Source organism: Amblyraja radiata, chromosome 7 (assembly GCF_010909765.2).
Source record: "Amblyraja radiata isolate CabotCenter1 chromosome 7, sAmbRad1.1.pri, whole genome shotgun sequence".
Lineage (NCBI taxonomy): Eukaryota > Metazoa > Chordata > Chondrichthyes > Rajiformes > Rajidae > Amblyraja > Amblyraja radiata.
Genome location: NC_045962.1, coordinates 33,879,650 through 34,456,365, shown reverse-complemented (window position 1 = coordinate 34,456,365; position 576,716 = coordinate 33,879,650). Strand labels below are relative to the sequence as shown.

General features: G+C 41.7%; 7 protein-coding genes and 1 long non-coding RNA gene across 36 annotated transcripts in view; 5 read left to right on the top strand and 3 right to left on the bottom strand.

The window, feature by feature from the left end:
• Positions 1-47,837, top strand: part of ly75 (lymphocyte antigen 75) — a 128,752-nt gene extending 80,915 nt beyond the window's left edge. Inside the window, exons 18-35 of one of the 2 annotated variants that reach the window (XM_033024132.1) lie at positions 860-1,035; positions 2,413-2,477; positions 7,321-7,415; positions 9,916-10,073; positions 10,732-10,837; positions 17,563-17,720; positions 21,238-21,361; positions 22,311-22,537; positions 26,941-27,109; positions 28,490-28,657; positions 28,989-29,105; positions 29,906-30,103; positions 30,472-30,695; positions 31,981-32,155; positions 36,828-36,992; positions 41,783-41,905; positions 44,533-44,706; positions 45,452-47,837. In XM_033024132.1, the coding sequence (XP_032880023.1) occupies positions 860-1,035; positions 2,413-2,477; positions 7,321-7,415; positions 9,916-10,073; positions 10,732-10,837; positions 17,563-17,720; positions 21,238-21,361; positions 22,311-22,537; positions 26,941-27,109; positions 28,490-28,657; positions 28,989-29,105; positions 29,906-30,103; positions 30,472-30,695; positions 31,981-32,155; positions 36,828-36,992; positions 41,783-41,905; positions 44,533-44,706; positions 45,452-45,657 (2,828 nt within the window). In that variant the 3' untranslated portion in view covers positions 45,658-47,837. The remainder of the gene's footprint in view (positions 1-859; positions 1,036-2,412; positions 2,478-7,320; positions 7,416-9,915; positions 10,074-10,731; positions 10,838-17,562; positions 17,721-21,237; positions 21,362-22,310; positions 22,538-26,940; positions 27,110-28,489; positions 28,658-28,988; positions 29,106-29,905; positions 30,104-30,471; positions 30,696-31,980; positions 32,156-36,827; positions 36,993-41,782; positions 41,906-44,532; positions 44,707-45,451) is intronic. The other variant, XM_033024133.1, reaches the window with a different exon arrangement.
• An 8,324-nt stretch (positions 47,838-56,161) lies between these two features.
• On the top strand, positions 56,162-76,365 carry cd302 (CD302 molecule). Of its 2 annotated transcripts, XM_033024131.1 has the most exons (7): positions 56,162-56,349; positions 60,393-60,500; positions 61,439-61,526; positions 62,126-62,151; positions 63,811-63,990; positions 71,199-71,231; positions 75,779-76,365. In XM_033024131.1, the coding sequence occupies exons 1-7, from the start codon at positions 56,265-56,267 to the stop codon at positions 75,976-75,978; spliced, it is 720 nt and encodes a 239-aa protein (XP_032880022.1). In that variant the 5' UTR covers positions 56,162-56,264; the 3' UTR covers positions 75,979-76,365. The 2 variants fall into 2 exon arrangements, with proteins under 2 accessions (XP_032880022.1, XP_032880021.1); XM_033024130.1 differs by lacking the exon at positions 62,126-62,151 and having other exon boundaries at positions 61,439-61,552.
• A 3,886-nt stretch (positions 76,366-80,251) lies between these two features.
• Positions 80,252-122,098, top strand: marchf7 (membrane associated ring-CH-type finger 7). 3 transcript variants are annotated; one of them, XM_033024127.1, is made up of 10 exons: positions 80,252-80,269; positions 80,438-80,516; positions 90,081-90,234; positions 95,755-95,899; positions 96,370-96,489; positions 98,305-99,454; positions 112,219-112,391; positions 113,832-113,935; positions 115,087-115,197; positions 121,356-122,098. In XM_033024127.1, exons 3-10 carry the CDS (start codon positions 90,082-90,084, stop codon positions 121,506-121,508), a joined length of 2,109 nt encoding a protein of 702 aa, XP_032880018.1. In that variant the 5' UTR covers positions 80,252-80,269; positions 80,438-80,516; position 90,081; the 3' UTR covers positions 121,509-122,098. The 3 variants fall into 3 exon arrangements, with proteins under 3 accessions (XP_032880018.1, XP_032880020.1, XP_032880019.1); XM_033024129.1 differs by lacking the exon at positions 80,252-80,269 and adding an exon at positions 115,703-115,751 and having other exon boundaries at positions 80,332-80,516; XM_033024128.1 differs by lacking the exons at positions 80,252-80,269; positions 80,438-80,516 and adding an exon at positions 87,470-87,512.
• A 32,593-nt stretch (positions 122,099-154,691) lies between these two features.
• On the top strand, positions 154,692-388,022 carry baz2b (bromodomain adjacent to zinc finger domain 2B). Of its 13 annotated transcripts, none has more exons than XM_033024114.1 (39): positions 154,695-154,983; positions 194,581-194,696; positions 245,931-246,144; positions 269,085-269,228; positions 278,130-278,318; positions 285,489-285,656; positions 289,251-289,435; positions 290,036-290,281; positions 293,403-293,795; positions 296,923-297,604; positions 301,181-301,450; positions 303,699-303,759; positions 310,667-310,775; positions 311,226-311,327; positions 316,898-317,108; positions 317,189-317,281; positions 317,387-317,448; positions 320,811-320,876; positions 329,000-329,065; positions 329,466-329,510; positions 329,744-329,770; positions 331,585-331,650; positions 337,307-337,447; positions 339,757-340,011; positions 341,355-341,569; positions 341,656-341,730; positions 342,975-343,218; positions 344,721-344,783; positions 346,457-346,601; positions 351,198-351,874; positions 367,871-368,132; positions 371,496-371,651; positions 371,838-372,001; positions 374,679-374,986; positions 375,373-375,508; positions 381,332-381,478; positions 382,828-383,099; positions 386,309-386,452; positions 386,553-388,022. In XM_033024114.1, exons 4-39 carry the CDS (start codon positions 269,087-269,089, stop codon positions 386,704-386,706), a joined length of 6,741 nt encoding a protein of 2,246 aa, XP_032880005.1. In that variant the 5' UTR covers positions 154,695-154,983; positions 194,581-194,696; positions 245,931-246,144; positions 269,085-269,086; the 3' UTR covers positions 386,707-388,022. The 13 variants fall into 13 exon arrangements, 12 of the variants coding, with proteins under 12 accessions (XP_032880005.1, XP_032880013.1, XP_032880003.1 ...); XM_033024122.1 differs by having other exon boundaries at positions 245,931-246,198; positions 374,679-374,881; XM_033024112.1 differs by having other exon boundaries at positions 245,931-246,198.
• A 4,342-nt stretch (positions 388,023-392,364) lies between these two features.
• On the top strand, positions 392,365-436,080 carry wdsub1 (WD repeat, sterile alpha motif and U-box domain containing 1). 2 transcript variants are annotated; one of them, XM_033024110.1, is made up of 11 exons: positions 392,365-392,463; positions 403,446-403,888; positions 424,880-425,067; positions 426,973-427,053; positions 430,403-430,496; positions 432,159-432,192; positions 432,625-432,665; positions 433,318-433,421; positions 433,650-433,829; positions 434,399-434,539; positions 435,222-436,080. In XM_033024110.1, the coding sequence occupies exons 2-11, from the start codon at positions 403,491-403,493 to the stop codon at positions 435,398-435,400; spliced, it is 1,440 nt and encodes a 479-aa protein (XP_032880001.1). In that variant the 5' UTR covers positions 392,365-392,463; positions 403,446-403,490; the 3' UTR covers positions 435,401-436,080. The 2 variants fall into 2 exon arrangements, with proteins under 2 accessions (XP_032880001.1, XP_032880002.1); XM_033024111.1 differs by lacking the exon at positions 392,365-392,463 and adding an exon at positions 399,367-399,670.
• Positions 436,081-437,961: 1,881 nt separating this feature from the next.
• Positions 437,962-545,598, bottom strand: tanc1 (tetratricopeptide repeat, ankyrin repeat and coiled-coil containing 1). Of its 9 annotated transcripts, none has more exons than XM_033024106.1 (27): positions 545,123-545,259; positions 523,820-523,905; positions 517,417-517,500; positions 515,240-515,401; positions 507,359-507,472; positions 505,325-505,455; positions 503,295-503,466; positions 501,054-501,314; positions 500,454-500,576; positions 497,942-498,223; positions 495,349-495,500; positions 489,371-489,602; positions 488,518-488,684; positions 478,863-479,470; positions 477,901-478,009; positions 476,266-476,388; positions 466,808-467,044; positions 464,326-464,511; positions 463,447-463,525; positions 462,136-462,269; positions 456,195-456,318; positions 455,944-456,119; positions 455,088-455,220; positions 449,387-449,478; positions 446,062-446,208; positions 440,497-440,597; positions 437,962-440,276 (listed from the first exon to the last, which is right to left on the bottom strand). In XM_033024106.1, the coding sequence occupies exons 2-27, from the start codon at positions 523,878-523,880 to the stop codon at positions 438,881-438,883; spliced, it is 5,586 nt and encodes a 1,861-aa protein (XP_032879997.1). In that variant the 5' UTR covers positions 523,881-523,905; positions 545,123-545,259; the 3' UTR covers positions 437,962-438,880. The 9 variants fall into 9 exon arrangements, with proteins under 9 accessions (XP_032879997.1, XP_032879998.1, XP_032879993.1 ...); XM_033024107.1 differs by lacking the exon at positions 545,123-545,259 and adding an exon at positions 544,766-544,938; XM_033024102.1 differs by lacking the exon at positions 523,820-523,905 and having other exon boundaries at positions 505,325-505,458; positions 545,123-545,592.
• A 3,024-nt stretch (positions 545,599-548,622) lies between these two features.
• On the bottom strand, positions 548,623-568,623 carry dapl1 (death associated protein like 1). 4 transcript variants are annotated; one of them, XM_033024096.1, is made up of 5 exons: positions 568,354-568,623; positions 568,051-568,175; positions 556,008-556,080; positions 550,157-550,208; positions 548,623-549,053 (listed from the first exon to the last, which is right to left on the bottom strand). In XM_033024096.1, exons 2-5 carry the CDS (start codon positions 568,052-568,054, stop codon positions 548,943-548,945), a joined length of 240 nt encoding a protein of 79 aa, XP_032879987.1. In that variant the 5' UTR covers positions 568,055-568,175; positions 568,354-568,623; the 3' UTR covers positions 548,623-548,942. The 4 variants fall into 4 exon arrangements, with proteins under 4 accessions (XP_032879987.1, XP_032879988.1, XP_032879990.1 ...); XM_033024097.1 differs by having other exon boundaries at positions 556,008-556,077; positions 568,354-568,618; XM_033024099.1 differs by lacking the exon at positions 568,051-568,175 and having other exon boundaries at positions 568,354-568,620.
• On the bottom strand, positions 560,369-561,333 carry LOC116975255. The gene is made up of 2 exons (XR_004412577.1): positions 560,631-561,333; positions 560,369-560,525 (listed from the first exon to the last, which is right to left on the bottom strand). It is a non-coding gene; the product is annotated as an uncharacterized LOC116975255 (long non-coding RNA).
• Positions 568,624-576,716: the final 8,093 nt, after the last annotated feature.

Here is a 576,716-nt window from a genome sequence, read left to right as displayed (position 1 = left end):
TCCATTTTCCTCCACAGACTTTAGAGCTACAGGGTGAATACAGGCCTTTCAGCCAACCAAGTCTGTGCCAACCAGCAATCACCTTGTAGACTAATACTATCCTACATACTCAGGACAATTTACAATTCTGCCAAAGCCAATTAACCTGCAAATCTGTATGTCTTTGGGATGTGGGAGGAAACCGGAGCACCCGGAGAAAATCCACATGTCATAGGAAACTCTGTACAGACAGCGTCCATAGTCAGGATCGAACCTGGATCTCTGGTATTCTTAGGCAGCAGCTCTACAGCTACACCACTGTGCCACCTACGGATGCTGCTTGACCCATTGAGTAGTTCTAGCAGATTGGTGGAAACCCACTATTGTGCAAATATTTGGAACGGTGTCCAAAAGAGGGAAATAAAGGACACGTCTGATATTCATAACATTGACTGTGCTTGTTGTTCATATTTTGCTCTTTGACAACTGCCCATTGCACATCTGTTTGACCTGCCCACCCAGGAGTCTTGACTGAATCTGGTTGATTTCCCCCTCAGCAGATGATGCACAGATTTATGGGTGGGTTGTAAGTTGGACTTCAACAGTGCTTGGGCAAATGGTAAGTGGACATCATTGCCACAGGATGCCAAAAAGAAATGTACAAATATTTTCCAGCATTTACACGGACTGTTTAAAATACCACGTTCCACAACCGCCACCTCCTCGACATTGGAATGTAGTGACTAATGCAAAACCAAAATACCGCAGATACTGAAATAAAGTAAAAGGGTGTCATTTCTTTTTTCTTTGCGGGGTAAACTCACATTGAGGTTTTCATTTGTCTAATTGCTTCACCATTTTCCTGTTTGCATTTGTTCAGATGGGGAGAGTATTCATGGGCCCACAGTTGTTATTGATGGGAATGAGTATTGGTTTGTGAACAATACTATGCTAACCTACCAAGAAGCTGATCTATATTGCACAAGAAATGAGAGCAAATTGGCTTCCATAACATCCAGACCTGCAATAAAAATGATTAAAACTCATCTACAAAAGGTAGGTTGTGTGTCCATAATTTTTGTCATTTTGCAAAATTGATAACTTTTGGCTTTGAGTATGTGATCTTGTGCTATGAAGCATAACCAAAGCGATGTAATATAGGCTATTATTGTCATGTCTCCAATCAAATCAGATAATACTGTAAATACAATCAAGCCAAAATCAAGTACAATGAAATGTGCCACAAACGTGAACTACACTTTTAATTTCAGCTAAGTGAGGTGAAGCTTACTCTCTTTGGAGAAATCTAAGAATGCCTCATCTCCGGCTGGGCTACCTAAACATGTACTTAATAGAAAAACTATCTCCACTTTGGGGTTCTTAACCAAGAATTTGACTTTTATTCCAAAGGTTAGATCATACAGGAGAACAGTTTTTCATCGCCACCGCTAGGCATTGCAGAATGCTTTGTAATCCTGCATACATAAACTTCCAAATTTTAATAACATTTATTATAAAATATTCACCCATTTTATACCCAAAGGTCTCAAGATGTGCAACTTCAAGGATGTCAGATTTTTCAAATATCCATTGCAACTTTATCCTAGCTTGCTGCCACCATTCTCTGGAATCCAAATTTACGTGAATTGAAAGTTACCACACGGAAGCTGATCGATTGGCTCGATACAGACACGCTTTACCAATGACTTAACGCTGCTAAACAAGCCTTTCTAAATCTTCAGGTGGATGAAATTCAGATACATCAAATCAATGAGTCCAAAAAGGACTCTGTTCCCTTGATCTTGTGACAACTCGAGAGCATAATGAGCCCAGTGATCAGCTTCTGTGTGGTAACTTTCAATTCACATAAATTGGGATTCTTCCTCCCCCACCCACCAGCCCAAGTTCAAATGCTACTTTACACCAGACAACTCTTGATGTAATTACAAGGAACTGCAGAGGCTGGTTTACCAAAGAAAGATACAGTGCTGGATTAACTCAGCAGATCAGGCAACATCTCTAGAGAACATGGATAGGTGACGTTTTGGGCCGGGACCTTTCTAATGAATCAAACTCCTGATGTAAAGTAGCTTTTGATCTTGGGAGGGCGGGGGGGGGGGGGGGGAGGAGAGGAGAGGAGAGGGGAGAGAGAACGAGGAAATGCATAACTCACCTCCCTTAAGGCTGAGAAAATCGCTAATGGTTAATGTTTACGTCTGGATTGGGCAGGGATTACCACGTTATATTGATTAGCGTGGAATAATAAAAATGCTGGACCAAGTTATGGAAAAGGACGTATTCCAATAACCAAGTCGAAGGGCAACCACATGAAATAGGAAGGAGCTTTTAAATAGACGAGTTGAGAAAGAATTGTGAAAAAAGTGCCCAGCATGAAATTGCATTAAATAATTTTTTTTTCCTCATTTCCCGCAGCACTTTGCTATGTTGCCAAAGTGGTGGGTAAAGATGATCGATTATAATGTAATGAACAGTCGTTTGTAAGTATACATTATTACCATAATATTACCTCCATTATTCCTTCCATTTATTGTAAGAATTGTTTTCCAAACGTGGTGATATCAGTCCATCATATCTCAGATTAGATTAGATTAGACTTTATTAATCCCCTTATTCAGGGGAAATTCAGATGTCCTTGCAGCACACTAATAAAAATACAACATAGCATTCAAGAAGTTCAACACCAAAACACAAAAACATCCCCCCACAGTGGTTCCCACTGTGGGGGAAGGCACAAAGTCCAGTCCCCATCCTCTTGTCCACCCAGAGTCGGGCCTATTGAGGCCTCCACAGTCGCCGCCACGGTGCCCGATGTTCTCGCCGGGTGATGACGCTCCGGCGTCGGGAGAACCCCCAGCGGCTTGGGGTGCCAGGAACGGCCGCCTTCCCACCGGAGACCGCGGCTTCCAAGCCAACAGACCGCGCCGGACGGAGCTCCACACACTGGCGTTCTCGGTGAGAGATCCCAGGCTCCGGGATGTAAAGTTCAGCGCCGCAGCTGGCCGCTCCACAGAACCGCGGCTCCACAATGTTCTTATTGGCGGTCCCAGCATACTGGAGTTCCAGCGCGGCGACCCAGGAAAGGCATCGCCCGCTCCGCAACAGCGCTCCAGCGCTGCGCCGCCGCCAAAGCCGAGGTTCTGGCCAGGTCTCCTCAGGGAAACGTCGCTCCAGGACCCGCTGGTAGGCCGCGAGGACAGGTCGAAGGCTCTGCTCGGAGGAAGGCAGCCCCTCCGACCAGGTAGGGACTTGAAAAGCAGTTTCCCCCTTCCCCCCCCACCACCCCCCACACATAAAAAGATTAGACCCCCTGACTACACGCTTTGACATACTAAAAATAATTAAAAAGAAGTGAAGAAAAACGGACAGCTGCAGGACAGGCAGCCGTTCAGGACGAGATGTTATGGAGCTGTCCCATTCATGGGCTTATTTTAAAATGTTTGACATTTTCTCCAACTTTTTTCTTCATCGTAAGTATTCAATTTATCTGCAATATAAATTTTATTTGTTTCATATTACTTTGTAATGGAAAAGTTGATAGTTTCAACTTGGAAACCCATTATTTATTATGCTACAAAATAAAAATCGAGAAGGCTCGTAATATTCAGAAAGTCAAGCAGTATCTGTTAAGAGAAACATTTAATGGCAATGAGAAGTCATTAACTCAAAATAGTTAAATCTGTTTCTCTATCTCTGCACACTAACGACCTGACCTAATGAAGATCATTTGTTCAGTTGTCTTTGTAACTTCTTCATTTCCCCTGTTCTGAACCATCTTACACTTGTCTTCAGACTGAAGAAAGGTCTCGACCCGAAACGTCACCCATTCCTTCTCTCCAGAGATGCTGCCTGTCCCGCTGAGTTACTCCAGCATTTTGTGATCTACCTTCGATTTAAACCAGCATCTGCTGTTCTTTCTTACACATTACACTTGCCTCCTTTATGTTCACTACACTGACAAGATCTCCATGTGCTGCTTTGACCTTGTTCCCTTAAAACTACTGACCTTCACAGTACCTGACATTTTGAATGGTTCCTTCATCACAGACGCTACCCTATTCCCATCCAAAATACGATAGTTGCAGTGTTCCTCTAAGCACTTTCTTATGTTGCCACAGTGGTGGGGAAACAGAATTATTATAATGTAATGCACAGTCATTTGTAAGTATACAAGATATACAAAACTGTGGCTAAAGATTGTTTCCTTTCAATCTGTCATTTTATCTTTAACCTATCCATGAAACCTTTTGAACTTTTGTCATCGATGACAAGATTGGAACTGACTCCCTGACAATTCCCCAATTGAATTTATTGGTCGATGTGACCTGCAACCTCCTACCACCTCCCACGCATATGTTGAAAACCTTCCTCGACTATGAAGAAAACCGGCTTCAACTAGACCTGCGACAAAAAAATTATCGATTTTTAAAACGGCAACCTATTTTTAGTCGATGCCGTTTTTAAACATGATGGAAAAAATAGCAGCAACCTAGATGAAGCCTCGACCAGGTGGAAACCACTTTCGACCATTAGGGAGAGTGACCAAAACTCCGGTGACCCCATGGAAACCATGGGTGGTGGGCAAGGTCACCAGAGGTTGATGTTTAGGTCTCGTAAGTGGGACAGGGGCTTTACTGCTCTCCCATATCCTCCTTTAATAATAATAATAATAATATATTTTATTGTGATTGCACGTCAGTACAACGAGATTTAGTATGCAGCTTCCAACCGATGTAAAAGAAAAGTAAAATAAATAAATAAGCTGTGTGACGTGACCATCCGAGGGAGACAGTCCAGGGGGGGTGGGGGGCACTCAGCAGGGCCGGTTCAGAGCCGCTATAGCTCTGGGAATAAAGCTGTTTCTGAGTCTGGAGGTTTGGGCGTAGAAGGCCTTGTAACGTCTGCCGGAGGGAAGTAGTTCAAACAGTCCGTTACAGGGGTGTGATGAGTCTTTATGGATGCTGACGGCCTTCCTGAGGCACCGTGTGTGGTAGATGCCCTCCAAGGCTGGTAGCTGTGTCCCAATGATCCTCTGCGCTCTGTGGACGACGCGCTGAAGAGCTCTCCTCTCCGCCTCCGTGCAGCTGAGATACCACACAGAGATGCCATACGTTAATATGCTCTCTGTGGTGCAGCGGTAGAACGTTGTCAGCAGCTGTTGGGGCAGACCAGTCTTTTTTAATGTCCTCAGGAAGAACAGTCGTTGCTGTGCCTTCTTGACCAGCTCAGCGGTGTTGGTGGACCATGTGAGGTCCTCTGAAATGTGAGTGCCCAGAAACTTAAAGCTGGACACTCTCTCCACAATTTCCCCGTAAATGGAGATTGGGGCATATTCTCCATTATGGGACCTCCTGAAGTCAATAATCAGCTCCTTGGTTTTGGAGGTGTTTAGTGACAAGTTGTTACGTGCGCACCAGTCCGCCAGGTTCTGCACCTCCGCTCTGTATTTTGTTTCATCACCGTTGGTGATCAGCCCAATCACTGTTGTGTCATCTGCAAACTTCACGATGGTGTTGGTGTCGAATGCAGGAACACAGTCGTGAGTGAAGAGGGAGTAGGGCATGGGGATTAGTACACAGCCCTGTGGTGTGCCAGTGCTCAGGGTGATAGTGGAGGACGGGTGCGGGCCCAGTCTCACTGCCTGCGGTCGCTCCGTCAGAAAATTCAGGATCCAATCGCATATCGGCAAGCTGAGGCCTAGCTGATGGAATTTGGTGGTGAGCTTGGTGGGGATGACCGTATTGAATGCAGAGCTATAGTCAACGAAGAGCATCCTCACGTACGTGCCCTGTCTGTCCAGGTGAGTCAGGACAGTGTGAAGAGCCAGAGAGATGGCATCCTCTGTTGATCTATTTGCCCTGTATGCAAATTGATGAGAGTCCAGTGAGGCAGGGATGCTGGATTTGATGTGGGAGAGGACCAGCCTTTCGAAGCACTTCATTGGGTTTGGAGTTAGGGCAACCGGGCGGTAGTCGTTCAGGTTGGTGACTTTAGACTTTTTCGGCACCGGCACTATGGTGGCTGTTTTCAGGCAATTGGGGACCGTTGCCAGAGATAGAGACAGATTGAAGATTCTCGTGAATACCTCCGCCAGCTGTACAGCACAGTCCTTTAGTACCCTTCCCTGGACTCCATCCGGGCCAGCAGCCTTGCGTGGATTGATCCTACGCAGAGCGCACTTTACCTCCTGAGTGCTCAGTGTTAAGGCCTGTCCCTCCGCCATGGCCGGGGTTATTCCACTCCTGGTGGTGTTGCCATTTTCGAAGTGGGCAAAGAAGGTGTTTAGTTCGTTGGCCAGTGTGATATCACCGTGGGGGCAGGCGGGGCTGCTCTTGTAGTCAGTGATGTCCCTGACACCCTGCCACATGCTTCAGGCGTCCGCGGTATTGAAGTGGTCTTCCACCCTTTGCATGTGGATGTCTTTGGCCTTTTTTATGCCTTTGTTCAGGTTCGACCTGGCCGCACTGTAGGCAGAAGTGTCCCTGGATTTAAAGGCATTGTTGCGTTCCCTTAGCAGATCCTGAACCTCCTTGTTCATCCAGGGTTTCCGGTTTGGGAACATCTTTATTTGCTTGTCCACTGTGACAGTCTCCACACAGCAGTTGATGTAGGAGAGCACAGTGGATGTGTACTCCTCCAAGTCTACCTCTGTACCACTGGTTGCCTGTTGTGCAAACAGGTCCCAGTCGGTACGATCAAAGCAGTCCTGGAGTTGTAGGGTGGCGTCCTCGTGCCATATTTTGACCGTCCTTATTGCAGGTTTGGTCTTGCGGATGAGGGGTTTGTATGCAGGCAGTAGAAACAGTGAGAGGTGATCGGATTGTCCCAGGGATGGGCAGAGGAGAGCTCTGTAAGCGTCCTTGATGTTGGTGTACACTTTATCCAGCGTGTTTGAGCCCCTGGTAGGGCACTGCACATGCTGGTGGAATTTGCGTAGTGCAGCTCGTAGGTCGACCTGATTAAAGTCCCCTGCAACAATGAAGGCACCGTCGGGGTGAGCATCCTGCTGCTTACTGATGGCCGAGTGCAGCTGTGCTAGCATTAGGTTAGCATTAGCCTGTGGTGGGATGTATATGGCCATGATGATAACCACAGTAAACTCCTTATTTGTTTGCTTCTTCGAATATCTCCCTTGGATTATCTGGCCAATTTTCCCATTTTGTGACTGAAGCACTTCTGTGCAATTTTGTATTTAAAAAAATATATGCCATTATTTTCAACCTTGGAGGAAAGGGGGGAATATTTTAACCAGAAACCGACTTCTATTTAATAAAACAATTATATAATGTACTGTGACATCTTCATATTTTCTTCCTTTTTTAGTTTGAGTCCATATGACATTTACCACCGATTTATATCCTTCCACAACCAGTACAGGGATTGTTGGTTTATAACCCCATATTATGCGAGGTGGAGAGGTAAGCAATTTATTTGTTTATCTTTATTATGTATTCAAGTTTCTGGTTCATTTTTTCAATTATATGAAATTTATGTAACATATTTTAGCAATTGTACTGCTTTAAGTATAATTGATTATTTTTCTCAAGTAGTTAGATCTCCTGTTTTACCGATGCTGTTGTTTTTCCTGAAGACTATTATTTTTGAGTCACCTTTAATAACCATAGAACATACAACAGCACAGCCCTTCAGCCCACAATGTCTGTGCTGAACATGTACAGTTAAACTAATTTCCCCTGCCTGCTCGTGATTCACTTCCATCCATTTACTACATATTGATGCAGCTATCTAAATCCTCTTTAATACCTCTTTTGTATCTGTCCCCACCAGCACCACTCACTGTGTTTATTTATTTTTTAACAAGTTTAACTGCACATCTCCTTTCAAATGTTGTCCCTCTCGCCTCAACAAAGCACTCTAACCTTTGATATTTCCACCGTGGAGAAAAAGATTCTAACTGGCTACCCCATCCATGCCTCTCACAATTTTATAAACTTCTATCGGGTCTCCCCTCTGCCTTCGATGCTTCAGAGAAAACAATCCATGTTTGTTCAACCTCTCCTTTATAGCTATACCTTCTAACCTGTGCATGATGTTATTGATGTTTAGGTCGATAGAATGATCAACCAAATGTGTGTGTGCTGTTTAACCCCATTCCACTATAACCTCTATTCCTAACCTCCATTTATCAAGCCAAATCTATCCAAATTTTTTCTCATAACATGAATTTCCTTTTATGTGTTTGTGCATTTTGTGTGCTTTTGCAGTCCCTGCAAAAATCCTTCTTTCCTCTTGCCCTTCTTGTTACAAATTGCAAAATTATGTAGCATACATGGGACAGAAACCGATCATTTGGCCCAACAAGTCCACTATGTTTATGCTCTGGTTTTATCTCCTCAAAATCTATTCGCATAACATAGGAAACGAGAGAGTCGAGTGTTTTAATTCTCATATGTACCATCAACGGAACAATGAGATTCTTACTGCAGCAGCATAACAGGCCTTAAAATGTAGTACACACAGATAAAATATAATAAACAAAACTTCAATCAATTAATAACCACAGTACTAGTGCAGAAAACCCCCCAATAAATCTGTAGTGTAACCAAAGAACGAACATGGAAGTTAATAGTTGAGGTTAGTGTTGTGTATATTCAGGAGCCTGATGGCTGTTGGGAATAAACTATTCTTAGAACCTGATGGTCATGGTTTTCAGGCCCCTATACTTTCTTCCCGATGGCAGGGTATGAGAGGGTAGCCAGGGTGTTGTCAGTCTTTGATATTGGCTGCCTTTTTGAGGCAGTGCCTCTTGCAGATCCCTTGTGATTGACCACGTAATGTTCACCACTCTCTGTAATCTCCTTTGTTCCTGGAGGTTCGGGCTGCTGAACAATGCCACGAGTCAATATGCTCTACTGTACACCTGTCAAAGATCGAGAGAGTATTTGGCAACATACTGAATCTCCTCAAACCTCTAAGGAGGTAAATGGGCTTACTTTATGTTTGCATCAATGTGCTGGGCCCAAGACGGGTCTTGGGAGATATGCACAGTATTCCATCCTCCCTCTAGATTACAGCAAACTACCCAGTACTTGCTTTAACCACTCCCTGTGGTGGGGACCTCCAGATGCGTTCATTGTGTAGGTTGACTTCCTCTGAATTCCCTAATGGATGCCTCCTCCTTTACTCTCTTTGAGAGTTTGCCCACACAAATTCCTATAGCATTCTCAACTCTAGATTTTCCTGACCACAAATAACTGAAGATCTAGGCCTTCCGTCAGTTTCTCGTCATTCTTCAAAGGGCCCAACTAAGCACATCCCAGGCTCTTATTTTGGCATTAAAACATTGTTGTGGGTCTTGCACATGTGATGCTAGGTGAATGGACACTACATTTGGTGGGAGATAGGTGAGAGAAAGCTTGCAGGAAATTGTAGGATTTGCTGAGCAACAGTGCCCAAAGGAGGAACATTCTTGTTGCAAAGGGGTCACCATTGGGCCAAGAACCAGGTGTCACATGCAGGAGGTAGGAGAGAGGTTTTATAGGCATGCGTACATTCTCTAAATGCCCGCACAACCCAGGGAACCCCATATGTGAGGGACAAGTTCTCCTGCACTACCTCTAAACTCATCTGGTGGTCCCGACATGGCATCCTTTACAGCACAGTGACCAAACGTAGACCAGGCGACTATTTTGCAAACTCCTGCGCTCAGTCCACCAAGACCTTCTGGACCTGCCTTTGATGAATTTTGCATGTTCCATGATGTTGTTTGTGGTGGGAGGAAGAGGGTTTACACCAGTAAAAGAGTGATGGGGAGAAGAAGACAAAGTCAGATTTATTTCCCGAGGGAAATGTCTAAGATTGCTCTACTCAAGATTAACCTGATTTTCAAAAGCATAGCACCATTTTAGTTTTAGGATTGTGCGAACAACTTCTAATGCTTTGTCTTTAACATTCCAGTCTTTCCCCCCACAGAATATCATGAACAAATAGACTGCTTCAGGCGCCTTCCATTTATTTGTCAAAAGCTCAATATATCGTCACTGGAGCCATGGTCTCCTGAAACTGGTGATAAGGGCAGTCCATGTACAGGTGATTGGATCCCCTTCGGCGATAATGTAAGTCGAGGCTTTCTTATAAGTGTCAAACTATATATGTATTTATAATTGAGAGGTATAGATATGGTGGACAGTTGGAACTATTTCCCCAGGATGGAAAAATTAAATGCTAGAGGCCATAGCTTTAAAATGAAGGGCAGTGTAAAGGAGACGTGCGGGGCAATTTTTTTTTTTTTTACGCTGAGGTTTGTTCGTCGTCTTGTTGAGTCCACACACAAGATTAGAATTTGTTCAGCCAGGGCTAAACACACTTCTCAGCATCTGCATACAATGGTGTCTGCCTTGCGCTTCTTGTGTGTGTGTGGTGGTGGTGGAAAGATTGGTGGAAACAGGGCTGCGACGTGAATGCTCTTTCCTTCCTAACTGAGGTTTGTGAATCCCAGGAACACGCTGCCAGGGTTGGTGGTTGAGGCAGATACGATTATGACTTTTGAGGCTTTTGGATAGTTATATGGATATGCAGCGTATGGAAGGATTATGGATTATGCGCCTGTCCCTATGCGCAGGTAGCTAAGAGATGGCCTTAGCATCATGTTTGGCACAGACATTGTGGGCCAGACGACTTGTTTTTTGTGCTGTACTGTAATACAAGGATAATGTAGGATTCTATGCAAGTAACAAAATTATATTGATATGATTTTTAACTTATTTGATCCAGTGCTACAACTTTATAATGCCACAACGTCTTTCATGGGAACATGGACAACGTGTCTGTCAGAGCCTTGGGGGTAACTTGCCAACTATAGCCAATTCCGTCGAACAAGGTATGTTATGAGTTGAATACTAATGAGAAATGTATCTCTAAGCTAAACTATGGGAGCAATCAATCAGGAAAAACTGTGCACAGCGCGAGGCACCCAGCAGCAGTCCAGCAGCCAGAGGGACAGTGTAGGAGAACGGTGAGGAGACAGTCAGGATGTAGAATGAAACTAATTCTTCATCGATAGTACAATAAAAGAACAAACAAATTTACTGTGCCCTCCATAATGTTGCGGACAAAGACCCGTCGTTTATTTATTTGCCTCTGTTATCCACAATTTGAGATTTGTAATAGAAAAAATCACATGTGGTTAAAGTGCACATAGTCAGATTTTAATAAAGGACATGTTTACACATTTTGGTTTCACCATGTAGAAATTACGGCAGTATTTATACATAGTCCCCCCCCATTCCAGGGCACTATAATGTTCGGGACATAGCAATATCATGTAAAAGAAAGTCGGCATGTTTAGTATATTGTTACATATCCTTCACATGCAATGACTGCTTGAAGTCTGCAATTCATGGACATCACCAGTTGCTGAGTGTCTTCCCTGGTGATGTTCTGCCAGGCCTGTATTACACCATCTTTAGCTTATGCTTGTTTTGGGGGCTAGTCCCCTTCCGTTTTCTCTTCAGCATATAAAAGGCATGCTCAATTGGGTTCAGATCGGGTGATTGACTTGACCACTCAAGAATTGACCATTTGTTAGCTTTGAAAAACTCCTTTGTTGCTTTAGCAGTATGTTTGGGATCATTGTCTTGCTGTAGAATGAACCGCCGGCCAATGAGTGTTGAGGCATTTGTTTGAATTTGACCAGATAGGATGTGTCTATACACTTACGAATTCATTGTGCTACTACCATCAGCAGTTGTATCATCAATGACGATAAGTGAGCCAGTACCTTCAGCAGCCATACATGCCCAAGCCATAACACCCCCACCACCGTGTTTCACAGATGAGGTGATATGCTTTGGATCTTGGGCAGTTCCTTCTCTCCTCCATACTTTGCTCTTGCCATCACTCTGATATAAGTTCATCTTCGTCTCATCTGTCCACAAGACCTTTTTGCCAGAACTGTGGTTGCCCTTTTAAATACTTTTTGGCAAACTGTAACCTGGCCATCCTACTTTTGCAGCTAACCAGTGGTTTGCATCTTGCAGCCTCTGTATTTCTGTTCATGAAGTCTTCTGCAGACAGTGGTCATTGACAAATCCACACCTGAATCCTGAAGAGTGTTTCTGATCTGTCGGACGGGTGTTTAGGGATTTTTCTTTATGACAGAGAGAATTCTTCTGTCATCAGCTGTGGAGGTCTTCCTTGGCCTGCCAGTCCCTTTGCGATTAGTAAGCTCACCGGTGCTCTCTTTCTTCTTAATGATGTTCCAAACAGTTGATTTTGGTAAGCCTAATGGGCCTGTCCCACTTAGGCAATTTTTTAGCAAATTGCAGGTGGTCGCCGGGAGTAGTCTCCTCAGTTGCGCAAAAAGTCGTAGCGTCTTTCTGGTCACCGCTAAATTTTCAACATGTTGAAAAATTTTTGCCGACAGTGGGTTTGACGCCAATGAGCGTAGCTTGACTTCTCCTGACGTAGGTGCTGTCGTAAGTTGTCGCCAGGATGCCGTAGGTTATCACAGTTTTTTCGGTGACCTGCTACGACAATGACAGTTGCCTAAAAATTTGCCAAGTGGGCCAGGCCCATGAGGTTTGGCTGATGTCTCTAACAGTTTTATTCTTGTTTCTCAGTCTCATTATGGTTTATTTGACTTTCATTGCAACAACTTTGGTCCTCCTGTTGATAAACAAAAATAAAAATTTCCAAAGGTGATGGAAAGACTGGAGGAAAGACTAGTTGCTGAGAGTTCTCTTATACCTGCATTAAGGAGGCAAATAAACACACCTGAGCAATTACGAACACCTGTGAAGCCATGTGTCCCAAACATTATGGTGCCCTGAAATGGGGGGACTATGTATAAACACAGCTGTAATTTCTACATAGTGAAACCAAAATGTATAAAAATGGCCTTTATTAAAATCTGACAATGTGTACTTTAACCACATGTGATTTGTTTCTATTACAAATCTCAAATTGTGGAGTACAGAGGCAAATGAGGGCACTGTATGTAAAGAAAGGAATTGCAGGTGCTGACATCAAAAATAAAACGCAAAGTCCTGGAATAATTCAGCGGGTCAGACAGCATCTCTGAAGAACATGGAGAGGTGACATTTTGGGTTTAAAGTGTAGACCTTGTGGAAGAGAAAAGAAGAAAGCAGCTGTCGGCAGTAGAAACAAATACCTCAGCATGCACTGACCGCTTGGGAAGCTTATAACCCACAGTATGAACATTGAATCCTCCAATGTAAAGTAGTACTCCCCTTACCCCCGCTCTTGTTACTTTGCCTCCAACACCCATTTCTTCCACTATCACCACCAGTCACCCTGCTTCATTCCTCTCCGTCATACACTCATCTCCCATTCTCGAGTCCCTCATTTCCCTCTCATCCTCCCCCTTGCCCCTTCCACCTATATCCTTCCCTCTGGCTTCACATTTCACTCCCCTTCCCTTCTGTCCTTCTGTCCTTTGTTACTTACTCCATCCATCTGCCAATCAATTCCTCCCTGCCTTTGTCCTGCCCACACCTCTTTACCAGCTTTCTACCCCCTTTCTACATTTGGTCTGAAGAAGTGTCCCTACACAAAACATTCCCTTTAGCTCCACAGATGCTGCCTGACTTTCTGAGTTCCTCCAACACTTTGTTTTTCTTGAAACACTCTGCTGCTTATGATTGTCCTACAAAGAAGCTTTGGTTGAAGTGAAATTGAAAATGTTCTTTTGCACATTGTTGGGTTTTTAATTTATTGACTTTATAATGTTTGTTTATTATATTATCTATTGAGTACTGTGTTTGCAAACCCGTTGTGCTGCTGCAAGTAAGAATGTAATTCTTTTGTTTTGGTATATAAGACAATAAAACTCTTGACACTCTCTTGACTCTTGAACCATGTAGTTGTTTGGGAGATGAAGATTAAAACGAGCATGGGTTATCAGTGCTTCCGAGAAACTGCCGTGCAAGGCACAGTTCATTTCAATTGAGAAATCAAATTTTAAAAACAACTTTTTGTACTGAAGTGGTAGAGATGGCTGAAATATCAATCTGGGCCAGCAGGGAGCATTCGTGTCATGTGTCTCCAATACATGGTTCAGTGGTAGACACAAGGAACTGCAAATGCTGGTTTATACCAAAGAGCGACACAAAGTGCAGGAGTAACTCAGCGGAGGTTTCAAAGGTCTTTTATTGTCACGTGTACCAAATAAGGTACAGTGATATTCGTATTACCATACAGCCATACTAAAAATAAAGCAACAAGGCACAACCACATAAAAGTCAACATAAACATCCACCACAGGGGATTCCACATTCCTCACTGTGATGGAAGGCAATAAAGTCAAATCTTCTTCCCTCATTTTTCTCCCCAAGTGGGGGCAGTTGAACCATCCGCAGTCGGGGCGGTCGAAGCTCCTGCGGCTTGGAGTTCTAAGCAGGTCTCTAAGCAGAGACCGTGAGCTCCACGATGTTAAAGTCCGCAGGCTCCCACGGTTGGAGCTCCCGAAGTCGGTCTCCAGCAAAGGCCGCCAACTCCACGGTTAGGCCGCAGTGCGGACGGAGATACGATACGGAAAAAAATCGCATCTCCGTCGAGGTAAGAAATTTAAAAAAAAGTTTCCCTGACCCACCACCCCCCACATAACACAAGCTGAGAGAACACTAAAAACATACATTTAACACATACTAAAGAAACAACAGAGAAGGAAGGGACAGACAGACTGTTAGCGAGGTAGCCATTGCTGGCGCCTCCCGGTGGTGATCAAGCAGCATTTCTGGAGAAAAAGGATGGGTGACGTTTTGAGTCGGGATCCTTCTTCAGACTGAAAGTAGGGAGTGTGGGGGAGGGGGAGAGCTGAAGGAGAGAAAAGCAATGGTACTTTATTGTCACCCAAGTACCCAAGTAAAGTGAAATTCTTTACATACAGTTCAGTGACATTCCTACCATATGTTGGGCACAATTATATTAAGCAGAAGAGCATAAGGCAGCAGACCCCACTGAGTTAGTACACAAGAGTCACCACGTTTCAGATACCATGTCGAAACTTATAACTTTTCAGTTTTGAGTTATAAAAATGTATCTCCAAATTTTATGAGCTGTTAGTTGGTGATCTCAAAGTATAGGCTGGCTGCCAAATTCCACGCAAGTCACAATTGCCTTAAAACCAACCCAGATGGAAAATACACCATGTTATTGACTATGAGAGTTGAAGTGGGAAGACGAGTGTGAAATAATACTGTTTGCCACATGCGGTGCTTTTTGTGTGACAGTACTCACACGCACCTCATCTAAAAAGTTTAAAAAGAGTTAAACTTATTTTAGAATTTTTGCGATAACAAAAAGATCACTAAAGTTTTTAATATTTTATTAAATGAATTAGGCAGTCAGATCCTTAAATTAAATATGCTGGCTGTTGGTGATCTCAAAGTTTAGCCTGGCTGCCAAATGCCAGGCATGTCCTGACAATTGCCTCAAAACCAACCCTATGGAAAATACGTCATGTTATTGACTTTGAGAGTTGAATTAGGCAAAAGACTTTGTGAGGAACAACAGATCACTGCTGTGTGCCAGAACACTGGGCAGCATTCCCAAACTTTGAAATAGAACAATATCATGGTTGTATATCAATATCACAGGGACACCGCTTTCAGGTCAGGCGATGCTCGAGCCTACAGTTCAGCCAGGGCTAACCTGAAGAGGGGCATCAAGAAGGCCAAGCACTGCCATAAGCTCAGGATTGAGGAGCACTTCAACAACAACTCCGACCCCCGACGCATGTGGCAAGGCATCCAGGCCATCACGGACTACAGACCCTCCAACACCACCCCCACATCCAGCGACGCCTCCTTCCTTGAGGAGCTTAATCACTTCTATGGCCGCTTCGACAGGGACAATCTAGAGACAGCCATCAAGGCTGTGCTACCTGCCGATCACCAACCCCTCACTACTCACCCCCTACGACGTATACGTGGCACTGAGTAGGACTAATGCACGTAAAGCTGCTGGCCCTGACGGCAATCCCCGGGCGCGTGCTCAGGGCCTGTGCTGCGCAGCTGACAGACGTCTGGACTGACATCTTCAACCTGTCACTTGCCCAAGCAGTTGTCCCCACGTGCCTTAAAACCACCTCCATCGTGCCAGTGCCAAAACACTCCACTGCGGCAAGCCTCAACGACTTCCGCCCAGTTGCACTTACCCCCATCATCACCAAGTGCTTCGAGAGGCTGGTCCTGGCACACCTCAAAAGCTGCCTACCCCCCACACTGGATCCCTATCAGTTTGCCTACCGCAAGAACAGGAGTACGGAGGATGCCATCTCAACGGCACTTCACTCCGCCCTCTCCCACCTCGACAACAAAGACACTTGCGTAAGAATGCTGTTCATCGATTACAGCTCAGCATTCAACACCATTATACCATCAAAACTGATCACCAAACTCGGTAACCTGGGCATCGACCCCTCCCTCTGCAACTGGATACTGGACTTTCTAACCAACAGACCCCAGTCTGTTAGGTTAGACAAGCACACCTCTTCAACCCTCACCCTGAACACCGGCGTTCCACAGGGCTGTGTGCTGAGCCCCCTCCTCTACTCCCTCTTCACCTATGACTGCACACCTGTACATGGTACTAACACCATAATCAAGTATGCAGATGATACAACGGTGATTGGCCTCATCAGCAACAACGATGAGTCGGCCTACAGGGAGGAGGCCCAGCACTTAGCAGCATGGTGCGCTGACAACAACCTGGCCCTTAACTCCAAGAAGACCAAGGAGCTCATTGTAGACTTCAGGAAGTCCAGGGGCGGCACGCACACCCCCATCCACATTAACGGGACGGAGGTGGAACGTGTTTTTAGCTTTAGGTTCCTGGGAGTCAACATCTCCGATGACCTCTCTTGGACCCACAATACCTCAACTCTGATCAAGAAGGCTCACCAGCGTCTCTTCTTCCTGAGGAGACTGAAGAAGGTACATCTGTCTCCTCAGATCCTGGTGAACTTCTACCGCTGCACCATCGAGAGCATCCTTACCAACTGCATCACAGTATGGTATGGCAACTGCTCTGTCTCCGACCGGAAGGCATTGCAGAGGGTGGTGAAAATTACCCAACGCATCACCGGTTCCTCGCTCCCCTCCATTGAGTCTGTCCAAAGCAAGCGTTGTCTGCGGAGGGCGCTCAGCATCGCCAAGGACTGCTCTCACCCCAACCATGGACTGTTTACCATCCGGGAGGCGCTACAGGTCTCTCCGTTGCCGAACCAGCAGGTCCAGGAACAGCTTCTTCCCGGCGGCTGTCACTCTACTCAACAACGTACCTCGGTGACTGCCAATCACCCCCCCCCCCGGACACTTATTATTATTTATTCAAATCATTTGCTATGTCGCTCTTCCAGGGAGATGCTAAATGCATTTCGTTGTCTCTGTATTGTACACTGACAAAGACAATTAAAATTGAATCTGAATCTGAATCTGATATCTGCCATAGCCAGTAAGGGATGATATCTGTTCTGGCATCTTTATACCTAGAAAAAGAAAGCACTGATTGCACACATTACAATTGTTTTTGTTTTATTGACTGAAGCTGATCTCAAATCTGTTTGCATCTTTCGATTAACAGATTTTATTGTATCTCATTTACCGTCACTGCCACGACGCTTGTGGCTTGGTATGCAGCCTTCAAGTGGAATTGGAAACAACGTTTGGGTGACAGGAAGACCTGTTGATTACTACAATTGGCTCTCATCATTTAGAGTTGAGATGGAGCTAGATTTAGATGTAAGTAAAATGCTTTGTAAATTTTGCAGCGTTTAAAATGGTCCCAAGAGGTTTCTTTTAGCGATTAGCATGGAAACGTGCCCTTCGGCCCACCGAGTCCACACCAACCATCAATCACCCATTCACACTAGTTCTATGTTATCCCACTTTCTCATCCCCTCCCGACACATGACTGGCATTTTACAGAGAGCCAATTACCCAATAGACCCGCATATCTTTGTAATGAGCACTAGGGGAAACCCACCGTGCTGCCGTGTGCCAGTTTACTGCCTGGATTAAAGGGCATTAGCTACAGTGCCCTCCATAATGTTTGGGACAAAGACCCGTCGTTTATTTATTTGCCTCCACGATTTGGGATTTGTAATAGAAAAAAATCACATGTGGTTAAAGTGCATATTTTTAGATATTTACAATTTAGAGATTATGTAAAATTACATACGCAAGATTATAGATTTAGGGGCCCAGAAATCCTTGATGAATGTCTGAATTAACATCCCAATACAAATAAATTAATATCTTATATTTATAATACCCTTTCAGATACTGACATTCCGTCATCAGAGTCATATAGACGAGCATGGGAGGATGAATTGGCTCAACCCATAATGAAAGACACATGGGATGAAAGTTTACAACATATATATCACTGCTCGTTAAACACTAGACATTCCTTAATACAGTTTAAAATATTACATGGATTACACTATTCGAAGACAAAATTAAATAGGACCTTCCCAAGTACTTCCCCTCTCTGTGATAAATGTCAATTTCAAGAAGCCAATTTCACTTATACTTTTGTAACTTGCATAAAAATGCAAAACATTTTGGCGGACATTTTTTAAATTATCTCTAAAGTTATCGATAATCAACTGGACCCAGATCCAAAATTAATAATATTAGGATTATCAGAACATACCACAAACCTTACAATAAGCCAGAGACACTTTCTTGAGTACAGTTTAATAACTGCAAAAAAATTAATACTTAAATTTTGGGGAAAAATTAAAATGTGGATTACGGAAATGACCGAGACCTTGCATTTGGAAAAAATAAGATTTGTATTAATTGACAAACCAGAATTATTTTCTAAAATATAGTCTCCGTTTATTGATTTTTTTTTAAAGTAAACTGGTTTAACACAAAATCAAAGTCACAACTTGAGTTTAGGGTTGGATGAACAACTACTCAACATCTCCCGGATCTATCTCCACAATCTTTATATTTGTAATCTTCTTTCCTTTTTTTTTCCTTCTATCTCCTTTCTATTAGTTTATAGTCTCTTTTAATTCTTTCTTTCTTTATTTGTTTTCTTTTATTTTTAAACTTAAAAAATTGAAGCTATGTAAGAACTCTGTAACCAGTTTGTCGTTTATTATCATTGGTACATATGCTTTTAATTTAAAAAAATGTTTTAAAAGAAAACAAAAGTGCACATTGTCAGATTTTATTAAAGGCCATTTTTATACATTTTGGTTTCACCATGTAGAAATTACAGCAATGTTTGTACATAGTCCCCCCATTTCAGGGCACCATAATGTTTGGGACACATGGCTTCACAGGTGTTTGTAATTGCTCCGGTGTGTTTAAATGGCCCCTTAATGCAGGTACAAGAAAGCTCCCAGTACATAATCTTTCCTCCAGCCTTTCCATCACCTTTGGAAGCCTTTATTGCTGTTTATCAACATGAGGACCAAAGCTGTGCCAATGAAAGTCAAAGAAGCCATTATGAGACTGAGAAACAAGAATAAAACTGTTGAGACATCAGCTAGACCTCAGGCTTACCAAAATCAACTGTTTGGAACATCATTAAGAAGAAATGAGCACTGGTGAGCTTACTAATCGCAAAGGGACTGGCAGGCCAAGGACGACCTCCACAGCTGATGACAGAATAATTCTCTGTATAATAAAGGAAAATCCCCAAACACCTGTCCGACAGATCAGAAACACTCTTCAGGAGTCAGGTGTTGATTTGTCAATGACCACTGTCTGCAGAAGACTTCATGAACAGAAATACAGAGGATACACTGCAAGATGCAAACCACTGGTTAGCTTCAAAAATAGGATAGCCACGCTACAGTTTGCCAAGAAGTACTTAAAAGAGCAACCACAGTTCGGGAAAAAGCTCTTTTGGAAAGATGAGATGAAGATTAACATATCAGAGTGATGGCAAGAACAAAGTATGGAGGAGAGAAGGAACGGCCCAAGATCCAAAGCATACCACCTCATCAGTGAAACACGGTGGTGGGGGTGTTATGGCCTGGGCATGTATGGCTGCTGAAGGTACTGGCTCACTTATCTTCATTGATGATACAGCTGCTAATGGTAGTAGCACAATGTATTCTGAAGTGTATAGATACATCCTATCTGCTCAGGTTCAAACAAATGTCTCAAAACTCATTGGCTAGCAGTTCATTCGACAGCAAGACAATGATCCCAAACATACTGTTAAAGCAACAAAGGAGTTTTTCAAAGCTAAAAAATGTTCAATTCTTGAGTGGCCGTCAATCACCTGATCTGAACCCAATTGAGCATGCCTTTTATATGCTGAAGAGAAAACTGAAGGGGACTAGCCCCCAAAACTAGCATAAACTAAAGATGGCTGCAATACAGGCCTGGCAGAGCATCACAAGAGATGACACCCAGCAACTGGTGATGCCCATGAATCGCAGATTTCAAGCAGTCATTGCATGCAAAGGATATGCAACAAATTACTAAACATGACTACTTTCATTTACATGACATTGCTGTGTCCCAAACATTATGGTGCCCTGAAATGGGGGGACTATGTATAAATACTGCTGCAATTTCTACATGGTGAAACCAAAATGTATAAAAATGGCCTTTATTCAAATCTGACTGTGCACTTTCACCACGTGATTTTTTTCTATTACAAAATCTCAAATTGTGGAGTACAGGGGCAAATAAATAAATGATGGGTCTTTGTCCCAAACATTATGGAGGGCACTGTATAAAGAGAGGTCAAACAAACTTGGATTCTATCCTCTGGAGTTCTTTAGTTCTTTACATGACTTCCAATGAACCTCCACAATATAATCCCGTTCTTTAACATGAATCTATGAAGAGGAAAGTCAGATAAATATTTCAGATTTCAGAGTAAAACCTTTCATCTTTTACTCTTTCAGTTTTCTAGCATTTTAAATTAATGTTCTCTTTCTGGTAAAGTTGGTGCAAAACTAGTTTAAGAAATACGGGGAAACAAGAACTGCAGGTGCTGGCTTACAAAAAAAAAGACGTAAAGTGCTGGAGAGTAACTCAATGGGTCAGGCAACATCTGTGAAGAACACGAATAGGCGACAATTCCGGACAATACCCTGTGCATCCAAAACGTGACTTAGCCATTTTCTCCAGTGATGCAGCCTGACCCGCTGCTCCAGCACTTCACGACTTTTTTTAAAAACTGTCTCAAAGGGATGAATTAATGTTCAACAGAAGATGAGAAACTGCAACTTTGTAATTCAGAAAAATTCTACTGCTTTATTGTGAATTTTGTTTTCAGCTCTTTAATATAGAAAAACGCTGTGCTCTGCTGCTCAATGAGGCTAACAGTTCATACATTGGAAAATGGGATTTTGTAGTGTGTGAGGATCAGCAATTCACTGCTGTATGCCAAAAACGTCAAGGTATATACCTTTTATTTCTTACAGTTCCCACCGATCGTAAACACACATTGAACCTGTATTTCAACAACATGCTTTTTAACTTGACTTTGCACTCTACTTCAAACTTTAGAGATACAAGGTGGAAATAGGCCCTTCGGCCCACTGAGTCTATGCCGACCAATGATCACCCCATACACTAACACTATCCTACACAGTGGAGACAATTTACAGAAGCCAATTAACCTATAAACCCGCACGTCATTCAAATGTGGGAGGAAACCGGAGCACCCGGAGAAAACCCATGCGGTCACAGGGCCAACGTACAAACTCCGTACTGACAGCACCCGTAGTCACGACGGTCCCAGCTCTCTGGCGCTGCAAGGCAGCAGTTCTACCGCTGCGCTCCTGTGCCACCATCTTGGGTGCGAGTGGGATAATGTCGTTTGGGAGAATTAAGCTAATTAATTCTTAAGTTACTGTACTGTTCAATTCACCTCTACTCCATCGTGGACTTTGGACTTTGTCTATGGAATTGGTGCACTACAACGCACTACTTGAATTTAGCTAGAATGTATTTTGATGTGTGATATTATCTGTGTTTAGATAGAATGCAAAACAAAGCTTTTCACTGTACCTCGGTACACGTGCCAATAACAAACATGAACCTACACTTTTCTATGTTCTATGTAAAATTGGGTAACATCCACACAGGAGCTTAAAACATTACTTATCACTTGTGAGCTGTCACTGGTAATTTCTTTGCTACAGACGGCTGTCAATGGATATTTTTAAGGCGGAGATTGACAGATTTGTGATTAGTAAAGATGTCGGGTTTGGGAAGAAGGCAGTAGAATGGGGTTGAGAGGAAAAGATAGATCAGCCATGATTAAATGATGGAGTAGACTTGATGGGCCGAATGGCCTCATTCTGCTCCTATAACTGATGAACTTCTCATGTTTTCTTTTGGAAGGTTCTGTCAATCGGACAACATCTCAACATTTAAATGACACCTTGAATTATCTGAACCATACTTACATAATAATCAACAAGAACCTAACTTGGGAGGAATCCCTCACAGAATGTCAAAAGAATGGTTACAAATTGGTCAGCATCACTGAACCCTACCATCAAGCCTTCCTCACAGTTACTGTCAGCTTGCTTGGACATAGAGTGTGGATCGGACTCTACAGCCAAGATGTAAGTTCCTACCAAGTCATTTTCCAATTATATTTTTATCCAATGGGAAAACGAACATAGGTTTCGAGAAGCCGTTTAATACTTTAGCACAATTTTTTCTAATGCTCAGTTTCATCGAAGAAGGTAAGTAAACTCATTTCGAAATGGAAATGTTTATTTCTTTGGTAATATTCACAGATGTTGTAAATCACTATTAAAATGACAAAAGGTCTAGAAAGGGAACATGTTTTCCAAACATGAGAATATGGTCATCCATCTTGGGTTCCTCCATTTAGGTGTTTTAACCTTTGATTGTTTGCTGCATATCTATCTTTCTGAAAACTGATAGGCCCGACATAATAGGGGCAGAAAACGATCTTAGAAAACGATCAGAAAACGAAAATATTATTTACATAATAGGGGCAGAAAACTGATAGGCCCAACATGAAACACTAAGGGGCAGAAAACGCTGGTGGGTGTTGTGTACAGGCCACCTAACAGTAGTAGTGAAGTTGGAGATGGTATCAAACAGGAAATTAGAAATGCGTGCGACAAAGGCAAAACCGTTATAATGGGTGACTTCAATCTACATATAGATTGGGTGAATCAAATTGGCAGGGGTGCTGAGGAAGAGGATTTTTTGGAATGTATGCGGGATAGTTATCTAAATCAACATGTAGAGGAACCAACGAGAGAGCAGGCTATTTTAGACTGGGTATTGAGTAATGAGGAAGGGTTAGTTAGCAGTCTTGTTGTACGTGCCCCCTTGGGCAAGAGTGACCATAATATGGTTGAGTTCTTCATTAGGATGGAGAGTGACATTGTTAATTCAGAAACAATGGTTCTGAACTTAAAGAAAGGTAACTTTGAGGGTATGAGACGTGAATTGGCCAAGATTGACTGGCAATTCATTCTAAAAGGGTTGACGGTGGATATGCAATGGAAGACATTTAAAGACTGCATGGATGAACTACAAAAATTGTTCATCCCAGTTTGGCAAAAGAATAAATCAGGGAAGGTAGTGCATCCGTGGATAACAAGGGAAATCAGGGATAGTATCAAAGCGAAGGATGATGCGTACAAATTAGCCAGAAAAAGTAGCATACCGGAGGACTGGGAGAAATTCAGAGACCAGCAGAGGAGGACAAAGGGCTTAATTAGGAAAGGAAAAATAGATTATGAAAGAAAACTGGCAGGGAACATAAAAACTGACTGCAAAAGTTTTTATAGATATGTGAAAAGAAAGAGATTAGTTAAAACAAATGTAGGTCCCTTGCAGTCAGAAACAGGTGAGTTGATCATGGGGAACAAGGATATGGCAGACCAATTGAATAACTACTTTGGTTCCATCTTCACTAAGGAAGACATAAATAATCTGTCGGAAATAGCAGGGGACCGCGGGTCAAAGGAGTTGGAGGAATTGAGTGAAATCCAGGTTAGCCGGGAAGTGGTGTTGGGTAAATTAAATGGATTAAAGGCCGATAAATCCCCAGGGCCAGATAGGCTGCATCCCAGAGTACTTAAGGAAGTAGCTCCAGAAATAGTGGATGCATTAGTAATAATCTTTCAAAACTCTTTAGATTCTGGAGTAGTTCCTGAGGATTGGCGGGTAGCAAACGTAACCCCACTTTTTAAGAAGGGAGGGAGAGAGAAAACGGGGAATTACAGACCAGTTAGTCTAACATCGGTAGTGGGGAAACTGCTAGAGTCAGTTATTAAAGATGGGATAGCAGCACATTTGGAAAGTGGTGAAATCATTGGACAAAGTCAGCATGGATTTACAAAAGGTAAATCATGTCTGACGAATCTTATAGAATTTTTCGAGGATGTAACTAGTAGCGTGGATAGGGGAGAACCAGTGGATGTGGTGTATCTGGACTTCCAGAAGGCTTTCGACAAGGTCCCACATAAGAGATTAGTTTACAAACTTAAAGCACACGGCATTGGGGGTTCAGTATTGATGTGGATAGAGAACTGGCTGGCAAACAGGAAGCAAAGAGTAGGAGTAAACGGGTCCTTTTCACAATGGCAGGCAGTGACTAGTGGGGTACCGCAAGGCTCAGTGCTGGGACCCCAGCTATTTACAATATATATTAATGATCTGGATGAGGGAATTGAAGGCAATATCTCCAAGTTTGCGGATGACACTAAGCTGGGGGGCAGTGTTAGCTGTGAGGAGGATGCTAGGAGACTGCAAGGTGACTTGGATAGGCTGGGTGAGTGGGCAAATGTTTGGCAGATGCAGTATAATGTGGATAAATGTGAGGTTATCCATTTTGGTGGCAAAAACAGGAAAGCAGACTATTATCTAAATGGTGGCCGAATAGGAAAAGGGGAGATGCAGCGAGACCTGGGTGTCATGGTACACCAGTCATTGAAAGTGGGCATGCAGGCGCAGCAGGCAGTGAAGAAAGCGAATGGTATGTTAGCTTTCATAGCAAAAGGATTTGAGTATAGGAGCAGGGAGGTTCTACTGCAGTTGTACAGGGTCTTGGTGAGACCACACCTGGAGTATTGCGTACAGTTTTGGTCTCCAAATCTGAGGAAGGACATTATTGCCATAGAGGGAGTGCAGAGAAGGTTCACCAGACTGATTCCTGGGATGTCAGGACTGTCTTATGAAGAAAGACTGGATAGACTTGGTTTATAATCTCTAGAATTTAGGAGATTGAGAGGGGATCTTATAGAAACTTACAAAATTCTTAAGGGGTTGGACAGGCTAGATGCAGGAAGATTGCTCCCGATGTTGGGGAAGTCCAGGACAAGGGGTCACAGCTTAAGGATAAGGGGGAAATCCTTTAAAACCGAGATGAGAAGAACTTTTTTCACACAGAGAGTGGTGAATCTCTGGAACTCCCTGCCACAGAGGGTAGTCGAGGCCAGTTCATTGGCTATATTTAAGAGGGAGTTAGATGTGGCCCTTGTGGCTAAGGGGATCAGAGGGTATGGAGAGAAGGCAGGTACGGGATACTGAGTTGGATGATCAGCCATGATCATATTGAATGGCGGTGCAGGCTCGAAGGGCCGAATGGCCTACTCCTGCACCTAATTTCTATGTTTCTATAAGGAAGATTATAATCCTTTCAAAATGCCCGTCCTTATGAAGCACATTACCGCTTTACAGTTCAGTACAATAATAGCTGTTAGGATGCTTTACGATATCTCCTTGGCTCATATAGGCTGTACACAGGATGACTACTTGGCAGATTTCTTGGAAAGTTTGTAACAAGGCAGAAACTCTGGTGAATCCTCATGAATTTCATGACACAGCCAGAAATCACCATCAGAAGCACACTGTTTGGAACCATAAATCCAATGTTCACTTTCCCAACTCTCATCCTATTGACTACAGAAACCCCAATGAAGCCCATGGGGTACTGTTTGTGTTTAATTCACTCTCTGATAGTTAGGGAACCCTCGTGTCGAGAGTCTGAGGAAATGGGATGACGTAGGACTGGGTGAATGGGTGATCAGTCGGCATGGTCTTGATGGGCTGAAGGGCCTGTTTACATGTTTGTAAAATGAGTTTGTCAAAATGTCCAAATATTTGATATTTGCCTTTCATTTAGCACCAAGATTTATCCGAGATCTTTTTTTATTTTGCAACTTTGCTGTCGGATGTTATAGAAAACATAGAAAACATAGAAAAAAGGTGCAGGAGTAGGCCATTCGGCCCTTCGAGCCTGCACCGCCATTCAATATGATCATGGCTGATCATCCAACTCAGTATCCTGTACCTGCTTTCTCTTCATACCCCCTGATCCCTTTAGCCACAAGGGCCACATCTAACTCCCTCTTAAATATACAATACAATACCTTTTATTTGTCATTTGAACCTCACATGAGGTTCAAATGAAATTTGGTTTCTGCAGCCATACAAAAAAAGAACCAAGACACACACCAACACAATTCAATTCACATAAACATCCATCACAGTGAGTCCTCCTCACTGTGATGGAAGGCAAAACTTAAACATATCTCTCCCCTGCACTCCCCTCTCCCCCCCATGTCAGAGTCAAAGACAGAGTCAAAGCCCCCGGCGGGTGATGTTAAATGTCCCGCAGCCATTAAAGCCACGCCGGATGATGCAAGGCCACGCACCAGGTCTTGGTGTTGGAGCCCCAGCGGGCTCTTGGTGTTGGAGCCCCGGCGGGCGCTCACAAAGTCCCGCGGCCTCAACTACCTTCTGTGGCCGAGAATTCCAGAGATTCACCACTCATGGCCACATGTTCTTATATTACAGCAGTGGTCATACTTGCATCCAATTATTTGTTTGCATTTCTGGAATTGATGAAAACTCTGATTAAATGTGAATTCTATGCCGTGCGCTTTCTGTTGCTGCGGATGTAATTCGGTGAAACTGAGAATGTGCTTTGCTTATGTCAAATAACGTAAAATGTGGTGTGTTTTGGTTTCGATATCAGGATGGATTATACTTCCGCTGGTCTGATGGAAGGCATACAACATACAGCCATTGGAGCATGGATGACTCGGCCCCTACTGATAATTGTGTGTACATGGATGTGGATGGGTATTGGAAAACATTGGGCTGTGATTCAGTTTTGCCAGGTGCCCTTTGTCATGTTCAACAAAGTAAGTATCCCAACTGACTGCAAAAAGCATAGCAAGCATTTTCAGTGGGTATGGATGCCAATTTTTTGGGTCGGTTAGAAATTCAATATCTTGGGTATAGCACTATTCAGTGAATACCAACCAAGTTGTAATTGTCCCTAGTGCGTAGGGAGTGGATGAGAAAGAGAGATAACCTAGAACAAGTGTGAACAGGTGATCGATGGTCGGCATGGCCTCGGTGGGCCGAAGGGTCTGTTTCCAGGGATGATCCAGCGTCATCCAATGTTGCTGAGTTACTGCAACACTGTGTCTAGCCTGTTTCAATACTGTATTTCTAAACAAAACTAACAGTCTTAATATTTCTGATATTTGCCCCTCAACCAGCAACAGGATTTATCTCAACATTTGTCTCTTTTGCAAACTTGCTACTAGATATTCCCATGTTGCACCAATGACCACACTTTACAAATACTTAAGAGGAAAGTATTTTGACCTGCCTTGAGGACATGCAGCTCACTTGACACATTATTTCTTGGGGCTATCTCTCAGCAGCGGCCAAAGTAATAGGCCTTGAGCATCAATCAGGAAATGACCAAATATAGCCAGATGTGAACAAAAGTAACTAATTAAAATGCTTTAGGAAGGAAATGTGCAACGTGTGCAAATATTCTGAACCAGAGGATTAAAATATTGGAGAAATGAACAACTGCAGATGCTGGCTTATAGCAAAGATAGACACTGTGCTGGAGTAACTCGGCGGGTCAGGCAGGATCTCTGGAGAAAAAGGATAGGTGACATTTCGGGTCAAAACCCTTCACCCATCCTTTTTCTCCAGAGATGCTGCCTGATAGCTCTGGAACAGCTTCATTCCCAGATAGCTATAGCGGCTCTGAACCGGCCCTGCTGAGTGCCCCCCACCCCCCATGGACTGTCTCCCTCGGATGGTCACGTCGCACAGACACATCTGCACTTTAGTCTGTTTGAACTGTTTTACTGTTGTAATGTTATTTTTACAAACCATGCTTCTCGGGGTATCTAAATCTAAATTTTATTAGTTATTTAAGTATGACATCGGATGGAAGCTGCAAACCCAAATCTCGTTGCACTTATGTGCAATGACAATAAAATATATAATTATATTATTATTGATCTGCTGAGTTTCTCCAGCACTTTGTGTCTATCTTTGATTATAATAGTGTGATATGACAAGAGGCTGGTGATGGTGAAGGCCCAGCCACAGTGAGATCTGTTCGGACAAAGGTTTCAAAATCCTTCTTTAGAATTGGAGTATTGTTAATGGGATATCTTGTGTTAATTATATATCTTGTCCCTGCTTTCATAATCTGCCAATTATAAAACTAGTTCTTTGCATGTTTTAAAATACACATTTCAACATGACAGAAAAACAAGAACCAGAAGTGATCGATGTTGAAACTGTGAGATGTCCCCATAAGATTCAAGGAGCATTATGGATACCATTCAGAAATAATTGCTACACCTTTCTGACTCATCCTGAAAAGCCAAGTTTTTTTCAGGAGAGCTCTTTCCACGCCATGTGCAAGAATTTGGGTAAGAACTTTTCTGCAGAAAATCCTGTCAGAGATGACCACATCTATATGTTTGAGGAGATCTGGTGTGGTTTTAGAGGATGTGCTAAATTCTATTCATTCATTATTTGCATAGTTGCCTGGATATTTATTTTTTAACTAGTTATTTATTTAACCTGTACTTACCGTTTAAAAAAACCAAAAAAAAAAAACCTTTAACTTATCTAGATTATTTGATAGATCAGCCATGATTGAATGTCAGTAGACTTGATGGGCCGAATGGTTCCTAGAACAAATTTTTTGAAAGCAATTCAATCAGATAAAGTATAACTTTCATAATCTTTATCTGACAGATCCACACTCCAAGACGTTGACTATTAGGAGTGAAAAAGAAAATAACTTTATCATTGAACAACTTAATATTCAAAATTACCTCTACAAGTGGGTGTGGCTTAATGTTGTATATAATGGTAAGTAAAGTAAAATGTCTTTCTACTGTTACGTGGTCAAAATTTGTTTCTTACTGTTTTGTTTGGCTACAGATATTGTGTTCTTCCAGTCATCTTATTTACACAGCTTATGTGTTTCAACATATAATGAGGCAAATTTTAATAGTTTACTTCAATACATTCGCCAGCATTGCACTACAAGGCTGGAAACTATTCTGCACTTTATCAACCCCTTTGATCTACTTGTCTACTCTTTGGACGAGCAGTGGCTGGCTCGGTGGCCTCCCCCTGTAGGCTGCAGTCTACCGCGTTTTGTGTTCAGCATGGGGGATGAGCACAGGCAGATGATCTGCAGTCAACTGCTAAGTGACAGATTAATTCAAATTCAGCATATAAGTGTTGAAAGAAAGAATTTCTCCATCAAAATAAAATAGAGATTTTCTTTTCCTGAAAACCTTACAAAGCTTCTGATCATTTGGATTAATGAAACAGGCCAGGCAACATCTTTAAAAGACAAGGATAGGCGACATTTTGGATTGAGACCTTTCTTCCCAACATAAAAAACTACGTATCCATGTCCTCAGAGATGCTGCCTGACCTGCTGAGTTACTCCAGCACTTTGTGCCTTTTGGTAAACCCGCATCTGCAGTTCCTTGTGTCTTCCAGATAAGTAGATTTTTTTTCATACTGAATTAAAATACAAATGTTTTTTAAATGTCGAGTCTTCTATTATTATTATTATTATTATTATTATTATTATTATTATTATTATTATTATTATAATTGTGGATCCATGTTAACTAAGTTTCGTTTGGTTTTAGGAAAAAACATGATGTGGTACGACGGTTCTTATGTGCATTTTTCAAAATGGCGCTCTGAAAGACCAAACGTTCTCAACACGCATCAAAGCTTCCTTGCAGCCGTCCTTGATATGGATGGGTTTTGGTACCTGGCTACCCATCCGTTCCGCCAGACAAAGTTGATACTTCAAAGTGTCTTTGTTTGTAAAATTGAAAATGGTAAGTTTGTCACAGGGGCAGAATTAGACCTTTCGGCCCATCGAATGCCATTCAATCATGGCTAATCTATCTTTTCCCCTCATCCCTCTCAAGGTGGTTAGACCACCAACCTCTGGCAATTAAACAGCATTTAGAATCCTTTCTTGAATCTGAATGTTCAGTGACCTTAGTGTGAATATTCTGATGTAATTTTATTGTTTAAAAAGAGCTGGGAAAAAAACTATTTATTGTTTGCACATGCTATATGTTCATTGTGCAAGTTGTTTTAGTCTACTCATTTGAAATTGATTCAATTGAATGCTTAAATAACATATTGAAATTATAATTGAATAATATAAAGATTTTAATTTGGCATTTTTTTTCTTAAGACTCTGATCCAAGTAACTTTGAACCGCTTCCTGAAAAAGTGCAGTATGGAAACTACACTTACATGTTACTTCGGAAGAAGATCAATTGGTACGATGCAATGCAGCAATGCAAGAAGTCCCAACATCAACTCGTCAGTGTATATGACGAATCTCAGCATGTGTTCCTGAAAAGCTTGGTGAAGTCGGATGGTTTTCCTCTCTGGATTGGCTTATTCAGCCAAGATGTAAGTTTTCTAAAAAGGCACATTGCACATTGTGACCTGATCTGTAATACCCTAATACAGTAAACCCTAGCAATTACAGACCTCTGTATAATCGATTCTGGTTATAGCGGACCGAGGCTCCTGTTGCACCCCCACCATCCCACCCTGCCAACCACCTTTTTACTCTGCTACCCTCTGGGAGGCGATTCAGGTCTCTGCAGACTAAAAAATAGTTTCTACCCAGTGAACACTGGGAAGCAACTTCGAGGAATACCGCTAAATTCTTTTAAACTCTTTTAAAAATGTATTTATTATTTTACAATTAACTGTACATATGTGTATTGGTTGTCGTGTTGTATTTCTTTTAACGGAGGAGAAGCAAATGGAATTTTGTTGCTCAGTTTTGTGCAATGACAATAAACATAGTCAATCAATCAAGATCATAAGGGGAATAGATAGGGTAGATGTACACCCAGAGTAGGGGAATCAAGAACCAGGGGACATAGGTTTAAGGTGAGAGGGGAAATTTTTAATAGTAACCTGAGGGGCAACATTCTCCCTGTGACCACGTGGGTTTTCACCGGCTGTTCCGGTTTCCTCCCAAAGATGTACAGGTTTGTAGGTTAATTGGCTTCTGTAAATCACCCCTAATGTTTAGGATAGAATTAATGGGTAATCATTGGTCAGCATGAACTCGGTGGGCCGAAGTACCTGTTTCCACGTCATATGACTAAACTATAAGATATCTCAGAGTCAAGATCTATCTCTCTGAACAAATTCTGTGTTCTGTGTGCAGACAATTCTGACAGGATTAAAACAAAAGAAAGGCACTTCCTTATTAAATCGGAGGCAGCCTGCAGTTTAAAGTGTGAACAGCAGTGATTTAAAAAACTGAAGAAATCTAAATACAAATTTGACAACTCCTCAATATCTGCGTAAAAGATTTGAAAAGAAATTTAAAAAAAATTAATTTGTGTTTTTTGTATTTAGACTGTTGTAATGTAATCTGTTAGATCTGTATGAGAATTTATTTTTCACTGAAAAGCAGAAAGACTATTTCGAGTTGGTACAGTGGCACTTAAGTCAGTCTCGTTACATTAACAGTAATTTCCGTACAGTAAAATTCCAGGGAAAACAAATGAATTGCTAATCTTTGTCTTGTGGTAATGATTGATGGGAGAAATTAATGTGTTCCAATATTGAAGATGTGGCCTCTGTTTAATGCCACAGCTGAAAGTGCACTCTTATTAATAATTAGCTTGTTGCAATTATGCCTTTAATGGTAATTTTCATTTTCTTGCACCAGGGAGGATCAACATTTGAATGGTCAGATGGAAGCAATTCGGATTACAGACCTTGGGAGTATTCCCATCTTAATTCAAAGGGCAATTGTGTATACATGGACACGAAAGGCTTCTGGAACCGCACTAGTTGTAGCACCATGGGTGATGGAGCTATATGTTATGTTTCACAGAATGAAGGTGTGAATAATATGCTCTTTTCCATGGTTTTAAATGTGCAAACAAACTGAATTCTTGGGCGGGGAAAGTATAAGCGAGTTCGGTATTCCGACTGCGCATGCCCAGGTCATAGGTCACTAGCTATATAATAGTCTCGGCAACGGTGGTGCTGCATTGTGTGCAAGTTTGCACACTGGGGTCGGTCGGGCCCGGCTCTCCGTCGCTGCGGGTGCTCTTGAGTTGCTGCTGGGCCATCCCCTGCCCGGTGTCCCGTCCCTGTGGACCGGAGGTGTCCGTGGAGGCCCTGGGCTGGCGGGGCGGCCCCGTACTTGCACCCGCTGTCTCCAGCTTGGCTCTGCCTGTCCTGCCGGGTTGGCCGGCAGCGCTCCACCTCCACCCCCCTCCCCTCAGTCCGACACCGAGATCCTGCTGAAGATGGGCAGCCGCCGGCCCTGCTCGAAGACTGGCAACTCGGAGCCGCTGCTGCTGGAGTGGTTATGGTCGGAGAGAGAGTCTGCGGACGGGCTCCTGCCGGCCATGAGCAGGCCGAGCGCCCGCTGGTGCTGTTGGTGATGGTGGTGCTGGCGGCAGCAGCAACCTCCTCCCCCTCCCTTGCCCAGCCCCAAGCCCAGAGTCTGGGCCAGCTCCAACTCCAGGTCAGGGCTGAAGGCCGCCCGCAGCGCGGCCCAGTCTAGGGCCAGAGGAGGCGGAATTAGGCTGGCCTGTGGCGCAGGCGAGGCTGGGGCCCTCGTTCCTCGGGGTTGTGGATGAAGTGGTAGCGGGTACCGTAGGGGCATTAGCCTGTGGTGTGGAAGGTGCGACACGGCTCCATCTTGTACTTGGGGTGACGGCTGAGGGAGCGCAGCTCGGCCAGGCCGTGGGCGAACTGGCACTTGTCGCCGTAGCGGCCCATTGGGGAGCGGATTCCTCTAGAGTTGGAGCGGGGTTGGCCTGGAGTTGGCGCTGGCTGTGGGTCTGTGGGTTCTCCGTGCTGGCAGTGGGCCTGTGACAGGTGTCCCATTGGTCTGGATATCTCCGCCCGCCCCCGGGGCGGGGATATGGGACACTCGAGTGGGGGGGGAGAACCGGGAACGGTCCAGTGGTGGTTCGGCAGCACTTGCGGTGCTGGGGAGGCGTTTCGATCCGGTCCAGGGTCCGGTCCACTGAGAGCCGGTCCAGTCTCCTTCCCCACCTTTCTCCCCCCCCCCCCTCCCCCGGTCTACCACTGAAAAAAGATAAAAAATCAGACCCAAACTATACTCACTGAATCTACACCGCTTTGTTCGAATTTTATTTATAGCATTTGACCTTTGACAAATCCCATGATTCCTTGCATTTTTTGGAATACCGAACTAGCTTATCATCATCTCACTCTATTTTAAGTATGAACTAAAGCATTGTCTGTATAATTTATTATCGTCTACCCTACACCCAACAATGAACCATTGTGGTTTCCACCTTTCCTTCATCATCATTGATTTTACGCATATCTTTCATTCATTTATTCTATGTACCTTCTATATCTCTAATTTCCTTTCCCCCTGAATCTGCCTGAAGAAGGCTCTCGACCTGAAACGTCATCTATTCCTTTTCTTCAGAGATGCTGCCTGACCCGCTGAGTTACTCCAGATTTTAATCCATTTTCAATGTAAACCAGCATCTGCAGTTCCTTCCTACACATTGTTTCTAGGATACAATTGTCAAAATCGGAGCCAAAGTTCGATATTTCTTTCAGACTTCTCAAGACTGCTGGAAATACTGAGTGATTAAATGCTGCTGAATTTCTAATTTGCCCAAATTATTGGAAATTGTTCACATATTGAAATAGTTGTACCTTCACCGGAACGAGTGTCAATTGCAAGGTATATCTGATTGATATGGTCATTCCGTCACTCGTACCCTGACTGCACAACACAATGAAGACGCAAAATGCTGGAGTAAGTCTGCGGGTCAGGCAGCATCTCTGGAGAACCTGGCTGGTGACGTTTTGGATCGGGGCCCCTGCCAGAGAGAATCTGACCCGAAACATCAACTATCTATGTTCTCCAGGGTTGCTGCCTGACCCGCTGAGTCACCCCAGCACTTTGTCTTTCCTTGGTAAACCAGAATCTGCAGATCCTTATTTCTGCACAACACAGTAACCTGATTCTCTCTTCTCATCTTTCCTGCCAATGAGAAGTGCAAAAGCTTAAAACCATGTAGCACCCGACTAAGGAGCAGCTTCTGACCCGTTGTTATCAGATTACTGAATGGTCCTTCCATAAACCAGGGTGCAGTCCCGATCTTCTATTCTATCTCATTGAAGACTTTAGATTTTTGAGGCATATTCGTTCAAAAGCTTCATTTAAAAAAAAGAAAAAAATGATCACTACAAAACCTCCACCAAGTATTTTTCTTGAAAATGCTGCTTGTTTATAAAGCAACATCAACGTATTCATTGTCAATTGGAAACTTGAAACACTCTAATTTACTAATCGCAGAAAAATTGTTATTATCGTCATGTATTGAAATACAGTGAAAAAAACTTGTTTGCGGGCTACCCAAACAAGTTGTACTGTACATGAGGACGACCAAGCCAGACACTGGCACAACAGGTAGTGTGAAGAGACAAATACAAGAGTGCAGAATATTGCGTTACAGCCTTGCAGTATTTTATTTACTTTAGACTTTAGAAATACAGCGTGGAAACCGGCCATTCGGCCCACCAAATTGGCACCAACCAGTAGTTCCCATACACAAGCTCTATCCTAAACACTAGGGACAATTTACAAGTTTAGCAAAGCTAATTAACCTACAAACCTATACGCCTTTGGAGTGGGAGGAAACTGGAGCACCAGAGTAAAACCCACGAGGTCAAGTCAAGTTTATTTGTCACATACACATACGAGATGTGCAGTGAAATGAAAGTGGCAATGCTCGCGGACTTTTGTGCAAAACAACCAAACAACCAAACAAACTATAAACACAATCATAACACACATATTCTTTTTCATAATAAATAATGGAAGGAAAAACATTCAGTAGTGTTAGTCCCTGGTGAGAAAGGCGTTTACAGTCCGAATGGCCTCTGGGAAGAAACTCCTTCTCAACCTCTCCTTCTCAACGTTCTCACCGCATGGCAACGGAGGCGTTTGCCTGACCGTAGCAGCTGGAACAGTCCGTTGCAGGGGTGGAAGGGGTCTCTCATGATATTGTTGGCTCTGGAGTTTCACCTCCTGATGTATAGTTCCTGCAGGGGGGTGAGTGAAGTTCCCTTAGTGCGTTCGGCCGACCGCACTACTCTCTGCAGAGCCTTCTTGTCCTTGGCAGAGCAATTCCCAAACCAGATGCTAATGTTCCCGGACAAGATGCTTTCCACCGCCGCTGCGTAGAAGCACTGGAGGATCCTCGGAGACACTCTGAATTTCCTCAATTGCCTGAGGTGGTAAAGGCGCTGCCTTGCCTTACTCACGAGTGCTGAGGCGTGTGATGCCCATGTCATATCCCCGGAGATGTGGACTCCCAGATATTTAAAACAGTTCACCCTATCCACAGGATCCCCATTTATCCTCAATGGAGTGTACGTCCTCGGATGATGTGCCCTCCTAAAGTCCATGATCAGCTCCTTCGTTTTTTTGATGTTCAAGAGGAGGCTGTTATCCTGGCACCAGAGTGCTAGATCAGCCACCTCCTCCCGGTAGGCCTTCTCGTCGTTGTCTGAGATCAGGCCCACCACCACAGTGTCATCAGCAAACTTAATTATTGAGTTGGAGCTGAACCTAGCCACACAGTCATGTGTGTACAGGGAGTACAACAGGGGGCTGAGGACGCAACCCTGGGGCGATCCTGTGCTCAGGGTAAGGGACTTCGATGTATTTCCTCCCATCTTGACTACCTGGGGCCTGGCGGTGAGAAAGTCCAGGCACACAGGAAGGTGTTGAGCCCCAATTCCATTAGCTTCCCGGCCAGTCTGGTGGGGATTATCGTGTTGGAGGCTGAACTGTAGTCTATGAACAGCATCCTCACGTAGCCCCCCTCCTGGCTGTCCAGATGGGAGAGAGCGGTGTGCAAGACCTGGGAGACCGCATCGTCCGTGGATCTGTTCGGACGGTATGCGAACTGCAACGGGTCCATGTTCCGAGGGAGGAAGGCGCAGATGTGTTTCTTCACCAGCCTCTCAAAGCATTTCATGACTACCGAGGTAAGGGCCACCGGACGGTAGTCATTCAGACAGGCTGGGGAGGCATTTTTTGGTACCGGTACAATGATGGGTTTTTTGAAGCCGGCAGGGACCACGGACTTGTGTCTAAAGTCTAAAGTCACAGGGAGAACGTACATACTCTTTTCAGACAGCACCCATAGGCGGGATCGAACCCAGGTCTCGCGATGCAAGGCAACTCTACCACTGTGCCGCCCAATTATTCTGCCATGATTTTCCTTTCCTCTTTCACTCTTAGAAGTTCTGTGTCACTGAAAAGATCAAGGGAAATATATTTGCAAGATGTATCCAAATGGAGCGTTAAAGCTGCGCACTGCTGCCAAGCCACTTACAAATGCATGATACAAGGAAAATCTTTATAGGCTATGCTTAATATGTTAATCTAACTCAATACCAAAGTACAGTTAGAACTTGATTTATTCTAATCTACATTTAAATACCTTTTAAGGGACAGCTGATATGTATCCTTTAAAACTTGAAAATATCCTTTTGCAGAAAAATCTTCAACACAGCCAGAAAAAACCTCAATGTTCTGTCCTCAGAAAAATGGAAAATCACCGTGGATCAGATTCAAAGACAACTGCTATGCATTCGACATGGGTATATACAACTGGTCTGTATATACCATGGAAGAAACCAAATCAATTTGCCAGCATCTAGGTATGTTCCACTTTCATCTTTGATACAGGTAAAATAATACCTGGTGGTTCTGCAGTTATATTGGGTTACTCCTGTTTTCAAAAATAGTTTGTGCTTGATCTTGATTGTAATTATTGTTTGTGGAATCTTTCTCTTGCATGATATTATTGTTGGACCTAAGTAATCCTCTCGATAAAATCTTTAACCAGCAGGTTTATGGCATTAAATATGGTGTATCTTATCTGAATTTGTAACTCTACTGCATTTACATGTTGTTTCTCTGTTCTCTACCTGAGATAAATCTATTTTGAATTGGAAGATATAGCTTGGAAACTCTCTTTGGCCCACTGAGTCCACGCTGACCGTTGATTACTGAAGAATCAACTATTGTCTCCCTTCATAAGCTTAGATCTGTTTCAATAAAACGAGTGCACTTCAAATTCAGCAGATTGGTGGGTTATTTCATGTGGAGAGATTAAGGATGCTGGATTTATATTCTCGCGTTTATAAGAGTTTAATTTATAGATACAGCATGGAAACAGGCCCTTCAGCCCACTGAGTCCACATCATGCACCGGTTCACACTCGTTCTATGTCAGCCCACTTTCTCTTTAACTTCCAACACTAGGGACAATTTACAGAGGGCCAATTAACCTACAAACCTGCACGTCCTTAGGATGTGGGAAGAAACCAGAACACCCGGAGGAAACCCAAGCAGTCACAGAGAGAACGTGCGAACTCCACACGCAGACAGCACCTGAGGTCAGGATCGAACCTGGATCTCTGACACTTTGAGGCAGCAGCCCTACCCGCCGCACTACCCTAATTTTCAACGCTTTTGATCTTCAAAGTTCAGTTTGACCCAGTGGCCACAGCATTTGAAGGCAGAGCAAACTTTACCAAAATTCTTGCCGATTTCACTCCAGAATCTTCTATCTCCTGTTTTAAATTGATGTATCGTGATTCTTGGTACCTTGTCAGAGCACATTAATTTGCCTTGTCCAACTATTTAATATTTGAAACATTTTGAACACCTTTATCAGTCTTTTTTTGTAAGAATAAGTATACATGCAACATATCTCTTGAATTTCAGCCTTTCCCACCTTGGTGATGGTCCAGTGATTTTTGTATTACAAATCTTATGAGACCAATTTTTTTTTAATGCATTAACATTTCCAGTTTATTGTTTAGATTGAATTTTTACAAGGCTCTGTACAATTGAAAATGTTCATTGTTAATGTTAAATAACGTGCACAGCAGTATGGAAATGTCTATGCTAGAATCAGAGCGCCTGGAGAAAGCCTGAGTGGTCACAGGGAGAATGTGCAAACTCCACTCAGACAGCACCTGTGGTCGGGATTGAACCCGGGTCTCTGGTGCATGGGGCAGCAGGTCAACCAGCTGTGCCACTGTGCTGCCCTTAAGAATAAGAGGTACTCCTCGAAAGGAGGATAGTAAAAGCTTCTTTAGGTATGTGAAGAGGAAAAAATTAGTTAAGACCAAATTTGGAACCTTGAAGACTGAAAAAGGTGAATTTATTATGGGGAACAAGGAAATGGCAGACGTTGAACAGGTACTTTGGATCTGTCTTCATTCAGGAAGACCAACAATCTCCCAGATGTACTAGTGGCCAGAGGATCTAGGGTGACTGAGGAACTGAAGGAAATCCACATTAGGGAGGAAATGGTGTTGGGTAGACGGATGGGACTGAAGACTGATAAATCCCCAGGGCCTGATGGTCTGCATCCCAGGGTACTTAAGGAAGTGGCTCTAGAAATCGTGGACGCATTGGTGATCATTTTCCAATGTTCCATAGATTCAGGATCAGTTCCTGTGGATTGCTAATCTTATCCCACTGTTTAAGAAAGGCAGGAGAGAGAAAACAGGGAATAATAGACCAGTTAGCCTGACATCGGTGTTGGGGAAGATGCTAGAGTCAATTATAAAAGATGAAATAGCGGCACATTTGGATAGCACTAGCAGTTGTTTAGATAGCAGTTGTTTGGATAGCAGTAGCAGGATCGTTCCGAGTCAGCATGGATTTACGAAGGGGAAATCATGTTTGACTAATCTTCTGGAATTCTTTAAGGATGTAACTTGGAAAATGGACACGGGAGAGCCAGTGGATGTAGTGTACCTGGACTTTCAGTAAGCATTTGATAAGGTCCCACATAGGAGATTAGTGGGCAAAATTAGGGCACATGGTATTGGGGGTAGAGTGCTGACATGGATAGAAAATTGGTTGGCAGACAAGGAAACAAAGAGTAGAGATTAACGGGTCCCTTTCAGAATGGCAGGCAGTGACTAGTGGGGTACCGCAAGGCTCGGTGCTGGAACCACAGTTTTTACAATATACATTAATGATTTAGATGAAGGGATTAAAAGTAACATTAGCAAATTTGTAGATGACACGAAGCTGGGTGGCAGGGTGAACTGTGAGGAGGATCCTATGAGGATGCAGGGTGACTTGGACAGGTTGGGTGAGTGGCCAGATGCATGGCAGATGCAGTTTAATGAGGATAAATGTGAGGTTATCCACTTTGGTGGCAAAAACAGGAAGCCAGATTATTATCTGAATGGTGTCAAATTGGGAAAAGGGGAAGTACAGTGAGATCTGGGGGGTCCTTGTTCATCAGTCACTGAGAGTAAGCATAATGACCTACTGCTCACCGTTGACTCCGGCAACTGTGCAACCCTGCTCCTTCCTGACCTCAGCGCAGCATTTGACACTGTCGACCACACCATCCTAATTGACCGTCTCCGGTACGGGGTTGGTATTGATGGCACTGCCCTGAGCTGGTTCATCTCTTACCTCAAAGGTAAGAGTTTCTCGACTAACATAGGCAACTCTTTCTTCTCCCCACCTAATCTCTGCTGTGGGGTTCCACAAGGTTCCATCCTTGGCCCCATTCTCTTCTCCCTGTATATGCTCCCCTTAGGCCAAGTCATTGAAAGGCACGACATTTCCTCATGACGGGCACCCGAGAAAGGGACCACATCACCCCGATCCTGGCCTCTCTCCACTGGCTCCCTGTGCGGTTCTGTATACATTTCAAGACCCTCCTCTATGTCTACAATGCCCTCAATGGGCTTGCCCCCATCTACATTAAAAATCTTCTCACCCACCACTCCACCTCCAGGTCCCTCAGATCGGCCGACTTGGGGCTGCTGAATATCCCGTGGTCTAGGCATAAGCTTAGGGGCGACCGCGCCTTTGCGGTAGCAGCTCCCAGACTGTGGAACAGCATCCCCTTCCCATCAGAACTGCCCCCTCCATCGACTCCTTTGTCAAGACTAAAATCTTATCTATACTCCCAAGCCTTTCCTGACGTCCACTGAGCGAGGGCTATATGTATATAGTTTGTTTGTTTATACTATTCTTATAACAAATGTAAAGCACCTTGGCCAACGAGTTGTTTTTTTTAAATGTGCTATATAAATAAATGTGACTTGAATTGACTAAGCATGCAGGTACAGCAGGCAGTGAAGAAAGCTAATGGCATGTTGGCCTTCATAACAAGAGGAGTTGAGTATAGGAGCAAAGAGGTTCTTCTGCAGTTGTACAGGGCCCTAGTGAGACCACACCTGGAGTATTGTGTGCAGTTTTGGTCTCCAAATTTAGGGAAGGACATTCTTGCTATTGAGGGAGTGCAGTGTTAATTCCCGGGATGGCGGGACTGTCATATGTTGATAGAATGGAGCGGCTGGGCTTGTCTACTCTGGAATTTAGAAGGATGAGAGGATATCTTATTGAAATATATAAGATTATTAAGGGTTTGGACACACTAGAGGCAGGAAACGCGTTCCCAATGTTGGTAGAATCCAGAACCAAGGTCCACAGTTTAAGAATAAGGCGTAAGCCATTTAGAACAGAGATGAGGAAAAACTTTTTCACACAAGAGTTGTGAATCTGTGGAATTCTCTGCCTCTGAAGGCAGTGGAGACCAATTCTCTGGAGGCTTTCAAGAGAGAGAGATAGAGCTCTTAAAGATAGCGGAGTCAAGGGATATGGGGAGAAGGCAGGAACAGGTTACTGATTGTGGATGATCAGCCATGATCACAGTGAATGATGCTGGCTCGAAGGGCTGAATGGCCTACACCTGCTCCTATTGTCTATTGAAACACCCAATGTTGACACTGGGCTTGACGGAGTAGATGTGTCTGTGATATTTCACTGGGCTGGAGTGTCTGGAACCAGGGATTGTGTTCTCAAAATAAATGATTGGCCACACAGGATAGAGGTGAAAAGAATCATCAGTCAGAAAGTAGTGAATCTTTATCTCAAAAGCGCCACGCAGGCTGGTAGCTCCATGTTCATAGTGGAGATATTTTGATTGTTGGATATCGAAGGATAGGGGATTCTCACGGGAAAGCCAGCATCGTCAGAGACCCTCGCCACCCTGGCCACGCTCTCATTTCACTCTTGCCATGTGGAGGAAGGTATAGGAGTCTTAAAAACGGCAACATTCAGGTTCAGGAGCAGCTTCTCCCCGACACCCATCAGGCTATTATACGCTACAACCTCCAAATAGGCCCCAAACTATATAGTGAGAACTTTTTTTGTTGTTTGTTATGTTTACAGAGTACTACATTTACATGTCTATTTTGCTGCTGCAAATAAGAATTTTATTATTCCGTTTCGGGACATTTAACAAAGAGCACTCTTGACCATTGACTCTGTCTTGAGATAAGAGATTGAATCTAATTGAACAGCAGATTGAACCAAGGTTTGAATGACCTATTCCTTCTATTTTTTTTTTAATGTTACTGTGCGTTGTTAGTAACAAAATACAAAATTTTGTTTAAATCTAGATTCCTCGGCTACAATTTTGAGCATAAAAGATAGCGAAGAAAATGACTTTGTAACCAGGCAGATAAAAATGGACCAGGGAATTACTGGAGAGATCTGGCTGGGAATTCGTCAGAATATTAAAGGTAAGCAAAGATTTCTGAAATTAAAGGAATCGTGCTACACGATGAACCCTGCAAGTAATATATAGATAAAGATTATTTTTAAATATAATTCTGTTTCCGTAGAGTAGATATGAGAAACTGCAGATGCTGGTTTACAAAAAAAGGTCAAAGTGCAGGAATAACTCGGCGGGTCACATAGCATCTCTGGAGTACATGGGTCGGGATCTTTCTTCAGACACGACTAGAAATGAAACGCACATATCTATTTCCCCCAAAGATGCTGCCTGACCTACTAACTTACTCCAGCACTTTGTCCTTTTGTGTATTAACCAGCACCTGCAGTTCTTTGTTTCTACATGGTATCCGAGCCTGGGTCTTGGAGTAAAGATCTCGAATCACAATCTTTAAATTTGCAGCGTGTTATCAGCTGAGTAATCCTGACAGACACAAAATGCTAGAGTAATTCAGCAGGACAAGCAGCATCCTTGGAGAGAAGGAATGAGTGACGTTGCAGGTCGACACCCTTCCTCAGTGATTCTGACACTTGAGTAAGACAATGAAAGAACAAAATAAACATTGCTTTCACAATAAATAATGACAGTCCTGGAGTAACTCAGCAGGTCAGGCAGCATCTCTGGAGAACACAGATAGGTAATGTTTTTGGGCTGAACCCATCAGAATGATTGGGGTGGGGGAGGGGGAGAGGGTGGGGGAGAAAGTTGGAAGAGAGATGAGGAAAGAACAAAGCTCGGAAAGAATTATTGGTCTGAATAAAAGTCCTAACTCAAAATGTCACCTCTCCATGTTCTCCAGACATGCTGCCTGACCCGCTGAGGTACTCCGGCACTTTGTCTTATATTGTAAAGCAGCATTTGCAGTTCCTTGTATTGTTTTCACAGTCTGTACAGACATTCCAGTAGGTGCCAGCAAATAGCCGGCACTAAGAGAAAATACACTATTTCCTTACTCTTCAGAGCACAAAAGTTCTAAAACCAATTGGTGAACACAAGCTGCTGTCATATATTATGCTGAATAGAGGCATGCGGCATGCAACCTGAAACCTATATTGAAGACAGCTGAACAATTTTTCACTTCAAAAAAGTTTATTTTATTTCATTTGTGGGTGGCACAGTGGCATAGTGGTAGAGTTGCTGCCTTACTGCACCAGAGACCAGGGTTCGATCCTGACCTAGGGTGCTGTCAGTACGGAGTTTATACGTTCTCCCCATGATCTTGTGTGTTTTCTGTGGGTGCTCCAGTTTCCTACCACATTCCAAAGATGTGCAGGTTTGTAACTTAGTGTGCAGGGGATTGTTGGTCGGCGTGGACTCAGTGGGCCGAAGGGCCTGTTTTTACACTGCAATCCCTAAAGTACATTAAAATTGCCCATCAAGATGCTTGCCAGTGAGTGCCATATTGAAGATGTTTATGATACGTTATTTTTCCACGTGGTTTCATGTGACAGTCTCCATTGTTGTTTCACTTTATCTATATTTCATAGGAAATAAAACTGGGAAGGGCAGTTCTGTTTGGATTATAGACTTTAGAGATACAGTGCGGAAGAGGGCCCTTGGACCCAGCGATCACCCCGTACACTAGCACTATCCTACACACTAGGGCTAATTTACAATTCTACCGAAGCCAATTAAGCTACAAACTCGACATCTTTGGAGCGTGGAAGGAAACTGGAGCACCCAGAGAAAACCCATGCAGTCACAGGGAAAACGTGCAAACTCCATGCAGACAGCGCCTGTAGTCAGGATTGAACCCGGTCTCTGGTGCTGTAAGGCTGCAACTATACCGCTGTGCAACCCCAACTTCTGTTGTGGACTTTAAGGGGAGTTAGTGAATATATGACAGAACAATTTGCAAGGCAGCAGAGAAAGAGCTAGTGGCTGGAACTAACGAAAATGCTGAAGAACTTGCATGAATATGAAGGGCCAAATGGTTCACTTCTGTGCTGAACCGTTCTGTGATTCTATGAAGCTCTCAATAGATTTTCTCTTCGGTTCTTATGCCCATAAATGAAGGAGGCGGCAGGGAATGGGAGATACGGCCTGGCCAATATGGGTATTGAATTCTCCACCATCTAAATGATCTACGAGGTGGTGCTCCCCCAAAAATCAGCGAATATCAACAAAGACCCTCCCCACCCTGGCCAAGGCCCTCGCCTCGATACTCTCCATATAGTGACCTCCACTTCAAGAAGAATGTCTTATCAGCAACCATGAAGCTGGGAGATTTAGATGGATCAAATGTCGGCAAATGGGACTCTTAGATGGGGCATCTTAGTCAGCATGGACAATTTGAAGGGCCATTTCTGTGCTGTTTGACTCCATCAGGCTCTTGAACCGCACAACATTAACCACAACCCTAAATTAGCAACAATGGCCTACTATGGACTTTGTTTTTAGTTGCAGCACGTTATTGGTTTTGCACTATTATGGGCTAGTTAACTAATATTACTGATAATTAATTTATTATATTACTAATGTAGGGGGAGGGGGAGAATCACTGAGAATCACTGTCTTTTTTGTAAACCAGCGTCTGCAATTCCTTGTTTCTTCAATCAGTAATAGTCTCATAACCGGGGAAACTGATATGGATCAATTACAGTAATGTCTAATTAACTTTGTGCTTCCATGCAGATAAATCCTTACGGTGGCTGGATGGTTCAATCATTTCTTACGCCAACTGGATGAATACAAATCTCTCAAATTCAACTCAAGGGACGTGTGCTGTTATATCATCAAGAAACGGGTTGTGGATTCTAACTAACTGTTCGCAGAGGCATAGCAGACTCGTGTGTAAAGCTCCAATACGTAAGTTTATGATGTGATTCTCCAACTTTTTTTTAAACATCTTTGCCTGATGCGTTAAACTGAATCATGGTGACCATGAACTTCAGTGGTTGCCAAGAGAGACTGATGGGAAAGTATATACGCGTATACAGCATGGTGCGATATTGGTGGAAAATACCAGTTGACGATTGACCCAACTTACTTGTGATTTGATTATCATAGTTTGTGGACTTAGATTGGACGAACATTTAATTTGTATGCTGAAAATTTAGATTCGCAATATAGCAAAGATGTGCACAAATCCTTTTTTCTTGAGAAAGACACAATGCTGGAGTCACCCAGCGGGTCAGGAAACATCTCTGGAGAACATGGATAAGTGACGTTTCTGGCCAGGACTCTTCTCCAGAGATGCTGCCCGACCTGAGTTTATTCCACTTTTGCATTCACTCCCTATGTACTTGAGATAATTTACAGAGGGCCAATTCACCAACAAACCCGCACACACGTCTTTGGGATGTAGGAGGGAGCTGGGGGAAACCCATGCAGTCACAGGGAGGACGTGCAAACTCCACACAGGCAGGTCTGGCGCTGTAAGGCAGCAGCTCCACTAGTTGTGCCACTGTGCATAAATTATTCGATTATGGAATTCATACCATTTTGGTCAGAATTGTACTTGTAAAATTGTTAATGCTCATTGTTCATTAATGTTTGTTTAACTTTTTAATGTGGCATTTTATTAACATTTTTATATTGTGTTGCCTTGCAGAATCCAACCACAGAGTTGCAGCGTTGGTGATAACAGTGATTTTTATCCTGGTACTAATCTGCGGGATTGTGTGGTTTTTATATAAGAAGAATAAATGGCGATGGGCTAATCCTTTTGGGACTGTACACTATGAACGTAGTTACAATAATCCCTCCGACACTGACAGTACAGTTATGATAACAGAACTTAAAGAATTCCACGATTGAAATCTCTTGCGGTTGTGTTATCAGACTATTGAGAAATTTCAAAATATGGGCCAGATCTTGATGCCTTGCATCCCATCCCCTCCCCCCACCTGCTCTAACACCCATGCTAAACTGGTTTAATTGCAGAGGGGTGTTGTAATGGGATGAAGCAGCCTGGATTCCAGCCATGCGGCAGCTTCTCTAGTGACTGAAGAAAGCCTTTCTTTAAAACACCCCTTTCACCCTCTAACAGCTGGTCGAAGCCCCACCCCTAGCTTTGTCAGCGGCAGAAATCGTGTCATTCAAAAAAGTTTATCTTTTGACTATCTCAAAGATCCAGAAACACTTAGACTATTAAAATGAAGTAAAAGGCCACAGTGCTGTGGTAACTCAGCAGGCCAGCCTCATCTCTGGCGAACATGGATAGGTGACGTTTCAGGTCGAGACCCTCTTCTGATTAGCCTCAAGAAGGGTCCCGACACGATACGTCACCTATCCATGTATTCCAGGGATGCTGCCTGGCCTGCTGAGTTACTCCAGCACTTTGTGCCCTTTTGTGTAGACCAGCATCTGCAGTTCCATGTTTCTAAACTGAAATAACCCATTTAATTTGACTAATAACAATAATTGAATTTATTGAAAATAAACTTAACTATAAATACTTGTGTAATTAAACAACATTAAATTGAAGAAAAATGATTTGAAAGAAAGCTTGCTTCCGAATCCAAATCTCCATAATCCCCGTTGAAATCCGATTCTGCGGCAGGTCTAACCAGGCTAAGGATCTGTTGGGGAAAGTTTGATGGAGCTTATCAGATTTGCGATTGAAAACCATGAAAATAACCCTGAAGTTGATACAGTTTCCACGCTGCATGTTCCGTTCAAAATTGCCACAAAATCTGCCCCATTGACGTTGTCCTTTGTTGTTGATTGCTGAATAATCTTGCTGATGTGTAAATATTTCCTGATTTGCACTACTTATATTTTCTGACACATGCTGCTACGCGTTACTACTGTAGTAGGTTGCAGAAATTGTGTTCTGTTAAGTATTTGCTTTGAAAAGTTATTTTTATACTGTATTATGTAAACATTCCAGTGTTTCACAGAATCATAATATATGCAGATGCAGAACGGAATTCCAAAAAAAACTGGTGTAATTTTTTTTGCCAATCTTGTGTTACAATGTAATGCAGTTGCTTTTATAGCTGGTGCTTATCGATATCTTTGTACATTTCTTTAAGCCATTAATAATGAGAAATTTAACGTGTTTTTTTTAAAAGTGTTAAGTCCGTAACACAGTTCTGGGTTTTAGATAATGTGCATAAAATGGGGAAAGTTGCTTTTGTCAAAGAAATCATCCTAATTCCTTTGTCAGTGCCTTGTGATATTCTCCTCTAAGCTAAGCCTCAAATTGAGGTTTGGTGCCGTGAAATAATCATCTATTCCAAATAATAATAGATTAATAGACCATTATAATGCTCACATTATATTCTGATTTTCTTTTCAAGGGTATCTGGGTTTATTACTATAAAATACTCCTTTTCAAATAGTATATACAATAAAGAAATTACTGTTTACAATGAGGCCACTTGTTCTGATTTGGAAAATTGCAGTCTTTAAACTATATGGATGTTCTAAGCATCGTTTTTGAGGTTCTGCTATGCTATTTATGCATATTTATGGAGCTGCAACTATTAAAAACTTAGGCGTAGAGAATAATTACTGTAATTATTTTTAATTGGGGGATTTGACAGCAGCAGCTATAATTGAAGAACATTGGTCTACCTACAATTATACTACTGTCAATTTAGTGAATGCCATAATGCTGGGATTTTTTTGAATAAGTGTATATTTACAAAGTCTAACGACCAAAAATTCAGAGCTTTACTTGGCCATATGTGAATAACATGAACTTGAATTTGTTTTAAATTGTGGCAAAAAAATTCTATAATTGTTCTGTGGAAATTAAACTTATAACACAGTATTTGTATGGGCATATTAATATTACTTTGAAATTTCATGTATTTTTGTAATAAAATTAATTTTGTTGCAAAAGCTCAAATTCTCAACTGCAATATATACAGGATTTCCAAGAGTGAGAGAAATGTTTGATTCACTTCACCTGTTCATTCATCTTCCACAAATTAAAGTGTAAATTGATTTTAAAAATATTAAAGTATTATCTCATGTGTAAAACAAAATGGAGTCTGCTTTTTAAATTGAATTATGATGGTTTTGTGCAATTAATTCTACAAATTCTGTACATATATTTGTATCCTTTCATAGCTATGCAGTTATTTTTCCAGTTTGCACTTTTGCATACCGCTGACATTGAGAACCTCCTGATAAAAGGGTCAGAATCTTTTCCCAGGTGGAACTGGCAACACCAGAGGGCATAACTTTAACATGAGAGGGGCAAAGTTTAAAGGAGATTTCCAGAGCAGATGTTTCATTACAGAGAGGGGTGAGTGCCTGAAACATGCTGCCAGGGGTGGTGGTGGAGGTGGATACGATAATGACTTTTAGGAAGCTTTTGTACAGACAAATGGATATGGAGGGATATGGATCATGTGCAGGCAGAAGAGATTAGTTTATCTTTGTATCAGGTTTGGCACAGACCTTGTGGGCTGAAGGGCCTGTCCCTGTACTATGCTATGTGAAACAATCCCCTTGGGATATTTGAGAGAGATCCAGTTTGACATTATATGGCCTATTCCCAATCAGATGTTGGTTCCTGATTCCAGGATGGACTTCATGTTGTATATTTTGTTGTGGTTCAGTCTACTTCCTATCCAGGCGGTGGTCCAGAAAGATGTGTGCTATGGAGTTGATTTACTCTGTTTCTACTTTAAGATCTTGGCTTTCAGTTCAGCTTGGAATGAAAGCCTCTGCTCTCTGGGTAAGTCTCTTGTGCAATATAATTTGGGGGAACAAAAGAAGTACATTTGATGGACTCGGGAACAGCTATTCCCCTCTGTTAGCATATTTCGGAACGGTTTCTCTGATAACTGAGAAATTTATGGTGGAAGTGAGGGTGAAGAGAGATTTAAAAGAGACCTCGCGGGCAACCTTTTCACTCATAAGGTAGTCCGTATCTGGAACGAGCTGCCAGAGGAAGCTATAGAGGCAGATACAATTATTACTTTTTTTTAAAGGCATTTGGACATATATGGATAGGAAAGATTTAGAGGCCCATGGGTCAAACACAGGAAATGGTATGTCCATTATGCCAACGGCCAGCATGGACAAGGTGGGCTGAAGAGCCTGCCTCCATGGTGTACAGCTCTTTGACTAATTGTTGGGGTTCGTGACTCGGTGGGAAAGTAAGTTTTGTAAAAAGTAGTTTGTAAAACATGATTGTTCTCCAAAGCAGACATTTTTTTTGTCAAAATATTGCTTATCCAATGGATTTCTTTGGCAATTGATTTGATTTTTGATTTTACCAGAAGCTGTGAAATAAACTGGACAGTAAACAAATCAACATGGGTGAAATCATTATGTCAATGCAGTTTCTCATGTGTTCCCACTGCTATGATTTGTTTTAAACAAATGACACAAAGTTGGGTGGCAGTGTGAACTGAGGAGAATGCAGGGTGACTTGGACAGCTGGGTGAGTGGGCAGATGCATGGCAGATGACGTTTAATCAGAATCAGAATCACACTTTATTTTCCAAGTATGTTTTGCAACATATGAGGAATTTCATTGGCCAGGTCAGTCATACAATTAAAAGTAATAGATCACTTCAAAAACACATTTTAACATGAACATCCACCACAGTGACTCCTACACATTCCTCACTGTGATGGAAGGCGAAATATAGTTCAAGTCCTTCCCCTTAGTTCTTCCTCGGTCATGGGCCTCGAGCCCCCGTTGACGGGATGATCTAACTCCCTCCGCGTCGAGGCGATCTGCTCCCGCATCGAGGGGGGGGGGGATGTCAGCTCCCCCGCGCTGGACGATCGAACCTCAGCTCCGATGTTAAGCCCGTGCCCCACAATAGGGCTCAAAGTCGGTCCGAGGAGGCCTCCAGCTCCATCGATGGTAGGCCGCAGAGCCCAGAGAATGTGATCCGAAAAATAATCACATCTCCGGGAAGGTAAGCACCTGAAAAAAAGTTTCCCCCGATCCCCTCCCCCCTCCAAAACAAACCGAAGAACATTAGAATAAAACTTTTAACAAACTAAAAAATAACAAAAGAGTGAAAAGACGAACAGACTGCCGGCAGGGCTGCCATCTCCCTGGCACCCCTGGTGGTCATATATGTGAGGTTATCCACTTTGGTAGCAAAAACAGGAAGGAAGATTATTGTCTAAATGGTGTCAAGTTGGGGAAAAGGGGAAGTGCAACTTGATCTGGCGGTCCTTGTTCATCAGTCAATGAAAGTAAGCATGCAGGTACAGCAGGCAGCAAAGAAAGCTAATGGCATGTTGGCCTTCATAACAAGGAGTTGAGTATAGGAGCAAAGAGGTCCTTCTGCAGTTGTACAGGGCCCTAGTGAGACCACACCTGGAGTATTGTGTGCAGTTTTGGTCCCCTAATTTGAGGAGGGACATTCTTGCTATTGAGGGAGTGCAGCGTAGGTTTACAAGGTTAATTGCCAGGATGGCGGGACTGTCATATGCTGAGAGAATGGAGCGGCTGGGCTTGTATACTCTGGAGTTTAGAAGGATGAGAGAGGATCTTATTGAAGCATATAAGATTATTAAGGGTTTGGACACGCTAGAGGCAGGAAACATGTTCCCGATGTTGGGGGAGTCCAGAACTAGGGGCCACAGTTTAAGAATAAGGGGTAAGCCATTTAGAACGGAGATGAGGAAACACTTTTTCACACAGTTGTGAGGGCGGTGGAGGCCAGTTCTCTGGATACTTTCAATTGAGAGGTAAATAGGGCCCTTAAAGATAGCAGAGTCAGGGGATATGGGGAGAAGGCAGGAACGGGGTACTGATTGGGGATGATCAGCCATGATCACATTGAATGGCGGTGCTGGCTCAAAGGGCCGAATGGCCTACTCCTGCACCTATTGTCTATAAACACAATGCTGGAGCAACTCTGCAGGAATTAATGGATGGGTGACATTTCAGGTAGGTATAATCTTGCAGCAAGCTTTAGATGTGGACACAAGGAACTGCAGACGCTGGTTAACCAAAAAAGACACAAATGCTGGAGTAACTCAGCAGGTCAGGCAGCATTTTTGGAGAATATGGATCAGTGACATTTTGGATCGGGACCCTTCTTCGGACTTTGAAACATTACCTATCTTCAAATGACTTATTAATGATCACATTGTCACAGGACCAGCATTTAGCTTCAACCAGAATTTGTCCATCTTGTGTCAGCTCATGTTTGCCTACAGCATAATATTAGGTGTAGGCTGGATACGTTTTTTTGAAGTCTTGAGAAGGGCCAAAAATGTCACAGATCCATGTTCTCCAGAGATGCTGCCTGATCTGCTGAGATACTCCAGCACTTTGTCTTTTTGTGTAAACCAGCATCTGCAGTTCCTTGTTTCTACACGTATGTGCAAAACCATTCAGTTTCAATATGATAAAGATATATCACATCAGGTGTGAAAGGGTAGTGTCTGATTCACCTGTTCCCCATTGCACGCCTTGGACTTTGTGTGTGAAACTTATGTGCTACAATGCTGGGAACTATATTTTACACGCTATATCTTCCCCCTTTGCTCCTGTTGTACCTGAGTTTGACTTGATTGTGTTTCTGTTTTCTGACCTGATTGGATAGTATGCAAAACAAAGCTGTTTGCTGTATCTTTGTACATGTGACAATAATAAACTTAAATGAAATGCAGACAATAATGCCATATTCATTATTTTGATCCACTCAGACAAAAATTACTGTTTGCAATTGTAGTTGTTTTAAAGGGATCTGCTGGGTTAGAGAGGCTAGCATGCAAAGTCTGTATCATAGTAGAGAACACCTTGGGTCTGGTGCAGAGTAGATATTGTGGGGCGAGGTGAGGGTTTTAAATCACTTGACTGTGTACTGTCCCTTTAATGCTCCATTGCCCGATACCATTTACTTTATACATCTCTAAGTTTTATCAGAAGAGTATGCGGTAGAGTGATGCAGCAGTAGAGGTGCTGCCTTACAGCGCCAGAGACCCGGATTGGTTCCTGACTATGGGTGCTGTCTGTATGGAGTTTGTACATTCTCCTTGTGACCACGTGGGTTTTCTCCGGGTGATCCGGTTTTCTCCCACATTCCTAAGAGGTGTGGATTTGCAGGTTAATTGGCTTCTGTAAATTGTATCCAGACTGTAGGAAAGAACTTGTTTACGGGGTGATTGTTGGCATGGACTCTGAGCCGAAGTAGTTGTTTCCATGCTGTATCTGTAAACTCTAAACTGTAAAGTAATCGAGTAAAGCTGAAGACTAAAGAAAACAAAAGGCTAAGCTTCTGGAAATTAAACTTGCTCTTCAAGTCTATACAAGAACAGAGAGCTGCAAGTGTGTTATATTAATAAATTACCTACACTCTAATACTGCACTACTGATCTTATCAGGTGTTTGTGACAGTATCTAACATTTCAATAACTATAGCTTGTTTAATTTTAACCAGTTACTCCATTGGAAATTGAGTTTTGAATAGTTTCTCAAAATAAAACAAATGGGAGATGGTATTAATAATATTGAATATAAAATGACAATTATATAAATGATGCCCAAGGTTATTTATTAAACTGGAAAAGCACTGCTCACCCTGAAGGCACATGGCAATTATTTTCATGACACCTCATTAAAGCTTTTAAGTGAAATAAACGGCTGTAACTCGTGCTAATTTCCCCAGACTCTTCTAGCACACATCCTGGCAGACAGTCACACAACATCATTGCAGATGCCCAGAAGCAAGCAATCTGGTGAACAATCAGGTGTTTCTCTGTGAACAAGAAAAGTTTTCCTTGAAATAGCTAAAAAGTAAAATAGAAGTGTACTAAATGTTTAAAGATATACAGTGGAACTGAGCCCTTTGGCCCACCGAGTCCACTCCGACCATTGATCATTGCAGATGCCCAGAAGCAAGCCACCTGTCACCAATTCATCTGGTGAACGATCAGGTGTTTCTCTGTGAACAAGAAAAGTTTTCCACACTAGTTCTCTGTCCTCCCACTTTCTCATCCACATCTAACAGGATGTGGGAGGATACCGGAGCAACTGGAGGAAACCCACAAGGTCACGGAGAACGTGCAAACTCCGTACAAATAGCACCCGAGATCACGATCGAACCTGGGCTGGCCCTGTGAGGCGACACCTCTACCACTGTGACACACATTTATCGTTATTGCACAGAAACTACAGCTTCCAGATGTGAAAGAATTATTTCTGAAATCTTTTATAGGGCTACCACTGATTTTCTGTTACGCTGGGTTCCAGAGCCTTTCTGGGATTATCTGCCTTGCTGAGCCAATTCCGCTCCGATATTTCAAGTGTACTTTCATAACTTTGTCTGGGTTAAAGGAGGTGCCGGACTACCAGTTGCTGAAAAATCAGTGGTGGATTTGTACTTGTTTCCTCCACACTATATGACCGCTTCAAAGATAACATGACTGTCTGAATTTGTATTCTGTCCTTCAGTCATTTAAACATAATTCTTCTCCAGGACATTCTTTACAGCTGGCATTGTCCTATGACCTGCTTCACCTCTCCATCTTGTGTAAGTCTAGGGTTAGAAACGTCACCTATCCATGTTCTCCAGAGATGTTGCCTGATGTTACCAAAAACAGAACAATGAAAAACAACAATGTAACAGGCCTGAAAGCACAGTCAATCATAGATAACAAAATATTTTTATAAATCTCAATAAATTAAAGACTCCAATAATTTTTCAAAAAGCATGAGTCCTTAGTGCAACTGGGACAGTTCATAATCTACTGTAGTTATTGTCAGTAGTAATAATACACTTTATTATCATTGAAAATACATACAACAAAATTTCAGGCGCACTGCCGGAGCGGAGCTCCAACGTATCAGATAAATAATAACGACAACGGAAACAACAAAAACGGCAAGAAAAACGTCACGTCAATATATCACAGTATAGTCTTGTGGCCGTACAAAATATTGGCTATGGGGGCTGTGTGTTCAGTTCAGAGTGGTAATGGCCTTGGGGTAGAAACTGTTTGTTAATCTTGTGGTGTGTGATTTGATGAACCTGTAACGCTTTCCTGAGGGCAGAAGGGCAAACAAGTGGTGTGCGGGATGAGATGAGTCCTTTAGTATGCGTGATGCCTTCCGCAGGCAACGAGAGCTATAGAGCTCTTCCAGGGCAGTAGATCTTCTAGGCTGTAGTGATGACTCACTGCCGAGCCTTCTTGTCAGCCGCAGAACTGTTGCCATACCACACCAGGAAGCCATGTGTCTCTCTATGGAACAATCGTAGAATGACACTTGCAGCTGTTGTGGCAAGTTGACTTTCCCGAGTGATCTTAGGAAGTAAAGTCGTTGTTATGCCTTATTTACCAGGGAGTGCATGTCAGTTGACCACCTGAGATCTGCTGAGATGTGGGTGCCCAGGAACCTGAAACTGGAGATTCTGTCCACTCTTTCTCCGTTTATGTGCAGTGGGGGATGGTCACCCTGCTTCTTCCTGAAGTCAATGATGAGCTCTTTTGTTTTCTTGGTATTGAGTGCTAAGTTGTTTTCTGAGCACCAGCCTATTAACCTCTGTACCTCCTCCCTGTAAGCTGACTCATCGCCCTCAGTGATCAGCCCTGCCACTGTTGTGTCGTCTGCAAATTTAATGATGGTGTTCGTGCTGTGGGTCAGTAGTTCCCACAGCACGAGTGTTCAAGAGCCTGATGGTTATTGGGATGAAGCTATTCTAGAAACCTGTTGATTCGAGAATTGTTTTTATTACAGATTTCCAGAATCTCAGTCATAGAGCGATACAGTGTAGAAACAGGCCCTTCGGCTCATCTTGCCCACATCGGCTAACATGTCCCAGCTACACAGTTCCATCTACCTGCGCTTGGTCCATATCCCTCCAAACCTGTCCTAACAATGTACCTGTCTAACTATTTCTTAAATGATGGGATAGTCCCAGCCTCAACTACTTCCACTGGCAGCTTGTTCCATACACCCAACACCCTTTGTGTGAAAAAATGACCCCTCGGATTCCTATTAAATCTTTTCCCCTTCACCTTGAACCTATGTCGTCTGGTCCTCGATTCTCCTACTCTGGGCATCTACCTGACCTATTCCTCTCATGATTTTGTACACCTCTATAAGATCACCCCTCATCATCCTGCGCTCCATGATATAGAGACCCAGCCTACTCAACCTCTCCCTATAGTTCACACCCTCTAGTCCTGGCAACATCCTCGTAAATCTTTTCTGAACCATTTCAAGCTTGACAATATCCTATAACATGGTGTCCAGCTTTGTGTCATCTGCAAATTTGCTAATGTTACGTAATCCCTTCATCTACATTAATGTATATTGTAAATAGCAGCAGTCCCAGCACCGAGCCTTGCGGTACCCCACTAGTCACTGCCTGCCATTCGTTAATGCCTACTCTTTGTTTCCTGTCTGCCAACCAATTTTCTATCCATGTCAGCACTCTACCCCATTATCATGTGCCCAAATTTTGCCCACTAATCTCCTATGTGGGACCTTATCAAATGCTTTCTGAAAGTCCAGGTACACTACATCCACTGGCTCCCCCTTGTCCATTTTCCTAGTTACATCCTCAAAAAATTCCAGAAGATTAGTCAAGCATGATTTCCCATTCTTAAACCCATGCTGATTCGGACCGATCCTGCTACTGCTATCCAAATGTGCCGCTATTTCATCTTTTATGATTGACTCCAGCATCTTCCCCACCGCCGATATCCGGCTAACTGGTCTATAATTCCCTGTTTTCGCTCTCCCGTCTTTCTTAAAAAGTGGGATAACATTAGCTACCCTCCAATCCACAGGAACTGATCCTGAATCTATAGAATATTGGATAATGATCACCAGTGCCTCCACGATTTCTAGAGCCACTTCCTTAAATACCCTGGGATGCAGACCACCAGGCCCTGGAGATTTATCAGCCTTCAGTCCCATCCGTCTACCCAACACCGTTTCCTGCCTAATGTGGATTTCCTTCAGTTCCTTCGTCACCCCAGATCCTCTGGCCACTAGTACCATCATATACTTAATCGAACTGTTTTAGTTGAAATAGATGTAATGCAAAATCTGCAAACACTAAACGTTCATTGTCAAACAAAATCCATTTTACATTATAGGTATATTTATGACTGAGAAGTTCGTTGCCTGCGTTGAACCTAACTCCCTTCTAACGCTTGCGAAATGATCTGGCAATCTTCCAAGCACATCAGTCAGGGACAAATCAAACTGTCCGCAGATTTTTTTTTAACGGGAGCTATTTCTATTTTTCAATTAAACAAAAGTATCTGTTTAAATTATGTCTGTGCTCTATTTAATTATTTCGCAATGGGGAAAAACCAGGCTGCGTTTTTTTTCCCGTGCAGATGCGTTTTGCAAAATATTACACAGCAACGCAAACATGACGCATCTGGAGTTCAAATGTTCACGAGGTTGGTAATGGTTTCGTGGAGCAGCTTTGTGATCTTGTGAGTCATTTGGGGAGATTGAGGATTGGACTATGGATTGTAAAACACTGCGGATTTTCACCGCCGTCTCTCTGAATGCATTCTGCCTCTTTACCTCGGCTACCTCAGATATACCGGGTAAAAAAAAGTTCTGCACTTTTATATGCATTTATTTTTCCGTCGGTGTTTTTGTTATTTATTCCTAACGTAAAACAAAGCCTTCGAGCCTCTGCAGAGCTCTCAAATACGTTGCAGAAACCGGTCGTGGGCTGCGAGGGGTAATTGCTCCCGCACCGCCCGGCAATCGACAGCAGAGATTGCGAGGCAGGGATTTGTGTTTTTCAATTAACGTCACGGTTAACATTACATTTACAATAGCAAACATTATATTTTGCAGAGCAGAAGGTTGCAGCCTTCAAATGTCGCCCTCTAACGGGGGGAATTAGAACAGAAAGTTCTGCCAGGAACAAGTCAGGCATCATCTGTGGAGAGAGAGAGACGTCTTCCAGAGAGAGAGTCTGAAGAAGGGTTTCGGCCCGAAACGTTACCTATCTCCTTCGCTCCATAGATGCTGCTGCACCCGCTGAGTTTCTCCAGCATTTTTGTGTACCTCCGAGAGACAGACAAAGGTGTGTTTCAATGCCAGACAGTTATACACCTGGTAGAGCCACCGTCACAGTACCAGAGACCGATGTTTTCGTTTTAGAGATACAGTGCAGAAAGAAGCGCCGACTCGCAATTTCTCCCAACACTAGCAACAGATCAGATAACACTATTCATAAATACATGGTCAATCACAAGTACAATAGATAGGGTCAAAGGGGAAGGTACAGAGTGCAGAATATAGTTCTGATCATTGTAGCACAGCAGTTCCATAGACAAAGTCCAATGTCAGCAATGGGGTAGAGGTGAATCGGATAGTAACCTAGTTTATGGAGGGACATTTCAGAAGTTTGACAAGCTGTTCCTTAATCTGGTGGTGCGTGCTTTCAAGCTTCTGTATCTTCTGCCCGTCAGGAGCGGGGAGAAGAATGAACGACTGGGGTGGGACAAATCTTTGATTATGTTGAAAATAGACACAAAATGCTGGAGTAACTCAGCAGGATCTCAAGCAGCATCTCTGGAGAGAAGGAATAGGTGACGTTTCGGGTCGAGACCCTTCCTCAGACTCTTAGATTATATTATTTGCTTTTCTGAGGCAGCGTGACGTGTAGATGGAGTTTATGGTGGGAGTCTGGTCTGTGTGACTGGTCTGATCGTGACACTAGAATTTTGACAAGGCCAATGTGTATGTGAGCAGATTTCCTTATTCAAATAAACTTGTTGTATTACGTAAGCCTGTCATTCCACCTTTGCCCTCTGTGAGATATCACAGTCACTTTCCTTTAGGCTCTGGACTGTGATGGCAGAAGGAATCTCATATGCATGAAATGTACAATATATTACTGCTTTGGTGAGTGAGGCATTTTTGCTTCCAAAAAATGGTTCCACCAAGCATTTAGTGCAGTTAACTGACATTGAATTTTTACCCTGACACAAGAAACTGCAGATGCTGGAATCTTGAGCAAAAAGGGTCTCGAGAAAGGACCCCAGCCTGAAACATTGTCTGTCCATTGGATGCTGGTCAGGACCTGCTGAGTTACAACCAGCACTTTGGTTTGTTTTTTACCTTGACACCTTTGACCAGTGATCTTCAGATGGGAGTTGGACATTGAAACTACAGGATTGAGAAGCAGAGTGGCGCAGAGGGAGAGTTGCCACCTCACAGCGCCAGAGACCCGGGTTCGATCCTGACCATGGATGCTGTCTGTATGGAGTTTGTATATTCTTAATGTGACCGTGTGGGTTTTCCCTGGGTGCAACGTTTTCCTCCCACACTCCACAGACATACAGGTTTTTAGGTTAATTGGCATTGGTTAAAAATTGCAAAGATGTTCCCTAGTGTGTAGGATAGTGCTGGTATACGTGTGATTGTTGGTTGGTGCATATTCATTGGATCAAAGGGGCCTATTTCCACGCTGCATCTCTAATGTTTAATAGTCTAAAGATTCTAGGTATATGGGAACCATGTGATCCTAAGTAATTGAAGTTGTGAAGTGAGAAGTCCCATTACTGAAACTATAGTAAATTACTGTAGGCATCTTTTTGATGCTTTATACTGCAGTCAAAGATGGAGGGAATGAATGTTGAGGATGGGTAGATAGATCAGCAGATAATTTTTTTTTTTCTGGATGCCACGAGTCAAGAGTGTTTAACTTTCCAATGTCGTCGTCGTGGCTGTCCCTCGAGGTCGAGGATGATGATCTATGTTCTGTTGTTTTTATGGACTCTCAGGTGGCTTATGAGTCCAATCCTGGCTTTGAAAGTTCCTCGACATTCAGGACTGGTAGTTCCAGATGGCAGATCGAGCTTTGGTTGTTGCTGCCTCTCTTTCCGTTTTCTTCTCTTTTCTTCTAATTCTGTGCATCTCCTGGCTTCGAAGGTCGCTGTCCCTTCTTGGATGATGGTTCGCCAGAGTTTCCTGTCCCTGGCATTGGTTTCCCAATTATCGATTTCACATTTCATCATGCTGGCTTTTAAGACATCTATGAATCTCTTCTTTTGTCCGCCTCTTTTCCATTTGCCTTCTTTAAGCTGGGAGTAGAAGGTTTGCTTTGGTAGACACTCGTCTTCCACCCGATATGTATTGACAAAGAAACAATGAAATTCTTACTTGCAGCAGTTTTGCAGGCCAATTAATGCAATAACACATAACTAAATATATAACCAACGTCCTTATTACAACCAATGACACTGTCCATAGAAGATCACAATTAGATTGGATTTTTTTAACAATCTGGTAGTTACATGATAACCATTAATGATATGGCTTGGTAATTCAAAAATCTTATTTAATTAACTAAATTACATTTTCCAGCCACCGTGGTGGGACTTGAATAAATGTTCTGTATTCTAAGCTCAATAACAACCACATTCCTGCCTTATGCCCAATAAGGAATTTGAAATTATGAACTAGTTTTATTGAGATTTATTGAGAATCCTAAAGGTTTTTAAATCTTCTTGAAGAGGAGATTTAATTAGTTTAGTATCAAGATACAGCATGGAAACAGGTCCTTTAGCCCACCAGGTCCGCGCTGACCAATGATCACCCGTACATTAGCTCTATCCTACACACTAGGGGCTACATACAGAAGCCGATTAACCTACAAACCTGCAAGTCTTTGGAATGAGGGAGGAAGCCGGAGCACCTGGAGAAAACTCCTTACAGACAGCACCCATAGTCAGGATTGAACCCGGGTCTCTGGCTCTGTAAGGCAGCGACTCTGCCGCAATAATGCTGTGGAAAATGGTTCCCGCAGAATGACTTGACATTCACTTGAAGCCTGGGTAGGTGAAAAAGAGCAGAGTATTGAATGGGTTAGGATTCTCTCAGCAATGTCCCAGTTTTCACCTGTTTAGGTGCACGGCTTTTTTGCTGTAAATAGTTGTACAACTACTATCTATATTTCTACTCTGCCATTCAGAAAACTGGGACATTCACTGACTGAACCAACCTTATTTTGTGCATCTAATAGACAGTTTGTTGATAAATGGTAGAGCTGCCTTCCCATTTCTGTTACATATGTTTGGAATGTAGTTACTGAACACAGGTAGACACAGTGGAAGAGCCGCTGTCTCACAGCATCAGAGACCCAGGAGCTGTTTGTGTGGCGTTTGCACGTTCTCCCTGTAACCAAGTGCTCCGGTTTCCTCCCACATCCCAAAGATGTGTGGGTTTTGTGGGTTGATTCGCCCTCTGTAAATTGCCCCTAGTGTGTAGGGATTGGATGAGACAGTGAGATAACATAGAACTAGTGTGAACAGGCGATCGATGATCGACGTTGGCCAAGGGGCCTGTTTCCATGCTGTATCTTTCAATCAATTCAATTCATCAATCAGTTCAAACTATGTGTGATTTCATCATTGTCTCCCTACTTCACCTCTGATGTGCATGTGGGCGGAGTGTACAGAAGGATATGAGTGTGTCATACAATCATAAGACATTTATGAACCCTGACGTTTAAAGAACTAACTTATTGAATATAGTGAGTTATCTGTAACTTTAACTGTGAGAAGTTTAATGTTGGAAATCTCGGACTATGAAAGCTAGTCATTCCATATCTTTCTGTTCTTCTCTAAAGGTTGTGATGTCACTTGGACTCCATTTGAAAACAAATGGTACACTTTTATTCCAACTCTTGGAAAAGGCTACACCATGGAAACAGCACAAGAAGCTTGCAAAGATATTGGTAACCTTTTTCAAATATTATTAGTTCAATGAACATACAAAATACTATAATTCAGGCAACGCACTTCAGATCTGGTTACCATTTGCACACAATAGCTTGTATTTTCTTATGCATTTAAGAGAACAACACCATAAGTGATTTAATAGTAGACGAAGGATCCTGACCCGAAACACCACTTGTCGTGAGTTACATGAGCAGAATTGGGCCAATTGGCCCATCAAATCTACTCTGCTGCATGTCCCGCTGAATTATTTGCTGCTTTTCTGAGGCAATGTGGTATAGATCTCTCTTAATAGGATGATCTCTCTTAACAGGATAAACCCCTTGTCTCAGGAATTTAGTGAGCATTTGTCACATTGTCTCTATCATAGATATCTGCAACTTACAGTGGAAATCGGGCAAAATCTTTCCATGAAAAGTCACACCAGACTCTTGTATAATTTCCGTCGGACATCTTTGATTTTATTTCAAGAAGATTTGAGAGAAGAAGAGTAATGTACCATTTACCTTCCTAATTCCTGTTGTACCGGCACGTGTACAAAGACATGGAGGTTGCTATGGACATTAACATATTATAATCTCTCACTCTTTCATAAAAGTCTGCCATTTTAAAAGTGGATGAGCTCATATTTTTCCAAATTATATTCCATCTGCCATGCTCCTGCCCATTCATTTTGATCTGAAGTGATCCTGAAGGTATGGAAAATGACAAATCAATACTTTAATCATACTTAACCTTCTACTTTTGACAGGCAATTTAATACAAGTACGCATTAAGTGAGAAAAGTTCCCTGATTTAAGGAATGGAGTTAACCCGCATATTAAGCCCAGTTTCAGAGCAAACATGTGTAGGCTTTGTTTTGAAGTAATTGATTCCAACTTTAATTGTCATTTATTTTATTTTCATTTCTGATAAATGACATCTATTTATGTTCCAGGTGCCAATGTTGTCAGTATACTTAGTGAAAAGGAAAATCAATTCATTGCTGATCAATTGAAAAAGAGTGTGCAGTCTGACAGTATTTGGTTGGGCATGATTTTCGATACAGATAGTAAGTATCAATTGATTTGTTACAATAGGTTCCAAAAAAATGTATACATTTGTATTTTGTAAAGATTTTGTTTTGCCTGGTAAATGTCTTGATAATGAATTACTGAGTAATAAGGCATACTAGATTATATCTCAAAATAGGTTATTCCTGAGTGTTTTTATATTTCATAGATTTATTGTCATACAGGGAGCAGACAATCATAGAGCTGTACGGCATGGAAGCAGGCCTTTCGGCCCACCTTGTCCGTGCCGACCACGTTGGCATACTGGGCTAGTCCCATTTGCCTGCAATTGGTCCACAGCCTTCTCAACTCTTCCTATAAATATATCTGTCCAATTGTCTTTTAAGTCATAATTGTATCCATGTATCAACCTACAGCTTCTTCTGGCAGTTCATTTCAGATACGGACTACCCTCTGAGTGGAAATGTTGTCCCTGAGGTCCACTTAAATCTCTCACCTTGAGCCTATGCCTTCCACTTTTAAAATCCTCCACCCTAGTAAAAAGATTGAAACTGTTCACTTCATTTCATTGCTGATCAATTGAAAAAGAGTGTGCAGTCTGACAGTATTTGGTTGGGCATGATTTTCGATACAGATAGTAAGTATCAATTGATTTGTTACAATAGGTTCCAAAAAAATGTATACATTTGTATTTTGTAAAGATTTTGTTTTGCCCGGTAAATGTCTTGATAATGAATTACTGAATAATAAGGCATACTAGATTATATCTCAATGCCCCTCATGATCTTGTACACATGTCAAAGTAGCTACATGCATGTTTTACCTATTTCTCCCTCCCCTGTGAACTTGCTAAGCCAAGTCGAGGTGTAGTTAACAGTCTACCACACCCACTGTGTGTCTCAGGCCATGTCATTGAGGGGCAGAAGGGGGTTTTATGGCCCTTTGTGTCCTTTTTCCCCATTCAAATCATAGTCATACAGCATGAAAACAGGCCCTTCAACCCAACTTGTCCATGCCGACCAACATGCCCCATCTACACGAGTCCCACTTGCCTGTGTTTGGCCCATATCCCTCTAAACCTATCCTATCCACGTACCTGTCTCAATGTTTTGTACCCGCCTCAACTACCTCCTGTGCAGCAGTGATTTCTGCTGTTCCTAAAATATTTGATATCTGGAGTGCCCACATTAGTCACCTTAAGCCACATTACCAGACTCCTAAAGCAGACTTTCTATTCTCAGCTCTATCATGGGAGGAGAATAACAGGTTGTGAATAAATGCAACATTTTGACTGACTCCAGGAAATGTGGTAAAGGAGCATTCAGGTTGGTCCTGAGATTCATATTGAGTACACAGAAACAAATGGGCGGCGCAGTAGCACAACGATAAAGTTGCTGCCTTATCGCACCGGACATCCGGGTTCAATCCTGACTATGGGTGCTGTCTGTACAGAGTTTGTACGTTCTTCCTGTGACCACGTAGGTTTTCTCCGGATGCTCCAGTTTCCTCCCACACTCCAAAGATGTAGAGGTTTGTAGGTTAATTGGCTTCAGTAAAAGTTGGAAATTGTCCCTAGTGTAGGATACTGCTCGTATACAGTGCGATCACTGGTTAGTGTGGACTACTCAATGGGCCGAAGGGACGGTTGGTGTGCTGTATCTCTAAAGTCTAAAGCACTGCAAAATGGTGGATGGACACAACTTCTAAAATAACCCTTCCACCATGATAGACATCTCCTCTATCTCCCAAGAGTGTGTGGTTCCTCATCAACCGCATCAGAACCCATACAAATGGAGTGGAAGTAAGTCATCTGTGATTCTGAAGGTCCTCTTCAGTAGAGTAGTCGTTAATCCAACACTGACCAATTATTAGATCCAGCTGTGAACAATAAATTAGACTCTTAACCCCTAAATCTCAAGATGATATAAGGAGATTACTTGACAATTCATTGATGGGTTTCCATGGATACAAAATTGACAAAAATAGGAAGTACTTGATTGGTGTAAAGCCCTCAATGTCATAATGGGTGTTATGTAAATTCAATTATTTTTCTCTTTGTTCTTTACCAAATTCACTTCCTCCATTTCCATCTCACCCCTTCCTCTGTCCTCCTCATTATACTGCTTGATACTGAAGTTGTGCACATCCCCATCTTGGATAGTTTGGAGAGATTGTTGGATTCAGCTCCTGATAAGAAGAGCATGTAATGAAACGACAAGAATATTTGTCCAGACAAATTGTCTCTAATGAATTAATACCTGCCGTGCATCATAAACTGACTTTCATCTTTATTCAGGAAATATCTTTATTTGGCTGGATCAATCGGAGGTAAATTACTCCAATTGGAAACCTGGCAAGTCCTTGGGAACATTGAATGTTGACATATGTGCTGTCATGGACACAAAGTCAGGCCAGTGGAGGACTGTTAATTGTGACGATGACTTTGGAAGATCAGTCATGTGTAAAACAACAACTTGTAAGTAAGATTCAAACTTTTTTTGCATTGTACCATATTTCCTATCATCGCATTGATTATGGAATATGATGCATTATATTTGCTCTTCAACAGTCAAGTGTGTTTAATTGTCATATGCACCAAAATGGAACAATGAAATTCTTGCTTGCATCAGCATAACAGGTCTGTAAATACAGTAGTCAATAGGTAATGTAATTAAAAACAAACAAAAAAAATGTACGATTAATAAAAAAAATACTGTAATATTAGTGCAAAAACAAAGCTAAAGCCCAAAGTCTTTGGTGCAACCAAGAGTTTGTCGTTTGAAGTTTAGTTTGTGTTTGTGTTTCTCATGTTCAATAGCCTGATGATTGTTGGAAAGAAGTTGTTCCTGAACCTGGAGGTCACGGTTCTCAGGCTCTTGTACCTTCTTCCTGATGGCAGGAGTAAAATGAGTGTGGCCAGGGTGGTGTGAGTCCCTGATGACGCTGGCTGCCTTTTTGAGGCAGCGCCTCTTATAAATTCCTTTGATGCTGGGGAGGTCAGTACACGTGATGGACTGGGCAATGTCCACCATTTTTCATAATGTCCTTTGTTCCTGGGCAGTTGAGTTGCTGAACTAAGCCATGATGCAACCAGTTATGCTGTCTACCTTACACCTGTAGAAGTTCAAGAAAGTATTTGTCGATATACCAAAGCTCCTCAATATTCTAAGGAAATAGAGGCATTGATAACCTTTCATTGTTGGGTGAAATATTGCTCATTTCTGCTCCACTGAATATTACATTCTTGTCTTTGCACTGTTACCAGTTTGTTACTGATGCTGGGATCTTGAGCAAAACACAAAGTGCTTGAGGAATTCGGTGAGTCAGGCAGCATCTGTAGAGGAATGGACAGACAATGTTTCGGATCATGACCCTTCTTCAGAGTCTGAAAAAGGGTCCTGACCTGAATAAGAGGTACAGTATACTTCATCCAGACAAACAAAGGTCATATATATTGGCTACTTTCAATGTATTGTTTGTTTTTAAAGTTGTTTCCATTTGACATTTTTACATTTTTCTACTTCATGTGAAACTTTTAACATAAATAATAATGAAGTGGAAAATTGAATGACTTGGTATTTCCCTTTTTTTATGGGAAATTGGCCAGTTTTAACAAGGTTCCCATAAAACAGATTGAAATTAATGTGTTCATCTTTTTTTTCTTTTTCTCTCTCTCTCTCTCTCTCTCTCTCTCTCTCTCTCTCTCTCTGTATGTCTGTCTGTCTCTCTCTCTCTCTGTCTCTCTCTCTCTCTCTCTCTCTCTCTCATTTTAGAGAAACTTTCTTCATTTGTAATCAGTAATAAATGTCCAACAAGAAATGTTAATGCCACTTTTAAATCCTTGTTTCCCCTTGCACATTGATTTTATGGGGGGTTTTCTCCCAAACAAAATCCACGATTGGTGAGAAACAGCAGTTTTCTTAAGGATCAATGGTACAAAAAAAAGATCAAACTTCATATCAACCCGGAATCAGCTAATTCAACAAAAGATTGAACATTTAAGCTATCACAGCAAGAATATTAGGGCAGCACAGTGGCACAACTGGTGGAGCCCCTGCCTCACAATGCCAGGGATTCAGGTTTAATCCTGATCTCGGGGCGGTTTGTATGGTTTAGGAAACTTCCATTTAGATGGAAGACTTGCACAAGTAACTTTGTTATTAGAAACCCATGGTATCTGGTAGCAAAGTTTCTTATTCCAATCTTTCATTTGAATGACCATTTCCCAAACCAAGAGAACTCAGTGAATGCCTCAACTTTAAGTTTTCAATGTTTTCTTGTCCTTCCTTTAAATGGAAATATGTAGGGTTCGACAAAGCTTTCAATATCTTGTGTGAGATGTTCTCAAGAATTATTTTAAAGAGTTCAAAAATGAGAATAGAGTAATTAACATGTTGAAAATGTTCACATGATCAGCAAGAACAAGCATTGATTTCTAGAGTAGATCCTGTATGATGTTAGGAATTGGTCATCAGTCCCCTGTGTCATTCTGACTGATATTTTATCTCTGTCACTTTCCTAATTCCATATCTTTTGATTTCACAAACCTCAAAAATCACTTTTGAATACACTCAGTGAATGAGCCTCCACAACGGTCTCAATATAGAGTTCCAAACAATTCGCATCTTTCACGATTTCCTCTCATCTCTCCTGAAAGGCCAAATTATTTTTTGTGACCGTGATCCCTAGTTTTAGACACTTCAGCAGGGTTTCATCAATCCTGTATCAACAGTCAGGCCCTGTAAGGATTTTGTGCTTCAATAGGATTGCTTCTTGTTCTTCTAACCTCCAGAGTCTTGCTCCAGTCTATTTAATCACTCCTCCATATGAGAGCTTATCTTTCCTGTCCCCTCAGCCCCTTGTGCTTAATCCCATGGATCTATCTGGTGAATCTTTGTTGCATTAATTCTATTTCAAGTTTCTATCCTTTAGGTTGCGAGACAAGATCTATATACAATTTTCCAAGTTTCTATATAAATCTCAATGAGATGCCTTTGCTCTTGTACTGACATTTTTTGGCACCAAATATCAACATACCCGCAACTTATCATCTTAATTGCTTGCCATTCCAGCACATTAACATTCAGTGATTTCTGTTCAGGGACACTAACATCTTTCAATCTTTTACTGTTTGAAAAATGATCTGCTTTTATCCACCGGTGGCGGAATTCCAATTTTTACACATTATTTTTCATTTACCGTGTAGGAACTATTCTCTGTCCCCCAGAAGACTATTTTGGAAGCTCCTCGCAAATATGACTGCCTACAGCTTTGTATATTCAGCAAACCTGGATATATTACACTTGAGGCCCCTCATCCAGATGATTGATAGAGATCGTGAACAGCTGAGGCCCAAGCACGAGTCCCTGATGAATGAGATTGAATTTTTTTGAAGAGATAAACAAAAAAGTAAATAGGCATGTTCCAGAATTATAAAGAAAGCATTTGATAAAATGCTTACAACTCAACGATATGAACGTTGGATGCTCCAACTTCGAGTAATACCACCACCCCCCCATACCCCGCTTTTTTCCCCATGTCTCCCATCCCTACCCCCCTCTACTCCCATTTCTCCCACCATCTCGCATAGAAACATAGAAAATAGATGCAGTAGTAGGCCATTCGGCCCTTCGAGCCAGCACTGCCATTCAATATGATCATGGCTGATCATCCAAAATCAGTATCATGTTCCTGCTTTTTCCCCATATCCCTTGATTCCGTTAGCCCTAAGAGCTAAATCAAACTCTCTCTTGAAAACATCCAGTGAATTGGCCTCCATTGCCTTCTGTGGCAGAGAATTCCACAGATTCACAACTCTCTGGGTGAAAACGATTTTCCTCGTCTCAGTCCTAAATGGCCTACCCCTTATTCTTAAACTGTGACCTCTGGTTCTGGACTCCCCCAACATGAGGAACATTTTTCCTGCATCTAACCTGTCCAATCCCGTAAGAATTTTATATGTTTCTATAAGATTCCCCTCTCATCCTTCTAAATTCCAGTGAATACAAGCCCAGACGCTCCATTCTTTCATCATATGACAGTCCCGCCATCCCAGGAATTAACCTCGTGAACCTACGCTGCACTCCCTCAAGAGCAAGAATGTCCTTCCTCAAATTAGCAGACCAAAACTGCACACAATACTCCAGGTGTGGTCTCACTAGGGCCCTGTACAACTGCAGAAGGACCTCTTTGCTCCTATATGCAACTCCTCTTGTTACGAAGGCCAACATGCCATTAGCTTTCTTCACTGCCTGTTGTACCTGCATGCTTACTTTCAGTGACTGATGTACTAGGCCACCCAGGTCTCGTTGTACTTCCCCTTATCGTAACCTGACCTCATTCAGATAATAATCTGCCTTCCCATTCTTGCCACCAAAGTGGATAACCTCACATTTATCCACATTATACTGTATCTGCCATGCATCTGCCCACTCACCCAACCTACTCAAGTCACCCTGCAGCCTCATAGCATCCTCCTCGCAGCTCACACTGCCACCCAGCTTTGTGTTATCCGAAAACTTGGAGATGTTACATTTAATTCCCTTGTCTAAATCGTTAATATATTGTAAATAACTGGGGTCCCAGCACTGAGCCTTTGCAGCACCCCACTAGTCACTGCCTGCCATTCTGAAAAGGACTCTTTGCTTCCTGTCTGCCAACCAGTTCTCTATCCATGTCAAAACCACCCTTTCACCCAGTTACCCTATACCTTTTCCTCCTTCATACACTCATCTCCCATTTAGTTTTATCTCTCCTCTTTCTCCTCTCCCCTGTCCTCTTTCACCCACAACCCTCCCTCCCGTTTACATCTCACTCACCCTCTCCTCTTTAGGCACCGTTTTGTCACCTTTTCACATCTAGTCATTGTCACTAAAGGCCCTGTCCCACTTACGTGTCCTTGGCATGCAAATTACGCGACCTCGCCATCGTGTTGAGGTGCACAGGCATTGTGTGGCCGGTCCCACTGAGAAGCGCGGAGGGGTATGGAGTTGTGCACTGTATCGCTCGGCGCTCCGAAATTTTGTAGCGAACGAAATCTTTGCGCGCCACCGGCCTGCCGCGTAACTGACGGCCAAAGTGGGTCAGGCCCAAGACCCTGGCGCGACGCAACGTCTCACCTTCAACAGCAGCAGAAGCAGGCAAACGATCGTCGAACTCAGCCTGGGGCTCACGGCTGTTGTAGATCCGGTTCGCCCCCACTTCTACTCCCAGAGCGGCGGCAAGAAAATTGAAGATAGACACAAAAAGCTGGAGTAACTCAGTGGGACTGGCAACATCTCTGGAGAGAAGGAATGGATGACGTTTCGGGTCAAGACCCGAAACATCACCAATTCCTTCTCTCCAGAGATGCTGCCGGTCCCGCTGAGTTACTACAGCTTTTTGTGTCCATCTTCAAATGACGTCACGCGCTCCTGACGAGGTCGCGTAATTAGCATGCCAAGGACATGTAAGTGGGACAGGGGCTTTACTCCAACATCTGCCAATCAACCCCCCCCTGATTGTATCCACCTATCACTTGCCGGGCTTTGTCTCACCCCCACCTCTCTTTAACAGCTCTCCCCCCACTCCATTGTCTGAAGAAGGGTCCTGACCCGAAACTTCATCTGTTCACTCCCTCCTGACCCCCTGAGTTCCTCCAGCACTTTGTATTTTGCTCAAGATTCCAGAATCTGCAGTTTCTTGTATCTTGCTTTGGTATAATGCTTTTGGTTAAAACTCATGGAATTGAAGGCAAGTTATTAACTCGGTGTGGAATGACAAAAGACAATAGGAATAAAAACACTCTTCAAATATATGTACTTGATTATAACCATTCACAATATTTATAAAATAATTAAATGGACTATAAAGCCTTTTTTTATAAGCTGGCCAATATCACAAAATAAACAAGGTAGAAAAAGGCATTTAAATACAAGGAGATCAGAATAGAATAAATATACAAGAGAAAACCCAGGCAACCCCAGGCTTAGATGGGACCATGATCAAGTTGGGCCAAAGGCCCTGATTCCTTGCTGTATGATGCTAAGATTCTAAATAGTTTTCAGTATACAATAGCTATTTCTAAATGGTGAAAAGTTGGAAACAGTTGAAGTCAAACAGATATTGGTATTAATATATCGTTGTGAACAACTGTAAAAAGAAATTAAAAGGGCTGATGCCACATTGGCCTTTGTATGTACACAGTGGGTAGGTGTTTCGCTACTGCTACCCAAATCCTGCTTCCACCACAGTAACCTGTGCACTGTGAGCCACCTAACCCGAGGAAGAATTTGCAAACCGGAAGGAGTGTATCATTGATGTGCCAGAATGAAATCTGGATTCCAAGGAATGAATAATCATGGACAAGTCACACCCTGGTCACTATCTCTTCTCCCCTTCTCATCGGGAAAAAGGTACAGAAGTGTGAAAATGCACAACTCCAGATTCAGGGACAGTTTCTTCGCAGCTGTTATCAGGCAACTGAACCATCCTACCAACAATAGAGAGAAGTCCTGAACTAATATCTACCTGATTGGAGACCCTTGGACTATCTTTGATTGAACTTTACTGGCTTTATGTTGCACTAAACGTTATTCACGTTATTCCCTTTATAATGTATCTGTACAATGTGGATGGCTCAATTATAGTCATGTATTGTCTTTCCGCTGCTTGGTTAGCATGCAACAAAAGCTTTTCACTGTACCTCGGTACACGTGTCAATAAACTAAACTCAAACTCGAATAATGCAAACTTGTGCATTAAGTTTTTTACAGATGCAGCATGGAAACAGGCCCTTCGACCCACCGACTCCATGCTGACCATCGATCACCCGTTTACACCCGTTTAGTTCTATGTTATCCCGGTTTTTCATCCACTTCCTGTACACTTGGGGCAATATACAGCTATAAATCTACACGCCTGTGAGGTGTGGGAGGAAACTGGAGCATCCAGAGGTAACTCATGCTATCACAGGAAGAACGTGCAAACTCCACACAGACAGTAGATGAGGTCAGGATCAAACCCTGGTCACTGGTGCTGCAGCAGTTCCATCAGCTGTACCACTCTGCCGCCCTAAGTGAATCAAATCAAAAATAAGGTGCAAATCATGAACAATGATTTCTGTTCCTTCAACCATCTTGTATGTCTTTTGTGGATATTTAAAAGTCAAAGTTTTCTCCTGAAAAAAGTTACACATTCCATTGTTGAATTAAATGATTTATTTTCGTTGATCTGGGAATTTAAGAATGCTGATAAAAGAAGAAAGGATATATTTATATCATAATATTTGGGTGGCACAGCGGCAGAGTTGCTGCTTTACAGCTCCAAAGACCTGGGTTTGATTTTGATTACGGGTGCTGTCTGTACTGAGTTTATACGTTCTCCCTGTGACCACGTGGGTTTTCTCCGGGTGTTCCGGTTTCCTCCCACACTCCAAAGATGTACAGGTTTGTACTGTAAATTGCCCCTGGTGTGTAGGTAAATGCTAGTGTACGGGATGATCACTGGTCAGTGTGGACTCAGTGGGCTTAAGAGCTTTGGTCAAAAGCTTTAAATGATCATCGATGTACTTTGGTCTGCACTACTAATCATAATGTGTTAACAAGCTACCATTCCCTTGTTCACCTTGTAGTGTAAAATGTATTATCTATGTTGCATTCTATATATAATACTAGATGTAAACACAACTTTTCTTTTCTTTTCTAGTAGCTGTACCTGATGGAGAAAAATGTGCATGGCGTAAGTACATATCCTAACAACTTTAAATCTTTTCAAATCGGAAAATGCTTACTTTACATTATGCTTCGAAAGCAAAGTGTTTATTTTTTATCTATTAATATTAAAATACTGGCAATATACTGGAACAACAAGGCCCAGTTTAAAGCGGGCACGTTGGCGACAAATAAATGTTTGTATAGCTCAATGAAATGTACAAATATTCCGGAAGTTTTGACCACCAATGGAAGCAGTGAAATTATTCTTTAAGTACAAGAAATTAAAAATGAAGATAACAAATGTAATAAAAAAGAACTGCAGATACCAAATAAAGACACAAAATAGTGGAGTAACCCAGCGGGTCCGGCAGCATCTTTGGAGAAAACAGATAGATGATGTTTTGGGTCGGGACCCTTCGTGAGGTGTCTTTTTACAATACTGCACACAAAAATGTGGCAAAGGTGGTCAAATTTCAAATTCCTTCAAAAAAGTTGACAAGCACTTTATTGGGTTCATGACTAACATAGTATCAACAAAAAATATAAGAAAAGATAGCATATTGATGGCAAGTTTCCGAAAATGGCATCAGAATACACAAATACATTTCATGTAACGGTTGTCGCGTGGTGTCCACCAGTGACCTGGTCGGCACAGTAAGTGCACGTATTTCTTATTCCTTTCTATGTTTATGAATACCACATGGAATAATGAAATTGCAAACACCGTTTCCACTTCATTCACCTGATCATGTAGTAGAATACAGCATCCATCTGAGTGGACACCGCAACGCGCGTTACACACCATACACACAAACGTACGTTGCGGTGGACACTAAAAGCTGTGGTGTCCCAGAAAATGAACATTACATTATTGGCGAAAACCAAACATTTTCACCAATGTGATCTAAACGGTACATTACCTTATGGATTTGAGCTATATCGATGGCCGATGATTCGTCAGAACGTTTGATTTGAGCTGATTTTTTAGTAAGTAAAATGTCTCCGTAACGGTTGTTGTGGAGCTTCCCGAAGTTGACACTAAGGAATGAAGTTAGCGACTTGGTCCGTACGAAAGGTAAACAAGAGACAGTGTGTTGCCAAATTGAAGATTCAAGTCAAGTCAAGTCACATTTATTTATATAGCACATTTAAAAAACAACTCTCATTGGCCAAAGTGTTATAAGAATAGTATAAACAAACAAACTACATACATATATACATATAGCCCTCGCTCAGTGGACGTCAGGAAAGGCTTGGGAGTATAGATACGTTTTTAGTCTTGACTTAAAGGAGTCGATGGAGGGGGCAGTTCTGATGGGAAGATTGGCTCAGTTTCTTAGTTTTGATGACCAATTTATGTCCAACATTTTTTATTAATTCATTTAAAAAAGTCGGAAAATATATCGTAATCGGTCATTGAGTTTTTGACACCACAATGTTGTTGATATATTAAATGTGAAAATAAGAAAAAATAATTAACTCGCCTAAAAATCGCTACTACCAAGGTTACCTCGTTGAGTTTGTGAAAAGCATTAGAGGTTTGGCGCCTCCATAGTTTAACTTACGGACGTACCGACCCCGATAACGATCGTTGTGACAATGGACACCAAGCACAACGACCGTTACGGAATCTTTACTGTACTGTATTATCTGTATGTTACTGTATTTTTCTCCTAGTATTGATAAGATATTTCCTTAGATCATTATCAAAATGTATATGTATGAGGGGCCATATGAAGTTAATTTATGAATTAAATATTCATGAGTAAATGTGGAGAATTTTTATGTCACATTTTTGGTGTCCAAAATGGTGGTAAAATTGTCTGTCATGAAAAAAGTTTTTGACTTTTGGTCTTGAAGTTATCTAATTTATTTATAAGGTTTCACATGATGGGTAGATTTATAAGGTTTCACATGATGTGTAGATATTTGTTAGGAACAGTGTACTGGTGTAAAAAACTGAATAGTAAACATTTTCCTCAAAATCTCTCCAGTATTGTAAAAAGACACTGGGGCAAATAAATAGTGAATTCTAATATATAAATAAAATATAAATAATACATTCTGATAAATGTCCAGTTCACCTATGAGATTCTTGGCAATTGCACGATTGGTTGAAAGTGAAATGGTTAATTTACCATATTAATCAGTCTCTGTCAATTATTGTGCAACAAAACGCATCTTTGCATGCAATCCCAGCAAATGAGATCTCAAGGAAACATTGCACAGAAATTGGATCTCATCTTCTCCCTGCATTAACCATATGATTGTTTCTAGTATTTGTGCTCACAGTGATCTCATATTTAAAAAAATGCTGAATGTGGGCAAATGTCCATTAAAAGTTTCATGATTGCATTCCACATTCAGAAATTGTGGTTGTAAGTGGAACCTGTATGATTCCCATCAGGAGTTGTATAAAGAACTCACAGCTGCTGTATAATTGCCACTCGTGAAAAGAGCACTGGCACCTGAAGATGCCTCCCTGTGGCAGCCACTGTACAACTGCACAGAAAGGCTGCCTGTGACAGTAGAAGGTGATCTTCTGTTTAGATCAAAAGACATAGGAGCAAATTAGGTCATTCAACTCATTGAGACTGCTCCTCCATTCGATCACAGCTGATTTATTTTTCCCTCTCAACCCCATTCTCCTCTCTTCTCCCTGTAACATTTGACACCCTTACTAATCAAGAACCCATCAATCTCAGCTTTAAAAATACCCATTGATATGGCCTGCACAGCCGTCTGTGGTAATGAATTTCACAGATTCACCACCCTATGGCTAAAGAAATTCCTCCTCGGCTCCATTCTATAAGTACATCCTTTTATTCTGAGGACGTGCCCTCTAGTCCTAGACTTTTCCGCTACTGGAAACATCCACTCCACGACCACTCGATTTTGGCCTGAGTTTGTCTGAGTATCTTCCCATGCAATGGTCTGGCCCCATTGAATGTCCTTGTCACAATTGGCACTGCAAGGTGCAGTGAGATCACAGGGTCAGGGATTACTGCATGCAGTTTAGAATTAATATGCGTATAGAGACTGCAAACAGTGAAAGAAACACTGCTGAATCATTTTCCATTGAAATCTGAGCCTGACAGATGTTGTGTGCAAGACATTGATGTCATAGTGCAGGCCTATTAATTACTGATTCATTTTCGCCCCTTGTGCAATGTTCTCCCAGATTATCAGCGAGTGACGAGCAAAAGGTTTCACAATGTCCTAAAAACTCCACTTTCAGCCAGTACTACATAAACAGAGTCAGTAAACTTACGCAACTGCTCAAATGTGATCAGGCCAATGGGCACTATTTCACACAGAATTAATCATTAATGATAAAACTGCTTTTATGCACATTTTGATCACAAAGCAAAACTAATGGGTTCAATTTTTTCGACTTTTATTTAAACAAAGTCTCTCAAAAATGTGTATCATCGGTTGGCCATCTTATCAGTGTCCTGTGAGCTTTTTGTTCACTAAAATACTAGTCTACACTCCTCGTAAGTTATATGTAACAAGAAAGGTATAAGACAAGACCAAAACATGTATTTAAAGAAGTTAAGATTCTCTCAGAACAAGTTACAACCTGCTAAAGTGAAATTCCATAGCTTCTGCGTTTCCTTAGCGGGTCCTTAATTCCAGTGTCTAAGAGTTTAGACTTTAGATATACAGCGTAGAAACCGGCTCTTCAGCCCACGGAGTCCACGCTGACCAGCAATCATCCTGGACACTCGTACTATCCTACACACTAGGGACAATTTACAATTTTACCGAAGCCAATTAACCAACAAACTTGACCGTTTCCAGCTTTCTTCTGTACCCCCCTCCCCCCTCTGAAATCAGTCTGAAGAAGGGTCTCTGCCCAAAATATCATCCATCCATGTTTTCCAGAGATGCTGCACCTCCTGAATTACTCCACCATGTTGTGTCCTTAGTCATAATAATGAATTAACTTCTCAGTATTTCTGCCCCTGATTAAAACCAGGCATGTACAGCAAGACCATGTCATATCAGTCTGGAGAATGTATCAGCAGTTAATATGAAGAGCACTTCATTGGTTTACTTCTAAGATTTATCCTTTTCAGAACATGGTTGCTTACACATTGCAAAGGCTGTCCTTTTTCTTAAAGCAGCATATCCATGTAATCTTAAACAATGCATGACTTTTCATTACTTCAGATGACATGTAGAAATAGAAACCTCAGTAGACAAATTCACTTCTTGGCTGTATGATATTCTGAGAATTTCACTGCTAAGGTAACCCATCTCCTTTTAAGTGTGTTTGTCCAATATTCCTTAATTACCTTTTCCTTAGCAATGACCTGTTAACAATAACACAATCTTTCATCAGAAAGACCATAATAATTGAATGTTTGAGAAGGAACTGCAGATCTGCTGGAAAATCGAAGGTAGACAAAAATGCTGGAAAAACTCAGCGGATGAGGCAGCATCTATGGAGCGGAAATAGGCAACGTTTCGGGCTGAGACCCTTCTTCAGAATTGAAGATTAATAATTGATTGCTTTATTTTAGACAAGATCTCTGTAATATACATCACTTTCTTTCTTTCTTGCAGGTAGCAAAAATTTCTTGCCAACAATATTAGTTGTCACATTTTCTGTGATTTTGGTGATAATTTCAATGGTTTCGTGGTATGCATATAAAAGAAAATATCTCACTGCAAATGGATTTAGTTCTATCCAGAACAACACAGCAGATCAAGTTACGGATAACAGTGCATTGGTAGAAAATGAAGAAAGGGAATATGAAGCGTAGCCTATTAATCAGACAGGATATTAAATAAAAGTGTATACATAATGAAACAGAGCCATGTCGCCAGTGGTTAATAGCTGGAATAATTTTTTATATGTTAAAACGTTTTACATATTCAACCTATTTTACGAAAACATACCAAAAGTTAGCTTTTAAAACTGGCAAAAAGACTTGTTTCAAAAATTAGTTAAGCGATTGTATTATCTACGTAGCTCAGCAAGATCTTTCATTTTGTCTTGCATATTTATGGAAAGTATTAAGAACAAAAACAGGTGTGATTCATTATGGATATTTGCTGTGTATAAGATTCTGCTATTTAAGTTTAGTCATTTCAATGAATTTTTATTTTTTACCCATTTTGACCACTGATTAAAATTATTGTTATAAACATTGCAGTGTTTTATGTTTAATACTATAAATATATTATAAAGATATTGGGCCTATCACTTTATTCACTGAAGTTTCTCAGAGGAGGACATTTACAGTTTAATCTGGGCTATGTGTGACTCTAAATTCATAGCAATGGTGTTGACTTCTTATAGTAACAAAGAACTGCAAATGATGGTTAATACACAAAAAGACACAAAGTGCTGGAATAACTCAGCAGGTCAGGCAGCATCTCTAATTCAATGATACATTTATTGTCACATGTACCTAGGTATAGTGAAATGCTTTGTTTTGCATATAGCATGGTAAAATCGTGTTGCAGATCTCACCTCGGTAGGACACAAGTGTCACCACGTTTTGGCGCAGACAAAATTACAACATTCCGAACATTCCTCTCTACTGCCTGCCTCTGCACATGCCAGTAACCTCCCGTCGGGTTCCCCTTCATTCTCGGCTCCCCTCCTTGCTCTCCAATGGCCCTCCTCGCTCTCTGAACGCCCTCTGACGGTCCCCACGCTCACCGACAACCTTCCTCACTCTCCGACGGCCCACTCTCCAACTACCTTCCTCGCTCTTCAGCCCTCCTCGCTCTCAGCGGTTGCTCGCGGGTCTCGCGGCGCGGGTCCCGTCTACCTCCATGGTGGGTAAGCTGGCCTACTAGAGGGCTTGGTCCCACGTGCCGGGAACACTCCCGACCGCAGTGCTCACCGGGAACAAGGGTAGGTGATGTTTCAGGTCGAGACCTTTCTTTAGACTGCTTGACCTGCTGAGTTACTCCAGCACTTTGTGTTCTTCTGCGGTTGCCTTCTTAATTGCTCCCTAAGCCATTCAATTGCATCAAAATCATCGTTAAAATCATATGGCGTCAACTGAGTCACAAAATCCAGACATTAGAGAATTACTTGATCTTGCAAAGTCCTTCACATAATCATCTGGAATCTTGTATATAGAAACATAGAAAATAGGTGCAGGAGTAGGCCATTCGGCCCTTCGAGCCTGCACCGCCATTCAATATATTCATGGCTGATCATCCAACTCAGTATCCTGTACCTGCCTTCTCTCCATACCCCCTGATCCCTTTAGCCACAAGGGCCACATCTAACTCCCTCTTAAATATAGCCAATGAACTGGCCTCAACTACCTTCTGTGGCAGAGAATTCCAGAGATTCACCACTCTCTGTGTGAACAATGTTTTCCTCATCTCGGTCCTAAAAGATTTCCCCCTTATCCTTAAACTGTGACCCCCTGTGACCCCTATAAACTGTCCATCAGACTTGTCGAGCAATGGTCTTAGTTTCAGAATTGTGCTTTGCAGATAATGTACCAGGTTCCTATTCCAGGTCCATTCCAGGTTCAATCTCACGGGCAGAAGAGACTCATCAGATGTGAAAAACTCTAGGAATACTCAACGTTGACTTAAGATTGCATAAACATCATGATATCATGGTAAACGTGGGCAAGAGATTGCCAGCTTTTGATTACCACTTACTATTGGTAATATTAAACAACATTTAGAAGAAGCACAATAATGAGGGTCCCAGCATGTACTCTGGGAAGTGTTCAGCACTGATAAAAACCTGGTGCCAACACCACTGACTACACTGTCTGATGTAGATAGCTGTCAGATTGGACTGTAGAACATGGTGAATAAACCAACATGAGGGATGAACCTCCTTGATTCCATCTTTGCCAACTCAACTGAATTACTGTATATGGATCATGAGGTCATTAGAAAGCAATCTTACAGATAGAAATCAAATCAAATACTTATTCAATTTTGGTAAACCTCCTAACTTTATATACATGTCTGATGAAAGTAGGAGATATTTGATAATAATGTAATTGAAAGTCAAAAGGGATGGTGTTAGACTTGTTGAACATGGACTTTCCCAATGTTACTTACCACTAAGGACATAAAGTGCTGGAGTAACTCAGCAAGCAAGTCAGGCAACATCTCTGAAGAACATGGGTAGTTGACATTTCAGGTCAAGACCCCACCTCAGTCACCTTTCCATGTTCCCCAGAGCTGCCTGACCCTCTGAGTTACTCCAGTACTTTGTGTCCTTTTATGTATTAACCAGCATCTGCAGTTCCTTATTTCTATTTACGTCCACTTAGCTTGACAGATATAAGTTTATGAAGAGGCTAAGCAAATGCCATTAGCAAAAAGCATGCAGAATAGAAAGAGATGTTCTGACGAGACACTGAAAACACCAAATGCATTTCTCAATAGGTTTAGGTTTATTATTGCCGCAAATACCGAGATACAGTGAATGCTGTCTAATCAGATCAGATAATACTATACATAAATGCAATCGTGTCAAACTCGAAGTACCACAGGTAGAGCAAAGGGGAAAATATAATTAGAACATTTAGAAAATGGTATTAGATTTACAGGTGGAAAATAAATTTAAAGGAGTAAAGTGATATTAATGGATGATGGTAGATCCTTCTCTGGAAATGGCTCAAAAATCACCATGGTCCAATGCAATTCTCTTGCTGATTAAAAAGAAAAATTGCTGTTTCCATGCTGTATAACGCTAGGACTATGACTTAAGACTGGATATGGGGTTACTGCATGAAAGTGGCATTAAGATAAAAGACCAGTCTTGATTTTATTGAATAGAAGATCAGACACAATTAGTTGTTTCCCACTTCTATTAATTTTCTTTAATAAACGTGGCACCCCTTTTAGAGTTCTGCTCACTATTATTCTGAAATCCCTATACAAGAACTTAAAAGAGCACAATGCTCATATTTCACTTTGAAATTACATCCAAGCTAAGATCGTTTGTGATTTAACCACAAACTGATTTAACAGGTCAGGCAGCACCTCTGGAGGGAATGGAAAGGCAATGTTTCTGGTCAGGACCCTTTTTCAGACTGGAAAAACTGTATAGCCAACCAACTATCCTTTCGAACTGTGGATCTTGTGGCAGTGTGACAGGAAATTATCTGGTTGGGTTATCAATTCTTATAGATCCCAGATCCAATCTTAAATTATTTTTAGCTTTTATAATAATGATGCTGCATAATAATTAGCAAAATAGAGAAAATAGGTTTAAGGTGAGAAGAAAGAGATTTCATAACAACCCGAAGGGCAACATTTTCACACAGGTTGGTGGGTATATGGAACGAGCTTCCAGAGGGGATAGTTTGGGCAGGTACTATAACAATATTTAAAATACATTTGGGGAAGCTAATGGATAGGAAAGAAGGATATGGGCCAAATACGGGCAAATGGGGCTTGTTTAGATGGGCATCTTTTGTCGGCATGGATGAGTTAAGCCAAAAGGGCCTGTTTAACTGCTGTATGACTGACATCCTCCATTGGTTTATCAGTTTGTGTAGGAAGGAACTGCGGATGCTGTTTATACCGAAGATAGAAACAAAGTGCTGCAGTAACTCAAGCAGCCATCTGGGAAAAATATGAGTGGCATTCGGGTCCGAACCCTTCAGACTCATCAGTTTTATCTCCTAAATCCTTATAGAGTTATACAGAACAGAAACAGGCCCTTTGGCCCAACTTGCCCATGCAGCCCAAGATGCCCCATCTACACTAGTCCCACCTGCCCGAGTTTGACCCATATCCCTCTTAACCTTTCCTATGTACCTGTCCTTGCAATGTTGTTCTCTTAAAAGAGCAATAAAATGCAAATTATTGTAACATCTGAAATTACTATGACTGCCTTGTGCCTGACATTTTGTGTTTGTCAACCATAAGAGAGCTGATACTCACTGACTAGCTTAGATGGGGCATCTTTTTCAGCATGGACTAGTTGGGCCGAAGGACGTGTTTAACTCTGAGCCCGACACTGTGACCACAATGACAGTGAGTAAATGGGCATTGGGAGCTCCGTTCTATGATCATTGATTGGAAGCCAGCGAGCTCGCCTCTCGCCTCCCCCCGTCCCCGTCCGCATTAACAGGCGCCCGCGTCGCTCGGCAACACAGCGACCCCGTGACCTCAGAAAGGCTGTCGCCGGAAGTGAGGCGGGGCGGGGCTTTCCCCTCCCGCCTGGGCCCAGCCAGCTGCCGCCATGATGGGGGCGGTGTGATGGTGCGCCTCGCCTTACGCCGACCGACTGGTTGTCTGAGCCCATCTGACGGCGGGTCCGACTTCTCTTCCGTCTCCTGCTTCGCCCTTCACGAAGGTTTGTGGTGCAGTTTTAATAACGACGTTTGTTTCGGAAAGGTCGCGCCCACAGTGTTTTGGAAAGCTTGGGCCCTGGACCAAGCTGGGAGGTGGCTGAGGTGTTGCTGCGTTTTTTAGGTCGAGGTACTAACTAGTAGGCAACATATCTGCTCATCTGTTCTGAAAAACGCACTTCCATGTGTCTGTTTACATTTATATATTTACTATGAACCGCAAAATGTCCATTTTGCACAATCAAATTAATTCGTAGTCGCGGTGGAGGCCAAGTCATAGAAACATAGAAAATAGGTGAAGGAGGCCATTTGGCCCTTCGAGCCTGCACCGCCATTCATGGTTGATCATCCACAATCAGCAACCCGTGCCTGACTTCTCCCCATATCCCTTGATTCCTCTAGCCCCTCGAGCTCTATCTAACTCGCTGGGTATTTTTAAAATGGAGGTGGATAAAGCGTCAAAGGTTCTCCTGCCGGGAGAAGGCAGGAGACTGAGGCTGAGAGGGAAAAATAGAGCAGCCATGATATAATGGCGGAACAGACTCGATGGGCCGAACGTCCTAATTCTGCCTGTCCTGTAGTCTTACAGTTTGGAAACAAGCCCTTCGGCCCAACCTGTCCATGCTGACTAAGATGTTCCATCTCAGCTAGTTCCATTTGGCCCATATCCTGCTATCCTTTCCTATCCATGTATCTGTCCAAATGTCTTTTAAATTCTTGATATAACAGTCTGCATGCGTAATTAAATATATTTTAATCGCCTCTTAAATCACTTCTAGTTTTGGTGCTATCTATAATTAGAGAAAGGCCTTCAAGTAGATTGCTCTATTGTCAGTGATACAGTGTGGAAACAGGCCCTTCGGACCAACTTGCCCACACCAGCCAACATGTCCCAGCTACACTAGTCCCTCCTGCTTGCGCATGGTCCTTATCCCTCCAAACTTGTCCTATCCATGTACCAGTCTAACTGTTTCTTAAACGTTGGGATCCATCCTCAACTACCTCCTTTGGCAGCTTGTTCCATACACCCACCGCAGTTTGTGTGAAAAAGTTACCCCTCCCATTAAATCTTTTCCCCTTCATCTTGAAACTATGTCCTCTGGTCCTCGATTCTGCAACTCTGGGCAAGAGATTCTGTGCATCTACCCGATCTATTCCTCTCATGATTTTATACACCTCTATAAGATCACCCCTCATCCTCCTGTGCTTCAAGTACTCAACCTCTCCCTATAGCTGAGACCCTCTGGTCCTGGAAACATCCTCGTAAATAATTTGTGAATCCTTTCAAGCTTGGCAATATCTTTCCTATAACATGGTGCCCAGAACTGAACACAATACTCTAAATGCGGTCTCACCAACGTCTTAACATGACCTACCAACTTCTATACACAATACTCTGACCTGTCCTATCCATGTACGTCCTAACTGTGTCTTAAATGTTGGGTTAGTCCCTGCCTCAACTACCTCCTCCGGTAGCTTGTTCCATACACCCACCACCCTTTGTATGAAAACATTACCCCTCAGATCCTATTCAATCTTTAATCTTCAGAAGCATTTTCTTTTTGCATGTAAAAACCCACTTCAGAACCATGGCAGGGCTCGAAATTAGGGGTTGCCCGGTTGCCAATGGCAACCCACAGACCCGTGGGGCAACCTAAAAGCCATGCCATTTTACCCGGCTTGGCAAGCACCCGGGACACCGCTTGTTTAATTCTGAGCGGGCCCCCTCACCATCTTTCTCTCTCTCTCTCTCTCTCTCTGTCACTCTCCGCCCGCCACCCGCTATCCGTGTCCATGTCTCGAGTACCTGCCCGCTGTCCGTGTCTCGAGTCTCCGCCCGCTCCTCGCTGGCGGCACGGCCGGCTGCCTTACACATGCGCACAACCACGGCCAGCACCAAAGATCCTATAGCGAAGATCTTTGGCCAGCATATCATCGGCCGTGGTTGTGCGCATGTGCCGCCCTGCACATGCGCACTGCCACTGCAACTGGTTGGCGTCGGCCACTTTCTCCCTCCCTTTGCATGGTGGGAGATCTGGCTGCCATTGCTGTCCACTCGCCGCGACCACTGAAAACCAACGCAGACTTACTTGCTGGAGCTGGAGTAACTCCCTCGAGTTGCTGCTTGGTTTCCTGATCCGTCAAAAATATTCGAAATGGAATTTAAACACCACCACCAAACTCTGAAAAATAACAGCCTATTGCATTTTATCTGTTTATTTATTGTGTATATATATATATACACAGTGAACTTTTATCTCCTGTTCTGTATTATGTTTACATATTCTGTTGTGCTGCAGCAAGCAAGAATTTCATTGTCCTATCTGGGACACATGACAATAAAACTCTTGACTTGGACTTAAACAAAAAAGGGTTCTTGCGGGAGAAAAAAAGAGCTACCTTAAATTTAATTGCTTCTGGTTGGGTACCTATAGTAGGGTGAAGGCTATTCCATGCTTTAATTGTGCGGCAGAACTCCATGGAGCAGCTAGCATCTCTGGATAGAAGAAATTGGGTGACGTTTTGGGTAGAGACCCTTCTTTAAATTTCCACTGGTTTTAGTGTTTTAGTTTAATTTAAAGATACAGCGTGGAAACAGGCCCTTCGGCCCACCGAGTCCACGCCGATCACCCGCACACTAGTTCTATCCCACATATTTGCGACGCAAGTCAAGATTGTTTTATTCTCTCATGTCCCAATGAAATCCTTGCAGCAGCACAACAGAATATGTAAACATAGTACTCTGTGAACAATGTTATCAACGAGAAAACTAAACAGTGTATATTTATATATGAATATATAACTATACACACACACACACAATTTTCCTCCTTGGATTAATAAAGTTCTATCGTATAGTATCGTGTGTGTAGGAAAGAACTGCAGATGCTGGTTTAAACTGAAGATAGACACAAAAAGCTGTAGTAACTCAACAGGTCAGACAGAATCTCTGGACTAAAGGAAAATATTACGTTTTGGGTTGGGTCTGAAAAAGGTTCCTGCACACCTTTCGAATGTGGAAGGAAATAAGAGCACCTGGAGAAAACCCATGCGATCAAAGGGAAAAGGAGCAAACTCTATACAGACAGTACCCATATTCAGGATCAATTCCGGGTCTCTGGCATTTTTAGGCAGCAACTTTATGGCCAATGTACTGCCCCATAGTCTTGAACTGAATTAAAACCTACAGTAGCTGTAAAGGGCTGTACTATAGCATCACTTCGAGATTTAAGACTGAAAATGGATAGTTTCTTTTTTTTAGTAACCAAAGTTATCAACGTATAATTTTTTGTGTGTTGGAAAATAAAATATAGTGGCACAGCTGGTGGACTTGCTGCCTCACACGCTAGGGATGTGTGTGCGACCCTGTCCTCGGGCACTGTCTGTTGAATTTGCACATTCTCCCTGCAAGCATGTAGGTTTCCTCCCACATCCCAAAGATGCATTGGCTTTGAAGGTTAACTTGTCTCTGTAAAATTGCCCCTAATGTGTAGGGAGTGGGTGAGGAAAGTGGGATAACAGAACTTGTGTGAATGGGGAGACAAAAATGCTGGAGAAACTCAGCGGGCAAGGCATCATCTATGGAGCGAAGGAAATAGGCGACGTTTTGGGTCGAGACCCTTCTTCAAACTGATGTGAGGGTGCAGGGGGTGGGAAGAAGAAAGGAAGAGGCGGAGACAGTGGGCTGAGGGAGAGCTGGGAAGCGGAGGAGAAAGCAGGGACTACCTGAAATTGGAGGTCAATTTTCATACCGCTGGGGTGTAAACTGCCCAAGCAAAATATGAGGTGCTGCTCCTCCAATTTACGGTGGGCCTCACTCTGGCCATGGAGGAAGCCCAGGACAGAAAAGTCTGATTCGGAATGGGAGGGGGAGTTGAAGTGCTGAGCCACCGGGTGATCAGGTTGGTTATTGTTAACCGAGCGGAGGTATTGGGCAAAGCGATCGCCAAGCCTATGCTTGGTCTCACCGATATAGAGCAGCTGACATCTAGAGCAGCGGATGCAATAGATGAGGTTGGAGGAGGTGCACGTGAACCTCTGCCGCACCTGGAAAGACGGCTTGTGTCCTTGAATGGAGTCGAGGGGGGTGGTAAAGCAACAAGTGTAGCATTTCCTGCGGTTGCAAGGGAAAGTGCCAGGAGAGGGTGTGGTTTGGGTGGGAAGGGACGAAATGACCAGGGAGTTATGGAAGGAGCGATCTCTGCGGAAAGCCGACGGGAGGAGATGGGAAGATGTGGCCAGTGGTGGGATCCCGTTGGTAGACACAGCTCAAGAAAATCAGCGGGTGAGGCAGCATCTTTGGAGCGAATGAATAGGCGACGTTTCGGGTCGAGGCCCTTCTTCAGACTGATGTCGGAGGTGGGGGTCGGGAAAAAGAAAGGAAGAGGCAGAGACAGTAAACTACCCAAGCAAAATATGAGGTGCTGTTCCTCCAATTTGTGGTGGGCCTCACTCTGGCCATGGAGAAGGCCCAGGACAGAAAGGTCGGATTCGGAATGGGAGGAGGAGTTGAAGTGTTGAACCACCGGGAGATCAGGTTGGTTATTGCGAACTGAGTGTAGGTGTTGTGCAAAGCGATTGCCAAACCTGCACTTGTTCTCACTGAGGTTGATCATACGCTGTACAATCCAACCAGAATTTTGTTTGGAAGTGGAAAGAAATAATAGAAATTGCATTCTTTGCAATGTGTAAAAGGAGATGAGATACTGTATTGTAATTTTGCTGCATGTCATTGTGGTATATATCATGTCTTGATGTTTAGTTTGTGACTTTATTTGAAGCAGAAATAATATGTGAATGCTTCATTGACCATAATTCTGACTGGTAACTACGCACTTCGTCCGAGCACATTATCGTACGCCGTCTTAAATGACCACCTAAACTCATTTGGCAACCTAAAAAGCTGCCTAGGTTGCCCGGCTGGCAACAGGAGAAAAAAGTTAAGCGAGAGCCCTGCATGGGCGATTTAAAAATTTTACAGCCAGATTTATCACTTCTGAAACTTTTTAGATACCAAAGGAATCAAGAAAAAACACAAATAATGCCTTACTGTTGATGAAATGTAGTGAGCAAACGCAATAATTCCCAATATTATCAATCTCGATATCTGCATGGCCAATGTTCGTCAAGCACTTTAGCTGTTGTTGTCCCTTCAGCTCTCGCTTCTCTCTACCATCATTTCTCTTCACTTTTGCAATTCTGAAGTAGGATAAATGACTCCCACGCTTACCCCAATTTCCACAATTATTTACATTGCAAAAAATGACCTTTTCAGCAGTTTTTAATGGGTAAGAAAGTATGCGTTTCGTGTATTAACAGTATATTCCGGAAGCTGCCATGTCCTCCACATGGATTGAGCTGCTCCGTGCGTCACACCCTTTGTGCACCTTACGTGCAACCCCCCTATACTCAATACTATGACTGATGAAGGCCAATGTGCCAAAATACATTTTGAACATCTTATCTACCTGTGACTCCATCTTCAATGAACTCCACCTGCACTCCTAGATCCTGCAACTGCACTTCTGCTTAAATATATTTGGCATCTTTTAAACTGGTAAGAAACTCCTAACGGCATTTCATGTAAGGCATTGTAGTCTAGATATTGCTTTTACAAAGCTTTAATAGAACAGTACAGCACAGGAAAGGGTGGTTCAACCCAGTATGCCTGTGCCAAATATATGCCAAGACTGACCCTTATCAGCCTGCACATGATCCATATCTCTCCATTCCCTGCATGCCCATGTGCCTACCCTATTTATTCTTAAAATTATTATTTAATTCCTTGCACTTATCCGGAGTTCTTGTATTGGTTTTAAATGCAAACAAGAATGTAGGTGCTGAAAGTTAAAAAATAAAGCCACAACAGTTAGGAAATAATCAGTAGTATAAGTACCATGGAGAAAGAGAACGTTAGAACCGCGGAGTCTTGTAGCATGAAAATGTCCCTTTTGACCCAATGAGTCCACAATAACCATCTAGTCCCCATCTTGCACTCATGTCCTTTTGTCTTCCTACATTTTACTCAACTTCTCTCCCACAAAGTAAGTGAAAATCATTCACTGTAAACTACTTTTTTCCCCATGCTAACCAAGCGGTAATTGAGAGTGACCAACTACTCTACCAACCTGTATGTCATTGGGATGTAGGGGCAAACTAACATCTTACTGAAACCCAAGCGCATTTTGCATGCAGCTGCTACAATTTTGGTTTCCTGTTCCTCAGACTAAATCGACTGCAACACATCGACCACATGACATGATTTGTACTGACCTCGCCTCTGACACGTCGATTGATATCTTAAAGTCATAGAGTCATACAGCATGGAAACAGGCCCTATGGCCTAACTTGCCCATGCCGACAAAGATGCCTCATCTCCACTAGTCCCATCTGCCTGCGCATGATTCGTATTCCTCTAAACGTTTCCTGTACCTGTCCAAATGTCTTTTAAATGGTGTTACAGTACCTGCTTCAACTACCTCCTCTGGCAGCTTATTCCATACACCCACCAACCTGTGTGTGAAAAAGTTGCCTCTCATGTTCCTATTAGATCTTTTCCCTCTCACCTTAAACCTATGTACCCTGATCCTTGGTCCGATTACTCTGGGTAAAAAAACTCTGTTGGTGCTAGTAGTTTTGTTTTTACTTTAACTGTTCAATTATAGACACAAAATGCTCGAGCAGCATCTGCCTGATCCGCGGAGTTACCCCAGCATTTTTAAAAGTGTTTTTTTAGCTTAGAGATACAGCATGGAAACAGGCCCTTTCGGCCCACCGGGTCCGCGCCGACCTGCGATCCCCGCACATTAACACTATCCTATACCAACTATAGACCATTTTTACGTTTACCAAGCCAATTAACCTACATACCTGTATGTAGTGTGGGTGGAAATCGAAGATCTCGGAGAAAACCCATGCAGGTCATGGGGAGAATGTACAAACCCCGTACAGACAGCACCCGTAGTCTGGATCGAACCTGGGTCTCTGGCGCTGCATTCGCTGTAAGGCAGCAAATCACCAGCATCTGCAGGTCCTTTTCATTACATTTTAACTGTTCACGTTGCCTAGTAGTAGCAATGTTACAAAATTTTGAGATTTAAAAAATCAAGTCTGTAATTTATCCCATCAGATAAAGCATAAAAAGAAGTTTAATTTGACTAATTCACTTTCATATCTCATGTATTTAAAAAGTTATGGCCATTTTCATACTCGGAAATTAGCATCTTGTTCCCTATTGATTTTCTATGGACGTAACAAAAAAGCTGTGATCGTGGACAGTCAAAAGCCCATAACTTTCTTAAAAATTAAGAGAACTGAATGAAATTTTCAGTTATCATAGATTGAAGCATTCTGAAACAAATATAAAATAATCTTACTTGGATGACCTGAAATTAAAGCATATAATTAGTTAGTTACCCAAGTGTAGCTAATTTCAAACTTCAATTACTAGATCTAAACATCTATCCATTTCTTAATAAATGATTAACATTTTTAAATAGCCTAAGTGTGCAAATAATATTCATAAATAATTCACAATAAAACATGATTTTTAAATCTCATTTACATTAATTTATAGGCCAAATGGAAGGAATTTAGTGTTCAATTGCTGTAAATTAAAGTCCATTTTAAATCAGCTTTCTAGTGGGATCCTGTGGAACGCGCTGGTTTAGAACGTTCACATTGCGGTAGATTTGTGCCCTCAAATGCCCAGAAAAATACTGCGGGATATAATGGGGCCAAAATGAGCTACTCGCAATATTAAACTTTGTATAAAGGGATCTTAAGAAGCCCTTTTTAATGTAAAAATAAGCTACATACCTTCTGTGGTTTGCTCTATGAGACCCTGACGGCTGTCGGTGGTCGCAGGTTTAGAGATTGATTTTTAAACTACTATAACTATTATCCAAGGCCTTTAAAACTAATAATAGCTTTTGCGACGGGGTCTTCCAGCGATTTTTCGTTAATAATTAACAAGGCTGAACATCTTCGATTTGAACAGCCTAGAGAAAATCGCGTTTTAAACCCGCCCCCCTCTAAACGGCGCCAAAATCGCGCACACCCGCAGCGACAGATTTTCAGCGACGCTTCAGGTAGGCTTTGCAACATACCTACTAGTAGTTGTAGTCTAAATGTATCATCTACTATTGTATTCTATCATTAGCGCTATCAATCAATCAAAATTTAACCTCTGATTTTCTTCTCATTTACCTTGCCCTGCATAAGCTTCTGGAAACTAAACCAACTGAAATGTTAAATTTGACTTTGATACCACATTCTACCTCATGTATTTTCTTTTTTTTCTGGCTTTGCCTCAGAATTCAAGCATTTGTAATATTTAGCTTTCTGTCCTGCTGTGAGGTATTTTGCCTCTTGAGCCGCTCTAAATTCATAAGTTATAGGAGCAGAATTAGGCCATTAGGCCAAATCTACTCCGCCATTCATTCATGGCTTGTCTATCTTTTCCTTTCAAACCCATTCGCCTGCCTTCTCCCCATAATGCTTGCTAATCACAAATCTGTCAATCTCAGCCTTAAAAGTAAATGTCAACACTTTTGTGGGTGGGTGATGCTGTTAAAAGTTGTGAATTTTTTAAACTAAAGTTTGAATTCTAATTCTGGTGATGGGTGGAAGGAAGGGAGAGAAGCATATCGTGTTTCTTAATTTTTATACTTTGTCCTGAGCTCATGGGGAAGTTAATCTTAATTAGAAAGGTTAAGTGTGGTCTTGTACTGTCATTGTGCTACACACAGTGACTCATTTATGTCTGAAGTACTTGTCTAAAGTACCAGTCATGCTGTCCAAAATGTCAGAAGCAGTGAAATTACTAGTTGGGATCTAATAAAATAACTAGAAAATGTTATTATTATGGTACCGTATTGAGCATGTTTACTGTTTTCTGTTTGGGAATTTATTTGGGTAAAATGCAGGTTATTTACCTAAAGATTTGTTGTGCTCTCAACCTTTTCAAAATAATCCACAATCCATGTGTACAGAAAGTGCCTCAAATCTTCTGTTCCCGGCACAGAGGATATGAGATAGCCTGGAGATTTAAATAGCACAGCAGTAGAGTTGCTGCCCTACAACCCGAGAGACCCGAGTTTGATCCTTACTATGTGTGCTGTTTGTACGGAGTTTGTACGATCTCCCTGTGACCATGTGGGTTTCCACTGGGTGTTCCGATTTCCTTCCACATTCCAAAGAAGTGCAGATTAATGGCTTCTGTAAAGTGGGGGGGGGGGGGGGGGAGGAAGGCTTAAACAAATCTGAGTGTTTCTGAAGATGATATCACAGTTTCAATTGTGAAGAGCTTGATCAACTATGGCTTGGATCAGATGGCTTTCTAATGGTAAACCAAGCCGGCTTTTGTTAGCTCACCAGGCAACAAGATCTGGGCCGATTTAGAACGATGAAACATCAATGTTAGATGTAAGCTTTGTTAAACAACACCTTTTTAACCAACACTGTAATTGGAAATAATTGTGGTTATTCAGTAATCTTAATATCTAAAGAGTTAAAATGCACAGGTCTGATTCATTGTCAAAAGTAAAAACACTTTGTCATGTTTTAAGGATGGATCCCAAGCCTACAAGAAGAGTATCTGAAGTGCATAATGCTTCATCAACATCTGCATCAGGAGCAAAAATGTTATATGAGGGTAGATCAAATGTCTTGGATGACTTCTATGCAACAAAAGAAAATGAAAAGCATGAAGCTGAATTTCAGGTGACGCCATTTTTCATCTCTTTTTGTTTTCTGCAGCTGTGAGTTAAATAGCTACATTAATGCTTTTTAATAAATAATGCCCAAGTCACTGAACAGAAAATGGAGGGAATAAAAGAACACAGTGCTGGAGTAGCTCAGCGGGTCAGGCAGCCTCTCTGTATAACATGGATAGGTGACATTTTGACTCAAGACCCTTTGTTCATTGTCAGTGTTCGTCTAGTGTGGTTGAAGGATGGTGTCGTAGTAGTAGGGATTTGTGTTTTTTTGGGGTGGGGAGGGGGAGGGGGGGGGGGGGGAAGGAAAGCCATGATTGCATGATGTGAATTAATGGGAGAAGACAAGATTGCTTGAAAAGAGCACTTTGCTGAAATCTAGTCTGGTGGTAAATTGGACAAGTCTTTTGGTTGCGGACAAAAAAACAGATTTGAAAATGTCCTAGTGTTTCATATGATGCACGCTTAACAAATAACTAAAGTATGGCCAGTTATTGTTAAAGGTGTTGTTTGTGGTTTGGTCATTAGAAATATTAATGCCATTACTCTCAAATGTGTCTCGTTGGTTTCAATTTCCAAAAGACAGTAATGCTAAATCAGACCATGTAAGTGAATTATGCAGCAGTAGCTATTTGCAGTGGATTACAACACGAGTTTTGTTGAACAAGCCTGAGTCCATCCCAGCTGCCTGAGATAGTATAGCAATTTGTGTCTTTGATAACAAATTAAGACTCGAACGTGTTGATGTGGGACCTATGTTACAGGCTAGATTTGATCCCGTATTCAGCCTTGAATTGCTCCTGGTATATCTTTCCATCTCCATTTTTAAAGTGTTGGTTTGCTTATGTTGAACAGTTGGTTCAATGTTTCTTCACAATAGATTTGCAAGTTTAAAGTTGACATTAGATAGACACAAAAAGCTGGAGTAACTCAGTGGGACAGGCAGCATGTCTGAGGAGAAGGAATGGGTGACGTTTCGGGTTGAGACCCTTCTTCAGACATTGTTGACATTGTTTCCTTTGAACAAACTAGCTAAATGTTATCCTTAATAGATAACGCTTCTATCTTTCAAGGTCCGAGAGTAATTACTGTGTCGACTTTGGGTATATTGGGTAGAGCTGGCAGTTTTTGTTGTTGTTTTTTTTTAAATATTTTATTAGAAGCAATTGTACAAGGAGAAAGTAATTGACATAACAATTATACAATCTTCGTACAGCTTCAATGTTAACATTTTATAAACTAATAACTAAATCGGAAAAAAGAAAAAAGGAAAGAAGGGAAAGGAAGAAGAAAGGTAAAAGAAAAGAAAGAATTTCGATAAAGATACGAAAGAGAAAAAAGAAAAACCCCTGAACTAACGAAGAAATGAAAAAAGCGGAGATATATCCCACTACCCTTCCCTACGTCCGCTCACCTGACCCTAATGTCGGTTTTGAATTTGTGTTCAACCATTATGTTGTTGAAGAAATTCCATGAAAGGAGACCATATTTTGGAAAATTGATCTGGTTTGTCAGACAAACCAAGCCTTATTTTTTCTAAATGTAGTGTCTCGGTCATTTCAGTCCACATCTTCACTGTGGGAACTGTTATCTTTTTCCAGAATTTAAGTTTAAGTTTTTTTTCGCAGTTATTAAACCATAGTCAAGGAAGCGTCTTTGGAATATCGTTAACTTAGGGCAGCCCTCTGACATTCCTAATATTATTAATTTTGAATCTGACTCCAATTGAATTTTGAGTGTTTTAGAAATGATATTGAATATTCCCGTCCAGAAGTTTTGTATTTTTATACAGGATACAAAAGAATGGGTTAGGGTGGCTTCTTGGAAGTGACATTTATCACAGAGAGGAGAGACAGTTGGGAAGATCTTGTTCAATTTAGTCTTTGAGTAGTATAACCTATGCAATACTTTGAATTGTATCAGGCAATGCCTGGCATTTAAAGAACAGTAATGTATGTATAGTAGGCTTTCCTCCCATATATCTTTCGAAATGGGTAAACCCAGCTCATCCTCCCATGCTCGCCTATAAATCTCAGAAGGTGGGGTGTCAATATTTAGAAGAGTGTTATAAATGTAAGATATCAACTTACTTGTATCGGCATGTCTATTCAAACAATCGTCTAATATATCTGGACCCATAAGAGGACAGTCTTGTGTATATGTTTTCACATAATCTCGGATTTGAAGGTATCTAAAAAAACTGTTGGCATTCAAGTGATATTTCTCCTGTAGTTCTTGAAAAGAAGAGAGAGATCCCTTCTTATAGAGGTCTCCCACAGTATTGATTCCCATGTTCTTCCATTGAACAAACACCATATCTAAAGTAGACGGTTTAAACGAGGGATTATTTGCAATAGGAAGAAGGAGACCAGGCAGTTTTAAAGGTTTTTTTTCACATGACATTAATATTTTTTAAAGAAAAAGGAAACTGGCCATTAATTTAAAGTATTAGACGTGCCCGCATTCTGCAGCTATAGTCTCGAGCAATATAAATGTAGTTGAATTTGCTTGTGATAGAGGCATCAGATGGCAGGACAAATCTGCTGAGTATCTTGAGCTGGATCTCATTTCATAGGAACTGTTAATCTTTGTTTCACAAGAATAAGTCTAACCTGAGAGCATGTGCTGTCAAATGCAGATGTTCTGGACGTATATATGGAACACAGAGTCTGGCGACGGATTTGAACTGTCATTGATTTTAGCAAGTTGTAGAGCTGCAGACTAGAAAGTAAAGGAAAGCTTGTTTTTCTTGTTCTTTTTTTAGCTTTTTTAAATCTTCAATTCTATTCAATATTAATTTCTAGCTATTTTTATGTCTCAAGGTTAGATATTTACAAAAAAAAAGATACACCTATTTGGCCAAACATAGGTAATAATAATAATAATAAATTTTATTTATGGGCGCCTTTCAAGAGTCTCAAGGACACCTTACAAAAATTTAGCAGTTAGAGGAAAAACATGTAAGGGGAATGAAAATAAATAGTAGAGACATGACTAGTACACAAATTAAAGACAGAATTCAATTCAAAACACAATATGAGGCAATTCATGCACAGATGAAAAGGGAGGGGGACGTGGGGCTAAGGATAGGCAGAGGTGAAGAGATGGGTCTTGAGGCGGGACTGGAAGATGGTGAGGGACACAGAATTGTGGATCAGTTGGGGGAGGGAGTTCCAGAGCCTGGGAGCTGCCCTGGAGAAGGCTCTGTCCCCAAAACTGCGGAGGTTGGACTTGTGGATGGAGAGGAGACCGGCTGATGTGGATCTGAGGAACCGTGAGGGTTGGTAGGGGGAGAGGAGGTCAGTGAGATATGGGGGGACCAGATGGTGGAGGGCTTTGTAGGTGAGGATCAGGATTTTGTAAGTGATCCGGTGGGAGATGGGAAGCCAGTGAAGTTGTTTGAGGACTGGAGTGATGTGATGCCAGGATTTGGTGTGGGTGATGAGTCGGGCGGCTGCGTTCAGGACCAGCTGGAGTCAGTTGATGTAGGTGGAGCTGATGCCAAGGAGAAGTGAGTTGCAATAGTCCAGTCGGGAGGAGATGAAGGCATGGATGAGTCTTTCAGCAGCGGGAGGTGCGAGAGAGGGTCTGAGTTTGGCGATGTTGCGGAGATGAAAGAAGGAGGTTTTAATGACATGGCGGATGTGAGGCTCAAGGGAGAGGGTGGAATCAAAGATCACGCCAAGGTTGCGGGCCTGGGGAGACAGTGGTGCCGTCGATGGTGAGAGTGGGGTTATTGATTTTGCTGAGTGTGGATTTGGAGCCTATGAGGAGGAATTCTGTCTTATCGCTGTTGAGTTTGAGGAAGTTATGTTGCATCCAGGTTTTTATGGATGACAAACAGGAGTTGATATGGGAGAGGGGGGGGGGGGGGGGGATTTGGTGCCGAGGTAGATCTGGGTGTCATTGGCGTAACAGTCGAAGTCCAGGTTGAAGTGGCGGAGTATCTGACCAAGGGGGAGGATGTAGATGATGAAGAGGAGGGGGCCGAGTACGGAGCCTTGGGGAACGCCTTGAGTGACTGTGGCTGTAGCAGAGGTGTGGTTATGGAGAGAGATGAAGTCGGATCTGTTGGAAAGGTAGGAACGGAGCCAGTTGAGTGCAGAACCTTCAATGCCGAGGTCTTTGAGTCTGGTGAGCAGGATGTTATGGTTCACTGTATCGAAGGCTGCGCTCAGGTCGAGGAGGATGAGGATGTTGAGGGAACCAGTGTCAGCAGAGGTGAGGGGGTCGTTGACTTTGAGGAGAGCAGTTTCTGTGCTATGGAGGGGGCGAAAGCCAGATTGGAGGGGTTCAAGTAGGTTATACGCAAGGAGGTGGGAATGAAGTTGTGACGCAACGATACGCTCCAGGGTTTTTGAAAGAAAGGGGAGGTTTGATATTGGGCGGTAGTTAATGAGAGAGGAGGGATCAAGACCAGGTTTCTTCAGGTAGGTGGAACTAGTGTAGATGGGGACATCTTTTTCGGCATGCTGCATGACTCTATGAAGGCTGGAGTAACTCAGTGGGTTAAGTAGTATCTCAAGGATATGAATAACATTTTGGGTCAGGCCCCTTCAGAGTCATGGTATTGGGTGGAAAAAGCTGGAAGAGGTGGGGGCAGGACAAAGCATATAATCCTCCAACACTTTTGCCACCTCCAACGGGATCCCACTACTGGCCACATCTTCCCATCTCCACCCCTTTCTGCTTTCCGCAAAGACTGTTCACTCCGAACTACCCGGTCAACTTGTCCCTTCCCACCCAAACCACCCCCTCTCCAGGTACTTTCCGCTGCAACCGCAGGAGATGCAACACCTGTCCCGTTACCTCCCCCCTCAACTCTATCCAAGGTCCCTGACAGTCTTTTCAGATGAGGCAGAGGTTCACTTGCACCTCCTCCAACCTCATCTACTGTATCCGCTGTTCTAGGTGTCAACTTCTGTACATCGGCGAGACCGAGTGCAGACCCTGGGCAAATTGGAGGAACTGCGCCTCATATTTTATTTGGGTCGCTTACACCGCAGCGGTATGAACATTGACTTCTCTAACTGCAAATAGCCCTTGCTTTCTCTCTCTCTCCATCCCCTCCCTCTTCCCAATATTCCTACCAGTTTTACTGTCTCCGACTACATTCTATCTCTGTCCCACCCACTCCCCTGACATCAGTCTGAAGAATGGTCTCGACCCGAAATGTCACCCATTCCTTCTCTCCAGAGATGCTGCTTGTCCTGCTGAGTTACTCTAGCGCTTTGGATCTACCTGGGGGCAGGACAAAGCCAGGCGAATGATAGGTGGATAAAATGAGGGTGGGCTTGACTGGTAGATAAAGGGCAGAGGTGATAAGGCCTAATAAAGAAAAACTAGTTACATCTTCAACTGTCTAACATTTTATGAGCAGTGTTGGTTTCCAAAATTGTTCACTTTTTATACTCGGCTGATTGCATAGGTATAGGAATAATGTTTAATATTCATTGACTTGTTTCTTTTAGCGTATACAGTTTTCAATATCTGAAATTTGTTATTTATATTATGTTCACCTTTGCAGCCTACTTTATATAGTGAACCAGATACACCTCCCGGGACACCTTCTGGATTTTTAACTCCGCCTGTGAACAGTGATTCTAAGAGGCCTAAACTTGTATCAACATGCTCATCCAGCAATAATACCAATTGCTTCAGCAATTGTTCAGGTATTTTCATCAAACTTGCATGCACACGAACTTGCATCGATTTTTAGTCTATAGTTTGTGTAAAGCATTGAACTGCCTCAGGGGCAATCTCCTTGTGGAGAGTACACCCCTCCCCTTTTGTTCTTTTTCTTGTGGTAATGCAAGGGATCCATTGCCAGAGGACTAGTTGTCTATTTGGTGGGCTGCCTGTGGTGCCAAGGTTTCTAACGGGGTTAGGCAATGGACTGGATCATGCACCCATCTGGCTTTCTGCCATTAAATTACTGTGGGGGAAATCAGCTGTATGTTTTATGCTGTAGAGTACTGTTTGGTATTTAAAACAGCGATTTTCAATTTGGGTAGTATATATATCCAGGTGAATATTGTACTGTTTACATATCATAACATTGGTTTGTTGTGCTTTTGAATTTTAGTTCATGCCTGGTAAAGTTCAATTATCACAAGATTCAAACCAGATAATTCCTTCCCAGATTCGATTTGGGCGAGTCGGTTCCCAAGATCACCAGTACCATTCAGTTCAACATCAAGAACTGAAGCTCCCCTCTGCAAAGAAAACGAGATGGAAAGAACAGAATCCAGTCAAAGAGAAGGTGATAGTTATAATTACCACTGTGTGTTCTTGATGTTATTCTCTTATTGAAAATAGAGCATGGCTAATATGGAACAAAATGCATGTTTGGATAAAACATTTACTGGAATAGCTATTCATGTAATGCAAAATTTAAATAATTGCTGAATGTTTTAAGTGCTCTTTCTCATTGTTTATAGTCCATAACCTTATGCAGTCATCATTTATGTAAACATGGAATAATACAGCAGAGGAAAGGGCCCTTTGGCCCACAATGTTTGTGTTGCCCATGATGCCTAGCTGATCTGATCTCATTCGCCTGCATATCCCTCTATTCCCTGCATTTTCATGTGCCTATCCACAAACCACTTAAACGCCACTATTGTAACTCTCCAGTGTTGATGCAATCCAGGCTCCCAACACTCGGTTAAAAAAAAAAACTTGCTCGCCTATTACCATTAAAATTTCCCCCTCTCTCCTTTTAGCTATGCCTTCTAGCATTGGATATTTCCACCAATGGAAAAAGGTTCTGACTGCACCCTATCCATGCTTCTCATAAATGTATATACTTCTATCAAGTCTCCCCTCAACCTCTGACCTTCCAGACAACAATCCCAGTCTATTCAGCCTCTCCCTGTAGCTGAACCTTTAATCCAGACAGCATTCTAGTAAACCACATCTGCACCATCTCCAAAGCTTTCATGTCTTTCCTGTAATGGAGCAACCAGACTGCACGCAATATTCCAAATGCAGCCAAACCAGTCTTAGAGCTCATCATGACTTCATGACACGTACTCAAAGCCCCCTAGCGATGAAGCAAACCAAATGCCTTCATTACCACCTCATCTACTCATGTTGCCACCTTTAGAAGCTTTGAACTTGGAATCCAAGATCCCTCTGCACATCAATGTTGTTCAGGATCTTGCCAAGGGCTGATTTTTGATTTTATCAAAATGCTGCTGATATATATTAGTTACTTGAGGTGTAACTTTAAAAACATTTTGAATTGGAATTTGAATTTGTTATATTTTGCATATTTCTGAACAATTTGTGTGGAACATGTTTATTTACATAACGCTTGTAACTTGATGGCACACTTGTCCTGATTAGAAAAGTGCTGACATTTGAAAGATAAATATGCATGCAAATTGTCTGTCGGTTTCGAATTAATATTTCCATGTGGATTCTTATGTGTGTTTGTAATGGGCTCGACTACATCCACACTTACTTGCAGTCTTTGGCACAGCTGTGGCCAAACCAAGTTTTGATGCATCCGACAGGATGCTCACTATGATGAGAGATGTTGGAGAAAGGCCACACTTCCTTAGTTTTCGGACTGGGGCATGTCTACCATTTGGTTTCCAAGCAATAACCAACTCCTGTGTCTAGCTGACATTGAGGGAGAGATTGTGTAGGAAGGAACGGCAGATGCTGGTTTAAACCAAAGATAGACACAAAAAGCTGGAATAATTCATCGGGACACGCATCATCTCTGGAGAGAAGGAATGGGTGACGTTTCATGTTGAGGTCCTTCTTCAGAGAGAGGTTGTTGTTTGACACCATGTTGCTAATCGCTCTATCTCGTAATAGTTCAAGATTCAGCCCATTACAGTGGTGTAATCTGCAAACTTATAGATGTAGAATTTAGTTGTACAGACTCAAGTATAGGGAGTAGAGTACGGGGCTAAGAGCGCATCTTTGTTGTAAGTTACGCGTTGGGTTAAGAACTAAATGGACATTGGTTTCGTTCTGGTAACTCCATATCTGGTGCAAAGATGTTCTGAATATTTAAACGCATTTCAAAGATTTTCATTTTCAGTTATTGTTAACATTGCAGGTTTTGGAAGAGTTTTATCGTCACACGCACAAGGTGCAAGACCAAGGGAGACATTGTTTGGATCTTTAAGACGTACCACAACCAACTTAAGCAGAGCACTTTCCTCCGCTTCTCCAGACAATCCCTCTACGTTCTCCAGAGACTCCAGAAATTCTTCCCGATCTTTTGAGAGCAGCAGTTCTTCATCAGCTGTTGGAGTGATACAAAGGAGTGCAGAGGGTGGTTTCCTGCGAAGAGCTAGCACTTCAGAATCTGAAAGGAGAAATGCGTCTCTTTTGCAGACAAGGCCATTGGATGACTTGGCATCAGAATCGCCCAGTAGTCGGTGTAGACCGAGACAGCTCCTGTCACGCCTGGCATCAAGCATGTCTTCGACTTTCTCTAGCAACCGAATTTCTAATCGGGGCTATTCAAGTACAAGGCCTTTTGAAAGAGCGCATTCCTTGCAGCAAGCTGATAACGCATCATTTAGGGAAAGACCTGAACATGTGGCACAGGCTGATGCTAATGGCAGAGCAGTTGCTAACTTTTCTCCTAATCAATCCCCAGAATCTTCTCGGGGATTCGGATTTTTGAGGTGGAGAAGAACGGGGTCGCCAGCTGTTCTACAATCTCCGAACTTGATTGTTGGAGCAGAAAATTCGAGTACAAGGCCAAATGAATCTGAAAATAGAATGACTGCCTCTTGGTTTTCTTCACTGCAGAGTCGCTGTACCCCTCTCTCCAGAAGAGAAGGCAGAGATGAAACTGCTAATGGTATCATTAGTGAAGCCAGGGAACATCAGTCACCAATCCTCCAAAGGGCAGTTGGAACACTTCAAAACTCAAGCAGACAACAATCGGAGCGTGTTCATGGCGCTACAGCACCACCTACCAATGCTTTGCCTTCTACGGTTTCAGGCAGATCTTCAGCCCGCAACACGACACCAGAGACCCTGCCAACAAGAAGTACCTCAGAATTTAGAGAAGTTTTTTCTAATTCATTCATTCGCCTTTCTGTGCCTTGTGGCCCAGAACATGATTACTCCGAAGATGTACTGATAGCAGTAGACTTTGTAAATCCTACCAGAAGTCCTACTGAACAAGAGAAACAGAAAACTGCAAGTGCATCTTCAAAGGATCCGGAAAAGCTGAGAAAAATACAAGAAAGGTATATTTTTGTGCATTTGATTTAAACTGTTTCATCAACATTCATTGTTAATCTACTCTGCACTGTTGAATGGCTTTCAGGTAGAGAATTGTAATTAATTTCAGTGGAGATTATCGTCCGTTTGAGGTAGTTTTTATGTGGTTTGAAAGTAGTATCAGTCATTGGATAGCAGGTGTAGTCTGAATTGATGGGAGGAATGAGGGACCTTTAGAAGATGAAGGTTTAAAAAAAACCTGCAGGTGCCAGAAATCTGAAATATAAACAGCCAATGATGGTGGTGCTACCAAAGCTTGGGTCAACCCCAACACCTGTGGCAAGAGGAACGGTTAATGTTTCATGTCCAGGAGCCTTTGCTTAAGCTATGAAGAGCCTGAGACCTGAAATGTCACCTATTGCTCTTTCACAGATTATGACTGCCCTGAATATTTCTAGCAATTGCTGTTTGTTGGTCATAAAGGTTGCGTAACACAAAAACTGGCCCTTTGGCACATTTGAGTCAATGCTGACCATGCACTCATGTGCTCAAGATTCATTTTATTCTCCCCACATTGCCTTTTCAACTACTTTCGTCCTCAGCAGGATTTTGCCTACATGGGGCAATTTTCACTAGCCTATTAACCCACTAACTCCCTGTTTGGTATGTAGAAAGAAAGTGATGCACCTGGAAAATTTCATGCAGTCGCAGTGAGAATATGTGAATGCTACACAGACACGGGAGGTCAGGATTTAGTTGCTGGAGTTGTACAGCAATGGCTCGATCACCTGGTGGAAACCATCCATTTGGGGATTAAATTCATGCATAATAAGATGATTTTTTTGTCTGCATATCTGTAATATGAAAGTTGTTGCAATAATCCAAAGGTTCTGGTAACTTTCCCCCTTTTTTGCGACGAAGATGTGAGGCAGTAACCATCAGAAATACATGACCCAACTTTCAGTTTATGGTCTGAGATCAAATTATAGTTCAGATGATTGTGTTTGGATTAAATATTTAACTTTATCCAAGATGGCGCCTACCTGCGGCGACATTTTGCCAGCAGCACCACAGAATTTCATCAAATATAATATTTCCCAGCTCACCTGCATAAAAGAAACTGCAGAAAGCAGCAATGTAAGTGACAAGCTGCTAATGTATTTAAAAGCATTAGCGCAACTGCGATCTCCCAGAGGTGCCGACTGTATGGGAAATCTCGATCGAAAGGGAATCCTCGACCTCGTGGAAGCTCGCAGGGACATTAAGTACTTTACCTGTAAATACCGGGGAATCCTCCATGGAGCTCGGAAATGTGGCCCTCCGGCAGGATCTCCCGGCAGCAACGGAGCTGGATGTGCCGACTGCAAGGGAATTCCGGATTGCAGGGGAATCCCTGACCTCGCGGAGGCCCGCAGGTACAGTAAGTACTGTACCTGTAAACACCGGGGAGGCCTCCATGGAGTCCTGAAACGTGGCCGACGGGCAGGATTGCAAGTAAGACTGAAGCGCAGGGGACTACGACCCCCTCTCCCTACCATCCTACTAGCCAATGCACAATCTTTGGAAATTAAAGTGGAGGACTTAAGGTCAAGGCTGCTTTACCGAAGGGAGGTGAGGGAATGCTCTGTGTTCTGTTTCACAGAGACATGGCTCACCCCCAGACTCGGCTGTCCAGCCTGAATGTTTCTCCATCCATCATATGGACCGCACAAAGGCATCTGGGAAAAGGAGAGGCGGGGGTGTCTGCCTCATGGTCAACTCTTCGTGGTGCTCAGATATGGCAGTTTTGTCTAACTCCTGCTCCCCGCAGGAGTTCTCAAAACCTGTGCAGACCAACTAGCGGTGAAGTGCCGCCCCTTCTACCTCCCGAGGGAATTCTCCTCCATCATCCTGACCGCGGTCTACATCCCACCCCAGGCAGATTTCTGTCTAGCATTGGAGGAGCTGCATGCCATGGTCAATAAGCATCAGACAGCTTAACCCGAGGCATTCAAGAAAGCCAGCCTGAAAAAATCATTAGCAAACTACCACCAACATGTCGCCTGCAGCACCAGAGGATCAAACACCCTTGACCACTACTATTCGACCATTAAGGATGCCTATCGCTCTATTCCTCGCCCTCAGTTCAGGAAATCCGACCATTCAGCGGTGCTGCTTCTTCCAGCATACAGGCAACAACTGAAGAACGCACCCCCAGAAGTGAGGACTGCACAGAGCTGGTCTGGGGAGGCAGAGGAACAACTACAGGTCTGCTTGGAGTCAGTAGATTGGGCAATGTTTAAGGACTCGGCAACGGACCTGAATGAATACGCCACAGTCGGCAGACTTCATAAGCAGGTACACAAAATTGCTGGAGGAACTCAGCGGGTGCAGCAGCATCTATGGAGCGAAGGAAATAGGCGACGTTTCGGGCCGAAACCCTTCTTCATAAGCAAATGTGTGGAGGACTGCGTTCCTACAAAAACCTTCCGAGTGTTTCCTAACCAGAAGCCTTGGATGAACCAGGAGATCCGTATTCTTCTGAAGACCAGATCCCGGGCATTCAGGTCTGGTGACGCAGAGATCTATAAGAAGTCCAGATATGACCTTGACAAGGCCATCAAAAAGGCCAAACGGGACTTTCGCTCAAAGCTGGAGGATGGGGCGGATGTTCGGCAACTGACGTCAGAAGCTCCTTCGGGGGGGGGGGGGGTGAACCCTCGGAAAGCACCTGGACCTGATGGTATACCTGTCGAGTTCACAAAACCTGTGCAGACCAACTGGCCAGGGTTTTTACGGACATTTTCAACCACTCACTGCTGAGGTCTGAAGTTCCCACATGCTTTAAGAGGCCATCAATAATACCGGTGCCCAAGTAGAGTAAGGTGATGTGCCTCAATGACTATCGACCAATGGCACTAACATCCATGGTGATGAAGTGCTTTGAGAGGTTGGTTATGGGGCATATCAACTCCTACCTCAATAAGAACCCCGACCCACTACAGTTCGCCTACCGTCACAACAGGTCCACGGAGGATGCAATCTCACTAGCTCTCCACTCTGCACTGGACCACTTGGACAATAAAAACATTTACGTCAGGCTGTTGTTTATAAGCTACAGCTCGCCGTTCAATACCATCATCCCCTCCAAACGTTACGAAGCTCACGGAACTGGGTCTCTGTGCATCCCCCTGCAATTAGATCCTCGACTTCTCATCCACAGACCACAGTCTGTTCGAATTGGCAGAAACACTTCATCCTCAGCAATAATCAGTACGGGAGCACCTCAAGGCTGCGTGCTCAGCCCCCTGCTCTACTCTATACTCATGACTGTACAGCTGGACATAGTGTGAACTCCATTTTCAAGTTTGCAGACGACACCACCGTCGTGGGACGAATTACAGATGGTGATGAGTCGGAGTATAGAAGTGAGACCGACCAACTGGTGCCAGAACAACAACCTGGCTCTCAATATCAGCAAAACCAAAGAACTGATTGTGGACTTTGGAAGAGGAAGGTTGAGGACCCACAATCCTGTTTACATGGTGGAGAGAGTCAAAAACTTCAAATTCCTGGGCGTGCATATTTCCGATGATCTTTCCTGGACCCAGCACACTGATGCAATTATAAAGAAAGCACATCAGCACCTCTGCTTCCTGAGAAGGTTACGGAGATTCGGTATGTCAAAGAAGATTCTCTTGAACTTCTACAGGTGCACAGTAGAGAGCATATTGACTGGTTGCATTGTGGCCTGATTCGGCAACTTGAATGTCCAGGAGCGGAAAAGACTGCAAAAAGTTGTGAACACTGCCCAGTCCATCACCGGCTCTGACCTCCCCACCATCGAAGGGATTTATCAGAGTTGCTGCCTCAAAATGCAGCTAACATCATCAGAGACCCACGCCATCCTGGCCACACACTCATCTCACCACTGTCATCGGGAAGAAGATACAGGAGCCTGAAAACTGTAGCGTCCAGGAACAGCTTCTTCCCTACAACATAGTTTTTTGGTTATTTTGCTGTTGATGGACCTTAACCAAAAGGCAGCACATCGGCGTAGTTGGTAGAGCAGGTTTAGCACCATATAGCGCCAAGAGACCCGGGTTTCATGTTGACCTTGAGTGCTGTCTACAGTGCCCTCCATAATGTTTGGGACAAAGACCCATCATTTATTTATTTGCCTCTGTACTCCACAATTTGAGAATTATAATAGAAAAAAATCACATGTGGGTTAAAGTGCACATAGTCAGATTTTAATAAAGGCCATTTTTATACATTTCGGTTTCACCATGTAGAAATTACAGCAGTGTTTATACATAGTCCCCCCCCCATTTCAGGGCACCATAATGTTTGGGACACAGCAAAGTCATGTAAATGAAAGTAGTCATGTTTGGTAATTTGTTGCATATCCTTTGCATGCAATGACTGCTTGAAATCTGCGATTCATGGACATCACCAGTTGCTAGGTGTCTATTCTGGTGATGCTCTGCCATATTACAGCCATCTTTAGCTTATGCTTGTTTTGGGGGCTAGTTTTCAGTTTTCTCTTCAGCATTTAAAAGGCATGCTCAATTGGGTTCAGATCAGGTGATTGTCTTGGCAACTCAAGAATTGATATTTTTTTAGCTTTGAAAAACTCCTTTATTGCTTTGTTTGGGATCATTGTCTTGCTGTCGAATGAACCGCCGGCCAATGAGTTTTGAGGCATTTGTTTGAACTTGAGCAGAAAGGATGTGTCTATACACTTCAGAATTCATTATGCTACTACAGGTGCACAACCTTTTATCCGAAGATCCAAATAACGAAAACCTCCGAATAGCGGCCATTTTTTCGGTCCTTGAAGAAAGGTCCTTGAAAACGTTCACCGAGGGCGGCCCGCAGAGGTGACAGCGGAACCTCCGGTCGGTCCTCGAAGAAAGGGGAACTAAATCCCCATTCATAAAAGAGAAGGTGAGGGTATATTGCGCGGGAAGGTTAATAATTGACAATATGCTGCTACCTGCCCGCTGAGTTAAAAAGTTCCCACGGTAGACTCACGATACACCACCAGAAGCCGTTCCCCGAGCTGCGCCCCCTCATCGGGACACCGACCCCCAGGCCCACTGCAAGCACTGTGTATCGTGAGTCTTGCGTGGGAACTTTTTAACTCAGCGGGCAGGCAGCAGCATATTGTCAATTATTAACCTTCCCGCGCAATATACCCTCACCTTCTCTTTTATGAATGGGGATTTAGTTCCCTTTTCTTCGAAGACCGACCGGAGGTTCCGCTGTCACCTCTGCGGGCCGCCCTCGGTGAACGTTTTCAAGCGCAAGCACGGAGATCCCAGAGACCCACAGCCAACAGCAGCCCAGCCCAGCCCCGCTCCAACTACAGAGGAAAACTACAAACTGGCCGGAGACGTCAGGACCACCAGAAGCCGTACCCCGAGCTGCGCCCCCTCATCGGGACACCGACCCCCAGGCCCACTGCAAGCACGGAGATCCCAGAGACCCACAGCCAACAGCAGCCCAGCCCCGTTCCAACCAAAGATCTTTGGTTCCAACTACAGAGGAACCTGGGTTGCGGATGACGGGGCGCAGCTCGGGGCGTCGTAGGGGCCCATCGGGGAGCGGGTTGCTGTTGGTCCTGACGTCTCCGGCCACCTGCCATCCTCCGGGAACTGTACCGCCCTTGCAGGAGAGTGGGGTTGTTTGCAGTTGCAGAGGGAGGGGGCAAGGGCAGTACAGTTTCCAGTCTCAGCTCCAGTCCAGGGGGGTGGCCGGAGACGTCAGGACCAACGGGACACCGACCCCCAGGCCCACTGCAAGCACGGAGATCCCAGAGACCCACAGCCAGCAGCAACTCCAGCCCAGCCCCGCTCCAACTCCAGAGGAACACGTAGGGGAAGAAGCTGATGGTGTGTAAGGTACGTCTTGTTCTTGGGGTGGCGGATGAGGGGGCGCAGCTCGGGCTGTGGGCAAAATGCCACTTGTCGCCGTAGCGGCCCATCGGGGAGCGGATTCCTCTGGAGTTGGAGGGGGAGGGGGGTATTGTGCTGTTTGATCGCCCCCTGCTATCCCAGGGACAGGGAGACACAGCGGCGTTTTAGACTGGTGGGCAATCACTTCCAAAGTTCTGCCCACACAGTCAGTACACCTCTCCTACACTGCATTTCATACAAACATTTATTCTGCAAGAAAAAACTACATTGAAGACACAAACTCGCGACCGAGCAACTGCCAGGATCGAGGCGCAAACTCGCGACCTAGCTCGGGCATTCAAGAATCCCCGAGCTAGGCCGCCTAAGGGCATGTAGCCCCGCTAGGGTGACATGAGTGCGAGAGGTGATTCAATGCTGCGGGCACATTTACAAATTCAGGAATTCATTCAACACACTGCATTTCATACAGACATTTATTCTGCAAGAAAAAACGACATTGAAGACTCAAACTCGCGACCGAGTAACTGCCGGGATCAAGGCGCAAACTCGCGACCTTGCGGATATGAGCCGAGCACTCTACCACTGAGTCAGCCATTAAAATCTACGCTAAAAAAATTCCATTCCGAAGACCGACAAATTCTGAATTACGAAAAGTGTCTGGTCCCAAGGCTTTCGGATAAAAGGTTGTGCACCTGTACCATCAGCAGTTGTATCATCAATGAAGATAAGTGAGCCAGTACCTTCAGCATCCTTACACGCCCAGGCCGTAATACCCCTACCACCGTGTTTCACAGATGAGGTGGTATGCTTTGGATCTTGGGCAGTTCCTTCTCTCCTCCATACTTTGTTCTTGCCATCACTCTGATATAAGTTAATCTCCGTCTCATCTGTCCACAAGACTTTTTTCCAGAGCTGTGGTTGCTCTTTTAACTACTTCTTGGCAAACTGTAACCTGGCCATCCTATTTTTGTGGCTAACCAGTGGTTTGCATCTTGCAGTGTAGCCTCCGCATTTCTGTTCATGAAGTCTTCTACGGACAGTGGTCATTGACAAATCCACACCTGACTCCTGAAAAGTGTTTCTGATCTGTTGGACAGGTGTTTGGGGATTATTTTTTATTATAGAGAGAATTCTTCTGTCATCAGCTGTGGGTGTCTTCCTTGGCCTGCCAGTCCCTTTGCGATTAGTAAGCTCACCAGTGCTCTCTTTCTTCTTAATGATGTTCCAAACAGTTGATTTTGGTAAGCCTAAAGTTTGGCTGATGTCTCTAACATTTTTATTCTTGTTTCTCAGTCTCATAATGGCTTCTTTGCCTTTCATTGGCACAACTTTGGTCCTCATGTTGATAAACAGCAATTAAAAGTTTCCAAAGGTGATGGAAAGTCTGGAGGAAAGACTAAAGAACTGCAGATGTAGAAACAGAACTGCAGATGCTAGTTTACAAAAAAATCCAGCTGGAGTAATTCAGCGGGTCAGACAGCATCTGTGGCGAACATAGATAGGTGACGTTTTGAGTCAGGACCTTCAGATTGATCCAGGTGAATCATCTTGCTTTCACTCCATTCCCAGTCTTTTGTATTTTCGACTAACTGCCCAGGTAGATATTCTGTTGCTCAAATCTAAATCTCCTTTGCAGTAACACCCAGACTACTAACATGTTTCGTACTTTAAGAATGCCTTTATGTTTTACAGCTTAACAGAATATTCAGAGAGTGTGGTGGATAATTTCACTGGAGAAGAAATGTATTGTAGGGACCGACCACAGTCAATGTTGCTTTAGATGCTCAGCTAGGGGACGTTTCCGTTCATTACAACACTGACTGAAAGAACCAGCAAGTTCAAAAACTCAATGTTTAAGAATGTTTAAGAAAGGAACTGCAGATGCTGGGAAAATCGAAGGTAGACAAAATTGCTGGAGAAACTCAGCGAGTGAGGCAGCATTTATGGAGCGAAGGAATAGGTGACGTTTCGGGTCGAGACCCTTCTTCAGACTGATGTGGTGGTGGGGGGGGGGGGGAGAAGAAAGGAAGAGGCGGAGACAGTGGGCTGTGGGAGAGCGGGGGAGGGGAAGGACGGAGAAAGCAAGCACTATCTGAAATTGGAGAAGTCAATGTTCATACCGCTGGAGTATGAACCACCAAGGTAGACAAAGTTTCTCCAGCAATTTTGTCTACCTTCAAAAACTCAATAGTGGGTGAGGGAAGTGAGAAGAGTTTGTGAAACATCCTGTCTTGTTTGGTCCTGGGACTTCAAGAGGTCCCACTCAGGACTTTAAAAGAAAATGCAAGTGTCACAGAAGGCAATGACGAATAGTTCAGCCTTCTCAAATTATTTTCACTTTAGTCAGAATTACTTGATATGCTATCTAATTTGTAGCACCAGTTGAACCAGTGAAACACCTTTCACTGCAGCTGGGGACTTCTGTGATTGATGCCACCGACACAGTTTGATAAATACATGTCCAAAAATGTAATAGTGTATAAAATTTTACATTTTATACATTTAGTTTTACATGTGGAAACAGAGCCTTTGGCCCACCGAGTCCGCTCCGACCTTCGATCACCTGTACAGTTCTATCCTATGCCATAGGGACAATTTACAGAAGCCAATTAACCTACAAACCTACATGTCTTTGCAATGTGGGAGGAAACCTGAGCACCCGGAGAAAACCCAGACTGGAGAACGTACAAACTCTGTACAGACATCACGCATAGTCAGGATCGAACCTGGGTCTATGGCGCTGTAAGGCTACCTCTGCACCATTGCGCCGCCCTCATTTTTATCATTTTTATGACCTGTTATTTTATGGTTATCTTGTCTGTACTCCAGTATTACGTGGACAGAGGAATATTGTGTGAATTGGGAAAGAGCAGAGTGGAAATTTGTATCTGATATTTGATTGAATATGTGCATTTTTACAATACTGGCACACAACAATGTGACAAAGGGGGTCAAATTTCAAATTCCTTCATAAAAGTTGACAAGCGCTTTATAGGGTTCATGACTAACATAGTATCAACAAAAAATATAAGAAAAGATAACATATTGATGGCAAGTTCCGAAAATGACATCAGAATACACAAATACATTTTGCCTAACGGTTGGTACAGTATGTGCACGTATTTGTTATTCCTTTCTATGTTTATGAATACCACATCTATATCTCTGACTTTAAAACCCTCATCTTCTATGTGTGAGTGTGTGAGTATACGTGTGTCTTTATATTTTCGCCAAAACGCTTTGCAGTAACGATAATTTTTTAACATTCTGACTCACATTTTTCTCCTCAGCAGTGATCAGCTTCACTTCAGATTTGATGCTATATTTCATGACATTGGTGATTAATGTTTTAAAAAAAGACAAAACTGCCTTTTAAGCTTCGACTGATGACATCACAATGAGGTGGGCGGCCACGTTGGCACGGGTCGGCGCCCGTTTCAAACACAGAATATTCCATGAGCTTCAAGTAACGCCAGGGGGAGGGCCGCATTTAAATTAGCATTCTGCCTTTTCTGACCCGGGCTTCCACCAGCGACGCCCTGGCTTGGTGTTTTAGGCGGCCATGAAGGAGTTATCAAGACTGCGCCAGTGAAGAAGACATCGAGACCGCAACGGTGAGGCCTTGCGACGATGTGGCTGCGGTGGCAGTGAGGCATCGCGACGGTGGGGCCTCGCGGCAGTGGTGGGGTCCGGGCCTGCCAGTTGGCCCGGCGGGAGTTGAGCTGGGGTTGCCGCTTCTTCTCCGTGCTAGCTGTGGGCCTGGGGCCTCTGGACACCAGCTCAAAAAAGCAGCTAATCCTATCTGGGATATATGACAATAAAACACTCTTGACCCCCGCCCCACCTTGGCACCCAGCTCCCTGCCCCCTCCCAGTGTGGGGATGATTGATTGCCTCCATACTAGACCCAGTTGGTCTAGTAGTTATTAAAAGTCTCATCTTGTATGTATGTATGTGTGTGCGTGTATGCCAAGTCACACTGAAGTCCCACAGCCCGCCGCCTCTCTCGGGTCCACGCCCGCCCGCGGCCTCGCTCGGGTACTCGGGTCCACGCACGCCTGTGGCCTCATTCGAGTCCACGCCTGCCCGCGGCCTCGCTCGGGTCCACGCCTGCCCGCGGCCTCGCTCGGGTCCATGCCTGCCCGCGGTCTCGCTCGGGTCCACGCCTGCCCGCGGCCTCGCTCGGGTCCACGCCGGCCCGCGACCTCGCTCGGGTCCACGCCCGCCCTGCCCTTGCTCGGGTCCACGCCTGCCCACCCACTCGATCGGGTCCACACCCGTTCGCAACCTCGTTCAGGTCCACGCTCGCCCGCACTCCCTTCCACAGCGCCGTGCTCCCTCCTCACCGTCCCTCCCTCCCACAGCGCGGTGCTCCCTCCTCACCGTCCCTCCCTCTCACAGCACCATGCTCCCTCCTCACCACCCCTCCCTCCCTCCCCCCCACACACTTCCCATCGCGGACCAAATATGATTTGAAAGTAATACGGCCAACTCTCAACACTGATAAAGGAATTCAATCCCACTTACAGACCAGCTTCTAACGTTATTCAAGGTCATTCTCCAACTTCACATTCCTGACAGCTCAGAAACCTTAGAGTCCATAGAAACCATAGAAATGAACATAGTTCTGAAATTTGTTCTCAGCAAGAGAAGGACCAAAATTGCAAAGCCATAAAGTTATCCCTTCCACCCCCCCACCCACACGCGTTGAGTGAGCAGACCCAACAGGTCTGCACTTGTTCTAGTGGAACAATAAAATTGCAAATGCCGTTTCCACTCGATTCACCTGATCATGTAATAGAATATTGCATCCATCTGAGTGGACACCGCAACGTGCATTACACGATCATACACACAAACTTATGTTGTGGTGGACCAGCAAAGGTTTGGTGTCCCAGAAAACGAATGTTGCATTATTAGAGAAAGCCAAATTATATCCATAGATAGAAAAAACAGTACATTACCTTAAGGATTTGAGCTATATCGATGGCCGATGTGATTCGTGGGAAGGTTTGATTTGGGATGATTTTTTAAATAAGTTAAATGTCTCTGTAACGGTCGTTGTGGAGCTTTCGGAAGTTGACACAAGATTCAGATTCAGTTTCAACTTTATTGTAATTGTGCAGTGTACAGTACAGAGACAACGAAATGCAGTTAGCATCTCCCTAGAAGAGTGACATAAATATGAGCAATAAATTTACATGCAAACAGTCATAGTACTTTTTCCTGGTGGGAGGAGTGTCCGAGGGGGGGGGTGATTGGTAATCACCGAGGTACAGTGTTGAGTAGTGTAACAGCCACAGGGAAGAAGCTGTTCCTGGACCTGCTGGTCCGGCAACGGAGAGACCTGTAGCGCCTCCCGGATAGTAGGAGGGTAAACAGTCTGTGGTTGGGGTTAGAGCGGTCCTTGGCGATGCTGAGCACCCTTCGCAGACAACGCTTGCTTTGGACAGACTCAATGGAGGGGAGTGAGGAACCGGTGATGCGTTGGGCAATTTTCACCACCCTCTGAAGTGCTTTCTGGTCGGAGACGGAGCAGTTGCCATACCATACTGTGATACAGTTGGTAAGGATGCTCTCGATGGTGCAGCGGTAGAAGTTCACCAGAATCTGAGGAGACAGATGGACCTTCTTTAGTCTCCTCAGGAAGAAGAGACGCTGGTGAGCCTTGACCAGAGTTGAGGTATTGTGGGTCCAAGAGAGGTCATCGGAGATGTTGACTCCCAGGAACCTGAAGCTGGAAACACATTCCACCTCCGTCCCGTTAATGTGGATGGGGGTGTGCGTGCCGCCCCTAGACTTCCTGAAGTCTACAATGAGCTCCATGGTCTTCTTGGAGTTAAGGGCCAGGTTGTTGTCAGCACACCATGCTGCTAGGGACAAAAGAATCAAGTTAGCGACTTGGTCCGTACGAAAGATAAACAAGAGACCGTGCGTTGCCAAATTGAAGATTGGCTCAGTTTCTTAGTTTTGATGACCAATTTAAGCCCCAAAATGTTTTTTACTGACTTTAAAAAGTCAGAAAATATATCATAATCGGTCGTTGCGTTTTTGATTCCACGATGTTTTAAATATATTAAATGTGAATATAAGAGAAATAATTAACTCACCCAAAAATCACTACTACCATAGGATACATCGTTGGGGTTTGTGAAAAGCAGTAGAGGTTTGGAGCCTCCGTGGTTTAACTTACGGAGGTAGTGACCCCGATAACGGTCATTGTGACAATGGAAACCAAGCACAACGACCGTTACGGGATCTTTCCTGTACTGTACTATCTCTATGTTACTTTATTTGTCTCCTGGTATTGATGAAAATATTTCCCTAGATCAGTGGTTCCCAACCTTTTTTTAGCTCACGGCCCCATTGGGCTCTTTAATTTTTCTGTGGCCCCCCCCCTGACATTATTAGCAGAAAAAAGGTGGCCCCTTTCATTGAACCCCTAAATCCCCAAATTTTTCTGCGGCCCCCCCTGAGATTTGCCATGGCCCCAGGTTCTGAATCACTGCCCTAGATCATTGTCAAAACGTATATGTATGAGGGGCCATATGAAGTTTATTTATGAATTAAATATTCATGAGTAAATGTGGCAGAGTTTTTATGTCACATTTTTGATGTCCAAAATGGTGGTAAAATGATGAAAATTTGTCTGTTTTGAAAAAAGTTTTTGACTTTCGATCTTGAAGTTATCTAATTTGTATCTGTTATTTGTAAGGTTTCCACATGATCGGTAGATTTTTGTTAAGAACAGTGTACTGGTGAAAAAACCTGAATATTAATCTCGTTCCTCAAAATCTCCAGTATTGTAAAAATACAATTATACTGTTTGCTGAAGCTCGTCTTTTATTATGGATATAAAATAGGATGAAATTTAAGGTGTCTTCTTTTTAGTTTACTTTTAGAAGATTCTGATGACGAAGGAGATGATATTTGTCGGATTTGCCAAATAGGAGTTGGATATACCACAACAAATCCTTTAATCAAACCATGCAATTGCACTGGCAGCTTGCAGTACGTCCATCAGGAATGCATCAAAAAATGGTTGCAATCCAAAATAAATTCAGGTAATGTGGGTATCTTAAGTGTTTATGATAGCTTAAAGGATGTTTGCTTTTACTTTTGCTTGTTGCATTGAGTGGGTCGCTGCTTGAGTTGTGTTCATTACTAATTTGGACTGATTTCAATGTGTTACTGACCTGTGGATTTCTTTGTTCTAAAACTTTGATTTTGTTCCATTAACACGAGATTTCAGAATCCTAAATACCAAGCGGTTGTGCCATCTCAGGTTTAATATCATTTAAATACATATTTTTTAAATTTTACTATTGTACAAGTTCTCAATCTTTCAAAGATTAGCTGGAAATTATACCTCCTCCCTCGGAATCGAAAACAAAATCTTAAAAAGGGAAGAAGCTGTTCTTGAACCTGGAGGTTACAATTCTCTGGCAGGGCGGCATAGTGCTGCAGTGGTAGAGTTGCTGCCTCACAACGCCAGAGACCCAGGTTCGATCTCAGGTGATGTCTGTACAGAGTTTGTACTTTCTCCCTGTGACTGTGTGGGTTTTCCCCAGGTGCTCAGTTTCCCCCCCCCCCCACACTCCAAAGATGTATAGGTTTGTAGGTTAATTTGCTTCGTGAAAAATGGTAAATTGTCCCCTGTAAATTGTGTGTAGGACAGCACTAGTGCATGGGGTAATCACTGGTCATTACGGAGTTGGTGTGCTGAAGTGCTTATTTCCTCGCTGTCTGTCTAAAGTCCTGTACTATCTTCCCGATGGCAGCAGTGAGATGAGAACATGGCCAGAGTGGTGTGGGACCCATGGCCAGGGTGTTGTGGGTCCTTGATATTAGTGGCCGTCTTGAAGCAGTGTTTCCTATAGATTCATTTCAGTGGTGAGTAGATCATTACCCATAATGGACAGGGCAATTTCTACAATTCTCTGTAACCTTCTTTGTTCCTGGGTGTCCAATTTACCAACCCAGGGCATGATGCAACCAGTCAGTATGCTCTCTACCATGCACCTGTAGACGTCCAGTGGAGAAGTTGGTGACATGCCGAATCTGAAAGCTCTGAGGCAGTAGAGAGGTTGGTGGGCTTTTTTTTAAATGTCCTGGGCATGGTACATTGGAATTGTGGTTGACACTGAGGAGCTTGACACTGAACCACCACCATCATGATGAAGACAGGTGCACAGTTTCTTGGCTTTCCCTTTCCTACACGACCTGATCTGCTCCATAAGGAAGGTTCCCGACCCAAAACGCTGTTTTTCCATATCCCTCCACAGATGCTGGCTGATCTGTTGAGTTTCTTCATCAGTCTTGTTTTGCTCAAGATTCCAGCATGTCAAAGTCAAATTTATTTTGTCTCGTCTCCACTGTAAACTTAACTACTAAGCACCAATTGTCCGCACATCTCGTTTAAAAAGAAAAGTTTGACAAATGAATTGGAAAGATGTGAGGTAATCAAACACACTAATGGATATTCACTACTGAATTTAATGCAGGTGCTGATTTGACTGCTGTCATCACTTGTGAATTGTGCAAGGAAAAGTTACAGCTGGACTTGGAAGATTTTGATATCCATGAATTGTATAGAACGCATGAACAGGTGTGTGAGCTTGTTTCTCACTTCTACAATATTGTGCAAATATTACACTGCCTGAGGCATTAAATTGTTTAATTTTTTCAATGAAACCATGAGACTGGCTGTTGCACTTTTTTCACTAGGGGTTTTTAAACAAATGTTTAAAACACTTTTATAAGGGTTTCTGTTGTCAAGCAATTGGGGGAACCAAATGTGTTTGTCCTGCACAAAGCTCTATTACAGTGTGTTCTGTGTTCATGTGTAGGAAGGAACTGCAGGTGCTAATTTATACCAAAGATAGATACAAAATGCTGGAGTAACTCAGCGGGTCAGGCAGCATCTCTGGAGAAAAGGAACATCTATTCCTTTTCTCCAAAGATGCTGCCTGACCCGCTGAGTTACTCCAGCATTTTGTGTCTGCTGTTTTCATCTTGGACTTTGGATAATTATTCAGTTATATTATATTTGACCAAACATTTACATTAGAAAATGGGATGCTAAGCCGAACGGTGCTGGAGGAATCCAGTGGGTCAGGCAGCATCTGTGAAGAGAATGTAGAAGCAGTGATTCGGGTCAACTGATCAGTCTGAAGAAGGATCCCTTCCTAAACGATGTCTGCCATTTCCCTCCACGACTACACAGTGGCTAGAATTGCTGCCTTACAGAGCCAGAGACCCGGTTTGATCCCGAATACGGGTACCGACTATGGATTTGCACAGTTCTCCCTGTGATCGTGTGGGTTGTCTCGGGGCTCTCCAGTTTCCTCCCACACTCCAAAGATGTACAGGGTTATAGGTTAATTGGCTTTGGTTAAAAATTGTCAAAGGTCCCTAGTCTTAGTGTTCGTGTAACAAAGTGATCGCTGGTTGGTGTGGACTCAGTGTGCCAAAGGGCCTGCTTCTATGCTGTACCTCTAAAGTAAAATAAAGTAAATACTATACTATAACGGCCACTATAACAACATTTAAAGGACATTTGGGCAGGTACATGGATAGGAAAGGTTCAGAGGGATATGGACCAAATGCAGGCAGGTAGGACTAGTGTAGATGGGGCATCTTGGTTAGATGGGCAAGTTGGACTGAAAGGTCTGTTACTATGCTCTATGATTCCAAGACTTTGCTGCAAACTCAAGTTTTAATGACTATTTGCTTTCATTAAAAAAAAAACTATTTTAGGCACAGCACGACATCAGTTCTGGTCTTTACCTTGTTCTTTTACTTCATCTCTGCGAGCAGAGGTTTTCCGACTTAATGGGTGATACAAGTGAGACAAGATCCCGACTTCGGGTAAGCATGAGCAATGGCTGATTATCAACATATCTGAATGAAGCAGCAATGCATTTGTTTTTAAACTTGGTGTTAAGCTTGCCACATCATGCATGTAAACAATGTTGCTATTATTTTGCAATTAGACGTGTAATCAGGGAATTTCAGCGTATTCTCATCGTGGATCACTAAACCTGCATAACCATCTGGAATGCTGAGAGAGCAACCAGCCTTTTTATAGAGGGGTTCATAAATGTGTTTATTTGACAGCTTTGTTGTACAACAATTACATTTTCATTACTGTGCAATTAATTGCACTAGTTCAAAGACTGAAGTAAAACAGTTACTGCATGGGATAACCAGCCCTTATTTGGTGTATGCTTGTTGAACTTTTTAATTAGGCACAGCAGAACAGTCGAAGATTACCTACCAACTGGATTGTATTGTGCTTTGGAATTTTCCCTCCATTGGTATGTAGGGGAAACATTGGTTTGTGGTTTTGACATTGTCCACTTTTTACTTTCAGTTCATCCACTTGGCAAGAACTCTTCAACAGCACATACAAGATCTTGAAAGTAGGTTTCTCGGATACCAATAAGGGCCCTAACTTGGCCTATCCAGTGCTTTTTGTTGCCCTTTATTAGAGTGTACTCTGATAATTATGAGCTATTAAAACTTCACGTTGGAATTCAAAACAAATTTCAGACTAAATGCTTGTAAACACATCTTAGATGAAGAGCATCTGTTCAACTGAACACATAACAGAGCTACATCTGATAGCATTTTAAGCTTGTTCTGTGCCAAAAAAATAATTCTTCATAAACTGTTCATTAAATCTCCCATCTTTTTGATGGTTCCCTGTATACTGAATGCGCTATTGAATGTCACTTTCAAAAGAACACGTTACAATATTACCAGAGACCACAGAAACACCGTCACATTATCATGTGATATTGCAGGGTACCAGAACCTCCGGTGTTGTTTAAGTTGGTTGTGCCTCAAGAATAGTTTTAACACGAGCAGTAAGGATGTAGTTTATGAAAGTTACTAAGTGTCATTCACATCTTTCCCATTCCCATCTATCGTACTTGACTTTGAACTAATTATATCCTAAATCCATTTTGTTTCTTCAACCATTTTTAATTCCAATATATTCTTCAGCTATTTAAAGCATCAAGATATCACTTGGTAACTAATGTCCACTAGCACCATCCCCATTTTCTTCCCCCACATTAAAAGATTATCAGTGCCACGCCGCACAGTGCATCATTTTTCACATCTTGTGCATAATTTATTTGCACCAGCCTCTCTCACCCTGTTTTAATGATGCCTTTAGTGGCTGCAACTTCAGGCTCCATACTCACTGCTCTTAAAATCAACTAGTGGACATTAGTTACCAAGTAATATCTTGATGCTTATCCAACCATCTGCTCATCAACCCTCCCTCCCCCTTATCTATATCCACCTATCACTTCTGTCCCATCTGTCTTCATTTGGCCCATATCCTCCAAAACAGGACCTGTTACCACGCCGTTTGACTCTGTGACTATAATAATAGATTGAACATGCTGCATTTTGTGTTTTTCTTCTCTTCCGTGTGATCCGTCTGGACTCACACCCATTTCTCCACTTCCCTCGCTCTTTTCACCTATATTCCTTCCTCCAGTTTCACAATTTGCACCACTTCTATCCTTATTTCATACTTTTTGTCTTTTTATCTCTGGTCTTTATTTAGTTTAATTTCGATATATAATGCAGAAATGGGTCCTCACTGAGTCCGTACCGACCAGCGATCACCGCGCATTAATGCTATCCTACACACACTCACTCGGGACAATTTATATTTATACCAATCCAATCTAACCTGAAGATTATCAGTGCCACACCACACATTGCATGATCTTTCACATCTTCTGCATCATATATTTGCACCAGCCTCTCATCCTTTTAAATATGCCTTTAGTGGCTGCAACTTCATGCTCCATATTCATTGTTCTTAAAATCAACTAGTGGACTATTAGTTACCAAGTAATATCTTGATGCTTATCCAACCATCTGCCCATCAACCCTCCCTCCCCCTTATCTATATCCACCTATCACTTCTGTCCCATCTGTCTTCATTTGGTCCATATCCTCCAAAACCTTTCCTATTCATGTACCTGTCCAAATATCTTTTAAACGTTGTGGTAGTTCTGCCTCGAAGACCTCCTTTGGCTGCTCATCCATATGCCACCCCCCCCCCCCCCCCCCCTTTGTGTAAAAAAAAAAAAGTTGCCCCATATGTTCTTTTTAAAACTTCACCCACCACATCCCTCACAACCTATATCCTCTGGTTCTTGATTCTCCAACTCTGGGTAAAAGACTGCATTTGTCCTATCTATTCCTCTAAGGAATAAAGTTCTAGCCTGCTCAACCTCCCCCTGTAGCTCGAGTCCTGGCACAAAAACATTGATAAGCCATGATTAAATGACCAAGTAGACTCGATGAGTCGAATGGCGTAATTCTGCTCCTATGACTTACGAACTTATGAATCTTATTTTCTCCCAGCTATAAAATCCAAATGTGGATCATTCTTGGAAGTGTATGCTTTCTGTGAATAATGTAGGCCAGTAAGTTGTTTAATTGATTCTAATAGGGATATTTACTGGTAAGTTAGATGTGATAGCAAACCAGATAAATGTTGTCCATTGCAACATGCCTGAAAGCCAGAAGTGGAAAAAGCAATGGATATTGTATGCATAATGACTAAGGAATTGTGAAACTGGGGGAGATGTGACTAATTTCAAACTACCTTCAGTGTTGAAGTTGTGTCATAGGGATGTTAATATATAATTGTGTACAATTATGGCAAATGATAAACCTGGTAACTATTTGCAAGCTTCTCAAAACAGTAAAAGGATTGTATATAGAAAAATGGTGTTTACAGGAGCAGGTGTATGGAGTTTCGAATCAAGATGTATTAAGTAACCTTTTTTGGGTGTTATTTAAAATTACAGTGCAATTGTATCATGTCATTTTGATATGGAACCATTGTTAGTTCCTACAAATTAGATATTCTGATATGAAGAGATGAGGATATTCAGCTTACTGGCTTCTAAAGATCAGTTTAACATTGCAAAGTCAAGAGCAGAATGTGAGATGAATACTTCATCCTACCAAAGAGATGCATCGTCAAGTTAAAGCTGAACTTTATTTGCCTCACCTATATTGTTTTCACCATACAAAAAAAAATCATCCACTTTGATGCAATTTTCAAACAGAATTGTCATAGCAAGGGTCTTTTTACATGCTCATTTTTTTGGGTAGCTTTTTATTTTGAAACCATTACTTGCACTACAACAGCAAGCTCAAATTCCAACACAAGAATTGGTATTATGATAATCCAGTTGAGAGAGAGAGAGAGGAAAGGGTTACTTTGAAACCTGGTGTTTTTTTATTGTTGCCGTGTTTTCCTGAGTTACCACCTAACTCATTGGAGACCCTTGGACTATCTTTAATCGGACTTTACTAGACTTTATCTTGCGTTAAATGTTATTCCTTTTATCCTGTATCTACACTGTGGATGGCTTGAGTGTAATCATGTGTAGTCTTTCCGCTGTCTGGATAGCACGCAACAAAAAGCTTTTTACTGTACCTCGGTAAACATGACAAACTAAACTAAACTGCATGTCCATGTGCCTGTCTATAAGCCTCTTCAATGCCACCATTGTGTAATACCTGTTCAATACCTGTTTCTATTTCCCCACATCACATGTTATTTCTTCAAAGTACTCCAATGATTTATTTTTCGCAAACCAATTTTGACTTTACCTAGATTACCTCAAATTTTCCTATAACAATTTTAACTGGGCTATGGATTTTTAACAGTACTCTCGGGGCTAAATCTGGGCCAGCCAGGGACTGATGGCCATTGCTGATCAAAGACTAGGAGTCAGCATTACCTGGATCGCAGGTGTTGGAAGTAAATATGGTGGCCTGCTCACAGAGGGGTAAAAGAAACAGTATAATTTAAGTAACTGGGAACAGAGACCAGGAAATGCATGTATTTGTATCTTTTTCAAAACGATAGGAAATGTTGTTAAGCCTTCAAAACCCATGATTTAGTTTAGTTTATTGTCACATATACTGAGGTACAGTGACAAACCTTTTTGTTGCGGACATCCAGTCAGTGGAAAGACAATACATGATTGCAATCAAGTTGTCCATAGTGGTACAGAGTGAAAGGAATAACATTTATTACCAGATAAAGTCCAGTTAGTAAGATAGTCTGATGGTCTTCAATGAGGCAGATGGTAGCTCACTGCCGCTCTCTTGTTGGTGGAAAAATGATTCAGTCGCCTGATAATAGCTGGGAAGAAACTGTCCCTGAATCGGGAGGCATGTGTTTCACACCTGTACCTTTTGCCTGATGGAAGAGGGGAGAAGAGGGAGTGATAGTCATCCTTGATTATGCTGGTGGCCTTAAGGCAGCGTGAAGTATATATGGAGTCACTGGAAGAGAAGTTAGTTTGTGTAATGGCCTGGGCTACGTCCACAACTCTGCAATTTCTCGCGGTCTTGGAAGGAGCTGTTCCAAAACCATGCTGCGATGCATCCCAATAAATTGCTTTCTATGGCGTATCTGGACCATTCTTTGGAAAGTGAACCAAAATGTCACACACGTGACCAGATGTCATCACATAAACATTAAACATTTCTTGTAAGAGATTAATCTTATTCATTATTATTTTCCTACTTACAGAACTATAACGCATATAAAGATATGAACATTCTAGCTTTTTTTAATTCACAGCGTTTGTAAAATAAAACTAATGAGTTATGAAAAAATGCTTCCGTGTGACGTCACACACAAGACCAGTCATATTTAACCTCTGACCCTAAACGAACATTGTCAGTGCAACATTAAAATTTCATTTGATAAACTTTGAAAAAAATATGAATCATATATACAGTACAAAGCAATAGACCTGTAATGCTTTCAGAATTACAAGAGATGTATTCCACAATTGTTCATATTTTTGGTCACATGCGTGACTAAGAATGGGCCATCTGTAGTTGAGATCCTTAAGAAATAGTTTTTTCTTTGTTTGAATATCATTCCCAGTTAACGGCAACTTATTTCATAATGGTGATGAAGCTTTTGAGGGATGGAGATTTCCAAGATTGCAAGTAATTAAAGGAGGTGGCACAGTGACGTAAGGGGGGTGGCCAGCGGTAGAGTTGCTGCCTCAGCGCCAGAGACCAGTGTTCAACCCTGACCCAGGGTGTTGCCTGGGTGGAATTTGCTCTTCTCCCTGTTACTGCGTTTGTTTCCTCCGGGTGTTCCGGTTTCCTCCCACATCCCAACGATGTCTGGTTTGTCGGTTAATTGGCCTCTAAAATTGCTCCAAGTGTGTAGAGAGTGGATGTGAAAGTGGGATGACACAGAATTAGTGTGAATGGCTGATTGATGGTCAGCGTGGACTAGATGGGCTGAACAGCCTGTTTCCTCACTGTATCTAAGAAGCACAAAATGCTGGAGTAATTCAGCGGGACAGGCAGCATCTCTGGAGAGAAGGAATGGGTGACGTTTCAAAAGAAGGATCTCGACCCGAAACTTCGCCCATTCCTTCTCTCCAGAGATGCTGCCTGTCCCGCTGGGTTACTCCAGCATTTTGTGTCTGTCTTCGGTTTCAACCAGCATCTGCAGCTCCTTCCTCACTGTATCTTTTCAATCAAATCAATCAGTTGCACGATAAATCTAAGATTATTCTTGGAGCAGAAAGTTGAAAGATTTTTTATTCACAATGCATGCTTTGAGAGGAAATTAACAAAAGCTGTTTCCAGTGGCTGACTGGTCAGAAACCAAATTTGAGATAATTGGCATAATATACTGCTTCAAACCATGGGTAGAATTTGTTTTAATAATGTAAGAATTTCAGGACCAACTTTGTCGAAGTCCATGGTAAGTTTCAAGTACGTTTAACTCATTGGCTAATCTTTGATGCTATATAAAATAGTTGTGTATTTGATCTTATTTCATAGGTCCAGGTAGCATCCTCAAAATTTCTCAATTTTCCAAACAATAAATTCCCTATTAACAGTTTAAGATGGCCACTGAAATATACTTTAAGTTCACGAGAAATTGTTTCTGCATTTGTCTGTCTACCTAAATTAACCAAAATTCATTTATTCCACAGCTACGGATGACGATTCTGAAGATGAACAAGATAGATTTGAAAATGCAACACCAAGAGGTTCTACTTGACTTGTGTGATGGGCTTTCCCAGTGCAAGTCTTTATATAAAGGCAAAGCATTATATTCACTTTTCACTTTTGCTAGAAGTTGCTAATGTCCCATGAAATAGATGCTGAAAATTTGGGTGAAGTTTTTCAATTTTGTGACTACACTAGAGATGAAAAGCTTTACAATTTGAGTGTTTCAAGTAAAGCTTTTTTATTTGTAGTAATTATGAATGAAAGAGAAAAAGTCAATGTAATTCTGTCACTGTCCAGGAGTTAATGTGGGCAGCTGACATTGTGCTCAACTGCCTTCTTTTCGCTAATTAAAATTTTTAACTTCAAATATCAAGCTTCGAATTGGAAATGCAAAAGCCACCAGTTGGAAAATGTTGGAAATGTCTACATTCAAAGGCAATTTGCTGCAAGTTTGGATGAATACTTGGCAGAAAACTATCTGATTATTTTAAAGTGCAGCATTATCCTACTTAAGGTGACTATATGTTGGAACTATGTATTTGGTAATGATTAATCAAATAAAGTGTACTACTTGAGAGAAGGCAAAACTGTCTTCTAGCAAATCATAGATGGAAACTTTTCTTAATTGCAGTGTTTTCATAAAATTAAAGTACTACACTGAATTAAGCTTTATAACTGTTTGAATAAATGTGAAATATTAAACTTTGAGGCTTCTCTAACGGTTTTCCAGTTTTGGAATCTCATTTACACCATCTCCATAACATGGAGGCAAGCATTCTATACAGGTTTTGACTCCAAAGAATTGCTGACTACCTGAATAGTGGATTTGAGATACAGAGTTAGCCATGACAATGGGAAATCAGGTTTCGGATAGAATTAAAATAGACTTAAAATCACAACGATCATTATGATTGAACGTGATTGCAGGTTCCATCTGTGTTATGGCCAGTGCATTATGAAAATTCTCAATTCATTATCCAGAATTGAGATGGGGTATAAAATGTGTGCTCGCCATCTTGTGGGTGGGATAGGGGTATAAACACTTCATACTCTCGTTTCTTGACATGTGTTCAGACGAGGCAGCTTTGTGTTGCAGAAAATCACAACACAGCCTGTTTTCTAGGAATACACACCCCCTCCTGAATAATGTAGGGGATGCCCATATAGTTTACTGTTGATTATATCTGAAACCAGTTTCTTCAATCTAAAACAAAACAAACTAATGTCTGAGACCTTTGGAAATCTATTGATGATATCTACCAAGTAATAATGCATATTTATACAAATTTTCTGATCTGTCGGACAGGTGTTTGGGGGTAAATACAACATTTCCATTTACGCTACAAACACACCACCAGAAAATGTCCTGCCATGGCTATCAAGAGAAATACAGTGCCCTCCATAATGTTTGGGACAAAGACCCTATTATTTATTTGCCTCTGTACTCCACAATTTGAGATTTGTAATAGAAAACATCACATGTGGTTAAAGTGCACATTGTCAGATTTTATTAAAGGGTACTTTTATACATTTTGGTTTCACCATGTAGAAATGACAGCTGTGTTTATACATTGTTCTCATTATTAAATGGAAGAAATTTGGAACCACCAGGACACTTCATATAACTGGCCGCCCGACCAAACTGAGCAATCGGGGGAGAACGGCTTTGGTCAGGGAGGTGACCAAAAATCCGATGGTCACTCTGACAGAGCTTCAGAGTTCCTCTGTGGAGATAGGAGAACCTTCCAGAAGGAGAACTATATCTGCAACACTCCACCAATCAGGCCTTTATGGTAGAGTGGTCAGACGGAAGCCACTCCCCAGTAAAAGGCACATGACAACCCGCTTGGAGTTTACCAAAAGACATGAGAAACAAGATTCTCTGGTATGATGAAATCAAGTTTGAACTCTTTGGCCTGAATCCCAAGTGTCACGTCTGTAGGAAACCAGGCACCACCCATCACCTAGCCAATACCATACCTACGGTGAAGCATGGTGGTGGCAACATCATGCTGTGGCGATGTTTTTCAGCGGCAGGAACTGGGAGACTCGTCAGGATCGAGGGAAAGATGAACGGAGCAAAGTACCGAGGGATCCTTGCTCCAGAGCGTTCTGGACCTCAGACTGGGGCAGAGGTTCACTATCCAACAGGACAACAACCATAAGCACACAGCCACGACAATGCAGGAGTGGCTTCGTGACAAGTCTGTGAATGTCCTTGAGTGGCCCAGCCAGAGCCCGGATTTGAACCCGATCGAACATCTCTGAAGGGACCTGAAAATAGCTGTGCATTTAGCTGTGAAAATAGCTCCCCATCCAACCTGACAGAGCTTGAGAGGATCTGCAGAGAAGAATGGGAGAAATTACCCAAATACAGGTGTGCCAAGCCTGTAGCGTCATACCCAAGAAGACTTGAGGCTGTAATCGCTGCCAGAGGTGCCTCAACAAAGTACTGAGTAAAGGGGCTGAATACTTATGTAAATGTGATATTTCAGTTATTTCTTTTTAATTACTTTACAAAAATTTCGTAACACCTGTTTTCGCTTTTTTGTTCTGGAGTATTGTGTGCAGATTGATGATTTAAAAAAAAATAATTTCATCCATTTTAAGATAAGGCTGTAATGTAACAAAATGTGGAAAAAGTGAAGGGGCCTGAATACTTTCTGAATGCACTGTATATCAGAGTGATGGCAAGAGCAAAGTATGGAGGAGAGAAGGACCTACTAAAGATCCAAAGCATACCACCACATCTGTGAAACACGGTGATAGGGGTGTTATGGACTCGGCATGTATGGCTGCTGAAGGTACTGGCTCACTTATCTTCATTGATGATACAACTGATGGTAGTAGCATTATGAATTCTGAAGTGTGTAGACACATCCTATCTGCTCAAGTTCAAACAAATGCCTCAAAACTCATTGGCTGGCGGTTCATTCTACAGCAAAACAATGATCCCAAACATACTGCTTAAGCATCAAAGGTGTTTTTCAAAGCTAAAAAATTGTAATTTCTTGAGTGGCCAAGTCAATCACCCGATCTGAACCCAATTGAGCATGCTTTTTATATGCTGAAGAGAAAACTGAAGGGGACTAGCCCCCCAAAACAAGCATAAACTAAAGATGGCTACAATACAGGCCTGGCAGAGCATCACCAGAGAAGGCACCCAGCAACTGGTGATGTCCATGAATCGCAGCGGATATTAGCCATCCCTCAAATTCACAGGCAGTCCAGATCTTCCTTAAATGAATCCACTGCATTACCTTACCAACTGAAAATTGAAACTATTCAATCATTCTGCAATGTTAATTACTAATTCTAGTAGCTGCTTGTCAATTAAGCTGATCTATAATCCGTTTTCCCCCGTCATTTTTCAGTAGTGAAGTTACATTTAATTTTGCTCTAAAGGGATGGTTTTCAAAATACAAGCCTTGCAGTTGTCTAGATGGAGCAACATAGCTGGTAGAGCTGTTGCCTCAGCACCAGAGATTCGGGTTTGATCCTGATCTCTGGCGTTGTCTGGGTGGAGTTTGCACGTTCTCCCTGTAATAATGTGGGTTTCCTCCGGGTGCACCGGCTTTCTCCCGCATCCAAAAACGTGCAAGTTTGTTGGTTAATCGGCCTCTCTAAATTGCCCCTAATGTGTATGGAGTGCATGAAAAAGTAGGATAACAAAGAGCTTGTGTGAACGGGTGATCGATGATCAGCGTGGACTCGGTGGGCCGAAGAGCTTGTTTCCATGCTGTATCTCTCAACATAACCTAAAGGGGCTGTCCCACTTGGGCGACCTAATCCGCGAGTTCTGGCGAGTTTGTCCTCGACTCATACTCGCAGCATGGTCGGCACAAGGTCCTAGAAGGTCTTTGTAACTCTCCTTCATGCTCAAGAGTAGTCCCCGTGTACTCGAGGCCTCAGCTACGTCGCGGCGTATTTTTCAACATGTTGAAAAATGCCTGTGAGTAAAAAAAGGTCGCCATGGAAAAAATCGATACTTTTTTTACTCGTAGGTTTAGTCGTAGTAGGTCGGCATGTTAGTCGTAGGTAATCGAGGGTAATCGTAGGTAGTCGAAGATAGTCATAGATAGTCTTCTTCATAGTCGAAGGGAGGTCGTCTACATAGTCGAAGGAGGTTTTCAACATGGCATTTTTTCAAACGCTCCTAAACTCTTCTAAACTCGCCAATTAGGTCGCCCAAGTGGGACAGCCCCTTAAGTGTAATAACATCTTGTGTTATTGGAACGGAATTCATGTTTCTGAGCTGTCTCTCAGTAGTTCACTACTGCCTTTACTATGCTATTTTGTATTTTATTTTATTTTTGTGCTTAATTGTGCTCTCTTTAAATCACCTATCACTAATCGGGGTAGAGAAGTTTCCACGAGACAGTGTAAGTCAATCTCCCGTCAGGCAGAAGATATGAAAGCTTGAAAGTAATTATCACCATATTCTTCTCCACTGTTACCTGGAGTGGACCTCTCATATTCTAAAGATAAATTCTCAATCTTCCAGTCTATCTTGTTGCGGCCAATGCACTTTTATTATGTGCATTTTCGCTGCAGCTGTAACACTATATTCCCCACGTTTATTTTCTCTTTTGCTTTACCTGATATACTCGTGTATGGTATGTTTTGCACAGATAGCGTGCAAAACACTGTATCTTGGTACAATGGGTTTGATAAGACCATATGCAAAGGAATTCTGATTGTAAATCTTTAGTTTCAAGATTAAAAGATGGCCAGTGAGGAACACATTCCATACTGTAATCCATTCACGGGAATGATTGCTAAACTATAAGATGATGGATAATGCTCAAAGTTATTTTTTACACTTGAGGAATACTGATTTCAAGCATAACTAGGTCAGGTACCGAGTAAAACAGCCTCAACGATGACTGAGCAATGTGTCTTAGCTCATTTCCATGAAGACTCTGTGAGATTTTTTAATTAGCACCATTTTATACAGTGAGCCTTCACCTGTTATTAATTGTGCTGAGATTGTCAACATCTTTTCATGTTTCATATTTTATAATGAGCCAATGCAAGAGACTTCAAACGTATTAAATGGGATTGCATTTCAATGCACATCCCAAGATTTCAAATAAAAGTATGTCACCTAAACATCAAAAGGTTTAAATATCTAATTACTATTTAAGGCTTTCCGAAAACATATTGAAATGATAAATCTGACCTTGGAATAAATATTTCAAAAAGAGATTTTATAGATTAGCTATAAAATTATTGAGTTATAGCAAATTGGGGTTTAGCTATAACGAGAGATTGGAAAAACTTGGAATGTTTTCTTTGGTGCATTGGAGGTTGAGGGGGGATCTGATGGAAGTATTTAAAATTGTGAGAGGCATAGATAGGATAGACAGTCAGAACCTTTTCCCTCGGGTGGAAATGTCAATGACTAGAGAGCATAGCTTTAAGGTGAAGGGGGCAAAGTTTAAAGAGGTTCTGCGGAGCAAGTTTATTATACAGCATGGTGGGTGTCTTGAGCACACTGCCGGGGTAGTGGTGGAAACATATATGATAGTGACTTTTAGATAGGCACATGGATATGCAAGGAATGAGGGGATATGGATCACTTGCAGTCAGAGGAGATTAGTTCAGCTTGACATCATGTTTAGCACAGACATATTTCCAATACTGTACTTATCTATGTTCGAGAGGAAAGGAAACTCATAATCAAAAGGATTCATTCAGCAAACATGGCTAATGGAACTCAGGGTACATTTGTTCATAATCTATAAGACATTGGAAATAACATATGTCCCTGTTTCTCTTTGTAAAATCTTGTCAATTTTCTTTGTGTTATCATTTTCCATTACAGATTCTTTGTTTTTCTCCACATCTTGCCTTCGACGTGGACAATATGGTACATCGGAATGCGAACACCAACAACTGCAGGCTGTACTCAGGCTAAGGTTTGTCCTTAATGGATCCCTTCCCATCATCTCCTCAATAGATTTTTCCTCCCATTATCCCTGAATTCAATTGCAGAATCTACATCTCCACTTAATTTTATCCTATTAATGTCTCAGTTTAGTTTAGACATACAATATGGAAATAGGCCCTTCGGCCCACACTGACCATCCATCACCCGCTCAGTCTAGTTCTATGTTATCCCACTTTCTCATTTACTCCCTACGCACAAGGAACAATTCGCAGAGGCCAATTAACCTGCACACCCATGCATCTTTGGAATGTGCAAGGAAATTAGAGCACCAGGAGGAAACCCAAGCAGTCACAGGGAGAACGTGCAAACTCCACCTGGACTGCACCCGAGGTCAGGACCAAACCCTGGTCTGTGGTGCTTAGAGGCAGCAGCGCTGAATCTCATTATTTTTACCTTGAAATACTCGCATTCACCTCAGCCTTTAGTCCTGTTCGTATAACTTTCCATTGTCATGAGAACCCATTTGTATTCCATTTGTGACTATGAATTTAACGCCTGATGGTTATATAATTTTACCATCCCACAGATCATGTCTGACCTGATGACCCGCATTTTGGAATTTGTAAAGCAGCAACTCTACCACTCTGCCACTGTGCCTTCCTACTGTGAGCCACACTGTTTCTATGTGGGATACGTGGAAAGTTGTGTTCTGGACCTACTTCTGTCTCCGTCTTCACTTATAGACAATAGGTGCAGGAGTAGGCCATTCGGCCCTTTGAGCCAGCACTGCCATTCACTGTGATCATGGCTGATCATCCAAACTCAGTACCTCGTTCCTGCCTTTTTCCCATCCGCTGACTCCGCTATCTTTAAGAGCTCTATCCAACTCTCTTGAAAGCATACAGAGAATTGGCCTCCACTGTCTTCTGAGGCAGAGAATTCCACAGATTCACAACCCTCTGTGTGAAAAAGTTTTCCCTCATCTCTGTTCTAAATGGCATACCCCTTATTCTTAAACTGTAGCCTCTGGTTCTGGACTCCCCCAACATCGGGAACATGTTTCCTGAGTTTAGCGTGTCCAAACATTTAATAATCTTATATGTATCCATAAGATAGCCTCTCATCCTAAATTGCAGAGTATACAAGCCCAGCCGCTCCATTCTATCAACATATGACAGTCCCGCCATCCCGGGAATTAACCTCGTGAACCTACGCTGCACTCCCTCAATAGCAAGAATGTCCTTCCTCATATTTGGAGACCAAAACTGCACACAATGCTCCAGGTGTGGTCTCACTAGGGTCTGTACAACTGCAGAAGGGCCCCTTTGCTCCTATACTCAACTCCTCTTGTTATCAAGGCCAACTTTCTTCACTACCTGCTGTACCTGCATGCCTACTTTCAGTGACTGATGAGTAAAGACCCCCAGATTGTGTTGTACTTCCACTTTTCCCGATTTGACACCATTCAGATAAAAATCTGCCTTCCTGTTTTTGCCACAAAAGTGAATAACCTCACATTTATCCACATTAAACTGCATCTGCCATGCATCTGCCCACTTACCCAACCTGTCCAAGTCACCCTGCATCCTCATTGTATCCTCCTGCAGTTCACACTGCCACCCAGCTTTGTGTCATCTGCAAATTTGCTAATGTTACTTTTAATCCCATCATCTAAATCATTAATGTATATTGTAAATAGCTGCGGTCCCAGCACCGAGCCTTGCTGTACCCCACTAGTCGCTGCCTGCCGTTAATCCCTACTCTTTGTTTCCTGTCTGCCAACCAATTTTCTATCCATGTCAATATCCTACCCCCAATATGATGTGCTCTAATTTTGCCCACTAATCTCCCATGTGGGACCTTATCAAATGCTTTCTGAAAGTCCAGGTACACTACATCCACTGGTTCCCCCTTGTCCATTTTCCTAGTTACATCCTCAAAATATTCCAGAAGATTAGTCAAACATGGTTTCCCCTTCGTAAATCCATGCTGATTCAGACCGATCCTGTTACTGCTATCCAAATGTGCCGCCATTTCATATTTTATAATTGACTCCGGCATCTTCCCCTCCACCCACGTCAGGTTAACTGGTCTATAATTCCCTGCTTTCTCTCTCCCGCCTTCCTTAAAAAGTGGGATAACATTAGCTACCCTCCAATCCACAGGAATTGATCCTGAATCTATAGAACATTGGAAAATGATCACCAATGCGTCCAGGATTTCTAGAGTCACTTCCTTAAGTACCCTGGGATGCAAACCATCAGGCCCTGGGAGTTTATCAGCCTTCAGTCCCCCCAACACCATTTCCTGTCTAATGTGAATTTCCTTCAGTTCCTCCATCACCCTAGATCCTCTGGCCACTAGTACATAAGGGAGATTGTTTGTGTCTTCCTTAGTGAAGACGGATCCAAAGTACCTGTTCAACTCGTCTGCCATTTCCTTGTTCCCCATAATAAATTCACCTGTTTCAGTCTTCAAGGGTCCAACTTTGGTCTTAACTAATGTTTTCCTCTTTACTTACCTAAAGAAGCTTTTACTATCCTCCTTTATATTATTGGCTAGCTTACCTTCGTACCTCATCTTTTCTCCCTGTATTGCCTTATTAGTTATCTTCTGTTGCTCTTTAAAAGTTCCCAGATCCTCTGGCTTCCCGCTCATCTTTGCTATGTTATACTTCTCTTTTATTTTTATACCGTCCCTGACTTCCCTTGTCAGCCACGGTCGCCTCTTACTCCCCTTGGAATCTTTCTACCTCTTTGGAATGAACTGATCCTGCACCTTCTGTATTATTCCCAGAAATACCTGCCATTGGTGTTCCACTGTCATCCCTGCTAGGGTATCTTTCCAGTCAACTTTGGACAGCTCCTCCCTCATGGCTCCTTCTGGGATAATAATCCATAGTCCCCTTTGTTCAACTGTAATACTGATGCTTCCGATTTTCCCATCTCCCTCTTAAATTGTAGATTAAAATTTATCCTCGAGTTCCCTTATCAAATCCGATTCATTACATAACACTAAATCCAGATTTGCCTTCTCCCTGGTAGGCTCCAGTACAAGCTGCTCTGAGAATCCATCACGGAGGTACTCCACAAACTCCCTTTCTTGGGGTCCAGTATCAACCTGATTTTTCCAGTCTACCTGCATGTTGAAATCTCCCATAACCAACCGTAGCATTACCTTTACGACATGCCAATTTTAACTCTTGATTCAACTTGCACCCAATATCCAGACTACTGTTTGGGTGCCTACAGATAACTCCCGTTAGGGTCCTTTTATGGGGTGGAAGATTGCAACCTTCACGTGTTTCGACTAAAGCAATCAACCTGGCGTGCACAATCAAATAAGATCAAATAGATCAAGTTGTCCTACAACTTTAGGCTGTGCACGCCATACGCAAGAAGAAGAAGAAGGGTCTTTTTACCCTTACAATTCCTCAGTTCTATCCATACTGACTCCAAATCTTTTGATTCTATGTCACTCCTCGCAAGGGACTGAATTTCATTCCTCACCAACAGAGCTACCCCACCCCCTCTGCCACCTGTCTGTCTTTTTAATAGGATGTATACCCTTGGATATTCAGTTCCCAGCCCTGGTCCTCTTGCCATGTCTCTGTACTTCTTTCCTGATATGTTGTACACACTTTTTCCCCAAACCCAGAATTGGAAATATTTTATCACCCCACCCTTCAGCTTCACATACTCCAACACTTCTACATGTACAACCTACCGTCCCGTCTGTGGTGAAGATATTAACTTCCTTTTCAGTGCTTCTGGTGGCTTTATTTTCTTCATTCTGTTAACTATTCCATTTCTGCTCTCGCCATTTCCTTCCTTTGCAGAACCCCTTGTCCTCAACCTACACCTGACTAGTCTCCCCCATCAGACCACTTTATGGCAACGTGCATGATACGGTTGCTACAAAAAACTGCTCCCCTTACAACAGTCTTCTTCTGTCGTACGTCTTTTAGATCTGCAGCTACGTTGAGGCGAGCCAGGCCAACGTGTCACCGTCCAGGTCAATCAGACCTTGTACAACAATCTGAGGGGACTTTGCCCCTTTTAATTTATTGCTGCAAATTGTGGGCATATGTTTCTCTCATCTACAAATAATAATTTGTAAAAAAAAGGTCACAAAGTGCTGGAGTGACGCAACGGGTCATGTAGCATCTCTGGAGATCATGGATAGGAAATGTTTACTCCAGCACTTTGTATCTATTTTTTGTAAACAAGCATCTGCAATTCCTTGTGTCGAATAATCGTTTGGACTTGGCCTTTTAAAATTCCAATTCACCAAAGAAATTGACTGATGCTTGTTTTCATTTAAAGAAAGATACTAAATGAATCCAAGGATATGTGAATTGCATGGAAAATGTATTTGAGATAGGACGTCAATGTCGGAAGATTGTATGACTTGGTTCTTTTTGTTTTGCAATGATTTTATTGTGAATTCTTTTTGCCGCCCAGTTAATAGATCATCTGAAGTTTACAGTCGTCAAGTCAACTTACATAATAGGTTTATAATCAGAACATTTTCTGCTGAGTAAAAGTCAAGGAGAAAGAAATTCCAACAGTACTGTTCACCATTGCTATAGGAAGGATGTCAATAGGCTGGAAAGAGTGCAGAGAAGATTTACGAGGATGACGCCAGGACTCAAAATCCTAAGCTACAACATAGAAACATAGAAAATAGGTGCAGGAGTAGGCCATTCGGCCCTTCGAGCCTGCACCGCCATTCAATATGATCATGGCTGATCATCCAACTCAGTATCCCGCACCTGCCTTCTCTCCATACCCCCTGATCCCTTTAACCACAAGGGCCACATCTAACTCCCTCTTAAATATAGCCAATGAACTGGCCTCAACTACCTTCTGTGGCAGAGAGTTCCAGAGATTCACCACTCTGTGTGAAAAATGTTTTTCTCATCTCGGTCCGAAAGGATTTCCCCTTTATCCTTAAGCTGTGACCCCTTGTCCTGGACTTCCCCAACATCAGGAACAATCTTCCTGCATCTAGCCTGTCCAACCCCTTAAAAATGTTGTAAGTTTATAGGGAGAGGTTGGGCAGGCTAGGACTTCTAGGATCTTATAGAGGTGTATAAAATCATGAGGGTAATAGATAGAGTGAATGTATAGAGTTGTTTTAACCAAGGGTAGGAGAATCAAGGTTTAAGGACATAGGTTTAAGGTGAAAGGGACATGTTTGCTCAACTGCAGACCACAAAGTGCTGGAGGAACTCATCAGCCCAAGCAGCATCTGCGAGGGAACATACAGACGATGTTAAGGAAAGGGTTCCGGCCCAAAAAGTAATCTGTCCACTTCCCTCCACGGGAGTTCCTCCAACACCTTGTGTTTTACTCAAGGTTCTAGCACTCTAGTTTCTTGTGTCTATATTTGTGTTCAGAAGATTTGCGACACATTGGATCCATCTGATCCGGTGGGCTTTGATCTACCAGTGGAAGATGACACCTGGGGACTTGGTCCAAGAAAGAACAATGGCAAGCTATGTAGGAAGAAACTGCAGATACTGGTTTATACCAAAGATAGACACAAAATGCAGGAGGGACTCAGTGGGTCAGACAGCAACTCTGGGGAAAAGGAGTAGGTGATGTTTGAGGTCGGAAATAGACACAAAATGCTGGAGTAACTCAGAGTGGGTAAGGCAAGAAGGGTTGCGACCTGAAATGTCACCTATTCCTTCTCCAGAAATGCTGCCTGACCCACTGAGTTACTCCAGCATTTTATGTCTATTTAATGGCAAGCAATGGTTGGGCAGCATTGTAATTCACAGCAGTGTTGCTTGCTCAGCAACTTTATCATATTGCTGATTTAAAGTAGACTGAAAGGGAGAATAAAATCAAATAAATTTGATTCACCGTTCAATACTCACTCTAAGAATTCCTTGTGATTTTTTTCCCCATAGGTTGCTCAGAGCTGAGTCCACAAGATTATGTTTTTAAATTCCTATGGATTCTCGGAGAAATGAGGATTGACAACTAAATCGTATTACATATTATGTTTCATCATTCAAGTTGAAATACTTACAGTTTGTAGTCTACAAGATACTGTTGACACATTTAATGAATTTCACTGAACTGGATGCCCCATATAAGATTTAATAGAAATTTGGAAAAAGTACCTATGTAAACATATGGTGTCTAATTTTAACTCTGATCAGAGGTGGCACTAAATGTTTTTTTTATATCCTAGTCACACCCAGCTAAAGCTGCAGAGATACACATAAGTGTCAAACAAGTGGACTTATTTAATACAACATTAAAGTATTACATAATATGTATTACTAGTTTTGATAGAGGGCTGAGCCAAAATGGATTTATGAGAGAAAAATAGTTTGACTAATCCAGTGGGGTTATTTAAGGCTGTGACTAGTACAATAGATAAGGAGGAACCAGTGGATAACATAGAAACATAAAAAATAGGTGCAGGAGTAGGCCATTCGGCCCTTCGAGCCTGCACCACCATTCAATATGATCATGGCTGATCATCCAACTCAGTATCCTGTACCTGCCTTCTCTCCACACCCCCTGATCCCTTTAACCACAAGGGCCACATCTAACTCCTTCTTAAATATAGCCAATGAACTGGCCTCAACTACCTTCTGTGGCAGAGAGTTCCAGAGATAAGTTGCATTAGACTTTAATAAGATCCTACACAGATGATTGATCGCCAAGTTTGGAACACGTAGAATTGGGGATTACATATTAACGTGGATTGAAAACGGGTTATCAAATTGAAAGCAAAGGGTGGGGATAAACAGTTGTTTCTCAGGTTGGCTGGCTATGGCAAATGGGGTAATCTAAGAGTTAGTGCTTGTGCCCAGACGTTTAACTCTCCATGTCAATGATTTAGCTAAGGGAAGCAAATTCAGATTGTGAAGTTTGCTGAGGATACTCGACCAGGACAGGATGTGGGATAAAAATGCGTTGCCTGCTATATAACGCAGACAACACTGTAATTACATGTGTTCCGCAGCCCGAGTGGGGAGGGGAGGAGACTCAGGCACCTGGCATAATTCCAGGAGCCTGACTCTGGTTAACCCTTTCAGTGAACAGCTCACTATTAACAAAGCTAAAACCAATTATAAATAGTTAATAGATAAAGAGTGAGGAATATATGTAATTGAATATATGATTAGATTTGATAAGTCGGAATGAAACATATATATATACTGCAACTGGGTGAAATAGAACTGATTTGGAAATGGTACCGACCCCCTAGGTTTAGGGTAATAAAGGCAGCGGGGCTAACCTCATAATATCTACGCCGGAAGCTGTATCGATGTCGAATCCCACAGACGAGTGGGACACGCACTACGGTGTCGAAAACTCAGACACTGTAAAATTACTTGATCTATTTTTTTTTTTTATCACAATAGGTCACATCTATGTGGTTTTTTTTCAAGGACAATCGCAGAGGGGAACTACCAAAGAAGTCTATAATATAAGCGCCCCCCAAATAACCAGAGTCCTGAGGTATGGATGCACCGCAATAAATAAGGTCATTAAAATTGGTAAAAATGCATGACGACAATCAAAAGAAAATGGGAGGAATCACACTATGTAGTTGGAATATAAGGGGTATTAATGAACCTATTAAAAGGGGCAAGATACTAGCTCAGTTGAAATCATACAACACGGACATTTCGTTTCTACAAGAAACGCATCTTAAACATCAAGATCAGACGAGACTGAGGGCGAACTGGATAGGCCAAACATTTCACTCTTCATTCACTTCCAAATCTAGAGGTACTGCAATCATTATTCGTAAAGAAATTCAATTTAAATCAAAGAATATTATATCAGATAAGGAAGGGAGATACCTTATAGTATCAGGAGAGATCAATACTACGCCAATTACGTTGGTAAACATATATGCGCCCAATTTTGATAACCCTCAATTTTTCAACAAAATTCTGAATATAATTGCAGAATTTAATTATCAAAATGTTATAATTGGAGGAGACTTTAACTGTGTTTTAGACCTTTATCTAGATAAATCGATGCAAAAACAAAAAGGTAATATGAAATCTAAAACCAGTGAACTCTTACATACATATATGAAAAACACAAATATAGCAGACGTTTGGAGGATTGCAAACCCGACGGGAAGGGATTATTCGTTTTATTCAACGGTACACAAAACATACTCACGTATAGACTATTTCCTAGTGGATACAAAATTAATTCCGCATACTATGAACCCTAAATACCACATTAATGCGATCTCAGACCACTCTCCGTTAACTTTTGTTTTAAAATTAAAAGGAATGTCTATGAATAAATCGTTCTGGAGGTTTAACTCGCAAATTTTAAAAGACCCACAAGGGAGTATATATCTAAAAAAACAGATGGACCTATTTTTTGAGATAAATGATACACCAGATATATCCCCCACGCTATTATGGGAATCCTTCAAAGCATTTATTAGAGGAGTCATTATTTCATTTCAAGCTTTTCAAAATAAAAAGAATAAGAATGAACAAAGACATTTAGAAGAACAAATAAAACAATTAGATACAGATAATGCTAAAGATCCAACTATGGATAAACATAATAAAATTCTACTATTGAAATTCAAGCTAAATAAATTATTGTCAGAGAAAGTTATAAGACTATTTCAAATTACAAAACAAGAACACTTCGAATTCGGGGACAAACCCCACAAACTTCTAGCACGCCAATTGAAAAAACGGGAAAAAGAGAATGCAATACTAAAGATTAAATCAGATAGAGGGGAATTATTAACACTACCCAAGGATATCAATAAAAGATTTGCTCAATTTTACCAGAATCTATACACATCTAAAACGTCAATAGACAATAATAAAGTTTCAGAATTTCTGGAAAATTGTAACCTCCCACAATTAGAATTGAGGGAACAAGAGGAACTGGGAGCACAAATTACTTCCAGGAGATAGAAGACACAATAAACACACTAAAGAACGGAAAAACACCAGGACCAGACGGATTCAGTAATGAATTTTATAAAGCCTTTTACGACATAGTTACCCCACGATTACAGAAAATGTATGCATATGCTTTAAAGAGCAAAGCTTACCTGAAACATTAGCAGAATCAACGATCACATTAATACTTAAAAAATATAAAAATTTAGAAGAACCAGGATCATATAGAGCTATTGCTTTGTTAAAAACGGATCAAAAAATAATAGCGAAAACACTAGCCAGAAGACTAAGCAGGTATGTTAGTAGACTAATAAATGAGGATCAAACAGGATTTATACCTAAGAGACACTCATTCAATAATTTGAGACACTTGCTTAACATAATGCACTCACATAAATCTCATGACCAAGAGTTATCTATCATCTCACTGGACGCAGAAAAAGCGTTTGATCAAGTAGATTGGGATTATATGATTAAAGTATTGCAAAAATTCCAATTGGGAGAGAACTTCATCGCATGGATAAAACTATTATATAACAAACCTACGGCTAGAATACTAACTAATAATATACTATCCTTGAAATTTGAACTATCAAGGGGCAATAGACAAGGATGTTCACTATCACCGCTGTTATTTGCTCTGGTAATTGAACCCCTTGCTGAAAAAATAAGAACACACCCGGATATTTATGGTTATAATATAAAATATTCAAATAACAAAATATCCTTATACGCCGATGATGTACTATTGTACATCACAAAACCACAAATTAGTATACCAAACATATTAAATTTAATTGAGGACTTTGGATCCTTCTCAGGATATAGAATAAATTGGAACAAAAGTGAAATTATGTCGATAAAACCAAAAGATTCCCCTTTAAAATAGCCATTGAAAACCCACAGTCATGGGAAAAATGTATAAACTTCGTACAGACAGCACCCATAGTCAGGATTGAACCGGGGTCTCTAGCACTATAAGGCAGCAGCTCTACCGCTGTGCCACCATGCCGCCTTGTAAGGAACATAGGAAGGCTAGCTCTAGAGATGTTCAAATCATGTCATGATGGGATGCATCCTTGGTTAGCGAGGGAAGGTGGAAATCGGAGACATTGGCCATAACATTCATACATCTATTGCTGTGAGGGTTGTCCCCAAGGTTTGGAGAATTGCAAATGTTTCATCCTTGTTCAAAAAAGAGTAGGTATAATTCAGCAACAACAGGCTAATCAGTTTAGCTGCATGATTTAGGTTTAGGTTTATTGTCACATGTATCAAGGTACAGTGAAAAGCATGCAATCCAATCAGATCAGATAATACTATATATAAATATGATTAAATCAAACTCAAGCACAATAGATAGTGCAATGGGGAAGATACAGAATGCAGAATATAGTTTTCAGCTTTGTAGCGCATCGGTTCCAGACAATGTCCAATGTCCGCACTGGGATAGAGGTGAATCGGACAGTATCCGAGCTTGTGGAAAGACCCTTCAGAAACCTAAGGGAAGAAGCTGTTCCTGAGTCTGGTGGTGCGCACATTCATGCCTTTATGTCTTTTGCCAGACAGGAGCGGGGAATAGAAGGAATGACCGGGGTAAGACAAGTCTTTGATTATGTTGGCTGATTTTCTGAGGCAGCATGAAGTGTAGATGAATTCAATGGTGGGGAGTCTGGTCTGTGTGATGGACTGGGCTATATCTACAACTCTGCAATGTAGAAATAATACAATAATCAAATACAAAACTAACAGCCACTCAAATGTTTATATTGATAAAGAAAGCCAATATACGTTAGTTAAAGCCAATTTATGTTTACCTAACGAGCTTTATTGAACAGGTATAGAGATGGTTGATGAGGGATGTTTTGTTGAACAGGCTTACAAACTTTTAGAATGTATTTGATAAAGTGCTGCTCAGTAGATTTCTCATCAAGATTTATGCACGCTGAATAAAAGATTTATGTTGTGGGAGAATCATTTGCAAATTGGTTGTGTGGCAGGAAATAGAATAGTAGTGAGCAGTTGATTTTCGGATTGTTGTCAGATGTACTGTGGAATTTCTCAGCATTGGTAGCAAGGAGAAGGAATGACCAGGGTGACATATGTCATACTGCACGGAAACAGATCCCTCGGCCCAACTCATCCATGCCAACCAAGATGTAATCACAAGGAACTGCAGATGCTGGTTTATACCAAAGAAAGATAAAATGCTGGAGTAACTCAGCAGTCAGGCAGAATCTCTGGAGAACAGGGATAGGTGACGTTTCGGGTCAGGATCTTTCTTCGGACTGGGCCATTTTATGGACGTGTACATATGCATGTAGGTGTCTGTGAGAGTGTTTGCTCTCTCTGCTTATCTCAAGACTAACAAACAACACTTTGAGGTGATATAGAAAATATATAAACTTCAGCCTACAATCACAGGATTACGTATCTCAAACCCACATTTATATGTAGTGCCATTTACCTGCATTTGGCCCATATCCCTCTAAACCTATCTTATCCATGTACCTGTCTAAATTTTTAGGAATAGGAATATTTTATTGTCACATGTGACAAGGCACAGTGAGATTCTTTGCTTGCAGACGCAATGCATACAAATTGCAGCCACCTACGGTGCTGATTCTTAAACATAGTGATAGAACCTGTCTCAACTACTTCCTCCGGCAGCTCGTTCCATGAGCAAATTGATGGTATGTGATACTTGAGAACCTTAGACTTTAAAGATACACTCTATTGACAACAATGTTCATAGTTTTGCTGATGATTGAATGTAGAATAATGTGCCAGTCAATGTCCAGATTCGATCTGTCTGGCTCTCTTTTATGTCGTGGGATAGATGTTAATGCTGTGACCATATAGAAAGAGCTTGGTCGATACTTGGCAAAATCTGGAGCACAAATTTTCACTACAATTAACCTATGAATGCTGTGATGTTTAGATCTGTTATCATAGTTGTTTAATTTTGTCTGGTTTAGAGTTGGTCATCTTTAGCTTAGAGATGGAGATAGGTCCTTCACCCCAACGTGTCCACGCGACCATCGATCACCCATTCACACTTATTCTATGTAATCCCACTTTCTCATCCACTCCCTACACACTAGGGGCAATTTACAGAGGACAATTCCCTCCAAACCTGCACGTCTTTAGGATGTGGGAGGAAACCGGCGCAACCGGAGAAAACTCACACGATCACAGAGAGAATGTGCAAACTCCACGCAGACAGCACCCGAGGTCAGGATTGAACATGGGGTTTCTGGCACTGTGAGCCAGCAGCTCTACCAACTGTGCCACTGTGTATCCCATGCATTCAAGAATCTTTTCATGTGGAGTAAATTGAATTTGTTGAACACCATCCGCTGTGATGAGAAACGAAAGGCTGCCATAACTGAGTTAAACAGTTTGAGATTTCCTTATTGTTTACACTAGCTCTACTTCCCTTGTTATCTCCAACAAACACTAAGTAGCTAAAATTCTGCTTTTGCTCCTTGCCAATTCTATCTGTGCTTTAGTGAGGGGAATGTCTTCAATCATTTGCAAAGGTGGTTCTTCGCATCTGACGAAGTGTTACTGGCAATGGACTACATATGTTGTCAAGTCTGGTCTCTGCCAAACCAGTGCATCTATCTGTAACAAACTCAAGTGAAACAGAGACAGACACAAGAAACTGCAGATGCTGGAATCTTGAGCAAAAAAACAAAGCGCTGGACAAACTCTGTGGGTCAGGCCGCATTTGTGGAGGGACCGGCGATGTTTATAATCACAACCCTTCTGACTGATTGGAGTAGGGGAAGGGGTAATAAAATATAAAAGGGCAGAAACTACTCCCAAGTCAAATAAAAGAAAAACAAAGTGCTGGAGTAACATTAGTGGGTTAGGCAACATTTCTGGAGAACATGGATAGGTGATGTGGGTCAGGACCCGTCTTCAGACTGATTATGGGGGGTGGGGGAAGAAAGTTGGAAGAGAGGAAGGCAGGCAGGTAATAGGCGAAATATACTAAAAAGGAACTGCAAATGCTGGTTGATACCAACGATAGACACAAAAAGCTGGAGTAACTCAGCGGGTCAGGCAGAATCTCTGGAGAAAATGGATAGAAAAGTTTTGGGTTGCGATGTTTCTTCATAGCTGGCAGGTAATAGGTAGATACAGGCGATGGAGGATTTTGGTGGGCACATGGTGGACAAAGACCAGAGGTGAAAATACAGAAGGTGTGAGAACACAGGACTGATGAGTTGTGAATTGATGGCGCACGGAGAGGGAGGGGAAAGAAGGGAAAGGGAGATGCATTTTTGTGTCTTTTTATTAGCCAGCATCTGCAGTTCCTTGTTTCTTCCAAGGCAAGCACAGGTCCACCACTGATTTTCTGGTCTGGCACCTCCTCTAATCTGGGCAAAATTACGAGAGATCACCTGAAATCCTTCCCCCCCCCACCGAAGTCCTCCAACAACGTGGCACCTAGGCCAAGCAAGGTGGCTGATCCCAGCCTCATCGGGACTTCCGTAGCCGATTGACGGGTTGAATTTTCCCCTTGTGGCCGAGTCTCTAGAGCCGGCGAATCCGTTACCAAAGCCGACCTCCGGGGCCGACTGCAGGCCAGTATCTCGGCCCCTTGGTGGCCTTGGCGGACTGTTCCGGTACCGTTGGACACATCTTAGAGGCCATGACCTTTGTTGGTCTGGCAAAACGTATAATTTAGAAATGCTCTGGAACCAAGGGTGCGGGAAAATCGGTGGTGGACCTGTACCTGGTTTGTCCTCAAGCCCAATTTCTGCTCTTGCAGATTGAAGTGCGTTGAAGGTAGGAAATTGGTAACAACTTATATAACTAGTTTACAATGTCAATGGCCAGCCATAAAACGAACAAAATTAAAACAGAGACCTGTGAGTCACTTCTTATTATGCAGGGTTAAGAAATCACATGGTCAATAGTTCTGGGTAAGTTAGAATCTTCTGAATATCCTGGATCTATTCAGGATCGTTTATTTTTTTAATAGAATTGTAACCTTTACATTATGCTTTAATCAGCAATAAAGAGACAATATAAAGAATGGGAGCTGATCTAAATGAAACTTACAAAAGGCTTTAAGTGAAGGAGTAAATAAAAATATGTTATGATCAACTACTAAATGATAGCATGGGTTTCTGTCTAAATTACATTTCTTCATAACTTAAAATTGCACAAAAATTCAAATATTTTTCTCCAAAAACTCGTACAAACATAAGAATTAAGAGTAGGTGGACCTTCAAGCCTGCCCTGCTAATTATTCAGATTGTGGCTGATCTAATTCAGTCCCATTTTCTTGTAATATTCCCAGACCCCTCAATTATATATTGAGATATCTAATGATCTCTGTTTTAAATTAACAAAATGAACGTGTCCATAGCCCCATGAAAGGATAATTCCAAAGATTCACGATCATCTGAGTTAAGGGATTTCTCGTCTTAGTCCTAAATGGTTTAGCCTATATTCTGAGGCTGTGACTCCGGGTTCTAGGCTCCTTAGTGAGGGAATAAAACTTGTCTGCATTTATCTGGCTGAGCCTTTTGTTTCAATTATTCTATTTGTTTTCCATTGTTGTTATATCACCATCGTAGGGATCTATAGGAGGTGCTACCTCAAAAAGCCAGCCAACATCATCAAAGACCCACACTACCCTGGCCACACTCTTATTTCCACTACTACCACTAGGGAGGTCTGAAAACCATGATTACCAGGTTCATGCACAGCTTCTCCCCAACAACCATCAAGAACAGGAAGACTGCACTAAACTAAGCACAGCATCTATGAACTTCTGTGGACTGTCTTTGGTTGCACTACCGACTTTGGTTTTTGCACTCTTGTGGCTACCTAGTATTATGGTTATGACTTTATTATATTTTAACAAGTATATTTTATCTGTGTGTATTGCATTTACGTGCCTGTAAATCTGTTGTAAGTGAAAGTTTAGTAGAAGAAACAAAGAACTGTAGATGCTGATTTACCAAGGACACAAAGTGCTGGAGTAACAGCGAAACGGCAGCATCCCTGGAGAACATGGATAGGTGACGTTTTGGGTTGGCACTCTTCTTCAGACTTTTAGTTATAAAGTAAGAGTTTAATTGTTCCATTGTCATTACACATGGCAATGAAACTGTCTTGACTCTTGATATATTTTCTTTACAGTTCTTCCTCCATTTCCTTTCTGCAGGTTTGTGGTACACCCCCAATGTGACCAATCCCTTTCTACCCTTTAAGTCAATTTTTACAGAATGTTTCATCTTTTTTAATTATATCCTTCTATGGTTTCTGATGAACAGTCACCCGGTGTTTTTTTTCCCCTTTCATATCATGTAGAAATACTTTATTGCCAATATTTAGTTGTCAATCTGTCTGCTACTATATTTCTGATATCTCATTGCATCTAATACTTTATTTAAAATACATTCTACTTCCCCCAATTCTCTGTATATTGCTGCATTGACACATTTATGTTTTTATTTTTATGATTCCTGATTTTTAATAAAGCTGATAGTGAATGACTTTGTACAGCTATTTCTGTTTCTTAAGCATTTATACGTCCACATTTTTGTACTTTGTTGTCCTTTTTACTGAGGTTTAGATTACTAATATATCCATAGCAACCCTTACCATCCCCCTCCCCAACTGCTGTCCATTGTTAAAGTCATTTCAATAGTTCCATTTATTCATTACAATACGAATTTTGTCTAAAGAAATTAAGATACTGAACCAGGAAACATAACAGCGTATGCAACAAATAGATATCATTAGCAAAATAAGAAAAGAACGAGTCTGATTGTTGAACATTCACTGAACATGCGGACGCAACTTGAAGCAATTATTAATGAAGGTGTAAACAAAAACAGATAATGCTGGAGGTACTTAGCAGGTCTGCAGCATCTGTGGAAAGAAAGGTAGTGTTAACATTTTAGGTCGATGAACTCATCTGAATGGGAAAAGTGCTAAAACAAATGTTTTAAAGTGTGCCAAGTTGAAATAAATAGCTAAGTCAATACAACATATAAAAATGCAGAATAATTTTAGACACATTGTCATCAAAACAATATTGAAGATCATTTGAAGAACATTTAAGTGAGGATTATTTAAGATATGCTCTTAAATCTGAAGAATCAAACGACTTGGAAAAATAGATGAGAGCAAAGCATATAGTAATGTACAAATATGAAGATATGACGCAAAAAGCTGGAGTAGCTCAGCGGGACAGGCAGCATCTTTGGAGATAAGTAATGGGTGATGTTTCGGGTCGAGACCCACCTTCAGACTATGAAGATATGAGGTTGGATAATCTAAATAGACTTTAGAGATACAGCGTGGAAACAGGCCCTTCAGCACACCAGTTCCGCAGTGACCAATGATCCCCGTACACTAGCACTATCCCACACACTAAGGACATTTTACTGAAGCCAATCAACCTACAAACCTGCATGTCTTTGGAATGTGGAGGAAACTGGATCACCAGGAGAAAACCCATGTGGTCACATGGAGAACGTGCAAACTCCGTACAGTCAGCACCCATAGTGTGGATCGAACCCGGGTTTCTGGCACTGTAAGGCAGCAATTTGACCGATGCGCCACTATGCTGCCCCAATTCTGAAGCAGAATTTGCCAAGCATTGGATTGTTCACCCACTAATAGGGAACATGAAGATAGACACAAAAAGCTGGAGTAACTCAGCGGGACAGGCAGCATCTCTTGAGAGAAGGAATGGGTGATGTTTCAGGTCGAGACCCTTCTTCAGACTGGTTAGGAAAACGAGAGGTATAGAGGGTGATGTGGAGAAATAAAGAACAATGAATGAAAGATATGCAAAAAAGTAACGATGATTACATGAGGGTTTAGACCGTTGTGAGACAGGTCAGTTTTTCCCTACTGAAATAGAAGCAGGTCATATTATTCACACTGACACTAGAACTACAAATGTAGATATAATAAAGATTCTGTCGAAATGTAAAATTTGTGTTAATTATAACATTTAATTTTGTAAATAAATACATTTAGTTTGAGGATTACATTTACAGTAATGGTAATGGTGCAATCCTGCTCCATTGTACTGCTGGTGCATGAATACACTGCGCGCAGGGTGAAAGACTTGCCAGTCAATGGATCAAATTTGTGTTTGCTTTAAGTTTAGTAATGGTGATGCATTGAAGGCTCGGGCCTCTTGCCATGTCATGCTGTAGTCTTAGTTTCAAATTAAATTAGAAAAGATATTTACTTATCTGAAAATACTGTAGTGTTATGTATTTTGTGTGGGACTTTAAAAAATTGAACTGTACAAGTACATGCAAACTGGACATGGCTGTAAAACTAACTGGACTGACCTTTACTTTAAACACACAGCATGGAAACAGTCCCTTTGGCCCATTGAGTCAACGCTGACCATCGATCACCCATTCATACTAGTTCTATGTTATCCCACTTTCTCGGGCAATTTTACAACTAACCTATATTCTCACATGCCTTTGGGATGTGGGAGGAAACTGGAACACCCGGAGAAAAGCTATGTGGTCACAGGGAGAACGTGCTTACTCCACACAGACAGGATTGAACCTGGGTCTCTGGCAGTGTGAGGCAGACCTTTCTGGTGCTTTTATTTCTTTGGGGGAAAAAAATATCACTTTTAGGTTGAATGTTTATGATTTGGTTCCAATGTTGTTCTATGACTTCACTTTCTTAAAACTTTGCCTTTTTCTCTTCCTGATTTTTTTCTGAACATATAATGATAAAAGCATGCTGGAATATAGTTGTACAGCCGGAAGGCATCAGCATCTAAGCCACGTATAAAGTTTGCTTGTAACTGTTAATGGGATGTTATATCATGGATAATTAATCCTCTTGTAGAGGCACCAAACGTCGTGAATAAACGGTTCCTTTATTCAAGCATTATAGGTTAGATATACATGCGCGTTTAGTCCTCTAACACAAAAGTCATTATTGCTGCTGCGAGGCTGTTGCCTCATGGGCTTGAGCTGGGCTCTTGCTGAGGTGGCAGGACACTCACGCGAAGAAAGAAGAAGAGGAAGAGAGAGGGAAGGTTGACCCGGGGTTCGTTATATATACTAGGACACACCCCTATACCTCGTGACAACTCCTCCCCGCCATTACCCAGTCACGTGGCCCTACCCCCAATTGCCGAGGGTTCGCATAGCAAGTGGCCTAACCACCGGGTGCCGCCACACTGTGCTCATAAAATATCCACTTTGGGTTCTAAAAAGGGTTCCCTGGTTGATTATGCTGCTCTATTGTGTGAGCCTAAATTACATTCCTTCTAGCCTCATTTTGTTTTGATTTGTATTTATAGTCATATAGCATGGAAACAGCCCCTTGGGCCCAACTTGCTCATGCTGGCCAAGTTGCCCCATCTACGTTAGTTCCACTGCCCACATTTGGCCCATATCCTTCTAAACCTTTCCTCTCCATGTACCAATCCAAATCTTTTTAAAATGTTGTTATCGTACCTGCCTCAACTACCCCCTCTGGCAGCTTGTTACATATACCCACCAATCTCTGTGTAAAAAAGTTGCCCCTCGGGATCCTATTAAATCTTTCCCTTCACACCTTAAACTTATGTCTTCTGTTTCTTGATTCCCCTACTCTGGGTTAAGGACTATGTGCATCTACCCTATCTCTTCCCCACATGCCTGCCGAACCACTCCCTACAGCATTTCTATAATTATATCCACATATCACTAATAACTAGTAAGGGTGGCACAGAGGCGCAGCTGGTAGAGCTGCTGGCTCACAGCACCAGAGACTCAGGTTCGATTCTGGCCTTAGGTGCTGTCTGTGTGTAGTTTCCATAGTCACTCTGTGACTGCGTGGGTTTCTTGCAGGTCATCTGGTTTCTTCCCACATCCCGAAGATATGCAGGTATGTAGGATAATTGGCCCTCTGTAAATTGCCGCTACTGTTTAGGAAGTGGATGAAAGTGGGATAATATAGAACATGGGTGATCGATAGTTGGCTCAGACTCAGTGGACCGAAGGGCCTATTTCCATGCTGTATCTCTAAACTAAACCAAATGGATTGGAGATCTCATTCTAGAATAAAACAAAAATGATTTATTGTTACGTATCACATTTTCTTATACAGGTGCACAACCTTTTATCCAAAATTCCAAATAACGAAAAGCTCCGAATAGCGGACATTTTTTCTGTCCTTGAAGAAAGGTCTTTGAAGACGTTCACCGAGGGCGGCCCGCAGAGGTGACAGCGGAACCTCCGGTCGGTCCTCGAAGAAAGGGGAACTAAATCCCCATTCATAAAAGAAGTGAGGGTATATTGCGCGGGAGGGTTAATAATTGACAATCTGCTGCTGCCTGCCCGCTGAGTTAAAAAATTCCCACGGTAGACTCACGATACACAGTGTATCGTGAGTCTTGCGTGGGAACTTTTTAACTCAGCGGGCAGGCAGCAGCAGATTGTCGCTCCCTTCAGTTTCACCCCACCTACACCCCTCTGCTTCCCGGCCATGTGTGTGACCCCTTCCCTCCCCTCTCCAGCTCCCCGCCCATTGCACCGGCGCGGGGGCTTTGCACTGTCTTCACGTCGGCGATGCCAGCAGGTCAGTGCCAGTCACCGGAGACATCAGGACAAACGGGACACTGACCCCCAGGCCCACTGCAAGCACGGAGATCCCAGAGACCCACAGCCAGCAGCAGCCCAGCCCCGTTCCAACTCCAGAGGAACACGCTCCCCGTAGGGACAGAAGCTGATGGTGTGCAAGGTACGTCTTGTTCTTGGGGTTGCGGATGAGGGGGCGCAGCTCGGGCTGTGATGTCTGTGGCCACCCCCCTGTACAGGAGCTGAGACTACACTGTACCGCCCTTGCAGGTGAGCAGGAGAGTGGGGTTGTTTGCAGTTGCAGAGGGAGGGGGCAAGGGCGGTACAGTTCCCAGTCTCAGCTCCTGTCCAGGGGGGTGGCCGGAGACGTCAGGACCAACGGGACACCGACTGCAAGCACGGAGATCCCAGAGACTCACAGCCAGCAGCAACTCTAGCCCAGCCCCGTTCCAACTCCAGAGGAACCCGGGTTGCGGATGAGGGGGCGCAGCTCGGGCTGTGGGCGAACTGCCACTTGTCGCTGTAGCGGCCCATCGGGGAGCGGGTTCCTGTTGATCCTGACGTCTCCGGCCACCCCCCTGGACAGGAGCTGAGACTGGGAACTGTACCACCCTTGCCCCCTCCCTCTGCAACTGCAAACAACCCCACTCTCCTGCTCACTTGCAAGGGCGGTACAGTGTAGTCTCAGCTCCTGTGCAGGGGGGTGGCCGGAGACGTCAGGACCACCAGAAGCCGCTCCCCGATGGGCCGCTACGGCGACAAGTGGCAGTTCGCCCACAGCCCGTGCTGCGCCCCCTCATCGGGACACCGACCCCCAGGCCCACTGCAAGCACGGAGATCCCAGATCAGCAACTCCAGCCCAGCCCCGCTCCAACTCCAGAGGAACACGCTCCCCGTAGGGGCAGAAGCTGATGGTGTGCAAGGTACGTCTTGTTCTTGGGGTGGCGCAGTTCGGGCTGTGGGCGAACTGCCACTTGTCGCCATAGCGGCCCATCGGGGAGCGGATTCCTCTGGAGTTGGAGGGGGAGGGAGGTATTGTGCTGTTTGATCGCCCCCTGCTATCCCAGGGACAGGGAGACACAGCGGCTTTTGAGAATGGTGGGCAATCACTTCCAAAGTTCTGCCCACACAGTCAGTACACCTCTCCTACACTTGTCTCCCGCACTAAGATCATCTCGCAGAGAATGATCCCAGCCTAACCCTCCCTATTCTCTCCTATTCTGCAAGAAAAAACTACATTGAAGACTCAAACTCGCGATCGAGTAACTGCCGGGATCGAGGCGCAAACTCGAGACCTTGCGGATATGAGCCGAGCACTCTACCACTGAGCCAGCCGTTAAAATCTACGCAAAAATCTTCCATTCCGAAAGCCGAAAAATTCCGAATTACGAAAAGTGTCTGGTCCCAAGGTTTTCGGATAAAAGGTTGTGCACCTGTAGTAATTTGTAAACTATAATACAACCAATAGAACTAAGTATTTATTTTGGCTAAATTATACCACATATAATCTAATATTCTTTACCTTTGTGAAAACTTGTGAAGAATAATAAAGGAGTTATAATTTGATTTGGGAAAGACAAGAGTGGTACACAAATTAACGTTTATTTGAAGCATATGATAAAGTTGGTTGGTTTTGTAAGGTATCAAAATATACTACATGCCATAATTATAATATATCACAGTTCTAGTTGATCTGGCTGTTATTTTTGATTTTGTAGTGATGTAGGAACTTTCAGTGATGAAGGAACTTTGGATATTACAGCAGTGCTTTGGCAGGATAGCTTAGAGGGCTCGTCTAGGGAGGCTATTTGGGTGGAACTGAGAAATGGGAAAGGTGTAACAACACTTATAGGGTTGTATTATAGACCGACTAATGGGGAGCGAGAATTGGAAGAGCAAATATGTAAGGAGATCGCAGATATTAGTAGTAAGCACAAGGTAGTGATTGTGGGAGATTTCAATTTTCCACACATAGACTGGGAAACACATTCTGTAAAAGGGCTGGATGGTTTGGAGTTTGTAAAATGTGTGCAGGATAGTTTTTTGCAGCAATACATAGAGGTACCTACTAGAGAAGGGGCAGTGCTGGACCTCCTGTTAGGAAATGAAACAGGTCAGTTGACGGAGGTATGTGTTGGGGAGCACTTCGGGTCCAGTGATCACAATATCATTAGTTTCAATATAATTATGGAGAAGGTCAGAACTGGACCAAGGGTTGAGATTTTTGATTGTAGAAAGGCTAACTTTGAGGAGATGCGAAAGGATTTAAAAGGAGTGAACTGGGACATTTTATTTCATGGGAAGAATGTAGTAGAGAAATGGAGGACATTTAAAGGTGACATTTTAAGAGTACAGAATCTTTATGTCCCTGTTTGGTTGAAAGGAAAGAGTAATAATTGGAAAGAGCCATGGTTTTCAAGGGAAATTGGACACGGTTCGGAAAAAGAGAGAGATCTACAATAATTATAGGCAGCATGGAGTAAATGAGGTGCTTGAGGAGTATAAAGAATGTAAAAAGAATCTTATGAAAGAAATTAGAAAAGCTAAAAGAAGATATGAGGTTGCTTTAGCAAGTAAGGTGAAAGTAAATCCAAAGGGTTTCTACAGCTATATTAATAGCAAAAGGATAACGAGGGATAAAATTGGTCCATTAGAGAATCAGAGTGGGCAGCTATCTGCAGAGCCAAAAGAGATGTGGGGAGATATTGAACAATTTCTTTTCTTCGGTATTCACCAAGGAGAAGGATATTGAATTATGTGAGGTAAGGGAAACAAGAAGGATAGCTATGGAAACTATGAGGATCAAAGAAGAGGAAGTACTGACACTTTTGAAAAATATAAAAGTGGATAAATCTCCAGGTCCTGACAGGATATTCCCTAGGACATTGAGGGAAGTTAGTGTAGAAATAGCAGGGGCTATGGCAGAAATATTTCAAATGTCATTAGAAATGGGAATGGTGCTGGAGGATTGGCGTACTGCGCATGTTGTTCCATTGTTTAAAAAGGGTTCTAAGAGTAAACCTAGCAATTATAGACCTGTTAGTTTGACGTCAGTGGTGGGCAAATTAATGAAAAGGATACTTAGAGATAATATATATAATCATCTGGATAAACAGGGTCTGATTGGGAACAGTCAACATGGATTTGTGCCTGGAAGGTCATGTTTGACTAATCTTCTTGAATTTTTTGAAGAGGTTGCTAGGGAAATTGATGAGGGTAAAGCGATGGATGTTGTCTCTATGGACTTCAGTAAGGCCTTTGACAAGGTTCCACATGGAAGGTTGGTTAAGAAGGTTCAATTGTTGGGTATTAATAGTGTTGCCTCAGTGCAGAGGGAGAAGAGGAGGGAAGAGACTGCAGCCCTAAGACTTTTGCCTCCATCACAGTGAGGAGGTGCTAGGTGGACTCGCTGTGGTGGATGTTAATATGTGTTTATTGCTGTTTTTTATTGTATTGTATGTATGACTGCAGGCACGAAATTTCGTTCAGACTTCGGTCTGAATGACAATAAAGGAAACCCTGTAACCCTGTTAATAACTGTTTGTCAGGTTGGAGGCCAGTGACTAGTGGGGTGCCTCAGGGATCTGTGTTGGGTCCACTGTTGTTTGTCATATACATCAACGATCTGGATGATGGTGTAGTAAATTGAATTAGTAAGTATGCAGATGATACTAAGATAGGTGGTGTTGTGGAAAATGAAGTAGATTTTCAAAGTCTACAGAGAGATTTAGGCCATTTGGAAGAGTGGGCTGAAAGATGGCAGATGGAGTTTAATGCTGATAAGTGTGAGGTGCTACATCTTGGCAGGACAAATCAAAATAGGACGTACATGGTAAATGGCAGCGAATTGAGGAATGCAGTTGAACAGAGGGATCTAGGAATAACTGTGCATAGTGGTGAAGGTGGAATCTCATATAGATAGGATGATAAAGAAAGCTTTTGGTGTGCTGGCCTTTATAAATCAGAGCATTGAGTATAGAAGTTTGGATGTAATGTTAAAATTGTACAAGGCATTGGTGAGGCCAATTCTGGAATACGGTGTACAATTCTGGTTGCCAAATTATAGGAAAGATGTCAACAAAATAGCGAGAGTACAGAGGAGATTTACTAGAATGTTGCCTGGGTTTCAGCACCTAAGTTACAGAGAAAGGTTGAACAAGATAGGTCTTTATTCTTTGGAGCGCAGAAGGTTAAGGGGGGACTTGATAGAGGTCTTTAAAATTATGAGAGGGATAGACAGAGTTGACGTGGATAAGCTTTTTCCATTGAGAGTAGGGAAGATTCAAACAAGAGGACATGATTTGAGAATTAAGGGACAAAAGTTTAGGGGCAACATGAGGGGGAACTTCTTTACTCAGAGAGTGGTAGCTGTGTGGAATGAGCTTCCAGTGGAAGTGGTGAAGGCAGGTTTGTTTTTATCATTTAAAAATAAATTGGATAGGTATATGGACAGGAAAGGAATGGAGGGTTATGGTCTGAGTGCAGGTAGGTGAGAGTAAGTGTTCGGCATGGATTAGAAGGGCCGAGATGGCCTGTTTCCGTGCTGTAATTGTTATATGGTTATAAGTATAAGTCGTACAGTCTTGGATTCTTTTCCCTGGAACATCAGAGGTTTCGTGGAGAACTGATAGAAATATGTAAAATTATAAGCGGCATGAATAGAGTAGGCAGTCAGAACCTTTTTCCCAGGATGGAAATATCAAATACTTGAGGGCATACTTTTAAAATGAGAGGGGCATAGCTTAAAGGAGATGTACCTGGCAAGTTTTTTTGACAGAGAATGGTGAGTGCCTGGAATGCGCTGCCAGGGATGGTGGTGGAGGCAGATGTGATAGTAGGATTTAAGAGGCTTTTAAATATGCAGGGAATGGAGGGAAATGGATCATGTGCTGGCAGGTTTGTCTTGGCATTATGTTTGGTACAGACATTGTGGGACACGTCTACAATAAAAGCATAATTTATTGTAGTATCTAATTAACAAACATTTATAAACTTACATTTTCTGAAAAAAACTGAATAGAAATGCTATGTTGACTATCTTGTTTTCAGATGAGCTGTGTGGGAGTAATGCACTTCTTGTGATAATACTTTGTCCAAAGTTGCTATTGTAACACAAAAAATAACATAAGAATTCAAAAGAACCCTGATTTAATGTTAAAATCCATTTAGAGTTAGTTTTATTATTTGCTGCTTCTTTTTTATACATCTACACTAGTCCCACCAGCCAAACGCGGGGCAGGTGGGACTAGTGTAGATGGGGCATCGTGGCCAGCATTGGCAAGTTGGGCCGAAGGGCCTGTTTCCATGCTGCGTGACTATATGAAAATAATTTGCAAGCAGAAGTCAGAAACGTCAAAATAAACACCAACGTCTTGTTACAAAAATATTTCACTTAATGTAAATGAAAGTTGTAAATAGAAATCAGTAATCCAATAAAGAAGTCAAAAACATTTAGTAAGCCTGGGTTTTCAGAAGTATTCCATCTTTCTGATGGCAATGAAGACAATTTGCATTCCCTTCAAGTTAAATGTTTTGTTTTCTAGTTTTGATAAAATTACTGCCCGTTATACCGAAGAGATCAAATTTGTATTCCCGGAATGTAACATTGAAAAATCAATAAGGGCAAGCAGAACGCAGCTGCCTCTGCAGATCCTTTGGTCAGTTCTGACCAAAATAATTAATACCGAATATCCAATTGAACACCGTTTATTTTAACAGAACAATCCGTTCTTCCTGCATTAAAAAAAAATTATCAGCCCATGTAACCTCAACATAAATGCAAGGATTTCCACCCAAGATGTTTTCTTCTAAAAAATTTGAATACTTATATTGTACATCTTTCCCCGTGTGTGCGTGCAATGGATTCCAATCATTGTACTTGCACTTATGTTACAAATGACCGCGGTAAAGCTGAGCTGACATTGCATCGCCTGCAACAACAAAAAAACAGAGGACGAGAAGCTTTTATAATGAATTACAGGAGCCATGCAGCTCTCACGTGGTCAATGATGTAGTAAATTTAAAAAATGCTCAGAAGAAAAAAGTATATTTAAAAAAGAAAAAATCTTGTAGTTGATTGAGTTAAATAACAAGGACTTTGATCTGTTGGTTTCTCTGCTGCACAATGTAGTGAATTAAAAATCCTTGAGGAAAAAAAGACATTAAAAAAAAATCTTGCAGTTGATTGTGTGAAATGAAAAGGAGAAACCCAATCTGCTGATTTGTCTGCTCCATAATGTAGTAAATTAAAAAAATCCTTAAGAAAAAATATATTAAAAAATATTGATTGAGGTTTCTGAGCTACTGATTTCTCTGCTCCACAATGTAGTGAATAAAATCATGAGCGGAAAAAAGGTATATTCAAAAAAAGAAATCATGCAGTTGATTGAGTGAAATAACGAGGACTGGTGTGCTGATTTTTCCTGCTCTAATGTAGTAAATAACAATTCCTTAGGAAAAAATTGAATGTGGATTGAAATAAAAATGTCTATGATGTGCTGATTACCATGCTCCACATAGTAAATTAAAAAATCCTCAGAGAAAAAAAATATTTAAAAAAATCTTGCAGTTGATTGAGTAAAATAAAAAGATTAATCCAATCTGCTGATTAGTCTGTTCCACAATGTAGTAACTACAAAAATCCTTAATAGGAAAAAAACATCCTTTTAAGAATGTTGATTGAGTGAAATAAAGCAGATATAAAATTTGCTGATTTTCCTGCTCCACCGTGCAGTAAATAAAATATCCTGAGGAAAGAAAAAGTATATTTTAAAAATATGAAATCCTGCAGTTGATTGAGTGAAATAAAGAGGGACTCAGATCTGCTAATTACTCTGCTCCACACTAGTAAATTAAAAAATCTCTAAATGAAATCTTGCAGGTGATTGAGTGATATAACAGGGAGAACTCCAACCTGCTGATTTCTTTGCTCCACGCTAGTAAATAAAATATCCTAAGGAAGAAAATAAGTATATTTAAAAAAGAAATGCTACAGTTGAGTGAAATAAAGAGGAGTCAGATCTGTTGATTTATCTGTTCCACGATGTAATAAATAAAAAAACCTACGGAGGAAAACAAAAGTATATATTTATAAATTCTTCCAGTTGATTGAGTGAAATAACGAGGACATTGATCTGTTGATTACTCCTGGCTGTAGTAAATAAAAAATCCTGAGGAAAAACAATGTATATTTAAAGAAGAAATGTTTGCAGTTGATTGAGTGAAATAACGAGGACTGATCTGTTGATTTCTCTGCTCCACTTTGTAGTAACTAAAAAAACCCTAAACAACTCCTGTTATTTGGGCACTATTAAAACAACTCAAACCTTCTGATTTCTCCGCTCCACAATGTGGTAAATAAAAAGTACTGAGGAAAAAGAAAGTATATTTAGAGCAGAAATGCTGCAGTTGTTTGAGTGATATAAGAAGGGGAACTCCAATCTGCTGCCTACTCTGCTCCACAATGACGTAAATAACAAATCCTAAGGAGGAAAAAGAAAGTATGTTTAAAGCAGAAATGGTGCCGTTGATTGAGTGAAATAAAGTCCGGTCTGCTGATTTCTCCTTCACAATAAAGTAAAGAACAAATAAAGAGGAACAAGAAAGTATTTTTAAGAAGAAATTGTGCAGTTGTTTTAGTGAAATAAAGGTCAAGATCTGCTGATTGCCCTGTTCCACAATAGTAAATAACAAATCCTAAGGAGTAAAAAGAAAGTGTATTTAAAGAAGAAATGGTGCGGTTGTTTGGGTGAAATAGTAGAGTCAGATCTGCTGTTTTCTCTGCTCCACGCTGTAGTGAATAACAAATCGCGAGGAGGAGAAGTAAAGTATGTTTGGAGGAGGAGGAATGGTGCAGTTGTGGAGTGGGGAGGACTGGGAGCTGCTTTCATTGAGCAAGCAGAGTGCTTGTGGTGGCAGCAAGTTTCATTGTTTGAGCCGCGCCTGACGTCAGCCCCGGGTGAACCACATGCACTGGAGCTGAAAAACTCTCCGTGTCCTCGCAGCTCCGCCGAATTAACCCAACCCCCCTCCCCCCCCCCCTTCAAATCTTTTATTTTCTCCTCCCGCCTCAATTACACACAAAAAAAAAGTTTGGAAAGGGGAAAACCAGGAAGGTTCAGAGCAAATAACCGCACCGTCTTGTGTTATCTTTAAAACTCTCTCTCTCGACGTATCCGGAAGGGAAGTCGATGACATTTGCGGGGCTGTAGGTGAGTTGGGTTTTCCTTTTTTTTTCTCCCCGCTCTCCTATTTTCGGAGGTAAAGATGAAAATATACAGGGGCAGCAAGAGTGGCAGAGAAGATGGGGCGAGGTGTTGGTGTGAGGGGAGATTTGGGGGCGGCCGAGGCTCGGGGTTGCTCGGTAACGCTCTCCACTTTGTGTCTCCAACCGTCTCTGTCTCCTGTCGCTTTAATTAATCCTTTTGTAACTGCGGAGGAAAACACTTTTCCCCTTTCCAGTACCTCAGAATTGTTCACAAATCCGTGAAATTGTCGAATGGCACCGGATTTGTGTTCCTCGACTCCGTGTTTGGGGGTTTTTCTCATTACATTTCTGAAGGGTTATCGTCCGATTTATTTCCCTCTTCCTCCTCTCTCTCTCGTGTAGTTTGTATTTAAAAAACCGTGAGGGAAACAAACGGACGCGAGCTGGGTCGAGGCCGGCGGGGCCTGTTCTCCGCTGCCGGGGCCTGGGCAGGAGGCAGCGGGCGGCTGAGGCCGCAGGCAAGGGGTGGGCAGAGGGGCTGGAGGGTAGGGGGTGGGCAGAGGGGCAGGTAGGAGGGAGTGGGCAGAGGCTGGGGGTGGGTAAAGGGGGGGCAGAGAGGCTGGGAGCAGGGAAGGGGTGGGCAGAGAGGGAATATTGCAGGAGCGGGGCAGAGAGGATGGGTGACAGGAGGGGGTGGTGGACAGGAGGGAAACAAGAGGCGGGTGGGCAGTAGCTGGAGGGCCGGGTGGGCAGAGTGGATGGAGGAGAGGCAGTGGGGGGGGGGGGGGGGGGGGGGGGGGGGGGAAGTGGATGAAGGGTGAGCAGGAGGGGGTGGATAAAGGGGAACTAGATGCGGGAGGGCAGAGTGCCCGGAGGGGGCCAGAGAACAGGCAACAAGTGGCTGGGGAGTGGGCAGGACGGGGTGGGGTGGGAAAATATGCCAAGAGGATGGGCAAAGAGGGCAGGAGGGGGAGTGTGCCGGGGAGAGGGGGATGTGCCAGGGAGAGGGGAGGGGGTGGGGGGGGGGGAGTGGGAAGAGGCTGGGCTGGGAGTGGGAAAAGGTGCAATTGAGTGAACAGGTGGGCAAGGGGGAGTACCTGGAAGGTTGTGGGGCAGGCAGGAGGAATGACTTGAAGGCAGAGGCCTCTGGGCGGGCAAGGGGAGTGGACAAGAAGTGGGGTACAAAATGGGGCACCCTCTCTCATCCTCCAATCTTATTCCCTCACACCACAACCTCACATCCTCCCTCACTCACACCCTCATTAATTCACATGCTCTCCCACTCCCTGGCACACTACCCCTACCACTGGCGCGCAACCCCAGCCCAGCCTCTTCCCACTCCCCCCTCTCTCTGGCACATCCCTCCCCCCCCCCACCCCGGCACACTCCCACACGTCTCCCCAGCATGCTTCTCCCGCCCCCTCTCCCTGGCATGCTCCTCTCGCCCTGGCACTCCCCCTTCTGTCGCCCTGGCACACTCCCCCCCTCTTCCCTGTTGTGCGCTACACATCTCCCTTCCACACACACCTCCCTCTGCCCCATCCTGGCATGCTCTCCCTCGCTTTCGCTTTTTCAGTCCGACATGACCTCTCCCTCGCCCACTACCTTCCTCCCTCGCCATCGCCCTTGCTCGATATCTTACGCACGACATCACCCCCTATGCCCAATAACCCCCCCGGCACACACCCCCTCACCCAGGCTCTCTTGATTTCACCTTCCCTTGCCCAATTCCCCCCTCTAGCCCCACCACTCATCCGTCCCCTTCCATCTCTCTCACCTCCATCTCCCTCTCCCTCCCCCTCTCCTCCATCTCCCTCCCCTCTCCTCCATCTCCCTCCCCCTTTCCACCCCTCCCCCCCCCTCCTCCACCCCTCCCCCCTCTCCTCCATCCCTCCCCCCTCCCCTCCATCTCCCTCTCCTCCATCTCCCTCTCCTCCATCTCCCTCCCCTCCATCTCCCTCCCCTCCATCTCCCTCCCCCTCTCCATCTCCCTCCCACTCTCCTCCATCTCCCTTCCCTCCATCCCCCTCTCCTCCATCACTCTTCCACTCTCCTCCATCTCCCTCCCCTCCATCTCCCTCCTCCATCTCCCTCTCCTCCATCTCCCTCATCTCCCCTCCCCCTCTCTTCCATCTCCCCTCCCCCTCTCCTCCATCTCCCCATCCCCTCTCCTCCATCTCCCCCCCTCTACTCCACCCCCCCTCTCCTCCATCTCCCCCCCTCTCCCCCTCCCCTCTCCTCCATCTCCCCATCCCCTCTCCTCCATCTCCCCCCCTCTCCCCACCCCCCCCCCTCTCCTCCATCTCCCCCCCCTCTCCCCCCCCCCCCCCCCCTCTCCTCCATCTCACCCCCCCCCCTCTCCTCCATCTCCCTCCCGCCCCTCTCTCTCTCTCTCCCCCTTCCCCCGCCCCCTAATTAATCTTCTCCCTTCCTCCTCACTCTCCCCTCCACCCACACTCCCTGTCGTTGACAGTCCGGAGGCCGGGCCTCGCCTCGGCGTCACCCATCACAGCTGCGTCTCATCCTCGGCCATGCTAAACACCACCACCACCATTCATTCAGATCAATTAAAGGATAACTCTCTTTTTTCTGTTATTATTATTAAAAGAGACCCGCTGGCTGGTCTTCCCCCCCCCGCCCCTCCCCAAGGTTACGTGTCCATGCCTCTCCCTCCGCCGCTCCATCTTCTCCCCTCCCTCTCGCTTTGTACCTTCGCCGCCGTCGCCGCTTTATTCAGGCGAGTTGTTGAAATTTATCCCTTTGTGTATATTACAATATCCTCCATTTTTCTTCTCTTCAAAACAACAACCCTTCGCCATCTTGGGTAATGTGTTTTTTTTTAAAGCCTTTTGTCTGGAGGAAGGTTTTTTTTTAAACAACATACGGACTCCCCAAAGTTAGGAATCCTTGCGGGGTCAGTGACGTCATATAAAGTTTGAGTGTAATCCCCCCCGTCTTGTGTTTCTGGCTGTTTGTTTCTTATCCTGTTCATCAATAGGATTTTATTTCTTCCAACTTCCGAGCTGCTTTTTAAAATGAAACTGCACAGAAACTTTAGATAAGGTGTATAAGGCCTGGACTTGTCCGATATTAAACCCAGGGCAAAAGTGGACAGTTTCTGGAGCAAGAATAATGTTGCTGCTTTGTTGACAGGATTTTGTTGTTGTTGAGAAGGAAAACAATATCAGTGGTGGTACGGTATAAATATATGAATATGGTTGTAAAATGAACATTGGAGCGTTAGCTCTTCCCACTAAACGTGGTGCAGACAGTTTTAGAAGTGTAAATCTTTTAAGTAGAAGTACAAGCTGGTATTGTATTTTGATTAGTTTATTTGTTCGATTATTAAAAGCATGGGAAACATTTTTACAAACTACCCACTGAACCTCAAATAAAATGAAAATGAATAATAGAACTGTAAACATTTCTATAAATACAGCATGGTTTGTAATTCCCACATTTCCTAGCATTATATTGATTCTCACAAGCTATCAACATTTCCTCAGAGGGAGGTCTTTTTGGAAATTTATGTTCATGTATAACATTTCATATAACAATAATTAGTACCACCCATAGATGAAGAAAACACCAATGGTGCCTTTCAGACATGTCTTCATATCTATCTTTTTATTTGTATCAATTTTGAAAGATTAATACATGTAACTTATTACAGTGTGTGTAAGTGAGAACAGCATATGCTGATTTAAACCGAGGACGGACACAAAAAACTGGAGTAACTCAGCGGGTCAGGCAGTGCAGCGACTGAAGAAGGGTCAGGACCCAGAACGTCAACTATTCCTTTTCCAGAGATGTTGCCTGGCCCACTGAGTTACTCCAGCTTTTTGTGGCTGTTTTTACTTATTACAGTACTTATTTTAACACAAGTGGCGGTGAAGGCTGTGTTTCTAAGATTTAAATTTGTTTAAAATTATACTCTCAGCACAGGCTATAAAATACTCTGGTGTTATATTCGAGCAAGTTTAAAATAAGTTGTATTTCTCTCTCTATAAACGATGGATTGCAGATTATTGTTGTGCAAAGTTTCGTGGATAAGTTGACAGAAAATAGAAAAAAATAAAGTTGGACTGCTAGCTAGAATTTTCAGTGTTCTAACTCGAAAATGCTGTCAGAGCTTTTAAGTGGTTTTGTGGTTTATGATCTACCATTTTTAAAATTGTTTGTAGTGGGCAAATTTAAAGACGGAGAAAAATCTTTTATTGTGATTATATGTAATTACTAATCTGAGAGGGCAATGCACTGCAACCAAATACTTTGAATATTGGTAACAAACCCACTCCAATCTTGGGGTTAATTTTTTTTTGAAATGCAAAAGCCCAAACAGCAGATGGCTTTAAATTATACATGCAACAAAAGCCTGCAAGATTTGGCAGATTAAGCAGGGGAGATAAGCTGATCAAAGAAAAACAAAATATTGCTTGCATGATTATTGCATTTCTTCTGCAAAGTTGCTTGAAATGCTGCATTTTGTATTTGATATTTTTCCTCCTTTTAACTCTGGGTGATACTAATTTATATGTGTCATTTAGGATAGTTGAGCAGGCTTCCGTGTTGTTGATTGGAATACTACTAATGTGATATAACATCTTTGGTGTTCAAAAGTAGTAAATAAAATAATCAAATTCATGGGATGAGTTTATTGAAGCAGAAAGCACCCCGAGAGAGGGAGAAATGTGGACATTCTTTTCCTAATATTATTAAATAATAATGTGAACTTTCCAGCTTGTGTCAAATGGGTTTTATTCCGATAAGGTTCCACACCTCTGCTCAACACAAAAATATCAAAACGCATTGTCCTTTTCTACTGGTAACACCAGTTGTCATCAATTATCAGTTTGACACAAGGGCAAAAATGGATTCTGGAGTAATATTGCATGTTAAATCAAATAAGCAAAATGCATCCGCAGGGCTTTAAAGCATTTATTATTTATCATTTAAAAAACTAAAAAATCAACATTTTTAGTTCACATTATGCTTGATTACTGATCATATGTTGTACAATAATGTAGCAGTAATATGCATTAAGGTCTTTCTATAATTGGTTTTGCATCACCTATCAGAAATATTTGAGTGAATATTGCATGCAGTGTTAATGATATTTGAGGTAAACACTTTTTTGTTGCTAAAAATGTTAATGTGTTTAAAAACAAGAAAAAAATACAAGGCTATGCTTGTATTTCTTTGTTTAGCTGTTTTTGTTGTGTCAGATGAAATATGAAGGAGCAGATGTTTTGCCAAACATCCTGATGTGCTCATTTCCTTATGGGAGTGTATGACTTTTTCTTCTGATGCATTGAGTTGACAGCTGCTTGATTTCATGGAGCTGCTAAGAACCCATTAGTGGTGTCATTGAATTGAAACAGAACAGTCACTCCCAGCTTGAATTGTAATTCCAAATGTCTTCAATTGTTGTATATCTGCAACACAAGAGATTTTAATACCACAATTTGATTAGGTTTGTTCCCGACATGGTTGTTTTACATTATAGATATAAGAATAAGCATGAGCTTGCGATGTAAAATTATATTTTGTTTTATGGAAATTTTTACAGAGCACGTGTCATTGCTATAAGTCTATAAAGCTAGTAATTCGGGTGTTAATAATTCCATGGTAATTTATTAAGTATCTGAACAACCTGTCACTAGTACTCTTGAGTATTTTGTACCAAAATAATTGCATTCGTTTTTTTTAAAGAGATTTCTACTTCTGTTAACAGAAACAGATCTCTTGGCCCAAATCATCGTGAGCTGTAATAGTGAAGACGTATTGACAATTTAGTCAGAATGTCCGGGTGTTTCGGTTGTAAATTTAAGTGGTCACCTGTATATTGAAATAGTTCTAAAGTGATGTGTGTCTATGATAAGTATACTTTCTGTTTTAGAGACTAAAAATATTGAAAGGCAGACTTTATTGTCGTCCTTAAGTAACAATTTTATTACTGAAATTATTAAATTCTTTTTCCATTTGTGGACTGGAACTACTGGCTAACATGTAACTTTCTTTGTAAATATTTTCTTGCTTCAAAAGTTTGAAGGTTTGGGTCTGTTGCCATTATTTGTCAACCAAATAAGTGGTTGTTATTTTTTAAACCCATAAATATCTTGATAATGCCTGAACTATTATGCATTACCTGGAGCTGTGAGTATAAAAATAGCGCGGGGCTTGCTTCTACAGAGGCCCGGGGAGCCGTTTGTGCGGTATATATGGACTTCAGTAAGGCCTTTGACAAGGTTCCTCACGGAAGGTTGGTTAAGAAGGTTCAATGGTTGGGTATTAATGGTGGAGTAGCAAGATGGATTCAACAGTGGCTGAATGGGAGATGCCAGAGAGTAATGGTGGATGGTTGTTTGTCAGGTTGGAGGCCAGTGACTAGTGGGGTGCCACAGGGATCTGTGTTGGGTCCACTGTTGTTTGTCATGTACATCAATGATCTGGATGATGGTGTGATAAATTGGATTAGTAAGTATGCAGATGATACTAAGATAGGTGGGGTTGTGGATAATGAAGTAGCTTTTCAAAGTCTACAGAGATTTATGCCAGTTGGAAGAGTGGGCTGAAAGATGGCAGATGGGGTTTAATGCTGATAAGTGTGAGGTGCTACATCTTGGCAGGACAAATCAAAATAGGACGTACATGGTAAATGGTAGGGAATTGAAGAATGCAGGTGAACAGAGGGATCTGGGAATAACTGTGCACAGTTCCCTGAAAGTGGAATCTCATGTAGATAGGGTGGTAAAGAAAGCTTTTGGTGTGCTGGCCTTTATAAATCAGAGCATTGAGTATAGAAGTTGGGATGTAATGTTAAAATTGTACAAGGCATTGGTGAGGCCAATTCTGGAGTATGGTGTACAATTTTGGTCGCCTAATTATAGGAAGGATGTCAACAAAATAGAGAGAGTACAGAGGAGATTTACTAGAATGTTGCCTGGGTTTCAGCAACTAAGTTACAGAGAAAGGTTGAACAAGTTAGGGCTTTATTCTTTGGAGCGCAGAAGTTTAAGGGGGGACTTGATAGAGGTCTTTAAAATGATGAGAGGGATAGACAGAGTTGACGTGGATAAGCTTTTCCCACTGAGAGTAGGGAAGATTCAAACAAGGGGACATGACTTGAGAATTAAGGGATAGAAGTTTAGGGGTAACATGAGGGGGAACTTCTTTACTCAGAGTGGTGGCTGTGTGGAATGAGCTTCCAGTGAAGGTGGTGGAGGCAGGTTCGTTTTTATCATTTAAAAATAAATTGGATAGTTATATGGACGGGAAAGGAATGGAGGGTTATGGTCTGAGCGCAGGTATATGGTACTAGAGGAGAATACGTGTTCGGCACGGACTAGAAGGGTCGAGATGGCCTCTTTCCGTGCTGTAATTGTTATATGGTTATATGGTATTATATGGTTTTTGTACTGAAGGACTACCTACCAATGTAGATGGGGCATCTTGGTCGGCATAGGCTAGTTGGGCCAAAGAGCCTGTTTCTATGCTGCATGACATTATGACTCTATGAAATAGAAATCAAAAGAACAAGTCTAGTTTAGTCACAACTCTAAACTGTCACAACAAAAACAGTTGGAAGCTGGCAGTTATTTCACTGACTTACCACAATTTACACAAACATTCCCACTTTTATTGTAACATTTTATTTTTGTTTTATTTTGAGGAAGGTATTTGGATACACTTTGTATAGCTAGGTAAATAAGCTTTCTGTACTTTAGCTTCAGGTTAAATTTTAAACCAAAATGTTTAAATTTGATTATTTCGATTAACTGCTCTAAATTAAAACAGCAACCCAGAGCAATTCCTTTCTGCTCCTGCTAGTAAATTGAAAATTTGCTGGAATAGTGATGATCTTTATTTATTGACCATTCCCTGCAATGTGGGCAGTAATCAGTAGTAGCTCGGATAATAGGTCCCTGACTTATTGTGTTTTTCTTTGCACTTGCTACATTTCTTCAGTGGCATGTCCTTGAATCTTCTGCAGAGAGCTGTAAAATCAAACAGGTCAGCAGTTTTTGTTGGTACTTTCACTAATCAGAATTTTGAAACAAAGGGAAATGTCCATAAAGCAGCTGCAGTAAAAAATTACCAGTATTTAATCACTGCCATTTTAACTGGCAATGAAAAAGTGTACCTTCAGCACATTTTTTTCTAATATCAAGCTTGATATTAATAAAGACCACAAAATGTTGAGTTGTGATTTGAGGAAGTTAAAAATGTAAAACTGGTTAATTATTTTTTTTAAATAAATATGAAAGAATCCAAATGTGCAGGATCATTGGACTGATCATAAACAGTATACCAAACATACCGCTCTTGAAGAGAGCATCCGAGTAATCATTTGAGGTGGTAGTTTAATGAAGGAGATAATTGTATTTTTGCCCTGTTTTTCTGTTCTTGGTCTTTCCATGGGCAGCTTCTCATTAATCACTTAAGCATTAGACTTGGTCAGGGCAGAGAGGTTCATCAAATTGGTGGTTGGTTTAGTGTTAAGAACAGTGCTGAAGCTCTTGAAGGATGGACATAAATATATCTGGGGTCTTTGTATGCAAACCCTAGAGGTTAATACTGTATAATTCAATGTCCTTTCTCTGTTTTATATGATTGATGTTTTTTTTAAGGATTTGAAGCTTGATGCAAGTCTTTCAGTAGGTCATGGGTGACACCTTCTGATTGGTCAAATTTTTGTGTGTAGGGGGAGGGGAGGCCTTGAGTATGCTGCAGAGATGGTTGATTCTCCCTGAGATCATTGTCATATTGCCTGTGCAGTTATAAGAACATCGGAATGATTGACGTATCCCACTGTGATAATGGAGGCCGGTGTTTCAAATGCTAGTAGTTTTTGCCTGTTTGTACTGCTGATTAATGCTGTTTGCATTCTTAATATGGCTAACATGTAATACATGAATGAACTACTGAGTTTTTGTTGCAAAGATATTACTGAGATTTGGCTGTTTGAGGAGTGGTTGCCTCAATAATTTACAACCGTGATATCAAGCATACTTCTATCTGCAGATTTCATAAAAGCTTGCACATCAAAACTGCGTTGGATAGCAATAGTTTGTATTGATCATCTTCATTTAAGAATCTGGTCACTTCTGTCACATAGGCTTTCTTTTTTGCTGTGCTAGCTTCAATTTTGAATTAATAATGTAGATTAAATGCATAAAGTGGTGAGTCAGTTTAAGGCGGCATAGGGCAGTAATACAAATTGTGTAGTTAGTAATCTGAAGGAGAATACTAAAATTATGATTATTTAAGAATTCCACCAGCATTTTTCTTGGATTAGGACAGTGGCAAAGTATTTCTCTGAAATAAAAATCAGAAGGTGCTGGAAATACTCAGCAGGTCAGGCAGCATATCATTTGGATGAAAGGTAATGAACATGAGATGTTAACTGTTTCGCTCTCCACAGGTACCTTTTCTTGTGTTTTTATTTCAGATTTCCAGCATCTGCTGTACTCTGCTTGTGGAAAAATGTCCTTCCTTGTGCTTTAGTTACCTTATGTTTTTACAGTTGGAATTGATTTGATGCACATACTGCGTAAATAGTCAGTGTTAATCAACTGTTTAGTTTTTCACTTAACAAGTATTATCTGGAGCAGAAAGTATTACTTTATCACCAGTTTTTCAAATCGGTATTACTTACAAAACTGCTTAATCAGAATTGCAGCTGTTGCTGTTCATTATTTTATATCATTGCTTTTTACTGAATTCATTTTGGGGAAAAGTGAGTTTTTTTTTTAATGTAGCTGTCCAAAGTAGTATTGTTCTTATTTTAACCTGTGGATGCGAAAGAAGTGAAAAGTGGCAATTTCATGTATGTGAATTCTGATGAAGAATAATTGTCTTGATTAGTTTTTGTCTGAAATGCTAGTCTCAATGTTGTTTCCCTGGAGGTGTGGCATTACAAGTATTTGTAAAGACATTTTAAGGTAGTCAAAAGGAATGAAAATAAATCAAATATTAACAATGCTTTATTTAGGTCTTGGTGGTGTAATGTAGGGTGATGTAATCATGACCAAAATGACCAAACTTTTCTTCCATAAGAGATGTGACTAAGTTTCTTGCTGCAATGGTGGATTAATTTAATGTGCATTTGAATAAATAATTATTTTAAATTAAGTGGTTTAAAATTTGGTTCAGTCAAATCTATTCCCATTTAAAAAAAAATAGTTACGTTTTTCCAGACTTCCTGGGCCATTGGAACATTCGGGTATTACGCAGTGGAGATGTAGTATCCTAATTAATCTGGTAAAATTTGCTCTTTACTGAATGCTTCATAGACAGTGTAAAAGAAAATTTACAAAAAATACTTCCATCAGAAAAATCATGGGTTGAAAGTTTGGGAACAAAGTTGAGGGTTAGCTGATTAAATTGTTACAAGGGTTGGACATCATTGAAATGGTAAATCCTTTTATTGCTTGGATCACGGTGTGGAAGTTACCATATTCACGTGCTTTTAAGACCCTTTGAACAGTTATGCTTTGCTAAACAGAATGCACTGGAATAGTGCAAATATGATCATTATAAATCTTCATTCTGTTGAAGTGCCACACCTGCAGTAAAATAAATCAATTTGAGAATTTATTTAGCACTTCCAATTTGCAAAGTAATGGGCAGTACTATAGTAATTGAGCTATTTAAAAGCAAGACTAAATTAATTACATTAACTTATTGATGCTGAGCGTAATTTTAAATACCTATATATCTGTCCACAATTTTTGTAGAAGTGAATCTATGTTGAGTATTCTGTTGATTCATTAATTGTCAAAGATTTAAAGTCGTACTGAAGTAATTTCAGTGGATTTCAGAAATGCTTATTCATTTTCAAAACAAGTGTATACACAATATATAGATGTCACTGAGAAGGTCAGCATTTAGTAGTTATCCTTATTTGCACGTGGGATCGTGAGCTATTTCCTCAATTGTTCACATGGTGAAAATACTTGCACAGTTTTAAGGAGTTTTAATGTTACGACGCACCAATAATGAATGAGTGGTAATATAATTCAAAGTCAGCCTAGTGTGCAACTTGGAGGGGTTACCTAGGAATGATTGCAATTCCTATGCATCTGCAGTCTTTTAGTGGGTAGCTGTCATCATTTCAGGAGATTGGCAAAACTTTGGTTGCTGTAGCTCATTTTGTGTGCATGTAGCCATGATCCTTTGGATGTGGAAGCAATAATTGTGCAAGCTGATAGGAGTGTTAATATTTGTTTTAAATTGCCAAGCTTCTCAAATGTTGGAGCTGAACATATCTGGGCAAATTGAGACCTATTACATGGAGTGTTCCTTAAATGTAGGTGGTGATAGATCTTCATGGAGTTAAATGGTAAATTGCATCTCCTAATACGTAAACTCTGATCTGTTTAGTTTGAAGATTCTTACAATATTAATGGGGGAATTCACTAATAGTAATGGAGTTGTGTGTTGAGTGGAGTGATTAGACTTAATATTAAGAATATTTACTTACTCTGCTTTGATTTAACACATCAAGAATGTGGAAAATAATAATATTTGCAACATTCCAAGAGACTTATGTTCTTTGAATAATTTTCTCTTCTCCCTTACCATTGCAGATATTTCTTTGACTGTAGTATTTACTGATGGCAGTTTGAAGATAGCTGGCATTGTTATTGTCATGCGTACGGAGATACAGTAAAAAAACTTTGTTTTGCATGGTAATCAGGCAAATCATGTGATACAAGAGTACAAAAGGCAGTGAAAGAGACTGGAAACAGAGTTTAGAGTATAGTGTTACAGCTTCTGAGACTGCAGCTAAAACAAAAAGTGCAAAGACTGCCGCAAAGTAGATTGGGAGATTGAGAATATATCCTCAGCATACGAGAGGTCCATTGCAGAGTCTGATAACAGTGGGGAAGAAGCTGGTCTTGAATCTGGTGGTACATGGTTTCAAGCTTTTGTATCTTCTGCCCGGGAGAGGAGAAAATGGTCAGTGGTCCTTGATCATGTTGTCTGCTTTTGTTGAGGCAACGAGAAGTGCAAATAGAGTTGATTGGTTGGGTGGGAGGGGGAGCTGGTATGCATGATGGACTTGGCCGCGTTCACAACCATTTACAATTTATTTTTGTCCTGGAATGTGTAGTTCCATACCATCCAGATAGGATACTTTGTATGTTACGTATGTAGAAATATGTCAGTCATTGAAGACGTTCTAAGTTCCCTTAATTGTCTGAGAAATAGAGACATTGATAGCTGTAATGTCAATGACTGAGTACTTTTGTCACAAGTGACAAGTCACAGTGAAATTCTTTGCTGTGTTGGACCAGGACAAATTGTTGGTGATATTTACATCTAAGAACTCGATCATCTTCACTTCAGCAACATTGACACAGACTGGTTCCTGAAGTTGATGACCAGATCCTTCATTTTGCTGAATTTGAGGGAGTTTGTTGTCTTGACACCAGATGACCAAATTCTTGATCTCCTTTGTGTACTTTGTCCTGTCATTCAAAATCCAGCCCACTATAATGATGCTAATTGCAAAAAACTTGTAAGTGTATAGGGAGTATAGTAAGAGGCTGAGGACGCAGCCTTGCAGACCACCGTGGCTGCAAATGATCATGGTTGCTGGTTTGTTCCCTTTTATGGGTCAGGAGTCAAGGATCCAGAGACAGAGAGGGTTGATGAGTCCCAGGTCCAGAAGATTGGAGATGAGTTTGGTTGGAAACAAGGCGTTGAAGGTGAACCTATAGTTAATAAACAGGACCCAGAGTGTAGGTGTCCTTGTTATACGGATGCTCCAGGGATGTGTGTAGGATAGGAGGGTGGACCTATTGCACTGGTCTTTGAATCATCCCTTGTACATGGTTAAAGAAGGCACATGCAACTGAAAAAAACCCATCCAAAATGTGAAGTAATCTATGTAATACAGGAAACTTCAGTCTGAAGAAGAGTCCCGACTTGAAATAATGTGAAATAATAAAATTCCCTCTACAGATGCTTTCTGACACTGAGTTCTTCCAGCACTTTTTTTTTTTTTTGACACGTTTTCCAAAAGAGTCTAAGGTGAAATTATTGTGCTGTCGTCTTGGGTCCAACGATTTTCTACTTTTCCCTGAATTAGATCTCTTCAATTTAAGCCCCACTTTAGCAAATGAATACACAATCCAGGCTAGCATTTCAGTATAGTTCCCTGAAAGTGTTGTTTTTTTTTTTACTGATGCAAGTTAGACTTGGGTCTGGTTTGTCAATCTTTTACATCCCATAATGAAAACAAAAATGTTGACATACAGCTCGTGTGGCCAATACATTATCCCAATCAATGGCACAAAAACAGATTACCAGTTATTTTAACGCTTGCTGTTTCTTGCTAACGTGCTGGAAGCACGTTGACTGAAACATTTCCTTACTTTGTAACATGACATAGTTGAAACGTAATTGGCTCTGAAGTGTTTTGAGATGTTTTTGGGGATGTGAAGATGAAAATTTGTTCTTCTAAGGCAAGCTCTTCAAAAACCATATTGGTAACATTTCGGAGCATTACTCGATGAGCAAGGATGCAATATTTTATCATGAGCCCCTTGCAGTGTTGTCCTAACCCATCAGGTTGGCCATTGGATGGATGATACACAAATAATTACTTGTAATTGCAACGTGTAATTTTGGTTACTGGTATGTTTGATAGCAAAGGAACTCGTGGTTAATGTCCAAGCCGAAATGCAGTTTTCCCTGCTGCCTTCAGTGTATGTGATAGGGGTTGTGATGAATGTCATATTATACATTGTGATTTTTCTTTTGGCCGTGTCTGAAAGGATCACGTATAGATTTTGGCTACAAGCAATTTATCTTTGGCCAGCAATTCAATGTAAATAAGACAGCAAATCCTGGTTTGTAGGTATGCAAATTTTGCCTGAGTTTCAATAGACAATAGATGCAGGAGTAGGCCATTTAGCCCTTCGAGCCAGCACTGCCATTCACTCTGATCATGGCTGATCATCCACAATCTGTACCCTGTTCCTGCCTTCTCCCCATATCCCTTGACTCTGCTATCTTTAAGAGCTCTATCCAACTCTCTCTTGAAAGCATCCAGAGAATTGGCCGGTCTGGCCGGTCTGGTCTAAGGCAGAGAATTCCACAGATTCACAACTCTGGGTGAAAAAGATTTTCCTCATCTCCATTCTAAATGGCTTAGCCCTTATTCTTAACCTGGTTCTGGACTCCCCCAACATCAGGAACATATTTCCTGCCTCCAATAATAATCTTATATGTTTCAAAAAGATTAATAATCTTATATGTTTCAATAAGAACCCTCTCATCCTTCTTAATTCCAGAGTATACAAGCCCAGCCGCTCCATTCTATCAACAAATGACAGGCCTGCCATCCCGGGAATTAACCTGGTGAACCTTTGCTGCACTCCCTCAATAGTAAGAATGTCCTTCCTCAAATTTGGAGATCAAAACTGCACACAATACTCCAGGTGTGGTCTCACTAAGGCCCTGTACATCTGCAGAAGGACCTCTTTGCTCCTAAACTGAACTCTTGTTATGAAGGCTAACATGCCATTTGCTTTGTTCACGGCCTGCTGACCCTACATGCTTACTTTCAGTGATTGATGAACAAGGACCCCCAGGTCTTGTTTTCCCAACTTGACACCATTCAGAAAATAATCTGCCTTCCTGTTTTTGCCACCAAAGCGGATAACCTCACATTTATCCACATTAAACTGCATCTGCCATGCATCTGCCCACTCACCCAACCTGTCCAAGTTAAGGGCCTGTCCCACGTGGCCGTCATTTGCACCTCATTTACACGTCATATGTCGAGCGCAAATCACGCGTCATCATGCCGTCTGGTGCGCGTGACGTCATTAGAATACCCTGCGGTGTGCGACGTGCAGCAACACATGGTTACGCACGGTGACGTAACCATGCATCACCACGCGATACACGTGAGACGTCGGGACGCAGCGTGCGACGCCAATGCGTCAGCATGCGTACCCAATGCGTCAGCATATGTGCGCGATACGTCACGCAGGTGGCACGCGAGGATTTCGTTAGGCATGAAATCCTGGAGCGCCGCGCGATACCACGCGCAACTCCACACTCCATGCCTCTCCATGCGCCTGTCCCGCGCTACCCACACGCTACCCGTGCATCACAACGCGTCGACCTATTTTACATATGACACGTAAATGAGGCGCAAATGACGGCCAAGTGGGACAGGCCCTTCACCCTGCATCCTCCTCACAGTTCACACTGCCACCCAACTTGGAGCAAACAATGGTCGAGTTTTGAATACTAAAATTGATATATAATATCGTGGTGTGTACTCCTCTCTTGTTAAAATAGATTAGCTGCCATATTCATGTGTTGGGATATTGTTTCATGGAATTTTATAGCAAATAAACCAAGGTTTTATTTTCACACAAAACCATGTAATCTAATCTAATCCTACTCTCCTGCTCATTTACCAGAATCTTTAATATTCCTCTTTTCAAATATACTGTCATTTAAATAGTCAAAACTTGACCAAGTTTAGTTTAGAGTTACAAGGCAGAACAGGTTCTTCGATCCACCGAGTCTACAGAGACCAACGATCTCCGCACATTAACACTATCCTACACATTTATAACAAACCATTTAACTTACAAACCTGTATGTTTTTGGAGTGTGGGAGGAATCCGAAGATCTTGTAGAAAACCCACACGGTCACCGGAAGAATGTACAAACTCTGTACAGACAACACCCGTAGTACGGATCGAACCAGGGTCTCTGGCGCTGCAAGGCAGCATCTCTACTGCTGTGCCACTGTGTCGCCTTTATCTTGTTGGGTGGCTAGTGGAATGTTAGCTGAGAAAATTCTACATTCAACTGAGATCCAAGCGCACTTTTCACATGGTGATTTTTCAACACTATTTGAGAGAATAATATCTGTATTTTTTTTCATTTGCATCTCAAGTACACAAAGACTAATTCTAATACTCCCACCAATATTCCAGAAGGAATTGAGTTTGAGAATCATCTGTAACTTTTGGTGCTCCATCATAATATTGGGAGGGCTATTTTTTTTTTACCATTGTAACAACCATAATGTTTTAACTTGGGGCAAACAATGGTCGAGTTTTGCAATATTAAAATTGATATATAATATCGTGGTGTGTACTCCTCTCTTGTTAAAATAGATTAGCTGCCATATTCATGTGTTGTGATATTGTTTCATGGAATTTTATAGCAAATAAACCAAGGTTTTATTTTCACACAAAACTATGTAATCTAATCTAATCCTACTCTCCTGCTCGTTTACCAGAATCTTTAATATTCCTCTTTTCAAATATCTCATTTCCTTATTAACAGTTTCTGAACTTTGCTCCCACAGTCGTTTGTGGTTAAAATTGCACATTTTGTGTATTTTTTGCCTTATTTGGTTTCTATTTTATTTGTCTTGAATTGCTGTCCAATCAAGATACATAATTCATAATTGAGGGTCCCTCATCAAGACTTTCAGTTTGTGTGTTTTTAATACTTTTTCTGCTGAAGCACATTCAGACCAATTAACCATTTCCCACTGTGTATGAAGGAAGTTCAGATGCTGTTTTAAACCAAAGATAGACACAAAATGCTGGAGTAACTCAGCGGGACAGGCAGCATCTCTGAAGAGAAGGAATGGGTGACGTTTCGGGTCGAGACCCTTAGTTAGACTGACGTCGGGGGGGGGGAGATAGAAACATAGAAAAATAGGTGCAGGAGGAGGCCATTCGGCCCTTCGAGCCAGCACTGCCATTCATTGTGATCATGGTCGATCGTCCCCAATCAATAACCCGTGCCTGCCTCCTCCCATATCCCTTGATTCCACTAGCCCCTAGAGCTCTATCTAACTCTCTCTTAAATCCATCCAGTGATAAGGAAGAGTTAAGGTTTGAAAACATGGCAAATGGAATGGCGATCAAGGAAAATGTAGAATAGATCATTGTTAGCTGGCAGTAGGTAACAACACAGCAAACATAAAATGTAGTCAGTGACTAAGGCTGGTTGGAGAACTGGGGAAGGATGGAGTGAGGGAAAGTAAGGGTTACTTGAAGTTAGAGAAGTCAATGTTCATTTTCCACTCTTGGGCGCTGGCTTTATCTCCTTAGTTGGAATAGGCAGATTTGATGACCCTCAAAACCAGTGAGAATGCATTAATATGATCAGGCGATGAGTGTGAATTGGTTGTGATACAGACTGAAGAAGGGTCCCGACCCGAAGCATCATTCATTGTGATGAGTGTCCTGCTGAGTCCTGTCCTGCTGAATTACTCCAGCATTTTGTGTCTATCTTCGGTGTATAACCAGCATCTGCAGTTCCTTCCTACACATGAACTCATTTTTGTGCTATTGGGTATTTCCAGTGTTCTCTTTTACTTCAGATTTTCAGCAGCTGCTGTATTCTGCCTCTTTTTCTTCTATTCTCGTTCAGTCTATGTAGTGAGCTCCTTCCCTTAGCCGGTGCGAAAACACTTGTTCAGACTGATTGTAGGAGGGGAAAAGAAAGCTGCAAAGTGGAGAGGCAGGATAAAGCGTGGCAGGTAATAGGTCGACGCAGGCAGATGGTTGGAACAAAGACCAGAGATAAGAACTGAAGGTGTGAGTTTGCGGAGTTGCAGATTGTGAAGCCAGGGGAGAGAAATGTAGCAGGAGGGAGAGGTTCACGTGGAGGGGAGAGATAGGTGGGAGTCCAGGTGGGAGTGAAGGGGGGTGGGAAATGTGTGGAAGAGAAAGGGGGGGGGGGTTAGAGGTTACCTAAAATTTGGGTCTTGGATATTCTCAGTACCCTCCATAAAGTTTGGGACAAAGACCCATCATTTATTTATTTATTTGCCTCTGTACTGCACAATTTGAGCTTTGTAACAGCAAACATCACATGTGGTTAAAGTGCACATTGTTGGGTTTTAATGAAGGCCATTTTTATCCATTTTGGTTTCACCATGTAGAAATTACAGCAGTGTTTATACATAGTCCCCCCCCTCCCACATTTTAGGGCGCCATAATGTTTGGGACACAACAATGTAATGTAAATGAAAGTAGTCATCTTTAGTATTTTGTTGCATATCCTTTGCATGCAATGACTGCTTGAAGTCTGCGATTCATGGACATCACCAGTTGCTGGGTGTCTTCTCTGGTGATGCTCTGCCAGGCCTGTATTGCAGCCATCTTTAGCTTATGCTTGTTTTGGGGGCTAGTCCCCTTCAGTTTTCTCTTCAGCATATAAAAGGCATGCTCAATTGGGTTCAGATCGGGTGATTAACTTGGCCACTCAAGAATTGACCATTTTTTTAGCTTTGAAAAACTCCTTTGTTCCTTTAGCAGTATGTTTGGGATCATTGTCTTGCTGTAGAATGAACCGCCGGCCAATGAGTTTTGACGCATTTGTTTGAACTTGAGCAGATAGGATGTGTCTATACACTTCAGAATTCATTATGCTACTACCATCAGCAGTTGTATCATCAATGAAGATAAGTGAGCCAGTACCTTCAGCAGTCATACATGCCCAGGCCATAGCACCCCCACCACCGTGTTTCACAGATGAGGTGGTATGCTTTGGATCTTGGGCAGTTCCTTCTCTCCTCCATACTTTGCTCTTGCCATCACTCTGATATGTTAATATTCGTCTCATCTGTCCACAAGACCTTTTTCCAGAACAGTGGTTGCTCTTTTAAGTACTTCTTGGCAAACTGTAACCTGGCCATCCTATCTTTGCGGCTAACCAGTGGTTTGCATTTTGCAGTGTAGCCTCTGCATTTCTGTTCATGAAGTCTTCTGCGGACAGTGGTCATTGACAAATCAACACCTGATTCATGAAGAGTGTTTCTGATCTGTCGGACAGGTGTTCAATTTTTCCTTTATTATCGAGAGAACTCTTCTATCATCAGCTGTGGAGGTCTTCCTTGGCCTGCCAGTCCCTTTGCGATTAGTAAGCTCAAGAGTGTTCTCTTTCTTCTCAACGATGTTCCAAACAGTTGATTTTGGTAAGCCTAAGGTTTGGCTGATGTCTCTAACAGTTTTATTCTGGTTTCTCAGTATCATAATGGCTTCTTTGAATTTCATTGGCACAACTTTGGTCCTCATGTTGATAAACAGCAATAAAAGTTTCCAAAGGTGACGGAAAGACTGGAAGAAAGACTAGGTGCTGAGAGTTCTCTTATACCTGCATTAAGGAGGCAATTAAACACACCTGAGCAATTACAAACACCTGTGAAGCCATGTGTCCCAAACATTATGGTGCCCTGAAATGGGGGGACTATGTATAAACACAACTGTAATTTCTACATGTTGAAACCAAAATGTATAAAAATGGCCTTTATTAAAATCTGACAATGTGTACTTTAACCACATGTGATTTTTTTTCTATTACAAATCTCAAATTGTGGAGTAAAGAGGCAAATAAATAAATAATTGGTCTTTGTCCCAAACATTATGGAGGGCACTGTATGTTCTTGGGTACAGTGAAATTCTTTAATTTGCATACAATGCCATTAAATCACACCATACATAAGTGCAATCATCCAAGTAAAAGAATACAACAATTGAGTAGATTTCATCTGAATCAGTATACAAAGAATCGCAATGTTTCCAGGGCCATCTTTAGCTATCAAGTCCTCTGCTATCTGATTCCCCTACTCTGGGTAAAAGACTGTGTAATGTGTTATCTATTTCCCTCCTGCACTCCAAAGAATAAAATCCTAGCCTGCCCAACCTTTACCTGTAGCTCAGGCCCTTGAGTCTTGGCAACATCTTTGTAAATCTTCTCAACACTCTTTCAAGCTTAATTACTTCAAGTTCTGAAAGGCTGATTCCCATTAGCTTAAAGGCCTGACCTAGATTATCCAAAGCGGGATCTGTGCGGCAAACCAGCTTGCTGCTGCGACTCAGTGCTACATGTATCTGTTGAATACGTTGGTGGGGATGTTGCATGCTGTGGTGGGTGGGTGGAATGCACTGCCTGGATGTTGGTGGAAGCAGATATGTTAGTGCCTATTGGACAGGCACATGGATATGTAAGGACATGGATCACGTGCAGGCAGAGGGGATTAGTTTAACTTGACATCATGTTTGGCAGGGACATTGTAGTTCCTGTGCTGTATTAGACAATAGACGCAGGAGGAGGCCATTCAGCCCCTCGAGACAACACTCCAATGTGATCTTGGCTGATCATCCACAATCAGTACCCCGTTCCTGCCTTCTCCTCATATCCCTTGACTCTGCTATCTTTAAGGGCTCTGCTAGCTCTTTCTTGAAAGCATCCAGAGAACAAGGCAGAGAATTCCACAGACTTTCAACTCTCTGTGTGAAAAAGTATTTCCTCATCTCCGTTCTTAATGGCTTACCCCTTATTCTTAAACTGTGGCCCCTGGTTCTGGACTCCCCAAACATCGAGAACATGTTTCCTGCCTCTGGCGTGTCCAAACCCTTAATAATGTTATATGTTTCAATAAGATCCCCTCTCATCCTAAATTCCAGAGTATACAAGCCCAGCCACTCCATTCTATCAACATATGACAGTCCCGCCATCCCGGGAATTAACCTGGTGAAATTATGCTGCACTCCCTCAATAGAATGAGCGTCCTTCTTCAATTTGGGAGACCAAAACTGCACACAATACTCCAGGAGTGGTCTCACCAGGGCCCTGTACAACTGCCAAAGGACCTCTTTGCTCCGATACATAACTCCTCTTGTTATGAAGGCCAACATGCCATTAGCATTCTTCACTGCCTGCTGTACCTGCATGCTTACTTTCAGTGACTGATGAACAAGGATCCCCAGATCCCTTTTCCCAATTTGACTCCATTTAGATAATAATCTGCCTTCCTGTTTTTGCCACCAAAGTGGATAACCTCACATTTGCCCACATTAAACTGCATCTGCCATGCATCTGCCCACTCACACAACCTGTCCAAGTCACCCTGCATCCTCATAGCATCCTCTTCACAGTTCACACTGCCACCCAGCTTTGTGTCATCTGCAAATTTGCTAATGTTACTTTTAATCCCTTGTATATTGTAAATAGCTGCGGTCCCAGCACCGATCCTTGCGGTACCCCACTAGTCGCTGCCTGCCATTCTGAAAGGGATCCGTTAATCCCTACTCTTTGTTTCCTGTCTGCCAACCAATTTTCTATCCATGTCAGCACTCTTCCCCCAATACCATGTGCTCTAATTTTGTCCACTAATCTCCTATGTGGGACCTTATCAAATGCTTTCTGAAAGACCAGGTACACTACATCTATTGGCCCTCCCTTGTCCATTTTCCTAGTTACATCCTCAATGTAACTTTTCCTGTACTCACTTCCCCTTTAACTCCATCTTTATACTTGCCAATCCCTCAGGGGCAGAAATCCCGGGGGGGGGAGGGGGGGGGGGGGGGACAGGGGACACACATCCCCCTCATGTTTTGAGAGGATGGGGACGATTTCCCCCCCCCCCCCCATGTTTTGTAATCCGTATTTTAAAACTTGGTTAAAAAAAAGCTATTAAAAAATCTCCTCTTTCCGCGAGACAGTGGGGGTGGGACTGATGATCGAGGGCGCCGATTGGACGAGAGAGACGTGGGTCAGCAGGCAGCGGGGGGGGGGGGCGGGACAGATGTTTCAGCGCGATAATTGGAGGAGGGAGGTGTCAGTCAGAAGCGGAAGTAGGGGGTTGGGACTGAGGATGGAGCGCGGTGATTGGGGGAGGGAGACGTCCGTGGAGTAAAGATCATAGAGCGGAGTTTGAATCGGCCTGTTCGTGGGGCTTTTCATCGCCCCGCCCGTCCGGCGGCGGGATCTTCCACCGCCCCATGGTCAAATTGCTGCATCGAGGCTCCCGATGTTGAAGCCTCCGCGAACGGGCCGATTGTAACCCCACGATTCTGGGCGAAGGAAGCTGCTGTTGTTGGAGTTTGGAGTCGGTCACCAACCAGGTCAGTTCCCGGTGTACCGTCCACAGGGCCCATGGCCAAAACCTCACGTGTGTGCGCGTGCGACCACCAAGAAATTGTGTCGTCCCCCCCCCCCATGTTTTGAAAGCGATTTCCGTGCCTGCAATCCCTCCCCCCACTATTTATTTTAAACCCACACGTGTATTGTTCTATGCTCTAAGTTGAACTATCTTCTGAGATGTTTACAGGATTGCATACCCTCTTGGCTGACAGTATTTTCTCTTCTGATACTATTCATTAAAGAACAAGTTGTCTGACTCTCTCAATCTGTTTTAGTGATGCTAATCATGTGATCTACAATTTCATTATTGTTTGTGCAACCTTGCTGAGCTGAAATTGGCTGTTTTATTTAACTATTTATAGTAATTACACCTCAGAAAATTGCTTTGAAACAAGCTGATGTTGTTTATGGGGGCATATTTTTCACTATATATACCATCCTTTGTGAACCAACCCTAAATGTCTTCAACAGCTATCCCATCTCCAAAATGTAAAGGATATCTTTAGTTGTCATCATTTCACTCCTTAATTACCATTAATTTAATTAATTACAATTTATATGACTCTTTATTCAAATAAACCAGCAAAACTATCATGGTAGCTATCATAAGTAATACATTATGTTACTGAGACTTTGCTCCACTGTCCATCATTTCATGTTTTTGACATTCTGATCCTTATTGGCAATTTGCCTGTCATGCCTTTGATAGCATTCTGCTATTGTTATTTTTATGAATGCATAAGCAAGGCTCCAGCAGTACAGCTTCTTATTGACAACAGTCTGATCAGTCTGAAGCAGGGTCTCGACCCGAAACATCATCCATTCCTTTTCCTCAGAGATGTTGCCTGTCCCGCTGAGTTACTCCAGGATTTTGTGTCTATCTTCTTATTGACAACTCCCTTCCCACCAATAATTGTGTTATGTATGCCGATGGACTTGTATCTCTCCCTGTTTGTTTCCCTGCCTACTATATTTATGCAGTTTTTCATTTGTACGATTCTGTTTGGTTTCCTCTGGGAACTTTATACTTGGGGTATTAACTGGTTCCCCTGTCTGCTTGCAAAAGGCCAATGCTAAGGGATTGAAATATTGATGTGGTTGACTTTGAGTTGAGTTTCAGAGCAGATATACAAAGATTGTAATTAAAACATGTACATAATAGAGTCATACAGCATAGAAACAGGCCCTTTGGTCCAGCTTGCCTACGTCGCCCAACATGCCCCATCTACACTAGTCCCACCTGCCCACTCTTGGCCCATCGCCCTCTAAACCCGTCTTATCTGTGTACCTGTCAAATTGTCTCTTAAATGTTATGGTAATAACTGCCTCAACTTACCTCCTCAGGCAGCTCATACCATATACCCATCTCCCACCGGATCACCTACAAAATCCTGGTCCTCACCTACAAAGCCCTCCACCATCTGGTCCCCCCATATCTCACTGACCTCCTCTCCCCCTACCAACCTTCACGGTCCCTCAGATCCACATCAGCCGGTCTCCTCTCCACAAATCCAACCTCCGCAGTTTTGGGGACAGAGGCGTCTCCAGGGCAGCTCCCAGACTCTGGAACTCCCTCCCCCAACTGATCCGCAATTCCGTGTCCCTCACCATCTTCCAGTCCCGCCTCAAGACCCATCTCTGCCTATCCTTAGCCCCACGTTCCCCTCCCTTTTCATCTGTGCTTGAATTGCCTCATATTGTGTTTTGAATTGAATTCTGTCTTTACTTTGTGTACTAGTCATGTCTCTACTATTTATTTCATTCCGCTTACATGTTTTTCCTCTACTTGCTAAATTTTTGTAAGGTGTCCTTGAGACTCTTGAAAGGCGCCCATAAATAAAATGTATTATTATTATTATTACCCTTTGTGTGTTTAAAAAAAAAAGAGTTACCCCTCTGATTCCTATTAAATTTCCCCCCCCTCACCTTAAATCTATGTCCTCTGGTTCTCAATTCCTCTACTCTGGGCAAAAGATTCTGGGCAAAAGATTCTGTACAATTACTCGGTCTGTTCCCCTCATCTCTGTAAGATCACCCCTCATCCTCCTACTCTCCAAGGAATAAAGTCCTAGCCTGTTCAACCTTCCCCTGTGGCTCGAGCCCTCGAGTCCTGGCAAGTCCTTGTAAATCTTCACTGTACCCTTTCCAGATGGACAGCACCTTTCCGATAACATGGTGACCAAAACTGTTGATTTTGCACCTTTAAATGTGTAAGATAAATCAAACTGGCCTAGCAGGGAGGCAGAACATAAAGCCAGTTAGAACAGTATGGCACCGGAACTGGCCCGCCGGCCCATAATGTCCATGTCGAACATGATGCCAGCTTAAACTAATCTCTGCCTGCATGTGATCCATTTCCCTCCATTCCCTGCATATCCATGTATGTAACTAAAAACCTCTCAAACATCACTATCATATGTGCCTTCATCACTATCCCTGGCAGCGTGTTCCAAGTTTGTCTCCTTAGAGCTAATTCCCTCTAATGTCGGCAGCATTTTGGCAAAATAAATTACACTTTAGGTTGGTTTGTGAAAGATTTTCTTATGGTAACCAGCAGTTGTTGGTACCTTCATGGCATGGGTAAGAAGGACATCCTTGCAGTCCTTCATTTGGCCAAGTATACTGTCCAACAAGTTACAGTGTGTGGACTGAGGAAGCTACCATGAGATTTTATGTTTGCCTTTACAATTAAAACATTGTTGGTTATGACTAGTTCATGCTCAGTATTATATGATTAGTTCATGCTCAGTAGTATGTAAAGAAAATGACCCTGTTAAAGTTAGGTTCCCCCCCCCTCCCCTGCTGGTCTTTGACAGAGGGTTGTGACTTTTCCCACCACATCATTCAAGTGGTGCAGGATGTTTCTTTTATCTTCCTCTGGGATGTAGTTATGGATTTTTTCCTCCCAAAGTCAAAGGCCACCTTTTCCAGTTCCATACCTTTGAATGCTGGGGATATGTACGGATGACCCAAGAATATTGCTTCCTTGTTGGAGTGAGCCAAACAGTAGTAGGTTATCCATTAATTTGACAGCTAGAGTCACGGAGATGCTGCACACTCCAGAAGAAGGTGTACACTTTCTTCTCGCACTCGCCCTTGTTCTTTGAACTGTCCATCTTGTGCACTTTGTGTCTCACTCAGTGAAGAGATGTCAATTTTGAGTTCCCAAGTTATGAATGCAGACCATCTGAAAGATGCTACGACCTGGGCTGTATGTGCTGCGACTGCATGAGGGTCCTGAGATACCAGATCTTGAAGTTCCCTTTTTGTGATATATTTTAATGTGGTGTGGTCACTGCACAACATCGAGCTCACAACACAGGATGAATCCAATGGGCAAGAGAGATGATGACAACTGAGGACTGCATTGACACATTGGTGGACACATCCACTCACGAGTGCACTTGCCCACTTGCCCACTGCCTCCATCCACACTTTCCATGACCCCTCACCCGTTATTTTCCTTGTCCCGGAACTCTTCAGATTAAGTATTGTGTAAGCCTTGATCCCAACCAATAGAGTCGACCTAGTCCAACATGACCAGTGTCAAGCATGGCTGTGTCATTGTCCTATTAATTCCTCCCCACCCTCCCCCCCCCCCCCCAGTCCCATTCCTCCAATCCTTCTTGCGACATGCTGCTCTCATCTCCACCAGGTTTCCCACTTCCATGTTACTGCATTTGGTGCTAATGTTTTAAATCCTATAATGGAAGAACGAACCATGATCATTTTGGGTGATCATTTTGTGGAGCACCTGTGTTCTGTGAGGCATGACCCTTAGCTTCCTGTTGCTTGGCCAATCTCTGTGGTCTTCTACATTGTTGGGACAAAGCTCAACATCAGTTGCATCAATTAGGTAGTGAAATTGTAAGGGAGTGGAGCACTTGGGTAATTTGATTGTTGAATGTGGGTTGTGATGAACTTGACAATTTCTTGTTGGCTCTGTATAATGGAGGGAAACATTTATACAGAGGTAGTATAGAGTTAGTGAAGGAGCTGATAAGCACTTCATCTGTAGATTTGTGCAAAATCAGCATGTTTCAGCAAAATTGTGTTTCTTGGGTAATGGAAAATGCTTGGAGCTAAATAAATGTTTAATTCTGTCAGGGACAAAGGGTGGAAACCAGATGCTATTTTTAAGTCTGAGTAGTTTGTGGAATACTGTACTTTGGACATTTGAATGAAGTAGTGTCTCAGGTTAAATATCCTGCCCTTAGGTGGTATGGCGCTTTTAGAAGCGGAGAGTAAAGGCTAAAGTACACTCATTTGAAGCAGAGGAGTGTACTGTTGCATACATTCTGTTGGATGAGATTAAATTTATATCATTTTATATCATTTTAAATCTTGTGCAGTGAGTCACAGGAAATGCAACCTCAGGCAGATTTGAATAGCAATGCAGTCATACCCAGTTGAAAGAAACTGTCAGCTTCATTTAGGAATGTTTTCAAAATGGTACTCGTCACTTGGAGATTGTAGATTGCTCTCTATGTAAGTAAACACAGAGTTGGAATCTTGGCTGGAAATAAAAAGCACATTATTTTCACAGCTCAAGAGGCTACACTGCAGCCCATTGCGTTCATGGCACCTTCCATTTTGCCGATTGTTTTTCCATGACCAATTATATTTCCTTTAGCAAACCATGATTCTTGCAGAGTTCCAGATCTTAAACTACTTTCCATGTAAGAAGAAAAGTATCCCTGTTGATGCTTGGGCACTTTGCAATGGTAATGTCATTGATTGTCAAGGACAGGTGGTTAGATTTTCTCTGGTTGAAAATGGTTATTGCCTGGGATTTTTGTGTTGTGAATGTTACTTGCCACTTATTAGCCCAGGAGGTCTCAGAATTGTTTAGGCGCACAAACATGAGCAGTTTCATTTGCTGAGGTGCTGCGAGTGGAATTCAATATTATACAATTGACAATGTAATCCCGTAAATGACGGGAGGAAGATCAAGGATCTGAAGATAGTTGGAATATTATGGTTCGATATCAGTGGTTTCAAATTAAATATGCTCCGGCACGCCTTAATCTTAACTGGACTATGACAAACATTCTAATTCCATGAATGCATTGTGCAATACAAAATGCCACGTTTTATTTGTGCAGATGATTCATCTTGCTAATATGTATTATTAAGAGTCAAGAGTGTTTTATTGTCACATATACTAGACTAAGTGGAACTCGTTGGGTCCCTGTCACACGGGAGGCCTGGTCCCCCAACGCAATCCGTTCCTCCAACGCAGGATTCCATCACTCACCCTTAGCCCCCAACTGTGCAGGCACGGCTCATTCCCATCATCCCCCGGCACTCCATCCCCCTTCTCTTCACCCTCCCTCTTCTTCCCCCTCCTCACCTCTCCCTCACCTCTGCTTTCCCCTACCCTCAGTCACTCCCTCTCTACCTCCATAACTCCTCCCCCCACCCCCCTCCTCTCCCTCTATCCCCCACCCCCTCCTCCCCCACTCTCCCTCCTCACCTCCCCCACATCCCTCCCTCTCCCTCCCTACCCCCTCCTCTCCCTCAATTCCCCCACTCTCCCACCTCACCTCCCCAGGATCTCGAGGTTGCCGCTCCTCTCCCTTCTTGCGTGCCCCGGAGAAGCATCAGCCGTCGGCACCCTCAGAGCCAGGTTCAGCGGCCAGGCCTCTGGATACCCGGCAGGAACGCCGTGCAGGCAGGCGGGCTGCGCCGGCAGAAAGCTGGGTGCCAGCAGGCAGGTGGGCGCCAGCAGGCAGGCAGGTAGGTGGACCGTGCCGGCAGGAAGGTGGGCGCCGGCAGGGAGGCGGACCGCAGCCGGTTACTGACAGCGGAGGTTTTTAAACCTTAATAACTTTTAATAAATACCTCCGGAACAAAACTTGGTGCATTAGCAGCACAGGACAACAATGAGTAAGGTGGTGGAAAATCGTAGCGCTATCGCGTACCATTTTTGCACAAATGTAAAAACAACACAAACCAGAAGTTAGCAAGATGAGAGTTTTAGTTATGTACAGATGTCCCAACATCAGCAAAATTTTCACAATTACAGCAGAGCCTTTATTTATGCTGCACCACGTGCAATCTCCCTCTGCATCTTGTTGGCTCACTCATTCCTACCCACCCAAGCAGTGCCGTACGTGGCTGCTATTTGTATACATTGGGTATGCAAGCAAATAATTTCACTGTGCTTAGTCACATATGACAATAAAGTATTCAATTCCACCTGCCCAGGTACTTTGCCCTGCAACCTTAAAAGATGTCATAAGGTCATGTGATGCGAGCACAATTAGGCCCCACCACCTATTTTCGTACCTGCCCCTCCACCTATTTTCGTATCATCTGCAAACTTGGCCACAAAGCCTTCAATCCCCTCATCCAAATCATTAATGTACAAAGTGAAGAATAGCAGGCCCAGTACCGAACCCTGAGGAACTCCGCTAGTCACTGGCAGCCAACCAGAAAAAGCCCCCTTTATTGCCTCTCTTTGCCTTTGCCCTCCAGCCAACCTGCTATCCATGCAAGTATCTGCCCTTTGATACCATGGGCTCTCATCTTCCTTAGCAGCCTCACATGTGGCACCTTATAAAAGGCTTTCTGAAAATCTAGGTAAACAACATCCACTGACTCTCCTTTGTCTGTCCTACTATTTATTTCTTAACAGAATTCCAGTAAATTCATCAGGCAAGATCTTCCCTTCCAAAACCATGCTTACTTCGATCTATTTTCCATGAACTTTTAAGTACTCCGTAATCTCATCCTTCAAAATGGACTCTAAAATCTTACCAGCCAAGGAAGTCCGACTAACTGGCCTATAGTTCCCATTATTCTGCTTTGCTCCCTTCTTGTACAGTGGGTAATATTGGCAATTTTCCAATCATCTGGAAAAGATGTAACACCGATCTCTATATCTCCTCCCTCACATCCAGCCAGTGACCCCAGCTTTACTTCCATGTGAGAAAGAGGTTCACATGCACTGCCTCTAATCTCATCTACTGTATCCTGCGTTCACTCTGTGGCTTCCTTTATATTGGCGAGACCAACTCGCCGACTGTTTCGCTGAGCTCTTGTGCTCAGGTCATCAAAACCTACGGGATCTCCCGGTTGCTAATCATTTTAACTCCCCTTCCTAATCCTATACTGACCTTTATGTCCTGGGCTGTCTCCATTGCCAGAGTGAGGCCACATGCAAACTGGTGAAATAACACCTAATTTTCCACTTGTTATGAATGTAGAATTCTCCAATTATGCTGGAGAAAGGTCCCGACCCAAAACATCACTATCCATGTTCACCAGATATGCTGCCTGACCTGCTGAGTTACTCAAGCACATTGTGCTCACGCACAAGTTATCTGGACACAAAAACTATAAGGTGATAACATGAGTTGTGAGCAGTAATGGCTGTGAATTAGAATATTTAATTTTAAGCTAATGGAGCTTTTTTTTGTATTTTTAAAAAACATTTTCAAACTGTTATGTATCAGATCATACGATGTTACATTTATTACAGAATTATAATTATTTCTGTATTACATTTGTTGATTTGAAGACAAATTGCCCGAGTTTGTTAAACGCATTCTCTTGCCTCTGCAATGAATCCTGTGGACTAACACCATTGTCCTACATTTCCCTGACATGTGCATTCTGATAGAATTTGTAGGCCCCAAAATAGTTATCTTCACATACAATGCAAAGAGATTTTTAATTTTGTATAATGACGTGCATTTTGGGATATCAGTCATAGTCATCGTGCATTCACTATCTCCAATGGTGATGGCAAACATTATGCCCAATATCCAAAACAAGCTTATGGATCATTACAGTGGCTTCCCTTCTACAATAGATAATGGAATTATTCAATGTCTTGTCAATTAACTTTACTTATTTGACCCAGACTGAGATGGTGTGTCCTTGCTTTTCACCCTACAAGTAGTTGTATTCAATGGCCAATCTTCATTATTTCATACTGTCCGCTACCTTCTACAAGATTCCACTGCCAGGCATCTTTGTCTCCCCACCCTGGTCTGCTTTCCAAGGCCATGTCCAGCCAGAGATTTCCGGGTGCACTCTTCCATCTGCACCAAATGTTCCTGCTTATATGACAGCTTGCTCATGCAACCATGGACAATACTATTTCCTGAAAGATGAGAAAGGAAAGGTAACTCAAACAATTATTCCGGTTAAGCAACAAATCACTTGCACACCTTCAAATTTAGTGTATTACATTTCCTGGTCATGATGAGGCCTTCTCTGTACCGGAGAAATCGCATGCAGATTGAATGACAGAACACTCCATTCAATATGTCGGTGTGGCCTTGAATTTCCACAGCTTGCCACTTTAGCTTTCCATTTCCTTCCACTGTTGTTGCCATCCTAATCTATTCCAGCAAAGCCCAATATAAGATAAAGGAACAGCACATCTTCAATCATGGCCGTTTGTAGCCTTTGGGACTATAGAATTAGCCAGTTTCACATGACCTAGCCTTTCTCACGGGCCGTGGAAAGGAGGGGGGGGGGGGGGGAGGGGTTGGGGGGGACTGCATTTTTAGCGATGTTTCCCCCGGGAGTTAGCGGATGTACTTTATGACCCACACGGGTGGTTCAGTGTCTGTAGGAAGCACCAACCTCATCCGTAACACACCGGAGGGGGATGGGGGTCAGCAACTCACTGCGGTGGGGGGGGAGACTGAGAGCATGTTCATAATCCTGTGGTGGAACAAACACGAAGTTGTTCCAAGAGACGTACAACATGGACTTCGGGTGATCACACCAGAGGCAACGGCAGATGACAAACTCGGCAGAAAGTGGAGAGACAGCGCTTCAGGAGACCTTTCACAAAGAGGGCTTGGCCTAGCACTGTAAAAGTCTGGGAGGAAGAGCAAGGCAATAGGGGAGATAGACACAAAATGCTGGAGTAATTCAGTAAGGCAGCATCTATGGAGAAAATGAATGGGTGACGTATCGTTTCGGGTTGGGACCCTTCTTCAGAGATGCTGCCTGATCCACTGAGTTACTCAAGCATTTTGTTTCTATTTTCGATATAAACCAGTGTCTGCAGTTCCTTCCTACACAAGGCAAAAGGGGACCTAGGAGGGTGCTCGTTCAATGAGACGGGCTAGGCTCAATGGGCCAAATGGCCGCCTTCCACTGCACCCATCGACTCCAGCAGCAATATTGGTGCCAAGCACACCTCCCTGCATGTCAACATCACCAGCGCGACACAACCACTCTTGCCCAACACCAACCTCCCATCCCAACTCCCCTCTCTTCCCCCCCCCCCCCATCACGGCGTACCCCACCCACCCAGGGTGCTCTGCCCTCCCTCGGGTCATGGGGTACTACATATGCCACTCGGTCTCACTGACACTGAGCCCCTTCCCGGGGCAGTCCTGCCATCACCCCGTCCATCTACACACTCGGAAACACAGCGATAAACGGAGCGGGCGTGGGTGCCCGGTAACCAAGACCTCAGTGACCTGTCGCCCAGATCCCCCGGTAACCGATTCCCCTGGTACCCGGTGACCGGTGTGTCCCAGGTATGTGGGAGATATCCCTCCACTTTTGGGAGAATATATCCCCCCATTTGTTGTGGTCGGGGATGGCCTGTATTATTATCCCCTAGTTTTTGGAGGTCGACCAATAACAAAAATAATAATCACCTGCTCTTATCTCTCATGTCGGCTCTACATTATCTTAAAGGTACCAAACAAAAAACATTGAAATCATACTTCCACAATGCACTAAAACATGATTTTAATACATCAAATTTCAAAAAGTCGCTACTGTGGGACCGCCCCTCTCACACCCTCGCCCCACCCGCTCAGTTACTCCGCTCCCTCGCCAGGTACCCCTGAGGCTGGTGATCAGTGATCGCTCAGCCCCCCCACTTTCAAAAACGCTCCACGGCCCCTGTTTCTTGTTTGTATCAATACAGGCTTACTCTAATGCAAAGTCATCCACATTAACTAACTTTTAGACACAAAACTCAGTGGGACAGGCAGCACCTCTGGAGAGAAGGAATTGGTGACGTTACTCCAGCATTTTGGTTCTACATTTGGTGTAAACCAGCATCTGCAATTCCTTCCTACACATTAAACTCTTTTTTATTCGTTTGACAAATGCTCTCTGATCTATTGACTATTTCCAGTGTTCTCTTTTACTCCAGATTTTCAGCAGCTGCTGTATTCTGCCTCTGTTTTTCAGCACGCTCTTTTTCTTCTATTCTCATTCAGCCTATGTTTACGCTCCCTTAGACGGAACTAAGGGTCCATTAAATGGAACTATGACAATTGTGTTACCTGGGCAATTTTGACCTTAGCCCTATGACTCATTTCTCTCCATTCCTCCCTACCTCTGCAACTTGTAACATACTTGTTCAATCACTTTTATATTTTATCACTTTTACATTGAAATGAAAATCATTCACCTGAAAATTAACTCTCTTGCCTCAGATGCTGCCTGATGCTGAATCCACACATTTCTGATTTTATCTTGCCCACATTTATTGATGACAGATTTTGGATTTTTCATTACAGCTAGAATCATTTAATCTGCATTAAGCAAGCATTGCATAGAATATAAAGCACAGGAATTATTTAGGAGTAACTTGACTGAGCTGGTGTTTATACTTCACCGATCTACCTCTATCTATATTCTATCTACCTCTCCATGGGCATTTTTGCATATCTTTTTGTTCTTTCCTTCTGTATTTTATTTGTCTAGTTTATTTTTGAAATCATTCAAACTGTTAGCAATTGGTTCCTTGGTCGCAGGTTCCACATTGTAACTTACTCAACAAAGAGTTTATTTTTAAATTTCCCTGTTTGATTGAACATAACTGTCTTCTGTTGTTGGCTAGGAAGGAACTGCAGATGCTGGTTTACCCCGAAGTTAGACATGCTGGAGTAACTCAGCGGGACAGGCAGCATCTCGGAAGAGAAGGAATGGGTAACGTTTCGGATCGAGACCCTTCTTCAGACCCAAGATGTAATCTATTCCTTTTCTCCAGAGATGCTGCCCGTCCCACCGAGTTACTCCGGCATTTTGTGTCTATCTTCTGTTAATGGCTGCTAGTTTTGTATTTTCACATAACTGGAGGCATTCATAATTTTAACTACAGTGCCTTCCATAATGTTTGGGACAAAGACCCATCATTTATTTATTTGCCTCTGTACTCCACAATTTGAGATTTGTAATGGAAAAAAATCACACGTGGTTGAAGTGCACATTGTCAGATTTTAATAAAGGCCATTTGTATACATTGTGGTTTCACCATGTAGAAATTACAGCAGTGTTGAAACATAGTCCGTCAATTTCAGGACACCATAATGTTTGGGACACAGGAATGTCATGTAAATGAAAGTAGTCATGTTTAGTATTTTGTTGCATATCCTTTGCATGCAATGACTGCTTGAAATCTGCGATTCATGGACATCACCAATTGCTGGGTGTCATCTCTGGTGATGCTCTGCCAGGCCAGTATTACAGCCATCTTTTGCTTATGCTTGTTTTGGAAGCTAGTTCCTTTCAGTTTTCTCTTCAGCATATTAAAGGCATTCTCAATTGGGTTCAGATCGGGTGATTGACGGGCATTCAAGAATTGAGCATTTTCTAGCTTTGAAGAACTCCTTTGTTGCATTAGCAGTATGTTTGGGATCATTGTCTTGCTGTAGAATGAACCGTCGGCCAATGAGTTTTGAGGCATATGTTTGAACTTGAGCAGATAAGATGTGTCTATACACTTCAGAATTCATTATGCTACTACCATCAGCAGTTGTATCATCAATGACGATAAGTGAGCCAGTACATTCAGCAGTCATACATGCCCAGGCCATAGCACCCCCACCACCGTGTTTCACAGATGAGGTGGTATGCTTTGGATCTTGGGCAGTTCCTTCTCTCCTCCATACTTTGCTCTTGCCATCACTCTGATATAAGTTAATCTTCGTTTCATCTGTCCACAAGACCTTTTTCCAGAACTGTAGTTACTCTTTTAAGTACTTCTTGGGGAAACTGTAACCTGGCCATCCTATTTGGCTAACCAGTGGCTTGCATCTTGCAGTGTAGCCTCTGTATTTCTGTTCATAAAGTCTTCTGTGGACAGTGGTCATTGACAAATCCACACCTGAATTCTTCTGCCATCAGCTGTGGAGGTCTTCCTTGGCCTGCCAGTCCCTTTACGATTAGTAAGCACACCAGTGCTCTCTTTCTTCTTAATGATGTTCCAAACAGTTGATTTTGGTAAGCCTAATGTTTGGCTGATGTCTTTAACAGTTTTATTCATGTTTCTCAGTTTCATAATGGCTTCTTTGACTTTCATTGGCACAACTTTGGTCCTCATGTTGAAAAACAACAATAAAAGTTTCTAAGGGTGATGGAAAGACTGGAGGAAATACTATTTACTGAGAGCTCTCTTGAAGGAAGCAATTGAACACACCTGAGCAATTACAAATACCTGTGAAGCCATGTGTCCCAAACATTATGGTGCCCTGAAATGGGGGAACTATGTATAAACACAGCTGTAATTTCTACATGGTGAAACCAAAATGTATATCGGTGTAAATGCAAATGTAAATGTCGGTGGGGGATCAGCAGCGTGTTAGTTCTTTCTACTTTTTTTGTTTTTTTAGTATGTCCTAATGTATGTTTTTAATGTTTCTTTGTGTGTCTTGTGTGGGGGGGTAGGGGGAAACCATTTTGGTCGCCTCCTCCACGGAGAGGCGACTTTTTCCATGTCGCCTCCCCCGTGGCCTAAGGATCGGTGTGGCCTTTCCCGGAGACGCGCCCGGGGCTTCAGCCGCTCGCCGGGGGTCGCCGGAGCGGAGCGCTCCATTCGCTGGCCCGCGGTAGCCTGAAGCCGCGGTCTGCGGAGCTCCAGCTGGCGCAGCGTCCGCAGCCTGGGATCCCTCGTTAGGCACCCGGGAGGAGAAGAGCTCTGACCGCCAGCCCGTGGCCAATTCCTACAGCGGGCGCGGCGTGGACTTATCATCAGGAGCGGGGTCCCTCGCCGGAGACCCCTGGAGAGGAGCCTCCGATCGCCGGCCCGCAGCTTACATCATCCAGAAGCCGCGGACTGAGGTGATTCCAGCTGGAGGGCGTTCGGAGCCTGGGATCTCTCGTTGGGGAGCCTGGAGGAGAAGAGCTCCGACCGCCGGCCCGCGGCCTACTTCTAACTGCGGGCGCGGCGGGGACTTACCATCAGGAGCGGGGTCCCTCGCCGGGGACCCCTGGAGAGGAGCACCGACTGCCGGTCCTGCAGTCTGCGGTGCTTCCGGCTGCGGCGGGGACTTTAGATCTTCGACCGCCGGCCTGTGGCCTACACCAACCTGAAGCCGTGGTCTCCGGTAGGGAAGCACCGATTCAGGACTTACCTGGATTTTACCTTGTCTACACATCTGGACGCCCACAGCGGCCACTGCGGAGGGTTGAGGCCCCGACCACAGGGGAAATGGAGGAGGACTGGCCAAATGTTGTGCCTTCCACCATAGTGATGAATGCTCTGGTGGATGTTTATGTTAAATTTTTATTGTGTTTTTGTGTGTTCTTTTTTCATTGTGCCGCTGCTGGCAAATTCATTTCACTTGCACTTTATGTGCAAGTGACGAATAAAACTGTGATTGATATCCATGGCCTTTATTAAAATCTGACAATGTGCACTTTAACCACATGTGATTTTTTTTTCTATTACAAATCTCAAATTGTGGAGTACAGACGCAAATAAATAAATGATGGTTTTTTTTCTCAAATTATGGAGAGCACTATCTTCATCACATTGCCTTTTTTTTTTTTTTAATATTTTTATTAAAAAAAGAGCATCATCTGGTTCAGTCTTTCCTTAGAGCTGTAATTGCTCTTAATACTACCTTAGATACCACCTCTATAAATCTTTTCTACATCTTCTCCCAATGCTTCTGTTAGTAAGGAGAGTAGATAAGTGCATGGTACACTGAGCTATATATTTGATATAACTTCAGTACTTGAACTCCACAAAATAAATCCCAATACCTTCTTACTAGCCAAGGTCCCAGAAGACTGGAGAGTGGCCAATGTTGTTCCTTTGTTTAAGAAAGGAAGTAGAGTGAACCCAGGGAACTATAGGCCAGTGAGCCTAACATCAGTGGTAAGCAAACTATGGGAGAGAAATCTTCAAGATAGGATTTAATCTTATTTGGAATGGGCTAATTAGGGACAGCCAGCATGGCTTTGTACATGGAAGGTCATGTATCACTAACTTGGCCAATAGTTCCCTGGATTCTGGTCACCTACTTTGTGGGCTGAATAGCTTGTTCCTGTGCTGTACTCTTCCACCCTTGCTCTCTAATTTATCTCTGCTGCTGTTAAACAATCTATACACCAGGATTCTGTTACCATCTTTGGTTCAATTTGATTTAAAAGATAGGCGGTATTCCTGCATTCCTTACCAAAGAACATAACTCAAATGATTCATATTATAAAATTAATATGTTCTTTACTGCCCACATTAAATGTTTCATGCCTTGTTGTATGATGTCATCATTATTGTCAGTGTTAATTATAATATCGTGTTATTTATTAATTTTGACATTGAGTTACTTGATTCCATATCCAAAGCATTAATATGTAACAGTGATACTAGGAGCATTGTCAGACTACTTGAAGAAAAAATGTCTTCTTTTTGCCTTTTGATTTTTCTAGCTAATTTGTTTGCTTCTAATTAATTACTCTGGACTTACATCTCATTACTAATTCTCAGTCCATCACTTTTATGTTGTATGTCCATTTTTTTTGTGAATCTATATAATATTCTGGTCATTATTTTATCAGATGTTCTGTCCTCAAGTCAGTTAACTCAGAACCAGAGCAGGTACAACATCCTTCATCATACTTGATATCTCGGGTAAATGAACAATTTTATGTGCATCCTAAGAGCTTCTCTTGTCCTGAGCCTTTTGTCTTATCCATGGTAGTGAAACTCCCTATTTTCATGCATGTATTCTGGAATGCTAGCAAATTAGAATATAATTGCAAACAATAAATTCAAGAGTGGAAGAGGAGTCTCATGCAAATTACACACAGACTAAACTAACCCCCCCCCCCCCCCCCCCCCCCCACAATTGACTCCATCTACATTTCACGCTGCCTCAAAAGCGGCCATCATAATTAAAGGCTTGTTCTACCCCGGTCATTCCTCCTTTTCCCTGCTCCCGTCAGGCAGAAAGTACGGAACCACCAGACTCGGGAACAGCTTGTTCCCGTCTGTTATCGGGCTTCTGAATCGTCTTTAGTTTAGTTTAGAGATACAGCGTGGAAACATGCCCTTCGGCCCACCGAGTCCGCTACGATCAGCGATCCCTGCACATTAACACTATCCTACACACACTAGGGACAATTTACACATACACCAAGCCAATTAACCTACATACCTGTACGTCTTTGCAGTGTGGGAGGAAATAGATGATCGAGGAGAAAATCCACACGGCCACCGGGAGAACGTAAAACTCCGCACAGACAGCACCCATAGTTGGTGTAGGTGCAATTTAGATTTAGGCTGGCTACTGTTGGCATATTATATTATTTTGTCTAGATATTTCTAGCAGTATTATTTTGAACACTTGAGGGCGGGCTCTTGGTGCTTAGTAGGACGTTATGTATAGCGTAATGACCAGATCAGGAGGTGAAGAGTACACAGTTATCAGAGTGGAAAGGACAGCAGATAATAAGAACGAAAAGCTACAATTTGTATAAGAATAAAGCGGATCTGGTATGTTCATCTTTTTGTCTGTACAACTACTTCAATAAAGAACCAATAAAGAACTGGAAAGCATACGACTGGAAGATCCGTTCTTTTGTCTGCATAAGATAATTCCCACATTCCCATGTAGTAATGGCAATGGTAAATTGGACATTAAAAAAGTTAGAAATTGCCATTACAGTCAGGATCGAACCCTGGTCTGCGACACTGCTAGCATTGTAAGCCAGCAACTCTACCTCTGCACCACTGTGCCGCTACTGTGGTCCTTCAATAAACTAGTGTTTCAATTCTCCTCTACCCCATTGAGCTACCTTATTGAACTGTTGCGCTACAATGCTGAGAACTATGTTCTGTACTCTATATCTTCCCCTTTGCTGTATCTATTGCACTTGAGTTTGACTTGATTGTATTTATGTTGATCTGTTTGGATAGCATGCAAAACAAAGCTTTTCACTGTACCTTGGTACACGTGACAATAATAAACCTGTTCCTAAATTAGAGTTTTCTTGAGGAATAAATACTGCTATGCCATGATAGATAAAGCTTAGAGCTAATTTCACAGAAAACATTTCAAACACATGTTCAGCTTGTTTGTGGGCTACAAATAATCCAGCAATCCAGGTTTAGCGATCGCTTCGCCCAACACCTCAGCTCAGTTCGCAATAACCAACCTGATCTCCCGGTGGCTCAGCACTTCAACTTCCCCCTCCCATTCCGAATCTGACCTTTCTGTCCTGGGCCTTCTCCAGAGTTAGTCCCACCGCAAATTGGAGGAACAGCACCTCATATTTCGCTTTGGTAGTTTACACCCCAGCAGTATGAACATTGACTTCTCTAATTTCAGGTAGTCCTTGTTTTCTCACTCCTTCCCTTCCCCTTCCCAGCTCTCCCCCCGCCTACTGTCTCCGCCCCTTCCTGTCTTCCCCCCCCCCCCCCCCCCCGAAATCAGTCTGAAGAAGGGTCTCGACCCGAAACGTCGCCTATTCCTTAGCTCCATAGATGCTGCTTCACCCACTGAGTTTCCAGCTTTTTTGTCTACCTTCGATTTTTCCAGCATCTGTATTCTTTCTTAAACAGCAATTTGTACTGATAATTCACCGTGGTGGTCACATTTGAAGTTATGCTTTGTAGCTTTTATTGAAAACTTGACAGTCCGAAAAAGTATCTATTTATTTAGCACTACAGTTGTAAATTGGCAGTGGCTTCTCTTCAACCAAGTGTGCAAGTCTTGAATAATTTAGAAATCCTCATTGACAGTTATATCCCCACCTTATGATGTTGTTGAGCAGAACTTGAAGTATAAATGCAAGATATTAGTTTGAAATAACATCACTTATTGAAAAGCTGAAAGTGCTATCCACTTAAAACTCTTGGTTCTCAGTTATGTATCCATAGAATTTCATCAAATTTTTGGGAGTGTCTACGGTGCAGCAGATAGAGTTGCTGCCTCCTTGCAGGTCCAGCGACTTTGATCCAATGCTGGCGTTAGTGCTCTCTGTGTGAGATTTGCACATTCTCACTGTGACCGCATGATTTTCTCTAGGTGCCCCAGCCTCCTCCCACATTCTAAGGATTTGCCCCTAATATGTTGGTGAGTGGTAGAATCTGGAGTGGGATGGAGCATTGGTAGAAATGCTTCGAGAATAACAAGATCCCTGCAAATGGTATTTGATGGTTGGTGTCGGCTCTGAGACAAAGGACCCGTGTCTGTGCTCAATTGAATCTACTTGTCATTTAAATTTTATTTTGGCACAATTTATATTTGAAACATTCTGCAACGTGTACTTATTTTAGTTAATCTTTGTACTAGGTTATATATTCACAAAGGGCAAGATGCAACAATTACTGCTTTTAGAATAACAAAATCCCTTGACATATTTGACTGAGATATCACCTAAAGTTGATTTGATAATTTATAGTTTAAAATAATTTTCACTTCTTAATTATATTTGTTTTATTACCTAGGTGTAAATACTACCTTTAAGGTGACCATCCTACAGTCCAAATGAGAGCAAACAATTCAGTTGTGATCGGTGCGATGTACACTAAACCACACTAAGACGAGAGCTTCTTGAATAGTGGTGAGTTTCCAGATTGCAAATAACTGATCAATATTTTAATATTTCATATCTGGGCACATGTTCAAATGTTGTTTGTTCAATCAGAATTTGAGATTTTAAAATTGTTTTAATGTCTTAATGAGTTCAAAAGCTAAGTTTTCACATTGGACTGAAATGATTTGTGTTGTAAAGCACAAGGTTTCTCAAATGTTAATCGTAAGTTTTGTGAGTTTTCTTCATATGATAATGACAAAAGTGTTTCTAATTTTTATTTCGAATATTGTGGAGTGATGTAAAATAGTTAAATGATTTGTGTACTTTTTCCTTTTTCTGGCTTCATTATACATCATGCTTTTTTTTGTGACCCAGGGTTGATTTTATTCTACCTCACAATGATCTTATAATGTAACCTAGTTCATCACAGACAAAAACACAAAGTGCTGGAGGAAATCAGCGGTTCAGGCAAAATCAGGGAAGGAAGGGATAAGGGATAGGTGACATTTCAGTTCAAGACCCTTCTTCAGACTGATGTGTCTGAAGAAGGGTCCCAACCCAACATTGCTGGTCCATTCTCTCCACAGATGCTGCCTCACACATTGAGTTCCTCCAACATTCCAGCACCTGCAGTCTCTTGCATCTCCTCACCGAGTCTTTGGTTACACCTTTAAGTCACTTTTGTGTAATTCAGTAAAATGTATCAATATCCTTTTCTAGGTTAGGAGCTTAAATTTACATATAAGTATATGATGGCCTATTTACGGACTAGCAGCCAAATGTTGATTGTGCTTATATCATCATGACAAGCTGGAAAATAATCTCAATATATCAGTCTAGCATCTTTCTGGAAACCAAATTGGTTTACTAATGTTATTCAGGCCAAGAAACTTACCCCCTTGCCTAGCCATATTTCAATTCCATGCTGTACTTTGGATTCTCTCAGGCCAATTAGTATAGGCAATTCATTTTTCCCCTGGTATATCCCACCAGCCCTAAAACTGGTGGGATATAAGAGAAAATGATTAATAACCTTAATTCTTTACCCGATTGGGTAATGGACAACCAAACTTTGGACAAAACTAAACTTTCATTATGTACATGTTCTATGTTTGGTGTTGTAACAACCTAGATTTTGTTGGGAAATGCTGGTAGTTGCATGCAGAATGTGCTCCCAAATACTGGATTCCCTCTCAAGTAGTTGAGCACTGGATCATATAATTATGATAGTTAACTTGCACGAAAACCCCCCCCATAAAATACTGGAGTAGCTCAGTGTGTTTGGTAGCATCACAAAAGGATCTGGATAGGTGACGTTTCGGGTCTGGACTCTTCTTAGGACTGAAGAAGGAACTTGACCCAAAACATCACCTATCCATGAACTCCAGAGATGCTGCCTGACCCACTGAGTTACTCCAGCACTTTGTGCTTTATTTGTAAGCCAGCAGTTCCTTGTTTCACCTGTTCAGCCAGCACTAAGGTTGGGGAATCCATATACATAACCTGTGCCTGGTGACATCAGGCACAGGATTAACAACGACATTTATTTATATGCAAAGGACAAACATAAGTTTTGGATCATTTATATTGTTGCTTGAATTAAATAATTTTAGTTAAATGCATTCAATTGTTTTTAAATGTACTGAACTTGGGTTTTTTCAGTTTTAGAATCATAGTCATACAGCGTGGAAACGGACCTTTCAGCCCAATTCAGCCAAGATGCCCCATCAAAGCTGGATCCATTGGTCGCAATTGGCCCTTTAAATATTTCCTATCCACGTATCTGTCCAAAGATTTTTAAATATTGTTATTGTGCCTGGCCCAACTACTTCTCTTGGCAGCTCGTTCCATAAACCCACCAGCTTCTGTGGAAAAAGTTGCCCCTGGTTATTTGACAGTTTCTGTTAAATCTTTCCCCTCTCACCTTAAACCTTTGGCACCAAGTCCTTGATTCCTGTCCCCTGAGGGAAAAGTACATTCATGTATCCATGCCTCTCATGATGTTATACACATTTACAAGATCACCATTCAGCCTCCTGTGCTCCAAGGAATAATGCCCTGGCTTGACCAACCTCTCCCTATAACTCAGGTCCTCGAGTCCTGGTAACATCCTCGGAAATCTTCTCTGTACTCTTTCCATCTTAATGGCATCTTTCCTATAGCAGAATGAGCAAAATTGAACACATTACTCAAAATGTGGCCTTGTCAACATTTTCTACGACTGTAACATAACATCCCAACTTCTATGTGTGACAAGGAACTGCAGATGCTGGTTTAAACACAAAATGCTAGAGTAACTCAGAGGAGGAGAACTTCTTCAATGTCCCACGGACTTATCCCAACTTCTAAACTGAGGTTTCTGATTGATTAAGGCCAGTGTACAGATGGTCTTTATCACCATCCTATCATCCTGTGAACTTTCAGGGAACTATGTACTTGTATTCCTAGATCACCTTTCTCTACAACACTCTCCAGGGCCCTACTAATCTTCGTGAATATTCTGCCCTGGTTTGACTTCCCAAAATGTAACACCTCACACTTACCTGAAACTGCCGATTAAAAAAAAAAATTATTGTCTGATTTTAATATTTTTTAAATATTTTTGAAAATCTGACACTTTTTTTTCTACTACTTTGACTGCTGGCTAAACTAGCAGGCATTACTTAACAAATGTCGAAGTTACATTCAACAGTTACATAGGTGCAGCACAGCCTCCTAATATACCTGATGCTTTTAATGTGTGTAAGGCTCTGCCATTGTACAGGATCTTGATGGTAAAAATCGGGTGACTTCTGTCAGGAAATCGACACTGGAGGATTGTAAAATATATCCTCATGTAGGTCATCATCAGCTGCCATGGCCTTACTGTTCAGAGGGTATTTGTTGGAAGTATCAACTCGCATTTTGTACTAACTAGACTAAGTGGGACCCGTTGGGTCCCTGTCACACGGGAGACCTGGTCCCCCGATGCAACCCGTTCCCCAATGCAATATTGCACCACTCACCCGTTCCCCCAGTGCAACCCGTCCCCCCCAACGCAATATTGCACCACTCATGCAGAGCCCCCAACTGCGTCGGCACGGCTCATTTCCCCTCATCCCCCAGCACTCCCTCCCCCTTCTATTCACCCTCCCTCTTCTTTCCCCCCTCCTCCTTCCATCCCCAATCCCTCCCTCACCTCTCCCTCCCTCACCTCTCCCTCCCTCTCCTTTACCCTACCCTCAGTCACTCCCTCCTTCCCTCCCTCCCTCCATCCATAAAAAGCAGCATCTGCAGTTCCTTCCTCCACAGGTCATTCATTGTTAGCTGTGGTTTAGATCCCATTGACACTTGACGATTGGACCAGTTTGCATCGTGCGTGCGTCTCAAACTCCGCTGCTCGGCCCGTCCCCACCCTGTCCAACCGTCCGCTGCTGCCGCGCGGTAAGCCCCGCCCGCCCACTGCTGCCGATCGGCCCGTCCCTGCCCTGCCCACCCGCCTACCTGCTTGCCTACTCGCTGCCGCTGCGGGGTGGGGGGGGGGGGGGAGGATGGAGTCGGTGTTCGTCACGGTGGGCACCACGAGTTTCGATGAGCTGGTGGAGAAGATGTCCTCTGAGAAGGCCGTGAGGGTGAGTTACCGCAACGGCGGCGGCTGAGGAGATGGACCCGGAGGGACGGGTGGATGGGACCGCCATTGCCACAGAGGGCGGGCGGGGGAGAGACGGGGACCAGGGCCTCCACTGAACCCCCTCCCCGCGACCGCTGCTGGTGGTGGGGGAGACGATAGACAAGTTACTGTGAGGAGGGGAGAGAGGAGTTTGTGAGTGAGGCGGGACAGGCCGCCGCCGGTGGGGCAGGAAGAGGCATCGCCATCCCGGCCGTGGCATTGACTGACAGGAGAAGAGACCAAACTGCGTGGCGCTGACTGAAGGAATCTGCGCACGCGCGTTTTTTAAGATTTCTAAACGTCGATAACTTTTACAATATACCACCGATCGGAAACAAACTTGTTGCACTCGCAGCACAGGAGAACGGTGAGTAACCTGGCGAAAAATCGTAGCGCTATTGCGTACCATTTTTGCGCAAATAGAAATACCCTGCAAACCGGAAGAGCACAAGATCAAAGTTTTAGTTATGTATAGAAGACATAGATAGATGTGGAAGTTTTGACTGAGTGTAGATCGATAGCACAATTGAGAGAGAGAGAGAGAGAGAGAGAGAGAAAGAGAGAGAGAGAGAGAGAGCGCACTGGATGGGAGTGCTTCATCATAGATGTGATTGATATTCAATAATATTTTTCAAGGATGTTTGTACCTCAAAATCCTCTTAAATATAGGGTATATGCTATTAAGTAAATTGCAGAAAACCAGCCAGCAATAAAAGTACAGAATTGTGTTTTGTTGCTTTGTTTTTGGTGGCACTGTGTTCTTCTGTTACGGAACTCAACGGTCGATTAAAGGTCAACTGGTTAAAATATCATGTTACTGAACTCTCCTGAGCTATCATTGACTAAATATAAAGCTATATGTATATTTTTATAATACTGGAGAGATTTCAGCACAGAACGTTAAAAATGTCATATCTCCACTTTCAAGTAGTATGGTGTTAATTTTTTCAGGGATTGTTACTCAAATGTGCAAGAGATAGTAGAGATAAAATCGTTAGGAATTAAATTAATTCCCTGATTCAACCAGTTTATATCTCAAAATTATCAATATTTAGGACACCAAAAATGTGACATGCTTTGACAATGAAATAAAGAGGCAATTTCTGCATTAATTTCATTATAATTCAAAACATTTTCAAGTTTGTTGCTTTGCAGAGATGCATGCTTCACAGTAATAAGCAAAACCTTTGATGAATTTGGCATTAAGTGCTCTGAATGGCCATATTTCAAAGAGCGTTACGGTGGTTACTCTTGATGTCCACCCTATTTTAGAGTAACCACCGTTACACCATGATGGTAAATTAAGACCAAAGAACTTCCCAAGGAGATTGAAAATTTTCTAGTTTGAAGAACTCAATAGATAATGAAATTATGAGAAGAAAGTAACCTTAATATCAAGATTCTGTAAAAGCTGCTGCATGCCATAATTAGTGAATATTTTTGGTATCCATCATCACACCAGCATTTTTCGGCAGCTATATTTCCATCAAATTATGTACCTGCAGTCTCTTATTATGTATGGACAATTACTTCCATAAAGTTTATTCAAAACATGAGAAAGAAATTACAAAAAAAGAAATTCTGGAAGAAACAGGATCTACTTTCATTTTGGTGTCCACCCTTGGACACTGTAACGCGTGTAACGCATGTTTCAGTAGATAACAGGAATATTGCTCATTTGGTCACATGCTCCATGTTTATAGCAAGAAAGTACATTTGTATGTTGAAAAACAGCAAAAGTGAAGAAATCGGCTATCATGCTTGAGAAAAAAAATGACTTTCTAAATTCCATGTAACGGTTGTTATGGTGGACACCAAACATAAAGTGTAAAAAAACAAATAGGAACTGTTCATTAATGAAATTTTCTCAAACTTCATGAACTATCTCTCCCTGTCATGTACTGCCACTGTGAGGGTTTTTGATTAATCTGAATCATGTTGAAATAATTTATTTGTGAACTTCAGTTTTATGTATGGTGCCACACTTTTTGTACCCAGTATTGTAAAAACACACATATGCTTTATGTAGGCATACAAGAACAAGCTTGATTCTGAGAAATGAGTGAAATTACACGTTGCAAAATTTGTAAAGGCAGCCTTCAAGTTCAAGTTCAAGTGAGTTTATTGTCATGTGTCCCTGTATAGGACAATGAAATTCTTGCTTTGCTTAAGCACACAGAAAATAGTAGGCATTTACTACAAAACAGATAAATGTGTCCATATACCATGATATAAATATATACACACATGAATAAATAAACTGGTAAAGTGCAAATAACAGAAAGGGGTTATTAATAATCAGAGTTTTGTCCGAGCCAGGTTTAATAGCCTGATGGCTGTGGGGAAGTAGCTATTCCTGAACCTGGTTGTTGCAGTCTTCAGGCTCCTGTACCTTCTACCTGAAGGTAGCAGGGAGATGAGTGTGTGGCCAGGATGGTGTGGGTCTTTGATGATACTGCCAGCCTTTTTGAGGCAGCGACTGCGATAAATCCCCTCGATGGAAGGAAGGTCAGAGCCGATGATGGACTGGGCAGTGTTTACTACTTTTTGTAGTCTTTTCCTCTCCAGGGCGCTCAAATTGCCGAACCAAGCCACGATGCAACCGGTCAGTATGCTCTCGACTGTGCACCTGTAGAAGTTAGAGAGAGTCTTCCTTGACAATCCGACTCCGTAATCTTCTCAGGAAGTAGAGGCGCTGATGAACATTTTTGATAATTGTGTTAAAGAAAGATCTTCAGAGATGTGCACGCCCAGGAATTTGAAGTTCTTGACCCTTTCAACCATCGACCCGTTTATATAAATGGGGCTGTGGGTCCCCCTCCTACTCCTTCCAAAGTCCACAATCAGTTCCTTGGTTTTGCTGGTGTTGAGGGCCAGATTATTGCGCTGGCACCATATGGACAGTTGCTCGATCTCTCTTCTATATTCTGACTCATCCCCATCAGTGATACGCCCCACAATAGTGGTGTCGTCAGCGAACAGAACAGTTTTTTAGAGATTATTTATAGATATGTCTGAAATGGAACCCCAAATCATTAAAAACAGAGGAAATTGGCAATCCTTTTTGAAATGTAACTTCATAATTTGATTGAAATAAGAAGGGTGCATTCATGTTTATATTTTTGCTAGTTTGATTAAATTTATCAAGATTTTCAAAGCACTTTTGCAAATAGGTTTCCTGTCAATTTTTTTGAACACTTCAGTCAGAATAACGTAAATGGAATTTGTGGTCTTAACAGATAGGTATTCATGAATCACGAGTTCCACCCTATGCGTTGATCAGAGATTATGTATAATTTTACTTACATATGGTAAGCTAATGAAAAATATCTCTTGAGCTACACATACAACCTCAATGTAAACACAATGATTACCTAAAACTTTATCCCTTACATACAGTATTTAAACTGCAATCAAGTTAACAAATTAACTGGAGCATTAAATTTTGTTTTGCGTATTTCTATTGGTATACCGTGTCATTTCTCAGAATATATTATTCTTCACAACTGTATCAGGATAGAAAATGTGCATTTGGCACTCCCGATAGCAGATCCTCTTCTGGGACTAGCATGCAAAGTGTGGCCTGTCTTTGACGCCATCTCTGCCTGAATGGCAATAGGTTGTTGATTTAGTTGGACGCATGGTATAAAGAGCTTTAAGTCATCAGTGATATAAGTAAAATGTAGTATTAAATTGTAAATTTAAACAATTGCAGTAAAAATATTTACCAAATGTGGAATCTACCGAGCTATTCAGTGCCTTCAGAATAGGATGGGGAATATTTGAGAAAACTCAAAGTTTTACTCCTTAGGAATGTGACACGAAATTCAACTTTCATTTGAAGCATTCCAGATGATTATGAAACTCAGCAGTTAGGATCGGCCGCAAAAAAAAATCTGGCAATGATTTCAAGGAAATAAGAGTAATACAAGATGCTGATGGATGAGATACTACCATTTAGTTTCATTGTCTAATCATGTTACTGGATGCATGAAAAATATCCCAAACTTTATTGAAATGCACAAGTGGACTATTTCATTAAAATGTTGGTGTATTTGTATATTAGTGTGGTGCCTCAGTGAAGCCTTCAGCAAAAATCATATTGAAACTGAGACAGCACTTGTGGTCATTTAAAAGGATAAGTGATTTTAGTTTTTTGTCAGATTTCTCAGTCCAATCCTGAGGTATTGATTTGCTTGGGGTATGGTCCATGGTTGCTGTCAGATTCATAGGCCATGATTCATGGTGTTCAAGGCCGTTGAACTTGAGCTTACTCTCACAGCTGCCTCCTCTGTTGAGCTCTGACTACTCGGTACACATCCGAGTCAGGCCTTGGAACTTCCTGGTGGATCTGGCTCAGCTGTTTGCAAGATAAACATGTTGAACAATTGAAGCCAGTTTTAACAAGTTTAATGAGGTAACATTATATAAGTAGCAACTAAAGACAAGGAAATGGAGGAAGTTTTTTTTAACATTTGATGAAACACCATTTGAAAACATTTAAGGAGAGAGGAAAGTCCTTGAAATAAAATAAAATGTTATAATTATAAAACATGTCAAATGTAATCAGAATGGTGAAAAATCCCCCCCCCCCCCCCCCCTAAATCTGTATCTCTAGTTTTAACGACGGTGCCCTCCATAATGTTTGGGACAAAGACCCATCATTTATTTGTTTGCCCCTGTACTCCTCAATTTGAGATTTGTAATAGAAAAAAATCACATGTGGTTAAAGTGCACATTGTCAGATTTTATTAAAGGGTATTTTTATACATTTTGGTTTAAGAGAGCTCTCAGCACCTAGTCTTTCCATCACATTTGGAAACTTTTATTGCTGATTATCAACATGAGGACCAAAGTTGTGCCAAAGAAAGTTAAAGAAGCCATTATGAGACTGAGAAACAAGAATAAAACTGTTGGAGACACCAACCAAACATTAGGCTTACCAAAATCAACTGTTTGGAACATCATTAAGAAGAAAGAGAGCACTGATGAGCTTACAAAGGGACTGGCAGGCCAAAGAACACCTCCACAGCTGATGACAGAAGAATTATCTCTATAATAAAGAAAAATCCTCAAACATCTGTCCCACAGATCAGAAGCACTCTTCAGGAGTCAGCTGTGGATTTGTCAATGACCACTGTCCGCAGAAGACTTCATGAACAGAAATACAGAGGCTACACTGCAAGATGCAAACCACTGGTTAGCTGTAAAAATAGGATGGTCAGGTTACAGTTTGCCAAGAAGTACTTAAAAGAGCAACTACAGTTCTGGAAAAAAGGTCTAGTGGACCTTGGGCGGGCGGGGAGTTGGAGTGGGTGGGCGGGCGGGGAGTTGGAGTGAATGAGCGGGCGGGCGGGAGGGTGGGGATTGGAGTGAGCGGGCGGGCGTGGGAGTCCAGCTGCGGGAGGCGTGGCGCGAGCGTACGTGTGCTGGGCGCGAGGCTTTAATTCACAGCGGCGGGGGGGGGCGGCGCCTGGAGGCAGGTGGGCCTGGATTGGTCGGCATGTGGGCATTGTGACGTCAGCAGCTGCTGAGCGCCGTTTAGATTGGATCACTCTTCACCATTTATTTGCCTCTGAACTCCACAATTTGAGATTTGTAATAGAACAAAATCACATGTGGTTAAAGTGCACATTATCAGATTTTAATCAAGGCCATTTTTATCCATTTTGGTTTCACCATGTCAAAATTACAGCAGTGTTCATATATAGTCCCCCCATTTCAGGGCACCGTAATGTTTGGGACACAGCAATGTCATGTAAATGAAAGATGTCATGGTTAGTATTTTGTTGCATATCCTTTGTATGCAATGACTGCTTGAAGTCTGTGATTCATGGACATCACCAGTGGCTGGATGTCTTATCTGGTGATGCTCTGCCAGGCCTATATTGCAGCCATCTTTAGCTTATGTTTGTTTTGGCGACTAGTCCCCTTCAGTTTTTTCTTCAGCATATAAAAGGCATGCTCAATTGGGTTCAGATCGGGTGATTGACTTGGCTACTGAAGAATTGACCATTTTTGCGCTTTGAAAAACTCCGTTGTTGCTTTAGCAGTATGTTTGGGATCGTTGTCCTGCTGTAGAATAAACCGCCGGCCAATGAGTTTTGAGTCATTTGTTTGACCTTGAGCAGATAGGATGTGTCTTTACACATCAGAACACATTATGCTACTACCATCAGCAGTTGTATCATCAATGAAGATAAGTGAGCCAGCCTCTTCAGCAGCCATTCATGCCCAGGCCATAACACCCCCACCACCGTGTTTCACAGATGAGATGGTATGCTTTGGATCTTGGGCAGTTCCTTCTCTCCTCCATACTTTGCTCTTGCCATCATTCATATCAGAGTTAATCTTCGTCTCATCTGTCCACAAGACCTTTTTCCAGAACTGTGGTTGCTCTTTTAAATACTTCTTGGCAAACTGTAACCTGGCCATCCTATTTTTGCGGCTAACCAGTGGTTTGCATCTCGCAGTGTAGCCTCTGTATTTCTGAACATGAGGTCTTCTGCGGACAGTGATCATTGACAAATCCATAGCTGACTCCTGAAGAGTGTTTCTGATCTGCTGGACAGGTGCTTGAGGATTTTTCTTTATTATAATGATAATTCTTCATTCATCAGCTGTGGAGGTCTTCCTTGGCCTGCCAGTCCCTTTGCGATTAGTAAGCTCACCAGTGCTCTCTTTCTTCTTAATGATGTTCCAAACTGTTGATTTTGGTAAGCCTAAGGTTTGTCTGATGTCTCTAACAGTTTTATTCTTGTTTCCCAGTCTCATAATGGCTACTTTGACTTTCATTGGCACAACTTTGGTCCTCATGTTGATAAACAGCAATAAAAGTTTCCAAATGTGATGTAAAGACTGGAGGAAAACTATTTACTGAGAGCTCTCTTATACCTGCATTAAGGAGGCAATTAAACACACCTGAGCAATTACAAACGCCTGTGAAGCCATGTGTCCCAATCATTATGGTACCCGGAAATGGGGGGACTATGTATAATCACAGCTGTAATTTTTACATGGTGAAATCAAAATGTATAAAAATACCCTTTAATAAAATCTGACAATGTGCACTTTAACAACATGTGATTTTTTTAATATTACAAATCTCAAATTGTGGAATTCAGAGGCAATGATGGGTCTTTGTCCCAAACATTATGGACGGCACTGTATGACTGCATTTGTCATTCATTGTCAACTCTGGCATGTCTGATGCTTCCCCATTTTATAATTGCAAGTTTATTCTGTAGCTGTTGTAATATTTCCTTATAATAGACTACCACCTTGAAATAGCTCGGATTTGTTTACTGTTCCTACCTTTTGTAAAATTCTCATTAGCATAGGGTCAATTAGCACATCAAGGCTGTGAGCTCAGTCGCCTGCTCTACTCGCTCTATACCCATGACTGTATAGTCAGACACTCTTCTAATTCTGTCTTTAAATTTGCCGATGACATCACTATTTTTGGACGAATTACGGGTGATGATGAGTCAGAGTCAGAAGGGAGATTGATCGTCTGATTGAATGGAGCCAGAACAACAATCTTGCTCGCAACTTCAGTAAAACCAAGGAGCTGGTTGTTGACTTTAGAAAAGGAAGGCTGCGGATCTACAAACACGTCTTCATCGGGTCAGTGGTGGAGTCAACAAGTTCCTGTGTGTGCATATCTCTGAAGGTCTGTCCTGGACCCAGTACATTTTTAGTTTAGTTTGTAGTTGCATGTACTGAGGTACAGCAAAAAGCTTTTTTGCTGCGTGTTGTCCAGTCAGCGGAAAAAAAGTACAAGATGACAATCAAGCTAGCCACAGTGTACAGATAAAGGATAATGGGAATGATGTTTACTCTAAGATAAAGTCTTGTTAAAGATAGGCCTTGCCACCAGCATTGTCTACAACTTCTACAGGTGTATAGCAGGAACGTGGGGTCAGGGGACCGTACTCCAATGAAAATAGCTGTCACACAAAGTAAAGAAAAATAATAATAAAATAAAATAAATATAAAGATTCCAATCATTTTTTATAATCAAAATCGCCAAATTTGCGGAGCTCCGCTGCAAATACAGGGAGAGACAAGGCAGCAACGAGCTGAGCCTCCCCTCTGATTGCGCAACCCCTCAGAAACTGGATGGATCGCAGGCAATAAGCGTGTGCCTGGTACTATCTCTCTGTATGTCACCAATGTAATGTTTGTAGACCCCTTCATTACATTTCCGCGCCTTCCATAGTCCAGGTAACTTATTTCACGTGTAAAGATATTTAGGCTCGCTGGTCTCGTCATAAAACTGCAATGAAAAAGCACCAGGGAAGGCAGCTATCACATCTGCCTCACTGAGGGGGGCACGTCTTGAACCCAGTGGAGGGAGAGCGAGCGTCAATTACGTAGGCTCAACCCACGTAATTGACGCTCGCTCTCCCTCCACATTAGCTAGCTCTAGCAAAAAAATTCCAGTGGCTGCAAAAATGGAAAACTCTATTGAGACGAAGAGACTTTTAAAACTAAAAGAAAATAAAGAGGACTTCTGCAACAAAGTCACTGACAATGACAATAGGCGAATGGACTTTATTTACAAGTAAAGGTAAGACCATGCAATATTTATTTTCATTTGTGTTGAATGAGTATGAATAATGGAACTGCATTTACCTATAAAACGTGAATTGAAAGCGCAACTTACCTGTATGTGTGTGTTGTAAAGAATGCTGATATGAAACATGAAACATACGGTCACCTAACCAATAGTCATTGTGCAACCTGCCAATTGAATGGTGAATTTAAGCTATCTCTATCGGGTTCATATGTGTGTAAATCTGTCTTTGAGACTAGCCAGTGCCTCCCCAGCCATTGACCTCACTGCATGTCACTGGTGTATAATTGAGGGCAAATTGACTGGTTGCATCGCAGCCTGGTTTGCCAACTTGAACATCCAGGAATGTAGGAGATTACAAAAAGTGGTGGTCACAGCCTGGTCAATCCACTGGAGGCACTAGAATATTCATCTATAGCATTGTGGGTTATTTTCTATATTCTTACACCGTCTCCCAGAATAGTTATTTTCCTTGCTCACTTTCCACAGCTACTTTCTCTTCCCTTTCCCTTCCCCTTCCCATCAGTTGCCTTTCCTTTCAATGTACCCAGTCCTCTTTCGCTCCCCTCAAAGTACCATTATAATCCACAATACTGACCTTATCATTGTGGACGTTCAAGTAAAATGTTTGGATACACAAGAATCCCGAACGGAAACGTCACCAATCCATTCCCTCCATAGATGCTGCCTGAACTGCTGAGTTGCTCCGGCACTTGTGTTTTGCTTGAGTAAAACGTTTGTTATTTATTCAAATATATTCCATATTTTGATAACCTTTATTTTACATTTTAATATATATTTGCATCATGGATAATGCATCAAACATTGATCAATAAGTACCTAAAGGTAACCATCATTTATGATCTCGCAGTGGTCTTGAGATTTGAAATGGCAGTGGAAAGGAAAAACAGACATAATTGAAGTTAATCAAAATATTCATAACAGGATGGGTGTTTGAGCAAAGAATAATGATCTTTATACAATTTTAAGGAAACCGCGTGAATCTGCTGACTGCTTATTCACAGATAGGAAGCTTAGAACTGAGTTGCAATTAAGTTGGGGTGCGAATGAGGAACTGGAAGCAAGCCAGGACTCTGTGCCCAAGACTTAAATATTGAGTTATGTGCAAAACCTCTGGAGTATTGTTCAAATGTATAAATAGATGGCTTAGCAGAGAAGATATGGGGAAAATGCTCAGGCTGTGGGTCACAATCTCTAAAATACGGAGCAGACCATTTAGAACTGAACTGAGGAGTAACTTCTTTGTTCAAAGACAGGTAAATCTTTATAAATATCCTGGAGGGCCGTGGAGTTTCATTCATGGATTTCATTCAACCCTATTTTTGGATAAAAGATGAGTCAAGTGACGGAAAATGAAAATGTTATTTGTTGTAGAGGATGAGACGTGATCCTGTTGAGTGGTGGGATAGTTCACTTCCATTGCAGTAGTATAAAAATCCATTAGTATAAAAAAAAAACACAGAACCATCAGGTCATCTAATCTTTTGACTATGAATGGCCTTGTTTTTATTTAGTGAACTGCACGTAACTGTATGTGAAAGCAAAATGCTGCAGTTGGTCAAAATAGGAAGAAAACCCAGAAAATACCATGGTATTTGTTTCGGGCCGCGTCTTTGGTTGGAGATCTAGTTTATATTTTGAGTAGAATTCTGATGTGATTTTCAGTCTGAAATGTTAACTTTTTCTCTCCATAATCTAAGATTTTCAGTTTTTCCATTATATTTTCTCCATTGCATGCACCTATGTTTATTGTGAAGCATTTTTCATGGTACATTCATAAGTAATAGGAGCAGCATTTGGCCATTCAGCCCATCAAGTCTACCGCCATTCAATCATGGCTGATCTATCTTTCCCTCTCAACCCCATTCTCCTGCCTTCTCCCCATAACCCCTGACACCCAGACTACTCGAGAATATCTCTATCTCTGCCTTAAAAATATCCATTGACTTGGCCTCCACAGCTTTGGATGGCAATGAATTCCACAGGTTTACCGCCCACTGACTCAAGAAATTCCTCCTCCTTCCTAAAGGAACATCCTTTTATTCTGAGGCTATGACCTCAGGTCCTAGACTCTCCAACTAGTGGAAAATTCCTCTCCACATCCACTCTATCCAAGCCTTTCACTACTTGGCCAATAAACTTATTCATTCATTCATTCATACATATTTGGTAAGATTCAATGAGGTCCCCCTCATCCTTCTAAACTCCAGCGAGTAGAGGCCCTGTGCCGTCAAATGCTCACCATATGTTAACCCACTCATTCCTGGGATCAATCTCGTAAACCTCCTCTGGCCCTCAACAAGCACCAGCATATCCGTCCTCGGATATAGGGCCCAAAATTGCTCACAATACTCCAAATGCGGTCTGACCTGTGCCTTATAAAGCCTCACCATTACATTCCTGTTTTTGTCTTCTAGTCCTCTCAAAATAAATACTAACATTGCGTTTGCCTTCCTTACTACAGATTTGTATTCTGTTTCAAACCGTAAATAAGATATAAATTAAATCCATTATTACCCTTAGCGGCTTAAGGTGTACATCCATGATTAATTTCGTAAAAGCCACACTATGATTCGACTTTATTTCAGCCCCAATGTAAACTGCACCAAAGAAAGGTTATTCAGCTAATTGACATGTACTGTACTTTAGCAGTTCCAAATATTTACAGCACACTTAGTAAGCATTTTATGTTGGTATTTTCTCAGTTAACAAATTATTTCTTCAAAAAGGTTTACTTGCAAATTCAGTTGCATCATTATTTGCAGTAGCAGTTCATTAAAACTCACCACAAACCTAACGCTAATAAATTTGCTAAATAGCTACATGGATGTACACCTATTAAAATTAACAATGTTAAAAGCTGATTTGCACATTTTTAATTTGTGCCAAGTATAAAGTAGCTTATTGACTCACTTGATGTGTCTCCTAAAAAACACTTTGTAAAATTTATTCTCAGTGCATGGAACCCTTGAGTATTCTCTTGAACTCGATATCATAGCACAATGAACATTAAACGAGTTCCTCTTGTCCTTACAAAAATAACAACAATTTTCTGATGTCAGAGGATTTTTAATTCTAACATGACGGCAACTTAGGAAAACAAGATTTTAAATTAAAGCATTAATTTGAATTTCTAACCTACAAATGTGAATTAACTGCGAAGTGCCCCTTCCATTTATGTGGCACTTCCAATGCAGTAAGATGAATCAGGTACTTCACGTGAAAGAAAAAACAGTGGAGAAATAAGGAACTGCAGATGCTGGCTTACAAATAAAATCAAGTGCTAGAGTAACTCATCAGATCAGGCAGCATAAAAAGAAGAGTCCTGACCCAAAATGTCACCTATCCATGTTCTCCAGAGATGTTGCCGGACCTGAAGTACTCCTGCACTGTGCATCTTTTTTTATGCCACATACAATTCCATGTTAATATCTTGCTGATCTCAATGGATTAAACTGTATAACGAACATATGCACTTCTGTTCTTTTGATGAAAGGAAATAATTGATGAATCGTCTGAAGATGGTTAAACCAAGGGTGTTTTCTCATTATTCAGTTGCTTTGCATTGAGGATGATTTGCATGTATTATGTGGCTAATGTAGGAACTGCAAACTCTACCCAGACAGGGAAGGAGGTGGTTGATGGAGAGTTTGCAAGATGCTGTGCTCATTCTGCCACTTACCACGGCCTCTGTGTTCCTCCTGTAAGTAGATCAGATCGCAGATTCAAATCTCAGATCAAAGACAAACTCGGATAGGGTTGAGATGAACTTTGATCAATTATTTCTTGATGCAGCTGTGATTCTGTTAAAGGTATTGATGTGTGATGGTGACACCTGGTGGAAGTATGAGGTTTGCTATTTTTTAGAGGTTTTTTTAAAGGCGTTATATTCTGCAGGAGGCTAAGTGCCAGGTGCTGAAGGATTTTGTCTTGACCTCAAGTTTTTGGATGCAACAGATGTTCCTTGACTTTATTACAAGAGGGAGCATTTCTGTTCAAGCTCAGCATGACTGGGAGGATGCATAGTAGGCGGGTATTGGAGGTCTGGCCGTGAAAAGATGGTAGAAGGTCTTGCCAAATCTTAATTTATCCAGTCGTTCAAGACAAATGTCACCACCTGAACCTCCCTCTGGCATGCACCATGCACGTTAATGTTCATTATCCTGACAGAAAATATGGCCGTGTGAAGTATGTCGTGCCATCCACATTTGAGGAATCATGTTAAATCAGTTAGTTGATAAGCAAAAGTCAAGAGTATGTAATTGTCATATGTACTGACAATGGAACAATTATTTATTTTACTTTCAGTAGCGCAACAGGCCTGTAAACATAATATACATTGATAATATATAATACAGAAAATTCAATAAATTAATGACCCCAATGTGAGTGCAGAAACCCCCCAAATCCGGTGCAACCAAAGACAACACATAGTTCCTAGTTGACATCTTAATGGACAGTGTTGTGTCATGTTCGAGAGTCTGCAGAACTATCTGCCAACAAATGAATCACGCTTACATGCAAAACTGACATGTGTTATATTCTGTTCTAGTGTTTGTGTTTCATTGGTAAGGTTTTATTGGTATCATCTACCACTGGGTGGAATGAATAATAGTTAATAATGCTTCTTGATCTCAGTGCTTGTACTTGGGCTATTTATTTTTAATTTTGCCTCCATTGTGTCTCTCCCTGCCTTGTTTACTTTGTAGCAGATTATTGTCTCAAGCTATCAACTCTTGCCTTCAATCTTATTTTCATATTTTGGACTGAAGAATGAACAATCTCTATAGACATTTGAAACTGCATTTTTGTTGAACTTGCATTTTGTCTCTTTGTCCATCTTTGTTATCTTACGATCATCAACGATATAACATGTAAGGTGCAGAAAATTATCTTATTTCAAGTATACAATCACAATATCACAAAATAGTACTTTATTATTAGCCAAGTATGTTTTGCAACATACAAGGAATTTCATTTGCCAAGTCAGTCATACAAATAAAAAGCAACGGAACACACAAAACACATTTGGACATTAACATCAATCACAGAGACTCCTCCACAATCCTCTCTGTGATGGAAGGCAAAAAAAGTTCAATCTCTTCCCTTAGCTCTCCCGCGGTCGGGGGCCTCGAGCCCTCCGTTGATGGGATGATATTGACTCCCGTAGCCGGCGGAGTTTTGATCCACTGCGTCGAGGTGATCAGCTCCTGCATCGGGGGGGATGTCAGCTCCCCCGCGCTAGACGATCGAACCCCGTGTCGGGGCTGGTCGAACCTTCTGTGACGTTGGAGTTCCCAACATCCACGGCCTCTCCCGAGACTGCGAGTTCCCGATGTAAAGTCCGCAGGCCACGGTTGGAGCGATCCCAGGCAAGGGATCGACTCTGGTGTATGTCCAACCCCCGCAATGGGGCCCATGGTCAGTCCGAGGAGGCCTCCAGCTCCATCGATGGTAGGCCGCAGAGCGACCGGAGAATGTAATCCGAAAATTAATCACATCTCCGGCAAGGTAAGAAACTGAAAAGAAAGTTTCCCCCGACCCCGACCCCTCTCCCCACATAAAACAAACCGGAGTAAATTTACACAAACTTTTAACACACTAAAAATTAAAAAGACGAAAAAACAAACAGACTGTAGGTGGGGCTGCCAATGGTGCGGCGCCCCTGGTGGTCTTGTATGTGCTTCTAGCTGCTATATTTCTGTGATATATAAATTCACTCAATTATTTTGCAGCTTTGAGTGAAGAAGGTAACACAGTTGAATCTCAAGGGGCAATATTTGGATTCTCTCCTGTTGGAAATTATTATATGAGTCTGTAGATGCTGGAATCTTGAGCAAACTGCTGGAGGAACTCGGCAGATCAGGCATCTTTACCTTGGACATTAGGTCCCTTTACACTCTCATGCCCCATCAGGAAGGTTGCGGGGAGGCCTCTGTTTCTTCCCCCCTCCCCTCACCTCTTTCTACAAGCTGTCTCTTCTTCACTCCAGCCTTGAAGAAGAGTCTCAACCTGAAACGTTGTCTGTCCATTTCCCTTCTTTGATGCTGCCTGATCTGCTGAATTCCTCCTGCACTTTTTTGCTGTTGTTGGAATTTATCGTTATCTGATTCTCGAATTGTGAAAATGTTACTTGTCTTTTATTAGCCAAATGCTTCATATTGTTCATACGTGCATGCAGGCATTGTCTTCTTTCCTGAAGAGTAGCAATTAGAATGTTACAATGACCATCCAACTTATGACAGAGATAAGATCTTTAATAAAGTAGGTAAAGATATCGTGACATTGGCACTGCTACGGCCACCTGTAGGTATAATGTAACTGAATTGAATGACTTTGACCAATCACAACTGTCCACTTGTGCAAGGTGTGACTTGAACAAATGGAGGAATTTCTACTTGATTGTTTCGATAATATACTGGCGCTCCTTGATGTTAAGGGTAGTCACTTTCCTCATCCCTGCAATTCAGTTTTGTGTTTTACGTCAAGACTGTGCGGTAAGGTATGGAACTGAGTGGTTCTGATCAAGTACAGGCTATTGATAATGATAAAATGCAGCTTGATAACTGTTGATGACCCTTTCCATTATTTTGCTGATGTTTGAGAGAAATTTGGGATAAAATTGATTGTATCAGATCATCATTGGCCAGTTTCACACCTTCAGTGACCTCCATCATGTTTGGGACAAAGACCCATCATTTATTTATTTGCCTCTGAATTCTGAAGTGTATAGACACATCCTATCTGCACAAGTTCAAACAAATGCCGCAAAACTCATTGGCCGGCAGTTGATTCTACAGCAAGACAATGATCCCAAACATCAGAGTTTTTCAAAGCTAAAAAATGGTCAGTTCTTGAGTGGGCAAGTCATTCACCTGATCTGAACCCAATTGAACATGCTTCTTATATTTTTAAGAGAAAACTGAAGGGAACTAGGCCCCAAAACAAGCATAAATAAAGATGGCTGCAATACAGGCCTGGCAGAGCATCACCAGAGAAGACAACCAGCAACTGGTGGTCCATGAATCGCAGACTTCAAGCAATCATTGCATGCAAAGGATATGCAACAAAATACTAAACATGACTACATTCACTCACATGATATTGCTGTGTCCCAAACATTATGGTGCCTGAAATGGGGGGTCTATGTATAAACACTGCTGTAATTTCTACATGGTGAAATGGCCTTTATTAAAATCTGACAATGTGCACTTTCACCACATGTGATTTTTTTCTATTACAAATCTCAAATTATGGAGTACTGAAGCAAATAAATAAATGATGGGTCTTTGTCCCAAACATTATGGAGGGCACTGTATCTGTGTAGCTATTTGTAGAGCACAAGATGTCAGCACAAACCCAGGATGTTGAAATATGTTTTATACAAAAAAAGCTAAAATGTGCACAAATAAACATGATTGGAATATAGTTTAATATTGCTTAAAATATATAGCCCTTTGACAATTTGCATTTCCTTAATTTAATTGACTGGGAGGTGAATAGAGAGAGAGCTATGATATGCACAAACATTTGATTGCTTCGAATGTACAGTACATTGCTCCTGCAGGAAGAAATCTGTTCTGTCTGGCAGAGTATTGTCCATGTACGAGGATAAAATATAATTCAAAACTTGTGCAGAAAATAATCCAGGATGCTATTATTTGAAAGAATAGAACAAAACTCTTTCAAATTTAAGAGGAAACAAATGGGTTGAAAAAAGAAGTTTGGGACGATCTGATAAACGTAGAATGATAGCTGTCTGCAAGCAGCGCAACAGAGATGTTTTCATGAATCCCTAATTCTGGAGGGTGAAGCTTAAGAAATTTTGCTGTGCTAGTAGAACATTAACTCAACAGATGTTTTCATTAATTGACACTGTCTTACATTTTGTGGAGTTGAGCAAGTGTGGTATAATTATTTTGCTTAACATTGTGCATACGGTCATTAAGTTGTCTGTCTTTGTTTTAGGTTACCTGACCCCAAAATTAGGTGACCTGGAAACAAAAAAGTCTGAAATGGGTCGGGCAGCATTTGTGGAAAGAATTTTATTGGGTTATTATTGAACTGGTTGTCCTGGATCCAGCCCATTCTCTGAACTCAACAACACTCAACATGCTTTCTATGTTTCTGATAAGTAGAGTTGTGTCAGATGACCTCCTGTATTTGACAAATGTCATGACCTCTCCCTCCCTCTCCTTTCCCCTACCCTGTCACTCTCTCCCTCCCTCCATAACCCCTCTCCCCTCCCTACCCCCTTCTCCATCTATCCCCCTGCTCCCCCACCCCATCTCCCCCCTATCCCACCCCCACTCTCCCTCCTCACGCACCACCCACTCTCTCCTCACCTCCCCCACTGCCCTCCTCCCTCTATCCTCCCCCTCCTACCCAACTCTCCCCTCCCTACCCCATTCCTCTCCCTCTATCCCCCTGCTCCCCCATTCCTCACCTCACCCCTATCCCACCCCCCACGATTAAATTCACGTTTTTTTTTAAATGAATGCTCCCCCCCTATCCTACCCCACCCCCAATGAAAATTGTGAAGTTTATTTTTAACTGGAATTCTGAATGAAAATCGTTTTTTTTCTTTGAAATAACCTAAGCACCATGTCAGCAGTTAATGAAAACGGAAGAATTTGATTAAAACTGAGGTTTTTTTTGAGAATAACAAAAGGCACGATTTTTTAAAATGTAAATGAAATTCGGGATCCCATTGTGATGTCATTGTGATGTCGAACGTGGCTGACGGGCAGGGCAAGTGGAAAAGTCGTTTTGTAATATGGTTTTTGTAAAGTTTAAAATGTCAATAACTTGTAAAATATACCATCAATCTGAACAAAACTTGGCCATTGCACACCCCGGGACAATGGTGAGTAAGGTGGACCAAATATTGTAGCGTTATCGTGTACCGTTTTGGCTATGTTTCGGAAAATCACTCACACGCAAACAAACAAGATGAGAGTTTTAGTAATATATCTATATACTTATAAAACTCTGATCTTGGATGTGTGTGTGTTGTGTGATGTTCATGTGCATTTCACATCTCGAAAACACGATGCGCTAACGGTGACATTTTTACATACTCCGATAGAAATTTACGCCATGATGTCAAAAATCGCCATCTGAAAATTTGATGCATTGTTTCTCGAGTTATTAATGAAAATGTTCACAAATGTGCAGAAACTTTCCCTGTGCTTAGCCCTGCTCGCAACATTGTTGCTATCCAGGTACACTCAGTTTTGCTTGCCCTAGCAAGTGCAAATGCATTTTTGTTTTAAGTTTAAAAATGTGGGAGGCTGAATAAGGCGAAATAAACAGCCCCTGTGCAGTTGTCGGCTACGGGTGAGTGCTGGAATATTGCGTTGGGGGAATGGGTTGCATTGGAGAAATGGGAACGGGTTGCGTTGGGGGACCAGGCCTCAATAGACAATAGACAATTCTCATAGCATCCTCCTCACAGTTCACACTGTCACCTAGCTTTGTGTCATCTGCAAATTTGCTAATGTTACTTTGAATCCCTTCATCCAAATCATTGATGTATATTGTAAATAGCTGCGGTCCCAGCACCGAGCCTTGCGGTACCCCACTAGTCACTGCCTGCCATTCTGAAAGGGACCCGTTAATCCCTACTCTTTGTTTCCTGTCTGCCAACCAATTTTCTATCCATGTCGGCACTCTACCCCCAATACCATGTGCCCTAATTTTGCCCACTAATCTCCTGTGTGGGACCTTATCAAATGCTTTCTGAAAGTCCAGGTGCACTACATCCACTGGCTCTCCCTTGTCCATTTTCCTAATTACATCTTCAAAAAATTCCAGAAGATTAGTCAAGCATGATTTCCCCTTCGTAAATCCATGCTGACTCGGACTGATCCTGTTACTGCTATCCAAATGTGCGGCTATTTCATCATTTATAATTGACTCCAGCATCTTCCCTACCATGGATGTCAGGCTAACTGGACTATAATTCCCAGTTTTCTCTCGCCCGCCTTTCTTTAAAAGCGGGTTAACATTAGCTACCCTCCAATCCACAGGAACTGATCCTTAGTCTATAGAACATTGGAAAATTATCAGCAATGTATCCACTATTTCTAGAGCCACTTCCTTAAGTACTCTGGGTCTCTGGGATGCAGACCATGAGGCTCTGGGGATTTATCAGCCTTCAGTCCCATCAGTCTATCCATCACCATTTCCTGCCTAATGTGGATTTCCTTCAGTTCCTCCGTCACCCCAGATCCTCTGGCCACTACTATATATGGAAGATTGTTTGTGTCTTCCTTAGTGAAGACAGATCCAAAGTACCTGTTCAACTCATCTGCCATTTCCTTGTTCCCCATCATAAATTCACCTTTTTTGGTCTTCAAGGGTCCAACTTTGTTCTTAACTAATTTTTTCCTCTTCACATACCTAAAGAAGCTTTTACTATCTTCCTTTTTATTCTTGGCTAGCTTGCCTTCGGACCTCATCTTTTCTCCCTGTATTGTCTTTTTAGTTATCTTCTGTTGTTCTTTAAACATTACCCAATCCTCTTGCTTCCCGCTCATCTTTGCTACGTTGCACTTCTTCGCTTTAATTTTTATACTGTCTCTGACGTCCCTTGTCAGCCATGGCCCTTACTCCCTTTGGAATATTTCTTCCTCCTAGGAATGAACTGATCCTGCACCTTCTGTATTATTCCTAGAAATACCTGCCATTTCTGTTCCACTGTCATCCCTGCTAGTGTATCTTTCCAGTCAACTTTGGCCAGCTCCTCCCACATGGCCCCATAGTCCCTTTATTCAACTGCAACATTGACACCTCAGATCTACCCTTCTCCCTCTCCAATTGTAGATTAAATCTGACCATGTTATGGTCACTACTTCCTAATGGCTCATTAACCTCGAGGTCCTTTATCAAATCTGGTTCATTACATAACACTAAATCCAGAATTGCCTTCTCCCTGGTAGGCTCCAATACAAGCTGTTCTAAGCATCCATCACAAAGGCACTCTACAAAGTCCCTTTCTTGGGATCCAGTACCAACCTGATTTTCCCAGTCTACCTGCATGTTGAAATCTCCCATAACAACCACAGCATTACTTTTGCTACATGCCAATTTTAACTCTTGATTCAACTTGCGCCCTATGTCCAGGCTACTGTTTGGGGGCCTGTAGATTAGTCCTATTAGGGTCTTTTTACCCTTACAATTCCTTAGTTCTATCCATACTGACTTCACATCTCCTGTTTCAATGTCACCCCTTGCAAGGGACTGAATTTCATTCCTCACCAACAGGGCAACCCCACCCCCTCTGCCCACCTGTCTGTCTTTTCGATAGGAGGTATACCCTTGAACATTCAGTTCCCAGCCCTGGCCCTCTTGCAGCCATGTCTCAGTAATTCCCACAACATCATACTTGCCAATTTCTAACTGAGCCTCAAGCTCGTCCACTTTATTTATTTTACTTCACGCATTCATATACGGAACTTTGACCTCCGTATTCACTTCCCCCCTCGCGCCGCTCACAATTGGCCCTGACCTTACTCTGTTGTCCCATCTCGAGCTTTCCTTCCCATTAATTCAAGAATCTTTTGTAATTTTTCCTGTAGTCACCCCCCCCCCCCCACTATTTAGTTTAAACCCACACGTGCAGCCCTAGCAAACTTGCCTGCCAGAATGTCGGTCCCCCTCCAGTTAAGGTGTAACCCGTCCATTTTGTACAGGTCACCCCTACCCCAGAAGAGATCCCAGTGGTCTATAAATCTAAATCCTTGCTCCCTGCTCCAGCCCCTCAGCCACCCATTCAGATCCCCTATCTCCCTGTTCCTGTACTCACTAGCACGAGGTACTGGAAGCAATCCAGAGATAACCACCCTAGAAGTCTGGCCTTTCAGTCTTCATCCCAACTCTCTGAACTCATGTTGGAGAACCTCCTTCCTCTTCTTCCCGATGTTGTTTGTGCCTACGTGCACAACTACTGCCGGCTGTTCACCTTCTCTCTCGAGGATGTTCTGAATTCGACTCGTGACATCCTGAACCCTGGCACCAGGGAGGCAACAGACCATCCTCGCATCTCGTCTGCTGCCACAGAATCTCCTATCCGCTCCTCGGATAATAGAGTCACCCACCACTAGGGCTCTGCCCAATGTCTGTCTCGCCGGTTGAGTCCCATCTCCAGGATTGGAGCCACCGACGTGTCCGCCGCTCGGACTGGAAACATCATCTCCCCGGACAGTTCCCAAGAGGGCGTACCTGTTTTCATTAGGCACAGCCACCTGGGTCTTCTGCACTCCACGATTTCCACCCTTTCTCTCCATCACACACCTTGGTTCTTCCCGTATCCTGCAAGCCTCACACTGTCTCATCTGCCTCGACATGTGTTCACTGGGTTCCGTCCTCTCGAGCTTTATGCGTAACCTTCTCTCCTCAGCCTCCTCGCCGAAGACTCTAGAGCCAAAGACTCACACTTTACTCACGAGGCCACTCCCTAAGAGCCGTCTTGCTTATATTGACTGATAAATTGACTAATTTACAAACCAAATTCCTCAGTTTTAAACTGTTTTCCCCCTCTGACTCACCTCTAACTCTCCTCCCACACGGGCTTGAGCCAAGGGCAGCCTCTGTGTAAAATGTGGGGAATCAGTATCTGCCGCTGGACCATGTGAGCTACACGGCTGAGCAGAATCCCTTCTCCAACGTCCTGGATGTCCATGTTTGATCATGCCTGCTCCGTAGTCCTAGATGAGATTAAATGTGTACTGCGGTTTTCTCTCTTCTTGAGATTGTCCTCTCCCTCCTCCTCTATTTGTCAGGGATGACTTGCTTTCCCTCCATTTCTCTGGGTGGGCAGGTGCCTGCCACATCTATGGAAGGAGGTGCTAGATTAGGTGCAAATATGGATGGTGCACTCCTTCATTTGTGTTCACTAGGCATCCGTTTTGGAGCCATTTTGGATCTTCATTTTGTTTGGTCACAGGACAGGTATTTCAATGAATTTGTGAGGATATTACTTTTTTAAAGGAAATATTGAGAAGATCAATGAAGGATTATTTCTGATCTTCTGGTGAACAGTTTCCTTGTTGGAGCTTGGAGAAGAGTGCCTTTTTCAGGAGTCTGTGCCAGGTATGTGAATGATATGATTTAGTGTCGATGTGGAAGTAACATTGGCGGCATTTGGGCGCAGCGGTAGAATTGCTGCCTTACAGTGAATGCAGTGCCGGAGACCCGGGTTCGATCCCGACTACGGGCACTGTTTGTACGGAGTTGTACGTTCTCCCCGTGACCTGCGTGGGTTTTCTCCGAGATCTTCGGTTTCCTCCCACACTCCAAAGACGTACAGGTATGTAGGTTAATTGGCTTGGTAAATGAAAATATTGTCCCAAGTGTGTGTAGGATAGTGTTAATCTGCGTGGATCGCTGGTCAGCACGGACCCAGTGGGCCGAAGGGCCTGTTTCCGCGCTGTAACTCTAAACTAAACTAGTAAGGGTCCTTGGAAATGTGGTTCAGTTGTCATATCTCTGAAGTGACCTGGCAATGAAACGTGAGATCAATTAAGAAATATGCTAGTGCCTTCGGTGCACGATCATCACCTTTGACCATCTGACAAAAAGAATATTGGAAACTCAAGACCTCTTGCTGGCACCTTAGTTGATGCTACCTATCTCAAACCATCATAAAAGAATTGCCATCAACAGTGTCTTCATAAACCTATTGACAAAATGAGTGAACCAACCATAGCGTGCTCCCCCAACTAATTTCGCTCACGACAAGCACTATGGACAAATCCTGGACACTATCACATTTTAATGTTGTTTTATCATGTCTGTCTCCATTTCTGCCCCCCCCCCCCCCCCCCTTTCATTTTCTCCTCATAATAATGAATTTGTCATTACTATATTACCTATTACTTTGTGCATTGAGATATAAATTTCGCAGTAGGCCATTATTTGTGGCTAGTACATGTAGAGACAAAAAAAATGGAGTCTGATAAAATGCTGGATAAATGTTGCAGGTTGGGGAGCATGTGTGGAGTGAGGAATAGAGTTAACGATTCAGGTCAATGAACTCTCATCAAACTATTCTGATAGAAGGTCATCAATCTGAAACATTGACACTGGTCTGTCCGCAGATCCTTGTGATTTGTTATTTTTAGCTGCGTCTGTTGTGCAGATCCAAGGCTTCGGCAGCTTTTTTGAATAATATTTTGCTCCTTGTTAACTGGAATGGGGAAAAATGTTTTGAAAAGTGCAGCAGAGCTGTGAAACTGCACTGTAGGACTTTTTTTTTTTTTGGCTTTCGATTGTATCATTCTTAATTAGACCAGTCTTGTGTAGACTAATTAATATACCTGTAAAATACCAATAGGGTAGTTTCTTGTGCTTCTAAAAATATTTTTAGTGTGAATCGATGTAAAACTAGATGGAGTTTTAAACAAAGATTATTTATAGCTGGTAGTTTGCAGCAATAATAAAACCACCTAAAAATCGTGATCAGTTTATGGAATATAAGATGCACGTTTTCATCATAGAAACTCCCTGTGGACTGGTTTAAAATGTATAAATCCAAGGAATGAATTGAATGTATGTTAAAATAGCAAAGTTAGGTTTATTAAACTTTCAATCAAATGTTAAGTGATTGTTGCATTGCCTTGTTTAAATACATTGAGGATGATGTAATGTCATATGGAAATTATCACAACAGGGAAATGCATTGTGGAGGTAAAGAATGAAGCCATTTGAGCAGTTAAAGTCTAATTGAGACTAGAGCTGAATTTTATACTTTGCACTAGTACAATACTAATTGTTCCTTAATTACATATTGTAGAATAAGAGAAATGTATGAATGGTTCTGGAAAGACATTAAACGGCCAGGAAAGGAAAATTGTAATATGCACATGTAGGTGCAGAATGATAGTTGATTTCATTAGTGCTTCTCATTTATATGCACTGCCTGTTCTTCTGCAGTAAAATGAATATTCTAATACTGTGTATAAAAAGGATGATGCATTTCAACATGTCACATAAATTTACGTTATGAAAGTATGCTTTTTTACATTTCCCTTTTCCCTCTGAATACCTAAGATTTAACTGATGTTTTAACAGGCAAAGATGTTTTTTTTATGGGAAACTGGATAAATTCTCTTTTTTCTGTGTTCTAATTTAAAAATAAAATAAAATATATCACGCAAGAATATTGAATGTGTTTACGTAGGTGTAGAATATTTGAATTTAAAGAGACTTGAATGTACTATAGCTTTTTAATGTGTGTTTATTTACAATGAAGGTGAAAAATTACATCAGCTGAGATTTTTACATGTGAGACCTCATCTCAGTTTCCCCCTTCAGATATCTGAAGAGTTTTCACAGGATGAAGAGGTTCCATTTAAAACAGGGTTTAGAATACTGCAGAGCTCCATCCCTTCTTAATGCATATTTTATGTTATAAAAGCAAGCTTGTTTACTGATTTAAGATTTCATCATGGTAAAAGACTATATTAAAATATGTTTTACGTTTTGTTTCTCTAACTGTCCATCATGTCTTTTGAAGACTCCTCCGTCCCACTGGCAGTTGTTGATATCTAGGGACTACGTAAGACAATTTATTGTAATCTTTGGCAACTGAAACGGAAGCTTTTTTTTCCCTAAAGACCTCCAAGAATAAAAAGGTCATTTAATTATCTTAATGTATCTTGGATGCTTAACCAGTTGGTGTTGTGTCTAAAAGTACTATACTGCAGATACTGTAAATCTGAAATAAAAAAGAGAAAATGCTTAAGAATACACATCAGGGCAGGCAGATGAATGCAAATTTTCTCCATGTTAAATGTGTGCTCCACATGTTGAGGAGTACAATGAAGATGGAAAGTAAATGCCATTATTGCGATACTAGAAATATTCCTCTCTGTGCATAGAAAAATTATTATAATCTTTGTTTCATAGCCTTGAATACTTTGTTTTAATCGCTAATTGATATTGACGTGGATTTATAACATGGCTTCTTTATTATTATGGCATTGATCGCGCCATGAACCAAAGACTGTTCCAGAGTTGAGGTGATAGTGATATTTAGATTTTAGTATGTGTGCGACAACAAGAAACCCTGATAAATCTGAAATCAGTGCACATCAAGAGGAAAACAGTCTAAAGGTTAAAATAATACCTTCCACAAAGGAAGATAGTTGCTGGAGGTCAATCATTCAAAGCCTTGGGCATTGCTATGGTAGTTCCCCAGGGTTGCATGGCCATAAGTGAAGACTATAAACTTGGTGTCCTGCAGAGAGTGACTCGCATGATGGTCCTAACCCTTTCTGCCATTTCTACCATTTGTAAGGCACAAGTCAGAACCATGTCAGAATATTGTCTACTTGCCTGGATGAGTGCAGTTCCAACATCACTCAAAAGCTCTATACTGTGCAAGTAAGCTTGCTTGGCATCTTATCTTATCTACACACTCATTCCCTTTATCACTGGTGCACACTGGCAGTAGTCTATGCTGTAGAGCAAATGCATTGCCTACTCAGCCCGCTCTGACAGGACCTCACAAACCTGCAATCCCTGTTGCCAGAAGCACAAGGGACACACACACAGTATCTCCATCATTTGAGTCTCTTTCAAGTCGCATGCCACCCTGATATGAATATATGTTGACATTCCACCATTGTCACCGGGTCTAATTCAACGTTCATAAGTGATAGGAGCTGAATTAGGCCATACAGCCCATCAAGCCTACTCCGCCATTCAATCATGGTTGATCTATCTTTTCCTCTTAACATTCTCCTGCCTTCGCCCCATAACCCCTGACACCCTTACTAACCAAAAATCTGTCAATCTCCACCTTAAAAATATCGATTGACTTGGCCTCCACAGCTGTCTGTGACAATGAATTCCACAGATTCACCCCCCTGTGACTAAATAAATTCCTTCTCATTTCCTTTCTACAGGTACATCCTTTTATTCCAAGGCTGTGGACTCTGTCCAAGACTCTTCTACTAATGAAAATTTCCTCTCTACATTCACTCTATTCAGGTGTTTCACTATTCGGTAAGTTTCAATGAGGTACCCCCTCATCCTAAACTCCAGCGAGTGCAGTCCTGGTGCCAAACGCTCATCATATGTTAACCCAATCATTCCTGGGATCATTCTCGTAAACATCCTCTGGACCCTCTCCAAATGCCATAACATCCTTCCTCAGATATGGGGCCCAAAACTGGTCACAGTACTCCAAATGTGGTCTGACTAGTGCCTTATTAAGCCTCAGCATTTCATCCCTGTTTTGTATTGTAGCTCTCTCTAAATAAATTCATTGCATTCTCCTTCCTTACTATCGATTCAACTTACAAATTTACTTTTTGGGAATCCTGCAGCAGCACTCCCAAGTGAATGAATGAAGACTTTATTGTCATTCAGATATACACCTAGACACAGTGCACCTTGAACGAAATTTCGTTGCATTTGACTCCAATCAGGTAAATAGTAAAAGTAAAAGTGCTAGGTGCGTCCATAAAAATGCCTCATGTGCATGGTTCTGTAAAATAAATATATATAAAAAGTTTTTAATAGTCCCTTTGCACCTCCGATTTCTGAATTCTCTCCCCATTTAGAAAATAGCCTATGCCTTTATTCCTACCAAAATGCACGACTACACACTTCACTATGCTGTAATCCATCTGCCACTTCTCAGCCCACTCTCCCAGCCCATCTAAGTTATTTTGCAGAGTCCTTGCATTCTCTACACTACATGTCCCTCCATCTATCTTTGCATCATCTGCAAAGTTGGCCACAAAGCCTTCAATTCTCTCATACAAATCATTTATATATACCGTGAAAAGTAGTGGCCCCAGCTTGGACCCTTGCGGAACACCGCTTGTCACTGGCAGCCAAACAGAAAAAGCCCCCTTTATTGCCACGTTCGTGGAAGTTTTTATCCGACAGCATTGTTGGAGTAGTATAGCCAGAAAGAATGCGGTGGTTCAGTAAGGTAACTTACTAACAGCTTTTTACGGGCAATTCATAATTGGCAATAAATGCTGACCTGGTCAGTGATATCTTCATTCTGAAAAATTGAACAATAATATTAAAAAAATTTGAGAGTAATATAGCTAATGAAGTTGATGTTTTGTATGTGCATTTTAAAATGCCATGTAATGAATTGACAGCCAAACCAAAGTCCAAGGCATTAAAGGGACATCGACATGGTTACAACAATTGCTAAGGATTAGAATACAGTTTTTCTTCCAGAACAGAGTGGAATACAGATGTTCAGTAGAGTTCTGTATTATCTTGGTACTTTTAGATCTGTGTAAGGTTTGGGTATTAATATACAGCACAACTTCAAAGGTCTGAGGGAGGGTCTCGACTGGAAACTTCACTTACTCCTCTCCAGAGATGCTGCCTGTCCCGCTGAGTTACTCCAGCATTTTGTGTCTAACTTCAGCGTAATTTCAAAGTTTGCTGATTCGATTAAAAGATTTCAGGAAGACGTAGATAGATTTGTAAAATGGATCAATGCACAACAAATGAAGAAGTGCACTTAGCATGATGATTGAGGAGAGACAATATTAAAGGAGCATGACCGCAAAATGGTTAATTTAAATTTAATGTAAAATGTGGAATTTAAATTCAATCGAATAATTCTGGAATAATCTTTTTTTTTTAAGTGCGGGTATCTAATGATGGCCACAAAACCACAGGGTTGTCTTAAAAAAATGGATTCACTACTGTCCTTCAGGAAGGAAATCAGTTGTTCTTATCTCATCTTATACGTGACTTTGGACCTTGAAATGGCCAACAAATTGCTTGTTTATGATTTATCATAACCCTCCCAAGAGCAATAAATGCCCCTGCCAATGGCATCCATATATTTTGAATGAACACAGCAAAATGTGGTGCAATTGAACTACATGGTAAAGGGAACACCATCCCACGATTTGCCTGGCATAAACCAGCCACGAATTTGGTCAACTTTATCAAATTATCTCTTGGTCTCTTGGCTCCTCCAACCTAACTTGTGCCTGCAATCTTTCATCTTTAAAATCATTGTCCCTTTCCATATTCTCTTGAGAACCTTAACATTCGTGAAAGAATTGGATACATTACTCGAACTTTGTCTTAACCAGTATTTTATATAAGGTTAAAATGTCATATTATATTATATTAAATATCAAATATGTTAAGTATAGGGTTAAAATATTTTATAGGGTTAAAATATAGGGTTAAAATAAGTACCGCTTGGTACAGATTTAGGTTAAAAGAGCCAGAGGATAGATTCTCCCCCCCCCCCCCCCCCCCCCCCCCCCCAAGGGCACTCAATAATACACAAACGTACATAATACAATAAATTAATAATCACTAATACTAAGTATCCAGCCCATTATAGTGCAATACTGAAGTATGTAGTGCAACCAATATAAAGTCTTCGTAGATCATAGTTGCTGAAGTAAGGTTATGGTTATTGTTTGTGCAGGATTGTTCACGGGACTGATTGTTTCTGTGGGGAAAAAAGTTATTCTTGAAGCTGGAGGTCATAGCTCTCTGGCTCCTGTACTAGCTTCCCGATAGTAGCCCGATAGAGTGAGAGAGTGGCCAGGGTGGTGTGGGTCTTTGATGATATTCACTACCTTTTTGATACAGCGCCTCCTGTAGATCCCTTTGAAGGTGAGGTGGTCAGTACCTGTGTTGGACCAATGATGGCTACCACCCTTTACAGCCTCCTTCATTCCTGGGCATTTGGGTTACTGCACAGGCTGTGATGCAACCGGTCAGTATGCTCTCTACCATAGACTTGTAGAAGTTTGATAAGAGTATTCGGCAACCTACTCGATCCAACCTAATCTTCTCGATCTTCTGATGAAGTAGAAGCGTGATTGTACCTTTAATTCCCCCAGTCCCAGTCCCAGTCCCATTCCCGCTGAAGTAAGCTGAATCAAAAGTGATTCAGGAGCTCATTGCAATCATAAGCAATGTTTCCAAAGGGAGAACCCTTGCATAACAGGAAGTTTTAAGTAATATATTTTATCCAAAAAGAAAGATTTATTCACATTTCACAGATAAAATTGTTACCTAATATCGTAGTTGGGGAACATACCTAATAGGACCAATGTTGAAATCCTATTTTGCTCGTATTACATTTTTACTCGTAATAAACAAATGATATCCGTCAAGATATTACTCCCTTTACGGCATGTGTAAAAAATGGTACCCTGTACCTGTAAATCTTCGATGCACAATACATGAAGAATTGAAATGCTACTTCATAAAGTTTAAATTCAATTTACATTACTGTAGACTTTTACAATGTGCAGGACATTGAATTAATGTGACATTAAATAATAGTTGCAACAGAAAAACATGAAATATATGTATCACTGAAGATAGAACAAAAAGCTGAAGTAACTCAGCAGGACAGGCAGCATTTCTGGAGAGAAGGAATGGGTGACGTTTCAGGTTGAGACACTTCTTTACACCTCTCTAGAGATGCTGCCTGTCCTGCAGAGTTGCTCCAGCTTTTTGTGTCTATCTTCGGTTTAAACCAGCATCTGCAATTACTTCCTACACATAAGTACCACTGAGTTGACTACAAAAATCTAAATTGAAACCCCTACCAATCTACAATTTTTTTTTGTGGGGGGAGAGAACCAATTTGGGTATGATTCACTATGTTATATGTTGAATATTTATTGGTGGCATAAGTAGTTAGGTTATTGGACTTGCAACTCAAATCTGGACGAGTGATCTGAAGATAATAATTCAAGGCTCATAGTTTAGTTAAGATTTTTGGATGACTGTGCAATTGTGGGCTGCATCAGTGAGGGGAGGGAAACTGAATACAGAGGTGTAGTCAACGTCTTTGTTGAGTGGTGTGGGCTGAACCACCTGCAGCTCAACACTGACAAGACTAAGGAGTTAGTGGAGAGGAACACTCCTGTCCCCTGTCTCCATCAATGGTGTGGATGCAGGCCCGTACAAAGCTTTTCAAAAAGGGGGGGTGTCATGACAGGATTACAAAAATTTTAATGTGAAATAATGTGTGCGCTGCGCACATCACGAGCGCAAAGCGTGAAGTCCCTCAATGCCAGGGTCCAGGGCCCGCTTAAGGGCCCTGGAAGCTCAGGGGTTTTAGATGTGAGGATCCGCGGCGGGGGAGAGGCGAGGGTCCGCGGAGGGGGGTGGAAGAAAGGTGGGGGTTGGCGTGGGCGGAAGATGGCGTGGGCTCAGCAGGGAGGGGGGGGGGGGTGTGTGTCGTGGGCCCGATGGCGGAAGAGGCGAAGGCCGGAGCAGAGTCTGGTGTCAAGGTCTGGTTTCGGCCGCTGCCAGCCGTTCCCGCTCAGCGATGGGAGAACGGTCTCCTGTTAGACCACTCGGGGGTAGTTTGCTACCCAGGATAAAAACCAGACTCCCCCTCCCGCAACGCAATATTCCACTACTTACCAGAGTAGACACGAGGCATCCAGGCGATCGCTGACTGTGTGGACTGCAAAATGCGATCTGATCCCGCCCGGGCCCACTGTGCACGCGCGGAGAGACAGCGTAATTTTGCGACACTACTGCATCACTGGCTTCCCCCAACTGCGCAGGTGGGGATGGTCACTTTTTTCCCTCAAATCATCCAGCGGGCAGGAACCAGAATTTCGGGTAAACGCTGAATGCGCTCCAAATTTTATTTTTCTCGGGATTTTTTCTTACTGTGGGGGGAAAAAGGGGGGTGCAAGCGCACCCATCGTACCCCCCCCCCCCTTCGGACGGACATGGGATGTGCAGTTTACCAAGGAGTACAAATATCTTAGAGTGTACCTGGACAGTAAACTGGATTGGTCCAGGAATGCTGAGGCCCTGTGCAAGAAGGGACAGAGCCGGCTGTACTTTTTGAGAAGGCTTCGCTCCTTCAACTTCTGCAGTAAAATGCTGCAGATGTTCTACCAATCGGTGGCAACCAGTGCCTTCTTCTTCGCTGTCGTGTGCTGGGGCATCAGGGCGAAGGCCGCAGACGCCAACAGGGTTACCAAACTGATCAGAATGGCTGGCTCTGGCTTGGGGGTGGAGTTGGTTTCATGGGAGGTGGTCTTGGAGGGGAGGATGCTCCTCAAACTGCAGAGCATCCTGGACAATACAGCTCACCGCCTCCATGACACACTGGTCAACCTGAGGAGTACCTTCAGCAACAGACTGGTTCCACCAAGCTGCAGTACAGGACGCCACAGGAGATCCTTCTTCCCTGTGGCTATCAAACTGTACAACTACTCCCCCTTCCATTGCAGGGTCCCGTACTCCCCCCCCCCCCCCCCACCCTTCATCCCAATCTTTGCACATCCCCAATCCTATCCACTCGTCACTTTAATTTCATGTTTCAAGTATCGTTTGTTTTAATGACTGTTGCCTCCTGCAATAAATAAAGTTCTATCATATCGTACATACAGCATGGAAACAGGCTCTTTGGCCCACTGAGTCTGCGTCGACCACGATCACCTGTACACTAGTTCTATCCCACACACTAGGAACAATTTACTGAAGCAAATTAACCTACAAACCTGCACATTTTTGGGATGTGGGAGGAAACCGGAGCACCTGGAGGCAACCCATGCAGCACCCAGAGATAACCCACGCGGCCACAGAGTGAACCTACAAAGTCCTCACAGGATCGAACCCGAGTCTCTGGCGCTGTGAAGCACCAGTGGCACTGTGCCGCCCGTATTTTGGCCAAGATTCCAGTATCTGCCGTTCCTCCTGTCAGCTCAATACTAATCCTACCGCAGCAACAGAATACTGTGGAGTAGCACTTGCCTTCACATGAACTTGTTTTCTACTCGTGCCTATGCACTCATGTTTTGTACTGGAGAGTTTGTTTTTCCATTGTCTTATATGGTTTATATAGAACTTGTGTTTTTGTATGTTTGAGTTGATGTGCCTGTGATGGTGCTGCAAGATTTTCATTGTACCTGTCCCTCACCATACTTGTGCATATGATAATTAACTAGACCTGTCAAGGTTGAAATATATTTAACCACATTCTCAGCAGTGCATCTATTTGTCTGATGGAATTCTCCATTTTCCCTGAAATGCTTTCATCACCTAAAATATACTACATACCGTATATAAAAATAACATTACAATGGACCGGGGGTGGGGGGTGGGGAGGGAGGGCACATGGTGTCCATTTTTATCCATTGTCCGTTATAACCGGGTAAGGGATTCGTTCCAACCACCTAGTGGTCACTCCGTGAAACAACGAGCTGTTTTCAAATACAAAGTACTTTTTAATAGCTAAACATTTATTTTTGTTACTGCAAGCTAAAATTACCAAAGGCTGTTTGTTACATTGTTTAATAGAGTATTATTGCACAAGTGTCCATTGAAGCAATTGCTTGTCAATTTCAGTGACTCTCCACAGTGCAACTAGCAGCCTGTGTTGTTAAATAGACAGCGGTGTCTGATTACTGTGAGGACGTTCCATTCGCTATAACCAAAATCCATAATTACGAGGGTTTACTGTTCTCTGTCACTGGTGCAGTTTGGCTCCTGAAACTGCTAACTACAAATTGCAGGGCAGCAAATTGCCAAGATGTCTTTGAATGAACCTTGCCTGACCTGTACCACTTAAAAGGACAATGGAAAGAATGGCATCTGCAGAAAAAAGGACACTTTTGGGCTAAATTGGGCTTGGGCTTGCCGACAGAACTGACGCGAATGGGTGGAAAAAATAAAAATATTATGTTTAAAATGTAAACATTTTAAATAGTTCTGAAATATTACTTCAGAACAATGTATTCCATGTCCAGGGATTCATGTTTTACAAGATACCTTAGGTTGAAATTATTTTACATTACGTAACAGAGCACAAAATAATTCTTAAAGGGAGATTGTTCTTCACAATCATGTTGCATATTTAAAAAACATCCTGGGTTTCCTCAGTAGCATGAAGGAAGTCCTTGTGTGGAAGAGATGAAGTTGTTCCACAAAATATGTAACTTTTCCTTTTACAATAGTATTATTCCATCTATAATGCCTAGGAGTTGGATTACCGAGGTAATGAAATCACATCAATGTTTGCCATGTTGGTCTACTGTTACAGTCTTAACTGCTTCTATTATTCATTTTAAAACTGTTTGGCATTAGCAATAGTATTTCAATTTTTAAAGTAGGTTTTCCTGTTATCTATTTGAAACTTTTCATTTCACATACTGAATATTATTATGTCATAATTAAAAAATTCAACCAAGTTGTCTCCTAAAAGTTTTCAATCAAAGTACAGTGGTATAGTAACTTCAAAATTTAAAATATAATTAAAACTTATTTTGTTTTATTTATGTTCACCTAAAGAGCACATAATTGAAAGTTCTGTTAATTCTGTGTTGATGTTTAGAATAGAGAGGGAGTCAAAGTTATATTGGAGGATTTTGTGTGATATCAGATAATGTTCACAACACTTGTGTGCTTTACCTGCTGATCAATGCGCTGACTGCCCCACCTGCCTTTCATTGTTTCCAGGAAATCATGATGTGTGAACAGCAGGAAGTATTGCTTTGACCTCGTAGACCGTTTCCCATTACAATAATTGCTAATCTCTGAATAAGACAGCCATGTTTTGCGTATGAGACAAGATGGTGTGGTGAAGATCAGCTGCCTAGAAATTTTTAAAACATACAAGGAATCCATCTGCATGTGCTTCATTTGGGAGTGCCTTTTTTCAAACAACACATTTGTCTCTTGTGTATATTGACCTCAAAGGTCAGTTGTTGGCAATACAGTATGTATTTGTGCCTTCATTCATACAAACTGAAAAACAAAACTGTTTGTTACGAGAGCTGTCACGACTGTGCAGTCGAAGGATAATGGCTACTTCCTGATTAAACCACCGTTCATGCAGCTGATATTAAATAACTGCTTGTTCCTCAAGAGACTACAGTATGCGGAAGTGTTCTTAACCATTTTCTTTTCTTTTATGAAAAGGAAACATTTTCTACATTTGTACTTTAAAATTGAGAGCCATACTGTCAAGAAAAGACTGAAGGTCTAAAATGTCAAAATGAGCAATGAAGTAATTTTTAATATTTTAGTAACCTTTGCTGAATTGGGGAAGTTTCAAAAATATACAATGAAACTGGTACTACACCATGCTACCTAAATATACACAGAAAACATTTTCAACAAGGCCTGCTGGTTGAGAGGTACTGTACTTTACAAAAATCCTTTACAATATTGTTTAGAAACTTGTTTTAGTTAACTTTTATGTATAATGCATTTTTCAATTTTTACCTAAAAAAAAAATGTTTTTGAAGTAAGTTGTATGATCGACAAATTAACTGCCAATTCTAGGACTAATGATGATTAGACCAGAATTTACTGATCTAATTTTCTCAAGTAGAAGGTCTTCTACATCTTCTATTCATATAATCCAACATTTATTTGGCCTCTCTTCACAAGGTAATTGCTGTACAATTAAAACCTAGTTATGATATGCTGAAATTGTTTATTTGGATAATTATTTGATTATTTTGGCACAACATAGCTAATGAATGAAAAAAAATCCTAAAATGTACAGTAGAACATGCAATTGGTTTGACAATTCTGGTCTCTTGTTATAAATTTAACTAAACAGCAATAAATGGTGTAAAATATTTTGTGATTCTATGTTATGAATGCATTATGACTTGGATAATGATTTGTACTCTGCAGTTGAATAACAATGTTATTGTTTGTGAGGGTAACATTGCAGGAACACTAATGGTATAATTGTGTTTTGCAATATTAAATGTGTGGCACAGCAGGAATTTGGTCTTGTGTAGTGTCTTTGTATGTTGAGCCATTAGTAAAGGGAATATTTTTAATGGTAAGTTAATACATTTGTATTCTATTCCAAGAATTTTAATTTATACCAAATGATTACAAATTAATTGCAATGCACTGCCATTTTACAAATGCACTTTACTTTTGCTTACAATAATTTAAAGGATATACTGCAAATGTGGCATTAATAGTAAATGTGTAACTATCCCTCATATCCATGTGGATATTATGATATGACTTTCATACACCACATTTTCTTTTTTGGATTTTCTTTACATCCTGGATAGTTTTTTTTTTTCTAGTTAGGTTTTGGTTTTTGCATTATTAGATATGTGCTGCATTTTAATCTGATATTTAAACAAAATATTTAAACTTAAGCTCCAAGAAGCTCTGACTTTATACATGCATGCAAGTTTGATTTCTTGTTTTATTTTAATTCAATTATTGCATCAGAGGTGTGTATGTTTGTGAACAATTTAGAAAATTCGAAGCATGAAATGGCCAGCTGCTTTTGAGCATCAAAATATACGCACAATATCATCGGTGGAGCTTTGTGTCCCTGGCTGCTGCTTTTTGTTGAGGTCGGGGTTTGACCAAAGTATCCAAGATTTTCTTTAACATCTGTCTCTGTGATGCACATCTTAGCTTGTAATAATATAAGAAATAGGTGTAGATCACACGTCCCAAAGGACCCGTTTTACCGTTCAATATCACAGATGATCCCTGGCCTTGTCCACTTTCCTGCTCAGATCCTTTAACTCGCCATTCCCTGTCCAACAATCTATTGATATCAGCCTTGAATATTTTAAAGGACTGAGCATCCAAAGCTCTCTACATGAAGCAACAAAGACAACATATTTCATGGCACTTGGAGTGGATATAATGTCAATAAGAAATCTCTCAGTTGCAGCATATTTATCCTGAGGATTTATCACCCCCTAAGTTGTAGATGCTTAGGTTTAGGTTTATTATTATCCCATGTACCGAGATACAGTGAAAAGCTCCAGCCAAAGCAAGCAATCTCAGTATCTGCACAGTTGAATATCATAGAACATTCTATGAATCAACAAGATCACGACTCATTCATTAAAATTGCAGGGAATATGGAATTATTCTACTCAATGACTTCTCAGATCATCATTTATTCTGGTAATGAGTCCAGTGTAGCTTTGTTGTCCCATCACCAAGGCAAGTTTAGATACCAACAATCCTAACCATGCCCTTTCCTCAGCCATGCTAAATACTAATTTTTATGTCAAGCCCGAAGCACTTGACTTTTCTAACTGTGCACTATATCTACTTGTCAATTGTTTGGAAAATATATATAAATTGTAGGCACAAGAAATAAGAGCAGAAACACTTGTTTGGAGGGACAAGTATTTCAGGTCTGTGAAACTCAATAGGTCATGAAAGGCTACTGGTCTAGCTTAGATGATTTACTCTGCTGCCTGATCTGCTGTTGTTCCAACAATGTCTCCGGTTATTGTTAACTTTGTCTCTCTTGCACAACAATCCATTGGTACATCTTATCTTTTCGAGCAGTATAATTTATTTATAACAGTTTTCTACCAAACTGAGCATGCTTGCAATTGCCTTCATTATACTCCATCTGTCACCTTGCTATATCTCATTTAGCGACCTTTGTTGGACTCTCACAATTTAACATAAACCTTTCTCAATAGACATTTGCTACCTTCATCCAAGTCATTGATGTAGAGTGGAAATAGATAAGGTTGACCTTTGAGGCCTCTTGGAATTTTATTTTTTTTAGTTTAGTTTATTGTTGCGTGTACTGAGGTACAGTGAAAAGCTTTTGTTTTGTGCTAACCAGTCAGCAGAAAGCCAATTTATCCATTTACAGTGTATAGACAGATGTAGATGTATAGATTAACCTGTTCATTCCTACTTTTATCCTTTATTCAGTCCTCTATTCAGGTTAACATATTATCCTAACTCTGTGAGCCTTTATAATGTATAAGCATGTCTTTATGTGGCAGCCTTTCATATACCTGTTCAAAGCCATATGCCGTGCATTTTCTGGTTTTCCCCCTCATCCCTTTATTACATCCTCAGAATTTATCACACCCTTTCATAAAACTCTGATTCTATCTCATTGTATTATGATTTTCAAAATGCTTTGTTGTCATTTCCAGTATTTCCTTGACAACCAGCAAAAAGCACTACTGCACTGCAATGAGAGTTTTAGTAAAATTGTGATGTAAGTAGTCTATTAGCATCACAGTTTGTCAAGAGATTGTGACAAACAATACGGTGTAAAGTGAAAAATGAGCTAGAAGTTGATAAACAATATAGTAATCGGAGCAATATAGTATCAGGGCCAATAATGACCGGTGTGAGAGGGGAGGTGAATACCGAAATTAAAGTGTTGTACATGAATGCACAAGGTATAAGAAATAAAGTGGATGAGCTTGAAATTCAGTTAGAAATTGGCAAGTATGATGTTGTTTGGAATTACGGACATGGCTGCAAGAGGACCAGGGCTGGGAACTGAATATTCAGGGGTATACGTCCTATCGAAAAGACAGACAGGTGGCAGAGGGGGTCGTGTTGCTCTGTTGGTGAGGAATGAAATTCAGTCTCTTACGAGGGGTGACATAGAATCAGGAGATGTAGAGTCAGTATGGATAGAACTGAGGAATTGTAAGGGTAAAAAGACCCCAATCGGAGTTATCTACTGGCCCCCAAACAGTAGTCTGAATATAGGGTGCAAGTTGAATCAAGAGTTAAAATTGGCATATAGCAAAGATAATGCTACGGTGGTTATGGGAGATTTCAACATACAGGTAGACTGGGAAAATCAGGTTGGTACTGGACCCCAAGAAAATGAGTTTGTGGAGTGTCTCCGAGATGTATTCTTAGAGCAGCTTGTACTGGAGTCTGCCAGGGAGAAGGCAATTCTGGATTTAGTGTTGTGTAATGAACCGGATTTGATAAGGGAACTCAAGGGCAAGCCCTACTGTCGTCACCGGGTGTCGCCTGTATGGTCGTGAGTAGTCTCCTCAGTCGCCCAAAGAGTCGTAGCGTCTTTCTGGTCGTCGCTGGATTTTCATCATGTTGTTGCCAGGTTAACGTAGGTTGTCGCCAGGTGACGTAGTTTTTCAGCCAGTGCTGACCGTTTTTGTTGTTGTTGTTAAAGTAATGATTCTATTTCAAATTTTACGTCGAAGAGGGGTCCAGTCACCAGTTTTTCAGTGAGCTGCTACGACTGACAGTCGCCGGCAATAGCCTAAGTGGGACAGGCCCATCAAGGTAAAGGAGCCATTAAGAGGTAGTGACCATAATATGATCAGTTTTAATCTACAATTTGAGAGGGAGAGGGGAAATCGGAAGTGTCAGTATTACAAGGGGACTATGGAGGCATGAGGGAGGGGCTGGCCAAAGTTGACTGGAAAGAGACCCTAGCAGGGATGACAGTAGAACAACAAAGGCAGGTATTTCTGGGAACAATACAGAAGGTGCAGAATCAGTTCATTCCAAAGAGGAAGAAATATTCTAAGGGGAGTAAGAGGCGACTGTGGCTGACAAGGGAAGTCAAGGACAGTGTAAAAATTAAAGAGAAGAATTATAACATAGCAAAGATGAGTGGGAAGCCAGAGGATTGGGAAACTTTTAGAGCAGCAGAAGATAACTAAAAAGGAAATATGGGGAGAAAAGATGAGGTACGAACGTAAGCTAGCCAAGAATATAAAGGAGGATAGTAAAAACTTTTTGAGGTATGTGAAGAAGAAAAAAATAGTTAAGACAAATGTTGGTCCCTTGAAGACAGAAACAGGTGAATTTATAATGGGGAACAATGAAATGGCAGATGAGCATCTGCAGTTCCTTCTTAAGTACTTTGGATCTGTCTTCACTTAAGGAAGACACAAACAATCTCCCTGATGTACCCGTGGCCAGAGGACCCAGGGTGACGGAGAAACGGAGGGAAATTCACATTAGGCAGGAAATGGTGTTGGGTAGACTGATGGGACTGAATGTTGATAAATCCCCAGGGCCTGATGGTCTGCATCCCAGGGTACTTAAGGAAGTGGCTCTAGAAATTGTGGACGCATTGGTGATCAATGATCATTTTCCAATGTTCTATAGATTCAGGATCAGTTCCTGTAGATTGGAGGGTAGCTAATGTTATCCCACTTTTTAAGAAATGCGGGAGAGAGAAAACAGGGAATTATAGACCAGTTAGCCTGACATCGATGGTGGGGAAGATGCTGGAGTCAATTATAAAAGATGAAATAGCAGCACATTTGGAGAGTAGTAACAGGATCTGTCCGAGTCAGCATGGATTTATGAAGGGGTAATCATGCTTGACTAATCTTCTGGAATTTATTTGAGGATGTAACTAGGAAAATGGACAAGGTAGAGCCAGTGGATGTAGTGTACCTGGACTTTCAGAAAGCATTTGATAAGGTCCCACATAAGAGATTAGTGGGCAAAATGAGAGCACATGGTATTGGGGGCAGGGTGCTGACATGGATAGAAAATTGGTTGGCAGATAGGAAACAAAGAGTAGGGATTAATGGGTCCCTTTCAGTATGACAGACAGTGACTAGTGGGGTACCACAAGGCTCGGTGCTGGGATCGCATCTATTTACAGTATACATTAATGATTTAGATGAAGAGATTAAAAGTAACATTAGCAAATTTGCAGATGACACAAAGCTGGGTGGCAGTATGAAGTGTGAGGAGGATGCCATGAGGATACAGGGTGACTTGGACAGGTTGGGTGAGTGGGCAGATGCATGGCAGATGCAGTTTAATGTGGATAAATGTGAAGTTATCCACTTTGGTGACAAAAACAGGAAGGCAGATTATTATCTGAATGGTGTCAAATTGGAAAAAGGGGAAGTACAATGAGATTTGGGGAATCTTTGTTCATCAGTCACTGAAAGTAAGCATGCAGGTACAGCAGGCAGTGAAGAAAGCTAATGGCATGTTGGCCTTCATAACAAGAGGAGTTGAGTTTAGGAGCAGTTGTCCAGGGCCTTAGTGAGACCACACCTGGAGTATTGTGTGAAGTTTTGGTCTCCAAATTTGAGGAAGGGCATTCTTGCTATTGAGGGAGTGCAGCATAGGTTCACAAGGTTAATTCCCGGGATGGCAGGAATGTCATATGTTGATAGAATGGAGCGGCTTGGCTTGTATACTCTGGGATTTAGAAGGATGAGGGGATGTTATTGAAACATATAAGATTATTAAGGGATTGGACACGCCAGAGGCAGGAAATATGTTCCTGATGTTGAGGGAATCCAGAACCAGGGGCCACAGTTTAAAAAGTAGTAGGCCATTTAGAACGGAGATGAGGAAAATAATTTAGCCCAGAGAGTTGTGAATCTGTGGAATTCTCTGCCTCAGAAGGCAGTGGAGGCCAATTCTCTGGATGCTTTCAAGAGAGACTTAGATACTCTTAAAGATATGGCAAAAAGGCAGGAATGGGGGTACTGATTGTGAATGATCAGCCATGATCATATTGAATGGTGGTGCTGGCTTGAAGGGCCGAATGGCCTACTCCTGTGTCTATTGTCTAATGTTTCTGCCACTCACGTGGGGCCACGGAATGATTTTCTTGTATGCATGATTTTCAAGGTGTCTTGCATGCAAGCCACTTGAATCTTGAGCCCTCAATGTATTTGTATATAAAATCCCTGGATCTCTGACAACAACAACTTTAGTCATTGGGACTTGAGTGGTATGGCTGGGCTGGAGAAGATTTGGGCACCACATATCTCCTGCCATGATAAGGCATTGTGAGCTGGGTACCCAAGGGAAGTGTTAAAGCAGTTGGGGTACGGAAGCCCCCAAACCTCAGTTATTCCCAAATGAATACAGATGATCTTAACTGGAGTATCAGGAGGCATCTGATTGATCGGATAGAATTTCATGACTGACTTTGGTGGTGAATTCTTAAGGTTCAGTTACGAACTGCTTTTTAAACAACTTATCCGCTTAAAACCTGGTTTTCCGTTTAAGATTCAGTTCAGTGTTGCTCTGGCAGCAAAACTATACACTGGTTGGCATTACCACCATGTATCTGCTATGAAGATACATCACATGCAACATTGATTAACATGGTGCCAATGGCACTGATCTCTGCATGGGTGCATCACATGCAATATAGATTTGCATTGTGCTTGCATTTTGCAATTGAATGTTACCTTAAAACTTTTAACATAGCCTATTAAAGAACAGTACTGTGCTACAGAATGTAGAAGGCATTTCTGCAGGCAGCCTATTCTACTTATGAACCCAATATAATTAAAAATAAATAAATCTGTTTCTGACTAGAATTCAAAAAGGACTCAAAACTTAGTATATTAGCTTGCACTGAAATCCTTATGTGAATCTGTAATGTGTTTTACATGTGTTTGCTGTGAACCAGAGTTGCTATTTGTATTCCGTACAAACTTCAGTGCGCAATGTTGCTTCAATTATATTGATTATAAAGTAGATCTGAATACTTCTGATTTTTCAGTTGAAATCAATTATAAACAAGAAAAATGTTCTACGATCACTGCATGTTCGTTGCATTGTTGGACGAACCAAAGTTTTACTAAGAGAGAGGTTCTGTGATTTGTTGTATATTGTAGCTTAATATTTTTTCAGAAAACAAATTGTGCATTTCTATTGTGCAGATCTGGAAAGTGGCCCAAATAAATATTTATTCAATTTTATATTGATAATAAATTTGCCTGTCATAAATATTGGAAAATTTAATGATTCACCACTCCTTTGCATTTGCTGTTACTGAAGTTAGTTGGCCTTGACAAAATCAGTGATGGATCCTTTCTACAGCTGCTTCCCATAATGCACCTTATTAATGCATAAATTTGCAGTTATTTAGTCTGTGATTAAATGGAGGATTTTTGTCCTGCGTTATAATAATGTACAAAGTGAACATGCATTCTGACTCACTGACGGACAGAACTTGCAGTTTCAGCACACTGACGCTGGTTTCAGTAAAACATGCAGATGTTAGTTTCGTGGAGATTCACATCAGAAATTATGCATATTGAAAACTGTTGTAAGTATATTTAATGTGTCAATTAATTCACGTTAAACTCAGTTTGAAATATTTTGTTCATGTCTGTTGCATCTACACTTTATTTAATAATGTGTCAATCTTTTTAAGATGTGATTAATGGGTGATGCATCATTGATTATTAATTATGTGCCCTGAAACCTTGGAATGTCTTGGGGACACTGACCGTTTTATATGATAAAGTCTGTGACCTAGTGACCAGCATATCATTGGGATAGGCTTAATCTATCTTAACATTTATGATTGTAATCAATAACAACCTTAGAACTTGTTCCAATTGGGAAAAAAAAGTTTTTTGGGTTGTTAATATATTACCAAACCAAATGACATGAACTAGTACAGATAATTCGGGAAAACTACCACTATTATTAAACTGTTGAACATAACAAGAAAAGAGCAGTACATTTATTCTTGAAATGTAATGCATTTTTAGTTTTTGGATATTTAAAATGCAGCCAAAAATTCTTCACAATAATAGTTTGATTCCATGAAAGTCAATTGATGAGTAATTGTAGGGAAAGAACATTTTTGCCAGAGGTTGGTGGACTTAATGGGCAAATAACCAGCTTTAGCAATGTGAGCACTCATGGTATAATATCGCAAATTAACTGATTGGATAGCAGACTGCAGCAAACCATTGCTAGTGCTATTAAAAATAACGTGGAATAAATGAAACATGAATACATTTTTAAAGTTAATTTATTTTTGGGTTGGAGTGAATTATAAGGTAAGCATATTTCAAGATTTGGATAATTGTGGCACACTGCAAAAGCTTTGTGGTTTGAAGAGTATTATTCTCAATAGCTGCTTGCAACATAGCCCTTTTATCTCTTGATCCTTTTAAGATGAATTTTATTGTCTTTTCCAAGTTTTTCTAAAAAACTACAAAGACTAATCATAAATGTAAAATGCCACTATAGATAAATTAATCTCAAGTTTTTCTTTTTTTCAAAAGAAGCTAATTTTTTTGAGCAAAATAATATGGTTGCTTAAGTTGGTAAAATCACGGAGCTCAGTGAACAAATGTTACATTTAACCTTGTCATTTCAGCGAAAGACTTGTCACCAATTAATAGTTTTAATAGTATTTTGTTCTGACTAACAGCAGATATTTTTTTTCAACAATATTCACACTGCAAATTATGAACTGCATTATAAAATTAAAGTTTGTATAAGACAAATACAATAATTTTGATTGAAAAACTATAACTGAAATTGTGTCAGTAGCCTGGTATACTTGAGAATAATTTCTGATAAATATAACAGTCTTATTTGTAATAAAGATGAATATTCGATGCGCGGAACATAAATTCATTTAATCTAGCACATGAGAAACAAAATGAATACCTTTGAAAATATGCCCACTGCATTTCCATGTCTTACTGTGTATTTAAGCTACTAATTTTATTATTCGCACTTTATCGTGGCTAAAATGTTTAATTTAATGTTTTGTTATTGCAACCATTTGATGCAAATAGTTACATATTTATCCCTGTAATATTTTACGGGTTGGTTGAACATTTTGCTTGATTTCTTTAAAGCTGCTTTTACCATTCAGAAATTGAACACTTTTTATTAATATTTTTCTAATTGGTTAATAAATTGACTGATCACTTGAATGTTGCCACAATTGTTTTCTTTTGTCAATTCTTTTAATGGTAGAATGTAACATAAAGATAATCATGCGAGCAGCCTATTTTGTACAAAATGGGGATACCAGCTTCTAATTCACTGAAGCAGCCCAATTTAAGACTCGTGAGCACAATTGAGAAATATGACTTTCACAGTTGTTGCACACTGCACGTAGTGGTGATGCTGCATCACAAAATTGTTAAATGATGCAGAAGTACAGCTCAACTAAACACCTGCCAGACTTGTTTGTCATGTGGATGATTGGCAAACAAAGCCAATGCTTCAGACAAAACCAAACCAGGCAAAACTAAGATCTCAGGACCATTAGCTAAGCATGCATTTTAATTGGTAGTTGATTATTAGCAACTAAACAATGAAAATATTGTTAATTGAATCCAATAAAATTTTGCTTCATGTAGTTTAAAATTCATCTTTGCAGAAGATTTTAATTTTTTATATTAATTCTTAGCATAAATTAATTGTATTATCATGATTAGAGCCTTGGGTATTATTGGGTATGTCCAAACCTATTTGGGGTTTAAGATTTTGTAGGCAGAAGTGCAACTTTTGAAATAATACAGATGTGTTCTGCATACTATAATCTCCAGAAAAGGTTCACTGCTCGCCTGCTTTCAGATGTTATGCTGCTTTATTTGCTTTTAATGTAAATTCCTCTCTTGCAGCTGCCCTCTGCAAAGGCCATTATTTTCTGAACCAATTTGTAGGATCTGATGCAAGAATATATTATAGCATTCTGAGCAATTTGTTTAGGAGCCCATGGTCCATCGGTAATATTTCTCTGTGGCTACATGTTGGTAAATTGTAGAAAAGGTTGAAATTAGTTGCTGGTGTAAAGAATGACCAGAATATATTTGGCTTTTTACCAACAACGACCATCTTTTCTTCCAATGTATTGTTAGAACTATGTTGCTTGTCTTTATCTAAATTCCACAAATGCTAAGTAGGTATGGCAATATCTGTGGAGCTAGAAAGAGTTAGTATTTCAGATCTGTGAGCCTTCTTTGGAACTAGCAAAGAGAGACAAACACGTTAGTTTTAAGTTGCAGAGGTTGGGGAGAAGTGATAAACAGGTTATCTCTGATTAGTTGAGACCAGGATCGTTGAGTGCTTCCGCTGTTAATAGAGTCATCTAGTTAACGAAGGGAGAGAGAGAGAGAGAGCAAGAGGTCAAGCAAATGTAATGTATATATGTGAAAGTTGTGAAATGCAGGTCTGAGCATTTCTTGAGATCCAAAACCAAAAGGAGAATGCTGAAAATACCAAGATGATCTTTAATAGCCGAGTCAGGTAGCTTTTAAATCTGCCAAAATCTTGTTCATGGTTGTCCTTGACTTTCTAATAACTTTCAAGACTACTAAAAACTAAAAGATCTTAAACATTGAAAAAAAGTGCAGCTATATAATGTCTAGTAGCGCTAAGTGACTTGGCACTTAAGAGGGCTGTCACCAACGCTGTGTGGGACTTGGGTTCGACTGGAAAAGCAGTTGGAATCTCTGTGAACCATGCAAGAAGCATGTTCTGACATTATGAAGATGTTGATGCCGTGATGATTTGGTGATTAAAATAAGTGGACTGTTTTTGTGAATGTTATTGCATTAGGTTATTGTAAGCAGTTGAGGGCTGTTTCTCTTTCTCTTATGTTAAGATGTACAACTCAAATAGAGAACTATTCAGAGTGTGAATCCTTGCTTACTTCCTTTATAACACGGAGGTGCAGTAGTTCATTTTTAGAATACATTTTGAGACTACATTTTAACTTGGCTGAAAATGACTAAACATTTACTTGCTTGGAAACAAACCAGGGATCTTGGTCTATTTCACCAGTTGAAGCTTTAGTTGTAAAGTAAAATGTGTGTTTGTGATTGTATTTTATATACTCTTTCTGAGGATTGTTTTTTTTTACACAAAAACAACAACAAAAAGTGTTAATAAGGTTGAGGTTGCGCATCTGTTGCCAGGAGTTGTGTGTCTGAGCCCTCGGGTTCCTACCATGAAAACATTGCTTTTAACTGAATGTTTTTGATCTCAGGAGAGTAAATGGATGCACAGAAGGCTCAGAGATTTTGTGAAATTGTCTTCACTGATAAGGAGTAGCCTTTTTCCTTTGTCTTGCTTTTCATATGCCTGTCTACTGCATTATGCATATTCTGTGTGACTGGTGTAAATCCCTGAACAGCTGACACATACTAAGGGTTTTACAATGCACTTGCAAGTAGCTTCTTCATTTGCTGTTCATTAAATTAACATGTGTTGTGTTTTTTTGGGGGTTAAATAAACACGGATAGGTATTTGCTGTTATTTGATTTGGTTATAGTTAGTTCAGTTTTTGGTTAATAAAATGTTCACTGCTGGTACATATTCAAAATGATATGCCTAGCACACTAATACACTTTATATAATTGGTTTATACCTTTTTTCATTTAAGACATTCTGAACTGCCATAATAATAAGGATGGATACAATTTTACTTTGGTGCAACTATTGTATTGGTTCTAGCTTCCCAAGACATGTCATACTATGATTAATTAGTAGATCATTTTTATTAAATAAAAAGGAGCAATGAAATTAATTAAAGGGCATTCACATAGCTCTATCAATTATTCTACATGCTTGTTTACATGAGAGAATTTTAATATAATTGTCCCAGTATAGTTTTGTGTTTAAATTTATATTGCCAGGGTACAGTCAAAATTATGAAGTCTTTGTCTTGGTTTTAAATCTCATTTTAATTAACTATTCACCAAGGCATTTGGAATCTTATAACCTTACATTTTATGGGATTAGGCAGAATAAAGAAATCGCAAAGTGCCAGAATTCTGAATCATCAATTAATTATATATGAAAGGTCACACCTGATACATGAACTTGTTTGTTCTTTCCACTGATAACGTAAGTGTATTTAACCTTATCTGATCCTGCAAGCGGCATTGATATCACATGGTAAACCTTCATGAGGTAGTTGGGGAGTAAACCTATGTTATCCTGACCTAAAAAATATTCTGTTGCCTCACCATCAAGGCATTAAGTGCACAATTTCATTAAAGGTTTCCAAATTCCCCGGCATATGAAAATAAAATTACCTAGAGACACAAGGAAATGCAAATGCTGAAATTCTGAGCAAAATACCAAGTGGTGCTGGTATTACTCAGCGAAGTCAGGCAGCACCTGTGGGGGAATGGATAGGCAACATTTGGGTCCATACCTGAAACATTGCCTATCCACTCCCTTCACAGGTTCTGCCTGGTCTGCTGAGTTGCTCCAGCACTTTGTGTTTGGATGAAAATCACCTACTTTCTTTAGTCAGTCCAATTCCATAGTCAGAGCAATCTCAGATTACATTCTCCTTGCTGCCACAGTAAGCAATATGCACTTAATTTCAGCCAGGATCAGTGTAATAAGTCTTGAAATAAAACTATTTGAGCAGAAATATGTAAAACTTGTAGAAATAATGGCAAGCTTGAGTTATAATTGCTGGTTACTTAGATCTTGTGTCATCCTACACTATTTTAGAAAATATATGTATTTGTTACTCTAGTTTCAGCTAGCCATTACCTGCCACGCTGTGCCCCACCCCTCCTCCCTTCAACTTTCTTTTCCCCCACTTTACAATCAGTCTGAAGAAGGATCCAGACCCGAAACATCACGTGTCAATGTTCTCCAGGGATGCTGCCTGACCTGCTGAGTTACTCCTGCACTTTGTGTCTTTTCACAACATCTGCAGTTCCTCGTTTCTGCATTTCAGTTAGTCTTTAATGCTTCAAATAATTGTTTTATGTTATTCTCATTTAAATTGTTTGAAACTTCCTTTTTGACAAATTAAATTGCTTTATTGATTTATCTGATCTAAAAATTTATAAGGACAGGGTATGATTCTTATGAATGAGGAAGTGGATATCAGAATGGGTGGGTCGTGGTAGATTTGAGAATTATCATTAAGCTAATGTTTATGAGGCTGTGTTTTAAGAAAACATCACAGGATCGTCTTGGTAGATATTTTAAACATTCATGAATACCAATTTTATCAGTAGTTTTAGAATTTAAATGGGATTGATAATCCATATATCTGATTTCTAACCTGATAATATTGCCTATGACATCTTTGTTTCTGAAGTGTGACTATGTGGGTAGCCTGCTTTCGATCCACTATCTCACAGCTGAATCGCTGATGGCTGGATTATTTTTGAATTTAGAAATTTGCCATTAAATGAACCTGCGTAGTGCAGACTTGCCCACCTGAACATGGAAATGCATGAGAAAGTGAAGCATTTTGATCAAAGTTCCCACTTCCATGTTTCCTATTGCTAATGTTCCACTTGCACTGATTGCATTTCCCTGGAAGGGAGGGAGAGATCGGTGGGTGCTTTTTTTGTCAATCAGCAGGGTGCTGAACTGCCTGTACACAATACCTTGTGGTATTCATTGCATGCACACAGGAACTGTAATGCACATTGGGATTGCCATGTCATGAAGGTGGCCACTCCTGCCATTGATGTAGGCATTATTGCAAAAGTTTATGATGTAGCGCTCAAGACCGATTCCTCCAATCTCTCTGCAGGTATGCACATTTTGGTTGGGATGACTGCCAGGACCTCGCACATTCTTTGCTGCTACTCCAAAGGCATCCAAATCGTCAATAAACATCGAGATAGAACATCATTGTCTAGCTGAGCAGTGCTTGGACCAGACTGCATTCTCCACTACCAACTTCTCACAACTGTTACTGTCTCCGCCTTCTGCTCTTTGCTCATCTGTAATGTGAAAATCAACAGGTGAAAACTGAAATCTCTTATTAAAGTCACCGAAGTAAGAGTATTGAAGGAAAGGTGAGGGAAAAATTATCACAATCTTGGTGAGGGTAAATTAAAATTTTTACCTTGACAAGCACTTTCCTGGTGCTGGCAGCTTCCCCTACTTCCAACGTAATTGAGATGTTAAAATATGGACCAATATCAGATAACGGTGCCTGGCTGACCTTCTCAAATGGTCACTTCTTGTGCCTTTATTAGAATGGTAAATACAAATAGTAACGATGCTTCGAACAAAATAAAAATCATGAATTTTTGCACTGACTTTCAGTAGCTTTATTAAAATCTATTTTAGTAATATCTATATTAGACCAAAACCAAAAGAAATGGGTAGTATGTGCCTACAGACCATAAATTTGCAATAACTTAGTGTACCTAACTTTATCAACAAATGTTATTTATCATTTAAATCTATTGTAGCAAACTAATATATATATAAATAAGCTTGTTTAATGTTCACTTGTTAGTCATTAGGAGAGCTTTTTTTTTATAGTGAAAATATTTATCTGAATTTGAACTTGTCTCTTTGCGTATCCCTAACTTCTCTAACCCATGACATGCAATGTTCTGGCATAATTTAGCTACCTAAGAAATATACAGTGAAAATTACATTCCAAATTTTAATCTTTTTCAAATGCCACAATTGGTACATTTGCAGCCTGCAGAAAGCATGGCGGACTACAATTGCATTACAAACACAAATCAATAAAATGATTGGACTAATAACTGGGTTATTTTGTTTCTTGGAATTTTGAGTACAAAATGACCCATTTTTTCTTAGTCATTTGCAAAATGGGGAGGGAGTGGGGGGGGGGGAGATTGCTATTGTACAAGGTAATTTATGGTGGTAACTTATGAACAGGAAGTAAACTCAGTTTTGGATACTAATTAAAATATTCTTTATGTAAAACTACTAGCACATTCTTATATCTATACCTTAATGTTCACAAAATATTTTGGAGTATTTCCTATTTTTCAAGGGTATACAGTTTAAGGTTATTCGAACATTTTGGAATGCTTTCGAAACTTAAAAGGTGAACAGGAGGTATACTTGACAGGATACAGTACTTTTATAGCAGAAGATGTCTCTGGGAATTGTTGCTTACAATTTAGTCCCAAAGGTATCAAAGAAAACGTATTTTGCAAGTAAAATGACTGCCTACTCTGATTTACAGTTGAGCATCTAGTGTGTAGATTTGAAGAAGTTAAATCGCATGGGAGCACAATTACACAGAATATTTATAGCAAACATTTCATTTTCAAATCTATACATGGGCATGCATCAATGGATGGAAGAGAAGGATTGTATCTGAATTTTAATGATTGCATAATTTACACACATCTAAGTTAATTATTTTTTCTGAAGTCATTAAATTTCTGTTTATAGAGGAGTAAAGATGTGGTTTATAATGCAAAGATTAAATTCCTTCAAACATTCATTTAATATTATTTCTAACAGTGACTTTTATTTATATTTGAATATATACCTTATGGCAGAATAGGTTAGCACCATTTAAATTAACTTTTGATGTGAGTGGATTGAAAAAGAATACACGGGATTGTGGCCACCATGTTAATAAAACAAATACAAATAACCTTGTCACTAAACTTCTTATCCACACCCAGAATTAAGCCATAACCATTTTATTAAAATGATAGATGGTTTTAGGTGTCTGGAATATCTTTCAAAAATGTTAGATTTATTTAAAACTGGAATCACTTGCAATATGTGTAGTGGCACAATCAACCGTACATGGAGGCGACTTAAAATATATTTCATATAAATCTATATATATCTATATATCTATATCTATATATATAAATAACTAAAACTCTCATCTTGTTTGTTTCTATGTCTGTCTCTGTGTGGGCTGGGACACTGAAATTACGCCAAAACAGTACTCGATAGTGCTACATTTGTTTGGCCCACTTTACTCACCATTGTCCTGGTGTGTGGTGTATCAAGTTTTGTTCAGATTGATGCTATATTTTACAAGTTATTCACATTTAACTTTACAAAACAACTTTTTTCTTCAATCTGCACTGCCAGTTAGCAGCTATGACGTCACAATGGGATCTTATTTACATAAACTGCCCGTCAGCTGTGTCCCACCCCACAATGCTATTACAATGGGATCTCATTTACATTTAAAAAAAAAATTAGTTTAAAAAAAAAAACTGCCCATCAACAGTGCTCCAGCCCACAATGACATCACAATGGGATCTCATTTACATTTTAAAAATTTGTTTTAAAAAACACAGCAGCTTCCACCTCACAATGACGTCAAGGGGGGTAGGGAGGGGAGTGGGGTTATGGAGGGAGGGGGAGTGACTGAGGGTAGGGGAAAGGAGAGGGAGGGTGAGGAGAGAAAGGGTGGGGGAGGGGAAGGAGGCTGAAGAGGAGGGGCAGGGAGTGCTGGGGGATGAGGGGGAATAGAGGAGGATGGGGTAGGAAGAGGGATGGCGAGGCACAGTTGGGGATGGTTACCGTGACTCGCGTCACAACAGGGGTCTCTGGCGTCAGCCACTCCTGCGCAGTTGGGGGCTATGGGCGAGTGGTGGAATATTGCGTTTGGGGACCAGCCCTCCAGTGTGACAGGGTCCCACTTGGTCTAGTATATATATTACTAAAACTCTCATCTTGTTTGTTTGTATAAATGTGTGTGTATGTGATCCTGAAACTATCCCAAATGGGAACGCGATAACGCTACAATTTTAGGCCCATCTTACTCACCGTTGTCCCGTGGTGTGATGTGGAAAGTTTTGTTCAGATTCATTGTATATTTTACAAGTTATTCACATTTTGAACCACTTTGACAAAAATAACTTCCACTTGCACTGCCCGATACTCATTTACATTAAAAAACGCGACTTTCATAAAAACTCAGTTTTAATCAATTTCTTGGGGGGAGGTTTCATTTACAAAATAAAACGCGATTTTCATCGTGGGGTGGTGGGATAGGGGAGAGGTTTCATTCACACAAAAAAGCATCACGATTTTCATTGTGGGGAGGCTGTGGATAGGGGGGAGGTGAGGAGTGGGGGAGCATGGAGATAGAGGGAGAGGAGGGGGGTAAGGGAGGGGAGAGGGGTTATGGAGGGAGGGAGTGACTGAGGGTAGGGGAGAGGGAGGGAGTTGAGGAGGAGAGGGGAATGAAGAGGGAGGGTGAAGAGGAGAGGGAGGGAGTACTGGGGATGAGGGGGAATGGAGGAGGATAGGGGTAGGAAGAGAGATGGCGAGGCGCAGTTGGGGGAGGGTTGCCGTGACTCACGTCACAACAGGGCCCTCTGGCATCACAACGGGAACCCGTCAGCCGCACCTGCGCAGTTAAGTGCTAAGGGTGAGTAGTTGAGTATTGCGTTGGAGGAACGGGTCCCACTTGGTCTAGTATGTACTAAAATCTGATTGCCCAGCTATATGGGTGAAATGGGTTACGATCTTTGCTTTCAAATAAAAAATGCCAACCAAAAGTCCTTACCAATTAGTTAGCTTTGGCTGTTTCTGAAGCATTATGTTGGCTGTCCATTGTGCTATACAGTCATATGTGTCACAAAAAAATGAACCTGCTTTATGTGTGAATCTTGGGTTGTAGTCATCGGTTCCATTTGCGACAGCACAAATTTATGTTATATATATCCATCACATAACATCTTATGCAAAAGAAATATCTTTCACTGATAAAAATGAATATCTGAAAAAAATCTTGGATGTTAACGAAATTCATGTTTTTGTTCTTGAGACTGAGGTGTAACCAAAGAGATGAATGTAATAACCCAGATGTTACCAATATGAGGTTGTATTTCTTGCCTGATTCCCCCAAACCTTGTATACCGCAGTCCCAAATTGAGTAATGATGCATTGACAACAGAGCCACCAACGTAATGCGATGATGGGGGGAGACCAGCACAATTCCGACTCATAAAACCTCTCTGAGACCTGTTAATAGCCAGCAAAGTCCCATTCCCAAGAAGTTATCAAAACTTTAAAATAGTGATACATTTAAACATGAACAATTGTCATTTAAATGTTTTGAATTAAAATTAAAAATCAATCAAAGTAAAGTCATAGTCACACATAGATACATAGATACATAGAAATAGGTGCAGGAGTAGGCCATTCGGCCCTTCGAGCCTGCATTCAATATGATCATGGCTGATCATCCAACTCAGTATCCCGTACCTGCCTTCTCTCCATACCCCTGATCCCTTTAGCCACAAGGGCCATGGACCTTTAGCCACATGGAGCTGAAAACCATGAAAACAGGTCCTTCAGCCCAACAAGTCCATGTTCATCTGTTGACTTACAACTGGCCCATATCCCTTCAAATCGTACCTATTCCTCTACTTCTCCAAGTGTCTTTTAAATGTCACTAGACCAAGGGCAGACCCAATGGGTCTGCTCCCCCAACGCTCCTGTCCCCTACCCATAGCACCCACGGGAGGCGTGGGGAGCAGAAAGGGGGTGGGGGGGGCAGAGGGAGAGGGGGTAGAGTTTGCGGGGTGGGGGGTGGAGGCGCGTCGTCACAGGGGATGGTTGGTTCCCAAACGCAATACTCCGTTTCTCCCGGCTGGCGGGTCGTGGCACCTGGCTGCAGGCAGCAGGGCCCGAGTACGGGGGGGGGGGGGGAGGGGGGAGTGGTCGGGGGGGGGGGGGGTGACGTCACTCGTAGCGCGAGCAAGAAGACGGCGGCTTATTTTTTCAGTCTTTTCAGATTTTTGAACATTTTCATTAATAACGAGAAATAAAGCGTGAATGTTTCAGATAAGGTGATTTCGGACTCCAGGGTGAAAATCTCTAGCGGAATATGTGAACATTTTACCATTAGCACGTCGTTTTTTCGAGAACATGTGATTATACACAAACAAAAAAAAACACACACACACACACACACACACACACACACACACACACACACACACACACACACACAATAGATACTAGACCAAGTGCAGACCCGTTGGATCTGTTCCCACCACGCGCGGTTGTGGGGGGGAGGGGGCCTACGGCGTCACACACACACTAACCATCCCCAAACACACATGTGCAGGGAGGGAGAGATGAGGTGAGGGGGAGGAGGAAAGGGGAGAGATTGGGAAGGGGGAGGAGAGGGAGGAAGGGGGAGAGAGATGGGGAGGGGGAGGGGGAGGAGAGCGGGAACGGGGGGAAAGGGGTAGTGAGGGGGGAGAGAGAGGGGTGGGGGAGGGGATGTGAGACGGGCGGGGCAGAGGTGGAGAGAGAGCAGAGGCTTCTGTTGCTCATCAGATTCCTTTTAAATCTATGTTCATCATGATTTTATATACCTTCAGAAGATCACCACTCAGTTTCCCATGCTCCTAATGGCTCGTCAGTCCTATGGCAAATTTAACATGACACAGGATCTGTGAGCAATTTCCTCACCATAAGCTCCATTGGGAATTTAGAGACTAACAGGGAAATGGCCAGAGGAGCTTGGCTGATATGTTTGGGATGTGTATTTTGGACATTCTTAAGGAAACTAATATTTCTAGCACTTAGGTTGAAAACTGCCAACAGTTCCACATAGGATTGCTAATGTTTCCTGATAAGATCCTGGCTAATGATATGGTTAGAGGGCTTCTGGTATCTTGTAGTAGAAATCCTTATAGCTGCACCTTTTTATATATGCACTGCACTGTTTACTATTGTGGATGAATTTTCGCAATTTTGGTAGACAGATGACACTTTTGTAGTTGTGGTAATAAAGAAATAAGCAGCAATCTGAGAAGAGAAGGTGCACTGTTAACACCCTTGACTTTGAAACAAGGGTCAAGGAGTTTTATAAAATATTTTCCAGCCTGCATCCTCCATTAGCAGAAAGACACTGTGTCGACAGCCTGATTATTGCAGATCCAAGCTGATGACTTTGTTGCTGGGATTATCTCTTGTAGCATCAGCCATCTGTCACACCCTTGTGTAAAACGAAATTGTGCATAAATGCTTAGAGAGTTCTTTTTTTAGCAGCTTCAAAATATAACTGGTTTATTGCCATTAACATTTCAACAACGTTTTAAATTAAAATATTTTAATTTTTCTAAAATAGTCAAATTATATTTTTTACTGTACGGATTTGTATGAATAAGTTTAGTTAGAACCAGGAAAAAACCTTGAATTAGTCAATACTCTAATCAATGTGAAATATAATGTTTAAAGTGACATAGAAACATAGAAAATAGGTGCAGGAGTAGGCCAGTCGGCCCTTCGAGCCAGCACCTCTATTCAATATGATCATGGCTGATCATCCAAAATGAGTACCCCGTTCCTGTTTTCTGAGAGCTATATCTAATTCTCTCTTGAAGACATCTTTATTTTGAGAGGAACTGCATGAAAGATAACTTTTAAAACAAATCTTGTATGATTATTTATAATTTTACATTGAAAAAATTTCTAATTTTGTGAAGTTAAAAACTGAAATCCATTTAAACAAGTAAGACTTTGTGATTCCGCTATGACAGTATAAATTAATGACATATCTTCATTTAGTCATTGTTAATGCTGGTATTCATCACCTTAGTGAGTATCAAATGCAGTAGACAAAGTCTGCCCTTTATTTTCACCTCACAAATGTCTGAGGTAGTTAATTCATGCAATTCAAACATTATTTTGCTAACTCCAGGATGCAACGTCATCATTTGTTGTCCTTGAACTAAGTTCTGTCCAAAACCATTTTACAACCAATCATTTTACAGTAGGTCTGGAGTTGAATTTAAGCCAGGCCATTCAAGGATGCTTTATGCTCGAGGGTGGGTTGTATTTCACAACTGTTATCATAAACACATCCCTACACATATTCTTTTGATTTAGTGGATTATGACGGCATTTCTTTCCCTACTTTAAATTTGATTGTCCTTTTTTTTACCCCTGCACACACCAAAGGGAACAGATTATAATTGTACTAAACAGGCTCACTAAACTTGAAACATACAAACACAGAATAACTGAGTAATAATAGTTTCAAGTACAATGTTAAAATAGTGTTACGATGTTGAATAGTTTGTAAACTGTTAAATGATCATTTTAGGATCTTTATTATAAGTGTTGACAAGAACTAAATCAGCAGATTATATTACTTGGAATCAGGAAACAGTAAAAACTTGTACATTAAACTCGTTTTTTTTCTACTGGCTTGTTTTATTCCCATTTAAATAGAGTGCTCCTGAAACCATTAAAGCTCCATCTGTCAAATGCTGAGCTATGGTTACATGGCTACTGACTGCATATTCCTGTTGATGTGATGCTGTCAGCTGCTCCTGTTATGACTGCCTTAAATTAGCATCCTATTTAAATACTGAAAAGTGACTCAAAAAAGTACAGACATCAGAATTTGTTAGCGCACCTCAACTTAGTAGGAGGTAACTGGTACATTGTTTATCTCCTAATTTTCATGATTTCCCATGCATTCTGGGACATCCTTCCGTTAATTTATAAAATTTGTTAATTAAACTGTCAAAAAGCTGCTAATTTACAAATTAGCTCATGGCTTCAAATTTTAAGTTCCTAATTTTGTTCTCTTATGCATGAACGTCATTGAGTAGGTTCTGCTCACTTTATTTCTTCAGTGTATTGATTTCATTTTAGAGAGCAGTAGCTTGATTATTTCCATTTATGCTTGAGCTGAAAAAAATCTTTTTGGATTGAAGTTCTCTTAAAATAAACGGCTCTTGTCTCATTTCAAGTATATTCTGTTGGTACTGAGTAAACTCATGAAGCAGTTGGATGTAGACCTGAATCCCTCTAATGTAAAAAAGCCTTATGGGCCTGTCCCACTTAAGCGATTTTTCAGGCAACTGCCAAATTGCCGGCAGTCGCCTGAAAAATCGGCAACTGGAACGGCGACTGTCAGAGTGGAACATAGAGACACGCACACGCGCACACTCGCACCTGTCTGAAATTCACACAGTGCAAAGCCAAGGTGATACAGACACACACCGCGATGAACAGGAAGGTTGGAGCTGTAATTAAGACAGCTAAAGCACAGTGTACGGTAAGTCCTTTAAAAGAGGGGGGGGAGAAGGAGTTGAGACAACTTTTAAGAAGCCGGACAACTTTTAAGAAGCCAGAAATACACAGCTGTGAAGCTCGGCGGACATTTAACATTACCGGTCGGTTATCCTTGGTTCTGAAAACTACCGCTTACGTTTTTTTTCCCCCAATTTTCAAATGAAATTCACCGGTCAGCACCGGCTACAACCTACAAGAACCTACGAGAACCTTCGACCTCCTGGCAACCCACTAGGACCTCCTGGTCGACCCACCTAAGGCACGAGAATTCTCGCTACTCTCCATGTTGAAAAATTTGCAGCGACCATAATGAGGCCGCGACTAGTTCCCAGAATGCGGGAACTCCTCACAACCATGAAGACGACTCCCCGGCAACCATCCGCGAACATGTGGCGACCATGTGGCGACTGCATGGTCTCCTGCAGTTAAAGAAAAAGTCGCCTAAGTGGGACAGGCCCATTACTCTAACACTGACCACCCTCTACTGCACCATTGTAATACTTTCATTTCCTACTCAACACACACCAGCTTTGTTTTGTCTGAGTAAACTTTGCCATTTTATTTAAGGAGGAACTGTAGATGCTGGAAAATCGAAGGTAGACAAAAATGCTGGAGAAACTCAGCGGGTGAGGCAGCATCTATGGAGCGAAGGAAATAGGTGATATTTCAGGTCGAGACCCTTCTTCAGACCCTTCTTGTTTGCCATTTTTTTGGTATTTTTTGAGATGTTGGTTAAGCTATCCATTTATTTCAATTATGCTGAAGATCTTTATGTCAAATTGAAAGATCTGAATTATAACATTTTCTAAATCAAAAATTATATTGTACCTTAATCTGAATATTGACATTCTGAAGTTGTGTGTAAGAAATGTACATCAATACAAGTTTAGGGGGAAGGAACATTTGATTTTACTTTTGTTCTGAATCTAGATTTAAATCAATTATTCATCGACTGTGTGAATAACTAAATGCATGTGTAAATAATTAATGTTAGCCTATTGCATTGTTCTGTAATTCCCAAATGGGGGAATAGGGAATAATATATTCTGATATTTCACCGTTTATACCTTAAGTAGTTATCTGCGTTATTTGAAAGGTACCTACAGTTCTTGGTTATTGTGTCAATTTATACACATCAGCAAGTATTAAGTTGGATCTCTCATATCCGCTAGGAGAGCAGTTAAAGCATAAATCACTTAAAAAATCCTGCATAAGACGTAATTGGCCATTTGAACATGGTCACCAAATCTGGTTTGTTGGCTGTTGACACCTTTGACACCAGGGAAGAGTATGTATGTGGTTTTCTGTTAGGATGGAATTTAAATCGGTGAACATGGAAAGTCCCTAAAAAGGACCATTCTGTGGATCAAAGTAGAGAAAGACTTTGAATCATATAAGTTTTGTTTTCAAGATGATGTGCTCATTTTATAATTTTCAACCACGTGTGCAATATCCATTTTGAGAGTTTTGTTTTGAGAGTTGCTTGTTATAATTGAGAAAGTTTCAGAATTTACTATTTCTCTCTCTATATTAAAGTTGGAGCTGGGATAGTGCTGGGTACAAAGTTAATATAATGTATAAAAAATGGAACATTCTTTTATTTATTTATTTTTTATTTTTTTTCTGAGATCTTCCATTACATCAATTCTCCTGCAGTTTAAATGAATGATTGTTGATTAATTGGGTTTTAATAGCTAGGGATTCAAATGACAACACACAAAATGAGCAAAAAATATATTGTGGTGTCAGCTTCAACATCGTTTAAATAGATGGGAAAATTGACACATTTTTTTTCAACTTTTGAAATGTTGGTAGGGCCATCCCTGTATTGGTCATGGAGCCATTTGTTTGGGAATAACTGTTATAATAATGTTATGTAAAATAGAAAAACTGTTGGTTGTGGTAATGGCTCAAGTGAATTAGTGATCGGCCATTTAATCCCAAAGGTTTCAGTTCAAAGGTAGCACAGAATGATGGACGATAATTAACTTTGTAAATGAATTCCAAATGAATGTGGGTAACCAATTCCAAAAAAAGGTTTATGCTGGACAGGAAACACATGACAAATTCGCCCATAATGTAGTATTCAATTAGTGACCTGACTACGTGGGTGCACATGAGGGTTGCCAAGGGAATAACACTAGATATTACTGTTTTAAAGAGAGCACAAAACCAACCAGCACTGGTTGGTTGTGCAACAGTGGAAACAGAAGTGATAATGTTGCGTAAAATCCCCATTTGGAGGATTACATTGAAGGCTGCTTGAGTATTTGGTGAATTATAGCTAAACTTGTGTAAAATGCTAGTTATGCCATTGCTGCATTTCGCGAAGAAAGCTCAGTAATGGGCCTGTCCCACTTAGGAGACTTTTTAGGCGACTACAGGTGTCTATACGGTCGCCACATGTTCGTGGGTGGTTGCCGGGGAGTCGCCTTCATGGTCGTGAGTAGTTCCTGCATTCTCGGATCTAGTCGTGGCTTCATTCTGGTTGCCGTTAATTTTTCAACACGTTGAAAGATTAGCGGTGAGCAGAATGAAGCCACCATGGAGAATAGCGAGAATTCTCATGCCGTAGATGCAGCGGTAGTGGGTCGACAGGAGGTCGCAGGTTGTCATAGGTTCTCGTAGATTGTTGCCGGTGCTGACCGGTGAATTTCATTGTCTCATTGGGGGAAAAAAACGTAAACAGTAGTTTTCAGAACCAAGGATAACCGACCGGTAATGTTAATGTCTGCCGAGCTTCACAGCTGTGTATCTCTGACTTCTTAAAAGTTGTCTTCACTCCTTCTTCTCCGCCGCTCTTCCCCCCTCTTTTAAAGGACTTAAGTGACCTTTCCCGTACAATGTGCTTTCACTGTCTTAATTACAGCGCCAACCTTCCTGTTCATCGTGTTGTGTGTCTGTATCACATTTGCTTTGCACCGTGTGAATTTCACTCGTATAGCACTCCCCCTGCTTGCCCTGTCCCCCGCCTGCATAACTGGCAGGTGAAGGAAGCTATGTGTGTGTACGTATGTGTGTGTGTGTATGTTCCACTCAGACAGTCGCCGTTCCAGTCGCCGGTTTTTCAGCGACCTGCTACAACTTGACAGTTGCCGGCAGTCGCCTGAAAAATCGCCTAAGTGGGACAGGCCCATTAGATTAGAGTTGCTTTCTCTGAAACAGAGGGGAGACTTAATCCAGATGTAAACCTAGAGTGAAGAGCAAGAAACTGATTATCTGACCTGAGAAGTGGAATGGGGCATACATTTAAGGTAGATTTGGGTAGAGATATCAGAGGTGTTTCAAACAATTTGTTTCACATCCAGTATGTGGTGGGATTCTTTAACTCTCTATCTGAAGAAATGTTTCAGACAGAAACACGCATATTTGAAATTTTCATGGATAAACATTTGATATACCATAATTTGTAGCCAACAGAGTGAGTGCTGGTTTGGGATTAGTCTCAATTGCTAATTTCACCTTGCATCCATGCAGCTAATCCATAGTGGAGAGGCCTATTTGGAATGGTCATTTTGGGAGAGGTTGTGTTCTGAGCTGCAAGCAATGTATTTTGGCTTTGGCTCAAGAGGTTCGGCGAGGAGGCTGAGCAGAGGGTGATAGCAAGATGAAGAAAGATCTTTAATTTTTTAATAACTCTTCTTTATTTTAAATGCAGTCTGGTTAGCAGTTTGGGCAGTGGTATGCTCCTCCTGCAGGAGTTTGGAAATTGGGGGAACTTCCAGTGTCCCCGAGGACTACACCTGTGGGAAGTGCGCCCAGTTGTAGTTCATGATGACTGTCTGAAGGAACTGGAACTGCGATTCAACGACCTCGGGATTGTCTGGGAGACTGAGAACTTCATTGATAGTTTTAGAGAGGTTATCACAAGTAAGGTGCAGCTGGGTGACCACCAGGAAGGGGAAATAAAGTAGGCAGAGAGTGACAATAGGTGCGGGAGTAGGCCATTCGGCCCTTCAAGGCAGCACCGCCAGTCAATGTGATCATGGCAGATCATCCACAATCAGTACCCCGTTCCTGCCTTCTCCAGGAAATGAGGAAATCATTTTTTACACAGAGAGTGGTGAATCTGTGGAATTCTCTGCCACATAAGGTAGTTGAGGCTAGTTCATTGGCTATATTTAAGAGGGAGTTAGATGTGGCCCTTGTGGCTAAAGGGATCAGGGGGTATGGAGAGAAGGCAGGGATGGGATACTGAGTTGGATGATCAGCCATGATCATATCAAATGGCGGTGCAGGCTCGAAGGGCCGAATGGCCTACTCCTGCACCTATTTTCTATGTTTCTATGTTTCTCCCCATATCCCCTGACTCTGCTATCTTCAAGAGCCCTATCTAGCTCTCTCTTGAAAGTATCCAGAGAACCGGCCTCCACCACCCTCTGAGGCAGAGAATTCCACAGACGCACAACTCTCTGTGTGAAAAAGTGTTTCCTCATCTCCGTTCTAAATGGCTTACCCCTTATTCTTAAACTGTGGCCACTGGCTCTGGACTCAACATCGGGAACATGTTTCCTCCCTCTAGCGTGTCCAAACCCTTAATAATCTTATATGTTTCAATAAGATATCCTCTCATCCTTCTAAATTCCAGAGTATACAAGCCCAACCGCTCCATTCTCTCAGCATATGATAGTTCCGCCATCCCGGGAATTAACCTTGTGAACCTATGCTGCACTCCCTCAATAGCAAGAATGTCCTTCCTCAAATTTGGAGACCAAAACAGCACACAATACTCCAGGTGTGGTCTTACCAGGGCCCTGTACGACTGCAGAAGGATCTCTTTGCTCCTATACTCAACTCCTCTTGTTATGAAGGCCAACATGCCATTCGCTTCCTTCACTGCCTGCTGTACCTACATGCTTACTTTCATTGACTGATGAACAAGGACCCCCAGATCCCATTGTACTTCCCTTTTCCCCAATTTGACACCATTTAGATAATAATCTTCCTTCCTGTTTTTGCCACCAAAGTGGATAACCACACATTTATCCACATTAAACTGCATCTGCCCACTCACCCAAACCTGTCTAAGTCACCCTGCATCCTCATAGCATCCTCCTCACAGTTCACACTGCCACCCAGCTTTGTGTCATCTGCAAATTTGCTGGAATCCCCGTGGCCATTACCCTCAAAATAAGTATACCCTTCTGGATACTGATAGGAGGGGTAAAGGGGGGAGGATACTGATCCAGGAGAAAACACCTGCAGCAGCAACCATGTCTGAGGCACGTGGTCTGGAGTAGGGTGTAGTCGGCCAGGGCTATAGTGATAGGGGATTTGATAGTTAGGGGACTAAGCAGGAGATTCAAATAAAATACCACAATGGTATGTTGCCTCCCTGGTGCCAGGGTCCAGGATATTTTGGAGCAGCTGCAGAACATGCTCAAGGGAGAGAGTGATCAACCAGAAGTGGTTGTACACATTGGTGCTTGCAGCATAGGTTGGAAAAGTGATGAGATCCTGCAGAGTGAATATAGGAAGTTAGGAAAGAACACATCTTCCTTGAAAACAATCAAAAAGTGTTTGTTTAATTCTGTGATTATTACAGTCGTACAGCATGGAAACAGGGTCTTCAGTCCAGCTTGCCCATGCCGACCAAGGTACCGCATAAACACTAGTCCCACCTGCTTGCCTTTGGGCCATATCATTCTAAACCTTTCCTATCCATGCAGGTGAATGCTCCATGGGTGTCCTGGATCACTAACTACCTGACTGGACGACCACAGTATGCCAGGCTACAGAACTGTGTCTCGGACATGGTAGTGAGCAACACAGGGGCCCCACAGGAGACGGTCTTCTCTCCCTTTCTGTTCACCATCTACACCTCGGAGTTCAGATACAACTCGGACTCCTGGCACCAGCAGAAGTTTTCAGATGACTGCAATTGTGGGCTGCATCAGTGAGGGGAGGGAAACTGAATACAGAGGTGCAGTCAACTACTTTGTTGAGGGGTAACAAGACTAAGGAGTTAGTGGTGGACATTAGGAGGAGAGGAACACCCATGTCCCCTGCCTCCATCAAGGGTGTGGATGTGCAGTTTACCAAGGAGTACAAGTACTTTGGAGTTTATCTGGACAGTAAACTGGGCTGGTCCAGAAAAGCTGAGGCACTGTATAAGAAGGGACAGAGACATTTGTACTTTCTGAGTAGGTTCCGCTCTTTCAACGTCTGCAGTAAGATGCTGCAGATGTTCTATCAATCGGTGGTGGCCAGTGTCATCTTCTACGCTGTTGTGTGCTGGAGTAGCAAGGCGAAGGCCGCGGACGGCAACAGAAGTAACAAGCTCATCAGGAAGGCTGGCTCCGTCCTGGGAGTGGAGTTGGATTTATTAGAGGTGGTCTTGGAGGGGAGGATTCTCCTCAAACTGCAGAGCATGATGGACAATACAGCTGACCCCCTCATGACACACTGGCCAACCTGAGGAGCACCTTCAGCAACAGACTGGTTCCACTGAGATGCAGCACAGAACGCCACCATTGTGGTTATCAAACTGTACAACTCCTTTCCCTTCTGTTGTGGGGTAGACTGACTCCCCACCCCTCACCCCCCCCCCCCCCCCCTCCCTCTCCAATCTTTGCACATCCCCAATCCTGAATTTTCAACACCTCACATTCATTTCATGTATCTTCTTGTGTTTAATGACGGTTGGAAGACCAATTTTCCTCCTGGGATAATTAAAGTTCTATTATTTTGTACCTGTCCAAATGTCTTTTAAATATTGTTATTGTTTCTGCCGCAACCACCTCCTCTGGCAGCTCATTCCATATACCCACCACCCTCTTGTGAAAAAGGTGCCCCTCAGAATCCTATTAAATGTTTCCCGTCTCACCTTAAAACCTATGTCCTCTGGTTCTTGATTCTGGATAAAAGACTCTGTATATACCCTATCTATTCATCGCATGATCTTGTATACCTCTATAAGATCACCTCTCATTCCTCTACGCTTCAAGGAATAAAGTCCTAGACTGCCCAACCTCTCCCTATAGCTTAAGCCCTCAAGTCCTGGTAACATCCTCATAAATCTTCTCTGCATCCTTCTCAACTTAACAACATCTTTCTTATGGCAGGATGACCAAAACTGAACACAATACTCCAACACTGGCCGCACCTGTGTTTTCTACAGCTGCAACATAACATCCCAATTTCTACGTTCAGTATCCTGATCACCTGATCTCTCTGTGAGGCAGTTTTCAAGGAACTATGTTCCTGCACTCTTAGATCTTTTTGGTTAGACTCCCCAAAATGCAATACTTAATATTTATCTATCTATATATATTACTAAAACTCTCATCTTGTTTGTTTCTATGCGTGTGTGTGTGTGTGTGTGTGGTGTGGTGTATGTGTCTGTGTGTGTGTCTGTGTGCCTATGTGATCCAGGAACTATGCCAAAACGGTACACGATAGCGCTACAATGTTTGCACCACCTTGACTCACAATTGTCCTGTATTGTGGTGTATCAAGTTTTGTTCAGATTGATGTTACATTTTAAAAGTTATTCACATTTTTTAATTCACAAAACCCCAATTTGAGAAAAATGCCTTCCCTCTGCTCTGGCACTTACAGCTATGACATCACAATGGGATTGTAGCCTTGGTTGCTACAATGTTGCTATCCCAGGACACTTGAATCCTGCCAGCCCAAGCAAGTTCAATTGCACTTTTTTAAAAGTTTGAAATAAGGGAGGGTGAATAAGGGGAAATGAGCAGCCCCTGCGCAGTTGGGGGCAATGGGTGAATGGTGGAATATTGCCTTGGGGGAATGGGTTGCTTTGGGGGAATGGGTGAGTGGTGGAATATTGCATTGGGGAATGGGTTGTATTGGGGGACCAGGCCTCTCGTGGGGGCTATGGGCGAGTGGTTGAATATTGCGTTGGGGGAACGTGTTGCGTTGGGAAGCCAGGCCTCCCATGTTGGGGAACGGGTGAATGGTGGAATATTGCATTGGGGAATGGGTTGTATTGGGGGACCAGGCCTCTCGTGGGGGCTATGAGTGAGTGGTTGAATATTGCGTTGGGGGAATGGGTTGCGTTGGGGGACCAGGCCTCCCGTGTGACAGGGACCCAATGGGTCCCACTTGGTCTAGTATATATTACTAAAACTCTCATCTTGTCTGTGACTGTGTGTGTGTGTGTTTGCCTGTGTGTGTTGTGATCCCGGAACTATGCCAAAACGGTACACGATAGCGATACAATGTTTGCACCACCTTACTGACAATTGTCCTGTGATGTAAATTAAACAAGTTTTGTTCAAATTGATGGTATATTTTACAAGTTATTAACATTTTTAACTTTACAAAATCCAGTTTGAGAAAGAATCACTTGAACACTGCAGTGGCAGTTACAGCTATGTCATCACAATGGGATCTCATTTACATAAACTGTCCGTCTGCAGTGCTCCATCCACAAAAACATCACAATGGGATCTCATTTACATTTTAAAAAAAGGCAGCAGTGGGGGACTGGATGAGGAGAAGATTGTTGTTTAATGTTATTTAAACAGATAGAGGGAGAGGAAGGGGGTGGGGATGGGAGAGGGGTTATGGAGGGAGGGAGTGGCTGAGCATAGGGGAAAGGAGAGGGAGGGAGTGGAGGAGGAGAGGGGAGAGAAGAGGGAGGGTGAAGAGGAGGGGGAGGGAGTGTTGGGGGATGAGGGGAAATGAACCGCGCCTGCGCAGTTGGGGGCTATGGGTGAGTGGTGGAATATTGCGTTGGGGAACGGATTGCGTAGGGGGAATGGGTGAGTGGTGGAAACGGGTTGCGTTGGGGGAACGGGTGAGTGGTGGAATATTGCATTGGGGGAACGGGGCCCAACAGGGTAGAGAGGGGAGAGGGGTTACGGAAGGAGGGAGGGAGTTGGAGGGGAGGGGAGGAGAGGGGAGGAGAGGAGGAGAGGGGAAAGAAGAGGGAGGATGAAGCGGAGGGGGAGGGAGTGCTGGGGATGAAGGGAAATTGCATTGGGGAAACATCCGAATTGTTGATATAAATCACCTTATTCACCTTTTATAAATTCTCCTCTCTCTGGAAGGAATCCAAATTTGCCCTATTCGTTTTTTCCATTTTACAAACTATGAAAGCACAGTCTGTTTCATGGTCCTTGCCAGTTTACTAATTTTTGTTCTACCATTTATTCAAATTATCTTGGTCATCATTTGACTTTTAAAACATAGCTAATCCTCAGGTTCATAGATGATACAAAGAGGAAGAAAGATTGCACTTTATTGCCTTCCATCACAGTGAGGAATGTGGAATCCACTGTGATAGATGTTTATGTTAACGTGTATGTGGTTGTGTGTCTTGTTGCTTTTCACTTAGTATGGCTGTATGGTAACTCAAATGCCATTGTACCTTAACTGGTACATGTGACAATAAACTGACCTTGAAACCTTGATACTATCTGCCTTTGTTTCCACTGCCTATTGATTTTACTTACAACATCTATAATTTCTACTTCCAGTTTAGTTCCTTTCTCGCCTGACTCTTCTTCCTGATTCTCAACTCCCTTGCCCACTAGAGCTGCTAGTCCTTGAGCTTGAGCTTTGATTAATCAGAAGAGGGCAAGGATATAATGGTCCAAGTGGAAATGAGGCAGAATGAAAATGAACGGGCTGCTGGAAATTGTTGCTTACTTGCAATCTAAATGGAGAAGTTCTGCAGAATAATTGCCCAACGTAGTGACTACATTGTCAAGAGAGAATAGAGTACCAGTGCTGATTGTTGTCTCGTGTGTACTTCGAATAAGTTTCACGGTTGGCATCACACTTTGTCTTGAAGTGCGATTTAAGAACTAACAATATGACTGCCATACGAATGTGCAGCAAACTAATTAGCGATATGTTTTTGTGATGAAAAGCACAATCCTAGAATGACCATTTAGAAAAGCCTAACACAAGGCAGAACATGATAGAGGTGAACAAAAGTAATGTTATTTGACAGTTGTTTAACTAAAAATGGATTTCCAACATTCCAAATACAGCTATTCAAAATTATTACTTCACAATTGCTTTTATGTGATTGACTGGATTTTTGTACAATAGATGGGGAAGGTCTTAATGGTCATCTGTGTAAAAGCAATTATCTGAAAAAGATATAATTCTACTGAAACGAAACAAGATCAGTTGAAGGTAGACAAAAATGCTGGAGAAACTCAGCGGGTGAGGCAGCATCAATTGAGCGAAGGAATAGATGACGTTTCGGGTCGAGACCCTTCTTCAGACTGATGTGGGGGTGGGGCGGGAAGAAGAAAGGAAAATGCGGAGACAGTAGGCTGTGGGAGAGCTGGGAAGGGGAGGGGAAGGAAGGATAAAGCAAGGATTACCTGATATTGGAGAAGTCAATGTTCATACCGCCGGGGTGTAAACTACCCAAGCGAAATATGAGGTGCTGCTCCTCCAATTTGTGGTGGGACTCACTCTGGCCATGGAGGAGGCCCAGGATAGAAAGGTCGGATTCGGAATGGGAGGGGGAGTTGAAGGGCTGAGCCACCGGGAGATCAGGTTGGTTAATGTGAACTGTGCGGAGGTGTTGAGCGAAGCGATAGCTAAGCCTGCTCTTGGTCTCACCGATGTAGAGCAGTTGACACCGAGAGCAGCGGATACAATAGATGAGGTTGGAAGAGGTGCAGGTCAACCTCTGCCTCACCTGGAAAGACTGCTTGGGTCCTTGGATGGAGTCGAGGGGGGAGGTAAATCGACAAGTGTAGCATTTCCTGCGTTTGCAAGGGAAAGTACCAGGGAGGAGGTGGTTTGGGTGGGAAGGGACGAATTGACCAAGCAGTTACGGAGGGAGCGGTCTCTGCGGAAGCCAAAAGGGGAGGAGATGGGGAGATTACTCGGGTCTGGTAGCCTCTGTTGAGCGAGAAACATGGTCATCAATCTGAAATATTAAATCGGCTTCCATAGATCGGTGGGATGTAAAGCTTCTTAATCATTGTCTGTCCTTATTTCAGTTTTGCAGGGTTTTTTTGCATAAAGATTTTATTCTACTGCTGCTGTTTTTACTCCTTATTTTGAGTGGGGTAAAAAGGAATCGTTTCAAAAATAAGTTGAAAAGGTCATCCCTGAGTGCTGCAGAAGTTTGCAAATGTTTTTAATCCACACCTATAAGTCTGAGTAATGCACAATATTTTCTTCAGGAAATGAGCAATATTTCATGTCAGTTGTGAGAGTGATTGTTTTTTTAATGGTGTCATTCAAGTATTGGTCTTCAACGCCTAAAATTTGTTTTACTAGTTCATCACCTGAAGCGAGTTCACCTGTCCTTGACACATGCGCCTATGTTTCTGCAGTGGAGGCTGTAGAAGTACTGTCATTTTTACTCTCTAGACATGGCAATGAAGTTTAACCCATTGGTGCTTTGATTTCACTGGAAAATGGGTCAGAATCATTGGGAAATCCAGTCAGTGGGTAAGAATCTGTGATTCATGGGTGTGATTGTTCATATAAAGTATTTTAAAACCTGGATATTGTAGATTTCCATTTACACTGGTAATCAGGAATTAAATCAACCCTAAATTTTAACTAATTTTTTCACTTTATAAATGCTGTGTACTTTGATATTTGGATTATTTGCTTTTGTTCTGTACCTTAGTCCTCATTCAGTTCCCTAAGATCTTGGACAAAAGTCAAATTTATACTAACAGCAAAGATAATTAATGAAAAGTCTTACAGAGCCAGCCAGCATCTCCTACTGTGGCCTTCATCCAAGAAGATTATCTCTGGCATTCCGAGAGTACATTGTGGTAATCCAGAGTGCAGTTAATTGCATGTAAATAAACATATAACACATGTTACAGTAGATGTAATCAGAAGTTTCTGTCTTTGCATACAGACAGAAATCAATGATGCAAAAAAATTACACATCAGCCTCCCTTAATTTTGCTGTGGTGTGACAGATTCATGCTCACTGATGTTAGGTTTTAGTGCTAAGCAATTATGTGGGAGTATTTCTTTTGATTAAAGAAGCAGTGCTTCTGAAGCAACTTAATGTGCTGGCAAATAAAACAATCGAATTGCAGTATTTGGACACAAAAATCAGATTTTTTTTAGGCCAAGTACTTACATAACTGGTTATCTTGGCTATTTGGTTGTCAATATGTTTTCATTATTTTTAATTTATAGAATCAATTTGATATAATTGAAAACTGCTCGATTTTGTTTTGTAGAAGTCAAATACATGTTTCCTTTAAATTGTGTAGTTCTGCTTTCTTTTTAGCAAATATTACAATTTGTATAGTGATTTCAGGCATTTTACTTTTAATTATGAGCACAGCATTGTCAAGATTTCTATCAATGCTTATTCGCAATTATTCTTCATCCGACGATAGTCACAAAAATAATTATAGAGACAGGTAAATATTATCAATTCCATTTTTATCGTGACCCCTAATTTTATGCACTTTATTTGGAAGAAATGTCCTCCCTGTATCTACCAAGTCAAGTTCTGATCCTGAATTGTGTTACTGTTGGACCTTTTCCACTAAAGTCACCATTTTGTCTTTGTTTATTTAATGATCGAACCAATAGCTTAAAACATCTGGGCCAGGTCCTGGATCAATCAGATAAAAAATATAGCCATATCAATTAATGTGTGAAGGAAAATTACACATTTAAATAGATTATTATGCAGGATTGTGTAAATAATTCAATTAATTACTCCTGTTTATCCTATTTGCAGTGTTTTTTAACCTTTGAGTAATTTTCTTCCCAATTGCTTTTTTGGTGTTTCTTAGCCCTGTTATTGATTCCTATATGCTATCTTCATTGTAAAATAGCTAAAAGTGTAGTATAGTTCAGTTTAATGTGTAGTACAGTTTAAAGTGTAGTATGGTTCAGCATCTGAAGTCACTTGAACAAATATATTTTAAAATAGTGAGTGTGCATAAATTCATTCAGTTTCGCTTCATATGCCGAATATGACAAGCTTCAAAATCCTGGAAAGTTTCCTGATAATACACTGACATCCTAATTTTATGGGAGTATAAGAGTATTAATAGTTATAGCCAGAAACATATTTTACATAGCTAGCATTCTCTTAAAAAATAATCCAAGTTATGAATTACACATGTTTGCCTGCACATCCAGAACTGCACATGTTCGACATATTTTGCTGTAAGAATATAATTGAGTCTATCATCACCCACCATTGTTCTTTTGCAGCAACTTCCTTTGGCCATATATGTACATTTAAACATGAAAGTCAGGAAGTTGCCATCTGATATGTTAATTTGTTCAAATTATGTGCATAGACAATTTATTATCACCTTGATCACTGTTTAAATAACCAGAATAAGCAAGTTCGGTATTCCGACTGCGCATGCGCAGGTCATAGGTCATTCGCGATAAACATTCTCAGCAGCTCAGCTGCTGTGTGTATACAGACCTGCGTTTCATCCGTAGTCAGGATTGAACCCGGGTCTCCAGCGCTGCAAGTCCTGTTGAATTGCTACTGGGCCGTCCCCGTCCCCGTCCCCTCCTGAGTGTCCCATCCCTGGCCTGCGGCGGCCGGAGATGTCAGGGGTGACCCTGGACTGGCGGGACATCGGCCCGAAGCAGTGGCGGCCCCCAGGCTTACAGCCAGCGCGGACCGTCAGTCCAGGGCTGTCGGTTAACCCGGCGGTACAGGCAGAGTTGAGCTGGAGTTAGCTCCTCTTCTCCCCGCTGGCTGTAAGCCTGGGGCCGCCACTTTTTTTTAATCGCGAATGACCTTCGACAAATCCCATGATTCCTTGCGTTTTTCGAAATACCTAACTCGCTTATAGCAAGGACCTCACCAACATACCTTAAATACCTTGTCCCTTTCAGTCCCTTTCCCCTTCCTCCCTAACATTGGGGAAAATTACATTTACTTTGAAATAGCAAAAAGTTTTACAAATTAACTTCATTTAGATTTTAGTTTCTGTTGGAGTTATTTTTTAAATTACATTTCATTTTTTCCTGATTTAAATTGAAATCCATCTTTAATCCCGTTTTTCTTTTGCTAGCGTATGTTATGCTATCTGATCATGTCTTTTCATTGTAATTCCTAGTGGTATTTCCTGGTTGAAAGTCTTCTAGTCATTAACTGTTTGGTTTGATTGCTGAACAAGATGACATTGCTTTGCCTCATCCGTACAGAACTCGGATGTTCTGTGGGGAGCTCAGTTTTCCATTTTGTTTGGGAGAAATAAAGCACTTTTTCATACTAGTACAATCTCTCCATTGCACTACTGGGTCATCTAACCTTGTACATCACATTATGGTGTGGTTGGGTAGTTTTTTTGAGGAGGATCCAAACTCCTAAATTTATCACAATTTTTATAAGCGTTCACCACGTGATCTTCAGTAAAAAATCCTCATATTTTTGATCCAAAATATGGAACGATATTAATTTAAAGAAAAAAATGGAGATGAATTGTAGAAAAGGCTAGGAATGGAGCTATTAACCAAAATAAAATAAAATTAGGTAATATAATATTTAGTTAATATTTTTTTCTTTATTACTGGCAGCTCTTCTCATTTAATTAAAATGTAGTTTTCCATAGTACAGGCAGTCCCTTGGTTGCACAAAGGTTCCGTTCCTGAGAATTGTCCGTAATTCGATTTCTCCTTAAGATAGAAACATCCGTTTTCTATAGCTATCCATATCATATTGCTATCCATATCGTATCATAATTCTATCATTTCATCTTAACATTGCCCATAATTAAACTCATGGGATATCCAGTCATTCATGAATACACTGAAACATTGTTATTGCAAACTTAATAAATGCATTAAAATGTATGGGAAAATTTGGTTAAAGTCGGATTTTTGTACGTTGGGTCATTCATAATCCAGGAAGCTCCTGCATTAAAAAAAATTAGTGGTAATTGATGAGGAGGTCTTTGGGATCTCTAAATTTGCTTTTACTTCACAGATATGGAGTCAGGGGAGCGGTTGACATCTACTTCCTCTGCGCCTTCTACATCTTCTGCATCCTCTACAGCAACGGCTTCGGCTCTTTCTAAGGGCAGCATTTCTGCAGGAGCTGGAGGGTTCGGCTCCACATTGTCGACCTGCGGTAAGAAATACTCTACTCGTGGAATTCATGATTTCATAAAGTTTCATTGCAATTGTAAGGACATTAAAGCCTGCAGCAGCAATTCTGTATTTGCAGAAGTCAAGGTGTCGTAATAGTCACAGTAAAATAAAGGAGACAAACATCTTGTATTGTCCTATCTTCTGCAACATTGCTTTCTTCTCACCTGAAATCTTGTCTACTTCTAGAGTAATCTTGGCAGGATATGATTTCAATTATACTTTGAGTTTATCAAATGATGCTGTTGATTGTCATCATGAGACCATTTTCCTTGCTGAAGAACAAAGGATCTGCAGGATCCTATACCTGCAATGTTGGCAGTCTTCAGGTCAGAAGATAGTTGGATGGAGGGTGAGAGGCTGGGAATTCATAACCAAACTGGGTGGGGATTCGTGTTCTGAAGACAATATGACAAAATATTTCCAGGAATTCCTTCCTTGGCATGTCTTTGCAGCTTACATTTGAAATGCTGAGGATATCTACGGCCTATTATTCGATCTGGCCCTCGCAGGCCTTTTGCATGAAAAAGTCTCGAAGTTAAAACAAAAATATATTTTTTTTCCTGTTTGGTTTTTCCACTTTACTGGCTACCATTCTGTAGATTGGTTACTCCACACTAACCAATTGTAGTGCTTTATTAGTAGAATATCCGCCTACTATACGGTTTATATTATCAGAACTCAGCTCATGCTAGCAGTCGAATAGTCGCTACACAAGCTATAACAGCATGCTGAAGTGTACTGTAAGTGATCTTTAATAAAACTATATTGTACCATGTTGTGCGAATGACTGGGTCATTTACATGGTGTCAAGAAGTGGTTGCCTACCCACTCCGCCTTTAAGTATATCGGTTTTTATTTTGTCCACCTAGTTTGTTTTGTATACTCGCTATCGCTACCATGGCTAGCTCGCTTCGCCGTCAACATCCGCTGCGGCTACAACCATTACATTCGTGCTGCTCATCGCAAAGCTGCACCTGACGTGCGTGCCTCTATACTACTTAATGTTGCTGGCCCTGAAGCAATGAAGCGTGCAGAGTGTTTTAACTACACACCTGCCGTTATGGACCACAACAACCAGGTTGTGGTGCCTGCTGAAACTATGGATGACCCTGCTCACTAAGTTCAGACAGTTATGCGACCGTCGAGCCAACTCCAACAGCAAGGAGAACCTAGTGACAACTTCCTAGTGACAACTTCCTCAGTGATTTAAAACTCATGGCTGCACGCTGCTGTTTTGGAGATTTGTGTGAAGATCTCATCTGTGACAAACTGGTAGGAGGTTTACTCAGTGACAAGGTACGAGACAAATTTTTTCGCGGTACTGAATTGACCTTGGACCGAGCTGAACATGCTTGCAGAATCGCTGAACTTACGGCTTCCCATACATAGTCTTTGGGCTCTGGGCCACGATCCCCGTTCAATGTCAATGCTACCGACACCTCATATCGTAACCGGTGTTCACAACCCACCCCACCCTGGCAGCCTCAGAGATCTATTGAACGGTGCTTTAACTGTGACGGCTCCCACACTCCAGGTCGCGAATTCTGTGCTGCTTATGGTAAAATTTGCTACTACTGTAAGAAATTTAACCACTTCATGAAATGTTGTCGTTCTCGCGTGGCTCGTTCGTTCCCAAGACAAAATGGACACCTGTTAAAACATGAACCTACTGATAATGAATTCCAAGAGCTGGGAGCGCCATCCCCTGCTCTCCTCCGTGAGAACCAAGATAACAGTCCAGACATCCACTCCCCATTTGCTTCAACTAACAAGCAACTTGACCCTGAAGTCTTTCCCCTCGTCAACAGCAACATTGCGCTTGCAAAGATGACACTGGTGCTAAATGTAATGTCATGTCTTTATCTGAATTTAAACAAATTCGTAATACCGAAGTATTGCAAACACTACGGCTACGTTACGAGCCTATGGGGGAGAGGTACTGCTCCCACTTGGAGAAACGGAACTGAATTGCCACAAGGAATCACAAGCTCACAAACTGAAGTTTTTCATTGTTCGGGGGGGATTCTGCAACTCTGCTTGGCATCAACGCATGCCAGGATCTAGGCCTGGTTACCTTTGGGCTTGCTCCAATCTCTCCCACTGAGGGCTCCACTCAGCAGATACTTTCCCAATACGAAGAACTATTTGACGACAAGCTTGGAAAACTGCCCATTAAGTACAATATCACCACTGATCCAAATGTTACACCTGTGGTCCGAGCACCACACCATACATGCTATGCGCGACAGAGTATACAATGAGCTCCAGTGGATGGTGTCCCTGGGTGTCATTGCTACGGTTACTGGCCCGTGCAACTGGGTTTCCACCATGGTGATTGCAACAAAGAAAAACAAGGAAGAAATCTGCATCAACCCCAGAGACCTAAACACAGCGATCAAACGGCCACATTACCCGATGCGAACAGTAGAGGAAGTTGCTGCTCAGATAGGCAGTATATCTGTGTTCTCTGTTCTGGATGCCAAAAGTTTGTTTTGGCAGACTCAGCTGGACCCTGACTCGTCCAATCTCACCACGTTCGGCATCCCCTTTGGCCGTTACAAATTCCTGAGAATGCCCTTTGGCATCAACTCTGCTAGCGAGGTTTTCCAGCGCACAATGGAACAATTATTTGCGGGGTATCCTTGCGCCATCATTGTCGATGACATTCTCGTTGCTGGACACGACACGGCTGACATGATGCCAATCTAAAAAAAGTACTAGACCGTGCCAAAGACATCCACCTCAAGCTCAACCCTCTAAAATGCAGATTTCGTGTCACAGAGGTGAACTATGTAGGCCATGTTTTCACTAGTGATGGTCTCAGACCGGACCCATCCAAGACCACTGCCAACAACGAGATGTCAGTTCCCACTGACGCTACGAGTTTACAGAGATTCCTGGGAATGGTCAACTACCTGGGGAAATTCATTCCCAACCTCAGCGATATATCTGCCCCCCCTGCGGGAACTGACTCACAAGGACACTGTCTGGTCCTGGTACTCACAACACCAAAGAGCTTTCAAAATCCTCAAGTTGCAACTGGCCAGTGCTCCAATTCTCACCTACTTTGCTTCAGTCATCCGGCGTGGTTGGCCGGATACACAACACAGCACCCCACTGACGATTTGCCCATACTACCTTGTTCGCGACGAACTGGTACTACAGGACGGGGTTATAATCAAGGGTCACAAAGCAGTCATCCCAGCTGTTCTTTCGGGACAACTACTTTGATGCCCTCCACAGGGGCCACCCCGGTGTGGAAGCAACCCTACAACAAGCGCTGAGCATGTTTTAATGGCCTGATATGACCAAGTATATACGTGAAAAAGTCGAAGTAAGCGCTGTCTGCAACAGCATAACGCCACACCAACAGAAACAACCTGTTCCGCCTCTGCCGTGATTCACGGTCGCTACTGTCATATTCGAGTGGCGTGGAAAACACTATCTGGTTCTCGTTGACTCGTATTCAGGCTGGTTCGAAATTGACCTACTCGAAACAATCAGATCTGACGCAGTCATCCGAAGGTTGTCACGCCACTTCTCCGTGCACGGCGCCCGTGCACGTCTCCTCTCTGATAACGGCAGTCAGTTCATCAGTCAGTGTTTCAAAAACTTTGCTCAACTAAGGGATTTTCGCCATGTCACCAGCAGCCCTGAATTTCCACAGTCCAACGGGCTCGCAGAACGGGCAGTCCGTAGCGCCAAACAATTAATGGAGCGCTCACACCTTGCTAAATCTGACGTATACTTGGACCTGCTCAAATTAAGGAACATCGCCCGTGACCCAATACTGGGGTCTCCAGCCCAACGCCTGATGTCTCGTCAAACCTGAGCTGTTCTGCCCATGCCCCAGCAGCTGCTGCAGCCACAGGACCGTTCACCTCCCGTTGTCCAGAAACAACTCCAGCTGAAACGCGATGCACAGAAACAATCTTTCGACAGGTCTAGCAACCCACTTAAACCTCTCTCTAGTGGACGAGTTGTTCGCCTTCAGACCGACAAGGGCTATGGCCGTTTGTGTCACATTCAGAGCCCTGCCAAGGAAGTGCGCTCCCACCTAGTTTGCGCCGACGGAGGCCTTTACAGACGCAACTGTTAACATCTTCTTCCTGTGAAGGAACCACGTCCTGCAGTTTCGTATCCAGAGGTCACGCGTCTGATGTACCCTCCTACTGTTGGACTGACTCCTGCTGCAGAGCAGCTACTGACCGTGCCCCCTATGGCCTCACCACAACGTTCTGCGCCCCACTCACCGGCTTCGCCGCCTCCACCCTGCGGGTCTCCGGCACCGTCCCCGGTTACTTCCTCGGTGAAGGGAGGAGACACAGATCTATACCGCACGTGCGCAGGGCGGGTCTGTAGGCCACCTCTTAGATATGAATATTTTGTGTAACCATCTATACGTCCCTGTATGCGTTATTAGCGTTTCGGTTACTGTATTATTTAGCCATCACGTATTGGTGTGTTTCTGCTCAAAGGCTTGCATTTAGTTGTGCTTCATTTCAGTTCTACAAGAAAAGATGTAGATTGGTTACACTCCACACTAACCAATTGTAGTGCTTTATTAGTAGAAACTCCGCCTACTATACAGTTTATATTATCAGAACTCTTCTCATGCTGGCAGTCGAATAGTCGCTACACAAGCTATAATAACATTCTGAAGTGTACTGTAAGTGATCTTTAATAAAACTATGTTGTACCATGTTGTGCGAATGACTGGGTCATTTACACATTCCACCTCAAGTGATTGCTCGTGTTTCTGGCTTTGAAAACAATACTTGTGTTTGTGTCCTAGTTTTTTCCATTCTATTTCACTTTGTCGAATTTTCTTCTCTTTTTCTTGCTTTTGTGTTCCCCAAGGCTCAGTTCCTTGATCTCTATTTGTTCACAAGTCACAATGGGGAATTCCCCATATCTTATCCAGAGTTCTGTTCCTTGCATCCTTTCCTTTTCCTGAACTCTGCTATTGTCCACCTGATCTTGGAAATATGGAATATTTAGATTCCTATTTTAAGGCCTTGTTGGATGCCAAGACATTCCCAACCTTACCCCAGATCCTTCCTGACTGGCAAATTGTGGAATGTGGTGGTACTCTCTGCAGTCTTCATTGGTTGAAATGGTGTTACTGGCACACTATGACAAGATACTTATGCCAGGTTTACCATACATAATATTTGTAAGAACTAGAATTGCTTCCCAGGCTGCTTGAGGGAGTGTCCTGGAGATCATTTGCCCACTGTAAGTTAATTATGGTTGTTCTGGTGCAATTTGTCACTTTTGTGATATTGTGTTTTGTTTTACGCTGCATCTATAAGAGCACCAATCTCTGTGGTAGTTTTTATTCCTGTTGCTATAAAGGGTGAAAAATAAACCCACCAAAGTTCCTTGCTTTCAGGGGCGGAAAACCCGGGGGGGGGGCCAGAGGGGACACGTCCCCCCCCCATGTTTTGAGAGGTGGGGGACATCCCCCCCAAGTTTTTGTAATCCGGATTTTAATAAATCTCCGCTTTCCGCAAGACAGTGGAGCTGATCGAGGGCGCCGATTGGACGAGAGAGACGTCGGTCAACAGGCAATGGGGGCGGGACATGATGATTCAGCGCGATGATTGGAGGAGGGAGGAGTGGGGGGCGGGAGGTGGGACTGAGGATAGAGTGCGGTGATTGGAGGAGGGAGACGTGGCACAGACCTGCGCCTCATCCGCAGCCAGGATCGATCCCGGCCAGCTCTCCGGCACTGTCCCGTCCCCACCCGAGTGCCCCCACGGGTGGCCAAAGAGGTCGGGAGTCAGACGGGAGCTGTGCCCCCAGGCCCACAGCCAGCGCAGACAAGCAGCGTTTAACCCAGCTCAACTCTGCCTGTCCCACCAGGTTAACCTGCCTGGGCTTGCGGGAAATATGGCCAGCGCGGAGAAGCAGCGCTGGTGTCCCGTCAGTCCAGTCAGGACTTGTAGGTTAACCCGGTGAGGCAGGCAGAGTTAAGTTGCATTTAGCGCTGGATTGAACCTCTGAAGCCTCGCACATGTGTGTGTGCGCGGCCGCCAAAAAATTGTGTCCCCCGGTCCCCTCCATATTTTGATAGCGAGTACCGTGCCTGCTTGCTCTAAACTCTATTGTCGTTTTATGCTTGAGCTTCAATTGGTAGAAACAAAGACTGCCGATGCTGGTTAATACACAAAAGGACACAAGAGTGCTGAGGTAACTCAGCGGGTTAGGCAGCATACCTGGAGAACATGGATAGGTGACCTTTTGGGTCAAGACCCTTCTTCAGACACTTGACCTGGACATTTCAGTCTTGACCCAGAACATTGCCTATCCATGTTCTCCAAGAAGTCTGAAGAAGGGTCTCGACCTGAATTGTCACCAATCCATGTTCTCCAGGGTTGCTGCCTGACCCACTCCTTTTGAGCTTTAAGTGGCAAATGGAATTTCTATCCATTTGTTTTCAATTTGCAAATATCTGTGGCAACAATTGACGTCTGTAGTCATTGTATTGTAAGTCGTTTGGGGATGTTGAAGCTTTCGGACAGATGCATCTTTGTACACGTTTTACTGTACATAGATTAGCAAAGAAACTATTCCTACAACCCATCTAGACTGCTGGTATTTTTGACTTGCATGTGCCAGTCCATGTAACATATTTGTTTTATCATATTCATTTACACATTTCTTCCTTATGTACATGTCTAATTATCTGTCAATGTATTTATGCCAACTATTACATGTGTAACAAATTTAAGAGGGGTCTTGACCCGAAACGTCACCCATTCTCTCCAGAGATACTGCCTGTCCCCCTGAATTACGCCAGCATTTTGTGTACCTTTGTATTCTAATTATTCTCTGAGTAGAGAATCTATATTTTGCATCTTTTCTAATGCTCAAGACCAGAACTACATAAGCTTTTTTTCCCCTCTGATTTGTAACTGGTTTCCTGTAATTGAGGCAAAACAAAATGCAATTGGTTGCTTTTTGTTCTGGTTGAAGTTCCAGAAATTTGAATTTAGTGCTGAAATCGTTTAAATTAATAGTAATTTTCATCGTTTTTTACATATAACATTTGTACAAATACTTCAGAGTGTGAGAGGAACTGAGATTGAAATCGGCATTTACATGGAAACTAAGGTAATTTTGATTAGTGGTTCACCATTGCCTGTAGTTTTCTATAGTTGTAGAAATATTAACCAGATGGGACTGTTGTACTTTCAGGACTTCTGACGATAAAATGCATTTTCCCAGCAGTTCTTTCATGGGTCTTTGAGTGTGTTGTCTCTAGTTTTGTAACCATCTGTTGCAATTTTTTTCGATCAGTTTCTGTACCATCATGACTGCAGAACATTCAGCATCAGACTGGCCTCAAATAACATCATGATCGTAATCATGATTTTCCCTTTACCTCCTTGATATGGTTGATCACATAATCAAGCTCTAAAGCTTATTCATTGCTTCTGTTGTTTGTCAATCATTCCATATGCTTGTTGACCAGTTTGGCTCCATTTTCTCCAATGCCTTAAATTAGGTTTCCATGCAGAATTTTGCATCCTGCTGGTCTCATTTCTTCCCAAGCCATACATTTTCTAGGCAAAATATATAATTTATCGTTTGTCATGCCAAATAGGATTTCTCAATGGTTAAACGGTGGGCGGTCATGATGGCGCAGCGGCAGAGTTGCTGCCTTACAGCGAATGCAATGCCGGAGACCCGGGTTCGATCCCGACTAGGGGTGCTGTCTGTACGGTTTGTACGTTCTCCCCGTGACCTGCATGGGTTTTCTCTGAGATCTCCCACACTCCAAAGATGTACAGGTTTGGAAGTTAATTGGCTTGGTAAATGTAAATATTGTCCTTAGTGGGTGTAGGAAAGTGTTAATGTGTGGGGATCGCTGGTCAGCATGGACCCGGTGGGCCGAAGGGCCTGTTTCCGCGCTGTATCTCTAAACTAAAAAAAACTAAATGGTTCTTTGTTATCAGGTGTATCAAGGTACAGTGAAATTCTCATTTTGCATTCAGATCTGTAAGATTATCGGCATACATACAATCTCTTATTAAGTACACAATTTAAAGAAACGGCCCACTGTCCATATGCTAGTCGCCAGGTATTGGCATCATTTTCATAGTCCCAGCTGCAGCCATCCATAAAGGCCATTTGCAGCCTTCGTCTCCATCCGGATCGCAAGTAAACTGTTGCTCTTTCCTCGCCCAGCCACCTTCAGCCTTCGTGCCTTGGGGATGCCTCCCACAGCTGCCCGTGAGGGTGCAGAAGCAAGACCCCCCCCCCCCCCCCCCCCCGGTTCTTCTAACCGGCCCTTTGTCCAGCCACGTTGCCGACTCTCTTCGCCCTCCTTTTCAATTCCTGGTCCTCCGGGGCGTGCAGGAGACCAGCCTGAGGCGTTGCTCCTACTCCAGGCAGGTTTCCCCGTTCCTCACCCACGGCCCTTCAGGAGCTTTTGCTGTGCGCAGTCCTTCAGGAGTTTCTCTATTTGTAGTTGGCTCTTCATTTCTTGAAATTATAGTAGGATGCAAATTATTTTCACTTTCATTGAGTCTTGTTACATGGACATGTGCTACTTGCCAGATGCTCGTGTTCCTTCGGTTTTCATATATTGATGGTTGTGTTAAACCTGAAACATTACAGTTGTGGGTGAAATGTTTATTGTAGTATGATTAGTGACTTAATTCTGCAAGAAATTGTTCTTCAACAATGCTTATGAAACAGATTTGCATTCGCATTGAATATGGAAAATGGATTCAAAATATAGTTGAATACAATTCATAAAACATTTGGAATGTTTCATACAACTTGTTTTTTTAACACTTTTAAAATGTTATTTACTCCCGATATATAATCCCTCAAATGGTAAAGCATGTTCCCTTTTGTTCAACCGCAGGGCAAATGTTTCGAGCAGCAGCTGGAGATCAGCCTTTCAATTTGTCCGCAGTATCGAGTGCCTTCCCAATGGTTAACCATGCAGCATTTGGACTGCACACTACAAGCTCAGGGCGTTCAGAGTTCGGTGGCCTGGGAACAATTGGTGCATCTTCAGCCTTGGTGGGACACACACAACTTTCTTTTCCAGGTGACTCTAAGCTTTTGGTTTATTTTAAAATTACACTCCACAATTGGACAATCTAATACTTTGGATGAGAGAACCAAATAACATTTCTAAATTTACTGATGACTTAAAGCTGGGTGGGATTGTGGGCTCCAAGGAAGATGCAAAGAGGCTTTAAGTGATTTGGACAGCTCGTTTAAGTGAGGAAATATGTGGCAGATGCAGAATAACAAATACTGGTAGTTTTACATTAACTCCTAAGAAACCTAATTTTATAGAAAATTGCATTATTTAAAAACTAATTGTGTCAATGTGGAAAAGGAGGGTCAATGCTTGAGAGTTTCAGACACGCAATAACAATGTTTTTACTGCAGGATTTTTTAAAATGTTTCTTTAACAGCTATAAGTTTATTTTCGTTAAAGCTGAGTCTCACGTTGCGAGTTGACACGAGGTACCCCGAGTGAAAGACTCGTGGTTGTGTACGAGATTGCAAGTGTATGATCGAGAGTTTAACCGAGTTCCCACAGGTATGACAAGTTTGCCGTTTACTTGTCATTTCTGCGATGTTCCAAGTTCGACTCCCGAGTTACTCTTGAGCCAATCCTGATTGAAGGTTTGTTTTAATAAGCAACAGTGTTATGTTTTAATAAGCAACAGTGTTAAAGAAGACCTCTCCATCCTTTGTGGCTTTGTTTTAAAGATAGAATTCAGCGCGGCCGCATCTATTGATGTGACCTACAAAGGGAAAATGCGCACCATCCAGTGCCAGAGCAGTTATACTTATGATTTGTTTGAAACACACAGGTTTGATATGTTTTAATTGAATTTACTGCCATGTCTACACACTGCGGGGAGACGGGAGATTAAATCTTTGAATGTGGAAGGATGTGCACATCAGATTGTTGTGAGACGGGGCTCAGGGTTCGCCTCCTGAGCTGCTTTGGTGCCCAGGCGTGAGTTGAGGTGGAGAGAGGTTGGGGGGGGCGTCATTAATCTGTCTGGGGTGACATGGCTCTTGGGTTAGGCTGGGATCATTCTCTGCAGGATGATCTTAGTGCGGGAGACAAGTGTAGGAGAGGTGTACTGACTGTGTGGGCAGACACTTTGGAAGTGATTGCCCACCAGTCTCAAAAGCCGCTGTGTCTCCCTGTCCCTGGGATAGTAGGGGGCGACCAAACAGCACAATACCCCCCTCCCCCTCCACGCCAACACGAAGGGCAACGATCCCAAGGCTTTAGCGTCAGAACAGCGGGCAGGCGACAATCACCTGCCATAACGTGAGAGAGATCATGCACTGTTGTAGGTCTCCTTTGCACGTCGGTGTTTCTGTCTTTCTCCACTCATTCTCCACCCTATCTGTCACCAGCCCCACCTACACCCCTCTGCTTCCCGGCCATGTGTGTGACCCCTTCCCTCCCCTCTCCAGCTCCCCGCCCATTGCACCGGCGCGGGGGCTTTGCACGTCTTCACGTCAGCGATGCCAGCAGGTCCGTGCCAGTCGCCCCGGGGCACTCGCTCCCTTCAGTTTCCCAGGGGGTCGGGACGGGACTGGAGTTGGGAGGGGAAGGTGGGGGGGGGGGGGGGATGGGTGGGTTAGGTGAGCAGGAGAGTGGAGTTGTTTGCAGTTGCAGAAGGAGGGGGCAAGGGCGGTACAGTTCCCAGTCTCAGCTCCAGTCCAGGGGGGTGGCCGGAGACGTCAGGACCAACGGGACACCGACCCCCAGGCCCACCAGGCCCACTGCAAGCATGGAGAACCCAGGGACCCACAGCCAGCAGCAACTCCAACCCAGCCCCGCTCCAACTCCAAAGGAACCCGTTCCCCGATGGGCCGCTACGGCGGCAAGTGGCAGTTCGCCCACAGCCCGAGCTGCGCCCCCTCATCTGCCACCCCAAGAACAAGACGTACCTTGCACACCATCAGCTTCTGCCCCTACGGTACCCGCTGTCACTTCATCCAGCCGGCAGCTGCCCATCTTCAGCAGGATCTCGGTGTCGGACTGAGGGGAGGGGGGTGAAGGGCTGCAGGCTCACACATTACTCATGACAGGATAGACATTACTATTTTTAATAACAGGAACATTTTATGATGAAATGCAGAAAATAGTCAAGAGCCGGCATGCCCGCTGACTCCCCCCCCCGGTCCGGGGCTCTCCCCCAGAGTGGCCCCAGACCGGGGCCGGGGGGGGATGGGAGTCAGCGGGCACGCCGCTCTTGACTATTTTCTGCATTTCATCGTAAAATGTTCCTGTTATTAAAAAATAGTCGCTGGGAAACTGAAGATTGTCGCTGGGAAACTGAAGGGAGCGACAATCTGCTGCTGCCTGCCCGCTGAGTTAATGAGTTCCCACGGTAGACTCACGATACACTAAGGTAAACGCACGGGCCACTACGTTCTTACAACGAGTTAAAATGTTTCAATTCTTAACCACAAGAGTAAAATTGACTTGTGGAAAATTTTAAACATGTTTGATTTTTTGCAAGAGTTGACAGGTTTCACGAGTACCTGCCGTTAGCGCCACGAGTCTCTAAGTTGCGTCCACGAGTTCCGTACGTTAATCGTACGTTATTACCACGAGTTTTAACTCGGAGTACCTCTTGTGTCAACTCGTAACGTGAGACTCAGCTATTACTGCAATCTAAAAATACCAAGGGCTCTATGTTGCATTGTTTAATTGAATATTTCACAAATGTCAAGAGAAACCATTGCTTGTCAGTTTCAATGGCGACAAGCAGAGAAACTGGCAGATTGTGTTCTTAAGAGATAATGATGTCTGATTATTGTAGGGAGTTACAAGGAAATAGTTTTCTTCCTCCCAGACTTTTTTTGTGCAGGACACCTTTTTGTTTGTTGTTTGATTTACTGATTTATCAATTGTTAAATCCAACCGGTGTTCTGAAAATATGTGTTGCAGCAGACTTATCTCTATATGTGAAGCTATCCAATTTGATTGGAAAACTAAAGGCGGGTATATATAAATACACAATACAATTTATTTGTCACTTGAACCTCATAGAGGCTCAAATGAAATGTTGTTTCTGTAGTCATACACACAAGAAAAAAAGACCCAAGACACAACACAATTTACACAGACATCCATCACAGCGCATCTCCTCCTCGCTGTGATGGAAGGCAAAAAAACTTATCTCTCCTCTGCACTACCCATTCCCCTCCCGATGTCAGAGTCAAAGCCCCCGGCGGGCGATGGCAATTGTCCCGCGGCCATTAATGCCGCGCCGGGTGATGCAAGGCCCTGCTCCGGGTCTTGTTGTTGGAGCCCCCGGCGGGCGCTAGCAAAGTCCCGCAGCCGTTGAAGCCATGCTGGGCGATGATGTAAGACCCCACTCCAGGTACTCCTCGACCCCGCGACTCGGGCGAGTGAAATCGCCGTTGCGGAAGCCCCGAAAAGCGGTCTCCCACCAGGGACCCACGGGCTCCCGGTGTCACTGTCCACCAGACCTACGGTAAGCCTCGGAATCCCCGGGGTCGGGTCGCAGCAGCGCGCCACCACCGCTGCACCTGCTCCGAACTCGGCCAGCTCTACGATGGTGAATAGGTCCGCAGCTCCGCGACTGGAGCCCTAGGTCATTCCTGCCGGAGGCCACTCCACGTTGCAGCCCCAATGACAACGGAGACCCGACAGGGAAAAGGTCGGGTTCTCCGTGCAGGGGAAAGATTTTAAAAGTTTCCCCCCCACCCCCCACCCCCCCCCCCCCCCACACACACACACATACCCCATCAAAAAAAAATAAAAACGACATTAAAACGGGACAAAAAATAAAAAAAGACAGACGGACTGCAGAGGCCGCTGCGACGTGAGTCGCGCCGCCCACCGGACTGTGGTAGATTAGGAAATGTTGAGGTACAAAGGGATCTGGATGCCCTTGTTTAACAGTCACTGAAAGCAAGCAGGTAAGAAGGCAAATGGCACATTAAGCTTGAAGGAGTAAGGATGGTCAATTATGATGATAGGTGATCACTCCTGGAGTATTGTGTGTAGCTTTGGTTTCCTTACCTAAGAATAAATATAACTGACATGGAGGGATTGTAAATGAAGGTTCAATAGGCTAATTCTTCGAATAGTGGGATTGTTATATGAGGAGAGATTGGATTGATTCAGCTGGAGTTTCAAGAAAAATGGGAGCAGATCTCTTTGGACTACAATATTCTGGAGATACAAGAGACCGCAGATGCTGGAATTTTGAACTCAGCGGGTCAGGCAGCATCTGTGGAAGAAAAAGGGACTGACAACGTTTTTGGTTGGGACCCTTCAGACATTTCCTTTTACAGATGCTGCCAGATCCGCTGATTTCTTGAGCAGCTTATTTTTTGCTCTACAGAATTCTGACAGGTCTTAACAAGCTGAATGCAGGGGCTGTGTTTTCCGTAGCTGGAGTCACTTCTACAACAGGGGGAGGGGGTCGCAGATTCTGGATATCGGTTAAGAAAGTTACCATTAGGATAAGGAGAAATAGAGAATTGTATTAAATGGCAGAGCAGGCTGTAAGAACCAAATTGCCTCTTCATGTTTGTGTTTGTTTACTTTGCATGAAGATTTGCTCCAAATAAATTAATTACCTAACTAAATTAATTACCTAACTCTTTAATTTCCCAACGTGTTGGGCAGGAAGTGCTCATCCATTCTGGTTGCATGTGCACCAGAATTTAAATATTATAATTATTATTAATTGTAGTGCTATTTTGAGATGGGTCCCAGGAGCGCACATTGGCAGCATTTAAAGGGAACAATAATTCAAGTTGGGATCTTATACTAACTCTTAAACAGTGGCCACTGTCTGCTGAATGTGATCCTGAGTGCAGGAAAGCAACCTTGCTTAATATTTAAAGAAATAATACAGTACTTTTGAGGGTTTATTAATTTACGCTGATGCAGATCTAGTCAGTTTTTTGGTGATGGGCATTAACGAGACATTGATCCAATATTCTAATTTGAGTCATCTGTAAAATTGCTTTATACAAACCCAATATTTCAAAAGTTCCAGAATTTTAGTTCTCTTTTTCTAAGTGTAGTTTGTCATGTGAACATACAACAAGATGGAAAAAATCAAATGGACCAACTTTCTTTTTCACGTCATTGCTACTGAGCAATGTGATAATTCTAATTCCTTTTACTCACCAGAATCAGTTTAGTTTCTGGCGAATACATTATAAGAAATGTCACAGCAATTCATGGTATAAATTAATTCTAAGAAATATTCCACTGATACCTGAAGGCAAAATCAGCATTCAGCATATATTACTCGGTATCAGTCGTCTTCAGGAACCAGTTCCACTCTTTGAATGTTTGCAGCAAATCTCCGTCAATGCACAAGCCAGCTACCCTGAGTCAGATTGGTGGATGGCCTATACTACAAATAGCGAGCTGACACTCAAATGCACTCCGAGGATGGTGCATTGTCAGAGGGACCTCCTTTTAGAAGAGATATGAAAGCAAGAACCAATCTCCTCTCCCAGATGAACATAATAACATGTGTTACTTTGAGGAATTGCAGTTGTCCTGGATAATATTTACTCCTTCATTAACCATTAAAACAAGTAGCCTGATGATTTTCACATAGGTGTGCATAAATTAGCTACTGTGTTTGCAGTGTTACAATTGTGATTACACTTGGAAAGTACATGGGATATTTTCAAGAAGGACTTATTTAAACAAATAGAATTACGATCACTTGTTCCAAAGTTGCACCCCTGCCGACTCAAGCCACTTGCAAATGTTGGTGACTGTGGAATTCATTGCCTCAGAAGGCTGTGGAGGCCATCATTGGATATTTTTCAGTTGGAGATCGATAGATTCATGATTAGTACGAGTGTCAGGTTTATGGGGAGAAGGCGGGTTGAGAGGGCAGATTGAATGGCAGAGTAGATGGTATGGGCTGAATGGCCTGATTCTGCTCCTGTAACATATGTACCTCGTTCCTTCGGAGGAGGTCCAAAGTTGCACCCTCTTTAGTAGGGTCCTAATTGATTAACGAAACTTTCATGGACATTTCAATTCCATCCCATCCAAGCCCTAAATAAAGATCATACAATACATTAATTGACACTTCCCTAACCCAATCACAAAATACTTCTTTACATTGTTTCTACATAAAGATCCTAATGGAAGACAGTTCCCCTAAGTAAAGAAACATTTTACCAGGTAACATAAACAATTCGGGCAAGGCCCCTTGCCTTGACCAATCACAAGATAATGCAAAGACCGTGCAACATAGTTAACAATGGCATTGTAACATACCTTTCCCCAAACAATCTTGATCATGTATTTGCAGCAAGGCTCAGCTCTTTCTGCAAAACCCTCATACATATTAACAATTGAGGGGACATCTGGACATCACCCTGTACTTAGCTTCCTCCCAGGACCCAAATATTCTGGAGCCATGATCCTCATGGTTTTGCAGCTTTTGCAGAAAAAATGCCAAGCAGGTTTTGCAAAGGCAGAAATCCTCCATTTTGTCACATACTAAATTGGCCAATATTATCAGAACAAGCTGCCAGAGGAGGTAGCTGAGGCTGGGACTCCGTCGTTTAAGAAACAGTTGGACGGGTACATGGATAAGACAGGTTTGGAGGGTTATGGACCAAGCACAGGCAAGTGAGATTAAGGTAGCTGGGACATTGTTGGCCGGTGTGGGCGAGTTGGGCCGAAGGGCCTGTTTCCACACTGTATTAATCTGTGACTAATATGGATAGATGACGTTTTGAGTTGGGACCCTTATTTAGACTGATTAAGTATGGAGGAGAAAGCTGGAAGAAAGGTGGGAGCGGGACAACGCCTGGCAAGTGATAGGTGGATAGGGGAGGGGGGGGGGGGGGGGGGGTGGTGGCAGGGTTGTGTTTGTACGTTGGTTACCTAAAATTAGAAAATTCAATGTTCATACCATTGTGCAGTAAGCCACCCAAGCAGAATATGAGGTGGTGTTCCTCAGATTTGGTGTGGTCTCATTTCGGCAATGGAGGAGGCCCAGGGCAGAAATGTCATTATGGGAATGGGAAAGGGAGTTGAAATTATTATCAACCAGAAGATCCACCAGGCTTTGGCCAACCAAATCAAAGTGTTTATTTCTGAAGGGCTGATTTGGATTGTTTAAATTCTGTCAATTATGGACAAAAATAATTTGATTGTTCTACATGAATGCAGCGCCTCATACAAAGATATTGTTTTGATTTTGTGAAGGCACTGAATGGTGGCGAGCTACAGACTCTCCGACACGTGCAGGAACAACGTTTTTCCCATCAGGCATGCTCAGAATTCCACCGGTGTTTGCTGCTTCTGCACCAAACCATGATTCTAATCCATTCCATTCCCGAAATGTGAACAAATTTGGTCGAGGGACGCAAAAAGGTGAGCAGACTATATATATTCTTCCATTGTATAGTTAGTTACGTACAAATGAAAGAATGGAATTATACCGTATTGCACGTGTACCTAGGTACAGTGAAATTCTATGTTTTAGCATACAACACAGTAAAATCATACAGCAGACTTCATCTAGATAATACACAAAGAGTTGCCACGTTTCTGACGGCGACAAGATGGTCTCTATTTTTGAAATGTATTTTATATGATCTATTGAATATTTGGCTATTTTGAATTTATTATCCATTGCTGCATGAAAACATAAAAAACTTTATTTTATTTCTAATTAATTTATAATAGGGCCAATAAGAATTAGTATCTTGTATAAATTTATTGAGAGAGTTTGAATTTAAAATGTTCTCAGTTTTAAAAAATACTAATCAGAATAACGACTAGACTTTATATGTGGGAAGCTGTAGATCCCAGTACCTCTGGTATTATTAAACATTATAATTAGTGGTAAACAATTTTAATGGAATAGTAAGCTGGGGATCTATTAGAGCCCAGATAAAGTTGAAAATTAAATCAAGGATTAATTTCATTGATTCCTTAAAATCATTTAAACATAGTAACTAAAGAGATTTTAATCTCTGGTTCTGAGGGGAGCCCTAATGAGAGATTATGGTAGTTTGAAGTTGGATTTTATGTGCTGACGGATTGTGATCCTTTCCATATGTATTAGAATTGTTTATTTACTCCAGCTCCATCCTCACCAAATCCTTAAATTGAAGACAGTACTGAGAAATTGCTTTTGCAGAGAGCTTTGCATGCTGCATGTTGCACATGTCTGCGTAGCACAAAATCTGGCATGGCAGCGACTCTTACTGGGGTGCAGCTTGCCATTAAAAGGATAATTTGTGTTGGTACCAATTGTTTGAAATGGCAGCCAGACCAATGTGAGTAACATTGCATGCTTTGATGCAGAAGATTGCTCAAGGGGTTTGGTTTATTTGGAACTGAAGGTCACCTTCCAGTAAAAGTATAGGTAACTGTGGAATAGGGGGCGGCTATCATGTCATTGCAATAATCCACATCACTCGTATCTGGTTGCAAGTGAGAAACATGGTGGCTGACATCAAGAGCAAGGAAAATGTAAATTTGCATCTCATTTTCAAGTAGATTTTTAACGCAGTCCATTAACCACGAGTCAAACCTGAATTAGACCCACTTCAAGTTGCTATGGAAAGCATTGTCTATATTATGGTTTTGTACTCAATGTTTCATTGTGTATGTGTAAAGGTCTGTAGGAAGTGAAGAAAGGATACTAAATACAGAACATGAGAGCTGACGCATGCATAGTGGGCCAGAAGCTTCCTGTGCTAATACCATTTGTAATTTGCACAGAAACCATCATCTTTCTCTGATATGTAACGAACAGAGAAGGCATTTAGATTGTCCAAACTCAAATTTCTGCAGTGAAGCTTACATCAAGAGGTGACAGTTAGTGAATGATTTTTAATGATCCCATGGCCAATATCTCAGGTTAAATCTACAAGTCTGCTGTGTACATTTTACTTCTGCTGGTAGACAATTACCATTCGACCACACTTCTGTTGGTAGACAAATATCTTCAAATCAGAGTTTGAGCACAAAAGATATAGATGAATTATTTGTCTTTAGTTCTTCTCAGCCTTCTTCTGAGATGCTACCCATTACAGATGTAAATCTTGAACCAATTTGAGTTGTTTTAAATGTCACCTGGAACTAGCTTGTTTCACCGGAAACAACAAAAGGCACAATCCTTCACAACATCCTGAATGCAGCAACACAACCAGAGACACCTCCAGATAAGCTTTTCAGGTGGCCCAGATATCTCTGGACCAGAATTGCAGGTTGACCTTACTCCAATCATCTGATAATGTGATGAATGAAATCATCAATAGTATTGTTAAAGGATGCTTGCGAATAATCTGCTCACCGAGGCAGGTGTTTGCATTTTGCTGCTTCCACTCAACAGTGGTTCTTAAAGCCTTGGCTCAAATGAGTTGAATTCTAGAGTTGAGGTAAGAATGCCTGGCCTAGATAGTATACAATTTACATTTAATATGGCACCAAAGAACCCCTGCAATACTGGTTTGTATCAGAGGAAAGCTTATCACAGGCTGGAGCGACACTTGCCATCATAGTCCAGGATTGCCATCATAGTCCAGGATAAGCAACATTTACACAATTGTCTCATTTGCTTTGTCAGTGACCTTCCCTCCAATATAAAAGCTGAGGGGGTGTTGTTTTCTAATGATTGCACAGTGATGTTTTCAGGTTTGCAGTTCCTCAGATAATGAAGGGTCTTGCCTCCATGTCCAGAGTGGGGGTAATATTTGACAAGTGACAGAGATGCTGCCCACTGCTAAATGACCATTAACAACACAAAGGGAATCTAATCACCTTCTTGTGATAATCCGGAAATCAATATTGATCAGAAAGTCAACTGGAGCAATTAGATCAACAAAGAAGCTATACATTTCTTAAAATATCTCTATCATATAGGTCACATGTCAAAAATAATCTCATGGCTGGAAGAGTGCAGCTCCACCAGCAATCAGGAAGATCAGTGACACCAATGACAAAGCTGCTAGTTTAATCAACATGCCACTCATGTGACTAACTATTGACTTTGTCCCCAAAAATATACAGTGGCTGTAGTGTAATATCTACAGTTTGCACTGTAGCAATTTGCTGTGGCAACTGCGGCAGAACATCACCAACCTGTAACCTATGTACAACACATCAAAGGCTAAAAGCATGCAGAAACACCCAACCCTAGCATTGAAGTTTCCATCTGACAGATTGTTTAGTTTAGAGATACAGTGTGGAAACGGGCCCTTCGGCTCGCCTGGTCCATGCCGACTACGATCACCCAAACAGTAGTTCTATCCTACAAACTAGGGACGTTTCACAAAAGTCAATTAAGCTACAAACCTGTGCGTCTTTGGGACGTGCGAGAAAATCGCAGCACCCGGAGAAAACCCATGTGGTCACAGGGAGATCGTACAAACTCTGAACACACAGTACCCATAATCGGGATTGAACCCGGGTTTCTGGCACTGTAAGGCAGCAACTCTACCGCTGCGCCTCTGTGCCGCACACTGCGTTGTTATGTGATTGTCAATGATTGTAATATTTCTTTAATTTTAAGTTCCAAATAGTCTTTTCGACACTGAAACAGTCCATAAATTGGTCAGTTGACAGCGAGTTTTTTAAATTTTGTCTCCTGTTAGAATGTCGTCAGCTACTGGTGGTGTTATACAGAATTGGGGTAGTAGTACACAACAATTTACCTATTTCTTTGTGAATAAATATTTTTGTGAAGTCTCCCTGGCCTTTCCTGTAGTGCTTCCCCCATCCCCTCAAAGTGCACACACACATTGAGTTTAAAATTGTGTTATCATTCTGGAAGTGCTTTACCTTTGTGCATGAATTAATTTCAGTGATTCATGAATTTATATAATACCATACGATGCTACTGATTAGCACTTCATGCAACATGTTTCTGTTATATACTGGAACTAGAACCATGGTTTGACCTTATTTGCACAAATAGGACATTGCTTTTCTCACAATTTGCAGTTTTCTTTGAAGGTATGAATGGATCATTGAATGGTAGCAGCATCACAGCAGTATCAGGAGTCAGCACTTCTGGATTGGCTACCATTGGAATGATTTCATCTGGACAAACGCACATGACAATTTCTGGAAAAGGAAGGAAATGCATTCTTGAGCAAAGTAGACTTTCAGAAACTCCATCAGATAAGGTTAAAGAAAAGGTATGCAACTTTTAATTTGATATACTGCTAAATTTATATTGATATATATTACATACATATGAAAAGGCTAACATCTATTTTAATGGGTGGGGGGACGGGGGACGGGGGGGGGGAGGGGGGTGGGGGGGGGGGGGTGAGGGGAGACGGGACGTTTTGATATAGTTACTTATCGGTATGAACTATAATTAAGTCATGGCTGATGTTAGAGTTGTTGGAGCAGATTGTTAGCCAGTCCATTAAATGTGAAGTTTGTATGAATGGAGAGAGATTAAAAGATGTGATTTACCATTTTTAAAGAAGTCATGTGAGTAGCATTGCCCCCTTTGCTAAAGATTCTCCAAGGGGTTGGCTTATTTGGAATTGAAGTTCACCTTCCGAGTAAAAGCATAGGTGTCTGAAGAATAGGGAGCAACTATCAGCTCATTCAGTCGTACCTAGTTGCAAGTGAGAATCATGTTGGCTGTCATCAGAGCAAAAAGGTACATTTGCTTCTCATTTTCAAGTAGATTTTTTATGCAGTCCCTTAACCATAAAATAAGTCAAATATTTCAATCACTGATAGTGAATATTTTTTTCTTCAATTTATAATATCTCTAATAGAAGCCCAGGAAGAAAACAATTGAAAGCTCCAGCAATAGTGAGAGTGAATCAGGCACGTCATCAGATTCTTCCAGTGAAGGTTTGACCAGCAGTGATTCTGACGACTTTGATGATGATGACGATGACGATGACGATGATGACGATGACGATGATGATGAAGATGATGATGACCACAGTATTGGAGAAGATAGTGAGGACGCTGATTCAGATTCTGAAACTGAATCCCCACATTCAAAGAAGACAAAGGTAAGATTATAAGTTGTTTCCATAAATTGGTCTACTTTTTTATTTTTATCTTTAGTCTGACATTTTAAGATGGAAATTAAATGAACACCTTTTAAATGCTAGTGTTGCAAATTCAATTTCTCTTTTGCATACCTACACTTGCATACATAATGACCTTCCTCTTCATCCACCTCCTTGAGAACACTCGGTAGATCATATATTATTTATACATCGATATAGACACAATGAACTGCAGATGCTGGAATCTTGATCTAAAACACAAAGTGCTGGAGTAACTCAGTGGGTCAGGCAGCATCACTTGCGATTATGGATTAGTGATATTTTGTGTCGCGACCCTTCAGATTGATTGCAATAGGAGGGGGGGGGGGGGCGGGGGGTGGAGCAAACATGCAGAGAGGTAGGGGTGGGACAAAGCCAGGCAAATGACACGTGGATAGAGGTGTTGGTTAGTTACCTAAAATTGGAGAATTCATTGTTCATACCGTTGAGTGTAAGCTCCCCAAGTGGAATATGAGGCACTTTTCCTCCAGTTTGCTTCACTCACTCCACACTCACTCTGGCAATGGAGGAGACCCAGGCTAGAAAAGTCGGTATGGAAACGGGAAAGAAAGTTGAAATAGTTAGTAACCAGAGATCCTTGACAGACTGAGTGCAGATAATGAAATTCTGAGCAGATGAAAAAGTGCCAGCAGAACTTGGCGGACAGGGACTTCTGTAGAGGGAAATAAGATAGCCATTCTACCGCACCAATAGTCTACTAAGTGCAGTAGGTCCAATTGGTTGTTTATTTCCATTCCGTGCTTTGTCTGTTAACTAATTCTCAATTCATATCAGTCATTCTGCCCATTTCTAAATGCTCTGACCTTGTTGACAATCCTTTTATGTGAGACCATATCCAAAGTCTTTTGAGAATCTTTATGCTTAATATCATTTAATTCTCTAATTTATTCGATTTGTCACATCTCTAAGGAACCAAATGGAGAAAACAAACATGACTTTGTATCATAGATTCATGCTGATTTGCAGCAAACCTATTATTTCTGGTGTGCTTTATTTTTGCAAATCTTTGTTATTGATTCCAGCATTCTTTCCTGCTACTGATTGGCCAACTGTCTGTGATTTGCTGTTTTCTCTCTCCCTCATTTCATTAACAGTACAGTCACACTTGCTACTCCCCTCACCTCTCCCAATGTTTGGGAACGGTTCTAGAATCTCTAGAATTTTAAAAGATGATAATCAATGCATCCTCTTAGTTTGTGGCCACTCCTTTCAAAACTCTGCGATGTCGATCATTGGATCATCAGCATTTATGAAATTCAGTCTCATCAATTTCTCATACTTTTTTAGTAAGATATTCCTTCCGTTGTTCCTTCTTCATAGTTCTCTGATATATGGTTGGTGTTTTTTTTTAATGAAAACAGACAAAGTATATGTTTAATATCTACCTTTTCTGTATCGTTCATTGGTAATTCTTTGGGCTCTGTGAAGATTTCAGAGGGTTGGGGAACAGGATATGGAAATATAATTTTGTGTTCAGTATTTTATGATTTGGAGTGCATTGGCTTAAATGGGAAAACAATTAAACCATGTTGGAAAACAACATGGAATTGAACTAATTTGCAACCACTTTCATATAATTTGAACGGGTGGGCTGGGCTGTACAGTATGACGACCTCCATGAGCTTCTGTGCTGTTGGATAATATGCAGAGAACCGTGGGAAGATGGGGAATGGTTAAAAAATATTGGAATAGTACATCAGTAAATGGGAGATTTTTGTTTTGGTAGAAGAAATGATACCTCTAATTATCTTCTAAATATAAAAGAAGGGCAGTACAGTGGCGCAGTGGTAGAGCTGCTGCCTTACAATGGCAGAGATCCCGTGTTCGATCCTGACTATGGGATTTCACACTATTTTCTATATGGAGTTTGTGCGTTCTCCCACTTTGTCTGCGCGGGTTTCCTCTGGGTGCTCTGGTTTCCTCCCATATTCCAAAATACATACTGTTTGGTAGGTGAATTGGCTTTTGTACATTGTCACTAGTGTATGGGTGGTTGCTGTTCAGCAATCTCGACGGGCCGTTGGGCTGTATCTCTTAACTAAACTAAGCTAAGACTTGTTTAAAGGCTCATTGTGGTTTGTTTTACAAATTAAAAAAATCTAATCACATGGAAAGTGCTCTACATAGACCACTACCCACTTTGAAAAGGGCGTGAGAGATATGGTAAATTGAAAAGAGATTACGGGGCGTCCAAAGTTTGAATTGCAAAACATGGTATTGTAAATTTTAGATGGTCAGTAGAGATATTATTCTGGATTGTTTTCTCCTTAGTGCCGGAGCCTGACAGAAGTATCTAAAATTATGAGAGGCAGAGATAGGGTAGAATATTTTTTCAGAGTGGAAAAGACTAGATGGCATAGCTTTAAGGGGTGTGGGCTAAGTTTAAAGGAGATGTCCAGGGCAAGTATTTTTTATATACAGAGGGCAGTGGGTGACTGGAATCTAAGAATCTAGTAGATACATGGATATGCTGCGAATTTTACATCTCATTTGGCACAGACATTATAGGCCGAAGGGCTTGTTCCTGTGCTGTATTGTTCTATGTTCTAAGTTTATAAGGTTGGATTTTCACTGAAATAAAAAAGTACATTGTCGAGCTGCATGAAAGAACATTTAAAGTTTTAATGTGGGTAAAACAAATTCATTTGAATGCTCCTTGGGTGTCATCCACATGTACATCTAACCTTTGTGTTTCTTAAGTGGCCGTTCATAGATTTAGCGATAAATGGTGATTGTTGGCAATCTATTCAGTTGTGTGGACCATCATAATTGAGGCAAGACATTTCCCCAACCCTCAAAAATGTGTGCTTTTCAAGAAAGTAAGAACAGGTCTCATTATATCCTCAGGTTTGATTCTTCTCGCTAGTCTTAGCATGCCTAGCTGAGGTTCGCTGATTCCAGTTTATAAATTAAAGTTAATTATTTACATTAAGGGTGATGTTTAAAAAAGTTAAGTTTAAGAACATTATTGGGCATAGTATAAAAAAAATTAAAGGACCTAACCTATAATTCTTTAAAAAAATATTTTGTCTTACCAAGTGAATTTAAATTTTATTTGCAGGGTTTGATGCACACTATGAAAGAGTCAAAAGAAATGAGCCAAACTGCTTGTGAACTTAAATACTCATATGATAAAAGAATGAACCAGCATTTGCATCTTGCCACAGATTCTCAAACTTCACATTCATTCCAATCCCAGCTGAAGCAACCTCCAGTTTTGTCGCAACTTTCCCTCATTTTCCAGACCTCTCACACAAATGATGAGTCTGGCAAAAAACAGAGTGTCATTCAGTCCACTGGGCTAACAGTTGGGATGAAACCTGTGCCTTTGGTCTATCAGGGAAGGAAAGAATCTTCTCCAAAACCAGCTGGTGCTTTACCTGAACTTCTCAAGGCAGGGAATTTAAGTGGTTCTGAAGAACTGGGGTCACCACATGATCTTCGTTTGAAGCAGGCAAGTTGACTTAATTTCAGTGATCATTTTTAAAACTGAAAAATCTACAGACTGGACCAAAGCTCATTATTCAGGCCATGGCCAACTATGAAAAGGAGAGAAAATGTGAAACTGCAAAATCCAAAGTTTGATTTTTAAAAGTTTGGAGTTAATTTTGGAGCTGATATATTCATCTTTAGTTGTTAAAATAAAATTGAGTTATTTAATTTGGAAATTTCTCATTTTTGGTCTTTGTTTTGTTTATTGCAATATTGTTAAATATTATTCTTATTTTGTTTGTGTTAATGTAAAACTTTTACAATTATTTTTGAGCATGTTATGCCATGACATATGAAATAATTAACATAGATTCGTTAACTTATTTTTACAAATAAAGGATAGATGTTATCAAGCTGCAATTTAAAGAAAATAATCTATATACTCAGCCAGTTTTATCTTTTCTTCCACGATGCCCTGAAGGTCTGTCAAAATCCATTTTTATGATTGGTTGGGGATTTATTATCATCACGTCTACAAAGATACAGTGAAAACTTTTGTTTTGTGCGCTATCTGGGCAAATTGTACCATACAAGGGTATATCAGGTGGTGCAAAAGAGACCATATAGTGTTACAGTTACAGAGAAAGAGCAGATTAAAAAACAAGTGCAAGGGCCATAACGAGGCAAATTAGAAGATCAGGAATTCATCCACAGCATATGAGCTGTCCATTCAAAAGTCTAATTATGGCAGGGAAATAACTGTTCTTGAATCCGGTGGTACTTTAAGCTTTTTTATCCCCTGCCTGATGGGAGAGGTAAGAAGAGAGAATGGCCAGGTTGTGAACTCCTTGATTATTGGCTGCTTTCCTGAGGCAGAGTATAAAGTATAAAGTCGATTGAGAAGGGGTGGTTTGTATAATGGTCAGGGCCCTACCAAACTGTCATGCATATGGAGAGAAAGTGTATCTGCAGAAATTGGAATCATAACTGAGATTGCCAAATTCTGTAGCCTTCTAAGGAAGCAGAGGCACTGATGCGTTTTCCTTGGCTGTAGTGTCAATGTGGTCAGACCAGAACAAATTGTTGGTTATATTTACACCTGGAGACTTGAAGCTCTTTAGTGTCTCCACTACAGCACCATTTATACAGACTGGGGCATGTACTTCACACAGCTTCCTGAAGTCGATGACCAGCTCCGTTGTTTTGCAGGCATTGAGAGGTGGCTGTTTTGACATCATGCTAAAAAGCTTGATCTCCTTTCTTCCCTGTTTTGTTATTGTTTGAGATCCAGCCCATTGCAGTGGTGTCATCTGCAAACTTGTAAATGGAGTCAGAGCAGTTGAGAGCATAGTAAGCAGCTGAGAATGCAGCCTTCCAGAGCACCAATACTGAGGATGTTTTGTTGCCTATCGTTATTGATTGCAAGCTATGGGTCGTAAAGTCAAAGATCCAGTTGCAGAGGGGGGAGCTGAGACTTGGGTTCAGGTGTTTGGAGATGAATTTGGTTGAAATTGTGGTATTGAAGATGGAAGTTTTGTCAATATATAGGAGTGTGACATATCTGGAATGTTATCCAGACTTTCCAGGGATGAGTATAGAGTCAGGGAGATAGCATCTGACTTGGACCTATTGCGGTGATAGACACATTTCAGTGGCTCAAGGCTGTCTGGGAAGCTGGAGTTGATGTGTACTATGATCAGCCTCTTGAAGCAGTTTGTGATGATGGATATCAGAGTCATTGGACGGAAGTCATTGAGACACACTACCTTGTTTTCCTTTGGCACTGGGATGATAGTAGTCTTCTGAAAGCAGATGGGAACCTCAAATTGTAGTAGGGAAAGATTAAAAATATTTGTCAATACTCTTATCAGCTGGTCCGGGCAGGTTCTGAGAACAAGGTGGGGGGCCTATCTGGGAAGACCACTTTCCACGGGTTCGCTATCAGGAAGGCTGATCTGACGTGAGTCAGTGCATAAGTACCGGCGCATCTGGAGCTGTCAGGACGGTTGATGTAATCCCACTGACTTTCTGTTCAAAATGAGCGTAGAGTACATTATTTAGAGCTCATTGGGTAGGTACACGTTTTAGCCAGCGATTCCGCCTGGCTCCGCTGTTAACCTCTTAGAGCATCCAAGCCTCGCCACAGTTGATGGGTGTCTGTGTACGTAGTGTGGGAATCTAGATTGATCTGGAATTGTCTCTTGGCGTCCCTGATGGCTTTGCGAAGATTGTACCTAGATTTCTTATGTGGTCGTGATCACTTGATTTGAACTTCTCAGACTGGGTCTTCACTAGGGTTTGGATCTCAAGGTTCATCCATGGTTTCTGTTTGTAGAATACTCAAATTGACAACTTTGGCACGCAGTCCTCTGCACACTTATTGATCAAATCTGTGACGGCAATGGTAAGCTCGTTCAGGTTGACAGCCGAGTCCCTGAACGTGGACCAGCCCATCAACTCAAAGCAGTCACGCAGGAACTCGTCTGCTTCTTGAGACCGTAACCGTCTGACTTTCTGTACTCGTCTTCCTGATTCAGTTTCTACTTGTAGCAGAAATGCAGCCTGATGGTCAGACTTCACAAAATGTGGGTGGGATCGAATGGTGGTTGGCTGCAAGAACTGCTGTAATAATTTAGATAGATTCTCTGCCCCGTTTTCCTCCTTTCAGGCTGTCTCCAAGTGTTAATGTGCATGTGTGGGCTGTGAACCGCAGATAGGTATCTGGAGATGTAGACGCAAGGAACTGCAGATGCTGGTTTACAAAAAAGACACAAAGAGTTGGAGCGACTCAGCGGATCAGGAAGTTACCTATCCAGGTCCTCCAGAGATGCTGTCTGACCTGCCGAGTTACTCCAGCACTTTGTGTCTATATCTGGAGATGTGTATTGTTTTACTCAGCCTTTGTTAATCTGTGACTAACTATTGAGATTTAGGATTTTACTTTTTGCCTTTTAGTGGTATGGATTTAATATGATGGATATATTTGAGATCTGTTGCATATGCTTTTACAGGGTATCCTGAAGAAAATTGTACTTTTGGCCAGAAACGTTGTACTGGCGTGAGCAAAATTTGCCTTTGATTTATATTGCCTTTATTCTATTGGTCATTGCATTCCTGGTTATTAATTCAATATTCTGTTTTATTTACAGGAGCTATTTAAACAGTCATTTCCAGCACAATTAAAGAAACAGCAAGAGCAGTACAAGGCCCAGAAGAAGGCAGCAGCTGGTGGTAACAAGAGCTTCCAGACCCCTTTGTCTAGTCCAAAATCTGCTGCTAGTTCACCAGCACACCAGAAGCTGCCTCCAGTTGATGGTAACCAATCAAGCCCTTCGATAACAAGTGCACTTGTGCAGCAGCAACCTAACGGAGTAATTCAGAGTGTCATTCAGGAAGCCCCATTGGCACTTACGACCAAATCTAGAATCCAAATTAAGAATACTGATAAAATTACAAACTCTGGTAGCAGTGTACCCTTTTCACCAATTCTACTGGGTACTAATTTAAAGAATCATTCTAGCAATCACGTGACACCAGTTCGACATTCTACCTCTCCTGTACTATCCCAGAGTTCAGCTCATGACAAATCAGTGAGCATTAAGATCATTGCACCTATTCAACAGCAACAGCAGCATCATTCTTCCAAGTCTTTGGCCGAGCGGTTCAGAGGAAATGGTTCAGATGTCCCAAGTAGCAAGGATTCTGATGAGTCAGACGACGATGATGATGATGATGATGATGATGATGATGATGATGATGATGATGAAGATGATGATGATGATGATGATGATGATGATGATGATGAAGATGATTCTAATGACAGTCAATCAGGTTAGAGTTTTAAGGCTTTTATTAAATTAAATTGAGGTTTTCAACAAAATGTAGGTGTTATATTGTTTGTTAGTGCGAAATGAAGTATATAAAATTATGAGAGGCATAGATAGGTTAAACAGTCAGAATCTTTTTCCCAGGATAGAAATATCAAATATAGTACCAGAGGGCATATCTTTAAGCAGAGAGGGGCAAAGTTTAAAAGAGATGACTGGAAAAGGTTTTTATTTTACACAGAGTGCCTGGAGCGCATTGCTGGTGGTGGAGGTAGGTGCGATAGTGGCATTGAAGAGACTTTGTATAGGCATGTTAGGCATGGAGGGATGTGGATCATGTGCATGCAGATAAGTGTTGACATTGGTATCATGTTTGGCATAGATATTGTGGGCTGAAGCACCTGTTCCTGTGCTGTATGGTTCTGTGTTCTAAAATGGACAATACTCTGCTTATCTTCTTGCGCCTTGAAATTATTGCAAAAGGAAACCAGTGGAGTATAAAACATGATTTTGGTTTATCATTTCCCAACTTATGTCTCTGAGATGATTTTTGCCCAACAGCCTTGCCCAACATTTAAAATCAGACAAATTCAATATTTTCCCACATGAATATTTCATTTATATATTGTTTCAAAGGTATCAAATTTTAAAAGTGGGTTCTGACAGAACTTTTAATTCCTCATTATCCAGTTGAATCATTATAATCTCTTCATCACTGTGTATTATCTTCATAACTGTTAGTGTGCAATTTATAGAATATTTTAAGTTGGCAAACATGTCAGTGCAGTGTTACTATGGACCCACAATATTCAAGATTTTCTTGGTTTGTTGTGGAGCATTTATTGCACAGTATTAAGCAGCATTTAATGCTTCATTGGTTTATTTACTTTACATTGCCATCTGACACCCAATAAAATAGATTTATATGGATTAATGAATTATCTTATTATTTATTGTATTAAAAAGTAAAATTGTGGTTAATATTGTTTTCCTTTATTTCTTTATTCCCAACACATTTTTGTGGGATAAACATTTTGTTTCAATACTTTCTTTTGCCATGCCTGATGGTCTGACTTCAATTCCTTTCTGAGGAAAGGCTCCCGTCTAGTAACTGGTCATAAATAATGCTAAAGTGACAAATAGTTTTTGCTTAAGCTCAATGCATGTCAATCATGCTAGTTCATTTTCAGCTACTGCATGGCTCTTAAGATCATTACCTGCCCAACGTGAATCTGTTCCTGTTGAGAAGAACAAAAATATCTTACAAAGACCATTGTTGGCTCTTGGATATAGCACAAAACGGAGAGAATCATGATGTTGTCACTCTAGTTTAATGATGCATTTTGCTTGTTGGTATGATAATTTAATCTTCAGAAGAACAAAGAATTTTCAATTTTAATTGTTTTATCTAACATGAAAACTATACAGGAATAGCAATGTGAAAGCAGCAGATTTTTTTTAGCACAAATTCTTAACTAAAATAACCAGAATTCTCAGTACTGAGCAGAAACATTTAAATAAAACCCTCCAATTATAGTTCCTTTCTACCGATTTGTTTGCTCAAGGCTCTATAATTGAATCACGTCTTAAATCTCCCTTTAAAACATAGCGACCTGTTAAAAGAAAATTCACAGGACTTTTTTGATTCCAACCAGTTTGAATGACTAAGATGGTTTCTCATCTGCATAAAGTGAGACCAATTAACCTCTGCTTACAAATACCTTTTGCCAATATAAATAAATATTTGCAACCTGAGAAGTAATTGGTTGTAATCAATTTTGCTATGATTAACAAAAGAGAATGGTCCCGACCCAACACATTGCCTCTCCATTTCCTCCACAGATGCTGCCAGCTCCACTGAGTTCCTCCAGCACTTTGTTTAGGTCAAGATTCCAGCATCTGCAGATTTTTGTGCTTCTATTGGTTTTTCATTCTTCAGTATATGCATTGTACTGAACTTTTTTTAAACTGATTTCTAGAACTTTGTTTGAGAACTCAAAAAAGCAGTCTATGGTTGAAAATGGATGTAACCTGGAATTAAATAATTTTGTGCACATTTCTAAACATCTTCGCACAAATTGGAAAATTCGACCAGACAATGTGGCATGTTTTTCATTTCTCTATTATTTATTTTTATGTGTAACTGGCATCTGTCAACAGCAGTGAAACGTGCAGTTCACGAATAGTAAGATTTTCAACCTCACTGTGCTGGAAAAATAACAGTTGCTAAGTCAGGGACAAGAATCCAATCTTTCTTGGAAGCTTTACGATATTGAGGGCCAACATTCAGACTATACTTTGTTCAAACTCGCTTATGGTAAGCTTTGTTGGCTCCATGGACAATAGGACAAATGTTACTCTCAGCTTTTGAGCCTCGGAATCATTCCAGGCTGCCACATTTCATAATTTGTTGCCCATTGCTGCATTGTTAAGTCACCCAAAATTGATAATCAAGAGGACTTGCATACCACCAGAACCATGGAGAGTGAGCATTTTTCACCTTTCCCCAAATGCAAGCATTCACAGATTGCTTTGACCAAGATCTCTCCGGCAACCTTCTGCTATAGACCTGGCTATAATCCTGGAGGTCCCCTTGGCTCCCATGATCAAGGACTATTCTCTTGACTGTCGATTACCTTTTGACCCTGTGGGGAACACTGTTGCACCCTACTCCCATTCATTACATTGTTTTATCATTCAGCACTAACACGCCCTCATTACTTGTATTGCTGTGCATCCTTTAATAGTGTAGAAAGGAACTGCAGATGCTGGTTTACACTGAAGATGGACACAAAATGCTGTAGTAACTCAGCGGGACAGGCAGCATCTCTGGATAGAAGAATTGGGTGACGTTTTGGGTCGAGACACAATTAATAGTATGTGCCGACTGCAATCAGCTATGTTCCAATAGCAGTGAGAACTTATATTATGTTGATAACGAACAAAGTGTTGAAACCAATAACTTCAGTACAGCATTACATTGGGAAACCTGACACTGTAATTCTGTGAACCTCACAACTAAAGATCTCTATGCCACTTTCACAAATGTTGCTATGGTGACCCATAATGTAGCCAAAGTGACGTTAAAGCTAGCAAAACAGCTCTTTCCAGCTCCTTGTTTATAATTCTTGCATAACTTTACAAATAATTATTACTACTTGGATCAGCCATGAATGGCCTACCCCTGCACCTATTGTTTATTGTCTATTGTCTATGATCATTATATCAAATTTACACCACAAAATCAGTGAAATTTGTAGCAACTCACTTTTTGCACGGAAATGTATCTTTAATAGTCTTATGAGCAAGAACATGTATGCTGTACAACTGCAATGCATAGAAAATGTGAAGGTATTAGGTGCACAATTACACATATGTGTATTAACAATATATTGACCAGAAATGCAAATAAGATTTCTATGTAATGGATTTACAGTGATAAAAGTGATTAAGTTATAACTTCAAATTAACTTAGCAATATTTATGACCAGTGACATGAGAAATAACTTCAGATTTGGTACAGCTGCACGTGATTCATGGAATGTTTAATAATGTCTATCAATTTTTTTCTATCAATTAGAGGTCGACAGTGACACAGATACGGAAACGGATGGATCCGACAATGACATTAAGGAAGATGATGATCCTGAAACGGAAAATGAAGATGACATTCCTCGTAAATTCCACAAAGCTAGTCATACTGCTTCTTGTCAGTCAGCCCACTCTACGACCTGTGATCCCGGTGTAGTGAAAAATTCAAGGTCGTCATCTAGTTCATTGCCCTCAGGATCTACATCACACACTTACAGAGGGACTCCGTCATCTTCATACGGGCCATCGACACCATCTGGTAACATTTACTTTCTTTCCCATCTCATCTACCTGCTAGTTTCCTTTCCACTTTTCCTCAAGACAGCAGTTTCTTCCTGGAATATGTTTATTGCATTTGGATAGCACCATTAATGTTCTTTTTTTTTTTAAAGCCACTTCACAAGGAGGTTGTCAATATATCTAGCATATCATTAAGTATATCATGAGTTATACAAATCCAGTATAACATAAGTTATTCTCATGTCAAATGAGTTATACAAATCTAGTGTAACATTAAGTATAACATGTTATTAGGGCTCATACTTGTTTGAAGATAAATTGAAAGGAATGCTCGAGAGGATGAAAGAGAATTTTAGAGTTTGAGAACTCTAGAGCTTAGGACATGGGAAGATCCTGTGGTAGCGCAACTAAGCGCGGTGGTCAGACGTCTAGTTTACAATGTGTGTGCATGGTTGTGTGCATGCGTGCGCATGCATGTGTGTAGGAGCAGTCTCTCCAACCCTTCTGACATTTTCAAAAATTTGACCTCACCCCATTCTAAATTTGATGTGGAAGGCCGGGCTTCTAAATTCAGAATTGGATGGTGGTCTTGTGGGGCCTGCTTTCTATTACCAATGTGATGTTAATTGGCAAGACTGCATCCTTATCCCGACCGTTAACAGCATCATTTTAATTGCTGACGGATGATCAGGAAAAACTGCTGGAAGAATGGACAAGGAGATTAAGGTGATGCAAAGTTTTTTCGGGGAGTGCTTGCTCTTCCTATTCAGTTGAACCTAGGTTGTAGAATAAGTTTTAAAACATTATTCACAGAAAAAGACAGCAAGTGCTGGAGAACTTGATTTGATTAAAGGTGAGCCAGCACAGAATTGTTAAAAGTATTTCATATTTCACCAACCAGATTAGTCTTTTTTTCTGAGCTAACTGTCATGATTGATTAAGGAATTGTAATGGATGTCAGCACCGGAACGGTCCCTCTGCCCACAATGTTTGTGCCAAACACAATGAAAAGTTGCTGATCATATCTGCCTGTACATGATCTATATCTCTCTATTCACTGCATTTCCATGTGCCTATCTACAAGCCTCTTAAATGCCACTTTCGTATCTGCCTCCGGCACCACCCCGGCAGTGTTTTCCAGGCCCCTGCCAGGCTCTATGCAAAAGAAAACTGCCCCGCACATCTCCATTAAAATTTCCCCCTCTAAACTTATAGCTATGATGTTGGACAGTTCTAGTGTTGGTCACTCCCATCCTAGGAAAACAGATCTGACTATTTACCATATCTATGCCTCTACCCTAAAATCAGATGAAACTCTTAGAAGTTAAACAAATTGAAATCCAGAAGAAATTTACAATAGTAACAACATTTCATAATGTCCTTCAATATTTATATTTCATACTATGTGACTGCATACTGGTAATGCAAATATTTGACTTTGTTAACTCTGATACTTTAAAAAAAATAGTAAGGGGCCTGTCCCACTTAGGCGATTTTTCAGCGTACTGCCGGCGACTGTCATGTTGCCGGCAGTCGCCTGAAAAACCGGCAACTGGAATGGCGACTGTCAAAGTGGAACACACACACACAAACACATTGCTTCCTTCACCAGCCCGTTATGCAGGCGGGGACAGGGCAAGCGGGGGGAGCGCTTTCTAAAAAATTCTCACAGTGCAAAGCCAAGGTGAAACAGACACACGATGAACAGGAAGGTTTACGCTGTAACGATGAATAGGAAGGTTGGCGCTGTAAAAAGATGGCTAAAGCACAGTGTACGGTAAGTCCTTTAAAAGAGGGGGGGAGAAGTGGGAAGAAGGAGTGGTGACACTTTTAAGAAGCCAGAGATACACGGCTATGAAGCTCGGCGGACATTTAACATTACCGGTCGGTTATCCTTGGTTCTGAAAACTACTGCTTACCTTTTTGTTTCCCAATGAGCCAATGAAATTCACCTGTCAGCACCGGCTACAACCTACGAGAGGCAACCCATTGGGACCTCCTGGCGACGCACCTACGGCTCGAGAATTCTCGCTACTCTCCATGGCGGCTTCATTCTAGTCGCCGCTAATTTTGAAACCATGTTGAAAAATTCACGGCGACCATAATGAGGCCGAGACTAGTTCCCAGAATGCGGGAACTCCTCACGACCATGAAGGTGACTCCCTGGCAACCACCCGCGAACATGTGGCGACTGCATAGTCTCCTGCAGTCGCCTAAAAAGTCGCCTAAGTGGGACAGGCCCATAACCGTGATTTTCCTTTTTGCAGGTTCAGGTAAAAGAAGAAGAGTCACAGATGAAAGAGAGCTGCGTATCCCTTTGGAATATGGGTAATTGCTTCATGTTTAATACCTTGTAGATTATATGTTATATTCCAGTTGAATACTTAAAGTACGCTGTTCCATCCAGTCTTGTAGGACAAGTCATGTCAATTTAAAAGACAAAGTCATTTGGGAGAATGTTTTGATGTGATGTTCTTTATTAGCAGTGGAAAGTGGTATTCCTGACATGGATTCTTACTGTAGTGAAACAGAGGAAAGATTACATCATTTGTAAAAGATTTATTCCTAGGATTGGCTGACCAGATATTTTTGTCCAGTTCAATGCTATATAATTTGAAGAGCCAAAGAGTTGTTGGAAAGCACTTTGGGATTTATTGAGAACATGAAAGATGTTATATAAATTGAATTATTTTCCTCCACTGTCTTACTGCAATCCTTTATGTTCAAATCAGTATGGCTTGTTGCCCATTCTGAACCACTGTGTAATAGATTTAAGTCTAGAACATTCCTTCAGGGTGATAATTGTTGCTCTACTTTGCTACTAGAGGGTGGTACAGTGGTGCAGTGGTAGAATTGCTGCCTTAAAGTGAGAGACTCAGGTTCGATCCTGACCATGGGTGCTGTCTGTAGGGAGTTTGTACGTTCTCCCCGTGACCGCGTGGGTTTTCCCCGAGCGCTCTGGTTTTCACCCACACTCCAAAGATGTAGTGGTTTGTAGGTTCATTTGGCTTCGGTAAAAATTGTAAATTGTCCCTAGTATAATGCTAGCATACAGGGATCTCTGGTCAACACGGACTCATTGGGCTGAAGGGCCTATTTCTGCACTATATCTCTAAATTAAACTAAACTACTGCATTTCTGGCCACCTCGCCGTTTTCTATCAATACTCCAATTTGTCAGATGCAGGAGATGTTTCTTTCATTGCGGTTACTGATTGTTAAGATTCACCCATAAATCTTCACATGTGATATTTTGCCTGTGACGCTTAACTTTAATCTTCCCAGCATGTAATCTTTTTAGTAGATTTTCGAACCCAAAAAATTGTTAAAAACAGAGAGGATATTTTATAGCTCTGGCTGCCTGTATGGATGCAATTGAGCTAAGACCTCAGATCAATGTCCTTGAAAGGATATTGATCTGAAATGTTAATCTTATATCTCCCTCCTCAGATGGCTCCTGCATTTTCTGTTTTTATTTCAGTTTTCTAGCTTTTGTATTGACGAAAGCAGGAAAATGAACCAGCAAAAACTAGAACCTAGAACAGTAGAACAAGAATAGGCCATTCGGCCCACAATGTTTGTGCCGAACAGTGCCAAAACTAGAAACACTTTGAAGAACAGGAAAAAATTAGAGGTCGGGAAATTAGAGAAGTTAGGCATCAGTGCAGGGTAAAATGAGATGATTGGCTTTACGGTCCCAGGGAGGTGAAGTTTGGAGGACTGCTCAATCGTGGGTGCAGCTGCCGAAGGGCTCTTCTGCCTCATTCACGAGTCCAGTGACTGAATCTAGCACCCACTGCCTGATGTGCCAGCTCATGACTAGGGTCTTCCAGATCTCACAATCCTGCCCCCGTCGTCACTTGCTGGTCACCATAGGACTTAATCCGGGGTGTTAGGGTGGATTCCCTATATGGAGGACGCCTGTGCATGACTTTGTTTAACATGGTGAGACTGGTGCACAGACAGCCACCCAACTGTCCTTGACAGATCTGGGTCAGGATCCAGTGGCATGGAGTACAAGACGTCCAGAGACCCTTTTATGGTGCAGCCATAGAAGCCTTCATCCGCCTACCCAGCTGTTATGACGCTCCACCAAAGTCAGCCATCATCCTCCGCCTGTTGCACCATTGAGGTCTTGGTTGGATTGCTCTTTGTCAGGGAACTCCCCCTCGACCTTACCACCATTGGTGGCCCTACCAGGAGCATAGCTCAAGACGGCATCGCTCTCAAGATCTTAGGACCACACAAGCCGCTCCACCACAACAAGGTGACAATCCACGGAGAAGGAATTACACACACATGCACTGCTCAGAAATGTCGAAAGTGTCAGAGGGCAGATGGAGACAATCTGCCCCACTGTTTTGTTGCTTGGCTCAGCACCGAATCCAGTGGTTCATAATGTATTCAACTGAGGGACTGGTTATAGAACACACAGAACAGTACGGCACAAAAACAGGCCCTTCGGCTCACGATGTCTGTGCTGAACATGATGCAAAGACCATCACTTAATTAACCTACACCTAATGTATATTCCCTGCATATCTATATGCCTTATATATATAATCATGGGCATTTAGAAAGAGTGGATAAGGTGTTTTGACACAGGCCATAGGTTGGATTGAGCATGATGTGACACAATATGTTTGGAGTGGAAATGTTAATATTTTCAAAGGTGTAGCAGTACAACATGGGTGGGACTTCATGTATATGAATACTTTAAAATGGCAAATAGGGTGAAAATATGAATAAAATATAGAATAAAACCACAATATACTGTAGAATACTACCACTAGTTTGGGTGAATTATGATATCAAGCAGGTTCATAGAATGACGTTGTAAGATGATCCCAGAAGTAATTGACTATAATTATGTGGCAATGATAGAAATGCATAATTTTGTAATAATTTATTGGCGTACAGAAAGTTTTGAAGATGTAAATTAGGTAAAACCTCAAAGCCCATTGAACTAATAAAGAAGGAAGATAGCTAAGGGATTTATTTTCTAAAAATTGTGATATGACATTTAAAAGCTAAGCAGAATCTGGGAAAGATGCTGACTTTTGCATTGCTTTGAAAAAGTTGTTGATAAGTAGTCGAAGCATTGAACAGTGTTATGGAAACGTGCAGATAAGTATACAATTGGCTAGATATGGGCCAAAAGTCCTGTTTCTGCTATTGACAAGGGAAAGGCGATAGGCCTTCATAGTGCTTGTAGTGATGTAATAGGGTGAATAGCCTCTCTTTGCTTTCAGGATTTATGCTTTTGGAACAAAAAGACATAATTTGTTGCCAGATGGTAGCTATTGTAATCAACATTGTGATCCACTATCTTTCCATAACATAGAATTCTCCAAGTAACATTTCTTCTTTCTTTCCCTTACCCTTCACCCCCACCTCAGTGTGTTTCAATTTCTCTCAGCACCTCCCACATCCTCCAGTCACCCTGCTCTTTTCCCCTCTGTTGTACACTCATTTCCCATCCAGGGTCCCAATTTCCTCTCCCCTGTCCCCTTGCACACACATCCCCCAATCCAGCTGTATATTTCACTTGGTTTCTCCCCTAAGTGACACCCTTTTGCTTCCTTTTCACCTCTAGTCTTTGTCACTGACTCCACCCATCGGCCAATCAAACCCACTCTTGTATCCACTGATCACTTGCCAGACTTTGCCCTGCCCCACATCTCTTTTCCAGCTTTCTTCCCTTACAGTATTCAATCTGATGAAGGGGTCTGACCCGAAGCATCGCCTGTCCATAGCCAGACCTGCTGGGTTCCTCCAACATTTCTTTTTGCTCCAGATTCCAGCATCTGTACTTTCTTGCGTGTTTTTGAAAAATAACCCATTTACCCGATATTTTCTGTTAGTTGGTCATTTCTGCAACCATGCTAAAATATTACCTCGATCCCCATGATCACATGCTTTGTGCAGTATCTTTTCTTTTGTGCTATCTTATTGAATGACTTTCAGAAACTCAAACAATTGGGGCCCTTTTATCCCTGCGTGTTCCATCCCCAAATACCTTTCATAAATTTATCAAACATTGCTTCCCTTTTGTAGAACTTTGTTAACTTTTCATAATTATTTTATTATTTGCTATATGTTCTGTCTCTACTTACATAATGGTTTCCATGTATTTTCAAAATTACAAATTTTCAGCTCTCTGGCCTGTAGTGTTCTGCTTCCTGTTTCCTCACTTTAGTGCATAGAGATCAGTAAGTATTTCCTTAAATGAATGCGCACCATAGATTGTAAGAAATAATGCTGGGCTGCTTTCCTAACCGGGTGTTTCAGTTACCTAATAGCAGAATGATTCATAATGCATTTGTTCTGACATGCACAAGTGAAATTAAAAGATGCTCAAACCCATTTTAGAAACATGAGACATAGAAAATAGGTGCAGAAAATGTTGCCCTTCGAGCCAGATTAATTGTGATCATGGCTGACCATCCACAATCAGTACCCCGTGCCTGCCTTCTCCCCATATCCCTTGATTCCGCTAGCCCCCAGAGCTCTATCTAACACTCTTTTAAATTCATCCAGTGAATTGGCCTCTACTGCCTTTTGTGGCAGAGAATTCCACAAATTCACAACTCTCTGGGTGAAATTTTTTTCCCTCATCATCGCTTTTAAATGGCCTCCCCTTTATTCTTAGACTGTGGCCCTTGGTTCTGGACTTCCCCAACATTGGGAAATTATTTCCTGCATCTAGCTTGTCCAAACCTTTTATAATTTTATACGTTTCTATAAGATCCCCTCTTATCCTTTAGATTCCAGTAAATACAAGTCCAGCCTTTCCAATCTTTCCTCATATGACAGTCCCGCCATCCCGGGGATTAACCTTGTGAACCGACGCTGCACTGCCTCAATAGCAAGGATATCCTTCCTCAAATTAGGAGACCAAAGCTGCACACAATACTCCAGATGTGGTCTCACAAGGGCCCTGTGCAACTGCAGAAGGACCTCTTTACTCCCATACTCGAATCCTCTCACTATGAATGCCAACATGTCATTAGCTTTCTTCATTGCCTCTTGTACCTGCATGTTCACTTTCAGTGACTGGTGTTCAAGGCCACTCCGGTCTCGTTGCACTTCCCTTTTTCCTAATCTGACACCATTGAGAAAATAATCTGCCTCCTTGTTCTTGCCGCCAAAGTGGATAATCTCACATGTATCCACATTATACTGCATCTGCCCACTCACTCAATCTGTCCAAGTCACCCAGCAAACTCCTAGCATCCTCTTCGAAGTTCACACTGCCACCTAGCTTTGTGTCATCTGCAAATTTTCTTGTGTTACTTTTAATCCCATCATCTAAATCATTAATATATATTGTAAATAGTTATGGCCTCAGCACCGAGCTTTGTGGCACTCTACTCGCCACTGCCTGCCATTCTGACAGGGACTCTTTATTCCACCTCTTTGTTTCCTGTCTGCCAACCTGCTGGGTTCCATGTCAATACCCTACCCCCAATACCATGTGCTCTAATTTTGCAAACCAGTCTCCTGTGTGGGACCTTATCAAAGGCTTTCTGAAAGTCCAGATACACTACAAACACTGGCTCTCCTTCATCCATTTTACTTGTCAAGTCTTTAAAATATTCCAGAAGATTAGTCAAGCAAGATTTCCCCTCCATGCTGATTTGGACCAATACTTTTACTGCTATCCAAATGCGCTGTTATTACTTCTTAATAATTGACTCCAGCATCTTCCCCACCACCGATGTCAGGCAAAATGGTCTATAATTCCCCATTGTCTCTCGCTCCTTTCTTGAAAAGTTGGACAACATTAGCTATCCTCCAATCCACATGATCTGATCGTGAATCTATAGAACATTGGAAAATGATCACCAATGCATCCACAATTTCTAGAGCCACCTCCTTGGGATGCAAACCATCAGGCCCTGGGGATTTATCATCCTTCAGTCCCATCAGACTACCCAATACTATTTCTCTCCTAATGCAAATTTATTTCAGTTCCTCTGTCTCCCTAGATCCTCTGTCCTCTAGTACATCTGGGAGATTGTTTGTGTCTTCCTTAGTGAAGACAGAACCAAAGTACCTGTTCAACTCTTCTGCCATTTCCTTGTTCCCCATAATAATTTCACCTGTTTCTGACTTCAAGGGACCTACATTTGCCTTTACTAATCTTTTTCTCTTAACATACCTAAAGAAGCTTTTACTATCCTTCTTTATATTCTTGACCAGCTTACCCTCGACTTTATCTTTTCGCCCCATATTGTCCTGTTTGTTACCTTCTGTTGTTCTCAATCCTCTGGCTTCCCGCTACTCTTTGCTATGTGATACACCTTTTCTTTTAGTTTTATTCCATCCCTAACTTCCCTTGTCCGCCACAGTTGCCTCTTACTCCCCTTAGAATCTTTCTTCCTCTTTGGAATGAAATGATCCTGCATCTTCTGGATTATGCCCAGAAATTCCTGCCATTGCTGTTCCACCGTCATTCCTGCTAGGATCCTTTTCCAATCGACCTTGGTCAGCTCCTCTCTCATGCCTTCATAGTCCCCTTTGTTCAACTGCAACAGTGACACTTCTGATTTAACCTACTCTCTCTCAAATTGCAGATTAAAATTTATCATATTATGTGTATCACTACCTCCTACGGTTCTCTTTGCCTTAAATAAAGGAACCGCTATTTTAGTACAGAATGTTTATTAGAATTTGAATCTTTGTGCATTTCCTTCCTTTATTTCATGAGGTAAACAGAAATAATACAGGAATCGAAAATTGCAAATAGAGGCAGGGAGAGACGAAACAAATTCAAATGTAATAATTTTCCTCAAGTCACACATCATCCACAGCATGGGTTGTTTCTAGCAACACATGTTCTCAACCTGGATACCTCAGGAAGCTCTTCTCCTACTTTTCTCTCAACTAGGCGGTCATTGTTTGCATACATGAGCTTTCTGGGTGACTTCCCTGCAGCTGCTCGGCATTGATTTTTTTTCCTCTGTGTTGCCTGAGTGGCTAGTGATGCGGTAGGGGAATCGTTCAATCACACGGTAATTCACTGGAAATTGTTGGTAATTATTTCATAGCCCAGCCAGTTCTTTTCTTGCAGCTAAAATAAATTGTGTTCTGTGATGAGTATATGCAAGGGGGAAGTGGTCAGTATTCAAATATTACTGTTCCAAACCCTAAACATGCTCGTGAGAAACAACAGTGAAGCTGTTTGAGATTGTCGCTTGTCATTTCAAATTAATTTGTTTCTCTGTTATTAGGTGGCAGAGAGAAACCCGGATTAAGACTGTCAGTGGCCGTCTTCAGGGAGAGGTGATTTATTATGCTCCTTGTGGGAAAAAACTTCGCCAGTACCCTGAAGTAATAAAGGTATTTGGTGCATCTTAAATCGTTGAATCTCAATTGAATTCAGTTAGCCTATAAATAACATGAATTGCTTTTCTACATGCCAATGCAATGTTCTACTGTCTATTTTTACAAGTTTCAATTTTGCTATGGTAAAAATATTTTGTTTGCATCCTAAAAATAAACCTTTGTGAACTATGTCATGGATTTATCCTTTCTGATGGAAAATCCCATGATAAAACATTTAAAGTAATTATAGTAATTGCTTGTAATGTTAACATGCAGTGGTCTGTTTGAAACTGCAATGTTAATTGATATCCTTTATTTCTAAAAATTACCTGCCATGTAACTTGCTAGTGTTACATTCATTTTAAATACATTCTCAGAGGTTTGGTCTTTATTAACTATTTGTAAAGTCTGTTTTAAAAAATATATGATTCAAATAATTCTTTGTATTTATCTCCTCTTTTGCAGTACCTTACAAGGAATGGAGTAGCTGATATTACAAGGGACAACTTTAGCTTCAGTTCAAAAATGAGTGTTGGTGACTTCTATGAAGCCAGAGATGGGCCTCAGGTAATGCAAGCCTTGGATGGCCTTTTCAGTCATAGCTTTGTACTTCATATGAGGGACTGAGGCACCTTAAACCAGGATGATCTGTGGTTCAAGCTCCAGTTTATGACATTTTCCACTGTGCCAGAGTGTGCTACTCTGGTGTATGTTATAGCTGTGAGCAAAAGATGGAGAAGATTATGAAGCTCGAAAGGAAAAAAAAAATTGTCAGAAAAGGTAATAGAAGGTAATTGGTTCTACTAAGTCTGAAGAAGAGTCCCAACCCAAAATGTCACCTGTCCATTCCCTCCGTAGAAGCTGCTCAACCGCTGAGTTACTCCAGCACTTTGTGTTTAGTTCTATGTACTCGTAGTAGGACTCAGTTAAGGAGGAAGTGTTGTGGGGGAAGCTAAACCTGGATAATATAGGATCACTTTTGCTGGCATGTAATTTCTGAAGGAGAAATTGAATAACATCAGCAATTTTATGATTATTTATTATTTATAAATTCGACTTTTATCATCAAATTTCATTTGTATAGAGCAATAACATCTGAACATTATTTAAGGTCAATCAACCCGAGGAAAGCCGGTCAGGAGGAGCGGAACTTTGTAACATTTTAGTCCAGCAAGACTTAATTTCTTAGTGTGGAAATAGAACATGCATCAGACTTAATTAAAAATATTAATGGATATAAAACCAGTTATTTTTATATACATCTTGAAACAATTAAACCTGCTAATTTTGCTTTTCTGAAAGTCTGGCATAAAACTTTTTTTAATTGTAAATGAGAATCATACATGCAGCAGCAACAACCACTTAAACATGTGGATGTAGGTTTTAATTGAGATATTCTGAATAGCAATGCAGATCAAAGTTGCAATATCATGGAGACTCCCATTAGCTTGAGAATAGTAATTGTAAAACATGAGGTTTATTTCAAGGATCACATTTCTTACAGTAACACCATGCAGAAGGAACAAGTCAAATGTACTGTAGTTCCTCATACTGAGGCTTAAAATATCCTCTTGGGATGTGCATATCCAGTCGCTAAACTACATGTCCTGTAGGCCATGTACAAAATGTAGATATTTATAAATGATGTACATTTTATGATTCTTCATTTCAGTTGTAAAAGTTCAAAATTCTAGGTGAAAAATTGGGACAAGCCACCGCCTCAGAATTTGGAGACCAACTATTTCCATGTACCTTTCCGTATTACCTTATCATTAATTGGTACAAGATCTTGAGTCAAGAGTGTTTATTTGTCATATGCAGCAGATGTGAAGTGGAACGATTAAATTCTTACTTACAGTAGTTTGGCAGGCATATTAGACGCAAAAATAAATGTACAATAACTAATAATTTCTTCTAAGTGAATTGGACCTTGACACTGCAAAAGCCAAGGTATGTTGAGCAACTATTGTAGTGCAAATTCTTTAGTGGTTCGCTGCTGAGGTCTGGTTGAAGTTCAGGTTGTGCAGGGTGGTTCAAGAATCCAATGGCTGACATTCTTGAACCTGGAGGTAACAGTTCTTAGGCTCCTGCTCCGTCCTACTAATGGTGCTACGGAAAAGGAATATGGCCAGGGTGATGTGGGATCTTGTTATTAATTGCCTTCTTTGCACCTGTTACGGTTAAAACGATTTCTGGTAAGCAAAAGGCACCCTGGAGAAAAGCTGCTTTTGTAACAGCCCAGAAAAGAGAATGCCGGAAAGCTGAGCGCATCTGGCGGAAAACAAAACTTCATATTCACCATGACATCTATAAAGAGAGCCTCCGTGCCTACAATTTAGACTTAAAAAGTGCTAGAGAAACATTTTTCTCCAATATCATTAACAACAACACTAATAAGGCAAAAATCCTATTTGCAACTGTTGACAGACTGACCAACCCCCCAACACAAATACCACCTGAACTCCATTCCACGCAGAAATGCAATGAGTTTGCATTATTTTATACAGATAAAATTGAAGGCATCAATATCACCGCCATCAATAGACGTGCCATCAATATCACCGCTTCAAACAAAAATGTTGGATCACCACCCTGTTTAGGCAAAGGTAACGTAGCAATGATGACATGCTTTAATGTCATAGACTCTAAAACTCTTGTGGAAACTGTGACACAACTAAGGCCATCCACCTGCTGCCTTGATGCTTTACCTACCAACTTCTTTAAGAATGTTTTTGACTGCCTAGCAATAGACATACTGCAAATAGTTAACAGCTCTCTTCAATCAGGCAATTTCCCAAAAGCCTTGAAAACTGCAGTTATTAAACCTCTTTTAAAAAAGCGGAGCCTAGATGCCTCTATTATTAACAACTATAGACCAATATCTAACCTATCTTTCATAAGTAAAATCATTGAGAAAGTTGTCCTCCAGCAACTTAATCACTTCCTGGCTTCAACTGGCTGCTACGACAACTTCCAGTCAGGATTTCGACCTCTTCATAGCACCGAGACCGCCCTTATTAAAGTTGTAAACGACATCCGTCTTAACACAGACTCTGGCAAAGTTTCAATATTAATGCTATTAGACCTCAGTGCTGCATTCGACACTGTTGATCACTCAATACTTTTGGACAGGTTGGAAAAATGGGTGGGGCTCTCAGGCACAGTCTTAAGTTGGTTCAGGTCATATCTACAAGATAGGAACTATTTTGTTTCCATTGGCGACTTTGTATCAGAACCAACCAACCGTCCCGCAAGGTTCGATCTTAGGGCCCTCTTTATTCAACATCTACATGCTCCCACTAGGGCAAATCATGCGAAATAATAATATTGACCACCACTGCTATGCCGATGACACTCAAATCTATGTAGCGCTATCACCAAATGACTATCGCCCCATAGATCTGCTGTGCCAGTGCATTGAGCAAGTCAAAGACTGGATGTGCCAAAATTTTCTCCAACTAAATAAGGACAAAACGGAGATAATTGTTTTTGGTGCTAAAAAAGAAAGGCTTAAAGTAACCCACCACCTTCACTCTCTGTCCCTGAAAACTTCAAACAAAGCCAGAAATCTTGGGGTCATTATGGATTCAGATTTAAATTTCGACAGTCACATCAAATCAGCAACAAAATCGGCCTACTATCACCTCAAAAACGTAGCAAGATTAAGAGAACTCATGTCAGCTCAAGACTTAGAAAAACTTGTACATGCCTTTATTACTAGTAGGCTAGATTATTGTAACGGTCTCCTTGCAGGTCTTCTGAAAAAAACTGTCAGGCAGCTACAGCTTGTTCAGAAAGCTGTTGCTAGAGTTCTAACAAAGACCAAAAAATTTGAACACATTACACCAATTCTTAAATCCTTACATTGGCTACCTGTATGTCAGAGAATTGATTTTAAAATCCTGCTGCTCACCTATAAATCACTACATGGTTTAGGACCAAAGTATATCACTGACATGCTTCCACTATATAAGCCTTCTAGACCTAAGATCTAAGATCTTCTGAAACCAATCTGTTAGTGATTCCCAGAGTAAATACAAAACATGGGAAAGCAGGATTTAGTTACTATGCAACAAATAGCTGGAATAAACTTCCTGAAGATTTAAGACTTGCCTCAACTTTGACCACTTTTAAAACAAGACTGAAAACTTTTATGTTTACTTTAGCTTTCAGCTAAATCTTAACTACATTGCACTTTTAACTTTTGCACTTTTTATAATGCATTTTTAATTTTGCTTTTCTTTTCTTTTAGTTCTTCTATTTTATATCATTTTATTATTTCATTTTATTGTATGACATGTTTTTACGTGAAGCACTTTGAGTCTGCCTCGTGTATAAAATGTGCTATATAAATAAAATTGCCTTGCCTTCTTGAGGCAGCACTGCCTGTAGGTCCCTTCGATGGTGGGGAGGTCAGTACCTGTGGTGGACCGAGCAAAATAATATTATTGCTTAACATGGAAAAGTGACTAAATCTTGAAGGGAATAACATCTAATGGTCTGGAAAATCTGCTAGTTCAGTACCATCAAAGACCTGACAATGCTGGATTATCAATTTTACTGTATTCCATCATGATTTCAGTCTTAAATGACAGTTCATCTTCAGGACAATACACATCTAATGTGCTGTTCAAAGAGCACCTTGCCATTGAGTTTAACAGGTTTGGTAGGTTGCCCAGGAATCCCAGTTTACCTGTGTGAGAAGTTTCTTCCGTTTGTCTAGTACTATGTCAGTTTTGTTATGGAGCACTCAATTGCATTCAAAGAAATAAAAATGTGCTTCAATAGCTGAGCCTGTGGGAATTCATATAACGTATCTCAGGTTTAAATGGTCAAAACCTTCTTTAGTTTTAGAGATACAGCATGGCAATAGGCTCTTCAGCCCTCCGAGTCTGCGCCAACCAGCGATCCCCGCAAAATACTTACGCTATCCTACATACACGAGGGACAATTTACAATTTTACCAAGCCAATTAAACTGCAAACCTGTACGTTTTTGGAGTGTGGGAGGAAAATGGAAATCTTGGAGAAAATCCACGCAGGTCACGGGGAGAACGTACAAACTCCATACAAACAGCACCCGCAGTCAGGATTGAATCCAGATCTGTGGTGCTTTAAGGTGGCAACTCTACCATTGCGCCACCATGCCTTTCTCTTGAGACTACTGGAAAGAGACTGAGAACCTTCTGTCATGGTGTCAGACCAACCTGGCCTTTGAAGTTAACAAGACAAGGCAGAAGAGTTGTTTGTTGTCCAAAGGAAGCAGGGTTGTGAACTGTCCTCATCAATGGAGCTGCCCTGGAGAAGCTTCAGTTTCCTTGGCATCCATATCACCTGCCAAACACTGGTGCAATGAGTTTTCTTGGGTATCTGAGAAGATTTGGCATATCCACAAGGATTCTCTTGAACTTCTACTGATGCGCTATTGAAAGTATTCTGATGGTATGCATCTTGGCTTGATATGGGAACTGTCCTACTCTTTATTGTCTGAACCTGCAGAGAATGGTGAATACAGCCCAGTCCATCACATGCTTGTCACTTCCTTCCATTCAATCCATCTTCCCAATGCATTACAGGAAGGCTGGAAATATTATCAAGGATGCTTGCCACCCAGGCCATTCTCTTTTCCCTCTTCTATTTTCTGAGAAAATACAGGAACTTGAATACCTGGACATTCAGACTTAAGTGCCTCTCAGATTCCTTTATGTTTTTAAATTGGGAAAGGGAATTTGTAAGTCTTTTCTCGAGGCAGCAACTCTAAATTAAATAAAGTATCCAGCCTGTGATACAGTGTATGTGAAAAGATATACTGTAAATCTTCCAGGCCAGGAGTTATCTGACAGTGGAAAACATTATGGAGCTAAAATAAAAATCTGAAACATAAACAGAAAATGCTTATTATGTGAAATAATTGACTTCAATTTTGAGAATCTTGTGTTGTGGTCTGTGCAGCGTCAAGTTGAGGTACTATTCCCATTTTGGTTGAATCTTTGGCGAGCTAATCTATGAAAGATTATTTTATCATTAAAATAAAAGTGCAATACTGCATTAATTAATCTATGAACTTAATGAGGTTTAATTAAACATTGAAAGGTGGAACTCAGACCAATATTTAAGAAAGTCTTGCATTTATTTCAGGGTATGCACTGGTGCCGTTTAAAAAACGAGGAAATAATGATCAAAATAAAGGCAATGGAAGGGCGGCGAGGCCGCCCACCAAATCCAGAAAAACAACGTGCTCGAGATGAGTCAAAAATGAAACGTCGCAAAGGCAGGCCTCCAAATATTGCAAGGCCAGACTTGCAAAAGACCTGTGATGTAAAATTGTTGCGAAAATTGGAAGCCCAAGGTAAACATGTATAAATAAATAGTCCCACATTTTATAATCACGTTAAAGTTACTTAATGAATGTTTTTGACATGTATGCAGCCTACGCAAGGAAAGCAGCAGAATTAAAGATGTTGCAGAAACTTGAAAAGCAGGCATTGGCACAACGGGCTAAGGAAGCTAGAAAACAACAAGGTAAGTACTGAAGGAAATTATAGTTAGATATTCTGCAAAAAAATTATCAAATTTTGGATTGTTTATTTACACCAGCTGAATTTACTGGGCAAATATTCTTTCCAGCAATAATGGCAGCAGAAGAAAAGCGAAAACAAAAGGAACATCTAAAGATGATGAGACAGCAGGTACTCTCCTATGTGTGTCATTTGCTGCTTTGAAGATTACCAGCTTTGTAACTATCTGTCATTTAAGTCTTTACATTTCATATATATATATATAATATCTCTCCCTCTCCCTCTCCCTCTCCCTCTCCCTCTCCCTCTCTCTCTCCCTCTCCCTCTCCCTCTCCCTCTCTCTGTGTCTCTCCCTCTCTCTCCCCCTCTCTCTCCATCTCTCCCTCTCTCCCTCTCTCCCTCCCTCCCTCCCTCCCTCTCCCTTCCCCTCTCCCTCCTGCCCTCCCTCTCCCCCTCCCCCTCCCCCTCCCCCTCCCCCCTCGCTCTCTCCCTCTTTTTTATCTTTCTCTCTTTCTCTCCCTCTCTTTCCCTTTCTCTCTTTCTCTCACTCTCTTTTTCGCCCTCTTTCTCTCCCTCTTTCTCTCCCTCCCTTTCATGCAACTGTTATATTTTCCATGTACATCAGATATATTCATATGCAATTTCAAAAATGTATGAGTTATGTATGATTTATTCATTCAGAAAATATTCGGAACCTTTCACTTTTTCCATATTTTGTTACGTTACAGCCTAATTTTAAAATGGATTAAATTCATTTATCAATCATAAATCTACACACAATACCCCAGAATGAAGAGGCGAAAACAGGTGTTTAGGAATTTTTGCAAAGTAATTAAAAATAAATAACTGAAATATCATATTTACATAACTATTCAGACGCTTTGCTATGAAACTCAAAATTGAGCTTCGGTTCATCCTGTTTCCATTGATTATCCTTGAGATGTTTCTACAACTTGCTTGGAGTCCACCAGTGGTAAATTAAATTGATTGGAAATGATTTGGAAAGGCACACACCTGTCTATATAAGGTCCTACAGTTGACAGTGCATGTCAGAGGAAAAACCAAGCCATGAAGAAGAAGGATTTGTCCGTAGACCTCCGAGCCAGGATTGTGTCGAGACACAGATCTGGGGAAAGGTATAAAACAATTTCTGCAGTATTGCAGGTCCCGAAGAGCACAGTGGCCTCCGTCATTCTTAAATGGAAGAACTTTGGAACCACAAGCACTCTTCATATAACTGGCCGCCCGGCCAAACTGAGCAATCGGGGGAGAAGGGCCTTGGTCAGGGAGGTGACCAAGAACCCGATGGTCACTCTGACAGAGCTCCAGAGTTCCTCTGTGGAGATTGGAGAACCCTCCGGATGGACAACTATATCTGCAGCACTCCACCAATCAGGTCTTTATGGTAGAGTGGCCGGACGGAAGCCACTCCTCAGTAAAAGGCACATGACAGCCCGCTTGGAGTTTGCCAAAAGGGTTGGTTTCTCTGGTGCTCTGGTCTGATGAAACCAAGATTGAACTCTTTGGCCTGAATGCCAAGCGTCACATCTGGAGGTAACCAGGCACCGCTCATTACCTGGCCAATACCATACCTATGGTGAAGCATGGTTGTGGCAGTATCATGCTGTGGGGATGTTTTTCAACGGCAGGAACTGGGACCCTAGTCAAGATCGAGGGAAAGATGTACGGAGCAAAGTACAAAGAGATCCTTGATGAAAACCTGCTCCAGAGCGTTCTGGACCTCAGACTGGAGCAGAGGTTCACATTCCAACAGGACAACGACCCTAAGTACACAACTAAGACAACGCAGGAGTGGCTTCGTGGCGTCTGTGAATGTCCTTGAGTGACCCAGCCAGAGCCCGGAATTGAACCCGATCGAACATCCTTGAGGGACCTGAAAATAGCTGTGCATCGACGCTCCCCATCCAACCTGACAGCTTGAGAGGATCTGCGGAGAAGAATGGGAGAAATTACCCAAATACAGGTGTGCCAAGCTTGTAGCATCATACCCAAGAAGATGAGGTTGTAATAGCTGCCAAAGGTGCCTCAACAAAGTACTGAGTAAAAGATCTGAATACTTATGTAAATGTGATATTTCAGTTATTTATTTTTAATTACTTTGCAAAAATTTCTAAACAACTGTTTTCGCTTTTTTATTACAGGGTATTGTGTGTAGTTTGATGATTTAAAAAAAAAAGAATTTAGTCCATTTTAGAATAAGGCTGTAATGTAACAAAATTTGGAAAAAGTGAAGGGGTCTGAATACTTTCTGAATGCACTGTAACTTGTCTCCTAATAATGCATAATGTATTTTTACATATTCTATTTGTATTGGTTGCCTGAGCTCCTCACTGTTCTTGTTAACCTGGCTAAGCGATTTCACAATCTTGGTATTTTTTCCACACCTCCAGCAGTTTTCTCCTGATCCTCTTTGTAATCTCCTCCAGCCATAATGTCCTGAAAAATGAAATTCCTCCGGTAACTGCTTGCTTGTTCCCAGTGTTAATCCCTCCATCAGCAGGCAGTTGAGGCTTCAGCTGCTGACCTCAGGTCATCCCTTCCTAACCTCTCAGGGCAATGTTAGCCAACTTTCCAAACAATCCAGACTCACATTACGAACATGTCACCAGTTATTGCTGTGCTTCGGATTCTAAGAATGCTGGTAATAGAAATATATAGTTCATAGCTGTGAAGTGTCCAAAGCTATTCATTTGGGTAGGATTATTATAGCAATGTTTTCCTAAAGTAAAACGTTTTCCTAAATCAGACAGGATCTGAACTTGACCTGGGAAGGTTTTATGACTATGTCAAAAGAAGAACATTGTTCAATTGTTTTTTTTTGATGAGCATAAATGTAGGTGACTACAAAAAAAATTAATAAGCATACAGAAAAAGTAATTAACATGATTGACAGGATTTGCAGCATTACATTTGTAACAATTGCACATTCCAGTTAAAGCATAATTACAAACACTATATTTTGCTTCATCTTTGTGCAATGCATCTCTGGACTTAATATATTGAAAAAAGATTAAATCTTGTAGTGCATAACAAATATAGTGAATGATATATACTGAAATATTTTAATATTTAACAGCTGCAAATGTTACATAATTCTGTGAATGTGTGTGTGTATATAAATATAATTACTTGGGTAATTCATTTTGAACAGATTATCAGAAAAGTGGCCATCGCAGCAACATGCATTTAATCTTATTGTTAAATGAGCATTAATTCAAATGAAATATACAGATCTAGAAGTTTGTGCATAAAACCTAGCCAGCTTTAAAACAACTTTGTATTTTTGTTACCTGAGTGCCATTCCCAATGAAGGCAATTTTCAAAGCTTTTATCTTCAATATTCGTGCCCTCCAGAAATGGTACTCAGATCCACAGGTAAACAATGAAATATTCCTATGTCTGTGCCTTTGTATTTCCAGTATAATCTTGTTTGTTATTCATTATCCACGGACAAAATTATTGCAAACATATGAAATTTAATTAGTGTTGATTCTGTGTTTATTTCTTGACAGGAGAAAATCAGAAGAATTCAGCAGATTAGGATGGAAAAAGAATTGAGAGCTCAGCAAATGTTAGAGGTAGAATCACAATGGGGTTTATTTTGCATGTTATAGTTTAAAATATGTTATCTGATGTGATATGTAGATGGTTCAGTTTTGTGTTTTGCAGTGTATGTGTAAGGGCTATTCCAGAATCTGATGCATAAGCAGGTTACATTTCTAAGCAATCTTAATTTGTGTGAAAGCAAAAAACAGCTAAAGGGAAGACGTGAAAGATGAACAAAGAAATGTGATAAATTCATGGATTATTAGGAAATTAGAATTATTTTGCCAAAATGATCTTTGGGTAAAACTATAAACTTTATAATTCCAAAAAAGAACCTGGAACCTCCACCAAAGACACAGAGCCATGGAGGATCCAGTTTTCGATAACTTAATTAGAGCTAATTTGAAAAATATTCTATTCCACCCTCCATTGCGGATATCCAGTAGCTGCTTAAAACAGAAGAAACCTATTCAGATGCCCCTCTACAAAATGTTTTTTTTTCTTTTCTATTTATGTCTACGTGGTGGAATGTAAATCATCTTATCTACCATAATCATTTGACAGTGTTCTCAAATCTTCAAGGATCGTCAACATGTACAATACCGTCATTCTTCTTGGGCTTGGGCCTGCCTATTTGATTCACAATCCAGACATTCAAACGATGTGAATTATGTGGTTTCAAGTTTTTTTATTTAAAGGTAACATTTATCCAAATGCTGAAAACCGCTCTTTCACAGAAGCCAGAATTCCAATCCTTCCTTGTTTGTTTTGTGACGTGGTTTTATTAAGGAGGCATTAGCACTTGCTAAAATTCCGACATCTATCTTTATCACAGAAATAGATAGCTAAAGGTGGTAAATCCCAGTTCCCTGTAAAACTGGCAACATTTCCATTTCCAAGCCCAAAGTTTCAACATAAAACATCTGGAATGTGGAGTAAGTTCTTTCAGGCATTTCTAATATTCTATAGAGATACACGAGTGCAGACAGTGGAATCTTGAGACAAGAATATGACCGATGGAGTCTTTTTTTCCTAATATTCCTCCAGCAGTCTGTTTTTTTTTTAAAAGCTTCTATAAACAGTTTAGGATTATAGTTACAACTTTATTTCAGAGCTGTATTTTGCTTAAAACATTTCCCTGCAGTTTCCTCCCCCTACTTTCAGTCTGTAGAAGGGTCCCGACCCAAAACATCACCCAGCCTTTTTCTCCAGAGATGCTGCTTGACCCGCTGAGTTACTCCAGCACTGTGTCTATCTTGTGTTTTTCTTAATAGTGTTATTTTAAGCAAAATATAATAATTTAAATAGAACTGTGAAATAATGGCCAGGAACATTGTTGAGAAGTGTTCCTGCGGCTTTATTTAGATTTACTGATAATTGAAAGGTAGACTTGTAAAATTAAGGAGATTTAAATTGCTTGAATTTTGTTGATTACTTTCTCATTATTATGCCTGTTACTTCTAGTTACGTTTATTGAGTCAGTTACATGTTTAACTGGTCGATTAGCAACATTTGAGGCAGATATGAGGTTTGAAGATTTCTCTTGAGGCAATGTGCAATGTAATGGTGAAACCTTTTTGTATGCCTTTTAAAGACCATATATTTTGTTTTTGTGATGAAAAATGTCAATTGCTCTGTTACAGAGAGGCAACTTGTTGCTTGGCTCAAAAATATATTACAGTCCAAATCTTCCAATAGTTAACAATAAAATCACATATTTTTACCATTTTTAAAATGAAGGAAGTGAGTGACTGTGGCTCTTATGTGGCCAAAGGTGAAAGTCTCCAAATTTATCGAACTATACTAGACTCGTTGTTTCTGGGCTACCCTTGCTGAGAGTACCTTACATTGACTTTTGGATCTTACATGACATCATTGGTTTCAATGGCGATTGCTGATCAACAGAGGATAAAACTAAAGGGAGACTGACTTCTAAATTTGGTTTTGCATGGTTTTTTTTAAGTTAATTAAAAAAAATATATATTTGCTTTACACGATTAAGACATCCAACACCTGTACAGCATTGGCAACCTCATCCAGGAGGTTTGGTCATTAGGAAATGATGGTGGAAAGCCAGGTTTTCCCCAAGGGTATTTCCATGCAGAAAGTGGTGTTTGTGGCTGTAGGGTATTCCTTATTCTAAATGCAATGGGGTCTCACCACAAGAAATCCAGAAGCACTGTGTTGATAAACGCAGTATTCAGTGTTGTATTATTTAGTAAAATTGGTGCTCTGTGCATTTGACTACATATGCAAAGTCTTGGGTTTGCTTCCATTTAAAGGGATGAATGACTGGTTCCATTCAGAACTGCCAGAACCTCCCAGCAACATTCAGATTAGTATCTTTCTTTGAGTCAAGCAATAGCTTATTCTTGTGCAGGTTATCTGACTAAATTTTTGTTACAGGTACAATACAATACAATACGGGTTTATTCGTCACATTGCACATAAAGTGCAAGTGAAATGAATATGTCAGCAGCGATACAATGAGAAAGAACACACAATACACAATAAAAATGTAACACAAACATCCACCACAGCATTCATCACTGTGGTGGAAGGCACAAAAATTGTCCAGTCCTCCTCCATTTCCCCCTGTGGTCAGGACCAGAGTCCAGAGCCAGTCCATAGTCGGCTCTTCCCCACCGGAGACCGCGGCTTCAGGATGGTGTAGGCCACAGGCCGGCGGTCGAAGATTTAAAGTCCCCGCCGCAGCCAGAAGCACCGCAGACAGCAGGGCCAGCGGTCGAAGCTCCCCTCCAGGGGCGATGGTAAGTCCACGCTGGGTCCGCGGTAGAAGTTGGCTGCTGGCCAGCGGTGGAAGCTTCTTCTTCTCCCGGGTCCCCCACGAGGGATCCCGGGCTGTAGACGCCGCGCCAGCTGGAGCTCAGGCTGTCGGCTGTCGCGGGCCAGCGAAACGGAGCGCTCCCCTCCGGCGAGCCCCAGCGCTCCACGCCGAGAGTCCTCGCTGCGCCCGCCACTGAATCCCCGGGAGGAGGAGGAGGAGGAGGAGGAGGCGACCGAAACGGTTTCCCCCTTGCCCCCCCCCCCACACCACCCCCCACACAAAACACACATAGAAACACAAAAAACATACTTTAAAACATACTAAAAAAACAAAAAAAAAGTTGAAAAAAACGGACATGCTGCTGACAGGGCGCCGGCTTGCAGTGCCCCCACCGACTCAATGTAGAATGAATGTCTTGAATCAAGCTATGTTTACGTCATTGTTATGTCCCCTACTTGTACCTGCCATCTGCATCCCCTGCCTACTTGTACTTAACAACCCGGGCTGGCTGAGAACCACAGATATTTACCTGGGAACAGATGAACATCATTGGTATCCTTTAGAACAGTTCAGCCCAAAACAGCACACTTGGACCCAAAAATCTGCATTGTATTTGCTTGCTTTTAAGAAATGCATTATGTTTTTGCCATTTCTCAGAGGAGCACTGAGATTACCTTATGATTGACCTTGGAAAAAGTACAATATTAGATATATTTTAGATATCATTTAGTTAAGCTTAGAATCTGAATTTGCTGAGCAACCATATCCTAACAATAATGTTTCAATGGTTTATACCATTTATTATAAGTTCCAGGAAAGTATAATGTACATTATTTCTGCATGTACTCTCTGGAGTTTAGATGAATGGGAGGTGATCTCATTGAAGCATACAACATTTATTAATGGCTTTATAGGCTAGATGTTGAAATGACATTTCCTTAGCGGAGCTAAAGAAATTACTCCACCTAAGGGGTATAAATGTTTCTAATTCACTACCTAGTGCTGTGAAGACTTGTTTGCTGAGTGTATCAAGACAGACAGATTTTTAGATGTTAAGTGGACAGAGGAATGTGGGATGAGTGCAGAAAAGCGCAATGCAGGATGTGTCTTGGAAATATTCAAGAAGTGAGGTAGAGAGAGAAGCAGGGAACTAAAGGTTTTATAGCACAAAATCTGTCATCTGGAAAGTTCTGGCATCTGTGGTTAAGGAAAAATTAACAGCACATAAATTCATAAAATGATTAGGAGCTGTCAGCATTTCTTTATGGAAATATGCTTAGTAATTCCACTGGGGATTTGAAGGTTGTGAGGATCATGCAAGAAAATAGAGTTGAAGCCAAGAAGTCTGATCAAGCGTGACTTTGTTGAAGGCTAGAGCAAGCGTAGAGGCAATATGGCTGACCCTTTTCTGGTTCTTATATCCGAGGTATTCAATGTATCTGTTTTGAAATTTGATTGCATTCCACTATGATTTTGCTGATTTAGTTAAAGATGGGAATAATAATGGAGATGCAAAGGCATGTTGTTTTGTGTTGGTCCGAGGAATTTACATTTATATTCCACTTTTCTAGGAAATATTACTGTATTAAAATTACCAAAATGCAGTTTATTAATATCCAGGATTCAGTATTGGTACATCTGATTTAATCTAATTCAAGTAAGATTGATGTAGTGACCCAATTTGGATTAAAATGGAGATGAAATAAAATGCTAAATGGAGGTGTATTTTTCTTGAATTAATAGTTGCAGTATTCTTTTTATTAAACCTTTAATGTTATGACCTTGTAAATATATATAACATCCAAGGCTTATTGTCAGGACACACAGGAATTTACCGGGCTCAGGATTTGTAATAAAGCAAATGGCCCTTATTTTGGAAGTCTTTTTGCTGTACTGATTTTAGCAGATCTGTTTGTGCTAATCAATTTTTAAAGCATGAATAAATGGGCATGCACAAATGTTTTTCTCTTTTAAATCTTTGGAAATATTACTCCCAGTTTTCTGTGGGTTATTATGACTGCAAAGACTGTCAGTTTGCATCTCCTTTTAATATGTAAAAAGCATGGTAACTTATGAGACAGTTTAAATGCAGAAATATGGAAATTGTTGGTTATACCCTGCTCCTCATTAGTATAGTTGCAAACTACACAGAAGCACCCATATCAAATTTAAGCGATTTGATATGTGCTAAAGTATTTTGTGCACTGTTATCTTTGTAAAAACCTTTGAAATTACTATGGCACTGAGTGACTTTTAGCCATGTTTTTAAATCTATAGTGAATAATAATTACTGTGGAACAAACTTTCTGATCCTTAAAATACTAATATTCTAAGTATGTGGTATCAATATTTATTCAATGAATGGCCTAATTTATCTTGCTTTTAGTAAAATCACTTTTTAATATTGATAGTTTATAGTTCTTTCTTTCCTGGATTGCTGACTGAGAATTCCTGAGATGATTCGACCTGATAGACATATATAGGATTGTGAAGGACAGAGCCAGTCAGAATCGCTTTCCTGGGATGGAAATGTTAAGGTCTGGAGCGTGTAGCATTGAGGTTAGATGGGGAGATGTGTAGGGAAGGTGTTTTCCCACATGGAGCGTGACATGTGCCTGGAACGTGCTGTCAGGGGTGGTGGTGCAGGCAGATACAATTGTGGCATTTGAAAGCCTTTTGGATAGGCAGGGAATTGAGGGATATGGATCACATGCAGGCAGAGATTAGTGTAACTTGGCATCATGTTTGGTACAGCCTTTACGGGCTCATAGACCAGTTTCTGTGCTGCACTGTCCTATGTTCTGTGTTTGCGTGTTGTTTTCACAGCAGCTCGATGCTGTAAATGGTGGCATTAGATTGAAGATACACTATACTTGGGCAAATAAATGTTCTGGAAATGGCTAAGTATTGTAGGTCATTTCTTCAATATCATTCCTTCACTGTAGCTACAGAATTTGGGCCAATTAAAAATGTGTTGATCCATTCTCTGTGAGCTCCAGTACTTCCAATGTGCAAGTGACTTTCAATATATTTCAGTAGTGGTGTAAATGTTCCACCATAGGATACTGGGAAGCAATGGTTTATTGGCAATTGCTGGAAATTTTGTTGTCGTAACACATTCTGGGCTTGATTTGATCCATTCTATATGGCTGGTTGACTTGACAGTATTTTTAACCTTCTTGTGATCAATCATTGAATGTCAAGTGTGTCAACAATTACATTCTTACTTGCTGCAGTTTAACAGAGCCATTAATGTAAAACTCACAAATTAATATATAATAATTGATAATGAAATAACTTAATATCAGCAATACTAGATAACCATAGTGCAAAAATAGTGCAAAACTGAAATCCACAGTGCAAGCAAAAACACAACCATAGAGGATCATAGCTGTTGAGGTAGTGGTTAATGTTGTGCAGTGTTCAGGACCCTGATGGTTGCTGAGAAGAAGCTTGATAATAGTCATACAGCAAAGAAACAGGCCCTTTGGCCCAACTTGGCCATACCGACCAAACTATTCCCATATTTCCTCAGCTAGTCCCATTTGCCTGCATTTGGCCTGTACCACTCTAAACCTTTTCTGGCAATGTACATGTTTTGATGTCTTTTAATCAGTGTCATTGTATCCACCTCTGCTACTTCCTCTGGCAGCTTGTTCCATGTACACTCTGTATATAAAAATTGCCTTTCAGGTCTCCTTTAAATTATTTCCCTCTTACAAACCTGTGCCCTCTAATTATAGACTCTCCTATCATGGGGATAAAGTCTCATCTATGCCCCTCATGATTTAAAAAAAACCTGAATAAGATCATCCCTTTATCGGTCCAGGAGAAACAGTCTCAGCCAACTCATTCTCGCTTCATAACTCAAGCCCTCCAGTCCTGGCAACGTGCTTCTTTTCTGCACCCTCTTTAGATTTATTTCATCCTTCCTATAGCATTGTAACCAGAATTGCACATAATAGTCCAAGTCTGTTCTTACACTTGTACAGTTATATCATAACGTCCCAACTCTCCTACTCAATGTCCGATGAAGGCAAGCGTGCCATATATCTTCCTCCCCACCCTTTCAAATTGTGTTGTTACTTTCAGCCAACTAGTTACATGTACCTGAAGTATTTCTGTTCCTCAGCACTCCCCGGGGCCCTGCCATTCACTATTATGTCCTGCCCTGGTGTAACTTTCCTAAATGCATTACTTTGCACATATCTAATTTAGGTAACATCTGCTAAACTTTGACCCATTTTCCAAGTTGGTCTAGATCCTGTTGTATCGTTTGAAAACCTTCTTCACTGTCCACAAACTTAACTATGCCAACAAGGTTCTTATCCCAATCATTAATTTATGACAAAAGAGGATCCAGCGCTGATCCCTGTGTCTAGATTGTTTTATTGTCATGTGTCCCAGATAGAACAATGAAATGCAGCACAACAGAATATGTAAACATAGTCCACTGTAAACAATATGATAAACGAGAGAGAGAACAAAAGTTCAATGTGTGTGTATATATATCACATCATTGTTCATAGGCTTCCAATCTGATTAACAACCTTCCACCTCCTGAAGCTAGCTAACAATTAATTCTGCATCCCGTGCCCTGACTCTATCAGCATTACCTCAAAGTGCTGTATCCATCATGGAGGTTGGGAGGTAAATGGGCCGTAGTGTGTAAATTTGTGGCTGAATCTGGGAAACGGGAAGTTGATGGGTATATGGAGTACGTAAAAAAATGGAGCTTCATGTAAATTGGTGTTTAATGGGTAGCACTGACTTGGTAGACGGAAGGACCTGTTACTGTGCCATATGACTTAAGTATCACCAATCAAGTAAATATCTGAGAGAGATCAGTAAACAAATGTGGATCATGCAATCATTTTTAATTTTTTAATTTTAAGCATCATGATTTTTAATTTTAGCTGTAGTGATTAGGTTAATTTCAAACAAGTTTCAAGAAGCTTTTCCAGAACACATTATAATCCAAGTAAAACTGGAGTAAGTTGCCTCAGAACAGACCCTGTTGTTGTTGGGTGTTGCAGTAGCCTGCAATTTATTATAGGGATGTTATTGTGGACAAATATGGTCCTGATACTGAGGGTTCTTGAATAGCCCTTAAAAAAAATCTCTTAATCTCTCCAAATAATTAGCAATAATTAGTTTTTTGACTGAATTTTTTTATAGAAGTTCTGTGTCTAATTCTAAGCTGTTAGAAATGTTTGTGGTCTTTGTGTTCTAGTCAATGTTCTGTAGACATTCTAGCTCATTATTTTTTGGAATGTTGTATAGCATGTAACTTATAAAAGTTTGAGATTGTTTCAAAGTTCCAGTAGTGCATTTTGCATGACCTCCAGACCTGTTTTGCATGCACAGGCTAAGAGGAAAAAGAAGGAAGAAGCAGCAAATGCAAAATTATTGGAAGCCGAGAAACGGATGAAGGTTAGTTTAGATGGATCTCTGGGTCTATGAACTTTACTGGGCAATTGTGTAGGAACATTTTATAATTGTGTTAAAATGTATGGACAGGTGATATGCAATAAAATATGTAGGACCCTACGCAAAAAGTCGAGGAAATACTTTAGGGAGTTGTATTGTAGGATCTCGTTCGTAGTCATATTGTGAGATTGTAAAGTTTAATGTGGAAGGTTTGGTTGATATTTTTTCTTTTCTGCACAGGTACTTCAAGCATCTCAAGTTATTTTTATCTTTTATTAATTTCAGAGAATTTGGTGCATAAATTGGCATATTATTGTAATCATCATTTATCTCCGGTTTCGATGTTCGTTTCATGTCCATAATTGATATAGTCAAGAATCTGTATTTTCTGTTATTTTTGAAGGAGAAGGAGTTGAGAAGACAACAGGCTGTTCTGCTTAAGCATCAGGTTGGTAAATTATATATACATTAACACTTTCGTGAATTTTTGCTTTATTGATTGTTTTCTTCTGTATCTTTGGGAGATGTATTGAAGTAAACATTTATTATTATACTTAATTTTTCCTCAACTTAAATTAGCTTGCTTTGGTATTGGGGGAAATTATATTTTTTAATAATATGCATTGGTTTGAACAAATTGTGATTACTGTTTCATAATAATGTGCCAACTCTTTCTACCAGGAGTTGGAGAGGCATAGACTAGATATGGTATGGGTATGTTTTTTGTACATCTAACACCGCATCGTGATTTGGTTGTGATATGGTTGTCATAGTAATGCATAAAGTGTAGCACTGGCTGCTGTCATACTACATACTTCTGCATGGCTTTTACAGCACAGTGCATTGCATACATCTGCTATAATTATAAAAGAAAAAAATTGAATCAACAAATATAATTTCCATTTTCACCTGTCTCCTATTAATAGGAAACATCAAAAGGTCGAATATGCAAGTTCTGAAACTAGTTACAGTTCTTCAGAAATGGTTAGACTGTCTCTAAAGGTTCAATCTTTTTGCCACAATTCATTCTCTTGTCCCGCATTCTATTAAAGTTTATTCTTTACATCCCGGAACAATGCCATTCCAGCAAACCAAATTTCTAAAATATTATTCTACCTTAACCACAGGTTGGTTTAAGGAGACAAAATGTCAGTAAACAGATGAAGACATTCAGCATGAGATCTTTATTGCCTGCTTGGCACAACAATAGTTCAATAATCTACCGTTTCCCATTGTATGACTAGTGTAGAACTGCATGACAATATGTTGCTGCAAATACCTTCCTGACTTTGACTAAAACAGAAGTAGCATACATAAGAATATTATGATTGCCACATATTCTAATATTTTAATTTGAAGAGAATGCAGATTAAAACATCCTTTGTTCATGGAGGCCTTTGTCACAAATGCCTTTGTTCACAAATGTGAATTTAATTTTTATTCTGTTAGTTGATCACCTGTGGCATTTCATATGAGGTGTCTGGGATCCAAGGATACCATACAGGTGCAATGCAGTTAGAGGGAGAGGGATAACTGGGCTGTAACAATTTACACGGGTTATTTAGATATCTTCGCACAATTCCATTGTAGGATTTTACGCAATTAGGAAAATAACATTGTAGTTCAGTAGCTTTTCTGTAATTAAGAAGTCGCGAGATGAAAAATTAATAATGTATAATAACTTTACAGAGCTCATGTCTATTATAATTATGGGTATGAAGCAATTTACAGCAAAAAAGTTGTAATTGATGTGACTAGCAAGTATTTCCAAATAACCCAGTCACATAGATCAAAACTTACTCTCATGAAAAAGGAAGTGAGCAGAAAGTAAAAACAAATCAATACAACGTTTGTTTTGATCCTGCCTCCTTATATCATCCTCCTAGCCCTCAAATAACTTTTTCTTCTAAATTTGAATTTGTGATATTAGTCAATAGCATAATTTTGTTTGCTGGAAAGTGAGCATAGTATCTTAAAATAGTGACTTCATTAAAGTTGATGTGGGATAGATGAATATTATTTTCTCTCCACATGATGTTCTGAAAGACTGATTTCAATCCTGCATTAAAACTTAGATATGTAGGTAATAAAATATTACAAAATTGGCTAATTACAACAGATTCGTACTAATTGGACTTATGCTAAATGATTTTTGACTGAAGCAGATGTAAGGTAATTAGCCTGTTGAAGCCGACCATTGCGCTTTATACCTGACAGCTATGGAGAAGCATCGCACTGATTTGCTCTGCTTTTCCACGAACTATGTACATAACTTAAAGCATACGCTTTCGTTTTACACTGTCTTTACATCCGTTGCTTTTTCTGTTTTGCTTTTGATTGTCCATGTTATTTCCTAATCCTCAACTAAAATGTACACAAACTTGGCCATTGTCTGTTTTTATTTTAAACTGTCACTATTGTCTAACTTACTCAAAAAATTTAAAAAAAAATTATACTCTAAACTAAATAATAATAGCAATCCTTAATTATTTAAACTTGCAATTTATCTTGTACACCGTTAGGAAAAGGAGAGGAGAAGGCAACATATGATGCTCATGAAAGCAATGGAAGCACGAAAGAAAGCTGAAGTAAGTAAAACAGTGCATTAACAAATCTTATCTCTTCAATTAACAGGAAAGCATCTGCTTAAAGGTACACTAACTCTAACTAAGTTTGTGTTTACTTGCAATTTATATTTATTAGTTAAGGTGAATCTACGGAATCATACAGAATCTTTATAATAGTGTGGCTTACTTTGACATAGTTTTAAGCTTACCTTGTCAAAGGTATGTCAATGCTGAAAATTATATTACTGTTTTATAATTTCCACATGATTTCAATGAGGTAGAATTATTTTCTTGAACTGTGTGATCTGTTAATAGGTTATTTTGAAAATGGAATTACTCCTGTGAAATTATAAGATTAACATTGCAATTTAGTCACAGGGTTTGGGTCAACTATGAAATAATTTAAACCTGTATTTGTCTAAATTATTTACATATTGCTATACTGACATCTAATATACAATTTAAAATTAAGGCCTGTTAATTCTGATGAATCTATTTGGTGTGAGCAAACGTTATACAGAAACAGAACCTTCATTACCCTTTAAGCCACATTTCAAACTAAAAGTTAACCTGAGGAAGGATGCAGTAGGCAACCAGCTGACTTTTAATAAACATGGAGAGAGGACAGTTGACCAGCAAGTAAACCAATGTAGATCAAGGACACAATTGAATCGGGTGGAAGAGCAAAGAGATCCAGGACTACAGATGAACACATCATGAAAAGAAGCATCAGTGAATATCAGAGTAATTACAAATGCCAACTGCAATTTATTTATACAGGCATAAAACTCAAGAACAGTTATGGTATGTTAAAGTTACATTGCACCATTCTGTTTCTGCAATTGGGGTGCTGGTTCAGTTTTTATAGTTCTGATTGCCAGGTACATAGAGGGCCTGGAAGCACGTGAGAAACTACAAAATGATTTATAAGGAGGATACCAGAACACAGGTTATGGCTATTGGACAAAATTGAGCCAAGTAGAAAGAAAAGATTTGGAGTAGAGCCGCTAAAGTTCTTTCAGATTATGAATAGTCTAGACAAGTCAGAAAATGGAGCAAGAGAGCATGGAAGCATAAAATCAAACAGTTCATTAAAATTGTTTTGAAGAAGGGGAGTGAGAGCGGAGAAAATAAACATCGAAAGAAGCTATCACAATGTTAAGGAGTGGGAAAGGAGGACTTTTATGGTTTTGTCATTTCAGAGTTTGATGGGGATTAATACCATTAATGTGAGTAGGAGCCATCACTAATTTGCCAACTCTTGCCCCACTCCACCCCAGGTGAGGGATTCTGACATACAGTGTCCTCCATAATGTTTGGGACAAAGACCCATCATTTATTTATTTGCCTCTGTACTCCACAATTTGAGATTTGTAATAGAAAAAAATCACGTATTTAAAGTGCACATTGTCAGATTTTAATAAAGGACATTTTTATACATTTCGGTTTCACCATGTAGAAATTACAGCAGTGTTTATACATAGTCCCCCCCATTTCAGGGCACCATAATGTTTGGGACACAGCAATGTCATGTAAATGAAAGTAGTCATGTTTAGTATTTTGTTGCATACCCTTTGCATGCAATGACTGCTTGAGGTCTGCGATTCATGGACATCACCAGTTGCTGGGTGTCTTCTCTGGTCATGCTCTGCCAGGCCTGTATTGCAGCCATCTTTAGCTTATGCTTGTTTTGGGGGCTAGACCCTTTCAGTTTTCTCTTCAGCATATAAAAGGCATTCTCAATTAGGTTCAAATCGGGTGATTGACTTGGCCACTCAAGAATTTACCATTTGTTAGCTTTGAAAAACTCCTTTGTTGCTTTAGCAGTATTGTTTGGGATCATTGCTTGCTGGAGAATGAACTGCCGGCCAATGAGTTGTGAAGCATTTGTTTGAACTTGAGCAGATAGGATGTGTCTATACACTTTAGAATTCATTATGCTACTACCATCAGCAGTTGTATCATCAATGAAGATAAGTGAGCCAGTACCTTCAGCAGTCATAACATCCCCACCACCGTGTTTCACAGATGAGGTGGTATGCTTTGGATCTTGGGCAGTTCCTTCTCTCCTCCATACTTTGCTCTTGCCATCACTCTGATATGTTAATATTCGTCTCATCTGTCCACAAGACCCTTTTTCCAGAAGTGTGGTTGCTCTTTTAAGTACTTCTTGGCAAACTGTAAACTGGCCATCCTATTTTTACAGCTAACCAGTGGTTTGCATCTTGCAGTGTAGCCTCTGTATTTCTGTTCATCAAGTCTTCTGCGGACAGTGGTCATTGACAAGTCCACACCTGACTCCTGAAGAGTGTTTCTGACCTGTTGGGCAGGTGTTTGGGGATTTTCCTTTATTATAAAAAGAATTCTTCTGTCATCAGCTGTGGATGTCTTCCTTGGCCTGCCAGTCCCTTTGTGATTAATAAGCTCACCAGTGCTCTCTTCTTAATGATGTTCCAAACAGTTGATATTGGTAAGCATACGGTTTGGCTGACGTTTCTAACAGTTGTATTATTGTTTCTCAGTCTCATAATGGCTTCTTTGACTTTCCATGGCACAACTTGGCATACCCGTAAAAGGGACCACATCACCCCGATTCTGGCCTCTCTCCACTGGCTCCCAGTACGGTACAGAATCAACTTCAAGCTCCTCTTATTCGTATACAAATCCCTTAATGCTGAAGAGAAAACTGAAGGGGTCTAGCCCCCAAAACAAATCCCCCCTATATCAAAAATCTTCTAACCCACCATTCTAGCTCCAGGTCCCTCAGGTCGGCCGACTTGGGGCTACTGACTATCCCGCGGTCTAGGTTTACGCTCAGGGACGACCGCGCTTTTGCGGTTGCAGCACCTAGACTGTGGAACAGCATCCCTCTCCTCATCAGAACTGCCCCCTCCATCGACTCCTTTAAGTCGAGGCTCAAAACCTATTTCAACTACCTAGCGTTTTTGAGGGCCTCTGAGGGGGCGCTGTAAACAGTTTATGTATGTATTGTTAGGTTGTGTACCATTGTATGTAGCGCATTAGTACCTGCACTGATGTACTGCGCTTTGGTCAACGTGAGTTGTTTTTAAATGTTCTATACAAATAAAATTGACTGACTGACTGACTGACTGAACTTTGGTCCTCATGTTGATAAATAGCAATAAAAGTTTCCAAATGTGATGGAAAGACTGGAGGAAAGACTTGGTGCTGAGAGTTCTCTTATACCTGCATTAAGGAGGCAATTAAACACACCTGAGCAATTACAAACGCCTGTGAAGCCATGTGTCTGAAACATTATGGTGGCCTGAAATGGGCACTATATGGTGCCCTGAAATAGGGGACTATGTATAGCACAGCTGTAATTGCACATGGTATTGGGGGTGGAGTGCTGACATGGATAGAAAATTGGTTGGCAGACCGGAAACAAAGAGTAGGGATTAATGGGTCCCTTTCAGAAAGGCAGGCAGTGACTAGTAGGGTACCGCAAGGCTTGGTGCTGGGACTGCAGCTATTTACAATATATATTAATGATTTAGATGAACATTAGCAAATTTGCAGATGACACAAAGCTGGGTGGCAGTGTGAACTGTGAGGAGGATGCAATGAGAATGCAGGGTGACTTGGACAGGTTTGGTGAGTGGGCAGATGCATGGCAGATGCAGTTTCATGTGGATTTGTGAGGTTATCCACTTTGGTTGCAAAAACAGGAAGAAAGTTTGTTATGTAAATGGTGTCAAGATGGGAAAATGGGATGTACAACAGGATCTGAGGGTCCTTGTTCATCAGTCAATGAAAGTAAGCATGCAGGTACAACAGGCAGTGAAGAAAGCAAATGGCATGTTGGCCATCATAACAAGAGGAGTTTAGTATAGGAGCAAAGAGGTTCTTCTGCAGTTGTACAGGGCCCTAGTGAGACCACACCTGGATTATTGTGTGCAGTTTTGGTCTCCTAATTTGAGGAAGGACATTATTGCTATTGAGGGAGTGCAGCATAAGTTTACAAGGTTAATTCCAGGGATGGCGGGACTGTCATATGCTGAGAGAATGGAGCGGCTGGGCTTGTATACCCTGGAATTTAGAAGGATGAGAGGAGATCTTATTGAAACATATAAGATTATTAAAGGTTTGGACGTGCTAGATGCAGGAAACATGTTCCCGATGTTGGGGGAGTCCAGAATCAGGGGCCACAGTTTAAGAATAAGGGGTAAGCCATTGAGAACGGAGATGAGGAAACACTTTTTCACACAGAGTTGTGAGTGTGTGGAATTCTCTGCCTCAGAGGGCGGCGGAGGCAGGTTCTCTGGATACTTGCAAGAGAGAGCTAGATAGGGCTCTTGAAGATAGCGGAGTCAGGGGATATGGGGAGGAGGCAGGAACGGGGTACTGATTGTGAATGATCAGCGGGGTACTGATTGTGGATGATCACATTAAATGGCGGTGCTGGCATGAAGGGCCGAATGGCCTACTCTTGAACCTATTGTCTATTGTCTAATTTCTACATGGTGAAACTAAAATGTATAAATATACCCTTTAATAAAATCTGATAATGTGCAGTTTAACCACATGTGATTTTTTTAATTACAAATCTCAAATTGTGAAGTACAGAGGCAAATAAGTAAATGATGGGTCTTTGTCCCAAACATTGTCGAGGGCACTGTAAATTGTAGGATTCTGCTAATATTACCAAATTTGCCCCCACGCAGTATAAATTAGATTGAAAATTCAAAATGGCTTTGGCTCAACACCAACATGGGAAAGTAGAATACCATAACCCTTTCGCAGTACAGTACGACAGGCCAGAGGGACCATTGTTATGATGATGCTGCCAATGCATATTACTCGGGCCTGGAAGGTTGTTATACTGGCTGCAGGTCTGACTTGCGAAGTTCTACAGGGATTATTGCTGGGACCTCTGATATATAAAAGACGGGGTCAAAAATGTAGATGAGTTGGTTAGTAAGTTTGTAGTCCACACGAAAATGGATGAATTTGCAGACAGGGAAAAAGGTTATCAAAAAATAAGCAGGATATAAGCAGGATATAAATCACTTACAAATGTGGATAGATAAATGGCACACAGATTTTAATCTGGGATAGGGGAAGGATATCTAAGTTTACAACAGGATCTAGATCAGTTGGGAAGGTGGGCCAAGGAATGGGAAATGGAATTTAACTCTGAAAAGTGTGAGATGTTGCATTTTGCTATTTCAAACCAGGGCAGGCTTTGAAATAGGCACGTGGATATGCAAGGAATGGTGGGATATGGATCATGTGCATGCAGAAAGGATTGTTTTAGTTTGACATCGTGTTCGGCACAGATATCATGGGCTGAAGGGCCTGTTGAGGTGCTGTGCTCTTCTGTGTTCTACGTGTTCTGTAAGCTCTCTTCTCTCGCATACCAGAGGTCAAGCACTATAATGGGTGGAAAAAAATCGATCAATAAATTGGCTGCGGTGGATTGACTAACAAAAATATAACCTGAAATCATAGGTCATGCTAAGTATTGCATCCAGTTTCATGCTAATAAGCAATGCCACTGAGATCTGCATTAACATAATTTTTTTCAAGTAACCAATTCATATTTGGAAAGTCTTTAGTTTTGATAAACTTTAACAAAAGATCATTGTACCTGAATGCATTTCCCTGACTAATACATAATAACATAAAGTAAGTTACAATCTGTTACTACCCAAAGGAAAGAGAACGACTAAAGCAGGAGAAAAAGGTTGAGAAACGTTTAAATAAAGAACGAAAATTACAGCAGAAGAAATTGGAGTTGCAGATGGCCAAGGAGCTAAAGAAACCCAATGAAGATATGTGTTTGTCAGATCACAAGGTAAGTCTGTTATAGGAACAGAAACGTAGAAAAAATGTGCAGGAGTAGGCTATTCGGTCCTTTGACCCAGCACCGCCATTCAATATGATCATGGCTGATCATCCTAAATCAGTACCCCGTTCCTGCTTTCTCCCCATATCCCATGATTCCGTTAGCCCTAAGAGCTAAATCTAACTCTCTCTTGAAAATATCCAGTGAATTGGCCTCCACAGTCTTCTGTGGCAGAGATTTCCACAGATTCACAACTCTCTGGGTGAAAAAGTTTTTCCTCATCCCAGTCCTAAAGGGCCTACCCCTTATTCTTAAACTGTGACCGCTGGTTCTTGACCCACAACATCAGGACCATTTTTCCTGCATCTAGCCTGCCCAATCACTTAAGAATGTTATATGTTTCTATAAGATGCCCTCTCATCCTTCTAAATTCCAGTGAATATGTCCAAACGATCCGTTCTTTCATCATATGTCAGTCCTGCCATCTTGAGGAATTAACCTGGTGAACCTACGCTGCACTCCCTCAATAGCAAGAATGTCCTTCCTGAAATTAGGAGACCAAAACTGCACACAATACTCCAAGTGTGGTCTCACCAAGGGCCCTGTACAACTGCAGTAGGACCTCCTTCCTCCTATACTCAAATCCTCTCGCCATTAACTCCCCTTTCCATTCCCACACTGACCTTTCAGGCCTGGGCCTCCTCCATTGTCAGAGTGAGGCCCAGCGCAAACTGGAGGAACAACACTTCATATTTCTCTTGGGCAGTTTACACCTCAGTGGTATGAATATTGACTTCTCTAACCTCAAATAACCCTTGCCTTCCATCCCTCCCCCCTTCCCAGTTCTCCGACCAGTCTGACTGTCCTCGATTTTATCTGTTTACTTTGTTGTTACCTTCTCCTAGCTAACAATGATCAATTCTACATTTTCCTCGATCTCCATCCCCTTTGTCTCGTTTTCACATCTCATGCTTCCTTATCTTTGTATCTCCCTCTCTCCTGACTCGGTCGGAAGAAGGGTCTCAACCCGAAATGTCACCCATTCCTTCCATCCATAGATGCTGTCTGTCCCGCTGAATTACTCCAGAATTTTGTGTCTATCTTCGGTTTAAACCAGTACCTGCATTTCTTGGGTATGTGATGGGTAGTAAATGTTTTGGAGAAAATGGGCTACTACGTTTCATGAAAGTAGCGAGAATGTTAGTGGAGGGCTGATTGCAATGCATTTCATGGTGTATATATAAATGATTTAAAACCTAAATGTAGGGACCATGTTTAAAATGTTTACAGATAGTACTGGTGATTATCAAGAAGGAAGTTATAGGTTGCAGGAAAATGTTTGGGTTAGGTTTCCACAAAAGTGGTAAACAGATGTCTGTGTAGATGTGAGGTAATGCACGTTGGAAAGGCAAGAGAATCTACAATAAATGTTAGATACAAAGAAGTGGACATATGCAAGAGATATTGGAGTCCTTGAAGGTAACAGACAGGTAAATAACGTGGTAAGAAGGTATTTGGCACAGAATGGAAGAATCAGGTTATGCTAGACTGTTGCTATCATCAAATCTTTTTTACATCCCCTTAGCCGCAGTCATATTTATCACACTTCAGTAAGAATATGGTTGTATTGAGAATGGACAGAAAAAATTGGCGAGAAATTGTGTAGGCTGGGTTATTTTCTTAGAGATAATTGAGAGATATAATTCGGGTGTATAAAATCATGAATGGCCTGAAAGGTAAATGAGATGAACTTATTTCCCTTATCAGTTAGATTAATATCTATGGACGATTTAAATTAATTGATGAGAGGATTCTAAGAGATTTGAGAAAATAGAATTTCACCAGGAGAATGGTGTTATTCTGAAAAAGTGGTGGAAGTAAAGCCTCTCATCTTATCTGCAAAGTACTTGAATGAGCACCAGAGGAGCTTGAATTTACAGGGATATGGAACAAGGCTTGGGAACTGGGGATGAACTAAATAGCTGTAATGTCGGCCAGCATGAACTGTGATCAGATGGGCCTTTTTTTTGTGCAGTGACTTTCTTTAACTCTGAGAAGATGTTAACAATATGACCAAGAGGTTATTAGCATGAAAATACACTGAGAATTGCCATAGCCCAGAAATGTTGTGAGGAATATAGCATGGTAGTTAGTGATGGCGGTGTGTTCAAATTTATTGTAATTCTTTATCAACTTGTTTTTGATATTAAGGCATCTTTTCATGCTTCCTTTAAACTAGAAGTGAAGCAGAAAGTATAGCTAATTGTCCTGCAAAGAATATTTATTTGAGCTCATTATTATTTGTTGTTCCATTTTAGCCTCTACCAGAGTTTCTCCCCATTCCTGGTCTTGTACTGCCTGGAGGTGCCTTTGCTGACTGCCTCATGATAGTACAGTTCCTCCACAACTTTGGTAAGGTACTTGGCTTTGATTTAAGTGTTGATGTCCCAACTTTGAATGTACTCCAAGAAGGACTGCTTAACGTGAGTGAAAGCATGGGAGAAATCCAAGATTTGCTGGTGAGACTATTAAGAGCTGCTATTCACGACCCAGGACTACCACCAGGATATAAGGTAGGACATTTGTTTTAATTATTTTCATCCTTAAAATAAATCCAAGTAAAATATTGTTCATGAGAAGCCGACTTTATTTTCTAATGGCAGTCAAAAAAAATTATCATTAAATAGCTATTATTTTAGACTTTCATTGGCCAATCTATAAACTAAGCTAAATACTAATCTATCTCTTATTATCGATTCAGCACACATGTACATCCATTGAACAGGTTAGATGGCGAAGATGAATTACATATAATTTTTACAACAAACGCAATTGAGAGATGTTTTGGCAAACGTAATGAGCATTCCAATGGCTTTGGCATCTCAAATGCAGCATGTTTTTTCAGATAAATGGTCTGCTCGCTTCTTTCCCTCCCTCGTCCTCCAAGCCCCAGCCTTCACTCTTTCTTTTGCCTCCAGTCCCAGCCCTCACTGGCAAAATATTTGACTGGGTTAATTTATAATACTGGTGACCTAATAGTGTTTAATTTTTTGATTCAAACATTAATTGCAATCAATTATCTTAATCATTTGCCAGCACTAATGGTTAACCATGTAAATGTCTGTAGGTGGTCAATATTTTTGATCTTTTGATTACTTAAAAAAAAAATCTATTTTATGCTGCTGTATTCTTATGAATCTCAAGGATATTAAGAAGCATTTAAAAACTGTTGGGGAATGTTTGCCATCTGTTAAAGTTTTCTTTGTAGTTACATGGCTGGGGTATGTACTGGTCCACCCATGTGACCAGTTTAAGTTGTGCCGCATCATGCTGAACAATTTCTGCTTTCCAGGTATGACTCAGCTTTATGTATCTGATAAAATGGACTGTTTATGTGCTTGTCCCTCCAAAGAATGCTGCTTGCCCCTGACCATTTTAATATCCGTCACATTTTTGATTCTGAATGCTACATGTTTTTTGTCTCAACATTAATTCTGTCTCCTATAAATAAAAGTGTTTCCTCTCCTGTCCATTTAAGTTGGAAAGAAGGAAACCTAGATTTGTAAACAAGAAGTCCCTATTATGCCCAGCTGCTTCTAAAATGTGTTAAATACTTTAAAGTAGTTTTGTTTCTTTTCACACACTGACCGGAAAGGGTCCTAACTAGAAAAACTAGATATTCTAATTATTCTAATTCTAACTAAATAAAAGCAAGATGGTTTTATTTAGTTAAGACAATAATTACATTAGGTAGCACAACTTAATTTATAGTTCGTCATCATCTTTGATGCATAAAATAATGAGGAGCGCCTTTTTTCCATTTCAGTGTGGGTTTTGACTTGGATACTGTATTTTAGGAATGAACTAGACAGCAAGGGTCATTTACTTAATATTATTTAAAATATATATTTTCCAGGCACGAACTTTTCTTGGAGACCATATCAACAATGTCAGGATAAACAAGGACACGGTTTCAGAGATTTTGCAGATCTACATGGAGGCCCATAATGGACAAACTGAACTTACAGAAAGTTTGAACACAAAACCTTTCCAGGCACACACTCCAGTTCAAAAAGCTTCTGTACTTGCATTCTTGGTTAATGAACTTGCATGCAGCAAGGTTGTGGTAAAGTAAGTGTTTTTACTTGAATTTGATAATGGAAAGTAAGTCTCCTTTAAAACGAGATTGCTGTTAAACTGCACTTTGTTTTTCCTAGTGAAATTGATAAAAATATTGATCATATGTCCAATCTGAGAAGAGACAAATGGATTGTGGAAGGCAAACTTCGGAAGTAAGTTATGTTCTTTTCTTGGGGTTTGCAGCTGTAACTATTTTATCTGCATTTACATTTTACCTGGCAACATTACTGGATATTAAACTTGTTTTTAAGAAGTATTTTTTCCTTCTATTAGTTAGCGTTGTTTCTACCCAATCTATCTGTCAGAATTATTGCAAAATAAATCGTACTCTGGGATGGCATTTTATGTGGAAAGGGTGACGAAAAGTATGATTTCCTTCAAGAGAATGGGTTTATTATTGTCACGTGTAGTGAAGTACAGTGAAAAGCTTTGTTTTACATGCTATCCAATCCAATTGGATTATGCTATACATAAATACAATCAAGCTAAACTCAAGTACAATAGATAGAATGAAGGGAAAGATACAAAGTGCAGAATATAGTTCTGAGCAATGTGGCACATCAGTTACAGAGACAAAGTCTAATGCCCTCATTAAGATTGAGATTTAACCTAACTTGCACAAGGACTATTCAGAAGCCTGATAACAGAGGGGGAGAAGCTGAACTTGGTGGTGCATGCTTTCAAGCCTCTGAATCTTCTGCCTGATTGGCGCAGGGAGAAGAAAGAATGACCACGGTGGGAAAGATCTTTGATTATCTTGGCTGCTTTTCTGAGACAGCGTAAAATGTAGATGGAGTGAATGGTGGGGAGTCTGATCTATATGATGGACTGAGCTCCATCCACAACTCTCCAATTTATTGCGATCCTGGGCAGAGTTGTTCCCAAACCAAGATGTGGTGCAAACTGACAGTGTGCTGTAGAAGTTAGTAAGAATCATTAGACACATGCTGAATTTTCTCAGTCTCCCCTTAAATATTTTTTTGAAAACACTTATGACGACGACAAATACTACATTCTTGACTAGTCTTGGATGAGGAGAGGATGTTTCCAGAAGTGTGAAAGTCTAGGACCAGAGGGCACACCCCTCAGAATAAAAGGATGAACCTTTAGTACAGAGACAAAAGAATTTCTTTAGCGGGTGAATCTGTAGAATTCATTGTCACGGGCAGCTGTGGAGGCCGAGTCTTTGGATATTTTTAAAGCATAGACTGATAGATTGATATGTAAGGGGGTCAAAGGTTACAGGGAAAAGGCAGGAGAATGGGGTTGAGAGGGGAAAAATAGTTCCGTTGTGATCGAATTGTGGAGCAAACTCGATGGGCCGAATGGCCTAATTTTGCTCCTATGTCTTATGGTGTAGTCTTGAAGAATACTGACACAATTTAACTGTTCCTAGGCTTAAAATTATTCATGCTAAGCGAACTGGGAAGAAGGAGTCAATTTGCGGTGTGGACAGTAATGGAGACCAACGGTTATTGGGCACACCCACTCCTGGCCGAAAGAGAAAGCGAAAATGTGGGGATAGTGATGATGACGACGATGATGACGATGACAGCGATGATCAGGGCGATGATGACGATGACGAAGAAGATAAAGATGAAGAAAAGAAGGCAAAGAAAATCGAAATTGCTGAAGATGAGGTAAGTTGACCAGTGTTATTTTGTATTATAATCAAGAGCGTGGATGAAGACTCTAAACCACAAGGGTCCTGAGTTAGTAGCCTTTAGAACAGTTGACTCCGGCATGGAATTGAATTTATGCAAGTTTTGCTGCTGATGTAGAATAGCGAAAAATAAAATCTGCAAATGTGCTTGAGATTATTGAGTGTATTTAATGCTACACTTTGATTTCATTTGGTGCAATCGAGCCAGGATCAAAGCGAATAAGATGCAACTTAAATTATTAGTATTATAGCCAGTATAGTCATTGAGATGCAATATTTTAATGCACTTGCTTTAACAATTCTGTACACGATCTCTACCTTACGAATTGGGTCTTAATTTTCCTTAGTTCTGTTTCTGAGATATGCTTGAAATTTCTATGGAAATACAATTGGTATCTTTACATAGTCCATGAGGAGGCTCATTTATGGTATCACATGTATAATAGAATTTTGACCAAATGTCCTTTTGAAACACTTTATACATTCAAAATTGTACCATTTATATTAGAGAACACTTTGAAGATTCATCTCAGCTCTTGAATTGTTAAAGGTTTGTGGCTTTTCAATTTAAAAATTATTGTCCATAATGCCCATCTATGTAGGTGATGCATAAAACACATTTAGCCCGAAGCAAATTGTGGCTTGGCCATTTAGCCTAAATTTACATTCACTACTGCGTTGCAAGGCCTGACACATTCTGCTGCTGTGGAGAGAGGAAATCGTGTGGGAATTAGTGCAAGGCAGATTGCAGGCAAATAAATAATTTCTTTGCCAGCAATTATTGCAACAGATTATCAGTGGTAAGGGGTTCTGCATAATGGTTCCATCAAAGGTGGGAATAGAGTGGAGAGAATTGGGTTGGAAGAAATATCCATCAACCAAGTAAGATGATCTCCAAGAAAGCTTCCATGTCAAGTCAGGCGCTTTACTGCCAAATCAGGTCATAAACCTGCATTAAAAAAAATTTCAGTGCATAAGGCCCATGCCATATCTGTCTTGTTTCTGTAACGCTGTGTGCTTTATCAAAATCGGTTGGCAATCAACCGTACCATAACATCACAATCGTAAACCTAATGATGAAAGGCTTAGAATGACAAATATTAATATTTGGTATTTGTAGGCCAATTAGTTTGATGTGATAATTGATATGGGAAGGCATTGGACATGCTGCATGTTACATTGTAATAAGAAAAGAAAAAGTGGAATGATTTGAAACCCTTTTCTGAAAAAGAAAGCATCCCTTCTGTTTTAATGTATCATTTTATTTTCTCCTTTTTACTGAGATTTCTATCAATAATTGTGGCGCAGACATTGATAAATAATGATATTTGATGCTCCTGTGATCTCACTTATAAATGTGTTGTGGAAAATTTTAAAAATTGTCTTTTTTAGAATTAGAGTTGAATTTGTTCATGATTTTGTACATTTCTCAGATGTTGACGCTTAGTACGTTATATTTAGAGTTATTTTTTTTTCTAGGATGATGGGGAACAGTTGACTAGTGTGGAGGAATTGGAGAAACAAATTGAAAAACTGAGCAAGGTAGAAATATTTTTGCATCCATAATGCAGTTTGGTTCTATTAGCACTTAATATTCTTTTATGTTTATTTTCCTTGTATTCGTACATTGGGGGGATTAATTGCCTTGAGCTCTGTTTTCCATTCTATATCGAACATTTCACAGAAAAAGGAAGAAGCAACATAAAATCTAGCATCCTGTTAGCTTGTTACTAAATAAATTACTGATTGGTCATGAATTCATTCAAAATATATTAAATTTTGCACGTTGCAATATAGAACGAAAATCCGCTCCATGTATCTTCAGTTGCTCTTTCCAATGTAGTTTTCTGGTGATGCATTTTGCATGATACATTTAAATAGCCCGTATCTGAATGTATGCTAAAAACAAACATTCATTCTACATTTTTGACATTATAAATATACATGTTCACATTAAAAATGTTTTCATTACACAAATGGGCTATAATGCGATTGATGAAGTAAACCATTATTGTCCTGAAAAGCAAGAAAAGCAAGGCAGTGTGGCTTAATGAGTACTGTCCAGTGGCAGGTGTTGATTGGCAATGGCTATGCTGTTGAAAATCAAGAGCAGATGTTTAGTTTCTTGTTGGAGATGGTTTTTTGCCCAGGATCAGTGTGGAATGAATTTTACTCACATGTGATATTCAGATCAGGTTGCATGCTGACAGGGCAGCTTTGTTTTCGGTTGCTGGCAAAATAACTTGAACATCTCCCTACTGATCCTATGAGGGAAGGAAGCTCATTGTTGAAAGCTGAAGTTGGTTGGGCCCAGAACATTGCTCTGGACTACTCCTACATTGATGTCCAGGGACTGAATTGAATAACCTCTACATTAACTACCACAAACTTTTCTTGATTCCCACTTGCTTCAATTTTACCAGGGCTCCCTAATGCCACACTCGGGTTAGTTGCTGTCATGGCATGGCACCACATCATTGGAATTCAACTCTGATTCTGTACCTGGGCCAAAGCTGTGATGAAGCCTGGAACCAAATGATCTTGGTGAAATCCAAGATGAGCATAATTGAGCTGAGTGGCATAAACTATGGAAGTAGCAATTGTATGTTTACTCTCAACGTACACATTGCTGCAATCTTACTGAAGCTGCAGTCTCTTTCCTCTCCCACCAACAACCCCACATCTGCAAGCTTGGTTGTTTCGGCTTCAGTTTCTCTGGCACCTGTGCATCATCTCTTTCCTATTTGTCACGAGCAATCACTTATTTACCTGCCTTAAGCCCACAGCTTGATCACCGTTTCTTACACACCGTTGCATGTAAACTTCTCTCCTATTGTGTGATAATTCTTGAAACTCAACCCTTTGGTCAGAATTTTAGTCACCATTCCCAAGACCGGCCCCTGCCATTGTTTTCTTTTTTTTTTCCTGCCTTTATCTCACCTATTGAAACTCTGTTGTGCTGAAGCTTCCATAGAAATTCAAATTATGAATTCTGATGTCAATGAGTGGATTCTAAAGACCAACTAATCAAGAGAATATATTTTACATTTAATTTGAAGTAGTTTGTGGATATAATTTTGTACTAATAAGAATTCTGCAAATGATCTAGTCCCGTTGTAACAGTTCTGTATAATGTGAAATATCGCATGTTTGTTATTTTTAAAATGTATTTGTAAAGATGGAACTCATTGACGGCAGATATTTTATTTGAATAGCAACAAAGCCAGTACCGTAAGAAGTTGTTTGAGGCCTCCCATTCGTTGCGCGCCATGACATTTGGACAGGATCGCTACAAACGACGCTACTGGGTACTTCCCCATTGTGGTGGTGTATTTGTTGAAGGCATGGAAAGCGCAGAAGGTAAAGTTATAAAAAGTTTCTTATTTTCACTGCGTAACCGTGGGTTTTGAATTGAATCCTTTATTTGTCATTCAGACCTTTCGGTCTGAACAAAATGTCGTTGCCTGCAGCCATACATGTAGTAATAAACAACACACAATAAACACAAATTAATATCCACTACAGTGAGTTCACCAAGCACCTCCTCACTGTGATGGAGGCAAAAGTCTTTGGGTTGCTGTCTCTTCCCTCCTCTTCTCCCTCTGCGCTGAGGCGATACCCCACCGGGCGATGGTAAGTCAGTCCCACGGTTCAAGCTCCGCGGCCCGGGGGTGGTCGAAGCTGCCGCCCTCCAGTCCAGCGGACGCAGTTGTTGCCACGGGAGCTCCGGAAAACAGACACCAGCCTGTGACCTGCGAGCTCCCGACGATGTCGTCCACTGGCCCGCGGCCGAGCCCCGGATTCAGGTCGCCGACGCCTCAGCCACCGGAGCACCGCCTCAGCCCCGCACCGGGCCACCCACACGGGAGCGCCTTCCAGCCAGGAGCCGGGCCGCCCACATGGGAGCGCCTTCCAGCCCCGCACCGGGCCGCCCACACGGGAGCGTCTCAGCCCCGCACCGGGCCGCCCACTCGGGAGCACCTTCCAGCCGGGAGCCGGGCCGCCCACACGGGAGCGTCTCAGCCCCGCGCCGTCCACCCTCACCGGAGCGCCGAGTCGTGCCGCTGCCCGAACGCCGCCGCAGCTCGAAGACGGCCAGCCTCGCGTTGGTAAGTTGGTCGCAGGTTGGAGGCCGCCAGCTCCGCCATCAGGCCTCAGCTCAGACGGGGGAAGAGAAGGGGGATACGACAAGAAAGTCGCATTCCCCCGAAGGGAGAGACAGAAAGCCCTGTTTCACCCCCCCCACACATAACACAACCTAACAACCAAAAGTTTAACTGAACAAGACAAAAAAAACAACACAAAATAGTAAAAACAGACAGACTGCAGGCGAGCCGCAGCCGTTTCACAGCGCCGCAACTTCCGGTTCTCAGGTTCACTTGCACCTCCTTCAACCTCATCTACTGTATCCGCTGTTCCAGGTGTGGACTCCTATATATCGGCGAGACCCAGCCTAGACTCGGCAATCTTTTCGCTGAACACCTTTACTTAATCCGCCTAGGCCTACACGATCTGCTGGTTGCTAAACTAACTACCGCTCCCGTTCCCATACTGACCTTTCTGTCCTGGTCTGCCTCCATTGTCAGTGAGGCGAAACGCAAATTGGAGCAACAGAACCTCATGTTTCGCTTGGGCAACTTACAGCTCAGCAGTATGAATGTTGATTTCTCTAACTTCAAGTAACCCTTGCTTTCCCTCTCTCTCCATCCCTCCCCCACCCTAATTCTCTGATTTTGTTTCATTGTCCGCCTGCTTCATTTTGCAGTTTGGATGCCTCGTAGTCACCTTCCCCTTAGCCAACAATGAACCTTTCTACATTTCTTTGATCATCGTCTGCTTTGACCTGTCATTTTCACACCCTTCCCTTCCATATCTCTCGTTTCCCTCTTCCCTGACTCTTCATCTGAAGAAGGGTCTCGATCCAAAACATCACACAGTCCTTCTCTCCAGAGATGCTGCTTGTCCCGCTGAGTTATTCCAGCATTTTGTGTCTATCTTCTCTCTTAAAAGTAATTTATTGTTGCTGTGTCTGCACTTGTAAATGCACTTATTACAATCAATCTAAGATGATAAATTAAGGAAACCTCAGTAACTTCCTTTCCAAATTTCCAGGCCTTGCATTTCAGGAAGGACATTAGTTAACTAGGCTTTAGTTGTTGTAGCTGAAGGGAAATATTGACAAAAAACAAGAATAAATTGTATTCCTTTTGTCAGAACTAGTCCACTGGGACCTGCATATGATACGTTAGTTTGTAATCTTGTGCAAGAAGTGGCAACATCTTACCATCATATTTGAAATACAGGTCAAAATATGCATTGGTTTTATTCTATTTTCTAAAAGCTTTACTAAAATCATAATTGCCTTGCATTCATTTAACTCTTGCAAACAGATATGAATTGTCACTTCTTCATCCAAACCTTAATGTGCAGGTATAGAAAATGCTGAGGAATTCTTTCTTTTATTAAGGTGATACGTGTTCATACTTCCAAATTGTATTGTAAATTGGACTTTATTCTTATTACACAATCTATGCCAAGTTGTTGGTGACAGTCTTGTGTAATAAAAGATGTATTTGTGTTGTGGTGTCAGCATGTTTTGATACATATTCTTTGTTGAGATACTGGGTGCAAGGTTCGTATCCACAGCTCCCAGTTATCAAGTGTCAATACAGATTTGATGCCACAACACCCATTTAGGAATTCAGTGCACCAATTAATGCTTTTTAAAAAAAAACTACACACAGTTGAATAACATGCAACAGGAAAATCATGTCCACTAGAATTATTTAAAGAAAGGGATTCTCAATAACAAGAGGAAACCCACACGTTCACAGGAAGAGTATGCAATTTCCAGACATGCAGCTCCCAAGATCAGGATCCAACCCAGGTCTTTGGCTATGTGAGGCAGCAGCTCTACCACCAAAGTCACTGTGCCTCCCTAGATCCTGGTCTTCTGTATATTGGGAATTAAAGAACATCAGTTTAAACAGAACTACAAAAAATCCTGAAAGGCAACATATCTTTCCACACAAAAATGTTTGATAGACAAGACATTAAGGCATTTTGGATTTATCATTAAATTTTCATTTCTATTTTATTGTTCACTAACAGAAAAAAACCATATGACTTTTATCATTTTTAAGTCTGTGGTTTTGAAATTAGTTCAAGTTGCTTGCAAATTGTAAACATATGGATAACTGATAAAAAAAGATTTTTTCCTATCTTTTGTTGTAATGCAATATTCTCACTAGATTTTGAACCAACCATTATCCAATAAATTAACAATCGATTTCTGTAGATAGTCCCTTTTGGTTGGAGGTGAGAGGGGAGAAATTTAATAGGAACCTTAACAAAATTTTCACTGGTGGGTATATGGAACGAGCTGCCAGAGGAGGTAGTTGAGACAGGTACTATAGCAACATTTAAAAGACACAAAGTGCTGGAGTAACTCAGTGGGTCCATCAGCATCTCTAGAGAACGTGAATAGCTGATATTTTCAGTCGGGACCCTCCTTCAGACCACTTGTCTGTATCACCCAGGTTCCACAATTAGCTCTTTTTACATTCCCTACCTTCAAATTATACAATACAATACACTAATACTTTATTAGCCAAGTATGTTTTGCAACATACGAGGAATTTCATTTGCCAAGTCAGTCATACAAATAAAAAGCAACAGAACACACAAAATACATTTTAACATAAACATCCACCACAGTGACTCCTCCACATTCCTCACTGTGATGGAAGGCGAAAAAAAAGTTCAATCTCCTCCCTTCTTTGTTCTCCCGCGGTGGGGGGCCACGAGCCTTCCATTGTCGGGACGATCTTACCCCTGTAGCTGGCGGCGTTCGGGCCATCCACGTCGGGGCGATCACTCCTGCATCGGGGGGGTGGGATCTCAGCCGAGCGATCGGACCCGGGTTGGGGTTTGTCGAACCTTCTGCGACGTTGGATTCCCGACATCCACGGTCTCTCCCGAGACTGCGAGCTCTCGATGGTAAAGTCCGCAGGCCACGGTTGGAGCGATCCCAGGCAAGAGATCGGCTCCGATGGTAGGTCCACGCCCTGCGGTGGGGCTCAAAGTCAGTCCCGAGGAGGCCTCAACCGGAGAGATGACCCGGAAACCAATCTCATCTCCGGCTGGGAAAGAGATAGAAAAAAAAAAGTTTCCCCCGACCCCCTCCCCTCCCCCTCACAAAATAAACCAGAGAACATTAAAGCAAACTTTCAAAACAATCTAAAATAACAAAAAAAGACATAAAAACAGACAGACTGTTGGCAAGGCTGCCAATCATACGGCACCCCTGGTGGTATATGATGGTATATGTCGTTTGGTTCAATAGTTTTTATGTATTTGGTAGGGTGCAGAGCCAGGATGAAATACAGTTGTTAGCCTGTCTTATTCTGGCCTGTGGCAATCACGTGAATTTACAGGAAAAAACAACATCACAAGCAATGTGAGGAACTAAACCACATTTTGATTAAGTGTTTACATTTTAATAACAGGATTATTCTCCAGATACTTGAAGAATCTTAGGCTATCAGAGAAGTTGCTATTGCCTGTTTGATATTACACTTCCCAATCTTACCGTGATCTCATTGACTATCATAATTGGTCACCTGCAACTAGATGCAGATGGCTCCAACACGGTGCTCCAATAAAGTATGCAACTGAACTCTCCCTGACTTTATGGTCAAAAATGATATTCAGTCTAAATGACTACATTTTGCTACATTTCATGACAATGTTACTGTTAGTTTATATTTATGCATCATTCGTTTATCACAATCCTTCAGTTTGTTTCTTGAAAATGTAAGTTGGAAATAATATGTCCATTCTAAAGAAAAACTGGATATCAAAGGACAATGTTGTTTCAAACAGAACTGAGCTATTTTACTACATTTAAATAGTTAATGTATCTATGTTGAATTTTAAGTACAACTTTTTTTTCAGGTTCTGAGGAGATGATAAAAGAGAGAGAAAAATTGAAAAATGCTGACAGTTTGCAGATTAAAGAAGAGCCACCGGAGCCACCTGAAGAGAAATTAAGCCGCTCTTGTTCAGCAACTAACTGTGATGATTTATGCAAAAATGATTCAAAAGAGAGAAGTAGCACGAACTTGTTCTTACAAAAGCCAGGTTCTTTTTCTAAACTGAGTAAGCTGTTGGAGGTAGCAAAAATGCCTCCCGAATCGGATTTTGTGACTCAGAAACAAAATGTGAACCAAATAAATGCAACACCAACGTCATCTCCGAGTCATTGTGTCTCACAGAACTCCATCTCAAATTCCCAGCTTACTATTCGATCCAGCAACGTGGAAAAGATAGACTCATGCGCAAACTTATTTAACCCACTGATAGCTGGCACAGGGAAACTCTACAACTCTCCTTTACTCCAAAATGACCAGTTGCTGAAAGTACTTACAGAGAAAGGTGGACAGTGGTTCAGTCTCTTACCAAGAATGCCTTGTGATGAATCTTCCATCACCTGCTCAAATATGCCTCCAACCTCCTTGCAACAAATGGCACAATCGCAACTTAATTCCCAGTCTTCGTCCTCATCTCTTTTGGATTTGGGATCTCTCCAGAATCCACTGGGACTCAATCCATTTGCATTATCAGCACTACAGGTGTGTATTTTATCTTTATTTATATAGTTAGTATCTTAAATTGATTAATTACATAATCAAAATCTTGTTTTTCCAATGTCAGTTATTTCTCCTTCAGAGTTGAGGATTTTGTTGTTCTTAAAATGCACGGGTATTGTCCATTTTTCTTGCTCTGTGCCCCTAAATGTAATAGAAACATAGAAACATAGAAAATAGGTGCAGGAGTAGGCCATTCGGCCCTTCGAGCCTGCACCGCCATTCAATATGATCATGGCTGATCATCCAACTCGGTATCCTGTACCTAATGTATGATTTTTGGTGAGATCCTCTGTTTTGGAAATTATCAATATTCTCTGTTAGATGAACTGGGAAATGTTCATACAAAATAAATTTGCTTGTGACCATTAGCATTAGCATTTGAAATAGTATCACCCGTCACTAATATTCTCCTCTATGTGTGTTGGATAACATTGAAGTAAGTGGAGCCAAATGTTTTGTTCAAAGCAGTTATTGCCCAAACCTCGCCAACTCATTTAGTTCTATAGGCAATGCACAGATTTCTTTCTTTTGTTTCTGGCAAAGTAATTCAAATCTAGTCCCTGTACTTCCCTGATTTTTTACCATTTTCTGAAGTTCATCATTTAGAAATAAAAGGAAATTCATGTTAATTTAGTTTATTAATATATCACCATGCTCCATCACTAGGCTAATAATTACAGAGCATCATAGCATGAAATAGTAATTTTGCATATTATATGTGCTGCATTTCTAAAAAACGTCATGAATTATTCCAAGAAAGATGCATCTTAATCATAAAAAAATGACTGTTAAAATGTTACACATTTAAAAAAATATATAGAAAAAGTTACATGGGATTATTACTTAGCAGTATGCAGGTTAAAAACCATAGATGCTGGAAATCTAAATGAAAGCCGTATTAAGCAGCTCAGATTACAAAAATGGAGCGAGAAACATTTCCCCTACTTTTTTTATAACGGCTGTTCCTTAAAGCGAGCAACACTCTGCAGTTGAAAGCTATTCCCTCAACTACAATATTCTTTTATTCATTGCCTCCCAAATCTGTATATTTCACACAATTCCATAGTGGAAGCATTCTGTCCATTGGGTTCCTACATGCTACAACATTGGAATATTCCTAATTTTAAAACAAGGAATCCTTTCTCACTGTGACTAAAATAAATTTTGGGATATTCACAACCGTGTCTATGATGATTCCCTTTCAAGTGCATCCATTAATTTAATTTCATTTGCAAATGCTGTCATATGTTACTATAAATGCCATTCATATATATTTACTTAGCCAATACTTCATTCCTTCATGAAGTCAACCAAAACTATATTTTTATGCTTCTTGTCTTTCAGTTCTTTCAACAGACAAAATAAAATGAGCATATAAATTAACGTAATTGGATCTTTAGCTCACATGTTAGTGATTGTTGGTATTTTGTACCAATTGCTCATTATTTTCCCTGTCCTCAGATTGCTATGTTGATTCCTGATGCCTCTACAATTCCAACATTAAATTCTTGTTCATGTGTTTGATTCCTATTAAGGACTGCACTGTCATGGAGGTTTACAGCACAGAAACAGGCCTTCGGCCTACTGTTGGCATACTGGGCTAATCCCATTTACCTGTATTTGGCCCATTGCCTGCTAAAAACATTTGTTTCCATACATCTGTCCAAATATTTTTATTAAGTCGTTGTTATGACCACTTCTTTAGCTTACTCTGGCAGTTCAATCCAGATACAGACTTCCCTCTGAGTGAAAATATTGTTCCTGAGATCCCTCTTAAATCTTTCTCCTCTCAACTTAAGCCTATGCCCTCTAGCTTTTGAATCCTCTACCTTGGGGGGGGGGGGGGGAAAGACATAAGTTCACTTTATCCATGTCCCTCATGATTTTGTATACCGCAACAAGATCGCCTCCTCAGCCTCCTGTGCTTTATAGAAAAAGGTCACAAACTCTGTCAATAACTTAAGTCATCAAATCCAAGTAATATCCTGTTGAATCTCTTCTGCATTCTTTCCAATTTGAACATTCATTTTATAACAGGTGGCACAGTGATGAAGCTGGTAGAGTTGCTGCCTCACAGCACCATTGATCCTACCTTCTGGTGCTATGTGTGTGGAGTCTGCAAGTTCTCCCTGAGACTGTGTGGGTTTCCTCCGGGTCCATGAGTTTCCCCCCACATCCCAAAGATGTGTGGGTTTGTACATTAATTGGCCTCTGTAAAAAGCCTCTAGTGTTCAGGGAGTGTATAGAACTAACGTGTGAATGGGCGATTGATGGTTGACGTGCACTCGTTAGGCCAAAGGGCATGTTTCCATGCTGTATCTCTAAACTAAACTGGTTTTGGGAATTAGCAATCTGAATGACTGGCAAAATTACAAAAGATCAGGAGAGTGTGAATTGGGATTAAAGGTTAAAGTTATTTAGACTAGCAGGAGATGAAATATGTACAACAATGTACGGGAAGAAGCTAACATACATGCAGATTGTATTTATAAGTGACAAAAAACTAATTCAGACAAATAAGATTGCCATTTATGCAATGGAAAATTAATGGGATAGAGGTTCACTGAGATCTAGGATACATGCTCCCAAATTATTAAAAAGTGGAATTGTACCTTAAAGGAGCCATGATATGTGGGGGAAAGAAATAGAATTTGGTAGCAGTGAAACTGTTAAACATTTTTGGACATGTGTTTGTAAATTCAGGTTGGACACTTGGGAATCAAACATTGAATACTGGGAATATTTTCTGAGTGGTGAAATTCTGAAAATCACTGCCAAACAATTAAGTTGAATACTATGATAATGGAAACCTAACTAAATATGGATCAAAAAACAATCTGTTGGAGAAACTCAGTGGGACGAGCAGCATGGTGGATTGGGGGCGGGGAGGGGGAAGCAATTGTTAATGTTTCAGGTTGAGACCCTGCATCAGGACTAAGAGTGGGGAGGAAAGATAGCCAGTATAAATGGAAGAAGTGGAGGGGTGAGATGGACCAAGAGATGAAAGGTGAACAAAGAAGGGATGAAGGATGATGGAGCCTGGATAGGGAGGGGTGCAATTGGGAGACGGAGACAGGTGGGTGATAACAAGATAACATTTCAACTTCTGACTTGTCCCACCACAGTCATTCCTCCTTCTCTTTGCTCCCATTGGGCAGAAGATACAGAGGTTTGAAGGCACACACCACCAGACTCAGGAACAACTTCTTCCCCTGTGAACAGTCTTCCATAACATAGGACCAGCTGATTTTCCCCCTCTGCCTCATTGTGGACATTGGAATCTGTCTATGGAACTGGTGTGCTACAATGATGAGAACAATAGACTATGGGGGTGCAGGAGTAGGCCATTCGGCCCTTCGAGCCAGCACCGCCATTCACTGTGATCATGGCTGATCATCCACAATCAGTACCCCGTTCCTGCCTTATCCCCATATGAATGTATGAATAAGTTTATTGGGCAAGTATTCACATACAAGGAATTTGCCTTGGTGCTCCATCCACAAGTGACAACATGACATACAGTGACAGTTAGGAATATCACATATAACACTAATAATAAAACATTATTGATTAAGCATGTGAATTAAATAAAATACCAGAGCAAAAGGAGGCTACAGATTTTTGGTTATTGAGTAGAGCTACTACTTGTGGAAAAAAGCTGTTATTATGTCTGGCTGCGGCAGCTATGACAGTCCGGAGTCGCCTTCCAGAGGGAAGTGATTCAAAGAGTTTGTGGCAGGGTGAGAAGGGTCAGAGATGATCTTACCCGCTCGCTTCCTGGCCCTTGTACAAGTGTACAGTTCGTCAATGGAGGGAAGGTTGCAGCCAATAACCTTCTCAGCTGATTGGACGATTCGCTGCAGCCTCTGGATGTCATGCTTGGTGGCTGAGCCAAACCAGACCTTGATGGAGAAGTTAAAGACAGATTCTACGATGGTCGTGTAGAATTGGACCATCATTGCTTTTGGCAGATTGTGCTTCCTCAGCTGCCGTAGGAAGTACACCCTCTATTGTGCCTTTTTGACTGTGGAGTTGATGGTAGCCCCCCACTTCAGGTCCTTGGGGATGATGGTTCCCAGGAACTTAAAAGACTCCACAGATGTGACTCTGGTGTTGTTGATGGTGAGTGGGGTGAGGGGAGGGGGAGCTCTCCTAAAGTCTACAATCAATTCCACTGTCTTAAGAGCAATGAGCTCTAGGTTGTTGCGATGGCACCAGGACGCCAGCTGTGTCACTTCCTGTCTGTAGGCAGATTCTTCCCCATCCTGGATCAGTCCAATCACGTGTCGTCCGCAAACTTGAGAAGTTTGACAGAAGAATCAGTGAAGGTGCAGTCATTGGTGTAGAGAGAAGGGGGGGTGAGTACGCAGCCTTGTGGTGCTCCTATGCTGAGGGTTTGCGGGTCCGAGATGTGCATTCCCAGCCTCACATGCTGCTTCCTGTCTATCAGGAAGCTGGTGATCCACCGACAGAGGTGTTCAGGCACAGTCAACTCGGAAAGTTTGGAGTGTAATAGCTCTGGCACAATGGTGTTGAATGCAGAGCTAAAATCAAGAAACAAAATCCTTGCATAGGTTCCCTGGCGGTCTAGGTGCTGGAGGATGAAGTGCAGGTCCAGGTTGACTGCGTCATCCACAGATCTATTGGCCCGATATGGAAACTGCAGAGGGTCAGAGGGTTCATGATACTTTTCAGCTTGGCCAGTACAAGCCTTTCAAGGGTCTTCATGACTACAGAGGTCAGTGCGACAGGCCTGTAGTCATTAAGACCAGTAATCCTTGCCTTTTTGGGTACAGGGACAATAGTGGAGACTTTGAAGCAGGCAGGGACAGTACAGGTTTGCAGGGACTGGTTGAAAATGTCTGTGTAGACCGGTTGTTCGTCACAGAGCTTGAGGGTAGAGGGGGAAATATTGTCTGGTCCTGGAGATTTCCGTTTTTTCTGTCTTCTGAACAGCCTCTCTATTTTATTGTTGACTAGTCCAAGTGGGACTAGTCTACTCACGCATAGCCCCCAACTCGCAGGCTCGGCTAAAGGAGAGGGAGGGGAGTAGAGAGAGAGGGCAGAGACAGAGAGAGGGCAGAGACAGAGAGAGGACAGAAAGAGAGAGAGGGCAGCGACAGAGGCAGAGAGGGGGCAGAGACAGGCAGAGAGAGGGCAGTGAGGGAGGGGGCACCACTCCATCACTCACCCATAGGTCGCAATACTCACCACTCCCTAGAGAGGGAGGGTGGGGGAAGAGAGGGAGGACCCGAGCCGAAGACCAAGGACCCGAGAGCTCAGCCGCTCCAGTATAGGGCCCGACTTGCTTGTTTTTTCTGCGTCTTTTGGGGGGGGGGGTAATGTCACTCGCAGCGCGTGGAAGAACAGCGCGCGGAGCAGACCCTTGTGACATCAGCGAAAGGCACTCGTTTTTAAATTCAACGTTTTGTCAAATTTTAAACATTTTCAGTAATGTCGAATAAAGCATGAAATTTTCAGATAAGTAGATTTTGGACTCGACAGGAAAAATGTCAACCGGAATATGTAAAAATGTTATAGTTACCGTGTAGATTTTTCGCGAAGATGTAATAACACACAAACACACACACACATCCAAGATCAGACCAAGTGGGACCCGTTGGGTCCCTGTCACACGGGAGGCGTGGTCCCCCAACACAACCCGCAGGGGGTGGGTGGTGCATGCACGGAGGGGGTGGATGCGGGGTGGGTTGTGCAGCACGGAGGGGGTGGGTGGTGGACGCAGCCACAATCTTTTTGCAGCCAGGCTGTAATTGGGTCATTCATTCATTCATTCTTACCCCTTATTCCTAAACTGTGGCTCCTGGTTTTGGACTCTCCCAACATCGAGAATATGTTTCCTGCCTCTAGCGTGTCCAAACCCTTAATAATCTTATATGTTTCAATAAGATCCCCTCTCAATCTTCTAAATTCCAGAGTATACAAGCCCAGCCACTCCATTCTATCAACATATGATAGTCTCGCCATCCAAGGAATTAACCTCTTGAATCTACGCTGCACTCCCTCAATAGCAAGAACGGTAGTCTGCACTCAGTATCTTCCCCTTTGCTCTGCCTATTGTACTTGCGTTTGACTTGATTGTATTGATGTATAATATTATCTTATCTGATTGAATAGCATACAAACCATACCTTTTTACATACTTCAGTACACATGCCAATAACATACCTAAAGCTACTCAATTCAATTACTGATGAAGTCCAATGTTTTTTAGTGTATGTGCAAACTTACTAATCATGCCTTGTACTTTCTCATCCAAATCACTAACATAGATGAAAAAAGCAGTGGGTGCAGCACTGATTCCAGAGACCTCAGTCTGAAACATTACCTTCCACCATCACCCTCTGCTTTTTAGCATTAAGATATTATGTATTAAATTAGCTAGCTCTCCCTGAAAGCGATCTATGCAGAACCTTATTCAAGGCCTTGCTGAAGTCCATATTGACTACATCTACCTTCATCAATCTTCTTGGTTACTTCTTAAAAAAAACAATCAAGTTAGTGGGACACAACCTCCCATGCAAAGTTGTGCTGTTCATCCCTAATCAACTCATGTCTTCCCAGATGTATGTACATCTTATCCCTCGGAATCCTCTCCATCCTCTCCAACTTACCTACCACAGATGTTAGGTTTATTGGTCAATAGTGTAAGATTTCTTTAGTGCAGATCTTTTTGAGTGACGGTAAATATTAGCCACACTCCAATCTTCTGGCAGCTCACTCATGGCTCATGATGTTGTATCTATCTCAGCAAGGCTTTAGTAATTTCCTCACTAGCTTTCTACAGTGTTCTTCGATAATACCTGATCACGCCCCTGCGATTTATCTACTTTAACAGAACTACCTCTACTGTAATGTGAACCAACTCAAAGACGTCCCTATTAACTTTCCGAAGTTCCCTAGACATGTCTTTCTCCACAGCAAAAACAGAGGAGTCATCAATCCCCTGCAGCTCCATACATGGATGTCCAATTTGGTCTATGAGGAGCCCTGTTCTCTCCATAGTTATTATTTTTCCCTTAATATACATAAAATCTTTTGGATTCTCCTTAATGTTAGAAAAGGAGTAGGCCTTTCAGCCCTTCGAGCCAGATCATCTAAAATCAGTACCCCGTTCCTGCTTTTTCCCCATATTCCTTGATTCCTTTAGCCCTAAGAGCTAAGTGTAACTCTCGAAAACATTCAGTGAATTGACCGCCACTGCCTTCTGTGGCAGAGAATTCCACAGATTTAAAACTCTCTGGGTGAAGAGGTTTTTCCTCATCTCAGTCCTTAATGGCCTACCCCTTATTCTTAAACTGTGACCACTGGTTCTGGATTCCCCCAACATCGGGAACAATTTTCTTGCATCTAGCCTGTCCAATCCTTTAAGAATTTTATATGCTTCTATAAGATCCCCTCTCATCATTCTAAATTCCAGTGCATACAAGTCCAGTCGACCCATTCTTTCATTATATGTTCCCTGCCAAAGCTCTCGTGTCCCTTGTTTGCCCTCCTGATTTTTTTCTTGTATACCCATGCATCACCTATACTCCAGCGATTCACTTAATCCCAGCTGCTTGTATCTGACCAGAGTTGTAATCTCTCTCGTCATCCCAATATTCTCTACTCATGCCAGCCCTAACCTTCACTCTAACAGGACATTCAGCTCTCACTATCTCACTTTTAAAAGCCCCCCCCCTGAACCCTACTCCAGTCAACTTTTGCAAGTTCCTCTATAATGCTGCCAAAATTCACCTCGCCCCAATTTAAAACTTTAACTTGAGACTCCTATTTCTAACAATCACTGCTTAATACTGACGCTTTACCTGTCTCATATTTAGCTTGTTATTCACTCTACAACATCAAAACTGCCAGCATAGATTTTCATATTTTGCTGTGGATGTGAGTTTGATTAATTGATCAAATCAGTCCATCTGCGTGTGAGTGAGCTCAAGGAACTACGCCAAAATGGTACGCAATAGCACAAACATTTTTGCACCACCTTTGTCCCGTGGTCGTTTGTATAAAGTTTCGTTCAGATTGATGTTATATTTCACGTTATTGACATTTAAACGTTTTAAAAGAAACACTTTGAGAAGAATAACCGTGACTGTGCTGTGAGAGTTTTCTGACTTTTGCAGCTGTGACATCACAATGGCATCTCATAGTCCTCCAATCACAATGGCATCTAATTTACATACATTGCTGTGAACATTCCGCCACCCAACAATGACATCACAATAGGATCTCAAATGCCACTCACCTTACCTTTGGCCCGTGGTCGGTCGTGTCAAGTTTGATGTTATATTTCACAAGTTATTGATATTTAAAAGTTGGATCGGGGATTTTGGCAGTTAGAAGCTATGGCGTCACAATGGGATCTCACAGTTCTCCAATCACAATGGGATCTCATTTGCATAAGCTGCCAATCACATCACAATGGGATAAGTGTGTGATTAGTGTGTAGGGGGTTTGTGTGTGGGGGGGTTAGTGTGTGTGTGGAGAAGGGGTTAGTGTATGGGGGGGGTTAGTGTATGGGGGGTTAGTGTGAGTGGGGGGGTTAGTCTGTGTGGGGGCGGTTAGTGTATGGGTGGGGGGGATTAGTGTGTGGGGGGAGTTAGTGTGTGTGGGGGGAATTAGTGTGTGTGGGTGGGGTTAGTGTGCGTGGGGGGGATAGTGTGCGTGTGGGGAGGAGTTAGTGTGTGTGTGAGGGAGGGTTTAGTGTGTGTGTGGGGGTTAGCATGTGTGGGGGGGTTAGTGTGTATGGGAGGGGTTAATGTGTGGAGAGGTAGTTTGTGTGGGGGGGGGTAGTGTGTGGGGGGAGTGTGTGGGGGAGGGGGTAGTGTGTGGGGGGAGGGGTAGTGTGTGGGGGGAGGGGGTAGTGTGTGGGGGGTGGGGGTAGTGTGTGGGGGAGGGGGTAGTGTGTGGGGGGAGGGGGGTTGTGTGGGGGAGGGGTTAGTGTGTGGGGGAGGGGTTAGTGTGTGGGGGAGGGGGTTGTGTGGGGGAGGGGGTTGTGTGGGGGAGGGGGTAGTGTGTGGGGGAGGGGGTAGTGTGTGGGGGGAGGGGGTAGTGTGGTGGGGGGGAGGTTAGTGTGGGGGGGGTTAGTGTGTGTGGGGGGGGGGGGTTAGTGTGTGGGAGGTTTGAAATGGAGAGAGGTTTCATTTCCAGAACTTTTCTTGTAGGGGGGGTGGAATGGGGTGGTGATAGGGGTTTTCACGTGGTAAGAATTGATTGGCGTTTTACAAAAAAAGATTCCAGAACTTTCCTCCAACGCCGCCGTCCCCAGGTGAGTGGTGGATAATTGCGTTGGGGGAACGCGGCCCAACGGGTCCCACTTGGGCTAGTGATATATAAAATTAATTCAAAGATGAACAGTTTTTTAAATAAAAAACAGTTACAGCTGTGTAAAAGCTCGTGAAGCTAATATTTTTACATCTGGCTGCCGCTGATGATGGCTGCCACGGTATACTGCTCCTTGCTGTTTTATATGTGTTTATTTGTTTATGTCGTCTGTGAAAACCTCACAAAGATCACTTTCATGAGAGAGGTACTCATTAACATCAGATATACAGTACCTCCGAACATCGTTCCGGATTTCCCTCACTCACTGGATTATTTGGCCATACTCGTCGGCGGGGCTGTGATTGTGTTCAAGGTCTTGAGATGGAGGAGGACCCGTGGGAAGCACTCTGGAGCACTCACCCGACTCCGGCGACGAAGTTTGCGCACACCGCTCCTGAGTATATTCCTGACAAATCTACGTTCTCTCAAAAATAAAGTAGGCGAACTGCAACTCCTGTGCCAAACAAACAAGGACTTCTCTCGAGCCGCTGCACTGTGCTTCACCGAGACCTGGCTCTGTGAGTCGACCGCAGACAATGCGCTGCAACTGGCTGGCTTTCTACTACACCGAGCGGACCGCGAAGCAGCGGCAGCGGGGAAATTAAGAGGCGGTGAAATATGCTACTATACTAACCAATAATAAAAGGACTGGACAAGCTAGATGCAGGAAAAATGTTCCCAATGTTGGTCGAGCCCAGAACCAGGGGCCACAGTCTTAGAATAAGGGGGAAGCCATTTAAGACTGGTGAGAAAAAACTTTTTCACCCAGAGAGTTGTGAATTTGTGGAATTCGCTGCCACAGAGGGCAGTGGAGGCCAAGTCACTGGATGGATTTAAGAGAGAGTTAGATAGAGCTCTAGGGGCTAGTGGAATCAAGGGATATGGGGAGAAGGCAGGCACGGGTTATTGATTGGGGACAATCTGCCATGATCACAATGAATGTCAGTGCTGGCTCAAAGGGCCGAATGGTCTCCTCCTGCACCTATTTTGTATGTGCAGGACTGACGCATCGACATCACGGTCTAACTTCTGTTCTCCCAATCTAGAATCATTCTATATAAACTGCAAACCCTTTTATTCTCCGAGGGAATTTACCTCCTTTATTCTCGCTGGAGTTTACATCCTCCCCCAAGCGTGCGTACGTGAGGCGCAAACACAACTCGCTGACCAGGTAATGAGGGTAGAGAGTGACTTCCTGGACTCCATGGTCATTGTTTTGTGGGACTTTAACAAAGTTAACCTCAGCCGAGACCTTCCAAAGTACAGACTTCATGTTACCTGCCCCACCAGAGGGGAAAGAACACTCGATCACTGTTACACACCAATCAAGAACGCATATTGCTCTGTTCCCCGAGTGGCTCTGGGTCTCTCTGATCATTGTCTAGTTCACCTTATTCCAACCTACAGGCAGAAACTAAAATCTGCCAAGCCTGTGGTCAGAACAATGAAAAGGTGGACAAGCGAGGGCATTGAGAACCTACAGTCCTGGTTTGATTGCACTGACTGAAATGTGTTCAGGGAACCAACCACAAGCCTCGATGAATATACAGACACTGTGACATCATATGTCAGCTTTTGTGAGGACAGTTGCATTCCCACTAGGAACCGGATCTGGTTCAACAACGACAAGCCCTGATTTACAGCAGAACTCAAGACAGCTCAGCCAGTCTAAAGATGAGGCCTTACAGGAGCGGGGATGCAGACCTCTACAGGCAGGCCAAGTACAAGCTGAGAAGAGGAATCAGAGCTGCCAAGGAAAGGTACTCTGAGAAGTTGAAGAGCAAGTTCTCAGCTAGTATCTCCTCTTCAGTTTGGAAGGGCTTGCAAGAAATCACCAGCTACAAGAGGAAAGCCCATCCCCCTGCTCCTTGGACAATCGTCAGCTGACCAACAACCTAAACGAGTTCTACTGCAGGTTTGATAAACAGAAACTTAACCCTGGTATCCCCTCCCCAACCAACACTTCACACCTACTCACAGCCTGACCCCAGTCTGCAAAGACTGGACCCTTCCCCACCCACTCCTCCCCAACCACCACTTCACATCTACTTGCAGCCTGACTCCTGTCTGCAAATACTGGGCCCTTTCCCACCCAACCCTCTCCAATCACCACTTAACACCCACTTACAGCCTGACTCTAGTCTGCAAAGACTGGACCATCATCCACTACCCACCCCCTCCTTGCTGCCAAACATCAGTTTGGCCACTTTTTCATCATCAACAATAAAAATAAAGGAGGTGGAGAGGCTGTTCTGAAGACAGAAAAGCCGGAAATCTCCAGGAAATCTCCAAATGTATCCTCCTCAAGCTCTGTGCCGAACAACTGGCACCGGTCTACACAGACATTTTCAACCAGTCCCTGAAAACCTGTACTGTCCCTACCAGCTTCAAAGTCTCCACTATTGTCCCCGAAAAGACAAAAAGACAAGGATTACTGGTCTTATGACCACAGGCCTGTCGCACTGACCTCTGTAGTCATGAAGACCCTTGAAAGACGTGCTGGCCAAGCTGAAAAATATCATGAAACCCCTGCTGGACTCTCTGCAGTGTGCATACCGGGCCAATAGATCGGTGGATGACGCAGTCAACCTAGGCCTGCACTTCATCCTCCAGTACTTAGACCACCGGCGGGTCTATGCAAGGATTTTTTTTTAATTTTAGCTCTGCATTCAACACCATTGTGCCAGAGCTACTACACTCCAAACTTTCCAAGTTGACTGTGCCTGAACCCCTCTGTCAGTGGATCACCAGCTTCCTGACAGACCGGAAGCAGCATGTGAGGCTGGGAAAGCACATCTCGGATCAACAAAGGAGCGCCGCAAGGCTGCGTATTCTCTCCACTCCTTTACTCTCTCTACAACAACGACTGCACCTCCACAGACTCCTCTGTCAAGCTTCACAAGTTTGCGTGCGACACAATCCTGATTGGACTGATTCAGGATGGGGAGGAATCTGACCACAGACAGGAAGTGACACAGCTGGCGTCCTGGTGCCTTTGTAACAACCTAGAGCTCAATGCTCTTAAGACAGTGGAATTGATAGTAGACTTTTGGGAGAGCCCCCACACTCCTCACCACCGTTAACACCACAGTCACATCAGTGGAGTCTTTTAAGTTTTTTGGAACCATCATCTCCTGAAACGGGGTCCTTGGAGACGACTCCACAGTCAAAAAGGCCAAACCGAGGATGTACTTCCTGCGGCTGCTGAGGAAACACAATCTGCCACAGGCAATCATGGTCCAATTCTATACTGCCATCGTAGAGTCTGTCCTCACCTTCTCCATCATGGTCTGGTTTGGCTCAAGCACGATATTGTCCGATCAGCTGAGAAGGTTGCTGACAAACTACACTGCAAGGGCCAGGAAGCGAGCGGGTAGGATCATCTCTGACCCCTCTCACCCTGGCCACAACATTTTGAAGTACTTCCCTCTGGAAGGCGACTCCGGACTGTCAAAGCCGCCACAGCCAGACATAAAAACAGCTTTTTTTCCAGCTGTACTCAATAACCAAAAGTCTGTAGACTCATTTTGCTCTGGTATATTATTTCATTCACATGTTTAAACTAATGTTTTATTATTAATGTTTAATGTTTAATGTGTTATTCTTAATTGTTACTGTATGTAGTGTTGTTGCGAGCGGAGCACCAAGGCAAATTCCTTGTATGTGTACATACTTGGCCAATAAACTTATTCATTCATTCATTCATTCATTCATTCATTCATTCAATGAAAAGTTTACAAAGGACAGAGAGACACTGTTTTAGTATCTGGCCCCTGTGGGAGGTGTGGGAAGACTGTTTATGAATGTAGTGGACTTGAAGGTCACCTGTCCATTTTGGATGTATCAATATTTCATAAATCTCACTTTGACATGTATTTTCAGCCCACTTTTGCTTAATGTTTGTAATTGAATAATTATTTTAAAGCCTTGCAAAAGTAGCACGGTGGTTCAATAGTTTCGGTAAAGAAATGTTAGAATATTTGACATATCTAAATACTAATGAACATTAATTTTCTACAAGGTAGTTTGAATTGATGATTGTGGATGCATGATGGTATAAGTTACCTATTCTTAGTTTCTTCTGCTTCCTTACTGCCCATCAAATCTATCCCACCTATCAAAGCATTCATTGAAACAGTGAATAATGAAATGCCTGGGTAGAATGGATGTGGAGAGGATGTCTCCACTAGTGGGAGAGTCTGGGATCAGAGGGCACATCCTCAGAATAAAAGGACATACCATGAGAAAGGAGATGAGGAGGAATTTTTTGAGTCAGGGTGGTGAATCTGTGGAATTCATTGCCACAGACAGCGGTGGAGGCCAAATCAGGTATTTTTAAAGCAGAAATTTACAGGTTCTTGATTGGTAAGGGTGTCAAAGGTTACAAGGTAAAGGCAGGAGAATGGGGTTGAGAGAGAAAGATAGATCAGCCATGATTGAATGGCGGTGTAGACTCAATAGGCTGAATGGTCTAATAAAGCCCCAGTAACATGAACTTTTGAACTTATTACCATCAGTTTGTGTATTTCCCCATAATCTGTTATGCCCTGTGTGCCCATCAGCTCCTCCTGATTCCTCCTACCACTCATCTGCACTACTAGTCATTAATGTAGCCAACCAGCATGTCTTTGTGATGTGGGTGGAAGTTGGAACAGCTGAGAGAAATCCACACAGCCATAAGGAAAGAACATGTTAGTTCTACACAGTCAACACCCAAGGTCAGGATCAAACCTAAATCACTGGAGCTGTGTGGCAGCAGCACCAGATGACCTGCCCAGCTTTTGCAGTAAATCTCTCCTCGTGTTAGAGATAAATATCTTAAGAAGAAAAATACGTGTGTATTATACATTGAAAGAGTTGGAGCAGATTGAAGAAGTGACTACAATAGCACAGCGGATCTACGCTTTATAAATTGAGGAACAAAACACAAGAGCAAGGAAGTCATGATGAGCCTTTCTAAACCACTGGGTTTGGCCACAGCTGGGGTATTGGTTAATCTTGGGAGCCACAGTTTAGGAAAGATGTAGCAGGTTGAGAGGGAGTTTATTTGAATGAAATTAAGTTTGAGGGACTGGACATGTGGATAGACTTGAGAAGCTCGTGGTGTGTTGCACTGAATAGGAATTGGGAATGTTGGTGGAGTGGGTGATAGAAGTTGTTATTTAAGTAACAGGTGTCTGGGCTGAATAACCATATAACCATATAACCATATAACAATTACAGCACGGAAACAGGCCATCTCGACCCTTCTAGTCCGTGCCGAACACATAATCTCTCCCCTAGTCCCATATACCTGCGCTCAGACCATAACCCTCCATTCCTTTCCCATCCATATAACTATCCAATTTATTTTTAAATGATAAAAACGAACCTGCCTCCACCACCTTCACTGGAAGCTCATTCCACACAGCTACCATTCTCTGAGTAAAGAAGTTCCCCCTCATGTTACCCCTAAACTTCAGTCCCTTAATTCTCAAGTCATGTCCCCTTGTTTGAATCTTCCCTACTCTCAGTGGGAAAAGCTTTTCCACGTCAACTCTGTCTATCCCTCTCATCATTTTAAAAACCTCTATCAAGTCCCCCCTTAACCTTCTGCGCTCCAAAGAATAAAGCCCTAACTTGTTCAACCTTTCTCTGTAACTTAGTTGCTGAAACCCAGGCAACATTCTAGTAAATCTCCTCTGTACTCTCTCTATTTTGTTGACATCCTTCCTATAATTAGGCGACCAAAATTGTACACCATACTCCAGAATTGGCCTCACCAATGCCTTGTACAATTTTAACATTACATCCCAACTTCTATACTCAATGCTCTGATTTATAAAGGCCAGCACACCAAAAGCTTTCTTTACTACCCTATCTACATGAGATTCCACTTTCAGGGAACTGTGCACAGTTATTCCCAGATCTCTCTGTTCACCTACATTCTTCAATTCCCTACCATTTACCATGTAAGAGAGAGAGAGAAACTGATCCCATTGGCAGATGAGTTAAGAACTAAGGGATATAGAATGAAGGTGGCAAAATAACTAAAAGTGACATGAAAAAAAAACGTTTTAAAAGGTTTGTTTCAGTGCACCTCCAGCGGGTGAAGTAAAGGGGGCAGATTCATTTTGTAGTGTTCAGAAGGGAGCTGGATAAATATCCAAAAGAACATGGATTGCAGGGCTATGAGAGTGGGTTTAGTTGGATGGCTGCTACAAAGAGCTGGTACAGATTTAAGAGTCCAATTTGTTTCTTCAGTTTTAGAACCATTTTGAGCAACTAATAAAGCTTCTGCAGCCCTGGTAGTATAGTTCTTTTTTTTTTTAGCTTTCAAATTTTACCAATTTTACCTGAGATTAATTTTCCCTTCAATTCCTCTCCATGTACCTTGAATGTAGTATCCATGTACTGCACACCTTTCAATTTTCCAGAGAGGTATGTGTTTATCAATGGAACACTCCCGGAAAACTGTCCAAGCTGCTTTTAGAACATCAATTGCAAAGGAAGATTTCTTGTTTTGTAATTTTGATACAAATGTCAGTGTTTTTGCTCTGTGCTTTTAATAATTTTCAAGATTGGATTTCTTGTCAACTTTTCCATTACATTATTTGTTTGAGTCATACACATAAAATTATTTTTTTTTTGCAGATGAAACCAGGGATACCTCTCATAGGACTTCCATTCTGTGGATGGCCACCTGGAGTACTCAGTCCAAGTATTGCCTTTTCCTCGCCTGGCCTTGGTATAGGCTTTGGATTAACAGATGGAAATGTCAATCCTTTTCTGTTACCCAATATTTCTACAGATGAATCACCAGCACCACAAAATGAAAAACTGCTGAACAGTGCACCTTGCATAGTTGAAGTAGCAAAATCAGTGGATTATCCTAGTCCAAGACCAATCATAGAAGGTAAGTGGAAGGCATCTTTCAGAAATAGACACAAAATGCCAGAGTAACTCAGCAGGTCAGACATCATATCTGGAAGAATAAGGATGGGTGACGTTTCAGGTCGGCACTCTGTGTCTATCTTTGGTAGAAACCAGCATCTGCATTCCCTTGTTTTGGCATCTTTCAGAAGTTTGATATTGTGATCGGCCTAGCAATCTAAAATTACAGTCTAAATCCTTGCAATTCAACGACAAATTCCCAGCCAGAGCTCCCTGTTCCCAGCCAGATGTCACAGTTCCATGTTCAGTTTTCTGGTAGTGCCAAAGTGTAAAATTTATATCATTAGTTTTAAGTCAGTCTCATTATTGGTGTAAGTAATGCTGTGTGGAGGATGAACTCCTTAATACAAAGGTCTGAAGAAGGGTTTCGGCCCGAAACGTTGCCTATTTCCTTCGCTCCATAGATGCTGCTGCACCCGCTGAGTTTCTCCAGCATTTTTGTGTACCTTCCTTAATACAAAGACCTGATTTGGAAATATTGATTCACATAAATGAGTAATTGTTGTGAATTTCTATGGTTGTGAAAACTGTCTGTATTGGATTAAATAAAACAAATCAGGGGATTGGGAGGTTGAGGTAAGGTGGGGGGGAGGCGAGGTCGATCAATGTAATCATCTTCTTTAGGTCGTGATGTATTTAGTCATACAAACATATCCTATCAAATTATTTATTTGTATTTATCACAAAAATGATCATTTTGATTTGATTTGAATTGATTTATTGTCATTGTCTTCAATTAAGAGACAACAACATTATTTTTCCCTTAGTCATACAAATACAAATAATTTAAAAAACCCCACAAAAACACAGAACACAGTAGTCCACAACACAAACATCCCACAGCGGCACCAAAGTTCCCCACTGTGAGGGAAGGAACCAAAGTCCAGTCAACCTCCTCACTGATGTTCCCCAATGTTCACCCGTGGTCGGGGCCTCCCGAGCATCCCGTAGTCGCCGCCACGGGCGTCCCGATGTTCAGCCCTCTCGCCGGGAACCATGGATCCCCGACGTCGAACGGGAGACCATCCTCAGCGGCCTGGACCTCTGAATCGGCCACCTTCCACCGGAGCCTGCGGCTCCCGATGTCCACAGGCCACGCTGGGCGGAGATTCGCGCTGGCGACCCCCGGCAAAGGGTCCCAGGACTCCGCGATGTTAAAGTCAGCGCCGCCCGCATTGGGAGCTCCACACCCACAGCTCCGCGATGTTGGAGCAGCGGCCCAGCACTCCGGAGCGCCAAGTGGCGATCCCAGATAAGGACTCGCCCGCTCCGCAATGTTTCCGACGCCTCACCGCCACTGCTGAAGTTCTGGTCTGGCAGGAAAGGCCGCGCCAATCCAGTTAGTAGGCTGCGAGGAGGGGGGGGGGGGCGAGGACGCGACTCGGATAATAGTCGCATCCTCGTCAGGAAATGACTGAAGGACGGTTTCCCCCTTACCATACCCTCTTCCCCCACATAAGATACTGAAAAAAACAAAAAAAAACATACTTTAAACATAACAAAAAAAAACAAAAGACAACCAGACTGTGGGCGGAGGCAGCTAGCAACAGCGCCACCGGATGTCCAGGGCGCTGTTGCTAGCTAATGGAGGTATAACTTGTCACCAAGTTAAACTACACTAGCCACTCTCAAGTGTGATCTGGGTTCATTTTTCAATACAAGGTGGAGTTGTGTCCAAATGACCTCTTTCTTGAAGACCACCATTCAGATGCTCTTACTGATATTATCCAGGCATATCTTGTGGTCAGTTTAGTGCAAAAGGATATGCACAGAATTTCCCATTTTGGGTAGAAATACAAATCCAGAGAAGTCCACTGTTTCAGACCAGCTTTTTTAAGATGATTCATTTGTGGTATCTTGGAATTTTATGTGATAATTTTAAGTAAATGATGCTGATGCATTCTCTGAAACTTGCATGCATATGATTTCAACGTAGTTTAGACATACAGCATGGAGACCAGGCCCTTCAGCCCACTGAGTCCATGCTGAGCATTGATCCACCCAGTCACATGTTATCCCACTTTCTCTTCCACTCCTATACACTATTACGAATTATAAGAGCAATTTATAGAGGCCAATTGATCTGCAAACCCGCATGTGTTTGGGATGTGGGAGGAATCTGGAAGAAACCCAAGTGATCACAGGGAAACTCCACACAGAGAGCATCAGAGGTCAGGATCGAACCAGTGTCTCTAATTTTCTCCAAAACCATCCTTTGTATCTCAAGTACTTATCATCACACTGCGCTGCCTACCATATTCCAGCTAATTCCCTTGTGCTCCCCCCACTTCTCTCCCCTTCTCCCCCCCCCCCCCCCCCCCCGCACTTTCTAAAGGACTTACCATTACTGTGCAGCCGTTTTACCTTCTTCTTCATAATTGGTGTGAATTCCGCTTTCCCTGGCCTCCACTGTGTGTGTGTGTGTGTCTGTGTGTCCAGCTCGCGGTGTCAACGCGGACGGTCCATCCAGCTCGAGGCTTTCCAGGCGAGTGCCCTTCACCTTGAATGTCGAAGACACTCTTCTGGACTCGCGGATTAGGTCGCCCAAGTGGGACAGCCCCTTTATGTCTCCTCATGAACTGCAGTATTGTGCATCAGATTGTTGGCAAGCTGTCCAAGGAACTGAGCACTTTCCAGTTTATCCCCATTAACCACTTTTGACTGAACATCTTCTCCCTCAAAATCAACCTCCTGAGTTCTGTGCAGCATAGGAAGTATACGATCGATTCCTCTAGAAGGAAGGCTCTATCTAGTGTTACCACCTCCTTCAAAATTAATGCCCAGGGAATCAGTATTTGAGAACTCTTCTCCCCGGATATGTGATGCTAGTTTGCTACAACTGGCACTGTCAAAAGTGAAGGTAAATCACACAATCATCCACAAAGCTGACCTTGATGTTCCAAAAGGGCATGTTCCAAATATCTGTAATGAAAGATTAAAATGACTTTTGACAGCAGTGGATTTCTTAAGAAGTTGCATCTCATGTACTTTCTGCCTTTGATTATAATATTTTAGATAAAATCAATTGTTGTTATTGGCACTTTGTGGTGGAATTACATTTAGCCTTTAGCTACATCCTTTGTTAAAACACCCAGGCAACTGAATTATCTTAGGTACACAAAATTGCTGGGGAAACTCAGCGGGTGCAGCAGCATCTATGGAGCGAAGGAAATAGGCGACGTTTCGGGCCGAAACCCTTCTTCAGACTGAATTATCTTGATCTGTTGCCATTCAGGCCATTGAATTGTTTGAATCTTTATGTTGAAGGATGGTTGGTATGTAATAGAAGTCTTTAATGGGATCAACTGTTCGTTTTTTCCTTAAGAAATGCAGCGAGGCTGGTGGAGAATTACTGATCCTGAGGAGCTGAAGACTCTATTTAAAGTACTTCATCTCAGGGGAATAAGAGAAAAGGCTTTGCAGAAACAACTTCAAAAACACATGGATTACATCTGCCAGGCCTGCATCAGAAGTAAAGATGGTATGTTGTTAAAACACTGTTCTGGTGCATTTGAATGATTAATGGAATTGATTTCGATTTTCTCAAATTAATTGTCATTAAATGTTAAATTGATAGGAGTATAAATTTTACAGCATGCTGAATTTACAATAGGAGAGCTAAAAGCATTAAAAGCATTTTAAACAATTGAAATTGTTTCTCATTTAGTTGCAATATTTGAAATAAGTAAAGACGATGAAGAAAACCAGGTTACTGATGCAGCTGTGCAGAACTGGTCAATAGAAGATCAAGCATTTGAAATTGATGTAGTTATTCTTCAGCAAGTTGAAGAGCTGGAGAGGAAAGTAGCATCGGCAAGTCTGCAAATTAAGGTACTGAGCTATTTTAGGCATTTGTGAAAACCTATATAAAAGCCTGCATGAAAAGATGAAAGCAAAAGGGTGCTACATTATACTGCTAAAAATGCATGAAATAATAATTAGCATCAAAGACAAATAGGATGAATTTTACAATTAAAGCAGGTGCAACAATGCCTCTTGTGTCGCCAGTGTTTATGTTACTGGTTTAGTAAACCTGAAAGCTGGGCTAATAATCCTTGTATCGCAAATTTCAACCCAGCAGTGGTCATTTGGAAAATGTAACAGTTTCAAAATTCTTAAAATGAAATTGGTGCAGGTGGTTATGCATCAATCAGGGTGTGACACAAAAAATTGATTCACCATTTCTCTTTGAGTTTGTACCACGTATGACTTTGGTCCCACTCCAATATAATTCACTCTAATCTGTTTTTTGCAGTAGTTTAGCAAGTCATTCTAATGTGTTAAATGCTGGAATAAAACCAGACATATTGCTCAATCCGTGAATCATAGAAAGAAACATAGAAAAATAGGTGCAGGGGTAGGCCATTCGGCCCTTCGAGCCAGCACCACCATTCAATATGATCATGGCTGGTCATATTAAATCAGTATCTCATTCCTGTCATCTCAGTCCTAAATGACCTACCCCTTAATCTTAAACTGTGATCCCTGGTTCTGGACTCCCCCAACATCGGGAACATTTTTCTTGCATCTAGCCTGTCCAATCCTTTAAGAATTTTATATGTTTCCATAAGATCCCCTCTGATCCTTATAAATTCAATTCAGGTAACAATAGACAATAGGTGCAGGAGTAGGCCATTCCGCCCTTCGAGCCAGCACCGCCATTCAATGTGATCATGGCTGATCATCCACAATCAGTACCCCGTTTCTGCCTTCTCCCCATATCCCCTGACTCCGCTATCTTTAAGAGCCCTATCTAGCTCTCTCGTGAAAGTATCCAGAGAACCGGCCTCCACAGCCCTCTGAGGCAGAGAATTCCACAGACTCACAACTCTCTGTGTGAAAAAATGTTTCCTCATCTCCGTTCTAAATAGTTTTCCCCTTATTCTTAAACTGTGGCCCCTGGTTCTGGACTCCCCCAACATCGGGAACATGTTTCCTGCCTCTAGCTGGTCCAAACCCTTAATAATCTTATATGTTTCAATAAGACTCCCTCTCATCCTTCTAAATTCCAGAGTATACAAGCCCAGCCGCTCCATTCTCAGCATATGACAGTACTGCCATCCAGTCATTCCGGTCAATTGTTCAATTGTTTGCTCACTGGCACCAGAGTTGATAGATCCAATAATAAGTTGCATAAGAGAGAATGGACAAAGAAAGGAGTCTGGTTGTGTTTAATGGTATACCAAATTATAAGTTTAGTAATCAGGAGGTCCACATGGTACACCAGGGTTCTGTTCCTCAGAACTATCTGTATCTTGAACTGCTCGTAACACCCTCGTAAATCTTGTTTTGGGTCTGTTCAGGTGAGGCAGAGGTTCACTTGCACCTTCGCCAACCTCATCTACTGTATCCTATGTTCCAGGCAGACTCCTATATATCGGCGAGACCGAGCACAGGTTTGGCCATCGTTTCACTGAACACCTCCGCTCAGTCTGCCTAAACCTACCTGGTCTTCCGTTTGCTAAACATTTTAACTCCCCCTCCTATATTGACCTTTCTGTCTCCTGGTCCTCCTCCACTATCAGAGTGAGGTCCAGCGCAAATTGGAGGAACAGCACCTCATATTTCACTTGGGCAGCTTACACCCCAGCGGTATGAATATTGACTTCTCTAACTTCAAGTAACCCTTGCTTTCCCTCTCTCTCCATCCCTTCCCCATGCTAGTTCTCCACCAGTCTGGCTGTTCCCCTGATTAAATCTTATCTCTGTATGCTTCGTTGTCACCTCCCCTTAACTAACAATGATCTATTCTACATTTTCCTTGAACTACATCCCCTTGGATGTCTTGTTTTCTTACCTTACCCTTATCTCTGTCTCCCTCTCCCTTGACTCAGTCTAAAGAAGGGTCTCGACCCGAAACATCACCCATTCCTTCTATCCAGAGATGCTTCCTATCCCACTGAGTTACTGCAGCATTTTGTGTCTATCTTTGGTGTAAACCAGCATCTGCAGTTCTTCCCTATCTATTTTGTTTGCACCTTTTCCAGTTTATTGACATCCTTCCAAGGGTAGAGCGATCAGAACTCTACAGTACTCCAAATGCAGCCTTGCCAAGGTCTTGTACCATGACATCCAACTCCTGTATTCAGTGTGCTGACCAATGAAGGCAAAGGTGCCAAATTATTTCTTCACCTCCCTGTCTACCTGTGGTGATTTTTATTTGCGAGGAGCTGTCAGAAATGTCTCGGCTCTGTAAATTGTTGGGGAAGGTTACTGGTGATGGATTTAAGTTACCTGAAGTATTTGCTTAATTATAAAACGGATTGCCCCATCGTTCAAAACAGGTATCAGCTTAAAATGAGAAGTGTCTATCTAATGATTTCTGCCAGGAGACGAGGAAAGAAAGGATTGATGATCCTCCTTTCTTTCACCACAAATGTATAAACCCAAAATATATAAATCCATCGTGTTTTGTTCCATTTTTCAGTGATGTAAACTTCCCTGTAAAATTACACATTTCTGACAAATTTCAAAATAAAAAATGATTTTCTTTTGTCTTTTTATACAGGGCTGGATATGTCCGGAGCCTGCTTCTGACAGAGATGATCTGGTCTACTATGAACACAAACCCTTTGATATGGAACAGACTGTTGGCCAACATGCTGGAGACGAAGACGAGGAGAATGGCAGCAGTATAGAACGGCGAGATGGCAACCCTCTAGATATAGCTGTAACGAGGCTGGCTGATTTGGAGAAGAACATAGAGAGAAGGTATCTGAAGAGCCCCTTAAGTACCACCATTCAGATCAAACTGGATAATGTGGGCACAGTTACAGTTCCTGCTCCTGCACCATCCAATACAGGTGATGGTGATGGGTAGGTTATCGAGATTAACTTGGAAAATTATTGTGCTTTTCTGCTAATTGGAGCCTTTTTTCTTGCCTGTTTCCCCTTGTTTCTTGTGTGTGTGTGATCCATGTGGATCATCCTTATCTGCATGGTGCTTTGTAGCGACCTCTTTTACTGTGGATGGTTTTGTCTACAGGAATGTCCTACGTCATTTGATCATATATTAGCTTTAAGGCATGTTGCCACAATGCTATAGGGAAGTTCAAATGCCTAAAAATTATATCAACTCTTTACTGGCTGTGCACACTGCTGTTTAAACACTATTTGGCTTGATGTGACATTTTTTGTACTTGACAATGCAATCCCAACTGCACCAATTTCTTAACCTCGTTTTTCCATTGTACTTTCAACAGAAGTGATGAAGATATTGCCCCTGGATTAAAAATGTGGCGGAAAGCTTTGTCTCAAGCTCATAATGCTGCACAAGTAGCGATGTGCCTTCAACAATTAGAGAAGACAATAGCATGGGAGAAATCAATCATGAAAGTCGTGAGTACTGTTTTTTCATTAGCATGCCCATTTATTTCAGGAAATCATATTCTCTCCATTTCTCCCATTATGTACAACTGTCAAAATCAGCAAAATACTTCTGTTGAACATTTGGATGATGCGTTTTAGAAAAAAAAAGTGTGAATGGCTGGGGCCACTCTTCACCTCTGCTTCTGTTAATGAAACTGAGCCATTAGCCTCTGCTCCTTACAAAATGCTAAGCAACCTTACCCATTCAATAATTTCAAGAACTCCCATGTCTGATATTACAAATAAACATAAAGGGAAGTACCATAGAATCACACAGCACAGAAACAGGCCTTTTGCCCCAACTCATTTGCGGCAATTAAGATGCCCCGTCCAAGCTAGTCTCAACCTTTTCTATTTGTGTACCTGTCCAAATGTATTTTAAACATTCAGTCCGGCAGAATGTATAGAAGCTTGAAAACATGCACCACCGCACTCGGGAACAGCTTCTTTGTTATCAGGCTTTTGAAAGGTCCTTCCATAAACTAGAATACTGTTTGATTTACCTCTATCCCCTTGAGGACATTGGACTTTGTCTAAGAAACTGCTGTGCTACAAAGCTGAGAACTGTATTCTGCACTCTATATCTTTCCCTTTGCTCTATCTATTGTACTTGTGTTTGAACTGATTGGATCTATGTATCATACATCCAATCTATTTGGATAGTATGAAAAACAAAGGTTTTCACTGTATATCTCTGTACATGTGACAATAAGAAACCTACATTTAAATCTAAACCTATAACTTGTAGTAGTACCATCTCTATGGATTCATCTAGCAGTGTGTTCCATGTACCCATCACCCTCTGTGTGAAAAGCTATCTCTCTGGTTCCTTGTGTGGCCAAAATATAAACTTAAACGTACCCATCTTTCCCCTCCATGTCCTCTAGTTTTAGGACACATATGAATAATTATTTTTTTGTTGTTATGAATTAATTAGTATTGTTTTTTATACTTAGTAAGATGTTAAAACTGCTGAGAATTATCTCACCAACACTGCAGTATTCTGTTCACGTGGAGCTGATGCCAGACTAGCATTTCCATTTAGTAGTTTCTCATGGCATTAGATCGGTGCCTCACCTTTATCCACACTGAACCACTGGAGTTCTCTCTCCCCCAGATATCTGAACTTTAATGTCATTGGATCCCTTTTGGGAAAGTCTACCTTGTGTGGCCAAAACATAAATGTAAACTTGCCCTACCATACCTATTAAATGGAATGTTGCACCACCTAGCATATGGTTTCCATTTGATCAAATCCAAGTGTATTGAAATGCTTCACCAGTTTCTGTTGCATTTTTGTCAAATTACATTCTGTTACCAGCTGAAGTGGTCCCCCATTCTCCTATATTGCCTCACTTATTAAATGAAAACCATATAGCAGGTGATGCAACTTTCCATTTAAAACATAGGATAATATAAGAGATTGGAGGAACACCTCAGCAATGAACAAAAAGTAATTTGAGGAAAATCCATCTGAAACTGGAGTGTATTGTTTAAAGACATAACATTTAGCATTTAAGCAGACAAGCAGAGCAAGTTTACTTATGGATATTTTCTGATTATATTATCATCCCCGCATGAGGCAATGAGCACAAAATTTCAAACTACAACACAATTTGAACATCCTTCCCTGGTTCCAAGCCATCACTTCATCCTAACTGTGAGCTAGTTATTTTTTTTTTGATAATTGAACAGCATTCATATAAAGCTGAAAATGGTAAAATAAAGATAATTAGTTAGATTGGAAAAGAGGTAATGCAGGTTTTGTAGAATTTGTTGCTTTATTTGCTCTCATTCCGTCCAATAAAGCTACTAACATTATGGGTTAGTGGCCTGTCAATGGCCTGTCATTGGCTTGTAAAGTAAACCTATCTCTGACCTGCTAAGTATTCTGATTTTACTTCTTAATTCTAGCATCTCTTTTTTGCTTTCCAATATAGTTTTTCCCTAATTAGCTATCTTACCCCCATAGACAACGTTATGATGTTCTTTCAGGAATGCAATTGCAATTCAAATAGCTCTAAACCTAAAACCTGTCTCAAATGAATTTATTTTAAGAAATAATTCTCCACGGCAGAAATTTGCTGAGGCGTAGTTTTTAATTTTGCTGATAGCAAGCCTTCTACACAGTTGAAAGCATTTAAACTTGTTTTTATTGAGGATAAAAGTCCCTAAAGATTGGGATTACAGAGGTAACAATATTTACCTGTCAGTCATGAAACAAAAATCTTATTCGTTTCTGCAGAACAAAGTAGATTTAGGTAGCTGTACAACAAAGTAGAATATATTTCTATTCTGGAGCTAGCTTCATTAACTCAAGCCCCAAAATGTTGACTTGTTATCTATCTTGATATATCCATTACTGACACAAAGTCAGCTCTTCACCACTAGCAAATGCCACCATCACACATCTTGTATGTTAAGCGTAGCCTGCATTGTACAGAGTGCAACGTTGGCATGAAGGTGAAAGTATTTTGTAAGATCGAATGGATATCATGTTGCAATTAAATTTGATGTGGTCAATATGACTCCTTTTTAATCAGTCTCTGATAATAAACTCCAAACTAATGTCTACTCTCATGCAGCATATCGCTTTATTGAAAATTTAAAAAACTGCATATGCTGGGTATTTGAAATAAAAAAATTTAAATACTGGAATAACGCAGTAGATCAGGCAGCATTTGTAAACAGTGAAACGAGTAACTATTTCAAATTGGAGGCCCTTTGTCAAAGTTGTTGCTGAACTAAGAAACAAAGAGGTGAATATGGAAATGTCTATTATTAACAAGCTTTGTAATCTGTGCATTGATGCTGCCTGATTGGTTATGTATTTCCAGCATCAACCTCTTGCCTTCATGTTCCAGGAATAGTTTTGACCCGCATTTCACAACTTTGACATAGAACAGTACAGCACAGGCTCACACCATTTGGCCCACAGTGTCCAAGCCGAAGATGAGGCCAAGTAAAACTAATCTCAACATGATTCACATCCCTCCATTCCCTGCATATCCATGTGCTTATCATGTTTTATTTTTATTTTTTGTTTATCAGTCCTACAGTCCATCAATTGGGCACCTTGGGCAATCCTGGATGACCCTTCAGAAATGTTCCCTTTTTCTTATCCATTCCAACCCCACACTACCTGTGAAGTAAACCTAACTTGTCTTCCCACTTTCCAGTTTTGATGTAGGGCCTTTACCTGAAACATCAATTCTGTTTCTCCATTCACAAATATTGCCTGACCCGCTGAATGTTTTCAGTACTTTCTTTATTGTTTATTTAGTTGGATTAGAGATTATTGGATTTTAGACTTTTATAGACTTTAAGAGATACAGTCCGGAAACACGCCCTTCGGCCCATGAAGTTCATGCCGACCAGCGATCACCCTGTACACTAACACTATCCTACACATTAGGGACAATTTACAATTATCAAAGCCCTACAATTATCAATTACCCTACAAACCTGTACATTTGGACTGTGGGAGGAAACCAGAGCACCCGGAGAAAACTCACGCAGTCACAGGGAGAACATACAAACTCTAAAACAGCACCCATAGTTGGGATTGAACCAGGGTCTCTGACACTGTAAGGCAGCAACTCCACCGCTGCATTATTGTGCTGCCACTGATTTACAAAAATTAAATCATGAACTCGCCGTAAACTGGAATGTGTCTCCGTTTTTTCATTTAAATCAACAAAATTTTACGATGTTTAATCTAATAGACTGTGCACAATAGAAGTATAGAAAAGAACAATATTTTAAACACATTTGTATTATCACATCTTTGTATCCATTTTCTTCTCATTATATAACTCGGGTCAATAAGCTGAGTGCCAGACTCCAACAACTCAATAGACAATAGGTGCAGGAGTAGGCAATTCAGCCCTACGAGCCAGCACTGCCATTCAATGTGATCATGGCTGATCATCCCCAATCAGTACCCCGATCCTCCCTTCTCCCCATATCCCCTGACTCCGCTATCTTTAAGAGCCCTATCTAGCTCTCTCTTGAAAGTATCAAGAGAACTGGCCTCCACCACCCTCTGAGGCAGAGAATTCCACAGACCCACAACTCTCTGTGTGAAAAAGTGTTTCCTCCATTCTAAATGGCTTACCCCTTATTCTTAAACAGTGGCCCCTGATTCGGGACTCCCCCAACATCGGGACATATCTCCTGCCTCCAGCTTGTCCAAACCCTTAATAATCTTATGTTTCAATAAGATCCCCTCTAATCCTTCTAAACTCCAGAGTATACAAGCCCAGCTGCTCCATTCTCTCAGCATATGACAGGCCCGCCATCCCAGGAATTAACCTTGTAAACCTATGCTGCACTCCCTCAATAGCAATAATGTCCTTCCACAAATTACGGGACCAAAACGGCACACAATATTCCAGGTGTGGTCTCACTTGGGCCCTATACAACTGCAGAAGGACCGCTTTGCTCCTATACTCAACTTTTGTTATGAAGGCCAACATGCCATTTGCTTTCTTCACTGCCTGCTGTACCTGCATGTTTACTTTCATTGACTGATGAACAAGGACCCCCCTGATCCTGTTGTATTTCCCTTTTTCCCAACTTGACACCATTTAGATTATAATCTGCCTTCCTGTTTTTGCTACCAAAGTAAATAACCTCACATTTATCCACATTAAACTGCATCTGGCACACATCTGCCCACTCCCCAAACCTGTCCAAGTCACCCTGCATTCTCATGGCATCCTCCTCACAGTTCAAACTGCCACCCAGCTTTGTGTCATCTGCAAATTTGCTAATGTTACTTTGAATCCCTTCATCTAAATCATTGATGTATATTGTAAATAGCTGCGGTCACAGCACCGAGCCTTGCAGTACCCCACTAGTCACTGCCTGCCATTCTGAAAGGGACCCGTCAATCCCTACTCTTTGTTTCCTGCCAACCAATTTTCTATCCATGCCAGCACCCTATCCCCAATACCATATTTTGCCCACTAATCTATGTGGGACCTTATCAAATGCTTTCTGAAAGTCCAGGTACACTACATCCACTGGCTCTCCCTTGTCCATTTTCCTAGTTACATCCTCAAAAAATTCCAGAAGATCAGTCAAGCATGATTTCCCCTTCGTAAATCCATGCTGACTCGGACCGATCTTGTTACTGCTATCCAAATGTGCCGCTATTTAATCTTTTCATATTTTATGATTGAACAACCAAACTCCTACAAACATAATTAAAAATAAGAATACTGAATATGGAACAAATGCAAAAAGTTTCATTTGTTGGTCTCATTGACCCCACAGAGAAATATTGCTTTTTCAGTATGGCGTGCTGCACTATATATTAGCATCTTTTTGAACTATTATTTGCAGAACAATTGTATTGAAGGATAAAGTGATTATAGTTTGATCAATTGTGTCTAACCTCGATTTGCACAGAAAAAACATTAATCAAGTACCATATAAACTTTTCTCAACCTATTCTACATATGAGCATATTTACATAGCTAGCAAGAAATGTATCTTTATGATGAAATCAGAAGTATAACAGTTGGTCTCATCAGTGTTGCTGTTTAGAAAAGCATTGCTTACAAGTCCTCGGTTACATTTGGGGAGTGTGTCTATAAGGCCATGGTCATCAATGCACTTGATAAAATATCTCATGATCTCCCATACATCCTGAGGAGTTCGGCATGAAGGTAAAAGACATGTTAGCCATGGGGGTTTTGGCCGCATCTGCCATTAAAAAGATTGACAAAAGGTGAATTGGACCATCTGGCTAATTTGATCTAAGCTTTTTGTTGTCATTTCTAACAGTTCTGCCAGATATGTCGAAAGGGGGATAATGAAGAATTGCTACTGCTCTGTGATGGTTGTGACAAAGGATGTCACACTTACTGTCACAGACCCAAAATTACTACTATTCCAGATGGTGACTGGTTTTGTCCTGCCTGCATTGCTAAGGTAATGTAATTGTAATGTCTAAATCTACACAATCCAGCATAGATGTTTGTATATTATATTCAATATCCGTGATACCAACAATAAGCGAGTTTGGTATTCCGAAAATGCAAGGAATCATGGGATTTGTCAAAGGTCATTCAGCCATAAAGAAAAAGCAAACGAAGCTTTGGCTGAACAAACTATGTATAAATTCTTATCTTTATTCATAATTTATGTGTAAAAATATATTTAATCTGAGGAACTGGGGTGCCAAGTAGCGGGAGAGCGTGGTGTAACTGCGAGAGGGAGACGGGAGAGACATTCTCGGCTGCTGCGCGCACAGACCCGCACCTCATCCGCAGCCAGGATCAAACTCGGGTCCCCGGCGCCGCAAGCGCTGCTGAACCGCCACTGGACTGCCTCTTCCCCCCCCCCCCCCCCCCCCCCCCCGAGTGTCCCATCCCGGCCGGAGACGTCTGGGGCGACCCCGGACCGACGGTGCAGCCCAACCCCGCTCCAACTCCCGAGGAACCCACTCCCTGACGAGCCGGGAACGTCAGTCGCACACCCCCCGCCCCACCCAGTGGCCGCCGGCCAACCCCCCTGGTGCTGACGAAAGCCAAGCACCAGCCATCAACGGGGATACACACAAAGCGCTGCAGCAACTCAACTGGACAGGCAGCATCCCCAAAGAAAAGAAATGGGTGACGTTTCGGGTCGAGACGCTTCTCGAGAGATGTTGCCTGACCCGCCGAGCCACCGCAGCACCCCGTGTGCATCCCCGCTGATGACCGCAGCTTAGCCGGGAATTACCTTGTTAATTGATGAATTCCTTGTCTGGTTTATTGGACGAGGCACTTTATTTTGAATGTACATGATTGAAACTTCTAATACATGTTGGCAGCAGACATTGTCTCGTTAATAGTGTTTCCTATGATATTTATTGTATTCAATTTGACAATAAATAAACTTGGTGGCACAGTGGCCAGCTGGTAGAGTTGCTGCCTCACAGTGTCAGAGTCCCGGGGTCGATCCTAACCTTGAGTGCTGTCTGTGTGGAGTTTGCATGCTCTCTCTGTGTTTTTTCCTAGTACTCCGGTTTCCTCCCACAGTCCAAAGACGTGCAGGTTTATCTTTTACGATGTCCCTCTGTAAATTGACCCTACTGTGTAAGGAGTGGATGAGACACTGGGATAACATAGAGCTAGTGTGATAGGTGATTGACGGTTGGCGTTGACTCGGTGGGCCGAAGCACCTGTTTCTATGCTGTATCTCTCTCTAACTTCAGCCTAGAAAACCATAGTGCATTTTAACTAAATAACATCTTGGCTTTTTTTCCTTCTCTTTCGTCCAATATCTCCTTTTGGTAGGCAAGTGGCCTGTCTCCACGGAGTAAAAAATTTCTATATCGTCCAAGAAAGAATTATGAACAGAAGAAGGCCAGGAGGTTATCCGGAGCTGGCATTAGTGATGAAGAGGAGACGGCTAGTACAAGTAGTACCCCAAAGAAGGGAAGCAAAGAATCCAAAAAACGGAAACTGGAGGATAGTCCACCTGTGAACTCGCCCAGGCTGGAGGGCCCGTCACCCAGCAAGAAGTGGAAAATCATAAAAGATAATAACAAGGATTTGTCCTTGTGCAGGTATGAGATGGGCATTCAAATCTACGATCGTGCTTGGTATGAATAATGAACTCTATCTTTCTAACTAAGGAGCATGTCAAATAGGTAGAAGAACTGGATGGGAGGTGGGAATTTTCTTTACACAGATTTATTTTTTAAATTAGCAATGTACTGTTGTAAAGGTAGTAAAAGAACTTTCAATGTGGAATGGGATACATATTTAAATAAGAATCATTATTGAGCTATGAGGTAAAAAGCAGAGTTGGGATCCAGAGACACACAAAATTGCAGATACTGGAATCTTGAGCAAAACACAATGTGCTTCTTCTTTCGTGGGGTGTGCACAGCCTAAGGTCGTTGGACAAGTTGTTCTATTTGACCTTCCGTTTGTGCACGTCGAGTTGATTGCATTAGTCCAAACAGGGCGGACCACGTGAAGGTTGCAATCTTCCACCCCCACAATGTGCTGAGGAAACTTGGTTTGTCAGGCAGCATCTACGGAGGGAATAGACAGATGTCGTTTTGTGTTGGGACCCTTCAGAAGCTTTTGAAGCACTGATATTTGCTTGATGCATTATGAACCATTGGTCAAAGGTCATTTTGTTCTGTTTGATTGAGTGATTATCAATGTTTCTACTAATTCAGTATTATCTACTTATACTCTCCTACGCCTAGCAGAGCTGGTCCTTACCCTCAACAACTTTTCCTTTGACTCTTCACATTTCCTCCAAATCCAAGGCGTTGCTATGGGCACGCGCATGAGCCCCAGCTATGCCTGCCTCTTTGTAGGGTAAGTCGAACAATCCTTGTTCGAGGCGTACCGTGGCCCTATCCCCGAACTCTACATTGACGACTGCATTGGTGCTACCTCCTGCACCCATGCAGAACTCACTGACTTCATCCATTTCACCACTAACTTCCATCCGGCACTCAAATTCACCTGGACCATTTCCGACATCTCCCTACCGTTTCTAGACCTCGCTATCTCCATCGCAGGTAACAGACTACTGACCAACATCTACTACAAACCCACTGACTCCATGGCTATATCTGGACTACTCTTCTTCCCACCATGCCTCCTGTAAGGACTCTATCCTCTCCTCCCAATTCCTCCTTCTACGCCGAATCTGCACCCAGGATGAGGTGTTCCAAACCAGGGCATCGGAGATGTCGCCATTCTTTAGGGAACTCTTCGACTATTGATGAGGCTCTCACCAGGGTCTCTTCTATATCCCGTAGCTCCGCTCTCACTCCCCATCCCCCCACTCGTAACAAGGACAGAGTCCCCCTTGTCCTCACCTTCCACCCTACCAGCCGTCACATACAACAGATAATCCTCCAACATTTTCGCCACCTCCAACGGGATCCCACCACTGGCCACCTCTTCCCCTTTCGGCTTTCCGCAGAGACCGTTCCCTCCGTAACTCCCTGGCCAATCCGTCCCTTCCCATCCAAACCACCCCCTCCTGGTACGTTCCCTTGCAACCGCAGGAAATTATACACTTGTCACTTTATTTCCCCCCTCCAAGGACCTAAGCAGTCTTTCCAGGTGAGGCAGAGGTTCTGTTATTCCAGTTGTCAACTGCTGTTCCAGTTGTCAACTGCTCTACATCGGTGAGACCAAGCGCAGGCTTGCCTATCGTTTCGCCCAACATCTCCACTCAGTTCGCAATAACCAACCTGATCTCCCGGTGGCTCAGCACTTCAGCTCCCCCTCCCATTCCGAATCCGACCTTTCTGTCCTGGGCGTCCTACTGCAAATTGGAGGAGCACCTCATATTTCGCTTGGGTAGTTTACACCCCAGCAGTATGAACATTGACCTCCAATTTCAGGTAGTCCTTGCTTTCTCCCTCCTTCCCCTCCCCAGCTCTCCCACAGCCTACTGTCTTCGCCTCTTCCTTTCTTTTTCCCGCCCCCCCCACATCAGTCTGAAGAAGGGTCTCGACCCGAAATGTTGCCTATTCCTTCGCTCCACAGATGCTGCCTCACCCGCTGAGTTTCTCCAGCAATTTTGTCTACCATCAGTTTTTCACAAATCAATTGATCACTCTATTGGGCAAAAGCTCAGCGAATCAAGACTGAATAATTGGTTGGAGATGTGAAGGAACTGGTGGAGAGGAGCATGGGCAGCAGGGAGAGTTGGATTCTGTATTGCTCTTGGCAAACCTGAATGAATGAATCTCCTGAATATGCCGGTCAATAGATTGGCTGCGTAAGATGGATGGGATGAGAACAGACCTGTGTGCATGTTTGTAGGTTGTTGATGGAGGAAATTGGGGGGGATAGCTTGATCATAAAGACAGGGTATGATGGTATGATCACAGGAGGGGGACCATTGGGGGCATTACACTGTGCTGGCGTCAGTCAGCATCTCTGGAGGACATGGATAGGCAATATTTCAGGTCGAAACCCTGGGTTACTCCAGCACTAGGCAAGATTCTAGCATCTACAATTTCTTCTGTCTCTAAACCGGGGATAGGATGGTTTACTGTAAGTTTTTAGTAGAGGCATAAAAGAAAAATTATGGCATAGGGAGGCCATTCAGCCCATCATTTCCATGACAATCAAATAGGAGCTACATAACCTGATCCCACTTTCTACTACAAATCAAAGTACTTTTAAAATGTGTGAAGGATTCTGCTTCTGCCACACTTTCAGACTCCCTACCACCCTCCAGCGTAATAAAAGTTTCCTTATATTCCCATGTAGTTAATAAATCAATTTACTATTAATATAAAATTTGGTTTATGTAAGTTTTTACATTTTGGTTTGTGATTTTCCCTCTTGGGAATCGTTGACTAATTAAGTTTAGGTTCATCGATGAGCCATCACTGTCATCCCCATTGCCATTTTCACTGCATTTGTCACAAAAGAGGCTCTGCTTTCCTGCCTTTAAATCTCCCAAGAATATTGAAATCTGTTTGGTTCTGTGCATTCTTAGCTTCTCAGTTTTGCATTGCTCATGGCACGTGGGTAACTTCTACCTGTATCCATCATTATATCAATAGTATTTTTCCAGCACAATAAACCTTTCTGAATGCAATTTAGTTCAATAATTCAGTATTATTGGTACCTTCTGTTTCCAATTTATCTGCCTTTTCCAGAAGAGGGTAGCGAGTGAATATGGTTCTTTTTCTACCATTTCTGGATAAGTGAAAGACTATTCAAGCACAAAACTCAAAGATTATTTTAGCAGTTTACTCTTCTTAAGAATGTTATTTATTTTCAGCATAATGTTATCTGAGCTGGAAACGCATGAAGATGCATGGCCCTTCTTGCTACCTGTGAACTCCAAGCTGGTGCCTGGGTACAGAAAGGTTATAAAAAAAACCATGGATTTCTCCACCATCAGAGAAAAACTCAGCAGTGGACTGTAAGTTACTGAATATTTTCTTGTTGTATTAATACATTTGAATAAATGCAGTTATTTAATCACCGACGCTAATTGCTAACCAAAACATTTTCTGTTCCAGATATCCTAATGCTGAAGTGTTTGCTGTGGATGCCAGACTAGTTTTTGACAACTGTGAAACATTCAACGAAGATGAGTCGGACATTGGCAGAGCTGGTCACAATATGAGGAAGTTTTTTGAGAAGCGTTGGGCTGAACTTTTTAAGGGAAGCTAAAGCAATCAGATCACAAAGTTAAAGACGTTGAGCCCGGCAGCCTAAAATACTGGTGTCTTCATGTATACGGGGAAGTGCAAGATTGTTTGCACAAATCAGCAGATGTATCACATCACTTTTTAAAATGTGGAAATACCAGCCAAGGATTATTCTGAAAAAGGTTCACTCCTTTGGAGACCGTAGCTCTTGAACTATGGAAATGTTTTATGGACAGCTTCGGTAGAACAGGGAAGCACACCCAAAGAGTTCAGTGGCATGGGGTGGTCCTAGTGCAATAGCAACCAATATTTCAAAAGCACTGAATAAATATACAACCACCAGAGCTGTAATAGGGGAATGAAAATCCCCTCCCTCACTTAAAAAAAACAATATACGTGGAAGTAAATGGAAAAAATCTTGAATTTCTTTTGTAGCTTATATTTTAGTGAATGTATTTAATTTTTGTTAATTTATGAATAAAATGTCAATTCTTCATTTTCTATGAAAAGGAAGAGGCAGCAAAATTGCTTTAAATCTTCAAGGAAATAAAACAGCGAATGTTTTTGAATAATAAACAAAGCCAATTGATAACTGTTTACACTGTTCTGTCCGGGAGGGCACTGGAGAACCTCTTGTTACTGTAGACATAAATTTACAGCTCTGCTTATCAATGCACCACCTACTTAGTCTCAAAGTAAATTCAAAAACAATGGATCAACAAAGAAACATCTGTATATAATTGTTCATTAATGTTAATATTAATTAAGTCTTGTTCAAATATGTATGATGTGTACATATTGTTTCCAGGCATTGAATATTGTTATGCCTTAGAATAACTGTAGCATTTTATTTTAGTCTTAAAATGATTATACATATATGGCTTGTACATATCCTCTACAAACACTGTGGAGTCTCCTAATGTTGGGTAGTGCCTGCCTTTAAAACAGGGTGTAGGGGATATTAGGTTTTCCATTTTCTATTTTTGTTATATAATTTTTGAGCCACTGTGGTCTCATTCCAATATAATCATTTGTATCCATACAATAAATTACAATTTCCTATACACAGTATTTTTCATAATGCATTTCCCTCCATCTGCCTTGCCACATAACTTGGTACACAGTGGTAATTGAAACCACTGTTTAACCACTGTTAAACTACTGTAAGTTGCAGTGGCTTATTGGGGGCAGCTCAGATCAGAAAATTTTGTACCTGAGTCAAAGTACTTGAAGTTATTTTATTTAAATATGTTGTGAAAAAGGGTAGTTTTCTTTTTTAGGAGCATTATTTTTCACTAGTATGTGTGGCACGGACATAATAAAAGGGTGTTTTCCAAATCTGTTTCTGTTTGCTTGATTTCTATGATTTATACATTTGAACTGTTTTATTGTAGTGGTTGCATTTAATCTGATGAATGTTCCATTCAAACCTGGTGTCCTGAGGAACATGAAATTTGTTCTTAGTTCAGTTCAGTTGGCAGCCGAGAAGCTGTGTCATCATCAAGAAATAACCTGCTGGAAGAAATGAACAGATCAAGCAGCATCTGTGGAGGCAAAGGGATGGTGGGTTATTTTCGGTGTTGACCCTACATCAGGACTCTTGTTTCAACAAGCTGTTACATTAACTTCTTCAAACTAATGCTTAATGAAAATTGCATTGTTTTAATTGATTTTAAACTACTGATAATTAGCCTGGCGGACTTTAACTTTATAAACTTTAAAAACTAAAATTATAACTTCCTGCCCCAGTAAGGACAAGGAATAAGAATGTAAGAAGAAGACTGAAGGCATTTTGCTGCATCATTCGATAATATTATAGTCGTACATCGTGGGAACAGGCCCTTCGGCCCAACTTGTCCCATCTACATTAGTCCCACCTGCCTGCATTTGGCCCATATCCCTCCAAACCTATCCTATCCATGTACCTGTCTAAATGTTTCTTGTACATTGTGATAGTACCTACTTTTAGCTGATCTAGTACATCATGTACTCTACCTAGTCACTTTTTAGAGTGCAAAATTCAAGCTTCAGGAAATGTTCCTACTACATTGCCAGTTCTTAATCTTTAAGATCTTACTGCGATCATCTTTTATTCTTCTGAACTTTAATATAGGTCAATCGTTCCCCTTCATGAGTACCCCTCCTTTGTCAACAATCAGCTACTCTTGTTTTTCAGTAATTCCCCTCATGAGACAAACAATGCCTCATGACCATCTTGATCTCACTAATCATATTATGCCCCCCATAATATTTGGGACATTTATTTATTTGCCTCTGTACTCCACAATTTGAGATTTGTAATAGAAAAAAATCACATGTGGTTAAAGTGCACATTGACAGTTTTATTAAAGGCCATTTTTATACATTTTGGTTTCACCATGTAGAAATTACAGATGTGTTTATACATAGGTCCCCCCCTCCCCCCATTTCAGGGCACCATAATGTTTGGGCCACAAGGCTTCACAGGTCTTTGTAATTGCTCAGGTGTGTTTAATTGCCTCCTTAATGCAGGTATAAGAGAGTTCTCAGCACCTCGTCTTTCCTCCAGTCTTTCCATCACCTTTGGAAACTTTTATTGCTGTTTTTTAACATGAGGACCAAAGTTGTGCCAATGAAAGTCAAAGAAGCCATTATGATACTGAGAAACAATAATAAAACTGTTAGAGACATCAGCCAAACCTTAGGGTTACCAAAATCAACTGTTTGGAACATCATTAAGAAGAAAGAGAGCACTGGTGAGCTTACTAATCGCAAAGCGACTGGCAGGCCAAGGAAGACCTCCACAGCCGATGACAGAAGAATTCTCTCTATCATAAAGAAAAATCCCCAAACACCTGTCCGATAAATCAGAAACGCTCTTGAGGAGTCAGGTGTGGAATTGTCAATGACCAATGTCCGCAGAAAACTTCATGAACAGAAATACAGAGGCTACATTGCAAGATGCAAACCACTGGTTTGCCACAAAAATAGGATGGCCAGGTTACAGTTTGCCAAGAAGTACTTAAAAGAGCAACCACAGATGAGACAAAGATTAACATATCAGGGTGACGGCAAGAGCAAAGTATGGAGGCGAGAAGGAACTGCGCAAGATCCAAAACATACCACATCATCCGTGAAACACGGTGGTGGGGGTGTTATGGCCTGGGCATGTATGGCAGCTGAAGGTACTGGCTCACTTATCTTCATTGATGATACAACTGCTGATGATAGTAGCATAATGAATTCTGAAGTGTATAGACACATCCGCTCAAGTTCAAACAAATGCCTCAAAACTCATTGCCGGCGGTTCATTCTACAGCAAGACAATGATCCCAAACATACTGCTAAAGCAACAAAGGAGTTTTTCAAAGCTAAACCCCCCCCCCCCCCCCAAACAATTCTACGCTAAAGATGGCTGCAATACAGGCCTGGCAGAGCAGCACCAGAGAAGATACCATGAATCGCAGACTTCAAGCAGTCATTGCATACAAAGGATATGCAACAAAATACTAAACATGACGACTTTCATTTACATGACATTGCTGTGTCCCAAACATGATGGTGCCCTGAAATGGAGGGACTATGTATAAACACTGCTGTAATTTCTACATGGTGAAACCAAAATGTATAGAAATGGCCTTTATTAAAATCTGACAATGTCACTTTAACCACATGTGACTTTTTTTCTATTACAAATCTCAAATTGTGGAGTACAGAGGCAAATAAATAAATGATAGGTCTTTGTCCCAAACATTGTGGAGGGCACTGTAGCTTCTGCATGCTGTGGTCATTGGTCCATGTGGCCTGACTCTAAGACATTGATAAGGTCGAAGCAGCAGCCTCTTTGGCCTTGTGCAAATTAGGTCCATGTTCCTGATTGGACAAATGGAGCCTCCTGGCTATCTTCTATGCCAGGTTTGAAGAGGATGCACATGCTGGAATGGTATTAAAAAGGAGGATCAGGGGAAGCTAACTAATGGAACCATTAGACAGTATGTAGAACACAACTACACTGTGGCACAGTGCAGAGTTGCTGCCTCAGTGCCAGAGACCCATCTTCGACTCTGACCTTGAATGCTGTCTGTGCGGAGTTTGCATGTTCTCCCTGTTACCGTCTGGGTTTTTCCAGGTACTCTGCTTTCCTCCCACATTCCAAAGGTGTGCTGGTTTGTAGGTTACAAAGGAACTGTAGATGCTGGTTTACACCGAAGATGCTGCAGTAACTCGGTGGGTCAGGCAGGTTCTCCAGAGATGCTGCCTGACCCGCTGAGTTACCTAAGCACTTTCTGTCTATCTTCAGGTTAGTAGGTTAATTGGCTTCTGTAAATTATCTCTAGTATGTAGGATAGAGCTAGTGTACGGGTGATCGATGGTCAGCGTGGACTTGATGGGCTCAAGGGCCTGTTTCCACACTATATCTAAACTAACATAATTGTGATCAACAAACAGCCAGTTTTGTAAGAGATATGAAGGGGCCTTGTGTCCAGACCCCTTTTAACCAGGCACAGATATCTATTGGCAATGTAAGGACACTTGCTGTACCCGTACCATGACAAACACTGATGTCTATTGGAGGGACTGCGGCATATACTGTTATTTCCTGGTCAAGGGTGCAACAGAAATGCTGCAGCAAAAAAAAAAGTACCTTGAAGACGTCAAGGACCCTGCAAGGAAATCTCTTATCAGATGAGGTCTCACGAGCAACCTGACAAATGCCAACCCGCAGGAGCTACTTTCCTGAGGTTCTTTATTATTAAACAGCTGTGGAAAGACTGCTGCTTTACTGGAAAATGACAATTATGTCATAAGCCAGGTGGCTTATGATATCAAAGCCCCCTGGAATAACATTTCATCCTCGAGAATGGCTCTCGAGTCTGGCCACCCATCCCGACTAAAAAGTTGGAAATATATTTAATAGCTGAGACAGATGGGTCAAACAGTACCCCTGCTGAAATTGTGCAGTTTAAAGCCTGCAATTTCCCATGGCATTTGGGGATAATAATTTACAAAAAATGCGAACGCTGGGAAAAAAACCAGTGCAAGTGACACAGGCCAGGTAACATGGAATAAGCAATGAGCAGGTGCTGGAAAGGGCACTTAAAAAAAACTAGAGATTTACTGCTATTTTGATGGGAAAGGTTCAGCAAAGAGACTGTGGGCGTTCAAGCTGGTTTACCTCACCTTCTCAAGGACAATTGATGGAGAGGCAACCACTCCACTGCTGACCTTGGCAACGATTGCAACCTCCACTTAAGTGGCTCTTGCGCGATCCCCATCCATTGCACCGCTGCGTGCAGAGCTGGCACAACCAAAGATCTATGATCTTTGGGCACAACCTATGTGGCACTTGGCCGATCTCGACTGGTCGCACTGCGCCGCGTGCATTGCAACCAACGATCATAGAGCAGAGCTTTGATTGCAACACCTTCAATCATGTGGCATATGGCCCGTGCCCTAACCCTATGGGTTGCACGGCGCTGCGTGCATTGCAACACTGTCAGTCATGTGGCCCGTGCCCTATATATATATATATATATATATCCCTATGGGTTGCACCGCTGCAGCGGGCAGAGTGGCCGTGTCCACCTGCCCCGACAATCCCACGGCGCACGCCCCCGCGTTGAAGGGAGGGGGGTGAGAGGAGGGGTGAGGGCCGCTTCCACCTGCGTGTCGCGCGGTCACGTGGTGCGCGCCCCCGGCGGCAGCGAGGCGAGGCGCGGCGCGAGCACTCGCAGTTGGTGGAGGAGGTGGAGGCGGACGGAGGGAGACTCACTGCGACGTCGAGGGGGCCTCTCTATTTGTGAGTTGTTCCACCTTCTCTCCCCTCTACTCACTGTTTTCTCCGGCTCCAATGTACACGCTATTCTAAAGGAGGGGGCGGCGGTGTCGGGGCTGTGAGTAAATCCACGGGCCGAGCAGTGGTTTATGCTTCTGCAGACACTAGGACATGTACACGCTGCAAACTCGAGCAAAACACAAAGTACCGGCGTATGAAGAAGGGTCTCGACCCGAAACGTCACCTCTTCCTTCTCTCCACTGATGGATGCTGCCTGTCCCGCCGAGTTACTCCAGCATTTTATGTCTGTCTTAAGTGCTGGAGGAACTAAATGGGCCAGGCAGCATCTGTGGAGAGAATGGACAGACCCTTCTTCAGATATTTCCTACCACGGATCCCACTTGCTATTCCATCGCTGCAAACCTGTGGAGACGCAAGGAATTGTAGACGCTGAAATCTTGATCAAAACAGCGAGTGCTGGAAGAACTCAGCTAGTCATGGTTTGTTTTTCCTGAGTGACAGCACCCAGATGGAGCTGTATACCTTGTTTACTTATTTTACACTTGACGGGCAAGGGTGTTTCTCCCCTGGTTTAAAGATTTAAAGTGTGGAAACAAACCCTTCGGTCCACCGACTCCATACTGACCATCAATCACACGGTGACCCGAAACGTCACCTATTCATTTTCTCCAGGTTGCCGGAGGATGCAGGTAGTGGAAGCAGGTAGGGAGACTGACAAAAACCTCCTGGAACCGCACAGAAACCTTGGGCGGGGCGCAAAGTCTCCAGAGGTTTCCGTTCAGGTTTCCTAAGTGGGACAGGGGCATTACTCCAGCATTTGTGTCAATCATCCATCCACACTGGTTCTACTTTTTCCGCTCTGCACGGAGGCCAATTATCCTACAAACCCGCACGTCTTTCGGATGTAGTAGGCAGCCACCAACATCACTGGGAGAACATGTAAACTCCACACGGTCAGGATTAGAGTTGTTACTCCAGAAATTTATGTTTTGCTTGACCAGTTCACATTGCCTGCCTGTCTTTCAAGTTTCATTTTGAATGTCCACTTAGGAATGAGGTTTAAATTCGCATCATTAGGACTTCATTGATAACCATACAAAACGATCCCAATGCAAAACGTAGAATGCTTGAGGAACTCTCGCTCAAGCAGCATCTGTGGAGGCAAGAGGTGTACATAATTTTGAGTTGTGACCCTGCATCGATGACCCTTTGCCTCCACAGATGCTGCTTGACCAACTGAGTTCTTCCAGCATTCTGTCTTTTTACTGTTCCAGATTTCAGCTTCCACAATCTCTTTTGCCTTCATACTACTCTCCCAATACTGCACTGGAATGACTAGACTTTTGTGGCCCCAGAGTCCTGAGTGGGAAATGAACTGATAACTTCTCAACACTGAGAGGTCATAATGCTACTGACTGAGCCACAGTTGTAAACTCAGGAAATATAATTGGACTAGATCTTGCTGACCTGTTTTCCTCATCTTCCAACATGCTGTTGAATATCTACTAGAGTTACTTGAACACTCAATGTCTTTTTTTGGTAAACCAGCATCCGCTGTTCCTTGTGTCTCTGATTCACTAGTCGTCACTTGCTAACTAAGCATTAAATAAGGCAAATGAATTCCCTTTTAACTTGACACTTGTAGAACGGGTTGTTGGAGGTGCTTGGATGCATCAAAAGTCATTGGTTGGTTAGGAAAAGAAAGGATAGCTTACTCTGGACACATGGTTGACATTGGTTGCTCTGATAGAAGCTGTTTTGATACTGTGGCAAAGATGGAAATCTGTTTGAGGGGTGGAATTCAAACATGTTTCTGGGAAAGAAGAGTAGGTTTTGGGTAGTGATGACATTTTAAAATATGTCAGAATTAAAGGACATTATTTGAGGAAGGAGATGAGAAATTTCTTTAGTGAGAGGGTGGTGAATCTGGAATTCTTTGCCACAGAAGGCTGTGGAGGTCAAGTCAGTGGATATTTTTAAAGCATGGATAGATTTTTGATTAGTACAGGGGTCAGAGGTTATGCGGAGAAGGCAGGAGAGGGGTTAGGTGAGAGAGATAGATCAGCTATGATTGAATGGCGGAGTAGACTTGAAGGCCGAATGGCCTAATTCTAGTCCTATCACCTATGACCTTATAAGATGAGGGGAATAGGAAGTAAATGATTTTCAAGGAATAGGTTTTTTGAGGAGATGGATCACTGAAGATTTGAAAAGGAGAGAACGGTTAGTTTAAAACAACTGGATCTTTGTCTAGAAGGCTCTAAGGCCATGAAGAGGAATCGAAGGAAGTTGGCAAACAAGAGAAATACATAAGGTACACAAAATTGCTGGGGAAACTCAGCGGGTGCAGCAGCATCTATGGAGCGAAGGAAATAGGCGACGTTTCGGGCCGAAACCCTTCTTCAGAGAAATACATAACTGGATGCAGCCTTGAAAAAAGCTTAGTTTAATAGGAAAGGGAAAGGATGTGAAGTGGTGAGGCAACTAATGGAATTATGTGTATCTCAGTGATAAACAAGTCCTTGTGCTCCTTGCAGTAATAGTTGGAGATGAGTGCAGAGGAGAATTGGGGAGGGGGTTTTAAGGTGATGGTTAGTAATAAAAAAAAAAAATTGGGGTCATATTTCCAGGACATTCTTGCAATAGTAAGAGCTTTGGCAGAAGTGAGTAAATCTCGATACTATTTTGTTATATCTGATGATAAACGGCTGACGGGGGACTTAGTAAACTATAGCAATAATATATTTGATAGATTGTATGGTGTTTTCTACAAATTGATTCTGTGAAATACATAAATAATTTTGGAGATTCAATATTTTTGAATATTCTGTTACCATTTTATATCTCTGCTCTTTGGAACCCCAAGGTATGTATCATAGTGAAAAGTTATATTATTAGGCTGTGGGCTGAGCATCGAAAAAGTGTCTAGAATTTAACTTTCGTGACCCATGTCTGGTATCTACCTGAAATTTGGCACCGATTTAGATAAAATATCATTAAGAAGGAATTCGTAACTCATAAGTGCCAAAAATTGCACACTAATTAATTAAGATAATTAGAACATTTATTAGAAAAAGTAACAGTGCCATCTAGTGCTCAATAATAGGCAGCTTAATATTATTCTATGGGGAGCTGGATTCCGTGCTGCGGGCAATTTACTTCCTGGCTCAGGGAGATCACATAACGGGGGTAGAGAGAGAGAGAGAGAGAGAGAGAGCCCGGGACGGAGCAGCCAGCCTACCGCCCAGTAGCTACCCACCAACCACCACCTCCACCGGTTGCGCCTGTGCCGAAGGACACCGTGGCTGGCTGGCAGGCGGGCCGGCAGAAGGCACTGAGGTGGCGGCGGTTCTGCTGTCCGGTCCCGGCTACTTTCCTCCCCGGCCACAATGCGGTGTCTCCGCACCTGGAGCGTCACAGTAGCGGTGAGTGAGTTGCTGCCATGATCTCCGACCCCCTCATTCTCAATGCTCCTGCCCTCCCCGCAACTTTACCCCTGGCGGCCCAGCCAAATTTACTACTTTGTGCAGCCCAGGCCGTGCTGACCCGGGTTTCACCGGCTCCTGAACCCACCTGATGCACAGATCCTGTGCATTCCCCACTGACTACCAGTTACTTTCCTGTGGTAGACACACTTGCTGGAGTAACTCAGCAGGTCAAGCAGCATCTGGAGGAAATGGATAGGCGATGTTTCGGGTCCAGACCCTCCTTCAGTTTGAGAGTGAGGGGAGAGCGAAACTAAAGATATCTGTGTCTCTCAGTCTGAAGAAGGGACTCGACCCCAAACCTCACCTATTCCTTTTCTCCAGAGATGCTGCCTGTCCTGCTGAGCTACTCCAGCATCATGCGTCTACCAGAGGACAGTACTTTGTTTTAGGTACTTTGCACGAACCAGTGTCCAGGATCTGGATGAGTAAGTACATTGTTCATTAAGTCTTAGCGGCCTCAATCACCGCCTGACCTCTGGCTGTCTTCCAAACCATCTCGGAGAATGAAGATCGACCTGTGATCACGGTGAGGCGTACCCCTCTCTGTACAGCGATATCATTCATCACTGCCTGGAACCTGTGGATTAAAATTGATCCAACCACTGCGCTTGCTGTAACTGAAATGAACAGGCGGACCTTTCTCATCCCTACGGTAATCGATGAGATGTGTTGTATTCCATGCTCCCGGGTTTATATCAATTCAAACTTGGACACACTAAACAGCAAAAGTAGACTGTATATAATCATTTATTTTCCCAATCTTTTGTTTTAGATTTCAGAGTGGGTATGTCATGAATGGCTGGGCGGCGCGACTCACGTTGCAGCGGCCTCTGCAGTCCGTCTGTCGTTTTTTTTATTTTTTGTCTCGTTTTAACGTTTCAAAGAGCAATACGAATTATACATAAAACCACCTACAGACAATCAACAAAACCATTATTTATCTGACTAAAAACATTAAAATTGTGGACTGTTCAACAGATTTTGGGTCCATTTGTTCCCATTATTTTGTTTTTCCATGAAAATGTATAGAAAATAAGAGGGGGTAGGACCAGAAAAGTTTTCGAACTTCTACTTACCCCTTTTGAACATGAACGATATTATTTGTATTATTTGAGTTACTTATTTGTTTGTTTTCCTTTGTGTTTTATTTTCTTTTTTTATTGCTTACAAGTTTATTTGTGTTTGTATTTTTTAACATGTTCAATAAATTAATCTTAAAAAAAAAAAAAAAAAAAAAATAAAGAATGTGGTTTAAAGTGTTATTTTTTTAACTGGGTATGTGTGTGTGTGTGGGGGGGGGGGGGTGGGGAAACTTTTAAAATCTTTCCCCTGCACGGAGAACCCGACCTTTTCTCTGTCGGGTCTCCGTTGTCATTGGGGCCTAGCACCGTGGAGCGGCCTCCAACCGGAACAACCTGGGGCTCCAGTCGCGGAGCTGCGGACCTACTTACCATCATGGAGCTGGCCGAGTTCGGAGCGGGAGGAGCGGTGGTGGCGCGCTGCCGCGACCCGACCCAAAAGATTCGGAGGCTCCAACCGCAGGTCTGGTGGACAGTAACACCGGGAGCCCGCGGGTCCCTGCTGGGAGACCGCTTTTTGGGGCTTCCGCAACAGCGACTTCTCCCGCCCGAGTTGCGGGGTTGAAAATTACCTGGAGCGGGGCCTTACATCGCCCGGCGCGGCTTTAACGGCCGTGGGACTTGCTAGCGCACGCCGGGGGCTCCAACACCAAGACCCGGAGAACGGCCTTTCATCACCCGGCGCGGTTTTAATGGCCGCAGGACACTTACCATCGCCCGCCGGGGGCTTTGACTCTGACATCGGGAGGAGAATAAGGAGTGCAGGGGAGAGATAAGACTTTGCCTTCCATCACAGTGAGGAGGAGATTCACTGTGATGGATGTTTGTGTAAATTGTGTTGTGTCTTGGTTCCTCTTCTTGTGTGTATGACTGCAGAAACCAAATTTCGTTTGAACCTCAATGAGGTTCAAATGACAACAAATAAATTGTATCATTGTATACAAAAAGGAAACATTGCATTTTTATTTGTTTATACGCAATGTACGAAAGAAAACACTACAATCTCACAATAATAATCATGTCTTGGACCTTTTTGGAGAACATTGTAACTTTAGTACAGTTGGGTATTCAAAGTATTCTTATCAAGAGTCTTCCTGAAAGTTGAACTGTTTTCAAATGTATGCATGCACGCACAGTAATCTGCAGTTCACTCTCTTGCAAAAACTAGATGAGAACTTGCTGAAAGTTCACAGTAATCATTAATAATATTCTCATGGTTTAATATGGTTTAGGTTATTTGTATTATTGTTTTGACAGTTAAAGCCTCTTGCACTAACCTTCCTCTCTGCCATGATCTCAGAGTGCTCTCTGCCTAGCTAGCCTGAAACAAAGCGCGTGATTGATCAATTGGTGTCCGAATCAATGTCAAACGTGCTTTGATTGGAAAATTGGCGGTTTTTCTCATATTTAAAAAATATGTGCAGGTTTTGTTCTTGACGAGTTTCAGGTATGATTTATACAATAATTTTACACAATATGTTAAAAATACAGGTAGATATGTGATTTGGGTCACAAAATGTAACGAAATAGCACCTCGGCCCACACCTATATGCAGGACTGAAAACCATTGTGTTCGTGTTTCTGGGCTTTAGCTGCACAACTTTGCAGAAGAGGGATGGGAATGTTTGCATTTGGAAGAACTGTGATGTTGAATGTGTTGTTTGTCACACTGATAGACACTTGGGACTCCTGTCATCTTAAGGGGGAGAATCCCAGCTTGATATCAGTGAAGAGCAAATGCATCTTTGCATCACGTGGACTTAGTTCCAAGTTATGTAAATGTTTTCTGATTGGTTATTTTTCAATTAAAAACATTAAGTAAAAGGAGTGTTTTTTTTCACTTCATCCTTGGAAATGAAATTAAATATGTTGCTACTTTTGGCTAAATATTGGAGTAATTTTGTACCTGCAGTGTTATGAAGCTGAATTTTCACAAGTAGTAACTTTTCTGACTGGCTTACCAGTTAACAGTTGCTGGTGTTACTTTGAGGCAAAATATTTTTAGTTCTCAACATATTTAGGGATTGGGAAAATAAATAAAATTGCTTTCACCTGTTTTAATTTCAGAATTTGCCAAATGTTCCCATTCAACAATAAACATGTCCAATCACTCAGTGCCATGATTAAAATAAATCTTGTGGCTTTGAAATAAAAATGTAACATTGGGTCAGAATCTGCTGTCAGCAGCAACCTGCCTGCGTTGCTAACCAAGGGTTAAGTACATATCTACCTGTTCCTGTGCTTCATGGTTGGCCCAAACCTCAATAGAAAGTCTAAGGTCTTGTACAACATAAATCTTTCATGGCAAGATGGAAACATCTGCCCATGAAGCAGGTGGAAGAAATGACAACTGGCTAAGCCAAAGTTCCTTGCCTAGCTAACATCAAAACTATTCTAGATAAGACAATTTAAAAATGATGAAACATTTAATTAAACTCATGCATTTAACCAATTAAGTACACTGGGCAGCAATTGTTAAATTATGAACATTTTGCTTTTGTCCTTTGCCTCTGTTTCTCACCATTCAAATGAGTGAAGTTAACGTAGTTCAACTCCAAGGTCAGCGCAATCGGGAACTTTCCTGTAAAGGTGGCCAGCAAGATCATGACCTTTTGTGTTCACATAGGAATCATAAACATTGTGGTAATTTAGTCCCCACAAAATTGGACCCAACGGAATTATCTTTGCTTGATATGTGTTCTGTAAATGTCAAGTTAAAACTTCATCAGAGATCTAATTTTTGTTTACTTTGCATTCAAATTATTGATTCGAAATGTAAACGATATGCACAGAAATTTTGATGGAAACATTTTTATTTGAAAGTAAATGGAAGTATGTGAATGCCTTCAATCATTGCTAAACTATCTTGTTTAAAATTGTCTGTGCCTTCTTTCCTCTCACCATCAATGGCTGCCATTCTGTTTCATGTTTGTCTGAGAGTTAAGTTCTTTAGTGTTTCAAACTTGGATGGCCAAGTGTTAGGCTACGATGTGCTGTGTTTTAAATAAATTGAAATAGCAAAGACTCGGAGCAAGTTGCACATTTTCTCGATTAATCCGTGTTTGAAGCAGGGCTGCACGGAACAGCTTGATTATGCACACTACATTGACATGCATTGCACAGCCATATAATTTTTAATCGGGTTCCTGATGCAAAACCAGTTTCTGTCAAATCTGTTTTTGCTTAATTTAAGAGTCATTTTGGAATATTCCTTTTTCAGATTAACTACTTATACTGGCTCACCTGTGACTCCCATCATCTTCATTGAAAAGAAGCACAATCTCCCTTCTCCCCTTGCCCCATAACCCTACATCCCTAAAAGCTACCTATTTTTGCCTGACACTTTGCCAACTCTCTCCACAGATGCTTTGTGACCTACATTTCATGTTTTGTTTTTGATGCTCTACTTCTCTCCAATCCCACTCTCCAGAATACTCTCCCATTAATGCATCAGTGCTCAGTGCTCTTAGCAGTGAGAGGTGTCCTGTATTTAGATAATACGTTGGCTTCCCCATAGACAATCTATACAGGATACCATTTAGCTTTGTTTAAACACTGTCCACCCAGTCATCAACTGAATGACCGGGAAATAATTTGTCTCAGGCTTACCCTAAAGAAACAATAACCAAGATTTTGCAGTGTTGAAGCTATTGGTGGAAGTAGAATCATTGGTGGAAGTAGAATCAGAGTGAGGTATTAAATGAGTACTTTATTTAAATTTTTGCCAAGGAGGATTTAGTCAAACTATGATGATATGAACCATAAGACGTAGGAGCAGAATTAGGCCATTCAGACCATCATGTCTGCTCCGCTATTCGTTCAAACCTATCCGCTATTTTCCCCTCCCAATTCCGTTTCTGCCTTCTTCCCGTAATCTTTAAAACCCTTATTAACCAAGAACCTATTAATCTCTGCTGTAAAAATACCCTATAATTTGCGCTCCACAACGTCTGTGACGATGAATTCCACAGATTCACTACCCTGTGGCTAAAGAAATTCCTCCTCGTCTCCATCGTAAAATTACGTGACTGTGCCCTCTGGTCATAGACTCGCCCATTATTGGAAGAATCCTCTCCATATCCACTCTATCTAGGCCTGTCTTTATTTGTTCGGTTTCAATGAGATTTCACCTCCCCCCCCCCCCCCCCCCCCCCCCATCCAACTGGAGGCTGCAATGGATGAATAAATAAAGTGGGACTAAAAGGTCCCAAGTAACCTAGTCCATATGGAATACATTCCAGGTTACCGAGAGAAGTTGGGGCAAAAGTAGATGAGATGCTGGTAACAATCTACTAATTTTCTTTGCACAAGCAATCATGGGTAAACGCACCAACAGTGTCAGAGACAGGGAAATACACGTTCGTAAATGACGGCAGTAAAGCATGCTGAGATTTGATAAAAGTGTGTAAGATAATGAAGAATTTAGATATTTGGAGTAATAGAGAATGGTTCCTGTGGCCAAGCTTCGACAGCCTGTTGGCACTGAATTATGATTGGCAGAACAACCAGAATCACCACAAAGAAAACTTTATGCAATGTGAGCTGAGGATTTGGAACACACTGTGATAAAGTGGTTGATATAACTTCAGTTGTTTTCTTCAAAAGGGAATTGAATGAATACTTAAAGTGGATAAAATTGCAATAAAAACAGAGCAAGTGTGTGGACAAGTTACCTGGACTAAATTGATTACTGTTCCGATGAGCTCCTGCGGATTTAAATTCTCCTGTGCCAAGTTGTTCTACGAAGGAATGGTACAAAGAAAATTGAATAGAGAATACAATTGTGCTTAACTGCCACATCAAAGTAGAGATTATAAAGTTCCAAAACCAGCAGAGGAACAGAGATTTGTTCAGAATAATGTAGTTGACAATACAGCACCAAAGCAAAGGCATTAGATCTGTGGAGCTTTGCCCCATTGGGAAGCAGCTGTTGTTTTTGTATTTTCACATCATTTGCCACAGGAGACAAGAATGAAGCAATGGAAAGATTAACATTCTGACAGGTTATGATTTGAATTCTCCTTTCATGGTCACAGTAGCTCTTTATTTGGTAAAAACAACAAGCAGCTGGAAGATTTTATAAGCTCCCACAATCTTTTCTCACAATCGCCATTCACAAATCTCCTTCAGGACTTGAACCAGAATTTGTACTCGTGTTTGGGACAAGGCAAGTCAAATTTATTGTAATATGCACAAGTACTGTGAGGTACAGGTACAATGAAAAGCTTGTTTGCAGCAGAACTCAGCACACAGAACATAAATTATACAAGACAGTGGAAAGAAAAAAGCTGTGCAAAACAAGACAGTGCAAAAACGTAATTAGAAACGACTCCATGCTGGTGTTAGTGGTGTTCCGTTGCTGAAGTAGATTTAGGCTTGTGCGTGATGGTTCAAAGTTCATTTACATTTTATGTAGTAGCCTAGTCCTCTCAGATGTCATTTCTTTGGCTGCTAGCCACAGGATAAGAGCACTTGCAGGCAGTTGCAACAATTTCCAGCATTGGCATGTATTGCAGTTATGCATTTCCTTTTTCAAACTTAATGCAAAAGTTAAAAATAATCAGTTGCTGATAATGCCTTGGTGCAATGCTAATGGGTGAAAAGTATTCAGGTGGGTTGTAAAAAGGTCAGTTCTGCTTATTGTTCCTTTCCACAAGTCTGCAAGATTCCAGTCCTCTTTCCAATGCTAACAAAACCTTGCCGACAGCTTTATGCCACCCTTCCTGTAATCCTAGTACTTCCACATCATTCATCCTATGTTTTGCTCACGCATGTAATTTACCCCCTGCCTACCACTGGCTTTCTCAAGTTCCTACATGCACTGATACCTTCATCTGCAGACTGTCCATGGGTAATGAATGAGTATTTTTAAAGTAGATTTTGGTCAGAAGGTCAGAAAATACACAAAAAAATCACTTGATATGTTAACCATAAATCCACAGTAATGTACTAAACGGTATCAAAGCACATAATAAAATAACAAGAAAAAAACAATAACAAGATAAGAAAAAAAACAATTCCCAAAAGTGGTTAGCGTGAGACGAAATTAGTTCTTCTGTACAAAGAAACAAATGTATGTTGTCCTTTTGAATTTAAGAATATTATGGAAGCTAGTTCACACGTGCAAGTGTCTAGTTGGACATTTATAACATTTGGGACGACCTGTATTCAGATACAGTGGGGTGGTCTTTACATCCTGCAACACTCTCTTACATACGAGAGCCCAGCTGTCTTGTTCACTTTGGTTTAGATACTGCTGCCCAGTGGTCCCAAGTGCCTTAATGATCATATCATGGAAACTGTTGTAAGGTGAATCCAAATATTTCCAATGCATTTCCTTTTTAAATTTTTTTGTAATAAATACTGAATTTTGTGAAATAATTTTGCACTTCATTAATCTTTTCCTTATTTTATATAGGTTTAATCATAAGGAGGAAACCCAAGCAAGCAATACCACCCGACCATGGTGACACTTCTCCAAACTCTGACGGATCATGTCGATGACGTTAATTGCTGTGCCTTTTCTTCCAATTGTCTGGCTTCCTGTTCGCTGGACAAATCAATCCGTCTTTATTCACTGAATGATTTCTCAGAGCTTCCTTTCTCACCACTAAAAGGTCACAGCTATGGTGTACATTCCTGTTGCTTTAGTTCTTGTGGGAACTTTTTAGCTTCAAGTTCAACTGATGGGACGACTGTGTTATGGAATCCCCAGTGTGGAGAGAAGTTGGCTATATTGAAACAGCCTAGTGAAAGTCCAGTACGGGTTTGTAAATTCTCCCCCGACACCAATTATTTGGTATCTGGTGCTGCCGATGGGACTGTGGCATTATGGGATGTTCGCAGGAAGAAACTATGCAGGTGGGTTGGATACAGTGCTTTTTAGTTCAAATATTTGCATGCAATGTCTCAAAACTTCCTTTGTCCCAAGCTTTATGGTAATTAATAATTACATAATTGTTTCATTTAATTTAAAGAAAGTAGAACTTGATATTGATGCATTGTAGGCTTGTTTTTGTTCGACATCTTTCAGATATTAGTAACTGATTAAAAAGAAAATTGTAACTGTCTTGCATAGCTGCCAAATAACCCCATTTTTGTAAATGCACTTCAAAATGCAATCACCTGTTTCATGATTTTGCCTGCTACATGTGTATAATTCCCCTTTTAATGTCTGGCAGTTTGTGTGGAACGACTAATCTTCTTGAATTTTTTGAAGATGTTACTAGGGAAATTGACGAGGGTAAAGCAGTGGATGTTGTCTATATGGACTTTAGTAAGGCCTTTGACAAGGTTCCTCATGGAAGGTTGGTTAAGAAGGTTCAACTGTTGGGTATAAATGCAGGAGTAGCAAGATGGATTCAACAGTGGCTGAATGGGAGAAGCCAGAGGGTAATGGTGGATGGTTGTTTGTCGGGTTGGAGGCAGGTGACTAGTGGGGTGCCTCAGGGATGTGTGTTGGGTCCTTTGTTGTTTGTCATGTACATCAATGATCTGGATGAAGGTGTGGTAAATTGGATTAGTAAGTATGCAGATGATACCAAGATAGGGGGTGTTGTGGATAATGAAGAGGATTTCCAAAGTCTACAGAGTGATTTAGGCCATTTGGAAGAATGGGCTGAAAGATGGCAGATGGAGTTTAATGCTGATAAATGTGAGGTGCTACACCTTGGCAGGACAAATCAAAATAGGACGTACATGGTAAATGGTAGGGAATTGAAGAATACAGTTGAACAGAGGGATCTGGGAATAACCGTGCATAGTTCCTTGAAGGTGGAATCTCATATAGATAGGGTGGTAAAGAAAGCTTTTGGTATGCTAGCCTTTATAAATCAGAGCATTGAATATAGAAGCTGGGATGTAATGTTAAAATTGTACAAGGCATTGGTGAGACCAAATCTGGAGTATGGTGTACAATTTTGGTCGCCCAATTATAGGAAGGATGTCAACAAAATAGAGTACAGAGGAGATTTACTAGAATGTTGCCTGGGTTTCAACAACTAAGTTACAGAGAAAGGTTGAATAAGTTAGGTCTTTATTCTCTGGAGCGCAGAAGGTTAAGGGGGGACTTGATAGAGGTCTTTAACATGATGAGAGGGATAGACAGAGTTGATGTGGACCAGCTTTTCCCTTTGAGAATAGGGAAGATTCAAACAAGAGGACATGACTTCAGAATTAAGGGACAGAAGTTTAGGGGTAACATGAGGGGGAGCTTCTTTACTCAGAGAGTGGTAGCGGTGTGGAATGAGCTGCCAGTGGAAGTGGTGGAGGCAGGTTCGTTGGTATCATTTAAAAATAAATTGGATAGGCATATGGATGAGAAGGGAATGGAGGGTTATGGTATGAGTGCAGGCAGGTGGGACTAAGGGGAAAAAGTTGTTCGGCACGGACTTGTAGGGCCGAGATGGCCTGTTTCCGTGCTGTAATTGTTATATGGTTATGTAGTGGAGGTAAATTTTCATCTTTATACGTGGGGCACCCTCCTTTCTATTGTACGGCGTCACAATCAAAATAAATAGGATAGACTCAAAACAAATGTGGCATCTTTAAACTAGGCATCAGTGAGAAACTATGGGCTCAGCAACAACAGCCTAATGGTATTCCACTACAATCTGGAATGTTGTTATCTGGATCATCCTGCATTCTCAATATTGACTTTTAAGCAGAGGACTGACCTCAGCCCAAATAATGTAGAAGGGTGGAACCAAGCATTCCTGAGAATGCGGTGCCAGCCTGATGAATTTGCAACATTGTACCAGTTAAACAACAAAACAGCATGCAGTAAACCTACATGATTCCACATTCAGTAGATTAGATCATAGCTCTGCCATCCTGCCCTATCTTGCTGTGAGCAGGTAAAGAGCTAATGAGAAGAGGTGACTCACAGTCCTTAATGAGGTCAGGGCACAGCACGTGAGTGCTAAAGATAAGACCAAAAAGCATTCAACAATCGGATTCAACAAGTAGTTAGACAATCCATCTTGGCTTATTCCACCATCCCCAATAACACATAAGCCACACTTTGTTTCATCGTGATATACAGAAATGGCTGTTTACACTGGACACAACAAGACAAAAGGGTCAGACAACATTAAGGCTACCGTAATGAAGATTGATGTTGCAGAATAACCTGCACTTGCTGCTCCAAAATGACTAGATCTGCCTGTCATTGTGGAAAGTTGGCCATGAATATTCCCAAAAAGGAAGGCAAATCAAATTGATCTAATTACAGCCCAAAGAGTTTACTCTTAATCGTCAGCAATGTGATTGAAGGTGCTCATTGACAGCTATCAAGCAACAGGCATCGGTAACCTGTCCACTGAAGCTCCATTTCACTAGGACTCTTCATCTCCAGATCTTATGTTCACCCTGTTGTAGGAAAGAAGCCCGTTGAGCTGGAAAAGGTGCAGAGAAGATATACAAGAAAGTTGCCAGTGCTTGAGCTCCAGAGCTATAGGGAGAGGTTGAACAAGCTAGGCCATTATTCCTTGGAGCACAGGAGGATGAGGGACGATCTTAGGGAGGGAATACCCTGAGTAAGGGAAACGAGAACAAGAGTGCATGGTTTTAAGGTGAGAGGGGAAATAATTAATAAGAATTTGAGTGACAACTTTTTCACCCAAAAGATGGTGGGTATTTGGAAAGAGTTGCCTCAGGAGGTAGTTGAGGAAGATGCAATAACAACATTTAAAAGACATTTTGACCGGTACTTAGATAGGAAAGATTTAGGTGCATGTGGGGCAAATTGGACTAGTTTCAATGGGGCATCTTGATTAGAATGGATGAGTTGGGCTAAAGGGCCTGTTTTTGTGCTGTGTAACTCTGACTTCATTACTGCTCTGTTCAAATGTGAACCAAAGAGCTGGCTTCCAGAGACGTCATCAGGGTGACTCCTCTTGATATTTAAGAGATTGGAATCAAAGGGCAAACATCCCAGTGATTGGAGTCATACCTTGTCCAAAAGCATAGTAGTAGTGGTTTTTGAAAGTCAATCACTCAGTCACAGGACATTGGTGAGATTTTTTTCTCAGGACTCTATATGTGATGAAAGGTGTTTGATATATTAGAGCATATTAGCGGTTTACGTCCTGACACCTCACCATCTACCAGGATACATTGGGAGTATGATGCAATTCTCTCCACTCCTGCATCGGAATTGCTCCAACAATCATTAAAAGGTTCAATGTCCTCCCTACCAAAACAAGCTTTTTGATTCGTACTCCAATCATTACCACCACCACAGTGTAATGCCCAAGAGCACCATCTATCTTGTGCGTAACTTTCCTAATCAAGCAATGCCTTGCAACCCTGTAATGTTTGCCTGCTACTAAGCAGAGCAACCCTTGTGCTACCCTTGACAAGGACACGATCTACATGGGAGCATTACTATAATGTAGATTTCTCTTGTGCATAACCCTGGAAGTACAGTGCATTCAGAAAGTATTCGGACCCCTTCACCTTTTCCACATTTTGTTACGTTACAGCCTTATTTTTAAATGGATTAAAAAAAAATTTTAATCATCAATCTACACACAATACCCCAGAATGAAGAAGCGAAAACGGGTGTTTAGAGATTTTGGCACATTAATTTAAAAGAAATAACTGAAATATCACATTTACATAAGTATTCAGACACTTTGCTATGCATTCAAAATTGAGCTTAGGTTCATCCTGTTTCCATTGATTATCCTTGAGATGTTTCTACAACTTGATTGCAGTGGTAAATTAAATTGATTGGACATGGTTTGGAAAGGCACACACCTGTCTATATAAGGTCCCACAGTTGACAGTGCGTGTCAGAGCTAAAACCAAGTCATGAAGACGAAGGAATTGTCCGTAGACCTCCGAGACAGGATTATGTCGAGCCACAGATCTGGGGAAGGGTATAAAACAATTTCTGCAGCATTGCAGGTCCCGAAGAGCATGGTGGCCTCCGTCATTCTTTAATGGAAGAACTTTGAAACCACCAGGACTCTTCATAGAGCTGGCCGCCAGGCCAAACTGAGCAATGGGGGGAGAAGAGCCTTGGCAAGGGAGATGACCAAGAACCTGATGGTCACTCTGACAGAGCTCCAGAGTTCCTTTGTGGAGATGGGAGATTGTGGAGAAGGACAACTATACATGCGGCACTCTACCAATCAGGCCTTTATGGTAGAGTGGCCAGACAGAAGCCACTCCTCAGTAAAAGGCACATGACAGCCCGCTTGGAGTTTGCCAAAAGGCATGAGAAACAAGATTCTCTGGTCTGATGAAACTAAGATTGAACTCTGGCCTGAATGCCAAACATCAGGTCTGGAGGAAACGAGGCACCGCTCATCACAAGAGATACAAGACACATTTATTTGTCACATGTACCAATTGGTACAGTGAAATGTGTGGTCACCATACAACCATACAAATAATAGAGCACAGAACACGATAGTCTTCAACACAGACATCCCCACACAGCGGGATCAAAGTTTCCCACTGTGAGGGAAGGCTCCAAATTTCAGTCATCTTCCTGTATTGTCCTCTGTTGTTCCCCCTTGGTCGGGGGGCTCCCGAACCCCTCGCTGTCGCCACTACGGGCGGCCCGATGCTCAGGCCCGCTCGCCGGGATGATGGAAGTCCGACGTCGGGACGGGAGAACAACCTCAGCGGCTTGGACCTCCAAATCGGCCACTTGCTACCAGAGACCGCGGCTCCCGGAGTCCACAGGCCGCGCTGGGCGGAGATTCAATGCTAGCGGCCCTCGCCAAAGGGTCCCAGGACTCCGCGATGTTGGTCAGCGCCGCCCGCGCTGGAAGCTCTACATACCCCAGCTCCGAGATGTTGAAGCAGCAGGCCCAGCACTCAGGAGCTTCAAACGGTGATCCCAGGTGAGGCATCGCCTGCTCTGCGGTGAATACAGCGCTGCGCCGCCGCTGCTGAAGCTCTGGTCCGCTCTCCGGCAGGAAAGGCCGTGCCAATCCAGTTGGTCGGCCGCGAGAAGGGGGGCGAGGACGCGACTCAGAGAATAGTCGCGTCCTTGCCAGGAAGTGACTGGGAAACAGTTTTTCCCTTACCCTACCCCCCTTCCCCACATAGAAAAGCTAAAGAAAACTCCACAACATACTTTAAAAACAGACTAAAAATTTAAAAAAAAATAGAAAACAGACAGACTGTAGGCAGAGGCTACCATCAATACGGCGGCCCTAGTGACAGATGCTACCATCAATGCGGAAATACCATACCTACGGCGTGGGGATGATTTTCAGCAGCAGGAATGGGAGACTAGTCAGGATCGAAGGAATGATGAACGGAGCAAAGTACAGAGATATCCTTGATATCCAACCACGGTCAGCGGGAGGGGGGGGGGAAATCACCCTGGAGTGGAGTTTGGGGTCCGATGGCTGGGACTGTGACTGGGACGCTCCCGCGGGTGGACACGGAGGAGAGAGTGGGGGTGGGGGGTGGGGAGAGAAGGGAGGGAGAGAGAAGGGACGGATGCAGCGGAGGTTTGGGACAATGCTCATGCCTTCACAGTGATGTGATGGACGCGGGGGTCTGGACCAATCGCTGACAAGTCCCGCCCCCCGGCAATGTGTAGTCCGTTATTGGACTTTTCTGTTGAGCGGCAGTCGGTCCTTTGGCGTGTAGGCGCCGCCGCCTTTCGGGTAGGTGGCGTTTCGACAGAGTGGTCATTCGGTAAGTTTGCTTCTAGGCAACGCAGCTTTTCAGTTCCTTGGGTTTTAGGCGTCCCACCCTTTGGGTTAGTTTGCATTTAGGTGTCCCATCCTTTCGGTTAGTAGGAGTTTCATCTTCGGACTCTTTCGGTTTATTGTCGTTTCGGCCTCGTTTCCATTCCGTTCTTTGGCTTCGACTTCTTTGCTTCGGCCTCTCGCCCGTCGGCGCCATGTCCGCACACGGGATTATTTTTTGTATGTGACGGCTGGAAGGGTGGAAGGTGAGGACAAGGGGGACTCTGCCCTAGTTACGAGTGGGGGGGTGGGGATTGAGAGCAGTCACGGGTATAGAAGAGACCCTGGTGAGAGCCTCATCTATAGTAGAAGGGGGGATTCCCCCGTTCCGTGAAGAATGAGGACATCTCTGTGCCCTGGTGTGGAACACCTCATCCTGGGTGCAGATGCGGCGTAGCTGGAGGAATTGGGAGATGGAGTCCTTACGGGAAGCAGGGTGGGGAGAAGTGTAGCCATGGGAGTCAGTGGGTTTATAGTGGATGTCGGTCAGTAGTCTATCACCTGCGATGGAGATAGCGAGGTCAAGAAATGGTAGGAAAATGTCGGAAATGGTCCAGTTGTATTTGAGTGCCGGATGGAAGTTAGTGGTGAAATGGATGGTCAGTGACTTAAAACTTCTTCTTACTCTCGACCATCGTTGTCGTTCTTGGATTTGAGGCAAATATTCCTGTAGCCACCATTTCCAAAAAAGGTCTGCCATATATTGTACCTGTCTCCATCTGCGTCTAATGTGCAAAGCTTCCTTCCCAAAGAGCTCAGGTGGTAATATTGGCTCGGTCTTCAACAGAAGAAGATGGTTTGGTGTAAGTGCTTCCAGGTCCCTAGGTAATGGGTCAATCATTTAAAATTGCTTCAATTTCACAAAATAAAGAATGCAATGCTTCATCGTCCAGACCTTGTTTAAGAACAGAGCGCAACACATTTTGAACCATGCGGATCAATCGTTCCCAAACCCCGCTGTGATGGGATCCCGCTGGGGGATTAAAATTCCATTTTATCCCTTGCTGAAGCAAAGCATTCTGGATTTTATCCTGATTTAATCTTTTGTGCTTCTCTCAATTCTCTTTCCGCTCCAATAAAATTTGTGCCATTGTCTGATCTTAAAGTTGAAACTTGACCTCGTCGAATGATAAATCTTCGTAATGCATGAATGCAGGAGGCTGTGTCAAGTGTAGATACAACTTCAAGATGTACTGCTCTGCTTGCCATGCAAGTGAAGATTACACCGTACCTTTTTACAAGACTTCGTCCTCTCTTGACCTCTATAGGACCGAAGTAGTCTACTCCAACATCTGTTAATGGAGGCTTATCAGGTAGAATCCCCTCCAGAGGCAAGTCTGCCATTTTCTGTTCTCCAACTTTACCACGCTGTCGTCTACACACTACACAATCTGTTATGACCTTTCTTGCAGCAGAGTTAGCCTTGATAAGCCAGTATTTTTTAACAGTAACAGTAGTGTTGAAATGTGAAAGTCCTTCGAGAGAATAATAGGATGCTTAGCCTCTTCAGGCATCGCTAGTCTATTCAGGCGACCATCTACTCTCAGAAGTCCTTCATCCAGTACCAGATCTAGCATGTACAAATGACTGCTTCTTTTGACACCATGTACACCAGCTTCTAATGGCGATAGCTCTTCTTTGAATCTTTGTCTTTGACCGAAAGAGATAACTGCGTTTTCTGCATTAAGAAGATCATCAGGACATAAATACTGTCCGCAGTATGATGCTTTAAAGACTTGCATCTTTTTATCAACCTTTTCCTTTAGTTTGCCAGAGTCCTTTTCAAAGATACCTTCAACAATCTCCTTTTTCAAGCCAACAGCAAAAGCATTGTCCTTAGTTTAAGAAACCAAGCTATCACAGTTTTCAATGTATCCTAAGATGAGAAATGGATAATTAAATCATTTGTTGGGTCCAATGGATTCTTGATAATGACGTTCACTGTGATGTCTTGCTTGATTTCTGGATCATTAGCTGCGATTTCAGATTCCAGGTTAAGCCTTGGCCATTCTCTGTCTGGCTTACAGAGAAACTTAGATCCCTTGATCCATCTCTTACTGCTTAAGAAGCAGTCCGCTGTTAGTCCTCTAGAGGCTTCGTCCGCAGGATTTTCCTTTGTGTTAAGGTATCTCCACTGTGATACATTAGTAGCACTCCTTACATAAGCGATTCTGTTTGCTACAAATGTTTGAAAGCGTTTGGTTTTGTTGTTGATGTACTTAAGCACTGTTGTGCTATCATTCCAGAAGATGGATTTCTCCAGCTGCAGCATTATGTCAATTCTGACAACTAAGACTGCGGCTGTTAGCTTCATTTTGGGAATTGTCATTTGCTTTATTGGTGCCACTCTGGCTTTTCCTATTATGAATGCAACATGTACTTCTTTGATATCATCTTCCAATCTTAGATATGAAACAGTACAGTAACCACTTTCACTTGCGCCTGAAAAGTGGTCCAGCTGTGCATATCTGATTTGATCAAAGTTTGTAGGCTTCATGCACCGATCCACTTTGAATTCCGATATCTTATTGAGATCTGCTAACCATTCTGTCCATCGCTAAGAGAAGGTTTGCGTTATACTCTCATCCCATTCGTTTTTTCTTACAGAACTCCTGCATAATCAGCTTGGCTGGCAGAATAAATGATGCAAGAAATTCAAAAGGGTCATATATAGAGCCAACCACAGATAGGATGCCCTGTCGTGTACATGGTCGCTCCTGTATCAAAATTCTGAACTTAAACACATCTGTTTCAACACACCAGTGCAATCCCAGCGCTCTTTCCATAGGCAGATTGTCTTTGTCCAAATCCAACTCCCTGGTCTCCTTGGCTCTGTTATCTGGTGGAATGGTTGCCAATACAGCACGGCTGTTGCTGATCCACTTTGACAGCATAAATCCTCCCCTTTGGCAGAGGGAAGTCAGATGTGCTGCCATTTGAATTGCTTCCTTTTCCAAAAACATGGATTTTAAACAATCATCCACATAGAAGTTGTTCTTTACTGTATTTGTCACTTCTTCTGAAAAGTGATCTTTATTGTCATGCTTCCTTAATGCAAAATGTGCACAACTTGGCGATGACACTGCTCCAAAGAGATGTACCTTCATCCTATATTCAACAAGATCTTGCTGTGCATCACCATCGGGCCACCATAGGAATCGCAAATAGTCAATATGTTTTTCTGATACCTTGACGATGAAACATTGCTTTAATATCAGCCATCAAAGCAACCGGTTCTTGTCTGAATCTGATGAGAACTTCAATTAATGAGTTGGTAATGTAAACCCTACAGCAGTTGGCAATTAAGTGATGTTCCTTTGAAGACTGCCCCACAGTCAAAGACCACCCTCCAGGTCCCATTCCTTGAGTGATACACCCCGTGGTGTGGGATATGCCAAAGCTCTCCATCACTTCGATTCAGCTGGTCCGTTGGTACGATTTCATCATAACCACTGTCAATCATTTATTTTAGGAAATATGTATATTCATCATGAAATTTCTTATTCTTGCCAAACCTGCGTTTCAAGTTCTGAATGCGCTGCTCAGCAATGCAACGGTTATTCGGCAGACTAACACATTCTTGTTTGAACTTTCTTGTTTGAAAAGTAAGTCTAGACAATAGTGTCCATCTATCATCTTCACTGAGTGATTCATAATATCCAAGAACTTTACTTCTCTGGACATTTCTTCTGATTCCTTGCTGGTTCTTTCATTGAAGTCGTGATTGTATTGCTTGATTAGTAGCTCCTCTAAGTTTACTGTAGATATTCGATTGACAGCAGCAGCAGGGTAGGCATTTTTATCCCTGCTTTCGTTGTCCCTTCTAAAGGGGCCATGGATAACCCATCCGAGTAGGGTCCTCACAGCAAATGGTCCGTCCCTTTGACTGGTAATAAACTCTCTAGGTTCCAATACTTTCGAAGCATTCGTTCCGATAAGTAGGCCGATGCCAGATTTTATTTTAGGAGTCTTGATATTCTTCAAGTAAGGCCATTGTTTCAGGTCTTCCTGCTTGGGTATGTTTATATGAGAAACAGGCATGGTCTTACGTGTAAACAAATCAGATAGTTGTATAAAATCGTCTTTATCTAGACTAGATATTTCCAAACCTGAGATATGATGACTGACAGTAGACAAAAATGCTGGAGAAACTCAGCGGGTGAGGCGGCATCTATGGAGCAAAGGAAATAGGCAACGTTTCGGGTCGAAACCCTTCTTCAGACTGACATGGGGGGGTGGGGGGGCGGGAAGAAGAAAGGAAGAGGTGGAGCCAGTGGGCTGAGGGAGAGTTGAGAAGGGGAGAAGATAGTAAGGACTACCTGAAATTAGAGAAGTCAATGTTCATACCGCTGCGGTGCAAACTGCCCAAGCGAAGTATGAGGTGCTGCTCCTCCAATTTACGGTGGTCCTCACTCTGGCCATGGAGGAGGCCCAGGACTGTAGCTATTTTAAAGGGGAATTTCCTGAGGTATGTTGAGTCTTTTGGTTTTATCGACATAATTTCACTTTTGTTCCAATTTATTCTATATCCTGAGAAGGATCCAAAGTCCTCAATTAAATTTAATATATTCGGTATACTAATTTGTGGTTTTGTGATGTACAGTAGTACATCATCGGCATATAGGGATATTTTGTTATTTGAATATTTTGTATTATAACCGTAAATATCCAGGTGTGTTCTTATTTTTTCAGCAAGGGGTTCAATTACCAAAGCAAATAACAGCGGAGATAATGAACAACCTTGTCTATTGCCCCTTGATAGTTCAAATTTCGAGGATAATATATTATTAGTTAGTATTCTAGCCGTAGGTTTGTTATATAATAGTTTTATCCATGCAATGAAGTTCTCGCCCAATTGGAATTTTTGCAATACTTTAATCATATAATCCCATACTACTTGATCAAACGCTTTTTCTGCGTCCAGTGAGATGATAGATAACTCTTGGTCATGAGATTTATGTGAGTGCATTATGTTAAGCAAACGTCTCAAGTTATTGAATGAATGTCTCTTAGGTATAAATCCTGTTTGATCCTCATTTATTAGTCTACTAACATACCTGCTTAGTCTACTGGCTAGTGTTTTCGCTATTATTTTTTGATCCGTATTTAACAAAGCGATAGCTCTATATGATCCTGGTTCTTCTATATTTTTATCTTTTTTAAGTATTAATATGATCGTTGATTCTGCTAGTGTTTCAGGTAAGCTTTGCTCTTTAAAAGCATATGTATACATTTTTTGTAATCGTGGAGTAACTATGTCGTAAAAAGATTTATAAAATTCATTACTGAATCCGTCTGGTCCTGGTGTTTTTCCATTCTTTAGTGTTTTTATTGTGTCTTCTATCTCCTTAGAAGTAATTTGTGCTCCCAGTTCCTCTTGTTCCCTCAGTTCTAATTGTGGTAGGTTACAGTTATCTAGAAATTCTGAAATTTTATTATTGTCTATTAACGTTTTAGATGTGTATAGATTCTGGTAAAATTGAGCAAATCTTTTATTGATATCCTTGGGTAATGTTAATAATTCCCCTCTGTCTGATTTAATCTTTAATATTGCATTCTCTTTTTCCCGTTTTTTCAGTTGGCGTGCTAGAAGTTTGTGGGGTTTGTCCCCGAATTCGAAGTGTTCTTGTTTTGTGATTTGAAATAATGTTATAACTTTCTCTGACAGTAATTTATTTAGCTTGAATTTCAATAGTAGGATTTTATTATGTTTATCCATAGTTGGATCTTTAGCATTATCTGTATCTAATTGTTTTATTTGTTCTTCTAAATGTCTTTGTTCATTCTTATTCTTTTTATTTTGATAAGCTTGAAATGAAATAATGACTCCTCTAATAAATGCTTTGAAGGATTCCCATAATAGCGTGGGGGATATATCTGGTGTATCATTTATCTCAAAAAATAGGTCCATCTGTTTTTTTAGATATATACTCCCTTGTGGGTCTTTTAAAACTTGCGAGTTAAACCTCCAGAACGATTTATTCATAGACATTCCTTCTAGTTTTAAAACAAAAGTTAACGGAGAGTGGTCTGAGATCGCATTAGTGTGGTATTTAAGGTTCATAGTGTGCGGAATTAATTTTGTATCCACAAGAAAATAGTCTATCCGTGAGTATGTTTTATGCACCGTTGAATAAAACGAATAATCCCTTCCCGTCGGGTTTGCAATCCTCCACACATCTACTATATTTGTGTTTTCCATATATGTATGTAAACGTTCACTAGTTTTAGATTTCATATTACCTTTTTGTTTTTGCATCGATTTATCTAGATAAGGGTCTAAAACACAGTTAAAGTCTCCTCCAATTATAACATTTTGATAATTAAATTCTGCAATTATATTCAGAATTTTATTAAAAAATTGAGGGTTATCAAAATTGGGCGCATATATGTTTACCAGCGTAATTGGCGTATTATTGATCTCTCCTGCTACTATAAGGTATCTCCCTTCCTTATCTGAAATAGTATTCTTTGATTTAAATGGAATTCCTTTACGAATAATGATTGCAGTACCTCTAGATTTGGAAGTGAATGAAGAGTGAAATGTTTGGCCTATCCAGTTCGCCCTCAGTCTCGTCTGATCTTGATGTTTAAGATGCGTTTCCTGTAGAAACGAAATGTCCGTGTTGTATGATTTCAACTGAGCTAGTATCTTGCCCCTTTTAATAGGTTCATTAATACCCCTTATATTCCAACTACATAGTGTGATTCCTCCCATTTTCTTTTGGTTGTCGTCATACATTTTTACCTATTTTGATGACCTTATTTATTATGGTGCATTCATACCTCAGGACTCTGGTTATTTTGGAGGCATTTATATTATAGACTTCCTTGGTAGTTCCCCTCTGCGATTGTCCTTGGGAAAAAAAACACATAGATGTGACATATTGTGATAAAAAAAAAAGTATATCAAATAAATTTACGGTGTCTGAGTTTCGGACACCGTAGTGAGTGGCCCACTCGTCTGTGGGGTACGACATCGATATCGCTTCCGGCGTAGATGTTATGAGGTTAGCCCCGCTGCCTTTATTACCCAAAACCTAGGGGGTCGGTACCGTTTCCAAATCAGTTCTATTTCACCCAGTTGCAGTATATATATATGTTTCATTCCTAGTTATCAAATCTAATCATGTATTCAGTTACATATATTCCTCACTCTTTATCTCTTAACTATTTGTAATTGGTTTTAGTATTGTTAAAAGTGAGCTGTTCGCTGAAAGGGAATTATGCCAGGTGCCTGAGTCTCCTCCCCTCCCCACTCGAGCTGCGGAACATATGTGATTACTGTTGTCTGCGTTATAAAGCAGGCAACACATTTTTATCAGTTTCAATTGCTATTTCTATATTAGTATTGTTAATTATTAATTATTATTAATTCTCAATATTTTGTAAAACTATATAAGCCATGTGATGTTTTTCGCTCTCAGCTCAGCAGATCGTCACTCCCATGTTATCAGTCTTTCCTCGTTTGAGCACAGAGTGTCCTTGAGTTAGATTCCGCAATGTTCAAGGGGAGATAATAATGTCTAGACACGTCTCGTGGAAAATCTGTTGCGTGTAATAATTTTTAAAGATTGGTGTTGTTCACTTATTTCACTTTAAAAAAAATTTAAATATTTGTGAATTGAAATTACTAGAAATTACCAGGATATGTTTAAAGCCAATTATAATCCCTTACTTAAGAAATTAAATAATTTGATTAAATTCTGGAAAACACTTCCGATGTCCTTAATAGGCAGAATAAACGCTATAAAAATGATTTTCTTACCACAAATTCTATACCTATTTCAATCAATACCTATATATCTCCCAAAAAAGTTTTTCAAAAAATTGGACTCAGACATTACAAATTTTATATGGGATTATAAATCCCATAGAATACAAAGAACACACCTTAATAAACGAAAAGAGTTGGGGGGTCTAGCGCTCCCTAACTTTATGTATTATAATTGGGCAGTAAATATTAAAAATATGATTCACCTGCTGGACAACTCTGCCCAGCAAGCGGACTGGATTGTAATGGAAAAATGGGACTGCTCCCCGAGTAATATAGGAGCGATTATCCTCTCACCAATAAATTTGAATAATAAAAATTATAATAAAAACCCAATTATACATAGCACAATTAGAACATGGAAACAAATAAAACAGAATCTAAAATTAAGAAACCTATCTCTCTCAATACCAATAGTCAATAACCCATCGTTTAAACCATCAATCATAGACAAATCATTTATACAATGGGAAAGAATGGGAATCAAAACGCTCGAAGATCTGTATGAATTGGGAAAATTACTATCATTTCAACAACTACAACTGAAATATAATTTGAAAAATAACCAATATTTTAAATATCTTCAAATTCGTGATTATCTGAAAAAATACACAAAAGACTATCATAATATGCCTTCCGACTTACTGGATGAAGCAATGAAGACAAAGGCGGAATCAGCTAATCTAATATCGTACTTATATAATATAATTTTAAACATAGAAATACCCACAACAGATGGAATTAGAAGAGACTGGGAACAAGAATTAGCTATAAAAATTTCAAAAGAGTGCTGGGATAATCATTTACTACAGGTGCATAAATGTTCGATCAACGTACGACATACGCTTATCCAATTCAAAACATTACATAGACTATATTATTCAAAAACTAAATTAAATAAAATCTTTCCTAATGTTTCACCAATCTGTGATAAATGTCTGTGTCAAGAAGCTACCATAGCGCATTCTTTTGTCTTTTGTACAAAAATCCAAAAATTCTGGTATGGAATATTTGATATTTTTTCAAAATTAATTAAAATAAAACTGGTACCAAAACCAGAATGGATAATTTTTTGAATATCGGAAGGTATCCCTGAATTAAACGTGTATCAGAAGAATTTATTCAATTACGGGCTAATAATGGGAAAAAAGCTCATACTTAAATTTTGGGAAAATGCGTCCACACCAACAATAAAAATGTGGACATCAAATATGTTTGAAACATTACATCTGGAAGAGATGAGATTCCTCTTAGCAGGTAAAGCAGACCAATTCCAAAAGACGTGGTCTACGTTTATGGACCTATTACAAGCATGAGGTGCAATAGTAATTTAAAAAATAAATAAATAAATATATGGTATCAGGACCTGGCAATGGGAGGTAAAACAACAAAAACAGACTTGGTTGGTAGTCCCCTTTCTGCGGAGTTTAATGTTATAATAGAGCGATTGTCCCTACTTTCTTTTTCTTTCTTTTCTGGGGTCTACTTTCTTACTTTACTTCCTTCTCTAACTTCTTTTCTAAGGGGCTTTCTTTTCCCAACACTCTCTTGCACTTCACGACTCTTGCGCACTTTCTTTACTTTCCTTACTTCTATTTTTTTCTTAAAGCTCAAAAAAATGAAGCGGTACAAAAAATGTATTAAGATATGTGTTGTGTATTATTGTAATTTACCGTACTTCTAATAAAAATAAATAAAAAAAAAAAAGAAAAAAAAAAGAGGAGGCCCAGGACTGAAAGATCGGATTCGGAATGGGAGGGAGAGTTGAAGTGCTGAGCCACCGGGAGATCAGGTTGGTTATTGCGAACCGAGCGGAGGTGTTCGGCGAAGCGATCGCCAAGCCTACGCCTGGTCTCACCGATGTAGAGCAGCTGACATCGAGAGCAGCGGGTGCAATAGATGAGGTTGGAGGACGTGCAGGTGAACCTCTACCGCACCTGGAACGACTGCTTGGGTCCTTGAATGGAGTCAAGAGGGGAGGTAAAGCGACAAGTGTAGCATTTCCTGCGGTTGCAAGGGAAGGTGCCCGGAGAGGGGGTGGTTTGGGTGGGAAGGGACGCATTGATCAGGGAGTTACGGAGGGAGCGGTCTCTGCGGAAAGCAGACGGGAGGAGATGGGAAGATGTGGCAAGTGTTGGGATCATGTTGGAGGTGGCAAAAATGTTGGAGGATTATTTGTTGTACGTGACGGCTGGTAGGGTGGAAGGTGAGGACAAGGGGGACTCAGCCCTTGTTGCGAGTGGGGGGGGATGGGGAGTGAGAGCAGAGTCACGGGGTGTAGAAGAGACCCCGGTGAGAGCCTCATCTATTGCATCGGCATTTCTCCTGCATTTTTGTCTACCTTCGATTTTCCAGCATCTGCAGTTCCTTCTTAAACAATATGATGACTGACCACAGATTTCTCTTCATTTATGGTACGCAAGAGAATCTTAGTCTTTTGTCCTGTAATATTCAGCCTTTTCATCAAGCTTTCTGTGCAAAAGGTAGTCGAACTTCCCTGATCCAAAAATGCGTATGTTTGCAACACTGTATTCCCTTTGCTGCTCCTTACCTGTACTAGTTAGATGGAGAAGATACAGGTTTCTTCACCGGCCCCAATGTCCACACATCTGAGGCGAGGAAACAGCATTGCTTACAGTCGGCTTCTCAATCTCTTCAACATGCTCTGTTGGCTTTTCCTTGTTCTTCAATTCAGTGTGAAGTATTTCAGTATGATCTTGTTTACACACATCACAAGTCTTACGACTCTTGCAGTATTTGACCATCCAAAGCATATTCTCCTTGAAGAAATCTTTATGTTCCTTCTGCTTGATATGTCAACACCACCTTATTGTGTTGCCAATTTTATTACAGAACAAACAAGAACCTTGAGTGTTAATGGTAGATGCATCTCTTTTCATTCCACCTGTTGTTGGAATTCCTTTCACTGCTGTTTCTACAGGTATTACAACAGTTGCAAAATTGCTTTCTTTTGGTCCTGATCTTCCTCATGTTTTAGCAAAAGTAGAACCTTTGACAGTTGCAGTTGGTTTAGGATCCTGAATGCTTCCATGAAGTGGATCAGACATTATCCTTATTTCCCTCTCCATGAAATTCACCAGGTCAGGAAACTTGGCTCCATGTTTATACTCTTCCTGTATCTGACCTGCCCTATCCCTCCTCCTTACTCTAAGCAATTTTAGGATACTAGACTAAGTGGGACCCGTTGGGTCCCTCACACGGGAGGCCTGGTCCCCAACGCAACCCGTTCCCCAACGCAATATTCCACCACTCACCCATAGCCCCTAACCGCAGGCACGGCTCATTTCCCCTCATACCCCAGCACGCTCTCCCCCTCCTCTTCATTCTCCCTCTTCTCTCCCCTCTCCTCCCTTCCCCCAATCCCTCCCTCACCTCTCCTACCCTCTCCTTTCCCCTACCCTCAGTCACTCCCTCCATAACTCCTCTCTCCTCCCTACCCCCCTCCAATCCCTCTATCCCTCACCTCCCCACTCCCTACCTTCATCACTCCCCCCTCCTTCCCCAGCACTCCCTCCCTCCCCTATTCACCCTTCCTCTTTCCCCTCTCCTCCTCCCCTCCCCAATCCCTCCCTCACCTCTCCCTCCCTCTACTTTACCCTACCCTCAGTCACTCTCCCTCCATAACTCCTCTCACCTCCCTACCCCCCTTATCCATCTATCCCCCACCTCTCCCACTCCTCACCTCCCCATACCCCCCCCCCACTATCCCTCCTCACCTCCCCCACTGCCCTCCTCTCCTTCTGTTCCCCACTCCCCCATCCTCTCCCTCTATTCCCCCTCCTATCCCACCAGACATGAGACAGGAAAAAACTGAAAAAAGAGGAAATAGATTTCTCCGCGGATTTTGAAATTTGACAAGGCCCCACCACCACCGCCGCGGCCCCATCGTCGCGAGGCCTCACCGCCACAGTCTCGATACCTCCTGGATCGCCGCATAGAACCCCGGCCAGGGCCTCGCGGGTAGAAGCCCGGGTCGGACGAAGCGGCCGATGGCGCCCACGGCTGGGCACCACGGAGGCCATGAAGTGGGGTTGGTCGCTCGGCACCACGGAGGCGCCCGCAGACGTAGTTCCAGCTGGCGGAGCGTTAGTGATGCTCACTCCGCTTCTTCAGCTTTATATTCTCCTCGCCGGGCGAGAGCATTAGTGATGCTCACTCTGCTCCAGCTGAAAGAATAGTATTTTAATTTTACTTCTTCATCAAGTAACAGAATTCATGTTGAAATCCATCATTCCGTGCAGGGGGAGTAGTGCTAACAGGCCCCTGCACACCCTTACTCCTATGAGTCTGTACATTATGTCTCTGAAAAGAGTGCCTAGTTCGATCGGTCTTAACATGAACCCTAACAGATGGTTCATAAGTTATTTGCTTTGGTCTAACAACCTGTTGCTGAGAGGAAGCTTCAGCTAACCTTCACTCACTCAGTGCTGGCGCTGCTTGGTCAGGCCAGTATTCCTCTGTCTGTAGATTTGACACAACTGCTGCTTCCACTCTAGCAGCTCCTTCGACTAAGGAACTCTTCTTCAGAGATACTATCGAGCCGCCACTTGAACCTTTGCCCTCAAGTATATCTAACTTTGTCATGGCTACTGCCAACTTCATATCTAATGTTTCTTCTCCCTTTTCAACTGTTCTTCTTGTGCTTCATTCTCATGCTTATTCTTCAAGGCGGCAGCTTGTTTCAAGAGAACAGCCAAATCTACTTCAACTTCCATACGAGAAGAAACCCTTGAAGATGCACTGGCTACTGAACCAGATTTATGTCTTGATCTTCGTGTTGAGACATTTGAAATACTGTCTTCAGGTCTAATTTCTTCTGTGGCTACAACACTTTGTTGCATTGCTCTTCCAACTGTAGAGTGCGTAGTTTGTTGTCCAATTTCAGATAACCACCTCTCCACATCTATGAAACCATCGAAAATTTCAATTTTCCCTTGAAACCACTGATTTTGCCTTTTGCGCTCCTCCTCAGGCAGTGGTAAACCCAGCAATGTAGTGGTTTTGTCCGACCTCATGGCAGAGGTTGATTAATTGAACCAGATTAGATTTTACTTTCTTTGCTTTCTCTTCAAATTCCATGAGTTCCTTCTGATTTTCAATTAACTTGCTAACCTGTTTCCATAACTTGTTTCTAACTTCGGGCATTCTTCCAGACGCAATGCTAGGCCTTTGTCGGTGAGTTTAATGGTTCTTTTTCCATATCTTCCTGGTTTCGGCTCCTCTTTGCCCTCTTGTGGCTGTTCTTCAGACATACTTGCTTGTTGATCCATATTAAAATGTATCCTTATCAGACTGTTCTTCAAAACATCATCAGGAATTCAAAACAAACTGTAGTGTTCTTCAAAACATAAATTTAAGATTCCGAAGGTCAATCTTCCAGCTTCTATGGTAAACAATCGTACCTTGGCACACCTTAGATCGTACCTTGGCACACCTTAGGCTAAACAGACCAGCCCACTCTCTGTGGCTACGCTAGCCTCCTCAGATGTAGACACACCCATCTACGTATATAATCCCACCCACAAGCATACAAAAAAGATACAGATGGAGCTATCTATACAAAATACTATAATATACTAACAGTAACTAGCTTAAGCATGAATGGCTCCTACACAGAGCTTGAGAGGATCTGCAGAGAAGAATGGGAGTAATTACCCAAATACAGGTGTGCCAAGCTTGTAGTGCCATACACAAGACTTGAGGCTGTAATCGCTGCCACAGGTGCCTTAACAAAGTACTGAGTATAGGGTCTGAATACTTATGTAAATGTGATATTTCAGTTATTTCTTTTTAATTACTTTGAAAAAATTTCTAAACACCTTTTTTCACTTTTTTACTATGGGTATTGTGTGTAGATTGATGATTAAAAAAAAAGAATTTAATCCATTTTAGAACAAGGCTATAATGTAACAAAAAGTGGAAAAGTGAAGTGGTCTGAATACTTTCTGAATGCACTGTATATCTTTGTTCCTTATTTATCCTCCAAGCATAAATCATTATGCTCAAGGTCAGATGTTTATTTGTCACATGTACTTGATATGAACAGCAACAATGAAATTCTTCCTGCAGCTTTATGACCACTTTCTCCACTGATTGTGAAAGGACCATCACAACAATGACTGTCACCATCTTGATGGAAGTAGGGATGGGCAATAAATGTTGGCCTTCTCTTTGATGCCCACATTCTATAATTTTTTAATAAAAAAACTTTTGTGGTACGTCCTGCATGTTATTCAATATGCAACGTTGGCAGGTATCGCCATGACATAACTCGTGTACAGATGGCAACTTTGAACACAGAACAGGAACAGTCCCCTCAACCAACAATGCTTGTGCCAAACATGATACCAAGCTAAATTAATCTCATCTGCCCGCACATGATCGATATCCCTCCATTCCCTGCATATCCATGTGCCTATCTAAAAGCCCCCTAAATGCAAACATTATATCTGACTACACCAAATTTATTATATTGCACCATAACATTCTCCAGCATAAGCTAAAATAATTTTAAAAAATGAAATACTTTGGTTAGTAGCATCTGTGGAGAGAGAGTTGGCATTTCAATCTTTTATTTTTCATTTATTCAAGGGTGTTTAATTGCATTTTTGCCCTCTGACTGTGAATTCAGGTAATTTTGGATGGCTCTCAGCCTCTCTTGGGTAGCATTTAGCTTTCGACAGTGGGCACCTGTCTTCCACAATTATTTTTCCTCAGTTGGGCCTTCAATTAATGCCGTATACTTTTCTTGTTCTGTTCAGTTTTCGTTGTGAATATTTTAATATCAACTCAAACGGGGGCAAATTAAATCTACATGGTCTATTTAAACAATACTGCCTTTTAACCATGTTTCTCCTAATATTATCTTACTGCAGGTGACTCCCATAATTGCATTTCTAAAATAAACAATCTGTTTGCAATATCCAGTAATGCAAAGCTTTGTCAGTTGCACATATGTCCCGAAATGTGAATTTTGCTTATTTACTTTTTTCACTTGTTGTCAAAATTGGGAATACATTGTGCCAAATTTTAAACTTTTACAGTTTAGTTTTTTCCACATTTTATGCCTCTCTGCCTCTTCCTCTTTCCCTATTTCTCTTCTCTGGGGCTGATGTTTGTTCCAAAAATGGCTGCCATTTACCCTACCACTGGATCTTAATCCTGTCAGATTTCTGTCTTTCAGATTCCAAATATCATTGACTACTACTTTTATTTATTTACTGGTACTGCTCCAGTTGAATATAACATTACTCACAATCTCACAATCTTAACCTTTTGTAAAAAATGTTAGTGGAAGTTGTGGGGAAAGTTCTAAAATGAATTGTTAATTAACTTTAGGACCAGCATTGTCGAGGATGGATCAATAATTGCCTGTGGCTTTTCTCCTTGTGGTAACTACTTTATTACTGGCTCAACCTCTGGGGAGCTGACTGTTTGGGATTGCCAAATGAAGTGCCTTCTTAATGTGAAGACAGCTCATGACTTGGGAGTTACTTGTTGTGAGTTTTCAACTCAGCCAATCAAAGGTGCGTTTTATATGATGACATTCCGAAAATGTTTTTTAAATGGGGAAATATGTATTGACATCATGAAATTATTAACTGTAGCTCATATTTTGTTTTTCATTGAAGAAAAGTACAAAGATGTATTGGGTTTCTAAAATGTAGGCTGGTGAAAGGAGTGCCACTTGGTTCAATGATTGAATTAAATAATGGGGCCAGGGTTTTACAGAGTCTGACAAGGCAATGTGTTTTTAAATAAATATATAATTTAATAAATGCATTAGAAAAAGTTCAAACTGTTTGTAAGCAGACAGCCACACAGCTTCAGTGACCATGGTTCCATCCTGATCTTTAGCGAATGTGGGGAGAATAGTGTACAGGGAAAGTCAGTGATGAAGTGGGTTGCTGGCATAGGCTTATAGGGCCAAAATGGCCTCCTCCTTGTGTCATAACAAAGTATGGTATGTAAAGAGGGTGAGTCACCAGGCTTGGATAATACATTTCGGAAGTGCAATAAATGAAAGGATATTGACAGTATGAAGGAACAAAGTAAATAGCAGAACTGTGATGTTGTCAAGGAAGGAGGGCATTTAGAAAAAAAAAGAAAGCTACATTTAAAAAGATTATTTCCAGATTAAGCTGGAAAGAGTGCAGAGAAGATGTATGAGAATGTTGCCAGGATTTAAGGACCTAAGCTATAGGGAGAGGTTGAGCAGGCTAGGACTTTATTCCTTGGAGCACAGGAGGCTGAGGTGTAATTATATAAAATCATGAGAATAGATAAGATAAATGCACATAGTCTTTTTACCCAGGGTAGGGGAATCAAGAACCTGAGGTACAACTTTTTCACATGGAGGGTGGTGGGTTATATGCAGTGAGCAGCCAGAGGAGGTGGTTGTGGCAGGAACTACAACAACATTTAAAAGTTTTCAAAAGGGAACTGCAGATGCTGGAATATCGAAGGTACACAAAATTGCTGGAGGAACTCAGCGGGTGCAGCAGCATCTATGGAGCGAAGGAAATAGGCGACGTTTCGGGCCGAAACCGTCTGAAGAAGGGTTTCGGCCCGAAACGTCGCCTATTTCCTTCGCTCCATAGATGCTGCTGCACCCGCTGAGTTCCTCCAGCAATTTTGTGTACCTTTAACATTTTAAAGTTATTTGGACAGTTTAATGGATAGGAACGGTTTAGAGGGTTTTGGCCAAACGTGGGCAGATGGGACGTGTAGATGGGACATGGTCAAGTTGGGCCAAAAAGTCTGTTTCCGTGCTGTATGACTGGCTGTTCATGGACAAATTATATAGGGCACATTAAGTTATTTTTCAGGCAGGAAGACTGAAGAAGTAAAACTAGTGTTGGAGTAAAATCTCTTTTCATGAAATTTTCCTTTGGGCATGGAATTTTCTTATGAGCATCTTTCAAGTTTTGGAAGATGTATTAATTTATTAAAATGAACAATCATTTTGTGCAAATTATAGACTACCAAAAAAAAAAACTTTGTCCTGTTCTTTCTAAATATCTATTAGGAGCAGGAAATGTAGCTCATTTTTATTTCCTCTCTGAAGTCAAATACAGATGGTATCAGTGAAATGTTCATACCTCAGAGATCTAACCTTGGATCTTCACAGATTTCATGGCAGTTTCTAGAAATCTAGTTCCATTTACTCACTGAAACAAAATGTTCAATGGCAATTAGTGACATTAAAGGAAAAAAATTGATGGGGGGTTTGGCAAGTAATTGGGATTGTCTAATAATAGCTTAATAGAGATGACATATTTTAAATGTACATTTTTTGTCCAATGTTACAAGGGGAATGTTTTTTGAATTTTTTTAAAACATGGTTCAGAGTCAAAATGTTATTGTTTTATTCTTCAAATTTCTTCTAATTTAGTTGATTAAAAAGTATTCTGTTCTGTATGGTGGCACAGATGGTTCAAGACTGCAGGGCTTTCTGATGGCTTCTTGCGGGCAGGACAACAGAATCGTTTTTTGGATTTTATCAAATGCAGGTAAATTAATTAAAATATTTCAAACGCTTGACCAATGTGCTCTTAGGTATTTTTTTTATCAGATTTAATCTGATTAAATTAGAATCACACAAAATACCATTTATGGTGACTTTTGCTTACAGTGTGTATTGTTGGTGTCAGTTATGTCTTCTAACTGTTAGCATTTCCAATTATCGTGGGGGTAGGAAGGGGTGGACTTACTATCTTCTAATTTTGTAGTTACAATTTTGTCTTCTGATGTGGTTTCTCCATGTTGTTAATGCAATGATTAAAGGAACCTTTTATAGTTTAAATGACCATACACATATTGTTCATATAAAACACGCAGTCCATAGGGTTCAAAATTAGATGAACAATTTATATTTGGTAACTAATTTTAACTGGAGTGGAATCACAGATGGTATGATTGGTTCATTGTTCCAGGCTAGTGAGCAAAGAATATCCAGTAAAATTTTAATTCTTGATCACAACAAGAATTAAAATTTTAATTCTTGATCTCTCCTGATCCCAGAACACTGATGCAATCATAAAGAAAGCACATCAGCGCCTCTACTTGCTGAGATTACGGAGAGTCGGTATGTCAAGGAGGACTCTCTCGAACTTCTACAGGTGCACAGTAGAGAGCATGCTGGCCGGTTACATCGTGGCTTGGTACGGCAACCTGAGCGTCCAAGAGCAGAAAAGGCTGCATAAAGTTGTAACCAATGCCCAGTCCATCATCGGTTCTGGCCTCCCCACCATTGAGGGGATCTATCGCAGTCGCTGCCTCAAAAAGGCTGCCAGCATCATCAAGGACCCACACCATCCTGGCCACACACTCATCTCTCTGCTGCCATCGGGTAGAAGGTACAGGAGCCTGAAATCTGCAACATCCAGATTCAGGAACAGCTTCTTCTCCACAGCCATCAGACTATTAAACACAACTTCAAACAAACTATGAACTATAACAACCTATTGCACTTTATCTTTTTACTGATGTGTGCATATATATATATTCTATGGTATATGGACACACTGATCTGGTCTGTATTTATGACTACAATATCCTGTTGTGCTGCAGCAATGCAAGAATTTCATTGTCCTATCTGTGACACATGACAATGAACTCTGTTGACTTGACATGGCTCCTTTGCAAGATGAGGACCACTTCAGTTCTTGTGTTTGTGTAAGTAGTAGGGGTTGGGAAATTGCAATTGTGATAAACCTGTTCAAAAATGGAGAGAGACAAAGCAATGGGAAACTATAGCATGCTCAGCCCGAATTCATGGTGGAATGATGGTAGAATCAATTATTAGGGAATTAGTAGCAGCATATTTGGAAAATTATATTCTAAGCAGAGTTAACTTAGCTTCACGAAGAGGATGTATCTGACAAATTGGAATTTTCTTTTGAGGAAATCTCAAAATGGATAGAGGAGATGTCAAATGCCTGGTGGTCCAAACAGATGGTGCCTCAAAAGGTTAAGTCACAGGATGGGAGCCTATTATGTTGGATGTAATATCTTGTAATGATGGGATTAGCAACAGGCAGAAATGGACAAGCAGGAATAAGGGGGTAACTTTCCGTTTTGGCAACGTGATTGTCATTGGGAGGCCATAGGGCACAATGCTGGGACCGTAGATCTTTGCAATATATGTTAGTGACAAAGTGAATATATAGTAGCCACATTTGTGGAAGACTCAGCAGTAAGTGGGAAGGAAAGATGTGAGGAGAATACAAACAGTATAATAGGAATATTGATCGGTTAAGTGAGAGGTAAAAAATTGGCAAATAGAGAATAATATGACGTTTATTTTGGGAGAAACTGTTTTATTTAAATGAAGAAAAACGTCGAAGGTGCAGAACAATGGAATTTGGAAATACTTGTGTGCAAAATGCAGAAAGCCAGCAAAACAATGCAGCAATAACAAAGAATAATATATTGATCTTACATGGAACATTACCTCACAATGTCTGTGCCAAACATGATGCCAAAACCAACTAATCTGCCTGCACATAATCCATATCCCTCTATTCCTATTTGGGAGTCAGAGGTTATGGGGAGAAGGGCATGATAATGAGGTTAGGAGGGAGAGATAGATCAGCCATGATTGAATGGCAGAGACTTGATGGGCCGAATGGCCTAATTCTGCTCCTATCACTTATTCTATGCATATCCATATGCCTATCCAAAAGTATTTTAAATCACTTTATTTCAAGGATATAAAGGAATATGTGGGAAAATTAAAGAATATAAAAGTGTGAAAGTCTTACCTTATCTGTACAAGGCACTGATGATACCACATCAACAGTATTGCAAACACTTTTGGTCTCCTTATTAAGGAAGGATATTATTTAATTGGAGATGTTCAGAGAAGATTCATTAGGAATTGAGGGATGGTTCTGTGAGGAAAGATGAAACAGGTTGGGCAGTACTCATTTGAGTTTAAACGAATGTGAGGCAATTACATTGAAACAGCAGGGGGCTAGATGGGGTAAATGCTGAGAGGATGTTTTCCTCTCAGTGGCTCGGAATAAAGAGGCACCCATTTAAGATTAAGATTGAGAATTTATTTTGTCAAAGGCTATGAGTCTGGAATTTGACAGAGTCCTCAGTTATATTTAAGACTGAGATAGATTTCTAATCAGCAGAGGAATTGAGGGTTATGGGGAAAGGCAGGAATGCAGACTTAGTAATATCAGATTGGTTGTAATCCCATTGAATCGGAAGACTGGGCTATAGGGTGAATGGTCTGTTCTTGTTCTTAATTATTTCTCTTGACTTCCTCCTCACCACCCATAACAACCCTTGAAAATACCAAAAGAAGGGCCAGTCGCAATGATAAATGGCTTCATGGACAAGTAAGAGTATGCACGATTCTATGACCTGTGGATGTTCCAGTCATGTTGATGTCAAATCTTTGTGTATGAGTAGGTGGGGTGCTTTTGCTATTGTTATTATCAGAGCGGATAAGATAATGAGTTCACCTGGAGCTTGAAGACTAGTATCCTTTTCTGGAAACTAACACGCACCATACAAAATTAGAAAATCTGAGCCCGTCAAAATGTGAATCTCAAATTGTCCGTTCATTCTGTTCACATCATTCCCATCTAGATGCACCTTTAATCCGACTTCAGAGACATTTCACCAGCCGAGGGCTGTGTTCAATATTCCTGTTTTATTTTTGGGCTTTACGATTAGTTTCAACATAATAGTATTGACCTTCCCATCTCTTGTATCATTCAATCATCCTTTTGTATACATTTTATCAGTAAGTATGTTAGCGATGAACACCCACTGATGCACAATTTAGCAAGATATTCTCTAATTGTACCTTTCACATTATCTTGTGATATCTCACATTTATAGGTTGTGAACTCAGAATGAAATACTCATTAAACCGTCATACGGCTCCTGTTCTTTCATGTTGTTTTTCATCTGATGGCCGTATCTTGGTGTCTGGGTGAGTTTGGCATGTTGAACTTTCCATTAATGGAGTTGTGCTTATTCTGAATTTGTTTAAAAACAATTACAATGATGATTTAAAAAAAAAAGACACAGTGCTGGATTGACTCAGCAGGTGAGGTGGCATTTCTGGATAACATGGATAGGTGGCGTTTCAGGTCAGGACCCTTCTTCACTTTACTCCGCAGATGCTGCCTGACCTGCTGAGTTTTTCTAGCATGTTGTGTCTTTTCTCCAGAGGGGCTGCCTAACCAACTGAGTTACTCCAGCACCTGTAGTTCCTTGTATCTGCTATGATGATTTAAATTGTTAAATGTTGATGAGCATTTAGATTAATTTCGAGCTTAATGTCCTCAATTTTTAAGTAATTAGTTTTATTTCTTGTGAAGGTTTTGGCCATGTTTTCAAAAGCGAAATTCCTAATGCCATTTTGGAACCTTGTGCTCTATCTACCTAGTCCATGTCACGTCTTTTAGTTCAACTCTAAACTGGATTTCTGAACTGATTGCCTCTAAAATGTCTCATTGCCATATCCAAATATCACAGATTATAAGGTCCTGTACTTTGTAGCCTGTAAAAATTGATTCCACAGATATTCATATTTACTGACTTTGCTTGCTATTGGATTACTTAACTTCAATTTTGTATGATTCTAAAAGACTTTGTAGATATGCAGTCACCTTGACTTGTTTCCTGAATTGCCGATTACCGAGCCTTTGACTGCAAGCCCTTGTGTGTAACGGGTGGGGGTGTAAACAAGAACTCCGAGATTGTGATTTTTAAGAGTTAAACAAGCCTCCAATATATTGCAGTAGTCCGTATTTTTCAAAGCAAACATATAAGTAGAAGAGAAGTAATGCTGTCTAGGTCATATCCAAAATTAGTTCAGTGCCTATAGGTACAGTAGAGGAGCCTTGCTCAAAATGTATTAACATCATGTGGTATCATACTGGGGTCCCTATGAACATCAACATTTTTTTTATTATCATTTTTTAATAAAAGCTCAGTATTCCTTTGTTTTCTACCGAAGTGAATAACCTCTTTACCCCACGTGCCAAGTTATTGTTCAATAGCTCAGCTTTTCCATTTGCCCATGATGCCTTTTTGCATTGTACACTATTCAGATTTATACTTGGTTTTGTATCATCAGCAAATTTGAAACTTATACATTTGGTCTCCTTAGCAACATCCTTGACATCAAATATTAAGGACTGGAACTAACACTAGCCAGCCATTCTGCTTTTTGTACTTTGAATTTCCTCAGACTGAACTGCCAATTCAATGCGCTTTAACTTTGTTGAGAATTTTTTTTTAAAGATTAGCTTGTTCTTTCTAGCAAAATATTTCAGTTCACACTTTACATTAAATCAGCATGAAGAAATGTCCCAACCCATAGCATCGTCTGTCCATTTCCCTCCAGATGCTGCCTGACCTGCTGAGTTCCTCCTGCACTTTGCAGATGTTAGAATTCTGGGCAAAAAACACCCTTGTGTCTGTCTTGCAATAAATGTTGTCTGCCAAGTGTCTATCCATTTTGTTGTTCTTTTCAAATGTCAGCAGTAAACATTTAAGAGCATCCCTCCAGTATGAAAAATAATCATTCACCATTACTATTTTTATGTTTAGCAGTTCAAACCTCTTGTTTTTTTTTTCTTTCAAGGTCCATTGACAAGTCTGTTATAATTTGGGATTCTGTAAGTATGAGCCAAAAAGGGTTTCAGAGAATTTAAAATGTTGCAAGAATATAAAACATTCTGAAATGCTAATATAAAACATTTATTATTAGCTTTTCATACCAAAAATCTACAGATACTTAAATAAACGCTACATTTTTCAGTTTGAAAACCTTTGGTCAAAATTACTGTATTTTTAGGTTCTATTTTAATTAGAGGTCTATTTTATTGTATTGGTATCTGCAATTGTATTTTTTGAAGCCCAAGATCATAGTAAGCAAATATCTGAAAGAAAATAAGATGCCTTTAATACTATTGACATTTTTTCCCAGTGCAGACAAATTCAAGTTTTATGAACTTCCTTTAGGATTTTACTGAATCTGTGATGGTTAAATCATCTGTAAAATTTAATTGCACCGTTACTAAAAAAAATTCACTTTTTTCATTGCGCAGATTAGCGGAGTCCCTCTTCACACACTGACGCAACATAAAAGGTATGTTAAACAATTTGTTTTGTCCAAAAGTAAGGCAGCATGCACCAGAAACTAATGACCCTTCGTTGATCGTAACCAGGCAGACTTTCTGTCAGTACAGTCCACTGTGCGGGTGCAGCTGTCATTCCTCCACCGCCAAATAAAGGGGTATGCTGCACATTATTCTGTATAAATTGTGATTTCAGATTTCTCCACTGCATCAATGAAAGATGCATCATGTCATGTCTTTACTGTCCCCTCTTCCATATTCCACTTCCCATCAAGCTAGGGATAAACGCAGTCTTGCTGATGTTACCCATTCCAGAAGAACCAAAAATGATGAAAGTGAAAAAAATGTAAATGCAGATAATTCTTCAGTTTTATAAAACCTTAGCACCAAAAATTATATCTCGAGGCAAAATGTAATTGATGATAAATCATTTCTAGCTAGACTGACTGACAAAACAACACACACATCCAACATGCTATTTTTTTTATGTTACTAATATGTTTTAAGATTCCCAGATTTTAAAACAAACCAGAAGTTTATTTAACTTCAGTGGTTCTTACCTCCCACATTCAGATAAGTTTATCATCTGAGTTTATGAAACTGATACTATTTTATAGCTCCAAGGCTGTGGATGATCATGGAAAATTTTGATAACTCTTTCAGGTATGTGACGGCTTGTGCATTTGCAAGAGATCTTCCCTTAATTGCCACTGGTTCTATGGACAAAACAGTGAATATTTGGAGAATTGGATTAAAAAGCACATCAGGTAAGTACTGTACTTTAAGAACTCAATTTTATGTATAAGTTAAGCCATAATATTTGCAAAAAAAATTATTCCAATTGTAACTTCTAAGTGATGTGATGTATGAGTAATGGAATAAAAAAAATAATGAAATGATGTGCAGATCTTTTTAAATTGAAAGTATTGAAAGGTACACCATAAATTAAGTCAAATATTTGAAATGATTGACCTAAATATTTTTTTTTTTTGAAGATGATCATTTGGCAACGAAGCTTAGACACTCTGTACAGCACTGGTCAGAAGATGAGGTCTGTTCTTGGCTTTCAGCAGGAGACCTACAGGAATTAGTGGTTATTTTCAAGTCTAACAATATTGATGGACAAGAATTATTGAATCTTACAGAAAAAAACCTCATATCTGATCTGAAAATAGGTAAGAATTTAAAAGAGAAATACTTTGGAAACATTTTCCTAAATGGCTATAGTACATTCATTTTTAAAGCGAAACAATCGTATTAAACTAATTTTGCTTTGAAATTAATTTGAATATCAGTGATTTTACAAGCAGCCAACGTATGCTGGAGGTGCAAACCGTACTTCAGCCGAATCTGAAGCTCCATAGTGTGGGTGGGAAAAGATTGAGAATGATAATCACAAACAAAGTTAAAAGATGGAAAGCAGTGCATATTAAGATGTGGGTCAGGGGTTAGGGCTTTATAAAGATTATGCAGATTAATCTTCCCAAAGGTAGACACAAAATGCTGGAGTAACTCAGCAGGACAGGCAGCATCTCTGGAGAGAAGGAATGGGTGATGTTTCGGGTTCTTCAGACATTCGATTTAAACCAGCATCTGCAGTTCTTTACTGCACGTTAATCTTCCCAAATGTAGTTTCAGAAAATGCCATTAAATGCAAATGCAATTGTGTTAAATCCAAAAGATCACATCAGAAACTAGTCTACAAAGGCTTTGTTGCATATTTGCCTTGTGAATTGTTTTGCAGAATCACTTGGACTGCGTAATAAAACAATGCGGAAAATTGAAGAGCTAAAATCAAAAATAGAATCTACTTGTGTTGGTATACCAGATGAATTCCTCTGTCCAATAGCCAGAGACATTATGACTGATCCAGTGATTGCTTCAGGTACTTAAAGTTAATGTTAAATTAATTTGGATCATGCAATGGTGAGGAAAGAGAAAGTGGGGAAAAGAAGACAGGGAGAGAGGAGAGTCTGTGAAACAAGGGCAGGGGTGGGAGGGGTTGAGTCTGGAAGTAGAGGGGTGAGGGAAGGAAGTGGTAGAGTGGGGGATAGGGAAAGAAGTATAGGGGGAAAGTTAGGGTAAGGAAAGAGCAAATGGGAATGGATAAGAAAAAGGAAGAGGGGAGGATACAGATGAGTTTGCGAGGGAGGAACTGAGAAAAGGGGAGAAAGAGAGCAGGAGGTGGATAAGGGGAGAGCAATGTGTAATTAAAAAAGGCAGGATCAGGATTGGGGATAGAAATAGGAGGGGGTAGAGAGAACTATCAACATGTGGAATGCCCATTTTCTTTTTGGTCTTGGGGTCCCGGAGATTGCAGTTAATCATGAGCACTTTCAGAACGCTTGGGAGTTGTATTGTTAGTAATGGTTGCAAATTAGATTAAATAGTTTGTGAAGCAAAATGTCTGGCATTCGAGAGAACATAGTAATTTTAGTCGTGCTTAGCACATTCAGGTAACAAATCGTGGGAGAGTAAATTGATTGTTCGATGACTTAAGGGGATCCCTTTTTCCAAAAAATTGTTTGCATTCACTGAAACTTCAAAAAAATCTTTTCATGTAATAGATGGCTATTCGTATGAGAGAGAAGCCATTGAGAACTGGATTAATACTAAAAAGCGTACAAGTCCAATGACAAATATGCCTTTGGAGTCTACCTTAATAACACCCAACAGGACACTTAAAATGGCTATTGATCGCTGGATAGATGCCCAACAAGTACAAATGACAACGCACCAAAAATAACAGAATGTTGGTTGGTAACACTGAAATTTTGACTATCCATATTGTATAAAATAGTGAGTACTGGAGACTGTCCAATACAGGTGGTTCTGCTATGCTGTTCCTCAATTCCAATTGGAAACACCATAATTGATGAATTAGAGAACACTATTTGAATTACGTGGACTGAATTGCTTTTAACGTGACTTTCTATCGGGAACTAGAAAACCACTTATAAGTTACTTTGGAAATTAACAAGCAGAAAAACAGTCTAGAGAACAAAAAACTTCCCGTCACCTTCCCACAGTGATCAAACAACATGTCTCTTAAGAACACAACTGCTAGTTTCATGGCAGGTGTCCATTGAAATTGACAAGCAATTGTTCTTGTGCAGTTATATTCCATTAAAATGCAGTCTTTTTTGGCGTGCAGTAACAACAAAAAACTTATGGCGATGAAAAAGAACTTAGTTTTTAATAATGCGGGAAATTGACTATTAATTTTATAAAACGGTTTTCTTTATCATATGTTTTCTTAAGTACGCAACTATTGAATTGCACAATTATAGCAGAACTACCGGTATATTAAAAAATAGCTTAATATCTTTTGTAATTAAAACAGATTAAATGTTTACATGCATCAATAATGATAATTGAATAAAGGGTTCAAAATTCTGAATTGACCTATTGGATGTTTTGTAAAAATTGTTGCTTTATTTTTGTGAAGATTAATCCTACAGTTGAATCACAACAACAAAAGGAAATATAATATACAGTGCCCTCCATAATGTTTGGAACAAAGACCCATCATTTATTTATTTGCCTCTGTACTCCACAATTTGAGATTTGTAATAGAAAAAAGTCACATGTGGTTAAAGTGTACATTGTCAGATTTTAATGAAGGCCATTTTTATATATTTTAGTTTCACCATGTAGAAATTACAGCAGTGTTTATACATAGTCTCCTCCATTTCAGGGCACCATAATGATTGGGACACAACAATGTCATGTAAATGAAAGTAGTCATGTTTAGTATTTTGTTGCATTTTCTTTGCATGCAATGACTGCTTGATGTCTGCAATTCCTGGACATCACCAGTTGCTGGGTGTCTTCTCTGGTGATGCTCCGCCAGGCCTGTATTGCAGCCATCTTTAGCTTATGTTTGTTTTGGGGGCTAGTCCCCTTCAGTTATCTCTTCAGCATATAAAAGGCATGCTCAATTGGGTTCAGATCGGGCGATTGACTTAGCCACTCAAGAATTGCCAATTTTTTAGATTTGAAAACCTCCTTTGTTGCTTTAGCAGTATGTTTGGGATCATTGTCTTGCTGTAGAATGAACTGCCGGCCAATGAGTTTTGAGGCATTTGTTTGAACTTGAGTAGATAGGATGTGTCTATACACTTCAGAATTCATTATGCTACTACCATCAGCAGTTGTATTATCAATGAAGGTAAGTGAGCCAGTACCTTCAGCAGCCATACATGCCCAGGCCATAGCACCCCCACCACCGTGTTTCACAGATGAGGTGGTATGCTTTGGGTCTTGGGCCATTCCTTCTCTCATCAATACTTTGCTCTTGCCATCACTCTGATATGTTAATCTTCATCTCATCTGTCCACAAGACCTTTTTCCAGAAATGTGGTTGGTCTTTTAAGTACTTCTTGGTAAACTGTAACCTGGCCATCCTATTTTTGCAGATAACCAGTGGTTTGCATCTTGCAGTGTAGCCTCTGTATTTCTGTTCATGAAGTCTTCTGCGGACAGTGGTCATTGACAAATCCTCACCTGAATCCTTAAGAGTGTTTCTGATCTCTCGGACAGGTGTTTGGGGATTTTACTTTATTATACAGAGAATTCTTCTGTCATCAGCTGTGGAGGTCTTCCTTGGCCTGCCAGTCCCTTTGCGATTAGTAAGCTCACCAGTGCTCTCTTTCTTCTTAATGATGTTCCAAACATTTGATTTTGGTAAGCCTAAGGTTTGGCTGATGTCTACAACAGTTTTATTCTTGTTTCTCAGTTTCATATTGGCTTCTTCGCCTTTCATTGGCATAACTTTGGTCCTCATGTTGATAAACAGCAATAAAAGTTTCCAACAGTGATGGAAAGTCTGGAGGAAAGACTAGGTGCTGAGAGCTCTCTTACATTATGTCCCAAACATTATGGTGCCCTGGAATGGGGGACTATGTATAAACACAGCTGTAATTTCTACATGGTTAAACCAAAATGTGTAAAAATGGCCTTTATTCAAATCTGACAATGAGCACTTTAACCACATGTGATTTTTTTCTATTACAAATCTCAAATTGTGGAGTACAGAGGCAAATAAATAAATGACGGGTCTTTGTCCCAAACATTATGGAGGGCGTTGTAGTAAGAAAACCCTTTAAACTTCACTACACGATTGACAGCCAGCAATTATGGAACATGATTGTCACAATCTGGTTAGATAGGTCAAATTGACAAACTATTTCCTACAATCCTAGCCTTTCAAGTCAAAATTAATTCAGTTGCTCAGGGTGAGGTGAATCTCTTTTATTAACCAAACTAAGTAAAAGCAAAAGATACACCAAAATCATGAAGCAGAAATATTAGAATATGATTTTATTTTTTTTCTTCAATGTGCCATATTTTAACCTGGGCTTTCAGTGAGGAACCAATCAAACAATACATGAAACGGTTTTTCTCTATTTGTAACAGAGTTGCAAAGGATACATGAACGATATTGGAAGGTCATTACAAAACTTAACCAATGTTTCAAACTACTGCCTTCTTCCCACAGTTAAGCAGCAACAGCAATGAAAATGTATGCATGTCATAATGAAACAGTTACACGTGTTGTGCAAAAAATAACTAGGTAAAATGTCTGCTTTTACAAATACTTAAGCAGGAACAAATTCAATAAATAAAGTTAGTACTTAAATTGATAACAAACCATTACATTTAAATTTACACTGACTATATTTGATTAACATGTTATAATTTGATTAGTGTGCAACACTGATTACAAATGAGTACTTCATTTTAAGATTACATAAACCTTTCTGCAAGTGAAGGACTTGTTTCATTTCAAAGCTGGATCTCTTATAAAATTTACAAATGGCTGAGATAAAAACTGCTTCAATTTTTAATAACTCCCTTTGTGCTGATTAACAATGATGATGGCATATTGTATATTAATCTAATTCATACTATATAAATACTTATAAATTACAGCAAAAGCACTTTAAGGCATTTTATAATTTGTACTTTCATAAAGTGCAGTTATTCTTTTGTTAAATGCTGTATTAAAATAATTCAGTGCAACAGCCAGCTTGGTTAAACCTTATTTTTTTTATATAATCAACATGCAATGTTGTTATGTAACAGTCAAACCTTGGTGATAAGCATCATACTGACCAGTAACCAGGGCCAGCATACTCCACTAGTGAATTATAATGTAGAGAGGGGAAAAAAATGTGTATTAATAATTGTTGACAGCTTGTGTTATTTGGCCCAATGGGTACTTTTACACATTAGATTCTATAAATGATCGCTTTGGCTTGACAGAATTAATGTTACTTGAATGAACGTCTCGGTCTACGTTAGATTGTGGTTTAGAAATACTCTCTTGTAAAGAATGCGGAACAGGCACGGATATACTGGGTTCTTGAATGTTCATGGTTGTTTGACCGGGCTTGGAATGCATTCCATTGTGAAGTGTTCCAGCAGAGACTGGAGTTGGAAGTTTCATAGGATCGTGGTAGGGACTGATAGTTTTGGCAAGCTGCACCTCAGAGTGAATATTTTGACCACCAGTAATAGAGGTAGAATTTGCAACTAATGCATCCGCGGACTGGTCGTGCCAGGTACGAATCTGTTGACCGCTGGGCAGATGTTGTTGGGATCTGACTCTTTTATCAATAACTCCCATAAATGGCGTAGTTCTTGGCCTATCTGTCCCACTCAAGTTTGGGTTGGATTTTTCTATTGTGCATTCCAAACTGTTTTTGACATGAGTATCAGATGTCTGCATTGGATCTGGAGTCTGCCCTCCAGGAATGCTACTATTTGGGACAACACTGGTGGTGGAACCAGAAACTTTCATGACTGGTTCATGCGTTGGTGTAGAGATGCAAGTCACAAATCCTTGATGGGTTGTATCCAGTTCTTTAACTTGACTTGTATTTTCTGGTAAATTTGTTTTCTGCTGGGACTCTACATGTATTATTTCTGATGGTATTCCTGTATTTATAAAAACCTCAGTTGCTGTTTGTCCTTCATGCTTCTGCTGTACAGACCTAACAGAGGTCACTCTTTCTCCACAAGTTCCAGAATGATTTCCACTATTAATTGCAGGCTCCAGTTGTACATTTCTGTTGCCTGGCAAAGGAATTGGAGGAAATTGTGTTGGGAGTGGAGTTTTACTGCTATATTGGTAACCTGCTGTTCTTCCTCCAGCCTGTACCAAATTCATATGCTGGTTTGTTTTCACAATTTGAGCTTGTTTCGGTGGTTGCATAACTATTCCTTGTTGTGAGAGTGGTTCTCTGAGATACTTGTGTGTCAATTTATTCTGAGGTGATGCCGGTCTTAATTTCTGAGAAACTATATCTTGCGGACACTTTTTAAATGTGTTTGGACATTGCTGTGGCCTTGATGAGATGGTCATGACTTCATTAGATGCACCAAGCTCGTCGAGTCCAACATCAAGTGGCGCATTCTCAAGGTGCTGGCTTAATAATTCTTCTTCATTATCAGATTCAATGTTTTGCTGCGGTTGCTGAAATTGTTGTTTTTGCTGTTGTGTTCGCTGCACCTGTTTATATTCCTCTTCAATCCGTGCAAGAAGTCTCTTTATTTCTCGGTTGCCCGGGCAAAGCTTAGCAGCCTCTTGTAGATCTGCAAGAGCTCCAGCAAATTGTCTAAGAAAAGAATATTCATTTTATCACTGGTATAGTAATTGACTGTTCCCAAACAATTTCCAAATAAACAAGGAGTTTTCCTACTTTGGTTACAATTATGTCAACCACAAAGAATAGATTAATGCAAACAGTCTATTTTTAGTTTTATTTTATTGGTGTGTTTGAAGTCCATTTCAACAAGTTAACGGTCCTATTGCCAACAATGGACAGTACTTCTCACCTGCTGCTTCTTTTGGCTCTTCCTCTGGCATAGTAAGCTTCATATGATTTTGGCTTTAAATCCAGTGCTTTAGAAGCAAATTCCTCAGCCATTCCAAAGTCCTGTCAAAAAGAAGAAAGACATCTATATTCAATCTTGATGACAATCATAATTACCTTGATAATGGAAAAAATACTTCCATGTAAATCCTCCACTAATGAAGGACTTTGCAGGGATATAGGTCCACCACAAATTTTCCAGAGTCTTGCTGTATTATCTGTTTTTGTCATACTGGTTCATTCACTGAGGATTTGCAGACATTAATCATCAGCAAACATCCCACTTTAATCTTAGGATGAAAGGAGGGTTATTATTGAAGCAGTTATAAAGATTGATCTTGGGGCACTACCCGAGGAACCTGAACAGTGATAGGGTTTGGGCTAGGATTACCAACCCTCGACAATCAAAACTATGTTCCTTTATGTAGGGGATTACGCCAATCACTGGGGTCTTATTTCCTCAATGTCCAATTATTTCAGTTTTACAAAGGCTGCTTAATGCCGCACTCAATCTAATAATGCCTTGATTAACTCAGGTTTGGAATTCATCTCTTGGGTCTTTATTTGAACCCAGCTGTGACAAGGTTTCGAGCAGGTTAATGCTCCAAAGATCCAAAATGGACTTTGGTGAGTAGGTTATTGGTAAACTATCAACAACACCTTCCTTTACTGATGATTAGCAAGATGGAATTCATCCTGCTCTTTGTGAATGGAACATTCCCTGGCAATTGTCCATGTAGTAACTTGGAAAATGCCAGTGTTGTAACTTGATGGAAGAGTTTGATTGGTGATGTATCCAATTCTGGAAACGAGTCATCAATATTACTCTGAAGAAGGGTCTCGACCCAAAATGTCACCCATTCCTTCTCTCCACAGATGCTGCCATTGTGTCTACCTTGATCAATATTACAGATGGGGATAATTTGGTTAGATTGCATTTGCTGAAAATAGTTAATTTTATTACATGGAGTGAAATGACTGAAAACTGGCTTCTGTGATGGTGACGCAGGCGGAAACCAAGATGCATTATCTATTTGGCACTTCTGCTCTCAGTTCATAAATGCTGGGCCCTACTAATGACTGGATGGAGATATTCTTGCAGCTTTCTCTTCCCTTTAGCTATTTGGTTTTTCATCATTCACAAAAAGTTGTAATATTGCAGAGCTTCAATCTTAAATGATTTCGCAGTTACATGTGCTGTAGCATACACATTCTTCTGTTCCAGTTTTAAGGTTGGAATCTAATCTTTAGGCATGCCTAATGCTATTCAAGGCACGCTTTTCTGCACTTCACACCGAACCAGGCTTGATAGAAGACTGAATGATAATGCCAGGTGAAGATGTTACAGACTGCAGAGATGTGCATTTCTACTGCTGCTTTGAAATGCCAGATCTTCTCTGACTATTGCATTCAACATGGCTGAGGTGTCACAAAATGAAGGAAGACTAGGACATGACTTTCCATGAAATTGACGGTAGGAGTAATCTTTGCTTAACAAAGCAACTTTAGTTGATGCCTTGTTTTAACTATCATTAGAACATATTTGGTACTTAATTCACTTTTTCTTTTTAAGTAAAAAAGTAAATTGCTGATAATGACCCACTGGCATAAATTTAAGTTGGAAATGCAAGGAACTACAAATGCTGGTTTACAAAAAAAGTCAGTACTGAAGTAACTCAGGAGAACATGGATTGGTGACATTTTGAGTCAGGACCCTGTGGACTGATTGTAGTGGGGAGGGGGGGGGGGGGGTGAGAGAAAGTTGGGGGGAACAGGACAAAGTCTGGCAAGTGATAAATGGATAGCTGAGGGGGATTTTGATTGGCCAAAGGCCAGAGATGAAAAGACACAAAGTGTGAGATCAGTATACAAGAGGTACAAATTGTTAAGCCAGATGAAGGAATGGGTTTGAATCCACGTGGGGCAGAGGGGGGATTGTTTGTTGGTTAGTTATCTAAAACTGCAAAGTTCAGTGTTCATACTGTTTAGCTACCAAAGCTCAATATGAGGTGCTGTTCCTTCAGTGTGTGTGAGTGACCTCACTACAGCAATGGAGGAGGCCCAGGCCAGTGTCAGATTGGGGAGGGCAGTTAAAATAGTTAGCAACCAGGAGATCCAGCAGGAAGTGTTGCTGAAACATTTTTGTCGAGTTCATGCTTGGTCTTGCCGATGTAAATGAGGTTGCGACCAGGACACCAAATGTGGTGGATGAGGTTAGAGGAGGTGCACGTGAAAATGCAATTGAACTAACATGTTCTCAACATTTCCAATGGGAAAAACTGCAGATGCTGGAGGAATCCAAAATAAAAACAGAAACACCAGAAATTTTCAGCAATTTTCTCTGTGGAAAGAGAAACCAGTTGTGATGAAAGGTCATGACCCAAAACATGAACTGGTTTCTCTTTCCACAGATGCTGCTTGCATCCAGAATTTTACAGTGTCCTCCATAATGTTTGGGACAAAGATCCATCATTTATTTATTTGCCTCTGTACTCCACAATTTGAGATTTGTAATTGAAAAAAATCACATGTGGTTAAAATGCACATTGTCAGATTTGAATAAAGGTCATTTTTATACATTTTGGGCTCACCATGTAGAAATTACAGCTGTGTTTATACATAGTCCCCCCATTTCAGGGCACCATAATGTTTGGGACACATGGCTTCACAGTTCGTAATTGCCTCCTTAATAAGAGCTCCCATCACCTTTGGAAACTTTTATTGCTGTTTATCAACCTGAGGGCCAAATTTGTGCCAATGAAAGTCAAAGAAGCCATTATGAGACTGAGAAGCAAGAATAAAACTGTTAGAGATATCAACCAAACATTAGGCTTACCAAAATCAACTGTTTGGAACATCATTAAGAAGAAAGAGAGCACTGGTGAGCTTACTAATCGCAAAGGGACTGGCAGGCCAAGGAAGACCTCCACATCTAATGACAGAAGAATTCTGCCTATAATAAAGAAAAATCGAAAAACACCTGTCCAACAGTCCAAACACTCTTCGGGAGTCAGGTGTGGATTTGTCAATGACCACTGTCCGCAGAAGACTTCATGAACAGAAATACAAAGGCTACACTGCAAGATGCAAACCACTGCTTAGCTGCAAAAATAGGATGGCCAGTTTACAGAGAAGTACTTAAAAGAGCAAGCACAGTTCTGGAAAAAGGTCTAGTGGACAGATGAGCGAGGATTAACACATCAGAGTGATGGCAAGAGCAAAGTATGGAGGAGAGAAGGAACTGCCCAAGATCCAAAGCATACCACTCATCTGTGAAACATGGTGGTGGGGGTGTTATGGCCTGGGCACTATGGCTGCTGAAGATACTGGCTCACTTATCTTAATTGATGATACAACTACTGATGGTAGTAGCATAATTGAATTCTGAAGTGTATAGACACATCCTATCTGATCAAGTTCAAACAAATGCCTCAAAACTCATTGGCCGGCAGTTAATTCCGAGCAAGACAATGACCCCAAACATACTGCTAAAACAACAAAGGAGTTTTTCAAAGCTAAAAAATTGTCAATTCTTGAGTGGCCAAGTCAATCACCCAATCTGAACCCAATTGAGCATTCATTTTATATGCTGAAGGAGACTAGCGCCCATAACAAGCATAAGCTAAAGATGGCTGCAATACAGGCCTGGCAGAGCATCACCAGAGAACCCAGCAATTGGTGATGTCCTTGAATTACAGTCATTGTGCGCAACGGATATACAACAAAATACTAAACATGACTACTTTCATTTACATGACATGGCTGTGCCCTGAAATGGGGGACTATGTATAAACACTGCTGTACTTTCAACATGGTGAAATCAAAATGTATAAAAATGGCCTTTATTAAAATCTGACAATGTGCACTTTAATCACATGTGACTTTTTCTATTGCAAATCTCAAATTGTGGAGTACATAGGCCAATAAATAAATGATAGGTCTTTGTCCCAAACATTATGGAGGGCACTGTAGATGCTGTTTAACATGTCAGTGCAGGTGTCATAACTGGGAAAAGAACATGAAGTTAGTGTAGTGGAGAGATACAGCATGGAAACAGCCCACACCAATTAATGATCACAGTAACACAATGAATGAAAATAGTATATATTCTCATCCAATTCTAAAAACGGCTGCATTTTTGCCCTCCCTGAACAGATTGGAACTAAAGAGTCTGAAAGGATTGAGGATAGCTCTGAGAAAGCAAATTTGTTTGCTGTGTGCCATGATCTTTAACTACAACAGTTTCATAAATAAAGTTAAAAGTGAAACTAGGATTAAGTTGGGTTAATAGTTTATTCTGTTAATTATCTATTGTGATGGTGATTAATGTAAGAATTTATTGACAGTGAGCAATGCAGAGGAACATGTGTGCCGGATTTACAAATCAGTGACATGCCAAGTGAAGACAGACAAGAACAACATAGATTTGTCAAAAGGGGATATGGCACAAATAAAATTGAAAGACATAACCTGAATGTTCAAAGTTGTTAGCAATATACAATCTATAAATCTTGCATTTCTTAGTCAGTATCTGTAAAAATCACCAAGAACCATTTCACTAAAACAAGAGAATGCAGCCTCAAAAGGACACTTCAATGGACAAAATATGTCTGTGGTTGCAAAGATGTAGTATGTTGATTAATTTATACCGATGTGCCTAGTTTACGTTTCAGTGTTTAAAATGCCATTAACAATATTATAATAAATCATGCGAATAAAGCAGTGATAATTCATACAAACACATTTAACTTGATCTCTGATCACCAATTAAAAGATTAACATAAAGTGCTGGAGTAACTCAGGTCAGACAGCTTTGCTAGAAGTCATGGATTGGCAAATTTTTGGGTCTGGATCCTTCTTCAATATCTGCAGTTTCATGTGTCTACTGTCTAAAAATTGACTCTTAACTGGAATATAGTGCAACTTTTAAACTGGGAGTTAGGTATGCAGATAGTTCATAAGGCAATTAAACTAAACCTCTGAACAGCCAGAAGCAAATAGCCATTTTCTTGTCCTATCAGCAAAATAATAGGTAGAACACATGCATGTTTCTTCTACTTTTGCACATACACAGCTCATTGGGAATGTTAGTAACTTATTCAGCATTTGTTCAATGCATTCTAACATTTAACGTTGCGTAAATTAAAGTGTTCTTTATAGAAGTAATATGTTAACCTGAAATAATCTGAGTCTTTAGTACTGAGAATTTAGCATTTTCTTAAACGTGCTTTAGTTGGCATGATTAGAAGTCTTCCTCATCTTGGAAAAGGACTACTGATTCCAAGCAAATACAAACATTGTGCCAAACGAACAGAGTTAAAAATCAGTGAAAACAAAAGTATGAAACTAACCTTGATCAGCAATGCCACAGGTCAGAAACTCATTAAGTTAACTTCTCAGCATTTGAAACTAAAGTTGCCTCTCCACCCTGACACCTCTCAAAATATAAACATGCAGTCACTGTACCAATTTAAGGATTATAAGTAAACGAATTGGAAGTTGCACAAAATCAGATAGTAAGGCTTACATTGGTTTTCCTCCGGCATCTTGACAAGTTTAAGTAAAGAGAAATCTTCAGATCTCTGAAAGATTTTACTTCATCGCCAAATCCTTCTCTTGGAAATTTCCTTAGAGCATACTGGTATCTTTGGGCTGCCTCCTTCATTTTTCCTTTCTGCAGGAGTAGAGAGTGACAACATATTTCTGTTTGTAGTATGAAGAATTCTAATTGAGCTTTATGAAATATATGGCCTAATGTAGAAGTTCATTCATAGCTGCAAGACATTAGTTTACTTTGTAGCAGAAACAGGACTCTTATCTGCAACAGGCTAAGGCAGAGATAGAGTGGGAATCCAAGGAATAAAGAATACCAATTGGTTCTGTGATCCATGACACAATATTAGCTACATTCTGGGCTTCTTCCAGCCTTGCTAAAAATTGACCATCTGCTTCATAATGATCAGCAAGAGTTTATCTGACTCAAAAAGAGGGATTTCATGAGATAGGGATACTATTCATGCTTAACAAGGGTGGGGACTTGCCATTTGTATAAAAACAAACAGTAACATTTTCTATGGATATACTGGAAAATACCTACTACAGTAAATGTGGGGCTTCGAGTGCACAAGGTTGATGAATTAGCAACAGCAAACAAAGAAATGGCAGATATGTTGAATCATTGTTTTTTTGCCCCAGTCTTCTTACAAGCATTATCCCAAGGTATCAGGCATGTTCATTTCAAATCACATAGCCTCACTGGACGAACCATCAGTAATGTAGCAAAATCTATTCACATACAAATAGTTTAAGAAATGCTACATCATTCAGGTTTAAAGTTAGAATGCATCCAGAAGAATCGGTTCTTGTGACATTGGGATCAGTTATGAGGCAGGAAGAATCTTGACTAGTTACATCGTGGCCTGGTAGAACAATTTTAACAATGGAACACAAGAGGCTGCAGACAGTGGTAGACTCAACCCAGTCCATAACAGGCACTACCCTCCCCTCAGTTAAAAACATCTATATGAGACACTGCCTCAAAGCAACTGCATCTATCATCAAAGATTCCCACCATACCCTCTTCTTGCTGTGATCATCGGCATGAGGTACAGAAGCCTGACTATCAGATTCGGGGACAAATACTTTCCTACAACCATCAAGTTTTTTAACTGACTTAATCAAGGAACGGAACATCATGGATCACCTCTTGTACTACCAAGGATGATTTCTAATTGTGTTTTGCACTAATATATTGATTCTGCAGTTTTTCTTTACACTGCCTAGTAGAATTTGTGTATAATTTGTTTTTGTGTGTTGTCTGAGTTTTTCTGCCTGCAATGCTGTGGCAAGCAAGATTTTAATTGTACATGTACCTCACCAGACTTATGCAGATAGTATAAACTCAACTTTATCTGCTCAAGATAAAATGACTTCATCTCAACATAGCTGAGACTAACGTCCTTGCAGATGGGTTTACTGGTGTTGTTGGGGAGAATCACCAGTATGCAGAGAATAAGATGCAGAAAAGCTTACAATATTAGGTAAGATAGTAGTACTATTTTAGGTAGAAGCAATCCAAGACAGAATGTGTATGTGCAAATGCAGAAAGCATAGTGAATAAGATTAAGGTTCAAGCACAAATAGCCATGTGGGGATATAATGTATTTCTGACAAGTGAATGGACACTCAATGAGGATTGGGCACTTAATATTCCTGAACACAAAGAAAAATTGTATGGAAATATTTATGTACAGTTCGATTTCTGTCAGTCAATCAATTTGTAACCTGGGGAATTACTGTATTTTGTTTCATAATCAGCAAACTTTGTCATGAGCCTGTAAAATATAGTGTTTAATCAGATTAATCTTTGGTCCATGTTGATGGTAAGTTTCAGCTTACTGCCGACACGGGATATCATGAGACACTCCATGCTGATGATTCCTGATCATCTCTTTAAGATTCCTCACAGGCCTGCAGTTATCTGGTTTATCACTGCAGCCCTACTTGACTCAAGGAACATCATTAGTTATCCTTTTTTCTGGTACATCACCTGTGCTACCACGGACACAAAAATCACTGCCAATACTGCCTCACCTTCTAATTCTGTCTTTTTCCCCCACTGCTGACAAATATCATGGACCGGTAAAATGTTCCACACTAGATCAGCACAGTGGCACATTGGTAGAGTTGCTGCCTTGCGCTAGCGACCGGGTTTAATTCTGACTATGGGTGCTGTCTGTACGGTCTCCCTGTGACCTGCGTAGGTTTTCTCCGAGATCTTCGGTTTCCTCCCACACTTCAAAGACGTACAGGTTTGTAGGTTAATTGGTGTGGTATAAATGTAAATTGTCCCTAGAGTGTGTAGGATAGTGTTAATGTGTGGGGATCACTGGTCGTCATGGACTCGGTGGACCGAAGGGCCTGTTTCCGTGCTGTATCTCTTAAACTAAAACTACCAGCTGATGTTTGCAACAATTTTTCATTTCACTGTATTTTCCAGCAAACCTGGTAAATTTCAAGGGAGGTAGGGAAACACAAACAGGTGAGTTAAAAAGGAGCATGGTGACAGGGGCCCAGATCATATTGGAGTGTGGAAATCTCATAAAAGATGACATTACTGAAGCCTGTGCATAGTATTTTAATGGAAATCTGATCTAATATTTACCAAGACATGGTAATGGCAAATTTTGACCATGCTTAAGATAGTATTTAAATACTATTATTGTTAATTGGTATTAGTATAATCAGTATAAATGTAAATTGTCCCTAGTGTGTGTAGGGTAGTGTTAATGTACGGGGGACGCTGGTCGGCGCAGACTTGGTGGGCCGAATGGCCTGTTTCCACGCTGTATCTCTAAATTAAACTAAACCCAAAATACATCAACTGTATCATAATTTAAAGAATTGAACAGTTTCACAATTCCATTCCAGCAGTGTATAGATATGAAGTATAAAGAATTTCTATTTCAATAAAAATCTCACTGCTTCTCCCCAATCTTATGGTGTCCAATCATTTTCTTAATGTAAACATATACATTTTTTTTGAAAATAAGTTTTGAGAAACTAGTTCAATGGATCCTCATTATTTTCAAAATGAAAATGATGACCCAATATATATTGTGCAGGACACTGGTTAGTGAAGTAGACAAAAAGCAAAATAAATATAGTAGCAGAGGGTAGGCAATGCATGTTTTTTTTTTTTTAAAGGATTGTTGTATAAAGGGAAGATTGAATAAAAGAATAATTTTATCAAAGATGAATATGTCATGAAGGACTAATACCTACTGAAATATATTTGCGGTAGAGATACTGTATTTACTGGATATGGTTTCAAGTCAAATAAAAATATATACCTTATAAAGAAGGTTGCCCTCTTCCATTAGTTTCTGTAATAAAATTATCAGAATGTCTGGTTTGGATGTAGCCATTGCCCATGCAGCATTACCTGGACAAATAATATACAAAAATAATACAATATTACACAAAAAAAGCAAGTTCATACCATTACATATGAAAATTTAAGTTCTATTACCTCTGTTTCTGTTACAGCAATTTCTGTTTAAAAGTCTAATCCCTGAATAACCATAAGAACATGTGTAGCCTTAGTAATTTATTAATGGATGCATTCATGAACGGGAATAAAAAGAGGGGGGAAACTAATATAAAGTTTAAAAAAACTAATTGCCTTTATTTTTATTTAAAATATGAAAAGTTAAACGCAACTAGAAGAAGGTGCATTACATAAAAATCAAACAGATGAATTAATCTGGCGCACAAAACAGTACAGCACAAGAACAGGCCAATTTGAATGGGTCAATCGTGTTAAATTTCAGCAATGATAGATGTGGCAATTTCACAGTAAACATATAAAATCTGTTGTCACAGAATGACTGTGTCAAATATTGTCACTGAAAAAATATTCAGAACATTTAAAAAAAAAAAAGCAATGGCAAAAAATTTAAGGAAGTTCTTAAAGATTGTCTATTTTTGAATAAGTAACCAAGATGTTTGACTCCATTTCCATCACAGAAATATGAGCGCACTAATGGCTGAAAAGGCAACAGCATGATTGTGTGGGAATTAATGCATACAAATGCAGCCTGGTTTCAAAAGCAAAGTATCAAGGCAGGCAGCAACACGGATGCAAAAAGATTACTGTAAGAAATCTAATGCTCATTTCCAGAACAACGTAGCACATTGGAAATTCAACTACAAATTATGTACAGGCCTGTTGCTGGAACCCCCTTATCAATTGCCACACAAATTAAAAGAATATAAAATGTAACCATCTTAATAATAGACGATTTCCCATTGGTGCCCTCCAATAAACTGACAAATATACCATGTGACTGCAAGAAATAGCTGAGGCTAGTGGCAAAGGCTGTGGCATTGAAGGTCTGTGCAGCTACAGTGTCCTCCATAATGTTTGGGACAAAAAACCATCATTTATTTATTTGCCTCTACTCCACAATTTGAGATTTGTAATAGATAAAAAATCACATGCGGTTAAAGTGCACATTGTCAGATTTTATAAAAGGGTATTTTTATACATTTTGGTTTCACCATGTAGAAATTACAGCTGTGTTTATACATAGGCCACACCCCACACCCCATTTCAGGGCACCATAATGTTTGGGACACATGGCTTCACAGGTGTTTGTAATTGCTCAGGTGTGTTTAAATGCCTCCTTAATGCAGATATAAGAGAGCTCTCAGCACCTAGTCTTTCCTCCAGTCTTTCCATCATCTTTGGAAACCTTTATTGCTGTTTATCAACATGCGGACCAAAGTTGTGCCAATGAAAGTCAAAGAAGCCATTATGAGATTGAGAAACAAGAATAAAGCTGTTAGATACATCAGCCAAACCTTAGGCTTATTAAAATCAACTGTTTGGAACATCATTAAGAAGAGAGAGTGCTTACTAATCGCAAAGGGACTGGCAGGCCAAGGAAGACCTCCACATCTGATGGCAGAAGAATTATCTCTATCATCATATACTTATTAAAACTCTCATCTTGTTTGTGTGTATATGTGGTTGTCTTTACATCTTCGCAAAAACACTACGCGGTAATAATTACATATTCTGATTCACATTTTTCCCCTCTAGGCAGAGAGCACCTTCACTGAACACTTTATGCTTTATTTCTCGACTTATTAAAGTTTAAATCAAAAGACTGAATTTAAAACGACCAGTTCCATGATGATGTCACAATGGCTCGGCCAGCCGTGATCAGCTTCACTGAAGATTTCATCCTACATTTCACAAGTTAATCACGATTAAAGTTTAAAAAATGCCAAATTTAACAAGATTTTTACTGTTAAAATCCTAGCTTCCAAGACACTTCAATACAAATTTGCAAAACAGAAACACTCAGAACTTTTCACCTCAATGGGATTTTTCAACAGGAGGGGAAGGGCCAATTGGTATTGCAGTTGGAACTTCTGCGGCAGGCTGGGGAAGTGCAATTGTAATTTTTTTTGAAGTCCACTGCTGAGGGAGGCAGGTGAGTGCTGGAATCTTACGTTCGGGAACGGGTTAAGTTGCATTGGGGGAACGGGCTGAGTGGTGGAATATTGTGTTGGGAGACCACACCGTTGGGGGAGCAGACATATTCTGATTCACATTTTTCATTAAAATGATTAAAATCATTCCTGCCAGCTTCCAACACACTTCGATACAATGTTGGGACACAGGAATACTGAACTTTTCACCTCACAGGAGGGAGAGGGCGAATTGCTATTGCAACACGCAGGGGAAGTGCAATTGGAATTTTTTTAAAAGCCCACTGCTCAGGGAGGCAGGGGAGTGCTGGAATCTTACTTTGGGAATGGCTTAAGTTGGAGGACCACGCCCCCCCCCCCCCCATGGGGGCTACGGGTAGGGAATGGGTGCATTGGGGGAGTTTGCACTTGGTCTAGTACTTATTAAAACTCTGATCTTGTATGTGTGTATATGTGGTTGTCTTTACATCTTCGCAAAAACACTGCGGTAATGATTACATTTTTACATATTCTGATTCACATTTTTCCCCTCTAGGCAGAGTTCACCTTCACTGAACATTTTATGCTTTATTTCTCGACTTATTCTCGACATTACTGATTAAAGTTTAAAAAATTCAAAAATTGAATTTAAAACTACCAGCTTCAACTGATGACATCACAATGTCGGCTAGCTGTGATCAGCTTCACTGAAGATTTCATCCTATATTTCACGTTATTCGTGATTAAAGTTTTAAAAATGCCAACTTTAAAAAGATTTTTACTGTTAAAATTCTAGCTTCCAACAAATTTCGATACAAAGTTGCAAGACAGAAACACTCTGAACTTTTCACCTCAATGGGAATTTTCAACAGGAGGGGAAGGTCCAATTGATATTGCAGCTGAAACTTCTGCGGCAGGCAGGGGAAGTGCAATTGGAATTTTTTTTTTTTTAAGTCCACCTCTGAGTGAGGCAGGGGGAGTGCTGGAATCTTACGTTCGAGAATGGGTTAAAGTTGTGTTGGGGGAACGGCTGAGTGGCGGAATATTGCGATGGGAGACCACACCGTTGGGGGAGCAGACATATTCTGATCCACATTTTTCATTAAAATCATTCCTGCCAGCTTCCAACACACTTCAATACAACGTTGTGACAGGAACACTCTGAAATTTTCACCTCACAGGAGGGGGAGGGTGAATTGTCATTGCAACGCGCAAGGGAAGTACGATAGGAATTTTTTTTAAAGCCCACTGCTGAGGGAGGCAGGAGTGCTGGAATCTTACATTCGGGAATGGCTTGAGTTGGAGGACCACGCCTCCTGTGGGGGCTACAGGTAGGGAACGGGATTGTGTTGGGGGTGTTATGGCCTGGGCATGTATGGCTGCTGAAGGTACTGGCTCACATCTTCATTGATGATACAACTGCTGATGGCAGTAGCGTAATGAATTCTGAAGTGTATAGACACATCCTATCTGCTCAAGTTCAAACAAATGCCTCAAACCTCATTGGCCGGCAGTTCATTCTACAGCAAGACAATGATCACACTGCTAAAGCAACAAAGGAGTTTTTCAAAGCTAAAGAATTGGCAATTCTTGAGTGGCCAAGTCAATCACCCGAACGGAACCCAATTGAGCATGCCTTTTATATGCTGAAGAGAAAACTGAAGGGGAGCATCTCTGGGGAACAAGGTTAGGTGACATTACGGGTCAGGAACCCTCCTCAGACTGACTGTAGGGATGGGGTGGGAAAGAGAGCTGAGGAGAGGCAGGACAACATCTTGCAGGTAATAAGTTGATATGTGAGGGTTTTTTTGATGGACAGATGTTTGGACAAAGGCTAGAGATGAAAAGACAAGATGTGAGACAAAGGGGATGTGGGTGGAAGGGGAGAAATAGGTAAGAGTCCAAGTGGGACACAGGAGAGAGGAGATGGGGATTTATATGGGGGGAAATGGGAAAGGGGGAGGCTTATGTTGTTCCATATAATTGGACAATTCAACATTCATACCTTTGTGTTGTTAGCGACTGAAACAGGATACGAGGTGCTGTTCCTCCAGTTTGCGTGTATCCTCACGCTGGCAATGGAAGAGGCTCAGGACAGAAAGGTCAGTATGGGAATGGGAAGAGGATTGGCAGACCATGCGCGTTCGGCGAAAGTCTACACTTGGTCTCGCCGATGTACTGGAGGCCACAAAAGAAAAATGGATGCAGTAGATTAGGTTAGATGAGGTACACATGAACCTCTATCTTGCCTGGAATGACTGCTGGGGTTCCTGGATGGAGGTGAAGGAGGAGTTATATGGACAGGTGTTACATCTCCTGGGGTTACAGGGGAAAGAACCTGGGGAGCGAATGGTTTGGGTGGGATGGGGGGAGTTGCAGAGGGAGTGGTCACTGCGGAATGCAGAAAAGGCTGATGGGGTGAAAGGAGAGGACAAGGGGAACTTTCCTTGTTCCGTCTGGGTGGAGGAGGAACGAGAGCAGAGAGGAGACACGGGTGAAGGATCCATCTATGACAGCAGGTGGGAAATGGCCCAGGTATGTCCTGTGCATGTCATGCATGGAAAAACTAATCCAGCTAATTAAGAAAAATTAAACTGCAGTTATCAAAATATCTGGATCCAAACAAGGAGAATATCCAATATAGTTCAGTTTAGTTTATTATTGTCATGTGTACAGTGAAAGCTTTTGTTGCATGCTATCTAGTTAATGAAAAGACTATGCATGATAACAATCAAGTATATACCACATGAAGGCAAGGGAAGTGCAAATCAGCAGCGAAAGTGATGACACATGCAAGTTCTGTGTGTTTTCTGTACCAGAAAAACAATTGAAGTATGTCCAGAGAAGGATTGAATCAGACTGCTTTGATTAACTCACACAAAAAATGGCCTAGCTTGGGCCCATGCAAGACACATCTGATCTGAAGAAAGTGGGTAAAGCTGAAGAAAAAGTTATTGAATACGAGTATGTATGATCTGGATCTAACCATTTCACGGGACAGGCGAGCCAAAAACATCTATCACAAGCTCCCATGCTCTCTCAGTCATCCCAACCCTACCTCCTGCCAGGACATTATTGCTTGTCACTCTGGCTCAGACACATTTGGTCTGATGAGGAATCATTCTACAGATGTGCCTCTAAAATGTCCTCCTCCTTCCAAAACCTCTCTACCTCAACGGACTGTGGCCTGCACCACATCATATCTATTTCCTGCGCCACTGTTGTCACACCCTCTTCTGGACTGAGCAAGAACAGTGTTCTGGTCTTCAACTTCCATTGTACCATCCTCCGCATTCAACAGATCCCTCTCAACCGTTCCCCATTTTACAGCACATGCAACCGCATAAGATGCAACCTCTGTTCTTTCAGCTCTTCCCACCATCCAGGGAACCAAACAGTTTGGCCAGGTGAAGCAGCAATTCCTTGCACTTCTTATCAGTGAGCGCATTTGGTATTCAAAATATGGTCTATTCTATATTGAAGAAACCAAACACAGATTGAGCGATAACTTTGCAGTACACCTGTATTCAAGTCCACAAGAGTGACTCCGAACTTCCGATTGCTAATCCATACCTAGTTTTGCACCTTTCTTAAGCAACATTACCACAACTGAAGTGTTGCAGCATCCGATTGCTCTGTCTAATGGACGCATTCCACTGTGGTCAACGTGTTCAATCATGGCACCTCTTTCCACCAGATACTGAACCTGCACACAAAATAGAAAATATAAACAAGTTAAAAACAGCAAAATGGACAAAATACCTCTCATTGTCTTGTCAAATTGCTTTTAATTTTTGAGAAGTATTGAGCTGTACATTAACTCAAAGGTAGCAAGGCAGCAGGGAACTGCTTACAGCTCAAATCCTGAAAGCCAGATTCTGCCATTAAATATAAAGGCAAATATCAGATCAGCATTTTATTTTACACACATTCTACACCATGACTAACCATATTGCAAGGTAGTGTGGCTGGCTGTAGGGTTAATAAGCCTCTACTTCAGCTGCAGTCAGGGAATGAACAGAATGGAACAAAAGCAGGAAGTTTCCCAGACACAAGGAACTGGGGATGCTGAAATCTTGATTCTTCACTCTCCTTTTGCAACTGTCATTTAGATCATTTTCACTCAAATTTAAGTTTGGCATACATTCAAACTCAATCTTAACAACATCCCAAAATTAAAAAATCAATTCCTTTCACCTACTTCCCCTCTTCTGCCTTTCCTCAAGACATTTGCGTCCAGCATTCAGGTAGCCCAGTTAGCCTCTGGTATTTTGCACATGATATTATTCACATTTGAGCTTAGACAGACTATTCATCCAGAAACAATAAGCATTTATATAGCACTTATAACAGAAAAACATTCAATGATCTTTTGCATAGATGAAATTAAAAGATGAAAGTATGTTCTTCAAAGCTTGATGATACTCACAATGTCAGCATCGCCATAAAAAGCAGCTAGGTCTAGAGGAGTGCGACCATTCTTATCTATGTGATCAATAGATGCACCCTTCTCCACCAAAATCTGAACCACAGCTTTTTGCCCCTTCAGGCAAGACCAACTCAAAGGAGTCAATCCCTCCTTATCTACTGAAGATATGGAAGCACCTAAGATCAAAACCAAATGGAATATAAATACCAAGAAAAATGCAACTGCAATATTAAAGATTGACATCAGTTTACCTTTTGAAAGTAGAAATTCAACAGTGTTCACATGTCCTTCACAAGAAGCCACCATGAGTGGTGTACGACCTTGCTTGTCTGTTGCGTCCACATCAGCACCATGCCGAAACAATAGTTCGGCAATCTAAATTTTCAAAACAAATTAATCAATATTCCAATGGGACTATAGTTCTTAACGCTTACATCTTCAACTTCGTAATTGAGCGATTGTTTAACATCAGCCAAAATGCCACTTTCCGTCTCAACACATTTCGCCCGTGGGGGAGGCGAGTCAGAGGGGGAAAGCAGTTGAAAAAGAGTGGCAAAACGCAGACAGACTTAATATAGAGCTTATGTGGATTTTGAGCAAGTAGCAACAAAGAGATGCAGGGAGAAGAAGTGATTGGCTGAAGCCCGTGGGGGAGGCGAGTCAGTCACGGAGGAAAAACAGTTTAAAACTGAGGAATTTGGTTTGTAAATTGGTAAATTAGGCAATTTATCAGTCCATATAAGCAAGATTGTTCTCGGGGAGCGACAGTGAGGGAAGTGCCCTGTGAGTAAAGTGTGAGTCTTTGGCGAGGAGGCTGAGGGGAGGAGGCTACGCAAAACGCTGGACAGGGAGAGACGAAAGAAGGAGATGTCAAGCAAGCTGATTCAATGCGATGCTTGCAGTATGTGGGAGTCAAGGACGCCGCTGGTGCCTCTGGCTGCTACAAATGTGAGAAGTGCATCCAGTTACAGCTCCTGAAGGACCGTGTTGGGGAACTGGAGAAGCAAGTGGATGACCTCAGGTTCGTCCGAGAAGCTGAGTCGTTCCTCGACGAGTCCTACATTAAGATTGTTACACCTAAGGTACTGGATGAGAGAAGGTGGGTGACGGTGAGAAAGGGAAGTAAACATGGAATGCAATGGTCCCCGGGTGTTGTACCTCAGGTTCACCCACTTAGAAGCTGTCGGGACAGAAGACGTTAATGCACTGACCGGCGCACTGGCATGCGAAGCAAAAAGTGCTGTTGAGCCAAAACCAAAGAGGCTGACATCAGGCAACGCCGTGGTAGTTGGAGACTCCATTGTGAGAGGTACGGACAGGCGTTTCTGCGGCAACAGACGGGATTCGGGGATGGTGTGCTGTCTCCCTGGTGCCAGGATCCAGGATGTCACGGACAGAGTGCAGAAAATCCTCAAGGGCGAAGGTGAACAGCAGGAAGTTGTAGTGCATGTTGGCACAAATGATGTTGGAAAGAAGGGGATGAATATTCTGAAGCGTGACTTTAGAGAGCTCGGAAAAGTGCTGAAAAGCAGGACCTCCAGGGTAATTATCTCCTGTTTGCTTCCAGTTCCTCGTGCTGGCGAGAGCAGGAACAGGGAGATACAGGACCTGAATGTGTGGCTGAGGAACTGGTGCAGGGGGCAGGGATTTAGATTCTTATACCACTGGGATCTGTTTTGGAGTAAGTGGGAACTGTACAAAAGGGACGGATTGCACCTTACCAGGTGGGGGACCGGCATTCTGGCAGGCAGGTTTGCCACTGCTACACGGGTGGTTTTAAACTAAATAAGGGGGAGAGGGGTGTCAAATGGGATAGTCAAACACGGAGTTAAAGGGAAAGGGAGTAAAGGGATAGTTAATGGCCCAAGAATTAACGGGAAAGAAAGCTCACAAAAGGATTGGAGAGTATGGCCAAGTGGAATAGGAATCGATGTGAATGGTGAGATGCGTAAGGAATTAAAAGTGTTGTATTTGAATGCGCAAAGTATAAGAAGTAAAGTAGATGAGTTGAGGCTCAGTTAGAGGTTGGTAGATATGACATTGTGGAGATTACCGAGACATGACTGCAGGAGGATTGGGCCTGGGAACTTAATATTCAGGGTTATACATCCTATAGAAGGGACAGGCAGGTGGGCAGAGGAGGGGGGGGGGGGGGGGGGGGGGGGAATGGAATTCAGTCCCTTGCGAGGGAAGACATAGGGACTGACGAGGTAGAGTCACTGTGGATTGAGTTGAGGAATTGCAAATGGCAAGAAGACACTAATTGGTGTTATCTACAGACCCCCAAATAGTAGCCCGGATGTAGGGTGTAAGTTGCAGCAAGAGTTAAAGCTGGCATGTAACAAAGGTAATGCCACTGTGGTGATGGGGGATTTCAATATGCAGGTAGACTGGGAAAATCAGGTTGGTTCAGGACCCCAAGAAAGAGAGTTTGTAGAGTGTCTCCGAGATGGATTCTTAAAGCAGCTTGTAATGGAGCCGACCAGAAAAAAGGCAATTCTGGATTTAGTGTTGTCCAATGAACCAGATTTGATAAGAGAACTCGAGGTAAAGGAACCGCATGGAGGTAGTGATCATAATATGATTAGTTTTAATCTGCAATTTGAGAAGGAGAAGGTTAAATCGGAAGTGTCAGTGATGCAGTTGAACATAGGGGACTATGAAGGCATGAGAGAGGAGTTGGCCAAGGTAGACTGGAAAGGGATACTAGCAGGAATGTCGGTGGATCAGCAATGGCAGGAATTTCTGGGAGACGCAGGATCATTTCATTCCAAAAAGGAAGAAAGATTCTAAGGGTAGGAGGCAACTGTGGCTGACACGAGAAGTTAGGGATAGAATAAAACTAAAAGAAAAGATGTATAACACAGCAAAGAGTAGCCGGAAGCCAGAGGATTGGGAAACTTTCATAGGACAACAGAAGGAAACAAAACGGGCAATACGGGCTGAAACGATGAAGTACGAGGGGAAGCTGGCCAGGAATGTAAAGAAGGACAGTAAAAGCTTCTTTAGATATGTTAAGTGAAAAAGGAAAAGCAAAGTCAAATGTGGGTCCCTTGAAGGCAGACACGGGTGAAATTATTATGGGGAACAAGGAAATGGCAGAAGAGTTGAACAGGTACTTCGGATCTGTCTTCACTAAGGAAGACACAAACAATCTCCCATACGGGAGGACAGAGGATCTAAGGGGGTCGATGAACTGAAATAAATTTTCATTAGGCGAGAAATAGTATTGGATAGGCTAATGGGACTGAAGGATGATAAATCCCCTGGGCCTGATGGTCTGCATCCCAGGGTCCTCAGGGAGGTGGCTCTAGAAATAGTGGACGCATTGGTGATCATTTTCCAATGTTCAATAGATTCAAGATCAGTTCCTGTGGATTGGAGGATAGCTAATGTTATCCCACTTTTCAAGAAAGGAGCGAGAGAGAAAACTGAGAATTACAGACCAGTTAGCCTGACTTCGGTGGTGGGAAAGATGCTGGAGTCAATTATTAGGTAATAATGGGACATTTGGATAGCAGTAAAAGGATTAGTCCAAGTCAGCATGGATTTATGAAAGGAAAATCATGTTTGACTAATCTTCTGGAATTTTTTGAGGATGTGACAAGTAAAATGGATGAAGGGGTGCCAGTGGATGTAGTGTATCTAGACTTTCAGAAAGCCTTTGATAAAGTCCCGCACGGGAGACTGGTGACTAAAATGAGAACACATGGTATTGGGGGTAGGGTGTTGACGTGGATAGAAAATTGGTTGGCAGACAGGAGGCAAAGAGTAGGAGTGAACGGGTCCTTTTCAGAATGGCAGGCAGTGGCGAGTGGAGTGCCGCAAGGCTCAGTGTTGGGGCTGCAACTGTTTACCATATATATTAATGATTTGGAAGAGGGAATTAGGAGCAACACTAGCAAGTTTGTGACACAAAGCTGGGTGGCAGTGTGAACTGTGAAGAGGATGTTAAGAGGTTGCAGGGTGACCTGGACAGGTTGAGTGAGTGGGCAGATGCATGGCAGATGCAGTATAATATAGATAAATGTGAGGTTATCCACTTTGGCGGCAAAAACAAGGGGGCAGATTATTATCTCAATGGGGTTAGGTTAGGTAAGGGGGAGGTGCAGCGAGACCTGGGTGTCCTTGTACACCGATCTCTGAAAGTTGGCGTGCAGGTACAGCAGGCAGTGAAGAAAGCTAATGGATTGTTGGCTTTCATAACAAGAGGATTTCAGTATAGGAGTAGAGAGGTTCTTCTGCAGTTGTATAGGTCTCTGGTAAGACCACATCTGGAGTATTGCGTACAGTTTTGGTCTCCTAATTAGAGGAAGGACATCCTTGTGATTGAGGCAGTGCAGCGTAGGTTCACGAGATTGATCCCTGGGATGGCGAGACTGTCATATGAGGAAAGATTGAAAAGACTAGGCTTGTATTCACTGGAGTTTAGAAGGATGAAGGGGTATCTTATAGAAACATATAAAAGGACTGGACAAGCTAGATGCAGGAAAAATGTTCCCAATGTTAAATAATAATAATAAATTTTATATTTAATGGGCGCCTTTCATACAAAATCTCAAGGACACCTTACATAGTAAACATATAATCGGAATATAACAATAAGGACATCACAGAGACACAAATTAAAAACAGGATTCAATCCAAAAACAGAAAATCAAAAACACAGTGTGAAGAGGGAGCAGCGGAAACCAATTCGTGCCATGTTGGGCGAATCCAGAACCAAGGGTCAGTCTTAGAATAAAGGGGAGGCCACTGAGGTGAGAAAAAACGTTTTCACCCAGGGAGTGGTGAATTTGTGGAATTCCCTGCCACAGAGGGCAGTGGAGGCCAAATCACTGGATGGATTTAAGAGAGAGATAGATAGAGCTCTAGAGGCAAATGGAATCAAGGGATATGGGGAGAAGGCAGGCACAGGTTATTGATTGGGGACGATCAGCCATGATCACAATGAATGGCGGTGCTGGCTCGAAGGGCCGAATGGCCTCCTCCTGCACCTATTTTCTAGTTTCTAATGTATTCATGGCATTAGGTATTTAGGGCAGAAATAACTGCTCAATTTGCTCAGGTGCTGTTGCCTAGAATACTACTATCATAGAATGTGTATGTGGCAAGCGAGACTAGCATTCATTGTTCAACTCTAATTGCCATTAAAAAGATGGCCATAGCTGCCTGGTGGGCTGTGGTATGGGTTATGAATTTATTAGGCATAGATTTCCATGATTTTCATTTCAGACATAAAGGATCAGCAATATATTTACAACTCAGGACAAACCTGCAGGCAATGGCATTCACACGTGCCTTCTGCCTTAGTGTTCCACCTGGTAGTGCTATCATTAAAGAAGCTTTGCAGATTGCTACTGTGAATCTTGCTGATTATACACACTGCAGCCGTGGTGCACTGGCGGCAGGACTACATATTTAAGGTGGAGACTACAGATTCAGTGACTGCTTTCCCCATGATATATTGAACATCTTGAATGTTTTTGGTGCAGCAATCATAAAATACAGAACAATAAAATACAGGAACAGATCCTTCCGCCCAAAATGTCTGTGTCAAGGCTTGGTGCTGGGACCCCAGTTTACAGTATATATTAACGATTTAGACAAGAGAATTAAATGTAACATCTCTAAGTTTGAGCTGCGAGGAGGATGCTATGAGGCTGCAGGGTGACTTGGATAGGTTGGGTGGGTGGGCAGAAGCATGGCAGATGCAGTATAATGTGGATAAATGTGAATGGATCGACTGGGCTTCTATTCGCTGGAATTTAGAAGGATGAGAGGATATTTGCAGAAACAAATACAATTCTTAGAGTATTGGACAGGGTAGAGGCAGGAAAAATGTCCCCGATGTTGGGGGAGTCCAGAACCAGGGATCACAGTTGAAGAATAAGGGGTAGATCATTTAGGACTGAGATGAGGAAAAAACTTTTTCACCCAGAGTTGTGAATCTGTGGAATTCTGTGCCACAGAAGGCAGTGGAGGCCAATTCACAGGATGGTTTCAAGAATTAGATTTAGCTCTTAGGGCTGAATCAAGGGATATGGGGGAAAAAGCCAGAACGGGGAACTGATTGTGGATGTTCAGCCATGATCATATTGAATGGCGGTGCTGGCTCGAAGGGCCGAATGGCTTACTCCTTCTACGTTTCTATGTAATAAAAATGTCACAGCAAGAAACAAAACATTTTACCTGCCAGTGGCCCTGTCTTGCTGCACAAAATACTGGAGAAATACCCCTACGATTAGGATGGGATACAACAGCTCCTTGTTGCAGAAGAAGTTCACATACTTCCAATTTACCCCTTCCTGCTGCTGCTGTGAGAGCTAAGGTGGAGAAAAAAAATTGACACACAATGAAATCGCACCATTGTGGCTGTGCTTCCTCTTTGATAAGAGCATTCAGTTTGTCCCACGTCCTTGTTTTTCCACCATTCTGCAGTTCTGCAAATGTTGTGTACCCTATTCCATTCAAGTACTGCAGTTTATTATGCTTCTAAAAATGTGTTTCAAATAATGTGTCCTAATATGCCTCAATTTTAGAAAAAAAGGTCTCTCCTCGTGTAAAAACTGTTTGGCAAGTTATAAGATGTCTACTTACATTCTCTGGTTACTTAGCAGTGGAAATGTTTTTTTTTACACATCTAACACAATCCTGAACACTTCAATTTGATCTTTCTGTCATATTTTGCTGCTCCTTGCCAGCACCACCCATTCTCATTTTCTTTCCCGAAAATGTTCATACATTAGAAGCAGCTGTAGTTTTGATTTTCATTCATGCAATTGAATTCACTAATTATCAGGTGTACAAAGAAATATTTACAAGAATGATTTTCTTGCAGTGATTTCCAACTTATAATGCTAGTAATTAATTGGAATTGCTTTTATATGGATCAGAATATTAAACCAAATTGGTAAAATTAATTTACAACTGTTTTGTCCAATGATGTAAACGTGTTATTCACAGAAATCACATTAAATGTAATTGAAATTTCAGGTAGTAAGATGAAGGATCTTATCATTATCTACCTTTTTCTACATCTATAGATATCAATAATGATGAAGAATAACGTGGATTGGTTAATAACGTGAAAAATACGGTTGGTATATCCCTTTGTGCGGAGTTTTGTGTTAGAGCGATTGTTTCTCTTTTTGTTTTTTCTTTCTTTTCTAGGGTCTATTTCCTTTCTTTACTTTCTTTTCTAAGGGGCTTTCTTTTCCCAACACTTTCCTGCACCTTCACGACTCTTTTTCACTTTCCTTACTTCCTTTATTTCTATCTTTCTTAAAGCTCAAAAAATGAAGTGGTACAACAAATGTAATAAGATACATGTGATGTGTATTACTGTACTTTATTGTACTTCTAATAAAAATATTAAAAAAAAAAAAAAAAAGAATAACGTGGATTGGTGGTCATCATAAAGAATAACTTTAAAAAATGCATACAATCCTTTAAACATGCTACATTTAAGTTATAATGGAAAGATAGAAATACTTCAATTACCTGTTTCACCCCAAAGTGTATCAAAGCTATTTATGTCTATTCTTTGTTCACCATCAAAAGCATGGAGATTATTCACAACCTATAAATAGATTAGAAACATTGAAAACACTTATTAGTGATATTTAGTGTAATAAAATTACTTCCAACCTTTATGAAGTTTCCCCATTAAAGGATTTAAATGAATGGCTAGCAGATAGAAGCCACCTATTTATATATTCACAAAAGCATCAGTATACTTGATTGTTATTGGTCTTTCAGAATGTATATAGATCCTGACCAATAAATTGTAAGTTTAGAATTCACATCTGCTCTTCCTCACCCATCTGGAAAACACTTCCACCTCTCTCTTTTTGTTGTGTGGGCATGAACAAACTAAAACATGTTCAAGCACACACAGCAAAATAGGTTCTCCTTCTCATCCGCTACTGCCTTGTGAATAGAGTGAAAGGTTCCCTTCTAATTTTTATGGATTGACATATTCTGCATAACATGCTTGCAAGAATGAAATAAATGTATTCCCTAATCTCTAATTATTTTGTGTTTAGCTACATCAATATCATCAGGTAACTTACGAGTCATCCATGGCAATTCTTTCAACTATTATCAAAATAAATTCCCAGTGGCAATTCAAAGGTTATATACAAGCCCTTCTAGTTATATTTCAATGAAATTGAGGTCCAACGTTCACTTACAAAAACAATTAGTTAACCCGAGGTCATTGACTGCATTGTTGAAGGCTGGCCAATAAAGAATCACAACCAAATATTACAAATATTTTTTCTGTCAAATACTATATAGTATATTAGATAGATATTCCTCAAAGTATCCATTTTAAGTTAATATTGCGTAAGCAAGTGTAGTTGATCTCTGAAAACCTACTTCACTGTGTCCCATGCTTGCAGCTGCGATCAGGGCTTGCTGAAGAGCTTGACTTTTCTTGAAAGATTGCTGGTGCTGTATGCTTAATGTCCAATCTGCTTTGAGTAAATATTTAATTACTTCATGATGACCTCTTAAAGCAGCATGAACCAATGCGCACTGGCCATTTTTATCTGTGTAATCAACCTGGGAATTAAAATATTTCTATCACTTTAAATACAAAACTGCACATTCCATTGCTTTCACAGAAGATTTAGCATCATGAGAGTCAAGTGTTTTATTATCATATGTCCCAGATAGAACAATGAAGTTCATGTGCAGCAGCATAACAGGATATGTAAACATAGTACACTGTAAACAATATAATAAACAAGAGAGAAAAAAGTTCAGTGTGTATAACATACGTACCCACAAAAAACAAACAATAATAGTGCAATAATAGCAATAATAACAATTATAGTCTATGTTGTTCAGTGCTTATTTGAGGTTGTAGTATTTAATAGCCTAATGGCTGCAGGGGAAGAAGCTGTTCCTGAACCTGGATGTTAGTTTTCAGTCTCCTGTAACTTCTACCCGATGGCAGGGGTGAAATGTGTGTGGCCATGGTGGTGTGAGTGGTAGTTTTAAAACGTACACAAGTCCAATTATTACTTTTTACCTGTCCAGTATTTTACCAATGTGTGTTTTGTCATCGCACATATAAAAATGACTTCTAAATCTTTATAATCTAAGCTCTTTTTCTTCCAAACTTGTAGTGTTAGACTAATCGTTTATAAACTTACAAAGCTTCCATAAATGCTGGTACCAAATGACACAGCTTCACTGTGTATCAATAGCACAAAATTAATTTGCAATAGTTCATTATTAACCAAAACATCATGGATGATACATAGAATATAAATAAATATTAAACAGTTGGAAATATCAACACAACTGCTAACTTTAGTCTGCCTGTTAAAACTTAAAATTCCTCTGGTTCACAAGTAATAATGATTTACAACCCATTCCAAATTGAACCACAGACATTGCCTATGACCCAAGATCATCATACCTAGGCATATTTTCCATATTTCAATTCATCCCATCAATCCTATTTCTCCAGTTGTTTCCGTGCAACCCATTCTATTCACAGAGGCCCACTAACTACTTCCCAATTCTTCCATACCCCACCTACCAACCAGCACATTTGGAACATGGGAGGAAACTAGCTCCTGGGGAAAACCACATATTCACAGGGAGAAGGTACAAGCTCCACACAGATAGCTGCAGCGGTCAGGATCAAATCTGGGCTGCTGGAGCTTCAAGGCTATCTGAGAGAACATTTTCCCTTTAGTGCTATAACATCCTTGTTTCCCAATTAGAAACCATTGATACATAACACTTCGCACAAATATACAAAAGTAACAAATTAAAACAATGGCTGGATCCCACTGTTCTTTTTAAGAGGTTCAACAGATACTTTGTCTCCTCCACCCCTTCCATCCTGTCCAGTACCAAAAACTATTCACACAATTACTCATACTTCACGAATGTCTATCACTGTTAATTTTTCTTAAGTCCTCATTAATGAATCTTGCAGATTGAACATAAGAAAGGATGTGAAAAAGCAACAGTGGCCAATTCACTCCTGCTCTGCCATTCGATAAGATCAAGGATGTTTTCTTTAAACTCAATGCCACCTTCCTCCACTAATCCCATCAATGTTTCCCTAATTCTCTCAATATTTGAAAAATCTATCAGGCTGTCTTGAATGCATATGGCAACAGAGCCTCTGTGACTCTTTTGGGCATACAATTCCAGAGATTCACTGCTCTGTGGGTGAAGAATATTCTACTCCTCAACCCTGAATATCCTGTACTGTGACACTTGGTTATGAACATGCCCGGCAAGAAAATCACCACTGTATTTACCCTGTAAAGCACCATTAAAAACATTCTGTTTCTTGTTCCTTCCTAAGAAAACAGGGGGGGGGGGGGAGGAAATAAATGGGAAAAAATAGGAATATTTTAAATATCCTCCAAAACTCCAGTGACTGAAGAGTATTTGACAAACTAGAAGATAGAATCCCACAGAATTACTGAAAAAGTGGTGCTGTGGGTCATAACAAACTCAGTGATGAGGAATACAGTGGCATTTGCACATTTTTCAGAGGTAGCTTGCAGCACTTACCATCAAACATCAATTTACACCAATCCCACGTTAAACCCATTCATTTTTTATACTCCCCATATTCTCATCAATTCTTCCAATTTCTACCACACACTAGTGGTAATGCACGTAGCAACCCCACACATCCTCGGGATGTGGGAGGAAACAGGTACACACAAAGGAGAGTCACGCTCTCACAGATGGTATACTGCACACAAGACAGCACCCAAGATCTGAATTGAACCAAGGTCTCTGGCAGCAGCTTCACTAGTTGTGCTACTGTGCCTCACGGGCAAAATAAGAAGAAGTTAATGTCAATAACCAGATCCCTTACCTTAGCTCCTTTCCTGCATAGAAGACTCACAATATTCAGGTGTCCTGCAGCGGCAGCGTGGCATAACGATGTAACACCGCTTTCAGAAATCTGATCAACCCCAGCTCCAAATTCAAGCAGTAGATTTACCATTTCCTGGTGCCCAAGGTGTGATTGAACACAAAGGATGGGAGCATTGTTTAACACTTCAGTTCGGTAGTTCACGCTGGCTCCTCCCAAAATTAACAACCGACTCACCTGCAGTTTGTATGAAAATCAGAATATTACTCCAAAGTTTCCTTTAGATATCCTATATTTACAAAGTAAAATGTGCGATAACACTATGAAGAAGTTAAGAAATAGGACAACATACTTCATTACAATATCTCCAAACTGGACTAAGACACAATTATTTAACAGTGGCACGGCTTGGCAAGGAGGTGACTGTTTGAAATTAGTGACTTTGGACAATGCTCATGTTCTACCAGCAACCTGCCCTCATACGTTTCTGAGACTGGGAACTCCTACAACAGGCACCTCAGGGCATGATGTTACCAATGCCACCTCTACAAAATCTTCCTAATTCACTGTAAGAATAAGTAAACCAATATAAAACAAAGCCTTCTTCCATTCCATCCCATCATTGAGGCAAGAGTTATCACATAGTCAGCTCCACTGGGCAGGACATTTCCCTTGATTCTAAGGGTTTGCGCAAGGACGAGAAGTTGAGTTGAATAAATCTACCTCCATTTTACTGAACCAACTTAATCCATAAAGTTATATCTTCCTTGATCTCTGTCCTCATCTTCTCCATCATGGTCTGGTTTGGCTCAGCCACCAACCATGACATCCAGAGCCTGCAGCAAATCGTTCGATCAGCTGAGAAGGTTATTGGCTGCAAACTTCCCCCCATTGACAAACTCCACACTGCAAGGGCCAGGAAGCGAGCAGGTAAGATCATCTCTGACCCCTCTCACCCTGGCCACAAACTCTTTGAAGCACTTCCCTCTGGAAGGCGACTCCGGACTGTCAAAGCCGCCACAGCCAGACATAAAAACAACTTTTTTCCATGGGCAGTATCTCTACTCAATAACCAAAAGTCTGTAGACTCCCTTTGCTCTGGTATTTTATTTTATTCACATGTTTAAACTATAATGTTTTATTCTTAATGTTTTATTAATTGTTTACTGTATGTCGTGTTGTTACTTGCGAGCGGAGCACCAAGGCAAATTCCTTATATGTTGGCCAATAAACATATTCATTCATTCATTCATTTTACCCTCTACAAAAACCTTGATTATCAACATTCTTCTTCCTTCAGTCAATTGTACCAGCATCAACAGATCAAAACGTGCTGTTTTTGAATAGCGCTGAAAAAGTCATTACACATCAATGTAAAATATCCTATTTAAAATACCATGATTGCTTTAACAGTATTTTACTTAGTCTAATCAGTATTACTGACGTTTAAAGAACATGGCAAAGTAATCAACGCAGCCGAGTTCTAGACTCAGCTCCTGGCCAAGAGCCTACACACTGTCCACTGAATTACTCCAGCATTTTATCTCTATCCTTGCCAAGTCATATGTACATTAACAAAAGTGCACACCAAATTGTACAATTTTAGGTTAGATGAAACACAAAAATATAGGTCTTAATGTAGCAATGTTACAAAATTTTGAGATTTTAAAAATCAAGTCTGTAATTTATCCCATCAGATAAAGCATAAAAATAAGTTTAATTTGACACCTAATTCACTTTCATATCTCAAGTATTTAAAAAGTTATGGCCATTTTCATACTCGGAAATGAGCATCTTGTTCCCTATTGATTTTCTATGGACATAACAAAAAAGTTGTGATCGTGAACAGTCAAAAGCCCATAACTTTCTTAAAAATTAAGAGAACTGAATGAAATTTTCAGTTATCATAGATTGAAGCATTCTGAAACAAATATAAAATAATCTTACTTGGATGACCTGAAATTAAAGCATATAATTAGTTAGTTACCTAATTGTAGCTAATTTCAGACTTCAATTACTAGATCTAAACATCTATCCATTTCTTAATAAATTATTAAAATTTTTAAATAGCCTAAATGTCCAAATAATATTCACAAATAATTCACAATAAAACATGATTTTTAAATCTCATTTACATTAATTTATAGACCAAATGGAAGGAATTCAGTGTTCAATTGCTGTAAATAAATGCCCATTTAAATCAGTTTTCTAGTGGGTCCCTGTGGAACGCGCTGGTTTAGAACGTTCACATTGCGGTAGATTTGTGCCCCAAATGCCGAGAAAAATACTGCGCGATATAATGGGGCCAAATTGAGCTACTCGCAATATTAAATTTTGTATAAAGGGATCTTTAGAAGCCCTTTTTAATGTAAAAATATACAACCTAACTTCTGCTATTTGCTTTATGAGACTCTGCGGTTGCTGGCGGTCGCGGGTTTAGAGATTGATTTTTAAACTACTATAACTATTATACGAGGCCTTTAAACCTAATAATAGCTTTTGCGACGGGGCCTTCCAGCGATTTTTCGTTAATAATTAACTAGGCTGAACATCTTCGATTTGAACAGCCTAGAGAAAATCGCGTTTTAAACCCGCCCCCTCTAAACGGCGCCAAAATCGCGCACACCCTCAGCAGCAGATTTTCAAAGACGCTTCAGGTACGCTTTGCAACATACCTACTTAATGGTTAATTATGTTTTTCTTCCCACAGATGCGGCCCAATCTGATTATTTCCAGCATCACTTGAAATAGACATGCCACCTGCGCCCATTTGACAGTGCTGTTGTCTTTCACAGATGGCCTTTGAATTCCCCAAAGCTTCATTTTATAATTATCAAATGCATTTTTGAGCTTCCCAGATTGAACTGTACTCATGCAAGTGAACTGTACTCATGCAAGATCCATCTATCTATCTATTTATTTATTTATATATAGGTGTTGGTAAACCGGCATTTAATGCCCACCCTGAATATCACCAATATAGCAGTTAGCCTTCATGAACCACCTCAGATATTGTTTTGAAGGTATCTTCTCAGCCCAATAAGCCGGGAGTTAACAGAATTATGACCAGCAAGAATTATGTATCTTAAAATGAATTTCTTATTGTTTTATTATCATTTTACTGCTAAAACAAATCACCTTTTATCATGACACGGTAAAGCACTGTCCCTTATATATTGATCTTGGCCCAGGGGCAGAGAAATATTATACTAATATATCAGTAAACAGAGAAAAAACTTTTCAGCTTGCCAAATGCCACATTGTTCTCATTCCTTCAGCCAATGAGAGCACATCGCGTTACTGGCCCTCAGCCAGTAAGGGCACAGTACTTACTGAACCAACTCTAAAAATAGTAATTGAGTCCTCGTGTTGCTGGGAGGCACCAGGTTAAGCTGAAAATTTTGACAGCCATTTTGAGGCTTAAACTATTTTAGAAACCAGCAATTTAGAAAAAGTAGCTGAAGCAGTTTTGATAAGGTAACATTCCATGAAGCAATAAAAATAATATTTTTAGCTGATGGGGTGTGAGCATTGCTGGCAAGACCCATTCTAACTGTGCTTGTTAAAATTACACCAAGCTGCTATTGTGAACAACTGCAGTCCTTCGACTGAAGATGTTTAATAGCACTGGGAAGTTCCACGAGGTGAAGGAATTGTAAAAAAGAGGATCAAAGTGCTGGAATAATTCTGCAGGTCAGGCAGCATCTTTGGAGAACATGGGTAGATGACTTTTCAGGTCGAAACCCGTCTTCAAACTCTTGGTCTGGAACCTAGATGAGTTCACGGCCCTGGTCTGCTGGCGGTTGGGGGAAGAAGCATGGATCAGCGGAATCAATGGTCGCAACTCGTGGGCGGCCAGAGTGCAGTTAAGGGTCGGCGCTGGCGGCAGCTGTGGCCGAGGAAGCTGTGTGTACCAACAGTAGATCTGGCCGGGGAGATGATGTGGGCCGGGGTGGTGTTGGCAGCCTGCCAGGAAGGTGGTGTGGGCTGGGGCTGGCATTGGCAGCCTGGTTTGGAAGTGGCTGGGGAGGTGGTACAAGCCGGGGGCAGCAGCGGCAGCCTGGTTTGGAAGTGGCCGGGGAGGTGGTACAAGCCGGGGGCAGCAGCGGCAGCGGCAGCCTGGCCTGACGGTGAAGATCAGTCCGCTTTAATTGAAATCTGTAATTTAAAAAGTCTGTAATAATGAGGGATTACTGTTTTGCCAAAAAAGGATGGTGTCCAAACCCAGAGGTGGTGTAGTTTAATGCACCTGATGCTCTTGCTCTTCTTGGTGGTGTTCTCAGGTTTGAGCGGTGCGAGAGTAATCTGTATGGACAACAATTTAATTTGTAGATGAAACATGCTATAATGTTCATCTACCCGTAATGGAGGAAATTAATAGTTAGAATGGTGTATGTGTGCCAATCAAGCAGGTTGCTTTGTCCTATTGTTAGAGCTTCACTCAGAGGCAACTGAACAGTGATCCAACACACTCTGGATGTCAGGAGTTAAGCGATTGAGGGCATTTGGAATAGTGGGCTGAAAGATGGCAGATGGAGTTTAATGCTGATAAGTGTGAGGTGCTACATCTTGGCAGGACAAATCAAAATAGGACGTACATGGTAAATGGTAGCGAATTGAGGAATGCAGTTGAACAGAGGGATCTAGGAATAACTGTGCATATTTCCCTGAAGGTGGAATCTCATGTAGATTGGGTGGTAAAGAAAGCTTTTGGTGTGCTGGCCTTTATAAATCAGAGCATTGAGTATAGAAGTTAGGATGTAATGTTAAAGTTGTACAAGGCATTGGTGAGGCCAATTCTGGAATATGGTGTACAATTCTGGTCGCCAAATTATAGGAAAGATGTCAACAAAATAGAGAGAGTACAGAGGAGATTTATTAGAATGTTGCCTGGGCTTCAGCACCTAAGTTACAGAGAAAGGTTGAACAAGATAGGTCTTTATTCTTTGGAGCGCAGAAGGTTAAGGGGGGACTTGATAGAGGTCTTTAAAATTATGAGAGGGATAGACAGAGTTGACGTGAATAAGCTTTTTCCATTGAAAGTAGGGAAGATTCAAACAAGAGGACATGATTTGAGAATAAAGGGACAAATGTTTAGGGGCAACATGAGGGGGAACTTCTTTACTCAGAGAGTGGTAGCTGTGTGGAATGAGCTTCCAGTGGAAGTGGTGAAGGCAGGTTCATTTTTATCATTTAAAAATAAATTGGATAGGTATATGGACGGGAAAGGAATGGAGGGTTATGGTCTGAGTGCAGGTAAATGGGACTAGGTGAGAGTAAGTGTTCGGCACGGACTAGAAGGGCCGAGATGGCCTGTTTCCGTGCTGTAATTGGTTATATGGTTATATGAAAGTTGCCAAAGTCTTGATATGTACAGTCATGAGCCTTTTTATTTCTCAAGAATCACAAACAAATGTCTTTGTGCAATCATCAGTGCACATCGCTATTTCAGACCTCATGATGGAAGTCATTGATGAAGTAGCTAAAGATGGTCAGACCTAGGACATTGCACTGTGGAAACCATCCTATTTTGTTTGATATAATTCCAGCCAGTATAGTTTCCTATTTAATCCCGTTGATTTAACTTTTACCAGTTTCTTGATGGAACATTTGGTGAAATTATGCCGTGATGCCCAGAGCAATCATGCTCACTTTGCCGCCAGAATTCAGCTTTTGTGACCACATTTGGACCAAGACTGCAGAAGTCTGGAGAGGAGTGGATTTGGTGATTTCCAAAATTATTATCAATAAACAGGCTATCGACGAGTATGTGCAGTTTGATAGCATCAACAGGCCAATAACTGAAGGTTAACTAATTGCCTGGTAATGAGATGGATTAGGTTTGTCCTGGTTTAACAATAGACAATAGGTGCAGGAGTTGGTCATTCGGCCCTTCAAGCCAGCACCGCCATTCAATGTGATCATGGCTGATCATCCACAAACAGTACCTCGTTCCTGCCTTCTCCCCATATTCCCTGACTCTGCTATCTTCAAGAGCCCTATCTAGCTCTTTCTTGAAAGTATCCAGAGAACTGGCCTCCACTGAGGCAGAGAATTCCACACTCACAACTCGGTGTGTGAAAAAGTTTTTCCTCATCTTCGTTTTAAATGGCTTACCACTTATTTGCAGCCACACAATAACTAGCAATTCTTCATCATAACAGCCAGGATGTACAAGTGGCCCTCTTCGCTGTATATAGCGCTCTCCCCCATTTCTTCTTACCACTTGAAATGAATATAAAGCATCTCATGATTGACTTTCACAAAGACAAGGACCCAAGGATGAAGCCAAGATAAATGAGTTATTCAAGATTGGGGCTAAAAGTTGTTGTAAATGCTTCAGTCTCAACTTTGACACTGGTGTTGACTTCAGCCATTGTTCAGCCTAAGGATTTCTTCGACTTCCCTCCTCCTGCTGTCTGTTGAATTGCTCACCACCATTAATTATTGAATGGGGCAGTAATATAATTCTCTGATGCAGATGGTTCACGGCATTTCATGAATGGACAGTCTTGAGCAATATATTATCCTCTGAATAGATTCCATTCAGTTTGATGGTAACTGTACACGTGATGTACTGTGTGTAACTGGGACTTTGTCTTGACAATCATTGTACAATGATTGCTCCTACCCACACTATCATGAACAAGGTCAAGTAAGTTCACCATTAAATACTGCGATTTGAAAACTTAATGAATAATTCACAGAAGTATGTTCAAGATTTTCATTTCTCATGCATGCAGAAGCACATAATGGGAAGACTGAGCATCCTGATCCCTGATATCCCTATAAAATATTTGCCCGAAAGATAGCCTTGAATTTAATTATGCGATCCAGTTGAAAATGATAATAGTCATGAGTGTACAATATTTCATTAGAACCTAACCTCTTTTAGATACAAAACAAATATTAGAGATTTGAATAAGGCCATAAGTAGAAATGTATCATTGTTTGATTGATCATTTTGGTTCCACTCTATTGAGCAATCGCATGGCAGATGTATTAGCATTAACTTTCTAAGTAGTAGCAGATGCGAGTCCTGACAAAGAAAGAATACGATAAATCTTCAAAATATGATACGTATACAAAATTAGAGGAAGTTAACTTCCTCATGACTAGAGCCAGGATTTTGTCATAATGCCATGTGCCATTTAATGCCTTTTTTGATGATTTCACCAGGATAATGCCCTTGTCATGATTGATAGCCTTTTTTTCCCGTTTTGCTAAAAGGTCGTGCTATTTTCTCTAGTTGTACCGTGATTACAATGATGTTTTCTATGTTAACACGTTAATATTAATGTTATTATTAAATGTGTTAACATAGTATAACTTACAAGAAAATTTCCATCACCGGGGCGACGTTTGTGCAGCTGCCCGCTGGTTCAGTCTTCTCCAAGATCTATTTAAGAAAGAACTGCAGTTGCTGGAAAAATCGAAGGTAGACAAAAAATGCTGGAGAAACTCAGCGGGTGAGGCAGCATCTATGGAGAGAAGGAATAGGCTACGTTCTGGGTCGAGACCCTTCTTCAAACTGATGTGGGGGAGGGGGGGGGCGGGAAAAAGAAAGGCAGAGACAGTAGGGCTAGAAGGAGAGCTGGGAGGGAGAGTGGGGAGGAGGGAGGAGGGAGAAGACAAGGGCTATCTAAAATTCAAGGAAATGGCACCCGAGATTCCGTTACCTCCTCAGCCCGTTGGTGGGGTACATGGCTCTCTGCTGTACTCTACTATGCTGCAAATTTTGAAAAGATAAAATAAATCGTCAACTGTTTTGAAGAAGAAGAATCTGCTGCAGTCAGGATCATGCAGAAAAAGTCCCTCCACCGCGATCTTGTGTTTATTGCTTCCAATTTTGCAAACTTCCCACAAGCTATCACTTGTCTTGAGAAACGTGGCGAAACATTAGTGAATAACTTGCAGGTTTTCAACAAAGTAACTGACAATATTCGTAAAATTCCTGGCGATGTAGGTAAAGACATACAAGGAAAATGTGAGAGTGATTTTAGCTAACAAGGATCTTGAAGAAATACAAAACAGCTAAAGTCAATGTTGATACCGCTGGGGTGTAAACTACCCAAGCAAAATACCCAAGCTTGTCTCCTGACCATTTACTGCTGGCTCCAGTCAAAATCTGCGTTTATGGGATCTGTGCAAGGCATTCATTGATGCTGGAATTCCACTGTGGAAATTGGAAAACAAATCTCTTTTTTTTAGAGAAATACACAGAGGAACATATACGGAACGAGTCATCATTATGGAAAAATTATGCTGACAGCAACTTCAGCATTGTTGTGCAGAAAATTAGAGATGAGGTTGCATGCAACAAAATATGGATCTCAATAGACGAGACAACCGATGCTTTGGGGAGATATGTTGTCAAAGTGGTCATCGGAACAGTGGAGGCAGGTCAACCATCAAAGGAGTTTTTGTTGACATCGGAAGTATTGGAGAAGTCAAACAGCTCAACTATTGCTCAGTTGATTACATCTTCACTTGCTGTACTTTGGCCAGAAGGTATAAAACACGAGAATATTCTTCTGTTTGTGACTGATGCAGCTCCGTACATGAAAAAAGCTGCCCGTGCTCTTAAAGTTTTATACCCCAAAATGTTGCATTTGACATGCTTAGCTCAAGGACTTCATAGAATTGCCAAGCACTTACGTAGCTTGTCCCAAAAGTCGATCGCCTAATTTCCAATGTCAAGAAAATCTTCCTCAAAGCACCGTTACGTGTACAGTTGATGAAGGAAATGGCACCCGAGATTCCGTTACCTCCTCAGCCCGTTTTGACTAGGTGGGGTACATGGCTCTCTGCTGTACTCTACTATGCTGCAAATTTTGAAAAGATAAAATAAATCGTCATCTGTTTTGAAGAAGAAGAATCTGCTGCAGTCAGGATCATGCAGAAAAAGTCCCTCCACCACGATCTTGTGTTTATTGCTTCCAATTTTGCAAACTTCCCACAAGCTATCACTTATCTTGAGAAACGTGGCGAAACATTAGTGAATAACTTGCAGGTTTTCAACAAAGTAACTGACCATATTCGTAAAATTCCTGGCGAAGTAGGTAAAGACATACAAGGAAAATGTGAGAGAGTGATTTTAGCTAACAGTGATCATGAAGAAATACAAAACAGCTAAAGTTCTCAAAGGTAGTTATAATGCACAATATAGCGACGAATATAGAGTCTGTAGCTTGTTTCGGGTATGCTCCTCAAAATCCAGAGATCAAGTAATATTATTTAATCACCACTCAAACAGAAGATAAAAATCAGAAGCAATTTCTTGTAAAAATGAGATACAGGTTAGTGATTACACAAGATCTGTATATTCATCAATATCTTCATTATAAAACCTCATTATTGAGAAAGACAAGAATCTTTTTCTAGAAATACATTTATTTTTCATTGAAATATTATTTTAAGACATCATAATGCTCCTGGAACCACACATATCTTCTTACCTTCACATTGGGAGTGTAAAGATTTCGTAAGGATGCAAATGCAGCAGACAATCCATTACTGCTATAACTCATCCAAAGGGCTTGAAGGACACTTGAAGATATGCCTGTCTTCTTGCTCAGACCCTAAAAAAGTGAAAAATGCAATAACAGATTTCAAATTTAGATTTGATATGTATTATTGAATATATTTTCTACCAGATATTTAAGACCCATTCTATCATTTCTATAAGCTGTGAAGTAAATCCTTTCAAGATGTGGTTTCAGTTTGAGTTAAGAAAACGCCTGTTCTATCTTTACTAGCGTTTTAGATGATGTGCCATGATAGGGACCATGGAATACAATAAGCCTACTTGAAAATGGGGCTTGTATTTCTAACACCGTTGGCCCGATAATAATTAAATAAATAAATAAGTGGGCTCTTATTTCCTGCATTATCAGCATTTTTTTTCATATCTGTATCTTCATTCTTTTTATGCACTAATAATTTTCCTGTCGAGAAGAAAAAAAGAATGTGGCATGGGCTATTTTTGCATTTGACATTTATGAGTTCAGCTTTTACACATTGTGGTGACTAGTACACTAGTATATATTTTTTAATGAAAATACAGAGACATCAGAGAAAATAACAATTAATCTCCTTGAATGTATTTCACAGTCCAACTGCTATTGAAGTTCCAGTAAAAAATTTACAGCCCCATTACATCGGAATTTTTGCAAATTAAAAATGGGTTAAATTGTCCTCAAAGAAAATAAGAAACAAATATTGCAAGTGGCCTAATGTCCTCGGCTAATCAACCCACATTTTGGGCTCCTAATTAATTATTAATTTTAATGGAGGATATGTCTCTCTATTAAGAGAAAGTAGTTTCACAAAATACCTTACATCTACTATTTTTATCTTTATAGACATGGAAAACGCAATTCAAGTAACTCCAACAAATTAGATATGTGCTGAGAAACACATTTTACCATACTACTCTGATAATTCAGTACCTGCTCACTCATTAATCCCATCTTTGAGCTGGAGGTACAGAATGTAAACCACAGATGTGGCCTGGGCTGGAATTGCGAAAAAGGTAGGTTTGCAGCCAAACTGAAAACATACAAGCTTTTCCCCACTCAATGGGTTCAATGGAAAAACTATTGCATCATTGTGCAACATGCTAGAAAAAGTCAAACGTTGTGGATTTAGTAGGAGTAATATCCAATAGTCTCGAACGTCTGCCACCTAAGACCAAAGTCCTGAAGATGCAGGATGACTGAGGTTTTATTGCGTATAACAATTGACTGTACATTTAGGAATCCATAACACAAAACAACTTATTTAATGTAATATGGAAAGGGTCAAAATACTGGAGTAACTCTGCGGGTCAGGCAGCACCCTGGAGAACATGGATGGATGATGTTTCGGGTCGGGACCCTCTTTCAGACGTTTCAGGGTCCCGACCCGAAACATCACCTATCCATGTTCTCCTGTGATGCGTTCCTTGATAAACCTGCATTTGCAGTTCCTTATTGCAACATTCCTTAATGTAATAAGTGGTCTTCTATATGCATTAATTATTTGGAATGATCATCGAAATCATATTGAAGACTCACTTTTTCTGATATGATTTGATAGGTTTCTGTAATCACCTTAAAGATGTGTGCTTTCAGTATGTGATGGCCAAATTCTACAGTCTGTTGTCGATTTAGCTTTCCTTCTTGGCGAGAAAACATGAATGCCATAAGTGCATGCCCACTCCTACGAACAAATTTTCAGAAGACAAAGTTTAAATATTTGTAAAACAATACTGTAATAATCAATTGCCACAATAGACTATTCCAGCACTGACAATACCTTGCCACTCACTCTGACCTGCAAGATCAAGATTTCTCTCCGCATGACTTACCTTTACACTTCCACATCCTGGGCTCCAATTTACAAGCTCATAAATTCAAATTCTTCACTCAAGCTCCCAGATCCAGATGATGCAAGACTGAACTAGTGTTCCCAAAATTCCACTCGGGAAGACTCATAGACACTAGCACTTCAGTCCCAGTCAAAATGTTCTTCGCTGTAGCTCCTTCCAAGCCGAACAGACCATCCTTTTCCCAGTATTTCCAATCCAGGTAGGACTCAATCCTGAAGATTAGCATCCATGAGAACACTATTTAACTGATGCCAAGCTCCTTCCAGAACCTCTTTTTTTTACCTACACTTGAGCAAATGTAGGTGTATGTAAAGTGATGATGCAGCCAGACCAACATTATGTTTCCAGCATTTTCTGCTTTTATTTCAGATTTCCAGTTCACTTTCAATCTTTTTCTTTAAATGGGTCATTTTATCTGACAATAATTTTGTGTTCATTAATACTATGCCACGGAGAAAGACAAACATGGACACAAGAAACTGCAGTTGCTGGAATCTTGAGCAAAGCACAAAGTGCTGGAATAACTCAAGACGGTCTGGCAGCATCTAGGGAGCGAACAGACAAGCCATGCTTCGGATTGGAACACTTCTTCAGACTCTCTAAGGCAAATATGTTTAAAATAAATGGACAAAGCAAATTTAATCTATGTATGCATTTTAAGAGTTCAAATGCTTATGTACAAACCTTGGGTCGCAAAGAAAATCCATGTTCTCACCATCTGCTCTCCAAACCAGCCACTCTCTAAATGATGGATGACAAAACATTCGTGTTTTGTCCCTTCGTTTGATCAGAAAACATGAAAGGCCCTTCATCCTTTGCTGGAAATCATCCCATTCCAATTCACCCTTCACAAAGCCAGCATTTATTGTTTGGAAAATCTGCTCATCTGTCAATGGATGAAGGGATGCCAAGGCAACATTTAACACAGGGAGGGCCCTTTCAAAGGAAGTTTGTGTTAGAAACTTCATGTTGCATTGCAGAAGGTATAATTCTGACAAGGAGACAGGCACTACCTTGTAGCTTGTACTCTTAATGACAAGATGACCTTTTTCAAACAAATCTAAAGTCAGCTTCAAATACAGATAAGATCCTTGGCTTCGCATGATAAGATGATTGGTAACTTTGCTCACTGTACTGGTGTCAGTTTTTCCACTCAAAGCGATGTTACTGAGTATGCTGTGACTACCATTAATTCTGTGATGGATGAATGCATTCAGATCCCTGTTAATATCTTCATTCTCTGGAAAATCATCCAGAGACATTTTGAAGAATGGAAGTAGGCGTGCAATATCCTGCAGGAAACAACATATTTTAATTTAGATTGAGGCAAATGAAAATCAGAACAAATGTTCTAAATATTTTTAGTCCAATCTCAAACATATGTAATTTTGCAAAAACACGCACGCAGTTTATTTCATTTTGTTTGCCATTGCATTCTATAACTTAGTAACTTTCTCCAGTTAATATTTTTTTAAGAACCCCAAAGCAGATGTGGAAATTTGTGACGGAGTGCATTTAGGACACAAATGGATGGTATCTTTACATTTCCAAACATACATATCAAAAATTCTAAACGACAATTTTTCCTCAAAGAGTTTCTGCTATATTGCTTTTCCCCATTCACATTTTATTTATAGGATTCCTGAACAACTTTGTTGCATCAAAGCAACTTTTCCATTACACAAATTCCTTGAATTCTTTGTGACACCCAGCAGCAAAATTAATTTCCACATGAATGAGTTGCATAGAAATAGGCCTTCCGTGCTCTCATATAACAAGCTTCTTTACAGCTAAAGTACTTGTGAAATGTTTAAGCAGACAAATAGCACCAATGTGTATAGAGTAACCCCATTAAAGGCAATGAAATAAGTAACCAGTTCATATCCTTAATACTGCTTTAAGGGATAAATATTCAGCTGGACACTGAGAAATGCCATGCATATTTTCTACCATGCTATTTTGGTGTTGAGTGGATGACACAGATGGAACATCTTACTCAAACGATATAGTGCTATAAACGTCGCATTCCCTGAATAACGTATTGCACCATCAATTTTTAATTTTATGCAAGTCCTGGGTCAGGGCTCGAAATTAGCGGTTGCCCGGGTGCCAATGACCACCTAAAGTGCCGCCGGGCAACCTAAATGCCGAGTCATTTTGCCCGGTTTGGCACTGGTTTATACCGAATACAGACACAAAAAACTGGAGTAATTCAGCGGGTCAGGCAGCATCTCTGGGGAAAAGGAACGTAACGTTTCCTGTCGACGGCGGTAACAGCTGTAGTGCGGGTCAAAGATACTAGGTGCGGGGTGACGGAGAATCGGAGTGAATGACGGGCCCCGCACAGCAGCAGCGGCTCCTCCTGCCTCACCCCGCCCATCCTGATAACGGCCGCTGCCTGCCACTCCGCCAGCGGCGATTACAAAACAAACCCTCTCGCACGCCGAAGCCGAGGAGGGAGGGAGGGAGCGAGCGGGAGAGCGGGAGGCCCCCTTCCGCCATCTGAAGGGTCTGCACCGCTTCGTCCCGCACCTTGCTGTTGGTTGGCGGAGGAGGGGAGGCGGTGGCGAGGAGATCCCAACTGCCTCCCCCTTTGGCGGCGGACAGGGACGACCAAGGCAGCGGGGCAATGATGCCGGTGTTGTCTGAGGAACGCTGACCCTTCCTCCCCACCTCCTCTGTCTCCCTCTCCCCCTCTCTCGCTCTCCCTCCGTCTGTCCCTCCACCTCTCCCTTCCCCTCTGTGTGTCTCTCTTCCCCTCTGTGTGTCCTCCCCTCCCCCCCTCTCTCTCTCCCGCCCTGTCTCTCTCTCCTCCTCTGTCTCTCTCTCCCCCTCTGTCTCTCTCTCTCCCCCTCTCTCTACCTCAGTCTCTCCCTCTCTCTATGTGTCTCTCTCTCTGTCCCACTCTCTGTGTGTCTCTCTCTCTGTCTGTCTCTCTGTGTGTCTCTCTCTGTCTCAGTCTCTCTCTCTCTCTCTCTGTCAGGCTTTATCTCTCTCTCTGTCTCCCTCTCTCTGTGTGTCTCTCTCTCTGTGTCTCTTTCTGTCTGTCTCTCTCTCTCTCTGTGTCTCTCTCACTCTCTGTCTTTTTCTGTCTGTTTCTCTCAGTCGACCCCTCCTCTCCATCCTGCACTGATCGTCATTCCTGCCTCTATTCAGTCCTCACTGACATCCCCTGTGCTCCCCTCCCCATCTACCCCCCTCCCATCTATTCATCCTGCACTGATCTCCCTATCCACCTCACATTGATTCTCCTGCCATCTCCCATTCATCCTGCAATGCTCCCACCCATTCATCCTGCACTGCTCCACCCATTCATCCTGCACTGCTCCCACCATCCATCCTGTACTGATCCCCCCCATTCATCCCGTACTGACCCCCCCTCCATTTATCCTGCACCGATCCCCCATCCATCCTGCAGTGAACCACCCTTTCATCCTGTAGTGATCCCCCCATTCATCCTGCACAGACCCTCCGATCCACACTGTACTGACCTCCCACATTCATCCTATACTGATGCCCCCCATTCAAGAAGAATGGGGGGATCAGTCTGAAGAAGTCTTGGCCTGAAACGTTGCCTATTTCCTTCACTCCATAGATGCTGCCGCACCCGCTGAGTTTCTCCAGCATTTTTGTCTACCCCATTCATCCTATACTGGATCCCCCCCCATCCACCCTGCACTGATTCCCCCCCATCCACCCTGCACTGATTCCCCCCATCCATCCTGCACAGATCCCCCCCGTCCATCCCGTACTGACCCTCCCATTCAACCCCACTGACATCCCCCGCGTTCTCCCCTCACAATTTTATCTACTCCAACCAACACGCACTAATTCCCCAGCCTCAATCCATCCATTCCGCACCGATTGCCTTCTCAACCCCCCCCCCCAAATGTGTTTTAATTCCCAATGTTATTATTTGTTTTTAATCCATAAAGATGGATTAATAAAATTGTGAACACGTGAAACATTAAAACCGCAGTGTTCGATTGTCACTGCTACCGTTGACACGTTATTACAGAATTCATTGTACCGACAAATCAATGCTCTTAATATGGAGTATCAGTACTGTAGCTATTTAATGAAAACATTCACAACTATACGTTGGATTTATCCAGATTTTACTTTTACAGTCAGTCATATACATCACAAATTTGGTCAGGAGATATTTCAGTTAAACTTTTAACATTAATTCTGAAGTGGGAATGATGGAAACAGCGTTTAACAATAATTTTTTTTAAATCTGATTCGTACAAACTGGGTATCTTCATTGCTGTTCATAACACATACATCTAATCTGAATGTCCGGTAATGTGGCGTTTTGACACCTTTAAATATATTACCAAAAGAACATTTGCTGCAGTTATGTCCTTTGACCATCTCTTGTCAGTTGGTGTAATGTTTAACCTGTCAGATGGGTATAGTCAGTTTAAACAGACATTATCATAAAATGTAGTTTTGATATTTCCTTGCAACTTGTATATTTAGTTATGGATAAATTATGTGGGAAGCGAGAGTGTTTCTGTACCAATAGCAATAACGACCCATGCTATGGCCATGTCATGGTCATTTTCGGTCCTTCACAGAAAACATGCTTGCATCAATCTGTAGTGTGCATGGTTAAGCATATATGTTACCATGGTCCAGGATTTATTGACACAGGTTGATCATATTGTGAATAATCCAACCACATTTTATTTAGAAGTGGAAAGAAATAATAGAAATTGCATTCATTGCAACGTGTAAAAAGAGTTGAGATGCTGTATTATAATTTTGCTGCATGTCATTGTGGGATATATCATGTCTTGATTGGTGAATATGTTTAGTTTGTGACTTTATTTGCAGCAGAAATAATATGTAAATGCTTCATTGAGCATAATTCCGACTGGTAACTACGCACTTCGTCCGAGCACATTATCGCATGCGTCATGCAAGCCGTCTTAAATGACCACCTAAACTGTCATTTGGCAACCTAAAAAGCTGCCTAAGTTGCCCGGCTGGCAACAGGGAAAAAAAGTTAAGTGAGAGCCCTGTGGGTGCGTACATTTGAACCTGCAAGCTTCTAATTGAAAGAGATTACTATTACCACACCAAGCCAAAGCTTAAAATTATAACATTCATTCAAATGTCTGAATTCGCATGACTTCTTATGCATTTTACGAAGTACGACAAATTTGTAATCATTCATATTACATTGGCAAAGAACCATTCATTAAATGGGGACATATTGGTGACCATGATGCCTTTTTTTTTTTTTAATTGTTTTTGGAATCTCACTATTATGAGCAAAGTATGCACTTGTCTTTGTGATAAGCAAACCTCTGCTCACCTGTCAGTTGCAATTATGAACCCTAAACCAATTTATTACATATTGAAGATAGACACAAAATGTTGGAGTAACTCAGCAGGACAGGCAGCATCTCTGGACTCCCTCTCCCCTGACTCTCAGACTGAAGAAGGGTCTCGACTCGATACGTCACCAATTCCTTCTCTCCAGAGATGCTTCCTGTCCCGCCGAGTTACTCCAGCATTTTGTGTCTATCCTCGGTGTAAACCAGCATCTGCACTTCCTTCCTACACTTATTACATATAGAATCAGTATCAATCTGCTTATTATTCACCAGTCATAGCAGTTCTGTTATTTATGACAGAACCTACACCAGGTTTTCTCAGCCTTTTAACATGAAACTTACCCCTTTTAATACACATAATGCCAAACATTTTAAAGGAAATATAGAATTTATATATTCTATGCAGGAAAGATAATGAACTTTGGTAGTAGCAATGAGTCTTTGGTAGTAACAATTACAGCAGTTCTTTTCCCAACCTTTTGCTCCTCTAGCTTCTGCATCAAAAAATATAATTACTAACAAAAAGTCTAAATTACTGCTGAACAAGTATCTGCTTGTGCAGCCCATTCTTTACAGAAAGCACCAAATAGAAGAAATCTTCTTTTATTTTTAATTTAATCTATACTTCACCTCTAATTGTAATTTCCTCAACACTATATCCTACAGCAGGTTCAAACGTTATCATTTAAATGACATCCGGTAGAACGGAAATGTTGGTGTTTTGAGAATGCCGTATAAATTCATTCATGTTTTTAGTAATGTCAAACTCTATAAATCTCCTTTAAACCTTCCCTCTCTGACGTTAAAGCTCTGCCCTCTAGTTATAGTCATACAGCACAGAAACAGGCCCTTCAGCCCAACTTGTTCATGCCGACGAAGATACCTCATGTACACAAGTCCCACCTGCTCTCGTTTGATCCATATCCCTCCAAACGTTTCCTAACCATGTACCTGTCCAAATGACATTTAAATGTTGTTATGGGACCTGCCTCAACTACCACCTCTGGCAACCTCCCTCACTGGGTGAAAATGTTGCCCCTCAGGTTGCAATTAATTCTCTCCCCTCTCACAATAATCCTATGTCCACTGGTTTTTTATTCCCTATGCTGGACAGAAGACCATGCAATCACCTCCATCATCTTATACACCGATATAAGATCACTGCTCAGCCTCGTGCGCCCAAGGAATAGTCACAGTTGCTTAGCCTCTCCCTTTAAGCTCAGGCCCTCAAATCCTGGGAATATCCTCATAAATCTTCTCTGCTAGCTTTTCAATTTAACGACCTTCCTATAGGAGGGTGACCAAAACTGAACACATGACCCCAAATAATGTCTTTGACATTTCCAGAAAAATGTTCTGAGTCTACCTTATCTACGATTCTCATAATTCTATATTCTTCTATCAGGCCTCCCTTCAACCTCTGATGCTCCATAGAAAAGAATCCAAGTTTGTCCAACCACTTCTTAAATTTATTGCCCTTTAATCCTGGCAGCATTCTGATACATTTTTAATGCACTCTCTCCAAAACCTCATCCTTCCCGTAATGGGTGACCAGAATTGCACACTCCATGCTCCAACTGCAGCCTAACCAGTTTTACAAATCAGCAACATGTCTTTCTGACTCTTATGCTCAATGGTTTGACTGATGAAGGTAAGCAAACTATATGCCTCCTTTACATTCTATCGACTTGTGTTGTTACTTTCAGGGAGTTATGGACCCAGACCACAAAGGTTTCTCCATTAACGGTGCACTTTCCCCTTACTTTTGACCTCCCAAAGTGATGCACCTCACATTGGCTCATATTACACTCCATCTTGGGCAGTGGGCAGCTACTATAGACCTGCATGGGAAGGTAGACGATCCCGCCCCATGAGTCTCGGGCAGATGGTGCTCGTCAGCCTGGGAAGATGGTTCACCTAGGAGAGGGAAAACTCTGATTTAAAACGTCCACTGCCTTGTGGCCATATCCAGTCGTGGAAAAGGTTCCTGGATTAAACCTCAAGAAAAACCGGAGTCGGAGCCCCTAAGGCAGTTCGCCGCTGTCTACAACCTCGCTCTGGCAGCTCCTGCGACGGCATTGGAGCCAAACTGTAACGGCCCTGCTGTTCCTTTGGATCGATCAGCGACGTGGAGAGGGGGGATGTGCTGCATGGGCAACAGCCTGTCCTCCATATGACATCGCCCAGGCTTGCATCCGACCACACATCACCTGCAAACTAGGATGCATCACCCATGGTCAGTCATGACCGAAGGGGGCCTACTACACTACATCTGCTATTTCTCTGCATATCTGTAAATGTATATCCTGTGGTATCTTTTGACAACCTTACTCAGTCCGCAACTCCAACAATTTTGGTGTAGTCTGCAAACTAACCCATCTACATTACGTCCATGGTGTTTATAGACATCACAAGCATCAGTAGGCCGGCAGCAGATGCAGGTAGGTGTACTCAAACAACAGGCACGGCGTGTGCCCATCCAGTAGAGCCACCATCTCCTTTAGGAGGCTAGATGGCCGTCGGTCGCCTAGGCCCTCCATATGCAGGATCCTAGCAGCACGCTCCATCCTGCTTAGGCCATAAATCTGGAGCAGGAGCTCCTTAAGGCCGAGATATTTATCAGTGTCCGGGGGGGCTGCGAGGAAGTCCGTGACCTCTTCAACCGTGTCCTGGTCGAGGGCCCCCACCAGGTCATAGAAGCGGGTGGCATCGACCGTGATGCCCCGCAGGTTGAACTGGGCCTCCGCCTGCTGGAACCAGATGAGCGGCCGGGTGGTCCAGAAGTTGGGCAGTTTCACCGAGACCGCGTCCAGAGACAGGGCCGGGCCGGCCTGTGAGGAGGTAGGGCTTTCTCTTCTCTCCATCATGACGCCAATGGAGCGTCGGGGTCACCAATGTGGTGCGTGGGTCTCAAAAGGAAGCACGAAATCCAGTGTTTTGAGAGGCACCTTTTATTATGTTCCTCCCGGTTGTAGAGAAGACCAAACAAGAGAAAGATGGCACCCAAACCCCTGCCTTTAAACCCTCTGGCTAAGGGCCGCCTCCGGACTGAACCACTCCCGTGCCGAGGGGTTCGACAGTATGATGGCACGACCCTTGGGAGCCGCCACAATAACACCATTGATTACACTTCTTGAAACCTTGTTGTTGCGGAGACCTTGTCCTGCAGCTCAAAGGTGCAGAGACTCAGAGATTGATCTGTTACATCTGGCCCAGGCAAGTGCAGGTGGAGTGTCATATCCAGTGCAATAAAGTTTATTACCAAATTCCACTCATTACTAACATACCATGGGTCCAAGATGGTCAAAATAATTCCATCCAAACACGAACCTTTGATCACAACTACATTCAAGTTTGCAAGCTCTGCTGGAAATGCATTGCTGTGTCTTGCTGTGTAGTGATAAAACGATGAGCTCCCCTACCAAAGGTACTGTAGAATTATCTTCAACCAGCAGACATTAATCTCTCTAGATAATCCTCTTTAAGACTTTCGCAAAAGGAAATTACAATGGACCATATATGCTGACCTTAGACATCACATGCACAAACTATCAATGAATGAATAATTCTTCTGCTAAAGCTTCCTTAAAAAATCTATTTATTTTGAGGCCAGAAAACAAACTGCCAGAAGTAAACACAACCAAGTAAAGCTAATGTTTCGTAAGATGGAATTGTATTGGTCAATCAACATTCTGAAATTAAATATTTTGTCCTTATTGAAACATTCCAAGCCCGTTATATATAATTATATCCTTTACAAGCACATCCAACAAAGTGGTCAGGATATGCGATGGTGGTAGAAGTATTTTCATGGAAGCTTTCATTACCAATTTGAACTTGAGAAGTTACAGCGGAAAAGGTGGCAGGAGCATTTGCAGAAGCAATTATTTTGTGTGGAGGTTAATATTTTTTTGCATGATTTAACATTTTCTTCCAGTAATACACATAAAAAACAAATGTGAAATGTAAATGTTATCAAGCACAGATGGAACAGCTCATTAAATCTCTAAATCAAAGATCAATTAATGTCGTTTATAACTGTGTCAGATAAAGCACCAGTGCAGAGAGTAGCATCGTACTGAGGAATTAAAGATATACAAAATAACTAAGAGTAAGTGATGGGAACATATTTCAGCTTTCCAACGCTGAGCTTGATATGGCACTTCGCCAGTTTCTGCTGATTATGTCACCTCATGCTCTGTTAAGCAGACTCACATACAGAATGGCAAATATTCTTGAGCAACAATTAAGCAATTTGCTGTATTGGGAAATAACAGAAATCCTTTCAACAAAATAGCTGCAAGAGCAATTAAGCAAAATTTACCAGCCAAATGAACGTAATAAACATTCAAACATTTAATTGCTCTGTCTTCTAGCCATTTGGCTTTCAACCAATAAATTCATTTTCATGCCAGAAAAACAAACAATAGAATGTGGCAATGTTTCCACTTCAGTGCTCTGGGCTGGTTAGATTACAGGGTTGTTTTTTTTAGAGTAAAAATTACACTAATAAACATGCATTAAGTTATTTTGCTAACTTTATATCTCTGCAATTTTTATTGCAAATTCTGGCACCAACTGTTGAAGCTAAGCAGCTGTTTAAATGCAGTTCTACATTTATTTATGATGTTGATGTCACAACGTTGGTGCAACATTAAATGCAGTCATTGCCAACAGAATGATTTGAGGTTTAGACTGTTTAATTTTTGTAATTTATGGTGACTTATAAAAGTTAAACAATCTAAACTGCAAGTCATTCCATTGACAGAAGTTATTTAGCATTGATGATTTATAATAAATCTACAAATGCGTGTTGCGGAAACACGGAAGTAACTAACGTCTGTGAATATACTGGTTAACACTTTACCTTGTGTGCAATACATCATATTATCGTTATACAGTCATGTATATAGTATACTAATTAATATTACTGATTTTTCAAACATCAATTGTTATTTGCAGTCATAAAAATGCAAAACAAAAATCTATACCTGTAGATTGGTTCTTACAGTAACAACCAACTTCAGCCAAGATGGAAACTTGGGAATTATTTTAATGATAAAAGAAGCAATCGTATCTCCATAATCAGGTTTGTGGAATTCAGCCTCATTTAGGCCATCTACTAAAATAATGTAGTTCTCTGCAGAGATCTTGTTTTCTGGAGGATAAAGATAAAATTAATCACCTGTTACTCCAATTTTTCTTTCGCTCTTGTTTACGTATTTATTTTGTACCTAGCAACAATCAATTCACCAGCTCTAATGATTCATCCTTCTCTATTAATTTAAAATGTCTAAAAAGATAGTTTGTCGCATTGTTCACTAGAGTCCTAGAGGCCCATTTTTGATACTGCACTGTTATCAATCCTCTGTTCCAGAGCAGTGCAGTGGTGCAGCAGGTAGCGCCACAGCTGCAGCAACTCAGCTTTGATTCCGACTTCAAATGTGATTGCACACAGTTTACACATTTTCCCTGTAACTGTGCGGTTTTCTGCTCTGGTTTCCTTCCACATCCCAAAAGTGTGCTGATAATTTAATTGTCCCTTATGTAGGAGAATAAGGGGAGGGTCACTAGGCATGTGACTGAGAATAGGCTGCAGCAAATTAAGTGGAAGAATGACACTGATGGAAAAAAACTTTTAAGAACGAACGATGGGCTGAATGACCTCTGGTTGCGCAAGGAAATATAAATTCGTACGACTCCATCTCACGGGAATCCACAAAATGTTTTAACATGTTATGTTTCATTTTTAATGCTTGCAATAATTTTTTTTTAATGCAAACTTATTAACACCTTAACCATCATTCGGTGTTTTGCAAAGTACTTGAGTCCAAAAGAACTTACCCTTAATCAGGTTTGCAAGTGGCTCCAAGATACCCCTCTGAAACGCAGCAATTGGATCTTGGACACAGGAACGTAGACTGAGTACACTTTGAAGGTACGATTCCTTCAGTAACATTTCTCGGAAGGCTGTCAGTTGTGGTGCACGACAAAGTAAAGCTGCTATACTGTGGACAAATTCTGGTACAAGGCACGTGTAAGTATTGTCAGCCTGACAATAGTGATAGGCAACAACCTGTTTTGAACAAAAACAAGACGGTATGTTTCATGTGTACTTGGCTTGAAATTGATGAACTTGAATGATTTTGCAAAGTAGTTCTCCTTTATAAAACCACTGTTCATCTTACAATTATGCTTAGTATCCAATTCCCATGTTGCTTCACTCATTGCTTTCTTTGGTTTACCTGCTTCAAATCACACATTCCGTGACCAATGAACCTATCTCCTTTTTTCAATCTTTGATAGTCAAGAAATATTATACATTGAGCTTGTAAAAGCAAGAGCTGACTGCATATACAAACAGACAGCCAAGGGGTCAGTCAAAATAATAGTTCTAATGAGCACACCAGCTAGAAAGTAAACAGAGTGATTTGGGATGCTTTTGCAATGGGCAAGTTTGGAGTCAGGAAGATTTGATAAAGTGGTAAACAAGTGGGCCAAGAAATAGTCAAAATGAGGAAACACATAGCCAATCCTTCAACAAGCATCCTTCCTTGGCCAATGTCTGTACATTGAAGAAATGCAAAACAATTGACCTTGCAGTGCAGAACACTTCAAGGTCAGATCAAACAATACAATTTGCAAAGTACACTTCCTAGCAGTCAAAAATCAACTCTCCAGCTGTGACTGTCTAGCCCCAGGGCACTACAGACTGAAAAATATAAATAAGCTTACAAAAGGGAACATCGCAAGTAATTTAACAATCCCCAACTATTGCAATAAATCACAAAACTTCCCAATCCAAAAATCCTTACATTAGTATCAGAAGTCTGATTCCTTAGTGGTCATAACCATCACTCTCATCATACTAACTCTTGGCAAAGGAGAAACTCAAAATAGAACAGTATTTTAACTGTAAAGTCATGGGAGTAAATAGAGTTGGTCATGGTAATCACAGGGTTAAATATTGCAGCAAGGTTGCAAACAGTATGATTCCGTTTCAGTGTTTATTTTAAGAAGAAGAATGTAGTTAACAGAATGCAGTCAGTAATTAAGGAATAAAGTTTTTATTGGGACCAAAGGCATTGGCCTCTGCTTTCCTGATATATAGTTCAAGCAGCACTGAGTTTCACACTATGAATCTGGACAGAACTTAGGGCCTTCCAAATATGACTAGTTGTAAAAATTATTAAAAAGGAACACTCAACAATTTAAAGATTGCAGAGGGGCTAAGTAAGTTAGAACTTAGTATCAATAGCATAAACATGGAAGCCAATGCATTTCAGATGACCTTGTTGACAGGCATAATGTAAATGCAAAGGCTAAGTTAAATAAAAACAGAAAATATCAGAAATACCGTCAGATGGTGAGAAAAACGTACATAAGGTTGGCGAGGGAGAGGGTCGGGTGATGATTTCCAAACATTCAGTAGGTAGGACTTGAAAATAATGCAGGCATGTTGGCACAATTTGAAACCAAGCCCACAAATGTAGTGACAGTGGAAAGATGCAGCCAATAAAGTGTATTACTATTGGATACATTTATAAAGCATTGGATGTGATAATATGAGGAATTTATAATGCATGACACAAAATGTTGGAGTAACTCATGGATATGTGACGTCACCTATATAGAAAACATCACCTATCTATGTTCTCCAGAGATGCTGCCGGACCCGCTGAGTTACTCCAGCATTTTATGTTTTTCTTTGGTAAACCAGTATCTGCTGTTTCGTGTTATTGAATTTATAAACTACCAAGTTTTAGGAGAGCTGTGAGATCTTCCCTCACCCTCCAAAAAAGGACCCTTTAAGGTTTATGTAGCATATTGGAGGGTGTGGGTGAGGAGCAGCTAAATCTAGTTGTTGGGAGACCTAGAGATTCAGGGAAAGACATTGCAGCCTGTTTTGGGAACAGCTGTGTTTAACACTACAAGAAATTGCAGAGTTGTAGATGTAGTCCAGTTCATCATATAGACTAAGACTGCCTGCCATTGAATCCATCTACACTTCAAGCTACCTCAAAAAAGCAGCCAACATAATCAAAGACTTATCCCATCCTAAGCATTCTTTCTTCTCCCTGCTCCTGTCGTTCAGAAGGGTACAGAAACTTGAAAGCATGCATCACCACTCAGGAACAGCTTATTTCTCTCTATTATCAGACTTATGAACGGTCAGTCAATAAGCTAGGGTACTGTGGCATTCATCTCTACCTTATTGCAGATATTAGATTTTGTTTATGGAACGGGTGATATCATTAAAATATCTGTAGAAACTTAAACTTTTCCAATTCCTGATCAAATTCACATGATTTATTGTTTAGATTTTAGTTTTGAGTAGCATCCTAATGAAATATTTTAAAATGCCTGTGTTCTACTAATTGGACCAATTTGTATCTGAACTAGAAAAAAAAACTCATTGCATAATGTCTCACAAATCTTGAAAGTAATGTTATTTCAAGACCTTAAAGATCTTTAGACATCTTAAATACTTTAAAGATGCCTGGTGCAAAAACATTTAGTTTATGCAATGAGTTTGTTATTTCTAGTTCTGACAAATCCCAAGATGAAATATTAACCCGTTTTTTCCTCCCACAAATGCTACCTGATCTGCTAGTGTTTCTCGCATTTTCTGTTTTTATTTCACATCACCAGCATATGCTTCTTAAGGGGTTGGACAGGCTAGATGCAGGAAGATTATTCCCGATGTTGGGGAAGTCCAGAACTAGGGGTCACAGTTTAAGGATAAGAGGGAAGTCTTTTAGGACCGAGATGAGAAAATCATTTTTTACACAGAGAGTGGTGAATCTGTGGAATTCTCTGCCACAGAAGGTAGTTGAGGCCAGTTCATTGGCTATATTTAAGAGGGAGTTAGATGTGGCACTTGTGGCTAAAAGGATCAGGGGGTATGGAGAGAAGGCAGGGATGGGGTACCGAGTTGGATGATCAACCATGATCATATCGAATGCGGTGCAGGCTCGAAGGGCCGAATGGCCTACTCCTGCACCTATTTTCTATGTTTCTATGCAGTCTTTTTCATTTTCATTTAGTTCACAATAGCTAGTTCCAAAGGCTCTGCCAATCGATAAAACATAGCTACAAATCACACCTGGGAGTGATTTTCAATGTTGGTCGAATTAATTTTAACATTCTTGGCATATTTGCTCATGTAATGATTACTATTTTAGGAAAGGGGTTGTTTATTAATGAATAATTACATCATTTTGGAAAATGTTGGAATTAAAAAGTAGCAAGTGAGGAATGGGAAATATCTTTTACTTTTTATTTTCCGAGATTATCTTAAACAATAAATGTAGCCAAGTACATTAAGTTTAAACACAGTTTGGGAGTTCCCAGTTCCCATCTATATTGGATGCTGAAAAAACAAATGACAGAGAGGTTGAATTCCTAACAAACCAACTGTATCATGAGCCCCCTTTTCCCATTGAATCCCATGTTATAAGTGAAGATGTATTCCTACGGGATATTTTTTCTCATATGAAAGCCGTTTATCAGCGATGACAAAAATAACCTACTGCTGTTATTTAACAGCTAAGGCCATCATTAGACTTGAGAGATGGATAAGGCTCATGCCCAAAGTACAATCAAATTTGTCCATTTAAAACAAATTAATACCATGGGGCAATAATATTTGAAATATCATAACATGAAAGTGACAATCACAACTGAGACCCTCCTTTGATATGCTCTCTTCAGTAGGAAAACATGTAAACAGATGCGAGTGCTGCCATGCTCTTCATCTGCGAGGCATTTTATCTGATCAGGAGAGAGTTTATGAAGTGGTGATGGAAGGGAATGGAATGAGAGTCAAGGACACTGCTCATGAGAGAAAGGTGGCGTAAACGCAACTCGTGGTGGGGCAGGTAGGTAATTGGTGGAATCGTGGTGAATTTGTGCAAATGTGTAAAGGTTAGGGGATTACTTTTAACGTGCTGGCAATGGCCACCGCAGCTCCGCACAATGCAACAAAAATTGCTTTATGGTATTAAGTGACTAAAAATAAAAAATTGACAGAATGGGTTTCTTTAACATTTTGGATTAGTTGTTGTTTCCCCACCAGCTCCACAAAAGCAAATTTGATTCCGTATCTCAGATTTTTTGTGTAGCGCTTTGTGAATTATGGAAGAGCAAATTTCCATTACCCAAATGACCAGAATGCAGGGATTGCATGCATGCGTTGATGGTCGTAGAACCATTCATCAATTTATAGATACCAATACCGTGAGACTAACAAAACAAATAAGTTAATACAATTCAACCTTGGGAATCGGCAAAAAAAATTCAGCCATTTTTTATCTGACTTCATGCATAATAAATAAGTCACATATTTTTAACTGAATCCATATACCACCCAGATGCTCCTGGCAAGCAGTGAGTCAGGACACTCCGGGCATGCAGGCTCGACTAGCCCCCCACAGTCAGACGGCGGTGGAGGGCTTGCCCGCCACGGTTCGAAATCGGACCGACAACAGAGAACTCGCCCGCTGCAGACAGAGGAGGACTCGCCCGCAGGGGCCGACAACAGAGGAACGGTCACTGTGGATCGATGATAGAGGACCTGGCTCGCCCACTGCAGACTCTGAATCGGTCCAGAGCCACCAATGTTAACGGGAACCGTGCCACAGAGAGCGAGGTTGGACAGAGAGCAATGTGGGGACCCAGCGGAGGGCTGCTGAGATCAATGGATGGGGGCTGAAGCAACTCTGCAAGAGTGAGGAGGGACAACTGCTGCCACATGTAGTGGCAGGCAGTAGATAGGACTGTTTGGTACTTTCGTAACTTGGTCAGCACCAATACTGTTGGTGACACTTGTGTTCTGACGAGGTTGTATGTACCTTTCACTGTACTTGTGACAGTAAAGTATCATTCATTCATTCAAAGCTGGGTCACCATGCAATGCACATCAACTAAGTCTTCTGTTGTTAGCCTCCAAATTTACTGGAGTATAACTGAGATAAAAGGACGTACCTAAAGAATGGAGATGAGGAGGAATTTCTTTAGTCAGAGAGTGGCGAATCTGTGGAATTCATTGCCACAGAAGGCTGTGGAGGCCGTCAATGGATATTTTTAAGGTGGAGATTGAGAGGTTCTTGATTAGTAAGGGTGTCAAGGGTTATGGGGAGAAGACAGGAGAATGGGGTTGAGAGGATAAGATAGATCAGCCATGATTGAATGGCAGATTAGACTTGATGGGCCAAACGGCCTAATTCCGCTCCTACAATTTATGAATTTTTGAGATTACTGTGAGGAAGCGGCTAGAAATATCCATTTTGTGTGGGGAGGATATCTGAAGCAAAAAATGGATGCCCTTTCAGAAAGGATGCTTTTCCTAATTAACAGATCACTTATTTTTTTTAATCTATGTACTTTAAACTGTAAAATCCATTAACTTTTTTGAAAAAACATGTTGGTTTATCATTGGGCCATTCTATAAACATGAAATTTAACAAAGCCACTAATTTTCTATATTGATTGAAAATGGGATGGAATTGTGAAATGTACTTCCCTGAACACTGATTAAGAATATGCATTTTAATAAAAAGTAAGATTTTACATCTAACCACTGCAAGTCAATAGCCAAAGATTTGCAGATCTTTTTGTATCCTAGGTCTTTCTTTCTACTTTCTCAGAACAAACGATAGAATTATGCAATGCCACTCTCAAACTGCTTGAAGGATTCTGGTAACCCATGCAATCACCATAGATATGAGACCTCTTTCTGAAAAAAAGTGGATAGATTTATTTCTGAAAAAAGTGGATACATTTCTCTGCATCAAAAAGTTAGCAACAAAGTTGTGGTTTACCTGAGCTGCAAGTCTCTTCAAAGCTTCATCCCTTTGCTTTTGTAGCTCAGGTGTTCCAGGATAATTCTCACTGCCCAACGTGTCAGTACATTGATAGGGAGGAGAGATTTGGAGTGGCTGGTTCATCGCAGGTTCCTGATGTGGGTCCGCATCTATTAACGATTTAAGTAGATTAATTGTCATTTAAAAAAAAAGTTAAACAACATTAATCTCGTGTCTTTCCGATTTCCCAAATAAAAATTGTTAAAGGGGCTATCAAGTCTGTCACAAACCCAAGCACAAAATGTCACAAGCAATAGGCATCTTAAGTTCTGAATACCTATTAACATGAACATATTTGGATTTTAAAGTGCCCTAGATGTGTTTGAAAAAATAAAGATCTGTCAGCAATTATGATGCTAATCATCCAGCAATCTGGATTTTGCTGGATAGGGACCCACAACTGAGTTTCTACTTGGATATCCTACTGCCGTGCACTTGCCTGATTAAGACCCACAAGTCTGAACATACTGGCCAATAGTGACCCTAAATGATCAGCTGGTCCTGCGCAGCACAGAGCTTTGTTCAATGTACATCATGTCATGCAGGCAGGGAAGAACAACAAAAAGAAAATGTCAAAAAAGTATTTGGCACAGGGCAAAATTACAGGAAAGTGTATCAGAAAAAGTGTGACACAGGAAGAGCCCATTTGCCCCATAGTGTCTATGGCAGTTAAAGAACAGCTATGTACGGTAATTTAATTCCTGCACCAGATCAATAGAGAAACATGAAATAGTTCCTGGTCAATTCATCCCCTTGTGCCTGCTCCGTCATTCAATAAGATCATGGCTGGTCTAAATCTTACATCTATTTTTCCTACTTCTTGGTTCTGCAGATCAAAGCTCCTCCTGCAGACTTTTATTTTAAAAAGTGACGAGGACAATCACAAGGGAAGATTGGGATTTGGGGCAAATTGTTTTAAGATTATTCAAAATATCCAATTTTAATTATTTTATTTTTTTCATTTCTCTTTTGGCTCTCTTCTTGTAACTTATTTGTCTCCTTTTGTCATTGCTTCTATTCAAACATAACATTTCATCTGTAATGGAGACAGACTAATAGCTTCAATGTAACTTATTTTCTACATGCCCCCTCACTTCCCGCAATTTATTTGCACAAACTATATTCCAGCCAAAATCACATTAAAAATCTAATTAATGCACAAGATATCCTGTTCCACCAAGATTTAGCTTGTTTCTTTTCAGACATTTTTCATGAAAATTTAAAGCAACACTGACATGCTTTCGGGGATTATTTCTTCTGACCTTTAGGGACAAAAATGTTTCGAACATGAAACAAAATAATGTGCTTGTTCAAAGGGGAAATGTACGGAAATCTGATAGTAAACAAAAATAAGGCATCTTTCAAATTCTATGGTTGAAAGCAGAGATCATGAACCGCAGCTATTTTCATTTAAAAGTTTTGTCCATAAAGTTGATCCTTTAATAAAAATTGGTCCATAAAAGCTTTAAAAGTTATTTATCTTCAAAAATTCACGGAATTAATAAAATCAAACATAAATATACATGTAATGTCACAATAAAGAAAACTTACACGGAATGCTGAAAATAACAGGTCAGGCTGCCACTGAGGAGTGAAAATTTGAATTTATTTATCAGAAATAGAAAATGTTACAAGTGTTGTGGTCTGGAATGCAAACGATGGCAGGAGTGAACAAAATGAATGGCTGGAGGAATGATTAACAATATTTTTAAGTAGTAAAGGGATAAATAAAGCTAGAAAGGTATATTTGACAAAAGCAGAATAATTATACCTGCTTGCCAAAGGAAAGGACCTGTAGTCAATATACAAGCACTAAACTCAATATTAAACACAGAAGATAGACACAAAAAGTTGGAGTAACCCAGCGAGACAGGCAGCATGGTTAGGGCTAAGGGAAACATTTCCCTTTCGGGTCAAGACCCTTCTTCAGACTGGTTAGGGATAAGGGAAACATTTCCCTTATCCCTAACCAGTTTGAAGAAGGGTCTCTACCCGAAACATCACCCATTCCTTCTCTCCTGAGATGCTGCCTGTCCCGCTGAGTTACTCCAGCTTTTTGTGTCTATCTTCGGTTTAAACCAGCATCTGCAGTTCCTCCTTACACATTAAATACAGAAGATTGTAAAATGCACTAATGGCCAACTCAGTATTTCTCCCATTTATTGTTTACATTCCAAACTTCAAATATCAGCAGATATTCAGCATCTGAAACAATCAAAGGATATGGCTAATGGGTACACACTGTAGGTCCCTAGACAAAACACCTTTGCTGGACTTGACAATGTTGATATCATATATCTTATATGCCATAAATGGTACTTATTCCATAATAATTAACCATGTGCCCACCTCTATCATTTAAATACAATCACATTTAATGGTATTAACATAGTGTTTACCTCCATGTAATGCACCCAATTCATTTTTATGCAAAAAATACATTTGCCGCTGCCTGCAGAATATTGGAAACTTATTTGACCGGAGTCTGCATGAATTCATTATCTGGATAGTACCTGGTATATTCCATCATAATTGCAAATAGGTTACTCACTTTTTGAGAATGCACTAGAGCTGTTTGATGCAATTTGTCTCATTCGACCTCCATGACAGCTCAGTGCCACCAGTCTGGAAATAATGGCCGTTTTCCCAAATCCAACATTTCCAACAATTATTGTTCCTTTGTTCATTGGAGACAGCTCATTTTTAAAATTCCCATCTATCTTCTGGAACAGCCAATCCCGACCAATAAATATTGAATCTGTAGTGATGCTTGGCACTTCAAACAACAATGGCTTTAAGACAATATCAACTGGTTTGTAGGGAGTAAATCGTGCTAAAAATAACAGACAGATTGGATTATTGTTTCCCACTTGGGCACCATTACAATTTGCTCAGAACATTACTACAAATATTGCCACTGGAGCTTTTGTTTTTAAAACATATTTTGCTAAAGTAGTCGAAAATCAAAGTTAAATCTTTGTCCATCAAAACCAATGAAAGATAAACTAATGTATTACAAGAAAAACAAACATATGATTTCATTGCTCAGAAATCAGAACTTTAATTGTGAAATCAGATATGATTACAGATCTTAAGTTATAAATCCCTAAGTGATATCTAAACAATTTGATGGAGTGACATGGTCATATAGCAAAAACAAGCCCCACCCTCAAAGCTCCCACAAAAAAAAATGTGCATATGAGTTTAACAGACAATAGTCATTAATGAAATATCACGATATATTTTTTCATTCATGATGCAAAAACTGTTTGATTATCAAAAATATACATTTGGATAAAACAACCACCTCAAATATAATTGTCAAACAATCCATTTCATTCAACAGAAACATTAAAAAAGCAATATTCTGATGAGATAAATTGGGATGAAAATTTAACTTCCGGAAGTGGCGGCGCTGCCTTGCAGCTGCGGCTCGCCTGCAGTCCGTTTGTCTTTTCTGTTTTTTGTTTTCTCTTGTCCTGTTTTTACAGTTTATTTAGTTGTGTATGTGTGGAGGGGTGGGTGTAACATGTTTTTTGACTCTTCCTTCAGGGGGGATGCGACCTTTCCTGCCGTATCCCCCGTCTAGTGTCCGTCTGCGCTGAGGCCTATCGCGGAGCTGGCGGCCTCCAACTGCGACCGACCTCAAGGCTGCGGAGGCAGAGCCAGGACTTACCAACGCGAGGCTGGCCGACCGGGGCTGTGGTTGCGGTGCGACCCAACTTCCGACCCGACTTTGGAGCCTCGGAGGCTCGGCCGCGGGCCAGTGGACGACATCATTGGGAGCTCGAGTTCTGTTTCCGGAGCACCCTCAACTACAGCTGCGTCCGCTGGACTGGAGGACGGCAGCTTCGGCAGCTTCGACCGCCCCGAGCCGCAGAGTTTGAACCGGCCCGTTTGCGGAGCACGGATTCCGCCGCGGGACTTACCTACCATCACTCGGCGGGGTCACAACATCGGAGGCATGGATTGCCTCAGCGCAGAGGGAGAGCAAGGAGGGAAGAGACAATGACTTTGGGACTTTAAACTGTGTTGAGTGTTTGTTTTTTTTCTATGTTATGACTGCAGGCTAAACCATTTTGTTGCACTGAAAAGTGCAATGACAATAAATTGAATCAAATCAAATCAAATCAAAAGCAAGTTTACAAATGTACTGGTGAAACTAAAACCTTAGAAATCAGTAAAAAATAAGAATGGCATAAAATGGTTAGAATTTTCCCTTTGTAAGCAAGCAGGCTGATCTTTCCTCTGGTAAAGTTTACATTCAAAATGTCTGTGGAATTCTCTGCCTCAGAGGGCGGTGGAGGCAGGTTCTCTGGATGCTTTCAAGAGAGAGCTAGATAGGGCTCTTAAAAATAGCGGAGTCAGGGGATATGGGGAGAAGGCAGGAACGGGGATGATCAGCCATGATCACATTGATTGGTGGTGCTGGCTCGAAGGGCCGAATGGCCTACTCCTGCACCTATTGTCTATAAGATTAGAAAATAAAAGCTTCTAGTAACTGTTGCTCAATTGCTTCTGTCAAATCCTTCTCAGTTTTTCTTGCTATATTCATTCATTCTATCTAAATTCTTACACAAAACTGATGAAATATAGCACTTATTAATCCCATGCTAGTAATGGTTAAAAGTTGTCCCAAAACCTGTTTTCAGAATCTTCAAATTTTAATCCTTTGCTTGAGGAAAGGCCAACCAACATTGTGGGTAAAAAAAAAAAAGATGCGATATGACTCTAGGACTTAAAAAGAATCCCAATTCTGAAGTATTTATCTGATTTTTCTCCCCTTCACAAATGGTTGAAGTTACTAGATTCAGACAATGTTAATAAATTACAGGATACAGTAGAGAAGAACATTACACCAGAAGTAGAACAATGCCTATTTTAACACAAACCCAGAAAAGCAATCAAATTAGTCACTCACATTTCCTTTAAGTTTTTCTTCCATGTGGTTTTAGTTTCCCGGTAATTAAGTTAAAAAAATATTTGTTTGGTTACGTGTTGGACTATATTACAGAATATCTAACCTTTCAAGAAAGTTTGATTTACACATTGCAATGCCACACCTTTTATATTTTGCTGTACTTTTCCTCCAGCTGTGTTATGCCACGGCATCCTCATAGAGGTACGCAGTGGGGTGTTCCTTTCATCCAGATAACTCAAATCCTCCAACTTTGCTGAGCTGGTTGCTGTGTCAATAAACAGGTCAAACCATCCAACGTCATTATACTTGTTGCACACATTTCAAGTAACTTTAAAATATATGGCTATACAATTAGCTTTCTTCAAATCCTTCAAGCTATTAAAATGTTTTTTAAATGATTTTTTTCCTCAAAAGAGTGTTGTAAGACAAAGGAAATTAGGAACTCACTGATAGTTTCTCCTCTTTAAATATTCAGGTCGCATCAAATATTTTCACATAAAATGTACAATAACAATTTCTTAATCATTACTTTTGGCACCAGTTATGAAGGAAAGCAAATGCATCATCTAAAACTGCTGATAGCTATCCACAGGTCAGTGACCCCATTCATGCTGCTCAGACTGGTGCAAGCTAAACATTTAGAGTTATGTTTTTGTTTTATTTTATAGTTTCTATTTCAATACTTTTTCGAATTAAATCTAACCAAGAATATACCTCTGCCTATGAATATAAATGTACATACCAGCAACTGAATTAGGTCTTGGCATCAGGTATGGTGGCACAGACTGGTTCAAATAAGCAACAGGGCCATCTAAAGTGGCTTCTGTTTTAGACAGACTTAAGGCCGAACTGTGTGCACCCTCTTCTGCTTCAGGCAAACTCCTTTCAGCTCTTAAATTCTTTGTGATACCAAGTTGTAGACAGTCCTTCATGCTTCCATCTTTGTTCCATTCTAGACTGGAACCACTTTTCTCCTCATTTTCAGATGAGCTGGTTACTGTAGCTAAAAATTTGAGATACATTTTTCTTACAATTCATTCTCATTAAGAACCTATATGTATTGCCTATCTCTGAATGCCCTTGCATCATTGAATGGCTTATTTTAATTTGATGAGTACAAAATCTACCACATGTGCCCACTTTTAAAATTGATGCATATCACATTCCTTCATGGAATTAAGATTTATCCAGATTATTGCAGATCTGAATCAAACCTCAGTGGATAGAATAAAGGTAGATTTACATCTGCCCATCAGAAGGACTTTAACAAACTAGATGGATTGTAAAGCAGTGTTTTTTTGATCACCATTTTTGAGAGTCGCTTCTAATTCCAGATTTATTTAATGAACTAAATTTCCCAGCTGCCATGGTATCATTCAAAGTTCCATCCATGAGTAATTAGTTAAGGATAACAAATGCTTGTCTAGTACTTTAACCATTTTGTTAATCATTTCAGTGTCTAAATATTGTTCTAACACATTGAGACTTTCTTCATTCGGGACTGAAAACTCCCCAAAATTGGATTTTAAACCAGCATATCATTTTCTGCAGAATCAAAATGATAACAAACATCAACATTTAGTTCATTTGATTTCCCCGTAGACTTATGATGCAGGACTTCAAAATCAGAACAGATGTGAACTAGAAAAGAACCAGGCATGCAAATATCTGTTGGGAGTGTGTTCTATAGGCCAAGTAGAATTTACGTATTCTCTGCCTTCACAGGTAGGTAGCAATAAGATTTAACAAAATATGAACAGTTGAAACAATGAATAAATTTACCTTGGGAACAAACAATATATCTAAACAAATGCCCAATGAAACTTAATGGCAATTTCAACTTTAGCAACCTTAATGGCTTACAACCCAGCCTTATGAATGTTGTATTCTTTATTTTTAAGTAACCTACTAACATTCCCATCCCGTTCCACTTCCTCCACCTTAGTCGTTTAACCAGTTCCACAGTTCACCATATTGTATCCCTCTTGAGATCACACCTTCCCTTCCCTAGCCTACAATGGGCCTACCAGGGCACCTCCCTGCCTGAGGTCATTTGATGCCAGCCCTGATTGGTCCTGGTCTTTCCTCGCCGCCTCTGGCTCTTCACCCCCAACCATTACTTTCAGTCTGAAGTAGGGTCTTGACCCGAAAGGTAACCCATCCATGTCCTCCAGAGATGCTACCTGACCTGCTGAGTTATTCCAGCACTTTGTGTCTATCTTTTTGATATTTTTTACCAATGGGCTAGCAACAGGCTAGAAGAGTGGGACAATGGCTGAATTTCTAACTAAAGGAATGATATGCAGATGAATCCAATAATTAAGCTAATGACATTTTGAAACGGAAAGTTTATTTCAATAATGAGAGTGCACAATTCTGCAATTCAGTAGTTTCAATAATAAAACTACTGAATTGCAGAATGATGCACTCTTTGACAATTTGAAGCAGCCAACAATGCTGATGACAAGGCTTTGACAGGCCCCACCTCCCTGTCACTCGCAATTATGATATTCATAAAATATCTCATGCACTTCTAAATAATTAAAATTAAAAGGTGAAAAATATTTTAAGACATAAAAAACATAAACTAAATCTTTAAAGAAATCCACCAGTGCAACACTGGAGTCGAGGTGGCACTTAACTGGAGTGAAAGATTGTACAGTTCAGAGCTACCAAGCAATAGATTTCACAGCTTGAGTGAAAAGATCTACCCACTGTTATCTCAGATGTTCTCATCGCCTCAAAAGCTTACAAAATTAGCATCAAAATTATTGTAAATGATTAGAATAATTCATCCACTGTTTTTGAAAATGTAGCTGTCATTATTGCAAATAATTTACACAGCAATTCTTATGAACCAACTTAAGAATCACTGAGGGCGGACGACACTGCAGATGCTGGAGCTCAAGCACTTTGTTTTTAAGAATTACTGATCCATCTTAAACTAAAATGATTATTTATTTTCAGGACATAAAACTCTTACCTATAATGCCACTGTCCTTGCTTTCGAGTGTGGAGCTTAAGCTGGTGGTAGTCCCACAAGGACTGGGTTTGTTTTGAGGTGGCTTGCTGATAGAACTATTCAGAGTTGAGCATGGGCTGTCAGTGCCTGGAGATGCAGTACTGCTTGTTAGTGTCGAACATGGACTGATTCTCTGATCAGCAGTTGAAAACCATGAAGGATTTAAAACAAAAAAAAAGTCCATAAACATTTGCAGAATAAGTATTTGATAATTAGTCAAGAATATTGAGCATTTTGCAGATCAGTATATGCATATTAAACACATTTTATATCTAGGAGAATTAGAGGGCAGGAATGTAGGCAAGAAATGAAGGAGTGAACACGCGAGATAGAACATTTGAGATTATTGACAGAAGGGAAAGTTGGTGGAGGACAGAGGTGATTGGCAGGGATAAAAGAGGTGGAAATCATCAGCATCTATATAATTAAGTCTCATCTTGACCACTTCCTGTCTGCGCTGTATATTGATTTTAGAAAAAACGCTACCATATATCACTATGATTTTCGACCATCTTACTCACAGTCCTCCTCCGCTGAGCAGGCCCCGAGGATTTTTCTCAGCGATGAGAAATAAAAAAGCTATGAGTGTTTAAAAAACCTGGAGATCCTCTCACCGCGATGAAGGTAACGCCCCTTCCGGGGGGGGGGGGGGGGGGGGGGGGGGGGGGAGGGCAGGACTATAAAACCCCGGACGCCTGAACATGACTCAGTCACTCTGCAGGATTGCGAGAGAGAGGCCACGACTCTCATTCTAGACTGTGAATCAACTGAACTGCGAGTCTGCAATGTACTTGCAATAAATGATTTGTTAGCCCTTAATGAAAATGAAATGAGTTTTGGCCTGCCCTATGCTTGAAACTGCAATGGCAATGGAAATGAAGTGAAAATGCAATGAGTTGTTTGGCTTGGCCTGCCCTGTGCTTGAAGCTGCAATGGCAATGAAGTGAAAATGCAATGAGCTGTTTGGCTTGGCCTGCCCTGTGCTTGAAACTGTAATGGCAATGTAAATGAAGTGACAAATGCAATGAGCTGTTTGACTTGGCCTGCCCTAAGCTTGAAACTGCAATGGCAAAGGAAATTCAGTGAAAATGCAATGAGCTGCTTGGCTTGGCCTGCCCTATGCTTGCAACTGCAATGGCAATGGAAATGAAGTGAAAATGCAATGAGCTGTTTGGCTTGGCCTGCCCTAAGCTTGAAACTGCAATGGCAATGGAAATGAAGTGAAAATGCAATGAGCTATTTGGCTTGGCTCGGCCTGCCCTGTGCTTGAAACTGTAATGGCAATGGAAGTGAAATGAAAATGCAATGAGTTGTTCGGCCTGCCCTGTGCTTGAAACTGCAATGGCAATGGAAGTGAAATGAAAATGCAACCAGCTGTTTGGCTTGGCCTGCCCTGTGCTTGAAACTGCAATGGCAATGGAAGTGAAATGAAAATGCAATGAGCTGTTCGGCCTGCCCTGTGCTTGAAACTGCAATGGAATTGGAAATGAAAATGCAATGAGGTGTTTGGCCTGCCCTGTGCCTGAAATGAAATGGAAATGAAATGAGTTGTTTGGCTTGCCTGAAACCACTAATTTCGGCCCACAAGGCCGTATGAGCCCAGGAAGAGCATTTTGGCCCAAAAGGCCCGTGCCAGGCCAGGAAAAGTGCCTTTCACTGAGATTTCACTCAGATTTTGATTTAAAGAGCCCTTTCGGCCCATCAGGCCTGTACTAGCCCAGGAGGAATCCCTTCAGCCCATACTAGCGCCCCCACCACTGGCCAGCAATATTGGAATTGGTGGAGAGGTGGAATATTGCGTTGGGGGACCAGCCCTCCCATGTGAACATGGGACCCAACGGGTCCCACTTAGTCTAGTATGTAATAAATCCTCAAAGGAATTTGAATTACCTTCCAAATGTTCTATTTATCATGGAGGACTTTATAAAGATCTTACCGATTTTGGACAGACAAATAAACTAGATATTACCTGATAAATTTGTCAAACATACCATTTTTTCATTCTTCTCTTCTGCAGGCAGACGAGCAGTACTTGGAATTCCTTCACCCAGTAGAAAGCCCAATCTTGTCATGAGTTCTTGAGCAGCAGGGGAAGAACTTCGTTCATTGCTTTTTTGCGACTCTGTTAAAAATAACATCATTAAACTTGCTACGAAAGCACTGCTTGCTTGTCCCAATTGAGGTTCTGTAACAAGGTTGCTGAATATTTTGAGAAATGGGATTACTTCAAATACATTTTACAATGTTCACTTAGAATAAATTCATCCCATGTACCTTACGTTGCTAAGCCAATTATAACAATGCAGTTTCTGGAAAGCTCACACAAAAGCAGGAAATTATCAAACATGAAGCAAGTCGAAAAATCACTAAACTCTTTGCAAAAATAGCAGAGTGCTAGAGGAACTCAGCAGGTTAGGCAACATCTGTGGAGGGAAATGGGTAGACACCCCAGTCACCCTGCTCCTTTCCCCTCCTTCATATGCTCATCTCTCATTCCCGAGTCCCACATTTCCCTTTTATACCTCCCCCCCCACCTTCACCTTCAATCTCCTTCCATCAATATCCCTCCCTCTGGCTTTACATTTCATTCCTTTTCTTTCCTTATCTGACACCCTTTTGTCTCCTTTAAGTCTCTAACCTTTTTCTTGTTCCAACAATCTGTCATCACCCTTCTCACCTGTATCCACCTATCTTATTAAGTTTTGTCTCTTTTTCTGCTTTCTCCCCTCTACTCCAATCAGTCTGATGGGTTCTGACTGAAATGACTTGCTTAGGTCTGCCAGCACTATGTATTTGCCCAAGATTCTGCAGTTCCTTGTGTCACCAAGCTTTTTAATGGACAGTTTCCTAGCGATGAATACAATATAACTCACTGCACACACCAAGCTGCCCTAGATTCAATGCTTGATTTAAGTTAATTATCAAAACAGCAGGGCTGTGTTTAGCTTTAATTCGACATACAATAATTTATAACTATTGCTGAAGCTGGAGGGTTAAATATCCCCACCAAAACAGCATCTCCAACTAAAAATTGAGACCAGGAGAATAAGGGTACTTCTAAGGACAAAATGAAATAGAAAATCTATTAGCATAAACTGAGGAGGGTGGGGTGGCGAGCAAGAGTGGAGTGGGGCCAGCTGACTGCATTCTCAAAAATGGAGTCAACATCATGAAGAACCACTGTCATTTCACTCCTCCAATCGCGAAAAAGGTATAGAGGCCAGCAAACTGGCTTCTTCCCAACATCATGCTGTTGAACACCACAAACCACAACTAAACTACAAATTGTTTTGTTTGCACTAGGGACTTCTGGTTTTGTTTTGTGCTTTATTTTTTTATTTAACTTTTTTTTACACCATTTATTTTCCAGCAACTGACAGTCCGGCACCTCCTTAAATCTGGACAAAATCTGTATTCCCTCCCCTTCCACGTTACCCCTTCCCCAGGCTTCATATTTCACATATCTTCACTCCTTATTTCAGTCTTTGGTCTTTTTCCATCTCTGGCCTTGGTACACACACCCTCCAATCAAAACTCCCCTCACCTGTATCTACCTATGCTTTGTTTGCCCCACCCCCACTACCTTTCCAGCTTTCTCTCCCCCTACAGTCTGAAGAGGGGACCCGATCCAAAACGATACATCATCTATCCATGAAAGGCATGTTGTGCCTTTTTTGTAAACCAGCATCTGCAGTTCCTTGTGTCTACTAGTTAACCAAGTTGTTTTACTAATGAGGGGGAACCTTATTGTGATTTAATGTGACGTTAATTTAATGTAATTTAATTACTTAATGTGATTCCTCCTGCTCTCTTGGTTTACTAATGCTTGCATTAAATGCACAGTGCAAAAAATTGTACATCCCATCGACGTGATTCCATCAGAGTCATACAGTATGAAAACAGGTCCTTTGGCCAAACATGCCCACACCGGCCAACAATGTCCCAGCTCTTTCATTTCTTTGTTTAAAACCACAGCAACTTCAAATCATACTGTGACTATTGAAAGAAAAAAACGTTTTACTCACCATTGTGTCCAAGTTGGGAATGGTCCCTTTTTTCTGCTAACTTGGTCAATGCAGAGGCAATTGTATCTCCTGGTACCTTAGGACTTTCCACATACTTCAGCTTCCTGATCTGGCCTATACAAAGAAAAAAATTGCTAAAATCATCAAGTAATACTATATTCTGGAGAAAATGAAATATAATGCTCATCCTTTTGAATAAATGATTATGGAAGAAAACTCCAGTCAAGTACCAGGCAAGTAAACCATATCATAAAGTCAAAGCAATAACCACAAATGGGTATTATTAGTAAAAAACACTTAAAATACATATTCAATTTGCTTGTCAGTTTGTGTCAATATTAACTCTCTTCACTAGTTTAAAGGATATTCAACTTAAGGGCATGTCCCACTGTACGAGCTAATTCAAGAGTTCTCCCGAGTTTCCCCTGATTCGAACTCGGAGAATTACTAATAGCCGCTTGTAGGTACTCGGGGCTCGTGGACATTTTTCAACATGTTGAAAAATCTTCACAAGGCTTCACGAGCTTACCGCGTTTCCCTAGTACCTGCCGTTAGCGTTACGAGCCACTAAGAGACGTCCTGAGCTCTGATGTACCCACTATGTACATTCTACACGCTTACGAGTTTGATTTTTTTTTTTAACTCGGGAGAGCTCTTGAATTACCTCGTACAGTGGGACAGGCCCTTAACTCCTCTCATCAGTCATATAATCAGTGATAGCACTGTCACACGAGAATTGTAAGTTTTGTAGATTCACCTTACTTAGAAACTTAAAAGTCACAGAAGGATGCCATTTATGCCCATTTTCTAAAAAATGCTATCTAATAATTTATTTTTCCCGGTCTTTTTATCCGAAGCCTTAAAATATTTTTCCACTGGTCATATTATTGAATCTACTCAAGCAATTGATGATACGGAGGATTTATGATGTATATTTTTTGTTAGTTAACATAAAATATGATTACCAACACATTTGTCGCTATATATTTTCTCCTATCAGAAAACCTAAGTCCTGAAAATTAATTTGTTGTAATTAGTTTCTCCTATCAAACAAAAAGCAAATCATCGATCACCCAAGGAAAAATACAGAACATATGCCAGTTGGGTCATACTTGATCAGCCTATTATTTTAGTTTGCCATGCTTCTCTAACAATAATCTCTGATGTCTGTGATTGCAAATCAACACATATAAATCTATTAGCAACAAACCATCAATTAAGTGATGAACTCATTAAATTACATAAGCTATGATGTCCATCCATCTGGTAAACACTAGGTCTTCTGTGCAAAAGGAATATGTGTTATTGGCATCACAATGAGGTCCAATTTGACAGCACTTGCTTAAATCAGCATTGTACACAGCCAGGGACACAATTTGCCTGCTCTACATATTTCTTGCATGACCAGGCTCTAGTGCTAACAAATATGCCAGGCAGTATGTCTCATGCTGTGAATGTACACTAGTGCATTATGTAAATAAGTTGAACACACAAACAAATGATATTGAAGGAGTTGGCCACTCAGCTCCTTGAGCGTGTTCCAGCATTTAACAAAATCCTGGCAGATCTGATTGTTACTCAATTTTAGATCCCTATCAACCACAGTAACCATTCATCCCTCTTTTTATCAAGAACCTTTCCACGTCTGCCTTAAAAATATTCAGCTAGCCCTGTTCTACCACGTTTGAGACTTTCAGCAACCGTAGAAATAATTTCAATTCATCTTTGTTTTAAATGGATGACTCCATATTTTTTAAAGTCAAGAGTATTTTATTGTCATATGTCAAATTCTTACTTTCAGCAGCACAACAGAATATGTAAAGATAGTACACAATATAATAACCGAGAAAAAAGTTCAGTGTGTATATATACACATACTCACAAATACACATATATATAGAGATCATATGTGTGCGTGTGTGTATATATACACACACACATATATATATATACACATAGACGCACACATACATACGCACACACAAAAAACAAATATTAGTACAATAATAACAATAATAGTCTATGTAGTTCAGAGCTTATAATAGCCGAATGGTTGTAGGGACAAAGCTGCTCCTGAACCTGGATGTTAAGAGTTTTCAGGCCCCTGTACCTTCTTCCCGATGGCAGGGGTGAAATAAGTGTGTGGCCAGGGTGGTGTGGGTCTCTGATTATGCTGGCTGCCTTTTTGAGGCAGCGACGCCACTAAATCCCTTCAATGGTGGTGAGGTCAGAGCTGGTGATGGACTGGGCAGTGTTCACAACTTTTTGCAGTCTTCTTCGTTTCTGGGCATTCAATTTGCCGAACCAGGCCGTAATGCAACTAGTCAATATGCTCTCTACTGTACACCTGCAGAAGTTCAAGAGAATCCTCTGACATACCAAATCTCCATAATCTTCTCAGGAAGTAGAGGTGTTGATGCTTTCTTTATAATTGCATCAGTGTGCTGGGTCCAGGAAAGATCTTCTGACATATGCACACTCAGGAATTTGAAGTTTTTGACTCTCTCCATCTGTTGATATAAACAGGATTGTGGGTCCTCATCCTTCCTCTTCCAAAGCCCGCAATCAGTTCATTGGTCTTACTGACATTGAGAGCCAGGTTGTTGTGATGGAACCATTTGGTCAATCGATCGATTTCACTTCTATCCTCTGATTCATCACCATCTGTAATTCGTCCAACAATGGTGGTGTCGTCGGCCAACTTGAAGATGGAGTTCGCACTGTGTCCGGCTACACAGTCGTGAGTATAGATTGAGTAGAGCAGGGGCTGAGCACACAGCCTTGAGGTTCTCCCGTAGTGATTATTATTGAGGAAGAAGTGTTTCTGCCAATTCAAACAAACTGTGGTCTGTTGATGAGGATGTTGAGGATCCAGTTGCAGAAAGATGCGCAGTCCCAGTTCTGTGAGCTTGGTAACCAGTTTGGAGGGGATGATAGTATTGAACACCGAGCTGTAGTCTACAAACAACAGCCTGACATATGTGTTTTTATTGTCCAAGTGGTCCAGTGCACAGTGGAGAGCCAGTGAGATTGCATCCTCTGTTGACCTGTTGTGGCGGTAGGCAAACTGTAGTGGGTTGATGTTCTTGTTGTGGTAGGAGTTGACATGCTCCATTACAAACCTATCAAAGCACTTCATCACCATGGATGTTAGTGCCACTGGTCAAGAATCGTTGAGGCATGTCACCGTACTCTTTTTGAGCACCGGTATTATTGATGCCCTCTTATTTTTTTTTAAATATTTTATTTTATTAGAAGTATAATCATATGGCACCAAAGTGCCTAATATATATTTTCATAATACATTTTATGTAGCTTCTTATTTTTTTTGTTATATTAAAGATTTGAATAAGAAAAATAAATTAGATAGTAAAGGATAGAAAAGCATGAGATATATAGTGTGTGAAGAAAAAGAAGAAAGACGAATGAGTGAAGAAAGTTGAGAAAAAGAAAATAGAAAAGAGAATAAGACATAAAAAGGTAAGGAGATCATTGTTTATAATCTTGACCAACCCTCGTCCGGTCCTGAAACAGTTAATTTTTACAATTGTGTTGCACCATATGATTCCAAAAAGACGACAAATGGATACCAACTCGTTATGAATTGGTCTGATTTATCCATTAGGAGGAATCGCATTTCCTCAAGATGTGCGGTGTCCAACATACTTGCAATCCACATTTTAAGCGTTGGTATTGATGTATTTTCCCAAAATTTTAGTATTAATATTTTTGCTATTATTAAACCATAGTTAAAAAATAAATTTTGAGATGTGTTCAATTTATTCCCATCTTCCATTACTCCAAATATAATCATTTCAGTATTAGGTTCCATTCTTATCTTGAATAATTTTGTAAATATTTAGAAAATATCACTCCAAAATCTATAAAGTTTTATGCAGGAAACTAAGGAGTGTGTTATAGTTGCATTTTGTTTTTGAATAATATAATCTATGTAAAATTTTAAATTGAATTAGATTATCTTACATTAATCGAACATTTGTGAATATATATCAAGTACTTTTCCCATGTACCCTTCGTAATTTTTATCATCAGTTCCCGTTCCCACTTCTCTAAGTACCTCTGTCGATGGTAGGTCTATATTTAGAATACTATTATGTAAATATGATATTAATTTTTGTGAGTCAGCTTCAATATTCATTGCTTCTTCCAATAATTCAGGAGTTATTTTTTGATATCCTTGTATATATTTTTTCATGAAATCGCAAATCTGAAGATATTTAAAATATTGGTTGTTTTTCAGTTTAAATTTTAATTGTAATTGTTGGAATGATAGTAGGTTTCCCATTTCGTACATATCCCCGATCCTTCTAATTCCGAGACTTTCCCATTGGTTATATGTTTTATCAATAAGAGATGGTTTAAATAAAGGGTTATTCGCTATTGGCATTAATAATTATACATTTCTTAATTTTAAAGATAATTTTATTTGTTTCCAAATTCTTATTGTACCATATATAATTGGGTTCTTCTTATATATTGTGTTATTCCGTTTTTTCGGGGAGAAGAGGATCATTCCTATATTACAAGGATGACAATCCTCTTTCTCCATTTTTATCCATTCTGTCTGTTGGGTAGAACTATCCAGCCAATAAATTATATTCTTAATACGCACTGCCCAGTAATAATTCATAAAATTCGGAAGTGAAAGTCCCCCGACCTCTTTTGGTTTACATAAGTGTTTTTTTGTAATTCTATGTGATCTATAGTCCCAAATAAAATTAGTACAGGTACACAACCTTTTATCCGAAAGCCTTGGGACCAGACACTTCTCGGATTTCGGAATTTTTCGGATTTCGGAATGGAAGATTTTTAGCGTAGATTAGGTAGGTAGTGCGGGCGGCTTGAAAAGTCTGGAGCAGCTGCCTCCTCACCGGAGACCGGGGAATCATTGTAAATCATTGCTTAAATGTTAGTCAGTTAGTTTGGAGGGATTTTATGTGGTGGGGGGGGGGTGAAGGGGGAAACTTTAATTCTTAATCCCCTACCTGGTCGGAGAGGCGGGGAGCGGGCAATGCCTTACCGGGTCACCGTGCAGTAAGCTCCGGAGCGCTGTGGCCGCCTACTCCCAACATCGCGGAGCTGGGGCTGCGGGCGTCCGGCCGCGGGCGGCGCCGGTTGGAGCTCCGACCCCGGCGAACTCTACCCCTGGCTGCGTGGCGCTCCAAATCCAGCGCCGCCCGCGGCTGGATGCCCGCAGCCCCAGCTCCGCGATGTTGGGAGTCGGCGGCCACAGCGCTGGGATACCAGCGGGGAGCGGGCAATGCCTTACCGGGTCGCCGTGCGGTAAGCTCTGGAGCGCTAGTGGCCGCCGACTCCCAACATCGCGGAGCTGGGGCTGCGGGCGTCCGGACGCGGGCGGCGCTGGATTTGGAGCGCCGCGCAGCCAAGGGTAGAGTTTCCGGGGTCGGAGCTACAACCGGCGCCGCCCGCAGCCCCAGCTCCGCGATGTTGGGAGTCGGCGGCCACAGCGCTCCGGAGCTTACTGCACGGCGACCCGGTAAGTCATTGCCCGCTCCCCGCCTCTCCGACCAGGTAGGGGACTAAGAATTAAAGTTTCCTCCCTTCACCCCCCCCCCTTCACATAAAAGCCCTCCAAACTAACTGACTAACATTTAAGCAATGATTTACAGATGTTTAAGTGTCTCCCCGGTCTCCGGGGAGGAGGCAGCCGCTACAGTAGTACAGACCTGGGTTGACCGTGGGTCGTTTCGGGTCAAGTTTGGCGCCAAACGCGAGCTTTGGTGTGCAGACGACATCCTGGAAAAAATGTCCGGTTTTCGGAGCTTTTCGGTTTCCGGAACTCCGGATAAAAGGTTGTGCATCTGTAATATTAGAGTCTAATTTTTTTTTAAATATTTTGGTATAGACTGATATAGGTATAGTAATTGTGGTAAGAAGATCATTTTTATTGCATTTATTCTACCTAATAATGATAAAGGAAGTGTTTTCCAAAATTTAGTTTGTTTTCTTTAAAAGCGTGGGAGTATAAATTAAATAAATAAGGGGTCGTTATCTCCTGGAATTTTTTATAAAATTCATTACTAAAACCATCTGGTCCTGTCTTACCATTTTCCAACGATTTTATTGTTTCACCTATTTCTTTGATTGTAATTTGAGCTCCAAGTTCCTCTTGTCCAAAAGGTCCAGTTTTGGAAGATTACAGTTATCTAACATTTTTAAAATTTTACTATCATCTATTTAATTTTAGATGTGTATACATTTTGGTAAAATTGAGCAAATCTATTATTAATATCTTTAGGTAGTATTAGTAATTCACCTTTCCCTCTTAAAGCAGGTGGGAACCTCAGACCTCAGTAATGAGAGGTTGAAAATGTCTGTAAAAACTCCAGCCAGTTGGTCTGCACAGGTTTTGATAACACGACCGGGTATACCATCAGGTACAGACGCTTTCCGAGGGTTCACCCCCTCGAATGACCTTCTGACGTCAGCTTCTGTAACTAAGACTGTAGTACCATTAGGGCGTATGACGGCTCGGGAAAGTACATCAGTGTTCTCCCTATCAAAGCGTGCGTAGAAAGCAGTGAGCTCGTCGGGGAGTGATGCTTCGTTGTCGCTTGAGCTGCCCCCTGATTTTGCCTTGTAGGAGGTGATGGTATTCAAGCCCTGCAACAGTTGCCGAACATCCGCCTCATCCTCCACCTTAGAGCAAAAGTCCCTTTTGGCCTTTTTGATGGGCTTACCAAGGTCATATCTGAACTTATTAAACACCTCCGCGTCGCTAAACCCATATACCCGGGATCTGGTCATCAGAAGAATGCGGAATCTCCTGTTTCATCCAAGGCTCGGAACCACTCAAATGGTTTTTGTTGGAACACAGTCCTCCACACATGTCCTTATGAAGTCTGTAACAAATGTGGCGTATTCATTCAGGTCCATTGCCGAGTCCTTGAACATTCCCCGGTCTAATGACGCCAAACAGTTCCGAAGTCATTCCTCTCTCCCCTGACCAGCTCCGTGCAGTCCTCACCGCTGGGGGTGCGCTCTTCAGTCGCTGCCTATATGCAGGAAGAAGCAGCACAGCTGAATGGTCGGATTTCCCAAAGTGAGGGCGAGGGATGGGGCAATAGGCATCTCTGATGGTCGTATAGCAGTGGTCAAAGGTGTTTAATCTGGTGCTGCAGGAGACATGGTGGTGGTAGTTCAGGAGTGATTTTTCAGGTTGGCTTTGTTGAATTCCTGGCTATGATGGTAAAGGCTTTGGGGTATGCTGACTGGTGTTTGCTGACCACAGCATGCAGTTCCTCCAGTGTTAGATGAACGTTTGCCTGGGGTGGGACTTGACCCCTATTTCAAGATTTTCTCACAGGGAAAATTCCTCTCCACATCTAACCTACTTAAACCCATTAGGACCTTACACATTTTACGATCAATTCACTCTTCTAAACTCCTCCAGATACAAGCCCAATTTATCCAATCCTTTTGCACTGGACAGCCCACTTTTTCCAGGTGCTGGTCAACAAATCTTCTCTGAACTGCTTGCAATACACTAACATCCTTCCTTAAACAGGAAACAAATAACTTGCATCATATTCCTGACTGTGCAAGTGAAGATATTCCTCACCAATGCCGTGTATAACAAAAGCATAACCTCCTTACTTCTGTTTTCAATTCTCCTAGAGAATGCAAGACTTAAATAATAAATCCTACACCGACAAGGAAACAATGTTTCCAGGAAGAACGGGGAGAAGACTAGCAGGAGAAAGAGTGCAAACCTGTTTTAAATATTAATGTAAAGTACAATCAACGTTTTGTTGGGAGGAAATCCTTAAACAGCTAATTATTCAACATTTCTACAGCTACTTGAATTAATTAAGATGCTGCATAGTTCAAAATTTATACCTGGGGACCTTTTGCCTGTCCATGCATGCATTGCAAATGGCTGACGTGGCAGGAGAGGCGAAGATGGAAGCGACATAGATACCCCTTTGGAGACATTCATTTTGTATACATCATCTTGTACTGAAAAGGGGGCAGAACTGCAATCTAAAAGACCCGAGTCTCCTGTTGAAAGAAAATAAAGATTAATCATTTGGTAAAAATAATTTAGCAATTTGATAGCATACCTTCATATCATGCAATGTCCAAAATATACAATTACGAGTAGATGATGGTAAAAGGAGATAGGTAAAAGACAAAGAGACAACAAGACAAAAGTTGCCACAGGGTTAGAGTGGCAAACATAGACAAGACTGCGAAACTGCGAGAGGTAGATGAGATGAATGGTGCAAGAAATAAAAGTTGTATTACAATAACGATAAGAGCAGAAAAATCCAGTGTCCTAAGCCTACTATTTGGGAAGTCATTTGGCGCTTTCAAAGCTGTGCGTTTGGTTTCTTTGTATTCCATTCTCCGACATCCTTATATAATTATATAACGTGCATGCGTGCACATCTTCGCGTCGGTACAGATTTATCCCGTGGACTCCGAAATCACCTCATCTGAAAAATTCATTCTTTTTTTTCAACGAGTTATTTATGAAAATGTTCACAAATCTGAAATAACTTTGAAAATAAACGGCTCTTTCGCTGATGATGTCACAATGGATCTGCTTCGCGCGGCCTGCCAGTGTTCCACTCGCTGCGAGTGATGTCAACCCCCGACCACTCCCCCCCCATACTTGGGCCCTGGAGCCTGCAGCCGTGAGCCGCCAGCCGGTAGTGAGGGAGTATTGCGTTCGGGAACCAGCCCTCCCCTGTGATGACCCCCCCCCCCGGGCTCTGAATTTAAGCCGTTGAACTCGCAGTCCTTTGGTTGACGCCCGCCCTGCTGCCCGCTCCCTTCCTCCTCTCCCCCCTTCCCCCCCCCGGCCTCTCTCCTCTCTCTCCCCTCCCCTCTCTCTCTCCCCCTCCACCCCCTCTCTCTGTCTCTGCCCCTCTCTCTATCTCTCTGTCTCTGCCCCTCTCTCTCTGTCTCTGCCCCTCTTTCTCTGTCTCTGCCCCCCCCCTCTCTCTCTGTTTCTGCACCCTCTCTCTACCCCCCTCTCCCTCTCTAGACGCGCCTGCGACTTGGGGGCTATGCGTGAGTGGACAGGGCGGGGATGGGGTAAATGGAGTGAATTAATAATATTAATACAATATCAAGGGGGGTGGTTAGTATGTGTGTGTGGGGGTTGGTTGGTTAGTGTGTGTATGTGTGTGTGTGTGTGGGGGGGTGTGGTTAGTGTGTGTGTGACGCAGAAGGCCGCACCCCCCCTCGCAACCGAACGTTGAGGGGACGGGACCCAACGGGTCCCACTTGGTCTAGTTTCCTTTAATATTGTGGTTAGTTTACATTTCAAATTATTACAAATCTACTTAGTCATACTGCATCAAAAACCTATCACCAAAGCAACCCTAGTCTCATCTAATCAAATAAACTGCCTTTGTCCAGCCTTTCCTACTATTTCTACATATTAAAACAGACTTATTTTCTCATTCCAAGTATGATGTAAGGTTTTGGGAATAAAGATTATATTTGTTTCTTTCCACATTTGTACCTGACCTGCTGAGAGTTTCCACCATTTTCTGTTCATACTTCTAATTCATATGAAAATTACCTTTCAATTATTCTAGACATGAGCTATATCTCATTTGAGGAAAGAACAGGCAATGTGGACCAATACTCAACGATTTGGAAGAATGAGAGGTAATGCTATTGAAAATTCTTACGGAGCTCAATAGGATAGTTGCAAGAAATATGCCTTCCCCGGCTGGGAGCATTTTCAACAAATACTTAGTCTCAAAAAATAAGCTTAGCCATTTAGCACAAAGATGAAAAGTAATTTCTTCACCCAGAATCCAATGAACCCTTGGAATTCTGGAGGGCTACTGAAACTTGGTGGGTTGACAGATTTTGCACCATTAAAGAGAATCAAGAGATATTGAGTGCAGGAAACTGATGCTGAGATTGAAAAAAATCACCCGTGATCCTATTCAATAGCAGAGTGGCACAAAGGGCCATATGTCCATCTCCCCCTTCTATTTCCTATGTTCTTATATTCTTAATTAGACTGAAAGAAAATGCAAGATATTGTTTACCCTTCTTCTGCCTCTGCTGTCCACTGTCAACACCAAGGTGCAGTTTGTCTTTATGATGCTCCATTTTGCATGCATCTGTTCTTTCTGAGACAATAAGAAGAAAATTACGTCAGCAAAATGTGGACTATTATTGGGTAGAATTTAAAGCAAAGATATTTCAACTGTAATTTACAGGAATTTTCTGAATGACGCTTGATCCTTGCCAGCATTTTGGCATTTTGGCATGTTAAAAACAAAATTAACACTCATTTTAAATGCATGTATACTATAAACCAGATTTCCTGATGAGATGCTTAGTGGCAATGATATGTTGCTACTACAATCATCTTCCACTGAGTTCTAGGCATCCAGGTTCAGGAACAGCTTCTTCCCTACAGCCATCAGGCTATTAAACACGACAACAAATAAGCTCTGAACTGCAACAGACTATAATTATTATTGCACTATATTTGTTATTTATTGAGTATGTGTGCATGTGTATACACACACACTGAACTTTTTTTCTTCTCCCGTTATGTACTATGTTTACATATTCTGTTATTTGCAAATCAGAACACTAGTTTGAAATTCTAAAGTGATAGAGGGCGTGGTTAGGCATCTACTGTTTGGCATACAACCAGAGTGCACTTTGAAGATACTGCACAACTGCCTTAAGGGTGCCAGTTTTTTTTTGTCTGCTTTTTGTTTTTTGCAGAATTTTACTCAGCTTCTTCCCATGGTCGTTAGTATCAAGTTTCTTCACATTTGATGTTATATTTCACGTTAATGATATTTAAATTTTTAAAAAGCCAAATGAAAATAATAATTGCCTGTGAGTGGGAGACTTTTCTAGCAGCTTCCAGTGATGATGTCACAATGGCATCTCACAGTTATCCAATCACAATGGGATCTCATTTACACAAGCTGCCGTGAAGTTTCCAAAACCCGACAATGACATCACAATGTGATCTCTGCTGCCAATACACAAGCTATGAGAGTTGACGGAGTCGGGGGTGGGAGGGGAAGAAATGTTATTTAAACATTGTTTTTAGTGGTGAAGTGCGAAAGGGAGGGGTGAGGTAGGGAGTGACTGTGGGTAGGGAAAAGGGAGTAAGGAGAGAGTGAGATTTTTGCGCCCCCCCCCCCACGTGGGAAGGATTGATTGGCTCCAGGGAGTGCCGACGCCGACTCAAAAGTCGAGTCCATTCATTGACTCTGGGAAGCGGCGACTGCCCTTCCACATGGGAAGGATTGATTGCATTGGGAAACGGGTTGCGTTGGGGGAACGGGTGAGTGGTGGAAACGGGTTGCGTTGGGGAAATGGGTGAGTGGTGGAATATTGCATTGAGGAAACGGGGCCCAACGGGTCAGGTGGGTAGGGAGTGGAGAGGGGTTATGGAGGGTGGGAGGGAGTGACTGAGGGAAGGGAGTGTGATGGTAGGGGAAAGGAGAGGGAGGGAGAGATGAAGGAGGAAGTGGAGGTGAGAAGAGGGAGGGTGAAGAGGAGGGGGGAGTGTTGGAGCATGAGGGGAAATGAGCCATGCCTGTGCAGTTGGGGGCTATGGGTGAGTGGTGGAATATTGCATTGGGCGAATGGGTTACGTTGGGGGAACGGGTGATGGTGGTGATTGGCTCCGGGGGCGCCCTTCTCCCAGGTGAGCGCCGTCACCGCGTTCGGGGACCAGCCCTCCCTTGTGACGCCGTACCCTCGCCCCCACAACAAGCTCTAACAACAAGACCCGGTGTGCGACCTTGCATCACCCGGCGTGGCTTTAATGGCCGCGGGACAATCGCCATCGCCAGCCGGGGACTTTGACTCTGACATCGGGGGGGGGGGGGGGAGTGCAGTGGAGAGATAAGTTTTTTTGCCTTCCATCACAGCGATGTGATGGATGTTTGTGTAAATTGTGTTGTGTCTCGGGTCTTTTTGTTTTTGTAATGTATGGCTGCAGAAACGTCATTTCGTTTGGACCTCAAGGGGTCCAAATGACAAATAAATTGTATTGTATTGTATTGTATTGTATTCATTAAATTTTGTCGTGTTTATGTACACTTTTTTAATCAAATCCTTCTCCCCCCCCACTCACTCATTTTGTCGCCTCCTGCTGGCCAGCGACCATAACGGCTGCTGGCGCCCGCATCTCGCCTCAAAGACGCCATTTAAAAACAGCCGCACTGCTGATTCCTGAGCCGCTTGACTTGGAGGACCACGTCTCCCGTGGCGGCTACGGGTAGGGAACGGCTGCGTCGGGGGAGCAGACCCAACGGGTCTGCACTTGGTCTAGTATATCTATATAACTAAAGGTCTTCGTCTTGTTTGTGCCGACGATGTGTCAATCAGGTTTTCCTATCTTCTTCCAAACGCTAGGCCACAGCCTTCCCATTTCCACATATCCTACTCACATTTTTTCTGTTGTTGCGATAAACATCTTCCCGTCGCATTCCCAGCCCCAAGAACTCACCCATTATTGGAAAAAAAACAGAGTGACGTCACAATGCACTCGCAAGGCAGGACAGGACTCTCCGGTAGGGAGGGGCACTCCAGCGCCCGTGGTGAACGAGGAGCGGCGGCGGCTGCCGACGCCGTGCCTGGTGCTGGAGTGAGGGCCGTGCCCGGGGCTTGGGATGGGGCCACCGCTGGAACCAAGGACGAGCCTGCGTCCGGGGTCAGGGACGAGCCCGGAGGTGAAGTCGGGGCCTGGACTGGAGCCCAGGCGGCGGCCGATTTGACAAATTGAATCCACAGCCAGGGCCGGGCCGAGTAAGAGAACCAGGCCCTAGAGCTGTTCTATGACCTGGGTAGGTGCTGGGGCAGCAAATGGGAATGAGGGAAATGAGGAGGGAGATGGGGTAGGGAGTGGGGTGGTAGAGGGAGAAGGGGGGGTGTGGAGGAGACAGATGAGGAGGGGTGGAGGAGGGAGATGCCCCCTCCCTATCTACCCTCAGTTCCACCCTCTCTACCCTCCCTCCCCTCAACTCTACCCCCTCCCTCTCTCTACCCCCATCCCCCCCACTCTAACTCCTCCCTCTCTACCCCACTACCTCTCTCTACCCCACTATCTCTCTGCCCCTCTCTACTCCCTCCCCCTCTCTACCCTCCCTCCCTCTCCACCACCCCTCCCTCTCTAGGGATTGAAGAGGGAGGGTGAAGAAGAGGAGGGAGTGCAGGGGGATGAGGAGAAATGAGCCGTGCCTGCGCAGTTGGGGGCTATGCGTGAGTGGTGCAATACTGCGTTGGGGGAACGGCTTGCGTTGGGGGAATGGGTGAGTGGTGGAATCTTGCGTTGGGGGAGCAGACCCAACGAATCTGCACATGGTCTAGTATATCTATCTATCTATTTTCTATCCAAACGTAACAAAAACTCTCATCTTGTCCTCTTCCTGTTTGCGTTGTTTTGAAATGTGTGCAAAAACGGTACCCGTTAACGTTACGATTTTTCATCACCTTACTCACCGTTCTCCTGTGCTCCAAGCGCATCAAGTTTTTTCCGATCGGTTGAATATTGCAAAAGTTATGAAGGTTTAAAAATCATATTATCAGCAGATTGGTCTTCTATCCTGTCAATCGCCGGGACGGCGACGCCCCTTCCGGCACCTGCTGTCAATCACCGGGGCGTGGAGAATAAAGCCCAGGAGGCCGGGCTGAGTCCATGAGCCGCGCTGAGTCCAGAAGCCGTCCGCCCCGAGTCCATGCGTCTAGAAGCCGCCCCAAGTCCGTCTGTCCCAAAGCCGCCCCCGGAGTCGGGGAGCCCGGAGGCGGTGCGCAGTCGGGGAGCCCCGGAGTGCGAGGCGGCCCGGAGTGAGAAGCGGCCCGTGAGACTGCTGCAACCTCGAGATCCTGGGGAAGTGAGGAGTGTGTGTGGGGGGATTGATGGAGCCGGGCGATGGCGGGGCACACCACCCCTGCCCACACACCCCCTCCACCCATCTACCCCCCTACCATCACACCCCCCCCCCCCCAGGCAGGCCACGACAACGGCAGGCCCCCCCGCCCCCCACTGCCTGAGGCCATCCCCCTCCCCCCCCCCCCCCCCCACTGGCCCGTCTGAAGCCAGCCCCCTGCTACAGAACGCTCCCACTGCCCCCCACCTGAAGCAGTCCCACTCCCTGTCCGCAGCTGCAGGCCTAGTCCAAGAAAAGTCTATTCGGCCCACAATGTCCGTACTAGCCCTCTGGAATCCAGTCACTTCAGACCACAATACCTGTACAGGCCCTCCAGAAAGACCCCCCCCCCCACGGGCCACCGCCTGAAGCCCTCCCCCCCCCCTGGCTGACGGATGCTACCCCTTCCCCCACCGGCTCTGACAGCCCCCGCCTGATGCCGTTCCCCGCCCCCGGCTGCAGGATGCTCCCCCCTTCCCCCACCGGCTATGAAAGCCGCTGCCTGAAGCCGTCCCCCTCCCCCAGCTGCAGGACGCTCACTCCCCCCCCCCCCCCCCCCCCCACCGACAGCCCACGCCTGATGCCGTCCCCTCCCTCAGCTGCAGTCCATTCCGCCCACAACACCCTTACAAACCCAATAAAAGTCCAGTCAGCCCACAATGTCTTACTAGCCCTCCGGAAACCAGTCCCATTGGCCCACACCTGTACTGGCTCAAAAAAAGTCCCTTCTGACAATATCTGTACTAGCCCATAGAATCCAGCCCCTTCGGACCACAACACCCGTACTAGCCCTTCAGAAAGCCCCCCCCCCCCCCGCGCCACCGCCTGCAGCCCTACTCCTCCCCCTCCCCACCGGCCCCTGACAGCCCCTGCATGATGCCGTCCCCCTCCACCGGCTGCAGGGCGCTCCTCCCACTGGCCCGACAGTCCCCATCTGAAGCCGTCCCATCCCCCGGCTGCAGGACACACACCCCCCCCACCGGATGTCGACAGCCCCAGCCTGTAGCCGTCCCCTGCTGCAGGCTGCAGGTTGCTCCCCCAACCCCCAGCAGCCCCCGCCTGAAGCCAGCCCGTCCCCAGCTGCAGGATGCTCCCGACCAGTCCCCACCTGAAGCCGGTCGGGAGCGGCAGCGATAGGCCACGACAGCGATAGGCAGCGGCAGGCCACGGCAGCCATCCCCCTCCCCTCCCACCGGCCCCCTGACAGGCCCCGCCTGAACCCGTTGCCCTGCCCTGGCTGCAGGACGCTCCCCACCAGAAGCCGTCCCTGTCCCCCGGCTACAGAACGTACTAGCCCAAGAAAAGTCCCTTTGGCCCATAATATCCATACTAGCCCTCCAGAATCAAGTCCCTTCCGACCACAACACCCGTACTAGCCCTCCAAAAAGCCCCCCCCCCTCCCCACTGGCCACCGCCTGAAGCTCTCCCCCTCCCCGGCTGCAGGACAGCCCCCCCCCCACCCCATCCGACAGCCCCCGTCTGAAGCCGTCCCCCTGCCCCGGCTGTAGGAATCTCCCCCGTCTCCCACTGGCCCTCAACAGCCCCGCATGAAGCCATACTCCTCCCCCGGCTGCAGGACGCTCTTCCCCCATCCACCGGCCCCTGACAGCCCCCCCCCTGAAGCCATCCCCTCCCCCGCTGCAGGATGCTCCAACCCCCCACCAGCCCCCGTCTGAAACCGTCTTGCCCCAACTGCAGGATGCTCCCCACCGGAATTTGGTGGGGTGCGGTATCGGTACGCTCTCCTCCCCCCCCCCCCCCCCCCCCCCAACAGCCCCGGACAACCCCCGTCTGAAGCCGTCTCCCTCCCCCGATGCAGGATGCTCCCACTCCACAGGCTCCCGCCTGAACTGCCCCACTAACCGTCCCCAGCTGCAGAATGCTCACCACCGTTCCCTGCCTGAAGCCGGTGGGGAGCATCCTGCAGCTGGGGACGGTTAGTGGGGCAGTTAGCGGCTGTGGGTGAGTGGTGGAATATTGCGTTGGGGGAACGGGAGGGAAAGGAGGGGGGTAGGGAGGGAGGGGGGTAGGGAGGGAGAGGGGTTATGGAGGGAGGGAGGGAGTGACTGAGGGTAGGGGAAAGGAGAGGGAGGGAGAGGTGAGGGAGGGAGTGGTGGAGGGTAGGAGAGGAGAAAGAAGAGAGAGGGTTAAGAGGGGGAGAGAGTGCTGGAGGATGAGGGGAAATGAGCCGCACCTGCGCAGTTGGGGGGTATCGGTGAGTGGTGTAATATTGCGTTGGGGTAAAGGGTTGTGTTGGGGGAACGGGTGAGTGGTGGAAATTTGCGTTGGGGGACCAGGCCTCCCGTGTGACAGGGACCCAACGGGTCCCACTTGGTCTAGTAAGATCTAGAATTCTACAAGTATATAAAAAATAATTGGCCTCACATTTTAAAGATGGGCAAGATTTTATCTCCATGGACTGAGTTCAAGTTATACTGCCAAAACTTTATAAAAGTGCTCTGTTCGATAGGTTATTTAACCAACAAATATATTTTTGATACACATGGCTTGTTTTGCAAAGTTAAAAACAAACATTACATACCAAAATCTTTCTTGCTCCCTTTTCCACCTTCACGACTTTTTTTCAAAACAGCTTTGAACATTGTGGATACTTTCTGAACTTTTTGGCTGTAGTAATAATAAGGTAAGCATTAATTGTAGGAGACTGACAATTTAATGCACTCAGTTAAATATTTTCTAACATAATACAAAATAAACCTTTATTTACAGGATGGGGGCATTGCCGGCATGGTCAACATCTTTGATCAGTCTCCAACTAACCCGGTGAAAATACAGCTCAAATCACTAAAGCATTCTCATACTCCTATTGAATAGGATTTAGATTATATGATGATACGCTATCTTCTCAATAATAGAAGTGTTCAGGAGATACTGATTAAGAATTCTTGTTGCATTGAATTAGTTCTTGTAGATGGTATTCAACTTAACTATGCCCCTCTTAATATTATACACATCCAAAAGGACAACCCTGCAGTCTCATGAATGACTGATCTTCAATCTTTTATCATCGCAATTCCAATGAGTTTGATTTAACTAGGGCTCATCCAAATGTTATTTCAATGGAAAAGGCAGTGATTCGTCCCTTTAGTTAATGTTTGAAATTAGGGTGTAGTGAGATATACAACTATAACCTAAAATGAGCATCAATAAACAGATAATTGTTAACTTAGTGCCTCTGGGGAGCATTAATGCTGACATGTTCCATGTAGGGGGCAGACTTGTTGGACTTGATGGCCTGCTTTTGACCTGCACATGTTACCCAACTGCAAGATGGAAAACATGATAATGATGGTCAAGAAATTGGAAGGGAAAAGCTAAAAATAAAATACTAGGCCAAGTTAGATCTACAGTGCCCTCCATAATGTTTGGGACAAAGACCCGTCATTTATTTATTTGCCTCTGTTCTCCACAAATTGAGATTTGTAATAGAAAACAAATCACATGTGTTTAAAGTGCACATTGTCAGATTTTAATAAAGGCCATTTTTATACATTTTGGTTTCACCATGTAGAAATTACAGCAGTGTTTATACATAGTTCCCCCATTTCAGGGCACCATAATGTTTGGGACACAGCAAAGTCATGTAAATGAAAGTAGTTATGTTTGGTAATTTGTTGCATATCATTTGCATGCAATGACTGCTTGAAATCTGCGATTCATGTACATCACCAGTTGCTGGGTGTCTTCTCTGGTGATGCTCTGCCAGGCCTGTATTGCAGCCATCTTTAGCTTATGCTTGTTTTGGGGGCTTCCCCTTCAGGTGTTTGGAGATGTTTCTTTATTATAGAGAGAATTCTTCTGTCATCAGCTGTGGAGGTCTTCCTTGGCCTGCCAGTCCCTTTGCAATTAGTAAGCTCACCAGTGGTCTCTTTCTTCTTAATGATGTTCCAAACAGTTGATTTAGGTTGGGTCTCAAGTTATTTGTTTCTCAGTCTCATAATGGCTTCTTTGACTTTCATTTGCACAACTTTGGTCCTCATGTTGATAAACAGCAATAAAAGTTTCCTAAGGTGATGGAAAGACTGGAGGAAAGACTAGGTGCTGAGAGTTCTCTTATACCTGCATTAATGAGGCAATTAAACACACCTGAGCAATTACAAACACCTGTGAAGCCTTGTGTCCCAAACATTATGGTGCCCTGAAATGGGGGGGGCCGGCTATAAACACTGCTGTAATTTCTACATGGTGAAACCAAAATGTATGAAAATGGCCTTTATTAAAATCTGACAATGTGCAATTTAACCACATGTGAGTTTTTCTATCTCAAATTGTGGAGTGCAGAGGCAAATAAATAAATGATGGGTCTTTGTCCCAAACATTATGTAGGTATGTTGCAAAACTTACCTTCAGCGGCGCTGGAGTTCTGCCGCTGCCTGTGTGCGCGACTTTGGTGCCTTTGCGAGGGGGGCAGGTTTAAAACGCGATTTTCTCTAGGTTGTTGAAATCGATGTTGTTCAGCCTACTTAGTTGCTGACGAAAAATCGCTGCGAAATTCGTTCGCTGCAGCTAATTTAAAACTAAATTGGGTTATTTAATTGTTATAGTAGATTAAAAATCATCCTCTAAAGCCGCGAACCCCGACAACGGGACGGATCTCATGTAGGGGACAAGGCAAGGTAGGTTGTTTATTTTTACATTAAAAAGGGCTTCTTAAGATCCCTTTATACAAAATGTTACGTTGCAAGTAGCTGACTTGGCGGCCCATTCAATCCCGCAGTATCTTTCATCCCATATGGACTTCAAATCCACCGCAATGGCAGCGTTCCAAACCAGCGCTTTCCACAGAATCCCACTCTACAATTGGGTAACTAACTAATTATATGCTTTAATTTCAGGTCATCCAAGTAAGATTGTTTAATATTTGTTTCAGAATGCTTCAATCTATAATAACTGAAAATTTCTTTCAGTTCTCTTAATTTTTAATTAAGTTATGGGCTTTAGACTGTTCTTGATCACAGCTTTTGTGTTAAGAATGGAAAATCAATAGGGAACAAGATGCTAATTTCCGAGTATGAAAATGGCCATAACTTTTTTAATACTGAAGATATGAAAGTGAATTAGGTGTCAAAGTAAACTTATTTTTATGCTTTATCTGATGGGATAACGCAAATGGTACAATTAAGCTAGAATACACATGACCACAGTTTTACGCAAAATTGAAACGGTTGAAGAAAATCCTGCTTTCTTTATCCTTCCTACATTTGCCAGATTTGATCAAAATGAAAACGGTTGGTGTTCAATGATTCGGGAAAAGTAATTTGGTAAATCAAACAATCACATCTCAATTAAAGCCTGATTGAACTAAAATTAAGTTGCAATCCAAAATTATAAGTTGTATTCAATGCAGAATAGGGATGGGTGACGACAGCTTGTTCATGTCCCACTTTGCAAATTTATCACAATATACACCCAATAGTCACACAGTCAATAAAGCAACAATCACAGAAATAATGTAGCACTTTTAAGGATCCTTCCCTCAGAAGAAGACTTGGAATAAAGATCTGCTGAATAAATGTTAAAGTCTCCAGAAGGCCAAATATGATTATTTGGGAAATTTCAATTCATGTTCAAACATTTCAGAAATCCATGTTAAATACAAGAATGTCTTGTGGTTCTAGTCTTCATGATCAGAACAGGATCATAACTGGCGTAAACAAATTACCTGTCCAAACAAATGGCTAGGATTAAGATAGACGTGCAGACTTGTTGTGTCTGCTGCCCCAACACAAGATTCCACCACTCACCCATTCCAACGCAATATTGCACCACACACACATAGCCTCCAACTGCGCAGGCACGGCTCATTTCTCCTCATCCCCCAGCACTCCCTCCTCCTCTTCTTCACCCTCCCTCTTCAACCCCTAGAGAGGGAGGGGGTAGAGAGGGAGGGGTGGAAAAGGAGGGGGTGGAGAAGGAGGGGGGTGGAGAGGAAGGAGGGGTAGAGAGGGAGAAGGGTGGATGAGGATAGAGAGGGAGAGGGGTAGAGAGGGAGGGGAAGGGTGTCGAGGTAGAGGGAGGGGAGTAGAGAGGGAGGGGGTAGAGGGAGAGGGGGAGGATAGAGGGAGGGGCTAGAGGGAGTAGAGTGGGGGAGGGAGTGTAGAGAAGGAGAGGGAGGGGGTAGAGAGGGAAGGGGTAGAGAGGAAGGGGGTAGAGAGGAAGGGGGTAGAGAGGAAGGGGGTACAGAGGGTGGAGTGAGGGTAGATAGGGAGGGGGAGGGAGGGTAGAGGGGGAAGGAGGGTTGGAGGGGGGTAGAGAGGGTGAGAGTGAGGGGCATCTCCCTCCTCCACCCCTCCCCATCTCCCTCCTGGACCCTCCCCCCATCTCCCTCTACCACCCCACTCCCTACCCCATCTCCCTCCTCCTTAATTGCCTCATCCTCCTGCCCTCATTCCCATTCCCTGCTCCAGGACCTACCCAGGTCGTACAGCAGCGCCAGGGCCTGGAACTCGGCCTGGTTCTCGTACTCGGCCCGGCCCTGGCTGTAGACTCCAGCCGTCAGCTCGTCCCTGACCCCGGACCCAGGCTCGTCCTTGGTTCCAGCGGCAGCTGTTTTTTCGGCCCCAGTTTGGCCCCATCCTAAGCCCCGGGCTCGGCTCTCACTCCAGCACCACCCTCCCCGTCGGCAGCGGCCGCCACGTAAGTGCGCTGGAGTGCCCCTCCCTCCCAGAATGTCCCATCCTGCTTTGCGAGTCGATTGTGACGTCACACGGGTGCACTGGAGTGCCGCGTCCTGCCTTGCGAGTCGATTGTGACGTCACTCGGGGTTTTTGTTCTCCTGAAATGGGTTTTCGGGCTTTTTAAAAAAACTTTAAACAATTAAAAAGTCTGGAAATATAGGTGGGAATGTGACGGGAAAATGTTTATCGCCTTGACGGGAAAAATGTGAGTAGGATGTATGAGAATAGGAAGGCTGTGGCCTAGCGTTTTGAAGAAAATAAGAAAATAGAAAAATTAACCAGATTGACACACTCAGCCACAAACAAGACGAAGCATTTTAGTATTATAGAGATAGCAAATACTAGCCCATATTCATGAATGAGGCACAGAGAAAAATTAGTCAATGACTTCCCCAACTATAAAAGCATGATTGCTTTGTGGCATTCCTCATCACAAGATAACATTCTGTATAAAAATAGGATGACATGCAATTCTTGGACAAGAACCTCCTCCCCTGCATCACATCAAATGAACACCTGCATAAAGCACACTGCAAACATGAGATAAGTAATATGCTGGATGACCGGTGGCAACTGAATGAGCTAAATGCCACCTATCCAGCATCCTCCAAACTTTCATACAACTTCCCCACCAAGTAACACAAGGTTGGCCTGACTACAACAAAAACAGGAAAATGAAATCTTCTTCAAACTTCTTCCACCATCACTAACCAATGGTTCCAAAATCACTTTTATAGTGGCCCATGAAAGGATGTTAGAGAGTAATTAAGAGTCTACCACATTTCTGTGGTTTGGAATCACATGTAGGCCCTATTGGGCAAGGAAGAAAGGTTTCTACCCTGAAGGATATTAGGCTATTCATTTTTTTTGTGACAAACTGCTAATTTAGATTAGAGAATGCAGATTATTCAGATTCTACAACTGCAGTAGTGGGATTTCAACTCTGTGCACTATATTTAAACATGATCCACAGCAATCAAAACCTTAAATTTGTGAATCAGCAGTTATTGCTCTACCGAGACTGGGAAAGACAGACATCAAGAAAATGTCATGATTGTCTGAAATCCTGACAGAGTGGAAATCCTTCGTCCTTCCATTAGAAAAGTTTAGAAAGACATGAGAGAAACGCAGGCAGGTGGGACTAGTGTAGATGTAGCATCTTGGTTCCCATGGGCATGTTGGGCCAAAGGGGCTGTTTCCATGCTGAATGACTATGACTGTTCATTCTCTCATCTGCTGTGGCTAGAAAACATGCCACTTACTAATGGACTTACCTAGCCTACTCCAACAGTCCCTCATGAATCTATGTCTTTACAATTAAGAACAATTAGGTCAGTTGCCACATGACTCTACCTGCATTTTACGTTCATTCAAAATTCTAGAAATCCCCATTAAACATTGTGCAAGTACCTTTAAAGGACTGCTCTTGTCAAGGAAGGTGGCCACCGCCAGTTTCTCAATGCAGTTAAGGTTGGGCAATATATATTACCCCTCCCAGCAATGTCCATGCCCCACCCCCCTCCCCAAAAAAAATGAAGTGGTATTAGTTAAGTTCTCCAATGTATGCATTTAAGAGGAAGTTAGATGTGGCCCTTGTGGCTAAAGGGATCAGGGGGTATGGAGAGAAGGCAGGTACAGGATACTGAGTTGGATGATCAGCCATGATCATATTGAATGGCGGTGCAGGCTCAAAGGGCCGAATGGCCTACTCCTGCACCTATTTTCTATGTTTCACTGGATCCATGGAAAGTAAACAATCTTGATAGTGACTGTTCTTGGTCAATGTTGCCTCTCCAGTCAGCTGTTAACTGGAGGTTGTTGCATTAAAAATAACTAAACCTCCCCATTGTTAGTGGTTTAAATATCTCACAATCCATTGTGGCATCTGGGAAACATGTATAAGTCATAATATGACACAGTAATACAACAACTTAGGAAAGCTGCGGGATGAAGTTACCATCTGGAATAAACTTCAAGCTTCAATTCAACAATAAAGTCTTCTGGTTTTGAACTGACATAAAAACATAGAAGGTTCTAAATTAATTCCAAACTCCAATCGGTACTTCAGCCCCATGGTGCACAAGTGGCATTTCAGGAGTTTTGCAAAAATTGACCGTAGCAAACCTAATCAAACTAGTGAATAAAGATGGAAACTTTAAGCTTTATTTGAAAGACAGCTCTAATATAAAATAAATTATTGTTCTTGCCTTCTTGTTCTCCTGGGTTGTAATATTTTGTCCTCTTTACAAATCTGATAGAAACGTTGCAGAGATACACTCTAAGGAGGTAGTGAAGGTGGGGGGGGGGGGTATGGGGGTTGATGGGGGGTTGTGGGGGCAGGGGGGGTTGTGGCGGTTGTGGGAGTAGGGGGGTTTGTGGGGGCAAGGGAAGGGGTATGTGGGAGGGGTGTGTGTGGTGGAGGGAGGAGTGTGTGTAGAGGAGGGGTGTGTGTGGTAGGGGGGAGTGTGGGGGAGGGGTTGTGTGGTGGGGGGTGGAGGGGAGGGGGGGTGTAGGGGAGAGGGGGTTGAAGGGGAGGGGGGCGTGTGGGTGAAGGGGTGTGGGGGGTGTAGGGGAGGGAGGGAAGAGGGTGGTGTGGGCCCCCGCTCGCAGAACACAGACCCGGCTTGCAGAACAGAGCACAGCCCCCATTCGCAGAACACAGACCCCGTACGCAGAACACAGACCCCGCTCGCAGAACACAAAGCACAGCCCCCGCTCGCAGAACACAGCGCCTGCTCGCAGAACACAGACCCCGTATGCAGAACACAGACCCCGCTCGCAGAACACAGACCCCGTATGCAGAACACAGACCCCGCTCGCAGAACACAGACCCCGTATGCAGAACACAGACCCCGCTTGCAGAACACAGACCCCGTATGCAGAACACAGCGCCTGCTCGCAGAACACAGACCCCGTATGCAGAACACAGACCCCGCTCGCAGAACACAGACCCCGTATGCAGAACACAGACCCCGCTCGCAGAACACAGACCCCGTATGCAGAACACAGACCCCGCTCGCAGAACACAGACCCCGTATGCAGAACACAGACCCCGTATGCAGAACACAGACCCCGTATGCAGAACACAGACCCCGTATGCAGAACACAGACCCCGCTCGCAGAACACAGACCCCGTATGCAGAACACAGACCCCGCTCGCAGAACACAGACCCCGTATGCAGAACACAGACCCCGCTCGCAGAACACAGACCCCGTATGCAGAACACAGACCCCGCTCGCAGAACACAGACCCCGCTCGCAGAACACAGACCCCGTATGCAGAACACAGACCCCGTATGCAGAACACAGACCCCGTATGCAGAACACAGACCCCGCTCGCAGAACACAGACCCCGTATGCAGAACACAGACCCCGTATGCAGAACACAGACCCCGCTTGCAGAACAGAGCACAGCCCCCGCTCGCAGAACACAAAGCACAGGCCCCGCTCGCAGAACACAGCGCCCACTCGCAGAACAGACCCCGTACGCAGAACACAGACCCCGCTTGCAGAACACAGCCCTCACTCGCACTCTGCTGATGTGTACTGCAATCCTATTTCCGTACTTTTGTTTAAGGTCCTTTAAAGTGCATACAAGAGACAAAAATTAGGCTTGAAAATGTCAACTATCAATTTAACCTTTATACAACAAGATTACTATGACCTCTATAATACTAAACGGTGTGTGTGTGCGTGCGTGCGTGTGTGTGTGTGTGAATATCTGGTTAATTCCTATTTTCTTCCAAAGGTTAGTCCACAGCCTTCCTATTTTCACACATTCTACTCACATTTTTCCAGTCGAGAAGATAAACATCTTCCCGTTGCATACCCACCTATATTTCCGAAGTTAATAATCGTTTAAAGTTTTTTTAAAAAGCCCGAAAACTCACCCATTTTAGAAAAAAACCCCGAGTGATGTCACAATAATAATAATGGATGGGATTTATATAGCGCCTTTCTAATACTCAAGGCGCTTTACATCGCATTATTCATTCACTCCTCAGTCACACTCGGTGGTGGTAAGCTACTTCTGTAGCCACAGCTGCCCTGGGGCAGACTGACGGAAGCGTGGCTGCCAATCTGCGCCTACGGCCCCTCCGACCACCACCAATCACTCACACACATTCACACACAGGCAAAGGTGGGTGAAGTGTCTTGCCCAAGGACACAACGACAGTATGCACTCCAAGCCGGATTCGAACCGGCTACCTTCCGGTTGCCAGCCGAACACTTAGCCCATTGTGCCATCTGTCGTCCCAGTATCCATCTGTCGTTCCAATGCACTCACAAGGCAGGACTGGTCACCCCGGGAGGGAGGGGCACTCCAGCGTTCACGGTGAACGAGGAGTGGTGGCTGCCAGCGGCAGACGCCCGATGGGGAGGGTGGTGCTGGTACTGGAGTGAGGACTTGGGATGGGGCCGTGACCGGGGCCGAAAAAGATGCTGCCGCTGGAACCAAGGACAAGCCTGGTTCCAGGGTCAGGGACGAGCCCGGAGATGAAGTCGGGGCCTGCACTGGAGCCCAGGTGGCGGCCGAGCTGACGGCTGGAGTCTGGAGATGAAGTCGGGGCCTGCACTGGAGCCCAGGTGGCGGCCAAACTGACAGCAGGAGTCTACCGCCAGGGCCGGGCCGTACGTGAATCAGGCAGAGTTCCAGGCCCTGCGCTGCTCTACGACCTTTGTAGGTCCTGGGGCAGGGAATGGGAGTAAGAGGGGAATGACGGAAATGAGGAGGGAGATGGGGGAGGGGTGGAGGAGGGAGATGCCCCCTCCCTATCTACCCTCACTCCCACCCTCTCTACCCCTTCCCTCTATCCCCACTCTACCCCCCTCCCTCTCTGCCACTCTCCTTCTACTCCCCTCTTTGCCCCTCCCTCTCTACTCCCCTCCCCTCCCTCTCTACCTCCCTCCCCCTCCCTCTCTGGGGATTGAAGAGGGAGGGCGAGGAGGAGGGAGTGCTGGGGGATTAGGAGAAATGAGCCGCGCCTGCGCAGTTGTGGACTATGCACGAGAGGTGCAATATTGCGTTGGGGGGGAATGGCTTGCATTGGGGGATCAGGTGAGTGGTGCAATCTTGCATTAGGGGAGCAGTCCCAGCGGGTCTGCACTTGGTCTAGTATTTACATATAAAATTTGTTTTCAATAGTCAAGAGTATTTAAATCGGAAGGGAACAATTAAATTTCTGCTTGCTGCAGCTTTACAGGTACATTAATGCAATTACACAACAACATACTAATGGTTGTTGGTACTTCCACCTTGGGGTAAAAAGGTTCTGACTGACTACCCTATCTATGCCTCTCAGAATGTTATATTCTTATATCAGGAGTCTCCTCCACCAACGCTCCAGAGAAACTAGTAAAGTGTATCCAACCTCTTCTTATAACCAATACCAATCCAGTCAGCATTCTGGTAAAACCTCTTCTACACCCTTTCCAAATCCTCCACATCCTTCCTACTATGGAGCAACCAGAACGCACAATATTCCAGATACGGTCTAATCAAAGTATTATAAAGCTGCAACATGATTTCCTGAGTCCCCCGGCCGATGAAGTTAAGTATACCACAAGCCTTCTTTACCACCCTCTCTAATTGTGTTGCTACTTTTATGGAGCTTTGGACTTGGACCCCAACATCCCTCCGTACATCAATGCTGTTGAGGGACTTGCTGTTAACTGCATATTTTCCACTTCACTTCAAATCAAGTAAACCTTTCTCCGACATGTCAATTTTTAAAATCTCCTGTGCTAAATTATAAAGGGTTTCTGGTTCATTGATTAATGGAAAATATTTAAGCTATTTTATAAATAAACTATATGCTTATGTCTGATATTGTACATCCTTTATTTAAAAGTTTTGCGAGTAGCTTTAAGGGCCTGTCCCACTTTCACGACCTTTGCCGAGTTTGCCCTTGACTCATACTTGCAGCATGGTCGTCACGAGGTCGTAGGTAGGTCGTGATGCTAGTCATAGGTACTCGTGGCATCAAGTAGGTCGGGGCGTTCAAGATACAAGCAACCTCCAACTTTTATTTCTTAAAACCTAACTGACAAGAAATCTGCTGTATCTATTCATGATTTAAGTTGGAAAATTGCATTGATAATGCCTCCAACTAACAATCACACCTCATCTTTACGTGACCAGTTTCTGATGTTGCTTTCAATGAAAAAGAAGAGATATCAACTCCAGGATTCATGCAATAGTTTTTGCACTTTCTTCTCTCCCTCATTTTGCCTTTTTTCCTTGTATGGACTTTTGCCTTTGCCAATTTTAGATATTTGTACATTCCTCTCATGCCTCTTCATTGCCTCTTGAAGACCATCCATCATGCAAACATAATTTAGCTTTATTAATCTGTCTTCCCCAATCTCTCAAAGTACAAACACAAGTAAATGCCAGTTGGTCACCAGCAGAGGCATACCTTGCCAATCAGAGTACAATCTAAGTGTAAGAGCAGAAAGTAAAGAACTACCAGGAACATGAAGAAAAGGTATTTAGAAATCTGACGTGTACATGGCAGATGGCAGGAATAGCAAGAATTACAGGTTTTACCATAAAAGACGAGCAGATATAAATTTGGTTGCCAGGAAAAAACTCAAGACTGCAGGAAGATATCAACAGATTAGTCAGATGTATAATAAACTTACAAATTCAATCCAAGGAAGCTTGAGGCACTTCATTTGGGATATGGAGAAAGAGAACAGATGATAAATGATGTAAGAATAGAAGGGCATTGTCAACAGGTTCCTGAACGAAGCAAGATAAGTAGATACAATGGTTGAAAAACATATTGACCAAATATAAAAAGAGAGAAAAATCTTGCTCGAATACTAGAGAACATAGTTTAACCCACAAAACTTCTATCCACCACATTAAAAAAGTGACTTCATTAAAGTGCAAAGGAGATTTATGAAAATGCTATTGGTCTGTTATTGTCATGTGTTCCAAGATACAGTGAAAAACTTTGTTTTGCGTACTATACATGAGTACAATCAAACCATACACAAGCACACATGTAGGCTCTTGGCAGGTACCATATCAACATTTAAACAAGTAAAAGACCTTTGGAAAGATATATAGATAGGAAAGGTTTAGACGGATATGAACCAAACGCAGGTAGGTGGGGCTAGTGTAGATGGGGCATCTTGGTTGGCACAGGCAAGTTTGGCCGAAGGGCCTGTTTCCGTGCTGTATGACCACACTGTTAATAAAAAAAGAGAAAGCAAACAAAATGCAGCATTTACTGTTACAGCCACAGAGAAAATTCAGATAAAGCAAGGGCTGCAAATAAGTAGATTGGGACTAGCGAGAGGTCCATTCAATAGCCTGATAACACCGAGGAAGAAGCTATTCCTGAATCTGGTGGTATGTGGTTTCATCTTTTGTATCTTATGCCCAATGGGAGAATGGAGAAGAGGGATTGATCAGGCGTCATTGATTATGTTGGCTGCTTTCCCTACGGGGTGAAATAAGCTGGTTTGCGAGATGGACTAGGCACACCTCTCTACAATTCCTTGCAGTATTGAGCACAGCAGTTGGCAAACCAAGTTGCGATACATCCTGATAGTATGGTTTCTATGGTGGATCTACAGAAATTGTTAAGAGTCATTGCAGATATGCTGAACTTCCTTAGGTTCTGGAAAATATTGCCCCTGAGGAAAGACTGGCTAGGCCTAGGTCATATACTCCAAAAGATGCTAAAGAGCTTATCAAAAGTGTGAAAATATTTTATGAGACAAGTAAGTCTGATGATAAACTCCGATCTATCTTGGCACAGAGGTTAATAATTATAGTGTAGATTTGATAGGACCATCACAGGGTGATTCAAAATAATTTTTATTTCCACCCAGAAGATAACTAATATCTTGAACTTGCTCTGTGAACGATTGGTAGAAGTGGAACCATTTATACAGTATTTACATAAGCAATTGATGTGTCAGGGAGTTTTGGACCAAGAACTGGGACATTAAACTGAATTCCAGCCAGCTTGGTCACAATGTGTTAAGTATTTATATAATTCTAGATAATAGGCATCAACAGTACTAGATTCAACAACATTTAACTGGTCTAGCACATCAATATAAAATTTTCATCCAAACATAGACACAAAAAGCTGGAGTATCTCAGACAGCATCTCTGGAAAAAGGAAATAGGTGGCGTTTCGGGTCGAGATCCTTCTTCAGATTGAGAATCAGGGAAAAGGGAAACAAGAAATATAGTTTCAATCCCATTTTTGGTTCCCAGAAAAATAATTAGCAGTAATCGATTTACAGTGCATAAAATGATGGGCCTTGGTTTTTAAAGTTAAGGAAAAAATGCATCAAGGCTTATAGGAAAGTTTCTGATGTAGGAAGCAGAGTTTGAGCGGAAGACCCAAGACATGCGATAAGCAGTAAGAAGATCCAAACTCACCAAATTATAACCCAGCCAGTCTGTTTTGGGGAATCAATCACAGTCTGAGCTTGAATTATATATTTAAAATCATTAATGTCAATCTTCAACGAGTTTTGGAACTTCCTAGGAGATCATTTATGGTCACTGAAAGTAGCCCAAGGGGGAAAGAAAACAAACAGGAGCTGGAAACTAGGGAAAATGCAGCAAGGTAAGATTAAAAGGATCAAATTGCACATCTTCAAGTTATGCACAGATTCTCTGCATAAAAACAGTTACACTGAGAGTTCTACCTATTGAATTTATGTCAGGTAATATCAGGTACAGGAACAGCAACTCTATTCATCAGAAAGGAAAGAAATACTGCAATGCCTATAAATAAGTATAATAATGTACACTTTAATTGGAATTGCTTTAATGATTTTCCTGGATCAAAAATTATCCAAGCAAGACCATCCGATGTGGGAATGCAAACCTAGCCAATATCTAAAAATTCAGATATCGCTGGACAGTATTTGCATATGGATATACGTAGTTCTGGCTTGTGTTGAATCTGCAGAAAATGATGCAGTGACAGGTCAACCCCATTTAAAACATAGGGCCCTAAACAACATAATGCAAAAACTTGAGGTGTGAGGTGGAACAAGTTGAGCACAAGAAACTGCTGAGGATAGCTTTGACAAACTAATAAAAACGTAGGCACTCTTCTATGCTTTGACAGATGTTTAATAATAACCAAGACGAAGCAGTTTGTAAAAATCCATTATTAAAATATCAAAACAGTATCCTTGGTGATGGGTTGGATAAATCTTTTTGCTGAAGAAGCAAATTGGGAAGGTGGTAGAAAGAGAAAGAAAATAATTGAATGGGAACAACAGCTGAAGGAAGCAGGGAGTGGCCATGACTCCATAAATTGAAAGTATCAAACAAAGGCCTGATTTTAAAGACCTCAAAAGAAGTGACAACAATATTATAGAAAATATCTTTAATAAGAAGCAAGAAGGATTGCATTAGTAGAATCATTTGTTCAATTCAAAAATTTGAGAAAAACAGCCTAGAAAAGTGATCGCTACACAAAGTCAATAATATGTTTCGTTTTAATATACTCCAGTGGTTTTGACTTGAAGTGTTTGCTGATAAACATACAGTATGAATGAGGCAATTTAGTGATACTCCGAGGATCAAAACGGGCATATGTAAGAGGAATGTATTCATTAATCAGTAGTTTGGCTACCTTTAAGAGCAACATCATTATGTATATTATTATGCTTGACTGCTTGAGTTCTTCCAGCGTTGATTTTTGTCAAAAAAAGACCATACCAGAAAAAGAACACACCAAGACAATTATTCCAAGTAGAATAGAGAGGCTTAACATAGTCTGTAAACGGATTGCCAAATTAAGAGCCTTTAAGCGGGTAATCCAAGATATTCTACTCTAGGATTATATGCAAAGATTGTTTCAAAGAATTGGTTTAGGGTATGAGTGCTAAATTGGGTGTGGTCGTAGGGGATATAGGAGCTTGCTGTGGAATGACAAAACCATATGTGAATGAAAAATAGCCAGACGTGAGAGATTTTCACTGATAGCCAAAGTTTGAAGTGTAAGTGCCAAAATATTGGCGTGGGGCAATGTTAAGAATGATGAGAAAATGAATTTTAGGATGTATAAAGGGCATGTCCCACCAGCATGTGACTGCATGTGGCGAGCGCGACCAAACGTGGTGGCTTGAGGTGTACGGCCGCGCGGGGCTGGTCCCACTTCCAACCGCGGAGCCGTATGGAGCTGGTCCCGACATCATACTCACCAATCAGCTGGGCAGGAGGCGGGCCAACTGAATTTGGACGTCGCACGGCGTCGGGCGGTTACGTCATCACGCAATGCCACGCCGGATGGTGACGTCATCGTGCAACGCCACGCACTAGGCGTACGCCGTCAAGATGCTACGTACGGCGTCGAGGCGCTGCATAATGCCTCAATGCGGCTGCGGGCCGACAGGCCGTTGCCGCGCGGGACTTTTGGACAGTGTCAGTTTTTCGGAGCCCCGCGCGATGTCGGGACCAGCCCCGCACAACTCCATACGGCTCCGCGATCGAAGTGGGACCGGCCCCGCGAGGCCGTACGGCTCAAGCGACCACGTTAGGTCGTGCTCGCCGCATGTAGTCGCATGCTGATGGGACAAGCCCTTAATGGTCAAATGTGAAAGCATTACGATAGGAATTTTCTTTGTAATATACCAGGTAACACAGTATGGAGAATCTAAAGAGATAAATTTCTTTCATATGCTTCATTGGCAATGATTTACCCCACCTTTGGAAAATGAATAAAGAGTAGCTCTCCAATTTTGACTTTATTTCTCCCTCTCCCCACTCATTGGCAGTCGAACCTTAAAACCAAAAGTTCTATTTTTGAATTTGGATGAGAACTTGGATGTTAAAAGCACTGAATAGCATCCAAATGGTTTCCATTGGTATAGTTTTAATTTTTCAGTATGATGAGTGGGTATAGCAGCAACCTCTTGGAATAGCTATGTATCAACTGCTCATAGAAGGTCCCGAAGAGCACCCACTGCACCACAAAATATTAATCATCATTATTTTTCCACATCAAATGAGCAATGCAGCTGCCTTAAAAAAAATGAAATAATCTAAATTGAAATAAAAACTGGACATTAAAGAAGTAGGAATAACAAGAACGGATTACAAGTATTTACAAACAGCAAGCATTAATACCCATTTATTACATCCCCACAGCATTACTCACTGAACCAAAATATGCTTTTCACTGCTTGAGTAAAAACAGCATGGCCATTGTCGAGCATTCATTACACAGGTTACATTATTTTAAAATGTGTGTCAAGATTCTAACTCATTGGTTCAGAATTTAAAACACTTTTCATAGCTAATTAATTACTTTTCTTGTGAGGTCACTGATGTTTGAAGGGTACACGCCAACAGAAAATGGGTTGGGAGACACAAGGAGTTGCAGATGCTGGTTTACAAAATATGACAAAGTACTGGAGGAACTCAGTTACTCGTTTAAGGTAAAATTTTGGGCCAACAAATTTGTTCACGTTAAATAACTTTAAACTAGGTGCCGACACATAACAGAAAACCTAGTCTGAAGTGCTTATCCCTATACTTATAAAACTGATCTTGGATGTGTATTTATTTGTGTTTGTGTGTAATCACACATACGTGAAAAAACGACGTGGTAACGGTAAGATTTTTACATATTCCAGTCGACATGTTTGCTATGCGTGTGGATAGGGTGGGGGTAAAAGGAGCAAATGAATAATATTAATATAATAACAATGGGGTGGTCAGTGTGTGTGTGGGGGTTAGTGTGTGTATGCGTGACGCTGCAGCCCCCTTCCCCCCCCCCCCCCCCCGCAACCGCGCGTTGAGGGGACGGGACCCAACGGGTCCGTCCCACTTGGTCTCGCCCTATATAAATCATTTCTCTGACTGAGTAAAACAATGGCTGGAGTGATATAAATAATAGATCACTAATTGGAAGTTTTGGGTTTACTTCTTAATTTAAAGGATGACAATAGACATAGATAATAGGTGCAGGAGTATGCAATTCGGCCCTTCGAGACAGCACCGCCATTCAATGTGATCATGGCTGACAGTACCCCGTTCCTGCTTTCTCCCCATATCTCCTGACTCAGCTATCTTTAAGAGCCCTATCTAGCTCTCTTTTGAAAGTATCCAGATCACCAGCCTCCACCGCACTCTGACGCAGAAAATTCCACACTCACAACTCTCTGTGTGAAAAAGTGTTTCCTCATCTCCATTCTAAATGGCTTACCCCTTATTCTTAAACTATGGCCCCTGGTTCTGGACTCCCCGAACATCGGGAACATGTTTCCTGCCTCTAGCATGTCCAAACCCTTAATAATCATATATGTTTCAATAAGATCCTGTCTCATCCTTCTAAACTTCAGAGAATACAAGCCCAGCCGCTCCATTCTCTCAGCATATGACAGTCCCACCATCCCGGGAATTAATCTTGTAAACCTACGCTGCACTCCCTCAATAGCAAGAATGTGGGTGAACTGGGGTTGGGGACTGGACTTTGTGCCTTCCCTCATGGTGGGAGCCATTGTGGGGGGATGTTCTTTGTGTTTAAGACTCTCATTGGTGTTATGTCTGTATTCTTTTGTGTACTGCAAAATGGCAAAAAGCATTTCACTTCATTACACCTCGGTGTATGTGAATGTGACTAATAAAAACCTTTGAATACTTTGAATTTTGAATGTCCTTCCTGAAATTAGGGGACCAAAACTGCACACAATACTCCAGGTGTGGTCTCACTATTGCCCTATACAACTGCAGAAGGCCCTCTTTGCTCCTATACTCAACTCCTATTGTTATGAAGGCCAACATTCCATTCGCTTTCTTCACTGCCTGCTGTACCTGCATGCTTACTTTCATTGACTGTTGATCAAGGAACCCCAGATCCCGCTGTACCTCCCCTTTTCCCAACTTGACACCATTTAGATAATAATTTGCCTTCCCTTTTTTGCTACCAAAGTGGATAACCTCACATTTATCCACATTAAATTGCATTTGCCACGCATTTGCCCACTCACCCAATTTGTCCATGAAAAATTATTACAAAGCCATGAAAAGGAAACCATGGAGACACAAAGAACTCTGTGGGTCCGGCAGCATCAGCCCGAAGAAGGGCCCGACCCAAAATACAGCCCATCTATTCCCTCCTCGGATGCTGCCTGACCCGCTGAGCTCCAGCCATTCTTTGTTTAAACGCAAAACAGTGATACAAACAGAAAAGTAAATGCTTTTAACATTTGAAACTCTGGGATAAAGACCTCATTATATGTCAGTGACAATTTTTATATAATGTCATGGTAGGGAAGTTACTGGGGAAAAAAATCTAAGGCACAGATTAGTGATACTTGGAGAGGCAGAGATTACTCAAAGATAACCAGCATGGTTTTGTTAGCAGGCCGATTTGACAGCGTTTTTCAAAGAAAAGGCGTATTGACGAAGCCAGTCCAACTGATATAATCAAATGGATTTATGCAAGACCTTTGGCATGGTCTCACATCGGAGACTGATGCGGTCAGAAGAACTCATTGGGCCTGGTCATAAGTTATGGGAGCAGAATTAGGCCCATCAAGTCTACTCTGCCATTCAATCATGGCTGATCTATCTTTCCCTCTCAACCTCATTCTCCTGCCTTCGCCCCATAACCCCTGACACCCTTACTAATCAAGAATCTGTCAATCTCCGCCTCAAAAATAGCCATTGACTTTGCCTCCACAGCCGTCTGTGGCAATGAATTCCATAGATTCACCACCCTCTGACTAAATAAATTCCTCTTCATCTTTCTAAAGTTATGTCTTTTATTCCGAGGCTGATCAAGGTGGCCATTTACAGACCTAGGCAACAAGCCAAAGAGGTTAGCGTCTTGCTCAGGTGTCCATGTGGAGGGATCATGTGGGCTTGTGATGTCTGCAGGGTCATCAGAGACCTTCCAGGATTGGTGGACACCACAGAAATGGATCCTGGACGAGGGTAAGAGTTCACATTTCAGGTGTTTTATGTTTTAACTAAAAGTTATTCTAAAACAGGATCAGGGACAGTTTCTTCCCAGCTATCATTAGCCAGCTGAACAGTCCACTCATCAGCTAGAGTGCAGTCCTGACCTCCCATCTACCTTGTTAGAGATCTTTGAACTATCTTTAATCGGACTCTATCTTGCACTATGTGTTGCGCCCTTTATCTGTACCCTGTAGATGGCATGATTGTAATCATGTATAGTCTTTTCTTTGACTGGATAGCATGCAAAAAGTTTTCACTGTACCTCAGTACACGTCACAATAATAAACTAAACAATCAATATACATAAAACAAGGGTCTCTGGATAAAGGATCAGAATTGACTATAGCAGATTAGGAAATAAATAATTAATGGTGTTTATGTTTTCAAACCAGGAAAGCAATTTCCCACCCCCCCCACCTGTATCAATCTATTACTAGCCATACTTTGGGCTGGCCTATCTTTCTTCCAGCTTTATTTCCCCCCATCAGTCTGAAGAAGTCTTGACCTGAAATATCACCTATACATGTTTTCCATAGATGCTTCAAGTGTGCTGAGTTACACCAGCACTTTGGAATACTGAAGATAGACACAAAATGCTGGAGTAACTCAGCCGGACAGGCAGCATCTCTGGAGAGAAGAAATGGGTGATGTTTCGGGTCAAGGCTGAAGAAGTGGCTTGACCCGAAACGCCACCCATTCCTTCTCTCCAGAGATGCTGCCTGTCCCGCTGAGTTACTCCAGCATTTTGTGTCTATCATCGATTTAAACCAGCATCTGCAGTTCTTTCCTACACACTTTGGAATATTGAGTTACTCCAGCACTGTGTCTTTTTTTATAAGCCAACATCTGCAGTTCCTTGTTTCCACAAGGACTTTTCAGGCTCTGTACATCTGTGAGATTTATGTTTAAAAAAGTTATGATACCATAACATTGTGATTAAACATTTACTCCAGTTTAACTTTTGAATTATTCCATTTGGTTACGCCCGCCCATGTAAAAAGGCCAAATACTTATGAACGGGTGAATGGTACACATAATGAGGCTTAGAACTATAATCATAATCTAAGCAGTCCGCATTGGTAGAATCTCCTTGTAATTTACTCAAAACTCTGCATGTGTTTTTTTTAAAAGAAAACACATAGTGCTGGAGGAAATTCAGATGGCATCTGCGGAGGCAATACCGTCTGTCCATATCCCTCCACAGATGCTGGCTGTTCAGCTGTTCCTCCAGCACTTTGTGTTTTACAATGTATATTAATGATTTGGATGAAGGGATTACAAGTAACATTAGCAAATTTGCAGATGACACAAAGCTGGTTGGCAGTGTGAACTGTGAGGAGGATGCTATGAGTATGCAGGTTGGGTGAGTGGGCAGATGCATGGCAGATGCAGTTTAATGTGGATAAATGTGAGGTTATCCACTTTGGTGGCAAAAATAGGAAGGCAGATTATTATCTAAATGGTGTCAAATTGGGAAAAGGGGAAGTACAACAGGATCTGGGGGGGTCCTTGTTCATCAGTCACTGAAAGTAAGCATGCAGGTACAGCAGGCAGTGAAGAAAGCGAATGGCATGTTGGCCATCATAACAAGAGTAGTTGAGTGTAGGAGCAAAGAGGTCCTCCTGCAGTTGTACAGGGCCCCAGTGAGACCACACCTAGAGTATTGTGTGCAGTTTTGGTCCCCTAATTTCAGGAAGGACATTCTTGCTATTGAAGGAGTGCAGCGTAGGTTCACAAGGTTAATTCCCGGGATGGCAGGACTGTCATATGTTGATAGAATGGAGCTGCTGGGCTTGTATACTCTGGAGTTTAGAAGGATGAGACGGGATCATATTGAAACATATAAGATTATTAAGGGTATGGACACGCTAGAGGCAGGAAACATGTTCCCGATGTTGGGGGAGTCCAGAACCAGGGGCCATAGTTTAAGAATAAGTGGTAAGCCATTTAGAACGGAGATGAGGAAAAGCTTTTTCACACAGAGTTGTTGGTGTGTGGAATTCTCTGCCTCAAACGGCGGTGGAGGCTGCTTCTCTGGATGCTTTCAAGAGTTAGATAGAGCTCTTATGGATAGCGGAGTTAAGGGACATGGAGAGAAGGCAGGAACGGGGTACTGATTGTGGATGATCAGCCACGATCACATTGAATGGTAGTGCTGGCTCGAAGGACCGAATGGCCTACTCCTGCACCTATTGTCTATTGCTCAACATCTGCAGTTCCTTGTGTCTCTCTAGTTTATTTTCCTCTTCTTTTTTACACCCTTTAGAAAGAAAAATGGTCCATCTGCAGACAAGCGTTCTTAAAATTGTAATTTAAATGTAATCTGTAATCAGAAGGGGCCCCAAATTTGAAATTAAAAATTAAATTACACGAAAAACCCCGAGAGAGCGCGGTTAAAAACAACATACAGCTGCTGCAGTGATTGAGATCGGCTGCTGCACAGGCGGTCGTCGACATTCACACATCAAACAAACCAGTTCTTCAGGCGGTCAGGGCGTTCCCGGCGACTGAGCATCAAGTCCCCGCGGTGCCCCGGGCCTGGCCGCCGACAGCTACCGACTAGCCGTCCGTCCCCCTCCCCGACTACCGTCACCCACCGACGGGACGCTCGTTCCCCTCCTTCCTCCCCCCCACCCCCACCGACTACCGTCACCCACCGACGGGACGCTCGTCCCCTTCCCGACTACCGTCACCCACCGACGGGACGCTCGTTCCCCTCCTTCCTCCCCCCACCGACGGGACGCTCGTCCACCGCCATCACCCACCGAGGGGACTCTCCGCCGACCATCACCCACAAATGGGACGGTCACTCCCGTCGCCGCAACCTTACCGACGGGACGGTTCCCCTCCTCCCCGCTATCCACAGACGATCCGTCCCGCCGCTGCCATCACCCACAGACGGGACGGTTCCCGTCACCCGCCGATTGGACTCCCGCCGCCGCCATCGCCCACCACCGGTCATCCCCCCCCCCCCCCCCCCCCCCCCCCGCGCCGCCGAGCGAACAACCTGGCCTCACCGACCCGCCAGCCCAGCGCCACTTTTCCAGAACTTTCCAGCGGGGGTCCCACGGGCTCCGCTTGGCCCAGGGGCCGCCCTCCACCCGCCGAGAAGTTGACGTGTAAGAACTGAAAGTTGGGGGGAGAGAGAGAGAGAGATGGAGTAAAATATAAAGCCTTTCCGACTTACCGGTCGGATTCGCCCCAACTTTATAACAAAAACAACAAAACTTTGAGAGGTCGTCGAGTCGGGGCTGGAACTTTCCTGTTTTTCGGCCGCCCTCCGTCTGGTCGGGAGTCGCTCTCCTCCCACAGGCTCCAGTGAGCTCATTGGAATGAAAGCTCAGGTCCCGCCTCTGCCTCCCCGGCTCGTCCTCCACCGTCTGCAATCCCCCGCACACCTTCCTCGCCCAGGAATCACTGGCCTCCGCGTCCCCAATCTGCTCCTGGCCCCAGGAGCACCAAGAGGAAAGCCACCCAACAGGTGAGATAGACACAACGTGCTGGAGTAACTCAGCGGGTCGGGCAGCTTCTCTGAATAAAATGGATGGTGAAAGATGGTCTCCAAGAAGCGAGAGAGTCAAGAGTGTTTTATTGTCATGTGTACGAAAATGAAGCAATGACATTCTCACTGGCAGCAGCATAACAAGCCTGTAGACACATGTTTAGGTTAACAAAAAAGACACAAAGTGCTAGAGTGACTCAGTAAATTAGGTAGTGTCTCTGGAGAACACGGAGAAGTATTCATTCAGGTGACGTTTTGGGTGGAACCCTGCTTAGGTTTTTAGCTTTATTATTGTCACTTGCGCCTGCGGGAGGAGAGTGGCTGAAAAAAAACAGGAAAGTGTCAGCCCCAACCAGATGACTCATCACAAAGCTTTTTTTGGTTAAAATTCATATACACTGAAAAGGCTTTGTTTTGCATGTTATCTAAACAGATCAGATACACCATACATAGATGCAATCAGTTTAAACTCAAGTACAATCGGTATCAATTCCATAAAGTCAAATGTCCTCATAGGGTAGATGTGAATCGAACAGTACCCTAGTTTATGGGGGAAACCATTCACTTTAGTTATTTTATTATTGTCACGTGTACATGAGGTACAGTGAAAAGCTGTTGTTTGCATGCTATCCAGTCAAAGAAAGGACTACACGTGATGACAATCAAGCAGTTTACAGTGTACAGATAATGGATACATTTGGTGCAAGATAAAATCCGATTAAAGATAGTTCAAAGGTCTCCAATTAGGAGGATGGGAGGTCAGATAGCATACTCATAGACATCACAATAAAGAAAATAATATTTCCTCTCTACATTCTTCCTGATGGCTGGAATGAAATGAGAGTGTGGCCAGGGTGGTGAGCGTCATTGACGAGTGTCATAGAAATCAAAGACATCCCAGTCTGAAGAAGGGTCCCAACCGGAAATATCATCCATCCATGTTCTCCAGAGATCTTGCCTGACCCACTGAGTTACTCCAGCATTTGTGTCGTTTTAAAAAAACAAACTTGAATCACCCAAGTTGTTCCTTTTACTCCTGGCAAAAAATACTTGGACAGGAAAGTCTGAAGAAAGGTCTCGACCAGAAACATCACCCATTACTTCTCTCCAGAGATGCTGCCTGTCCTGCAGTGTCATCGCAGAGCTAAAATCGAATATCACATAATATCTAAGATCACAAGGTACAAGAGCTGATTTAGACCATTTGGCCCATCGAGTCTGCTCCGCCATTCGATCATGGCAGATCTATTTTCCCCCTCTCTACCTCATTTACCACCAGGGGCACCACAAGATTGGCAGCCCTGCCTACAGTCTGTGTTTTTGTCTTTTTTTTATTTTTAGTGTGTTAAAAGTCTGTGTAAATGTTCTCCGGTTTATTTTATGTGGGGAGAGTAGGTGGGGTCAGAGGAAACTTTTTTTCAGTTTCTTACCTTGCTGGAGATGCGATTAGTTTCCGGGTCGCATCTCAGGGCGCTCTGTGGCTTACCATCGATGGAGTTGGAGGCCTCCTCGGACTGACTTTGGGCCTCACCGTGGGGCGTGGACTTACATCGGAACCGATCCCTTGCCTGCAGACCTACCATCAAGAGCTCGCAGTCTCAAGAGTCGGGAAGCTCCAACGATGCAGAGCTCGACCAGCCCCGACACGGCGTCCGGCGCGGGGAAGCTGACATCCCCTCCTCCCCGAGGCAGGAGCTGATCGCCTCGATGCGGAGGGCCCAAACGCAGGGCTACGGGTGTCAAGATCGTCCCATCTACTGAGAGCTCGAGGCCCCCGACCGCAGGAGAGCCAAGGGAAGTAATTTGAACTTTTTTTCGCCTTTCATCAGTGAAGAATGCAGAGGAGGCACTGTGGTGGATGTTTATGTTAAAATGTATTTTGTGTGTTCCGTTGCTTTTTATTTGTATGACTGACTTGGCAAATTAAATGCCTTGTATGTTGCAAAACATACTTGGCTAATAAAGTATTATTGTGATTGTGAAAGTATTATTGAGATTGATTCTCCTGCTTTCTCCCTGTAACCTTTGATACCCTTACTAACCAAGACCCTATCAATGTCTACTTTAAAAATATCGAATACATGGTCTCCTCAGGCTCCATCTACGACAATAAATTCCATAGATTCACCACCCTCTGGTTGAAGAAATTCCTCATCTCCATTCTAAGAGGCTTCTGGTTCTAGACTATCCCACTACTGGAAACATCTCCATATCCACTCTATCCAGGCCTTTCATCATTCAGCAGGTTTCAATGAGATACTCCTCTCCCCCCCCCCCCCCCCCCCCCCCCCCCTCCCCTCTCCTATGTTCTAGTGAGTACAGACCCAGACGCATCAAATGTTCCTCATATTTTAACCCAATCATCTCTTTGATCATTCACATAACCTTCCCTGGATTCTCTCCAATACCAGCACATCCTTCCTCAGATATGGTTCCCAAAACCACTCACAATGTTCCAAATTTGGTCTGACCAACTACTTAAAGCTAGAGCATTACATTCTTGCTTTTATATTCTAATCCTCTCAAAATGTGTGCTAACATTGCATATGTCTTCTTTATTACCAACTCAACCTGCGAATTAACGTTTTGGGAATCCCGCATCCGCACTCTCAAGTCCCTTTCCCCCTCCGATTTCCAAATCCTCTCCACCATCTACATATCATCTGCAAACATGGCACAAAGGCACCAAAGACATTTTCCAGATTGTCACGACAAGTAGCGGACCCAACATAGACCCCTCCGGTACATCACTAGTCACTGGCAGCCAAACAGAAGAACATAGTAAATAGGTGTAGGAGGCAGCCATTTGGCCCTTCGAGCCAGCACCGCCATTCATTGTGATCATGGCTGATCATCCACAATCAGTAACCCGTCCCTGCCTTCTCCCCATATCCTTGATTCCGCTAGCCCCTAGAGCTCTATCTAACCTTTATTCCCACTCTTTGCCAATCTTCTATCCATGCTGGTATCTTGTTACCTCTTGATCTAGAGCCCTAACAAATATCTGAAAATAAAATTTCCAGGGCTTTGGGAGAATGGATTGCTGGTGGGGAGAATGGAGGCAAGTGAGCCAGATTCCTTTTACATGGAGCCTCTCTAGACTTATTGTCCAAAAAGCCTCTTTCCATGTAACAATTCAGCTAAGAGAGGAAAGTAGTTGAAATAACAAAATTGCAACAGTTGAATTGTGCAGGTCAAGAAGTTAGTTTATTGGCAAGAGCAAGTTTATTTTTACAAAGAAGTTTGCATTTTTCTCTTTTCTAACCATATAAGTGCAATGTTATCTACAATGTCTTGAAGTTAATCATTTAGTTTCAAAAGACAACACAAATTAATCAAAGGCACTAATTAGATCATTTTATGATTTGCAAATTGAACTAAAATGTCATGATCCACTGCGACAACTTTTGCAAAGCTACAGAGCTCTAGCTCCGCACTAATTATAATCATGCTTTCTTCAATGTTCATACTGGCTGCTGTTGATCATGGCAAGTTTCAAGTTATTTTAACATTTGCGTGGCTGGTGAATAATGCGAATGCACCTTGGTGGCGCAACCTTCTCCAGAGCTGGCAGAGGTTTCTGATGTACAATTGCAGATGGAAAATTATGACTCAGCTAAAATAAAGAGAAATAAATATAATTAGCTTATTCTTTGAAGAATTTGTTTAGAATGCATGGTTCAAAGGGGAATTATTTGCTACATATTATAGAAACAATGAAATCATACCCAGCTTGTCAATCCCAGTGGTTGTATTTGACCACAGATAGAGCTTCAGGGTCATCGTAATGGCATTACAAAAAAAATGGTTCAAATGAAATGCCACTTCTGCACAACCAACCCACGTCACTAAAAATTCAATTCATGTTTGGTTTCCTTGTTCTCAATTTCTTAGAAATAAATTGTTAATGCCAGATGGAATTAAGTGGTGCCCATAGATTGCAATGCTCTGGTTTAATGTCACTTTAAGTGAATGTTTTAAACTCACTCACTAGACTAAACACTTGAGACAATCAGGTCTTTGATGTTGCTGTTCAAGGGAAATCTATTCTGCTGGTAAATTAGATTGCCATTTTATTAAAAACAACGGAAGTGATATTGACAAAACAAAAGAACTTGAGTATCGGTCCATAATATTTACTTGTTTGGATTCCAGAACGTAATTCACTTTAGTAACATGACTGAAGATGTTAACAAAATTTACATGGTTTTTAAGTGATGAAAATTCATAAACTATGATTTGGTGATGATCAAACATGCGCATGGTATTAATTAATCCACTGTTGACAATGCAATTTTGGTTACAATGTCATTCTTGTGTGGACATTCTCCGAAACGGGGCAGCTTCTAACAAATTTACACTGGTCAGTAATCAATATATTCAATTACATCCAAAAATTGCTAAGCAAAAATAGCAACCCCCCCCCCAACAAAACATTTTGTCTATAGCAGTTAAACAAATCTGCAAATCACTGTTCCTCAAGTAACCTATAGAATAACAGAATGTTAAATGTTACCCTGTTAAAAATCAAAACGGGGAAAATAAATCAATTCGCTTTACTGCACTTGCACCTAAAAAGTGGCATGTTAGTGCTACAATTAAAATTAATGTATAAGCATCAATTAAAATTAAAGAATATAAAGTCTCTACAGCTGCACAGATTTGTGAAAGCTTCATGGTTTAGAATCATACTGGTAATATTTTAGTTCAAATACTCACTTTGTCAATATTTCTAGCCAGGGCAAAGCTCATTTTAGATGCATTGATAGCACTGAAAAATATAGAAAGAGTAATTCCATTACATATCTATACATTTAATATATTTGTGATCGATTTTTAGCTTCAACAAAATAAGACCCTAAGGAGGCAAGCAGACAAGTTCTAACACAGGCAACTGGAGAGAAAATATGATCCACTCCACCAGTGGAGAAATAAGTGGTTTCCAGACACCGTATGTAAAAAAAACTCACTCGAAGAGGTCTTTGTGCAGACTGTACCATGCAATCTTGTCCATCTTCAGGTGTTAAAGGAAATTGAATTTAAAAGTAATACACATTTCATCACCTTTTCAATCATTCACACCCATATATACAGTTGTCATTTTTCAACTTTCAATCATAATATTGGCCCGAATAGCCTGAAAATGTGTTCTGCTATTAGATAAAAATCTACCATGTATAGCATAATAAAAAACAAGGATTCAAATTTTGGTTGTGTAACAATGGAGGGGACACATTTTGCATGTCTAGTCTCCCAAAAAAAGGGAGAATTTATAAAGCCTCAAGTTCAGTTGATATGGGGGTCTTCTTCGAGTCCGTTGCAATCTCAGATGTCGTTCTGCCAGTATCTGGCGCAGGTCACAGCTGGTCGGGTCGGTTCAGCCAGGTCCTGGGGGCTGCACTGGGGGGCGTCGTCACACTCCAGTAGGTGGGACATTGTCTGTACTGCTCCACAGCTGCATGTGTCTTCTGCCTGGTAGTTCCATGCTTTCATAAGTGCTTTGCACCTCCCCTGCTCCACTCGTAATCTGTTGAGGGTCTTCCAGGTTGGCCATGGGGGTGGAAGATTGCAACCTTCACGTGGTTCGCCCTGTTTCGACGAATGCAATCAACCCCGGTGTGCACAATCAAATAAGAACAAATAGAACAAGTTGTCCTACAACTTTAGGCTGTGCATACCATACGCAAGAAGATGAAGAGTTGGTATGCCATTGTAAGGAACTATGGATATGGAATTTTGTTCTATTCTCATATTGCAAGTCTAACTTCGATTTAAAAAAAAAAAATCAATTATATGGAATGAAACTTTGTAACAGAAGTGGTAGTACAATTGTTTTACATGGCAATTGAACTGATAGATCACTTTCCCCAAACCACATAATGTTTAAAAGGCTTTTAGTCCCAGTCAATGTAGGATCAAATACAGCTCCACCATCACAAAGCCCTGATGAATCTTGCAAGCTTTTCTATTGCTTAAAAACTTGTGCAGCCAATAAAGCTTGTTATATTATGAACCAAGTTTAAAATTCAAACTGGCAATTAAATATGAAAAATCTCCAGACATCATGTTCTGTCAATTTATTGTTGTTAATTAGCTACAAACAAATTCAAATGGAGCTCACATACAGTGCCCTCCATAATGTTTGGGACAAAGACCCATTATATATTTATTTGCCTCTGTACTCCACAATTTGAGCTTTGTAATAGAACAAAACATGTGGTTAAAGTGCACATTGTCAGATTTTAATAAAGGCCATTCTTATACATTTTGGTTTCACCATGTAGAAATTACAGCAGTGTTTTCCCCATAGTCTCCCCATTTCAGGGCACCATAATGTTTGGGACACAGCAATGTCATGTTTAGTATTTTATTGCATATCCTTTGCATGCCTTGAAGTCTGCAATGCATGGACATCACCAGTTGCTGGGTGTCTTCTCTGGTCATGCTCTGCCAGGCCTGTATTGCAGCCATCTTTAGCTTATGCTTGTTTTGGGGTCTAGTCCCCTTCAGTTTTCTCTTCAGCATATAAAAGGCATGCTCAGTTGGGTTCAGATCAGGTGATTGACTTGGCCACTCAAGAATTGACAATTTTTTAGCTTTGAAAAACTCCTTTGTTGCTTTAGCAGTATGTTTGGGATCATTGTCTTGCTGTAGAATGAAGCGCCGGCCAATGAGTTTTGAGACATTTGTTTCAGTGGGTGGCGACCAAATGACTGCAAGTCGGGGGGGGGGGGGTAATGGGTAACTTGCAGCGCGTGGAAAATAGTGCGCAGCAGGCCATGCGAGCAAACCCATTGTGATGTCTTCAGCTCGTTTATTTTCTAACTTATTTGAAATTTTTGAACATTTTCTGAATAACCCAAGAAAAAGCTCAAAATTTTCAGGTGTCGATTTTGAACTCCACCAGGTAAAACTGTAAAAAGAATATGTAAATATTTTACCGTAAGGGTGTCATTTTTCAGAGCAGATGTGATTATGCACACACACACACATCCAAGATCAGACTTTCAATAGTTATAAGATATGATTGAATCAAATTATAAATTCACATTTCAAAAATGGTTTCACAATTCAGTAGTACTGTTTTTCAGTATTCCATACTGATATTTGAGGATACACGAGGTTGCATGCAAAATACTGATTTTCAAAAATCTAGTTTCTGTGTAGTCCGTTCTATTGCAGTTATGTGAGAAATACCGATTTCCCTAACAAAATACTGATTTTCAGCCATCAAAATACGGAAATGCTCGGTGAAACTTGGCATCTCTGCAATTATTCACAATCACATTGTGCTTGAGAATTCAAAATGTGATTTGTGATCTTGTTTACGAGTCATCATGGAACTAGAATTTGTTATAATAGTATGACAGTAAAATAGATTAGTTTGAAAGTGATCATAGTAATGTAAATGCATCATTTAGTTTGACTTCAACTTTCATGATGGAAATTGAAGTCGAACTAAATGTTGTATTCACATCACTATTCCATGTTGAAATTGATGTGATGTGAAGTTGTTAGGTCAGGAGGATCATTAAAGGTGCACTGCACACACTAACACAGTCGAACAGTAACAGGCAATCAAATCAACACACAAAACATTTTCTAAAAAAGGTTTTCTTTACTGCTAAAACTTAAGTTTTTATTTGCAGTTTTTGCATGCTCCTTTATAACATTTTACATAACATTTTACAAAAGTACAACTTAATTATTAAAACAAGGACAACTTCAATTCTTGATTTAAAAAAATGTATATAACAATGACACCAATCATCCCATTCCACTCACTCATTACTCTTGACTCGATCAAAATTATTTCTGAAATATTGGTCATAAATTTGGTGCAAAAATGCTCCAAAATAAGGCTCAGAATGCACCAGAGAGCATCTAAAACCCCAGAGCTTCCAGGGCCCTTAAGCGGGCCCTGGACCCCGGCCACCAAGTCTTCAAGCTTCGTACCCGTGGTGTACGCTGCGCGCACATTATTTCACATAAAATGTTTGTGATCCGGTCATGCCACCCCCCATTTTGAAAAGCTTCGTATGGGCCTGATTACCTTGAGTGTACCAAAATAAAAGTGAATTCTGTAGCATTCTCGCTCGGATCGCCAGCTCGCGTACACACGCGCTTAGTGCCACAATGTTTTACAGATTTTGCGCACTGCACAATCTGTATTGTTATGTCACAATACCATGTTTGCCTCGCGAGCATAAGAGACCCTGGCGAGCATAATGCTTGCGTGTGCGTGCGTGCATGTGTGTGTGTGCGTGGACCCAGCTGCAGTATCTGCCTCGGGACCTCATCCTGACAGTGACAAGTCTGATGAGGAGGATGCTCTGCTCGAGAGCGACTCAGATGACAATTAACGTGACTTTTACATGTATTTTAACAGCTCTGTCTTCACTTTGCTTTTCAGGAGATGGTTTAAATATCAAGCAGAAAAGTTACACAAGTTCTCACAAATATAATGTTTCTGTTCATTTAAAGTTGATATCCCTGCCAAAATAAATAAATAACCACTTCAGTCATTTTTATTGTCCTTCTGGGCAATCTCACTTGCCAAGTTCCATGATTGATTCAATAAAGTCACCTACTTCCATGACTCGTCTTCTTAGTGGGCACAGAGTAAGAGGTACTATGTACATTCAAAGGTATGGTATAGATCTGGACAGGTAATAATAATAATAATAATAATAATACAGTAACAAGTATATTACAAGAAAAAGAAAATCAAAGTACACTTCCATTCTCTTTATTTATTTTATATTACAAAATCCTACAGCAGAAGGGATATATTATGTATCTATTTTTCCCCTCTTGATGTTACTGTGTATCTTCAAATGTGTCAAACAGATCGATTCAATTCTTTATCAACTTACCTTGCTGTAACTGGGCATAACAGAGATTGATGATTGAAGATTCAAGAGGAAAAGACCAATGCTATGGCCATGTCATGATAATTTTCAGTCCTTCACAGAAAACATGCTTGCATCAATCTGTAGTGTGCATTGTTAATCATATATGTTACCATGGTCCAGGATTTAATGTCACTGGTTGATCATACGCTGAATAATCCAACCACATTTTTGTTTGGAAGTGGAAAGAAATAGAAATTGCATTCATTGCAACGTAAAGAGTTGAGATATTGTATTATAATTTTGCTGCATGTCATTGTGGTATATATCATGTCTTGATTGGTGACTTGATTTAGTTTGTAACTTTATTTGATGCAGAAATGATATGTGCATGCTTCATTGAGCATAATTCCGACTGGTAACTATGCACTTAGTCCGAGCACATTATCGCACGTGTCATGCAAGCCATCTTAAATGACCACCTAAACTGTCATTTGGCAACCTAAAAAGCTGCCTAGGTTGCCCAGCAGGCAACAGAGAAAAAAAGTTAAGTGAGAGCCCTGACTTGGGCAGTTCCTTCTCTCCTCCACTCTGATATGTTAATTTTCATCTCATCTGTCCACAAGACCTTTTTCCAGAACTGTGGTTGCTCTTTTAAGTACTTCTTGGCAAACTGAAACCTGGCCATCCTATTTTTACGGCTAACCAGTGGTTTGCAGCTTGCAGTGTAGCCTCTGTATTTCTGTTCATGAAATCTTCTGTGGACAGTGGTCATTGACAAATCCACCCCCGACTCGTGAAGAGTGTTTCTGATCTGTCGGACAAGTGTTTGGGGATTTTTCTTTATTCTAGAGAGAATTCTTCTGTCATCAGCCGTGGAGGTCTTCCTTGACTCGTCAGTCCCTTTGCGATTAGTAAGCTCACCAGTGCTCTCTTTCTTCTGAATGATGTTCCAAACAGTTGATTTTGGTAAGCCTAAGGTTTGGCTGATGTCTCTAACAGTTTTATTCTTGTTTCTGTCTCATGATGGCTTATTTGACATTATTTGGCACAACTTTGGTCCTCATGTTGATAAACAGCAATAGAAGTTTCCAAAGGTGATGGAAAGACTGGAGAAAATACTATTTACTGAGAGATCTCTTATACCTGCATTAAGGAGGCATTTGAACACACCTGAGCAATTGCAAACACCTGTGAAGTCATGTGTCCAAAACATTATGGTGCTTGAAATGAGGGGTCTATGTATAAATACAGCTGTAATTTCTACATGGTGAAATCAAAATGTATAAAAATACCCTTTAATAAAGACTGACAATGTGCACTTTAACCACATGTGATTTTTTTTCTATTACAAATCTCAAATTGTGGAGTACAAAGCAAATAAATAAATGATGGGTCTTTGTCCCAAACATTATGGAGGGCACTGTAATTAGCAAATGCTTGCAAAGTATCTTTTGCAAATACGTCAGATGGTTGGTTACCCATGAGGAATTGAATATCACAAATAATAAATGTAGCAATTGCTCCAAATTGGGAATATCTCTGGTCTCATTTGGAATATTTGTTCAACCTCAACAACTGAAAAGATTATTTAGTTACTTTAACACTTGTAGGACTAAAGGGGCTATTACTGTAAAGTCAGAATATCCCTGCAGAATGCAATCTGCTTTATACCTTCACTAGAACTCAAAACTTAGAAAAGATGTAGTATCATTTACCTCGAGCTTGAAAAAGAATTGATTCTTTGGTCTCTTTTTTCCTCTTGTTTGGTGACCTTCATCCTGCTACCTTTTTGAATAGAAAAGGTACAAATTCATTTTTTACATTGATAAATCTGTCAAATAGTTACAATTATTTTAACCCACAAATTGAATTGTACTAACGTTGCTTTGGAATTATTGCACCAATAATTCTGCCCATGAACAAATTAAATGGGCAGAATTCATTTCATGGGCGGGACAACTCTGAAAATAAGAAAAGGCCTTATTGATGCTCAAAGGATAATTTTTTGAGTACTGGGGACTGTCAAAGAGAACAAGAACTACTTTCAATCATCATTAAAAAAAAAAAAAATATTGGGGATTTGGTGCTACTTGCCTGCACCAAGGTAAACCAAATTGTGATCTTATTGATTGGCCCATCCCTGCTTCTATTCATGTTCTAATTTTATATTTTTTAAAAAGAGTTCACACCTCTTAGGTGTGAACCCTTAGTATTTTTGCCTTGCATCAAAATTCTTTCCACAAACAGAAAGCTCTGCAACTCAAACAATAGTACGTTAGCTGAAAAGATAAATAGAGATGCAAGCAGTAGGGAAATTTGGGTTCATAGAAGGGTTAAAGACAAACAAACCTAAAAATACCAGAAACACACAATATCCTTGTATATTGATTTGATTAGTATTTAAGATTGATTGGTTTTCAACAGAACCAAGAAATTAGGAATTAATAAATTATCAAATACAGCCTCAGGAAATAGAGAGGAAAGCCCAAAGAAAGTGGCTGCAATAGGGTGCAAGACCTTAAATTAAAGCAAGCCAGTCAATGCAAACAGACACAGTGGGTCAAGAAATCAAAAGTACAAAGCTCAAATAGGAACAGTAGAATTACTAGAAATGTGCCATGTTCAAAGTACGAGTTGAACAGGTACTTTGGATCTGTCTTCACTCAGGAAGACACAATCTCCCAGATGTACTAGTGGCCAGAGGATTAGGATTACAGTTTGGCTTTCTTCCCAACCAATTGTTCAAGCGCTTTTGATTGCAACATGCGCCTTAATTTAGTTCAACAAATAAACTGACAAGTTACTAAAGAACTACAACACCATCTCCCTAGTCAAGAAAGCACAGCAACGCCTCCACTTCCTTCGACGGATGAGGAGAGCCGACCTCCCCCCTTCTGCCCTCACCACTTTTTACAGGGGTGCCATTGAGAGCATTCTTACCAGCAGTCTCTCAGTCTGGTATGGCAGTTGCTCTGCTGCTGACCAGAAGGCCCTACAGATAGTGGTGAGGACAGCGGAGAAGATCACTAGATCACCCCAACCAGCAATCCAGGACTTATACCCATCTCACTGTCGCAAGAGAGCAACCAATATCATCAAAGACACCACCCACCCAGCACACAAACTGTTCACCCTCCTACCATTCGGCAAGCACTACCGCAGCATGCGGAGCAAAACCACCAGATTCAAAAACAGCTTTTTCCCTCAGGCCATCAGACTACTCAACACACTCAAGAAAATTCTATGAACATTACACAAACAAAGACCAACTGACTGTCAAATTAACTTTAACTCAATGTCTGCAGTATGCTATTTGCACTTTTCTATATTGCACCTTAATAACATACCTCAAAATTTTACTACACTCTGGCACACTGTGAATATTTTATATAATGTATATGTCCATTGTCTATCTTTATTGGTATATTGTCTGTCTGTGTTATAAATATTACTTGCGCATTGGAGTATGGGGAAACGCAATTTCAATCCTCTGTGTAACTACTTGTTGCATTATTTGAATTGACAATAAAGTTTACTTTGAACTTTGAGGATGACAGAGGATCTGAACGAAATTCATATTAGGCAGGAAATAATGTTAGGTAGACTGATGGCTGATAAATCCCCAGGGCCAGATGGTCTGCATCCCAGAGTACTTAAGGGAGTCTCTATAGAAATCGTGGCCACATTGGTGACCATTTTCCAATGTTCTATAGATTCAGGATAAGTTCCTGTAGATTGGGGGGTAGCTAATGTTATCCCACTTTTTAAGAAAGGCAGGAGAGAGAAAACGGAATTATAGACCAGTTAACCTGACATCGGTGGTGGGGAAGTTGCTGGAGTTAATTATAAAAGATAAAATAGTGGCACATTTGGATAGCAGTAACAGGATCGGTCCAAGTCAGCATGGATTTACGAAGGGGAAATCATGCTCGACTCATCTTCTGGAATTTTTGAGGATGTAACTCGGAAAATGGATAAGGGAGAGCCAGTGGATGTAGTGTACCTGGACTTTCAGAAAGCATTTGATAAGGTCCCACAAAGGAGATTAGTGAGCAAAATTATAGCACATGGTATTGGGGGTAGGGTACAAACATGGATAGAAAATTGGTTGGCAGAGAGGAAACAGAGTAGGGATTAACGGGTCCCTTTCAGATTGGCAGGCAGTGACTAGTGGGGAACCGCAATGCTCGGTGCTGGGACCGCAGCTATTTACAATATACATCAATGATTTAGATGAAGGGATTCAAAGTAACATTAGCAAATTTGCAGATGACACAAAGCTGGGTGGCAGTGTGAACTGTGAGGAGGATGCTATGAGGATGCAGGGTGACTTGGACAGGTTGGGTGAGTGGGCAGATGCATGGCAGATGCAGTTTAATGTGGATAAATGTGAGGTTATCCACTTTGGTAGCAAAAACAGGAAGGAATATTATTATCTAAATGGTGTCATACCGATTTCCGATTTCACTGCACATCTCGTATGTGTATGTGGCGAATAAACTTGACTTGACTTGTGTCAAGTTGGGAAAAGGGAAAGTACAACAGGATCTGGGGGTCCTTGTTCATCAGTCAATGAAAGTAAGCATGCAGGTACAGCAGGCAGTGAAGAAAACGAATGGCATGTTGGCCTTCATAACAAGAGGAGTTGAGTATAGGAGCAAAGAGGTCCATCTGCAGTTGTAATTGCAGAATTGCCGGGATGGCAGATGGCACAATGGGCTAAGTGTTCGGCTGGCAACCGGAAGGTAGCCGGTTCGAATCCCGCTTGGAGTGCATACTGTCGTTGTGTCCTTGGGCAAGACACTTCACCCACCTTTGCCTGTGTGTGAGTGATTGGTGGTGGTCGGAGGGGCCGTAGGCGCAGATTGGCAGCCACGCTTCCGTCAGTCTGCCCCAGGGCAGCTGTGGCTACAGAAGTAGCTTACCACCACCGAGTGTGACTGAGGAGTGAATGAATAATGCGATGTAAAGCGCCTTGAGTATTAGAAAGGCGCTATATAAATCCCATCCATCATTATTCATTATTGTACAGGGCCATAGTGAGACCACACCTGGAGTATTGTGTGCAGTTTTGGTCCCCTAATTTGAGGAAGGACATTCTTGCTATTGAGGGAGTGCAGCGTAGGTTTACAAGGTTAATTCCCAGGATGGCAGGACTGTCATATGTTGATAGAATGGAGCGGCTGGGCTTTAATACTCTGGAATTTAGGATGAGAGGGGATCTTATTAAAACATAACATTATTAAGATATTGGACATGCTAGAGGCAGGAAACATGTTCCTGTTGTGGGAGTCCAGAATCAGGGGCCAGAGTTTAAGAATAAGGGGTAGGCCATTTCAAACGGAGATGAGGAAAAACTATTTCACCCAGAGAGTTGTGAATCTGTGGAATTCTCTGCCTCAGAAGGCAGTGGAGGCCAATTCTCTGGATGCTTTCAAGAGAGAGTTAGATAGAGCTCTTAAAGATAGCAGTCAGGGGATATGGTGAGAAGGCAGGAACGGGGTACTGAATGTGGATGATCAGCCATGATCACAGTGAATGGTGGTGCTGGCACAAAGGGCCAAACTCCTGCACCTATTGTCTAAATGCCAAGTCCAGGAGATTGTCAAATGTCTAAGTGGTGACCTACAATGACAAATCACTCATTTCCATTACAAACTATTGACCAATATTCACTCCAGATTGTGGGCAGAGCTGGTTGCACAAATATACTGTTGAGATTGGCATTTACAATTTTTGTACCAAACCTTATATCTCATTGCACACAATGACCATCAATGTGGCAGATGGTTTCAGTACTTTGGTGGGCTCTGCTTTATATTCGTTGCAACCAATGCATATTAACTGATTATCAGCCCAGTCAGATGGTCAATACAAATGTATTTTCCACATTTAAATAAAAAAAGTCATATAGGTGCCATGACACAACTCATTCTGATTTTGGGAGACTCAAGATTCTCCAGTAAGCTTATAATAATTCTACGTTTTGCAATTTTAATTACATTCACAGTATGTGTTCCAAAGTTAAGCAACATATGCTATGTTATCCATTAATAGATTTTTTTTTAAATTATTTAATTATCTTTTTATTATGGAATTTTATTCTTTCAACATCTCCAATGAAAGGAGATTTCAAAATACATGGCAAGATATTAAATGGAATATGGATGAAATGGAATATAAGACGCAGGGAACAAACTATATCTTGATTCAGAACACACCCAGTCATCAACCTTAGGTACACAAAATTGCTGGGGAAACTCAGCGGGTGCAGCAGCATCTATGGAGCGAAGGAAATAGGCGACGTTTCGGGCCGAAACCCTTCTTCAGTCATCAACCTTACTTTGTCCAAGTTAGTTTTGATGATACTCATGTTGAATGAGCTTGAGACAGTCAAAACAATTTAATACCTGAAATGTTAGGGTATCACTTCTTTCAAGAAATCACTTCTTTGATTTTTAGGTGCAAGGAATCTCGTTAATCATATATTATGAGAACAAAATCCTACAGGTCAGACATGACAAAAGGCAATTTATTATCTTTTGTCAAAAATTGGATGTGGTTAAAACATTTATGGGAATGAAAGGTCAGTGAGAAGAAATCATTGATCCGATTAAAAAGTTAACCACATTAATATTAACCATTTCCTCATAGATGCTACAAAAAGCTTTTCATTTTGTGTTTTTACAAGCAACAGATTTTCACTGCGGTATTTTGCATTGGATGAATACTAGTTTATAGTTTAAGCTAATTTTCATGCAAATCTTTCTTTGGATTATTTCCTTGGAAATTCTAATATTGTTTCAAACACATTTGCTTTTCGATTAATTTTGAAGAGAATTTAAAAAATGCCACAGAATTATTGGCTCATGTTTCCTTTATTACTAAGACAAGCGAGATGTCAAGTCAACAACTTTAATATACTGCAGTTTATATTTAAAACAGAGAAGGCATGTAACAGATCACTTCAATACTAATATAAAAATCAGCAAGGATTTAATACAAAATCTTTTGATAATCAAATTATCTGAAGAATGGTATATGAAAATAGCTATTTTATAATGTACAAAAACAGCTGCATTATTAGGTAGCTATCAATATTAAAAATGTTTGTAATATAGTAGATGAAATGTTTTGAAGTTTGGAAAAACTTCAATGGTAACTTATATTATGGATTTCAGCAAAGTCCAGCTACATGGAGTATTGTAGTTACTTTGGATCTATTACTGTCAGAAGAAGAAAAAAAAAAGAAAAAGTACCATAAACAGTGAATATGACATACTATACAACTGCATCAAGGGATATGGGGGAAAAAGCAGGAACGGGGTACTAATTCTGGATGATCAGCCATGATCATATTGAATGGCATGGCCTACTCTTGCACCCATTTTCTATATTTCTATTTTTGATAGATGACAAGTTATGTATACACGGCATGTTTATAAGTAAATCTTTAAATACAAAAAGTGAGTGTTAGAAAGTGCATCAAGAAATCAATTTTTTGATAATGTCAGGCTAGAAATGTCAACGAAGACTGCAAATTTCCGATATAGTGGCATGTTACACAAGGAGTAACTTTTTGATGTACAAATGAGTTCACATTTTTAAATTCCAAGTGCAGGCAGATAAATCAACTTTCACACCTGTTGCTCATTTTCCATTGGACTTCAAATTAGAAACAAGGTAATTGGATAAAACAGATAAAGTTAAAAAGGAAATAAATGCCAAGATATTTATCTACATTAAAATTTAGAGTATGCAAACAAAATATTCAAATGCTATGAACAGTTGTGAAAATTCAAATGAGACCAAAAGAGGCCTAGAAATCGAGTATACCAATTTGCTTTTAAATAACGTTAGAAAGTGAAGTTTGTTGTGCCATACGCTCACACAAAGAAATTGCTACAAAGTGTTTCAGTTGCCTTAACAGATGGCAGTCAATGAATATCAGAACAAAAATAGTGAATATGTTGCAAATACTACGAAATAGTCAAGTGCTCTAGTTAAAATTCAGTTGAGTCCCATTAGCCAAACAAAAAAGCCTAAATTGTTAAAGGCAATGCAAAAGAATTCTCAACATAAAGAAGTCCCAGGAGCTTGATCTTAAAGTTCTCAATTCAAGAATAATCCATCATAGAACAGGTCCTTTGGCCCACAATGTCCATACCGAGCAGGATGCCAAAATTATTTATAATCTACCAGCACAAAATCCATATCCCTCCATTTCCGGCATATTCCATGCCTCTTCAAAGGTCTCTTAAATGCTCCTGTTGTATCTGCCCCAACCATCAACCCCAGCATCATGTTCCAGGCACTCACCACCCTGTGCAAAAGAGGTTGCCTGATACCTCTCCTTTCAATTTTGCTTCTTTCACTTTAAAAAAATGTCCTCTAGTGTTTAATGTTTCCTATATTCCTTTACCGTCTACCCATCAATGCCTTTCAATTTTATATACTTCTTGCAGGTCTACTCTTAACCTCTGGCATTCCAGAGAAAACAATCCAGGTCTGTCCACCCACTGACTATAATTTTTCCTAATCCAGGCACTATTCTGGTGAACCTCCTCTGGACCCTTTCCAAATCCTTCACATCCTTCCTGCAATAAGGTGCCTAGTACTACATGCAATAGTCCAAATGCAGCCTAAGCAAAGTCCTATAAAACTGCATCATGACTTTCTGGCACTTACAATGCCCTCTATGATGTTTGGGACAAAGACCCATCGTTAATTTATTTGCTTCTGTACTCCACAATTTGAGATTTGTGATAGGAAAAAAAAATCACATGTGTTTAAAGTGCACATTGTCAGCTTTTAATAAAGGCCATTTTTATACATTTTGGTTTAAACAATAAAGAATAAAGAATAAAACATTAAAAAATAAAGCATTATAGTTTAAACATGTGAATGAAATAAAATACCAGAGCAAAACGAAGCTACAAACTTTTGGTTATTGAGTGGAGCTACTGCTTGTGGGGGAAAACACCCAACTGTTTTTAAGTCCTGCTGTGGCGGCTTTGACATAGAAACATAGAAAATAGGTGCAGGAGGAGGCCATTCGGCCCTTCAAGCCAGCACCGCCATTCATTGTGATCATGGCTGATCGTCCCCTACCAATAACCCGTGCCTGCCTTCTCCCCATATCCCTCGACTCCACTAGCCCCGAGAGCTCTATCTAACTCTCTTAAATCCATCCAGTGACTTGGCCTCCACTGCACTCAGTGGCAGGGAATTCCATAAATTCACAACTCTGTGTGAAAAAGTTTTTCTCACCTCAGTCTTAAATGACCTCCCCTTTATTCTAAGACTGTGGTCCCTGGTTCTGGACTCGCCCAACATTGGGAACATTTTTCCTGCATCTAGCTTGTCCAGTCCTTTTATAATTTTATATGTTTCTATAAGATCCCCCCTTATCCTTCTAAACTCCAGTGAATACAAGCCTAGTCTTTTCAATCTTTCCTCATATGACAGTCCGGAGTCGCCTTCAAAGAGTTTGTGACCAGGGTGAGAGGGGTCAGAGATGATCTTATCCGCTCGCTTCCTGGCCCTTGCAGTGTATAGTTCGTCAATGTGGGTGGGGTGGGGGGGGGTGTTAAAAGAGCAACCACAGTTCGGGAAAAAGGTCTTGTGGACAGATGAGACGAAGATTAACATATCAGTGATGGCAAGAGCAAAGTATCGAGAAGAGAAGGAACTGCCCAAGATCCCAAGCATACCACCTCATTTGTGAAACACAGTGGTGGGGGTGTTATGGCCTGGGCATATATGGCTGCTGAAGTTACTGGCTCACTTATCTTCATTGATGATATAACTGCTGATGGTAGTAGCAAAATTAATTCTGAAGTGTGCAGACACATCCTATCTGCTCAAGTTCAAACAAATGAACCCAATTGTTCAAGTTCAAGTTCAAGTTAGTTTATTGTCATGTGTCCCTGTATAGGACAATGAAATTCTTGCTTTGCTTAAGCACACAGAAAATAGTAGGCATTTACTACAAAACAGATAAATGTGTCCATATACCATGATATAAATATATACACACATGAATAAATAAACTGATAGTGCAAATAACAGAAAGTGGTTGGTAATAATCAGAGTTTTGTCCGAGCCAGGTTTAATAGCCTGATGGCTGAGGGGAAGTAACTATTCCTGAACCTGGTTGTTGCAGTCTTCAGGCTCCTGTACCTTCTACCTGAAGGTAGCAGGGAGATGAGTGTGTGGCCAGGATGGTGTGGGTCTTTCATGATACTGCCAGCCTTTTTGAGGCAGCGACTGCGATAGATCCCCTCGATGGAAGGAAGGTCAGAGCCGATGATGGACTGGGCAGTGTTTACTACTTTTTGTAGTCTTTTCCTTTCCAGGGCGCTCAAATTGCCGAACCAAGCCACGATGCAACCGGTCAGCATGCTCTCGACTGTGCACCTGTAGAAGTTAGAGAGAGTCTTCCTTGACAATCCGACTCTCCGTAATCTTCTCAGGAAGTAGAGGCGCTGATGTGCTTTTTTGATGATTGCATTAGTGTTCTCGGACCAGGAAAGATCTTCAGAGATGTGCACGCCCAGGAATTTGAAGCTCTTGACCCTTTCAACCATCGACCCGTTGATATAAATGGGGCTGTGGGTCCCCCTCCTACTCCTTCCAAAGTCCACAATCAGTTCCTTGGTTTTGCTGGTGTTGAGGGCCAGGTTATTGCGCTGGCACCATATGGACAGTTGCTCGATCTCTCTTCTGTACTCTGACTCATCCCCATCAGTGATACGCCCCACAATAGTGGTGTCGTCAGCGAACTTGATGATGGAGTTCGCACTGTGGTTCGCTACGCAGTCATGGGTATAGAGTGAGTACAGCAGGGGGCTGAGCACGCAGCCTTGAGGTGCTCCCGTGCTGATTGTTATTGAGGCTGACACATTTCCACCAATACGAACAGACTGTGGTCTGTGGACGAGGAAGTCGAGGATCCAGTTGCAGAGGGATGCGCAGAGACCCAGTTCTGCGAGTTTGGTAACCAGTTTGGAGGGGATTGAGCATGCCTTTTATATGCTGAAGAGAAAACTGAAGGGGACTAGCTTCCAAAACAAGCATAAACATCTCTGACCCCTCTCACCCTGGTCACAAACTCTTTGAAGGCGACTCCGGACTGTCATATGAGGAAAGATTGAAAAGACTAGGCTTGTATTCACTGGAGTTTAGAAGGATAAGGGGGGATCTTATAGAAACATATAAAATTATAAAAGGACTGGACAAACTTCCGGTGGGCGGCACGACTCTCGTCAGCAGCGGCCTCTGCAGTCCGTCTGCGTTTTTATTATTTTATGTCTATGTTTTTATGTAGTTTTTGTTATTTTTTGTTGGGGTATGTGTGTGGGGGGGTGGGGGGGTTGGGGGTAACTTTTAAACCTCTCCCTGCACGGGAGACCCGACCTTTTCGTTGTCGGGTCTCCGTTGTCGTTGGGGCTGCAACGAGGAGCGGCCTCCAACAGGAAGACCGGGGGCTATGGTGCCGACTACTCACCTCACCGTCGCGGAGCTGGCCGAGTCCAGAGCGGGTGGAGCTGTGGTGGACGCTGCTGCGACCCGACCTCCGGAGATTCGGTGGCTGCAACTGCGGGTTTGGCGGACAGTGACACCGGGAGCCCGCGGGTCCCTGGAGGGAGACCGCTTTTCAGGGCTTCCGCAACGGCGACTTCTCCCGCCCGAGTTGCGGGGTTGAAGAGCTCCTGGAGCGGGGCCTACATCACCGCCCCGCGCGGCTGGGAATGGCCGCGGGAGTTTGCGAGCGCACGCCGGGGGCTCTAACATCAAGACCCGGTGTGCGACCTTGCATCACCCGGCGTGGCTTTAATGGCCACGGGACAATTCGCCATCGCCCGCCGGGGGCTTTGACTTTGACATCGGGGGGGAGAGTGCAGTGGAGAGATAAGTTTTTTTGGCCTTCCATCACAGCAATGTGATGGATGTTTATGTAAATTATGTTGTGTCTTGGGTCTATTTGTTTGTAATGTATGGCTGCAGAAACGGCATTTCGTTTGGACCTCAAGGGGTCCAAATGACAATAAATTGAATTGTATTGTATAAGCTAAAGATGGCTGCAATACAGGCCTGACAGAGCATCACCAGAGAAGACACCCAGCAACTGGTGATGTTCATGAATCGCAGACTTCAAGCAGTCATTGCACACAAAGGTTATGCAACATACTACTAGACACGACTACTTTCATTTACATGACATTGCTGTGTCGCAAATATTATGATGCCCTGAAATGGGGGGGGGGGCCTATGTATAAACACTGCTGTAATTTCTACATGGTGAAACCAAAATGTATGAAAATGGCCTTTATTAAAATCTGACAATAAGATTTTTTTCTATTACAAATCCCAAATTGTGGAGTACAGAGGCAAATAATTAAATAAAGGGTCTTTGTCCCAAACATTATGCAGGGCACTGTATACTCAATGCCTTGACCGATGAAAGCAAGCATACCGTACGCCTTTTTAACCACTTTCTACTTGTGTTGCCACTTTCACAAAGTTATGGATTTGGACCCAAGATCCTTCTGTGCATTAATGCAGTTAAGGGTCGTGCTATTAATTGTATATTTTCACATTACATTTAATCTCCCAAAGGGCAACACCTCACACTAGCTCAGATTGCCTGCCATTTCTCCACAAATGTCTGTAGCTGATCTGTATACCTTAATAGCCTTCCTCATAATTTGCGAACCTAGAAATCTTAGTGTCATCTGCAAACTTACTAACCAACACACGTTTACATCCAAGTCATTTGTATGCAAATATCAGAAACAGCAGAGGTCCCAGCACAGATCCCTGCAAAACTTCCACTGGTCACAGACCCCCATCCTGAATATTGTCCTTCCATCACAACTGCCTATCTTCTATCAGTAAGACAGCTCCAAATCCATCCAACCAAATCACTGTTAATCTTAATGCATCTTACATCTTCTGGATCAACCCACCATGGGGAACTATATCAAATGCCTTACTAAACTCCATGTAGACATCATCCACTGTCCTACCCTCAATCACTTTTGTCACCTCCTCAAAATACCTTAATCAAGTTAGTAGGACATGACCCACTCATGTACCATGCCCTGACAACTTCTCAATGAACCCATTCTCTTCCAAAATTCTATCCTTGCACACAATTCTCCCAATCCCCAACTACTGAGATCATCTCCTAATAAGTATTGCTCATATTCTAGTCAAAACCAAGAATTAAAAGGTTAAAATGATCTACAAATCTCACATCTTGATAATAATCACAGAAGGAAGCCAGTCTATCGAGTCAGGAACAGTTGCATATGTAAAATTGTTTTTCAGATACAAACTCCTTCCACAACTGCCCCTACTAATGCAATCCAGGCCCTAGAGACTTTGACATTCACCTTTACCCTATATTCTGCAGTTGTTGACTCCACAAACGGGAGGAATGTATCTTCATCTACCGTAAATACACTTCAGATGACATTGATAAGCTTTAAAACGTTAAAAGTTACATGGAGACAATTAAAACAACTCAACAAGAAATATGGGCACAATGGCTTCTGTAGATTTTGAACAAATGCCAAAAAAATCTTGGCAAATGAGGGGTGGGGGGGGGGGGGGAGGTAAAGGAAGTGAATAGGAGGTAAAGTTTAACAAACGACAAACATGAGAACTCTTGAAGGGTGGATGTGGAGAGACGTTTCCTCTTGTGGAAGAATCTAAAATTGGAGAGGTCAACATTTAAAAATAACAGCTCACCCATTTATGGCCGACAAGGCAAAAATTCCTGCTCCCAGAAGATCGTGATATTTTAGGATTGTTCCTCAAAGGGTGAATGGAGCAGTCTCTAACCGGGTTTTTTTCAGGCAGAGATTGGGAGTTAACTAATCAACAATGTTAAATGTTACCGCGAGAAGAGAGTCGAGGTTATAACAGGTCGGCCATTGTTTTGTTAAATAACAAGCAGCCTTGTAGAACCGAGTGGTTTAATCCTAACTGGTTTCGCTCAGTATTCCTGACGCCCGATTACTTTGAGAGACAGTGGTTAAAATACTACATTACCATTAAGTCCCGGTTCACCTTGCTCAGTATCCCTTCATCACACTCGATACAGAATGTATTGTAATCTTAAACACGTTTCCAACACAGAAGACTAGACAACAAAAATGAAACTATTTCGTCAAAACCACGTGCCCACGCCTTAATCTCGCACCAAAAGTCTCAACAGGAAAAGGGAGTTTCTCCCTACATTAAAAAGTCAAAACTTCAAAAAGCAAGACACCTGCTTCCCCGTTTATACCCAGAAGACGACTATTGAGAATTAGAACTGGATCCCACTCTAGAAAGTAAACAAATCAGAATTGAAAATGCCCAAACCAACCCGAAATAATCACCTCCAACAATAACCAAAGCATTCACCTGGCCTCTTTCTGCTTGCTATCACGAACCCCCCTCCCTCCTCACCCCCTTTTTAACTCCCAAGAGACGATAGACAACTATTTTCAGCCACTTCTGCATTTTTGATTGCATGCAGTTAATTGGAGGGTGTCGTTTCCATTGATCAGCAAACAAAACTGCAACTAACAGCAGATTAAATAATTAAATTGCAGCAGTTACAATAATCACAATTGAAACTAGCCCCAGAAACCTGAGGGGGGGGGGGAATACACAAATCCCTTCTCGAAATGCGGATATAAAATATCTATTCAGATTCAAAGCATTTAAAAGAAAATAGCAATTAACCCTTGTACTTGCTGGCGAGCAATTCAGTTGATTAGTTGCAGGCGGCGGATAAGAGCAGTTGTGAAAAGTAAGCACTCAAAGCGTTTCCTGTGTTGGTACAAGCCTGAGTTATCTCAAATCCCTGCCATAATTATATATTTATCACCTCATGTTAACCGCATCTTGCAATTTTTTGTATCTGTATTACCCAGGAATCTCATCTTGTCAGTATGAGGATTCATTCAGTTTTGGAGTAAAAACCCAGTCTCTAGTTTAGAAATACAACATGGATATACAGATGCAATAGGTCTTTCGGCCGACGACCGATCACCTGCAAACCCACATATTTTGGATGTGGTAGGAAAGGGAGTGCCGGAGGAAACCCAGACGTTCTCAGCGAGGTGCTAATTCTGCACAGACATCACCTGAGGTCAGGATCGTCCCGGGTCTCTGGTGCTGTGAAGCAAAGATCATAGCGCTCTATGATCTTTGCTGTGAAGCAGCACTTCTACCGCTAAGATACTGTGCCGCCCTGAAGTCCCGTGTGTCGTGTTTTCCCATTTTAAACACTGACTAGATTTTTTTAAACCCTTACCTGATGGGGAAACGTGTACTTGGGGAGGAGCTCCTGTGTTTTCCTTACCTCCATAAGAACAGTTCATAAGATCATAGACAGAGAAGCAGAATTAGGCCATTCTTCCCCTCGGCTGCTCTGCCATTCGATCACAGCTGATCTATTTTTCGTTCTCAACCCCATTCTCCTGCCTTCTCTCCGTGACCTTTGACGGCTTTACTAATCAAGAACTTGTCCATCTCTGCTTTAAAATAATAAATGATTTTGCCCCCACCAGTCTGTGGCAATGATTTCCACAAATTCACCATCCTCTGGCTAAAGAAATCCCAACTCATTTCATTCTAGAGGTATGTACTTTTATTCTGAGGCGGCGACCTCTTGTCCAAGTCTCTGCCACTACTGGACAACCCTCTCCAAATCCCCTCTATTTAGGCTTTTCATTATTCAGCAGGTTTCAATGAGATCCCCCCTTATCCATCTTAACTCCAGCGAGTAGAGGCCCAGAGCTATCAAATGTTCCTTATACATTAACCCAATCGTCCCCGGGATCATTCTTGCAAACCTCCTCTACATCTTCTCCAAAGCCATCGCATCTTTCCTCAGATAGACACAAAAAGCTGGAGTAACTCAGCGGGTCAGGTAGCATCTCTGGAGAAAAGGAATAGGTGACATTTCGGGTCGAGACCCTTTGGACAAAGTCAGGGGAAAGGGAAACGTGAGATATAGACAGTGATGTAGAGATATAGAACAAATGAATGAAAGATATGCAAAAAAAAGTGATAAAGAAGACAGTGCCTGAAACATCACTTATTTGTTTTCACCAGAGATGCTGTCTGACCCGCTGTTACTCCAGCTTTTGGTGTCCATCTTCGGTTTTAACCAGCATCCGCAGTTCCTTCCTACACATCTTTCCTCAGATATGGAGCCCAAAACGGCTCACAATAGTTCAAGATGCAAGAGCTGCTTGCAAGAAAAGGTATGGAGAACCATATGTCCCTCCAGACGGGGTTCCACTCTATACTAAAAATCACAACCTGGTTACATCTTTGGCACAATATTGTTTTTCTTTAACCTTGTTTTGGGGAGGCCTGCATAGGAGTAAGCTTGACAACTGAACTAAAGTTGGAATCTGCTGAATTGCCAGAGGTTAGGCCATATTGGGAAAATTTGATCAGAACTACTTCCCCTGAATTTAGTTATTCCATTTAACGTTCTTTCTCCCATAACTGCTGGGATTGTTATTGTGGGTCCCTGGTGCAATGTTACTTCCCCTCCAAACTGACATTTTAGGCGTGACCAATAAAAACCCGAATCAAAAGTAGTTTAAGCTATTACTGTTCTTTCAGGTAATCTGATTGATCACTTTCTTTGTTACTTTTCACTCGTCACATTCTTGCCAAGTAAAAAAACATTCAATTTTTTTTAACACTTAAATAACAGATCGAGCGATATACAGGCAATATTTGGAAGGACTATCATTTAATCTGGGTTTAAAACCTGATGATTAAACTCCCTCTCAGCCATATCAATATTGAGGATATTTACCCACGAGATGGTAGCAAGAAAAATACACCATTATTTTAGGTTGGAAAGGGATGGGAACTGGGACTGTGTCGTGTTTGCAGCATTGTCATATTAACAAAGTCAGGATATTGCAGCATGTTGACAATTCAATTTCATTTCCTGGTCTCATGTCATTGTTAAATTCACATTATGGTATCTAATAGCTTTAACACACCATCTAATTTTCAGCATTTTGTCTCTTTCTATTTTTCAAATTCTTTATAATTCCAATTACAATCTTAATTTGCGAATATTTATTTTGTCTATATCAGCATAGCACTCCAACATTTTATATCTGTTTTTATTTATGGGTTATTTATGTTGTTTATATCCAAAAATAGTTGATGTTTTAATGAAATTTAATCTGAATTGTTTATTTGCAATAAACAATAATTCAGATTAAGGTAGTTAGCATGTAGTATACAAATAAAACAAAAGTTTATGCCCCAATGAAGATATTTTAATGTCAGTAACAAGTATTGATTTCTTGATTTTTGAAACATTCTTTGAAATATTTTTTGTATAATTAATGAAGCAGTTTGTTTGCAGTGGCAGGACATCACTGATTTCCCTATTAGCAGAACCAAATGGGTTTATACAGTTCCCTCCATAATGCTTGGGACAAAGACCCCTCATTTCTTTATTTGCCTCTGTACTCCACAATTTGAGATTTGTAATAGAAAAAAATCACACACGGATAAAGTGCAGTCAGATTTGAATAAAGGCCTTTTTTTACACATTTTGGTTTCACCATGTAGAAATTACAACAGTGTTTATACATAGTCCCCCATTTCAGGGCATCATGTTTGGGACAGCAATATCATGTTAATGAAAGTAGTCATGTTTAGTATTTTGTTGCATATCCTTTGTATGCAATGATTGCTTGAAGTCTGCGATTCATGGACATCACCAGTTGCTGGGTGTCTTCTCTGGCGATGCTCTGCCAGGCCTGTATTGCAGCCATCTTTAGCTATGCTTGTTTTGAGGGCTAGTCCCCTTCAGTTTTCTCTTCAGCATATAAAAGGCATGCTCAGTTGGGTTCAGATCGGGTGATTGACTTGGCCACTCAAGAATTGACAATTTTTTAGCTTTGAAAAACTCCTTTGTTGCTTTAGCAGTATGTTTGGGATCATTGTCTTGCTGTAGAATGAACTGCCGGCCAATGAGTTTTGAGGCATTTGTTTGAACTTGAGCAGATAGGATGTGTCTATACACTTCAGAATTCATTACGCTACTACCATCAGCAGTTGTATCATCAATGAAGGTAAGTGAGCCAGTACCTTCAGCAGCCATACATGCCCAGGCCATACCACTCCCACCACCGTGTTTCACAGATGAGGTGGTATGCTTTGGATCTTGGGCAGTTCCTTCTCTTCTCCATACTTTGCTGTTGCCATCACTCTGATATGTTAATCTTCATCTAATCTGTCCACAAGACCTTTTTCATGAACTGTGATTGCTATTTTAAGTACTTTTTGGTAAACTGTAACCTGGCCATCCTATTTTCGCAGCTAACCAGTGGTTTGCATCTTGCAGTGTAGCCTCTGTATTTCTGTTCATGAAGTCTTCTGCAGACAGTGGTCATTGACATTTCCACACCTGACTCCTAAAGAGTGTTTCAGATCTGTCGGACAGGTTTGGGGATTTTTCTTTATTAGAGAATTCTTCTATCATCAGCTGTGGTCTTCCTTGGCCTGCCAGGCCCTTTGCAGGCCCTAAGCTCACCAGTGCTCTCTTTCTTAATGATGTTCCAAACAGTTGATTTTGGTAAGCCTAAGGTTTGGCTGATGTCTCTAACAGTTTTATTCTCGTTTCTCAGTTTCATAATGGCTTCTTTGACTTTCATTGGCACAACTTTGGTCCTCATGTTGATAATAAACAGCAATACAAGTTTCCAAATGTGATGGAAAGGCTGGAGGAAAGACTAGGTGCTGGGAGTTCTTTTATACCTGCATTAAGGAGGCATTTAAACACACCTGTTACAAACGCCTGTGAAGCCATGTGTCCCAAACATTATGGTGCCCTGAAATGGGGGAACTATGTATAAACACTGCTGTAATTTCTACATGGTGAAACCAAAATGTATAAAAATGGCCCTTATTAAAATCTGACAATGTGCACTTTAACCACATGATTTTGTCTATTGCAAATCTCAAATTGTAGAGTACAGAGGCAAATAAATAAATGACGAGTCTTTGTCCCAAACATTATGGAGGGCACTGTAACAGCACACTGGTCAATTCTTGCCAAACATATGCTGATCTATTGGTTAAAGTTTCTGCCATCGGAAGTGAGGAAAAAGGAGTAAAATTAGGAAAGCTGGAGATCACCTGAATAAGGAATGATGCAAAGCTGAAAGTGTCATAAGGCACAGAAACAGGCTCTTCACCCCAGCTCACAATACCGACTGAGATGCTCCATCAACACCAGTCCCAATTGCCTGGATTTGGCCCATATCCCTATCCATGCACCTGTTTAAGTTTAAATTATGTTATTGTAGTTGCCTCAACTTGGAATCACGAACCAGAGGACATAGAATTAAGGTAAGAGTGGAAGATTTAATAGAAAATCTGAGGGGCAACTTTTTCAGTGGTCAGTATATGGAATGAGCTGCCAGAGGAGGTAATTGAGGCAGAAATTGTAACATTTAAAAGACGTTTGGACAGGTATATGTTTGGGAGAGGTTTAGAGGGATATGGGCCAAATGTAGGCAGGTGGAACTGGGATAGATGGGACAACTTGACCAGTATGGGGCAGCTAGGGTGAAGGGCCTGTTTCCATGCTGTATGAATGTATGAATCACTCCTCTGGCAGCTCATTCCATTATACCCACCACCCTCTGAGTTAAAAAGTTGCCTCCCCAAGTTCTTATTAAATATTTCCCCTCTCAATATAAAAACCAATGTTCTTGTTGCCACTACCCTAGGTAAAATACTCTACATTTAACCTATTAATTCGCTTCATAATTTTATTCCTCTAAAAATCACTGCTTATTGTTGGGCGAAGTGCTGAACAAAAGAATTTTTAACTTCAGGACAAGGAACCAATGTGTGTCTGTGAAGATAAATGACAACGGACAATTAGAACTTTGTGCAGGATAGGCAAGTGCAGTTGGAGAAATCGTGTATGACAAAAATGGTCATAGAATAATTGAGGAGGTGGGGGAGTAAATGATGTTAAAAATGATGAGTATGCAGATATTTGTGTAGTTTCTGGTTATGTTTGAGGGAAATTAGGTTGTTAGCTGTCTTCTAAAACCAGCTGTAATACAATTGCTGCCTTAGCAAAATCTTTTAAACCATTAAATCATGATTTACATTTATGTTCGTTATAATTAATTTATAGATACTAAATTGCTTCCTGTTTGATCTAAGCTTTGCAAGGGCAGTACAAATCATTGGTGAAACAGGAAGCTGTAATTACAATCATTTATGGCAACTCGTTCCTTCTCTCCAGAGATGCTGCCTGTCCCGCTGAGTTACTCCAGCAGTTTTTTACCTATCATTTATGGCAAACTGGGATATACTTAAAAAATAAGACCTTTCTGACAAGAGAAGGCTACAGTCAGGGAAGTGCCTGATCAGTCACCAGAAATCATGTCCCATTGGAATGTCAATGGATTGACTCTCAGGGTGGTTTAGTTTATACAGGGTTCATCTGGAGAGAAAGGAAAGAATATTTCAGCTGATACATCAAGGTCACTGTAATCTGTCAACCTCAAGTCAGGGTTTTAATGTCAAGAGTGTTTAAATGTCATATGTACTTGCAGCAGCATAACAAGACTGTAAACAAGGTACTCATAGTTAACATAATAGGCAAATAAAAATTCCTCCGTCTGCGCCGCATCTGTACCCAGGATGAGGTGTTCCAAACCAGGGCTTTGGAGATGTACTCATTCTTTAGGGAATAGGGGTTCCCCTCTTCGACTATAGATGAGGCTCTCACCAGGGTCTCTTTGATATCCCATAGTTGCGCTCTCACTTCCCATTCCCCCACTCGTAACAAGGACAGAGTCCCCCCCTTGTCCTCATCTTACACCCTACCAGCCGTCACATACAACAGATAATCCTCCGACTCTTTCGCCACCTCCAACGTGACTCCACCACTGGCCACATCTTCTCATCTCCTCCCCTTTTGGCTTTCCGCAGACCACTCCTCCATAACTCCCTGGTCAATTTGTCCCTTCCCACCCAAACCACCCCCTCCCCTGGTACTTTCCTTTGCAACTGCAGGAAATGCTACACTTGTCACTTTACCTCCCCCCTTGACTCCATCCAAGGACCCAAGCAGTCTTTCCAGGTGAGGCAGAGGTTCACCTGCACCTCCTCCAACCTAATTTATTGCATCCGCTGCTCTAGGTGTCAACTGCTCTACATCGGTGAGACCAAGCGCAGGCCAACACCTCTGCACAGTTCGCATTAACCAACCCGATCTTCCGGTGGCTCAGCACTTCAACTCCCCCTCCCATTCCGTATCCGACCTTTCTGTCCTGGGCTTCCTCCATGGCCAGAGTGAGTCCCACCGCAAATTGGAGAAGCAGTACCTCATATTTCGCTTGGGTTGTTTGCACCCCAGCGGTATGAACATTGACTTCTCCAATTTCAGGTAGTCCTTGCTTTCTCCCTCCTTCCCCTCCCCTTCCCAGCTCTCCCCCAGCCCACTGTCTCCGCCTCTTTCTTTCTTCTTCCCGCCCCCACCACCCCCACATCAGTCTGAAGTAGGGTCTCGAACCGAAACGTCACCTATTCCTACGCTCCATAGATGCTGCTTTACCCGCTGAGTTTCTCCAGCATTTTGTCTACCTTCAATTTTTCCAGCATCTGCAGTTCTTTCTTAAACAAGCAAATAAAATGTTCAATTAATTTTTAAAAAGCCCCATTAGTGCAAAAAATGCCCAAAATTCCTAATGCAACCACACAATTCGTAGTTCAGTTCGTGTTTGTAGTGTTCAAGAGCTAAATGGTTGTTGACAAGAAGCTGTTCTTGAAGCTGGAAGTCATCACGGAAGTAGGGATTCTGTATCATTTGTTGTTTGACTGAAAAATCCCTTGTAAGGAGTCAGCACAACTAATGGTAATTAAATAACTGGCCTGTTGTAAACATAAGTATGAAGGGGGAGAGAACAATCCTGACCAGTTTGGAAATATTTATCGTTAAATATGAATGATGAAAAGTATCACAGCAATAAGAGATACAGATAGAATGTAGAGATGGAAGGAATGGCAATGGAAAAGGCTATAATCATAAATTCATAGGCAGAATTGCGGCATTCGGTCCTTCGGGTCAATTACGCCATTCAATCATGGCTGATCTATCTTTCCCTCTCAATCCCATTTCCCTGCCTTCTCCCCGCAACCTTTGACACCCTTACTAATCAAGACTGTCAATCTCCACTTTATATTATTGACCATATTGCTACATGGTCATTGACTAATGGCATGTGTAGCTCTGAGAGGAAGGAAGGTATGTTTATGTTTTTTTTAAATCGGTACTTCTGTGACACAAAAGATCTGAAAATCAGTTAAAGCAAATGCTTGGTAACTAGTGGTGCTACTTGCTGCTGGAA

Excerpts from the sequence above, each read along its gene's own strand:
- tanc1 (XM_033024100.1), bottom strand. The coding sequence starts at position 545,576 with ATGCTGCTGCCAGTGAGAATGTCATTGCTTCATTTTCGTACACATGAC. Across the intron at positions 479,471-488,517 it reads CTGTAAGAACCAATCTACAG|GATATTGCACGCCTACTTCC; the intron begins GTATAGATTTTT and ends TGTTTCCTGCAG. Across the intron at positions 449,479-455,087 it reads TAAGAAAGGTGCAAAACTAG|GTAATGCTGCATGGGCAATG; the intron begins GTATGGATTAGC and ends TTATTTGTCCAG.
- dapl1 (XM_033024096.1), bottom strand. Across the intron at positions 550,209-556,007 it reads AATTCTTTTTCAAGCTCGAG|TGCTATCAATGCATCTAAAA; the intron begins GTAAATGATACT and ends TATATTTTTCAG. Across the intron at positions 549,054-550,156 it reads TGGCTAGAAATATTGACAAA|CTGAGTCATAATTTTCCATC; the intron begins GTGAGTATTTGA and ends TCTTTATTTTAG.
- wdsub1 (XM_033024110.1), top strand. The coding sequence starts at position 403,491 with ATGGTGACACTTCTCCAAACTCTGACGGATCATGTCGATGACGTTAAT. Across the intron at positions 427,054-430,402 it reads TTGGATTTTATCAAATGCAG|GTTGTGAACTCAGAATGAAA; the intron begins GTAAATTAATTA and ends TCACATTTATAG. Across the intron at positions 432,193-432,624 it reads CTGTTATAATTTGGGATTCT|ATTAGCGGAGTCCCTCTTCA; the intron begins GTAAGTATGAGC and ends TTCATTGCGCAG.
- marchf7 (XM_033024127.1), top strand. The coding sequence starts at position 90,082 with ATGGATCCCAAGCCTACAAGAAGAGTATCTGAAGTGCATAATGCTTCA. Across the intron at positions 96,490-98,304 it reads AGAATCCAGTCAAAGAGAAG|GTTTTGGAAGAGTTTTATCG; the intron begins GTGATAGTTATA and ends TTAACATTGCAG. Across the intron at positions 115,198-121,355 it reads AGACAAGATCCCGACTTCGG|CTACGGATGACGATTCTGAA; the intron begins GTAAGCATGAGC and ends TTTATTCCACAG.
- cd302 (XM_033024131.1), top strand. The coding sequence starts at position 56,265 with ATGGATTGTAAAACACTGCGGATTTTCACCGCCGTCTCTCTGAATGCA. Across the intron at positions 56,350-60,392 it reads GGCTACCTCAGATATACCGG|GTTGTGATGTCACTTGGACT; the intron begins GTAAAAAAAAGT and ends TCTTCTCTAAAG. Across the intron at positions 61,527-62,125 it reads GTGCAGTCTGACAGTATTTG|GTTGGGCATGATTTTCGATA; the intron begins GTTGGGCATGAT and ends TGACAGTATTTG.
- baz2b (XM_033024116.1), top strand. The coding sequence starts at position 269,087 with ATGGAGTCAGGGGAGCGGTTGACATCTACTTCCTCTGCGCCTTCTACA. Across the intron at positions 269,229-278,129 it reads CTCCACATTGTCGACCTGCG|GGCAAATGTTTCGAGCAGCA; the intron begins GTAAGAAATACT and ends GTTCAACCGCAG. Across the intron at positions 303,760-310,666 it reads CGTATCCCTTTGGAATATGG|GTGGCAGAGAGAAACCCGGA; the intron begins GTAATTGCTTCA and ends CTCTGTTATTAG.